At 45.9% G+C, this 576,716-nt stretch overlaps 2 protein-coding genes and 1 pseudogene across 2 annotated transcripts; 1 reads left to right on the forward strand and 2 right to left on the reverse strand.

The window, feature by feature from the left end:
• Positions 1-8,102: 8,102 nt before the first annotated feature.
• noc3l (NOC3-like DNA replication regulator) lies at positions 8,103-65,878 on the forward strand. Its single transcript, XM_070876960.1, has 21 exons — positions 8,103-8,470; positions 16,523-16,730; positions 18,215-18,338; positions 19,797-19,954; positions 22,789-22,848; positions 31,784-31,914; positions 35,921-36,082; positions 43,890-43,983; positions 47,568-47,743; positions 50,803-50,931; positions 53,594-53,725; positions 53,818-53,898; positions 55,438-55,538; positions 55,734-55,806; positions 55,944-56,007; positions 56,192-56,263; positions 58,724-58,905; positions 61,368-61,496; positions 63,958-64,055; positions 64,873-64,957; positions 65,393-65,878. The coding sequence occupies exons 1-21, from the start codon at positions 8,462-8,464 to the stop codon at positions 65,519-65,521; spliced, it is 2,397 nt and encodes a 798-aa protein (XP_070733061.1). The 5' UTR covers positions 8,103-8,461; the 3' UTR covers positions 65,522-65,878.
• Positions 65,879-69,495: 3,617 nt separating this feature from the next.
• On the reverse strand, positions 69,496-346,045 carry plce1 (phospholipase C, epsilon 1). The gene is made up of 32 exons (XM_070876961.1): positions 346,021-346,045; positions 248,078-248,394; positions 195,932-196,077; positions 193,388-193,646; positions 186,121-186,329; positions 181,708-181,752; positions 177,839-178,520; positions 174,128-174,310; positions 173,915-174,032; positions 168,975-169,134; positions 158,555-158,677; positions 157,965-158,101; positions 147,959-148,191; positions 145,559-145,620; positions 144,817-144,982; positions 142,503-142,610; positions 142,271-142,387; positions 142,013-142,171; positions 140,374-140,503; positions 120,333-120,481; positions 118,675-118,792; positions 115,992-116,105; positions 113,452-113,748; positions 107,145-107,305; positions 102,112-102,373; positions 93,087-93,205; positions 92,159-92,287; positions 85,070-85,279; positions 82,633-82,803; positions 80,649-80,867; positions 79,225-79,348; positions 69,496-70,139 (listed from the first exon to the last, which is right to left on the reverse strand). Exons 1-32 carry the CDS (start codon positions 346,028-346,030, stop codon positions 69,979-69,981), a joined length of 5,598 nt encoding a protein of 1,865 aa, XP_070733062.1. The 5' UTR covers positions 346,031-346,045; the 3' UTR covers positions 69,496-69,978.
• LOC139260537 (U2 spliceosomal RNA) lies at positions 254,616-254,854 on the reverse strand (annotated as a pseudogene).
• Positions 346,046-576,716: the final 230,671 nt, after the last annotated feature.

Consider the following 576,716-nt stretch of genomic DNA (forward strand, 5'->3'; position numbering starts at 1 on the left):
GGTGGTGAGCTGCCTTCTTGAACCACTGCAGTCCTTGCGGTGCAGGTACTCCCACAGAGCTGTTAGGTCAAAATCCTGGAACTCCCTCCCTAACGACAATGAAGGAACGGCGATATATTTCCAAGTCAGGATGGTATGCAACTTGGAGATAGTGGCGTTACCATGTACCTGCTGCCCTTGTCCTAGGTGGTAGAGTTTGCAGATTTGGGAGGTGCTGCCAAAGAAGCCTTGGTGAGTTGCTTGTAGATGGTACACACTGTAGCCACGGTGCGCCGGTGGTGGGAGGAATGAATGTTTAAGTTGGTGGATGGGTTACCAATCAAGTGGGCTGCTTTGTCCTGGATGGTGTCAAGCATCTTGAGTGTTGTTCGAGCTGCACTCATCCAGACAAGTGGAGAGTATTCCATCACACTCCAGACTTGTGGCTTGTAGATGGTGGAAAGACTTTGGGGAGTCAGGAGGTGAGACACTCACCGCAGAATACCCAGCCACTGACCTCTTGTTGCTACCATATTTATGTGGCTGGTCCAGTTAAGTGACACCCCAGAATGTTGATGGTGGGGGATTCGGCGATGGCAATGCATTTATAATTAATGTGATTCAGAATCTCACCAGAGAACTTGTTCTGGTGTCCGGCAGAAATGACCGTCTCCACAGGTGTATGCTTCATATGAGCCAAAACATAATTTTGTACTCAAAATAAACTGGGATTTAACATGCCCAGGGTGAACAATGAATCCCTTATGCTGCTGATAAGCTTATTGGAAATAATATGCGATGCTTTTTACTCGTAATCTTTGCAACTGATAGATAAATAACACTAACAGATCACATATTTCAGGTTTAAACTCTTGCAAATAAAAATTAAATAGAAGCCAGTGTGCAAAACTGCACATTTTATAATCGCAATAGAAGAATTCTTGATTTATCATCTGCATTTTAAATCCAGTTCACATCTCAACAAAGAATTCTGGTAATTTGGAACACACATCTGTGATGAAAAGCTTCTATGTCAATTTAGATATTCACCAATTAACCCCAGCTCATTCAACGGCCTTGTGAAGTGGTCATTCACTGCGATTTATATCCCTTCATTGCTATGATTTCCAAACTGACACCAAGATAGATCAAAAGGGGATAGCTTCAGAATAGTTAAAGATATTAATCAAAATAGGGTTGAAAGGCACATGTGAAACAAAGCAATTCTCGTGGGCTAGGCAGCAATCCTGAACAATTAACTCTCGATCTTTCTCAGCCCAGTAATCAATATTAACTGTTTCCAACATCAGGGGAACCTTGAATCTAACACTCCATATGCAGCCCACCTCAAGTAGGGGTGTTGAACGTACAGTCTGCGCTTCAGTTTCATCTGGCCTTTGCTGTGTTTTAGGGTTGGTGAGTTTCCTGGAATGGTGTATGAAATCTCCCGAGCACTGCTTCCAACCCAAGAGAACTGCTCCTTTTAAATGTTGCACCTATCTCACTCTTCCAGTGTTTGGCATGATAGTGAGAGGGATTGAATATGTTTTTCAAAAATGTAATGTGAATGGATTTGGCTATTTATCTCTTGTACATGTCAATCCTGCATTGCCTGCTCCGAAAGTCAAGGTAGCCTCGGTTCTAGGTTGCTTTGCTGGGTCCAAGTATAAACTATTTTTAGAGTAGATAATAATGTGGATTGTGTGCAGTATGTCAGAGAGGCAGCACAGGCCTCCTAGGCACTTGACCTTTTTTTGTTTGAATTTGGAAGAATAAGATAAGGAAAAGGTGAGTTTGTAAAGTAAGTTTATTCAGAACAGGCTGAGCTAAAATAACTTGTGCTTAGTGCCCAATATACTCACTCTTTAAAATGGAATAGAGAGAGAGAGATGGAAGCAGAAAATTCAAATAATTAATATGCAGAATGCTGGAGTTGCACTCTCGTTTGAAAGAAAAAAATGCTGATTTATCAGTGATTTTGTACAACTACACAATTATTATGACCTTTTGGCTGTAAATAAAGCTATTTCTCCTCCGCCAAACCCATGTTACCGATTCACTTGAGGAAAAAAAACAATTACTACCAGCTTCAGGACTTTTGTTACAAAAGAAAATCTAGCTTTTTTTCAAAAAACAAAAATAATTGTTTTTTTAAGCTTTGATTGTTTTCACTAACTTTTGTACTCCCCCTGTCAAACTCTGCAGTTAGTAACCCAGGTATCACTCTGCACTGGTTAGGTAAAGTACCAGAATATTCACATGTTACCAAATTAATTTCATAGTTCTTTGTGGACATGAGTGGAAGGCCCACATTCTTGATTTGTAAGTAACAGGTAGCTGTGTTGAAAATCCAACATTTAAAGTCACAATGAAGCAAACCAACGTGAGTAATGATTTGTACACAAGTTACGTACATTTTGTGAGTTAGCACCATCGTTGAGCAGCAGCCAATGTGTGTTCATGCTCGCTATGTGATGCTATTAAGACTCGCTATGTGATTGCCCATAAAATAACATTTTCTGAGAAAGTTTTGAACTGCATGCTAAACCTGCAGAAATATTGGGGTGAAATTTCAAGCGTGCGTCAGAAGTCGGGATCTGAGGCTCATCCAAAATTGGACCTCCGGCCTCATTGTAATAATCGAGGTGAGCTGCCGGTCACAGCTCCAGAAGCAGCTCGACGCTGGGAATCAAATTTGAGCCTGCTGCATTGCTGACAAATCCTGCAAAGTCGGTGTCAAGGAAAATGTCGGAGAGCCGAGTACGGGCCAGCACTGTCCCACAGTGCTGTGAAACTGTGGAGCAATTTTCTACTATTTCCTACCATTTCTTCAGCTGTTAGTCAGAGCTTGCACGGCACATGTTCCACATAGATTTTAATACATTTTGCAGGAGGATCCTGAAACAGACGCAGGACTTTTTTTTTTAATGCATATTTAAATTGATCCAACGCTGATTTCAGGCTAGCCACAAGTTCCTAAAAACAGTGAGGACCAATATGCTGGTAGCTATGCTGCCGACACAGATTATGTGCAGGACCTCCTGACCAAAAATTGGCATACATTGTACCCATTTTATGTCCAAAACATGGGCAAAATGCATACCAATTTATACCCCAGTGTGTCCATAACGTTTGCTGAATGTGGCCCATGCCAAGTGTCAGGGTGTCACATCAGACTCACCATCAATTGAGTTTGAACCCTGACCAAGACACAGGTGACGTACCCATCTTGAAGTGGTATTGGCATAGGAATACGTATTTCCTCCAATACAGAGAAATCAAGGCACAAGAATTTCTACACAAAATTACGCTTGCAGGAGCCATTATATTTCTCTCATAGAGGAAATCCACATTGCTATACCAGGTCCTCCACAGAGCTGATGTAATAGATAACTTAATAAAATAATAAGAGTCTTGTGATATGATAAAAGATAGCTCTTCAATCTCAAAAATGGCAGAGGAGGAGGGAGTAGCCTCCGTGAATTAAGGATGAAATCACGTCAATGATGAGAGGCTCTAACGAGAGGTAAGCAGGCAGCGAAGACTTTTAAGGGTAGAATTAAGAAATAGGAAAGAATTTAAGACTAGTGGGAGTGATTCGGCGCCTTGTCAGTTTCCAAAGTGGCTGTGGTTCACAGACCCGACACCAAGCAGTGGGCCAGCCAATTAATAGCAAGATTTTAAAATAATTTTACCAGGTAGTTACATTTTTCCAAGTATTTCAGCAGCTTCCCACCTCTCGTACTTCACGTCAGGTAAGTGTGTCCGGTTCTCAGTGACTCCTTTGCTTTGACTAGTTGACGGCAGATGTGGTATAAAAGCTACCATTCACAGCTGTTCACTTTACAATATTAGAAGCTGAGGCCTTCAGCATTTTGAAGACACCTTTGAGTTGTATGCAGTTTGGAAGTGTCTGCAGTGAACTTTCTCTACTGTCGTCATTTTGGAGCAACCTCTCGCCATTGACAGATCGCTTCTATCATCTCAACTTCAGCTGCCATCTATTCCGGCAGCATGGGATGGGCACACTGCGACTGGCACATTATGTAACTGGTACACTATTAGACCGGCACACTATAGGACTCAGAATCCCACCACGATCAGCCCCAACATCAACACCGTTAAACACACCAAACGTCCCTGCAGTCACCTGATGTTGCACAGGGCATCAGCACCCGACCACATTGCTGCCTGTGGGCTGCCAAGGATGGCCTCACCATGGCCACATTTACTTCACTTGATGCTGTACATCCTGGCTGCCACATGATGTACAGCGTCAAGTGAAGTAAATGTGGCCATGGTACATCCTGGCTGCCACATGATGTACAGCGTCAAGTGAAGTAAATGTGGCCATGGTACATCCTGGCTGCGCCAATTTGGTACCACCCCATACCAACACTATAAAGCATCCCTTCAATGCCCAAGCAATTCCTTTCACACACATCACCATTGGGGGGGTACGCTTGTGTCTCACCATTCAGTACAACTCACTAAGCCACTTCCAAAGGTTCACTCAAATCTGTCTAAGAAGGCAGTGTTCAAAATAAAGATTTCAAAGTTTGACAACACATTACCAGAAATTCTACATGAATATTGGCTAAAAGACTACCCTTGAGTGCTGTTAATTGGTATGATTGGGACAAGGGTGAGGTGTGGCTAGTGAGATCGGAATATGATGATGTAGATGGAGAGGGTTGAGTGGAGGTGCAAGGTAAGTTGACGTGAGTGAGGTTGTGCAGGAGTAGGGTAGGCAAGGCAGAGTGATGGGGATGTGATGAGTGGCACAGCAGGATGAGGTTGAGTGGCTTTGCAGTATTTTGTAATCATCTGAGATAATTGAAAGGTTTGCACCATTGCAGCCAACTGACCATGTCCCTGCTGGTGTCCTCCTGTGCAATGTGCAACCAGCCTCCCTGTGTGCTGTGATTCCCTCCATAAGCATCTGGAGGGAGTCTTGGGAGAGCCTGGATGCAGCCGTGCTCCTTTGTGCAGTGTTTGTCAATATTTGCAGCACCTCAATGCTGTAGAACACTGACAGAATAACAGTCCAAATAAATGTGGCCACGGTCCCTTTTAAGGAGACCGGCTGAAGACGTGTCATCAAATGATGTCATCAGACCTGCTTCCTTCAATTGGCCGGGAACCTCATAGGGTGAGCTTAAGCCCAATCTTCGTAGTGTGGGCTCTCACCCGTCCTCTGACTCACCACAGTTGGCGAGATCGCAGCCATAGAGTCTAGACCAAAAAGTATGAAGCAGGAAATATAAATAACATTTACACCATGTGCAGAAAGTGGAATAAAGATTTGGAAAGTCAGATGGGATTGAGAGCAAAAAAATAGCAGAAAAATTAAAAAATGAACTTTCATTTTTATTTTTTAAAGAATCTCCAACACTAACTTCTGAAGGAATGCGACACCACATGTAAAATTTAATTTTTCAGGGCCGGAGAGGTTGTTCAGAGGTAATTATCCGTTATCACGCTGTTAAAAATTCACTTGCTCCTGAATGCACCAGTCCTAACTTTTTCTGGTACCTTTTGTGGGGAACTATTGGGTAAGTACCCAGAGTTCACGCCATTGCCTTAATTTTAGTTCCGAAGCTATTGGCGAGGACTCTTAACAGCGCATCCTGCGGAGGAGCGGGGTCTCTCTAGCAGCAACTTTCGGATTTACGCACTTAAAACTGCGCGTTGCAGACGCTGGAAGTTGCTGTCTGATTTACCCCAACGCCAATAAAAGTGAATTCAATTGATGGCTTTGAATTACAATTGCAAAAGGAGAGCAGATTTTGAAATCCCAATGATAAATTAGTGCTTGGGAGCTCGATACTGAGATACCACAATAACAACTTCTATTTATATAATGCCTTTAACGTAAAATATCCTAAGGCACATCACAGGAGCGTAATCACATGTAAGGAAATATTAGCGCAGGTGACCAAAAGCTTGGTTAAAAAGAGGTAGGTTTCAAGGAGTGTCTTAAAGGAGGAAAGAGGTGCCATGGAGCAATTTGAAAACAAGGATGAGAATTTTTAAATTGAGGTGGCCAATGTAGATCAGCAAGAACAGGGGTTGATGGGTGAAGGGGACTTGGTGCGGGTTAGGACATGAGTAGCAGAGTTTTGGATAAGTTTACAGAGTAGAAAGTGGGAGGCCGGCTTGGAGTGTGGTGGAACAGTCAAGTCTATAAAGGCATATCGAGCGATGTTAAGGAGGTGTCCTCGATGACATGGATATGTGGTTGGAAGCTCATCCCGGGGTCAAAGATGTCTCCAAGGTTATAAACTGCCTGGTTCAGTCTCAGACAGTTATCAAGGAAAGGGATAGAGTTGGTGGCTAGGGATTGAGTTTGCAGTGGGAATGTAAGACTGGTAGTGGTCTTCCCAATATTTAGTTAGAGTAAATTTCTGCTCATCCTGTACTGGATGTCAGACGAGCAGTACAAATTGTCTTGAAGGGTATTTGCGCTGTGAATTTTTCCCACAGAACATGATCCTATGGCAGATCATCATCATAGGTGGTCCCTCGAAATGAGGATGACTTGCTTCCACGCCAAAGGATGAGTTCACAGGAGTTTCGAAAGAAGGACCCGAATTACATCCTCGAGGGTGGAAGATGTCTGTGTGTGGATTTCTTTAACGGGTGGTGGCCGTTGCACACCAGCCACCACCCGGGCTTGACAGAGCTAGGTCTTGGTCCAGTGGCAAGGATTACCCAAGACAACTGGAGACCTCAGTGCACATACACACATCACAGTGTGGGCTGGCCCGTGCTGCCCCTGGGCCCCCTAGCTCTGAACTCACGCCACCCCTGGGCCCCGATCACATCCCTCCACAGTCTCTTTCAGCTCCTTGGCCCCGATCTCGCTGCACCTGCCCATGCACCAATCTCCGACCTGGACCTTGTGGACGCTTCCACACGCTCACGCTCACACTCACTCACGCATGACACGGAATAGCTGCTGTTCGAAGGGGCAATAAACTTACTCGTTTCGCTCGCTAAGGGCATCAAGAGGTATGGAGCAAAGGCGGGTAGATGGAGTTGAGGTACAGATCAGGCGTGATCTGACTGAATGGTGGAACAGGCTTGAGAGGCTGAATGACCTCCTCCTGTTCCTTTTGGGGTTGTGCCCCCTTGTTCTGGATTCCCCCACCGGAGGAAGTGGTTTCTCTGTCAAATCCCTTTTATCACACGCTTACACATATGCACACCCTCGCGCATGCTCTCTCATACATATACACACACTCACACACATGCATGCTCACATACGCATATGTGCTCATACACGCACACATGTTCACGCGCACACACATGCACACAAACTCCTGCGCACACACATGCTCACACACATGTGCCACCTGCACATCTTTAGGCAAGTCATGAATGGTCTGGAGTAGGAGAGAGGTGGTTTGCAACATCCTCACTGACATCTGGTAATCCCTGGCCCAAGACCGCCTTAAGTGGAGGAAGAGCATCCGAGAGAGCGCTGAGCACCTTGAGTCTCGTCGCCGAGAGTGTGCAGGAATTAAGCGCAGGCAGCGGAAAGAGCGTGCGGCAAACCAGGCTCTCCACCCACCCCTTCCCTCAACCCCTGTCTTGTCCCACCTGTGACAGAGACTGTAACTCTTGATTTGGACCTGAGAGCTCACTTTTAAAGTGGAAGCAAATCTTCCTGGATTTGGAGGGACTGCCTATGATGATGAAAGGTAAGTTGCTTTGTGCATGAACCAATACCACAGCAGGCGAGGTGTTTGCGCAGTGAACTATCTCAGCACCACCCTGCCCTGCCCTTTAGCTGAAACTATCCTGAGATTAGAGGAGGTTGTGGCACAGCAGGCTACCTGGGGGTGGTAGATGCACCTTGAAGAAGGAAAATTGTTTGGACCCCATTCTAAAATTCTAGGTACATGTAGTTCTGGTGAGCACTTGGTTTAGAAAGCGAAAATCAATCACTTGCATTGTGAATTATTTGACAAGTTTAAAGTTGTATTTATGTTCAGACGCTGCAAGGTGTTTGAGTGCTGGCTGTGTGTGTTTCAGATGATGCTAGAGTTCCGCAGGGCGCAGGTTGGTCCTCCAAGGGCAGGGGGCGGGTCCTCCCGCAGGGCGGGCGGCACGGCGCCGCTCTTGCCGCTTGTGGATTGTTGGTGTGTCCCGGAGCCGGCGGCGCGTGGTCTCCATCGCAACCCGCCGCAGCGTTAGCGTTAGCGTTACCGCCACAGGCCGGGGCCGAGCGTTAGCGTTACCGCCACAGGCCGAGCGTACCCCCGCAACACGCCGCAGTGGGAGCGGCGGCCGGCCGTCCGTCCCTCAGCCCGGGGCCCGGGGATCGACCGAGCGGCCTCACCCCAGGCCGGGGGCTCCGGTGCAGGCCGCGGACCTTGGGCAGCGTGCCCCGGGGTTGCAGTGACCGAGCAGCCCCGCAACAGGCGGCTGGTTGAAATTAGACGGGAAGCGGTGGAGTGAGGACCGTCGGTGCAACATGGGGCCGGTAAGGGAGCGCCGGGCGTGGGGGGGCCGGGCCCGGGCCGGGCGGTGAGGGGGCACCGGGCGTGAGCCGGGTGAGGGGGTAGGGGGCGTGGGCCGGGTGAGGGGGTAGGGGGCGTGGGCCGGGTGAGGGGGTAGGGGGCGTGGGCCGGGTGAGGGGGCACCGGGTGAGGGGGCAGGGGGCGTGGGCCGGGTGAGGGGGCGCCGGGTGAGGGGGCGTGGGCCGGGTGAGGGGGTAGGGGGCGTGGGCCGGGTGAGGGGGCGTGGGCCGGGTGAGGGGGCACCGAGTGAGGGGGTAGGGGGTGTGGGCCGGGTGAGGGGGCACCGGGTGAGGGCCGGGTGAGGGGGCACCGGGTGAGGGGGCACCGGGTGAGGGGGCAGGGGGCGTGGGCCGGGTGAGGGGGCAGGGGGCGTGGGCCGGGTGAGGGGGCGTGGGCCGGGTGAGGGGGCACCGGGTGAGGGGGCAGGGGGCGTGGGCCGGGTGAGGGGGCGTGGGCCGGGTGAGGGGGCACCGGGTGAGGGGGCAGGGGGCGTGGGCCGGGTGAGGGGGCAGGGGGCGTGGGCCGGGTGAGGGGGCACCGGGCGTGGGCCGGGTGAAGGGGCAGGGGGCGTGGGCCGGGTGAGGGGGCACCGGGCGTGGGCCGGGTGAAGGGGCAGGGGGCGTGGGCCGGGTGAGGGGGCAGGGGGCGTGGGCCGGGTGAGGGGGCACCGGGCGTGGGCCGGGTGAGGGGGCGTGGGCCGGGTGAGGGGGCACCGGGTGAGGGGGTAGGGGGCGTGGGCCGGGTGAGGGGGCACCGGGTGAGGGGGCGTGGGCCGGGTGAAGGGGCAGGGGGCGTGGGCCGGGTGAGGGGGCACCGGGTGAGGGCCGGGTGAGGGGGCACCGGGTGAGGGGGCAGGGGGCGTGGGCCGGGTGAGGGGGCACCGGGCGTGGGCTGGGTGAGGGGGCACCGGGTGAGGGGGCAGGGGGCGTGGGCCGGGTGAGGGGGCACCGGGCGTGGGCCGGGTGAGGGGGCGCCGGGTGAGGGGGCACCGGGTGAGGGGGCAGGGGGCGTGGGCCGGGTGAGGGGGCACCGGGCGTGGGCTGGGTGAGGGGGCACCGGGTGAGGGGGCAGGGGGCGTGGGTCGGGTGAGGGGGCACCGGGTGAGGGGGCACCGGGCGTGGGCCGGGTGAGGGGGCAGGGGGCCGGGCGGTGAGGGGGCACCGGGCGGGCCAGGCATCCAGCGGCTTGTGAGCACTGGGGAGCCTCGAGTGAAGGAGCAGCTGGCAGTGAGCGGGCGGCCTGGGTCACCGGAGGGCCCGCCCGGGGTTCTCCTGTTTGTCGGCGAAAGGGGGCTGCGGGAACCCCGGGAAAATGCCACAAACCACATTTAAAGACAGACTTGCATTTGTATAGCGCCTGTCACCACCACCACCGGACGTTCCGAAGCGGATCCGGCCCCAGTGAGGTGCAGTCACTGCTGCAATGTAGGAAACACACCAGCCAATGTGTGCACAGAAAGGTCCCACAAATATCAGTGTGACAACCAGCATCACTGTAAAAAAAAAACTGATGATTAAGAGATAATTATTGGCCAGGACACTGGGAGAACTTGAATAGAGCCATGGGAGGGCAGACGGACCTCGGTTTAATGTCTTATCCGAATGACGGCACCTCCGACAGTGCAGCACTCTCTCAGTCCTGCACTGGAGTGTCAACCTACCTTCAACTGGTACATCTTGCGTTCCACTTTGCTGTTTATCCTCAACTTTAAAAATGTTGAGGGTTAAAAATTAAACATTTAAAATGTCTATTTAATGAAGACCGCTCGTGTCCAGTTATCCTCGTAAGCCATTTTGGGGGGAGGGTGGGGGTGGCTGTGTGTGTATTTAGTATGTAAAATTATTTTAATTTCAGGTCTTTGGGGTACAGCTTTTCAATTTGTGAGGCCACAGTACCATGTTTCACCAGTGCTGCTATGGAGGTATTAGTGGGACAGGTGAGGGCCAGACACAGGTCCTCCGCGCATCAGATGGCCGACGGGTGTCTGGGAAGAAGATCAGCAGGCTTGAAAAGAGGTAGCAAACAATGGCAAAGCCTGCAGCATTATGCCAAGGACCTAGCTGCAGTGCTGATGAAAAGTTCAGTGACCTTAGTTGGACAGTAAAGATGAGAATAATTTCATGATGTGTCTTTTTGTCAGATGGTGCCTTGCCACTACCCTTGAGCTCACCATACCCAACCCTGGCCTCCTCCAATGCACATGATTGTACTCCAATCACAACCAGACACGGCACCACTGCTGCCCTCAGAAGTTCTTTGGAGGTTCTTGGCACGAGGGAAATGCGAAGTGTTGGAGATGACAAGGCTGGAGGGCAAGTGCAGCAGGATGTTTGACGATAGTCCTTACCTATCTTTCTTACTATAATCTCAACAACTTGCATTTATATAGTGCTTTTAGCGTAGCAAAATGTCCCATGGTTATCAGACAAAATTTAACACCGAGACACATAAGGAGATATTAGGACAGGTGAACAAGATAGATTTTAAGGAGCGTCTTAAAGATGAAGCGCGGGGCGAAGAGGTTGAGGGAGGTAATTTCAAATATGAGGGCCAAGACAACTAAAGGCACAGCTGTCAATAGAGGGACGAAGGAAATCGGGGATGCACAGGATGCTGGAATTGGAAAAACGCAGAGTTCTCGAAGGGTTCTTTCCTCAAACAATTGCACATCATCATAGGCAGTCCCTTGAACGAGGTTGACTTGCTTCCATACCAAAAGGGACGAGTTCACAGATGTTTCAGTGAAGGACCCAATATTCCAGTCCTGAACTCCAATCAAAGGGGTGGAAGATGCCTGCGCATGGATTTTTTTTTATATCGTGTTGTGACCATTGCACATCAGCCACTACATGGGTTTGACCAAGCTAGGCCTTTATCCAGTGGCAAGGGTTAACCAGGACGACTGGAGACCTGCTCTGCTGCACACATATCACTGTGGGCTGGCTTGTGCTGCCCCTGGGCCCTTGGTTCTTCTCGGCCCTGTACCTTCATTTGCCGCACCTCCACCATGATCTCGCACAGCTCCTCCGCCATGATCTCCCGCCGCACATCCGCCATGATCTCAGGCCGCTCCTCCGCCATGATCTCCTGCTGCACCTCCGCACCAAACATTCGCTGAACCTCTGCCACGATCACCCACCGAATCTCAGCCACGATCCCGCATCGCTCTTCCGCCTCGATCACTCGCTGCACCTTTGCCACTATCTTCCCGCCCCTCTGCTGTGCCTGGGGCCCGCTGATACTCCTGCGCACGCTCCAAATGCCGACCTGGATCCTGATGACATCACCCGGTCGGCCACCTCTCAATCGCCACACATTTGGAACGGCTCGCAGTGGACGTTGTAGTGGTATGCCGCTCCAGCTCTTTTGTAGCCCGACCTACGGAGGTGTTCTCACGCAGGTCGGGGAGCACATATAAGCAGCATGGCAACCTGGTGCTGCATTGTAGAACCATTCGTTCGCTAATGCTGGGTTAAATTGACCCTTGTCCTGTCCCCTTTTTCACGGTCCATCCATTGAATGGGCTCTGCAGCCAAGGTGCCATAAGGGAACCATCCTTGCAAAGACATGCAATCACACGTTCCAACCTTTACAAGCACCAGCACAGAAATCAGCACCGCGGCTAGTATAGATAGTGAGTTAGAGGGGCCTGCGTAGTGATTTGTACAGCACAAGTGAGCAGGAGCTGACACAAGTGAAAAGGTTAGACCAGAAAATGGCTCGCTGCATGACAAACTTACGTCCTTGCTCTGCTGAAGAGGACAGAGATGCAAACTTTTGGGGCTCAGCATTTAAAAGAAAGAAAACCCATATGTTCCAGTATTTGCGCAGAGCAGTGGACATGTCTGATTTATGGAAGAGTCTGCTTCTAGCTTGTGTGGTGGTTCTGATGCAATGTATCAGCACTTTACAATCTGTCATGGAACGTGTGGTCGCCATTTATGGATGCTGCAGTTGGGTCCTCTTTCTAGACGTCTTTGGCACCAGTACCAGCATCTCTCGGCTGCCCAAACTCGTGCCATTCAGGCATTTGGCACCATCATGTCCTCCGCCATCAGAAGACTGGGGAAATGAATAATTAGAGCTTCAGTTGTGTTGCAAGTCTCCTACATTCTGCTCTCCCTCAGATAAATGGAAGTGCTCAGCCACATGGTGGTGGTGGCAGTGGCACTAACTGTTGTCGGTGGTCACAGACCAGCTGAGCATTGAGAGTGAAATCCCTTGCAGTTCATCAAGGGCCCTGGTTTGTTGGCAGGTATCGTGATGGCAACAAGGGTGCAGTCTATTACCGCCTGTACTTGGGGGAAGTCTGTAATGGTGGCAAAAAGTAAAGCACCTTCCTGCTGGCTTCTGGTGTCCATGAGAGGCTTGATATAGTCATTGGCCTTTGAGAAGAGGGTGTCATTAAACCTCTGGATGCAGGAATTGACTGCAGACTGATTGCTGTTACATCGGTCGTCTGCTGAAACCAGGAGGGAAGCTGAGGTGAAAAACATTGGGGCAAAAATTGTGGTTGGAGGCGTACCTTTGGAGTATACCTCCAACTTGTCAAAGGAATACGAATCTACTTGACGGTGGTTCTCCTGCAAAAACTTGCGGTCTGATGCAGCGGGGCGGAGGGCAGAGTAATGGCCCACGGATCTCAGGGACGCAAGCGGTACGGAACCGTACCTGGGATCACATCGACCTGGTCCTCCAATCACAAAACCAAATTCAATTTCAATCATTTCCTAAGGGAACCCTGTAATCTGATTTAATGGAATCCCGAAATCAGATTTAATTACAATTTACAGGATTAGAATTTAATTCCCAATTAGCTTCATTCCAGCAACTTCTCCTAAAACTTTTAATTTTTGGATTATTTTCAACATCGTTAAAACTCTTGTATCGTCAATGTTTCTGCAAATATACGATTGTTTATGATTTCAGAGATGTAAATGTTGAAAACATGCCTGAAGTATCTATCCCCTTCTGCTGTTGCAAACAGTTCCCCTGTCTGTTTGCATGTGGAAATCCTGAACTTGCGGTGGATTTCAAAGGAGGTATGGCACATACCCACCGCAAAGTGCAGGCCAGAGAGTGCTATCATTACTTTCACTGCCACAGACATCGCAGTGCTATTTGAGGCAGTGGGTTCCAGGCCCGACTGTAACAGGTTGCAAAGTTTGCCTATCTCCTCTCTCGAGAAGCCTCCTTACACACTACTAACTAAATTGGAGGTAGATGATTCTAGGCCTGTATGCCCCATAGGCAGGATAAGGATATGAGCAGCTCTCTTCCTTGGTGGACTACTTACAACCCCATATGCAGCTCCCTAAAATTTACCCTACATGTTGCTGCTTGCTCTCTCCCTCCCTCCAGCCGGAAAATGGTGGCTAAGATGACTCCCATCCTGTGCTGTCTCTAGTATCTCCCTGTGCTTCCTGAAGGTTTTTAAGTAAGTTTAAAGATGTAGTGACATGCAAGCCAAAAACGTGTATTCACGTGAAGCTGTGAGACTCCAAACTGATTCCAAAGATCTGAGTACTTGTTGGTGAGTAGATGGCAACTAAACAGTTCCTGGGCTCAATCAGAGTTTAGTTGCTGTTTGGTGAGGGAAGCTTGCAGATTGCCGAGTGCTTATAAATTTCTGCCTCCAAGCTAGGACAAGAAACAGTATATATATATATATATATATATATACACACTTTTGACACTTGAAGTGTGAAATCTGCTCTCAAAACTCTTTGATCGAATTCCAATCCCTTACAGACACAGCGAAAAGCCCCGATTATAATTGAACTTCAGAGCATGTCAAAGTCATGTGATTCAGATGCAGGAGTTTGCCGATTGCTGCAACTCCTGGTGCTGGCCAAGAAAAAACAGAAATGTAGAAGAAAATTTACTTGAAACTGAATAAATTTCCTGATGAAAGGCGCCTGTTTATATTATAAAGAATTGCGAACCAGAAGTGTATTTCAGAGGTAGAATGTATGTCAGTGTTGAGATGGTATTGATAAACTCAATGCTACTACCTTGGATTACACTCCAAAGTGTATGACCTCTTACAAGGTAACCTCTTGTGATTAACTCGTCACGTGGACAGAAGCATTATTATACCACAAATTTTGAATAGCAACGATACTGACATTTATTTCCTGCATATTACAGCAGAATACTATGGCTACTGCATATTGCATTATAATAGACAACAATCCATGCTTCTTCAATATGTAACTCATTCCAAACTACTGTATTTATGTCCTAATTAATTGTCTTGCTGTTATAAGATGCTGTTTGGTATAGTGACCCCAGTAATTCATCAGCTCATAATGGTGCTGTTAACCTTTCCCACCTCCTGCTTGACATTGATTAAAGTTGGTGTTGGGCCAAAGCAGAGCAACAGCAGAAGCCCATGTAAATGATCTTGTGGGATGGTGAACGTTAACATAATTGCTGAAATAAACATGATCCCAAAGCAGTTATTTTGTATGGGTGACCCCTTGTAAATATTGAGATATTCCCAAGGACCCCCACAATTATTGACACATTCCCAGAGACCCCTGTGAAGCTATTGAAAGACTGCTAGTTAGTCAAGGGAAAACAGTGCCTTGATTGTAGAAACCTGTTTTTTTTATTGCTATACAATAATATAAATTATGTGTTAGTATGTCAACAAATAGATAATACAGAATTATCAAAACAGTGGTCATGGCACAAAATATGCACCGTCCCAGACAGATAAAAACTCTTATTTCTTCCAGATTATAGCTTCAAAATTCTTATGTTTCACCATTAAGAAAATTAAGTCTTGATACAATTCTTCCGCCACCCACCCCATCAACACTTGAAATAGATATACTGTTCGTAAAGAAGACTGCCAAACCTACAGGGTGTGTACTGGCAACATTACATTTGTGTAATGTATATATTAAAAAAAACATTTCAGCACATTGTAGTATGGGTGGTTAAAGCCAGAACAGCGCAAACATGTGTTTCCTGCATTATTTTACCATGGTCATGTCTATATTTTTGCAAGTATTCCTCCATCCTTTCCTCACCTGAAGTTGTTGGATGTTTGCTTGGGAGGATGTCTTACTCCAGTTATACAGGGCCTTGGTGAGACCACACCTGGAGTATTATGTGCAGTTTTGGTCTCCTTACCTACGAAAGGATATACATGCCATAGAGGGAGTGCAGCGAAGGTTCACCAGTCTGATTCCTGGGATGGCAGAACTGTCGTAGGAGGAGAGATTGGGTCGACTGGGCCTGTATTCACTAGAGTTTAGAAGAATGAGAGGGGATCTCATTGAAATGTATAAAATTCTGACTGGGTTAGATAGACTGGATGCGGGGAGGATGTTTCCCCGGGGCTGGGAAGTCTAGAACAAGGGGCCACAGTCTCAGGATACTGGGTAGGAAATTTAGAACCGAGATGAGGAGAAATGTTTTCACTCAGAGAGTGGTGAACCTGTGGAATTCTCTACCACAGAAGGCTGTGGAGGCCAAGTTACTGAATATATTTAAGAGGGAGATAGATTTCTAGATACAAAAGGCATTAAGAGGTATGGGGAAAAAGTGGGAATATGGTGTTGAGATAGAGGATCAGCCATGATCATACTGAATGGCGGTGCAGACTCGAGGGGCCGAATGGCCTACTACTGCTCCTATTTTTCTAAGTTTCTATAGGCACCAATCACTGTCGTGCCACTTCCCAAGTAATATTGTTCACATATAGACATTTTCAGTGTTGACAAGTTGTTTGATCACAGAAGGCAGCACAGCCAAACCTGATCTCGCACAGCACCCGGCGGGAGTTGCTGAATAGCACTTGGTACGTGAAATCTGTCCCATTTCTCCTCCCTACCTCGGGCACTGAGAACAGTTGTAGTGCCCCTATTACTGCACCGGCCAAGGTAAATTAACTGCACAAAGCAGAAACCTTCCTGTTCTGTATGATTACTGACTGAATAAACTTGCTGAGACATCGGTCTCTTATGTCTCGTGGAAAAGTTAACATCTGTCTTCTGTTACAGAGAAAAAACATAAAGAGAGTTCCAAGTTTTCGCAAGCTGCTGAAAACTAGCAATGTGAAGCTTGCAAATAAATTGAAAAATAAACAATATAAGCAGCAAAGTGTGGCAAAGAAATACAGGAAAGAACAGAGACAGCTTCGACAAGCTGCACGAGATGTTTCAGCTAAAACGGGAACACCATTGGATCAGCCAAAAAGGAAAAGGCCAGGTAAGTCTCACATGTTGACTTCTTATGACCCCAATAAAGCACATAGTATAGGCAGAACCATCGTACTATAGTGGCTAAATAAATCACATTCCATTTTTTATTAGATTATGGGGTTTTTACTACTGACGTGGAGATTGTATTCAATGATTTCATTCATGTATCCATGAGAGAGAAAAACATGAATGAATGTTGGTCGTATAGAACGATCCTTACCTTTTGATCGTGTCCCTCAAATCGGTAGTTATCTAAAAATGTTAATTTAACTCATTCAATCCAATCAGTTCAGTTCATAGTAGTCTTTTACCATTTGTTAATTTAAATATTTGAAACAACAACATTACACTTTGGTGTAGTGACAGCCCTGTTCTCATTTTTTTCTTCATCACAAAGTAAAAGTGAGGGACACCTATTTACTGTAAATCGAGCTTCGCAAATGTATATGTATGAGCAGAAAACAATGGATGTTTGATATTTTTTTTAAATGCTGTAAATTGACAGAAGTGTATAACCAGTTTCTAGTTCAATGAGAATTGAAGTAATGTAACAATGGGGTCAATGAAGAGACTTCATGATTGCGTGCCCTTGGGCTTAGTAAAGAATAATGTTACTGAGTTATTCTTTGGTCTGGATTTTGCAGTCAGCGGCGAAGAGACAGAGCTCAGCTGATCACTATGCTTACAGCTGCCCACAGATTTTTTTGCGGGCTTTTGAGCAGCCACTTGCTGTCAACAGGCGTCTGATCCAGCCCGGCCCCTCTACAGGGGATCTGTAGTGAGTAGGTCAAGCACCAGCGTGACTCTTCAACCAATCAGATTGCAGAATTCTCACTGAGACATGCAAAGTCTAAACCAGGAAGTATAAATTGGAGTATTCATTGTAAAATCATGTACAGAAAGCGAAATAAAGAGAGGGAAAGAAAGATGGGATTAAGAGAGAGATAAAAGAAACTAAAGAAAAAGTTTTTTAAAATTATTTTAAATTTTAATATTTTTGCTATCTCCGAGAAGAATTACATTCTGAAGGAATGAAGCTCCACACCCGTGAAAAAAATAAAATTTTCTGTGCCAGAGAGGTTGTTTGGCAGTAATCAAGGCTTATTATGTGGTTCAAAATTTCTTAACACTTGAATGCCCCAGCCGAAACCTTTTCTGGCATGTTTAGTGGATAACTAGTGGGTAAGTGCAGCAACTTCACGCTTTTGCATTGATGTCAATGCCAAATCTATCAGCGAGGTACCAGTGGCGTGAAGCTTACGGAGGAGCAGGACAAATCGGACAGCAACTTCCACATTTCCACATTTAACTGCACGTGTGTGGAGTCTGAAAGTTGCTATTCGATTTACTCAATAAAAACGGTGACTGTCGATAGCCTCACTGTTATGACTGCAAAGTCCGGACCATTGTCTTTTATGCATAGACACTCCAAAAAGTATCTTGTATCACTGCAAATTATTAACCAGTTGTGTTGTCCACATTCATAAATAGATGAAGAAGAGGAAGAAATGGAAGAGGATGCTCTTCCTTTAGATATGCTGGAGGATGATGACTTAGAATATATGCAAAGTATGGGTCAAAGGGCATCGTTTCTCACCAGGGATCTTCATTCAAGGTAAGAGTTTTATAGTTCATTTTTTCATTTAACTTCATTGTGCTGATTCACTATATCTCGGGCAAGCATATGAGCTCAAATTATATCATGAATTTATCGTTTAAATAAACTGAACAAAAGCACCATGCAGGTTTTTGGATACCAACAAGCTATTAGTCTTGCTTCATTTTTAAAAGCACTATTATATTTTTTCTACCCTATTTCCCAACTCAACGTGTGATCCTTAATCAACAGATTGGGATATTGCAGTCTTTGTACATTTACACAAAGGCCTATAGTACTTGTTACATCTGACATCATGTGTAGTTAAGTATACTGGGAAGTGTCCTATGCTCAGTTGCTTCTCCTTTTTCCTTCAGAGAATCTGGCTGAGACTGGTAAGCCCTTTCAAGTTTCCTGTATCTTAGCAAACATTTATTACTAGTAAGTTAGAATCATGGAATGATACAGCTCAGAAGGAGGCCATTCGGCCCATCGTGACTGTGCCAGCTCTTTGGTAGAGCTATTCAATTAATCCCACTCCCCTAAATCGCCCAGGACACTGTCTGCTATCCTCCTCCATGATCAAAATCGAATTTTTAAAAGGCTGATTCCGCCCCGGGTGTACTGCACACGTGCGCGAACGCGCCCTGCATATTAGCATTTGCAATCGGAGAGCAGACCAGAAGCGTGGGAAGATTTTTAAAAAATTGCGCATGCGCAGAACGGCCAATTTTTTTCGCGCCAGAACTTTTGGCTCCGCCGTACAAATTCTTCGGTGCAATGCCAGTTTGGCGAAAGTTGCGCGCTCTGGCGTTAACGCTAACCCGACGCTAAAATTTTGATTTCGCTGCAATTTGTGCCCGGAAACAGGCAAATTTGCAAAAAAAAACAAAAATCCAGCCCAAAGATTACTTTGCATTTGCCCCCCCCCCCCCTGTCTGAACCCTCCTATTTCTGAACTGTTCTTTAACTCTTGTGCTATTTGTCTCTCCCAGTCTTCTGTGCACTTAAATGCTTCATCCTGGTGCCTCCCCCCCCTATAGTGTACAATGTCTGAAATCCGGAATCCTTGGGACCGAGTCCGTGCCGTTTTTTGAATTTTTCTGGATTTCAGAGACGAAAATCAATAGTTGAAATCCAGAATCCTCAGGACTGAATCTGCACCGGATTTTGGACCACGCCGCCCGACAATCCTCTGCTCCTCGCCAAAATGTCTGGAATTCCATATTCGGGACATTACACCTATACATGTTAATTTTAGTTTATCTATAAAGCACTGCTTTGATACGTTTGGGAAGTTAACCTCCAGCAGTTGTCAAGCAGTGTCTGGAATTACTTCAGCTTAATATATGTAGACTATGTGCCTTTTTACTGTAAGTGCAAATATCTTGTCTTTTCTCCACGAATTCTGAACTATTCTCTTGCACTAAATATTGGTCCTTAGTTAACCTGATGTAATTATTTGTTATATTGCAGTGAACCAATCCATGCCAAAAAACGAAAGAATGAAAATATGGTGGAACAGTACGAGAAGATGCCAAGGTATTTACAGACTGAACCCAAGACGGAACTTATCCACCTGTTGCCTATCAAAGATAAGCGGGGTATCATTCCTCAGTCAATAAAGAGGCCAAGTAAGCAAATACTGTTTTGTTTGTGCTCATTTAATATGAACTTGATAGTGTTACGTATCATTTATACTAAGTGCACAGGTTAAATAAAATAATGTTTTCTGGTAGATATAACTCCCGAATGATGGCATTAAATAATAATTTCACAGAGAAATTAAGATTGGTGTTGCATGATACAGTTTAGTTAATACATGGTAGTCTTCAAATTAATGGAAAAAAGTAAGGGGTGGAAATTGCCCCCCCGCCCGAAATGGGGCGCTCCCACCTCGTTCCGATGGTTTTTACCGCAGCTGTGGTTCAGGTCACCTCTTGAGCGACATTCAGCTCTTTGGTTTCTTTTGTTTTGATCCGGACGTCGCTCCTAATGGGAGCGGTGACTATACCTGAGGGGCAAAGACACGGCGGTGACAGCAACTGAGGGGCGGAAGTTGGGGGCGGAGCACAGTCGCCGCCGCGATGATGTCATCACGGCGCTGTGTCACCACGCCTCTCCCCTTCACTTAAAGGGGAGAGCCTTCGCGATTCTTAAACTTCAGCCGACTGGGCCACCAGGGAGGTTTTTGGGGCTGCCGGGCTTCCTGTTGGCTGCCCGGCCAAACCCGGGGGGCATATTTGCCGCGTCGGCATAACAGTCGGCCGACAAAAAAAAAACATGGCGGCAGCGGCAGTGGGCCCTCCCCTTTCAGGGAAGCTGCACTGCCGCTGGAGAAGGCCACAGTCTCACTGGACCACCGGGGAAAAGGCTTGTTTCGGCACCGCCGGACGGGCTGAAGATTTTCCATGGGGAATGTTGCCGTCGGGGGGTTAGATCGGCGGTGTGCGCAGTGATGACACGCTTAAGACGGATTGGCAGCAGTGGAGCGGTAAGAGGGGTATTGGGGCACCACTGGGAAAACTCGGGAGGGGGGTTGGGCTATTAGCGGCCACTCCACTCCACCATGTGGCCGCCGATTTGCGGTGGGAACAGGCCTTTCAGGAAGGGCAATTTTGGCCCTGTCGTTTCTAAATTTTAAATAGGGCTTTGTTAATATGGGAGTAGCTTGTAAAATGTCCCTTTAAATTTAGGACTAATAAATGGACTGGCAATTGATAGATTTCTTTCTTAACTAATTGTGTTTTGAGTGTAATGTATTTTTTAATTGGGTTTTAATTAGTATTGTGAAAAGCACACATTTTTAAATAACAACTTGAATAGATAGACCACCAACTACGTTTTGAAAAAAAAAACAGACAATGCAGTTAAAATGACATGAAGAGGGATGACTAAAAGCTTGGTCAAAATGGGGGGCTTTAAGGAGGGTCTTAAAGGAGGAAAGGCAGTGGATAGTTGGAGGGATTCAGAGAGGAAATTCAGAACGTGGGGCCTAGATTGCTGAAGGCACAGCCACCAATTCTGGAAAACTGTGGGATGCACAAAAGATCAGAGTCCAAGGAATAGAGATATCAGATGAGGAGGTTGTAGCACTGGAGAAAGTTACAGAGATAGGACGGTGTGATGCTATTGTGGGATTTTAAACATCAGGATGATCTTAAATTTGAGGCACTGGAGGATCAGGAGCCGATGTCGGCCAGTAAGGATTAGGATAATGGGTGAGCAAGACACAGTGTGGGTTGCGATTTTGGGCAGCAGAGAACGAGTTGACGTTTATGGAGTATGGAAGATAGGCGGCTGGACAGAAGAGCATTGGAGTAATCAAGTCTGGAGGTAGCAGAAGCATGTACGAAAGTTTCAGCGGCAACGGTCTTTTGTGATGGAAAGAATACATGATCAGAAGTTCAACTTGGGGTCAAACAGAACGTCGAGGATGCCACAGTTTGGTTCAGTCTGAGACTGTAGCTGCGCAGGGGGGTGGGGGGGAGTCAGTGGTGAGAGGATGGAGTTTGGTGAGGGCCGAAAACATTGATCGTCCCAATATTTTCCCAAAGGAAGTTACAGATCATGCAAGAGTGGATGTCAGGTAAGTAGTTTCACAGCACACAATGCAGTGGAGGGGTCGTGATAGGTGTCAGCGCATACATATGGAAGTTGACTTTGTCTGTAGTTGATTTCACCAAGTGGCAGCAGGAGGAACAAGAGCGGTCAATTATCGATTTTGGGGTGAACTGCAGAGGTGGTGATGCTTAGAGTGGGAAGCGATCCAATTGCTGGGCATGCCTGGCTACAATTGGCTAAGTAAGAGTGGGACAAAGCAGTCCCACGACCTGGACAACAATGGAGAGGCATTGGAGGAGGATGGTGTTTTCAGTCTCTTGAAGGCTGCAGAGAGGTCAAGGAGGGATAATACACCATGGCCACAGTCACAGAGAATGCAGTTCGTGACTTTGATTAGGGCCGTTTCAATGTTGTGGGACGGGCAGTAATATGATTGGAGAGATTCAGACAGTTAGTTGCAGGAGAGTGGGTGCAGATCTGGGAGGTGACAAAACTTTCAAGACCTATGGAAAAGAAAAGGAGGTTGGAGTTTGGGTGACAGTAAGGACAGAGTGGTTGAGAGGGTGTGCACTGTAGGGAGGAGATATCGATGATTTTCGAAGTTTCCGACTAGTATGAGGGCCAGAAAGGGAATCAGGTGGTCAGGAAATTTCTGGGAATTTAGTTATAACGTAACATTTTATGCAACACTCACTGTTTTGATCATTTTACTTTTTCCATGTTACTGGGATCAAATAATATTTGTCTTGTAGTCTAGAAATGTTGATTGCCCTTGTACGACATCACAGTAGTTTCATTGAAATGTTGCGAATATGTAATTTTTTCAATATACTCGACTGTGGTGTGACTAACGATATTGCCGCATGTAACTGTACAGTTACTAACTGTAGCATGCTTTCTCTAGTTCTAATGGAAGAAGGAGGAGAAGAAGAAATGACTGAGGTAAATCAACAACACGAGGAAGGTAAGAAAATTATTTTACAAATTTGTCTATTGCATATAAAAATGTTTGGTATGTCTTAGTGTCACATTTGGACTTCACACTTGCACTAGATCTGCTTTTTTAAAAAATTTGTTTATGGGATGTGGGGGTCGCTGGCAAGACCAGCATTTATTGCCCATCCCTAATTGCCCCTTGAGAAGGAGGTGGTGAGCCGCCGCCTTGAATCTCCGCAGTCCATGTGGGGACGGTGCTCCCACAGTGCTGTTGGAGGAGGGAGTTCCAGGATTTTGACCCAGCGACGATGAAGGAACGGCCGATATACTTCCAAGTCAGGATAGTGTGTGATTTGGAGTGTAACTTGGAGGTGGTGGTGTTCTCCTACACCTGCTGCCCTGGTCCTTCTAGGTGATGGAGGTTGTGGATTTGGGAGGTGTTGCCAAAGAAGCTGTGGAGGGAGTGAATGTTTAGGGTGCTGGATGGGCTGCCAGTCACGCGGGCTGCTTTGTCCTGGATGGTGCTGAGCTGCTTGAGTTATTGGAGCTGCACTCATCCAGGCAAGTGGAGAGTATTCCATCACACTCCTGACTTTTGCCTTGCAAATGGTGCAAAGGCTTTGGGGAGTCAGAAGGTGTGACACTCACTGCAGAATACCCAGGCTCTGACCTGGTCTTGTTACCACAGTATTTATCTGGCTGGTCCAGTTAAGTTTCTGGTCAATGGTGACCCCCAGGATGTTGATGGTGGTGGATTCGGCGATGGTAATGCCGTTGAATGTCAAGGGTCGGTGGTTAGGCTCTCGCTTGTTGGAGATGGTCATTTCTGTGGAGCAAATGTTACTTGCCACTTATCAGCCCAAGCCTGAAAGTCGTCCAGGTCTTGCTGCGTGCGGGCATGGACTGTTTCATTATCTCAGGAGTTGCGAATGGCACTGAACACTGTGCAGTCATCAACGAACATCCCCACTTCTGACCTTAGGGTGGAGGGAAAGGCCATTGATGAAGCAGCTGAAGATGATTGGGCCTAGGACACCGCCCTGAGGAACTCCTGCAGCGATGTCCTGGGGCTGTGATGATTGACCTCCAACCACCACAACCATTTTCCTTTGTGATGGGTATGACTCTAGCCAGTGGAGCGTTTCCCCCCTGATTCCCATTGACTTCAGTTTTACTAGGGCTCCTTGATGCCACACTGGGTCCAATGCTGCCTTGATATTAAGGGCAGTCACTCTCACCTCACCTCTGGAATTCAGCTCTTTTGTCCATGTTTGGACCAAGGCTTTCATGGGGTCTGGAGCCGAGTGGTCCTGGCGGACCCCAAACTGGGCATCAGTGGGCAGGTTATTGGTGAGTAAGTGTGATAGTACTGTCGACGACACCTTCCATCACTTTGCTGATGATTGAGATTAGACTGACGGGGCGGTAATTGGCCGGATTGGATTTGTCCTGCTGTTTGTGGACAGGACATACTTGGGCAGTTTTCCACGTTGTTGGATAGATGTACTTGGGCAGTTTTCCACGTTGTTGGATAGATGCCAGTGTTGTAGCTGTACTGGAACAGCTTGGCTAGAGGCGTGGCTAGTTCTGGAGCACAAGTCTTTAGCAAGACAGCCCGGCTGTTGTTGTGGCCCATAGCCTTTGCTGTATCCAGTGCACTCAGCCGTTTCTTGATATCACATGGAGTGAATCGGATTGGCTGAAGACTGGCTTCTGTGATAAGAACATAAGAATTAGGAGCAGGAGTAGGCCATTCGGCCCATCGAGCCTGCACCACCAGTCAATAAGATTATGGCTGATCTTCGACCTCAACTCCACTTTCCTGCACTGTCCCCATAACCCATGATTCCCATAATATTCAAAAATCTATCGATCTGTGTCCCGAATCTATTCAACCATTGGGGCAGAGAATTCCAAAGCTTCACCACCCTCTGAGTGAAGAAGTTTCTCATCTCCGTCCTAAATGGCCGACCCCTTATTCTGAGACTGTGATCCCTGGTTCTAGACTCCCCAGCCAGAGGAAGCATCTTCCCTGCTTTAACCTTGTCTATACCTGTAAGAATTTTATATGTTTCAATGAGATCACCTCTCATTCTTCTAAACTCTAGAGAATATAGGCCCACTCTGCTTAATCTCTCCTCATAGGAAATCCCCCATCCCAGGAATCAGTCTGGTTGCACTCCCTCTATGGTAAGGATATCCGTCCTTAAGTAAGGAGACCAAAACTGCACACAATACTCCCAGGTGTGGTCTCACCAGGGCCCTATATAATTACAATAAAGATTCTTTACTCTTGTACTCAAATCCTCTTGTAATAGAGGCCAGCATACCGTTTGCTTTATTAATTTTTTGCTTCACTCTGCATGTTAACTTTGTGATTTGTGTACAAGTTCACCCAGATCCCTCTGAACACCAACATTTCCCAATCTCTCACGATTTAAAAAATACTCTGCTTTTCTATTTTTCCTACCAAAGTGGATAACTTCACATTTTTCCACATTATATTCCATTTGCCATGTCTTGCCCACTCACTTAGCCTGTCCCTCAATTATTAAAGGTGAAATAGCAGCGCATTTGGAAAGCAGTGACTGGATCGGTCCAAGTCAGCTTGGATTTATGAAAGGGAAATCATGCTTGACAAATCTTCTGGAATTTTTTGAGGATGTAACTAGTAGAGTGGACAAGGGAGAACCAGTGGATGTTGGGTATTTGGAGTTTCAAAAGGCTTTTGACAAGGTCCCACACGAGAGATTGGTGTGCAAAATCAAAACACATAGTATTGGGGGTAATGTACTGACGTGAATAGAGAACTCGTTGGCAGACAGGAAGCAGAGAGTCGGGATAAACGGGTCCTTTTCAGAATGGCAGGCAATGACTAGTGGAGTGCCGCAGGGCTCAGTGCTGGGACCCCAGCTCTTTACATTATACATTAATGATTTAGATAAAGGAATTGAGTGTAATATCTCTAAGTTTGCAGACGACACTAAACTGGGTGGCAGTGTGAGCTATGAGGAGGACGCTAAAAGGCTGCAGGGTGACTTGGACAGGTTAGGTGAGTGGGCAAATGCATGGCAGATGCAGTATAATGTGGATAAATGTGAGGTTATCCACTTTGGGGGCAAAAACACGAAGGCAAAATATTATCTGAATGGCGGCAGATTAGGAAAGGGGGAGGTGCAATGAGACCTCAGTGTAATGGTTCATCAGTCATTGAAAGTTGGCATGCAGGTACAGCAGGCGGTGAAGGCAAATCGTATGTTGGCCTTCATAGCTGGGGGATTTGAGTATAGGAGCAGGGAGGTCTTACTGCAGTTGTACAGGGCCTTGGTGAGGCCTCACCTGGAATATTGTGTTCAGTTTTGGTCTCCTAATCTGAGGAAGGACATTCTTGCTATTGAGGGAGTGCAGCGAAGGTTCACCAGACTGATTCCCGGGATGACGGGACTGACATATGAGGAGAGACTGGATCAACTGGGCCTTTATACACTGGAGTTTAGAAGGATGAGAGGGGATCTCATAGAAACTCTGACGGGACTGGACAGGTTAGATGCGGGAAGAATGTTCCCGATGATGGGGAAGTCCAGAACCAGGGGACACAGTCTAAGGATAATGGGTAAGCCATTTAGGACTGAGATGAAGAGAAATTTCTTCATTCAGAGTTGTTAACCTGTGGAATTCCCTACCGCAAAGAGTTGTTGATGCCAGTTCATTGGATATATTCAAGAGGAAGTTAGATATGGCCCTTATGGCTAAAGGGATCAATGGGTATGGAGAGAAAGTAGGAAAGGGGTACTGAGGTGAATGATCAGACATGATCATATTGAATGGTGGTGCAGGCTCGAAGGGCCGAATGGCCTACTCCTGCACCTATTTTCTATGTTTCTATGTCTGTATCCCCTTGAAGCCTCTTTTCCTCCTCCTCACAACTTACATTCCTACCGAGTTTTGCATATCAGCAAACTTGGATATATTACATTTGGTCCCCTCATCCAAATCATTGTTATAGATTGTGAATAGCTGGGCCCCAGCACCGATCCTTGCAGTACCCCACTAGTTACAGCCTGCCAATCCAAAAATGACCTGTTTATTCCTACTCTCTGTTTTCTGTCCATTAACCAATCCTCAATCCTTGCTAGTATATTGCCCACAATCCCATGAGGCCTAATTTTGTTCAATAACCTGTGTGACACCTTATCGAATACCTTCTGAAAATCCAAATACACCACATCCATTGGTTCCCACTTCTCTATTCTACTAGTTACAACCTCAAAAAACTCTTCACAGATTTGTCAAACATGATTTCCCTTTCATAAATCCGTGTTGACTCTGCCCAATCGCATTATTATTTCTAAGTGCCCTGTTACCTCGTCCTTAATAATAGATTCTAGCATGATGATGGGGTCCTCGGGAGAAGGCCGATATGGATCATCCACTCGGCACTTCTGGCTGAAGATGGTTGCAAACGCTTCAGCCTTTTCTTTTCCACTCGCGTGCTGACTCCGCCATCATTGAGGATGGGGATATTCATGGAGCCTTCTCCTTCATTAGTTGTTTAATGGTTCACCACCATTCATGACTGGATGTGGCAGGACTGCAGAGCTTTGATCTGATTTGGTGATTGTGGGATCGCTTAGCCCTGTCTATAGCATGCTGCTTCTGCTTTTTAGCGTGCATGTAGTCTTATGTTGCAGCTTCCCCAGGTTGATACCTCATTTTAGGTACGGGTACAGCTGATGCTGTTCCTGGCATGCTCTTCTGCACTCCTCGTTGAACCAGGGTTTGTCTCTGCCTTGATGGCAATGGTAGAGTGAGGGATATGCCGGGCCATGAGGTTACAGATTGTGGTGGAATACAATTCTGCTGCTGCTGATGGCTCACAGCACCTCTTGGATGCCCAGTTTTGAGCTGCTAGATCTGTTCTGAATCTATCCTATTTAGCACGGTGATAGTGCCACACAACACGATGGAGGGTGTCCTCGGTGTGAAGACGGAACTTAGTCTCCACAAAGACCGTGCGGTGGTCACTGCTACCAATGCTGTCATGAACTGCGAAAGGTCGATTGGTGAGGACAAGGTCAAGTAGGTTTTTTCCCTTGTGTTGCTTCTCTCACCCGCCAGTCTGGCAACTATGTCCTTCAGGATCTGGCCAGCTCGGTCAGTAGTGGTGCTACTGAGCCACTCTTGGTGATGGACATTGAAGTCCCCCACCCAGAGTACATTCTGTGCCCTTGCTACTCTCATTGCTTCTTCCAAGTGGTGTTCAAATTTCAGAGGGTCTGCAGTCACATATAGGCCAGACCAGGAAAGGACGGTAGATTTCCTTCCCTAAAGAACATTAGTGAACCAGAAGGGTTTTTATGACCATCCAATAGTTTTGTGGTCACCATTACTGATGCTAGCTTTTAATTCCAGATTTATTTAACTGAATTTAAATTCCCCAGCTGCCATGTCTCTGGATCATTAACCCAGGCCTCTGGATTACCAGTCCAGTAACATAACCACTATGCTACTGTTCCCTCACTTGATTAGTTTATATATCATACTCCTAAAACAGTAAACGAAAGGCCGATCAAGACATAAACATCTTCTCATTTATTTCACATATATTGGCCGAGAGTTTCCGCTTTGGGTGCAATTGACGATCCGGGTGTAAATTGCGCTCAAATTGTATCATTTTGCAAAGTGAACATTTCCCCCAAGTTGCCGCTGAAATGAATTTGCATATTGGCAAACGTAAAATCTTCCAAGAACCAGCGCAATCAGGCAAGGTTTTAAAAAATTTTGCAATAAAAAATATTTTGTGATATATTTAAGTGGTAACCTGTTGTGGTTTTATTCATACTGTTGAAAATGGGTTTATTCTGAAAAATAAGCATTTTTAATCGGTATCTAATCCCCTACCTGTTAGTAACCGGATTTTAAATAACTGAAAATGACATTAAAAAAACGACAGAACTATATACAGTTTGTCAGTTTCTAGCAAAGTAAAAAAAAAAATTAAGTGATTAAAAGGTGCTTATTAGTGCTGTTGTACCTTTTTAAAAAGTAAAGCATAATTTTAAGAGGCTCTTCGAAGGCCCGCAAACTGGCGCAACTCGCCATCGTGATAATTCAATCTGGGATTGTGGCCAGTTTTGTCGGCAGGGCCAGCTTCCAGCAAAAGTCTAGCACAAAAGATCATGGAAACTCGATTTGCACTTGAAATTCCTCTATCTTATGCACTGGTTTGACTGATCTGGGGCGAATTGCGCTGGAAATAGCAGTGCAACCTAGCAGAAACTCCAGGCCACTGTTGAAAGAAAGAAGATTGCAGCTCATATATCCTAAATTATATGTTTCACATATAATTAATTACTTTGGAATGTAGTGAGTCTTGTAGGCAGTTGCAGCAGCCATTTTGTGCACAGCTAAATTACACAAACAGCAAATAAGCAAAGGACGAGTTAAGCTGTTTTAGGGTAGTATCCGTTGATGAATCTTGGCAAGGAGCTCTACCTGCTTTTATTTCAATAATGTTGTGGGATCTTTGATATCCAACTGAAGCAACATTTCAGGCAGATGGGGCCCTCTGTTTCACATTTTATCCAAAGGACACGTGTTAAGTACGATATCTTCCTACTTCCATAACCTACTCTAAGGGAGAATTGCTAGTATTGGCTCAAGAAGTGTAGCTCTAGCACTTATCTGTACCTCCTGGTTTGACATTGTAACTTGCAGGTCCATCAAATTTCCAAACGTTAACACAATCAAAATGGGCACGTCCATTGCCTGCAATAAAACTGCTGAAAGTGAACTTTGGGAAGTTTCTCAGAGGTGTAATAAGGTGCTATCATCAATATAAAGAGTGTTTATATCTTGATAGTCCATCCCTAATATTGTAAAGTTATAAGCTAGGGGTTATCCCACCTTGCCAACTCCATCATCAATACTTGGCGCCTCTAATGTTAAGACCCGATAAGCCAAAACTTCCTCCAACTTAATGGGTGGAAAATTGCAGTCAGAAGCTTCCTTCGTACGAACACCTCTGATCCGAACAAAATCTACTGAGGAAAGTAGGATTCCGGTCGCAGGCCTAGATTCGTTGTACAGCGCACGGGGAGATGTCCTTCACGTACATACGTACTGCTGGAGTCACGTGGGCCTGGACCACCAATCACTAGGCAGTATTCTCATTGATAAAAATGGGAACTCCGTTTGTACAAGTTCCCATTACTATCAATGAGAAAACCACCGAAACACAGAATAAATAAATAAAACATCTCACATACTTAAAATGAATTGAAATTAAATGTTTTAGAAAATAAATATATTTTTGGGGATTTCTTTTCACGCGTTTTAATAGGGTTAAAAATAAACTTAACCTTAATGGACAGGGTTTTTAATATAAAATGAGTGTTTAAATTTAATTTTTAAATGTTTTACCAGGCCTAAAAGTTTGAAGTACATTCGCTGGGCATGAATTGGGCAAATAGCCCAATCTCTCCCGCACGGATGTCCTTCTCCCAGAGATGCGCAGGATCTGTACGGAGGAATCTTGATGGATCGGAAAAGACGGTTCTCGGAATGTGCGCATCGTGTGCTAAGAACCGGCTTTTGCGAGTCCTTGCCGGGTGTGTGCACACTTCGTATGGACCTGGCGAGCCCACCATTGTTGGCCCACTGCCAGCATAAAGGAAAGACCATCTTTTCAGCTCCCACAAACATCTACAGGCCTCCAGACCAACAGTTCTGCCGTGCTGCGTGACTGCAGGCCGCTCTCCGGGGTGGAAATAATGCATGCGTGAAAAATTGAACGGGCCGCTCAGCCAGTTAAAGGGCCCGCGCACCAAAAAAAAGACTTACTGGGAACATTGTTCCCGTCCTCTATCTCCTTACCCAACTATCATCTTCAACTTAGCCCAGAGGTGTAGAACCTTGTCATATTTCTCAACCCACATTCGATTTGTCACCAAGATCACTTTCTTTCATCTCCACGTAAACTCTAATCCATGCTCTAAGTCACGGCTGGATTTCTCTAATGCTCTTGCCAGCCTTGTCACTTCTACCATTCTGACAATCGGTTGCCAACTTTCATGGGGCAGACTGATTTTCCTCAGATGGGATTCAATCATCTGTTTTTGATGTAGTGATTCGCTCTGAGCCTCTGAAAAGGAGCGCAAACACCTCTTTAAGTGATGCTTCAGTTCTGTCCTGTTTAGTCTCACATTTCATGCTCTGTCCCAGCCTTCTATTACTGGAAGGGGGTAAATTTCCTACTTGTCCAACTACTTTTGGCAGACCTTCATGAATTGAATGATGTGAAAATGATTTAAAATAAATATATAGTACAAATAATATCTGATTGCTTTTGCATCTATTTGTGGGGAGATCTTTCCTTACAGATGAAAACTTGGTCCAAATGTTTTTAAATTGAGCAAGCTAGTCCAAACAAGTAATTCAGCCCTGTCTCGCAGCGGCAATACATCTCCAGAAAATGGGTTTGAATCCTGCTCAGTCTGACTGTTGAAAAATTATTTCTTGCTGCAAAAGTTATAAAAACAAAGTAAAAGAGTTACACAGAAAATTCTGAACAAAACTTAAAATTGATTAGGATATATGAATTTATGACAAGATAAGAAAATAAATGCTGATTACCTGAGGGGGAAAATACAGTAAAATTTTAAGAATGTGCCGGAAAGGAAATAAAACATTTTTAAAAATTAACAACTAGGGTAAAAAGGGCCATGTGTTTTGCAAAACAATTATGCTTGATGTGTGGCTTAATCCACCAGGGCTCCATTGTTTGATCTGTTGAAGTTGCCTTCTTATTGATGGTCGGTATCTCCCTTGCAGCATGCGCTGTGATGAGCAGCAAGTTTTATTAATTTCAATTTCCATATAAAGTATGTAGAAAAGTACTTTTAACAGTTCTCTTTAAACAAAGACTCTTTTTGTTCACCTCTATTGTTTTCCTTTTCATTTAGTTGCTGCAAGTGAGCCCCTTCAAATGTTGACCACGGACGAGTTACTACTGCTGAGAAGAAAGACGTTACAAGAAAAAAAGATCCACATTGCCACTTTGGCATCGTCCATCATGACTGAACCAGACAACAATGTAAGCACTTCCATGTTTTATGGAAAATAATCTCAAACTGTAACCAGATAAGTGAAGTGAGGATTGCATCACAAGAGAGACAGACTACTGTCTCAAGGATGTGGGATTATTTTGGATAGACTCAGAGTGCAACCAGAAGACTTTCTTTAAAAATAAATATTAGTTGAGTTTTTTTACTTTTTGTGTTTTTGATGGTATTGCAAAGTAGATTAGATTGTATTTGAGCTGCTAGCGTCTCATACTGCACTTGGAACATTATGGGATCTATGCAAGTGGTATCCCTGGGGGACTGAGGGTCTAGTGAGAAGGAGGAACTGAAGGATATCCTTATTAGGCGGGAAATTGTGTTAGGGAAATTGACGGGATTGAAGGCCGATAAATCCCCGGGGCCTGTTAGTCTGCATCCCAGAGTGCTTAAGGAAGTGGCCCTAGAAATAGTGGATGCATTGGTGATCATTTTCCAACAGTCTATCGACTCTGGATCAGTTCCTATGGACTGGAGGGTAGCTAATGTAACACCACTTTTTAAAAAGGGAGGGAGAGAGAAAGCGGATAATTAGCCTGACATCAGTAGTGGGGAAAATGTTGGAATCAATTATTAAGGATGAAATAGCAGCACATTTGGAAAGCAGTGACACGATCGATCCAAGTCAGCATGGATTTAAGAAAGGGAAATCATGCTTGACAAATCTTCTGGAATTTTTTGAGGATTTAATGAGTAGAGTGGACAAGGGAGAACCAGTATGTGGTGTATTTGGACTTTCAAAAGGCTTTTGACAAGGTCCCACTCAAGAGATTGGTGTGCAGAATCAAAGCATATGGTATTGGGGGTAATATACTGACGTGGATAGAGAACTGGTTGGCAGACAGGAAGCAGAGAGTCGGGATAAATGGATCCTTTTCAGAATGGCAGGCAGTGACTAATGGAGTGCCGCAGGGCTCAGTGCTGGGACCCCAGCTCTTTACAATATACATCAATGATTTAGATGAAGGAATTGAGTGAAATATCTCCAAGTTTGCAGATGACACTAAACTGGGTGGCGGTGTGAGCTGTGAGGAGGACGATAAGAGACTGCAGGGTGACTTGGACAGGTTAGGTGAGTGGGAAAATTCATGGCAGATGCAGTATAATGTGGATAAATGTGAGGTTATCCACTTTGGGGGCAAAAACGCGAAGACAGAATATTATCTGAGTGGTGGCAGATTAGAAAAAGGGGAGTTGCAACGAGACCTGGGTGTCATGGTTCATCAGTCATTGAAAGTTGGCATACAGGTACAGCAGGCGGTAAAGGTGGCAAATGGTATGTTGACCTTCAAAGCTGGGGGATTTGAGTATAGGAGCAGGGAGGTCTTACTGCAGTTGTACAGGGCCTTGGTGAGGCCTCACCTGAAATATTGTGTTCAGTTTTGGTCTCCTAATCTGAGGAAGGGCGTTCTTGCTATTGAGGGAGTGCAGCAACGGTTCACCAGACTGATTCCTGGGATGACAGGACTGACATATGAGGAGAGACTGGATCAACTGAGCCTTTATACATTGGAGTTTAGAAGGATGAGAGGGGATCTCATAGAAACATATAAAATTCTGACGGGACAGAACTGGACAGGTTAGATGCGGGAAGAATGTTCCCGACGTTGGGGAAGTCCAGAACCAGGGCACACAGTCTTTGGATATGGGGTAGGCCATTTAGGACTGAGATGAGGAGAAACTTCTTCACTCAGAGAGTTGTTAACCTGTGGAATTCCCTGCAGCAGAGAGTTGTTGATGCCAGTTCATTGGATATATTCAAGAGGGAGTTAGATATGGCCCTTACGGCTAAGGGGATCAAGGGGTATGGAGAGAAAGCAGGAAAGGGGTACTGAGGTGAATGATCAGCCATGATCTTATTGAATGGTGGTGCAGGCTCGAAGGGCCGAATGGCCTACTCCTGCACCTATTTTCTATGTTTCGATGTTACCGATAACCTTTGAATGATATCATAAGAACATAAGAAATAGGAGCAGGAGTAGACCATACGGCCCTTCGAGTCTGCTCCGCCATTTAATACGATCATGGCTGATCCGATCATGGACTCCGGTCTACTTCCCTGCCCGCTCCTCATAACCTTTTATTCCCTTATCATTTAAGAAACTCTATTTCTGTCGTAAATTTATTCAATGTCCCAGCTTCCACAGCTCTCTGAGGCAGTGAATTCCACAGATTTACAACCCTCTGAGAGAAGAAATTTTTCCTCATCTCAGTTTTAAATGGGCGGCCCCTTATTCTAAGATCATGCCCTCTAGTCCTAGTCTCCCCCATCAGTGGAAACATCCTCTCTGCATCCACCTTGTCGAGCCCCCTCATAATCTTATACGTTTCGATAAGATCACCTCTCATTCTTCTGAACTCCAATGAGTAGAGGCCCAACCTACTCAACCTTTCCTCAGAAGTCAACCCCCTCACCTCTGGAATCAACCGAGTGAACCTTCTCTGAACTGCCTCCAAAGCAAGTATATCCTTTTGTAAATATGGAAACCAAAACTGCACGCAGTATTCCAGGTGTGGCCTCACCAATACCCTGTATAGCTGGAGCAATACTTCCCCGCTTTTATACTCCATCCCCTTTGCAATAAAGGCCAAGATTCCATTGACCTTCCTGATCACTTGCTGTACCTGCAGACTATCCTTTTGTGTTTCGTGCACAAGTACCCCCAGGTCCCACTGTACTGCGACACTTTGCAATCTTTCTCCATTTAAATAATAACTTGCTCTTTGATTTTTCCTGCCAAAGTGCATGACCTCACACTTTCCAACATTATACTCCATCCGCCAAATTTTTGACCATTCACTTAGCCTGTCTATGTCCTTTTGCAGATTTTTTGTGTCCTCCTCACACATTGCTTTTCTTCCCATCTTTGTATCGTCAGCAAACTTGGCTACATTACACTCGGTCCCCTCTTCCATATCAATGCACAACACTTGGTAACAAGCCACTGAATGCAAAATAAATACAGAGTCAAAGTAATTATTTAATTATGCCATTTTACTGTCATTACCTATGAGTTTATCATGTTTATCTCTTAGTGGTCCTATCCCTACCCTGGTTTTTCTTTTGTTATGTGTCTGTAGAATAGCTTCCAATTTATTTTTATATTTTGATTTTGTCGTTTTCCTTTGCTTTCTTAAGTTTTATTTCTTTCCTAACCTTTTCATATTGTTTTTGTCAACCTCCTTTGTTGTCTATGTACTTGATGGTATGCCTTTTTCTTCGGTTTCAATTTTGCCCTTATTTCTTTATTCATCTATGGTGTATCATTACTGGCTCGTTTATTCTTGCATTTTAGTGTGATATATTTCTCCTGGACGCTTCTGATCACTGTTTTAAATGTTTCCCACTGCTGTTCTAGTTTCTAACATAAAAAGATGATTAACTTGTAATGGTGCTAGAATGAGGATTTATCGTTAAAAACCAGTAATGGTTCTCACTGCCCGCTTTTCTTTAGGACAAGGAACTGAGGTACATAATGGTGCGGTTCACGATGTACATTCTTGTGTTAATTGGGCTGTCAGTGAGTCATAAGTTAGAAACTTTAATGTGTCTATGATTAATTATTCAAAAGTAGATTTTAGCTCTGCCAGCATATAAAGTATTTCAAACTTTCGCAGCTAAAATAAGTTAGTATATCAGAGACTGAAATAACAAAAATATATCCAGTAATCTGTCATCCACATACTTGGTGTGAGTTATGATGTTTATGTGAATCCATAGCTCCTGAAGGAAATCTTCAGCACTCCATGGATAACTGCATCCTACTGGTGACTCTGTTAAATGTAGCTTTGTATATGCAAAATAATTAAGTTTCATGCTTCTAGACTGAGGGGTTAATAATGATTAACTGAATATGAACTTTAAAATAGTGACAGAGTACAAGAGCAGAAAAATAAAAGAAATAAGTATATCTTGGGGCAATGTTTAATTTGGGTAGGAAATGTTTTAAAATTGATCTAAAGCTGTTACTCTGTTCACAGATTAAAAAGCTGAAGGAATTGCGTTCAATGCTAATGGAAAAGGATCCAAATGTTGCAGTAACAGTGCGAAAACTGGTGATGGTATCTTTGTTGGAGCTCTTTAAAGACATCACCCCATTCTACAGGATACGGCCTCTAACTGAAGCTGAGAAAGTTACAAAGGTACTGAATAAATTTGGATTACATTTCAAAACAATACAATACTTTCTGTAGCTTTATGGAGAATGCCCGCATTCGCCACTCTGCTTTGGGAATATTATTTGAATGGGGGGAAATTACAACATGCTGTGGTGCAGAGGGACCTGGGGTCCTTGTGCATGAAACCCAAAAAGTTAGTTTGCAGGTGCAGCAGGTAATCAGGAAGGCGAATGGAATGTTGGCCTTCATTGCGAGAGGGATGGAGTACAAAAGCAGGGAGGTCCTGCTGCAACTGTACAAGGTATTGGTGAGGCCGCACCTGGAGTTTTGGTCACCTTACTTAAGGAAGGATATACTAGCTTTAGAGGGAGTACAGAGACAATTCACTAGGCTGATTCCGGAGATGAGGGGGTTACCTTATGATGATAGATTGAGTAGACTGGGTCTTTACTCGTTGGAGTTCAGAAGGATGAGGGGTGATCTTATAGAAACATTTAAAATAATGAAAGGGATAGACAAGATAGAGGCGGAGAGGTTGTTTCCACTGGTCGGGGAGACTAGAACTAGGGGGCACAGCCTCAAAATACGGGGGAGCCAATTTAAAACCGAGTTGAGAAGGAATTTCTTCTCCCAGAGGGTTGTGAATCTGTGGAATTCTCTGCCCAAGGAAGCAGTTGAGGCTGGCTCATTCAATGTATTCAAGTCACAGATAGATAGATTTTGAACCAATAAGGGAATTAAGGGTTATGGGGAGCGGGCGGGTAAGTGGAGCTGAGTCCAGGGCCAGATCAGCCATGATCTTGTTGAATGGCGGAGCAGGCTCGAGGGGCTAGATGGCCTACTCCTGTTCCTAATTCTTATGTCCTTATGTTTATGTTGTGATAGTTGTGCTGCTATTAACTTTGGGTAAATCTGTATTTACTGGTAATGAGTATATCATTAGAATTCTCACATCTAGCTTGCACCTGTTGTGTGTGAAAATGTATGTCACACTTGAAAATCTTGCATGTCAAATGCATGTCACATTTGAACCTCACTGGCTGAAATAGCATGTTCGTAGAAAAGGAACCAATCAATGTTAACTGAACAAAGCTGATGGCCCAAAATATAACTAAGCAGATAGTAAGCCTGACAATGGACAAGCAGCAAGCAGATAGAAAAACTTATCAATGAAGAATTAGCAGCTATCAATAAAAAACTGGAAAGTAGGAGAAAGCAGAATTAAGTTTCTCAAAAAAACATTTTGGAACTCTTTTCAGCTGCTATCCTGTTTGTTACTAACCAAAAAATGTAATACTGAAAAATAATGGTTGTAACATAACACACAAATAAAAACTTACAAATGTTTAAACATATCCCAACAAGTGTTGAGGATGACTCTTGAAAATCTGGTCAATATGTTTGTCTCCACAGAGGTCTTCCATCGCTCAGTGGCCTGGGTTTAAGTTTTGCTCCCTTGTTGGAGCTTACTTCATTCAGCTGGGGTCTTCCCTTCCAATATTTTTCAGGCTTCTCCACAAATTACGTTTTAAACTCTGTTTATAATGTGTGCGCTTACTCTGGTCAAAACATATTTTATACCTTTAACAATGAAAGAAATATAGAAGGAACTGAAGGGGGAAAAAAAATTGTATCTAAAGTTATTGTTTGGTTAAAATAGAGCCATAGGATGGTTTTTGTGATCTAGTTTCAGTTGTGTTTTTTTGAGGAAATGACTACCTGAATACTGCCACCTGATACATCCGCTAGTCTTTAGGCCCTGATTACCTGTGTGGCACACTAACGCAGTTGTTTGAACAAGACCCAGGTGACTTCTATGCTGGAGAGAGAGAGAGAGACATTGCTTGTGTGCTTCCCAATAAATCTGCCTGGCAGAAAATACAGTGTCAAAGACCTGGGCCAGGAAATTCCTGGGACCCCACTCTGCCGGTGTAAGTGCAGTTGCATTCATGTACCAGCCCCACGAATTTCAAGGCCATGGTTTTGAAGTAGGAAACATTCATGGGGCCTGAAATCCCGGTGCTGGGCTTCCCGCAGGCGCTCGCCAGAAAATTGTAAGAAAGGTCCACGCCTACCTTTTGCTACTGCACCCTCCAGCGATCCCGGTCGGAGGCCCCCTCTCCCTGCGCATCGGAGCGCATTCACGTCTTGGAGATGCGCAGGGAGAAGCTGGAGTCACGTGGCACTGGACAGCCAATCAAGGTAAAGTATTCTCATTCATAAGTATTCTCTGTAAATACGAGTTCTCATTATTATGAATGAGAACCCCCCCCCCCCCACAACACCAAAACACAAATTTAAAAAAAAAGGGGGGGGGAAATCACATTAATTAAATAAAAGTTAATAAATGTGTTAGAAAAAAATTATTTTGGGGATTATTTTTTTTTTAAGTTTTGTAATTAGGCTTTTAAAATAAACTTACCTTCGTGGGCAGGGTTTTTAAACAGAAAAATGTGGTTTTAAATGTTATTTTTATATGTTTTAAAACACTTACACTGGTTAAAAATAGGCTATGCGCCTGCTTTTACCAGGCGCAAGGGTTTTCAGGACATTCGCTGAGCAAGAGATGGGCAAATAGTGCAATCTTGCCCATACGAATGTCCTGGCTGCTGAGATGTGTTGGACCTGTCAAGCCAGAATTTGACAGAGCGGAAAATCTGTTTTTTTGGCGCATGCGCATCACATGCCAAAAACCGGCTTTTGCGATGCCTTCCCGAGTCTGTACAGACCCGGGGAGGCCGGAATTTTAGGCACATGATCTTTTTAGGCCTCTGTAGAGCCAGCCCTGCAGCTGGATGTTACAGCTCATAATGGGCCCAAGTTTCGAGCCGCGCCTAGAACGGCGCAGTCCCGACCTGGACGCCTGTTTTTCGCGCCACAAAGTGCGCCTAAAAAAACCCTCCAGATTCTCCACCTCCCTGCAGCTCCTCTGGCCCTCGGCGCAGCGCAGCACGAGCTGTGGGGGTGCGGAGCCAGGTCCCTGCGCTGAAAACAGTGCCGGGACCTCTGCACATGCGCACTACAGTGGGCACGCAAGTGCAGTAGCTCCAGGCGCCCGAAACTGTGTGGGAGGGGCCCGAAGCACGCAGCCCCTAGCCCTGGCCCAATGGCCTCACTGGGGCTGCGTGAATAAGGCTCCTCCCATGGGCAGCTCCTGCATCCTCCCGACCCGACTCCCGCCCCCCCGTCTCTGGACCGGACCCGACCCGACTCCCGCTCCCCCCCCCCCCGCCCCCCACACCCTCGGACCCGACACCGACCCGACTCCCGCTCCCCCACCCCCCGCCTCTGGACCGGACCCGACACCGACCCGACTCCCGCTTCCCCGCCCCCGGACTGGACCCTCCCTCCCCCCGACCTGAACCGAACCGACCTCCCTCCCACCACCCACCCTCGACCCGCGCTCCCCCCGACCCAACCCAACGCCACCTACCTGTAAATCTGGTGCTGGGGACGGGCCCTGCCCGAAGTCTTGGGCCCGGCCTGTTCAGCCTCCCTCCCCCTTCTCCTCCCCCCCCCCCTCCCCACAATCTCCTTTTCCCCCCCCATCTCCTTTCCCCCCCCATCTCCTTTCCCCCCCCATCTCCTTTCCCCCCCCCATCTCCTTTCCCCCCCATCTCCTTTCCCCCCCACCCATCTCCTTTCCCCCCCACCCATCTCCTTTCCCCCCCACCCATCTCCTTTCCCCCCCACCCATCTCCTTTCCCCCCCATCTCCTTTCCCCCCCACCCATCTCCTTTCCCCCCCCACCCATCTCCTTTCCCCCCCACCCATCTCCTTTTCCCCCCCCACCCATCTCCTTTCCCCCCCCACCCATCTCCTTTCCCCCCCCACCCATCTCCTTTCCCCCCCCACCCATCTCCTTTCCCCCCCCACCCATCTCCTTTCCCCCCCCACCCATCTCCTTTCCCCCCCCACCCATCTCCTTTCCCCCCCCACCCATCTCCTTTCCCCTCCCACCCATCTCCTTTCCCCCCCCACCCATCTCCTTTCCCCCCCCACCCATCTCCTTTCCCCCCCCACCCATCTCCTTTCCCCCCCACCCATCTCCTTTCCCCCCCCACCCATCTCCTTTCCCCCCCCACCCATCTCCTTTCCCCCCCCACCCATCTCCTTTCCCCCCCCACCCATCTCCTTTCCCCCCCCACCCATCTCCTTTCCCCCCCCACCCATCTCCTTTCCCCCCCACCCATCTCCTTTCTTATTAATTTTTTTTGATTGATTTATTGGTTGATTTATTGATGCTTTATCATTTATTATTGATGGTGGCTCTTTATTTGTAAAACTGAAGTGTTTAATGTTTGTAAACTTCCCTTTAAACACCCCCCCCCCCCCCCCCCCCGCATTCCCCACGCCTGATTTGTAACCTACGCCTGATTTTCTAAAGTGTAGACAAGGTTTTTTCGAGCGTACAAAAATCTTCACTTACTCCATTCTAAGTTAGTTTGGAGTAAGTTTTCACTGCCGAAACTTTGAAAACAGGCGTAAGTGGCCGGACACGCCCCCTTTTGAAAAAAAAAATTCTGTTCCAAAGTGAAACTGTTCGAACTGACTAGAACTGGAGCAAACTAAATGGCGAGAATTCCGATTTCTAAGATACTCCGTTCTGCACCAGTTGCTCCTAAAAATCAGAAGCAAATCATGTGGAAACTTGGGGCCAATGAAACTATTTTGTTTGTTTCCAGGAACCCCACTGTATTCCTGCAGTTCCACTTCTGATCAGTAGCTGTGAATAATGTCAAGGAGATCTTGTACTATTATTTTGTCTGCTAATGCTCCTGAAGCACCTCAGGACATTTTGCTACTTGAAATGCACTATATAATGCAAGTTGTTCATCTTTATTTTACTGTTTGTGTAGAAATCTCTTGTGTAGGATTTGAATACTTATTTTTTTGTTCTCATGTCATGACTTTAAACTATAAAATGTTTCAAACCATTTTGCTTCCATATTTGATATTTAGGAGAATGCATCGAGCGATAAATGTAACATTGATTTGATACTATATATTTTTTTAATTTGGGGATTTGGTGAAGTATTAACTACAGCTTACAGACAGAAACAAAAGTGTTTACCTGTGTTTCTCTACACTACAGCTTCCCAATATTACTGTGACTGTGTTGTCAAGTAGATGCTAAATCAAAGCTTCGTATCCCCACAGCAAAGGAAAGTTAGAGGGCTAGACCTCCTTAACCACCCTTGTTCCTTTTCTAGCTGATCTTTTTTGCCAGAAATGACACAAAATTCAGCAAATTATAATCTTTCCTTTTTAAAAAAAAATGTAAATCCCTACAGTTTCTATTAGAATCTGATGTGTGTATATACTCCACAGAGGGGCAGGTATATTCTACCCCTCCTTCTCCCTCCCTGAATTTAAAAAAAAAAGATTTCCGGTATGAGGGAGTTATTCCAGTGTGTCGAAGTGGAAAAGCAGCCTCGAGCTGAAAAGGCCCCACTCAGATAATGTCTCTGACATGTTTGACTCTGGAGCCTGCCATTGATCCAAGTCTGCCTATTCATGTTTGTGTTGACTTTGGACACAGCATTGGGGAGCTGAAAAGGTGTCGGTGTTCAGAAATGTACATATTTTCTGAGTAAAATAGCTGCTTTCAAAGAACAGATAAAGAAGGAAGTTCATTTTTTTTAAATTACATTTGTTTGGGACTACTTATCAATTCATGTGAGTACTTGTTTCATTAATCAAGTTTTTGCAAGTACTGACATTTTTTATGAAAGAACGGATACTTTGCTCTGCTCTGCCATCTAGTGGTGCAATATTTGTGTAGCACTTGTAGATTCTCAACCCTGAGCATCACTGGAACTTTTTCCAGCTTTTAGTTTGTTTAGAATACGGTTTGCTTGGAGCCCAGCAAAGACTATGCTGGGGAATGTAGGATTGATTAACTGTATTGAGAGCTGTGAATGAAATTGGTGTAAATCTAATTACGGTCAATGCAATTATTATTACAAGTTTGGAGTTCATCTCGCTGAGCTGTTACCTTGTTATCTAATTATAATGGAGCTTCTTCCAGGAAGTTCAGAAGCATTTCATAAGGAAAAGTTAGCATGGGCTGTAATAGGTCTTCGTTTCTTTTTGTTGTTATTTGAATTTGTAATGGTCTGAGAAGCCCCAATAATATAATTGAATAAAAACAGAAAATGCTAGAAATATCAGCAGCAGCATTAACATCAACCATTCTTCTTTATTATTTCAGATACTGACCAAAATGTTGTATATTTCCAGCATTTACATTTTTCTCTCATGATTTAATTACTGTGATCCTGAACCCAACCCACTAACTACAGTCAGCATCATCTTACAAGCTGTATAAAATGGTGATCTAAGTATCCATCTATCTACCTTGCATATAGTGCACACTTCCTTTAAGTGTTACTTACTCTTTGTCACACTTTTTTCTATCGCAATTTGCTTTAGAGCAAAACAGCAGCAAATCAGAACTCGAGAAGTGAGAAACACAAGCCCTAATTTTTGGCGAATTAGAAAAATAGTTTTAGACTGGTTCAGTGTGCAAGCTCACTACAGCAGAGAGGTCTGGCCTGGCCCAATTTACTCCTCATTTGATTTGAATAGGTTTTAGGCTGAACACACAGAAAAGGCTCGCTCAGGGAGCTTGGCCTGTGTCACACTCAATTGAGAATTAGAAGATCTGGCAAGCCTGTAGCTAGCCATTACACTAGTGGCGCAGTGGTATAGTGAAGATTTAGGTAGCATTACCCACCCCCCTTGATGCTGAAGAGTTGGATGTCCCGCTACAGGGGATGCACTAAAGAAAGGTAGCCATATGTAGAGTTGAAAATCACCCTTAATAAAAGATAATGTGCATCAAGGGAGATTGCCAGCTGGGTTCATGTAGTCACCCATATCCCTGGCATCTGGCTGCAAATGCGGAAGTTTGCTGGTATCAGGAGGAAGGTTCACTTCCACATTTCTTGTGGGGCCCATCAAGCATGACATCAATCTAAGTTGGGTATCTGGGGAGCATCATTTCAAAAATTCTAAAACTGTTGCCATTTTGTACATTCTGTTTTTTTTTTATTGTGTCAACGCTGGATAGCATACTTCTCTTGCAGCAAGAGGTGGCGGGCATGTAACAGCAAACAGGCTTCCAGCCCATGGCCCTCTTCTGATGCTAGGAGTTTGCCATGGATGCAAAGCTTAGCGCTGATCTCCCAAGAGCCATCTTCCTGCTCCACACCCCCAGTGTTTCTTCTCCTTCAAAACATGGATTACTGCTTACTGATGGCACCAACAACCATTGACATGCAGTTTGATATTCCCTTGGTCAGATACCAGATGAACATTAATTGATTGCAAACATTTTCTTTGGATATATTTCCACAGGGAAAGTAATGATGGTGTTGCCCTTGGAAATGCAGTGTCTGTCACTTGCTTAATACAGGGCTGCACTGGAGACTGCCTGATGTGGCACATGCCTTTGGAAGGATTAATAGCATGATCATTCAACTTTCTGCGATCCACGCCACTGAGGGCTGCTATATATAATTTTGGACGTCCCACTCAAGTGCCAAAATTGCAAGGGAAAAAAGCAAATAGTTTCCTGGTTTTTTTCTGATTGCCAATCTACAGATATTTTCCTCAACAATTAGCCTTTAATTAATTGGCTTGAGGATGTGCCTGTTTACATGAGTTCCTTATACAATGTCAGTGGAGATCATCCTGTACTACAGTATTCCATTTAGTTGCAAGTCTGACTCAATTTTAACTGTTGCAATAAGGTCATTCAGCTGGGACCCACACAAGAGTGGGTGGGGGGGAAAAGCTATATAAATACTATATCTTTTATTTTCAGGTTCGAAAAGAAACCCAACATCTGAGAGAATTTGAAGAAGGATTAGTGTGCCAATACAAGTTTTACCTGGAAAATCTTGAACAGACCGTTAAAGGTACTTGAATGCTTACAACACTGCTATATACTTTTATATGTCTATGAAACATTCTTGGGGAAATTAGCTAAATTATTAATTATAACTAGGGCAGAGAAACCTGCCCAGGGAAGACGTGTATATCAATTCAAGAATTTATATATCTAATAGTTCTTTTGAACTGAGCAGGCCAAAACTTCGCCACTTCGAGCAGAGTTGGACCAAACAGAGGCTAAATGAGTTGGCTTCACCTAGAGTTGGCCTCATTTAGTGATAATGGATCCATTTGCTATTTCACTAATATAATTGGTCCATTAGGTAACATGGGGAATTGAAATCAATAATATTATGTTGTTGGATAGACTAAGCATTTCTTACTCATTATAATTCTGGGCACTTTTTAAAGATTGAATGTGATTTGGAATTCATTCTAACCAGTTGTAGAATATCCGTTCTGAATTCCATACTTTTTACTGTCATTCTAAAAGAAAGAAGGAAAAGAAACTGTAACAATAACTTGTAGTTGTATAGCGCCTTTCACCGAAAACATCCCGTGTTCCTTCATATAGGAGAAAATAAATGCTGAGCAGCAGTTGGAGAGTGAGGAGAGATGATCAAAAGTGGTTTAATAAATACTTTTAACAATGCTTTTAAGAAGAGAAAATAACTTTCTTTTATATAACTCCTTTCATGTCTCAAAGTGCTTCACAGCTAATTAAATACTTTTAACAATGCTTTTAAGAAGAGAAAATAACTTTCTTTTATATAACTCCTTTCATGTCTCAAAGTGCTTCACAGCTAATTAATTACTTTTGAAGTGTGGTCATTGATTTGTAGACAAACATGGCAGCAAGATCCCACACTCCGCAAATAGATCAAAACCCAGTTATTCTGTTTTAGTGGTGTTGAGGGATGAATGTTGGCCAGGATACCAGGAGTGCTCCACTTCAAATAGCGACCTAGAATAAGTTCACCTCTCATTCTTCTGAATTCCAATGAGTAAAGGCCCAACCTTCTCAACCTTTCCTCATAAGTCAATCCCCCCCCCCCATCCCCAGAATTAACCGAGTGAACCTTCTCTGAACTGCCTCCAAAGCAAGTATATCCTTTCGTAAATATGGAAACCAAAACTGCACGCACTATTCCAGGTGTGGCCTCACCAATACCTTATATAGCTGTAGCAAGACTTCCCTGCGCCTTCAGTACTGCACTGAAGTGGGCAGAGAGCAAGTGAATTAAAGACGCTCCTGAGAGTAGGTCCTGAAGGCTTTGCCACCAGTGATGGAATGGAAGGAGCAGTGATGTACTGGAGGTTAGAGTCTGAGGATAAAAGGGTAAGGGATGGGTCATAAGAACATAAGCTTAATAAATAGGAGCAGAAGTAGGCCAATACGGCCCCTTGTGCCTGCTCCGCCATTCATCAACGTCATGACTGATCTTCTACCTCAACTGCACTTTCTTCCCCCCCCCCCCCCCAATATCCCTTGATTCCCTTGGTGTTCAAAAATCTATCGATCTCTGTCTTGAATGTACTCAACAATTGAGCATCCACAGCCCTCTAGGGTAGATAATTCCAAAGAATCATAACCCTCTGAGTGAAGATATTTCTCATCTCAGTTTTAAATGGCCAGCCCCTTATCCTGAGACTATGACCCCTAGTTCTAGACTCTCCAGCCAGCAGAAATAGCCTCTCAGCAACTACCCTGTCAAGCCCTCTGAAACATGTAACATTTTTAATGAGATCACCTCTCAGTCTTCTAAACCCCAGAGAACATAGGCCCATTCAACTGTATCTTTCCTCAAAGGACAGCCTTTTCATCCCAAGAATCAATCCAGTGAATCTCTGTTGCACCCCCGCTATCCTTCCTTGCACCTTATCGGGGAGGCTTTGAGGGTGTCCTTGAAACGTTTCCTCTGCCCACCTGTGGCTCGCTTGCTGTGTGGGAGTTCTGAGTAGAGCGCTTGCTTTGGGAGTCTCGTGTCGGGTGATGCGGACAATGTGGCCCACCCAGCGGAGCTGGTCGAGTGTGGTCAGTGCTTCGATGCTGGGGATGTTGGCCTGACGAGAACACTGACACACTCCATCTGCAGCTGTCTTACCCATGCACTTAACTTGTCGATATACCTTTGCCTTTTCCTCACGGCCTACTTTCCCACCTAGCTTTGTATCGTCAGCCAACTTGAATACATTACACTTGATCACCTCATCTAAGTTATTGATACAGATTGTAAATAGCTGAAGCCCCAGCATTGATCCTTGCGGCACCCCACTAGTTGCCTTGCCATCCTGAAAATAATCCGTTTATTCCTGCTCTGTTTTCTGTCCGTTAACCAATCCTTAGTCCAAGCTAATATATTACCACCAATTTGGCACCTTATTGAGGTAAGGATGGAGTCTGACAATTTTTGGTGATAGACAGCATTATTGGGTTTGAAAGTTGGCTGTAGGTTAAAGAGGTCTCTGAGGTTATGCATTGTTTGGTTCAGCCTAAGTGGGGAGTTGGGAAAAGAGGTACAAGTAAATATATGGAATTTTTGGCAGGAACAAAATAAGGAGTCTTTCCTAATGATAATTGGATGAAATTCTGGCTGTGCTATAACTTGGTATCGGGCAGACATTTTAAAGCCATTGTTGGTGACTTTAAGCAGGGAGATCTCGAAGCTGTGGGTAGTGTGGAGAGATTTGATCAGGGAGTTGCGCACATAACTGGGAGGTGGCCACAACTTTGAGAATTTTTTTTTTATTTGTTTGTGGCATGTGGGTGTCACTGGCAAGGCCAGCATTTATTGCCCATCTTCTTGGTGAGCCACCACCTTGAACCGCTGTAGTTTGTGTGGTGAAGGCACTCCCACAGTGCTGTTACGGAGAGAGTGCCAGGATTTTGACCCAGGGACGACAATATACTTCCAAGTCAGGATAGTGTGCAACTTGGAGGGGAACTTGCAGGTGATGGTGTTCTTGTGTCAACATTAACTCTGCCTTTTGAGGGTTAGGTGTGGAATGAGCTACACTGATCTTTTGGCTTTTGTGAAATAGAAGTCTTGTCCATCTGGTGAGTCTAAATAGTCCTGTGTATCAGGAGTTTGAACAGTCTCGATGATTTCCCAGTGGCCAATGACCTTCAAATGTAACACTGAGCAGCCACAAGAATCGGGAGTTTGGGAAATGGAAAGTTCAAATTGGCACTTTTGTGGAGACAAAGAATAGTCACGTGTGGATTCCAATTTATAATTTGATTAGAACCAAATGCCTCCTAATGGGCGTTGATTCAAAGCTTCAGCTGCAGCATAGTGCTCCACGGATTTTGTGAATGAGTTGTGCATAAATCTATATAATTCAGTCCTCTAGCAGTCAGTAAAGAAAAGGCGTCTGTTTGAATGGCGAGTTGGGGAATGAGTTAAATGTTCAGTTACTGCTGGTGAAAGATGCTGTTTTTATATTTTATCTGAGAACAGGCTTGTATTGTGTGGTATCGGTTGTTGCCATGGAAATTGGAACAATAGAGTAGAAGAGTAGTATTAATAAAGGAAGCAACCTTTTTTAGACTTTATTGGTGTTTTTGCTATTTTTGAATTTAAATATATTTTCCTTTTTCTTCACCCAGACTGGAAGCAGATGAAGAAAAAGAAGAGTGATGTTGTTTCATTAAAAGCATACAGGGGCCTTGCAGAAGTGTCTATAAAATGTCTCTGTGAACTGCTAGTGGCTTTGCCACATTTTAACTTCCATAACAACATTGCTGTGATGATTGTACCACTTATGAATGATGCATCAAGAAAGGTAAATGTGCTCTGTATGTTTATTTCTGTATTTGGATAGGTCACCATATATGCTGCACAATAATTACAATTTATAAAAACAACTACTGACTATAATTATAGGGGTGAATTTCCAGTGGGATTCCGGAATGTCAGCAGAAGAGTTGCAGTAAAATGGTCCTTCTGCAGCTTTACCGGTGAAGTTCCGGCAGACAAACCGGAGATCTCTGGTGGAAATTCACCCATATATATTTAGCGAAAGATTCTAAAGTGTGTTTGGTAGAAAACAAATCTGATTTTCTTAAACTACTCGTATGCTTTTGTCTTTATAGCATCCAAGCCACTTGATTGATTTACTTGTAATTCATTGCCAGTCATCTGTTAAACTGTATTTATCTTAATTCTATTCGTAACCTGAGACAGATAACCTGAACATGAGGGTAGAATCACTGTCTGCAGTGGATTGTTTTTTACAGCACATTCTTTGCCTAGAGCATTTGGGAGAGATTGTGTTAATCATCAAGTTATGATTACAATTTTCTAGCTAAAACAAACAGTTTAAAGAAGACTTTTTTTAAAATAGAAAATTGTACTTTTTCTCTACAACAAAACCTGTTTTATCACGGGGGTGTCCCAGCTTTTGTCTTTGTGGGCCACATCAGTGCATACTGTGGAGCCAGGCACATATATATCATTGCTCCCATTAATTTGCCTTTCTCTCAAGTCGCTGATCCTGGTGTCCTGATGTAGGATTTTCCACCAGTGAGACTAAATAAAGTGGCTCTTTCCAAATCTAGGACTGAATTACTAGAACTCACGGGCTAGCCCTAGACCAAGTGTAACGGAATCTCTGCTTTCTCATTCCCTCCTGTAGAACAGTTGGAAGGTTTTTTGCAATTGCTGTATCATAATAGTCACAGAAAGTTATTTCAATGGAATGTCCATGCTACTGCTTAATCATTTAAAGATACCCCAAAACAATCAGGAAATAAATCACAACCTACGAATAACAAGGCAGTAATTTAATTCTAGTCTCATGGTACTTATTTTGCTTTATTGGTTGTTTGAAACTTTGTTGTTTATTTTCTGTTTTCTTAAAATATAAAGTATTTCAAATGCCGCGTTAACCAATGTTATACTCTTCCTCCATTATACAGCAATTTTGGGCTAGTTTAAGGATAGTTTTGTTCATCTTAGTATGGTATTCCAGTGAGTAGCTGAGCTATGATGACTAGTGAACCTCAGCTGCAATATGTTGAGTTAGCTGATCTCAACCACAGCAGTAATGGAGGTGCTACAGTTGGTCTTGGCATCCTTGAATTAGGATGGGGAAAATCAGGCAGGGTTCCCACAATTGATTACTATTCAGCAACATATGCTAAATTGCTTATGCATGGGATATTGGATGAGAAGACAATCTGGCTCGGCTGTGATGTCTCCAAGGTCAAATAGTCTGCCTGCATTCACTGAGTGGATTTCATTTAAAAAAAAAATGTACTCTTATTTTTCTGTGATGGGAGCATAATAGCTTGGCCACCCTACTTTCTAACCACTGGCTCTCACCTAAAACTTCTGTCAAAAGGGCTCAAACAACGCTGTTGAGCTTGATGCTGGTTCCAGAGACAAACTGAAGCAAGAGGTTAAAAACAGAAGACCAAGCAAAGGAAAGAAAGAGATGCATAGTCACAGTGTACCTTATCTATACAATCTTTTCAAGCTTTGTGCCCCAGTCCTCCTACTCATCACCCGCTGTATCATCAGAGGCCATTCTTTCAGCCATAGCATCCCTTCCATTCAGAACACTCTCTCGAATCTAATTTGCCTGGCTATACTGTTTACCCTTCCTTCAGAAACCTCCTAAATACTAATCTCTGTCTACGCTTTTGGTCCACCAGAGTGTCCAATCCCTCTTGTACATTTCGTCCTTCTGTCTCCCTTGCAAAATATTTTGAGGCATTCTACTACGTGTGGAGTGCTCTCTAAATACAAAGTTATTGTACGACATTGTTTATCAAATGACCCATTGAGTGCATATGTGTAGATTGCATATAGGATACTAGGTTTTATAAATGGGGACATAGAGCATAAAATCAAAGAGTTCGTGCCCAAGCTACACAAATCATTGATTAAAGCAGCAGTTAGAATATTATGTCCGGTTTTGGGCACCAATTGGGAAGGGATGACTTCGTCACGGAGAAGGTATTGGAAGAGATAGATAGGTTGAGAGGCTTTAAGTTGTGAGAGACTAGAGAAACTCATTCTTTTTATTAAAACAGCATGGTTAAGAGGAGATATGGCAGGGGTGTTCAAAATGATGAAGCATTCTGATAAGATAAATACTGTATCTTTCGTGACCTTGGAGCATCTCAAAATGCTTCACGGTGAATGAAGTATTTTTGAAGTGTAGGGAAATGCTGCAGCCAATTTATGCACAAGGAGGTCTCACAGTAATGAGATAATGAACAGATAATCTGTTTTAATGATGTCAGTTGAGGGATAATTGTTTTTAAGACATCAGAAGAACACCTGATCATCTTTTATGTTCACCTGAGAGGGCAGATGAGAGCTTCGGTTTAACGTCTCATTCAAAAGATGACATCTCTGACTGTGCTGCATTGGAGTATCAGCTCAAGGATTGTGTGCTCAAGTATCTGGAGTGGGACTTGAACCCACAACCTTCTGACTCAGAGGCTAGATTACTACCACTGACCAAAGGCTCACATCTAGATAAATGAGGATAAACTATTTCCACTAGTCAATGAGTTGGTAACTAGAAGCATTTTTTCAAGACCATCACCAAAACAACAAAACGAGAAGTTGAGGTTTTTTTCTACACGTGGTTTTTGGGAAATAATATGCCCTACCAGAAGCAGTAGTGAAAGCAGAATCCCCGTTAGCTTTCAGAAGGAAAGTGGATAAGTATTTGAAAAAGAAAACTTTTAAAGGGTGTGGGAAAAGGTATGTAATGGAACTACGGCATGATGGGGTGAATGGCTTGTTTTTGTGTTGTAAAATTCTGTGATGGCTTGTTAAATGTTTCTTTGTTACTTGTTTTGATGTTTGACAGTGATGTCTCTTCAGATTTCAGAAATGTGTTGTGGAGCTGTGGAAAAGCTTTTTAAGCAGGACAAAATCGGCCAGCCCTCGCTTGCTGTAGTCAAAATAATTTCCGGTCTTGTTAAAAGCAGAAACTATGAGGTCAAACCTGAGGTAAGTTGTAATAGATTCAGTAATTGCAAGGGAAAATTATTTTGCTAAGCTTTTGATTGGCATTATTTCATGCACTACATTTTAAACCATGTGGCCTAAATAGAAAGGACACCAACTATTTAAAAAATGAAACGTTGTCATTTTTACTTGCGCATTTATCTCTGGTTTAGACAAATTTACAGAATGAGGGTGTAAAAGGGAAGAATATAAATACTATTAACTTGACCCATCTGTTATAACTGGAGTTGGCTACAATCTTATTAATGTCTCTATATCACCAATTAGCTCATCACCAGTTGATTTGTCCAACCATAAATAAAATTAGTGAATTCAAAATATGTTTTGTAAGTTACTGCAAGGCACTTGTTAAGGGCCCGCAGTGTGATCTGTGGCGTGCTTGCAGACCGAAAGAAAGAAACGACTTGCATTTATATAGCGCCTTTCATGACCACCGGGCGTCCCAAAGCACTTTACAGCCAATGAAGTACTTTTTGAAGTGTAGTCACTGTTGTAATGTAGGAAATGCAGCAACCAATTTGCACACAAACAGCAATGTGATAATGACCAGATATTTGATTGAGGGATAAATATTGGCTAGGACACCGCAGATAACTCCCTTGCTTTTCTTCGAAATAGTGCCATAGGCCACGTCCATCTGAGAGGACAGACGGGATCTCGGTTTAATGTCTCATCCAAAGGAGAGCACCTCTCCCTCAGTTTTGCACTGGAGTGTCAGCCTAGATTTTTGTGCTCAGGTCCCTGAATCAGACTTAACCCACAGCGTTCTGACTCCGAGGTGAGCCAGAGCTGACCTACAATAGAATGCTTCATTTACTTCTCACACTTACATCTCTCTCTTCCTCTCGCAAAAAGCTGGTACATTCTCAATTTAGGCCCTCAGCCGCATTGGACAATAGGTTTACTAATGTCTACATGTGACCAGCAAGGTGGACAGCAAGTAGGACCTGGCTGTATTATGGGTACTGCTAATTTACAGAATGATGCTGTAACTATAAAGAATGCATTTTAAATTCTTGTAATACAAAAGATTGCCATCCCTTTTAAAGGCTTGATTCTTCGAGCATACAATATAATACTTTGAGAATGTCTGGGGTGTTATGTGGTTATGCTTTTTAGAAGTAATCCTAAACCTATGAGAACTGAATTGCTTGCCTTTATGTTGGGATAATCTGAATACATTATCCAGAAGGTATTATGTAAATATTTTAGGCACATTGAATTTTAAAGTATAAAAATGGTAGCATCAGAATCCCAAAGTCTTTTGTTTATCATAATAGTGTCAGCTGTGGCTCAGTTGGCAGCACCCTCGCCTCTGAGTCAGAAGGCTGTGGGTTCAAGTCGGCTGACACTCCAGTGCAGTACTGGGGGAGTGCTGCACTGTTGGAGGTGCCATCTTTCGGATGAGACATTAAACCGAGGCCCAGTCTGCCCTCTCAGGTGGGCGTAAAAGATCCTGTAACATTATTTTGAAGAGGAGCAGGGGAGTTATTGCCGGAGTCCTAGCAATATTTGTCCCTCAATCACTATCACTTTTTTTTTTAAACAGATTATCTGGTCATTACCACATTGCTGTTTGTGGAAGCTTGCTATTTTGTAGAAGCGCAAATTGGCTACCACACGTCCTAAATTACAAAAGAACTTCATTGGCTGTGAAGTGCTTTAGGATATCCGATGGTCATGAAAGGTGCTATATAAATGCAAGTCTTTTTATAACTTTTTAAAGTGCTGGTTATAAAATTATGATGCATGCATTTCTATTGAGTACTTTGTTCAAATAATGGTCCGGAGTTTGCAGTGGGTAATAACGATGGACTAACAGCGTTTGTCGTTACTACACATTTGAAACTGATTGCAACTTCAAGATGTAGCCCATGTGCATCCTGAGGCTGCGAATAACCGTTCACAGCTCCAACACAGGCTGCACAGTGTCCCTCCCCACCGTTGCTCTGTAACACTTTTAGAATGTCCGGGTAAAAGCAACTTCTTATTTCCTGGTTCCTTGTCTGTGAGAATTTTGCAATGTGATTGGCTGCTTAGGTAGCTTGTTGACATCAGCTTTCTTTGGGGCCAGTGGCGAACGCCTTTGCTTTGCCGCTGACTGCAAATTCTGGGCCTATACCTCCATGTCGGCATTAGAAGTGCTTAGTGTAGTCTTGCTTCATCTCCTCGTGCTTGCTTTAAGTGTCTGGGAACAGGTTGTATGTCCACTTTTGCAGCCTTGACTGCACAAAAAAATTGATAGAAATACTGAACCGAAAGATATATATGTGAAGGTATATATATAAATATGTATAGTGAAATTCAGTTTGTATGGTGCTGTACTGCATCACGCCATTCCTGATGTGAAATATATTGGTTCACTAGGGAGCAACATTATGATTCTAAAATGTACAGAAACGTCACTAGATCAAGCAACCCTGTCCTTTCCTTTTTATAGACCAACCCAGCTACCTGTCTTCTTGGCATGTCCTTCCACCCTTCTCTCTACAGAAATCTATTTAATTTTCCCAAGCCCATTTGTACTCTTCCCTTTTAGTGATCTTCCCTGGTAACTTATTCCACACCTCATGACGCACTGTGCTATTTGAATTCCTAATCGGGTGCGTTCTGTTAAAATATAATTATTTTTCTCTCTAACCAGGTGCTGAAGACATTTCTTGCTTTGAGGATTAAGGAAGTGGAGGTTAAAAAAGATTCAGAAGACATCGCCCCTAAAAAAAGGTTCATGACGTGCAAAGAGAAAAGGAAAAATCTATCCAGGATGCAGAGAAAGGTAATGTTTCCACTGTCCAATTCTTGTTGCAGCGCCAGGCAAATGTGTGGAAAATATCCTTTTACACTTGTTTTAAAATATCTATTTTTCAGTGGAAAAAAGCAGAGGAGAAACTAGAGAAAGAACTTCTAGAAACAGAAGCTTCCGAAAGTAAAGACAAAAAGCTAAAACTGGTATGTGCTTTCTGTGTTTCAGCCCTTAGTGCAAAATGCCTATACAGCTCAGATTTGCTCCTAAATTGTGATCCCTGAAAGGACTCGACCAAAATCTCCCATCCAACCAAGTCAGAGACTGTGGGTTACAATAGATCGCAACAGTACTGACCATTTAAAAAAAGAAGCTTCCACAGTTGGAGTTGTGTAAACCACTGGTCTGTTGTTGATGTTGATGATGGAGTGAGGTTACCTAGATGATTTTAAAAGGGTGCAATAGAATGAAATATATGTAAAATATATGATACAGTAAAGTGCTGGAGTATTTGTGGTGGAGCTTCTGAAAAATGATGTGGAAGAATAAAAATTTAAAGCATTAAGGATGAGCTACATGGAAGTGAAGTGTGAGTATTTAGCAGACAGCAACTATAAAGAAATATCTCTACAATGTTAAAAATGTATTTGCTCCAAAGACCAGTTAGCTCCTTGGCAACATGCACATCATGTGACTTAAGCATTGTTTGTGTAGTATGCAATCACTGGTTTGTTGGTCCTCATGTAGTACAAGTACAGGTACAGGTACGACGTCCATAATCCGGAGTTCCAGAATCTGGAATGTTCCAGACACCGGGCCGATCCGTGGCGGGGTCATCCGGAAACAGGAAAATGTTCCGAAATCCAGACTCCCCCGCCTCAGCCCCTCCTCCCTCAGCCTTGGCCCGGTCTCGGCCCGACCTCCCCCAGCCGTCTGACCTTCCTCGACCCGCCCCGGCCCAACCGACACCGTGGACCTCCGCCGGCCCGACCGACCCTCCTCTCTCTCCCCCCATCTCCCCACCCGGCCCGACCGACCTGTCCCCCGTCTTGGCCCAACCCCACGCCCATCTCGGTGAGACCCCCCCTTGGCCTGACCAACACCACGCACCACCCCCCCCTCCTCCCTCCTCGCTTCAGCCCGATCCCCTCCCTCCCCCGGCCCGACCTCCCCACTGCCCCCCCCCCCCCTGGCCTCGGCCCAACCCCGCCCTCCCAGCCTCAGCCTGACCCACCCACCCTGACCTCCAGCAGCCCAACCAACCCCCGCTACTGACCTGCCTTGACCCAGGCAAAGACGTTCCGAAATCAGGAAATATCCGGAATGGCCTCGGTCCCGAGGTTTCCGGATTTCGGACGTCACACCTGTATAACCATTTCAGTGTGTACTACTGCCACTGCAATTTGTCTAGCACTGGGACAATACTACTTTGTGTCCCCCCCCAATTACTAATTAAAACTTGACAGTCAGCATCAATGTCTAGGACTGCTTGCTCTGAGGGCAGCAATCTCATCCCGTCCCTTGTCTAAGTTTTATGTGTGTACAAGTAAGCAGCATGCCGCAATGATTAATGATCTGCTGTGTCCAGTTTCTGATGTTTTATTTTTTTCTCAGTTGAGAAATGATGTTTATAGTTAGTTGTGTGTTTGAATTGCTTCTACAACAGTAGCTGAACTGCCTCTATATATTTACTTTTAATTAGTCCAAAGTAAGGTTTTACTAATGGAGTTTTCTCTTTCCGACAGCACACTGAAATCCTGAACATTGTGTTTCTGACATACTTCAGAATCCTAAAGAAAGCACAAAAATCTGTTGTTCTTCCTGGTGTTCTGGAAGGCCTTGCCAAGTAAGGGAGTGCCTTTAATTTATTTGTATGCTGCAGGGACGCTTATCTGTTCAAAACTATAATTCCAACTTCAGTGTTTTAAGTTTTGTGATTTGACTTTTGCAATTGCCGATTTACTTAAAACCGCCTAATAATCAGCTGTATTTTCAATGTTCTTTCCAAATGTAGAAACTAACTGTATAAATGTTCCCACAGATTTGCTCACCTCATTAATGTGGAATTCTTTGATGACCTACTGGTAGTACTGTATTCTCTCATTGACTCCGGGGTGAGTGCAAATTATTCCATTACTTTAAGCAGAGAGACGTTACTTTGCATATCAGTGGGTCAAACATTTTGTTTTTGTATTGATTGCTATGTATGCTATGTACGTTTAGTCTGAACTTCGTTTTTTTTTCGTTACAGAGTCTTAATTATAGAGAGTGCCTCCATTGTATTCAAGCTGCCTTTCATGTACTTTCTGGTCAAGGTAGGTCCCCTTGTCAAGCAGACTTTCAGATGTATTATGAAACTGTAAAAAGGTCATTATTGCTGTACTTCACAATATATCCCATTACGCTTCACTTTTTCTTAAAACTATTCAGATTGAAACTTTTAATAGCGATTCCGAGAGTACCAAATCAAATGTTTTAACTTTCTGCTGTGTTCTTCAGGTGATGTGCTGAACATTGACCCTATGAAATTCTACACTCATCTTTACAAAATGTTGTTTGTGCTACATGCTGGTAAGTTGAATAAGGTTTCCATAATTTTTTTTGTAATAATGGGCCTAAAATTCCCGTCAGAGGCTTCCTTCCGTCAAACGCCTCCGACCCGAGAATTTTTAACGAAAATACCTGGTGGTCCCAGAGGCCCCTAAGATTGCGGTTGGAGACCTTCTCGTCCCGCGCCATTCTCCAGGTTCGCACGTAAAAGCTGGAGTCACGTGGGCCTGGACAACCAATCACGGTTGTCTTGTAATAGAGTCCAAAATAAACTTATAACGATGATGACCTTAACGGACGGGGCTCCCACTCTAAAAAGGTGTTTAAATTTTATTTTTATGTGTTTTAAAACTCTTACGCTGGTAAAAGTAGGCTATGCGCTTGCTTTTACCAGGCGTAAAAGTGTTAAGGACATTCGCTGGGCAAGAAATGGGCAAATAGCCCAATCTCGCCCGCGCCAATGTCCTTCTCCCGGGGATGCGGAGGATCTATCGAGAGAAACCTTGACAGATCGGAAAAGCTGGTTTTCGCCGCATGCACATTGCGCGACAAGAAACGGGCTTTTGCGAGGCCTCGCCAACCCGGTGGGGCTGGAATTTTAGCCCCAACGAGTTAACAAATAGCAAGGTTGTGACCGGTCGAGTGCTACACTTGACTTACAACCATAATTTTATGAACTTCGAGAGAGAAACCCAATGTAAAACAGCTCACACCTCTTGAATTTTAACTCATTGATCAGTAAGGAAATTACATTAATAGGAGGCCGGCTTTCCAAGTTACTGGAGACTACAGTAGACAAATGAAGTTTGAAAGCTGCTTAGTGTACTATGACTATTGGTGTTAATCCTATTACTATGTTTATCTGGTTTAATTTTGCAGCAAAAAAGATACTAGCAAAATTGAGAGCCCATGGAGTTAGGGACAACCTTGTGATATGGATTGGTAATAAGTTGGGAGGTAGGAGAAAGGAAACGGATTTTTAAAATTGTTCTCTGATTGGCAGGATGTGACAATCCTCAGGGATCTATCTGTACTAGGGGCTCAGCTTTTCATCATATATATTAATGACTATGATGAAGGAATAAAGAGTTGTATATCCAAGTTTTCAGATGACACTAAAGTTAGCAGGAAGTTACAAAAGGATATCGACAAAGTGAATGAGAAAAACATTGGCAGAGGGAGTTCAGTGTGGGGAGGTGTAAGGTCATGCACTTTGGATCTGAGAAAGACAAATATTTTCTTAATGGTGCAAAACTGTGGTGGAGCAAACGATATTGGTGTCTATGTACACAACTCGCTAAAAGCTAATGCTTAAGTACAAAAAGTAATCAACAAAATATCTCAAGGGGATTGGAACTGAAAAGTGATGCTTCAGGTGTACACAGCCTTGGTCAGACCCCATCTGGAATACGACATTCAGTTTTGGATGCCAAACCTCAGGAAAGATACTGGTTTTGGAAGGGGTACAGAACAGATTCACTAGAATGTTACCAGGACTCGCAGGGTTATTATGAGGACAGGTTTAATAAATTTGGTTTGTATTCCCTTGAGTTTAGATGGTTGAGAGATGATATAATTGAGGTATTTAAAATAATTAAGGGATTCAATTGGGTAAATACAGCAAAACTATCTCCTTTGTTGGGGGAATCCAGGGCATAATAAAATTAAAACTGGTTCATTTAGCAGTGAAATCATGAAACACGTTCCTACAAAAGTTAGTGAAAATCTGGAACACTCTCCCCAAATGACTGGATGCTGGGTCAATGGAAATTTTCAAAGACTGAAATCGCTAAAGATAAGAATATCAAAAGATACGGAACAAAGGTTGGGTAAATGGAGTTGAGATACAGATCAGTCATTATCTAATTGAATGGCGAAATAGGCTGGTGGGGCAGAAGCACCTTCTATTTCTATACCGCTGTGGAGAACAAAAATATCAATACATATTTTTGTTCGACTTTTTATTTTGCAGAATCTTCTGGTTTCTTCCATGACAGCAATTTGAAGAGTCATTTCTTGGTCTGAAACCAGTTGAGTTGACTCACTTACACACAGCTGGTTCTTTCTTTGATTCCAATTCTCACACCAACCTTTATGGTCTTTCTGAATTCTGTTGCCAGTTTAACAAATTGCAAGTGGCTTGTGCTATGAGCCACGTCGAATATAGACTAGATTGAGAATGTTGATACTCGTTTCTTGTTGGGCCCTTCAACCAGAACACAGAGAGGAGACTTTAATCCAATCTAGCAAAAATGAAAAGACAGTTTGGTACTTCAGCAACTCCTCTTCCCCGACTGATCACAAACATCTCTGGGAACAACAAGTGATTTCTGGTGCAGTGTATGTAGAAGTCCTGGAAATAGCAAATTCAAACAGTTTGGCCCTGCTCTGCTGTGTGAATACCTCAATCCCAGTCCTAAAGCAATTCTCGAAACAGGTTGCTTTGACAGCTCTTTGAACATTATTGATTCTGTTTTTCAGGAGACACAAATGAAGAAGTTTTGGTTGTGCTGCAATGTCTAGATGTGATGCTGACAAAACGCAGGAAGCAAGTTTCTTTGCAGCGTGCTATTGCTTATGTTAAACGTCTGACTACACTTGCATTAAATGTTCTACCCAATTCTACCATTGGTATCCTGGCAACTAACAGGGTGTTAATGAATGTAAGTGCTCTCTTACTGGAAGAAGCTGGCTATTTCAAGTTATACCTGTGCTGAGTTTCTGACCCTACATTCACCTCTTTTAACACCTCAGCCCATCTTCTGCTCACCTCATCCATGCCTTTGTCACCATCACACCTCTATTCCAATGATTGACTGGCCTCCCATCCTCCACAAGTTTCAGCTCATCCAAGACTCTGCTTCCCACATCAAGTCCTGCGCACCCATCACCCCTGACCTCGCTGACCTTCATTGGCTTCTGGTCCTCGAATGTTTTAAATTTAAAATTCTCATTGTGTTTTAATCTTTTTATGGTCTATTGCTTTCCTACCTCTACAACCGCCGACCCAGAATCCGTCTTGTCCCTAGCCTCCTCCCCACTGATTCCTCTGTCCTTCTGACTCTGGTCCTTTATGCATCTCCTCGCCTTCCTTTCACCCCACCATTGGAAACCGTGCCTTCGGTCGCCTGTCCCATCCATTTTGGAATTCCCTACCTAAATCCCTTTAAGACCCTTCTTAAAATCTACTTCAACCGTGGGTTTTGGTCACCCCCTTAATATTTCCCTCTTTGACTAGAGATTTATTATTTCCTTTCATCTTTGAAGTGTCTTTTAACATTAAAAATATATACAATTGCTATTAGGATATCAATTCTTGAACAGGCTAGTATGTAATCCTTAGTTTAGCAGCATTAATAAGTACATGATTTTTGAAGCTTTTTTTTGTATGTCTGGCATCATTGCTCAGTGTGAAGGCTTGTGTAGTTACTCATCAGTTATACAGTTAGCCTTGCACGTAGAAGATTGATCATGACGTGCCCTCTATCAGTTGAAATGTTACCTTTGACTAAGGCAGATTAAGTGAATGCCAGGATTTACCTATAAAACTACAGGTTGAGCGTCCAAAATGCGGAGTTCCGAAATTCAGAACGCTCCAGAATCTGGGCCGATCCGTGGCGGGGTCGTCCGGAAAATGTTCTGAAATCCGGACACCCCGACCTCGCCCCCTGACCTCGCCGGCCCCGACCTCGCCGGCCCCGACCTCGCCCCCTGACCTCGCAGGCCCCGACCTCGCCCCCTGACCTCGCAGGCCCCGACCTCGCCGGCCCCGACCTCGACCTCGCCCCCTGACCTCGCCGGCCCCGACCTCGCCGGCCCCGACCTCGCCCCCTGACCTCGCAGGCCCCGACCTCGCCGGCCCCGACCTCGACCTCGCCCCCTGACCTCGCCGGCCCCGACCTCGCCCCCTGACCTCGCAGGCCCCGACCTCGCCCCCTGACCTCGCAGGCCCCGACCTCGCCGGCCCCGACCTCGACCTCGCCCCCTGACCTCGCCGGCCCCGACCTCGCCGGCCCCGACCTCGCCCCCTGACCTCGCAGGCCCCGACCTCGCCGGCCCCGACCTCGACCTCGCCCCCTGACCTCGCCGGCCCCGACCTCGCCGGCCCTGACCTCACCCCCTTACCTCGCCGGCCCCGACCTCGCCGGCCCCGACCTCGCCCCCTGACCTCGCAGGCCCCGACCTCGCCGGCCCCGACCTCGACCTCGACCTCGCCCCCTGACCTCGCCGGCCCCGACCTCGCCGGCCCTGACCTCACCCCCTTACCTCGCCGGCCCCGACCTCGCCGGCCCCGACCTCGCCGGCCCTGACCTCACCCCCTTACCTCGCCGGCCCCGACCTCGCCGGCCCCGACCTCGCCCCCTTACCTCGCCGGCCCCGACCTCGCCCCCTGACCTCGCCGGCCCCGACCTCGCCGGCCCCGACCTCGCCCCCTGACCTCGCCCCCTGACCTCGCCGGCCCCGACCTCGCCGGCCCCGACCTCGCCCCCTGACCTTGCCGGCCCCGACCTCGCCCCGATCGCCGGCCCTGACCTCACCCCCTTACCTCGCCGGCCCCGACCTCGCCGGCCCCGACCTCGCCCCCTGACCTCGCCGGCCCCGACCTCGCCGGCCCCGACCTCGCCGGCCCTGACCTCACCCCCTGACCTCGCCGGCCCCGACCTCGCCCCCTGACCTCGCCGGCCCCGACCTCGCCGCCCCCTGACCTCGCCGACCCTGACCTCGCCAGCCCCGACCTCGCCGGCCCTGACCTCGCCGACCCAACCTCGCCCCGGTCCAACCTCGTCTCGGCAGCTTGACCTCGTCCCTTTAGACATTCCAAAATCCGGAAATATCCGGAACTGCCTTGGTCCCGAGATTTCCGGATTTTGGACATCACACTATTGCAATTTGTGGTATTCTCAAAACAGAAGCACGGTAGGAATTAAAGGAATCACATTGTGAAAGTGAAAACAAGTGATCAAATTACACATTAATGGTTACTATTAGATTGTACTGAATGGTTACAGTTGCATAAATGTTTATGGCCTGAGAAACTGCTTTCTTACGGGAGGATTAAAGTTGAATTAAGCCATATACAATGTGCAAAATTTAATTTTTTAAAAAAGCATTTTATTTCCTCCAGTCGTTTCCTAAGACAGATATTTTGCTCGACAATGAATCCCAGGGTAGTGGACTGTATCTGCCAGAGTTTGATGAACCTGAATACTGTAATGCACAGAACACTGCATTGTGGGAGTTACATTACCTCCAGGTAAGCTCATTTTGTATTGCCTCTTAGCAGACATTCAGCCCTGTTGGTACTGCACAAGTACACAGTAATTTGGAAACATTATGAAATATGAAGCTAAATATAAAGAAATCTACATGAGTCATATGGATGAATTAGATAGAAGCTGCTTTTAAATTACATTTAAGAACGCAAGAAATAGGAGCAGGAGTAGGCCATTTCAATAAGATCATGGCTGATCTGATCATGGACTCAGCTCCACTTCCCTGCCCGCTCCCCATAACCCTTTACTTCCTTACCGCTCAAACATCTGTCTATCTCCGCCTTAAATATATTCAGTGACCCAACCTCCACAGCTCTCTGGGGCAGAGAATTCCACAGATTTACAACCCTCAGAGAAGAAATTTCTCCTCATCTCAGTTTTAAACAGGCAGCCCCTTATTCTGAGACTATATCCCCTAGTTTTAGTTTCCCCTATGAGTGGAAATATCCTCTCTGCATCCACCTTGTCGAGCCCCCTCATGATCTTATAAGTTTCAATAAGATCACCTCTCATTCTTCTGTGTACAGACCCAACCTACTCAACTTTTCCTCATAAGTTAACGTCCTCATCTCCAGAATCAACCTAGTGAACCTTAGTTGAACAGTCTCCAATGCAAGTATATCCTTCCTTAAATACGGAGACCAAAACTGTACGCAGTACTCCAGGTGTGGCCTCACCAATACCCTGTACAGTTGTAGCAGGACTTCTCTGCTTTTATACTCTATCCCCCTTGCAATAAAGGCCAACATTCCATTTGCCTTTCTGATTACTTGCTTTTTGTGTTTCATGCACAAGGACCCCCAGGTCCCACTGTACTGCAGCACTTTGCAATTTTTCTCCATTTAAATTATAATTTGCTTTTCTATTATTTCTGCCAAAGTGGATAACTTCACACTTTCCCACATTATACTCCACCTGCCATTTTTTTGCCCACTCACTTAATCTGTCTATATCCCTTTGCAGATTTTTTGTATCCTCACAATTTGCTTTCCCACCCATCTTTGTATCATCAGCAAACTTGTCTACATTACACTCGGTCCCTTCATCCAAGTCATTAATATAGATTGTAAATAGTTGAGGACCCAGCACTGATCCCTGCGGCACCCCACTAGTCACTGTTTGCCAACCGAAAAATGGCCCATTTATCCCGACTCTGTTTTCTGTTAGTTAGCCAATCCTCTATCCATGCTATTATATTACCCCTAACCCCGTGAGCTTTTATCTTGTGCAGTAACCTCTTATGTGGCATCTTCTCGAATGCCTTCCGGAAATTCAAATACACCACATCCACTGGTTCTCCCTTATCCACCCCACTCGTTACATCCTCAAAGAACTCCAGCAAATTTGTCAAACATGATTTCCCTTTTCATAAAACCATGCTGACTTTGCTTGATTCAATTATGTTTTTCCAAATGTCCCGCTACTGCTTCCTTAATAATAGACTCCAGCATTTTCCCAACGACAGATGTTAGGCTAATTGGTCTATAGTTTCCTGCTTTTTGTCTGCCTCCTTTTTTAAATAAGGGCGTTACATTTGCGATTTTCCAATCTGCTAGGACCACCCCTGAATCCAGAGAATTTTACATAGAAAATAGGTGCAGGAGTAGGGGCCATTCGGCCCTTCGAGCCTGCACCACCATTCAATAACATCATGGTTTTGGTAGATTACAACCAATGCATCCACTATCTCTGCAGCCACTTCTCTTAAAACCATAGAATGTAAGGCATCTGGTCCACCTATCGTCCCATTATTTTACCAAGTACTACTTCATTAGTGATAGTGATTGTATTAAGTTTCTCCCTCCCTATAGCCCCTTGATTATCCACTATTGGGATGTTTTCAGTGTCTTCTGTCGTGAAGACCGATATAAAATATTTGTTCACGTCTCTGTCTTTGTTCAATTTCCCTGTTCCCCATTATTAATTCCCCAGTCTCATCCTTCAGGGGACCAACATTTACTTTAGCCACTCTTTTCCTTTTATGTACCTGCAGAAACGCTATCTGTTTTTATATTTCGTGCTCGTTTACTTTCATAACCCATCTTCCCTCTCGATCATTTTTTTAGTTGTTCTGTGCTGGCTTTTAAAAGTTTCCCAATCCTCTGGCCTCCCACTAGTCTTGGCCACTTTGTATACCTTTGTTTTCAATTTGATATCCTCCCTTATTTCCTTAGTTAGCCACGGATGGTTATCCCTTCTCTTACAGTCTTTCCTTCTTAGTTTAAAAAGGAGTATTTTCTATATAAATCATTCATCTCATGACATTTTTACTATTCATGGTGGTTAATCCCACTACAATTAAATTTTTTTGTAAGTTTACATGACAATATGTTATCGATAACATTGTTGATTTAAGCATGTCATTGCCAGATCTGTTTTGGGTTCGATGTAATCCAGACTCACCACAAGATTTTCACTGACCTCCACTTTTTTAAATTGCAGAGACATTTTCATCCAGTGGTTCGAAGGTTTGCAGCGCATCTTAGTGTCGGAGCTCCATCAGAGGGCTCTGGAGCTCTGAGAGCAGAGCTAAGCAGAAAGTAAGAAATCTTAATGTTTTACATTGACAAATGTAATGTCATTGTTGCAAATTCTGGTCGACGCAGCTCCAGCTTTGAAAAGTGTGTTTTGCATTTTTTACTACTTCACGAATCCTTGAAGGTGGAAAGACGGTGTAATAATTTGTGATGCAGCAGCAACAACTTATATTTATATAGCGCCTTTAACTTAATAAAACATTCCAAGGCGCTTCTCAGGGGTGTTACAACAACAAGAAAAATTCACACTGAGCTGGCGCAGACACGATGGGCCTCATTCTGTGCTGTAAATTTCTATGAGCCATATAATGATGTTAGGACAGATGACCAAAAGCTTGGTCGAAAAGTTAGACTTTAAGGAGCGTCTTAAAGGAGGAAGAAGTGGAGAGGCTGACAGCTTTAGGGAGGGAATGTCAGAGCTTAGGTAGCTGAAGGCACAGCCCCCAAAGGGCAACTCCTAAAACTGTATCTACTCAATGACATCAGTGCACAAAACACTCTCGCTGCAATTTAGTACGGTATTGGCGTTGGTTGAGACATTAAACAGGTGCCTCGTCTGAATAGAGCTGTGGGGTCTTTCATGTCCAAAGAGCAGAAAATTTGCCTGGTGTCCGGGTCGTCATCATTCCCCAACCAACGATTATCCATTCGTTCATTTGCGGTTTACAAATTGGCTGTAAAGCACTAAGAGTTGTCCCGGAGGCATGATAGGTGCTATATATAATTTGCATGTTTATTTGTTCTTTGCTCAATTGTTAACATTCATTAAAGATTTACAATAGCAGAGTAGAGACTGAATGCATTTGTTTGCTTGATCCAGGCACGCAACAGAGCTTTTTGAGGAGTTCAGCATGAAAGAGATGACCTTCAATCCTCCAATCACATCTTCTGCATCAAACAAAAAGGTAAAAGAAACTATAAATGTCATTTATTCTACTTTATCCAGTTTGTAGCTGTATGTTTGTACTGGCTGATATAACAGTAATATTTAGCTAGGCTAAGCACACATGAACAAATATTAAAGTGATGAGACATTTTGCATTGGAGTGAAAGATTTTTTGCACACTGCTTCTCCTGCCTGTGGACCTCTTGTTCTTTACCTGTAGAATTGTAAATTCAGGATCAGCTACTGCTGGTAGATGTGGTTTCTAGCCATGTATTAGGCTTTGGTAAACGTGCTGTCCAATTTGTCTGTGCTTCCAACTGCTGTTTAAATTTATGAAACATCTTTTCGTGTTGGCACTTTATATTTACTTAGTTCTATGCCACTGATGGACAAAGTGCTTATTGTATTGGTGTTTAATGAGTAAGTAAGCTTGTGATTGCTGCTGTAATTTCAGAAGTCTGCAATGCAGAGTGCATTCCTTGATTCAGATCTACAAAACCAGATAAACCAGCTCCTTGAGAATCCCTCCATCATCACAGATCTCAAATTTGCTGAAGCTTTCCAAGCAGGATCACACACATGATTGAAGGATGTTGTTGGGTGTTCATTGTGCACTGACACACAATGGGAGTTCTTGAAACAGAGCAACTGAAGATTGGATTACCTGTATTCATTACTTTTAGTGGTTTACTTTACAGTTCTTGGTTACTCATATATACATTCACCATGGATACCATGTAAACACTAGTGAATCTCCTATTAGAGGAAATGGCAAGAATAACAGGCTGTAATGTTGGTTTTTAGAGGTTACAGCACCATTCTGCCCACTTAAAGCCCTGAAAATATACAGCAGGGAGAAAACTTTCTAGCCTGTAAACTTTAATACTTCAAAATACTGGTTTATTACTTTTGAATAATAAAAATATTTTACTAAACTTTATTAATGTTTGTTGGCTGTGAAACACTTTGACAACCTGAGGCCATGAAAGGTACAAGCTCATTCTTTAACAGTTGCACTTAGGAGTGTTCAATGCTATTCTTGGGATATGAATTAGGTCTGTCTTTTATACCTACCTAACAGTTATATCACATTCTTCATAGAATACTCAATTCTATTCACATTACATAGACTAAAGGTCCTGAATAATGTGCCTTGGTACCATTACATAAATTTAGGCATGATTGTGCTTGCTTTCATCTATCGGAGAAAAAAATAATTTGATTGCCTTTCTACAATTATGAAAAATCCCCCATATCTGAGCCTTTCATATCTAATGAATCAGGAAGATGGGATGAAAGTCACTATTGCACGTTTGTAATAAGCACATGGTTTATAAAGTTTCCATTCTAATAGTGTTGATTAAATCATAAAATTGGGGGGAATACCCAGCTATTCTTATGTTACAAAGGCTTAAACATTTAGACAATTTTATAATCTGAAAATATCACTTGAAATTACTGTTTTGTAAAGTGTTATAATGGGTGGAACATTCCGACCTAAATTTTGTTTTGCTACATATAACAAATTAAAGACATAGTGTGTGTTATATACAGTTTACTAACCACAAATATTTGAAGAGATGACGGTATGTAGTTTATCCAGTTGGTGGTGCTGTGCACCATATAGACTGATTTGTGTTCGACCAGCAGAAATTGTACTAATCCTATCTCCTCCTCCTGGTGTACACACATTATGCACCATTCCTCAATTGTAAGGACTATACCTACAATGTTAATTAACTCCCAGTCATCTATGCCAATGTTGCTATTTAGCCAGACACTAGATGGTACATGTGAGCAGTGCATGGTACAGATCGGACCTGTGCTCATTATCTGCCCTGTCGGCACAGACATCAGTCAGGAACCAACATTGTGTTAGCAGCTCAGTTTTCAGATTAAATTGGTTGAAATGCTGATGGCAATATTATCAGGCAATTTGATGAGGAAAGGTAGATAGAAAAAGGAAACAAGCAACCAGTTTTGGATCTGTTTGTGAAACCTATACTGTGACTTGGTGCCGAAACACTTCAGTCTGATCTCTGTATTGATCAAGTTCGCTAATTCTTCAGACTTTTTCTTCAACATGAAACAATGATATTTATTCTGATCAACTCAACATTAATACACTAATTTTCAAAGTCAATTATAGATATAAATACATCAAACATTAATTCACAACAGAATTCATATACAATCTGAATACACAAATGATTTGTATAAAAAAAATTGACATTTCTTTTGGCACAATGTTTCAATCCTTAAAAAGATAACATTGCACTGTTTAAAATTCTCAAAATACCAACACCTTCAGTAATTACATGTCCTTTGCATATCGATAGAACTAAATACAGTTAAGTTAATAGGTGAGTTGTGGATTTCACACATAATTGCTCACGATAGTAATTTACTTTAGTATTTTCCGAACAGTTCAATCTGATAAATAAAACATCCAACTGCAAGGAAAAATGCATTGTACAGTTCAACTGTAGTATTTACAAATGTCCAGTGACTGTACTGACATCACCTGGAACAGGTCTGAAATCAATTCATGGCACAAATATTTGTGGTATATGCATAGGTAACAAGTAGCTAGTGTGCACCATTTAAACTTCTTTTAATTATTTTACCTTCTGAAAAGGTATATTGAAAACCACAGACTGTTGAGAAAAAAAAAAGTTAAAACCAATGAAAAACAGAACTTGTGTAAAAATACATAATGAATACGTGGCAAAAACTATTTAATCCAATATGCAGAGGAGCAATGATCAGTTAAGAAAAAAATCTTCAGTAAAGAGTCCCATAGACAGGGAACATATGTTGGTCAAATAAAACACAGTGAAATTTCACTGTTCAACATCAGTACGGAACATTCATTTAATTCCGCTGTCCACTATTTAACAAAAAAGAGTAAACCTATTACAATAACAGGAATTATATATGATTGTGATCATTGTTACTAATATCACTGATTTCAACTCAGTTTTCAAAGTAAAGAAATTCAACGGGAAGTAAAGAAATAACTGCCACAATTGGTGAGCCTCGGTGAAATCAGACCAATTGTGAACGAGCTGAGTCAAATGCTTTGACCTTGGGCCATATATTTTCACTGGCAAATGGTGCTATTGTGTGTCAAATGAACTTCACTTTCCAAAACATTTTAAAAAGTACATCACTCTCCGAGGAACAGGTTTTTCTGCCTGGTAACGGTTAAGAGAGGAAAGTGGATGGGTAAGTGGCATCGAAAGCACTTGCTGCTCTATCTCTGCTACTAAAATGGTACAAAGAGCTGCATCATCGAGGTGGCTAGCAATATGACATCATCTGCCCACTATGTTGATGTGCCAACAACAACTTAAGGTTTCAATTAAAAACTCGTCTAATTAATCGTTGTGTAGATTAGAATAAACCAGTCAGTCAGTTTTTAGAAACAGAAATTTAACTTGAGTTTGCCAGTCGTTTGAGAAATAATATTTTTAAGATTTAGCTAAACAGGAATTTCAGCTCTTTCCTTGTGCTTTCTTGCTGCTTTTTAAACAAGATGTATTTTACATCGTTTTCTCCCTACAAGAAAGGCCTGAACATAATTCATGGATGAAAATGTAGGAAAAGTAACAACCCTTTAAGAGGTAACTTTTAACTAAATAATTTGTAATAACTAATGGCTGTTTCCAGATTTTACTCTTGAGCATCTCAAACAATTTACTGAGTGCACAACATTTAATATTTGTTACCAAATTAGTAAGTCACCGTCATAACAATGACTCTGGAGTTCCCCTTTCGTTGTTGGAGCTGCAAGGTTGATCATTAGTTATTGCCCAGTCAGGCATATGAAACAGTAAACACTGACACTGACAGCTTTGGGAGCCTTTAAGGAAAGGAACTGCTTTCCATCGGCATGTGCTGCTACTACCACTGTTTGGGTAGGTTAGGTGTTTGACACATATACCATCGTGGGTCCTGTGAGTCACTGCTGTCAGCCAGCAGTTGTTAAATGTCTTGTGTTTCAAAGTCACAATCTCATTTAGTGAAGTGTTCAAACATTACAGCTGCGTAGCCACCCCATTACAGCAACTTAGATACACAGAAGCTGACAAACCTCATTCAATGTTAAGTTTTCTTTAAAAAGTGCTGTTTCCTGTCTAACAGCACATAATGGAAAAGAAATTAAAATACAGAGTTAACAATGAAGGAAAAATACTCACAAATACTATGGGGATTTCTTTTCCTGTTTGATTTCATATTTCACAAAAGAAAATTTAAAATATATATATATATATATACACACATTATCAGATATGTGCGTGAAGTAAGTAGGGCAATTGTAAATAATTACAAGTTGTGTTCTACAGTATCAAAATAAGCTTACCACTTGGAACTGAAACATGAGAATATAGTAAATTTAACCGCAAACAGTGTTAAATCTCTGCTTAAATAAATAATTCAATCTAATAATTATTTTAATACAAACAGCAGTGTTTTGTATACCTAGAAATTTACATGATTTTCTACTGCAGTAAAATTACATCAGCTTCTATATGAACACTGCTTTTCATCAGATTTTATGCATGGATCTAACACATTCTAGAAATTATTCCTTATCTCAAATTTAAATATCTTGTAAACATCAACTAAAATGAACTAACTTTGTGGGACAATTCAGCTTAACTTTACTATAACGCTGCCTTCTAGCATGATCCCGGTTCATAAAGAATATAGGTACCTTTAAAACCTGCAAATCCTTCAAATGATAAAGGAAGTAAGTGGTCGGGAAAGTACACAATGTTTTACAACTCACAAATTGAAATGTTCTCGGGGTTGTACACCTGCATGTCTCCAGAGCCAGTATAAATGAAGTCAACATCTTGCTCGTGTTTGAAAAGCCCAACAGTGGTGGCTCTGCTCACAAGCTGCCTTCCTTGTTAAAGCAAAGTACATTGAAACAAGCCCGCTTGTTTGGAACCTGTTGCCGACTCACTGTGTGTGTCACCTGTACCAAGTGATGCGTTTCATTCCAATGACTGGATTTTGTTTTTTTTTAAGTTATTTGTGCAATTTCCAGTTTTTCAGAAGAGCAAAATACCAGGAGACAGAGGAAGTGCTGATGTTGCATTGCTTCTGATTTTCCCCAGCATTGGCTACAAGTTTCTGTGCTTCATTTTGGCACAGCACTGAAGAATTATTGAGGTCCATTTTACAACAGCCTGTGAGGAGAAAAGGGATTTAAAAAAATATATAAATATTACCTGGAAAAAGGGGGTCAGAACCATAACAATTATAATGTCAATACAAGAAATGAAACGAATCGATAATGCGCTTTTCTTTTTCATCCCTAATATGTTTGATGTAGTTGTGAAATTTAAAAACACAGCACATTTGAAGTAGCACACTTAAAAGTCCTAATTTACAACATCCCTTATAGTTGACGGGATGGGAGGAACGGCCTGGTTACTGATCCGGAGGTGGGCAAGTGCAGTACTAATCATCTAAGGTATACACGCAGCCTGTACAGACTTTTCTTGCTCAAGTCTCAAAACACATTATATGTGGGGGCGAGTTCCTCATCAAATTATGATAGGCGCAACTCGCTGCTGTGAGAAAAGATACAAAATGGCGGCCTCAGAGGCGGGGGAGGAATGAATGGTTTATATAGATTTTTTGGTATACAGACAGGGGGAAGTACATTACACTGAAAATACTCCCTCATGCGCCAGGAATGTGCAATGCAATGATTGTAGCATTTGACAATCAGAAATAAGCAAGTACACGAAAAGTATTTTAACCCGTGTCAAAATTGATTTCCCGAGCTTGCTTTCCCAGTGGAGAGCCTCACTTGGCTGCAATGGACATCAGCAATTTGGATGTACAACTGAAGTTGTATTTCAGGGGGCTCGAGAAGGTGGATGTAGAGAGGATATTTCCACTCATAGGGGAAACTAAAACTAGGGGACATTGTCTTAGAATAAGGGGCCACCCATTTAAAACTGAGATGAGTAATTTCTTCTCAGAGGGTTGTAAATCTGTGGAATTTTCTGCCCCAGAGAGCTGTGGAGACTGGGTCATTGAATATATTTAAGGCGGAGATAGATTTTTGAGCGATAAGGGAGTAAAGGGTTATATGGGGAGCGGGCAGGGAAGTGGAGCTGAGTCCATGATCAGATCAGCCATGGTCTTATTGAATGGCGGAGCAGGCTCGAGGGGCCAGGTGGCCTACTCCTGCTCCTATTATGTTCCAATCAGCACTGTCAACTGGAAAAGCTCTGTATACATTCTTGCTAAATTGAGGAGCGGATGCCTGACAGATTATATCTTTGGTCTCATCCATTAATTACCCCACTTGTTCATTTTGGAAAGATAACAACCACACAAACATCGTTTACAAAGACGGTTTCAGTGCTTGCAAGAAGAAATGAAAATAACTGATGCCAGCTGTACCCAGAATGGCATTTCAGTGCCAAGTCACTGTACTTTTATTTATAGCTGGAAGGCTATACAATTTCAATTTGCAAAGCAAAAGTAATGAACTTTTGACTCAAAAGAATAAGGCCTTCACTAAAGTGCAAATTGCACCAGTTTTGGATGGAGAGTGGGAAGGTGGGTCAGGATGTATTCCTTGCCTGCACCTTTCAAGGTTGAGCCAACGACGGGACTTTTCCTGCACTCTGACAATACATTTATCTCGTGATTAAAAACACTGAAAAATGTGCCCCAATTTGCCTCAGACGCATAAGAAAAAAATGGTTATCAAGTCACAGAAGGAGAGATTAGGAGGGGTGACCAAAAGGTGGGCTTTTGGAAGGCTCTTAAAGGAGTGGGAATTAGAGAGCTAGAAAGGTGTGGAGAGTGGGACCCAGGCGTGCTGAATACATCATGGAGAGGATATGGGATCCGAAGCTCAGCTCAGGGGGCCGAGTATGATGGGCAAGGTTGCAGGCAGTCTGGTTCAGTCCGAGACAGTGGCCAAGCAGGGGGTTAAGAGTTGGTATGGAGGCTATGGAGTTTGTGATGGGGGTTGAGGATGTTTAGCTGGGGAAACTACAGCTCATCCAAGACTGAATGTCGGATTATACAGTCTGACAGCAGAGAGGTAGTGGAGGTGTCGGGAGAAATGGGGGAGAGGTAGAGCTGAGAGTGCCATCAGCGTACGGGTGAAAGTTGGGCAACATGTCAGATGATGTTGCCAAGGGGCAGTGTGTAGATGAGGAAGAGCGGGGGCTCCGGATACATTCTCGTGGCACTCCAGAGGTGATAGTAGGGGGAGAAGAGATGTTCGGGCTGTGATCGGATACGTTAAGAGTAGGATCAAGAAACGTCAGTCCCATCCAAATGGAGAAAAAGCATTGGAGGAGGATGCTGTGATCGGCCATGACGAAGGCTGCAGTGAGGTTGAGGGGGGATACTACATTATGGTCACAGAGGTTATTTGTGACAATTAGGAATCTTTCTGTGCTGTGGGAGGAGTGGAAACCTAATTGGGAGCGATTCAAACGGAGTTGCAGGAAAGGTGGGCATGCATCTAAGGTGACAACAATGTTCAAAGACTGCAGAGAGAAAAGAACTTTGTAGCATGCCTTCGCAAGGTTTGACACCGAAACTACCTTGAAGTGAAAGGAGTTTTAACTAATTAATCCAATTTGAGTCCATGCACTGGGCTCTGACTGGGGCTTTAAAAATATTCAGCAGAGGTTCCTGTAACCTCAAACATATTGGTCACACAAGGCAAAACAATCACCATACATCAAACTGGGGCTACACTGACCTTGGAATGTCTTGCTGACACTAGGTTAAAAATATGGGTTAATGGCCCATTTCTGGCACCATTATCTTCAAGATTAATCAGGCACCTATCAAAGATGCTAAGTGCAAACTAAAGGGGGCCTATCTTCATTAAAAAGGGGTTTGGCAAACTCTGGCAGAGGAGGGAGCAGAGCCAGAGCAGCTGTGTATTATCTTTGGCCAATTTATGCCACATTCGTGTGTTAGAGGTTTGTAAATGAACAAAATGGTTTGTCAAAACATTTTTTTGATTAAAAAATGTCACGTTTACTCATTTTCTATTACCATTGTATAATAAACAGAAACAGAAAATAGGTGCAGGAGTAGGCCATTCGGCCCTTTGAGCCTGCACCACCATTCAATAAGATCATGGCTGATCATTCACCTCAGTACCCCTTTCCTGCTTTCTCTCCATACCCCTTGATCCCTTTAGCCGTAAAGGCCATATCTAACTCCCTCTTGAATATATCCAATGAACTGGCATCAACAACTCTCTGTGGTAGAGAATTCCACAGGTTAACAACTCTGAGTGAAGAAGTTTTTCCTCATCTCTGTCCTAAATGGCCTACCTCTTATCCTCATTGTCTACTTAGATTTCCAAAAACCTTTTGACAAGGTACTGCACACAATGGGCTTCTTTCTCTATAAGATATTAGTGACAACATATTGAGCTGGATACAGAACTGGCTGGCAGGATATAGGTAAAGAGCAGTTATAGATGGATTTGGATCTGTTTGGAGACCTCGGTCACCAGTGGTGTCCTGCAGGATCAGTGTTGGGTCCATTGCTTTTCACTTTTTATTAATTATCTGGATTTTGGGGTTGGGGGCACAATTTGCAAATTTGGAAATGATACCAAAATCTGTGCAAGTGCTCGAACTGTAGAAGAGGCTCGTCTGATTCAGGCAGATCTTGGTGTTGGGACACTGGTCTCATGACTGACTGGAAAATGATGTATAACTTAGATAAGTTCAGTGTTATGCATGTGGGCAGGACAAATCCTCAACATTCGTACACCCTCTAGGAAAAGGCATTAAAGATAGTGGAGGTAAAGAGAGATTTAGGCTTCTAGTGCATACATCCTTAAAGGTACACGAGCAATGCCATGCAGCGACAGCTGGAGCAAATAAGGTGCTTAGTTAGTTTGTTTCTAACTAACCTGACTTGATCTGTTCAGCCCCGAGTCTACAGCTTTTTAAAGGAACCAATGTGTTACATAAATCACAAAAAAAGGACTTTGCTCAGGGAAAGCCAAGGAAACAAGGAAGGATTTTTTCATTTAATATGCCACAATCAATTAGAAATATTTGAAATATACTCCCAAGATCACCTCAACCTAGTACTGCTCAGATTTGATTTAGATTAAAAATGCTGCCCTAATACTAAAGGATTAATGAATTAATGACTAGTATGACAGGTTAAATACAAATAAAGTGGCATTTGGCATTAACAGGGTTAATAAAGTATGCAGTGCAGATAGACTGAGAACAAGCAGAAATCAAGACAGCCATGCATTGAGAAGAAAGTGGCTCCCATGCCTCCCGTTTTTACACAACATAAAAGCAAATGTTCAGCTACTTCTCTTACATTCTCTTTCTTGACTTTTTGTGTTAAAAGTAAAAAGAAAGGATTTGCATGTGACTGCATTTGATAAGCTACAGGTATATACATTTCTAAATGTAAGGAATTTTTTATTTGCGATCGAGTAGTTCCCCGTTTGAAATGGAACTATTAATAACATTTCTGGATTGGTGTAGGTTAGTCAGATACAAACACAAATTGTACTTGTTTTCATTAGATGTTCTGTGCTTCTAGCAGAAGCACCATCTACATGTGACTCCAACATCACTTCTATCAAAAGGGTTAATAGCCAAAATGCATGCATGCTTTGCTGGGTGTATATTACTCTTTCTGAACTGTCCAAACTACATTTTGTTAAATTGATGTAGGAAGCCTGCACACTATCTACTCTTCACAAAATAGTGTCGCAGTGTAAAATAAAGTACAAGGTCACAACCACGCTAACTGCCAATCTATGGCACTAAAGGACTGTGTGAATTTCAGAAATTTACTACAGCGTGTGGCTAGGATTCATTTTAATTTAGCATTTCACTTCAAGTGGGTTTAATTTTCCTTTGCTATTTTTGGTTCATTGTTTAACGCAATTGCATAAAATCCTGTCTGCTATTTTAATGCAGTAACTTACCTATTTAAATGCATGTTACAAGTTTGAGGCCTTTGGATATTCTTTCAGGTACAGGACACTTACTCCCTCATAAGTGGCCTGAGTATCTGAGGGCTGTGTAATATCTGACCAATATCTGACTATAGAATAACATAACTCAGGGGTGTAACAATAGCTCCTTATGATCTAAGCCAGGTACTTGTGTATTTTACATGAGTTTCTTCAGTCTCTTCAAAGGGGGACCAAGAAAGCACTTGGTAACAATCGCTAAGCTGCTTCATTTCATAGTAAATGAATGTTCAGAGCAAGTGATAATCCTATTAATTTAGTTCACTTAGTACAAGTTCTCTTTGAGCTGTTAAAAGAATAATGAAGATACTATATTTCCTCATATCTGTGTGTCACCTTACTTGACCTAAAATTACTCCTAACTATCCCCCAACATGCTATATTTCTATGCCTGGCCAAAGTTTGCATTTGATATTTTCCATTTAAAAAAACTTGACTGGTTTGCAGCCTTTGTTGGAATGCCTGCGTCTCTTTTTAATCACCTCGAGTTCACAGGGCTAGAGACTTTCCAATACAATGGGTGTGAGGTGTTTATCGATTACAAAGACAGCTAACGAATTGCATATTATTTACAGTCTATTGTGAAATAACATCAAAGTTTAGTTCTGATAGAGAATTCAAACAGGCTGCATTTAGACAGGCTGTGAAAATTCACAGATACCAAGTCAGAGATGCTACGTGAGTGGGAGCATGTTGCAATAAGTCATCAATCAACTTGACATTTTAGGACCTTTGGTAGCGAGCCAATTAAAAGGTTAAAAGACTATTAATTGAGCCAATAAGGTCAAAGAAGGCGAGTTATTTTCTGTAAGTTGATCCAGGTATAATTACAGCCATTTTGACCATGTGGTCTCAGAAGAACAAAGACCTGGCTTAAAGCCAAGAGCTTGTTACTGCGGCCAAAATAAAGTGACATTAAAACTACAATCGGAGTTCGTATTTCATTGGAAATTAAGAGATCTAACAGTTCATTAGCATTTTAACCAACTATCTTCTCTGTACATATTTTTTTTAAATTTTCATGTGAATACACTACGTTTTCCCCCAAATCCTTTCTATGGGTGAAATGGTCAAAAAATCCCAAAATATAAGAATTATATATAACTGTTAAAGTAGTGGAGACTAGAGCCTCACAAGAACACTTTAACCAGTGTGCTAAAAAAATGCAAAGAAAGTTGCACTGCAACCAAATGTTGTGATAGATGGTGAAACGTTGAGTGTTAGCAGGGCTGTATTATGTAAATATCACTTCCAAGATAGTTTGTGTACCTGTACAAGCCTAGCAACCACACATGGCAACCTAGGAAACGAACGGCTAACAACTTTTTAAAAAGTTGATACAATCTTCCAAAAAAAAAGCTGACAGCTCAAAAGAAAGCACTCAATATAGGTCTTCTGGTACATGAAGACATGGAGTTAGACTGAAAGATTTCTCATAGTTTGAGCTGCAGGTATACCCGAGTACTTCGATCTCGGTATACAACAATGGAAATTTGCAGCATTGGTGGAATTAGGAACCAACGGGAGATGAGACTGCTGAAGATATGAGGTTCATTTTCGAGGGAAGGGTCAGACAAGGGTAATTTTATGTATAAATGTCAGTGTAATTTTTAAATATCCATAAAGCTTGTTATCATTCCAATCCCACTTGCATTTTAGTTCTAATTTTGCAAGTGAAATGACAGGAAGGCTCAAATAAAGCCAGTTAATGTACACACCAAGGACATCATCCTTATCTCAAACAAATGGCTAAAACCAGTCTTGAAGAAAATAAGCCTTCAAACAAGACAATAGCCAGGCATAGCCCATTTTTTTTTTTAAAGTACATTTTAGCAGCCTGTGTGTCATATAGAACTTATTTTGGAAGAAACATTAAAGCACAACTGTAATTCTCCTAAATCTGCCTTAAGTTTATGTTTAACCATCAATGGGAGAAAGGAAATTCTAATTGATTGATTCAGTATCAACTGAAACCTTGTAACAATTTGATTTAGATTTACAAATGTCATTAAAATATTTCAAATTTTAATTAATTATGGATCAGTATGACAGAATAAATAAAAAAATCAAATGGCGCTTGGCATTAAACAGTAAATGAAGTATGATGATACTCTTTTGGGTTGCCTCTCTGTGCTCTAAACGTCTATGGCTCTAAAGACCAAGAGCAACCAGGAATCCAAACAGCCATGTGACATGTGGAAAATTTCTGTCTTTGTTTCAAAATAGCTAGGATTAATACACAAGTCGGCTCTCCTCACTAGATTGCAAAATGGCGGATGGAAGGTAGGTTGTCAATGGAAACCACCCCTTGTTCTTAGTGCAAATTAAATTGCACATCATCACTCCATCTGGGGCCATGAACATAAGGCAAAAGAAAAAGACATGAGAAACAGCCCGAAGCAAAAAGTGCTTTCCTTAGAATGATCAGACTTTGTATTCAAAAGGGAGTTAGATGAAGTCCTTACTACTCGGGGGATCAAGGGGTATGGCGAGAAAGCAGGAAGGGGGTACTGAAGTTTCATGTTCAGCCATGAACTCATTGAATGGCGGTGCAGGTTCGAAGGGCTGAATGGCCTACTCCTGCACCTATTTTCTATGTTTCTATGTTTCTAGTTGTGTTCAGCACATCTGAGAGGATAGGGATCTCAGGGCAGGTCAACCATTCACGTGCGGTCACTCAATTATATTGTTCAGGGTGGTGCTAAATTAATGTTTTGTTGCGACTTAGAGTGGATTCTAGGCCATGTAGTTACATCACTACTAGCTACAAATGATTTATTTCACACAAAAACACTTTAAAAAGAACATCTTTCCCCTCAATGAAAGAGCGCAAAAAAATTTGCAAGTTTAAGAAAAAGCTTGCGAGTTTAAAAAAAAAAGCCCTTTTATTTATCCAATGGATGAAGTGACTATGTCCACTCACCCACCACTGGGACCAAGATGGCAGATTAAATAGTGCATCATTTACATATGGCTTTTTCACCCAGGCCAAAAGCAGTTCCCAGTATTGGTGCATCTTACTTTTATTCTCAAGTGATTGATATATTGGGAATCCCCGACCCGAAGTGGTTTTCAGAAACAGCTGCCGTTCCTGTCACTGTAGAACAGCTTTGTTTATATTGCACTGCAGTTTCTTCAGCTGACAAATCACGTGCAGCCAATTTAACCCCAGTACTGGTGATTATTTCCCAGGGACCTCTCTACCTTGCCCAATGGCTGCCAGCCAAAGAGCCGCTGCCTCTTCCTTCAATGGCAGACCGCTGAGCCATCGCGGGCTCGGCTGTCACCAAATGCCCACACCAAGCCTCTTGCTCACTGCCTTCACTGGCACTTTTACTTTGGGAGACGGTTGCCTTTAGCTGTCATTAGCATTACAGCAAATATGGGGCACACAGCAGGGAAAATCAGTCATCAATATCACCGCTTAAAGTCAGAGACCATGTTGCTAAATGGTATGTGCTCCAGAACTTGTTATCTGAACTTATTAAAGTGCACACACATTTTAACTTGTAGAACCTTATTTAGCAAAAATGCCTGACTCATTTAATTTCAGTTATATCTTGTGATCTGTTATCTCAAAGTTTATTAAACTTGATAATTTCCTGATAAACTTTGATGCTTCTCCTTCACCCGTTGTAAACAGCAGCGTAGCAATGCTTTACAACAAAAGTGTCTGGAGTTTAATGGTCCAGGGTTAACACTGTGAGGGTTCACTCCGAGAACACAGCCTCACTAGACAGGAGTGCAGGCTGCAGAATTGGCCTTATAGTGTTCAGTCCCGTCTCTCCCCCCATGTGCACGTCTAGTTCGGCTCCACACCGAGAGTGGTGTATTGCAAATTACAACTCTGTGGTTTTCTGTCTTATAACGAACTGTTTGGGCTAATGATCAACAACAGAAGTGGGAGCTCTCCATTCACAGTAAGAATCTATCTCTCTGAATTTTGAAACATTTTGTTAGTTTCTGCCAAACACTTCACATTGGGGGAAGAGTGGGAGTGGGGAAGACTTCACAGTGGGGGACTGGGGAAGCTCCCCCGCATAAATGTGTCTCTTTTTGTCCTGTTGGCTGATCAGAGAGAAAACTTCAGCTACTCACTACTTTGGCAACTGAGAGTACACAATTAACCAACATGGTCAAAGTCAACAAGGAGTTAAGTGCGAAGCCATACCTGGGCAGTCACATACTGCAATCATGTAAGAGGTGTTACTCAGTGATCTCAGCAAACGGCACACTACATGCAGCTTTTTCATCCTTACTCTGGGTGCTTTCGGGGGAGGTCGCCTGGAGTGGGATTGAAAAACTCCGACTCTGTTTACTCGATTTTGTGAATCTCTTCAGTTCGTTAGCAAAAGAAAGGCCTTTCTTCTTCTCCTGTGGAGCCTGCCAACACATTCCAGAATTTATTGATTAAACTGAGCAATTGAGAACAGTACGGGGAAGAAATTAGTAATGTAAATATACCCGGCAGCATCTGGAGAAGGTCAGCCGTCGTGTTATTTAAATAAAAGTTAAGCAGAATTCTTCTCAGTTTTGGCATGAAAACAAAGAAACAGCAGTTATCCGGGCTGCGTTTACAGATGGTGCCATTTCTGAACTATCTTAAAAAGTTATAGGATGGGACTCAGTATATTGCAGTTTATTAGGAAAATATTATACATAATGCTGAACATATGCAATGTCCTCTCTGTTTTTGTAATATATACAGGACACTATAATCCCTCTTTCCCTTAATCCCCTTTCTCGGATGTTCTGGTTTCCTTTCTTGTACTTTAGTTCCTTTGCCATTATCAATACTTGGTAAGCTGGCACTTTCTCCTTACTTGCCCAGACCCTTAATGAAGCGGACACTGCCATTTGTTGAAGCTCGGGAGCAAATCAAACACATTTTCAAATTTGTTCTCAGGATTTGGGTGATTCTGGCAAGGCCACATTTATTGCCCCCGAGAAGGTGGCATTGAGCTGCCTTCTTGAACCGCTGCAGTCCGTGTGGTGATCGAGTCTCCACAACAATGGTAGGTAGGGATTCCAGGATATTGACCCAGCAACGATCTAGTGATCAAACCAAACAATTTCATAACAGTGCAGGGAAGAAATTACTAATGTAAGTCTACACTAAAACATCTGGAGAAGGTTATTGAAATAAACTTGTATGTATAGTACAAAATGATGCTTAGCCAGAGTCAAGGTAAAACACAGGGTAAGGTCCTTCATTGCTCTGGAATGCATGTATATAACAAGGTGTCAGCTGTGGCTCAGTGGTACCACTCGTCTGGGAGTTGGAAGGTTGTGGGTTCAAGCCCCACTCCAGAGACTTGAGCATATTATTCAGATGGGTACTTCAGTACAGTACTGAGAGAGTGCTGCACTGTCAGAGGCGCCGTCTTTCAAATAAGATGTTAAACCGTCTACCTTCTCAGTTGGACATAAAAAAATCCCCCAACACTATTCAAAGAGTAGAGGAGTTCTCCCGATGTCCTGGCCAACATTTATCCCTTAACGAACAATAAGAGAGATGATCTGGTCATTTATTTCACCGCTGTTTGTGGGAGCTTGCTGTGTGCATATTGGCTGCCGCATTTCCTACATTGTACCAGTGACTACATTTCAGACAGTACTTCACTGGTTGTAAAGTAATGACCTCCCTGCCCTCCGCAGGTATCAAGTATTGGTGGCTGCTCACCTGCACTTGCTCTTTCAGCTTGAGGACAAATTTCCCTGCTCCTTTCCACCTGCTCTGAGCTACAAACACACTCTCGTGCTCAGAAAGGATTCGAAGAGCAGGCTTCGCCATTGCTGATTTCTTGTTTAATGGCTCTTTGGTAACTTCCTCCACCAGGACATAATCACTGGGATTTGGGTTGCTCAGGATGCTGTAGGAATATTTGGCTTTACTTAATGCCTGTGGAACAAATTGAAACAAATTACTTATAATTCGCAGTGCAATTAACACTGGAATAAATATTCCATGTTGTTGGAATGCTTAAGCCTAAACAGATTCAGCAAAAGCATCCGGTTTCCTTTCAATACTTTATCTAGTGCCCGTGCAGTATACATTAGTGCTAAAGCTACTTCAAAGATTATGTACTGAAGATGAATAAAAGTGAATTAAAGGAATGTACCTTCGATACATTGTGGTACTTTAAAATGGAAGTCATGTAAGTGACAATCCTGTACACTTATTAAAACTGTGCTGTGTATTAATTTATCATTTAACATTTCTACTGGGAATCTACCAGCGAAAAATGCATTTTATTTTAATGCTTGTGTCTGTGCACAGTTACTGCCTACAAACCCTACCATCCTGCTGTCATGTTTACCTTAGACTTTTGTGTGACCTTTTTCCATTACACGCCCACACTTACAATGGAAACTGCCTATGTCAACGAGTCACGCTGACTAGCACATAAGGTTTGCATTTCCCTCGGCTTGTACTCCAAGGAAACATCTATGCTTTAACCAACTCTATTTCTCTGCTTCCAAAATTGCCGTAACTTTTGCGACTTAACTATAAATAACATAAACGTATTATATAAAAACACAATGCATGGCTTTAACATGTGGTAAACTGAAGTATACATTTTATATTAGACATCTATTTATATCTTACTACAAATCTTTAAAGGCCTTGGTTCAGTAATCCCCTGCCCACTGACCCGGTTTTGTTGAAGACTGCACTTGGTCTTGACTCCCTATGTGCAATGCCACAGGAGCTCACCTGCTGTATCTTCAACATAATACTTCTCTTAAAAGCAGAGTGGAGCTCCTGCTATTTCCAAAGTGCATGGGCGGACTAAACTGAGGCTGTGTGTTCCCACCCAGGGCCTGTCGCGACCCACTATATAGTAAGTGAATCTATACTGGCACTGGAGGCAGCTGGAAGGAAATAAGATCCAATGGGTTAGGACCAAACTGGTAAAATTATTTTAAAAGTAATGTAAAATGATTTGGAGAAAAAAAAAGCAGCTGTAGGCCGAATGGCCCACTCCCGCGCCTATTTTCTATGTTTCTATGTCCTTGAGCTGAATGAGCACAAAACCGCCAGAGAGAGAGTAAATGGGTCTCAGGGCCAAAATAGCTCGATTACTGCCTGTAAGAGCACCGGGTTTCCACGCTGCCCATCAGGCACACGCCGCCCCCTTCCAACTGGCGACGAGCCGCTTCCCGACCCCTGCGAGAGCAGCGACGCTGTCAGTCGGTGCCACCGACAGCTTTCCCTGTAGGAAGCCGTGTGCGCCTGGTCGACACGTCCGGCCTTAAAAGGGGAGGGCGCACTGCCGGTGCCTGCATTTTATTTTAATTGTCAGGTCGGCCCGACAGTGGTGAGCACGGGTTCAGCCGGGCCTCCAACAAGCAAGCCCGGCACCCTCTCTTGGGTACCATGCTGCAGGCCTGGCCGAAACCCTCCCTGGTGGGCCTAACTAAACGTGTGAATTGGGGCGGAAAAAAAATCTTAAAGATCGGTACGTGCGCCTGCTCTTAATCGGGGGGCAATTTCGGCCCAGTGTCGTCCATAAAACACCAGCTTACTGAGGATAAATGATCAAGATACAGATTTAGATCTCGGTTACATAGTTCGTGTTAGCTCAAGGCTTACTCAGGGATTGCACGCACAACACCTAGAACTCACCCCAACCCGTTATTAATCTTTGTATATTTTGACCAACCTGCAGAATAATGTCTTGAGCTGTGCTGAACTTTGAAGCCCTGATGACTGTACGAGGCTGTTCTGGGGAGACATCGTGCACCTGAATCAAGAAACTATCATCTTCTGTTGGACTGCCGCTGTAACTCACGTCATCTCGTTCTTCATTCATGGAGTTGCTTTGATTCAACTCCTGCAACACATGTTGAATGCCAGCAGTTTTTCTGTCACACTTTGTCACTCCACAAATTCTACTAATCATTCACGAGCGCTGTTTCTCCTCTCAGCTTAAACACGCAAAACAAAAAAGAGACACTCACAACCAAAGAGCAGCCAGTTTCCATAGCAACTCATTGAAAGTGTTCAGAACTGGTTTCCAGTGCATAAGCCAAGTTCTACATTGTTTTTAAATGGCTCTGGCATTCAGGTGTAACTCATTCGGAGTTAAATAGCTGGGTGCGTGTGCATGTGTGAGCACAACGCTTTTGTAACTGACTCTTTTTCTCTTGCTCTACCTCACCCAATGCACCAACTGCGGCCAAGAGGCCTGTTCCCTGGGCTCTGCCAACACCACTCTGAGTTTGTCATGAGAGATGGACAAGCCCAGTTCATGGATTCAGAAAATAGATAACCTGTCCTCGGGGCAGTAGTACTGTTTTAACAAAGCTATCTGTACGTGTTTGTTCAGTGTAAGGTTTCAAACTGTAGTGTCCCGACCCTTCCAGAAGGTGCATTCATTCTGAATCAATTACCCCAGTTGAGGACTATGAACTCCTCTCCTACTGGTGTGTATTTGTGGTTCCTGGTGTGGCAAATAAGGAGCTGAAATTTCGTCCCTGGAGCCAGTGGTGTGGCCACCCAGCAGAGGGAGCGGGAAACTGGCTTGAGAGTCAGTGATTTGCACATGCCCCCGACTTCCTGATGGAGCTTTACTGGGGTCACAGGAGCCTTGCGAAGCCGGTGGCCCAGTCCCCAGTGTTCGTTTGGGTGGCTGATAACCTTAACGCTGGAGCAATTCCAATGTGTTGCACCCTTGCAGCCAGGCCAGCACGGGATGCAGAAAAGTACATTCCTGCGGGCGCACAGAAACCACAAGTAATGTTAAAACCTGTCTGGACCAACCTTTTGGTGAGGTGCGTCCTCGTTTTCCCATTTCTGGTTTCTTGGCATTGCACCGATGCTCGTTTCTTTGGATCGGATGTTTATTTGATCCCTTTTATTATGTTCAGCTGGACCCTACCATTTAAAGTTCCTTGCCTGACGTAGGCTGTCCTCTCTGACTCCCTTCCCATCAGGCCTCATCTCAGCCGCAAACAGTTTCAAACAGTGTGCCAGCATCATTAAAGTTCCTGCCAAGGGATTGCTGACCTCAGCTCTCCCAGCACAGAGCGCAGGCCGTGCCGAGAGCGAGCTACCACTGGGTACATGAGGGGCGACTGGACAATCCCGTGCCGTCCCCTCTGTGCATTGCTCGGGCATCCAAAGTGGGATTTCAGCCCCAAGGAACAACCAACATAAAGAAAGAAAGGGAAGACTTGCTTTTATATAGCGTTTCTCACCGCCTCAGAATGTCCCAAAGCACTTTACCGCCAATGGGGAACTTTCAAAGTGCGGCCACTGTTATAATGTATATTCAGTTAAAAGCAATGGGCGTACCTCTGGGGGAAAAGGAATTTGAAAATGATTGTGTGGTTCAAGTGGGCTCTCCTCAGGAGATTATTATTACGTCAGGGAGAAGAATGCATATTTTGTTTCAGGAAACAAATCTCGGTCTTTCTTCGAAATACTACACAATGGATTGGATAACTTGTAAAAAGATAAAAAGACTTGCATTTCATGACAACTGGACGTCCCAAAGCGCTTTACAGCCAATGAAGTACTTTCTGAAGTGTGGTCACTGTTTTAATGTCGGAAACGTGGCAACCATTTTGTGCACGGTAAGCTCCCACAATGATCAGATAATCTGTTTTAGTAATGTTGAGGATACTGGGGATAACTCCCCTGCTCTTCCCATGGGATCTTTTACATCCACCCGAGAGAGTGACGGAACCTCGGTTTAACGTCTCATCCAAAACACGGTGCCTCCGACAGTGCAGCGCTCCCTCAGCCGAGATTTTGGTGCTCAAGTCTCTGGAGTGGGACTAGAACCCTTGACCTTCTGACTCAGAGACAAAAAGGTGCTACCCACTGAGCCACAGCTGATGTATTTTCCTCCAGGTTTCTGAATGGGGGATGGAAATTGGATGTGTGCAATGACGTTTAACTGGTATGGGCTGATCATGTGAGCGACTGGATATTCAAAAATGGTCAGGACACAAAGCCCTGAGTGGGCATTTGTGAATCCAAAAGGTTGGTCCTCGGTTGCCAGGTTACAGACTATTTGAAAAATATCAGATGCGCTTCAGAATAATTCGTACAACATTTCATAAAATGGGGATATGCAAGAAAAATTGACATACCTCCTCTTTGGTTTTGAAGACAATTTTTCCGACAAATCCTTCTTCCGGGAACCAACATTGTGGAATTTTCAGGATCTCCTCCTCTGGACCAATGACCCTTTGGAATGGCTGCTTCTTGCATTCATTCTTCTCTTTAGAAAGGGAAATTTTCTCTTCCAGAAGGAAGTAGTCAGCAGTGTCTGCCTCCGAGCCACCCACAGTGCCTACAATCTACGAGGAACAATTAGAATAATTCCACTCCTTGAACAACAACAACTTGTAAGTGTATTTATATAGCGTCTTTAAGGTAGTAAAATGTCCCAAGGCGCTTCACAGGAGTATTATAAGACTGATAATTTGACACTGAGCCACACAAGGAGAAATAACAGCAGATGGTCAAAAGCTTGGTCAAAGAGGTAGGTTTTAAGGAGCATCTTAAAGAAGGCAAGAGAGAGGTAGGGAGGTGGATCGGTTTAGGGAGGGAGTTCCAGAGCTTGGGGCCCAGGCAGCTGAAGGCACGGCCACCGATGGTGGAGCGATTATAATCAGGGATGGTCAAGAGGCCAGCATTAGAGGAGTGCAGATATCTCGGGGGGGGGGGGTTGTGGGGCTGGAGGAGATTACAGAGATAGGGAGGGGCGAGGCCATGGAGGGATTTGAAAATAAGGATAAGAATTTAGAAATCGAGGCGTTGCTTAACTGGGAGCCAATGTAGGTCAGTGAGCACCGGGGCGATGGGTGAACGGGACTTGGTGCGAGTTAGGACCTGGGCAGCTGAACTTTGGATGAACTCAAGTTTACGTAGGGTAGAACGTGGGAGGCCCGCCAGGAGCGCATTGGAATAGTCAAGTCTAGAGGTAGCAAAGTCAAATGGGAGAAGAGTCTAGGCATAAGAAAGGTGAAGAATGGATGTCACTAAAAAAAAAGACCTTAATTCAGTTTTGATTTTTAAATGAATACAGCTCATTGCTGTAAACCAATATTCAGTTTAGCTGGTTTCCTGTTTAAATGCCCCTCAGGGTGCAAATCATTCATTCTGCTCAAATCTTGTTAGATTGTCTTTCAACCCCCTTTGATGCCCCAGGTATAATTGCTAAATTTGTTCCCAATCGGCCACAGTTCCGAGTTTAAAAAGTACAAATGTATACAGTCTGAGAGTGCTTGTGATGCAAAAAAATAGCTCAGAACTTCACAATAAATGGTTCCTCCATGTTGCTATAACTGTTCCAGTGTCTAAAGACATTTGGGAAAACTGCACTGGTTGTACTCCATTACTCACACCATGGTTCTGGCCTCTGGATCTGTTGGATAATGTGCATTGCATTTTGTTCCCCATGGGGTTATTTCTAACATAGATTTGCGTCTGTTAGTGCTTTACAATAAATAAAACTAAAACAACATGTTTCCTTCGATATGGTTCTTAGATTTGTCCAGTACTCGGAAAATGTTGTGGGTCCCAGTAGATGCAATTTTTGTACATCTTGGGAATTCAACATCACAATCGCCTTGTGACTTGGTCACTTTCGGCATTTTATAAAATCAGATTCACTGCAATCCCGCTGTGCATCTTTTGTTTAACTGACATCTGCAAATTTTCCTCAGTTTATCTAAACATCTTTGAACTTTCCAGATGTAATCAGAGTGGGACTGGAAAAGAACAGTTCATTACAACACTGCCCTTTACCCTCTGGGTTTGAAAGCAGCACAGGCTGCCGGGAAGCTTTTTCCTTGCTGCCAGCTTTGAGGGAGCTTCATACAATGAGCGAGCGGCATATTTCACCAAAATGGCCACAATATGGCAAACGAGCTCAGAGGTGTACGGAGGGGTGGTGTGGGAAGCACGTGGCGACCACTCTTCTGAGACTGGAACTAAAGCACACTTGGATCAGAGGGGATACGGGGAGAGGGCGGGGACTGGAACTAGTTGAGGTGCTCTTGCAAAGAGCCAGCACAGACTCAATGGGCCAAATGGCCTCTTTCCATGCAGTAGCCATTCTATGATTCTAGAGTAGAGGAAACTTCATTCTGCTGCTGGCTGTTTGAATTCTGACTAAGGGGTGGTTGATGCTGGGAGTTGCATGGCCTGAGTATTGTATTCTCCAGCACGGATATCCCACCTTGCTGAGCAGAAAATAATATAAAAATATAAACTTAAAATGTGACCATCATCTCTTGCTGCAGTAAGCAGACTAATGTCACAACGTCCATGAATTGTTAAATTCGTTTCATCAATCTGATGCGCTCCCATTGATTTCAAATCAATCCTTTTCACAAAAGCACAAAATCTGGATTATATTTAGAAACATAGAAATTTACAGCGCAGGAGGCCATTTCGGCCCATCGTGTCCGCGCCCGCCGACAAAGAGCCGCACGGCCCTTGGTCAGCAGCCCTGAAGGTTACATATAAACCTGTGAACAATGAACAATGATCGAAAGGTAAAGAGCACCCAGCCCAACCAGTCCGGCCCACACAACTGCGACACCTCTTGCACCGAAACATTCTACACTCCACCCCAACTGGAGCCATGAGATCTCCTGGGAGAGGCAAAAACCAGATAAAAACCCAGGCCAACTGGGGAAAAAAATCTGGGAAAATTCCCCTCCGACCCATCCAGGCATTCGAAACTAGTCCAGATCACCCTGGCCGTATTCGATTCCCTGCAGTACTTACCATCGTATCTGCGCCAGCCAACAAAAGGTTATCCAGTCTAATCCCAATTACCAGCTCTAGGTCCGTAACCCTGCAGGTCACGGCACTTCAAGCGCCCATCCAAGCACCTTTTAAATGTGCATCCACCACCCTTCCAGGCAGCGAGTTCCAGACCCCCACAACGCTCTGCGTGAAGAAACCTCCCCTTAAATCCCCTCTGAACCTTCCACTAACCAATTTAAAACTATGCCCGCTCATAATAGACCACTCCACCAAGGGAAATAGGCCCTTGCTATCCTATATCCAGGCCCCTCAATATTTTGTACACCTCAATGAGTTCTCCTCTCAGCCTCCTCTGTTCCAATGAGAACAAACCCAGCCTATCCAATCTGTCCTCATAGTTAAGATTCTCCATTCCAGGCAACATCCTCGTAAATCTCCTCTGCACCCTCTCTAATGCAATCACGTCCTTCCTATAATACGGCGACCAGAACTGCACGTAGTACTCCAGCTGTGGCCTAACCAAAGTATTATACAATTTAAGCATAATCTCCCTGCTCTTGTATTCTATGCCTCGGCCAATAAAGGCAAGCATTCCATATGCCTTCTTAACCACATTATCCACCTGGCCTGCTATTTCAGGGATCTGTGGACAAGCACTCCAAGGTCCCTTTGTTCATCTACACTATTAAGTGGCCTACGGCTTAATGTGTATACCCTTTCCTTATTCGCCCTCCCAAAGCGCATCACCTCACACTTCTCTGAATTAAATTCCATTTGCCACTGCTCTGCCCATCTGACCAGTAGATTAATATCCTCTTGGAGCCTATGACTTTCCCCTTCATTATCAACCACACAGCCAATTTTAGTGTCATCTGCAAACTTCGTAATCATACTCCGTATATTCAAATCTAAATTGTTGATATATACCACAAAAAGCAAGAGACCCAGTACTGAGCCCTGCGGAAACCCACTGGAAACATCCTTCCAGTCACAAAAACATCCATCAATCATTACCCTTTGCTTCCTACCTCTGAGCCAATTTTGGATCCAACTTGATACTTTGCCCTGTATCCCATGGGCTTCAACCTTCGTGACCAGTCTACCATGTGGGACCTTATCAAAAGCTTTGCTAAAGTCCATATATACTACATCGTACGCACTACCCTCATCGACCCTCTTGGTCACCTCCTCAAAAAATTCAATCAGGTTAGTCAAACAGGATCTTCCCATAACAAATCCATGCTGACTTTCCGTAATTAATCCTTGCCTTTATAAATGTAGATTTATCCTGTCTTTCAAGATTTTTTCCAATAGTTTTCCCACCACTGAGGTTAGACTGACAGGCCTGTAATTACTCGGGCTATCTTAAACAAGGGTACTACATTAGCAGTCCTCCAATCCTCCAGCACCATGCCCACATCAAAAGAGGACTAGAAAATGATGGTCAGGGCCTCTGCTATTTCCTCTTTTACTTCGCTCAATAGCCTGGGATGAATTCCATCCGGACCTGGGTTCTTATCTACTTTCAAAGCTGTTAAGCCCCTTAATACTTCCTCTCTCACTATATTTATTTCATCCAGAATATCACACTCCTCCTTGATAGCTGTATCTGCATTGCCCCTTTCCTTTGTGAAAACAGATGCAAAGTATTCGTTAAGAACCCTCCCAACATTTTCCGCCCCCACACAAAGATTACCGTCATGGTCTCTAATACACACTACCCTTTCTTTAGTTACCCTCTTACTCTTAATATATTTATAGAACATCTTAGGTTTTCCTTAATTTTACTGGCCAAGAGTTTTCCATGCTTTCTCTTAGCATTCCTAATATCCTTTTTAATTTTACCTCTTAACTTTCTATATTCCTCCAAAGATTCTACAGTATTTAGCCGTTGGTATATGACATAAGCATCCCCTTTTTTTCTTAATCCTCCCCTGTAAGTCCCTAGACATCCAGAGGGCTCTAGAATTATTTTCCCCAGCCTTTTTCTTTAAGGGCACATGTTTGACCTGAGCCTTCCGGATCTCCTCCTTAAATGCCTGCCACTGTTCCGACACTGATTTACCCACAAGTAGCTGTTTCCAGTCCACTATGGCCAAATCACTCCTTAATTTAGCAAAATTAGCTTTTCCCCAATTCAGAACTTTTATTCCAGGTCTATATCCATAACCAACTTGAATCTGACTGAATTATTGTCGCTGGCACCCAAGTGCTCTCCCACTAATACCCCTTCAACCTGCCCAGCTTCATTCCTCAAAACTAAATTCAAGATCGCCCCCTCTCGTGTTGGGCTTGCTACATACTGACTAAAAAAGTTCTCTTGAATGCATTTCAACAATTCCGCACCCTCTATACCATTCACACTAAATTTGCCCCAATCAATATTTGGATAGTTAAAATCCCCTATTACTACCCTATGGTTTTTGGACGTCACAGGAGTTTGCCTACATATTTGCTCCTCTATCTCCCTCCCACTGTTTGGGGGTCTATAATACACGCCCAGCAGTGTGATCGCCCCTTTTTTATTTTTCAATTTGGCCCATATGGCCTCATTTGATGATCCCTCGAACATATCATCCCTCCTCACCGCTGTAATAGTTTCTTTAATCAGTACCGCGACACCCCCCACCCGGTTTTAACCCCCTCTTTGTCTTGTCTAAAAATTCTGTAGCCAGAAATATTGAGCTGCAAAACCTACCCCTCTTTCAGTCATGTTTCTGTAATGGCTATAAAGTTGTACTCCCAAGTGTCTACCTGTGCTCTGAGCTCATCTGCCTTATATGTTATACTCCTTGCATTAAAGTATATACCATTTAGCACAGGAAGACCTCCTTGCTTACTACTTACTGAGCTCTGTTTCCTCTGTTTTACAGATTCACTTTCGAGATTCTTGCTATCCAAGTTCAGCTTTACTTCCTTCCCTTTTGAATGTGTTCTCGGGTTCCCATCCCCCTGCCAAGCCAGTTTAAACTCTCCCCAACAGCACTAGCAAAATTCCCCGCGAGGATATTGGTCCTGGCACTGTTGAGGTGCAACCCATCCAGTTTGTACAGGTCCCATCTCCCCCAGAAGCGGTCCCAATGCCTCAGGAATTTAAAGCCCTCCCTCCTACACCAACTTTCCAGCCACGTGTCCATCCTCTCTATCCTTCTATTCTTGTACTCATTAGCACGTGGCACCGGGAGTAACCCGGAGATTACTACCTTTCAGGTCCTATCCTTTAATTTTCTTCCTAGCTCCCTAAATTCTGCCTGTAGGATCTCATCCCTTTTTCTACCGATGTCGTTGGTCCCGATATGGACCACGACCTCTAGCTGTTTACCACCCCCCCCAGAATGCCCTGCGTCCGCTCTGTGATACCCTTGACCCTGGCACCAGGGAGGCACCTTACCATTCTGGAGTCATGTCTGCGGCCACAGAAAGAGCCTGTCTGTTCCCCTAACTATAGAATCCCCGATCACTGGGGCTCTTTTGTTCTTCCCCCCCTGTGCAGTTGAGCCGCCCGTGGTGCCTTGGAATTGGCTCTGGCTGCACTCCCCAGATGCTCAGAAGAGAATATCGGTTCAAATCAAGGTGGACTCTTGGGGGAACTCCTGCGTTACCTGCCTAGCGTTCTTACTCTGTCTGGTGTTCACCTGCACGCTTTTAAGCTGCGGAGTGACCACCTCCTGTAACGTGCTATCCACGTGGCTCTCAGCCTCGCGGATGCACCGTATTGACTCCAGCCGCCGCTCAAGCTCCGAAATGCGGAGCTCGAGCAGTTGAAGCTGGAGACACCTCCTGCACACGTGGTTGTCTCGGCTGTGCGAAGCGCCCAGGACTTCCCACATGCCGCAGGATGTGCACTCCACCCGACTGAGCTGCCCTGCCATCCCTCTAATTAAACTTATCTAATTTAAAATCTAATTAAAAAGAAAAAGAGAAAAAGAGAGATACTTACCAATCAAACAGCCAACCACTTACCTGCCAAGGACGAGGGCTGTGAGATCCTCGTCAGAAGCGAACTCCTCACCTACCTCCGGCCCTCCTGCCCCTTGGACTCCTGAACTCACCATGGTCGGGGCCGCTCTCGGACTCTCCCGGACTCTCAGACCCTCCCAACCTCCCGACCTCTCCCGGACCCTCCCAACCTCTCCCGGACTCTCAGACCCTCCCAACCTCCCGACCTCTCCCGGATCCTCCCGACCTCTCCCAGACTCTCGGACCCTCCCAACCTCCCGACCTCTCCCGGACTCTCGGACCCTCCCAACCTCTCTCGGACCCTCCCAACCTCCCAGACTCTCCCGGACTCCCGACCAGTTTCAGGCTTGTTGTTATTTTTTTTAAAGATTCTAAACAAGTTAAAGAAAACACATGTGGCTGCCCAGCAAAGTTTCCATGCTGATGTTCTTTTAGTAGGCATAACTTTCCATTGGTTCCCTTGACCTTTTGGATGACCCGACGATAGAATGACTCACTTTGTGTATCAACTGCCTGGCTGTGGTCTTCTCATTGACAGCGAAAACGGTGAATGGTTCAGGGCCTGGAACTCCATGAACCGTAACTTGGTGACTGACACCAGATCTGTGGTCCTCGGTGTTAAACAGCTGTGTAGAGTAAAAATACTGTTAGTTCTGCCTTGGTACATTTCATAAACAAATTGGTCAATTGGATTCCGATTAAAGTCTGTGGTTCATGAAGTTTTAAATGTGGAGCCTTTTTGATTCGCCTTTTTGATTATTTTTCTGCACAGAAAGTAAACAAAAAGGCCAATAGAATGCTGGCCTTTATATCTGGAGGACTAGAATACAGTGGGGCAGAAGTTATTCTGCAGCTGTACAAAGCTCTGGTTAGAGCACACCTGGAGTACTGGGAGCAGTTCTGGGCACCGGGCCTTAGGAAGGATATATTGGCCTTAGAGGGAGTCCAGTGTAGGTTTACCAGAATGATACCCGGACTTCAAGGGTTAAGTTACGAGGAGAGATTACACAAACTCGGGCTGTATTCCCTGGAATTTAGAAGGTTAAGGGGGGGGATCTGATCAAAGTTTTCAGGATTTTAAGGGGAACAGAGAGGGTAGATAGAGAGAAACGGTTTCTGCTGGTTGGGGATTCTCGCACTAGGGGGCTAGTCTGAAAATTATACAGACCTTTCAGGAGTGAAATTAGGAAACACTTCTACACACAAAGGGTGGTAGAAGGTTGGAACTCTCTTCCACAAATGGCAATTGATGCAAGACCAATTGTTAATTTTAAATCTGAGATTGAGAGCTTTGTATTAACCAAAGGTATTAAGGGATGTTACGTCACAGATCAGCTACCATCTCATTGAATGGTGGAACAGGCTCGAGGGGCTGAATGGCCTATTCCTTTCCTATGTTCTTAGGAATAGGTTGACTCAAATTACCGCTGACGCAGCGATTAGGTTCCCAGTGTTATTGTCTTCCATTCTTCGACTGTAAATAAAGAGACTGGATATCTCCAGCGGTTCATTATGAGAGCTCCTTAGTTGTAGATGTCTGTAGCCTAAGAAAAATAAGTGACAAAGTTAAATACTTTGAGCAGCAGATTTTAGCTTTGCCATTACTACTTTTCATTAAATAATCTATGGCTGGCCCTTTATGATCTGAAAACTGAAGTCAAATAACTTTCTTTTTGAGCCTTATAATTCCTTTCTTGCATCTCCTTGACATATTCACCATCCTTGGCCTAAAGGCTGGGCACATAACCTGTTGACAGGCTTTGGCTAGAAACATAGACAATAGGTGCAGGAGCAGGCCATTCAGCCCTTCGAGCCTGCACCACCATTCAATAAGATCATGGCTGATCATTCACCTCAGTACCCCTTTCTCTCCATACTCCTTGATCCCTTTAGCCGTAAGGGCCATATCTAACTCCCTCTTGAATATATCCAACAAACTGGCATCAACAACTCTCTGCGGCAGGGAATTCCACAGGTTAACAACTCTGAGTGAAGAGGTTTCTCCTCATCTCAGTCCTAAACGGCCTGCCCCTTATCCGAAGACTATGTCCCCGGTTCTGGACTTCCCCAACATCGGGAACATTCTTCCCGCATCTAACCTGTCCAGTCCCGTCAGAATCTTATATGTTTCTATGAGATCCCCTCTCATCCTTCTAAACTCCAGTGAATACAGGCCCAATCGATCCAGTCTCTCCTCATATGTCAGTCCTGCCATCCCGGGAATCAGACTGGTGAACCTTCGCTACACTCCCTCAATAGCAAGAAGGTCCTTCCTCAGATTAGGAGACCAAAACTGAACCCAATATTCCAGGTGAGGTCTCACCAAAGCCCTGTACAACTGCAGTAAGACCTCCCTGCTCCTGTACTCAAAACTCCTAGCTATGAAGGCCAACATACCATTTGCCACCTTCACCGCCTGCTGTACCTGCATGCCAACTTTCAGTGACTGATGAACCATGACACCCAGGTCTCATTGCACCTCCCCTTTTCCCAATCTGCTGCCATTCAGATAATATTCTGCCTTCGTGCTTTTGCCCCCAAAGTGGATAACCTCACATTTATCCACATTATACTGCATCTGCCATGCATTTGCCCACTCACCTAACCTGTCCAAATCACCCTGCAACCTCTTAGCGTTCTCCTCACAGCTCACACCGCCACCCAGTTAGTGTCATCTGTAAACTTGGAGATATTACACTCAATTCCTTCATCTAAATCATTAATGTATATTGTAAATAGCTGGGGTCCCAGCACTGAGCCCTGCGGCACCCCACTAGTCACTGCCTGCCATTCTGAAAAGGACCCATTTATCCCGACTCTCTGTTTCCTGTCTGCCAACCAGTTCTCGATCCACGTCTGTGCTTTGATTTTTCACACCAATCTCTTGTGTGGGACCTTGTCAAAAGCCTTTTGAAAGTCCAAATACACCACATCCACTGGTTCTCCCTTGTCCACTCTACTAGCTACATCCTCAAAAAATTCCAGAAAATTTGTCAAGCAAGAGTTCCCTTTCATAAATCCACCTTGAATTGGACCGATCCTGTCACTGCTTTCCAAATGCGCTGTTATTTCATCTTTAATAATTGATTACAACATTTTCCCCACTACTGAGGTCAGGTCTATAATTACCCGTTTTCTCTCTCCCTCCTTTTTTAAAAAGTGGTGTTACATTAGCTACCCTCCAGTCCATAGGAACTGATCCAGATTTGATAGACTGTTGGAAAATGATCACCAATGCATCCACTATTTCTAGGGCCACTTCCTTAAGTACTATGGGATGCAGACCATCAGGCCCTGGGGATTTATCGGCCTTCAATCCCATCAATTTCCCTAACACAATTTCCCACCTAATAGGATATCCTTCAGTTTCTCCTTCTCATTAGACCCTCGGTCCCCTAGTACTTCCGGAAGGTATTTGTGTCTTCCTTTGTGAAGACAGAACCAAAGTATTTGTTCAATTGGTCTGCCATTTCTTTGTTCCCCATTATAAATTCACCTGAACCTGACTGCAAGGGACCTACGTTTCTCTTCACATATCTATAGAAGCTTTTGCAGTCAGTTTTTATGTTCCCGGCAAGCTTCCTCTCATACTCTATTTCCCCCCTCCTAATTAAACCCTTTATCCTCCTCTGCTAAATTCTAAATTTCTCCCAGTCCTCAGGTTTGCTGGTTTTTCTGGCCAATTTATAAGCCTCTTCCTTGGATCTAACACTATCCTTAATTTCCCTTGTTCGCCACGGTTGAGTCACCTTCCCCGTTTAATTTTTTTTCCAGACAAGGATGTACAATTGTTGAAGTTCATTCATGTGATGTTTAAATGTTTGCCATTGCCTATCCACCGTCAACCCTTAAAGTATTATTTACCAGTCTATTCTTGCCAATTCACGTCTCATACCATCGAAATTATCTTTCCTTAATTTCAGGACCCTAGTCTCTGAATTAATAAAGAATTCTACCATATTATGGTCACTCTTCCCCAAGGGGCCTCGCACAACAAAATTACTAATTAGTCCTTTCTCATCACACATCACCCAGTCTGGGATGGCCAGCTCTCTAGTTGGTTCCTCGACATATTGGTCCAGAAACCCATCCTTTATACACTCCAGGAAACCCTCCTACACCATATTGCTACCAGTTTGGTTAGCTCAATCTATATATAGATTAAAGTCGCCCATGATAACTGCTGTACCTTTATTGCACGCATCCCTTATTTCTTGTTTGATGCTGTCCCTAACCTCACTACTACTGTTTGGTGGTCTGTATACAACTCCCACTAGCGTTTTCTGCCCTTTGGTATTCTGCAGCTCCACCTATACAGATTCTACATCATCCAAGCTAATGTCCTTCCTTACTATTGCATTAATTTCCTCTTTAACCAGCAACGCTACCCCACCTCCTTTTCATTTCTGTCTATCCTTCCTGAATGTTGAATACCCCTGGATGTTGAGTTCCCAGCCTTGGTCACCCTGGAGCCATGTTTCCGTATTATATCATATTCATTAATTGTTGCCTGTGCAATTAATTCGTCCACCTAATTATGAATACTCCTCGCATTGAGGCACAGAGACTTCAGGCTTGTCTTTTGAACACACTTTGCCCTTTTAGAATTTTGCTGCAATGTGGCCCTTTTTGATTTTTGCCTTGGGTTTCTCTGCCCTCCACTTTTACTTTTCTTCGTTCTATCTTTTGCTTCTGCCCCTATTCTACTTCCCTGTCTCCCTGCAGAGGTTCCCATCCCCCTGCCGTATTAGTTTAACCCCTCCCCAACAGCACTAGCAAAACACTCCCCCCTAGGACATTGGTTCCGGTCCTACCCAGGTGCAGACGGTCTGGTTTGTACTGGTCCCACCTCCCCCAGAACCGGTTCCAATGCCCCAGGAATTTGAATCCCTCCCTGCTGCACCACTCCTCAAGCCACGGCTTAAGGGATCAAGGGGTATGGAGAGAAAGCAGGAAAGCGATACTGAGGTGAATGATCAGCTATGATCTTACTGAATGGTGGTGCAGGCTCGAAGGGCCGAATGGCCTACTCCTGCACCTATTTTCTATGTTTCTATGTCACTAAGGCCACTCTGAAGCCAGGTACTGGAAGGATAGCCCAGCATGGCCCTGGCTTCTGCTTGTGTCTCCCAACAGCAGCTCGAAATAACGCCAATCACTTTCACTTTACGAGAAGAATTCTGAAGAAAGCAGCCATCAAGACCAGAATGGTATTTCCCGTCACTGGAGTATGCAGCGTAACAATGGCACAGCCAACCAATTAACCATGTAAGGAAGATTAAACCATGTAAGGGAGGTTAAAGCATTATTCTGTTGCAGTAGGGGAGCTTGGGTCAGTTTGAAGCCATTAAACAGAGTCTGATTCCAACTGCATGTCACCTGTTGGCCTCAGAAGTTTCATTCAACCTGAATGAGACACTCAATAAACAGACCATTTTTCCTTTTCCCTAAAGTGGCTCGACAGGGTAATTGTTTTTTCAAATTTGAGCTTCACCCGATAGGAGCCTGATTATCAAAATCAACAGGTGGGACATCCTGAGCAGGTCGCTGACTTCCACGGCTGAATTCCCGCCAGGCGCAGCACGAATGGACAATGGATAATAGATTCTTTAAAACAGGCTCCCTTTTATCCTCTAATTAAAAACTGCACAGACCCACACTTTCCGTTATTTCATTTTTTATCGGACTGCAAAAATAACTGACTCTCAAAAAAATATTTGCTTATCGAGATAATAAAGCAAAGTCTGCTGTTTTTATTTTCCCTTTGACCTGTGAACCGGCCACGTGGCTGTGCTTTGGGCTTCAGGCCATGACCTGCTGGTTACCCAGGCCCCAGCTATGTCACGTGGTGATTGACAACGCAACAGGTAGTGGGAAAAGTCGAGACGTGGCCTTTCACCACCGGAGGGTATAGCGGGTTAAAGGAGAAACTCAGCCTGTGAAATGAATGGAGGCTGAGGGTGCATCATGATCTCTGAAACAGAAAAATCTTCTCTGAAGCACTTTGGCCAACCAACACCACTACTTGTTGCTCTGCACAAATTGATCGCTGTGTTTGTTTCCAGGGACTGAACTTCAAAAAAAATAACCATGGGATGTGAAGCATCCGATACAATGCAAGATCTGTCTTTTTCTTTCATTAATTAGTTAAAAAGGAACATTTTTCTTGCCAAACGACTTGAGTTACATTAAAGTGTAAATATTTTTAGAAACCGGCACAAAGTCATTCAGCCCAAATAAGCAGATCCTTTTTTTCCCACCAACCCACCTAACCATATCCCACAATTCCATCTCTCCAGAAACGCAACCAATTGCCTTTCAAACCATTTATACTGTTTGCTTCAATGTCTTATCCTGGTAACTTACTCCACAACTCTGTCACTCTCGGGGTGAAAGGATTCTGTCTATTTTCTTTCACGACTTCAAACGTCCTAATTTTTCCCCATGATCACTTTTAGCAAGTTCATTCACACTTCAAAACTTCAATTAGCACAATCTCCTCTTTTTCAAACAAGCCAACTTTCTTATTCTTTTCTCTTAACTTAAATTCCTGATGTTTCCCCCGATGCCTCAATGAGTTAAGCCAGGGAATAGCTTAGCTGTGTCACCAGGAAGATCTTAGACTCTGCCGTGCTTGAGCTACAAATGGCCTTTTCACCCATAGGTTAGGGAGGGGAAATCGCTGGGATTTTCAGACAGTGACCTAAAGTGGGAACCCTCTGCATAAATGTTAGATGAGGGAACAGATTGGGCTCAGCTGACATGTCCCCTGCAGTCGAATAGCCTACGGACATCCACCATTAAGGCTCACACATTAATAATGGACATTTGGATGAGATAACAGCAAGCCTGTGAGACCATAACCCAGCCAGAAGAGGAAGGAATGAGAAAATAAATAAATATACTTATATTATTTTCATTATTCTCTCTGCACCCTCTCAACAACAATAATATCCACCTCATGATTAGGTGACTAGAACTGCCAGTACTCCAAGTGGGATCTGATCAGCAGTTTATTCAACAACAATGCATCCTCACACGAACATACGAAAATGATGGGCGCGAAAGACCAGTTGGCCAAGCATGCCTGCCCACACACCTTCCTTAGAATTGTAATCTAGCCTTTGTTGAGGCAGCCGAGTACAGTGTCAGACACTTCCAACAGACTGGTTTGTCCATGCTATCTGCATTAATGATTGTCCAATTTATCTCTCGCAGTGACATTCACTGTGAACATTTAAACTCGAAAATTAGGATTACCTGGAATATCAGCTACAGCTATAACATGATGCCTTAAACACACATCTACAGCCCTTACTGCCAACGTCATACTGTTGTAACATGATGCACAGCCACAGAATGACTACAGTTGGTACTATCAACGCGATACAGCTGATCCCAGTACTCTAGTTTAAATTTGTAATGCTGAAGGAAGCTTTAAAATCATTGCAAAGCCTGCCCTTTTCCACTCTTGATGCAACCAAGATGTACCATTTAACCACAGTCCTCTGGTGGCAAGTGGAGCATGTGCCATAACCAGCCGACGCTACCATCAGCATGTATTGCATTCATTGGTGCTGGAGTATATTTAAACCGGCTGGTCTGGCCCTGGCTGCGTTGGGGGTGGAACGTACAGCGGCTGCACTGCTTTTAAAGTCAGGCTTTAAGGACCAAGAGGTAGAAGTGAGAAGTTTTGTCTCATTTTAAAACCAATTCCAGTGTCTGCTTTAGTACGGTTCTTGCATCAAGACAGTTTTACTATGTGACTTTGTACATTGTAGCTACATGTAATACAATTCAAGACAACTGTCTTCGTGACATTCCAGCTGAAGCTAAGCAACATGCTAATGATTTCATAGATTTATGCATTATAACCCCGAGATCCCATTATAACCCCGAGATCCCATTATAACCCCGAGATCCCATTATAACCCCGAGATCCCATTATAACCCCGAGATCCCATTCCTGATCAGCATGCCGTACCATTGTTCCATTTAGCACGTACTCTCTTTTTATATGCCTTGATCCCAGCTTAATTATTTTATACTTATCCACATTGAATAACCTGCCAATAATTGGCTCAATTATGCAAAAGCTCAAAATCTTTCTAAATCTGCTTACATTGGTCCTCATTATTTGCTCTGACCTCTTAAGTGTCACCCTCAAACTTGGACGTCGAGTTTAATATATAATTAATCCCTCATCCAAGTCATTAATGCATATTAATAATAGAATTGCTGCCAATACTGATCGTCGAAGAACCCTCCTCAAAATCTCTTTCAAGCCTGAACGTTCTCAGTTGTGATTAACTGCTGGTTCCTGTTTCTTTAATTGCTGATATATAACTTTATCCAAAGCTTTCTGAATATCCAAGTGTATAATATCAGCTGGGTTTCCCTATGCACCATGCCAAGAATGTCTGAGAATCTCTGGCAGATTACTGAAACATGACCTCCCTCTCTAATACACACCGACTTTCCTTTAACAGGTTGTGTTTTTCCAAGTGCTCACTTGAAAGATTTCTCAAGAATGCGTCAAAGACTTTTCCTGCAACAGCTGTTGAATGTAGTGGTCTTTACTTTAAAGGGATGTCCCTTGACCTTTATTTAAAAAAATAATTGAGGTTAATTTAGCTACTTTCCAATCCTCAGTCATTGCTCCTGAATTTATTGAAGTTACCAAAGAGTAATGAACAGCTTCAATTACTGGCCCCACCTCCTGCAAAACTCATTGGTGAAAACTCGTCCAAATGAGAGACTTTGTCAAGCTAATAAAGTCATATTCTTTTCATTTTCACACTATCCAGCTCTTCCTTTATTGATCCAAGAAACATGGCTTTTGACCAGTGTAAGTTCCCTCCTCTTCCTGGGTAAAGATATCTACGGTGTGGCTAGTTATTAATTCTGCCATTTTTTTGTCTCTGGATTCCATCTTCCACTTTCTTCACCCTTATGTAGTAAACAATCAGGGTGAAATTGAGCTTGGACAATACTGCAAACCGACGATAACAAATCAGCAGCTGGTTTTACCCCTTAACCATTGCCCTAGATAAATACATCACAACAGGTTGTAAACGGGCTGTTGGTTTGCTATTGTCCAGTGTGTGCTCCTGTCTAAGACCAATTTCACCCCATTGTAATTATTATTTCAGAGATTCCCAGCAATCTTACGTTGTGTTTCGAGTGGAATCATTTTGTTTCCTTTTGCTTGTATAGTTCACTATTGTACAGAGCCTTGGTGAGGCCTCACCTGGAATATTGTGTTCAGTTTTGGTCTCCTAATCTGAGGAAGGACGTTCTTGCTATTGAGGGGGTGCAGCGAAGGTTCACCAGACTGATTCCCGGGATGGCAGGACTGACATAGGAGGAGAGACTGGATCGACTGGGCTTGCATCCACTGGAGTTTAGAAGAATGAGAGGTGATCTCATAGAAACATATAAAATTCTGACGGGACTGGACAGGTTAGAGGCAGGAAGAATGTTCCCATTGCTGGCGAGTTCCAGAACCAGGGGTCACAGTCTAAGAATAAGGGGTAAGCCATTTAGGACTGAGATGAGGAGAAACTTCTTCACTCAGAGAGTTGTTAACCTCTGGAATTCTCTATCACAGAGAGTTGTTGAGGCCAGTTCGTTAGATATATTCAAAAGGGAGTTAGATATGGGACTTTCGGCTAAAGGGATCAAGGGGTATGGAGAGAAAGCAGGAAAGGGGTACTGAGGTTGAATGATCAGCCATGATCTTATTGAATGGTGGTGCAGGCTCGAAGGGCTGAATGGCCTACTCCTGCACCTATTTTCTATGTTTCACCCAATCCTTCTGTCTACCACAGCCCTTTCTCCATTTTGAAAGCCCTATGCTAAGATTATTCTTTACATCCCTACTTAACTGCATTGGCCTCCGTTGTCCTTTAACCTGGTCTGATTTGGCTGGAGTGAATTTGGATTGTAACCTCAACAACATTTCCTGAAATAATCCCAACTTTCAATTGTAGTTCTCTCGACTATTATTGGAACGTTCTAAAACTCATTTTGCATTCCTTTGAAGTCTTCTCTTTTTAAAGACTGTGTAAATATGTTATAGTCTGGTTCCTTTACAAACCAGAGTGATAGTAAGAACATAAGATAAGATAAGAAATAGGAGCACAAGTAGGCCATTCGGCCCTTCGAGACACTCAATGAGATCATGTCTGATTTTCTATCTCAAGTCCATTTTCCCGACTGAACCCCATATCTCTTGAATCCTTAGTATCCAAAAATCTATCGAATGAAAGCAATGAAGTTAAACTTGGTTCCCGAGATCGTTCTTTTAGACCAATTTTCATTGTGATAAATTTATACAACTTTAAATGCCACGATCATTGACATTTATTTTACTCATCGATCAGCACACTCCCCGCCCGATCGTACATCTCAAAGCAGGGGAGCAGTAAGGTTAGTGAAGAGATTTTACCTCCTTTAAGTGCTTTTAACTGGATCACTCTTTGAGCTGTTACAGTGGAGCTGTTATTCTCCACCACTGCAAAGCGTAAGAAAACAAGGTCTTCACAGAAAACGTGGAAGAAGAACTGCTCATTCCAGATGGGGTTCAGGGTGTTGCGATGAATGGGCTTGGTGCGAAAGTGGCAGCTGTCCTGGGGTATACCAAGCACGTCAATCTCAACGCATGGACTCCCTGACGTGTTGCTGGGACACACGTACTGTCCAGAAATGATCTAGGAAAACATTTAAAAAAACATGAGCTTCGCTATCGAATGAGAATGAGATGTTTTATAATGAAATCCAGTTTCCCGTTAAAACACAAGGGGTTGAAACCTCGAGCTCTGATTGAGTGCTAGTCCTAATACAGGCTTTGTATGCACCTGCTTTATCACGGACCTTTCAAATTCCCCTCATGCGTTCTATTTAACGAGGCAGACGGGCAAAAATAGCAAATTATTTGACTCTGGTAGAACTTGTGCTGGTTTTTGTCGTCTTAATTAATGGTAGGTCTAATCTGACACAATAGACAAGACAAAACAAAGAATCAGTTGTTAAAATGCAATGAAAACGTGTCTGTAAGCGGTCTGGCTCACTGAACTCGCGGAAGGTTCCTGGCTATGGCGACGCTGACATTGTTTCCCAGCTGCTATGGGAATGATGCGATACACTGCAGGCCATCCGCAGATCACAAGAAAACTCCGGTAATTTTATCCAAATATTTTATCTGACATTATAATCTCCTCTTTACAGTGATTCTTAATTAGAAGATGAAAATAAATGTCAAAGAGCTAAAGGGGCAGCTTATTTTACTGATTTAAAAAGTTATAGCAGCATGCTCTGCAGGTTGATGTTGTGAATTAGCTGGCCGGTTCAATGGGGAAGGAAGACTCCAGTTCCTGGCTGGTTATAACTTGCTGAGTGGACCAGCAGCAATGTATAGGAACGTACAGCACCGGAGGCAGCCAGTTGGCCCATAGTGCTGGTGTTAGTAGTCGTGCCTAGTCCCACATCCCTGCTTTTTGTCCGTAACCCTGGAAGTTCCTCATCATCAAGTACTCGTCCAACTCCCTTTTAAAATGCCTAATGGAATCAGCTTCAACCATCTTTTCAGGTAGAGTGCTCTAGATCCCGACAACTCAGTGAAAAAAACTTCTCATCCCCCCCTCTCGATCTTTTGCCAATGATTTTAAATCTATGACCTCTGGTTATTGACCCACTCCCCAGAGGGAATAGTTTTTCACGATCTACTCTGTCAAAACCTCTCATCATCTTGAACACCTCCATGAGGTCCCCTCTTAAACTTCAAGGAGAACAGTGCTAACTTGTCCAACCTCTCCTCATCCCTGGTAACATCCTGGGACAGACCCTCTGTGTCCTTTCTAAGGCCTTTAGTGAAGCCCAGAATTGTCCACAATAATCCAGCTGAGGCCTAACTGGTGATTTATAAAGTCCGAGCACAATCTCTTTGCTTTTATATTCTATGCCTCCATTTAAAAAACCAAGCAACCCATATGCTTTTTTAACCACCTCATCTACTTGCACTGCTACCATTAAGGATTTGTGTACATGGACACCAAGGTCTCTCTGCTCATCTACACCTTTCAAAATCACGCCTATTCATATTAGCCCACCCAAAGTGCATCACTTCACATTTCTCTGCACTGAACTCCACCTGCCAGGCTTCTGCCCATTTCAGCACCCTGTCTATGTCATCCTGAAGCCTACGTCTATCATCACTATCTACTACGTTGCCAAGTTTTGTATCTGCAAACTTTAGAATGCTGCTCCCTTGACCCGAGTCCAAGTCATTTATAAAAATTAAAAAGAGTAACGGACCCAAAAATGACCTTTGGGGAACACCACTACAAACCACCTACCATCCATCATCACCTTCCTTGCTTCCTGTCACTGAGACAATTTTGCATTGATACCGCCATTTACCCCTTCATTCCATGGGCTTCCATCTTCTAGATGCAGGAAGAATGTTCCCGATGTTGGGGAAGTCCAGAACCAGGGGTCACAGTCTAAGGATAAGGGGTAAACCATACAGGACCGCGATGAGGAGAGACTTCTTCACCCAGAGAGTGGTGAACCTCTGGAATTCTCTACCGCAGAAAGTTGTTGAGGTCAGTTCGTTAGATATATTCAAGAGGGAGTTAGTTGTGGTCCTCACGGCTAAAGGGATCAAGGGGTATGGAGGGAAAGCAGGAATGGGGTACTGAGGTGAATGATCAGCCATGATCATATTGAATGGCGGTGCAGGCTCGAAGGGCTGAATGGCCTACTCCTGCACCTATTTTCTATGTTTCTAAACAAGCCTCCTGTGTGGCACTTTTTCGAATCCCTTCTGAACGTCCATAAAGACAACATCTACTGCACAACCTTGATCAACCTTCTCTGTTGCCTCATCAAAGAATTCAATCAAGTTAGTCAGATATGATTTGCCTTTAACAAATCCATGCTGACTCTCCTTGATTAACCCATGCCTTTCCAAATGAAAGTTTATCTTGTCCTTGATAATGGTTTTCAATAACTTTCCCACCACTGCCGTTAGGCTGACTGGCCTGTGTTTTCCTGGTTTATCCCTTGCTCCTTTCTTGAATAGTGGTATAACATTAGAGGGATGTGATCGGGGCCGAGGAGAGGTGAGAGTTCGGGACCCAGAAGAGGTGAGGGCCCAGGGGCAGCACGGGCCCAGCCCACACTGCGATATGTGTGCGCACTAGGTCCGTGCAGCAGAGCTGGTCTCCAGTCGCCTTGGGTAACCCTTGCCACCGGACCAAGACCTCGCTCTGTCAAAGCCCGTGTGGTGACTGGTGTGCAACGGCCACCCAAAGTTAAAAAAAATCCACGCACAGGCATCTTCCACCCTTCAACATGTAGTTCAGGACCTGGAATATCATTGAAACACCCGTGAACTCATCCCTTTTTGGCATGGAAGCAAGTCACCCCGGTTTCGAGGGACTGCCTATGATGATGATAATGATGACATTAGCATCCCTCCAGTTCTCTGGCACTTTTGTGTCATGTATTCAACCAGCATTGTAACCCATGTATAATCTGACCTAAGTTGTACACTGTGAGAACAATGACCACTAGGTGGGAGACACTCCTAACCTGGACCTTCAGGTATAAAAAGGGGAAGCTCCACCCACCTTCATCACTGGGAGTGTGAAGGAATAAAGGACAGGTCACAGACTGACCTTCTCTCAAGCATGGGCCTCGTGTGCATCTATACTGTATAGTAAGGACCTATCAATGGCGACGAGAAACTGGGATTTAAACTGTATAGTAAGGACGCATCATTTTGTTTTTGGGTCTGGATTCTGTTTTAAAACACTGGCACTTTTTTCTTGTATGGAGATTGCAGGTAAACCTTTGTGACCGGTTTCTGGAGTCACCTCGGTTGGAGTTTCCTTCAATGATAGACTTGGTTACATGACGACTCAAATCAGCACAAAAATCAATGAAAACAGTGGCACTTACAATCATTAATTACAACTTGCATTTATATAGCGCCTTTAACTTGGTAAAATATCCCAAGGCACTTCATTCACAAGGAGCGTTATCAGACAAAAGTTGACATTGAACCCAAAGAGGGAGAGACTGGGACAGGTGACCAAACGCTTGGTTAAAGAGGTTGGTTTTAAGCAGCACCTTAAAGGAGAGAGAAGCAGAGAGGGCAGATGTTTGGGGAGGGAATTCCAGAGTGTAGGGCCTTGACCAATGGCAGCCGTGCCTTCAGCCGTCAAGGTCCTATGCTCTGGAAGTGGGGATGCACGATAGGCCAGAGTTGGAGGAGGGTTGTAAGCTTGGAGGATGTTGCAGTGCGCGTCAGCACACAGCCTAAATAAGTTGCAGAAATTAATTAAACTGACCCACAGCTTCAATGCACATTATATGGCAGGAGGATAAGAACATAAGAATTAGGAACAGGAGTAGGCCATCTAGCCCCTCTAGCCTGCTCCACCATTCAACAAGATCATGGCTGATCTGGCTGTGGACTCAGCTCCACTTACCCGCCCGCTCCCCATAACCCTTAATTCCCTTATTGGTTAAAAATCTATCTATCTGTGATTTGAATACATTCAATGAGCTAGCCTCAACTGCTTCCTTGGGCAGAGAATTCCACAGATTCACAACCCTCTGGGAGAAGAAATTCCTTCTCTACTCGGTTTTAAATTGGATCACTCGTATTTTGAGGCTGTGCCCCCTAGTTCTAGTCTCCCCGACCAGTGGAAACAACCTCTCTGCCTCGATCTTGTCTATCCCTTTCATTATTTTTAATGTTTCTATAAGATCACCCCTCATCCTTCTGAACTCCAACGAGTAAAGACCCAGTCTACTCAATCTATCATCATAAGGTAACCCCCTCATCTCCGGAATCAGCCTAGTGAATCGTCTCTGTACCCCCTCCAAAGCTAGTATATCCTTCCTTAAGTAAGGTGACCAAAACTGCACGCAGTACTCCAGGTGCGGCCTCACCAATACTCTGTACAGTTGCAGAAGGACCTCCCTGCTTTTGTACTCCATCCCTCTCGCAAGGATGGTTATATTTGTTCAAATAATTAAACTAAGTGATAACCTTAGGTCCCAGTAAGCCTTTAAAATTGTTAATTTGTTTTTTCTTGAAGTGAAATATAAAACAGCTGCTAAAAGAACAGTGAAACGCAGCAAAACTAAAGATTACTCGCTTAATATGAGCATGAGCAAGGGTTGTTAAAGCGTGTGGATAGATTTGATTAACGTGACTGAGGAAGGAACCAAGCAGCTATGTAAACTTCGAGAGGTCAATAACACTAAATAAGCCAGAGAGAGTTCATTTGAATTACGAAGAAAAAGCTCCAAAATACGAAGTTGTCCGATACACACTGTAACAACACCAAAAGATGGATGCAACGAAAGGGCAGTTGTCTCGTGCTGGCTATATCGCAAGCCCAGTGAACCAGCTTAACTGCTGCCTCAGTCTCTGCTGTTGAGAAACGGAACCATCTCGCCACTTACTGTTAGGGAATGTAGGGATGGACTCATATTCTCTATCCGTTCCAGGGGAGAGAACTGATTGTGCATTCGACAGTTTTTGTCCCATAAGACTGGTGACTTTAACACGTAGCCACATCCACCATTGGCTTCAAACATGGCTGCATTCAGATGCATTGGGAGATCTGAGGAGAGACAAGAGAGAATGCTGTAATCTCAAGTGGATTTATGGACGCGTTTATTTGTACTGACAAAATGGCCAACATGCCCCGCCCTTTGTTTTTGATTGGTCCCCTTGGAGGATAAGCCACATCCTGAAGATTCACAGGAACTGTCAACCCCACGAACTCACTGACTTTACAACTTGTAACTCGATCCAGTCTGACTTCCTGAAGCGACAGAGGACAGAGCTCCCGAGGTGACAGCAAGGGCCAGCCAAAGTCACACCGCAGCGCAAGTGCATGCCTCCCCCAGCCGAAGTGCCTCACCCCAGTTCACGTACATCCCTCCCCCTGCCCCCACCATCGATGGGGCAGGCATTGTGTACGGATTGTTAACCGGTTTATTGGGTATGAAGTGAATAGTGACAGTGTCATGACTTCTGGATATCATCCACTCCAATGATGTACCTTGTAGGGGTTGGAAGAACGTGGTCCGTCTTCCCTGAGTTCCCTCTCTCCCCTCCGATTCCATCCCCCTCCCACCCTCCACCACCTGTGTGTCTCTCTCTCTCTCTCTTCCCCCCCCCAACCTCTCTCCGCCCGCAGCCTCTCTCCCACCGACACCCCCAGCCTCTCTCCCCCACCCCCCAGCCTCTCTCCCCCACCCCCCAGCCTCTCTCTCTCTTCCCTCCCCCAGCCTCTCTCTCTCATCCCCCCAGCCTCTCTCCCCCACCCCCCAGCCTCTCTCACTCTCCCCCACCCCCAGCCTCTCTCTCTCATCCCCCCAGCCTCTCTCCCTCACCCCCCAGCCTCTCTTCCCCACCCACCAGCCTCTCTTCCCCACTCCCCAGCCCCAGCCTCTCTCCCCCACCCCCCCAGCCTCTCTTCCCCACCTCCCCCAGCCTCTCTCTCTCTCCCCCACCCCCAGCCTCTCTCTCTCATCCCCCAGCCTCTCTTCCCCACCACCCCCAGCCTCTATCTCTCTCTCCCCACCAACTCACCCCTGCCTCGATCTCTCTCTCCCCCCCCAGCCTCTATCTCTCTCTCCTCCACCCCCCCAGCCTCTCCCCCACCCTCCCCCAGCCTCTCTCTCCCCCCCCCCAGCCTCTCTCTCTCTCTCTGCCCCCAGCCTCTCTTCCCCACCCCCCCAGCCTCTCTTCCCCATCCTCCAGCCTCTCTTCCCCACCCCCCAGCCTCTCTTCCCCACCCCCCCAGCCTCTCTTCCCCATCCTCCAGCCTCTCTTCCCCCACCCCCAGCCTCTCTTCCCCACCCCCCCAGCCTCTCTCTCTCTCTCTCTCTCTCCCCCCGAGCCTCTCTCTCTCTCTCTCTCTCCCCCCCCAGCCTTTCTCCCCCTGCCCCCCAGCCTCCCTCCCCCTGCCCCCCCCAGCCTCTCTCCCCCTGCCCCCCCAGCCTCTCTCCCCCTGCCCCCCCCAGCCTCTCCCCCTGCCCCCCCAGCCTCTCTCCCCCTGCCCCCCCAGCCTCTCTCCCCCTGCCCCCCCAGCCTCTCTCCCCCTGCCCCCCCCAGCTCTCTCTCCCCTGCCCCCCCAGCCTCTCTTCCCCTGCCCCCCCAGCCTCTATCTCTCTCTTCCCCCCCACCCACGCCTCTATCTCTCTCCTCCCCCCAGCCTCTATCTCTCTCTCTCCCCCCAGCCTTTATCTCTCTCTCTCTCCCCCCCCAGCCTCTATCTCTCTCTTCCCCCCCCACACCCCAGCCTCTATCTCTCTCTCTCCCTCCTCCCACCTCTATCTCTCTCTCCCCCCCAGCCTCTCTCTCTCTTCCCCCCCCAGCCTCTCTCTCTCTCTCCCCCCCCAGCCTCTCTCTCTCCCACCCCCCCCAGCCTCTCTCTCTCCCACCCCGCAGTCTCTCTCTCTCTCCCTCCCCCCCCAGCCTCTCTCCCCCACCCCCGCAGCCTCTCTCCCCCACCCTCTCTCTCTCTCTCCTTCCACCCCCCAGCCTCTATCTCTCCCCCCCCCTCAGCCTCTCTCCCACTGCCCCCAGCCTCTATCTCTCCCCCCCTCCAGCCTCTATCTCTCTCCCTCCCCCCAGCCTCTCCCCTGCCCCCAGCCTCTCTTCCCCACCCCCCCAGCTCTATCTCTCCCCCCCCCCCAGCCTCCCTCTCTTCCCCCAGCCTCCCTCTCTTCCCCCACCCCCCAGCCTCTCTTCCCCACACCCCCAGCCTCTATCTCTCTCTCTCCCCCACCCCCAGCCTCTATCTCTCTTCCCCCCCCCAAGCCTCTATCTCTCTTCCCCCCCCCCCAGCCTCGATCTCTCTTCACCCCCCCCCCCAAGCCTCTATCTCTCTCTCTCTTTCTTCCCCCCCGCAGCCTCTCTCCCCCCGCCAGCCTCTATCTCTCTCCCGCCCAGCCTCTCTTCCCCACACCCCCAGCCTCTATCGCTCTCTCTCTCCCCCCCACCACCCCCCAGTCTCTCTCTCTCTCCCTCACCCAGTCTCTCTCTCTCTTCCCCCACCCAGTCTCTCTCTCTCTCTCCCTCCCCAGTCTCTCTCTCTCCCCCCCCACACCTCCCTCCCCAGTCTCTCTCTCTCTCCCCCCTCACCCCACCCCCCCTCCAGTCTCTCTCCCCCACCCCACCCAACCCCGCCCAGTCTCTCCCTCCCCCCCTCCCAGCCTCTATCTCTCTCTCTCCCGCCCCAGCCTCTATCTCTCCCCACCTCCCAGCCTCTATCTCTCTCCCCCCCAGCCTCTATCTCTCTCCCCCCGCAGCCTCTATCTCTCTCCCCCCCCCAGCGTCTATCTCTCTCCCCCCCCAGCCTCTATCTCTCCCCACCTCCCAGCCTCTATCTCTCCCCCCCTCCCAGCCTCTATCTCTCCCCACTTCCCAGCCTCTATCTCTCCCCCCCCTCCCAGCCTCTATCTCTCCCCCCCCTCCCAGCCTCTATCTCTCCCCCCCTCCCAGCCTCTATCTCTCCCCCCCAGTCTCTCTCTTTCTCTCTCCCCCACCCACCCACCTCCCAGCCTCTCTCTCATCCCCCGCCCCCCCACCCCCAACCTCTATCTTTCTCTCCACCCCCCCAGCCTCTCTCTCTCTCTCTCCCCCCCCCCCCAAGCCTCTATCTCTTTCTCCCCCCCAGTCTCTATCTCTCTCTCCCCCCCAGCCTCTATCTCTCTCTTCCCCCCCAGCTTCTATCTCTCTCTCCTCCCCCAGCCTCTATCTCTCTCTCCACCCGCCCCCACCAGCCTGCCTCTCTCTCTTCCCCCTCCAGCCTCTATCTCTCCCCCGCTCCCAGCCTCTATCTCTCTCTCCCCCCCCAGCCTCTATCTCTCTCTCCCCCCCAGCCTCTATCTCTCTCTGCCCCCCCCAGCCTCTATCTCTCTCTCCCTCCCCCCCCAGCCTCTTTCTCTCTCTCCCCCCCCCCCCCAGCCTCTATCTCTCTCTCCACCCCCCCCAGCCTCTATCTCTCTCTCCACCCCCCCAGCCTCTATCTCTCTCTCCACCCACCCCCAGCCTCTATCTCTCTCTCCCCCCCCCAGACTCTCTCTCTCTTCCCCCCCCCAGCCTCTCTCTCTCTCCCCCCCCAGCCTCTATCTCTCCCCCCCTCCCAGCCTCTATCTCTCCCCCCTCCCAGCCTCTATCTCTCTCTCTCTCCCCCCCTCCAGCCTCTATCTCTCCCCCCCTCCCAGCCTCTATCTCTCTCTCCCCCAAGCCTCTCTCTCTCTCTCCCCCCCAGCCTCTATCTCTCTCCCCCCTCCCACCCCCCCAGCCTCTCTCTCTCTCTCTCTCCCCCCCCAGCCTCTATCTCTCTCCCCCCTCCCACCCCCCCAGCCTCTATCTCTCTCTCCCCCCCCCAGCCTCTATCTCGCTCCCCCCCCAGCCTCTATCTCTCTCCCCCCCCCAGCCTCTATCTCTCTCCCCCTCCCCCAGCCTCTATCTCTCTCCCCCTCCCCCAGCCTCTATCTCTCTCCCCCTCCCCCAGCCTCTATCTCTCTCCCCCTCCCCCAGCCTCTATCTCTCTCCCCCTCCCCCAGCCTCTATCTCTCTCCCCCTCCCCCAGCCTCTATCTCTCTCTCTCTCCCCCCCCCAAGCCTCTCTCTCTCACGATCGGGTCCCCGTGGGCCACACTCAGACCCTCACACTTGCCGCTTAAATCACTTTAAAGCTGTCGCTGCTTAAAAATCCCTGTCTTCCTTCCATTTCTGCACTTGGTGATTTGCTGAGGGAGATCATTAGTTCATCTCCAATGATCAAATGGAGCTCATCACTGAGAACAGGGGCAAGTGGCTTCATTAATACTTATATTAATGACAATCGGCTATAAAACTGATTACTGAGGCATTATGAGGAACTCTGACACACTGGTTAATAAAATTCAGCCTATGATTATTTAATGATCGAACTTGTGTCATTATTTATCAGATTTTACATTTTTTAAATAGTTGCTATCTACCACCAATGCTTTCATCCACAGAGACAGAGATCTTCCAACAAAACTCTCCATTAAACCTGGCCCTTAAAGCTGTCTCCTTCACCTCATGTTTCAGTTCCTAACATGCTGAGTTTCTGTCTGTTGGGCTGACATTATATATCTGTTGTAAACTTAATGAGCCAGTCAGCTGGTAATTACTTCCAAGTGGATTGTAATATTTATTGCAAATATTTCCAGTGATTATAAAACTGCAATAAACTTTACAATTTGCATTAAAGGAACATTAATGGTCTCAAGGGAGAATAGTTGATTAACTCTAGAGAATAGGTGCTTGGCTGAAGGATGAGACTAGGAGTATTGAATTTTCAGTCATGTTTGCCTAACTGCAGTGTACAACCACATGTCCTTGACAGTCTAATCTTTTACGAGCAGCGTCACAGTTCAGCATTCCGTGCCCATTTCTCCCACAAATAGGACTCAAGATTCACGAGCTGTCTTAAAATGTGTTTTTGAACAGGACCTTTGCCTGAAGTGATTAGCAGCCCCGGACAGTCCCACGGTCAAGTTGTCGATCCAGTGGCTGCCGAAAGGAATATTAATTGTGGGATGTGCCATTGGTTTGAGGAGTCTCCAAACAACAATCCAATGCATGACATTTTCTGGCCACTCTAGAAACTTACTGTTGGCAAATTTATTTCATATCTGCTAGTCTTTGAAGAGAGGCTTTTTCGGACCACAATGTCAGCCAATGAGTTGGAGGCAGGGCGGGACTAGAGTGTCTCGAAACTCATGACCAACACTTCCCGCAAAGAGAGTATCCCGAGTATAGTAGGATAATTTCTCCAGCAGTGAATAGAGGATAGTTACACATTACAAAGCACGTGTGTAAAAGCAATCCCAACAGTGCAGTCTCCAAGCGTGATTGATGGGGAAATTACCCAATCATCTCCATTCTGGCCGGGACAATGGGGTCACTATATGCAGCCTTTTAAGAATCAACACAGACAGGTCAGGCCAGGCAGCAGAAAAACTGCAGGGGAGAAGCAACCTGTGCCCTCATCGTTTGGAGAGGTAGCAGAGACACATGTTAGGGCAAGATTCCCCAGTGGGCTAGCAGAACAAGCATTTTATATTTTTTGTAACAGTCCGTGAACAGAGATTGCACCAAGTGACTAGCATCATACTCCGAGCTGTGTATGTTTTCCCCACCGTGGAACAAAGCAGTTCATAAACCAAGCCAAATAAAGCCTTGCCAAACAAAGCAAAGCCTCACCCAGTGTTAACTCAGTCAGCCTTTGGAGGGATTAAATGAGTTCACGTGCTCCAGTCCAGATCACAGGCGAGTTTCATTATTAAACTCCCAGGTCCCACTGCTGTGCTAGCAGATACAGGGGAGTGTACAGCCCATAACAAAGCAGGCAACCAGCCCACTCAAGGGAGCGAGGACAACATTGATCCCAAGCCTGTACTGTGGCAGACCTGAATTTGTTACAAACACTCTCCCAACCCCTCCCTGCCCAATACTTATGGTTGAATGCACCAGGATGTCACATACAACATTGTTTGGTTTTCTCAACTGAGTTTAATGGTTCTGAAGTTGAAATTGAAGGGTATCTGGAAATCAGATTCCAGTGTTCAAAATGAGATGTAAATAAAGTGATAAACACCAAACTTTTTTCTGAGTCCCTCAAATTATGTCTGACCTTAACTCTCGCACACATACTTGATGGAACCTCCAGTGAACACTTCCAAGCAAAATGAGGCTCGTAAACCTAGTCACTCACCATCTGTCTGATAATTGAGAGCAACCAACTGTATCCCGTGGAGCCAGAACATGAGAGGCGATGGGTTGGAGGAGTCTATCCGGGTAGCAGCAGGATATGTTCGGAGCAGTTGGCAGACTGTGTGCTGGATCAGTTCCTGGGAATACCGTCTGCACAGCCGCTTGGCCGTGTTCTCATTCACTGACGAGATGTGATAACACTTGGGCGTCCTGATGATAGCACTGAGGGAGGTGGTTGGATTAAACGGAGGAGAAGATGGCTCGTCACAGTTCTTTCTTACACCTTCAAAAGAGGTTGCTGTGTGTAAAAAGAAATCTTTAGGTTACCCAAGGATGCCACAGGAATCAGGCTTTTCTAAAACCCAATAGCAAAACTCCCCAATAGATAAATCTTAAAATAACGGAGATTTAAAAACAAGCTTCTCTGCCACAATTCCAGTTGATTCTGTGCCTACGGTACTGTTACTTCTCGAAACACCAAGATGCCTGTTTTAAGCACGTTCCCGAAATCCAACTTTAAAGACCCAAAGCCATCTGGAAAGGAATGGAGCATCTCCAGTCGGAGGACATCTGCTGACAATCTGCAAAATTGTTTTTCAGTTTCTATTTGTTTCGACGATTTTTGCTCAGATAGGCAATGGACAGGACACCTGTTATATCACCCCCCCCACCCCCCCATAAAAAGGAAACTATTTAACACTTTTCATTTACTGTGAAAAGGACATTTCACATTTTCTCTCTTCCAGTCTGTTTCAGACTCTCGTGCAAAGCCCCTAAGACCACGGGGCCAAGTTTCGGCCTGAGTTGCTCCTGTTTTTTTGGAGCAACTGGTTTAGAATGGAGTATCTTAGAAATTGCAATTCTCGGCATTTAGTTTGCTCCAATTCTAGTCAGTTAGAACAGTTTCAGTTTGGAACAGATTTTTTTTTTCAAAAGGGGGCGTGTCCGGGCACTTACACCCATTTTGAAAGTTTAGGCAGTGAAAACATACTCCAAACTAACTTAGAATGGAGTAAGTGTAGATTTTTGTACGCTCAGAAATACCTTGCCTACACTTAGAAAATCAGGCGTAGGTTACAAATCAGACGTGGGGAATGGGAGGGAGGGGGGGGTTTAAAGGGAAGTTTACAAACATTAAACACTTCAGTTTTACAAATAAAGAGCCATCATCAATAATAAATAATAAATGATAAATACATCAATAAATCAATCAAAAAAATTAAAAATAAATTTTTTATTAAAAAAAATCAACAAATAAAACATTTTCTACTTACCGACTTCTCTCAGTATCTCTATCTCTCTGCCTGTGTGTGTCTCTCTCAGTCTCTGTTTTTGTTTCTGACAGCGAGGGGAGGGGGAGGAGGGGGCTGGGGGGAAGGGGGGAGGGAAGAGGGGCAGAGGGGGAAGAGGAGAGGGGGAGGAGGAGAGGGGAAGGGGAGGGGGAGGAGGAGAGGGGAAGGGGGAGGGAGGGAGGGAGGGAGGGAGGGAGGGAGGGAGGGGAGAAAGGAGAGGGAGGCTGAACGGGCCGGGCCCGGTCGGGCCCAAGACTTCTGGGAGGGTCTGCCCGCCCCCAGCACCGGATTTACAGTTAGGTCGGGGGGGGGGGGGGGGGGCGGGGGGAGGGTCGAGTCCGGTGTCCGGGGGGGGCGGGAAGCGTGAGTCGGGTTGGGTCCGGGGGAGGGGGAGGGGGAGGGGGGTTGGGGGAGGTTCGGGGCGGGGGGGGGGGGGGTCGGGTCGGGAGTCAAGTCGGATCCGGGGGGAGCGGGGGTCAGGTCCGGGGGGGGGGGGGGTGGGGGAGTCGGGTCGGGTTGGGAGGAAGCAGGAGCTGGGCGTGGGAGGCAGCCTGGTCCTCGCAGTCCCAGTGAGGCCATTGGGCCAGGGCTAGGGGCTGCGTGCTTCGGGCCCCTCCCACACAGTTTTGGGCACCTGGAGCTGCTGCACATGCGTGCCCACTGTAGTGCGCATGTGCAGAGGTCCTGGCACTGTTTTCAGCGCAGGGACCTAAGCTCCACCCCCCACAGCTCGTGCTGCGCCGCGCCCAGCTCCAGAGGACCAGCAGGGAGCCGGAGAATTGGTAAGTATTTTTTAGGCGCACTTTGTGGTGCGAAAAACAGGCGTCCAGGTCGGGGCTGCTCCGTTGTAGGCGCGGCCCACGTTTCTACGTGACAAAGGCACTACACAGATGTAAGCAGTGCAGCAATACAGAATATCACACAGGAATGGCTGCTGCTGGATCGTCTCAATTACTGAAGCTCATAAACCTGGCGATTGGAAGATTACTTACTGAGAAAGTGGTTCAGAATGACGATTCTTATTACGAGTAGATATTATTTGTCAACCACCACCTCTTTTGTTAATAAACTGGCTGCAATTTCGCAGCAATTCCCTTAAAAGTTTAACAGGAATTTTTTACTTGTCTGAAACAGGGCCTTAAAATGATAGCAACAGATTTAAGAATGTCAATTCATCAATAATAGTTTTTTTATATATATTTTAAATCAAATCAGATCATTTTGTGACCAGAACCACTGTGCCACTCACCTCTTCCAGAAACTTTAATTGATGTGATTGACTCCCCAGGGCTCATTCTGTTCGACTTCCTGTTGGGCTTCACTTTGCCTCTGCTTGATCCTGTTGCGTTTAAAGTTGAAAGGCCTGTTCCCATTAAACAGAGAAAAGGGTCAGCACTCATCGGTTCACATTTTTCCAAAAGATAATTATTTTGGTTTATATTTTAGGCTACTTGCATCACAGACCTTGCAGCCGATGTGAAAATGCTGCTTCTTTCTGAATTTTTTTTTAATGTAACTGTGTTGTTACATCAATGACTGGCACAGGAAAATGACAGAAGGTAGCCAAATCAATTAACATTTGTCCTCGTGTACACGCAGGCTTCCATTTTATTTCTCTATCTTCAAAGCTCACTGGCTTTGCCACAATGATAAGATTCACATTATAGAAACATAGAACATAGAAAATAGGTGCAGGAGTAGGCCATTCAGCCCTTCTAGCCTGCACCAGCATTCAATGAGTTCATGGCTGAACATGAAACTTCAGTACCCCCTTCCTGCTTTCTCGCCATACCCCTTGATCCCCCGAGTAGTAAGGACTTCATCTAACTCCCTTTTGAATATATTTAGTGAATTGGCCTCAACAACTTTCTGTGATAGAGAATTCCACAGGTTCACAATTCTCTGGGTGAAGAAGTTTCTCCTCATCTCGGTCCTAAATGGCTTACCCCTTATCCTTAGACTGTGTCCCCTGGTTCTGGACTTCCCCAACATTGGGAACATTCTTCCTGCATCTAACCTGTCTAAACCCGTCAGAATTTTAAACGTTTCTATGAGGTCCCCTCTCATTCTTCTGAACTCCAGTGAATACAAGCCCAGTTGATCCAGTCTTTCTTGATAGGTCAGTCCCACCCTCCCGGGAATCAGTCTGGTGAATCTTCGCTGCACTCCCTCAATAGCAAGAATGTCCTTCCTCAAGTTAGGAGACCAAAACTGTACACAATACTCCAGGTGTGGCCTCACCAAGGCCCTGTACAATTATGCACCAGCCCAGCACCATATTTCAATAACAAAACAGTGAGGCAGATTTCCAGTGATGTGCCACTATCGAGGGGAGTAGCTTTACTGAAAATGAACACCCACTCATACCTACAAGCATTGGTTATGGCAGTTTGAAGGTTTTTTCACATGGACCTCAGGCGAGTACGAACGGTAATATTGTTAACCAACTGGTGAGAGTGTAACCGCCATGTGGCTTCACTAATCTATTCCCCGATCATGCCGTGCACAGTAAGGAAATGGTGCGGACTTTGCGGTAAGAATAACGGAGAGGCTAACAGCGTTCACTGTTATTTATGTGCAAATTGGACAGCAACTTCCAGCAATTAAACATGGAAAATTCCTGCCCGAGATGCCCTGCTCCTCCAAAGCGTTCCTGAAAATGGCATCTTGCCATCTGACTCACCATTAATATTTATTGAACATCGTGCAATTCCTGTACTTACCACATAGATACATACTAAACTTGATAGAAAAAGTGAGGGCTTATTCATTCCAGCCTGAGAACCCTTTATTGGCATGGTAAGTCTCATTCCTTCAGCTTTTAATAATTATTGGAGTTTTTTTTCCAAATGTAAATAATTTTAAAAAATGTTTTCTTTGTCTCTTTTATCTCTCTCTCTTAATCCAATCTTTCTTTCTCTCTCTTTATTTCTCGTTTTGTGCCTGATTTGATATTAAATTCACTATCCTAACTTACACTTCCTGGTTCAACGTCTGCGTGGCTCATTCACGATTTTTCAATGTGATTGGTTGAGGAGATACACAGTTGCTTGACCTGTTCAAACAGGACCCAGATGCCCTGTAGAGGGCGCTGTGCTGTTTGGATGTTCGGCTGACAGTAATTTTCCGTTCCAAAGCCTATAAAAAGTCCACGGACAAGTGTAAATGTAATGAATGGCTCGTGCTGTTCGGTTGCCGTTTAAAGCAAAATCCTGTCCTTAGTCTTTCAGGATTCCTGAGACACCTAGTGACGCTCTGGTGCAGCACGTCACAAAATGACCCCTTAAGAGCCCAAGATGTGCATCGGTCACATGCAGCAGCAGCTCAGAATGATCTACCCTGTGCACAAGCAGTCCTGGATACACTAATATTGTGTGTACTGAGATCTCCGGATGTGCTGGTACCTGTACCCGGTGTACTGGGAGCTCAGGATTTACTAGCAATGGTAGCCCAGAATGTGCTCGATTCCTGCTCACTGAAAGCACAGGATACACTTGTGTCTCATGCAGTAAACTCAGGGAGCTTAGGAACTATTTTTTTTAGATACATTGCAATTAATTTATTGTTAACATGTAACTTTTGCATGCAGAGTATTACGTAAATCGATCAAATTTTTCAGAAATAATCATATTCGCAATCATTTTGGGCTAATTGGTGGATCTGCTCAGGATGAATCCATCTCTTCAGTCTCCCACACATTCCCACCCTACTTTCCCATGCTGATTCATGTACAATACAGTAGACCTTTCTCCTTAACAGAATTCAAGCGACTCACACGTCTATATTTGCCTCCTGTTCATTCTGTGGACAGGCAATTTCGGATGATACCAGTGAGTGAAACCATCATTTACAAAGGATGACTGGATAGACAGAAATGAGTAACTCGCTGCCTATACGGAGCCTCTGAGTGAGTGGCTCAGAGATGTACTGACCTGTGAACTTGATGGCCTGACAGTAGATGATCAGGTCCGAGAGTTCGGGTGCAATCTGCCTGCTCTCCTTTTTGTTTTGAGGCAGATAGAACTCTTCACCCAATTCCATGTCATAAACCTGAGAATTAAGCAAACAACAAATAAATGCATGATACACAGCTCATCACTGCTACCCCAAGCAGGGCAGCAGTGTCTCATTCGAATATTTAGTAACATGCATTCACCACGTTTACAGCCAATCAATTACTTTTGAAGTGTAGTCACTGTTGTAATGTAGGAAATGTGATGGTCAATTTGTGCACAGCAAGCTCCCACAAACAGCAATATCCAGATAATTAATTTTTTTAAAAATTGATGCTGGTTGAGGGATAAATATTGGCTAGTACACTGGGGAGAACTCCCTGCTCTTCTTTGAATAGTGCCATGGGTTCTTTAAGACCACCTGGGAGGGGAGACGGATCATTAGTTTAATGTTTCATCCAAAAGACGCCACTTCCGACATTCCCTCAGTACTGCACTGCAGATTCAGTCTGCATTATGTGCCCAAGTCCCTGTAGTGGGACTTGAACCCACAACCTTCTGACTCAGAGGCAAGCATGCTGCCCCCTGAGCCACGGCTGACACTTAGGGGGAGAAATCCGGGAGCGGCCGTTTGGGACGCTAAATTCTGAGAGTTGAAAAAAAAATTAGCGGCAGGTGCTAATGTTTTTCAGCTTTCAAGAAAGTCGGTGTTTGCGCTCCAGGAAGGAAGTGGAGTGTTAAATCCAGTGTGCCACTTCCTTCCTGGAGCGTTACCGGACACAGGCAGGGCGGTAGTTGAGCAGCGTTGCACAATGGGCCGTGCAGCACTGCCGTGTACCAAGGCTTCCTTCCCTCCTTTAAAGGGAAGGGCCATCACTGCAGAGGGACCAGTGAGAGCTGGTCCTCGATGGCAGCCGTGATCCGGGCCCGAGCAGCCCCAGACACTGCAGCAGAGCGCCGGGCTGGTCGATCGCAACCGAAAAGGAACGAAAATCATTGAAGCGCACAATTTTTGAAATATCGTACTTGCCTTGGCTACCTCCCATTTAACCTTCGTCCCCAAAGACCTCGGCGTCCCCATTAAAGCCTCCTGCGGCTGTCGGTGTTGTCGCCCGACAATGCCGCAGGGGGCAGAACCAACATTCTGGTCCGGGGGCGATGCACACGCCAATGATGTCACCATCCCCGTGCAAAGTCTTACCGCCGCTTCAAACCTCCCGCTGCAGTTCGCGGGAGTCGTTCGTCTCACTGAGCCCGGTCGGTAAGTCGTTAGTGCCCTGTTATCGCACTCTGGAGGCGATTACAGGAGGAGCTAAGGAGGCCAATTTCTTGACACGTTTATATGATCGTCCTCCTTCTGCTATTTACAAATTTTAAACAAATGGTTTAATTTTTTTTAAAGCAGTTGGAGCAATAGCACACAAAGCCATTGAGCACTGTCCACTAACAATAATTTCTACCCTTAATTTTATTTGCTTGAAGTCCGGTTGAACCTTACCAGTGCCCAAGCAATTTCTGCACAATGCTACCCAGGACTCTCATTACATTATTGAGCAGCTTTTTTCCTCAACAGGAGCGAACAAAACATGGTTAAATATGATTTCTAAATGTAGGAAAGTAAGTGTGCCATTTCTCACAATAAATCTTTTTTGCTTTGTCTTTTCTTTGCTATGTAACATTGCGTCAGTCGATATTTTCTTAATTCTGCGTGGAGTTTCTTCTGTGTACTCAAAGTGGAATTTATCACTCGATGGCTTGTTTTCGGGTCTGTCATCGAGGATATTGTCTAGAAAGGAAAGATCAGATTATTGCAGGACAATTTCACCTTACTTACAGAATCTTATCAAAGTAGCAACCAAGGCAGATTACGCCCGATCATAAAACATGCAACAATATTTTCAAGTATACGCCAACTAATTTGAAGTTACTCTTTGAAACAATCAAAAGTTTCCAAAAGCTTAAAATGAACAGCTCAGCAGATGAGCAGGTCCATTGACACAAACGGTGCAATATAAATTTTGTGAAAATGAGATTATTTAAATGAGTAACTTTGCATTCATTGCCATTATTAGGTTTACTAATATTGTAACTTCTACCCTGTAGAATATGCAAAAATATCTATTTCAATTTAAAACAAATGGAGTAACAATCTTGCTTCTGAGGTTTGTGTGTGTGTGTGTGTGTGTGTGTGTGTGTGTGGCGGGGGCGGGGGGGCGTTACTGAGCAGCTTATAGCTATACAATCCCAGCCCCCTGCATTTGGCCCTGTTTCCAGGCAGCACATGGTACATGGACTGAAGTGATAAGCGTAATATTACATCTGTCATTCAAGCTGCTTTGGCAGAAGGTGCGATTGGCTCAAACAAGCACACAAAACATTCATTTTTAAAAAAACTGTTTTGTTCAACCCATTACGTGATTCCCAGACAAACTCCATTTTAAGATTCCTCTTTAGCTGCGGTGGGGAAGTAAGACCGATATGACACACCAGTTGTCTTTATGTCCTGCATTATTCACTGGTAATCTCAATGTGTTAAACTTTCAAGTTGTTGGGCGATATTATCTTTATTACCCCATTTGTTTATATCATGCCTGCCACATAATGGCAATAAAGTTGTTTTTCTGTTTCAAAACAAATGATTCCATATGCCTGTACAACAAATAATTGCAAAGGTTTCATAGAGAGGCTTTTTTCCACCAACACCACCTCTGCCTCACCTCAAGATGTTGAGCCAGACTAGGGTGTCGGAAGCCCTCCAGTGCCTGGCCTATGTCACCGTTCTTCATGTGTAAGCCGAGACAGTGAGTGTTGCCAGTCCTGACGAAAGGTCATTGACCTGAAACATTAACTCTGTTTCTCACTCCACGGATGCTGCCTGACCTGCTGAGTATTTCCAGCATTTTCTGTTTTTATTTCAGATTTCCAGCACCTGTGGTATTTTGCTTTTGTTTGAGTAATGACAGGTTATTTGACTACAGGGATATCACAGCCAAGCCTCACTTAATACCCATACTCTCAAAAGCATCCACAACCAACAATAGATCTGCCGGTTGTGGCGTTTCCACCTCCGGTGTGGGCAACCACAGACGGCTCAAAGCACTGGCACAATTCTCGGTGCCAGGTCTATGGCGAATGATATAATCATAAGCGGATAATGTCAGCGCCCACCTCTGGATGCAGGATGAAGCATTGGTATTGATACCTTTGTTTTCAGAGAACAGTGAAATGAGCGGCTTGTGATCTGTCTCCAGTTCAAACTGAAGACCAAACAGGGACTGATGCATCGTTTTAACCCCATACACACATGCTAATGCTTCTTTCTCTACCATGCTATAGGTTCTTTCCGCTTTAGACAATCTTTTTGAAGCATGCACGACTGGTTGAAGTTTACCCGACTCATTAGCTTGTTGGAATACGGAACCAATTCCATATGACAAAGCATCACAGGCCAATACTAAACGTTTACATGGGTCATAATGTACCAGCAGCTTGTTAGAGCAAAGCAGATTAGTGGCTTTCTCAAAAGCTCTGTCTTGAGATGCACACCACACCCAGTTGTCGCCTTTTCTTAGCAGCTTGTGCAGTGGTTCTAATAAGGTGCTCAATTTAGGTCGGAAGTTACCGAAGTAGTTGTGTAGACCCAGGAACGAATGCAGCTCCGTCACATTCTGCGGCTTGGGTGCATTCTTGATGGCCTTGGTTTTTGCGTCCGTGGGCCTGATGCCGTCAGCAGCAATTTTCCTCCCCAGGAATTTGACCTCTGGTGCCATGAAGACGCACTTCGAGCGTTTCAGTCTGAGTCCCACTTTGTCCAGACGATGTAGAACCTCTTCCAGGTTGTTCAGATGTTCCTCGGAGTCACGACCTGTGATCAGGATGTCATCTTGGAACACGACGGTTCTGGGAACGGACTTCAGTAGACTCTCCATGTTCCTCTGAAATATTGCTGCAGCCGAGCGAATTCCAAAAGGGCACCTGTGATAAATAAACAGTCCTCTATGCGTGTTAATGCACGCAAGTCTCTTCACCGTCTCGACCAGCTCCTGTGTCATGTAGGCCGACGTCAAGTCCAGTTTGGTGAACGACTTCCCCCCGGCTCACATTGCAAACAAGTCATCAGCCTTCGGTAACGGGTACTGATCCTGTTTCGAAACCCTGTTGATTGTAGTCTCCACAGATTCTGACTGTACCATCACTTTTCAGCACAGGAACAATGGGGCTGGCCCATTCATTAAATTCAACCGGTGATATGATCCCTTCACGCTGGAGTCTGTCCAGTTCGATTTCGACCTTCTCCCTCATCATATACGGAACTGTCCGAGCTTTATGATGGATGGGTCTTGCATCCAAGTCCACATGGATCTGCACCTTGGTTCCCGTGAAGTTACTGATGCCTGGTTCGAACAGCGAGGGGAACTTGCTCAGTAATTGCGCACATGTACCTTCCTCCGACGACAACGCCTTGATATCATTCCAGTCGCATCTGGTTTTTTCAAGCCAGTTCCTGCTGAAAAGCGTTGGGCCATTGCCTGGGACAATCCATAGTGGTAACTCGTGAACTGCACCATCATACGACACTTTAATTGTGGCACTGCCAATCACCGTTATGAGTTCTTTGGTGTACGTGCGCAACTTGGCATTGACTGGACTCAGCCTGGGCCTCACAGCCTTAGTATCCCACAGCTTGTCGAATGCCCTCTGGCTCATTATCGATTGACTCGCCCCCGTGTCCCGTTCCATCGATACCGGCACCCCATTAAATTTCATGTTGATCATTATCAGTTTGCTCTTAGTTAGGAACGGGTACAGTCCATACACTTCCTCCGCTGGTATCCCGGATTGCGTATCCGGATCCGCGCTAGTCTAACCATCATCCGCCACGTGGTGTATCGCAGCACGCTTGCTCATCTGCGGACACTTGCGCTGGAGATGTCCCACTTTCAGTCAGCCTTTGCAACTATATTGCTTAAATCGGCATTTCCCCCACAACGCCAACACGGAGAAATCGGATGCATTCCCGCTGGCGGACTTTGTGCAGCTACATGTTTCGTGTACGCAGTCGGGTTGGCCCTGCCATGTGCTGCTCTGCCGAACGCCGAATCAATCATATTTACAGTACTTGCCGAGTTTCGACTGATATCTGCTTTAGACTTCGATCCGTCGTCATGCATGACTGAGTGATCGTAATGGCCCTGTTCAAGTCCAACGTCTCCACTGCCAGTAGTTTACACAGGATCACCTCGTGGTTGATGCCGATTACAAAGAAGTCCCGCAGCATGTCTGCCAACACAGCCCTGAACTTACATGGTCCCACTAGTCGTCTCAGGTCGGCAACAGATTCCGCCACATTCTGGCCTCTGAACGAACGTGTGTGTAAAATCTGTATCTCGAGATGATGATGCCTTCGTCTGGCTTAAGGTGGTCCTGTACCAGTGTACACAATTCTTCATACGTCTTCTCTGTTGGACTCACAGGCAGTAGTAGATTCTTTATCAGACCATAAAATTTTAGAACCGCAAACCGTGAGGAACACCACCCGGCGCCGATCTGCGTTGCCGACCTCCTCCATTTTGTTGGCCACGAAGAACTGGCTCAAACGGCTCACAAAGTCAGCCCAATCTTCTCCTTCCACAAATCGCACCAACAATTCAATTGTGCTCATTTCTACACGCAAAGGTTCTTGTTGCCTCGTCGCCAGTTGTTGTGTATGCAATAACTGTTAGACTGAGTACTGTTTAACTCCAAGGTATGACCTTGGCTCTTCTTTATTAAGGCCCAAAGTGACTGATATACAAAATGGCTGGCCTACAACAGTGACGCCATCTACTGGCTAGTGATCCCAAAAGTACATACATGACAGTAACTATCAACCATCTCGTATCTCCTTTACTGCACTGGATCAATCCTTTGTTCAGCACTATGGCCTCAATTTTGCCCAAACAGAAATAAAGTCATACACCGTACGCACGTTTCGTTGTGGACTGTCTGCGCTGGGAAAAAAAATCTCAAGTTTCCGGCAAACATCCTGTCACACCGGTGCTACCCGAGTTGATCTCGGGGGGCGGTGCTTAGAGCGTGCACCTAAAATGCACAGCGCATGTGCTCAACAAAAAAAATGACCAACTCATTGCGCATGGGTGACACGCATGCGCATAAGAAAAAAAATGAAAAGCACGGCTATAAACTGGGATCAGTAAAAATTGCAGTGCCTGAGTTTGGATATCACCCAAAAGGCACTAACAAAATGCAACTTAAGGGACAAATGGAAATGGAATGGCTGAATTTGTAACAGCAGAAATGTTAAACAATTACTTTTCTTCCTGTTGCTATCAGGTTACATTCTCGATTATTGTTGGGAATGGAACAGTATTGAATCATTTTTGTTTGCAGTTTTACGCTACTGCTCGCAGATCTCCCCTGGTCTTGCTCACAGTAAGCCAGAGTTATGCCATTGCGAAATAAGAAGTTTGTAAGCAATCTGCCCAGAGACAATAAAGTATGTGTTCCTTTTGATTGGTTCCTGGAAAATAAATAAATGGGAAATATAGTTTCCAATGGCAAAGTTCACATACGAACACTTAACGGTCATACTATATTCTTAAAGTAAATTAGTTAATGTCAGTCTAAAACTGTTACACAGATGAACGTATTGAAACTTGCATTTATATAGAACCAGAGTCGGTGGTTAGGAAAGAGTTTTTGGTGGGGACCGAAGACAATGGCTTTGGTATTCCCAATATTGAGCTGGAGGAAATTTCTATTCATCCAGTACTGGATGTCGGACAAGCGGTGTGACAAATGAAACACAGTGGAGGGGTCAACAGAGGTGGTTGTGAGGTGGTGGTGAGGTAGAGCTGGGTAGCAACAGCGTACATGTGGCCTTGTGTTTTTGGATGACGTCGCTAAGGGGCAGCATGTAGATGAGAAACAGAGGGGGCAAAGATAAATCCTTGGGGGATACCAGGGTTACCATGCAGGTGTGGGGGAGAAAAGCCTTTGCAGGCAATTCTCTGGTCAGTTGGACGACGGTGGAGAGGCGTTGGAGACAGATGGTGTGGTCAACTGTGTCAAAGGCTGTAGGTAGGACGAGATGGATAGTTTACTATGGTCACATTCATGGAGGAGATCATTTGTTACTTTGATAAGGGCTGTTTCAGTGCTGTGGCAGGGGCAGAAATTTGATTGGAGCAAGTTGTGGGAAAGATGGGCTCGGATTTAGGAGGTGACAACACATTCAAAGCCTTTGAAAAGGAAAAAGAGGTTGAAGATGGGGCAGTAGTTTGCAAGGACAGAGGTGAGAAGGGTGTCTTTTTGAGGAGGGGGTGATGGCGGCAGATTTGATGGGGAGGGGAACTGTTAATATCAGCTAACATGGGGGCGAGCATAGTACGATGAATGTAGTATCGGCACAGTAAGCGGGTAAAGTCCCGTTCGCAGGCTGTACCTTTAGTAGAAGAGCTGCCAACCCAGGAAAACACATCGCTTCTGCCATTTTTCCAGTGTTTTCATGGTTCTCTACCAACCTTAATATTGTAAAATATCCCAAGGCGTTTCAGAGGAGCGATTATCAGACTAAATTTGATACCGAGCCACAAAAGGAGATATGGTGACCAAAAGCTTGCTCAGAGAGATAGGTTTTAAGGAACGACTTAAAGGAGGAGAGGTAGAGAGGTGACGAGGTTTAGAGAGGGAATTCCAGAGATTAGGGACTAGACAGCTGTAGGCATGGCCGCCAACGGAGGGGTGAAAAAAAATCAGGGATGCTCAAGAGGCCAGAATTGAAGGAACGCAGAGTTCTTGGAGGATTGTAGGGCTGGAGAAGGCGACAGAGACAGGGAGCGGCGAGGCCATGGAAGGATTTAAACATAAGTATGAGATTTTTAAATTCCAAGCCTTTCTGGACTGGGAGACAATGTAGATCAGCGAGCACAGGGGGATGGATGAACGGGACTTGGTGCAAGTCAGGATATGGCCAGCAGAGTTTTGGATGAGCTGAAGTTTATGGAGGATTGAAGGTGGGAGGCCTCATACATTAATGTTTCGCTTATCCACAGCAAGTAGGTAAACAATACCACAGTTCCTGAAACAAATCTCTATGGGCCCGAAATTGGTCAAAGCCAAGACCCGCCCAAGTGCCGCCGATGGCTGCCGAGAGACCGGGTGGTACTTTGCCAGGAAGATTCCTCGAAAAGAGATGGCAGTACTGCCCGACGGCAAAATAACGGCTTACGCCGTCAATATAGGCGGCGGCTGTGCAGGAGCTCCCAGTATCGGCGGCAAATGCGATCCTCGCCAAAGTGCCACTGAGGATTGAGTCGGGCCCAGAAATGGGGGGCGGGGGGGAGGGGGAAGGGGGAAGACCTAAAAATAAAAATCTTACTTGCCATCGGGCAGCGTTCCTTCCCCCTGCTGCCACCGACTCCCGCCCGGAGGAACCAGCTCGGCGGGCAGGAGGACACTTACGCGACTTGGCTGTCAGTGGGTGGTTCCCGGCCGTACTCCCCTACCGCCGGCTGCAGGCCTGGAGGAATCCGTCACCGAGGGGAGTCCGCCGAAAACACTCGGCTGCAGCCAGCGGCAGTAGGCGGTAAGGCCACCAATTTCGGGTCCTATGGGGTCCAACTCTTTGTTGTCCATCTGTTCAGGATATGGCTCTTTATAGCAAAGAGTAAAATAATGTGTACAACTTTGGTTTCACTTTGTATCTGTACGCTTCCTTCTTTACTAAATATCTCAGCAACAGGACGAGCAAACATTTTTGCTAAAACATTTTAAATTCAGAACACTCATTCAGAACTTCCCTCCAAATTTGCATAATACTACAGTTCAAACTGTTTCTATGAATAATTGTTGTTTACAAGTTCTCAGTATAATCCAATACAAGAAAGGCCGCTTCTATAACCATTTGGAATACATTACAAGCCTGACGACCCCCTCCCTTTGGTATGTGGCATTATACAAAATTAAATGTCACATATGGAATGTGATGTAAACAGATCTTGTATATGGTAACACAAAACGCTTTTTATCCCCCTCTGGAAAATTACCTCAGAAAAGTTGCAAGATTTTATGCTGTCCCTTTCTTTAATATTCTACACACAAAATAGAATTCTGGTTACTTTCCGACAAATAGTTTTCCATTGGAGGAGTGGGCCTAACAGAAATCTTGGTGCACTCTGTCAATGGCCAGGCTTATTGTCAGTCATAAAAAAAATGTGAGACGTTCTTTGCACAGATGTATGCTGAGAGCAGTAGGTTGCAAATATGAATCTTCCCATATTAACAGTGCTGAATATGAGGACCTGCATGAACTCAAGGCTCAGGCTTCTCACATAGGCACAGGCCTCTAATGGAAAACACAATTACACTGTGTTTTAAACAGAGAAAAATAATTGAAAGCTTGAATCAATTTATTGTGAATGTGGTCATTTTTTATCTCTTCCTGTAGTGAGTGCTCAGCTTGTTGGAGAAAGTAAGATAGCAGCTAAAAGGACTTTCAAAAAACATATGGAACAATTTGAGTGGTTGGCCGTCTTTGGTATTGGTAGCAGTTGTGCTTAGGGACCAAAATTTAATAACGCCCAATAACAGGAGGAAAATGATCACACGAGCTCACACGCCAGAAGAGAGGGGCCTGAGAAGGGTCATAAATTGGATGAAGTCAGTGCATTGTCGGCACCAATCAGGGCCCTTCAAAGGCAATAAGTCGGGGATGAGGGGTGAAGGGGAGGGTGAGCACGGGCTGGCAGAGGCCCACAGTTTTAATGTGGAGGCAGGTGGAGCATTGCTGCTCCTCTCAGCTCCACATTAGCGCAACTTTAAAAAAACTTACCTGCCGGTTTCTTCCGCGGCCTTCAGCATTCCCTCCAAGGACTGCTGGCTAGGCCGCTGCCGAGCCTGAAAAACTAGTTGGGAGTTTGTTCAGCGCAAGCTCGGACTAGTCTCAATGAGTTTCCTGAAAATGGTCGCAGGACCCTCGTATCAACATTGAAATGGAGTGCTGCGCTCATTTCAGGCGGGTGCCAAAGCTGCCTAAAAAAAGTACCGACGGATTCAGCAGCGGCCCGTACACACGAGCAAATCAGGCACGGGCCATCTCTCTACCAAATTCGACAGCGCTACGCCTGCACTACGCCTGTGAAACGATGTTGAATTTAGGCTCCTGCGTTTTTAGAATTTCCTGTTTGGTGAGTTTGGCGTGTTGATGCACGTCAATTTTCTTTGACGGTTCAGCCAGCTCCTGTGTCATGTAAGCAGAGGTTAGATGTAGCTTGGTGAACGACTTTCCCCCTGCTGGCATTGCGAATAGGTCCTCCGCTTTAGGTAGTGGGTACTGATCCTGTAACGAGACTCGGTTGATCGTTACCTTGTAGTCCCCGCAGATTCTAACCGTCCCATCGCTCTTTTAGCACCGGCACGCTTGGACTGGCCCACTCGTTGAACTCGATTGGCAATATGATTCCCTCTCGTTGAAGGCTGTACAGCTCGATCTCGACTTTCTCGCACATCATATATGGGATTGCTCGGGCCTTGTGATGAACGGGCCGTGCCCCAGGAACAAGATGGATCTGCACCTTGGCAGCTGTGAAGTTGCCGATGCCTGGCTCAAATAACGCCGGGAATTTGTTTAACACCTGGGCACACGAGGCGTCACCCACCGAAGACAGTGCTTTGATGTCGTCCCAGTTCCATCGGATCTGTCCTAGCCAGCTTTTGCCGAGCCGCGTTGGGCCATCGCCTGGTACAATCCATAGAGGTAAATCATGCACCATTCCGTCGTACGATACTTTCACTGCTGCACCGCCGATAACAGGTACGAGTTCTTTGGTGTAAGTGCGCAGCGTTGTGTGAATCGGGCTCAGTTTTGGCCTCTGTGCCTTGTTGCCCCACAGTTTCTCAAAAGCCTTCTGGCTCATGATTGAGTGACTCGCCCCCGTGTCCAATTCCATGGAGACTGGAATGCCGTTAAGTTTAACTTTTAACATTATCGGAGGGCTTTTGGTAGTGAAGGTGTGTACCCCATACACCACTTCTTCATCCTCCGGTTGAGTTGCCTCTCCTGCTCGTTCAGTGTGATCCGCGCTGGATCGGTCGTCCTCTGCCGACTCTGCCACGTGGTGAGTCAGAGGTCGTTTGCACAGTCGCTGGAGGTGCCCCATTGTTCCACAGCCCTTGCACACATAGTGCTTGAATCAATATTGATGGGCTCTGTGACTGCCCCCGCAGCGTCAGCATGGTGTTAATAGATACGCATTCACACCCCACAGCGGCCTCTGAGTCACCCTCGGCCTGGCCTCTGCACCATGGATGCCCTGCCATGTACCATTCTGCCTGCTGAAGGCATTATTTTATGCACAATATTTGCCGGTGAGCTTCGATGCTGTGAAGATATCTGATTCGTGTTGTCACTCGTGGATACGAAGGCCTGGGCTATCTTGACAGCCTTGCTCAGATCTAGGGATTCGGCAGTTTGCGAAGAATGACCTCGTGGCCAATTCCAAGCATGAAAAAGTCCCACAACATTTCCCCCCAAAGACCCGGCAAATTCGCAGTGTCCCGCAAGGCGTCTTAGGTCGGCGACATAGCTCGCCACGTTCTGGCTCTCGGAGCGATGGTGCGTATAAAAGCGATACCTGTCCATTAGGATCGCTCTCCTTCGGCTTGAGGTGTTCCCGAACCAGCGTGCACAGCTCTGTGAAAGTCTTGTCCGTTGGTTTGACCGGTGCCAGCAGATTTTTGTCGAGGCCATATATCGAAGATCTACATATACAGTGAGGAGAATCGCCCTGCGCTTGACCACTGTCTCAACCGTGTCCAGCTCGTTGGCCACGAAGTACTGGTTGAGACGCTCAACGAAGGCTTCCCATTCATCACCCACAACAAATCTCTCAATAATACCAACGGCAGCCATTACCACGTGAAAGTTAGTGATCTGTAACTCGTCGCCAATTATTATGTTCAGAATAACTCCACAAGACTGTGTTGTAAGCTCAAACCATTGTGACCTTGGTCTCTTTAATGTAACTCCAGAGTGAGGAAGCAGCATGATGGATTGCCTTTTATACCTGCTTGCCCAGGGTGCGCAGGTGACCCTTAGGTCTCCCACAGGTGTGCTCCCTAGTGGCAAGTCTTACACATTGGTGAGGTTTGTATACATAACAACATGCTTTGTACATCAAACTTGGCACCTGCATGTGTATAGGATGTGATGCCTGAAGCGTGAAGGGCAAAGTGTACACCGAGATCACTCAGGGCAAGTTAGACAGTTTACAAGGACAGGAATGTTATACCACCCAGGGCACATTTTACCGAGGTGGAGCTGCATCCCTTTAAGCAAGCACAATCTAATTGTTGGTAAGTAAACACAGGCGGAGGTCAGTCAGAGTTTAATTGTTGCTTGATCAGGACGTGCTCACATCGCAATGCTCGTTCAGTGCCCAGCAGCTGAGCAGGGGCTCCCAGTTCAGTTTAAGATTATTCTACATCTGTAACCAAAGCATGGCATCTGGAGTGTGACGTTTGGATGTGCTCGATCCATTGTTTTTAATATAGATATATATTTTTTGCAAATATTGCTGGTCAGAGTAACCTATTCATATTGGGGAGATAAACGCATTTGGAAAACCGTTATAATGGAAAAGTTCCTTCGCTGGCACTGTTGGTGACAGAATGATTAATGTTGTGAATATACTGCCAACAATGCACCAAGTAAAATATTTATCTACAATGGCTACATTATTCCATGTCTTAGCCAGTAAAATCCATCTTAGTATCACTTCTGGCCCCAACCTGTGGTAAGCTAGGAAGAGCTGAACATCTGTCACTGACGTTAGTCAAGCGAAAAAACAGAATCAGGAAACAGTGAGCTGGACACAGAAAAAGTTGAAGAAAATGACAAATGCCAGTCGGCTTTTTACTTATATAATACAGAACAAACCAAGGCAGTAATAATAGGAGGGAAGATATTAATAAGCTGCTTGCATGACTGTCACACTGTTCAGGACTCAACCCCATTGCATTAATATATAATGAGCATGGTGGATAGAGATGTACCGATGGATGTGGTGTATTTAGATTTCCAAAAGGCATTCAATAAGGTGCCACACAAAAGGTTACTGCAGAAGATAAAGGTACGTGGGGTCAGAGGAAATGTATTAGCATGGATAGAGAATTGGCTGGCTAACAGAAAGCAGAGCGTCGGGATAAATGGGTCCTTTTCGGGTTGGAAATCGGTGGTTAGTGGTGTGCCACAGGGATCGGTGCTGGGACCACAACAGTTTACAATATACATAGATGACCTGGAAGAGGGGACAGAGTGTAGTGTAACAAAATTTGCAGATGACACAAAGATTAGTGGGAAAGCGGGTTGTGTAGAGGACGCAGAGAGGCTGCAAAGAGATTTAGATAGGTTAAGCGAATGGGCTAAGGTTTGGCAGATGGAATACAATGTCGGAAAATGTGAGGTCATCCACCTTGGGGAAAAAAAAAACAGTGAATGGGGAGAAATTACAACATGCTGTGGTGCAGAGGGACCTGGGGGTCCTTGTGCATAAATCCCAAAAAGTTAGTTTGCAGGTGCAGCAGGTAATCAGGAAGGCAAATGGAATGTTGGCCTTCATTGCGAGAGGGATGGAGTACAAAAGCAGGGAGGTCCTGCTGCAACTGTACAGGGTATTGGTGAGGCCGCACCTGGAGTACTGCGTGCAGTTTTGGTCACCTTACTTAAGGAAGGATATACTCGATTTGGAGGGGGTACAGAGACGATTCACTCAGCTGATTCCGGAGATGAGAGGGTTACCTTATGATGATAGATTGAGCAGACTGGGTCTTTACTCGTTGGAGTTCAGAAGGAAGTTTCTTATAGAAACATTTAAAATAATGAAAGGGATAGACAAGCTAGAGGCAGAAAGGTTATTTCCACTGGTCGGGGAGACTGGAACTAGGGGGCACAGCCTCAAAATACGAGGGAGCCAATTTAAAACCGAGTTGAGAAGGAATTCCTTCTCCCAGAGGGTTGTGAATCTGTGGAATTCTCTGCCCAAGGAAGCAGCTGAGGCTAGCTCATTGAATGTATTCAAGTCACAGATAGGTAGATTTTTAACCAATAAGGGAATTAAGGGTTACGGGGAGCGGGCGGGTAAGTGGAGCTGAGTCCACGGCCAGATCAGCCATGATCTTGTTGAATGGCGGAGCAGGCTCGAGGGGCTAGATGGCCTACTCTTGCTCCTAATTCTTATGTTCTATGTTCTGATATTATGTCATGCCATTCACTGGATATATTAGCAGTAGTTAGGCCACATTCATTAACCATTCAGAGAGGTCATTACCAGATATTAACTACACAGGTCAAAAAATAAACAAACCACTGACATTTTGCATTATAAAAATATTAGGAGATATATTGGAATGATTTCCCAGAATAAATCTCATCTCACAATGTAGACAGCCCAACAAAATTACTGCCTGATAAATACTCCCACGCGTTCATTTTTATTCTCTGTACAAATGTAATGTATCAGTCTAGCAAAAGCTTCAAGCTGATCAGCACGAATGCTACTCGCATGGGCACCATTTAAAGTACGGGTAGGCTGTGCAGACAGTCGCTTACACGCAGACTCCCTCTACTTCCCAGGCAGTGGCTGGGTGGTCAGAGTGGCAGGCTCACTAATCACATCGGTCAGCCCAGCTACCCCGAAGACAGGCTGGTTTGGAGAATCGGTTCCTCAATGATATAAATCAGATATTTCTGTTCACTTTAAAAAAAAAAGGTCAAGTATACTGTTTGAAACTGCGTGAAATTTGCATTTGCTAACAGAAAAATACTAACGCTAATATCGATGTCAGTCCTTTCCCTCCCATCCCTACAGTGCTGCACTCAGAACATCTTTGGCATTAGTTAGTACCGAAACTAGGGCTTTTACCTTCTTGGCCATTCACGGCAGGAGAGAGAGAAGCAATAAGGGCATCGGCTACAGGAGAAGAACATAAGACAGAGAGGGAATAAGAGCAAAGAGTCAGAAATTAGTTGGCACAGTGAGTTTAAGAAAGATTAAATATTAGTCAAACTATAGCAAAATGAATAAACTCCTCTAGTCACAGAACACATGAGGGACACACAACATGTAAAGAGAGCTAACAATTAAGGCGGGATTGCTCTAAACATAGAACATAGGCAAAGTTCGAATTCAGTCGAAACTGTCGATAAGGCCTAAAAATGTTCCGACCCCGTACTTTTATTTCTGCAGGCTGGTCCACGGAGCAGGACAAAGAAAGGGCAGTAAGAAGAGTTAAGGACAGAGGAAAACAGCAACCTGCGGCATATTCTACCACTACCCCTTGCAATAGCACAAGAACTGTTGTTTAAATGAACTGACACCTGCCATCATTGAAATGGAGCACGCGGTGTCCACCGGTACGCTCGCGGCCTTCCGCGAGAGGTGGGCGCCGGAGGGACTGGAGTGCATCATCACCCCCGGCAACCAAAGTTTAATTTGATTTTATGTCTTTTGTTTAATTTGCCAATTTTAGTGCCCCCCACCCTTTTAGCCAGGGGAGCACTTGTCTACTTTCTCTTTTTAGTGCCCTAAACCCCCCCTCCTCGCTCCCCCCCAAAAAAAGGGGGCACTGGAAAAAAAAAATGTATTTTGGAGTGTGACCCCGCTTACAGGGGGCATTTGTTTAAAGTGCACAACTAAAATAGTCGAAACAACAGCACCTGGAGCTACCTATCCCCTGATGGGAGAAGCTGGACCCACAATACCTGTACACAAATGGCAGCACTGTCATTGCTGGCATTGAAACTGTGCCTTTGAAACTACCCGAAGCTGATTTTCCCGACCCCTTCGTTTTCAGTTGACTTTCTCAAACAGAAGCAGCACTGGTGCTCCGAGCTGGAGTCTATACTTGTAGCCAGTTGTGTGTCACAGTGTTACACCCATTGATGTCTGCAAACAGATAACCATTAATACGCTTTAAATTGTTGCTGTGGGCGTTATGTTTATTCAATAGCTGACTCAGTGTTTGCTCCGAGAGGCCTGAATTGCATTATCGAAATGGGCAGCAGAGTGAATAATTATCTTGGATGGTCGTGATAATCAGACAATTGATTTTAACGGGCGTTGTTACCACACTGATCTTTTTAGGTTCAATCTCTGGAACAATTTGCTGCAATAGTTCTGACTAAGTGTCATCCTGTTTGCCCGCTGGGACAGGCTCACACTTGCTGCAGGATGGCTGACTGGCAAGCTCACTGCTGTTTTAAAAGTGGTCAGAATTTATAAAGGCCGACACTGCCACCTCAGTCCCAAACACACAGAGCTGTCTCGTTAAAGTCAAAGCGCAAGCAAGCGCTGCCTTAGTACGACAGAAAGGAAGGGATGAGAAACGCCAACCCGAACAGAAACCGACAAGGTATCAGAAAACCCAGTGAAGCAGTGTTCAATGAAGTGAGACGGGATGGGACATCTCATTCTACGTGTCCCATGTACTAAATGAAACAGAGGCAGGTGTGCGTGTAAACCATGAGGAAATAAAGAGGTATCAAAATGCAACGCAGTTTCGGTTGAATTGATGGCTTATTCTTTTCACACTTTTAATTTCAAGGACTTTTCCTGTTTTGGCAGTTCCCTTCCCCTTTCCCACCAGTTTTCGCACCTCCCTCCTCTCCTGAAGGTGATGAATTTTCCACGGGGGGTTAATTCCACAAGCACAGGATGCTCCTCTTTACATCAACCAGGTGGCCGTTATAGTAGTGTGATCCTTGACAGGATACTCAGCTATGCGAGGCACTACAATGTTTCCACACTCACTGGATAGCGGAGGGGTTCGGCATTCCAGGTCAGTTTTCCTCTCTCTCGCACAGGGGTGCCACGCCCAATAGTCGCACTTGTGTTGCTGCTACAGCCGGGATCAGCTGACGCAATACAGGGCAGGAACACACATGAGGTTGGGACCCTCCATGTGGCTAATGGTGAGCAGGCATCCGTTTCCTAGAACTACAGGCAGACGGGGCAAGAAATCCTGCTCTGTCTCACTCAGCTCACAGTCACATTCATTCCGCAGTGTGATCTCTCGAAAGCAGCAGTAATTCTCCCACTTTGTTTGATCATGTAGGTATAGGTAGTTTTACCTCAGTGGGGGAAAGGAATAAGAACATAAGAAATAGGAACAGGAGTAGGCCATACGGCCCCTCGAGCCTGCTCCACCATTCAATATCATGGCTGATCTGATCATGGACTCAGCTCCACTTCCCTGCCCTCTTCCCATAACCCCTTATCATTCAAGAAACTGTCTATTTCTGTCTTAAATTTATTCAATGTCCCGGCTTCCACAGCTCTCTGAGGCAGCGAATTCCACAGATTTACAACCCTCTGAGAAGAAATTTCTCCTCATCTCTGTTTTAAATGGGCGGCCCCTTATTCTAAGATCATGCCCTCTAGTTCCAGTCTCCCCCATCAGTGGAAACATCCTCTCTGCATCCACCTTGTCGAGCCCCCTCATAATCTTATATGTTTGATAAGATCACCTCTCATTCTTCTGAATTCCAATGAGTAGAGAGGCCCAACCTACTCAACCTTTCCTCATGTCAACCCCCTCATCCCCGGAATCAACCGAGTGAACCTTCTCTGAACAGCCCCCAAAGTAGGTTCGATCTCCAAAATCCACAGTTCTGGAATCCAGAATGTTCCAGAATCCGGACACCGGGATGATCCATGGCAGGGTCGTCCGGAAACTGGAAAATGTTCCGCTATCCGGATTCACCCCCGCCTCGGCGAACTGACTTTGCCCCAGCCCGCCTTCACCCGCCCCCGACTTCACCACGATATCGCTCGCCCCGGCCCCCCTCCCTCCCCTTTACTTCGGCTGCCCAATCCCACCTACCTCGGGCCAGACAAGGAACTCCTCCTCGGTGGTGGGCCCAGTCCGATCAGATCCTCGGTGGTGGGCCCAGTCTGATCAGGTGCTCGGTGGTGGGCCCCACCCAATCAGGTGCTCGGTGGTGGGCCCCACCTGATCAGGTGCTCGGTGGTGGGCCCCACCTGATCAGGTGCTCGGTGGTGGGCCCCACCTGATCAGGTGCTCGGTGGTGGGCCCCACCTGATCAGGTGCTCGGTGGTGGGCCCCACCTGATCAGGTGCTCGGTGGTGGGCCCCACCTGATCAGGTGCTCGGTGGTGGGCCCCACCTGATCAGGTGCTCGGTGGTGGGCCCAGTCTGATCAGGTGCTCGGTGGTGGGCCCCACCTGATCAGGTGCTCGGTGGTGGGCCCAGTCTGATCAGGTGCTCGGTGGTGGGCCCAGTCTGATCAGGTGCTCGGTGGTGGGCCCCACCTGATCAGGTGCTCGGTGGTGGGCCCCACCTGATCAGGTGCTCGGTGGTGGGCCCCACCTGATCAGGTGCTCGGTGGTGGGCCCCACCTGATCAGGTGCTCGGTGGTGGGCCCCACCTGATCAGGTGCTCGGTGGTGGGCCCCACCTGATCAGGTGCTCGGTGGTGGGCCCCACCTGATCAGGTGCTCGGTGGTGGGCCCCACCTGATCAGGTGCTCGGTGGTGGGCCCCACCTGATCAGGTGCTCGGTGGTGGGCCCCACCTGATCAGGTGCTCGGTGGTGGGCCCCACCTGACCAGGTGCTCGGTGGTGGGCCCCACCTGACCAGGTGCTCGGTGGTGGGCCCAGTCTGATCAGGTGCTCGGTGGTGGGCCCCACCTGATCAGGTGCTCGGTGGTGGGCCCAGTCTGATCAGGTGCTCGGTGGTGGGCCCAGTCTGATCAGGTGCTCGGTGGTGGGCCCCACCTGATCAGGTCCTCGGTGGTGGGCCCCACCTGATCAGGTGCTCGGTGGTGGGCCCCACTCGATCAGGTGCTCGGTGGTGGGCCCCACCTGATCAGGTGCTCGGTGGTGGGCCCCACCTGATCAGGTGCTCGGTGGTGGGCCCCACCTGATCAGGTGCTCGGTGGTGGGCCCCACCTGATCAGGTGCTCGGTGGTGGGCCCCACCTGATCAGGTGCTCGGTGGTGGGCCCCACCTGATCAGGTGCTCGGTGGTGGGCCCCACCTGATCAGGTGCTCGGTGGCAGAGCCCCGCCCGAACATCTCCACTTCGACGAGCAGCCCCCGCCCTCTCACCCCCCCGCCCCTTTCTGACGTTCCGAAATCCAGAAATACCCGAATCTGGGCTCGGGTGTTTCCGGATTTGTGATGTCAGAAAGACGTTCCAAAATCCGGCAAAACACAAAATCCAGAACGGCCTCGGTCCCGGATTCGGGATGCTGCACCTGTATATACTTTCATAAATATAGAAACCAAAACTGCACGCAGTATTCCAGGTGTGGCCTCACCAATACCCTGTATAGCTGTAGTAAGACTTCCTGCTTTTATACTCTATCCCCTTAAGGGCCAAGATTCCATTGACCTTCCTGATCACTTGCTGTACCTGCATACTAACCTTTTGTGTTTCTTGCACAAGTACCCCCAGGTCCTGCTGTACTGCAGCACTTTGCAATCTTTCTCCATTTAAATAATAACTTGCTCTCTGATTTTTTTTATGTCAAAGTGCATGACCTCACACTTTCCAATATTATACTCCATCTGCCAAATGTTTGCCCACTGACTTAGCCTGTCTATGTCCTGTTGCAGATTTTTTGTGTCCTCCTCACACATTGCTTTTCCTCCCATCTTTGTATCACCAGCAAACTTGGCTACGTTACACTCAGTCCCTTCTTCCAATTCATTAATATAGATTGTAAATAGTTGGGGTCCCAGCACTGATCCCTGCGGCACCCCACTAGTTACTGGTTGTCAACCAGAGAATGAACAATTTATCCCAAAATCTCTGTTCTCTGTTAGTTAGCCAATCCTATATCCATACTAATATATTACCCCCAACCTCGTGAACTTTTATCTTGTGCAGTAACCTTTTATGTGGCACCTTGTCAAATGCCTTCTGGAAGTCCAAATACACCACATCCACTGGTTCCCCTTTATCCACCCTGTTCGTTACATCCTCAAAGAACTCCAGCAAATTTGTCAAACATGACTTCCCCTTCATAAATCCATGCTGACTCTGCCTGATCGAATTTTGCTTTTCCAAATGTCCTGCTACTATTTCTTTAATAATGGACTCCAACATTTTCCCAACCACAGATGTTAGGCTAACTGGTCTATAGTTTCCTGCTTTTGGTCTGCCTCCTTTTTTAAAATAGGGGCGTTACATTTGCAGTTTTCCAATCTGCTGGGACCTCCCCAGAATCCAGGGAATTTTGGTAAATTACAACCAATGCATCCACAATCTCTGCCGCTACTTCTCTTAAGACCCTAGGATGCAAGCCATCAGGTCCAGGGGATTTATCTGCCTTTAGTCCCATTATCTTACTGAGTACCACCTCCTTAGTGATTGTGATTGTGTTAAGTTCCTCCCCGCCATAGCCCCTTGACTATCCACTGTCGGAATATTGTTTGTGTCCTCTACTGTAAAGACTGATACAAAATATTTGTTCAGAGTTTCTGCCATCTCCATGTTCCCCATTACTAATTCCCCGGTCTCGTCCTCTAAGGGACCAACATTTACTTAAGCCACCCTTTTCCTTTTTATATACCTATAGAAACTCTTGCTATCTGTTTTTATATTTTGTGCCAAGTTTACTTTCATAGTCTTTCTTCCCTCTGAATCACTTTTTTTTATTCGCTCTTTGCTGGCTTTTAAAAGCTTCCCAGTCTTCTGTCCTCCCACTAGTTTTGGCCACTTTGTATGCCCTTGTTTTTAATTGGATACAGTTCTTTATTTCTTTAGTTAGCCACAGATGGCTCTCTTTTCTCTTACACCCTTTCCTCCTCACTGGAATGTATTTTTCTTGAGAGTTGTGAAATATCTCCTTAAATGTACACCACTGGTCATCAACCGTCCTACACTTTAATCTATTTTCCCAGTCCACTTTAGCCAACTCTGTCCTCATACCTTTGTAGTCTCCTTTATTTAAGCTTAGTACGTGGTTAGAGATCCAACTTTCTCACCCTCCATCTGAATTTGAAATTGAACCATGATATGATCACTCATTCCGAGGGGATCCTTTAGTCGGAGAGTGTTTATTAATCCTGTCTCATTACACAGGACCAGATCTGATTGGTTCCATTACATACTGCTCAAGGAACCCGTCCATTACGCACTCTATGAACTCTTCCTCAAGGCTACCCTGACCAATTTGATTTGTCCAATCAATATGGAGATTAAAATCACCCATGATTATTGCTGTTCCCTTTTTACAAGCCCCCACTATTTCCTGGTTTATGCTCCGACCAACAGAGTTGCTACTGTTAGGGGACCTATAGAGTACGCCCACCAGTGACTTTTTCCCCTTATTGTTCCTTATCTCCACCAAAACAGTTTCAACACCCTTATCATTTGAGCCAATATCGTTTCTTGCTATTGCAGTGATTCCATCTTTTATCAATAGAGCTACCCCACCTCCTTTTCCTTTCTGTCTGGCATTCCAGATTGTCAAGTACCCCTGTCATAGATCATTATAATAACAACGTACCCATTATATACACATGCTTCCAAAGTATGTCAATCGCAACAAGTAATGCACCCTCGGGTATGTGAAAATGAGCGCGCGCTTTTGTTTTTAACAAAGATACTGTTTCAAACCGAGAATAAAATGACCCAACACAACATGTTTTGTACCATCGGAGAGTGATTCGTAGTCATAGTCGTATTCATCATCTTCATCTTCTTCCTCGTCATTGTTGGGGGTTCCCGAGCCAGTCAGGCTGCCATTGCTAACCTGCGCCTGCAGGTTCGCGAGCTGGTGTGCCTGCAGGGTACAACACATCTATCAGTAAGGCAACATTCGCAGACCCACTTGCAAAACATGAGGTCAACCATAAAAACGTTAAGAAGCACTTCTTCACACAAAGGGTAGTGGGAATCAGCAGCTTCCTCCCCAAAACGCTTTTGAGGCTCGGGCTCACTTGAAACTTTCAAAACTGAGATTGCTAAATATTTGTTAGGTAAGGGTATTAAGGGTTGCAGAACCACAGCGGGCAGATGGAGTTAAGATTCAGAGCAGCATGATCCTACTAAATGACACAATGGGTTCGAGGGGATGATTGGGTGACTCCTGTTCTTAGGTTCCAAAAAGGGCTTCAAATGATATCCCTTTCAGAGGTGTGGTGGGTCGAGAGGATCTCGAGAAATCATGTAAAATCTGGAATCCTGCAGTCCCAGCGGTGTAACCGAACTCAAAGGGAGCAGGGGTTGAAGATAGGGCTACACTATTGCAGGATAACGGAATTCACCTTTAAGAGGTTATTTGTAAGTAATTCTGCCTTTATTTCAAGTTCACTGATCAATAGGGAAAGTTGGCAAACCTTAACAATATTACAAGATTAGGTTGAGTGGTCATCAAGGTGTGAGCACCAGGGAGAGGAACGCCCTTTCCAGTTTGGTCATTGAGAATCTGCATCAAGCACTTCCAGGTCAGATAATAAACCAACTGTAAAAGGGTAAAGATGCCTTTCCTGTGCCCCTTAACTTAACCCCAGGGAAGCACTCCAACTGCACCAGGGTGAGATTTTTGATTTCTTTCACAAGGACTTCTCTTGAAAATTTACTGCTAAATTAGGAGTTTTGTGTTTATGGGCCCAAACCCATAGAGCTGAGTTGAGACGCTTAAGTAAGCCTTCATATGTCTATCTTGTTCAAAAATACCGACAGCACCAGGTGAATAAACAATCTCCTTACTGCTCTGAGAATTGACTTCAGTTCCAGTTCAGTAGACCAGCTGATTGAACTATTGAGCAGGGAGATAGTGAGGAAGATGTTCCTGTTCGTTTGCTAGACTCCATTGCCTGAATGCCGAGCAAGGATGAAAATCAGTGGGGGAAGGATTGCACCCCTGATTTGTTGTCCATTTTAATGAATGGATGGAAAATCAAATGGGCTCACTTACTGGTGGGCGATCATTCCCGCCTGATTTTCTATTATGTGTGATCCTATACATCCAAGTGCAGGAACAGGAAAGCCTGTCCCGTTACCTTCAGGTACACTGGGATAGAAATTTGCCTTGTGTCGTATGACGGGGGCACATGTTATACGTCCCGCCAACATTCAGTTCCATCGAAATTTAGCCCACTTAGTGACGGATTTCTAACCCACCAATTCCTAGTCTGGTCGCCCTACTGTGTGATTACTAGCCTGGCTTCATCTGGACTTTCATAACATTATCTGATGCCAACAGGTACAAAATACATGATGAAATTGCGAGACTAACAGACACTATAAACTATTACGATCCACCTTAAAAAGCTGGAACAAAGCTTACCTTTTGTTTAAGTATATCCACTGGAGTCTGATGGGCCTTCAGTTTCTTGTTTTTGAGGAGGATCTTCCCTTTGAGTTGCCATACCGACGGGAGCATTGGATTATCTGCAAAGTCGCTCTCAAACAAAAATCTTGTCACCAGCTTGTCTCCAAATACATTCTAAAGAAACAGAAAGCGGCTGTAAATGCAGGCTTGAGGTCGGCCGGCAGTCACTATACATTACCTGCCGTACACGGGCTGGCCAGTCGTAAGACTTACCTTCACGATATCTGCCATCTTTCGCTGCTGGGGCAAGGAGCAGTGATTCTCTATTGACAAAATCACTGGCATCTCGGAGTTTACGAAGGCACTGCGATTGATTGATTCCACAACATCCTGTGAGGGGAAAATACCAAAATTTGAACCACCATGATCCCAGTATTTATTGACATCTATTCATTTATAAACACACAAGCCAGTGTATTTTGAAGGAAACTAAATTGAACCGCACCTTAAATGGGATCTTTGTGGTGAGAGTGTGTCCGTGATATATGATTGGAATACCATCATCTCCGTCCCAGCAGTCTAACTCCACACTCCGGCACCCCTCCAACAGCACCTGAAAATGGGAAGTTTAGAAGAATGAGGGGTGATGTCATTGAAACATACAAAATTCTTACAGGGCTTGACAGGGTAGATGCAGGGAGGATGTTTCCCCCCGGGCTGGGGAGTCTCGAACCAGGGGTCACAGTCTCAGGATAAGGGGTCGGCCATTTAGGAAAGAAAGATTTGCATTTAGACCACTGGATTAATCATAGCGCTTTGCAGCCTATGAAGTACTATCGGAGCTGTTGTCATGTGGGAAATGCGGCAGCCAACTTGCGCACAGCAAGCTCCCACAAACAGCAATGTGATAATGACCAAATAATCTGTTTTTGTTATGTTGATTGAGGGATAAATATTGGCCAGTACGCCGGGGATAACTCCCCTGCTCTTCTTCAAAATAGTGCCGTGGGATCTTTTACATCCACCTGAGAGGGCAGACGGGGTCTCGGTTTAACGTCTCATCCGAAAGACGGCACCTCCGACAGTGCAGCACGGCACTGGAGTGTCAGCCTAGATTTTTGTGCTCAAGACCCTGGAGTGGAACTTGAACCCACAACCTTCTGACTCAGAGGCGAGTGTGCTGCCCACTGACACTGTGGAATTCTCTACCCCAGAGGGTTGTGGAGGCTCAGTCATTGAGTATATTCAAGACAGAGATCGATAGATTTTTGGATATTAAGGGAATCAAGGGATATGGGGATAGTGCGGGAAAGGAGTCAAGGTCGAAGTTCAGCCATGATCTTACTGAATGGTGGAGCAGGCTCGAGAGGCCGAATGGCCTACTCCTGCTTTTAATTCTTATATTTTTATGTTCTTAAATGGATACTAATTAACCGGAGAAGTAATGGAGCTTTCATTAGGTATATGTAGCTGAGAGAGAAAGGGTGAGAGAGAAAGAGAGAAAGAGAGAGAGACACACACACAGATAGGGAGAAAGGGCAAGAGACAGAGGGAGAGAGAGAGAAAGAGTGTAATATCTCCAAGTTTGCAGATGACACTAAGCTGAGTGGCGGTGTGAGCTGTGAGGAGGACGCTAAAAGGCTGCAGGGTGACTTGGACAGGTTAGGTGAGTGGGCAAATGCATGGCAGATGCAGTGTAGTGTGGATGAATGTGAGGTTATCCACTTTGGGGGCAAAAACACGAAGGCAGATTATCTGAATGGCGGCAGATTAGGAAAGGGGGAGGTGCAACGAGACCTGGGTGTCATGGTTCATCAGTCATTGAAAGTTGGCATGCAGGTACAGCAGGCGGTGAAGAAGGCAAATGGTACGTTGGCCTTCATAGCTAGGGGATTTGAGTATAGGAGCAGGGAGGTCTTACTGCTGTTGTACAGGGCCTTGGTGAGGCCACACCTGGGATATTGCATTCAGTTTTAGTCTCCTCATCTGAGGAAGGTCATTCTTGATATTGAGGGAGTGCAGCGAAGGTTCACCAGACTGATTCCCGGGATGGCGGGACTGACATATGAGGAGAGACTGGATCAACTGGGCCTTTATTCACTGGTGTTTAGAAGGATGAGAGGGGGTCTCATAGAAACAGATAAAATTCGGACGGAACTGGAGAGGTTAGATGCGGGAAGAATGTTCCCAATGATGGGGAAGTCCAGAACCAGGAGACACAGTCTAAAGATAAGAGGTAAGCCATTTAGGACCGAGATGAGGAGAAACTTCTTCACTCAGAGAGTTGTTAACCTGTGGAATCCCCTGCCGCAGAGAGTTGTTGATGCCAGTTCATTGGATATATTCAAGAGGGAGTTAGATGTGGCCCTTACGGCTAAAGGGATCAAGAGGTATGGAGAGAAAGCAGGAAAGGGGTACTTGAACCCACAACCTTCTGACTCAGAGGCGAGTGTGCTGCCCACTGACTCTGTGGAATTCTCTACCCCAGAGGGTTGTGGAGGTTCAGTCATTGAGTATATTCAAGACAGAGATCGATAGATTTTTGGATATTAAGGGAATCAAGGGATATGGGGATAGTGCGGGAAAGGAGTCAAGGTCGAAGTTCAGCCATGATCTTATTGAATGGCGGTGCAGGCTCGAAGGGCCGAATGGCCTACTCCTGCACCTATTTTCTATGTTGCTATGAACAAGAGATGGACAGCCAGACAGAGAGACACAGGCAAAAAAAAAGTGAGACGGAGCAAGATAAAAACCAAGTGGGTAAACAGATAGATATAGACACACAAGAGGAGGAGAGACAGGTAGTAACAATCTAATACCTGGCTGTAAAGCTCCACAGAGGACTCTCCTTTAAGCTGATGCCCAGTGAGGTAAGTGTTGTGAGAGGATTCGATGTAATAATATGAAAGTGGATGCTGCAAATCCTCAACATTAACTTGGGATTCATCATTCTTTGAAGCAACATTCTCCTTGTCCATTAGAAACCTGTTTAGTATATTATAATAGTATATTATAAAAGATACATACATATATAAAACCCAGTAGATATAAATTACAGTGCACCTTCGATATAAACACAATAAACTTGTTTTCGGCTATCACTAATTTTATAAATTCCCCTCGTTTCTCTTTCTCCATTACATTTCTCCCAGCCCCCTTCTACTTCACGCGTCATTCTCTGTTCTAGTGAAAGAGCCATTAACACTGGACAAATCCTCTGCATGAATCTTTAGTTAGCGTAACTCTGTGTCAAAACGCTGCCTGTCACAGTGCGGGGTGGTGGTGATATCCTGGAATCTGAAAGCTGGGGTATTTGGTGGTCGAGGGTGTGGTCATTTTGGAGCACACCTTGACCAGGGCTCGGTCGGTGTTCCATCCAGTTACAGACAGTGGGCGAAAAATTGAGTCCATCAAGATTAGAAAATGAGAGCGGTGTGACAATGATTGGTAAACACTGGTTGATGCACACAGCTGGAATCAGTCAAAGGCCAGGGCTAAGAGTGTATGGGCTTGATGGTCCTTTCTCAAATGAATCAGCCGTTTAACAAAACCAAGCATTACCTTGCAAAGCCCTCAAATGACATCAGTCCTTGTTGGCGCATGTTGACTGAAGGCTCAAATTTCTGGGAGGGAATGAATATATTATTTTTCCAACAAAACATAAAAATCTGTTTATTTGGTTACATCAAGTTAATACAAAGCAGTTTTCTGCATAAACACACATAGGGCCCAAGTTTCCACAAGAAAAAAAACGGGCGCCCCTCCGAGCTGGGCGCCCGTTTTTCGCGCCTAAAAAAATCCTCGGTATTCTCCACCGACTTACAGGTCCTCTGGCCCTGGGCGCAGCCAGCACGAGCTGTGGGGGGGGCGGAGCCAGGTCCCGGCGCTGAAAACAGTGCCGGGACCTCTGCACATGCGCGCTGCAATGGGCACGCAAGTGTAGTAGCTCCAGATGCCGAACTGTGTGGGAGGGGCCCGAAGCACGCAGCCCCTAGCCCTGGCCCAATGGCCTCACTGGGGCTCCTCCCACGGCCAGCTCATGCTCCCCGCCCGACCAGACCTGACATTCGCTCCCCCCCAACCCCCCGCCCCGCCGACCAGTCCCGACCCGACACCCCCACCCCCCCCCGACGTCCCGAGACCCGCTCCCCCCTCCCCCCCCGCACCGGCCCCAGACCCGCTCCCCCCCCCCGCACCGGCCCCAGACCCGCTCCCCCCCTCCGACTGACCCGACCCGCGCTCCTGTTCCCCGACCCGACGCCCCCCCCTCTCTCTCTCTCCCTCCCTCCCTCTCTCCCTCTCTCTCTCTCCCCCTCCCTCTCTCCCTCTCCCCCTCCCTCTCTCTCTCTCTCCCCCTCCCTCCCTCTCCCCCTCCCTCTCTCTCTCTCTCTCTCTCTCTCCCCCTCCCTCCCTCTCCCTCCCTCTCTCTCTCTCCCCCGCTCTCCCCCTCCCTCCCTCTCTCTCTTTCTCCCCCTCCCTCCCTCCCTCTCTCTCCCTCCCTCCCCTCTCTCTCCCTCCCTCCCCCCCCCCCCTCTCTCTCTCTCTCTCTCCCTCCCTCCCGCTCAGCAGCACGAACGGCTGCAGCATTCTCCCTGGCTGAAGCACTTTCACACAGGTAGGAAGATGGTTTATTTAATCTTTTCGTGGCTTATAAATGTTTATTCAGGTTGGATTTATTTGTATAATATTTGTAGAAGTATAAATAAGGATTTATTGTACAATTTAATGACTTCCCTCCCCCCTCCCCCCCCACCTCGTTCTGGACGCCTAATTTGTAACCTGCGCCTGATTTTTTAATGTGTAGAACAGGTTTTTTCAGTTCGACAAAAATCTTCACTGGCTCCATTCTACTTTAGTTTGGAGTACGTTTTCACTGTGGAAACTTTCAAATCAGGCGTCAGTGGCCGGACACGCCCCCTTTTGAAGAAAAAATTCTGTTCTAAACTAGAACTGTTCTACCTGACGAGAACTGCAGAAAAAAAAATGTGGAGAATTGCGATTTCTAAAATAGTCTGTTCTCCACCAGTTGCTCCTAAAAATCAGGCGCGAATCATGTGGAAACTTGGGCCCATAATATTTAGCACTTCAAACAATCAGCTATCATGGGCACTGGGTATTACAAAGGGTTAATGCTGGGCTGTCCAAGTTTTTTGTCTGTGGGCTGCAGTGGTGTGTACTATGGAGCCTTGTTAGTTACTGTATGTCACACGTTACTGATACTAATAGATCTTGGTGTTCTGATTTAGGATTTAGGAGGCAACGGCGATAAAAGCAGCCCTTCCCAAATCTTCAGACCCACTAAATCCAAACAGGACAAACCAGTGAATAAGAAAACGTGTAAAACAGGAGCAAGCTAGCTGGGCTTCCAGGGCCCGATTGCCAGGACTCAGGGGCTTCAAGTAGACCACAGGTTATAGTTTGGACAACCCTAGGTCACCGCACTGCCCTCTCTCTTGTGGCTTCTGGCTCAGGCCCACAGGGTGAAAGTCCGTCTGCTGTCGACGGTCCTACGTGAAATAAGTCAGCAATTTTCACTCCGCTCCCAGACGGCACAAATCCAAGGACTCAGCACAATTGGTGTTAATCTAGCGATCTCAAATGTGACTGGCCGTAAAGATCGGCTGGGTGGAAAATGGAAAAGATTCCATTGACTACATGGGAAGAGTAATTCTGGAGAGTTGCCTTGGACAATTCAAGCATCTAGTGCTGCCACTGAGTGCAAAGTGTAAAAAGATTTCTATTCACCAGTCCGTTTATAGTCCGACCTCTTAATGAGGAAAAGTATGTAAACAGGTACATATCACCCATCAGGAGGCCAACACAGAGTAACTTAACCTTTAACAGGAGGATAACAATAGTCAATTTGACATTACTTAAACTGGGGTGAATACCCAGTTCAGTTGTGCAGTCCCATTTTCCACACTGTGCTGAGGTATTTTTGGAATAATAAATCTCTCGAACCTGGATAATGCTGAGGATTTCATCATAAGTATGGTTCTCCCCTTGACAATTGACCAGGAAGTCATTGAGTTGCTCAATTCCCATTCCACACTCGCCCAGGGAGGCAATCTCCACTCGATTGGTCACTATGCTGGTGGCAGCAATGTAATCAGAAATCTGTCTCTGATTATCTGATATTTGCTGGCGACTCTTTATAAACAGACCAAGGTCAGATACATTTCTTGTCAAAAGGTCTAGACAAACAAGAGTAAAGTTTATTATTCTTTATTATTAATAACTTCAAGTATTATATATCAATGTCAACCGCTAAAAATTTTGCATAATAAATGCTGGCCCTGCCAGCAATGTCCACATCCCGTGAATTAATATAAAAAAACTGATTTTAGTTAAGGAACTCAACACATTTATTGTTCCAATGTAATTGAGAAGGATATGGATCATAGCAGAAAATGAAATGGTTTAAAATAAGAAGCAAAGAATAATTACTGGCAGGAATGTTATTGTATGAACACTTAACCTATTCGGTCTGAACTCCTCTTTCTGCTCGGTTACCAGAAGTGTTAACTCATAAAATAAATACAGGAAAACCTCAATTACCAGAGTGAGAAACTCGGTACAAGTGGATTCAATGTTTGTACAACAGCATTACGAACGGTAATTTCTCCTCGAAAATCATTCGGAAATTAAATATTTATTTTTCTCCTGTGCCAATTATCGAGTCTTCTGTGCGCCCACATCTCCTTCTCTCTGTGTATCTATCTCTCCTCCTCTCTCTCTCTGTGTACCTATCTCTCCTCCTCTCTCTGTGTATCTGTCTCTCCTCCTCTCTCTGTGTATCTGTCTCTCCTCCTCTCTCTGTGTATCTGTCTCTCCTCCTCTCTCTGTGTGTATCTGTCTCTCCTCCTCTCTCTGTGTACCTATCTCTCCTCCTCTCTCTGTGTATCTGTCTCTCCTCCTCTCTCTGTGTATCGAGCTCTATCTCACCTGCTCCTTCTCTCTGTGTATCCCACCCTAGCATCATTACCTCTGCTGCCCCCAAGGATCTATTCTTGGCCCCCTATTTCTCAACTACATGTTGCCCCTTGGTGACATCATTCGGAAACACAGCGTCAGTTTCCACATGTACGCTGACGACACCCAGCTCTACCTCACCACCACTTCTCTCGACCCCTCCACAGTCTCTAAATTGTCAGACTGCTTGTCCGATATCCAGTTCTGGATGAGCAGAAATGTTCTCCAATTGAATATTGGGGATCAAAACCATTGTTTTCGGTCCCCGTCACAAACTCCATCCCTCTCCCCAACTTCTGTCTGAGGCCGAAGCAGACTTTTCACAACCTTGGTGTCACATTTGACCCAGAAATGAGATTTCGAGCACATATCCACAGCATAAGAGACCACCTATTTCCACATCCGTAACATCGCCCGTCTCCCCATCCATATCAGCTCATCTGCTGCTGAAGCCCTCATCCATGCCTTTGTTACCTTTAGATTTGAATATTCCAACGCACTCCTGGCTGGCCTCCCACATTCTACTCGACGTAAACTAGAGGTCATTCAAAACTCGTCTGCCCCGTGTCCTAACTCGCACCAAGTCCCGCTCACCCCATCACCCCTGTGCTCGCTGACCTACAATGGCTCCCGGTTAAGCAACGCCTTAATTTGAAAATTCTCATCTTTATTTTCAAATCCCTCCATAGCCTCTCCCCTCCCTATCTCTGTAATCTCCTCCAGCCCTGTTGTGTATGCAATAACTCAATAGACCGAATACTATAAACTCCAAACAAGTACAAACCTGGCTCTACTTTATTAGGGCCCAAAGTGATCACATTACAAGGTGGCTGGCCTTTTATACCTGGGCTGCACACACATGCACACAGCCCAATGACCTCCGACAGTGGCGCCACCTGGAGGCTAGTAAACCCAAGCATACATACATGACAATATCCCCCCTTTAAGATATTAGTAATGGTCTTTTTACAAATTGAGACGGTCCGGGGCTTTCCGCTCCCGAGTTGAACGTCTCAGTTCAACTCCAGCCTTGGGCGAACATTGAGTCTGTTATGACTGGGGGCTGGGTAGCCGATCTGATGGGAGTGGTAATGACCATGTCAGGGATTGAAAGTCCAGATTCATTGATGACAGCGGAGTCCTCTGATGACTGAGGGTAGGTTGGTTGGTCACTGATTGTGTCTTCCTCAGACTGTTCCAGTTCATCCGTGTGCCACGGTTTTATCTGATCAACATGTTTCCTGCATGTCTGCCCATTCTTGAGCTTGACGAAAAACACTCAGTTACCCTCCTTGGCCGTAACAGTACCGGCGAAACACTTGGGACCTTGACCATAATTCAGTACATACACAGGATCATTGATAGAAATGTCGCGTGACACAGTAGCGCGATCATGATACCCTTGCTGACTTTGACGGCTGTATTCGACATGATTATTCAAGTCAGGGTGGATGAGAGAGAGCCTGGTCTTGAGACCTCTCCATCAATAGTTCAGCAGGGGAGACCCCGGTAAGCGTATGGGGGTCTTGTCCTGTAACTAAGCAATATGTGTAACAAATGAGTCTACAGTGAACCTTGAGTTACATGTTTCATACTCTGCTTGATGGTTTGGACAGCACGCTCTGCTTGACCATTAGATGTGGGTTTGAATGGTGCTGACCTCACATGTTTGATGCCATTGAGTTTCATGAACTCTTGAAACTCCATACTGGTGAAGCAAGATCCGTTGTCGCTTACAACGATGTCAGGCAGACCATGCGTAGCAAACGTGACACGAAGGTTCTCAATGGTAGCTGTGGATGTGCTGGATGATATGATTGTACTCTCTATCCACTTGGAATAAGCATCCACTACAACTAAGAACATCTTTCCCAGGAAGGGACCTGCAAAGTCGATGTGGATCCAGGACCATGGTTTAGATGGCTGTAGTGTATGGATAAAGAGTCAGAGACTGAACACTGTGAGCTCAAAGTAAATTGTGACCTTAGTCTTTTATTGCAGGTCTCCAGCGTGCCTCTCCAACTTGCGAAACCTCCTTAAATACCTGTGCTCCCAAGGGATTATGGGATCCCTTGGGACTCCAGGGGATAGGCCCTCTGGTGGCTGTACAGAGTAAAAACAAGTCCACATGTATAACAATGGCCACGACCACAGACTCAGCGGCGATTCCGCTGGTGCTTTACTAAGCTGCATGCAAGTGTTGCACTGATGCACACATGATTCCAGATCAAAGTCAATTCCAGGCCACCATACACGAGACCTGGCAATGGCTTTCATCATGACAATACCGGGATGTGTGCTATGTAGATCATGCACAAATTTCCCTCTGCCTTTCTTGGGCATAACAACATGATTACCCCACAGTAAGCAAACTGATTGAATGGATAGTTCGTCTTTGCGACGGATGCAAGGTTTGGTCTCCTCACACATTTGCTTGGGTATGGCAGACTAATCACCACTAAGGATACAACGTTTCACAACTGATAATATCGGGTCCTGGCTGATTGAGGTCTTAACTTGTTGGGCTGTGACAGGGGTTCCTTCACTTTCAAAAGCATCCATGACTAACAGTAGGTCTGCAGGTTGTGGCGTTTCCACCTCCGGTGTGGGCAACGGCAAACGGCTCAGTGCATCAGCACAATTCTCAGTGCCAGGTCTATAGTGAATGACAATCATAGGCAGATAATGTCAGCGCCCACCTCTGGATGCGGGACGATGCATTGGTATTGATACCTTTGTTTTCCGAAAACAATGAAATGAGTGGCTTGTGATCTGTTTCCAGTTCAAACCAAAGACCAAACAGGTATTGATGCATCTTTTTAGCCCCATATACACAGACTAATGTTTCTTTCTCTACCGTGCTGTAGGCTCTTTCCGCCTTTGACAAACTTTTTGAAGCATATGCAACAGGTTGCAATTTGCACAACTCATTAGCTTGTTGGAGCACGCAACCAACTCCATATGACGAAGCACCACAGGCCAATACTAGACATTTGCATGGATCATAATGTACCAGCAGATTGTTAGAGCAAAGCAGATTAGTAGCTTTCTCAAAAGCTCTATCTTGAGACGCACCCCAAACCCAGTTGTCGCCTTTTCTTAGCAGCATGTGCAGTGGCTCTAATAAGGTGCTCAATCTAGGTAAGAAATTACCAAAGTAGTTGAGTTGACCAAAGAACGAATGCAGCTCTGTCACATTCTGAGGCTTGGATGCATTTTTGATGGCCTTGGTTTTCGAGTCCATAGGCCTGATACCGTCAGCAGCAATTTTCCTCCCCAGGAATTCGACTTCTGGTGCCATGAAGACGCACTTCGAGCGTTTCAGTCTGAGTCCCACTTTGTCCAGACAATGTAGAACCTCTTCCAGGTTGTTCAGATGTTCGGTAGAGTCATGACCTGTGACCAGGATGTCATCTTGGAACACGACGGTTCTGGAGACGGACTTCAGTAGACTCTCCATGTTCCTCTGAAATATGGCTGCAGCCGAGTGAATTCCAAAAGGGCACCTATTGTAGATAAACAGTATTTTATGAGTGTTGATGCACGCAAGTTTCTTTGATGTGTTGACCAGCTCCTGTGTCATGTAGGCCGACGTCGGATTCAGTTTTGTGAACGACTTCCCCCCGGCTAGCATTGCAAACAGGTCATCAGCCTTCGGTAACGGGTATTGATCCTGTTTCGAAACTCGGTTGATCGTAACCTTGTAGTCTCCACAAATCCTGAGAGTGCCATCATTTTTCAACACAGGAACAATGGGGTTGGCCCATTTGTTAAATTTGACCGGTGATATGATCCCTTCACGCTGGAGTCTGTCCAGTTCAATTTCGACCTTCTCACTCATCATGTACGGAACCGCCCGAGCTTTACGATGGATGGGTCTTGCATCTGAGTCCACATGGATCTGCACCTTGGCTCCCGTGAAGTTACCAATACCTGGTTCAAACAGCGAAGGGAACTTGCTCAGCACTTGAGCCCATGGAGTATTCTCCTCTGGTGACAACTCTTTGATCTCGTTCCAGTTCCATTTGATTTTTTCTAACCAGTTCCTACCAAACAGCATTGGGCTATTGCCTGGAACAATCCATTATGGTAAATCGTGAACCGCACCATCATACGACACCTTAATTACTGCACTGCCAATCACCGTCATGGGTTCTTTAATGTACTTACGCAACTTGGCATTGACTGGACTCAGCTTAGGCCTCACAGCCTTAGTATCCCACAGCCTGTTGAATGTCCTCTGGCTCATTATTGATTGACTCGCACCCGTGTCCAATTCCATCGATACCGGCACACCATTAAGTTTTACATTAACCATTATCGGTTGGCTCTTTGTTAGGAATGAACACAGTCTATACACTTCCTCCTCTGGTATCTCGAATTGCATATCCGGATCTGCACTAGACTGGTCATCATCCTTCACGTGGTGTGTCGCAGCACGCTTGCTCAGTTGCGGACACATGCGCTGGAGATGCCCCACTCTCGAACAGCCTTTACGGTATCTCGAATTGCATATCCGGATCTGCACTAGACTGGTCATCATCCTTCACGTGGTGTGTCGCAGCACGCTTGCTCAGTTGCGGACACATGCGCTGGAGATGCCCCACTCTCGAACAGCCTTTACAAATGTACTGTTTAAACCAGCACTGATGATGCCGATGATTTCCCCCACAACGCCAACACGGTGATATCGGATTCATTCCCATTGGCGGACTTTGAGTAACCATAAGGTTTCACGTACGCAGTCGGGTAGGTCCTGCCATATGCAGCACTGCCAAACGACGATACTATCTTGTTTACAGTACTTGCTGAGTTCGGATTTTTCAATAATATCTACTTTAAGCTTTTGTCCGTCGTCATGCATGCCTGGGCAATCGCGATGGCCTGGCTCAAATCCAGTGTCTCCGCCGCAATAGCTTACGCAGGATCACCTCGTGGTTGTTGCAGATTACAAAGAAGTCCTGCAGCATGTCTGCCAATGCAGTTTCGAACTTACACGGTCCAGCTGGATGTCTTCGGTCGGCAACGAATTCCGATACATCCTGGCCCTCAGAACGAACGTGCGTATAGAATCGATATCTTGAGATGACGATGCCTTCACCTGGTTCGAGATGGTCACGTACCAGAGCACACAATGTTACGTAGTCCTTGTCCGTTGGATTTAAGGATGAGAGGAGATACTTTGAGTCCAGAGATTTTCGGACCACAAACCGTGAGGAGGAACGCCCGGCGTCGAACTGTGTCTGCCTCTTTCTCCATTTTGTTAGCCACGAAGTACTGGTTCAAGCGGGCTACAAGGTCTGCCCAATCTTCTCCCTCCACAAATCGCTCCAGAATTCCAATTGTGCTCATTTTTGCATGCGAAGGTTCTTGTTACCTCGTCACCAAATGTTGTGTATGCAATAACTCAATCGACTGAATACTGTAAACTCTGAACAGGTACAAACCTGGCTCTACTTTATTAGGGCCCAAAGTGATTACATTACAAGGTGGCTGGCCTTTTATACCTGGGCCGCGCACATGTACGCACAGCCCAATGACCTCCGACAGTGGCACCACCTGGTGGCTAGTAAACCCAAGTATACATACATGACAAGCCCCACAACCCTCCGAGATGTCTGTGCTCCTCTAATTCTGCCCCCTTGAGCATCTCTGATTATAATCGCTTAACCATTGGTGGCCGTGCCTTCTGTTGCCTAGGCCCCAAGCTCTGGAACTCCCTGCCTAACCCTCTCTACCTCTTGTCTCCTCAACACGATCCTTAAAACATAGAATCTACGGCGCAGGAGGAGGTCATTTCGGCCCATCGTGTCCGCGACGACCGACAAAGAGCCACACGGCCCTCGGTCAGCAGCCCTGAAGGTTACATATAAACCTATGAACAATGAACAATGGCGGAAAGATAAAGAGCACCCAGCCCAACCAGCCCGCCCCACACAACTGCGACACCCCTTACACTGAAACATTCTACACTCCACCCCAACCGGGGCCATGTAATCTCCTGGGAAAGGAAAAAAAACAGATAACAACCCAGGCCAATTGGGGGGAAAAAAATCTGGCAAAATTCCTCTCCGACCCATCCAAGCATTCGAAACTAGTCCAGATCATCACCCTGGCCGTATTTGCCATCATTTTAAAACATACCTCTTTGACCAAGCTGTGACCTGTGCTAATTCCTACTTATACGGCTCAATGTCATTTTTTCAATCTCATAATACTCCTGTGTAGCACCTTGGGATGTTTCACTATGTTAAAAGTGCTATATAAATACTTGTTGTTGTATCTATCTTTCCTGCTCCCTCTCTCCGTGCACGTGTATCTATCTCTCCTTCTCTCTCTCTGTTTATCTATCTCTCCTGTTCTCTCTCTCTGTTTATCTATCTCTCCTCTTCTCTCTCTCTGTTTATCTATCTCTCCTCTTCTCTCTCTCTGTTTATCTATATCTCCTCTTCTCTCTCTCTGTTTATCTATCTCTCCTTCTCTCTCTCTGTTTATCTATCTCTCCTCTTCTCTCTCTCTGTTTATCTATCTCTCCTCTTCTCTCTCTCTGTTTATCTATCTCTCCTCTTCTCTCTCTCTGTTTATCTATCTCTCCTCTTCTCTCTCTCTGTTTATCTATCTCTCCTCTTCTCTCTCTCTGTTTATCTATCTCTCCTCTTCTCTCTCTCTGTTTATCTATCTCTCCTCTTCTCTCTCTCTGTTTATCTATCTCTCCTCTTCTCTCTCTCTGTTTATCTATCTCTCCTCTTCTCTCTCTCTGTTTATCTATCTCTCCTCTTCTCTCTCTCTGTTTATCTATCTCTCCTCTTCTCTCTCTCTGTTTATCTATCTCTCCTCTTCTCTCTCTCTGTTTATCTATCTCTCCTTCTCTCTCTCTCTGTTTATCTATCTCTCCTTCTCTCTCTCTCTGTTTATCTATCTCTCCTTCTCTCTCTCTGTTTATCTATCTCTCCTCTTCTCTCTCTCTGTTTATCTATCTCTCCTTCTCTCTCTCTCTGTTTATCTATCTCTCCTTCTCTCTCTCTGTTTATCTATCTCTCCTTCTCTCTCTCTGTTTATCTATCTCTCCTTCTCTCTCTCTGTTTATCTATCTCTCCTCTTCTCTCTCTCTGTTTATCTATCTCTCCTCTTCTCTCTCTCTGTTTATCTATCTCTCCTCTTCTCTCTCTCTGTTTATCTATCTCTCCTCTTCTCTCTCTCTGTGTTTATCTATCTCTCCTTCTCTCTCTCTGTTTATCTATCTCTCCTCTTCTCTCTCTCTGTTTATCTATCTCTCCTCTTCTCTCTCTCTGTTTATCTATCTCTCCTCTTCTCTCTCTCTGTTTATCTATCTCTCCTCTTCTCTCTGTTTATCTATCTCTCCTGTTCTCTCTCTCTGTTTATCTATCTCTCCTCTTCTCTCTCTCTGTTTATCTATCTCTCCTTCTCTCTCTCTGTTTATCTATCTCTCCTCTTCTCTCTCTCTGTTTATCTATCTCTCCTTCCCTCTCTCTCTGTTTATCTATCTCTCCTTCTCTCTCTCTGTTTATCTATCTCTCCTCTTCTCTCTCTCTGTTTATCTATCTCTCCTCTTCTCTCTCTCTGTTTATCTATCTCTCCTTCTCTCTCTCTCTGTTTATCTATCTCTCCTTCTCTCTCTCTCTGTTTATCTATCTCTCCTTCTCTCTCTCTGTTTATCTATCTCTCCTTCTCTCTCTCTGTTTATCTATCTCTCCTGTTCTCTCTCTCTGTTTATCTATCTCCTGTTCTCTCTCTCTGTTTATCTATCTCTCCTTCTCTCTCTCTCTGTTTATCTATCTCTCCTCTCTCTCTCTGTTTATCTATCTCTCCTCTTCTCTCTCTCTGTTTATCTATCTCTCCTTCTCTCTCTCTCTGTTTATCTATCTCTCCTTCTCTCTCTCTCTGTTTATCTATCTCTCCTTCTCTCTCTCTCTGTGTTTATCTATCTCTCCTTCTCTCTCTCTCTCTGTTTATCTATCTCTCCTTCTCTCTCTCTCTGTTTATCTATCTCTCCTGTTCTCTCTCTCTGTTTATCTATCTCTCCTTCTCTCTCTCTGTTTATCTATCTCTCCTTCTCTCTCTCTGTTTATCTATCTCTCCTTCTCTCTCTCTCTGTTTATCTATCTCTCCTTCTCTCTCTCTCTGTTTATCTATCTCTCCTTCTCTCTCTCTCTGTTTATCTATCTCTCCTTCTCTCTCTCTCTGTTTATCTATCTCTCCTGTTCTCTCTCTCTGTTTATCTATCTCTCCTTCTCTCTCTCTCTGTTTATCTATCTCTCCTCTTCTCTCTCTCTGTTTATCTATCTCTCCTTCTCTCTCTCTCTGTTTATCTCTCTCTCCTGCTTTTTGCATCCGCTGATTCTAAAGTCTAGACGTAAACATGCTTCAGATTGTTGGGGGCTGGGACGGGGTGGGGTGGTCGCTGGATAGTTATACGAAGTTGGAACTCTGACCAATTTTCACTCTCCCGAGTCCAGAGGTGCTGATACCTTTGAGATCAGCTAACTGAGCACTGACTGGGCTCAGACCTCAAGTCCTTGTGGCTCACTAATGCACTGCGGCTGCAGTTCCCCACTGTGCCAAGAAGGGAGCTCAACTTATTAATTAGAAAGGAATAAAATAGTCGGGCCGATCTCCGAGAAACCCTGTCGGTTGAATAGAGAAACATGTTTTTGTGAATCCCAATGACAACATTCTAGCTGGGACCCAGTGTACAAAGAATCCCTTTGTAGTGTTTGGCAAACTTTGTTATTTAAGGAGGGAAAAAGCTGGAAGAGATCTGTATCATTTTTGTAGCAGTGTCAAATGCAAGTGATGCACTGATGAGGAATTTAACTCATTGTTTACTGCCTTCCTAAACAAGCAAAAATACTATTTGCTGAACACTTCTTCCATGGAGGTTGTGCCCCTTTTAACATCACAAATCTCAAAATGGTACGGAGACCCGAAATGCACCAGGTAAATGATCAAAGTAACATTGCTGGAGAACACTGACCTAGATCAGGCTGCAGCCCGCTGATCTTGTCATCGATCGTCAGGTTTGTGTAGAGTGGGGTGGATTCTGAGCCAGAGCGGTTACACGACACAGAGTAAATGTCAAAAAGGTCCTTCAGGTCCTTGCGACTTCGCACACTAAATTCCACAAACAAAAAGAGTGAATGTCCTTGGTTCTACATGCACGCTCACTAAGCACAAATTAACATTCCACTGAAATAAGAACATTGTCCAAACAGTTGGGTTTCGAACCCACAAAGTGGCATTACCCAGATTCAGCATCTCTTTAAGAACGTAAGAAATTGGAGCAGGGGAGTAGGGCCATTCAGCCACTTCATTGGCTGTAAAGCGCTTTGAGATGTCCGGTGGTCGTGAAAGACGATATATAAATGTAAGAATTTCTTTCACTTGCATCTGCTCTGCCATTCAATAGACCATGGCTGATCTTCTACCTCAACTCCATTTTTCTGCACTCTCTCCATATCCCTCGATTCCCTTACTATCCAAAATTACTGGCATTAAGCACCTTGTGACCCAATTGAAAATGGTGAGAATATTGTAGTCATGGCAGTATGGCGTGATCACATTTACCTGAATGATTTAAAAAGTTCAACAAACTCAACGAAGCTCATGTTACTGTCAGAGACCATGAAGTCCTGGAATCCTTTCAGCCCTCCTTTCACCCGTCCGTGCCAGCTGTTACTTCCTCTTGTACTACACAGAGACCAAAACAGCGTTAGAGAACAAACATAAAACAGTCGGGACAACAGGAAGTGGATACTGACCGTCTCTGAATAAGATTCCTATTGCCTTGGACTCTATGAAGCAGCTTAGCCTTAACACATGTTAGTAGTTTAAAATATACCTTCAGTTAATTGTTGAAATGCCACTTTTGGTAAGACCTGAAATAATTCACTACTGTAAACTCAAATGTGTTATGCACAGTTTTATCTGCAACCAATAACAGTTATAATACTTCATCGACATGAATGGAATTTGATGAAGTGTTAATTGTTAAAACTTTGGAGTTCATTTCAGCAATGCCATTTGTTAAAGTACAGATTTTAAAAACCTGTCTCATAGGCCTGTTCATTAAGAACATAAGAAATAGGAGCAGGAGTAGGCCATTTGGCCCCTCGAGCCTGCTCTGCCATTTAATAAGATCATGGTTGATCTGATCCTGGGCTCAGCTCCACTTCCCCGCCCGCTCCGCATAACCCTTTACTCCCTTATCGCTCAAAAATCTGTCTATCTCCCCCTTAAATATATTCAATGACCCAGCCTCCACAGCTCTCTGGGGCAGAGAATTCCAAGATTTACAACCTTGAGAGAAGAAATTCCTCCTCATCTCAGTTTTAAATGGGCGGCCCCTTATTCTTAAACTATGTCCCCTAATTCTAGATTCCCTCTCGAGTGGAAACATCCTCTCTGCATCAACCCGGTCGAGGCCCCTTAAATGCTTCAATAAGATCGCCTCTCATTCTTCTAAACTCCAATGAGCATACGCCCAAACTGCTCAACCTTTCTTCATAAGTCAACCCCTCGCCTCAGGAATCAACTTAGTGAACCTTCTCTGAGCTGCCTCCAAGTATATCCCTCCTTAAATAAGGAGACCAAAACTGGATGCAGTACTCCAGGTGTGGCCTCACCAATACCCTGTACAGTTGTAGCAGGACTTCTCTGCTTTTATATTCCATCCCCTTGCAATAAAGGCCAACATTCCATTTACCCTCCTGATCACTTGCTGTACCTGCATACTAACTTTTGTGTTTCATGCACAAGGACCCCCAGGTCCCTCTGAACTGCAGCACTTTGTAATGTCTCTCCATTTAAATAATAATTTGCTTTTCTATTTTTTCTGCCAAAGTGGATAACCTCACACTTTGCCACATTATACTCCATCTGCCAAATGTTTGCCCACTCACTTATCCTGTCTATATCCCTTTGCAGATTCTTTGTGTCCTCCTCACCTATCCATCTTTGTATCATCAGCAAACTTGGCTACATTACACTCAGTCCCTTCATCCAAGTCATTAATATAGATTGTAAATAGTTGAGGCTCCAGCACTGATCCCTGTAGCACCCCACTAGTTACCATTTGCCAACCGGAAAATGACCCATTTATCCCGACTCTCTGTTTTCTGTTAGTTAGCCAATCCTCTATCCATGCTAATATATTACCCCTAACCCTGTGGGGTCTTATCTTGTGCAGTAACCTTTTACGTGGCACCTTATCGAATGCCTTCTGGAAATCCAAATACACCACATCCACTGGTTCCCCCTTATCCACCCTGCTCGTTACATCCTCAAAGAACTCCAGCAATTTTGTCAAACATGATTTCTCTTTCATAAAACCATTCTGACTCTGCTTGCCTGCATTATGATTTTCCAAATGTGCTGCTATTGCTTCCTTAATAATGGATGCCAGCATTTTCCCAACCACAGATGTTAGGCTAACTGGTCTATAGTTTCCTGCTTTCTGATTCCCTCATTTCTGTCTCCTCCTTTTTTAAATAGGGGCATTACATTTGAGGTTTTCCAATCTGCTGGGACCTCTCCAGACCCCAGGGAATTTTGGTAGATTACAACCAATACATCCACTATCTCTGCAGCCACTTCTTTTAAGACCCTAGGATGTAAGCCATCAGGTCCAGAGGACTTGTCCGCCTTTAGTTCCATTATTTTACTGAGTACTTTTTCTTTAGTGATAGTGATTGTTTTAAGTTCCCCTCTCCCTATAGCCCCTTGATTATTATAGGGATGTTTTTAGTGTATTCTGATACAAAATATTTGTTCAAAGTCTCTGTCATTTCCCTGTTCCCCATTATTAATTCCCCAGTCTCATCCTCTAAGGGACCAATGTTTATTTTAGCTACTCTCTTCCTTTTTATGTACATGTAGAAGCTCTTATGATCTGTTTTTATATTTTGTGCTAGTTTGCTTTCATAATCTATCTTCCCTCTCTTTATTATTTTTTTAGTCATTCTTTGCTGGCTTTTAAAAGTTTCCCAATCCTCTGGCCTCCCACTAGTCTTGGCCACATTGTTGGCCTTGTTTTCTATTTGATACCCTCCCTTATTTCCTTAGTTAGCCACGGATGGTTATCCCTTCTCTTAGTCTTTCCTTCTAACTGGAATATATTTTGTTGAGAGTTATGAAATATCTCCTTAAATGTCTGTCACTGCTCATCAACCATCTTACACTTTAATCTATTTTCCCAGTCCACTTTAACCAACTCTGCCTTCATACCTTTGTCATCGCCTTTATTTAAGATCAGGACACTGGTTTGAGATCCAATTTTCTCACCCTCCAACTGAATTTGAAATTCAACCATACTATGATCACTCTTTCCCAGAGGATCCTTTACTAGGAGATCATTTATTAATCCTGTCTCATTACACAGTACCAGATCGAAGATAGCCTGCTCTCTGGTTGGTTCCGCAATGTCCCAGATACACGCTATGAACTTTTCCTCAATGCTACCCTGGCCAATTTGATTTGTCCAATCAATATGAAGATTAAAATCGCCCATGATTATTGCCGTATATTTCTTACAAGCCTCCATTATTTCTTGATTTATACTCCATCCAGCAGTGTAGCTACTGTTTGGGGGTCTATAGACTATGCCCACCAGTGACTTTTTCCCCTCATTATTCCTTATCTCCACCCAAACTGATTCTACATCTTCATCTTTTGAGCCAATATCATTTCTCACTAACGCACTGATCTCATCCTTTAGTAACAGAACTACCCCACCTCCTTTTCCTTTCTGTCTATCTTTTCGAATTGTCAGATACCCTGAATATTCAGTTCCCAGCCTTGGTCACCTTGCAACCACGTCTCTGTAATGGTTATCAGATCATATCTATTTATATCTATTTGTGTCAACTCATTTATCTTGTTACAAATGCTGCGTGCATTCAGATAAAGTGTTTTAAATTTGATCTTTTTACCATTTTCCCTACTCTGACCCCACTTTCTGATACACTCTTATGTTTATACATTCTGCCCCTTCCTGGCACGCTCTGGTTATCATTACCCCCACCGCTACCCTGCTCTATTGCCTTCTCCTTGCTCTTTGACTTTTTTAATTTACGCTCACGTGAATCCCCCGCCCACTATTTAGTTTAAAGCTCTCTCTACAACCCTAGTTATTCGATTCATCAGGACCCTAGTCCCAGCACAGTTCAAATGAAGCCCGTCCCAATGGAACAGCTCCCTCTTACCCCAGGGCTGGTGCCAGGGTGCCAGGAATTGAAACCCATTTCTCCCACATCGGTTCATCTCTCTGATCTTAACTACCCCAGGCAAATTTTCTTGTGGCTCAGGTAGTAATCCAGAGATTATTACCTTTGTTGTTCTGCTTGTTAATTTGGCCTCTAACTGCTCATACTCCCTGAGCAGAACCTCTTTCTTTGTCCTATCTATGTCATTGGTACCCACATGGACCACAACAACTGGATCTTCCCCCCTCCCACTCCAAGTTCCTCTCCAGCCCAGAGGAGATGTCCTTAATCCTGGCACCAGGCCGGCAACACAACCTTCGGGACTCACGCTCTCGACTGCAGAGAACTGTATCTATCCCTCTAACTGGACTGTTCCCTACCATTTCAACATCCCCCAACTTGAATGGCCCCCTGTACCATGGTGCTGTGGTCAGTTTGTTCATCCTCCCTGCAGTCCCTGCTCTGGTCCACACAGGGAGTAAGAGTCTCAAACCTGTTGGACAAGAGCAAGGGCTGAGGCTCCGCCATCACTACCTCCAGGGTCCCCATACCGACCTCACTCGTAGTCACACCCACCTGTCCCTGACCACGGACCAAATTTGAATGATTTAACCTGGGGGGGGTGTGACTGCCTCCTGGAACACAGCGTCCAGGTAACGTTCCCCCTCCCTGATGTATCTCAGTTTCTGAAGCTTGGATTCTAGCTCATCAACACAGTGTCGGAGTTCCTCGAGCTGCCAACACTGACTGTAGATGTGGTCACCGTGCACCTCACTCACTGGTGTCCACCAGCTCCTACATACAGCGGCAGTAACACATCACCTCCCCTGCCATCTCTAATGTATTGTATTTAATTAATGACGTTTTGAATGTTTTGTTTTTTTAATTTAAATTTAAACTTAATTTAAACCAATCCCCAAGAAAAAGAGAGAAATACTATTATTATCCTATTTTGAAAAAGTCTCCATCCTGGCTGGCAACATGATCAAAAATCTGTAACAGAAGTTAAACATTCCTCATTCATTCCACAATTGTAGAATCATTGAAAAGCAGAGATCGTGCTATGTTCTGACACTGTCGCCATTGCAGCATGGGTGTGTTTTCTGTGTCTTAACTCATTGATTTACTGAAATCCACCTTGTCTCTGTATCCACCCTATGGCATGTGACTACACAGAGAGACAGCAACCATGACATGTCGCTGTCAGTGTCCCAATTCAAGGACAATTTGAGGCCTGTTTTTCCTTTCAAGGCTATGAAGAGAATGACACAATGCCAATGTCTACACTTGGAGCCTGGAAGGGCGAGACTTTCACAACTAAGTGACCCTGCTCAGATACTTACTCGAGCTTTGTCATCAACCTGATTGCAGAACAGCGCCTGGCATTTGTGACGGGAAATAGGGGATCACCGGGATTGTAAAGAAACCGCACTTTAACAAGGTGCAATCAGCTGCTTCAACTGCCCAAAATAGTTGGCTCGCTTAAACGGTTCAAGTGGTGCCTTTGAAATTGCCGGCTCTGGCAATGGCAAATGTTTAGCGCCAGTTGCCCGATAGAGGCGGCTGTGCAGGATTAACAGGAACGGTGTAAGTGGTAGGGACTGTAACATCAATGCAGAACAGATTTACAGAAGGGAATATTATCCTCTGATAGTGTTAGATCAGAAGTTAACCAAATCCTGGCACCATTTCCTTTTGCAACAATGAAAGGCTGGCAGGCCTCACTCTAGACTGGTGTTAGAACAGCTTAATGAATTAAGAGTTTCCCTCTGAGCATTTCCCATCCTTCTTCGGGCAGAATGACGGGACTGCAGACCTCTCAGTTCTATATTCAGATACAGGAGCCATGTCTATGGACAATGTCCATTTGTGCTCTCTTGGGGAACCTAACTGACTGATCTCCCACTCACATTAAGTTGCTGCTGTATAGCAAGAGAGAGCAATGCACGGGGCAGTGCACGGAGCAGTGCACGGGGCAGTGCACGGGGCAGTGCACGGGGCACATGGGGCAGTGCATGGAGCAGTGCACGGAGCACATGGGGCAGTGCACGGAGCACATGGGGCAGTGCACGGAGCAGTGCACGGAGCACGTGGGGCAGTGCACGGAGCAGTGCACGGAGCACATGGGGCAGTGCACGGAGCACATGGGGCAGTGCACGGAGCAGTGCACGGAGCAGTGCATGGAGCACATGGGGCAGTGCACGGAGCAGTGCACGGAGCAGTGCACGGAGCAGTGCACGGAGCAGTGCAGGGGGCAGTGCAGGGGGCAGTGCACGGAGCAGCTGGTCAGAGAGAATAGAGGAGCTTCCCATATACTGTTTCTTTTCAAATAGGGTGGAAAGCAGGAGTGACTTAATGACAAAAGGGCTAATGATGCAAGGCAAAAGGGGGGTAAATAGGACAAGTTAAGAAACAAAAGATGGCTCTCCTGTCGTCCACCATATCACGGACATTGCCTTTTGGTCTTTCCTCCCTCCCTCTTTCCCCGCCTCTGTACTTGCTTAAATCCTGTTACAGCTCGAACTTTTTCCAGTTCTGACGGAAGGTCATCGGCCTGAAACATTAACTCTCTTTCTCTCTCCACAGATGCTGCCTGACCCGCTGAGTATTTCCAGCAATTTCTGCTTTTAAGAAGATTTCCAGCATCTGCGGTATTTTGTTTTAGTTTTTTTCACAAATCTTCTGTCGGGTTATTCTCAAGCCGACATAAGATTCGAAAAGGAATTCAATGTAAAGAAAGCTGAAACTCAGATAGATCCTTGCTCCTGTGGAACGTTGTTTATCCACCAAGTCCCCAAATCCCCTGGGGAGATTCCCTCCATTGTGGCGGTAATCAAAGTTGCACTGGAGTTGTTCAGCGGTTTTGAGGAGGCTCCTGGCTTGTCGAGGGTAACGATGGTGATCTGTGACATACCCTCAATAAGCAAGGATGCCATAATAGAAAATAACTATTTGGGATATATTCATAACCACATGCCAAATAGATGTTATTTCTGAAATATATTGAAGCATTGTTGAACTGTACAAAATTAAATACTGGTGATCTTGAGTTTTGTTTATGGCCGATGCGTATCTTATGGCAGTCACTTGAATAATTTAACTATAGAATATTACAGCACAGAAGGCAGCCATTTGGCTCATCATGTCTTGCTAAGGTCCTCTCATCATAGCCCTGTATTATCTTCTGCTTCAAATGTTTGTCTACTTTTCCACTAAAAGATGACATGGCTTCTGTCGTAACTATTCCCTGTGGCAAAGAGGTCCATGCTTCAATACTCCACAGCATGAAGAAACTTGTCCTAATCTCTCGTTGCACAGTGACTTAAATTGCTGACCCTTCATCATGGACACTCCAAACAAAGGGCTTAGGGCTGGAACCTCCACTTTTGCCCAAAACTGGGCGTTATTTCCGGCGTGGGCAATAAAAAAGGGTTTTCAGATCGCCGGCTTCTCGCCCATTCTCAAAACACCTAGTTTACAATTTTTTTGACCTTCTACCGTAAAGTGTGGCCGTCCTTAGCAACGGCGTGGCAACGCTCGATTCCCGGGATTCTGGAGGTCAAGGGTCACCATGATATGTGCAGAAGAGGAGACAGAGAGAGGGGCAGCTCAGAGGGACTGAAGGTGTGGCTCGGTGTGGGGTGTGGCTGCTTTGGGAGGAAGGAGGGAGAGTTTGGAGCTTCACAGCAAGTAGGCAAACAAAAATTAGCTGTTACCAGCCACATATTTGACCGAATTTGCCCTATAAATGGAGGGAGAGGAGGAGGCATCACAGCACACTGTGGAGACTGACGCTGGAGAGAGCAGTGATCTGGGAGAGAGCACGTTGGAGGCCGCAAAAGAGCCAGGAGGTTCTTGGACGAGGCAAATGCCTCCCTTTCCCTCCTGCAGGAGGTCGAGTTATGCTGGGGTGATTTGACACAGGGAGGGCGTGGGAAGCCCATCCCAAAGGCCTACCAGAGGATATGGGCTGAGATAGCAGAGGTGGTCTCGTCGGCGACCAACGAGGTTCGTGAGGGAAACCAATGCCGCAAATGATGGAACGACCTTGTGGGATCCGCAAGAGTAAGTATTACATTGATTTACATGTACTTATGTATTTATATAATTTGATTTGTAACAGTCATGAGTGACTATCAGCAGGTGTGAGGTCTTTCACTTTTACCGGGAATGTTTTACTCAAAGCCTGCGGTCACGGTGTACGTCTTTAGGTAAAGAATGACAATAATCATAATAATCATGATTACATCTGTCGGTTATGTGTTGTATCAGTCTCTGTGACAGTACCTAGCAATGGTATCACGCAATGATCTCATGCCATGTCGTCCTGTCACCTTTTAGAGAAGAAGCTATCGACGATGAGGTCCATGCAGAGGTGAACAGGTGGGGGGCCACCCGTCCCCAGTGACATCACTGAGATGGAGGAGCGGGTGCTCGCACTCGTGCGAGGCAGTCCCGGACAGCCCCGGACACATCAGCAGACACTGAAGTGATGCCACGTGAGTAAAGCTTACATCATTGCTTCATGTAAAGTCTATAGATGCCACACCCACTCATATCCAAACAATTATATATGATAGATGATTTCTAAAAGTGTCATAGAAATAATGCTGGCCAAATGAAAATCATTGCAATGCAGAATGTGTTGATGGTCATGAAATGTGATGCCTGCGATGATTTTGAGAGCGGTGGTGCTTTTGTCGTGCATATGCTGTGTGTAGCGCTGGACTCACCTTGTCACCCTCTCACCCCCTTCTCCTCTAAGAACCTCATGTGTGTTTTGCAGCAAGACCGCAGAGGCCAGAAGGTGGGGGCGCGGGGCCGGACTCTCCGGACGATCCTACATCTGGTGCTGAGGGGCCCCGATTGTCGCCCGTCAATCCGCTGGGTCTGTTCTCCACGGATGAGAGCGCGGACTTTGAAGAACCTGCATCGCCACGCTCCAGAAGCCATTCCACCCCAAGGCCATCTAGTGGTTCTCCAATCATTCCCGCCTCCACTCTGGAAGTACCGGCTCCAAACACCTCTCCACAGGGCACCCCATTCGTCCCCAGGACAGCGCCGACCCTGAGGAGTCCTCTTGGACGCGACAGCGGAGAGATGGTACAGTTGTCCAGGAGGACTGTAGACATTAGTGACCATCTCATCAAAGCATTGGGGGCATATCCCGACAGCTGGCCACCATGACCAAGTCCATTTCACGCATGGCAGTGTCCCTGGATGCGATAGCCAGGAACACTGCTGCCACAGGCCTCCCAGTGGTCCCCGAGTGCAGCACTCCACCCCTTGGTTCCGCACCACCACTGTGAACGACAGATGAGAGCAAGGACCAAGATCCTGCTTCTGCATCAGAGAATGTTGCCCCCCCCCCCCCCGCTCCCGTCCAACGACCGCATCTGCCTTCACCCCCCCCCAATGAGGCACCGCCTGAGTAGCTCCTCGGCCAGGCGCCATGGAGCGAGAAGGGGAAGGGGTAGAGGTGGGGAGAAGGAGGAGAGGGGGGAAGGAAAGTGAGTTGCATGTGCGCAGGGATGGCTGTGTTATATCTCCATCTGGGTGTATACAATTTGTTGCAATGTATGGGAGCTGGGGACCACGTCCTGCTTTGCCTTTGTATTCTGTGTTGCTGGACATGTTGAACATGTGATTTATGTCAATGGTGGGAAAAGTGGGGTGTGGGCGGGGGTTGGGTGTTATTGGCTGTGATACTTATGATTTCAGATAAATGTTGGTATTAAACTTTTGTTATTGAACATAACCTTGTTGCGCATTGTCTCAGATAGCTGGACCATTACATACTGGTGATACTTTACGATGAAAGGGTTAAATACAACTTATCAATCAATGTAAACTTTAACTGGCACCAAGTTGATGGGCACCATTGATGTCTGAGCTGCACACACACGGCAGTGTGTCAACGTTGTCATTCACATCAGCGCTCTGTCAGGCAAATCTTTCTGATATCAGTTCCTCACGTAAGAGTGGGATTTAACAAATGCCAGCCACACTGCTGGCATTCGTTCCGGTTAGTTCCACTTTTTGTGGGCGGTTGTTTGAGCGAGTGATATTCTGGGCAATATGTGTGCGAGGTGGTGAAATTGACAATGGCCGATCTCCATGGCCGCTAGTTTGGGTAAATATGCTCTTTACGACAAAAAACAGTGAGCGGGTGTTCATATTGAGTCTCAGAGTTAATTCCGTGCAGAAATTAACGCTGGGCGATATTATGGGCGTTAATTTCGCCCATTTTGCTGATTCTGCCCCAAAAAATGTGGGCAGGCGGTAAAATTTTTTCCCGGCGTTAAGCACATTGGGAAAATAACGCTCGGCGATAAGCCTCCTAAAAAAGCCCTTCAGTTTCCATTTTGTACCAAAATGGGTGATATATGGACGTTTTACGTCATTTCAGCGGTAAAATGGGCATTAAATGTGCGTTAAGCCCATAGTCTTTCCTAGTCACCCTATCAAACCCTTTTACAATTTTCAAACTGTCAATTTAATCTCTTAACCTTGGCTGCCCCAGTGTAAATAGCTCTTGTATCTCAAATCTCTCCTCATAATGCTAACCTTTCATCCTTGCTATCACTTACATGGTGAATAATGAATTACATTAGCAAGTAAATAATGGCTTTGCAACACTTTTGTTTTAACTTGCTTTGTCTTTCTCCACAGTTTTTAAAGTTGGCTTTTCACAGAGACCGTTCAATCTTTATTATAATAATAAGTGTTGTATTAATAGTCAGGAAAGTATATGAGAATATCAGTGATCATTTATTTTCTCTTACCCAGACTTGGCCTTGCTGACAGTTGACAGGACTGGAGAGGAGGCAGGCCTCACTGGAGTGGGTGTTGGAGGGCCTAAGGTGGTGGAGCATGGTGTGGTGAGGGAACGGGCTCTGGTTGGGAGCGTACAGGAGCCAGGAGAACCCATTGTGATGCTCAAATCTAAAAAGGCATTGCGAGGATAAACATGTTAAATAAATTAAATAGGTATAACTTAATTCATTGTTCTGTAGTTCACATCGTATGCTTTCTTCAAGTTCTAATGTTAATAATAAAAAAATGTCAAATTGTGGAGAACCTTCTTTTTCTAAACCAGTAAAAATTAATGATGTCATTAAAAGCAAAAAAACAGAAGAACTGCCGATAAGAACATCAATTTAACGTTAAAATCGAACATTACAAACGTGGCAATCAAACGCCGCAATCAAACGCCGCAATCAAACGCGGTAATTCTACACTAAACCCATATTCTTCACATTTGACCAGTAGCAGCACAGGAACCATTGTGTTCCACAGATTATTCATAACCGCCAGTCCAGCTTTTTAAAGGGATTGCACAATTAAATTGTGTTAATTCCTATTGACGCGAACCAATTCCACTTTCTTCTGTCCCTCCCTGTAACACTAGACCCAGGAGACAAGGAAAGCAGTTGAGCACAGATTGCAGATTTTAAGTGTAAAGTGGGGAGTACACCAGCTGAGTTGGGAACAAGTTGACCAAAGCACTGCGCAGGATTTGATGGAAATGGAGACTGAGGATTTAGATCTATTTGCAAGAGAATAAAACCAGATCTGAACTTAAGGAGACAGAAAGTGGATTAAAGGATTAGAGTAAAGTACAGCAGCAATTTGCACTGTGCAGAGGTGATTGATTTCTAATTAGACTGAATAGTAAGAGCCTTTAGCTCTGAATTCCCATTGGTCCAGTTGGCCTGTTCTATAGTGGCAGGTTTCATGCTGTGGAGAACTCGACTTCCTCCTCCCACTCCAGTTTACCAGTACATAGATGTGCAATCCACACGCTGAAAACCCATGGCAAATCATTAAGCACAGTTCAGTGAAACAAGTTTCTGCCTGCATTTCAGGATGGCTCAATGCATTAACTAGTCAAAGGTACCAAGTAACAGGCAGAGCACAGTGATTAGCGAGGGTCTAGCAAGGAGGAGGAACTGAAGGAAATTCTTACAAGTCAGCAAATTGTGTTAGGAAAATTGATGGGATTGAAGACTAATAAATTCCCGGGGCCTGATAGTCTGCATCCCAGAGTACTTAAGGAAGTGGCCCTAAAAATAGTGGATGCATTGGTGGTCATTTTCCAACATTCTGCAGACTCTGGATCAGTTCCTATGGACTGGAGGGTAGCTAATGTAACACCACTTTTTAAAAAAGGAGGGAGAGAGAAAACGGGTAATTATAGACCTGTTAGCCTGACATCAGTAGTGGGGACAATGTTGGAATCAATAATTAAAGGTGAAATAGCAGCACATTTGGAAAGTAGTGAAAGGATCGGTCCAAGTCAGCATGGATTTATGAAAGGGAAATCATGCTTGACAAATCTTCTGGAATTTTTTGAGGATGTAACCAGTAGAGTGGACAAGGGCGAGCCAGTGGATGTGGTGTATTTAGACTTTCAAAAGGCTTTTGACAAGAGATTAGTGTGCAAAATTAAAACACATGGTATTGGGGGTAATGTATTGACGTGGATAGAGAACTTGTTCGCAGACAGGAAGCAAAGAGTAGGAATAAACGGGTCCTTTTCAGAATGGCAGGCAGTGACTAGTGGGGTACCGCAAGGTTCAGTGCTGGGACGCCAGCTATTTACAATATACATTAATGATTTAGATGAAGGAATTGAATGTAATATCTCCAAGTTTGCAGATGACACTAAGCTGGGTGGCAGTGTGAGCTGTGAGGAGGATGCTAAGAGGCTGCAGGGTGACTTGGACAGGTTAGGCAAGTGGGCAAATGCATGGCAGATGCGGTATAATGTAGATAAATGTGAGGTTATCCACTTTGGTGGCAAAAACAGGAAGGCAGATTATCTGAATGGTGACAGGTTAGTAAAAGGGGAGGTGCAACGAGACCTGGGTGTCATGGTACATCAGTCATTGAAAGGTGGCCTGTAGGTACAGCACGCGGTAAATGGCATGTTGGCTTTCATAGCGAGAGGATTTCAATATAGGAGCAGGGAGATCTTACTGCAGTTGTATAGGGCCTTGGTGAGGCCATACCTGGAATATTGTGTTCAGTTTGGGTCTCCTAATCTGAGGAAGGACATTCTTGCTATTGAGGGAGGGTAGCGAAGGTTGACCAGACTGATGCCCGAGATGACAGGACTGAGATATGAAGAAAGACTGGATCGACTAGGCTTATATTCATTGTAATTTAGAAGAATGAGAGGGGATCTCATAGAAACATACAAAATTCTGACGGAATTGGACAGGTTAGATGCAGGAAGAATGTTCCCGATGTTGGGGAAGTCCAGAACCAGGGGTCACTGTCTAAGGGTAAGGGGTAAGTCATTTAGGACCGAGATGAGGAGAAACTTCTTCACTCAGAGTTGTGAACCTGTGGAATTCTCTACCATAGAAAGTTGTTGAGGCCAGTTCGTTAGATATATTCAAAGGGAGTTAGATGTGGCCCTTACGGCTAAAGGGATTAAAGGGTATGGAGAGAAAGCAGGAATGGGGTACTGAAGTGCATGATCAGCCATGATCATATTGAATGGCGGTGCAGGCTCGAAGGGCCGAATGGCCTCCTCCTGCACCTATTTTCTATGTTTCTATATTACTTGACAGCTGCGATGGTTAGCAGCATCCATTCCATCTCTGAGCGGGTCAAGAAATCTTCCATGTGTAACATACTCTCAATCATCAACAAATTGGTGGAAGGTGTCATCGACAGTGCTATCAAGCGACACTTACTCACCAATAACCTGCTCACTGATGTTCAGCTTGGGTTCTGCCAGAACCACTCAGCTCCAGATCTCATTCCAGCCTTGGTCCAAACATGGACAAAAGAGCTGAATTCCAGAGGTGGGGTGAGAGTGACTGCCCTTGACATCAAGGTAGCATTTAACCGAGTGTGGAATCAAGGAGCCCTAGTAAAACTGAAGTCAATGGGAGTCAGGGGAAATCTCACCACTGGCTGGAATCATACCTAGCACAAAGGAAGATGGTTGTGGTGGTTGGAGGTCAATCATCTCAGCCCCAGGACATCGCTGCAGGAGTTCCTCAAGGCAGTGTCCTAGACCCAACCATCTTCAGCTGCTTCATCAATGACCTTCCTTCCAGCATAAGGTCAGAAGTGGAAATATATCGCCGTTCTTTCATTGTCACTGGGTCAGAATCCTGGAACTCCCTCCTTAACAGCACTGTGGGAGTACCTTCACCACACGGACTGCAGCGGTTCAAGAAGGCGGCTCACCACCACCTTCTCAAGGGGCAATTAGGGATGGGCAATAAATGCCAGCCTTGCCAGTGACACCCACATCCCAGGAATACATTTTTAAAATACGTGATCCCTGCTATGTTTAATATGTAAATGTGCATCATTGACTCCCCCCTCTTCCCTGTTGAAAAGTATACCAGCAGCAATTTAAAAATTAAAACAGCACAGGTTTAGGAGAACAGCACTTGAACTATGAGCTTACAGACTCTGATGAGAAGGAAGGCACACAGGGAATAGCAGCTGATGCAGATAATACAACAAAAATGGGAGAGAGAGACCTGGAGCAGCCAACCTGCCAACCCACATCCAGCCAACCACAGACACCCTGCCATACCCAGCCAACCACAGACACCCTGCCGTAACCAGCCAACCCACATCCAGCCAACCACAGGCACCCTGCCATACCCAGCCAACCACAGACACCCTGCCGTAACCAGCCAACCACAGACACCCTGTCATAACCTGCCAATCCATACCTAGCCAACCACAGACACTCTGTCATAACCTGCCAAACACAGCCAGCCAACCACAGACACCCTGTCATAACCTGCCAATCCATATCCAGCCAACCACAGACACCTGCCGTAACCTGCCAAACACAGCCAGCCAACCACAGACACCGTGTCATAACCTGCCAAACACAGCCAGCCAACCACAGACACCCTGTCATAACCTGCCAAACACAGCCAGCCAACCACAGACATCCTGTCATAACCTGCCAAACACAGCCAGCCAACCACAGACACCCTATCATAACCTGCCAATCCATAACCTGGCAACCACAGACACCCTGCCATAACCTGCCAAACTCAGCCAGCCACCCACAGACACATAGAAACATAGAAACATAGAAACATAGAAAATAGGTGCAGGAGTAGGCCATTCGGCCCTTCTAGCCTGCACCGCCATTCCATGAGTTCATGGCTGAACATGCAACTTCAGTACCCCATTCCTGCTTTCTCACCACACCCTGTCATAACCTGCCAAACACAGCCAGCCAACCACAGACACCCTGTCATAACCTGCCAAACACAGCCAGCCAACCACAGACACCCTGTCATAACCTGCCAAACACAGCCAGCCAACCACAGATACCCTGTCATAACCTGCCAATCCATATCCAGCCAACCACAGACACCCTGCTGTAACCTGCCAAACACAGCCAGCCACCCACAGGCACGCTGCCATAACCTGCCAACCACATCCAGCCAACCACAGGCACCCTGTCATAAACTGCCAACCACAGACACCCTGCTATTACCAGCCAACCACAGCTGCCCCTCCCCCGCCTGCCCCCGCTACGGCCAGCCAACCATGGCCACTTCTTTGCTGAATAATCTGTTAACACTTGCTATCCTCCAATCACAGATACAGCTCTATTTTTAGAGTTTCTTAAAATGTTAACTGCAGCTTTTTCACTGATTTATAAAAATGATTATGGACAGGATCTGGTCCGTAAGCCCTGTAGATATTAAGGGTAGAGATCTGTTACCTGACTCTTCTTGTTCATCGAAGTCCGCCGGATCAGATCCACTCCTGCTTCGAGATTCTTTGCAGCTCCTGGACTTGCGTGTGCAGATTTCCTCATCAGTGATCTCCCCACTGTCTCCCTGCGCAGAACAAATTGTAAGGTTTTCAGTTCGAGTTGATCTGTCCTTGACCAGAAACACACTGTGCAGTGACCTCGGGCAGTGCCGTCTCTTACCCGGATGAGCGATTTCTTTATCTTTTTCGCCGTGCTCATGCCCAGTGTGTTATTGCGCTGCAGGCTCGATTTTTCAGTGTTTCTGTTCAAAGTCGCTGTGGTTGTGTTTCTCGTGATCCATCGTCTGCCTCCGAAGAGCTCAATAACCTGAGCCAGTGTTGGCCCTTCAAACTTGCCCTCATCCTACATGGAACAATTACATAGAATGACACAGAATTTTACAGCACAGAAACAGGCCTTTCAGCCTAACAGGTCAATGCCCGTGTTTAAGCTCCACATGAGCCTCTTCCCACTTTACTTTATCTCACCCTATCACCATGTTGTTCTACTCCTTTTTCCTTCATATACTTTTCTAACTTCCCCTTAATCTTCAATTTTCACACGTGTAATGTATGCACCTGTGTGAATGCTCATGGATTTGTAGAGCTGTTGCATTGTGAGTGGCTTAGTGATGTTCACAAGACTCAATAAAACCCCAGCCAGTTGGGTCTCGGTCATCCACAATGAGGTATGCAGTTGTGAGCCTAGTGGATGAACTGGTGATGTGTAGTGTGATTGTTAAACCTTTAATTGTTAATAAACTGACTCGTTCTTAATGATAATGTGTTGCTGTGAATTCTTAAGCAAAGAGCCCATGAAGCAAATACATTAAAACACGTTACGTACTTAACTGTCCCTACAGGTAAAGGCTAACCACAAGTAACTAAGAAAGTTAAGGCTTCGTTCTTCGTGCTGACAGTCTCACACAGAGTTAAAGTTAACTTTCTGATCAGCTCTTCCTCACCCAATGGCAGAGTTGTGACATTTTTATTGATTTCAAGTAAAATTCCATATTTAGTCAAACAAATGAATAGCAAGTTTTGAGCCAGCTTAGCTCCAATAGTTTTTAGTAGCTTTATCTATATCAGTTTTCCATAAATCCGAGCCTGGTAGTTAAAACAATTTTTTTTTCTCTCCTGCTATTTTACAGATCTTTCGGTGAACTGCACATGATGGCACCCCTACATGACCAGGAGCAGAATTTGCAATTTGAATATGCAGAAAAATTTTCGCTAAAGTAAATGTTGTGTTGGGTTTAGATTAGAAGACTAAACATTTAGATTACCACAGCCATCATAATAGTTCTGTCCTTTCATGATTGAGTCTGGCATAATTATATCCCTCTTAAAATATATGAAGAGACTCCAGTCATTATTAAAAAGGAGCTTAAAATTAAAACGATGAGTGGATCTGGAAAGAAACCTCACACACAGCTAATTTCAATAGTGTGTGCAGCTGGCCTCCGATTATTTATGATATTTACTCAAGTCTTTGACGATTACAGCGCCATCATATTGGATTTGCATTTTAGATTCCATCCTCCTCAGAAGAGGTAATGTAATTAATACATGATGTGGGTAAACAACTGAGATTCTGGAAGAAGCACAACAGAAACTCCAGTCAGGGGAAGTGTGTGGGATATTGGTCTTTCACCTCTGGGACCTGGGCACAAATCCAAACCAGACTGTTGGGACGAAAGTCTCCTCTGATTGCTTAGTCTATATTTTCCGATGTGAAATACTGACATTTTAAAGACATTAAAGGAATTTGGCCAAGATAGTTTGGGTAGTCTCAATCCAGTTCCATGGGCATGGACCTACTACAGCACAGAACTGCCATGAATTGAGATTCTGAGAGACCAGAGGATGACTGGTGCAGGAATGGGCAAAGTGTCACACAGCCGCTGTAAAGGCTGCTCTTTGTGAGGTTAGCACTGAAGCACTTCATTGAGACAGAGCAGAGCAGGTTTTATTCTACACCAGGGAGTGTTTGATGCTAACTCTAGCTGCCCAAAATGGGAAGTGTCCATCCTCCAGCACCAACATCTCTCACATTGGTATGGTATGCACACACATTTTTCTTTTAAAGAGAAAACCCTCCCCTCTTGGCCATAATTACATTATTACAAATACACATACATCCTGTTACTAGTGGCTTAACACAAACTTTATTTATCCTGCTTAGTATCCTAAATAACTCAGTTAGGACCGCTATGTGATGTCTCTTTTTGGAAGAGTATTTTCTTGCCGTCATCCCTCGTAGCTCTAAAAACAAGGAGTAGTTTTATTTCTCTCCTCTGCACTACCTCTAGGGCCTGGAGGTTCTGTTACGTCATAGCAACCAGAACAGTATCTGGTACTGCAAGTGTGGCCTGGCCAGAACACGACAACTAATGAGCATTTCAACTCAACTGATTTCGCTCTGAGATCTCCTTCAACTTCACCCTTGGCAACTGCTGTCCCACCCATTGAGCACATGTGGCTCCTAGTTTGCTTCCAATATGCAGTTTCTTGCCTTTGACTGCAGTGAACTTAATTTTCTGCTGGACAACCCAACGTGAAAACCCTGTTGTAAAACTCTTTGTAAGATCTTGGCTGCCTCCTCTGCATTCATTGATCACCCCCTTGTTTGGAGTCATCTGTGAATTGAACTACTTATTATGAGTCATGGGCATTTACATATCCCAGAAGCAGGAGAGGTACCAAAATAGACCTCTGACCCTCCCCACTCAATAGTTCCCCTCATTTTGACCTAACTGCCTGCCCTCCCCTTTATTCTTTCCTCTTAGCCAATTACTAATTCATATCTGCTATCTTTGTTACCCACTGACTTTAGTTTGTTTGGGAGTATCTCATGCAATACTTTATCAAAAGCCTTTGCAGTTAGTCCCACTGTGGGTTGAAGGCCCAGTACTAGGTGCCAGAATTACCAACCCTTTATCAATTTTATATATGGTCAAATCCCTCTTTTCTTATCACTACTTTGTTACTTTATACCATAATACGAAGGCTTCTGAGGGTCAAAGTTAAAGGGATGTGAAGGACATTGTGAAGAGTCAGATGTCTCACTCTGTTCAGAAGAACCTCTTTCCCTTCTAACTTTTATCACTATGAATAGTCTGTAACACCAATCTCTATGCATCATAGAAACATAGAAAATAGGTGCAGGAGTAGGCCATTCGGCCCTTCGAGCCTGCACCGCCATTCAATGAGTTCATGGCTGAACATGCAACTTCAGTACCCGCTTCCTGCTTTCTCGCCATACCCCTTGATCCCCCGAGTAGTAAGGACTTCATCTAATTCCTTTTTGAATATATTTAGTGAATTGGCCTCAACTACTCTCTGTGGTAGAGAATTCCACAGGTTCACCACTCTCTGGGTGAAGAAGTTTCTCCTCATCTCGGTCCTAAATGGCTTACCCCTTATCCTTAGACTGTGACCCCTGGTTCTGGACTTCCCCAACATTGGGAACATTCTTCCTGCATCTAACCTGTCTAAACCCGTCAGAAACCTCTCAGTATTCAATGAGAGATTGAATACATTTAAACTCAACTTTTTGTTCGGAAATTAGAATTTCCTTTCACTTTTTTTTGTACATTAATACATCCCAAAATACATAAATAAACGTGAAAACTTGCCAGTAAAGACAGGTATTTTAGACTCCTAACATTAAAATCTAGAATTTTAATGGATGAATGTCTAGTGCCTTTGGCAAAATTAATGAGCAAATGCTTAGTGTGTTTGTATGATATTCCTTTATCTGTTATTTAATGCCAATATTATACAAATATGCTAAATGTTTGTCCACTAATGTCACCAACAGGAATTTCTAAGCCAACGTTATTTGAGATTGATTAGAAAGATTGGGCGCACGTGATTGTTGTCTGTGTACCTGATATAAGCTGACGTACTGCTTCCTCAGCCACTGCAGTCTCTGGTCGGGAAATCTCTTCATTTTTCTCACAGCCGTCATTAGCTCCTGTAATCCATCATGCACCATCTTAGCAGTGTACTTAGGGGCCACAAAGTGCAACAATCGATTATCAGTTGTATGGACCCCATAGAGCAGTGTCACGCAATTGTCCTCCAGGCTCATATGGCACAGCTTGTTTTGAATGCACACAGTATTCAGATCAATTCCTGTATGTCCCATGTAGACAGCTTTCACTGCAGACATATCCAAGAAACCTTCCACAAGTCCGTTTAGTACTATGTGCCCATACATCTGGAATTTGCTGCTACAAAGGTCCACGCTATTACCCAATACCAGGCTTTTTACCTTAGCATTGGCTGGGCTGGCTGTCGGTGGTTTTGACCAGGTTAGAGTACAGTTGTCAGGTTGCAGTTTGAGAAAACAACGTACTGAAAGGTGAGCCTCCTGGTCATAATGTATGACAGTGGCCCCTTGTAAGAGAAACTGATGGACGTCGGCTCTGATGGACAGCACATACCAAGGAATAAGTTCCGTCTCATGACTGAATGCCTTTTGCTGGTCCTCAGCCCCACTCAGATCCCACTCACTGGACAGCTCAAAGGAGTCACTTTCTGAGTCTGACAGATCTCCCACGATGAACCTGTGCAATGAAGGAGAAGAAATAATAACTCCTCAAGTGACAAACCAAGCCAGACCGGTCTCAAGTAAAAACTTAACATTACTTCTTTCTACTATTGCATTTTTACATTGCATTCATATATAAACTAATTCTAAACTAGAAGTGCTGTTTAATAAATAATAACCCTGTGTCATGTGTGGCCTCTGTGCCCTACGAAAAGTGAATGCTGAACAACTCCTGATGCTGCGCGGTTCGCTCCTGTAAGCGGAGTATGGACTGGCGCTGGGTACTGAAAGTCATGGAGAGGTCCACAGCTCATGAGCTGGTGAGAGCCTTGATCAACGGCAGAAAAGGGTACAGGAGGAAAGATATCAGTCTGCGGCTGCTGGAAATTCGGTTCTCAGTGATAATTGTATTTTTTTTCGCCCAAATTATTGTTATGGCAACGCTATCGCTACGAGGCCGTAAATTCAAGCTTGCGAGGATTCGTGGCGCAAACCGTGGATTTTCTGCAACTTTACTCCGAGGCCGATACCGCTGTGAAAGAAGCCTTGGAGGGGGAAAACACCCCCAAAAAATTGCAAAAAACACAAATTCAAAAAAAATCACAAAACATTCACAAGACACTTAATTAGCGAATCGCTGCAAAAGAATTAAAAAATAAAAACTTCACCTTATCTTTTTTGCAGATCTTCATACTTACTGCTGATCCAATGCGGCTTTTTCCTTGGCGGTTTTTTTTTCCCGGCCTAAATACGGGTCCGCTCAGAGCCAAATTTTTGGCGAAAGCGATATTTCGAGTCTCGTCACGGCGGTGCTCTTTGCTCCAGCGGTATTTGAAAAGTGCCACCGCAAGACTTCTCCGAATTTCCCGCCGCACCGTTTTTCGCCAAAAAACGGTGAAATATCGCCAAAAAAAAAAAACGGGCACGAGGTTGGTGAATTTTTAGCCTCGTTGTCTCATAAATGCCAGAGGTGAAGGGAAGCCATGCTGCTCGCCACCACACTCTCTCAAATGACAAACAGCAACCTTTGTATTAAATATCACCGACAGGACTGAGCAGAACCAATTGCTTAAGATTGTTGAATCCACGTGGCAAACTGGAAGCACTTAATCCAAGCACAATGACATGAAATAATATTTAATTCCGTTTTCAATTTTGGACCATGTTTTACTCACACAGTCCATAAATCCTCAGTCTTTCCTGCGCACTCCTCTCATAGCTCTGGCAGGAGGGCACCAGTGGGGTCTGAAGTTAGGCCAGGACCCGGACATGCTACGTCCCGGCCTAACATTGGAAGTCCCTGCTCAGCCTCCACCCACCCCAAACAAGGACATTTGTGCAGCAAGGTTGGGCTGGGAGGTGAGGACTCCCAACACCATTGTTGCTGCATTTCCAGCCTTGGAAATGTCAGTGACGGGATCAGTAGGCAAGAGGTTCAAGAGAATGAGGCACAGCAGCCTCTAGAATAGTGATTGTGGGCCTCCTTTTGGGGGTCCAGGTCTGGAATACTTCTAAATACTATTTTTCTTTTAGCCAGTAACTGTACTATAGTGTCCTAAAGTTACCATCAAATATGTATCTGGAATTTCTGAGGGGGTTTTCTGGCAAACGATTGGCAAAACATGGAGAAATGATGCAAATTGCCCTTTCCACCAGCTCTCATGGTTTTTGCCAATCTTGATACTGAAGCTAATGATGGGAGGTCAGAAGACCCTGTGGAGATTCTCCCCATAAAAATGCGCATGGATATTTCATCTTATAGTTGTATTTCTCTCCAAAATAAGTATTAGGAACATAAAAACATTAGGGACAGGTGGAGGCCATACAGCCCCTAGAGCCGACGCCACCATTCAATTAGATCATGGTTGATCTGTACCTCAACTCCGTTTTCCTTCCTTAGTTCCAAATCCCTCGATACCATTATCTATTGATCTCAGCCTTCAAAGCTCTAATGGACCCATTATGCACCGTCTGTTGGGGAGGAGAATTCCTGGTTTCATAGAATGATACAGCACAGAAGGCCATTTGGCCCATCGTGCCTGTGCCGGCTTTGGGAAGAAATTCTAATACCCTTTGTGTGAAAATACCCCTTCCCCCCCGCCCTTTGTAGCAAAAAAAAATTCTGTCAGTGTCAGAAGCCAACACCTATCTGTGTCCCTGCCCCACACTGCAAGCCTCAGTGTATAACCTGATTTATGGGTCAAGCAGAATGTTTTCTGCTATTTCCTGTTACAATTGGGCACACCACACCTGGATCAATAATTGCACCAGTTTGCCAGCTGCTTGAGACACATGAAAGCATTATTGCTGGTACATGAGTAATTTTTTTTCACTGCTAATTTTGTTACCACTTCAATTTTGATTAAAACCGATATGTTTCCTGTTTAGAAACACTTGCCACCACTGTGTCCCGAACTCGTATTCTGCAATAATTCTCAACGCAACAGAATAGCTTCTAAATCCTAAATGGAAAGAAGCCACAAAATAGATTGCAGCTGAAACCCCATTGTCCATTCAAGCCTCGGTTTTAACTTGGGGCACGAGTGGGATGTGCGACGTGCGGGGTCGAGGGCAAGGGGGAAGCTTGCGCCTCGTGTGGGCTGGAAAGATTTTTACTCCTGGGCTTGTTCCAAAGTTGGGTGGCGAGTCTCCCGCCTGAATCACTACCTTGGCGACAGGTGGGATTTCAGGAGGCAGAGGCCCGTGGGAACAGCTCCCAGCACTGTGGTAAGTGATGATGGGGGAGGTTTTGAGGGGGGGGGGGGGGCAATGTGGCCAATGGAGGGGGGGAAAACAAAACCTTGGGCCTTCCTTGCCCCGGATTTTCCCTCTCCTCTGACCGGGATGCCCCCCCCAGGTCGCCCCGTTTCACCACATCATAGTGCCAGCGACTGTTCCCACGGGACCCCAGCATCGGCCACCTGAAACCCGGGAATTCAAACGGTGGTGTGCGGGAGTGCCATGTGAATCGGGAAGTAGGTACTCCGCCCTATTTTAAACCCCGCACGTCCCCATTCTCAACGGGCGCAGGCCCTTAAAATCAGGGCTTCGGTTTGATCACACCCCGCCCTGGGTATGGAAACACCACAAATTCAAATGTCACAGCAGGCGGTTAAACAAGCCTCAAAACATCTACTCCACACAAATGTGTTAGTTTGTTTTTTTGTTTGCGGGCGATGCAGAAAGGCAGGAGTTCAACTTACAACACTCGATTTGATTCGGAGGTTTTCTTCACTCTCGTTGTTGTGCTTCAGAAACAAAAGTATGGGAGAAGGTAAGGTACAGAAACAGAAGACCACGAGGATTGTGATGATAGAAGAGTCGGTTAGACAGCCGATGAAGGAAAATAAGTGCGAGCTGAAGGGTTGTTAAAGGCAAAATAATCCAATAGACCAAAAACCTTCAGAACTAATATAGTGAAAGAAACTCTCAAACAGTTGGACGAGTATGTTTTGCATTAACCTCATTGTTGGATGTCTGGATTCAATTTGTGTCCAGCTGAGCATGATTCCCAATCATTTGGCCAGAGGTATTGCGAGACATGAAATAAAGCTCGTTTAGAATAGTTTAATGCTAATAGCCTTGTAGTGCGGTGCCTTCATTGTCAAAGCATTTATTTGTGATCATATGGTTGGACCAAGCTAATTGCTGCTTTCTTGCTCAAGTCCATGGTGAGAGTCAGGAGACAAGATCTGATGATATTCAATCTTCCCCCTGCCTCTGTAAAGAAAGACTTGCATGTATATAGCACCTTTCATGACCTCAGGATGTCCTGAAGTTTTACAGCTTTACAGCCAATGAAGTACTTCTGGTGTAGTTACTGTTGCAATGTGGGAAATGCAGCAGCCAAATTGCACAGAGCAAAGGTCCCACAAACAGCAATGTGATGATGACCAGATAATCTGTTTTTAATGTTGTTTGAGGGATAATTATTGGCCGGGGCATTGGGGAGAACTCATCTGCTCTTCTTCGAAATAGTGCCATGGGTTCTTTTACATCCACCTGAGAAGGCAGACCCCAGGACCTCAGAGTAATGTCTCATCCGAAAGACAGTACCTGACGGCGCAGCACTCGCTTGGGATTGAATGAGAGTGTTGGCCTTGATTATGGGCTCAAATCTCTGGAGTGTGGCTTGACTCAGAGGCAAGAGTGCTACCCACTGAACCACAGCTGTAGCTTTATCTCGACATACAGAAAAAATATGCCCTGACATTTCCCACCGGAAAACCAATACAAACATCTCACAGAGTAAGAGTGTTAAAGTTGGGATTTAAGAAGTTAAAAATGTCACGGTTATACATCAAATTTCACTCGACTGTCAAGTGTGCAGGACTCTATTGGAATAGTTTAATGGCTGACTTTCACTGATGTGTCAAAACTTGAGGTATTTCGGGCTCAATAAACCAAAGCTAAAATTTATTTACCCACTAACCCCTCTTCCTCCCCCCAAAAAATGACAGAAATGTCTAATTTTAAGGACGGATACGGGCAAGCCTAGATTTGTATTAGTTTAATACTGGCAGTAACCCAGTTATTCTAATGTCAATGGTAGCCCCTTTTATTTTAAGGGACTGGCTATTTGTACTGCACTTTTTCTGGCCTTCTGCGCCTGCGTCCTCGAGACTCCACCCCCAATGCCTCCTGCCCAAAACCGGAACCAGAAGTGGGCCCCGTGATCAGTCCGACCATGTTGTTGTTCCACGGGCTCTTCGATCGAGCTGCTGCTCCTCCGCGAGCCTGTCCCTCCGACCACCCGCTGACCAGGCCTCCCGTGAACCGCGAGGCCCCGAGCCTCCGGCTGAGCCCCGAGTCCTGAGCGGCGGTCGGGGGAGAGCAGTGGTGGCAGACCGGCAGACGGCTGAGAGAGCGCGAGGGGGGAGGGGAAAGAGAGAGAGAGAGAGGGAGGGAGAGAGGGAGAGAGAGGGAGAGAGAGAGAGAGAGGGAGAGAGAGAGGGAGAGAGAGGGAGAGACGGGAGAGAGAGAGGGAGAGAGAGAGAGGGAGAGAGAGAGAGAGAGAGGGAGAGAGAGAGAGAGAGGGAGAGAGAGGGAGAGAGAGAGAGAGGGAGAGATAGAGGGAGGGAGAGATAGAGGGAGCGAGAGATAGAGGGAGAGACGGGAGAGAGAGAGGGAGAGAGAGAGGGAGAGCAGTGGTGGCAGACCGGCAGACGGCTGAGAGAGCGCGAGGGGGGAGGGGAAAGAGAGAGAGAGAGAGAGAGAGAGAGAGGGAGAGAGGGAGAGAGAGGGAGAGAGAGAGGGAGGGAGAGATAGAGGGAGGGAGAGATAGAGGGAGGGAGAGAGGGAGAGACGGGAGAGAGAGAGGGAGAGAGAGAGGGAGAGCAGAGAGAGAGACTGGGGGGGGGGGGGGGGGGGAGTGTGGAAAAGAGAGAGAAAGCCGGGGGGCGAGGGGGGGGGGGGGAAGAGAGAGCTTGGGGTGGGGGGTAGACAGACAGACAGAGAGCGCGAGGGAGAGAGCGAGGGAGAGAGAGAGCGAGCGAGCGCATTGGGGGTCGAGAGATGGGGCGAAGAAGAGAAGGGCCGGGAGAGAGAGAGACATATGGGGGAGGGGGGGATTGGAGGGGAGAGAGGGAACTCAGGGAAGTCACATCACGTTCTTCCATCTTCCTGCAAGGGACATTGTTGGAGTGGATGATATCCAGAAGTCATGACACTGTCACTACTCACTTCATATCCAATAAACCAATCCGTACATAATGCCCCATCTATGGGGGGGGATTGGAGTAAGGCACTTCGGCTGGGGGAGGCATGCACTTGGACTGGAGTAAGGCACTTCGGCTGGGGGAGGCATGCACTTGGACTGGAGTAAGGCACTTCGGCTGGGGGAGGCATGCACTTGGACTGGAGTAAGGCACTTCGGCTGGGGGAGGCATGCACTTGGACTGGAGTAAGGCACTTCGGCTGGGGGAGGCATGCACTTGGACTGGAGTAAGGCACTTCGGCTGGGGGAGGCATGCACTTGGACTGGAGTAAGGCACTTCAGCTGGGGGATGCATACACTTGGATTGGGGTAGGCACTTTGGCTGGCCCTTACTGTCTTCTGGGGAGCTCTGTCACTTCAGCGAGACCATGGGATGGGCAGTTCCAGTGACACATTCCTGTGAAACTTCAGGGTGTGGCTTATCCCCCAAGAGGACCAATCAGAAACAAAGGGTGGAGCATGTTGGCCATTTTGGCAGTACAAATAAATGCATCCTTATTTTAATACCAGTGGTAACCCTGTTAATGTAACCCTGGAATGAATCCTGTTATTTTAAGCAGGTTACCGTTAGCATGACAGTAATACCAATTGGGAAAATCTAACCGTGTGTGAATGCTTATTCAAAAAAAAAAATTGATTTGTACCTTTGATGATTTTGGGCCAGAATATTGTTGGCACAAACCAAGGGGTTTGTACATGCCTTACATGGTTGACCCAGTGCAAGGTTAAAGAGTTACCGCACTCTTGCATAGGAAGGTTGTGGGTTCAAGTCCCACACCAGAGACTTGAGCACAAAATCTAGGCTGTCACTTCAGTGCAGTGCTCAGGGAGTGCTGCACTGTCAGAGGTGCCATTCAGTTAAAACAGGTTGCATTCAATCCCTGATAAACATGCAAGACTCAAAGGACCTATTTACAAATTGTGACTTAAATGTCCCTGCTAATTTATCCCTAAAAAAAGAACCATGATACAGCGTGTGGGCGTAGATAGGACTCAGATTAACTTACAGCTGAAACATATCCACGTGTTGTTAACTTTTCCATACCCTTGCCTTGGCACGCAAAGAGGCATATTTTCCAAATGGGGTGGGCGACAGATTCACTCCCCCAGACTTCGGACAGCCCATTTGAGAAACTTAGAGTTTGCTTAATCAAATAAGCAGAGCAAGCTCCCTGCATGGCATGCACGCCTACCCTGGAAGTTCGTTCATTGGGAATGGGGGAGGGCTTGAGGTTTCCTGTGGTGCTGCAGCTATGTAAAGGACTGCAGCAGCCACTGAAAAGGGACAAAACCAACGTAGAGGTGAAACTATTTCTGGTTCAGCAAATAATCAGGATGGCAAAAATAAAGGATGGGCACATCTCCTTAGGTGGCAAAAAATTTATGGAAGCAGGAAATGGCAGGGGCACCTCCTGAAAATAAAGACCTCACTTCAACGAAATAAAGCTGCTCCCTGAAATCAATTTGCCATAACTCTACACCTGACATTAACCCATAACCAGGAGCATGGCCCTTAGCCCAAATCCAAAGACCAAGTTTCCCAAACCCTAATCCAGGAAGGTTTTGTGCTGGCTGCATATTACAAGGCTACCCAGGAGCAACAGGAAAGCAGAAGGGAGTAGCATAAAGGCTGCCAGGAGTGACAGCAAAGTGGGAGGGAACAGCAGAATGGTGAGGTGGCATGGCCGGAAAATCTTTGCAGAATTGTGTGAGGTCCGACAGCCAATGAAAATCTTTGAGCAAATGAGACACCAGCACTATAAGCAGCACAATGTGTTACCTCAAACTTTTTGACTGTTATTGGGTAGGGGAGTTGTTTGTTGTGGTTGTCTCGGTGAACTGTCTCCACAGGAGTATTTCGCACACCGCAATGGCTAAAATTACAATTGTCATTACTTACTGATACTTGCTTCTGTCTTTGAACGAGTTTTTCCGTGAAGTGCAGCCATCACTGGTACTTTCCTCTCCTTCCTCGCTCTCCAGGCTTCTGTTACAACTTCGGATAGTCTGGAGAATGTTGTTCACTGTGGACTCTTTCTCTGGATTGTTCAGTCCGTCTTTTCCAATCCGCTGCAAAAAATGGTCCTGGCCATTGTAGTCTGCAACAAACTGGGAACATCCATAATCCCTTAATGAGCGATGGTTGCTGATAGCCCAGATGACAATTACACAATCAAGTGACATCTGAGAAGGGCTGAATGCCAGATTAAAAACCATATTCAATTAGAAACCTCCTTCAGCGCAGGTCAAAGCCCGAGCCGTGTGAAACAATTCTTATGTCTGTAAACATTACCAACGTGCAAGACTTACCACTAGGGGGCACACGTGTGGGAGACCCAAGGGTCACCTGCACACCCTGGGTAAGCAGGGATAAAAGGCAGACTACCATGCTGCCTGCTCACTCTGGAGTTACAATAAAGAAAGCAAGGTCACAACAGTTTGAGCTAAAGATATACAGCCTTGGAGTTATTCTAAACATAACAATTGGCGACGAGTAACAGATCACGACCTTTCACGCAGTCATGGCTGCCGTTGGTATTCTTGAGAGATTTGTTGAGGGTGATGATTGGGAAGCCTTCGTTGAGCGTCTTGATCAGTACTTCATGGCCAACGAGCTGGAAAAGGCAGAAACCGCGATCAAGCGCAGGGCGATTCTCCTCACCGTTTGCGGGTCCACGATATATGGCCTCATCAAAAATTTGCTAGCACCGACGAAACCAACGGACAAGACATATGAAGAGCTGTGCATGCTGGTTTGGGAACACCTCAAGCCGAAGGAGAGCATCGTGATGGCCAGGTATCGCTTTTATACGCACCATCACTCCGAGGGCCAGGACGTGTCGCGCTATGTCGCCGACCTAAGACGCCTTGCGGGATCGTGCGTATTTGCTGGATTTTTGGGGGAAATGTTGTGGGACTTTTTCGTGCTTGGAATCGGCCACGAGGTCATTCTTCGCAAACTGCTGTCTGCCGAATCCCGAGATCTGAACAAGGCCATCACGATAGCCCAGGCTTTCATGTCCACAAACGATAACACTAAACAGATATCACTGCAGCATCGGAACTCATCGGCAAGTACTGTGCATAAAATAACACCTTCAGCAGGCAGAACTGTACATGGCAGGGCCTACACGCCCGCAGAGGCCAGACCGAGGATGACGCAGAGCCCGCCGTGGGACGTGAATGCAAATCCATTAACACCATGTTGGCGCTGCGGGGGTAATCATAGAGCCCATCAATGTCGATTCAAGCACTCCGTGTGCAAGGGCTGTGCAACAATGGGGCACCTCCAGTGAATGTGCAGACGTGCTGCGACTCTCCACGTGGCAGAGTCGGCAGAAGATGACCGATCCGGTATGGATCACGCTGAACGAATAAGAGAGGCAACTCAACCAGAGGCCAAAGAGGAAGTATCTGGGGTACACACCTTCACCACCAAAAGCCCTCCGATAATGTTAAAAGTCAAATTAAACGGCATTCCAGTTTCCATGGAATTGCACATGGGAGCGAGTCAGTTAATTATGAGCCAGAAGGCTTTTGAGAAACTGTGGGGCAACAAGGCACAAAGGCCAAAACTAAGTCCGATCCACACCAAGCTTTGCACTTACACCAAAGAGCTCATACCAGTCATTGGCAGTGTGGCAGTGAAGGTATCGTACGATGGAGCTCTGCATGATTTACCACTATGGATTGTACCAGGCGATGGCCTAACGCTGTTCGGCAGAAGCTGGCTCGGAAAGATCCGATGGAACTGGGACGACATCAAAGCACTGTCTTCGGTGGATGACTCCTCGTGCGTCCATGTGCTAAACAAATTCCCGTCGTTATTCGAGCCAGGCATCGGCAACTTCTCAGGCGCCAAAGTGCAGATCCATCTAGTCCCTGATGCACGACCCGTTCATTACAAGGCCCGAGCGGTTCCATATATGATGCGAGAGAAATTCAAGATCAAGCTGGACAGACTTCAATGAGAGGGAATCATATCACCAGTCGAGTTCAATGAGATGTTCCGGTGTTGAAGAGTGATGGGACGGTCAGAATCTGCGGGGACTACAAGGTAATGATCAACCGAGTCTCGTTACAGGACCAGTACCCACTACCCAAAGCGGATGACCTGTTTGCAACGCTAGCAGGGAGGAAATCGTTCACCAATCTGGATCTAACCTCTGCTTACATGACACAGGAGCTGGCTGAACCTTTGGAAAAATTGACGTGCAGCAACACGGAGGACTGTTCATATACCACAAATGCCCCTTTGGGATTCGTTCGGAGGAACATGGAGAGTCTGCTGAAATCGGTTCCGCGCACCGTGGTGTTCCAAGACGACATCTTGATCACTGGCCGCAACACCGCCGAACACTTACACTGGAAGAGGTTCTCAAGCGACTGGACAGAGTGGGACTCGGGTTGAAACGCTCCAAGTGTGTTTTCCTGGGGCCAGAGGTCGAATTTCTGGGGAGAAAGATTGCGGCGGACGGCATCAGACCCACGGACTCCAAGACGGAGGCCACCAAGAATGCACCCAGGCCACAGAATGTGACGGAGCTGCGTTCGTTCCTGGGACTCCTCAACTACTTTGGTAAATTTCTACCGGGGTTGAGCACTTTGCTGGAAGCATTGCATTTATTGTTGCACAAAGGTGATGACTGGGTCTGGGGTAAAGCTCAAGAGACAGCCTTTAACAAGGCCAGAAACCTGCTATGTTCTAACAGGTTACTTGTATTGTATGACCCGTGTAAATGTTTAGTACTAAGCTTGTGATGCATCTTCGTACAGGGTCAGTTGTGTGTTACAGCAAGAAAATGTATCAGACAAACTGCAACCGGTTGCATATGCATCCAGAAGCTTATCTAAGGCTGAAAGAGCCTACAGTGTGGTTGAGAAAGAAGCATTAGCATGCACATATGGGGTTGAGAAAATGCACCAATACATATTTGGGCTTCGGTTCGAGCTCGAAACCAACCACAAGCCGCTCATTTCGATGTTCTCAGAAAGCAAAGGGATTAACACCAATGCTTCATCCCGCATCCAAAGATGGGCACTAACATTATCTGCGTATGATTATGTAATTCACCACAGGCCAGGCACGGAGAACTGTGCAGATGCCCTCAGTCGGCTACCACTGCCCGCCACCAGGGTGGAAATGGCGCAACCCGCAGACTTGCTCCTTATCCTGGATGCTTTTGAGAGCGAGGGGGCCACCTGTCACAGCTCGCCAGATCAGAACCTGGACCAGCCCGGTGCTATCATTAGTAAAAAGCTGTGTCCTCAATGGGAGATGGTCGGCAGTCCCAGGGGAAATGCAAGACGAAATTAAGCTGCTCCACCGACGCTAGAACGAAATGTCCATCCATTCGGACTGCCTCCTATGGGGGAATCGTGTAATTATGCCAAAAAAAAGGCAGGGAAACATTTATACGTGACCCACACAGTACCCACCCAGGTATAGTCACGATGAAGGCTATCGCCAGGTCGCACGTTTGGTGGCCCGGCATTGACTCGGAATTAGAGTCCTGCGTACACCAATGTTACACTTGCTCACAGTTGAGCAATGCACCAAGGGAGGCCCCACTGAGTCTGTGGTCATGACCCTCCAAACCGTGGTCCATGGTCCACGTAGATTTCGCTGGCCCCTTTTTAGGAACGATGTTCCTAGTAGCAGTGGACGCTTACTTGAAATGGATTGAATGTATAATAATGTCGTCATGTACGTCCACTGCAACCATTGAAAGCCTCCGGGCCATGTTCGCCACTCATGGTTTGCCCGACGTCCTTGTTAGTAACAATGGACCATGTTTCACCAGCTCGGAATTCAACGAGTTCATGACCTGCAATGACATCAAGCATGTCAGGTCTGCGCCGTTTAAGCCCGCATCCAATGGTCAAGCGGAACGGGCAGTCCAAACCATCAAGCAGAGCTTGAAACGCGTGACGGACGGTTCCCTGCAGACCCGACTATCTTGGATTCTGCTCAGCTATTGCACGTGAGCCCAATCGCTTACCGGGGTTCCCCTTGCAGAATTGCTAATGAAGAGAGCACTCAAAACCAGGCTTTCCTTAGTCCACCTGGATCTCAATGATCATGTAGAAAACCGGCGTCATCGGCAGAACGTGTACCATGATCGTGTGGCTGTATCACGTGACATTGAGGTGTGTTTGTTCTTAATTGTGGTCTGGTCCCAAATGGGTTGCTGGCACTGTGTTAGCCAAGGAGGGGAATAGAGTGTTTGTTGTCAAACTTTTGAACGGACAAATGTGCAGAAAGCACTTGGATCAGACCAAACTGTGGTCCACTGACAACCAAGAACAGTTTGAAGAGGACATTACCATCATTGATCCACCAACACACACCCAACCAGCAATCGACCTCGCGGTCAACCACGAGGATGAATCCACCATGCCCGACAGTCCGATCAGACCTGCCACGCACCAAAGATCCGACTGACTCACCCATTGCCAGGACTTCACCTCAGGCGATCAACCCAGGAACGTAGAGCACTGGGATCGCCTCAACTTCTAAATAACTTGTACATAAGACTTTGGGGGGGGGGGGGGAATGATGTTATGTATGTAAACTTTACCAATGTGTATGACTTACCACCAGGGGGCGCACCTGTGGGAGACCCAAGGGTCACCTGCACACCCTGGGCAAGCAGGTATAAAAGGCAGTCTACCATGCTGCTTCCTCACTCTGGGGTTACAATAAAGAGACCAAGGTCACAACAGTTTGAGCTTAAGATATACAGTCCTGTGGAGTTATTCTAAACGTAACAAACTCCGTGTATTTAGGGCAGCTAACGTGGCTTCAGCCTGTAAACAGTTAATCGCTTTACATCCCACACTTCCAATGGTCCCCATGTAAAATTCACTATGCAAGTTCAGAGGAATCCAATGGGGAGAAATTAGGGTAGTTAGCGACTCCCATTAGTGTCCCCGGGGGGTGGGGGGGGGGGTGCTAAAGGGTCATCATCAACTTTTCACCCGAGCACGGCATCTGTAATGACTCCCGCTAAATGCCGCGTGGGTTTAGCGCCGGCGGCAACCGGTAGCGCCCCGCCCCTGCTGCGCCAGCGACGTCGACACCATCATCGTGGTCAGCGATCCGCTTTCACCCTGGGACGTAAATTCGGGAATGCCCCCAAAGCTGCGCTGGGTGATGTCAGCGACAGCTTCAGGGACATGCAAGCGGCCGGGTTACACAGGAGGCGGCACTCGCAAAACAAAATTGCCCGTGGAACGCGGGGTCCATGCCGCGGTCTGGCATGGCCCCGGCTGATGCCATGGCAGCCCTGCTCCCCGGCGGTCCAGTTAGTGACCCGCACAGTTGGCAGCTTGCCACTCCCCTTTAAATGAAGGGGAGGGCCCCGACCATGCAGCAGTGCTTCGCGTCCCAGTGCCTAGCGCTGCGACCCTCTCCTTTTGGTTCCGCCCCGCGGGGCAGGTGAAGTGCATTATTTTGTGCTCTACTTACTCTTGGGGGGGGGGGGGCCGTAACCCCAATATCGCGAGCGGGGCAGGACCTCCGTGCCTGGCACAGGAAATCCTGCCCGTTAGCGGCTGTTACCGCTCCCAAAGGGAGCGCTACGCAATTTAACCCCCTCCCCTCTGTTGTCCACCCAAAGCTTGAGAAGAAAATGACGAGTCTTACACAGACTTAACAGGTCAGCCAGACTGTTTATCACCACATGCAAGAAGCAAATAAATACGATAGTCCAAAAATCTACCATCCCAATAATACCTCCCTTATCTTTCCTCCCAGAAACCTTATATCTGCTAATGCACAAATGTCCCTGGTAAGTAATAGGGTGTCTCTGTTTACCAAGAGGTTCTAAGGGTTCCACGAAGTGAGTATGAATGATTACTCCCTACCCTATTAAATGCTGATGTTGCAAATAGCATTTCACATGCAAAGGTAGCATAACTTAAGCAACAGAACATAAAAAAAAACACATTCCTTTTTTAATATTTTGTTCATTATTAACTTTGAAATGCAAACATCGAAACATAGAAAATAGGTGCAGGAGTAGGCCATTCGGCCCTTCGAGCCTGCACCGCCATTCAATGAGTTCATGGCTGAACATGCAACTTCAGTACCCCATTCCTGCTTTCTCGCCATACCCCTTGATCCCCCTAGTAGTAAGGACTTCATCTAACTCCCTTTTTGAATATATTTAGTGAATTGGCCTCAACAACTTTCTGTGGTAGAGAATTCCACAGGTTCACCACTCTCTGGGTGAAGAAGTTTCTCCTCATCTCGGTCCTAAATGGCTTATCCCTTATCCTTAGACTGTGACCCCTGGTTCTGGACTTCCTCAACATTGGGAACATTCTTCCTGCATCTAACCTGTCTGAACCCATCAGAATTTTAAACGTTTCTATGAGGTCCCCTCTCATTCTTCTGAACTCCAGTGAATACAAGCCCAGTTGATCCAGTCTTGATATGTCAGTCCCGCCATCCCAGGAATCAGTCTGGTGAACCTTCGCTGCACTCCTTCAATAGCAAGAATGTCCTTCCTCAAGTTAGGAGACCAAAACTGTACACAATACTCCAGGTGTGGCCTCAACAAGGCCCTGTACAACTGTAGCAACACCTCCCTGCCCCTGTACTCAAATCGCCTCGCTATGGAGGCCAACATGCCATTTGCTTTCTTAACCGCCTGCTGTACCTGCATGCCAACCTTCAATGACTGATGTACCATGACACCCAGGTCTCGTTGCACCTCCCCCTTTTTCTAATCTGTCATCATTCAGATAATAGTCTGTCTCTCTGTTTTTACCACCAAAGTGGATAACCTCACATTTATCCACATTATACTTCATCTGCCATGCATTTGCCCACTCACCTAACCTATCCAAGTCACTCTGCAGCCTCATAGCATCCTCCTCGCAGCTCACACTGCCACCCAACTTAGTGTCATCCGCAAATTTGGAGATACTACATTTAATCCCGTCGTCTAATCCATTATTTTTAATTTGAATTTATAGGCCCTTTTGGCTTTGGTTAGAATAATTGAATAAGTATCATGCATCAGAAAATATGTGAGGGATTTCTTACTCCTCAAGTTTAAATTGCCTCCAGAACTAGTCAGAGTAAATTCTACAGTTACTTGAAGGAAAGTGGTCTTCGCACACCGTTTGTTTTCATTATCCGTGCACAGGATTCCTACCTCGATGCTGTCATCCTCAGAATCACAGCGTGAGTGAAATTTCACCAATGTGGCTGCACCATCCAGGACATCACACAGCTCCTTCAGGAACACTCCGCAGAAGGGAACCACTTTGCAGCCGGGGATATTCAGAGCTCGGCTTACCACTTTGCGGTATTCAGACGACGATTCGTGCTGTGCCATTGCATCTTTCAGGCTTCTCATAGTTTCAATATCAGACTGGTCCATAAATTGCCACATCTTCAGAACCTTTCTAGACCTGCAAGAGAAAGGGTACCAAACTGTATCCAATGATATTAAAAGCACCTTCCAGTGATGGAGTGCTCCAAGATGTTGGTGAGTATCAAGACCAGGACATTTGTTCCTCTGGAACGATATTGCCATGAGTTAACGCTGGAGGGATAAAGTAATAATTCACAGTACGTCTATGACGTCAACTCCACAGTCAATGAACATACTTGTCATATTCAGTTGGTTCAACTTAAGAGAAAGAGGAAACTACAGAAGTAATCTGATAGGCTTAATGACATTTTCCCCAACAGAATATTAATCACAAGGAAGTCACGATATTGCACATGAAACTGTACTTGGACTAGGATAGGGATGGGCTTGTATTTGGGACTAGGATAGTGATGGGCCTGCCCTTGGACTAAGATAGGGATGGGCCTGTATTTGGGACTAGGATAGGGATGGGCCTGTCCTTGGACTAGGATAGTGATGGGCCTGCCCTTGGACTAGGATAGGGATGGGTCTGTATTTGGACAGGATAGGCATGGGCCTGTATTTGGGACTAGGATAGTGATGGGCCTGTACTTGGACTAAGATAGTGATGGGCCTGTACTTGGACTAGGATAGTGATGGGCCTGTACTTGGACTAGGATAGTGATGGGCCTGTACTTGGACTAAGATAGTGATGGGCCTGTACTTGGACTAGGATAGGGATGGGTCTGTATTTGGACAGGATAGGCATGGGCCTGTATTTGGGACTAGGATAGTGATGGGCCTGTACTTGGACTAAGATAGTGATGGGCCTGTACTTGGACTAGGATAGTGATGGGCCTGTACTTGGACTAAGATAGTGATGGGCCTGTACTTGGACTAGGATAGTGATGGGCCTGTACTTGGACTAGGATAGGGATGGGTCTGTATTTGGACAGGATAGGCATGGGCCTGTATTTGGGACTAGGATAGTGATGGGCCTGTACTTGGACTAAGATAGTGATGGGCCTGTACTTGGACTAGGATAGGGATGGTCCTGTATTTGGACTAGGATAGGGATGGGTCTGTACTTGGACTAGGATAGGGATGGGCCTGTATTTGGACTAGGATAGGGATGGGCCTGTATTTGGACTAGGATAGGGATGGGCCTGTATTTGGACTAGGATAGTGATGGGCCTGTACTTGGACTAAGATAGTGATGGGCCTGTACTTGGACTAGGATAGGGATGGGCCTGTATTTGGACTAGGATAGGGATGGGCCTGTATTTGGACTAGGATAGGGATGGGCCTGTATTTGGACTAGGATAGGGATGGGCCTGTATTTGGACTAGGATAGGGATGGGCCTGTACTTGTGTAAAAGGAGCACCACTTTTTCCTTGTCACTAAAATGATCAAAGGCAGACACCCCAGTCAGCATGGCTGATTATCTCATTGAGATGACATTTTCTTCGGCAATAGAGCAAATATGGCAATAGCCAATCGACAGCTCGCTTTAAACCTCACCAGACACTCTCTTCCATTGAAATCAATCAGCTGCCGATTCATTAGCGCCTATTTTGCACTACTGCCAAAGACCAATTTAAGTCCCATCGGGATAAAAATTCATTTGAGCCTGTTTTTGTGCTCATTTCGGGGCTAGGCGACCAGCGGCGACTAAACCAAGGACAAACAAAATTCTGCCTCGGGCCTCATCGACATGATGGTCGATCTGCAGGCATTAGGCCCCTCATTAACATATTTATGATAACACCTAAAAAATGGGCCCATGCAAATTGGGCGCAGGCTGTCCAGCTGCTGAATGGGTATGCTTTGTGCCTGAAGAATGTACACGATGTCCTACACCTTCTTATCTTTTCAACCTTGGTGGTGTCCTGCACTATGAGCCTTGGCCCTTCACATTGGTTCTTCCAAAGAAAACACAACCACACAAAAGACATGATGTTGGCAATACAAGTCCTAAAATAAGGGGATTGTTGCTGGCTGTAGGAACTGCACAGTGGAAATGCAGAAAAAGTTCCTTCCTGCAAAATTTGTAATTCTTGTGTTGAAAATAATGATGGTAAAATTGTTTGGCCGTGAAATCCACTGTCACATAAAATTGCTCCTTTTAGTAGAAAAGTATGGAGTCATCTATTAATTCTCCTAAATTCTTCTTACAATTCCTGTCAAACAACTGGAGCTGGTTTGACCTAACTTATCTAAAGCAATACTTGAGCAAGTGCCAAAGCCCAATTCATGATCAAAGTGACTTGTATATAATATGGAAAAATGCATTCTGATCTTAACTTTGAATCTATTCCTGTGGAGGAATGAATTGACAATACCTGAGGCCTGCCAGGAATTCCATCACTGCATTGTAATTACCCATGTTCCAGCAACACTTGGCCACATGGACCAAGAAAGAGAACACTTCCCTCTTCTCCTCCATGGAGCCGGCAGTCAGGATCAGCCACGTCACCCAGGAGCTCACCTGAAACATGACGGGTTTGCTTTTAGTGAGGCACGAAACACCTAAACCGTTTCATCCATTATCAAATCTATTAATTAACTGTTTCATGCATTAGCAAATTTACTAATTGCAGCATTCGTTGCTACAGAAATGTCCACATGAACGTGTACACTTGATCCGTACATTATCCCGGTGACAGCACAGAATTCAATTGGCAATGTCTAGTAAAACAACAACGTTAATCTCGTCAGAAAATGTGTGCCCATCAGTGTGCGGGGTGGTGCTGCTGGGGATTAGAACACTTTGCATTTAGAGCGCCCATCGTCAACAAGGTCATAAAATGAAGAATAAATCTGCTGGTACACTGCCCACAGGAACAGCTCTCATTCTCCGTTTCTCACTCCAGCCATTTCCAAATGACGTTGGCAATTTAGTGCTGTATCGCTGTGAGCCTGTGCTGATGGGAAATTGTGTTATTGCTGTCCAGCTGACTTCGCACAGGCCGGAGAGAGAGAAGTTTTCATCTCATCAGTCCAGGTCAAATTTAAACTCATGTCCCACAGGTCTAGACCAGCATACTACCCATTGCCCTCCTAGTTGAATATTGATTGGGAAATTTACTGTGCGAAGAACAATAGGAGTCCAATTTACATATAATTACCATATGTACTGTGGCAGTATTGTCTGGTTGTATGTGGGCAATGCAATCCTAAAGAGCATTACTGAACCAGTCCGACGGTCACTTTTACTGATAACAGCTTTTATTTCATTAAATGGAATTCAAATTCACAAAGTGCCGTGGTGGGATTTAAACTCATGTTCTCTGGACTATTATTCCCGGGCTCTGGATTACTAGTCCAGTAACACAATCGCTACACTATTATATGGGTGTTATGCAGGAGCTTTCAGCCATCGCGACACCACATCACCCGCATGTCCAACACGCCTGCTGTCCTTTGCGCCTTCTTCAAAGAGCTGTGTCACATAGGATTGCCTCTGACTGACACGTTCTTTAGAACTGTGCATTGAGGGCAATTATTTTCAAGAATGGTTGCACATGGTGGAATAATACCTTTCTTATTTAGACGTTGGCTCATGCCTTTTGCCTCTGCTCATTGTTTGTGGCGAGGTGTATGGTGACATTGAGTTTCCTTAACACAACAATGTGGTCGACAGTGCCTGAAAGGTCTTTGTCACATTAGCGCTCATGGATTCAAGCCCCATTCCAGGGACGCAAGCACAAAAGAGGCGCTGACACTTAAGGTGCCATCTTTTAGAAGAGACATTTAAACGAGACCGTGTCCAGTTGGACGTTAAAATCCAATAGTACTTTTCCAAAGTAATACAGGGGCTTCTCCTAGTGTCGTGTCCAATATTTCTCCCTCATCAAAAATAGATTATCTGGTCATTATCTCACTGCTGTTTGTGGATCTTAATATGTGGTAATTGGTTGCTTAGACAACAGTCGTTAGACTTCAAAATAATTCATTGGCATTGAAGTACCGGCGATGTCCTGAAGACGTGAAAGCCGATATATAATTGGAAGTTATTTCTTTGCTCCTCCGGACCTTCAATGGCACCACCCTCATCGAGTCCTCCACCGTCAATATCCTAGGGGGTCACCGTTGAGCAGAAGGTTAACTAGCCCAGCCATATAACACCATGACCACAAGGGTAGGACAAAGACTGGGCACTCAGTCCTGATCTCTCAAAGCCTTTCCACGATCTACAATGCTCAAGTCAGGACTGGAATGAAATGCTCACCACTTCGCTGAGACGGATGCAGCTGCATTAACTCCATCCAGGATGGAGCATTTTGCTGGATCAGTGCCCATTCCACTGGATTTAATATCCTCAATGATATGGTTACAGTATGTACAGCCTGCAGGATGCAGCGCTACCAACGCATCAAGCTTGCCTCCCGGCCTGCGACCTTTACCGAGTAGGACAAGAAAGCAATATTGTAGGAACACCATCAGCTCCAATTTCCCGTCCCAGTCACACATTATCCCAACCTGCATATATATTGCTGTTCCTAGATCTTTGCCAAGTTAAAATCCTGCCTAACACCAATCACCACAAGGACTGCAACAGTTCAAAGAGGCCAACTAGGGATGGCCAATAAATGAGGCCTTTCCAGCTTTGCCCACATCCTGAGAGAAAGAGAAAAAAATATTTACTTTTAATCTGTGCCATTGCTGAGGTGATACTTGAAACCTTCCTATTTATTAACCTTACTATAACAGCTCTGAGCTGGAGTAAAATACTCACTTTGCGTCAATTCTTTCAGTTGCATAATTCTTCACGAGTTTTCCATGATTGTCGTTTAACATTAAATTGACTTTTTCCCCTAATTTTTCACTAATCCATTATTGGAGGGGTAAGAATCCTTAGGGTGCTGCTAAGTACGGAAAAATACTGTTCGAGCTTTCTAGCTACATGACATGCCGTTCTACTTGTGAATGCTTTGTTTGCTAAAATTAGCCAAGTCAGAATTATCTCGTGTTTTGTGCCAATTTTCATAATGAGAGAAATAAACAGTCAAAAAAAAAAATCAGACACCTCTCCCCCCTCTCTCTCTCTCAATCTTGGATGCAGAGGGGGTTATTTTTAATTTTATAACCTGGTGGAGTAGATCACCCACCCATTGTAGAATCCGCCCCATTTTTGTCCCACGGATTTCAATGAGCTGAAAATGGGGCGGGTTTGACAATGGGCAGGCCATCCGCTACACCAGGTTATCATCCGGGCGGCAAAGTTTAAAATTAGCCCGCATCTCTCCCCCGGGAACTTCTTACAGAATCAAACTGCACACAATCAATCCTGGGCATTAATTAATTGGTTTGTTTTCGAGAATTGAAGGTTTGGTTTATCATTCAGAAAGCAATCAGCTTGCGTTCCCAGCTGGAACTGAGGCAGTGTCAGTAGGAACAGAGGCCTTCCACCTGAAGACCTATGGGGTGAAATTCAACTTCGACAGGAGCACTAAATGGGCGTTAGCAGATCAGTTGCCCGTTGTACACCCCGCCTGGTTTTCCTTACCATTGGATTTTACCCGCTATCTCCAACACGTTCCATCTTGTCAATGGGCTGCCTGAGGACTGAACTTACAACATCAGTTCTCTTCCCAACAATCTCTTGACCAGAAGAATCAACAATGTCCTGTTTACAAGCATCATAGAAACACAGAAATTTACAGCGCAGGAGGGGGCCATTTCGGCCCATCGTGTCCCCGCTGGCCGACAAAGAGCCACACGGCCCTCGGTCAGCAGCCCTAAAGGTTACATATAAACCTATAAACAATGCCGGAAAGGCAAAGAGCACCCAGCCCAACCAGTCTGCCTCACACAACTGCGACACCCCTTATACTGAAACATTCTACACTCCACCCCAACCGGAGCCATGTGATCTCCTGGGAGAGGCAAAAACCAGATAAAAACCCCAGGCCAATTTAGGGAGAAAAAATCTGGGAAAATTCCTCTCCAACCCATCCAGGTGATCGACACTAGTCCAGGAGATCACCCTGGCCGTATTCTATTCCCTGCAGTACTTACCATCGTATCTGCGCCGTACAACAAAAAGTCATCCAGTCTAATCCCAATTACCAGCTCTAGATCCGTAACTCTGCAGGTTACTGCACTTTAAGTACCCATCCAACCATCTCTTAAAAGTGGTGGGCTGCATCCACCACTCTTCCAGGCAGCGAGTTCCAGATACCCACAACCCTCTGCGTAAAGAAGCCCCCCCTCAAATCCTTCCACCAACCACCTTAAAACTATGCTCCCTCATAATAGACCCCCCCCCCAACCAATGGAAATAGACCCTTACTATCCACTATATCCAGGCCCCTCAATATTTTGTACACCACAATGAGGTCTCCTCTCAATCTCCTCTGTTCCAATGAGAGCAAACTCAGCCTATCCAATCTGTCCTCATAACTAAGATTCTCCATTCCAGGCAGCATCTTAGTAAATCTCCTCTGCACCCTCTCTAGTGCAATCACATCCTTCCTATAATATAGCGACCAGAACTGCATGCAGTACTCCAGCTGTGGCCTAACCAAAGTATTATACAATTTAAGCATAACCTCCCTGCTCTTGTATTCTATGCCTCGGCCAATAAAGGCAAGCTTTCCATGTGCTTTCTTAACCATCTTATCCACCTGGCCTGCTACTTTCAGGGATCTGTGGACAAGCACTCCAAGGCCCCTTTGTTCATCTACACTATTAAGTGGCCTACCGCTTAATGTGTATACCCTTCCCTTATTAGCCTTCCCAAAGTGCATCACCTCACACTTCTCTGAATTAAATTCCATTTGCCACTGCTCTGCCCACCTGACCAGTAGATTGATATCCTCCTGCAGCTCATGACTTGCCTCTTCATTATCAACCACACAGCCAATTTTAGTGTCATCTGCAAACTTTGTAATCATACTCCCTATAATCAAATCTAAATCGTTGATATATACCACAAAAAGCAAGGGACCCAGTGCTGAGCCCTGCGGAACCCCACTGGAAACATCCTTCCAGTCACAAAAACATTCATCAATCTTACCCTTTGCTTCCTACCTCTAAGCCAATTTTGGATCCAACTTAACACTTTGCCCTGTATCCCATGGGCTTTAACCATCTTGACCAGTCTACCATGTAGGACCTTATCAAAAGCTTTGCCAAAGTCCATATATACTACATCGTACGCACTGCCCTCATCGGCCCTCTTGGTTACCTCCTCAAAAAATTCAATCAGGTTCGTCAGACACGGTCTTCCCTTAACAAATCCGTGACAGGACACTGTTTCTTTTTGCAGAGCTTCAGTGACTTGACGGGCTAATTTGAAGATTTAAAAACACTAGAATGGAAATACTGATCAATGAAGTTCAGCAACGAGCTGTTTATTTTAATGATCTCTGTGACATTTGTTGTGACTGGACTTCAGTGCACACCGACTATTGAGACATTAACCAAACGATTAGCTGACGATCGATAGATTAGCATTTACAGAGGTAGAATAGGAGGCATTGAATGTATATGAGCTGCACAACGAGATGAAATAAGAACATAAGAATTAGGAACAGGAGTAGGCCATCTAGCCCCTCGAGCCTGCTCCGCCATTCAACAAGATCATGGCTGACCTGACCGTGGACTCAGCTCCACTTACCCGCCCGCTCCCCGTAACCCTTAATTCCCTTTACTCACATTATTGTAAACATTATAGAACAGAAGTGGGTGTTTCAAGGGTTCGGTTGGTCTGACTGCTTGCCTCCCTTCCGTGGCTACGTTCCGTGGCTACATTCGTGGCGATGTAGCACGTGGTGTATACTCGAACGCTTGAGGCCTTCCGCGAGCGGTGGGCACCGGAGGAACTGGAGTGCTTTAATCACTGCCCGGAATAACATTTCAATTTAATTTGTTAAGTTTCCTTGAAAAGCTGTTGGGGCCGAAATTCCCTATCGCCCCGGTTGGGGGCGGTAAACCTCTCCGGAGACGGACTTTTTGCGCCTGGCGCAGAATTGTGGCTACCACCCCAATGTTGTGCGTTCCGCTTCATTTCAGGGGCGGGGGTGGGGGGGGGGGGTGGGATCAGGGGCAGTACCCGCGGGCATCGCAGAGTGCTACACCACCTCTTCGCATAGCGATGATGCTTTTCGGCGCCCGCCCCTTCTGTCAAACGGGAGGGACACTGCGAGGCCTGCCGACCCTTTGATGACCTTCCATGGCCGCAGCATGGCACCGAAACGGAGTGTCAGGCTGCACCATCGTGGCCCGGGTCCCGCGACAATGTCGGGCAGCGGCCCGCACGGTAAGCGGGGAAAAAATGGCGGTACGCGGCACAGCGCACCTCCCCTTTAAATCCCGCCCGCGATGGGTGCCCGGTCCGGTTCATGAAGGGGGCACTGGCTGCCTTTTGATTGGCGGTGGCATGAGCTGTCAATCATCGTCAATTAACATAAAAGGTAGAGCAGCGGAGGGAAATGTTGGCTTTTGAGAAACTCGTGCTTAAATGAGATAACACTGAACAAGTGGAATAAAATACAGAAGGGTGTCTCTTGGACTCAAACCTCAGGTAGCCTTCAGATGCACCCTTGCCATCATAGGGCTTTGTGAAGCACATCTAATCAGGATACTTATTCAGTGACTGTTCTGCTGTGTGACTTTCCATCATCGAAAGGACTAACGTTGCTTCTATTTTGCTCCCTGCAGTCGTTGGATGTTTTTCCAATCATCAATGAGGCAGACCTGTTCCTCACTGCATCTCCTTGGTGACCATTGAGGACGATGTCGTGAATTTGTGCATCAGAGACGTCAGGGAATACAAACCTTTTCCATCATCTCTGGAGTGATCGTTGACGTTGCATCAGCAAGTGTGACCACTTCGTGCCGGCACACTGGTCAAAAGGTCATGCCCAGACCTCACGCATGGATGGACAACTGATCCCAACCACCACCCCACCCCTCCACCATGTAGGTAATTCACAGGCGGCTGACCGAACATTGCAAATTAAACACGGGAGGTCGCTGTCCCGGGAACAAGGCCGCAAGGGAAAAGCTGTTAAGAAGGTTAATGACATCCTTTCTAATGCTCTCGTCTGGAGGGAGGAGAGCATGCCGGGAGATCTCAGAGATGCAGTAATCGTGACCATCTTTAAAAAAGGGGACAAGTCCGACTGCGGCAAATACAGAGGAATCTCCCTGTTATCAGCCACTGGGAAAGTCATCGCTAGAATCCTCCTCAACCGTCTTCTCCCTGTGGCTGAGGAGCTCCTCCCAGAGTCACAGTGCGGATTTCGTCCACCACGGGGTACAACGGACATGATCATTACTGCAATTGTACAGGGCCTTGGTAAGGCCTCACCTGGAATATTGTGTTCAGTTTTGGTCTCCTAATCTGAGGAAGGACGTTCTTGCTATTGAGGGAGTGCAGCGAAGGTTCACCAGACTGATTCCAGGGATGGCTGGACTGACATATGAGGAGAGACTGGATCAACTGGGCCTTTATACACTGGAGTTCAGAAGGATGAGAGGGGATCTCATAGAAACGTATAAGATTTTGACGGGACGGGACAGGTTAGATGCGGGAAGATTGTTCCCGATGTTGGGGAAGTCCAGAACCAGGGGACACAACCTTCAGATAAGGGGTAGGCCATTTAGGACTGAGGTGAGGAGAAACTTCTTCACTCAGAGAGTTGTTAACCTGTGGAATTCCCTGCAGCAGAGAGTTGTTGATGCCGGTTCATTGGATATATTCAAGAGGGAGTTAGATATGGCCCTTACGGCTAAAGGGATCAAGGGGTATGGAGAGAAAGCAGGAAAGGGGTACTGAGGGAATGATCAGCCATGATCTTATTGAATGATGGTGCAGGCTCGAAGGGCCACATGGCCTACTCCTGCACCTATTGTCTATGTTTCTATGTTACGGCACGACAGCTGCAGGAAAAATGCAGGGACCAGCATCAACCCTTTTACATGGCCTTCTTTGACCTTACAAAGGCCTTTGACACTGTCAACCGTAAGGGTCTATAGAGCATCCTCCTCCGTTTTGGCTGCCCCCAAAAGTTTGTCACCATCCTCCGCCTGCTCCACGATGACATGCAGGCCATGATCCTGACCAATGGATCCATTACAGACCCAATCCACGTCCGAACCGGGGTCAAGCAGGGCTGCATCATTGCACCAACCCTCTTCTCAATCTTTCTCTCCGCCATGCTCCACCTCACAGTCAACAAGCTCCCCGCTGGAGTGGAACTAAACTACAGAACCAGTGGGAACCTGTTCAACCTTCATCGTCTCCAGGCCAGGTCCAAGACCATCCCAACCTCTGTCGTCGAACTACAGTATGCGGACGACGCCTGCGTCTGCACACATTCAGAGACTGAACTCCAAGTCATAGTCAACATCTTCACTGAGGCGTACGAAAGCATGGGCCTTACACTAAACATCCGTAAGACAAAGATCCTCCATCAACCTGACCCCGCCACACAGCACTGCCCCCCAGTCATCAAGATCCATGGTGTGGCCCTGGACAACGTGGACCACTTCCCGTACTTCGGGAGCCTACTATTAGCAAGGGCAGACATAGACAACGAGATTCAACACCGCCTCCATTGCGCCAGTGCAGCCTTCGGCCGCCTGCTGAAGAGAGTGTTCGAGGATTAGGCTCTCAAATCCACCACCAAGCTCATGGTCTACAGGGCTGTAGTGATACCCGCCCTCCTGTATGGCTCAGAGACGTGGACCATATACAGTAGACACCTCAAATCGCTGGAGAAATACCACCAATGATATCTCCGCAAGATCCTGCAAATCCCCTGGGAGGACAGACGCACCAACGTCAGTGTTCTCGATCAGGCTAACATCTCCAGCATCGAAGTACTGACCACACTCGACCAGCTCCGTTGGATGGGCCACATTGTTCGTATGCGTGACACAAGACTCCCAAAGCAAGCGCTCTACTTAGAACTCCTACACGGCAAGCGAGCCCCAGGTGGGCAGAGGAAAGTTTCAAGGACACCCTCAAAGCCTCCCTGATAAAGTGCAACATTCCCATCAACAGCTTGGAATCCCTGGCCAAAGACCGCCCCAAGTGGAGGAAGTGCATCCGGGAGGGCGCCGAGCACCTCGAGTCTCGTCGCCGAGAGCGTGCAGAAATCAAGCGCAGGCAGCTGAAGGAGCATGCGGCAAACCAGTCCCACCCTCCTGTAACAGAGACTGTAATTCCCATATTGGACTGTTCAGCCACCGAATGACTCACTTTGAGAGTGGAAGCAAGTCTTCCTCAATTTCGAGGGACTGCCTATGATGATGATGCTGAATATATAAAGAAGGACAACAGTAACCATGTCTCATGTCAATGACATGTAACAAGCTGGCATTCATTCAGTTTAACCAGACAGACTAATATTATTCTGCAGGATCAGAAATGCAATCCACCGTTCGACACCCTCAAAGTAGTTATTGAATACGATCAGCTTACAGCATCGGGTAACTGAGCAAAGAAATAAATATGCTTCATTAACACGTTTTAAACATACTGATCAGTTTTTAAAAGAACAGTTAGCGTTATGATTTTAGTTGATTTATTGCGGGATATTCATTTAGGATCGGTTGGGAATTTGGAGATCGATTGTGGAAGGCTGTCTAGAGAAGACCTGAACGCAATTCACTTGAGACAGCTATTGGAGAGAGGAGACAGTTGGTCTCGTCTGGATTTCAATCTGATTCACAAAAGTGAAAGGGCAGTGACTAAACTCACCGTATCCCCATTCACCTCACGAAAACTCACTGAGCACCCATTAATCTCAGGAAACTCACTGTGTAACCATTAATCTCAGGAAACTCACTGAACACCCAGTCACCTCAGCACACTCAATGTGTAACCATTAATCTCAGGAAACTCACTGTGTGACCATTAATCTCAGGAAACTCACTGTGTGACCATTAATCTCAGGAAACTCACTGTGTGACCATTAATCTCAGGAAACTCACTGTGTAACCATTAATCTCAGGAAACTCACTGTGTGACCATTAATCTCAGGAAACTCACTGTGTGACCATTAATCTCAGGAAACTCACTGTGTGACCATTAATCTCAGGACACTCACTGTGTGACCATTAATCTCAAAACACTCACTGAACACCCATTCACCTCAGGTCACTCACTGTGTAACCATTAATCTCAGGAAACTCACTGTGTACCCATTAACCTCAGGACACTCACTGTGTAACCATTAATCTCAGGAAACTCACTGTGTATCCATTACCCTCAGGAGACTCACTGTATACTCGCTAAATTCAGGAAACTCACGGTGCCTCCATTCGCCTCAGGAAACTCACGGTGTATCCATTAACCTCGGGAAACTCTCTGTATCCCCATTCACCTCAGGTGGTGTGTAATGAGAAAGGATTAATTAACAATCTTGTTGTGCGAGGTCCCTTGGGGAAGAGTGACCATAATATGGTAAAATTCTTTATTAAGATGGAGTGTGACACAGTTAAGTCAGAGACTAGGTTCCTGAACTTAAGGAAAGGTAACTTCGATGGTATGAGATGTGAATTGGCTAGAATAGACTGGCGAGTGATACTTAAAGGGTTGACGGTAGATAGGCAATGGCAAACATTTAAAGATCAGATGGATGAACTTCAACAATTGTACAAAAATAAAACTGGGAAGGTGGCTCAACCGTGACTAACAAGAGAAATTAAGGATAGTGTTAAATCCAAGGAAAAGGCATAAAAATTGGCCAGAAAAAGCAGTAAACCTAAGGACTGGGAGAATTTTGTAATACAGCAGAGGAGGACAAAGGGTTTAATTAGATGGAGGAAAATAGAGTATGAGAGGAAGCTTGCTAGGAACATAAAAACTGACTGCAAAAGCTTCTATAGATATGTGAAGAGAAAAAGATTAGTGAAAACAAACGTAGATCCCTTGCAGTCAGATTCAGGTGAATTTATAATGGGGAACAAAGAAATGGTGGACCAGTTAAACAAATACTTTGGTTCTGTCTTCACAAAGGAAGACACAAATAACCTTCCGGAAATACTAGGGGACTGAGGGTCTAGTGAGAAGGAGGAACTAAAGGAAATCCTTATTAGGCGGGAAATTGTGTTAGGAAAATTGATGGGATTGAAGGCCGATAAATCCCCGGGGCCTGATCGTCTGCATCCCAAAGTATTTAAGGAAGTAGCCCTAGAAATAGTGGATGCATTGGTGATCATTTTCCAACAGTCTATCGACTCTGGATCAGTTCCTATGGACTGGAGGGTAGCTAATGTAACACCACTTTTTAAAGAGAGGGAGAGGGAAAATGGGTAATTATAAACCAGTTAGCCTGACATCAGTGGTGGGGAAAATGTTGGAATCAATTATTAAGGATGAAATAGCACCACATTTGGAAAGCAGTGACAGGATCGGTCCAAGTCAGCATGGATTTATGAAAGGGAAATCATGCTTGACAAATCCTATGGAATTTTTTGAGGATATAACTAGTAGAGTGGACAAGGAAGAACCAGTGGATGTTGTATATTTGGACTTTCAAAAGGCTTTTGACAAGGTCCCACACAAGAGATTGGTGTGCAAAATTAAAGCACATGGTATTGGGGGTAATGTACTGACGTGGATAGAGAACTGGTTGGCAGACAGGAAGCAGAGAATCAGGACAAACGGGTCCTTTTCAGAATGGCAGGCAGTGACTAGTGGGGTGCTGCAGGGCTCAGTGCTGGGACCCCAGCTACTTACAATATACATTAATGATTTGGATGTGGAATTGAGTGTAATATCTCCAAGTTTGCAGAGGACACTAAGCTGGGCAGCGGTGTGAGCTGTGATGAGGACGCTAAAAAGCTGCAGGGTGACTTGGACAGGTTAGGTGAGTGGGCAAATGCATGGCAGATGCAGTATAATGTGGATAAATGTGAGGTTATCCACTTTGGTGGCAAAAACACGAAGGCAGAATATTATCTGAATGGTAGCAGATTAGGAAAAGGGGAGGTGTAACTTGACCTGGGTGTCATGGTAATCAGTCATTGAAAGTTGGCATGCAGGTACAGCAGGTGGTGAAGAAGGCAAATGGTATGTTGGCCTTCATAGCTAGGGGATTTGAGTATAGGAGCAGGGAGGTCTTACTGCAGTTGTATAGGGCCTTGGTGAGGCCTCACCTGGAATATTGTGTTCAGTTTTGGTCTCCTAATCTGAGGAAGGACGTTCTTGCTATTGAGGGAGTGCAGCGAAGGTTCACAAGACTGATTCCCAGGATGGCAGAACTGACATATGAGGAGAGACTGGATTGACTGGGCCTGTATTCACTGGAGTTTAGAAGGATAAGAGGGGATCTCATAGAAACATATAAAATTCTGACGGGACTGGACGGGTTAGATGCAGGAAGAATGTTCCCGATGTTGGGGAAGTCCAGAACCAGAGGTCACAGTCTAAGGATAAGGGGTAAGCCATTGAGGACTGAGATGAGGAGAAACTTCTTCACTCAGAGTTGTTAACCTATGGAATTCCCTACTGCAGAGAGTTGTTGATGCCAGTTCATTGCATATATTCAAGGGGGAGTTAGATATGGTCCTTACGGCTAAAGGGATCGAGGGGTATGGAGAGAAAGCAGGAAAGGGGTACTGAGGCGAATGATCAGCCATGAACTTATTGAATGGTGGTGCAGGCTCGAAGGGCCGATTAGCCTATTCCTGAAACTATTTTCTATGTTTCTATGAAACTCACTGTGTCCCCATTCACCTCAGGAAACTCACTGTATACCCGTTAGCCTCAGGAAACTCACTGTGTATCTATTCAGCTCAGGAAACTCACTGTATACCTGTTAGCCTCAGGAAACTCACTATGTATCCATTCACCTCAGGAAACTCACTGTGCACCCATTAACCTCAGGAAACTCACTGTGCCCCCATTAACCTCAGGACACTCACTGTGCACCCATTATCAGGAAACTCACTGTGCCCCCATTAACCTCAGGAAACTCACTGTGCACCCATTAACCTCAGGAAACTCACTGTGCCCCCATTAACCTCAGGAAACTTACTGTGCACCCATTATCAGGAAACTCACTGTGCCCCCATTATCAGGAAACTCACTGTGCCCCCATTAACCTCAGGAAACTCACTGTGCCCCCATTAACCTCAGGAAACTCACAGTGCCCCCATTAACCTCAGGAAACTCACAGTGCCCCCATTAACCTCAGGAAACTCACAGTGCCCCCATTAACCTCAGGAAACTCACTGTGGCCCCATTAACCTCAGGAAACTCACTGTGCACCCATTAACCTCAGGAAACTCATTGTGCACCCATTATCAGGAAACTCACTGTGCCCCCATTAACCTCAGGAAACTCACTGTGCACCCATTATCAGGAAACTCACTGTGCCCCCATTAACCTCAGGAAACTCACTGTGCCCCCATTAACCTCAGGAAACTCACTGTGCCCCATTAACCTCAGGAAACTCACTGTGCATCCATTATCAGGAAACTCACTGTGCCCCCATTAACCTCAGGAAACTCACTGTGCACCCATTATCAGGAAACTCACTGTGCACCCATTATCAGGAAACTCACTGTGCCCCCATTAACCTCAGGCCACTCACTGTGCCCCCATTATCAGGAAACTCACTGTGCCCCCATTAACCTCAGGACACTCACAGTGCACCCATTAACCTCAGGAAACTCACTGTGCCCCCATTATCAGGAAACTCACTGTGCCCCCATTAACCTCAGGACACTCACTGTGCACCCATTAACCTCAGGAAACTCACTGTGCACCCATTAACCTCAGGACACTCACAGTGCACCCATTAACCTCAGGACACTCACAGTGCACCCATTAACCTCAGGACACTCACTGTGCACCCATTAACCTCGGGACACTCACTGTGCCCCCATTCACATTAAGAAAAGATTTAAATATAATGGTATAGAAATCGGGCCACGACCATTTTTGGAGCATGGGGGTGGGGGCTGTGGGAATATCGGGGGAAGTTTGTGCCCCTACGCCTGAATGGTGAGTCCTGAGGTTCTCTCGATATTGGGCCTCTATGATATCGAGAATGAATGGAATGAGTAGACTAGTCTACAATAAGGAGATTGAATGGATTGAGTAGACTATTCCACAAGAAACAAAATTACATGACCTGTGGAAAGAAATAAGTTTCAACCACGAAACGACTTGATCTGCTTTCACCCGTACATTTTTATGTTCTCACTGTTGAAGGTTGTTACATTATTTTCACGCACAGCTCCTAATACTGTAAGAAACGTGTTTCAGAGTTCAAATGTTTAATGGCCTATTGTACCAGCTACATTCTGCACATTACTGGCAGTAACCCACCCTTTTTGTACGTGAGCCAGAACACTTACTTGGAGTGACCACTGGTGCCACAAATTACATTCTTATAAACAGACATCACTGAGTAGTCTACAGAGCAGTAACTTAGTACAGCTGTTCAACAGAACCATGGGTGAGTGGCAGTGTGAGGGCACCTGACAATAAATCCACACCAAAATAGGTATGAGCTTAATTGCAACAAAAAACCAAGCCTACTGTAAATGGCCTTGTAAAAAAATGGAAGCACATGGGTGCAACGAGAGAAACCATAATCAATCAGAATAAATCAGGATACTCTAAGCATGCGAGGTTCAAAGTGACAATACAACCTAAACAATAAACTCCTTGCCACAGCGAACAATACTGCGGCAGTTGGTGAGAGGGGAGCGACCTGTCAAAAGCCCAGCGGGAGATCGAGAGCCAGCGGCAGTGGGTGAGAGGGGAGCGACCTGTCAAAAGCCCAGCGGGAGATCGAGAGCCAGCGGCAGTTGGTGAGAGGGGAGCGACCTGTCAAAAGCCCAGCGGGAGATCGAGAGCCAGCAGCAGTTGGTGAGAGGGGAGCGACCTGTCAAAAGCCCAGCGGGAGATCGAGAGCCAGCGTACCGGTGCAGCTACAGCGGGAGAGAAAGCAAAATAGAAGTAGAAAGTAATCAAAAAGTGACGTCACAGCCAATGGGGTAAGTGATTGGCTGGTGATTGGTGAGTAGCTTTTCTTTTATTTTTTATATCAGTAAGTGAACTATAACATTGTTATTACCAATTTAAGGGTATCTAAGGTTAAGACATGGCAGGAGAGCTCGGTCATGTAATATGCTCCTCCTGTACCATGTGGGAACTCGGGGACACTTCCGGTGTCCCTGACGACTACGTGTGTGGGAAGTGTATCCGCCTCGAGCTCTTGACGGTCCGCGTTGCGGAATTGGAGCTGAAGGTGGATTCACTCTGGAGCATCCACGATGCTGAGAATGACGTGAGTATCACGTGTAGTGAGTTGGTCTTACCGCAGGAGAAGGGTCCACAGCCAGATAGGGAATGGAAGACCAACAGGAAGAGCAGTGCAAGAAAGATAGTACAGGAGTCCCCTGTGGTCATCCCCCTGCAAAACAGATACACTGCTTTGAGTACTGTTGGGGAGGATGACTCATCAGGGGAGGGCAGCAGCAGCCAAGTTCATGGCACCGTAGGTGGCTCTGCTGCAAAGGAGGGCAGGAAAAAGAGTGGGAGCGCGATAGTGATAGGGGATTCGATGGTGAGGGGAATAGATAGGCGTTTCTGCGGACGCAACCGAGACTCCAGGATGGTATGTTGCCTCCCTGGTGCAAGGGTCAAGGATGTCTCGGAGCGGTGCAGGACATTCTGAAATGGGAGGGAGAACAGCCAGTTGTCGTGGTGCACATTGGTACCAACGACATAGGTAAAAAAAGGGATGAGGTCCTATGAAAAGAATTTAAGGAGCTAGGAGCTAAATTAAAAAGTAGGACCTCAAAAGTAGTAATCTCGGGATTGCTACCAGTGCCACGTGCTAGTCAGAGTAGGAATCGCAGGATAGCGCAGATGAATACATGGCTTGAGCAGTGGTGCAGCAGGGAGGGATTCAAATTCTTGGGGCATTGGAACCGGTTCTGGGGGAGGTGGGACCAGTACAAACCGGACGGTCTGCACCTGGGCAGGTCCGGAACCAATGTCCTAGGGGGAGTGTTTGCTAGTGCTGTTGGGGAGGAGTTAAACTAATATTGCAGGGGGATGGGAGCCTATGCAGGGAGACAGAGGGAGACAGGGGGGAGGCAGGGGCAAAGGACAGAAAGGGGATGAGGAAGGGTGGGGGGCGGAGAAACCCAGGGCAAAGAACGGAAGGGGCCACTGTACAGCAAAATTCTAAAAGGACAAAGGGTGTTAAAAAAGCAAGCCTGAAGGCTTTGTGTCTTAATGCAAGGAGTATCCGCAATAAGGTGGATGAATTAATTGTGCAAATAGATGTTAACAAATATGATGTGATTGGGATTACGGAGACGTGGCTCCAGCATGATCAGGGCTGGGAACTCAACATCCAGGGGTATTCAACATTCAGGAAGGATAGAATAAAAGGAAAAGGAGGTGGGGTAGCATTGCTGGTTAAAGAGGAGATTAATGCAATAGTTAGGAAAGACATTAGCTTGGATGATGTGGAATCTATATGGGTAGAGCTGCAGAACACTAAAGGGCAAAAATCGTTAGTGGGAGTTGTGTACAGACCTCCAAACAGTAGTAGTGATGTTGGGGAGGGCATCAAACAGGAAATTAGGAGTGCATGCAATAAAGGTGCAGCAGTTATAATGGGTGACTTTAATATGCACATAGATTGGGCTAGCCAAACTGGAAGCAATACGGTGGAGGAGGATTTCCTGGAATGCATAAGGGATGGTTTTCTAGACCAATATGTCGAGGAACCAACTAGGGGGGAGGCCATCTTAGACTGGGTGTTGTGTAATGAGAGAGGATTAATTAGCAATCTCATTGTGCGAGGCCCCTTGGGGAAGAGTGACCATAATATGGTGGAATTCTGCATTAGGATGGAGAATGAAACAGTTAATTCAGAGACCATGGTCCAGAACTTAAAGAAGGGTAACTTTGAAGGTATGAGGCATGAATTGGCTAAGATAGATTGGCTAATGATACTTAAGGGGTTGACTGTGGATGGGCAATGGCAGACATTTAGAGAACGCATGGATGAATTACAACAATTGTACATTCCTGTCTGGCGTAAAAATAAAAAAGGGAAGGTGGCTCAACCGTGGCTATCTAGGGAAATCAGGGATAGTATTAAAGCCAAGGAAGTGGCATACAAATTGGCCAGAAATAGCAGCGAACCTGGGGACTGGGAGAAATTTAGAACTCAGCAGAGGAGGACAAAGGGTTTGATTAGGGTAGGGAAAATGGAGTACGAGAAGAAGCTTGCAGGGAACATTAAGGCGGATTGCAAAAGTTTCTATAGGTATGTAAAGAGAAAGAGGTTAGTAAAGACAAACGTAGGTCCACTGCAGTCAGAATCAGGGGAAGTCATAACGGGGAACAAAGAAATGGCAGACCAATTGAACAAGTACTTTGGTTCAGTATTCACTAAGGAGGACACAAACAACCTTCCGGATATAAAAGTGGTCAGAGGGTCTATTAAGGAGGAGGAACTGAGGGAAATCTTTATTAGTCGGGAAATTGTGTTGGGGAAATTGATGGGATTGAAGGCCGATAAATCCCCAGGGCCTGATGGACTGCATCCCAGAGTACTTAAGGAGGTGGCCTTGGAAATAGCGGATGCATTGACAGTCATTTTCCAACATTCCATTGACTCTGGATCAGTTCCTATCGAGTGGAGGGTAGCCAATGTAACCCCACTTTTTAAAAAAGGAGGGAGAGAGAAAGCAGGGAATTATAGACCGGTCAGCCTGACCTCAGTAGTGGGTAAAATGATGGAATCAATTATTAAGGATGTCATAGCAGCGCATTTGGAAAATGGTGACATGATAGGTCCAAGTCAGCATGGATTTGTAAAAGGGAGATCATGCTTGACAAATCTTCTGGAATTTTTTGAGGATGTTTCCAATAAAGTGGACAAAGGAGTACCAGTTGATGTGGTATATTTGGACTTTCAGAAGGCTTTCGACAAGGTCCCACACAGGAGATTAATGTGCAAAGTTAAAGCACATGGGATTGGGGGTAGTGTGCTGACGTGGATTGAGAACTGGTTGTCAGACAGGAAGCAAAGAGTAGGAGTAAATGGGTACTTTTCGGAATGGCAGGCAGTGACTAGTGGGGTACCGCAGGGTTCTGTGCTGGGGCCCCAGCTGTTTACATTGTACATTAATGATTTAGACGAGGGGATTAAATGTAGTATCTCCAAATTTGCGGATGACACTAAGTTGGGTGGCAGTGTGAGCTGCGAGGAGGATGCTATGAGGCTACAGAGTGACTTGGATAGATTAGGTGAGTGGGCAAATGCGTGGCAGATGAAGTATAATGTGGATAAATGTGAGGTTATCCACTTTGGTGGTAAAAACAGAGAGACAGACTATTATCTGAATGGTGACAGATTAGGAAAAGGGAAGGTGCAACGAGACCTGGGTGTCATGGTACATCAGTCATTGAAGGTTGGCATGCAGGTACAGCAGGCGGTTAAGAAAGCAAATGGCATGTTGGCCTTCATAGCGAGGGGATTTGAGTACAGGGGCAGGGAGGTGTTGCTACAGTTGTACAGGGCCTTGGTGAGGCCACACCTGGAGTATTGTGTACAGTTTTGGTCTCCTAACTTGAGGAAGGACATACTTGCTGTTGAGGGAGTGCAGCGAAGATTCACCAGACTGATTCCCGGGATGGTGGGACTGACCTATCAAGAAAGACTGAATCAACTGGGCTTGTATTCACTGGAGTTCAGAAGAGTGAGAGGGGACCTCATAGAAACGTTTAAAATTCTGACGGGTTTGGACAGGTTGGATGCAGGAAGAATGTTCCCAATGTTGGGGAAGTCCAGAACCAGGGGTCACAGTCTAAGGATAAGGGGTAAGCCATTTAGGACCGAGATAAGGAGAAACTTCTTCACCCAGAGAGTGGTGAACCTGTGGAATTCTCTACCACAGGAAGTAGTTGAGGCCAATTCACTAAATATATTCAAAAGGGAGTTAGATGAAGTCCTTACTACTCGGGGGATCAAGGGGTATGGCGTGAAAGCAGGAAGTGGGTACTGAAGTTTCATGTTCAGCCATGAACTCGTTGAATGGCGGTGCAGGCTAGAAGGGCTGAATGGCCTGCTCCTGCACCTATTTTCTATGTTTCTATGTTTCTAATACAGTCCACAGCCCTTTGCTTAGGTAATCAAGTTGATGCCGTATATTTAGGTAGGCTTGTCCAAATGTTGAAAACAGTCCTGCAGACTTGAAGCTACATCTGGTAATGATGAGGCAATGTTCAATTATTACTGAAATAAATTGCTGCTCCCTGCAATTTTGGCATTTATGGCTTCTGTAGTTCAGGATTTAAGTACCAAAAATGCAGAAATTATTTCATCTCTGATACATAAGTCAGCTGCTCTGATAATCAGCTTGGCACTTCACCCTGGAAAAGATTTTAGTCTCAGTGCATAACCTTTGATTACTTCAGGCAAATTTTCCACTCTGCCGTCACACGCAGGCTAGTACAATACAGCAACCGACAGAATTCAACCTTTCAGCCACATGCTTTTCTCATTCCGTATTTGCCATGTTCATATCCTTCTTACAAATAACAGTCAGGATACCATAAAATTGATCCAACTATATAAACGCACCACACCAGCATATCTCCATAGGCGGTCCCTCGAACGAGGATGACTTGCTTCCACATGAGTTCACAGATGTTTCAATGAAGGACCCGATGTTCCATAGAAACATGAAAATAGGTGCAGGAGTAGGCCATTCGGCCCTTCGAGCCTGCTCCACCATTCAATAAGATCATGACTGATCATTCACCTCAGTACCCCATTCCTGCTTTCTCTCCATACCCCTTGATCCCTTTAGCCGTAAGAGCCACATCTAACTCCCTCTTGAATATATCCAATGAACTGGCCTCAACAACTCTCTGCGGCAGGGAATTCCACAGGTCGACAATTCCAACAGTCCTGAACTCCAATTGAACGGGTGGAAGATGCCTGTGCGTGGATTTTTTTTTAACGTGTGGTGACTGTTGCACACCAGCCACCACACCAGCATAGCCACATTGATCTCAAGATCCTACTGCATCTATGTAGTAACTTTGATGTCGAAAAGTGCTTCATAGAGGCTTAATTTTAAATCAAATACGTATCAAGGCAAAGGAGGAGATATTAGGATGGGTTAACCACAAGTTTAGTCAAAGAGATGAGTTTTAAGCAGGATCTTAAAGGAGAGGGAGATGGAGGGGAGAAAGGGTTTAGGGAGGGTATTTCAGGGCCTAAGTGGCTGAAGTCACGGTCGCTAATGGTGGGCCAAAGAGATGAGGGATGTACAAAAGCCTAGAGTCAGAAGTGGGGATCGTTTGGGGAGGGGGCTGTAGGACTGGAGGAGGTTACATAGATAGGGAAGGGCGGAGCCATCTCGTTCAGTGATGGCGGAAGGTAGTACTGCACACCCAACTCGAGTGAGTTTATATTACATCGTACTTACAGCACAGAATCAGGCCATTCGGTCCATTGGGTCTGCGCCGGTGTTTATGCTCCACACGAGCCTCATCCCATCTTACTTCAGCTCACCCTATCGTTCTATTTCTTTATCCCTCGTGTGTTTATCTAGAAGATGACCAAATGTCATTAAGAAAGACTTTGGATTTATATAGTGCTTTTTCGAACCACCGGATGTCTCAAAGCACTTTACAATCAATGAATTACTTTTGGAGTGTAGTCACTGTTGTGATGTAGAAAACACAGCAACTAATTTGCGTACAAGCAAGCTCCCACAAACAGCAATGTGATAATGACCAGATAATCTGTTTTTTGTTATGTTGATTGAGGGATAAATAGTCGCAGAGTAACTATTTGTACTAAGTCTCCCTTCTGCACACGTGTCTCCTGACGCATGTACAGAAGCAGGTTAGGACAAATATCACCGACCTCGCCCCCCAACCCCCCCCAGCGCATTCCCACGAACCCTTTTCTGCACACGTGTCTAACACCATGCTGCCTCCAACCCATCCAGCAGCAGCCCCGAGGCCCGAGCAGCCGAACACATCCGCCCAGCCCCGAGCCACCCGCAGCGACGCAAGCATCTGCTTGGGGGCCGGTGGGGGGGAAAGAGAGAGTGGGGCGGTGAGAAGAGCAGGCAGGGAGGGCGAGAAACGGGGCGAGAGCTTGGGGGAGGTGGAGGGGGGGAAAGAGAGAGTGGGGCGGTGGGGAGGGCGAGAAACGGGGCGAGAGCTTCGGGGGGGGAGGGAGAGAGAGTGGGGCGGTGAGAAGAGCAGGCAGGGAGGGCGAGAAACGGGGAGAGAGCTTGGGGTAGGGGGGGAGAGGGAGAGAGAGTGGGGCGGTGAGAAGAGCAGGCAGGGAGGTCGAGAAACGGGGAGAGAGCTTGGGGGGGGAGAGGGAGAGAGAGTGGGGCGGTGAGAAGAGCAGGCAGGGAGGGCGAGAAACGGGGAGAGAGCTTGGGGTGGGGGGGGGGGGAAGAGAGAGTGGGGCGGTGAGAAGAGCAGGCAGGGAGGGCGAGAAATGGGGCGAGAGCTTGGGGGAGGTGGAGGGGGGGGAAAGAGAGAGTGGGGCGGTGGGGAGGGCGAGAAACGGGGCGAGAGCTTCGGGGGGGGAGGGAGAGAGAGTGGGGCGGTGAGAAGAGCAGGCAGGGAGGGCGAGAAACGGGGAGAGAGCTTGGGGGGGGGGGAGGGAGAGAGAGTGGGGCGGTGGGGAGGGTGAGAAACGGGGAGAGAGCTTGGGGGAGGTGGGGGGGGGAAAGAGAGAGTGGGGCGGTGAGAAGAGCAGGCAGGGAGGGCGAGAAACGGGGAGAGAGCTTGGGGGAGGTGGAGGGGGGGGAAAGAGAGAGTGGGGCGGTGGGGAGGGCGAGAAACGGGGAGAGAGCTTGGGGTAGGGGGGGAGAGGGAGAGAGAGTGGGGCGGTGAGAAGAGCAGGCAGGGAGGGCGAGAAACGGGGAGAGAGCTTGGGGGGGGAGAGGGAGAGAGAGTGGGGCGGTGAGAAGAGCAGGCAGGGAGGGCGAGAAACGGGGAGAGAGCTTGGGGGGGGGGAGGGAGAGAGAGTGGGGCGGTGGGGAGGGTGAGAAACGGGGCGAGAGCTTGGGGGGGGGAGGGAGAGAGTGGGGCGGCGGGGAGAGGGGGGTGTTCCAGTTACACATTGTAGAGGATGTGGTTTATCCTCCAAGGGGACCAATCAGCAATAGGTCATGTGATAATGGAGAGCCAATTAGAGAAATGGCTATGTTGCAGTTAGTACAAATAGACGCAGCCAAATGTTTGCCAGGGCACCGGGGACAATGCCCCTGCTCCTCTTCGGAATAGTGTCAGGGACTCTTTTACGTCCACTTGAGAGTGCAGATGGAACCTCGGTTTAACATCTCATCTGAAAGATGACATCGCTGGCAGTGCAGCACTCTCTCAACACTGCACTGGAGTGCCAGCCTGGATTTTTGTGTCTCCAAGTCCCTGAAGTGGGACTTGAACCTACAACCTTGTGAGTCAGAGGCGAGAGTGCTACCCACTGAGTCACAGCTGACACTGACAACATTAAGATGATGAATTGTTGGAGTTTGACCAGGGTTGCTCCCATTTTGTTCCATCCCAGCAAGTTTTTGAGGGATACCTCAGTAGTGTTCAGCTCCACCATTCAATGCCAGCAGAAGGTTTGTGAAATTCCACAAACGCACACACACGCCTGACATGGAACACAAGTCACACGCTCGGCCAGCAGTTATAGACATCCATCTATCCATCCAACATTCTTTCTTCAAACTGTTTTCCAACCAGTGTTACTACAAACACATCTTGTTTTTTTAAAAATGTATTTTCACTCATGTTCCATGGCTGCTGGCTGTGCCCCTCTCCCAGTGCATAATTTCCTTGTGTGCGGCACAAAGATGAGTCTCGGCAAACTATTCTACCACAGGGGCATCGCATCGGAGTCTGATCTGGGCCTCATCTGATAACCACGCCGGCAGAGGTCACTGAATCACAACGAGCAGGGACTGCTGTCTGCTTTTTTTCCCCATCCCTAGGCTAGGGAAATCACACGGACTCACCTGCTGAACATCACTTATCACAGACCAGGGATAGAAGCTGGGAACTTTCTGGTCTGCATGGCTCGGTATTGTCACACTGTAGCTGGGTATTTACCCATTTAACTATTGGGAGGATCACTCGAGAGTGTTTTTGCTGTTTCCTCTTATAGGACTGAGAAATACAACCCTGCTCGATACAATCTGGAACTGCCGGCTTTCAGAGTCTGGGCTGGTCTCTGCATGGCACTGTTTATTTAAACACGACTTTTTGGTTTCCCCAGGGTAAAGGGTGGAGTGGAGCAATTTAATTTACATTTTTTGTTTATTTCCACTCTATATTTTCAGAATGCTTTCCAGGCAATGGGGACACACACGTGACGTTTGGTGTCTTTGTGTTTTCGGGTTTTGCATCAATGCAGATTTTGCGTCTGTGTTTGTAAGCCTGTGGGAAAACTTCACAGTGAACAAGATGTAAACAGGATTTAAACTACTCTGGCTGTAAAACAAATCTGTATCGTTTTATTGCTTAAAAGGGCCATGTGCTGAACTGTGTTCATAATGCAAGGGTGCTCGGGTTGTCTTCTGGAATTGATTCATAAGCCGATAAGCTCAGCATCTAGATAAGTGACCTTGCTTTTGGTGCATTTAGTTGGGGGATAAAAGTTCACCACGACACTGGTAGAATTTCCTTGCTCTTCTTTGAAAAGTACCATAGCATCTTTTACATCCACCCAAACAGAGAAACAAATCTCGCGTCCCATCCGAAAGGGGGCACCTCTGACCAGCATGGCACTCCCTGAAGTGTCAGTCGAAGATCATGTGCTCAAGTGTTGGACCTGGGCTTAACCCCACAACCTTCCTGGCTCCGAGGCACACGTGCACCAGCTGCGTCAAGCTGACACTTTCAGATATTGGGGCTGGTTTTCAGCAAGGCCTCCGCGCGCCCAAAGTGCCGCCGATGGCCGGTGAGGTACCGTACGGGACTCTGGGCGGGATATTCATGGCCGAGGTCCCTCAAAGGTGGGCGGGCGGCAAATGGACGACGTACACCGCCAATCTGGGCGGCAGCGGGCGGGAAGTCTCACTCTCGGCGGCAGAGCCGCTTGCCGCCATTGGAGGATCGAAGACCTGGAAAAAAAATTCAGCAGTAAAAAAATTTTTTAAAACTCTATCGGAAGACCTCCAGGGGACCCCATGCAGGTAAGTCGCCGTGGAAATTTAAAAAAAAAATGTTCACTTACCTTTTTTTCAGGTTCTTTATATACTCACTGCCGGGGACAGACCAGCCTTCTCGCGACGGTCCAACCCCGTTCTGCTGAGTCCCGCCGACTCCCACCCGCAGGAATCTGGGAGCTCGGCGGGCAGGAGGGAAGTTGCGCCACTCGGCCGCCCGCTGATGTCAGCGGACGGTTCCTAGCGGGCTCTCCCCTCCCGCCCGCTCCTGCCCACCTCCAAAGTGGCACTGGGCGGATCAGGAAGAGCCACTAACGGCAGCAGTGGGTGAGGTGATGAAGTTCGGCCCCAATGTTTTACTGAGACCGAGAAGCAAATTGCTTGCTGTTGGATGGGGGGGGAAGAGTGTTGGTGAACTAGGATAACAACTGACTGATATTCACGCATCGCATTGGTGACATGAATCATGGTCCGTCCATATAATGGACCTCTGGGAAGTCTGCTCATGCCCACCTCCAGGAGAGTGCATCAGGCATGTTGTCTGTGTTTCCATCTGATGAAATGAAAACAAAATAATTCTGGCAACATTCCTTCCAGATTGAAATCGTACAATACGCACCAGTCCAATTCTGAACTGGATAGCCCAGTTTCACAAGTGGCTGCCTGGTCATTGAGAGTCAAAAGCCAGACAGAAAAAGCCCAATTTTCAATCCCTAGGTGCACCTGCAATCGGCTTGGCTGGTTTGTGAGCTGGGAGTAAAAGATGACTACCTATAATGTCACGCACATGATCTCAGTTACAGGGTATTTCTTCGTTGTTGCTGGTTTCTGCTTGTTGTAACAGGAGGAGGACAGTATTTGCTTGTGTGTTTAGGATATCCGCAGCAGTTCTTCTCGCCTCTGAGTCAGAAGGTTGTGGGTTCAAGTCCCACTCCAGGGACTTGAGCACATAAATCTAGGCTGACACTCCAGTGCAGTGCTGAGGGAGTGCTGCACTGTCAAAGGTGCCGTCTTTTGGATGTGACGTTAAACCGAGGCCCCGTGTGCTCTCTCAAGTGGATGTAAAAGATCCCATGGCACTATTTCGAAGACAAGCAGGGGAATTATCCCTGGTGTCCTGGCCAATATTTATCTCTCAGTTAACATAACAAAAACAGATCATCTGGTCATTATCACATTGCTATTTGTGGGAGCTTGCTGTGCGCAAATTGGTGCCGCATTTCCCATATTACAGACGTCCGGTGATCGCGAAAGGTGCTATATAAATGCAAGTCTTTCTTTTACTGATTGTAGTTGTGTCCTAAAAGTCTCAAATGAGTTTCTCCTCCGCCATGTGAAATTTAACATCTCTCTCAGGTCTAACTAATTGCATTTCAAAGTAAGCTATGGACTTGCCTGTATGCCGTAACTAAATCGCATTAGGTAAATTCTGTGATAAGTATACACTTCAAACGATTATTAAAGGAGGATTTAGATCAATTGAAAATTGTGTTAAAGGCCTCAATCAATAAACACTGTACCTCAACCACAGAGACCGGAGCCAATAAAAATTACAGCATGTGTGAATATAAATGACTAAATATGCATGTTAATTCAATCAGTGGCACATCATAAGGACAAGCGTATTGTTACTGCATACCAGTTAAACAAATGCAATGTTCAAGAGCCAGTGACTGTATATTCTGGTAATGCTACAGAAAATGTCACAACCGTGGAACTTTTCAGAGTTGTTTGATATCCTTTTTGTGCCTAGTACACAAACCATCAAAGGGTCTCTTTGATTTGTAGCCAGCTGTGCTGGAGTACAGAACCCTGCGACCTCCGCCAATTATGAAACTGGTGCTGCAGTACATTAGATGTACACAGGACATTTAGTTAGAATCCTGCTGAGACAGATAGAACACAAGTCTGTGCTCTCAGATCACAAGGCGAGGAAGGCCATTCAGCCCATCTTAGTTCATCCATCCCAAAAGACCCTAAAATCCACCTGTAGCACCATCCAATAGTTTCTTCAATGAATCCAGGATGTTGCCTCCACTAATCAAACAGAAACCCATTCCATGTATTGACCACTCCATGTGGAAAGAATCGCTTCCTTGTTCTAAATTCACCTTTTAATTTTTTGAACCTGTGTCACCTTGTCCCACTCTTGCAATTTGGTTTAAAGAATGATACAGTTATGAGCCTGGACTAACAGTTCAAACCTCACGATGGTGATTACAACAACAACAACTTGTATTTATACAGCACCTTTAGCCTCGTAAAATGTCCCAAAGTGCTTCACAGGAGTGTTAAACAAAATTTGACATTGAGCAAGATAAGGAGATATTAGGGCAGATGCTTGATCAAAGAGGTATGTTTAAAGCTGCGTCTTAAAGGGAGAGAGAGAAGTAGTGAGGCAGAGGGGTTTAGGGAGGGAATTCCAGAGCTTAGGAACTCGGCTGCTTAAGGTACAGCCACCAATGGTGGAGTGATTAAAATCAGGGATGTTCAAGAGGCCAGAATTTGAGGAGCGCAGATATCTCGGAGGGTTGTAGGGCTGGAGGAGGTTACAGTGATAGGGAGGGGCGTGGCCACAAGGATAAATATTTTAAAATTGAGGCGCTGCTTAACCGTGAGCCAATGTAGGTCAACCGGCATCATCATCATCATCATCATCATAGGCAGTCCCTCAGAATCGAGGAAGACTTGCTTCCAATCCTGAAGTGAGTTCTTTGGTGGCTGAACAGTCCAATACAAGAGCCACAGTCCCTGTCACAGGTGGGATAGATAGTCGTTGAGGGAAGGGGAGGGTGGGACTGGTTTGCCGCACGCTCTTTCCGCTGTCTGCGCTTGTTTTCTACATGCTCTCGGCGACGAGACTCGAGGTGCTCAGTACCCTCCCGGATGCATTTCCTCCACTTGGAGCGGTTTTCGGTCAGGGACTCCCAGGTGTCAGTGGGGATGTTGCACTTTATCAGGGAGGCTTTGAGGGTGTCCTTGTAGAGTTTCCGCTGCCCACCTTTGGCTCGTTTGCCGTGAAGGAGCTCCGAGTCGAGCGTTTGCTTTGGGAGTCTGGCATGCGGATTATGTGGCCCTGCCCAGAGGAGCTGATCGAGTGTGGTCAGTGCTTCAATGCTGGGGTTGTTGGCCTGAATGAGGACGCTGATGTTGGTGCGCCTGTCCTCCCAGGGGATTTGTAGGATCTTGCGGAGACATCGTTGGTGGTATTTCTCCAGCGACTTGAGGTGTCCACTGTACAGGAGGGCGGGTATTACTACAGCCCTGTAGACCATGAGCTTGGTGCAGGGGTGAGGGTTAACGGGACTTGGTGCGAGTCAGGATATGGGCAGTAAGAGCTTTGGATGAGCTGAAGTTTATGGAGGATGGAAGTTGCGAGGCCGGCCAGGAGTGCAATGGCAAAGACAAGTCTAGAGGTAACAAAAGCATGGATGAGGGTTTCAGCAGCAGATGAACTAAGGCAGGGACAGAGTCGGGTATTGTTACGACGGCGGAAGCAGGCCATCTTAGAGATGGTGCAGATATGCGGCTGGAAGCTCATCTAAATAGAATTCTCTGAATCTGGTCATGTGTGGGCTAGCACCAGATAATAACCACAAAATCTGCTGGATTGTTGTACAACCTAACTAATGCCCATTAGGGAAGGGAGCCTGCTCTGGCTGACACGCTATGTGGTTTATTCTTAATGCCCTCAGGCACCTAGGGGGTGGGTAGTAAAAATATGCCTTGCCAGTGTCCATCCAGAGAACAAACAACAAAAAGTCTACCGTACCCTCTCGGTTTAGTTCTCTGTAAATGCTAGATCAGAGGATAAAATAGTCCTCGTATTTTACACTAGTTTCCCGTCTCATTCAGAGATGTAAAAATGTAGAGCTTGGGAAATGGGATTAACATGTTGTTTTAGTAAGGTTTCATTTTCAAATGCTGGGATTCTGGAACATTGTTGGAATGTGGAGCTGCCAATCATATTTCACCACCGATGCCAACCTAAAAAAACTAGCAAAAAGCTAACAGCGTCAAAAAAAACGCAAAACTCCATCACAGTCCCATGTATTGGCCTAGGACCTGGAGTTACACTGAAAGTGCAGCAGGAGTTGGTGCTTAACATCTAACCTTGTTCTTGCAAGTACCCCCAATGGTACCATATTGTGCAGTTACAAAAGGCACAGCACATGCTCAGTGGTGAAGCGTGTGAACGAGGCAAGCTCTAAAAACAATGCAGCAGGAGAGATTTGATTCCTCTGACATGTTGACTAATGATGGATTACAAGAGCAGCACCCTGTAGTATAATCCTTTAGCAATGAGTGAAGAAAAGGCACTGTCATGACAAATAACTGTGCAAAGAAAATAATGAGGTAACTACTTATTGTGTCGTTTAACTGCCTGTGGGAGTTTCACAACTGTCAGAAGCAACAGCAATGAGCTGAAAAGCAAGGATGAACACGTTATTATTGCCTAATTTTGCCTTCGCAGGCCCACAGAAGTGTGACTATAGCTAAAAAAAAAAGTCCCGTGCTTCATTTTATTCCAAAATATGACCGACATTTTGACAGACAAAATCAAATGAATTGTGTGTATCAAATTGTTTTCAGTTTGAATCAAACTAACTTCAGGGATAGTGTGAAGTCTAATGTATGCCAATAATTTACTGAGTGCTAATCTGAGACTGAATCTTTGATTCCACTCATTGCTTTCCCCATTTCCCTGCTATTTATTCTGGATATCCTTTCAGTGAGAGCAAGAAAAATCTGTGTACTTGTGTGTGACCTCAGAGTCATAACAATGGAGCTCCTCAATGTGCGTACCCGATACTGTAATCTCACACATGAGTATCTTTCTTCTATCTTCCGAAAGGTGGAATGATAAACCTTTTTCTTCGAGAGCACATCCCAAAACCTGTGACTTCTACCACCTAGATGTACAAGAAAGGGCAGCGAATGGATTGGAACACCATCACCTCTAAGTTCCCTCCAAGTCACACACACCATCCTGACATGGACATCTGTCGCCGTTACTTCATCATTGCTGGGTCAAAATTCTGGAGCGCAGTATCTATGCACTGTGGGAGCACCTTTGCCACGGACCGCGAGCAGTTTAAGGCAGCGGCTCACCACACCTTCTCAAGAGCAACCAGGACTGGGCAATAAATGTTGGCCTTGCCTGCGACGCCCACATCTCAAGAATGGATTCAAAACACACCCTAGTGAGATAAGACCAACTGTAAAGCAACAAAAGCTAGTTTACATGGCATGCAACATGTGAATAAACATAATACAGTTTTCAATGAATTTCAATCTATTTCATAATGCTCCTTGTAGCATAGAAAATAACAAAGCATGTCACTCTACCCCTGTTCACTTTACAGTCAAGCACATCTTTATAACGAGTTGGTATTAACCTTAGGAAGTCAGATCACTCACACTGTGACTGTATCCATTTTATATTTCTGCAGACTTAGCTTATGACCCAGCTAGACTGGAAGCCAATGATTTGACCCTCTCCGTGTTGGGGACTGGCCAACCAAGCTGTCAATCACATTTGCTACTGCCCTATTAGGTGGATGTTCCCCCACTGGCTAGCCTCAATTTAATGAAGTCATTCCAATATATTAAGTATGAGTGGAATATCCGAACAAACCCCATCGTCTCAAACTAAAATGGGATGGTGGAAGCATCATTCTGGGCCAACATTTCATCTGATTCCGATAGACATTCCCAGAAACTTGCACCTTGTGTGGATTTAATTTGCTGTGAGTTGAATTTATTGTAATAGCAACATCTTAACGTAAATGAATCTGAAATTCCTCCTAGGACAACATCCCAAAACATGATAATCACCTGTCACCGCTGCATATTGTCACCACTGATGGGGGCCAAAATTGCCCCCCCCCCCGCCCAAAATGAAGCGCGCCTACTGGTTACGACGTGTTCTGGCCGCCTCATTCATTGGGCGATTTTTTTTTAAGAGCGGGGCAGAAGTGGCCTCTCATCATGGTTGGGGGGGTGGGGGGGTGGGGGGGGGGGCGCGGAAGTGGGGGTGGGACGGTGTAGCCGAGCCGGTCAGTCATCAGTGCCGCGCTGATGATGTCATGGCGCTGGCGGGTCACGACTTCTCTCCCCTTCAGTTAAAGGGGAGGTCCGCTGCAAACCTTGCAGCCACTTTGGTGGCAAACACTGGGCCACCAGGGAGGGTTTCGGCCGGGCCAGCTGGGGGGGGGGGGGGGGGTGGTGGGGTGGGTGCCAAGCTGTCTGTTGGCGGCTCGGCCGAAACCCGCGGCCTTAATTGTCGGTCCGACCTGGCAGTCGGTTGACAAAAAAATAATAACACAGCGGCCACGGCAGTGCACCCTCCCCTTTGAGAGGGGCCGGGCCGCCATGCCACAGGGAGTGTACCGACAGCAAAAGCTGTCGGGGGCACAAACTGGTGACGGGGAAGCTCCCGCGGGGCAATACCAGGAAAGGGGCAATTTCCCCAGGGGTAATTTTGCAAGGGGGGGGTCCCTTTAGTCGATAAGGGGTCGGTGCCTGCACGCCACAGCATGAAAACGGGCACCGCTCCAAAACTCACAAAGGGCAACTTACAAAATGGCGGCCCCTCCCACGGAGAGTCGCCGGCCATTCCATGCCCCCCTGTTACCGCCACTTTCAGGCGGCCAAAGGCCTTATTGGAAAGGGGCAATATCGGCCCCTTTGTGTAACACTTTGAAGGGTCGGGCCAGGGGGGGGGGTGGGGTTAAAACTTAAAAATTGTGCAGCCTGACCCGAATTCATCGCCTCCATACCTGCTGTCATTTTTACGGTGGCGGGTTGCAATGGTGTTTCTGCTCCCCACTTTCCAGAGGCGGGGCGTCTCATTACAATATTTAAATCGGGCTCCCACAGTGCAGTTGGGAGCCTGATTTGAAGTTAACACGGGCTGGGTTTCCCAGGGCTCCGGAACCCCGGCAGCCAAATGGAGCCAGGAGTGGCCGGATTATGCAGGTAGATGCTTTTTGTCGCACTGCTTATGAGCCGGGAGGAGCAGGAGTTCTTCCACTCCCCACTCCCCTCCGACCACCCCCCCCCACCCCCCCGGCTATCAAACAAGTCTTCTACCGCAATTGGCTGACCCCCTCCTCCAAACCCACGATCCCAAGCCGGACTTCCCCCGTCCTCCCGACTGCTGGTAAACCCCCACCCCCTGCCACGCCCTGCGCTCTCTCCCGGTCACTACCCCTCGTTCCCGATTGCTGGTCGACCTCCCGGCTTCTGTCGCGTGATCTCTCCGAGCCTCCCCTCCCTCCCTAGCACCAGTCTGTCACTCTGACTGGCTACCGTGCGGGAGACAGATTTAAAAAAAAAACTATACTGAAGCCCTGCCCATAAATTCGGCGGGACCACCGCCTTCCTGGTATTTGCAGGTTCCTCATTTCCACCCGCCCCCCCCCACAAACATGCTCCCCTCCTTCCTCCCTGCCTAGCCACTAATATTGTGGTGGGATTTCTGAAGTACCATTACGGCATCACAGAGCAGCATTAAACAGGACACAATTAATCTCAAATTACTATCTAAATGGGTGATAGAAATCAGTTGAGTAGGCACTTAAAACCAATTGTGTCATGTAGCTCCCATTACTGTATATAACTGTATCTTACCATGCTATACGTGACTGTAACTGGATATGACCTGTAACAATAAGCATACCTTACCACCAGGGGTGCACTTGCAGGAGACACTCCATACCTGTCCCACTGAGGTATATAAAGGGAAGTCTCGGGCAAGTGCAGCACTGGAGAGCTGGAATTAAAGGTGCAGGTCCTGAGTGACCTTGCCTTCAGCATGTGCCTCGTGTAAGTCAGTACGTACATTCGAGTCAGGACTGAACAAATTGGGTGACTCAGCTCCCTGAATCCCAATCTTCCTTTATAACCTGCTCTGCTGAGCAGGCAGCAGAGTCTGAAGCCAGCAGGGTCAGAGTCTAACGGCACCATCAGGCCCCGACTTCTGTTTTAACTTTGACTGGCGTGGCGACGTTGATTTGCTCTCCTTTTGTGGTGCCCCACCAGGAACGTTTCGGCCTCTGCACACTTCCCCTACTGTGAGCCACCCGCTGGTATCCCCACCGCCACACTTACCAGCGTGCCGGCCGACGGCAAAGGGTCACCCTGAATTTCTCCAGGCTGGCAGCCGCTTCCTGCCCACTCCGGGTGGCCAGTCAGTCGGTGGCATGTTAATGAGACCCGGCGGCTAAACTCGCCCCCTTCTGCCGCGGGCAGGTGGGAATCGAACTGAAGCGAGCAGGTTCCCCGTTGGCAGTTAACCTCTTGATGACTCCATGTTCGATCCTAACCTCAGCAAAATAATATTTGGCATAGGCACGTCACACCAATGTCAAAATTATTTTCCACACAATGTCTGGATGAATTTGAGGTGTTGAAGATGTAATGTGCAGCTGTTGATACATTTCTGCCTCCGAGTAATTTGTTTATCTAAAAGGAGATTTCCAACCCCTGCATTTGGCTTGGCATGAGTTTTGGTTCAGAGAGCCAGAGCAGCGCTCTAACTGGACAGGCTCTGCTTAACCTCGAAATGATCGGTCCCTCTCCCTTTGAGTGTTACTTAATGGTTGAGATTCATAAAAAGTGTGACAAGACCTGAAAACTGGCCATGAATAAAGCTGGTAAGTGGAGAGTACAGTATATACAGTAACTTTCAGCCTGTAATTATCGAGGATAACTGTGGAGATTAAACAGATGTTAACGGTGCATTTCTTCAGAGAACAGAATGTACTCCTTGGCAGCTTCCTGGTGTTGCCGATGCATTTCATTTTTTTTTAATAAACGGTTTTGACTCAATTTTTGACAGCGGCAGAACGATCCAGGTGATCACTTGAATAGTCTGTTGTGTTTTGTTTCTTAGCTGCCAGTGTTAGGAAATCCAGCTCGAGACCAAAACACATCCAGGTCTGTTTCACTTGGATCAATAAAGAGAGACATTAAAGCTTTATTTTGTTTACTGGGGTCAGAGGAAGAAGAGAGACGAGAACAAACTTAGTGTTCGTTAAACTAGAAGATTTGTAAGTGGTGGTAGTGACAGGGTGGGGGAGGTTGGAGAGAGTCCAGGAAAGAATCGTCCCACATGGGCTCCTGATGCAACAAGCTCGGTTGGTTAACAAGACCTTTTCTCACTCTGGACCTTATTATGTTCTTGCTTGCAGTGAAGAGTTAGGAAACAAATCAACGTTTACGTGGTGAAGGCCGAGAAATTTACAATGCAGTCAGGTGATGCTAGAATGGTTCCCACGGAGTGCATGCGAGAATAGTTCCCGTGGATTGGAAGGTAGTTAATGTAACCCCCACTATTTAAGGAAGGAGGGAGAGAGATAACGGAGAACTACAGACCAGTTAGCCTGACATCAGTAGCAGGAAAAATGCTAGAATCTATGATTAATGATGTGGTAACAGGACACTTCAAAAATAATAAGATTGGGCAGAGTCAACGCGGATTTATGAAAAGGAAATCATGTTTGACAAATGTGTTCGAGTTTTTTGAGGTTGTAAATAACAGAATAGATAAGGGGGAACCAGTGAATGTGATGTATGTGTATTTTCAAAAGTCATTCAATAAGGTGCCACACAGAGAAACATAGAAACATAGAAAATAGGCCATTCGGCCCTTCGAGCCTGCACCACCATTCATGTTCATGGCTGATCATTCCCTCAGTACCCCTTTCCTGCTTTCTCTCCATACCCCTTGATCACTTTAGCCATAAGGGCCATATCTAACTCCCTCTTGAATATATCCAATGAATTGGCATTAACAACTCTGCGGTAGGGAATTCCACAGGTTAACAACTCTCTGAGTGAAGAAGTTTCTCCTCATCTCGGTCCTAAATGGCTTAACCCTTATCCTTAGACTGTGTCCCTTGGTTCTGGACATCCCCAACATCGGGAACAATCTACCCGCATCTAGCCTGTCCCCTCCCGTCAGAATTTTATATGTTTCTATGAGATCCCCTCTCATCCTTCTAAACTCCAATGAACACAGGCCCAGTCGATCCAGTCTCTCCTCATATGTCAGTCCAGCCATCCCGGGAATCAATCTGGTGAACCTTCGCTGCACACCCTCAATAGCAAGAACGTCCTTCCTCAGATTAGGAGATCAAAATTGAACACAATATTCCAGGTGAGGCCTCACCAAGGCCCTGTACAACTGCAGTAAGACCTCCCTGCTCTTATACTCAAATCCCCTAGCTATTAAGGCCAACATACCATTTGCCTTCTTCACCGCCTGCTGTACCTGCATGCCAACTTTCAATTACTGATGAACGATGACACCCAGGTCTCGTTGCACCTCCCCTTTTCCTAATCTGCCACCATTCAGATAATATTCTGCCTTTGTGTTTTTGCCACCAAAGTGGATAACCTCACATTTATCCACATTATACTGCATCTGCCATGCATTTGCCCACTCACCTAACCTGTCCAAATCACCCTGCAACCTCTTAGCGTTCTCCTCACAGCTCACACCGCCACCCAGCTTAGTGTCAGCCGCAAACTTGGAGATATTACATTCAATTCCTTCATCTAAATCATTAATGTATATTGTAAATAGCTGGGGTCCCAACACTGAGCCCTGCGGCACTCCACTAGTCACTGCCTCCCATTCTGAAAAGGACCCGTTTATCCCCACTCTCTGCTTCCTATCTGCCAACCAGTTCTCTATCCACGTCAGTACATTACCCCCAATACCATGTGCTTTAACTTTGCACACCAATCTCTTGTGCGGGACCTTGTCAAAAGCCTTTTGAAAGTCCAAATACACCACATCCACTGGCTCTCCCTTGTCCACTCTACTAGTTACATCCTCAGAAAATTCCAGAAGATTTGTCAAGCATGATTTCCCTTTCATAAATCCATGGTGACTTGGACTGATACTGTCACTGCTTTCCAAATGCACTGCTATTACATCTTGAATAATTGATTCCAACATTTTCCCCACTACTGATGTCAGGCTAACCGGTCTATAATTACCCGTTTTCTCTCTCCCTCCTATTTTAAAAAGTGGTGTTACATTAGCTACCCTCCAGTCCATAGGAACTGATCCAGAGTCGATAGACTGTTGGAAAATGATCACCAATGCATCCACTATTTCTAGGGCCACTTCCTTAATACTCTGGGATGCAGACTATCAGGCCCCGGGGATTTATCGGCCTTCAATCCCATCAATTTCCCTAACACAATTTCCCGTCTAATAAGGATTTCCTTCAGTTCCTTCTTCTCACTAGACCCTCGGTCCCCTAGTATTTCCGGAAGGTTGTTTGTGTCTTCCTTCATGAAGACAGAACTAAAGTATTTGTTCAATTGGTCTGCCATTTCTTTATTCCCCATTATAAATTCACCTGAATCTGACTGCAAGGGACCTACGTTTGTCTCACTAATCTTTTTCTCTTCACATATCTATCGAGGCTTTTGCAGTCAGTTTTTATGTTCCCGGCAAGCTTTCTCTCATACTCTATTTTCTCCCTCCTAATTAAACCCTTTGTTCTCCTCTGCTGAATTCTAAATTTCTCCCAGTCCTCAGGTTTGCTGCGTTTTCTGGCCAATTTATATGCCTCTTCCTTGGATTTAACACTATCCTTAATTTCCCTTGTTAGCCACGGTTGAGCCACCTTCCCAGTTTTATTTTTACTCCAGACAGGGATGTACAATTGTTGAAGTTCATCCATGTGATCTTTAAATGTTGGCTATTGCCTATCCACCATCAATCCTTTAAGTATCATTTGCCAGTCTGTTCTATCCAATTCACGTCTCACACCATCGAAGTTACCTTTCCCCAAATTCAGGACCATAGTCTCTGAATTAACTGCGTCACTCTCCATCTTAATGAAGAATTCTACCATATTATGGTCACTCTTCCCCAAGGGGCCTCGCACAACAAGATTGCTAATTAGTCCTTTCTCATTACACATCACCCAGTCTAGATAGCCAGCCCTCTAGTTGGTTCCTCGACATATTGGTCTCAAAAGCCATCCCTAATACACTCCAGGAAATCCTCCTCCACCATATTGCTACCAGTTTGGTTAGCCCAATCTATATGTAGATTAAAGTCGCGCATGATAACTGCTGTACCTTTATTGCATGCATCCCTAATTTCTTGTTTGATGCTGTACCCAACCTCGCTACTACTGTTTGGTGGTCTGTACACAACTCCCACTAGTGTTTTCTGCCCTTTGATATCCCGCAGCTCCACCCATACCGATTCTACATCATCCAAGCTAATGTCCTTCCATACTAATGCGTTAATTTCCTCTTTAACCAGCAATGCTACCCCACCTCCTTTTCCTTTCTGTATATCCTTCCTGAATGTTGAATACCCCTGGATGTTGAGTTCCCAGCCTTGGCCACCCTGGAGCCATGTCTCCGTGATGCCAATTATATCATATTCATTAATTTCTGCCTGTGCAGTTAATTCGTCCACCTTATTATGAATACTCCTCGCATTGAGGCACAGAGCCTTCAGGCTTGTCTTTTTAACACACTTTGCCCCTTTAGAATTTTGCTGTAATGTGGCCCTTTTTGATTTTTGCCTTGGGTTTCTCTGCACTCCACTTTTACTTTTCTTCTTTCTATTTTTTGCTTCTGCCCCCATTCTACTTCCCTCTGTCTCCCTGGATAGGTTCCCATCCTCCTGCCATATTAGTTTAACCCCTCCCCAAAAGCATTGGTTCCTGTCATGTATTCAACTATCATTGTAACCCATGTATAAGCTCACCTAAGTTGTACACCTTGAGAACATTGACCACAAGGGGGTGAACTTGTGTGTGACACTCCAAACCTGGACTTTCAGGTATAAAAGAGGAAGCACCACCCACCTTCATCACTTGAGGTTTTGGTAATAAAGGTAACTGGTCACAGAGTGACCTTCTCTCAAGTATGGGCCTCATGTGCATTTATACTGTATAGTAAGGACATATCACTGGCGATGAGAAACTTGGATTTAAACCAAGCTAGCATGGCCACTAGCAGCACAGAAGAGAGGTACTGTGTTGGTGATGATTGGGACGACTTTATTGAGAGACTACAGCAAAGTTTTGTCACTAAGGAATGGTTGGAACAGGATTCGGCTGACAAACGCAGGGCTCATCTCCTGACGGTTTGTGGATCCAGAACATACTCCCTGATGAAGAACCTTCTAGCGCCAGAGAAGCCGGTGGACAAGACGTTCGAAGAGCTCAGTAAGTTGATCGGGGAACACCTTAAAGCGGCGAGCAGCAAGACACCGGTTTTACATGCACCGGCGGCGAGAAGGGCAAAGCGTTCCAGACTTCGTGGCAGATCTCCAGTGACTGGTGAGCCTATGTAAGTTCCCAGGTGCATGCAGAGCGGAGATGCAGCGAGACTTTTTTATTGAGGGCATCGGGCATGCTGGGGTTTTTGAGGAAACTGATTGAGACCAAAGACTTGACCTTTGAAGTGGCGGCTCTGATAGCCCAGACATTTATCTCAGGGGAGGAAGAGACCAGAATGATGTATGACAAAAATCTTGGCTCAAATGCAGCAAACGACCAGGGAATCAATATTGTTAACGCGGCACACAGTTCTCTAGGCAGACAAGGGCAATCGTACATGCCCCAGTATGTAGTCGAACCCAAAAGGGGGAGTTCAACAGAGACAATGGCTAGCTGAATGGTGATTCACGCCATCACAAAGGACAATGCAGCCAGTAATGGGGCCATCAACACCTGTTAATGGTGCGTTTAAGGACAGTTACAGAGACAGTCAGAGACGATCGACTGGTAATTGACCTTTTGTTTCCAACAACGGGGCCTCCAGCTCATGCTGGAGGTGTGGAGGCAAACACCCAGCCAGAGCTTGCAGGTATCAGCAATATACCTGCAGAAACAGCAACGTCAGCGGTCACTTGATGCATATGTGCAGGAAACCTGCAGCCAGGTTGATGTACGAGGAGGACAGGCCCGATGCAAGCCCTACGAGGCCATATGAATATGGGGGAAATCGCTGGAAGCTGAAGTTCAGCGAGTTCATGTGGAGCACATATACAGTTCATATACCAGGATGCCACCGATAATGATGAAAGTGCTCCTCAATGGCATCCCAGTATTAATGGAGATAGACACGGGGGCCAGCCAGTCCCTGATGAGTATCAAACAGTTCGAAAGGTTGTGGGTGTCCAAGGCCAGGAGGCCAAAATTATTGCCGATTGACGCACAGCTACGGACATATACAAAGGAGATCATTCCGGTGCTAGGCAGCGCTACGGTAGTCGTGACCCACAAAGATTCGGAGAACAGGTTGCCACTCTGGATTGTCCCGGGGGATGGTCCCGCACTACTGGGGAGGAGTTAGCTTGCTGTCATGAACTGGAAATGGGGCGATGTCAATGCAATTTCTTCTGTGGAGCGAGTATCATGGACAAATTTGATTCATTATTTCAACCCGGCATTGTCACTTTCATGGGGACCAAGGTAGTGATTCACATAAACCCGGACGCCAGGCCAGTACACCACAAGGCCAGAGCGGTGCCGTATGTGATGCAGGAAAAGATAGAATGCGAATTGGACCACCTGCTGAGGGAAGGCATCATCTCGCCAGTCAAATTCAGTGACTGGGTGCCGGTGCTCAAGGCGGATGGGTCGGTCAGGATATGTGGCGATTACAAGGCCACCATCAATCGGGTGTCACTCCAAGACCAGTACCCGCTACCGAGAGCGGAGGACCTCTTTGCGACGCTATCCGGTGGCAAACTTTTTTCAAAATTGTACCTGACCTCAGCTTACATGACCCAGGAGCTGGCGAGTGAGTCGAAGAAGCTGACCACCATCACGACACACAAGGAGTTGTTCGAGCGTAACAGATGTCCGTTCGGGATTTGTTCGGCCGCCGCGATCTTACAGCGAAATATGGAAAGCCTCCTCAAGTCGATTCCAAGGACGGTGGTTTTTCAAGACGACGGTTTTTCAAGACGACATCCTCATTACGGGTCACGATACTGAAGAACACCTCCACAACCTGGAGGAGGTGCTATGCAGACTGGACCGGGTAGGGCTGCGACTGAAAAAGGCAAATTGCATCTTCTTCGCTCCAGAGGTAGAATTCCTGGGGATGAGGGTAGCAGCAGACGGGATCAGACCTATTGCGTCCAAAACGGAAGCGATCCAGAGAGCACCCAGACCCCGTAACACGACGGAGCTGCGTTCGTTCCTGGGGCTCCTGAACTATTTTGGTAACTTTCTTCCCAAATTAAGCACGCCGTTAGAGCCGCTACACGTGCTCCTACGCAAAGGTCGCGATTCGGTCTGGGGGGATAGCCAGGAAAGGGCTTTTGATAGAGCACGCAATTTGTTATGCTCCAACAAACTGTTAGCGTTATATGACCCATGTAAGAAACTTGTTCGAACGTGCGATGCGTCGTCCTATGGGGTCAGGTGTGTGTTGCAGCATGTGAATGCCAATGGTCAGTTATAGCCGATAGCTTATGCCTCCAGAAGTCTGTCCCAGGCAGAAAGGGGCTACGGGATGGTAGAAAAGGAAGCACTATCATGTGTATATGCAGTAAAAAAATGCACCAATACCTGTTTGGCAGGAAATTTGAGCTGGAGACAGATCACAAACCCCTAACGTCCCTTTTTGCCGACAACAAGGCCATAAATGCGAATGAATCGGCCCGCATACAGAGGTGGGCACTCACGTTAGCCGCCTATGACTATACAATTCGGCACAGACCGGGCACTGAAAACAGCGCCGATGCACTCAGCAGGCTCCCACTAGCCACCACTGAGGGGCTGTCGGGCATGCTGCTGAGATGGTCATGGCTGTTGAAGCTTTCAAAAGCGAAGGCTCACCTGTGACAGTCTGTCAGATTTTTGGGCCCAAGTTTCCACACGATAAAAAACGGGCGCCCCTTCGAGCTGGGCGCCCGTTTTTCGCGCCTAAAACAGCGCCTAAAAATATCGCGGGAAGAACGGGCACCTCCTCTCCCCCAACCCCCCCCTCCCCCCGCAGGAAGAACGGGCGCCTCAGGCTGACTGCAGCATTCTCCGTGCCTGAAGCACTTTCACACAGGTAGGAAGATGGTTTATTTAATCTTTTCTTTGCTTATAAATGTTTATTCAGGTTGGATTTATTTGTATAATATTTGTAGAAGTATAAATAAGGATTTATTGTAGAATGTAATGACTTCCCTTCCCCCCCCACCTCGTTCTGGACGCCTAATTTGTAACCTGCGCCTGATTTTTTAATGTGTAGAACAGGTTTTTACAGTTCTACAAAAATCTTCACTTGCTCCATTCTACTTTAGTTTGGAGTACGTTTTCACTGTGGGAACTTTGAAATCAGGCGTCAGTGGCCGGACACGCCCGCTTTTGAAGAAAAAATTCTGTTCCAAAGTAGAACTGTTCTACCTGACTAGAACTGCAGAACAAAAAATGTGGAGAATTGCGATTTCTAAGATAGTCCGTTCTCCACCAGTTGCTCCTAAAAATCAGGCGCAAATCACGTGGAAACTTGGGCCCAAAGTCTGGACAAATAAAGACCCGCTACTGTCTTTAGTCAAGAAATGTGTCCTGAATGGGGACTGGGCAGCCATATATGGGGCATGCCCTGAGGAATTTAAACCGTTTCATTGACGCAAGGATGAACTCTTGATTCAGGCCGATTGCCTACTGTAGAAACCGAGTAGTCATGCCCCAGATGGGCAGAGAAACGCTTATCCGAGAACTTCACAATGAGCACCCGGGCATCGTCATGATGAAGGCAATTGCCAGATCACATGTTTGGTGGCCAGGGATAGATGCAGACCTGGAACTTTGTGTTCGCAGGTGCAACACATGTGCTCAGCTAGGGAATGCGCCCAGGGAAGCCCCCCTTAGCCCCTGGTCCTGGCCCGCCAAGCCATGGTCACGCATCCATGTGGACTACGCAGGTGCTTTCATGGGAAAAATGTTTTTGGTTGTAGTAGATGCCTACCCCAAATGGATTGAGTGTGCCATTTAAAATTCAAGCACATCCTCTGCCACGGTAGAAAGTCTACGGGCAATGTTCGCTGCCCATGGTCTACCAGATGTCTTGGTCAGCGACAATGGCCCGTGCTTCACAAGCACTGAATTCCAGGACTTCGTGGCAGGCAATGGAATGAACCATGTCAGAACGGCACCGTTCAAGCCGGCCTCAAACGGCCAGGCGGAACGAGCAGTGCAGATAATCAAACAGGGGATGCTCAGAATCCAAGGGGGTTCCCTACAAAGCCGCTTATCACGCCTCATGTTGGCCAATAGATCCCAACCACACTCACTCACAGGCGTTCCACCCGCAGAGCTGCTAATGAAAAGGACGCTCAAAACCAGGTTATACCTTATACACCCTACTATGAAAGAAATTGTTGAGAGCAGGTGTCAGTCACAATGTGACTACCATGACAGGAATGCGAGGGCGCGATGTATTGATGTCAATGACCCTGTTTTTGTCCTTCATTACGCTGCAGGGCCCAAATGGCTTGCAGGCACTGTGGTTGCCAAAGAGGGGAATAGGGTTTTGGTAGTTAAACTTACCAATGGACAAATCTGCCGCAAACACGTGGATCAAACTAAAAGGAGGTTCAGCAACCCCATAGAAGCAGCAGAGGAAGAACACAACGTAGAGTTTACTCCACCACAGGTGACTGAACACCGGAACCAAGTGGAGGAGAGCCCAGTCACTGTGGGCAGTCCGGACAGGCCTGAGGCACCGCAAACAGCAGACACTCAGGCCAGCGCCCAACAACCAGAGCCCCAACTCAGGCGCTCTACAAGGGAGCGTAAACCACCAGAGAGACTCAACCTGTGATCCCAATAAGACTCTGGCGGGGAGGTGATGTCATGTATTCAACTATCATCGTAACCCATGTATAAGCTGACCCAAGTTGTACACCTTGAGAACATTGACCACAAGGGGGTGAACTTGTGGGAGACACTCCTAACCTGGACTTTCAGGTATAAAAGGGGAAGCTCCACCCTCCTTCATCACTTGAGGTCTTGGTAATAAAGGTAACTGGTCACAGAGTGACCTTCTCTCAAGCATGGGCCTCGCGTGCATTTATACTGTACAGTAAGGACATATCAGTTCCAGTCCTGCCCAGGTGCAGACCGTCCGGTTTGTACTGGTCCCACCTCCCCCGGAACCGGTTTCAATGTCTCAAGAATTTGAATCCCTCCCTTCTGCACCATTCGTCAAGCCACGTATTCATCTGAGCTATCCTGCGATTCCTACTCTGACTAGCACATGGCACTGGTAGCAATCCTGAGATTGCTACCTTTGAGGTCCTACTTTTTAAATTTAGCTCCTCGCTCCCTAAATACGTCTTGTAGGACCTCATCCCATTTTTTACCTATATCGTTGGTATCTATATGCAGCACGACAACTGGCTGATCACCCTCCCCCTCCAAAATGTCCTGCAACCGCTCCGAGACATCCTTGTCCCTTGCACCAGGGAGGTAACATATCATCCTGGAGTCTTGATTGCGGCCGCAGAAACGCCTATCTATTCCCCCTATCACTATAACTCTCCCACTCTTTTTCCTGCCTTCCTGTGTAGCAGAGCCACCCACGGTGCCATGGATTTGGCTGCTGCTGCTCTCCCCTGATGAGTAATCCCCCCCAACAGTACCCAAAGCGGTGTATCTGTTTTGGAGGGGGATGACCGCAGGGGACCCCTGCACTACCTTCGTTCCACTGCTCTTCCTGTTGGTCTCCCATTCCCTGTCTGTGTAACCTTTACCTGCGGTAAGACCAACTCACTAAACGTGTTATTCACGGGATCTTCAGCATCGCGGACGCTCCAGAGTGAATCCACCCGCAGCTCTAATGCCGCAATGCGGTCTGTCGGGAGCTGCAGCAGGATACACTTCCCGCATATGTAGTCGTCAGTGACACTGGAAGCGTCCCTAACTTCCCACATAGCACAGGAGGAGCATGACACGTGTCTGAGCTCTCCTGCCATGACTTAACCCCTAGATTAACTTAATTGGCAACAACAATGATAAAGGTTACCTACTGATAATAAAAAGAAAAAGAAAAACTACTCAGCAATCACCAGCCAATCACTTACCCTCTTGGCTGTGACGTCACCTTTTGATTTCTTTCTGCACCTTCTGCACCTGCACCAGGTAGCCTCTCCGACGCCTCCCCGGACTCCTGCTGCTCTAACTCCCGCCTCCGCCGAGTGTTGGGCCTTTTATAGGCCTCTCCGACACCTCCCCGGACCCCCGCTGATCGAACTCCCACCTCCGCCGACTGTTGGGCTTTTTGTAGGCCTCTCCGACACCTCCCCGGACTCCCGCTGCTCGAAGAGTTTATTAACCAAAATTAGGGGTCATGGGATTGGGGGCAATATACCAGCATGGATTGAGAATTGGTTAACAAACAGAAAACAGAGAGTAGGAATGAACGGGTAATTTTCGGGTTAGCAGCCTGTAACTAGTGGGGTACCACAAGGATTGTTGTTTGGGTCCCAGCTATTCACAATCTATATCCATGGTTTGGATGAGGGGACCAAATGTAATTATCCAAGTTTGCTGATGATACAAAGCTCGGTGGGAATGTAAGTTGTGAGGAGGATGCAAGGAGGCTTCAAGGGGATATAGACAGGCTAAGTGAGTGGGCAAGAACATGGCAAATGGAAGATAATGTGGAAAAATGTGAAATTACCACTTTTGTACAAAAAATAGAAAAGCAGAGTATTTTTTAAATGGTGAGAGATTGGGAAATGTTGGTGTTCAGAGGGACCTGGGTGAACTTGTACACGGATCACTGAAAGTTAACATGCAGGTACAGCAAGCAATTAAGAAAGCAAATGGTATGTTGGCCTTTATTACAAGAGGATTTGAGTATAAGAGTAAAGACATCTTACTGCAATTATATAGGGCCCTGGTGAGACCACACCTGGAGTATTGTGCATAGTTTTGGTCTCCTTACCTAAGGAAGGATATACTTGCCATAGGGACGCAACGAAGGTTCACCAGACTGATTCCTGGGATGGGGGTATTGTCGTATGAGGAGAGATTGAATAGACTAGGCCTACATTCTCTGGAGTTTAGAAGAATGAGGTAATCTCATTGAAACATACAAAATTCTTACAGTGCTTGACAGGATAGATGCACGGATAATGTTTCCCCTGGCTGGGGAGTCTAGTACCAGGGGTCACAGACTCAGAATAAGGGGTCGGCTATTTAGGACTGAGATGAAGAGAAATTTCTTCACTCAGAGGGTGGTGAATCTTTGGAATTCTCTGCCCCAGAGGGCTGTGGAGGCTCAGTCGTTGAGTATATTCAAGACAGAGATCGGCAGATTTTTGGATATTAAGAGAATGAAGGGATATGGGGATAGTGCAGGAAAGTGGAGTTGAGGTAGAAGATCAGCCATGATCTTATTGAATGGCAGAGCAGGCTCGAGGGGCCGAATGGCCTACTCCTGTTCCTATATCTTATGTTCTTATGTTTCAGTAGCTAATATGTATTTTTTTTCCATTTTTGTCGTGTTTTCCCTTAAAAAATGTTAGATCTTATAAAAAAAGTCACCCCCAAAAAGAAGTGGAAACCATAGGCACTTGACCCTCTGGCTATTCTGCCCTTCAGGTTAAATTAACCTAAATTAAATTCGGACTTTACTGACCAATGAAATCACATTGAATTTGGGTCACAGTGACCCCCAACTAAGTGCGGTCCTTCAGGGTTTTTAAGCAAGAGCGACCTAACGTCACGTGACAGGGAAATTTGAATCCCTCCAGGCTATGTTAAAGGGCCAATGATCCTCCCACATTCATAGAAACTAGGTGCAGGAGTAGGCTATTCGGCCCTTCGAGCCTGCACCTATTCAATATGATCATGGCTGATCATTCACCTCAGTACCCCTTTCCTATAGAAACATTCAGTTATGACAATCAAAGACTGACCTGGTCACATCTCTACATTTAGGACTTTAAAGCCAGTTTTCAACCAATAGAAATCGAGAACTTAAGAAAAAAAATAGCTGCTAACATCTCCAAAATGGACGGTGAGGACATAGAAAGAAGGAACATTTTACTATGGCTCTTCCTCCATTTTATTCCAACCCACTTGGTGGGAACGTGGTGGGTTCGGGTCACATGTCCATTTTACACTCCACCTGTCCTACACTCTGCCCAGTTTTACACTGGAGAGTAAGATTGATGAGATCTCAAACGGACGTCAGACCAGAACCTGACCCGTTCTTGTCGGAAGGGGAGTGTTAGCTTAAAATTGGGGCTAAGGTTTTCTATTAAAAAATAAAAGTATCGAAAAAAAGGCTGCATACGAATAAATTAAAGTAAAAAATAAAATTAGGAGAGACAGAATTAAGAGAGAAGTTACAACCATCTGAGCAGAATTAGACATTACAATTTTAATAAAAAGTGTTTTAGGTGCTCATATTGCAGCAATAAAGCCGTGCCTGACATTTGTGTAGCTTTAATACTGTAATATTAGTCCTTTGTTGTCATAGCAACTGTACTGAAAACATACGAAACTGACAAGAGGCAGGAATTTTCCTAGACTTGATAGTAGCCTAAGTTAAAACAAATTATTTTACTCATATGTACGCTAATATTTCAATCCCTCAGGAGATTGTCAGTCACTTATATAAACCTTGTCACCTCAAACAAAACTGAGGATAAGAAATGTGATTGGAGTAAGTCACTCTCAAGGTTTATATTTTTCACTTGAGAGAAGTGTGCTACAGACTGCAAACAAATGAGAATTGTGCAGCACAATGATTACTCGTATGGTGTATGACAAAATAATGGTTCGATGTTCAAGGAGAAAATATAAAATGCTCCTTGCAGTTGTAACTATACAACATGACAACTGCCAAGAAACTCGTAATTAGAAATACATTTTACATGACCAAATTAGCAGTACTCAACCTCATCATCATCATAGGCAGTCCCTCGGAATCGAGGAACACAAGAAATAGGAACAGGAGTAGGCCATATGGCCCCTCGAGTCTGCTCCGCCATTTAATACGATCATGGCTGATCCGATCATGGACTCAGCTCCACTTCCCTGCCCGCTCCCCATAATCCCTTATCCCCTTATCGTTTAAGAAATTGTCTATTTCTGTCTTAAATTTATTCAATGTCCCAGCTTCCACAGCTCTCTGAGGCAGCGAATTCCACAGATTTACAACCCTCTGAGAGAAGAAATTTCTCCTCATCTCTGTTTTAAATGGGCGGCCCCTTATTCTAAGATTGTGCCCTCTAGTTCTAGTCTCCCCCATCAGTGGAAACATCCTCTCTGCATCCACCTTGTCAAGCCCCCTCATAATCTTATACGTTTCGATAAGATCACCTCTCATTCTTCTGAATTCCAATGAGTCGAGGCCCAACCTATTCAACCTTTCCTCATAAGTCAATCTCCCTCATCTCCGGAATCAACCAAGTGAACCTTCTCTGAACCGCCTCCAAAGCAAGTATATCCTTTCGTAAATATGAAAACCAAAATTGCACGCTGTATTCCAGATGTGGCCTCACCAATACCTTATCTAACTATAGCAAGACTTCCCTGCTTTTATACTCCATCCCCTTTGCTATAAAGGCCAAGATTCCATTGGCCTTTGTGATCACTTGCTGTACCTGCATACTATCCTTTGGTGTTTCATGCACAAGTACCCCCAGGTCCCACTGTACTGTAGCACATTAAAATCTTTCTCCATTTAAATAATAACTTGCTCTTTGATTTTTTTTCTGCCAAAGTGCATGACCTCACACTTTCCAACATTATACTCCATCTGCCAAATTTTTGCCCACTCACTTAGCCTCTCTATGTCCTTTTGCAGATTTTTTATGTCTTCCTCACACATTGCTTTTCCTCCCATCTTTGTATCGCCAGCAAACTTGACTACGTTACATTCAGTCCCTTCTTCCAAATCTTTAATATAGATTGTAAATAGTTGGGGTCCCAGCACTGATCCCTGCGGCACCCCACTAGTTACTGGTTTCCAACCAGAGAATGAACAATTTATCCCAAAATCTCTATTCTCTGTTAGTTAGCCAATCCTATATCCATGCTAATATATTGCCCCCAACCCCGTGAACTTTTATCTTGTGCAATAACCTTTTATGTGGCACCTTGTCAAATGCCTTCTGGAAGTCCAAATACACCACATCCACTGGTTCCCCTTTATCCACCCTGTTCGTTACACCCTCAAAGAACTCCAGCAAATTTGTCAAACATGATTTGTCAAACCCTTCATAAATCCATGCTGACTCTACGTGACCGAATTTTGCTTTTCCAAACGTCCTGCTACTGCTTCTTTAATAATGGACTCCAACATTTTCCCAACCGCAGATGTTAGGCTAACTGGTCGATAGTTTCCTGCTTTTTGTCTGCATGCTTTTTTAAATAGGGGCGTTACATTTGCAGTTTTCCAATCTGCAGGAACCTCCCCAGAATCTAGGGAATTTTGGTAAATTACAACCAATGCATCCACAATCCCTGCCGTTACTTCTCTTAAGACCCAAGGATGCAAGCCATCAGGTCCAGGGGATTTATCCGCCTTTATTCCCATTATCTTACTGAATACCACCTCCTTAGTGATTGTGATTGTGTTAAGTTCCTCCCCCGCTATAGCCCCTTGACTATCCACTGTTGGAATATAGTTTGTGTCCTCTACCGTAAAGACTGATACAAAATGTTTGTTCAGAGTTTCTGCCATCTCCATGTTCCCCATTACTAATTCCCCGGTCTCGTCCTCTAAAGGACCAACATTTACATAAGCCACTCTTTGCCTTTTTATATACCTGTAGAAACTCTTGCTATCTGTTTTTATATTTTGTGCTAGTTTACTTTCATAGTCTTTCTTCCCTTTCTTAATCATTTTTTTTATTCGTTCTTTGCTGGCTTTTAAAAGCTTCTCAGTCTTCTGTCCTCCCACTAGTTTTGGCCACTTTGTATGCCCTTGTTTTTAATTGGATACCGTTCTTTATTTCTTTACTTAGCCACAGATGGCTATCTTTTCTTTTACACCCTTTCCTCCTCACTGGAATATATTTTTCTTGAGAGTTGTGAAATATCTCCTTAAATGTACACCACTGGTCATCAACCGTCCTACACTTTAATCTATTTTCCCAATCCACTTTACCCAACTCTGCCCTCATACCTTCATAGTCTCCTTTATTTAAGCTTAGTACGCTGGTTAGAGATCCAACTTTCTCATCCTCCATCTGAATTTGAAATTCAACCATGCTATGATCACTCATTCCAAGGGAATCCTTTACTGGGAGAGTGTTTATTAATCCTGTCTCATTACACAGGACCAGATCTAAGATAGCCTGTCCCCTGATTGGTTCCATTTCATACTGCTCAACAAACCCGTCCCTTACGCACTCTATGAATTCCTCCTCAAGGCTACCCTGACCAATTTGATTTGTCCAATCAATATGGAGGTTAAAATCACCCATGATTATTGCTGTTCCCTTTTTACAAGCCTCCACTATTTCCTGGTTTATGCTCCGACCATCAGAGTCTGCTATTGTTAGGGGGCCTATAGACTACATTCACCAGTGACTTTTTCCCCTTATTGTTCCTTATCTCCACCCAAACAGTTTCAACATCCTTATCATTTGAGCCAATATAGTTTCTCACTCTTGCAGTGATTCCATCCTTTATCAATAGAGCTACCCCACCTCCTTTTCCTTTCTGTCTATCCTTCCGGATTGTCAAGTACCCCTGAATATTTAATTCTCAGTCCTGGTCACCTTGCAACCACGTCTCTGTAATGACTATCAGATCATACCCATTTGTATCTATTTGTGCCGTCAACTCATCTACGTGCATTTAGACAAAGTGCCTTTAAATTTGTTTTTTTACCCTTTTTTCCTGCTTGTTTCCTTTCTCCTTCAAACTCACTTTCTTTAATTTTGCTTTCTAATTCCAGCTTTATCCCCTCCCTACTGAATTTATTTTCAGGTTCCTATCCCCCTTCCAAGCTAGTTTAAACCCCCGCAACAGCACTAGCAACCCCCCCGCCCCCCCCCACCCCCATGAGGATATTGGTCCCGGCTCTATTGAGGTGCAACCCGTCCGGCTTGTACAGGTCCCACCTCCCCTAGAAGCGGTCCCAATGCCTCAGGAAACTAAAGCCCTCCTGCCTGCACCATCTCTCCAGCCACGTATTCATCTGCTCTATCCTCCTGTTTCTGTACTCACTAGCTCATGGCACCGGGAGTAATCCGGAGATTACTGCCTTTGAGGTCCTGCTTTTTAATCTCTCTCCTAGCTCCCTAAACTCTGCCTGCAGGACCTCATCCCTCTTCCTACCTATATCATTGGTTCACCCTCTTCCCCCCAGAATGCCCGGCAGCCGCTCAGTGACATCCTTGACCCTGGTACCAGGGACGCAACATACCATCTTGGAGTCACGTCTGAAAAGACTTGCTTCCATTCTTAAAATGAGTCCTTAGGTGACTGAACAGTCCAATTCGAGAGCCACAGTCCCTGTTACAGGTGGGACAGATAGTCATTGAGGATAAGGGAGGGTGGGACAGATTTGATGCATGCTCTTTCTGCTGCCTGCGCTTGATTTCTGAATGCTCTCGGCGATGAGACTCGAGGTGCTCAGCGCCCTCCCGGATGCACTTCCTCCACTTAGGGCGGTCTTTGGCCAGGGACTCCCAGGTGTCGGTGGGGATGTTGCACTTTATCAGGGAGGCTTTGAGGGTGTCCCTTGTAACGTTTCCTCTGCCAATCTTTGGCTCGTTTGCCGTGAAGGAGTTCTGAGTAGAGCGCTTGCTTTGGGAGTCTCGTGTTTGGCATGCGGACAATGTGGCCTGCCCAGCGGAGCTGATCGAGTGTGGTCAGTGCTTCAAAGCTGGGGATGTTGGCCTGGTCGAGGACGCTGATGTTGGTGCATCTGTCCTCCCAGGGGATTTGCAGGATCTTGCAGAGACATCGTTGGTGGTATTCCTCCAGCGACTTGAGGTGTCTACTGTACATGGTCCATGTCGCTGAGCCATACAGGAGGGCAGGGATTACTACAGCCCAGTAGACCATGAGCTTGGTGGCAGATTTGAGGGGCTGGTCTTCAAACACTCTTTTCCTCAGGCGGCCGAAGGCTGCACTGGCGCACTGGAGACGGTGTTGAATCTCATCATCAACGTCTGCTCTTATCAATAAGAGCAGACATTGATGATGAGTACTAAACCAAACAGCAGCAAATATACCATTTCTGCTTGTGTGAAGTCCCCCTCTGTTGTAAATTCATATCTAACATCTGTAAGCTAAAAGGTACCATTGATGGACCAGTAAATCTTAACTGTGAAATAGAATCTTAAATCAAGATTACTGCAAAGCTTAATGACTGCAGAGGACAGTAAAATGCAAAATACAATGTTTAGTGACGCCTCTAATTTAGCACAGAATATATACACGAGTTCATCAGTCAGTGGTACTTTCATTAGCGATTACGGCAAACCACTTTGACCTTCATCACAACTGCCGGCGGGCCACAAGTTGAGCTTTCCTGCTACCTACTTGCCATTAATACATGCCGACATATTCTGGGAAAGGTATGGGAGGAAAGTAATCCTAAAGGAGAGAGAGATTTGGGAGTTGAATAAAGAAATGAGGGAGAATGCAGTTTAAAAGATAGAACAAATCAAACTTGAACCGTAGTGAAACAGGAACAGTAAATATCAGGGGTGTGAAAGGTAAACTGGAAAAATAAATTGAATAAAGGCAGCTAAAAAGGAAAAGTTTAGGGAAATTAAAGGAAAAGTGAAACGACCAGAAACACCTTTTCTTGACCCTGCTTTTTCCCCTTTACTGTCTCTGCTTGCCTTTCTTTCTATTCAAACCTTCCATCTGCATTCTCTCTCCTCCATTCTTTGTTAAAAAAAAACCCTACCTATTTTTATTTTGAGCCCTTACTTGGAAAACATTTGCATTTGTCGTTGTGGACAGTTACTGATTTCATCACTGTTGACTTAGCAAAGCAGTAAATGAAGTATGAAAGTACATCGTGTTTCACACAGCAGAGCACTGCTGAAGGATGCCAAATGCATACCTTTATAAGAGAGTATTAGCATGCCATTCTCTCAATCCTCTGGGCACACAACATCCAGCAGACGTCATCATTTAGTAACTACCAGAAACAAAATATAGCAGCAAGAGTCCAGCAAACACTCAAAGAGAGTGGGAAATTGGTCCTCAGAGGTAGTGCAATACATGGATTGGCGAGTCAGCCCGTTTTACACCCGCGTCTCGGTAAAACAGCGATTTACTTGTCCTTCTTACAATTTAGTATACTATATTCGCTGCTCACAGTGTGGTCTCCTCGAAACTGGGGAGACCAAACGCAGACTGGGTGGCCGCTTTGCGGAACACCTCCGTTCAGTCCGCAAGTGTGACCCCCGAGCTTCCTGTCATTTTAATTCTCTGCCCCACTCTCACTCTGATCGCTCTGTCCTCGGCCTCTAACACTATTCCAATGAAGCTCAACGTTAACTCAAGGAACAGTACCTTATCTTTCTATTAGGCAGTTTGCAGCCTTCTGGACTCAACATTGAGTTTCAGGCCATAACTTCTGCCCCTTTTTTCGGATGGTAACTGTTGGTGCTGATTCTAATATTTGCATTTACATTTCCTCGAGCTCCATCTTTTCTTTCTTCACTTGTCCCACGAGCATTCATTTTACCATTTAATCTCTCCTCCCATCCACCTTACCACAGACCTTCCCTTTTGTTACATCTCTGACATTTTCTAGTTCGGCCCAAAGGTCAGTTAACTCTGTTTCTCTCTCCACGGACGCTGCCTGACCTGCTGAGTATTTCCAGCAGTTTCTGTTTTCAAGAAGACTTCCAGCACCCGCGCGCGGTATCTTGCTTTTGTATCAATGTTGAGATTGGCTGAAGGGGGGGTGGGGAAGAGAATTGCGAAGGAAAGATTGTTGAGAAGGAAAATAATTATAAAACGCAGCAATTCTGCTGCTTTGAAGGATTTATGAGCTTCAGATAGGCAAACAGTTTGTTTACCTGTGAATGGTGCTTAAAGGTTTTTTTTGAGAATAATTACCACAAAATGTACCACGACCCCGAAATTTCTTGCAAGTGCTCCTGCTCTGCCGCCATTGGTTTGCTGGAAGTGCGGTAAAAATCCTATTTACCAGCGGCAATGGAGTTCCCATCACGCTCGTGGCAAAGTTACAGAGTCGGAATGGGAGCACTTGATGAAATTCCAGGCCCATGACTTCAGCCGCTCTAACTTTCAACAGCACCAAGTCAAGTTTGATCAAAGCAGCTTCAGCCAGTGAAAGAGAGTTGGTGCAGTAGCTAAACATCGGCTTACCTCATTAAATCTTGCTACCAGATCCTCAATTGCATTGTGCTCGCCACTTTTGCTGCTGAGGGCAGGTGCCGACGCGGAGGTCGTGAGGGGGGACGACCTGCTGGGGCAACTGGGAGTCGCCAAATCCCTGGTCAGAAAGCAGAGGTAATCAAGCGGTAAGACCTTGCGATAGAGTTCCTGCTCTTGCTCGGTCAGAATACTGGCAATCTCTTCAGGGAATTGGATCAGATGCTGCAGGTCTGCCAGCTCCTTGCTTATGCCGGCCACACTGGATGGCAGGGTGCTCGAGCCAGCCATGGCTATGCAGAGTTGTCGCTCTAGAAAATAAAGGAAGTTTGCCATGAGCGTCATCTGGATATAATGTACTGGATAATAGATGCCGGAGATTGAGTTAGAAGCCTTTCACTCTCAATGGTAAGGTATTAAATATCACCAAAACTCAAAAGAGTGAGTAACAGCTTATAACCATAGGTGTCAATATATCTAACAAGGTATTACACTGCAGGCTAGAGTATAAAAGCACATACAAACACACACAATATAGTAGTGATATAATTAAACTCCTCCTTCTGCTCCATGTCCAGACCTAACAAATGATCAAGGTATTTCAAGACAATTCAAACATGGCAATATTTGTAAAAGTAGTCATTTTTTTACCTCTCTATGAAAATTAATGTAAAACATTTCAAAGTGAAATATCTTCAGCAATATTTGAGAACGCAGTTTTCGCTTTGGATTTGTATAAATTAGCCTTTCTGTGCTCCCAATAACCACTGGGGACAGATTCACATGACATCTGTCCTGGTTGAGATGATTTCAACCAAAACCCTGCTGTTAATCGAATTAATGAAGAAACCAGCCAATTGACACACCAAAACATTTTATTGTGACGTTAGTGACAGAAATAACCTGTTCTGAGCTGCCAGAGTCTTTTCAGTGGGATTTGTAACTATTTTCGAGCTAATGAAATGTCAGCGTGTTGCTAAATTTATTTGACAGGATTTGATATGTTCGCGTTTCTCAGAAGTTTCTTCATTAAGTCAAATTGTACATGTGGTTTGGCATCTAGCATATAGATTACTGCCAATTACAGCTTAATTACTGCAAATATCTGAGTTCAGTAAATGGTACCATTGCATGGAAAGCTCCACAGAACGATCGAAGTTTAGAGCACAGAAGGAGGCCATTCATCCTATCGGCCTGTGTTGACACTTTGCCGAAGCACTCCGAAACTAATTCCTCTTCCCCAGTCTCTTTACAATGCCGCACATCTTTTTCTGCTGCAAATGTTTAAATGCTCTTCTCTTAAAAAGTGCATTGGTCTCAGCCTTAACTAATCTTTGTACCAAAGTAACCCATGCTTGAACAACTCTGTGAAAATAAATTATGCTAAATTTTTTCCCTCGCTCTCATAGTAGCAAATCTAAATTGACAATCCCTCATCATTGACTCCCTACTCAGAAATAGTCTTTCTCTGAACACTCTACAAAAACACTCCAGAATTTGAAAAAAAACCTCCATTAAGTCTCCTCTTGGCCTTCTCTGCGCCAATTCAAATAATCCCAATGGGCCGAAAATAGTGGCCTCACCGGGCGTGTACGATGTGCACACCCACACGAAGAGGCCTCGCAAATGTCGGTTCTTGGGGCGCGATGCACACGGACCGAGAACCAGCTTTTCCGATCTGTCAAAATGTCTTTTGACCGATCCAACGCATCCCCGTAATAAGGGCATTGGCGGAGCAGGGTTTGCGTTATTTGCCCAACTCTTAACCAGCGAATGTCCTTCAAACTCTTACGCCTGCTTTTACCAGCTTAAGAGTTTTAAAACATAGAAAAATTAAATTTAATCACTCATTTTTATATTAAAAATCCCGTCCGTTAAGGTAAGTTTATTTTTAACTCTATTAAAATACAGTAAAAACAAAAAAATGTTTTCTAAAACTTTTAATTAGAATTCAATTTCAATTACTTTTAACTTTGTGAGGTGTTATTTTTAATTTATTGTGTAGTGTTTCTTGTTTTAGGGGTGTATTTTCATGGATAGTAATGGGAGCTCGTACAAACAGTGCTCCCATTATTCTCAATGAGAATATTACATTGTGATTGGTGGACCAGGCCCACGTGATCCCAGGATAGGAATATGTACCTGGAGGACAGGTTCCTGTACGTTGCACAGTGAATGGAGGCCTCCCACCTGAATCCTACGTTCCTCCGGGACCACCAGGTGTGTTCGTAAAATAATTTGGGGTCAGAGGTGTTCGTCCGAAGGAAACCGCCGACTTGAATTTTCACCCCAGCATCTCAAGTCTCTCCTCATAACGATAGTTTCTCATTTCTGGCATCATCCTGATGAATCTGCATTGTATACACTTTATGGCCGGAATCTTACTGGCGCTGTGAGTGCAAGTTTGGAGTGATTGACAGCAGGGTGGAAGTCCACACTCAACCCGCCTCCATGTCAGTTTCTCAAGTGCCAGCTCTGCCTGTGGTTTGCAGACCTGGCACGAAGCAGTGGATCCTCTAGGAAAGAGTGATCATAGCATGGTTGAATTTCAAATTCAGTTGGAGGGTGAGAAAGTTGGGTCTCAAACCAGTGTCCTGATCTTAAATAAAGGAGATTACAAAAGCTATTGAAGGCAGAGTTGGCTAAAGTGGACTGGGAAAATAGATTAACGCGCAAGATGGTTGATAAACAGTGGCAGACATTTAAGGAGATATTTCATAACTCTCAACAAAAATATATTCCAGTGAGAAGGAAAGACTTGAAGAGAAGGGAGAACCATCTGGTGGCTAACTGAGGAAGTAAATAATGGTATCAAATTTTAAAACATGGCATACAAAGTTGCCAAGATTAGTGGGAGGCCAGAGGATTGGGAAATATTTAAAAATCAGCAAAGGATGACAAAAAAAAATAATAAAAAAAGAGGGAAGATTGAGTTTGAGAGTAAACTAGCAAGAAATATAAAAATGAATAGTAAGAGCTTCTACAGGTATATAAAAAGGAACAGAGTGGTTAAAGTAAACGTTGGTCCCTTAAAGGATGAGACTGGGGAATTAATAATGGGAAAATGGCAGAAACTTTGAACAAATATTTTGTAATCGTCTTCATGGTAGAAGACACCAAAAACATCCCAATAATAGCTAATCAAGGGTCTAAAGGGAGGGAGGAACTTAAAATAATCACTATCGCTGAAGAAAAAGCACTCGGTAAAATAATGGCACGAAAGGTGGACAAGTCCCCTGGACCTGATGGCTTGCATCCTAAGGTCTTAAAAGTTTTATGGCCACTGTCGCTTTCACTAATCCAGGAAAAGATAATTAACAGATAATGTTGAGAACAACGTATGGAGTCTCACGTACACGGGCATTGTTTTGAAGCTCATATGTACGCAAACTAAAACATAAAGACGGTTGTGATTACGGTGTCAGCTGTGGCTCAGATGAGATGTTAAACCTGCTCTCTCCGGTGGATGTAAAAGATCCCATGGCACTATTTTACAAAAGAGCAGGGGAGTCCTGGCCAATAATTATCCCTCATTCAACATTACAAGAAAAAAAAAAACAGGTTATCTGGTCATTATCACATTGCTGTTTGTGGGAGCTTTCTTGTGTGCAAATTGTCTGTCACGTTTCTTACATGACAACAGTGACTACACTCCAAAAGTACTTCAGTGGCTGGAAAGCATTTTCAGACGTCCGGTAGTCGTGCAAGGCGCGATATAAATCCAAGTCTTTCTTTCGTTAAGTAGAAAAGTTTATTTTGGTTCTTTTGTCAATTTGACAAAGGTCTCGACATTATTCAAATGTGGAGAATTTTGACGATCAACCCCAATTTTTCTTTCATACTAGTCGCATGCATAGGGTAGGCTTCATATTTCTGTAGTTGTTGTGTATCTGTAAAGCATGCACTCCCATTTTCCGCCACCAGGGAGTGCATCCCCTGAAGTCCCAAGGGATCCCAGCATCCCTTGGGAGCACTGTATATAAGCCGGCCCCAAAGGCCTGTTCCTCACTCTGGAGTGTCTTAGTAAAGACTGAGGTCACTGTTACTTTAACCTCCCTGTGTGCAGACTCATCTGTGTTAGGAACACAATAACTGGTGATGAGTATCCGAACCCAACGCAAAGATGCAGCAAACTGTGGACATCCTGGAGAAGTTCTCGGAGGGTGAGGACTGGGAAGCCTATGTTGAACGGCTAGACCAGTACTTTGTAGCCAACGACCTGGACAGAGAAGGAATCGCTGCAAAAAGGAGAGCGGTCCTCCTCACGGTCTGCGGGGCACCGACCTACAGCCTCATGAAGAATCTTCTGGCTCCGGTGAAACCCACAGATAAGTCATATGAGGAGCTGTGTACACTGCTTCGGGAGCATCTTAACCCGAGGGAGAGCGTGCTGATGGCGAGGTATCAGTTCTACACGTGCCAGCGATCTGAAGGTCAGGAAGTGGCGAGCTACATCGCCGAGCTAAGGCGACTTGCAGGACAATGTGAGTTTGAAGGCTACCTGGAGCAAATGCTCAGAGACATTTTTGTATTGGCCATTGGCCACGAGACCATCCTATGAAAACTTTTGATTGTAGAGACACTGACCCTCAGTAAGGCCATTGCGATAGCGCAGACGTTTATGTCCATTAGTGATAACAACAAACAAATCTCTCAGCACACAAGTGCTAGCAATGTTCATAAATTAACTGGAACTGTATTTGCGAGCAGAAATGTACAGGGCAGAAACCACAAGTCTGCAACTGCCAGCAGGCCTCAGGTGACCCAGATGACTCAGAGTCCCCAACAAAGGATGTATGCAAGGCAATTCACACCTTGTTGGTGTTGTGGAGGCTTCCATTCAGCCTATTCATGCCGCTTCAAAGTGTATGTTTGCAAGAGCTGTGGAACAATGGGGCACCTCCAATGAGCTTGCAGATGAGCTGCAAGCTCTGCAAAACCTGCTAACCACCACGTGGCAGAGGAAGATCAGTCCATGGTAGATCAAAGCAATTTCGAGACTCAGGGAGAGGAGGCAGATGCTGATGTACACGGGGTGCACACATTTTCGACGAAATGTCCACCTATAATGCTAAATGTAAAATTGAATGGCTTACCCATAGCCATGGAACTGGACACTGGCACTAGCCAATCCATCATGAGTAAAAAGATGTTTGCGAGACTATGGTGCAACAAGGCACTCAGACCAGCCCTGAGCCCCATCCACACGAAACGTATACCAAAGAGCTTATCACTGTCCTGGGCAGCGCCATGATCAAGGTCACCTACGAGGGCACGGTGCACGAACTGCCACGCTGGATTGTCCCGGGCGATGGTCCCACACTGCTTGGAAGGAGCTGGCTGGGCAAAATCCGCTGGAACTGGGATGACATCCGAGCGCTATCACATGTCGATGAGGCCTCATGTACCCAGGTTCTTTACAAATTTCATTCGCTTTTTGAGCCAGGCATTGGAAACTTTTCTGGGGTGAAGGTGCTGATCCACTTGGTCCCAGAGGCACGACCCATTCACCACAAGGCGCGAGCGGTACCTCACATGACGAGGGAGAGAGTGGAAATTGAGCTGGACAGGCTGCAACGCGAGGGCATCATCTCCCCAGTGGAATTCAGCGAGTGGGCCAGCCCGATTGTTCCAGTACTCAAATGTGATGGCACGGTCAGGATTTGCGGCGATTATAAAGTAACTATTAATCGTTTCTCGCTACAGGACCAATACCCGCTACCTAAGGCAGACGACCTATTTGCAACGCTGGCAGGAGGCAAGACGTTCACCAAGCTCAACCTGACTTTGGCCTACATGACGCAGGAGCTGGAGGAGTCTTCGAAGGGCCTCACCTGCATCAACACGCACAAGGGACTGTTCATCTACAACACATGCCCGTTTGGAATTCGGTCGGCTGCAGCGATCTTCCAGAGAAACATGGAGAGCCTACTCAAATCGGTACCACACACGGTGGTTTTTCAGGACGACATATTGGTCACGGGTTGTGACACCGTCGAGCACCTACAAAACCTGGAGGAGGTCCTCCAGCGACGGGATCGCGTAGGGCTGCGGCTGAAGAGGTCGAAATGCGCCTTCATAGCAACAGAAGTGGAGTTTTTGGGGAGAAAGATCGCAGCGGACGGCATTCGACCCACAGACGCCAAGACAGAGGCTATCAGGAACGTGCCCAGGCCACAGAACATCACGGAGCTGCAGTCATTCCTGGGACTCCTCAACTATTTTGGTAACTTCCTACTGGGGTTAAGCACCCTCTCAGAGCCTCTAAATGTGTTATTGCGTAAAGGTGCGAACTGGGTATGGGGAAAAAAACCAAGTAATTGCTTTTGAGAAAGCCAGAAACATTTTATGTTCCAATAAGCTGCTTGTATTGTATAACCCGTGTAAAAGACTTGTGCTAGCATGTGATGCGTTTTTCTTTTTTAAATTCGTAGCCAATCGTGCCAATTCTTTGTCAAATCACAAACGGCAGAGGTCACCTTGCACACATCAAGGATCACTCTGCGCCAATGCTCTTAGCCAAAAGGCCTAGAGCCACTGCACCGTTCCTGGAAGTACTGCAATACCAGGTTCGTGCCATGGAGGTGGATGGGTCAGGTCCCCCACACACCTCCGTGGAGGTGGATGGGTCAAGCCACCCCACCCACCTCCTGTTTCCAAAAAAGCAAGCATATACCTTCCTGATCCAGGGAGAACCACCCGGAGGTCATGGTGGCTACTCCCCTGTCAGGTCAGTTACGCATGATCTTAGCCAAAAGGCCGAGAAGCGATTGTCGTACGGAGTCGGGTGTGTATTATAACAAGCTAACGTTGCGGGGTAGTTGCAACCTGTCGCCTATGCCTCCAGGAACTTGTTTAAGGTCGAGAGGGCCGACAGCATGATTGAGAAAGAGGCATTAACATGTGTGTTCGGGGTAAAGAAAATGCATCAGTACCTGTTTAGCCTCAAATTTGAGCTGGAAACCGATTACAAGCCCCTCATATCCCTGTTCGCTGAAAACAAGGGGATAAATACTAATGCCTCAGCCCGCATACAAATGTGGACACTCGCGCTATCAATGTATAACTATACCATCCGCCACAGGCCAGGCACCGAGAACTGTGCGGATGCTCTCAGTCAGCTACCATTGCCCACCACGGGGGTGGAAATGGCCGCAGCCTGCAAACTTGTTGATGGTCATGGAAGCGTTTGAAAATGATAACTCACCTGTCACGGCCCGCCAGATTAGGACTTGGACCAGCCAAGATCCTCTGCTGTCCCGAGTAAAAAACTGTGCACTGCATGGGAGCTGGGCCAGCATCTCCGTTGAAATGCAAGAGCCAATCAAGTCACTTCAGCGGCGAAAGGACGAGCTGTCCATTCAGGCAGACTGTCTGTTGTGGGGTAAAAAGGGCAGGGAGACATTCATCTCGGATCTCCACAGCACACACCCGGCTATAGTAATGATGAAAGTGATAGCCAGATCCCACGTGTGGTGGCCCGGTATCGACTCTGACTTAGAGTCCTGTGTACGGCAATGCAGCGTATGTGCTCAGCTGAGCAACGCGCCCAGAGAGGCACCACTCTTTATGGTCCTGGCCCTCCAGACCATGGTCAAGGATCCATGTCGACTATGTGGGTCCGTTTCTCAGTAAAATGTTCCTGGTGGTGGTGGATGCTTTTTCAAAATGGAAGCACCGCCACCGCCACCATTGAAAGCCTGAGGGCCATGTTTGCCACCCACGGCCTGCCTGACATACTGGTCAGTGACAACGGGCCATGTTTCACCAGTGCCGAATTTAAAGAATTCATGATCCGCAATGGGATCAAACATGTCACCTCAGCCCCGTTTAAACCAGCCTCCAATGGGCAGGCAGAGTGGGCAGTACAAACCATCAAACAGAGCCTTAAACGAGTCACAGAAGGCTCACTTCAAACCCGCCTGTCCAAGTACTGCTCAGGAACCGCACGAGACCCCACTCACTCTCAGGGGTGCCCCCAGCTGAGCTACTCATGAAAAGGACACTGAAAACCAGACTCTCGCTGGTTCACCCCAACCTGCATGACCAGGTAGAGAGCAGGCAGCAGCAACAAAATGTAAACAATGGTCGCGCCACTGTGTCACGGGAAATTGATCTGAATGACCCTGTGTATGTGCTAAAACTATGGACATGGTCCCAAGTAGATCGTGGGCACGGTGATAGCTGAAGAAGGGAATAGGGTGTTTGTAGTCAAACTAGACAATGGACACATTTGCAGAAAGCACCTGGACCAAACGAGGCTGCGGTTCACAGACTGCCCTGAACAACCCACAGCAGACACCACCTTTATCGAGCCCACAACACACACCCAAAGGATCAACGACACCACCCTGGACCAGGAAATCGAACCCATCACGCCCAACAGCCCAGCAAGGCCAGGCTCACCCAGCAGCCCTGCAGGGCCAACAACACGCTAGCCCAGAGAGGGCACAGCCAACACACCAGAACAGACATTTGTACCGAGGCAGTCCACCAGGGAAAGAAAGACTCCCGACCGCCTCACCTTGTAAATAGTTTTCACTTTGACTTTGGTGGGGGGGGGGGGGGGGGGGAGTGATGTTGTGTATCTGTAAAGCATGCACTCCCATGTTCCACCACCAGGGAGTGCATCCCCTGAAGTCCCAAGGGATCCCAGCATCCCTTGGGAGCACTGTATATAAGCCGGCCCTAAAGCCTGTTCCTCACTCTGGAGTGTCTTATTAAAGACTGAGGTCACTGTTACTTTAATCTCCCTGTGTGTAGTCTCATGTGTGTTAGGAATAGTAGTCTGCAGTGCTAATTACTGTTCCAATTGCAGTGTGGCAACAGTCCCTTGGTCAGCTGGCCTGTCATCCATACCAACTGATAGAAAGGTCACTTCAAAAGCAGAGAACTTGTTTGTGACAATGCTCAGAGAGAATCTACTTTGTCACAAAGCAAACCTGCTATCTATTATGCAGAGTGCACTGTGGCTTGAACACTGAAATGCAAAGTTGCATCCACAAATAAGAGTACTACAGATAGGACAGAAAGGATAGACTATACGTAAAAATTCAGGTAATTAGACTGTAAAATGTTGTTCAGAGATGAAAGCTGATTTTGAGAAAAATATATATTCCAGCAATTAAAGTGCTTCAGATTAGATCAAAGTATTAAATGTGTGTGAAGTACTGAGTGAAATCGTTGCTTGAATTCCCATTCTGTTTCTAATTTATATTAATTCATTTGAACTCAATTCAATGCAAATTGTTCAAGTTCAGAGATGATAATAAACGTGGAATTGTGAGGTGGGGGAGGAATGAATAGAGCTTAAATCAGGAAGCAACCAGAAACCTTTTATCTGGTGTCAGATAAATCTGTAAATGTGGAGAGTATTGGTACATGAAATTAATACAGAACAAGCGAATGCACAGTGGATTAAAGAAACAACAATCTCAGACTGCATGAATGGTGTAAAAATAGATAATGGGGAGGTGGATCTAGGAGCACTAATGGATTCGACACTTAATGGCTTGGGTTTTCTGTTCCTGTGCTTGCAGACCATGATTTTCCACCCATTAAAATGCCTAGTTGCAGTCAGGTCAGGTATTAAAACCTGCTATAGTAATGACAGCAAATGGTTCTGCCTGTGATTGGTCACTATAGAGCGCCAGGCCGGGGTTAAATAAACCTCCAGTAAGTGCCAAAAGCTTCAGGCGATGAGCGCCTGGAGGAAGGGTGTGGGACCCTTGACGGAGGAACAGCCGTCAATAGGCAAATGGTCTAATCCTTGAATGAGCCAATGGCGTGCACAATGCCATGACACAGCCGCCGTACAGAAAGAGCCAATGAAAGAGCAAAATGCTGTGACGATAGTTGACCAATGGTGCTGGTGACACATGTAGTCACTGTGGTGCAGCATTGAATAAAGCAAATAGAACACTAAATTATATTACCAAACCAGTAGACCATACGTCAGAAGACACTTGGCTGAAATGCTACAGTGCTCTGGTCAGACCATATCCTGGATACTCTGTCCAGTTTTGGCCATGGAGACACAGGATAAACATTCAAATTGTGCAGAGAAGAATGAAGAAACTGGTACCTGGCATTAGAGGATTGAGCTGTGAGAGTAGGTTGGAAAAACAAGGGGCCTTTAAGTCTTGAAAGAAGGCATCAAAGAGGGACCTTATAGAAATATACAAGGTATTTCTTATAAAGGAATCAAGGGATTATGGGGATCGGGCGGAAAAGTGGAGTTGAGGTAGAAGATCAGCCATGGTGAAGCAGGCTCGAGGGGCCGAATGGCCTACGCCTGCATTTATTTCTTATGTTCTTATATTAACTGATTTAGAATAGTTACTGTGAAATCAACACTGACGTTAGAAAGAATTTCTTCACAGAGTAAAAAATCGAACGTACTTTCAGGAAGAGCAGTGTAAGTAAAAACCTTGCCAATTACATCGGATTCCATCGGATCTACGGCACACAAACCGGCCATTCAGCCCGACCAGTCCATGCCTCCTCCCATCTTCCTCATCTAACTCTCTCAGCAGGACCCTCTATTCCCTTCTCTCTCTCATGATTGACTGGCCTCCTCTTAAATGCATCGATACTGTTCACCTCGACCCCTCCCTGTGGCAGCGAGTTCCACATTCTCACCACTCTCTGGGTAAAGAAATTTCTTCGGAATTCCCGATTGGATTTCTGGGTGACTATCTTATATTGATGACCTCTAGTTATGCTCTTCCCCACAAGTGGAAACACTCTCTCTGCATCCACTCTATCAAAACCTTTCATCATTTTAAAGACCTTTATTCCGTCACCCCTCAGCCTTCTCTTTTCAACAGAAAAGAGACCCAGCCTGTTCATCCTTTCCTGATAGGTATACCCTCGCATTTCTGGTATCATCCTTGTAAATCTTCTCTGCAACCTCTCCAGTGCCAGTTGGATGGTGCGATGGGTGAGCTCCTGGTTTTTCTTCTTGAACAGATGATTTAAATTGAGCTGCAAAGTCTTCCTTATCTTGAGAATCTCAGCCGTTTTCAACAGCACAGTTGTCTCTCAGAGTGACTCATGATGACAGGGTGCCCTGGTTTGAAAACATGCAGAGCCATATCACCTCACTCTGGGCTCAATTGTCCCGTATTGGACCGAATTGTACTTGAACTGAAAAGCAAGGGAATGTATCGAACGGAACTGCCGTCAGCACCCAAATGTAGTGTATGGGATTGCTGACCGCAGCTAAACGTACTGAACAGTTTTTGAATGTACTGTACAAATTTTTATATGAATAAAGTATATTTTGAAATTAAAGAAAACAATTGTCCCCGCTCATTTGCGCTGTTTTTTTGGCGCGTGCATTTTTTTTTGGCATATTTCTTTTTTCCAAGTTCCTCCCTGTGATCTGACTTAGTTACGATTTTTCTAGGCCAGTTTTTTTTTCCCCTCATGTCTGCGCCCTTTTTTAAAAATAATTTTTCGCAGTTTGGCCAACATTTCTTCCTCCTAGGTCGGTGTGTCCGGCCGCTCCCGAAAAACCTTCTGGGCACTTAAGAAAACTAGCGCACATTGAGAAATCGGCGATGAAAGCCGCCATTGTTTTTAAAATCGAAGATGTTAGAGGGAGTCAAGAACACTGTCAAAATCAATAATAAAGTTCAACTTTTGTTACCGGTCAATGTAGTAAATGTAAATTTGTTGGATTTCAGAAGTTTTCTCATTTTTTTTTTAAACTCACTCACACGCCACCAGCGAACATCTTGAAGGGTCATAGCTTTGGCCGACAGAATCGCCCTCAAGCCCAGACAAGCCATGGGGGAGGGAGGGGGAGAGAGAGAGAGAGAGAGCGAAGTGCTGATCAGAAGGCTTCGAGCCCGGGGAGAGAGGTGTGCCAATCGGAAGGCTTGTGAAGACTGTGATGACTGGGGGGGGGGGTGGGGGGGGGGGAAGTCACAAGACCTTGGGTCCATCCATACAGACCTTAGGGAGAGAGGAAACTGCAAACCTGTCCTGCCTGCTTTCCTGCTGTTTTGAGCTTCTTTCAAAGGTTAAATTTAAGTATGGGGGCAATACTGACAACGCCATACCTTGAGCGAAACAATTGATTCGACGTCATCACATCAGGATGCTGAGCAGGAGGCTTTACCCATCTCGGGTATAGCGAGACAGGTGTTCGTATCTCCACCTGAGTGATGCAGACTGTGTCAGAAGGCTGCATTTCCACAAGGAAGTTGTAAGTGAGATGTGTGAGTTGGTCAAAGCAAACCTGCAACCTAGAAACATCGGGAGGACTGCTTTGTCAGTTGAAGTGAAGGTTACAGTCGCACTTTCATTCTATGCCTCCGGATCGTTCCAAGCTACAACTGGGGATGTGCGCACCATCTCTCAACATGCAACACATGTCTCCATTCGTCAGGTCACGGCTGCACTGTACGCGCGTAGGAATGACTTCATAAGCTTCCCCATGACCGCCCAAGCAATCCATGACAGGGCTGTGGGCTTCTCCAGGATCGCTGGCTTCCCAAAAGGTACAGGGCTGCATTGATTGTACCCACATCGCCTTGCGAGTACATTTAGAGGATTCCGAGATGTACAGGAACAGAAAAGGCTTCCACTCCATTAATGTACAGCTCGTGTGTGAAGACATGAATCATATCATGTCAGTCGATGCAAGATTCCCTGGCAGCACCCATGATGCGTTCATACTACGCGAGAGCGTTATATCTGCCATGTTTCAGCAGCAGCCAGAAGGGCCGAGCTGGCTACTGGGAGACAAAGGGTACGGCCTCACCACCTGGCTCATGACGCCCCTACGCATAACCCGGACGGAAGCTGACCATCAATACAACATGGCGCACATTGCAACGCGCAACTTCATAGAGAGGACCATTGGCATCTTGAAACAGCGTTTCCGATGCCTGGACCATTCCAGAGGCTACTTGCAATACTCCCCTGAGATTGTCGGTCAGTTCACTGTGGTATGTTGCATGCTGCATAACTTAGCCATCATGAGGCAGCAGCAGCAGCTGGTAGTGGAAGACCCACCTGTGGTGAGAGTGGCTGATGATAATGATGTGGAAGATGCAGATGCAGACGAGGAGGACGAGGAGGAGGAGGAGGAGGACGAGGACGAGGACGAGGACGAGGACGAGGACGAGGACGAGGACGAGGACGAGGACGAGGACGAGGACGAGGACGAGGAGGAGGAGGACGAGGAGGAGGACGAGGACGAGGACGAGGACGAGGACGAGGACGAGGACGAGGACGAGGACGAGGACGAGGACGAGGACGAGGACGAGGACGAGGACGAGGACGAGGACGAGGACGAGGACGAGGACGAGGACGAGGAAGCGGAAGCCATGCAAGTGCCTGAACCCGAAGCATGGCTGGTCACATTTACAATTGCAATTCCATTGAATAAATGAAAATATTACTTACACTAACTACTTGACCAAGATCCTGCTACTTCTTTTTACACTGGCCTCCAGTTCTTCTGGTGGTCACCACTGCACAGTCATCTTCTGCAACTTGGTTCCAGCGTTTCTTCATTTATTTGGGTGGAACTTTTATGTGACCTCTGCTGGTGCCCAGCTGCTGCCATCTGTTCTCAATCACAGTAACTAGTGTCTCCACTTCATCCTGTAAGATATTCTTGGTGCTTGCACCGTGTTGCATCTTGTGTTGCTCCAGCTGTGATTTTTCCAATGCTCGCACACAGCGCTCCTTCTCACACACACAGAATGGCCGATTGCCAACTCGGAGCTGTACTGCACATGCGCGTCCATTGCAACGACGTCAGAAACGTAACTTTCCCCCCCCGCGCATGCGCAGAAGGTGCGACATTGTTTTTCGGTGCAGACAGCAGGCGCCAGCCCCCGAGGCGACCAGACACGCTGTGCGGCGCCAAATTCAAATTATACATGGGGGAAACTTTGGCAAATTATTCCCGGCACATTTCTGGCGTAACTCTGGCATTACGCCAGAAAATGGGCTTGGGGAAGATTGAGCCCTCTAAGTGGATGTCCAACTGGCTGAGTATGGAGCAACAACAACTCTTAGCCATGTAATACAGTCTGCACGCTAGACCATCCCACGCCACTGATGAGGCAAGCTACGCAGTGACTAATGAATCATTGCTATAGCAACAACTGCACATTTCCTGACTTGAAAACTTGTTATTGTCTTTTAAAACATTGATGAGGACAATTTAATGTTACTCAACTAAAAGAATGAACCTGAATTGACATTTATTCGCCATACTGTACATGCAAGACATATTGTAGAATATAATGTGAACCAACTGCAGAATATAATGGCATTCCAAGTGCAGGCTTTTAGAATGCTGCAGTAAGTTCCCACCAATTTCTGTACACTTGTTCAGCACACAGATGCTGCCTGACCTGCTGAGTGTTTCCAGCATTTTCTGTTTTTATAAAGGCACTATAGCACAAAACAAATATATTTATCTTCAGTATAACAAATATTGTGTGCTGTGACGGGATAATATTCAAATGCACTTACATTGGTTCATGAACAATGAGGTGTTAACTCTCCTATATAGATGAGAAATGAACAGATTAACATTTACAAATGTAGAAGAGGATATTAATCTGCTGCTGAAAACCACATTGTGCGTACAAGAATCCTCATTCAGTTTGTGAATACAAATTCACACAAATACTGAACAATTACTCTTCTTATACACTTTGAAGAAGTTTGATGAATGCCACAGAAATAGTGGAGAATTGATGGATTTTATTTCTTAAGAACTTAAAAATTGGCATTAAGGATTCATTTGACAGGCAACCCCTTAAGTGCAACAGATGATAGTGGCAATTTTCTTTATCATAAGTTATTTTTATTAAAAGTAAAAACAACATAAGTACACGTACACTAGTCTTGAAATGTAGAGATCTATTCTATTTTTGACAACACTGTCAAAATAAACAGGCAAACTTCTACAACAGAATAAAGCAGCCCATATCTATGTTGTTAAAACAAGCAGAGAGGTTGGAATAGTGAATATGGATTAATGTACAAAACAAATTCAAAGCCAGACTAATATATTGCTGCTGAAACAGCGAAATAGCCACATCCGGCTGTATTGTACAGTGAGTGATGTTTCTGGAGCTATTGATACGAAGATGTAATTACCTTGTAATGCATGTCAGATTCAATCTGCTGAACAGGCACAGGGATAAACATTGCAATTTGTAATTTAATTGCACACAGAATATCCTTCTCCAACCCAGATTCCATCCAGATCGGTTTGAGTCCCAGAACTGTCTGACACTTCAATCAACCTTCTTAAGTATAGTCCTCATTTAAAAGTCATATATTCGGCCCTTCTTTTTCTATTTCCATTATAAATGCATATGTCCCACCACATATATAATGGAGAATGCCCAAAGAAACGTGTCAAGCATGTAATTACACACTCCCACCAGTAGTGGTGCATGCAGACATATTTGGGCCAGCATTTGCTGCCAAAGTAATGGCGCATTTAATACACACGCCATTATTAACATGTAAATCTTCCAGCAACTTCTGGCAAGGAAGCGATACCGTAAGAATTGCGAATTGCTACCAGTTGCTGGACAATTTGCGACGCTTCACTGTTAGCCACGTCAAAATTACAGCTTGTACTTAATACAAGAACATAAGAAATAGGAACAGGAGTAGGCCATACGGCCCCTCGAGCCTGCTCCGCCATTTAATAAGATCATGACTGATCTGATCATGGACTCAGCTCCACTTTCCTGCCCGCTCTCCATAACCCCTTATCCCCTTATCGTTTAAGAAACTGTCTATTTCTGTCTTAAATTTATTCAATGTCCCAGCTTCCACAGCTCTCTGAGGCAGCGAATTCCACAGATTTACAACCCTCAAAGAAGAAATTTCTCCTCATCTCAGTTTTAAATGGGCGGCCCCTTATTCTAAGATCATGCCCTCTAGTTCTAGTCTCCCCCACCAGTGGAAACATCCTCTCTGCATTCACCTTGTCAAGCCCCCTCATAATCTGATACGTTTCGATAAGATCACCTCTCATTCTTCTGAACTCCAATGAGTAGAGGCCCAACCTACTCAACCTTTCCTCATAAGGCAAACCCCTCATCCCCAGAATCAACCGAGTGAACCTTCTCTGAACTGCCTCCAATATCTACTGGGCTGAGTAATTCTGAGACCCGTCTCCCTCTGCTACTCCTGTTGATGGTCATCCAGTTCTCTGTCTTCCTGCATTATCCCTGTGCCCTGGACTGTCCAGCACTGCCTCACAGGTGCCCTCTGTCTGGAAGTAACTTAAAACTGAGATAATGTTGGCTTGAACTCCCATTTACAAAAAACTCTCAAGAATCAAACTCCACTTACTCACTTCACACAAGGATTAAATCTCGGAGAAAACCCATCCTCTAACCGTATCTCAATGCTGATTTCCCTCGAAGGTGGAACTCCCACAAAGGCTAAGCTGTTCTGGGCTTTTAGCCCCTGACCGCTTGCAATCTGAGAGTCAAAAAATGAACTGTTATTCTTCCTTCGCACAGGCATCCCTCATTTCAATAAGCACAAAAAAGAAATATCGCCAAAGAAAGTTGGCGCCCTGAATTTTCTCAAGGGTTCCCCCAGACCTCTGGCGGAACATTGAATCATAGAATCAGAGAAATTTACAGCCACTTCGGCCCATCGTGTCCACGCCGGCCGACAAAGAGCGAACCAGCCTAGTACCTTTTTAATGACAAGATTTTCTGTTCCTGCAATGTCACGCAACCTCTCCGGCCCAGAAAGGGGACAATTGAAACTGTGGAGTCTCATTCTGACAATTAGTAAGTAGCTGTTAGAGATTGAAACTGTTTCTTACTTTTCTTTCTATCTCTTTTTGTTCCTCCAACAGTGGGTGGAAAGTTTTTTTCCAAAGCGTGCTGGCAGCGTGTGAGGTCCTATACTACAAGAGAAGACTCAGAAGATTTAGCCTTACATTTGTATCTGTAACCTACACCATTTGTACCAACGCAACACAGGAACAAGAGCAGGCCATTGAGGGCCTCGAGCCTGTCCCGCCAGTCAATTAGATCTTAGCTGATCTGTGCCTCAACTCTATTCACCTGCCTTTGTTCCATATTGATACCCTAACCTAACAAAAAGCTGTCCATCTCTGTCTTGAATATTTCAATTAACCTAGTCTCACAGCCTTTTGGGGGATTGAGTTCCAGATTACCTTTGGGTGAAAAACTGCTTTCTGATTTCACTGCTAATTGGCCTAGCTCTAATTTTAACATTATGTTCTGATTCCCCCACCAGATGAAATAGTTTCTCTATATCTACCCTATCGAATTCCTTATTCATTTTAAATACCCCGATTAGATCACCAGTCAGCCTTTAAACTCAAGGGAATACGCGCGAAGATTATGTAACCTGTTCTCATAATTTAACTGTTTAAGACTTGTACAACACTACAGCTAAGTTTCCATCTATCAAAAGAACAAGTTAAGTCTACAAAAGATGCTCTACCATTTTGTATTCACTTTCATGAAATATTCACTTAAAATTGAAAAAGATGCTGTATGAAGAGTAAACCATTTAGATAAATGCAGCTTTATATTTATGGCAGCAAACAGTCAAAGGCTGTTACTGTATGAGAGTTACACGGGTGAGAGCTTCATAGACATAACTGATTTGCAAATGTCAAAATGTGTTGATCTAGAGCACTACATTATGGCTCCTGCGTTCAAAAACAACAGAGCCAAATCATAAGAACTTGTTATGAATGAAATATTTTACAAGGAATATGACTTCAAGGAATCGTGTCCCGCAGTCAGGTTGTGAAACGCAACACCTCAGAAATATAAAATGCTGGTCCTATTAACATATACTCCTTCTCTTGCACCTTCTTCGGATGAATTGAAAAAACCTGGTGAACTGCTGAAATTTTCTCATATGGTTCGTCAGGTCTGAGTGAAATTCAAACTCGTGGGGGGGTGATTTTCACATGCAGCATAAATCAGGAGGTCACTGGGCATGAGTGGTGGAAGGAGGGTGAAGGGCAGTCGGTGGTGGCTGGAGGGTGGTGTGTGCAGAGCAGTGGGTGGAGGGTGGGGGGGCAGAGGGCGGTTGGGGGCGGATGAAGGGCAGAGGGCAAATAGCCGCGGGTGGAGATTGGGGGCAGAGGCCACACTACATCATAATTCTAAAAGGACAAAGGGTGTTAAAAAAACAAGCCCTGAAGGCTTAATGCAAGGAGTATCCATAATAAGGTGGATGAATTAACTGTGCAAATAGATGTTAACGGATATGATGTGATTGGGATTACAGAGACGTGGCTCCAGGTTGATCAGGGCTGGGAACTCAACATCCAAGAGTATTCAACATTCAGGAAGAATAGAATAAAAGGAAAAGGAGGTGTGGTAGCATTGCTGGTTAAAGAGGAGATTAATGCAATAGTTCGGAAGGACATTAGCTTGAATGATGTGGAATCTATATGGGTAGAGCTGCAGAACACCAAAGAGCAAAAAACGTTAGTGGGAGTTGTGTACAGACCTCCAAACAGTAGTAGTGATATTGGGGAGGGCATCAAACAGGAAATTAGGGGTGCATGCAATAAAAGGTGAAGCAGTTATCATGGGTGACTTTAATATGCATTTGATTGGGCTAACCAAACTGGAAGCAATACGGTGGAGGAGGATTTCCTGGAGTGCATAAGGGATGGTTTTCTAGACTAATATGTCGAGGAACCAACTAGGGGGGGAGGCCATCTTAGACTGGGTGTTGTGTAATGAGAGAGGATTAATTAGCAATCTCGTTGTGCGAGGCCCCTTGGGGAAGAGTGAACATAATATGGTGGAATTCTGCATTAGGATGGAGAATGAAACAGTTAATTCAGAGACCATGGTCCAGAACTTAAAGAAGGGTAACTTTGAAGGTATGAGGTGTGAATTGGCTAGGATAGATTGGCGAATGATACTTAAGGGGTTGACTGTGGATGGGCAATGGCAGACATTTAGAGACCACATGGATGAACTACAACAATTGTACATCCCTGTCTGGCGTAAAAATAAAAAAGGGAAGGTGGCTCAACCGTGGCTATCAAGGGAAATCAGGTATAGTATTAAAGCCAAGGAAGTGGCATACAAATTGGCCAGAAATAGCAGCGAGCCCGGGGACTGGGAGAAATTTAGAACTCAGCAGAGGAGGACAAAGGGTTTGATTAGGACAGGGAAAATAGAGTACGAGAGGAAGCTTGCAGGGAACATTAAAACGGACTACAAAAGCTTCAATAGATATGTAAAGAGAAAAAGGCTAGTAAAGACAAACTAATGTCCCCTGCAGTCAGAATCAGGGGAAGTCATAACGGGGAACAAAGAAATGGCAGACCAATTGAACAAATACTTTGGTTCGGTATTCACTAAGGAGGACACAAACAACCTTCCGGATATAAAAGGGGTCAGAGGGTCTAGTAAGAAGAGGAACTGAGGGAAATCCTTATTAGTCAGGAAATTGTGTGGGGGAAATTGATGGGATTGAAGGCCGATAAATCCCCAGGGCCTGATGGTCTGCATCCCAGAGTACTTAAGGAGGTGGCCTTGGAAATAGCGGATGTATTGACAGTCATTTTCCAACATTCCATAGACTCTGGATCAGTTCCTATGGAGTGGAAGGTAGCCCAATGTAAAAAAGGAGGGAGAGAGAAAACAGGGAATTATAGACCGGTCAGCCTGACATCGGTACTGGGTAAAATGATGGAATCAATTATTAAGGATGTCATAGCAGCGCATTTGGAAAGAGGGGACATGATAGGTCCAAGTCAGCATGGATTTTTGAAAGGGAAATCATGTCTGACAAATCTTCTGGAATTTTTTGAGGATGTTTCCAGTAGAGTGGACAAGGGAGAACCAGTTGATGTGGTGTATTTGGACTTTCAGAAGGCTTTCGACAAGGTCCCACACAAGAGATTAATGTGCAAAGTTAATGCACATGGGATTGAGGGTAGTGTGCTGACGTGGATTGAGAACTGGTTGTCAGACAGGAAGCAAAGAGTAGGAGTAAATGCGTACTTTTCAGAATGGCAGGCAATGACTAGTGGGGTACCGCAAGGTTCTGTGCTGGGTCCCAGCTGTTTACATTGTACATTAATGATTTAGACGAGGGGATTAAATGTAGTATCTCCAAATTTATGGATGACACTAAGTTGGGTGGCAGTGTGAGCTGTGAGGAGGATGCTATGAAGCTGCAGAGTGACTTGGATAGGTTAGGTGAGTGGGCAAATGCATGGCAGATGAAGTATAATGTGGATAAATATGAGGTTATCCACTTTGGTGGTAAAAACAGAGAGACAGACTATTATCTGAATGGTGACAGATTAGGAAAAGGGGAGGTGCAACGAGACCAGGGTGTCATGGTACATCAGTCATTGAAGGTTGGCATGCAGGTACAGCAGGCGGTTAAGAAAGCAATTGGCATGTTGGCCTTCATAGCGAGGGGATTTCAGTACAGGGGCAGGGAGGTGTTGCTACAGTTGTAAAGGGCCTTGGTGAGGCCACACCTGGATTATTGTGTACAGTTTTGGTCTCCTAACTTGAGGATGGACATTCTTGCTATTGAGGGAGTGCAGCGAAGGTTCACCAGACTGATTCCCGGGATGGCGGGACTGACATATCAAGAAAGACTGGATCAACTGGGCTTGTATTCACTGGAGTTCAGTAGAATGAGAGGGGATCTCATAGAAAATTTAAAATTCTGACAGGTTTAGACAGGTTAGATGCAGGAAGAATGTTCCCAATGTTGGGGAAGTCCAGAACCAGGGGTCACAGTCTAAGGATAAGGGGTAAGCCATTTAGGACCGAGATGAGGAGAAACTTCTTCACCCAGAGAGTGGTGAACCTGTGGAATTCTCTACCACAGAAAGTTGTTGAGGCCAATTCACTAAATATATTCAAAAAGGAGTTAGATGAAGTCCTTACTACTCGGGGGATCAAGGGGTATGGCGAGAAAGCAGGAATGGGGTACTGAAGTTGCATGTTCAGCCATGAACTCATTGAATGGCGGTGCAGGCTAGAGGGGCCGAATGGCCGACTCCTGCACCTATTTCCAATGTTTCTATGTGATGAGCGGAGGCCAGTGTGTGCAGAGCAGTAGGTGTGACTGGAGGGAGGAGGGCACTGGGCCAAGAGCAGTGGTTGGCGGGCGGAGGCTCGTGGGCGGGGCACCGGTTCTGTTGGCCTGATGCAGATAGTGAGGGTGGGAGGTACCCCCTGCCATTATCATGACTGGGCTTAATGTAAGTGCAGTTGCTGAGCTTCCAGTGCTTATCATAGCACTACGCAGCCCCTTCCTTTGAGAGAGGGTGGGAAAGCTAGTGGGGCAGCCTTACTACAACAGCCTTCAGGTTCTTAAAGGGGAGGTGGACTTTTCAGTCTGGATTGTAGACGGTGATATTCTGGAGTGGCAGGCTGCATGACTTTAATCAGGGCCCCATGGTAGCTGATACAGCTGTGGGGGTGCTCATAAACCAAGTCAGCAGCAGGAAGGAGGCTAACCTCCTCCTTTTACCAGAGTACAATTGCCAGAGGACCCCTATGAAGAAACCAGTGTGTTACCAGAAGCTCCTTAACAGCAATGTTCTCTGTAATTTTTTGGGCGCTGCACAGACCCTTTAAGGGACTATGCGGGCCATTCAAAATACTACACATGTGCGGTTTTTGCATTGAAAATCTGGCAAGCCTGCTGCGTGGAATCCTGAGAGTGCTGAGCAGACATGCGGCTTAAAGGGAACATTGCTTCAGAGTTTGGAATGTTAAACAGCCACTACACGCACTTTCAAATGGTGTAAATAGCAACAAGCCACAATTTGTCAAAGGGTTCCTTTAACAGGGTGATAGGCCCCTAATTTATATATTCAAAGGGCTTATGGCTGTTGAGCCTAAAAAACGGGCCCCGTGAATTTGGCCGTGTGACCAATGCCTGCGCTGACTGGCCGCAGGCCGTCTCACTGCTGCATTATGGACAAATTCACAAGCTGCTCCAAGATTAATGCGCTCACCTACGCTGTGAGTTCTGATAACTAGGGAGAGAGGACCTAAGGGAGGGGTCAGCAGGAGAGTGAGTGCGGGGGAAGAGGTGAGTGAGTGCGAGTGCACGTGTGCGATCCCCTTGCCAATGGACGCAGGCCTTGCTCCGTCAAGCCCGTGTGGTGGCTGGGTGTGCGATGGCCACCCCCACGTTAAAAGAATTCACGCACAGGCATCTTCCACCCTTTAAAATGAAGCTCGGGACCTGGAACATCAGGCATCAGTCACCTTCAAACTCATTTTAGTGTGGAAGCAAGTCATCCTCGACTCTGGGGGACTGCCTAAGAAGGAGGAGGAGGAGGAGGAGGAGAAGACATTGTGTGCTTTGTGCCCGAAAATCAGGTGCACACACTTCAATATCTACCACGCACAGTGTTAAGAGAAACGCAAAGTCACTTCTCATGGTTTCTCGTGGCGCAAAGGGAGGAGGAGGTCCCACCAATGGAACAAACCCATGAAAAATGTGGGGAGGGGTTGCATTTCATGGCCCCTGCACACTCCAGCAGCTTGAGCCCCCTGTTGCTCCAAAACTGCAAGGTGAGAAAATACTGGCTTGCACTGGCCTACACATTTCTGGCCCTTGACATGCAGTTCTGTCCCGTTCTCCCCTCCCAAGGACAGTGTATGGGAATGGAAAATCTTCCCCGAAATGTAAAGGGAAACATTTCAAAGAACAAAATATCTGACAAGACTTGGTACTATTCCAGCTGGTCTATAACGCTGATTAACTTACAATCCTGATCTGCATTATGTGAAAATCATTATAGCCATACTAGAGGAGACAGTCTGAAATATTCTAATTACTGCCTGGCTTTACTGCACTGTAATCAGGTTATGTCGTTGTAACCGGACTAATCAGCATTCTCGGTTTTCTCCAACTTTTCTGAAATCTGAGAATTGAACAGCAGCAGAAACCAACTTTAGTTTGATAATGAAATATTGCTGAGAAAAAGAACAATGAAGGAAAGTGTTGGCAGCAAAACCTAAAAACAAAACACACATTTTCCAGCACAAACATAACTAATATCTGGAACACAATACAGACACACAGACCAGAAAGTGCAAAAATAAAAAAATTCAGCTGGCCGTGACCTCTATCTGCACCGAGGAAGCTTGCTTGAAGAGGCCAGGCTCCAGCATTCCCGGTGTGCCCATTTCAACTGGGCGAGCAGCAAGTTGTGATGGTCCCTTACCTGCAGTGTGGAATTCTGGCAAGGGTCGTAATTCCCAGAAGTATTCCATATAAGTGAGGCTCACACTTTCTGGGAACGCGTCCTGACTTTGGCTGAAGGCCAACCTGCCGCTCTCGACAAGGGGTCAGTTTATCTGGGACTTCACAGACCAGATGGAAGGGATCACCAGCTAGTCATGGTGTATATTACGTATTCTGTTCCACTCCTAGACATTCGCCCCCAAATTATTAAGTGGGCACCTTTGAGGTTCTACCTGCCAATGGGAATTGTGAAGCTATCCTCTCCCACTAACTGTGATACACTTCCAGCACCTGCAACACAGGCACTGGGAGTTAAACCCAGCAGATCACCAGTGTTGTCGGAAAGGTTGGGAAAGAAACGAAGGAAAGATGCAAAAATGCCAGCCTCCGTATCAAAATAATGCAGGAAGCAGAATGCAGCTCAATACTCTGCTTCCATCAAACAAACAAAACTTTTCAATGTAGCTTTAGAAGGTAAAGGTAGCTTTAAGAATCCAACTAGAGTAGGGCAGACCACTGGATTACTAACCCACTCGTTTTATACAGGCTCAAGGAACATCAGGGGCTGAGTTTGTCCAATGTAACTTAACTTCCCCGGACAAGCAGCCTTCCTGTGTTCCATGTTTTTCCATGTCGGGATTGTGCAACACATCCTCCTGGTGCACGTCTGAAATCCCGACTCATGCTTGCCCGTGACCAGGCCCTGCACCATCAGCTGAGCCTGGCATATGTGGACTTTGTAAGCACTTGACGTTACTATGGTTAGCTACCACCTTCTCATTACTATTAAAGCAACTTCAAGACCAGTAGAATTATATAACGGAGTTGAATCAGGTAAGTGGCAGATTCGTCATCTTCTATTGATAGGCAAAGTTCAATGTATAAATGTTCACTGTTGTTTCAAGTACACGACAGACTTAACCTGAAAGATTACTCATCTCAACAGAGATGGCATTTCTGACCAATACATCAGTCACTGTCTCACATTGTTTGTATACATCCCAGAATGGCATAACCTGTGACATTTACGAATGTGGTCCCTACGCTTTTATGACTACAGAACAATGTGCAATTTTTAGGTAAGCTCGTCCCTTCAGGTATCTGAGTTTTATTTTATCAGCTGTCTAGTTTCAATTGCAGTAGGGTTTTGAATAACCAGCTGCAATACACTCATGTGTGATGTGCTGGGTTCTTTCATTGATTGTATCCAGGAGCTGGACATGGGTGCCAAACAATGACTCATCAGGACCGACTTATAGAAATTGGTCTGCTTATGTATGGACTTGCAAACTCCCTTTTATTGAGATTGTTCATCACCACAAGAATGCACTTAGCGGCATTGTTCTGCTTAACCTTGAACTAGTTCTTTGACAGAACAGTTGGACCCCAGCACTCTAACTGGTTGGCAGAAAGCATAATCCATAATTCTCATAATTATAAGAATTCTTTTCTGCAGTGAATCATGATTAAATGCAATCAGGTTCATGAATGTGAGATAAAAGCATACAGATAAAGTGACCATTGTGCAAGAGCATGTTTAACATTTTGCAGCACAGTACTGCTTAACCCTGACAACACAACAGCACATGCGTGGATGGCGGACCTGATTCAAGCTATCTCTTAGCTATTTTCTTTCAACAATATTGTATTATATTCCTAAATACTGGATGATGTTATATAGTTGGGGAAGTCCAGAACCAGGGGACACAGTCTAAGGATAAGGGGTAGGCCATTTAGGACTTAGATGAGGAGAAACTTCTTCACTCAGAGAGTTGTTAGCCTGTGGAATTCCCTGCCACAGAGAGTGATGCCAGTTCATTGGATATATTCAAGAAGGAGTTAGATATGGCCCTTATGGCTAAAGGGATCAAGGGGTATGGAGAGAAAGTAGGAAAGGGGTACTGAGGTGAATGATCAGCCATGATCTTATTGAATGGTGGTGCAGGCTCGAAGGGCCGAATGGCTTGCTCTTGCACCTATTTTCTATGTTTCTAGTGTGAATGCACTACAGCAAAAGAGCTGTTGGTAAGAAGCTATTGCAGACCATTAGAAATATATTAGTTTAGTTCCCATCAGTAAACAAAAAGAGCAGCTTTAAATGTGTTAAAAGCACCAGTATATTATTGGACCTATTTACCAGGAAGCCATTTTACCAAACTGGTCCTAATTGGGAATTGTTAGAATGACATTTTTTGCCAAGGATAAATATCAAAGAATGAAGTCAAGGATAAATATGAAAGAAAAAAGCAAAATACTGCAGATGCTGGAACTCTGAAATAAAAAAAGAGAATGCTGAAAATACTCAAGTGGTCAGGCAGCATCGAAAGTCATCGACCTGAAACCAATATGTCGAGGAGCCAGCTAGAGAGCAGGCCTTCCTAGACTGGGTCTTGTGTAATGAGAGAGGATTAATTAGCAATCTTGTCGTGAGAGACCCCTTGGGGAAGAGTGGCCATAATATGGTAGAATTCTTCATTAAGATGGAGAGTGATACAGTTAATTCAGAGACTAGGGTCCTGAACTTAAGGAAAGGTAACTTCGACGGTATGAGACGTGAATTGGCTAGAATAGACTGGAGAATGATACTTAAAGGGTTGATGGTGGATAGGCAATGGCAGACATTTAAAGATCACATGGATGAACTACAAAAATTGTACATTCCTGTCTGGCGTAAAAATAAAACAGGGAAGGTGGCTCAACTGTGGCTAACAAGGGAAATTAAGGATAGTGTTAAATCCAAGGAAGTGGCATATAAATTGCCAGAAAACGCAGCAAACCTGAGGACTGGGAGAAATTTAGAATTCAGCAGAGGAGAACTAAGGGTTTAATTAGGAGGGGGAAAATAGAGTATGAGAGTAAGCTTGCTGAGAACATAAAAACTGACTGCAAAAGCTTCTATACATATGTGAAGAGAAAAAGATTAGTGAAGACTAATGTAGGTCCCTTGCAGTCAGAATCAGGTGAATTCATAATGGGGAACAAGGAAATGGCAGACCAATTGAAAAAATTCTTTGGTTCTGTCTTCACTAAGAAAGACACGAATAACCTCCCAAAAATTGTAGGGGACTGAGGGTCTAGCGAGAAGTGGGAACTGAGCGAACTGAGGGAAATCCTTATTAGTCAGGAAATGGTGTTAGGGAAATTGATGGGATTGAAGGTCGATAAATCCCATGGGCCTGATAGTCTTCATCCCAGAGTACTTAAGGAAGTGGCCCTAGATATAGTAGATGCATTGGTGGTCATTTTCTAACATTCCATGAACTCTGGATCAGTACCTATGGACTGGAGGGTAGCTAATGTAACCCCACTTTTTAAAAAAGGAGGGAGAGAGAAAACAGGTAATTATAGACCAGTTAGCCTGACATCAGTAGTGGGGAAAATGTTGGAATCAATTATTAAAGATGAAATAACAGGGCATTTGGAAAGCAGCGACAGGATGGGTCCAAGTCAGCATGGATTTATGAAAGGGAAATCATGCTTGACAAATCTTCTAGAATTTTTTGATGATGTAACTAGTAGAGTGGATAAGGGAGAATCAGTGGATGTGGTGTATTTGGACTTTCAAAAGGCTTTTGACAAGGTCCCACACAAGAGATTAGTGTGTAAAATTAAAGCACATGGTATTGGGGGTAATATACTGACGTGGATAGAGAACTGGTTGGCAGACAGGAAGCAAAGAGTGGGAATAAACGGGTCCTTTTCAGAATGGCAGGCAGTGACTAGTGGGATACCGTAAGGTTCAGTGCTGTTTACAATATACAATATTGCTATTTAAAATATATGTTAATGATTTAGACGAAGGAATTGAATGTAATATCTCTAAGTTTGCAGATGACACTAAGCTGGGTGGCAGTGAGAGCTGTGAGGAGGATTCTAAGAGGCTGCAGGGTGACTTGGACAGGTTAGGTGAGTGGGCAAATGCATGGCAGATGCAGTATAATGTGGATAAATGTGAGGTTATCCACTTTGGTGGCAAAAACAGGAAGGCAGATTATTATCTGAATGGTGACAGATTAGTAAAAAGGGAGGTGCAACGAGACCTGGGTGTCATGGTACATCAGTCATTGAAAGTTGGCATGCAGGTACAGCAGGCGGCAAAGGAAGTAAATGGCATGTTGGCCTTCAAAGCGAGAGGATTTGAGTATAGGAGCAGGGAGGTCTTACTGCAGTTGTACAGGGCCTTGGTGAGGCCACACCTTGAATACTGTGTACTGTTTTGGCTTGCTAATCTGAGGAAGGACATTCTTGCTATTGAGGGAGTGCAGCGAAGGTTCACCAGACTGATTCCAGGGATGGCAGAACTGATATATGAAGAAAGACTGGATCGACTGGGCCTGTATTCACTGGAATTTAGAAGAATGAGAGGGGATCCCATAGAAACTTATAACATTCTGACGGGATTGGACAGGTTAGATGCAGGAAGAATGTTCCTGTTGTTGGGGAAGTCCAGAACCAGGGGACACAGTCTAAGGATAAGGGGTAAACCATCGAGTACCGAGATGAGGAGAAACTTTTTCACCTGGAGAATTGTGAACCTGTGGAATTCTCTACCACAGAAAGTTGTTGAGCCCAGTTTTCTGGATATATTCAAAAGGGAGTTAGATGTGGTCCTTACGGCTAATGGGATCAAGGGGTATGGAGAGAAAGCAGGAATGGGGTACTGAAGTTGCAGGATCAGCCATGATCATATTGAATGGTGGTGCAGGCTCAAAGGGCCGAATGGCCTGCTCCTACACCTATTTTCTATGTTTCTATGTTAACTCTGTTTCCCTCTCTACAAATGCTGCCTGCCCTGCTGAGTATTTCCAGAATTTTTGTAAATATGGAAGAGTAGTTTTTTTCAATTCATTCCGGGATATGAGCGCTGCTGGCAAGGCCAGCATTTATTGCCCATCCCTAATTGCCCTTGCAAAGGTGATAATGAGCAACCTTCTTGAACCGCTGCAGTCCTTGTGGTGAAGGTACACCCACAGTGCTGTCAGGTCAAAATCCTGGAACTCCCTCCCTAACAACAATGAAGGAACGGCGATATATTTCCAAGTCAGGATGGTGTGTAACTTGGAGGGGAATCTGCACGTGATGGTGTTCCCATGCGCCTGCTGCCCTTGTCCTTCTAGGTGGTAGAGGTCCCGGATTTGGGAGGTGCTGCTGAAGAAGCCTTGGCGAGTTGCTGCAGTGCATCTTGTAGAGGGTACACACTGCACCCACGGTGCGCCGGTGGTAGAGGGAGTGAATATTGAAGATGGTGGATGGGGTGCCAATCAAGCGGGCTGCTTTGTCTTGCATGGAGTCAAGTGTTGTTGGAGCTGCACTCATCCAAGCAAGTGGAGAGTATTCCATCACACTCATGACTTGTGCCTTGTAGATGGTGGAAAGGCATTGGGGAGTCAGGAGGTGAGACACTCACTGCAGAATACCCAGGCCTTTGACCTGGTCTTGTTGTCACAGTATTTAAGGAAGTGGCTCTAGAAATAGTGGCTGCATTGGTGATCATTTTCCAACAGTCTATCGACTCTGGATCACTTCCTATGGACTGGAGGGTAGCTAATGTAACACCATTTTTTAAAAAAGGAGGGAGAGAGAAAACAGGAAATTATAGACCGGTTTAGCCTGACATCAGTAGTGGGGAAAATGTTGGAATCAATCATTAAGGATGTAATAGCAGCGCATTTGGAAAGCAATGATAGGATCAGTCCAAGTCAGCATGGATTTATGAAAGGGAAATCATGCTTGACAAATCTTCTAGAATTTTTTCGAGGATGTAACTAGCAGACTGGACAAGGGAGAACCAGTGGATGTGGTGTATTTGGACTTTCAAAAGGCTTTTGACAAGGTCCCACACAAAAGAGATTGGTGTGCAAAATTAAAGCACATGGTATTGGGGGTAATGTATTGACGTGGATAGAGAACTGGTTGGCAGACAGGAAGCAAAGAGTAGGAATAAACGGGTCCTTTTCAGAATAGCAGGCAGTGACTCATGGGGTACCGCAGGGCTCAGTGCTGGGACCCCAGCTATTTACAATATATATTAATGATTTAGACGAAGGAATTGAATGTAATATCTCCAAGTTTGCAGATGACATGAAGCTCGGTGGCAGTGTGAGCTGTGAGGAGGATTCTAAGAGGCTGCAGGGTGACTTGGACAGGTTAGGTGAGTGGCAAATGCATGGCAGATGCAGTATAAATGTAGATAAGTGAGAGGTTATCTACTTTGGTGGCAAAAACAGAAAGGCAGATTATCTGAATGGTGACAGATTAGTAAAAAGAGAGGTGCAACGAGACCTGGGTGTCATGATACATCAGTCATTGAAAGTTGGCATGCAGGTATAGCAGGCGATGAAGAAGGCAAATAGCATGTTGGCCTTCATAGCGAGAGGATTTGAGTATAGGAGCAGGGAGGTCTTACTGCAGTTGTACAGGGCCTTGGTGAGGCCATACATTGAATATTGTGTAAGGTTTTGGTCTCTTAATCTGAGGACGGACATTCTTGCTATTGAGGGAGTGCAGCGAAGGTTCACCAGACTGATTGCCAGAAAGGCAGGACTGACATATGAAGAAAGACTGGATCAACTAGGCTTATATTCACTGGAATTTAGAAGAATGAAAGGGGACCTCACAGAAACATAACATTCTGATGGGATTGGACAGGTTAGATGCAAGAAGAATGTTCCCGATGTTGGGGATGTCCAGAACAGGTGTCGCAGTCTAAGGATAAGGGGTAAGCCATTTAGGACCGAGATGAGGAGAAACTTCTTCACTCAGAGAATTATGTACCTGTGGAATTCTCTACCACAGAAAGTTTTTGAGGCCAGTTTGTTAGATATATTCAAAATGGAGTTAGATGTGGCCCTTACAGCTAAATGGACCCGGGGGGCTATGGTGAGAAAGCAGGAATGGGGTACTGAAGTTGAATGATCAGACATGATCATATTGAATGGTGGTGCAGACTCAAAGGGCCGAATGGCCTACTCCTGCACCTATTTTCTATGTTTCTATGTGGCTGGTCCAGTTAAGGTTCTGCTTCAATGGTGACCCCCAGGATGTTGATGGTAGGGGATTCGGCGATGGTAATGCCGTTGAATGTCAAGGGGTGGTGGTTAGACTCTCGGTTGTTGGAGATGGTCATTGCCTGGCACTTGTGTGGCACGAATGTTACCTACCCAAGCCTGAATGTCTTCCAGGTCTTGCTGCATGCGGGCATGGACTGCTTCATTTTCTGGGAAGTTGCGAATGGAACTGAACACTGTGCAAACATCAACAAACATCCCCACTTCTGACCCTATGATGGAGGGAAGGTCATTGATGAAGCAGCTGCTCTGAGGAATTCCTGCAGCGATGTCCTGGGGCTGTGATGATTGACCAACAACAACAACCATCTTCCTTTGTGCTCGGTATGACTCCAGCCAGTGGAGAGTTTTCCCCCGATTCCCATTGACTTCAATTATACTAGGCCTTCTTGATGCCACACTCGGTCAAATTCTGCCTTGATGTCAAGGGCAGTCACTCTCACCTGTCCTCTGGAATTCAGTTCTTTTGTCCATGTTTGGACTAAGGCTGTAATGAGGTCAGGAGCCGGGTGGTCCTGGCGGTACCCAAACTAAGCATCGGTGAGCAGGTTATTGGTGAGCAAGTTCGCTTGATAGCACTGTTGATGACACCTTCCATCACTTTGCTGATGATTGAGAGTAGACTGATGGGGTGGTAATTGGCCGGATTAGATCTGTCCTGTTTTTGTGGACAGGACTTACCTGGGCAGTTTTCCCACATGGTCAGGTAGATGCCAGTGTTGTGGCAGTACTGGAACAGCTTAGCTAGAGATGCGGCTACTTTTTGAGCATGACAGCTGGTATGTTGTCAGGGCCCATGGCCTTTGCTGTACCCAGTGCGTTCAGCTGTTTCTTGATATCACATGGAGTGAATCGAATTGGCTGAAGACTGGCTTCTGTGATGGGGGACATAAGGAGGAGGCCGATATGTATCAACCACTCGGCACTTCTGGCTGAAGATGGTTGCAAATGCTTCAGCCTCGTCTTTTGCACTTGCGTGCTGGGCTCTGCCATCATTGAGGATGGGGATATTCATGGAACCTCCTCCCGTTAGTCGTTTAATTGTTCACCACAATTCACGACTGGATGTGGCAGGATGGCAGAGCTTTGATCTGATCCGTTGATTGTGGGATCGCTTCGCTCTGTTTATAGCATGCTGCTCCCGCTGTTTAGCATGTACATAGTCCTGTGTTGCAGCTTCCGCAGGTTGATACCTCATTTTTAGGTACGCCTGTGCTGCTCCTGGCTTGCTCTTGTGCACTCCTCATTGAGCCAGGGTTTGTCCCTTGGCTTGATGGTAATGGTAGAGTGAGGGATATGCTGGGCCATGAGGTTACAGATTGTGGTGGAGTACAATTCTGCTGCTGCTGATGGCCCACAGCGCCTCATGGATGCCCAGTTTTGAGCTGCTAAATCTGTCCTCAATCTATCCCATTTAGCACGGTGGTAGTGCCACACAAAAGCCTTCGACACTGTCAACCGTGAGGGATGATGGAGCATCTTCCTCAGATTCGGCTGCCCTCAAAAGTTTGTCACCATCCTCCGACCCGCTCCACGATGACATACAAGCCATGAGCCTGACCAACGGATCCACCACAGACCCAATCCACGTTCGGACTGGGGTCAATCAAGGCTGTGTCATCGCACCAACGCTCTTCTCGACCTTCCTTGAGCAAAGCTCCATCTCACCCTCAGCAAGCTCCCCGCTGGAGTGGAGCTAAATTACAATACAAACAGGAATCTTTTCAATCCAAGGTTGTCCCATCCTCTGTCATCAAATTACTGTACGCAGATGATGCTTGCATCTGCGCACACTCGGAGGTCGAACTCCAAGCCGTTGTCAGCACCTTCACCGAGGCGGATGGGAGCATGGGCCTTACACTAAACATCCGTAAGACAAAAGGTCCTCTACCAACCTGCCCCGCCACACAGCACTGCCTTCCAGGTTATCAAAATCCACAACGAGGCCTTGAACAACGTTGACCATTTTCCATACCTCAGGAGCCCACAGTCAACAAGGGCAGACATCAATGACGATGCCCAACACCACCTTCAGTTGCCAGTGCAGCCTTCAGTCGACTGAGGAAGAGTATTTTTGAAGACTGGCACCTCAAACCTGGCACCAAGCTTATGGCCTACAGAGCAGTGGTGATGCCCGCCCTCCGATATGGCGCAGAGACCTGGGGCTAGAACCTCCATTTTTGTGCTTAGCGCCCAAAAATTGCCGTTATTTCCGGCGTGGGCGGTAAAAAAGGGTTTTCAGATCGCCGGCTTCTCGCCCATTCTCAAAACACCTAGTTTACATTTTTGAAAATGGGCAATATACCCCGAGCGATATCAAATGGGCGTTAAATCTTTTTGACCTTCTGCCGTAAAGTGTGGCCATCCTTAGCAACGGCATGGCAACTCTCGATTCCCGCGATTCTGGAGGTTAAGGGTCACCATGACATGCGTAGAACAGAGAGAGAGAGAGAGGGAGCTCAGAGGGACTGAAGGTGTGGCTCGGTGTGGGGTGTGGCTGCTTTGGGAGGAAGGAGGGAGACTTTAGAGCTTCACAGCAAGTAGGCAAACAAAAAGTAGCTGTTAACAGCCACATATTTGCCCGAATTTGCCCGATAATGGAGGGAGAGGAGGAGGCATCACAGCACGCTGTGGAGCCTGACGCTGGAGAGAGCAGTGAGCTGGGAGAGAGCACGTTGGAGGCCGCAATAGAGCCAGGAGGTTCTTGGACGAGACAACTGCCTCCCTCCTGTAGGTCGAGTTATGCTGGGGTGATTTGGCACAGGGAGGGCGTGGGAAGCCCACCCCAAAGACCTGCCAGAGGATATGGACCGATAGCAGAGGTGGCCTCGTCGGCGACCAACGAGGTTCGTGAGGGCAACCAATGATGAAACGTTGGAACGACCGTGTGGGATCCGCAAGAGTAAGTATTACATTGATTTACATGTACTTATGTATTTATATAATTTGATTTGTAAGAGTCATGAGTAACTATCAGCAGGTGTGAGGTCTTGCACTTTTACCGGGAATGTTTTACTCAAAGCCTGCAGTCACGGTGTACGTCTTTAGGTAAAGAATGATAATGATCATAATAAGCATGATTATATCTGTCGGTTATGTGTTGTATCAGTCTCTGTGACAGTACCTAGCAATGGTATCACGCAATGATCTCATGCCATGTTGTCCTGTTACATTTACAGAAGTAGCTATCGACGATGAGGTCCGTGCAGAGTCGAACGGGTGGGGGGTGCCACCAGTCCCCAGCGACATCACTGAGATGGAGGAGCGGGTGTTAGCACTCGTGGGGAAGTACCCCCAGACAGCTACGGACACATCTGAAGACCCTGAAGTGAGGACACGTGAGTAAAGCTTACACCATTGCGTGATGTGAAGTCAATAGATGCCACACCCACTCATATCCGAACAATCATATATGATCGATGATTTCTAAAAGTGTTATAGAAATAATGCTGGCCTACATTAATGATTTAGATGAAGGAATTGAGTGCAATATCTCCAAGTTTGCAGATGACACTAAGCTGGCTGGCAGTGTGAGCTGTGAGGAGGACGCTAAAAGGCTGCAGGGTGACTTGGACAGGTTAGGTGAGTGGGTAAATGCATGGCAGATGCAGTATAATATGGATAAATGTGAGGTTATCCACTTTGGGGGCAAAACCATGAAGGCAGAATATTATCTGAATGGCGGCAGATTAGGAAAAGGGGAGGTGCAACGAGACCTGGGTGTCATGGTACATCAGTCATTGAAAGTTGGCATGCAGGTACAGCAGGCGGTGAAGAAGGCAAATGGTATGTTGGCCTTCATAGCTCGGGGTTTTGAGGATAGGAGCAGGAGGATCTTACTGCAGTTGTACAGGGCCTTGGGAGGCTTCACCTGGAATATTGTGTTCCGTTTTGGTCTCCTAATCTGAGGAATGACGTTCTTGCTATTGAGGGACTGCAGCGAAGGTTCACCAGTTGATAGTTGAGGCCCCAGTACCAATCCCGGAAGAACCTCACTAGTTACTGTTTGCCAACCGGAAAATGACCCTTTATCCCGAATCTTGTTTTCTGTTAGTTAGCCAATCCTCTATCCATGCTAATATATTACCCCCAAACCCGTGAATTTTTATCATCTTGTGCAGCAACCTTTTCTACGGCGCCTTATCGAATGTCTTCTGGAAATCCAAATACATCCCATCCACTGGTTCTCTCTTATCCACCCTGCTCGTTACATCCTCAAAGAACTCTAGCAAATTTGCCAAACATGATTTCCCTTTCATAAAACCATGCTGACTCTGCTTGATTGAATCATGCTTTTCCAAATGTCCTGCTACTGCTTCCTTAATAATGGACTCCAGCATTTTCCCAATGACAGATGTTAGGCTAACTGATCTATAGTTTCCTGCTTTCTGTCTGCCTCCTTTTTAAAATAGGGATGTTACATTTGCAGTTTTCCAATCTGCTGGGACCTCCCCAGAATCCAGGGAATTTTGGTAGATTACAACCAATGCATCCACTATCTCTGCAGCCACTTATTTTAAGACCCTAGGATGTAAACAATCAGGTCCAGGGGACCTGTCTGCCTTTAGTCCCATTATTTGACTGAGTACTACTTTTTTAGTGATGGTGATTGTATTAAGCTGCTCCCTCCCTATAGCCCCTTGATTATCCACTATTGGGATGTTTTTAGTGTCTTCTATGGTGAAGATCGATACAAAATATTTGTTCAACATCTCTGCCATTTCCCTGTTCCCCGTTATTAATTCCCCGGTCTCATCCTCTAGGGGACCAACTTTTATTTTGCCACGTTTTTCCTTTTTATGTACCTGTAGAAACTCTTACTTTCTGTTTTTATATTTTGTGCTACTTTGCTTTCATAATCTATCTTCCCTCTCTATTATTTATTTAGTCATTCTTTGCTGGCTTTTAAATCTTCTGGCCTCCCAATAGTCTTGGCCACTTCATATGCCCTTGTTTTCAATTTGATACCATCCCTTATTTCCTTCGTTAGCCACGGATAGTTATCCCTTCTCTTAGTGTTTCCTTCTCATTGGGATATATTTTTGTTGAGAGTTGTGAAATATCTCCTTAAATGTCTGCCACTGCTCATCAACCAGCCCATACTTTAATCCATTTCCCAGAGTCCACTTTAGCCAACTCTGCCTTCATACCTTTGTAGTCTCCTCTGTTTAAGCTTAGGACACTGGTTTGAGATCCAACTTTCTCACCCTCCAACTTTACTAGGAGATCATTTATTAATCCTGTCTCATTACACAGTACCAGATCTAAGATAGCCTGCTCCCTGGTTGGTTCTGCAACGTACTGTTCAAGGAAACTATCCCGGATACACTCTGTGAACTCTTCCTCAAGGCTATCCTGGCCAATTTGCTTTGTCCAATCAATATGAAGGTTAAAATCGCCCATGATTATTGCCATTCCTTTTTTACAAGCCTCCATTATTTCTTGATTTATACTATGTCCGACAGTATAGCTACTGTTAGGGGGCCTATAGACTGTGCCCACTAGCGACCTTTTCCCCTTATTATTCCTTATCTCCACCCAAACTGTAGTTGGTCTGTTCACCACCTCCTCCGACATGCCTCAAACCATGATCCCTAAACTCTTGCTGACTCAATCCCCCCAACCACCTTTTATCCCGTTTTTATTGAGATAACAGGGAGATATATCTGTCAATGAGCACTGCTTCTGATTTGTGTAAAGGGTTTGTTATTTCGCTGTTGGATTGTGAGCTGCATTTTTCTCTCTATTGAAATGTTTTCTGTACTAGCTGCACGCAGTATGTAAGTTCTCATCACTTCTACGTGGTGCTTACTTGTTTCTCAATAAAATTGTTCTTCTTAAAAGGACGTTGACTTAATGCAAGAAAAACAAAACAATAAAAGGTAAATAATTTGTTTGTCATTGAAATGTTGCTTAGAAGAATTAGGATCATAGAGCTGTTAAATAACTAGGAGACTCTCGCCATATCCCCTGAAAGGAAGTTAATTTAATGTGTTGTGCATTTATTGATTATAGTTATTCATTTTCTTTCTCCCTACAGGCTTTTTCAGATCAGCCTAAAGTAATAAGGAGGACACTTAATTTAAATTAGACTGAAGACTGATGATAGTTCCCATAGCAGCTGTCACTGTTATCGAAGAGACACTTTAAAAAAAAAGATTTACACAAATGAAGTGGTCACAAATTTTTTTTAAATGAAAGGTTAAATGGAACAACACGGACAAGGATACAATTGTGTGCTGTGTTCCATTTCTGGTGATTAAAATATCCAGCCACAGGACACACACGAAAAGCAAATACTGCTGCATATGCCAAAGCAGGTTACTAAAAAATATAGGAATGCAGTACAGTTCGGAATCTGACCACGATCCTTCATTTAGTATCTAATTTGTCATATATTTGGCTGAACAACAGACAGTGTTTTAGTCAAAATTACTTACATATGTTATTGTGGTGCTCAAAGAATTAGTGCAAGACACAACATATCTCAAACATAAGATTCTCTTTGAGATCTTGATGCCTAGTTCTTCATGAAGTCTGGGCCAATAGGATCAAACTAAATATGGATTCATTTAATGCCGCAATTAATATTGTAGAAACATACTGGTCTAAGCTTTCAGTAAAACTGTAGACCGACAGTTGTTTTATACTCGAAGTGATAAACCAAGAGAGATATCATAACTTGTCCTTTGTTTTTAAATGTTACAGAATATTTTATACAGGTAGCATGAATTTGAAGTTCAGACTTGTAACCAGGATATGTATTAAAATCCACTGAAGTAAAATTGTTAGTTTGCAGTTCAATGATGAGACAGTTTACAGCAACTGAAAATATATTTATCCCAACTAGATTTGAATGAGATGAATCACTTGGATTAGTATTAGCAAAAATAAGAAGAGTGTGATTGTTGTGTTGCCAGTGTTGCCCTTTGTATTGCAGGATTACATGTTTTACATGTTACAGAACACATTGGGAAACATTGCTTTGTAAAGAACTACATGCCAACAGTGCGGGCACATAATAGGTATTCACAGTGGAGTAGGGAGTAGACTGTGTAACGAAAGTTAAAAGTGTGTTATGGGAGATTAGTAATCACAATATTGCAGCAACTCCTGCCACTTATCATCTTAAACCCTCTACTTATCTTTTTCTCAGTTGTTATAAGGAGCGATCACCATGAAACATAAAAACCCAAAGTGATCCAATTACACAGGGCTGAGCACCAGTAATAATTCCAGACATTAAGTCATACAAAATAGGCCATTATTTTGGTTCTACATGAAAAGATGCAAATTTGGCAAATTCAGACTGCTTCAGGTTCTCATTTACTTTGGAGAGAAACCAAGGCAAAGACATAGGTGCAAAAGAACCCTTTTACATCTGTGAGCTAACATTTGTTTATGTTCCATTGCTTCTTTGTGATCTAACCGCTCACATGCTCTTTTAATTTGCCAGTTAAAGTGGTGTTGACAAAGGCCTGGGGGCAGGACAGCAGTTCAATCAGGGTATAATGAATGGCAAGGAACATAAGGAACATAAGAAATAAGAGCACGAGTAGGCCATTCGGCCCCTCGAGCCTGCTCTGCCATTCTATAAGATCATGGTTGATCTGATCTTGGCCTCAACTCCACTTCCCCGCCCGCTCCCCATAACCCTTGACTCCCTTATCATTCAAAAATCTGTCTATCACCACCTTAAATATATTCAATGACCCAGCCTCCACAGCTCTCTGGGGTAGAGAATTCGAAAGATTCACGAACCTTTGAGAGAAGAAATTCCTCCCCATTTCTGTTTTAAATGGGCGACCCTTTATTCGAAGACTATGTTCCCGAGTTCTAGATTCCCCCATGAGGGGAAACATCCTCTCTGCATCTACCCTGTCAAGGCCCTCAGAATCTTATAGGTTTCAATAAGATCACATCTCATTCTTCTACATTCCAATGAGTATAGGCCCAACCTGCTCAACCTTTCTTCCTAAGACAATCCCTTCATCTCAGGAATCAACCTAGTGAACCTTCTCTGAATGGCTTCCAATGCAAGTATATCCCTCCTTAAATAAAGAGACCAAAACTGTACACAGTACTCCAGATGTGGTCTCACCAATACCCCGTACAGTTGTAGCAGGACTTCTCTGCTTTTATACTCTATCCCCCTTGCAATAAAAGCCAACATTCCATTTATCTTCCTGATTCCTTGCTGTACCTGCAAACTAACTTTTTGTGTTTCATGTACAAGGACCCCCAGGTCCCTCTGTACCGCAGCATGTTGTAATCTCTCCCCATTTAAATAATAATTTGCTTTTTTATTTTTCCTAACAAAGTGGATAACCTCACATTTTCACACATTATACGCCATCTGCCAAAATTTTGGCCATTCACTGGGCCCAAATTTGCCCAGGAGTTGCACTGTTTTTTTGGAGCAACTTGATTTTTCTGGAGTATCTTAAAAATCTCCATTTTGCACATTCAATTTGCACCAGTGTAAGTGAGTTAGTTAGGATTTTTTTTTAAAGTTTAGTTTAGTTTTGTTCAAAAGGGGCTGGCATTACCAGCCACCTGCGCCTGTTTTGGCCATTTAAGCCACTTTGCACAGCTAATAGTTGCTCCAAACTATCTTAGGCCAGCGTATGTGGCCACTTGTGGCCGTACAGAAAACCCTTGCGGAGAGTTAAGAAATCAGCGCAGGTAGGTACATCGGAGGCCAGCAGAACTTAATGACTTGACTAAAGAATGTGAATAGGATCAAACAGCTATACAGGACATCATATGACAAACTTCACAAAGTTAATTTACTATACAACAGAAGCATTCATGGAAGCTTAAACTACAAAAATAATAGTAAAGAGACAAAACATATTTACATAATTTTTTCAAAATATCCAAATAAAAAAATAGATGTACCTCCTGCTCGTAATTCTTATGTTCTCATGTAGGAAAGTATTTTCATCAACAGGGTTAAGGAAAGTCTTAGGTAAGCTCATTAAAATTACTGGCTACACAGTTATCACACCGCGCCACCCCCCCACCCGATCAAAACTCCCCCCTCCCATCAAAACTCCCCCCTCCCATCAAAACTCCCCCCTCCCATCAAAACTCCCCCCTCCCCCATCAAAACTCTTCCCCACCTCCCCCCCCCATCAAAACTCTCCTCTGCCCGCCCCATCAAAACTCTCCTCACTAAACAAAGCAGAGTCATCAATAATAAAAAATGAACATTTTATAGATAAAAAAAAAGAGTCCTACCTCGGCGCGGGAAGTCAGCAGGCCGGCCGGCCGGCCAGCCAGTGTGGGAGGCCACTCGGCCTGGGATAGGTGCGGGACTCTCTATGGTGTGCAGCAGCCTGGCGCACATCGTGACACCACTCGGCCTGGGATAGGGCGGGACTCTCTCTATGACGTGCAGCAGCCTGGCGCACATCGTGACACCACTCGGCCTGGGATAGGTGCGGGACTCTCTCTATGGCGTGCAGCAGCCTGGCGCACATCGTGACACCACTCGGCCTGGGATAGGGCGGGACTCTCTCTATGGCGTGCAGCAGCCTGGCGCACATCGTGACACCACTCGGCCTGGGATAGGGCAGGACATGGGGTCCCACGCTGCAGAGGAGCTACGGCGCAATCGCAAAACCTCCAGTGCGCATGCGTTGAGCTGCCGGCACTCTTAAGCGCAGGGTCCTAGCTCCGTCCCCTAATTGAATTGCCACGCCACGCCAAGCCATGGGAGGGGCCACAGAGCGGCCAGAATCCGGGGACAACTTTTTGGCACCGTTTTCACCCCAGGAAGTCGGCGCATCTCACGTGAACGTGCCGAAAAAACCAGATGGTCCAAATTTGGGCCCACTGAGCCTATCTATACCCCTTTGCAGATTCTTTGCACCCTCCTCACAACTTGCTTTCTCACCTACCTTTGTATCATCAACAAATTTGGTTAAATTACACTCGGTCCCCTCATCCAAGTCATTAATATAGATTGTAAATAGTCGATGCCCCAGCACCGATCCCTGTGGCACCCCACTAGTTACAGTTTGCCAACGTGAAAATGATCCATTTATCCCAACTCTCTGTTTTCTGTTAGTTAGCCAATCCTCTATCCATGCTAATATATTACCCCCAACCCTGTGAGCTCTTATCTTGTGCAGTAACTTTTTATGTGGCACCTTATCGAATGCCTTCTGGAAATCCAAATACACAACATCTACTGGTTCCCCTTTATCGACCCTGCTTGTTGCATCCTCAAAGAATTCTAGCAAATTTGTCAACCATGATTTCCCTTTCATAAAACCATTCTGACTCTGCCCGACTGCATTATGATTTTCTAACTGTCCTGCTACTGCTTCCTTAATAATGAACTCCAGCTTTTTCCCAACGACAGATGTTAGGCTAACTGGTCTATAGTTTCCTGCTTTCTGTCTGCCTACTTTCTTAAACAGTGGCGTTACATTTGCAGTTTTCCAATCTGCTGGGACCTCTCCAGAATCCAGGGAATTTTGGTAAATTACAACCAATGCATCCACTGTCTCTGCCGCTACTTCTTTTAAGACCCTAGGATGCAGGCCATCAGGACCAGGGGACTTGTCCACCTTTAGTCCCATTAGTTGCCTAGTACTTTTTCTCTAGTGATGGTGATTGTTTTAAGATCCACCCTCCCAATAGCCCCTTGATTATCAATTATTGGAATGCTTTTAGTGTCTTCTTTCGTGAAGACCGAAACAAAGTATTTGTTCAAGGTCTCTGCCATTTCCCTGTTCTCCATTATTAATTCCCCAGTCTCAGCCTCTAAAGGACCAATGTTTACTTTAGCTGCTCTCTTCTTTTTTATATACGTGTAGAAGCTCTTACTATCTGTTTTTATATTCTTGCTGGTTTATTCTCATAAATTATCTTTTCTTTAGTCATCCTTTGCTGGTTTCTAAAAATTTCCCAATCCCCTGGCCTTCCACTATTCTTCACAACATTGTATGTCTTTGTTTTCAATTTGATTCTCTCCTTTACTTCCTCAGTTAGCCACGGATGGTTCATCCTTCTCTTAGTCTTTCTTTCTCACTGCAATATATCTTAGCTGAGAGTTATGAAATATCCCCTTACATGTCCGCCGTTGCTCATCTACCATCTTACCCTTTAAACTATTTTCCCAGTCCACGTTAGCCAACTCTGCCGTCATACCTTTGTAATTGCTTTTATTTAAGTTCAGGACACAAGTTTGAGACCTAGCATTCTCACCCACAAACTGAATTTGAAATTTTACCATGCTATGATCACTCTTCCCAAGAGGATCCTTTACTATGAGATTAATTGATCCAGACTCATTACACATTACCAGATCTAAAATAACCTGTTCCCTGGTTGGTTCCACATATTGTTCTAAGAAATCACCCCGAATACACTCTATGAACTCTTCCTCAAGGCTACCTTTGACAATTTGATTTGTCCAATCAATATGAAGATTAAAATCGCCCATGATTATTGCCGTAGCTTTCTTACAAGCCTCCATTACCTCTTGATTTGTACTCTGTCCTACAGTGTGGCCACAGTTCGGGGGCCTAAAGACAACTGCCACCAGTTACTTCTTTCTTTTATTATTTATCATCTCCACCCTAACTGATTCCACATCTTGATCTTCTGAGCCAATATCATTTCTCACTGCTGCTCTGATCTCATCCTTTATTAACAGAGCTACCCCACCTCCTTTTCCTTTCGGTCTGTCCTTCCGAATTGTCAAATATCCCTGAATATTTAGTTTCCAGCCTTGGTTACCTTGCAACCACGTCTCAGTAATGGCTATCAGATCATACCCATTTATTGCAATTTGTGCCGTCAACTCATCTAGCTTGTTACGAATGCTGCGTGCATTCAGATAAAGAGCTTTTAAATTTGTTTTTTTTAAAACCACTTTTCCCCTACTCTGACCCCACTTTCTGATTCACTTTTGTGTCTATATATTCTGTCTCTTCCTGTCACACTCTGGTTATCATTACCCCTCTCGCTACCCTGCACTATTGCCTTCTCCTTTATCTTTCAATGTTTACATTTCCGCTCACCGGATTCCTCCCCCCACTATTTAGTTTAAAACCCTCTCTACAGCCCTAGTTATTTGATTCGCCAGGACACTAGTCCCAGCACGGTTCAAGTGAAGCCCGTCCCAGCGGAACAGCTCCCTCTCACCCCAGTACGGGTGCCAGGGTGCCAGGAATCGAAACCCATTTCTCCCACACCAGTCTTTGAGCCACGTGTTTAACTCTCTGATCTTATTGACCCCATGTAAATTTACTCGTGGCTCAGGTAGTAATCCAGAGATTATTACCTTTGTGGTTCCGCTTGTTAATTTAGCCCCTAACTGCTCATACTCCCTGAGCAGAACCTCTTTCTTTGTCCTATCTATGTCATTGGACCACGACAACTGGATCTCCCCCCTCCCACTCCAAGTTCCTCTCCAGCCCAGAGGAGATGTCCTTAACCCTGGCACCGGGCCGGCAACACTACCTTCGGGACTCACGCTCTCAGCTGCAGAGAACTGTATCTATCTCCCTAATGATACTGTCCCCTACCACTACAACATTTTTTTTTACTCCCCCCACTTGAATGGCCCCCTGTACCACGGTGCTGTGGTCAGTTTGTTCATGCTACCTGCAGTCCCTGCTCTCGTCCATACAGGGAGTAAGAGCCTCGAACCTGTTGGACAAGAGCAAGGGCCGAGGCTCTGCCATCACTACCTCCTGGGTCCCCATACCGACCTCACTCGTAGTCACACCCTCCTGTCCTTCACCACGGACCAAATTTGAATTATTTAACCTAAAAGAGGTGTAACTTTCTGTTGGAACAAACACAGCGTCCAAGTAACGTTCCCCCTCCCTGATGTGTCGCAGTGTTTGAAGCCCGGACTCCAGCTCATCAACTCGGAGACGAAGTTCCTCGAGCAGCCAATACTGACACCGTGGATCTCACTGGTGTCCACCAGCTCCCACATACTACAGCTGTAACACATCGCCTCCCCTACCATCTCTAATGTACAAGGGGCAGGTTGCCAGATTGGTCAGGGTATAATGAATGATACGGGGCAAGTCACCAGTTACAGAATAAGAAAGTACTTGTATTTATCGAGCACCTTTCACAGCCCCACACCATACTAGCTGACAGTTATCCCTCCACTAATACCACTAAAACAAATCTGACTATTTATCTCATTGCAGTTAGTGAGACCTCGCTGTGTGTAAACTGGCTGCCACATTTATAACATTGTATTCACTACCCTTCAAAAGTACAGGTACAACGCCCGAAATCTGGAATCCTTGGGACTGAGTCCTCTCCGGTTTTTGGTTTTTTGTGGATTTCAGACAAGAAAATCCAAAGTCTGAAATCCGGAATCCTCGACCGAATCCGTGCCGGGTTTTGAGCAGTGAGGTCCGAAATCCGGCAAAACCCGAAATCCGGCACGGTTTCCGTCGAGGATTCTGGATTTCAGACTTGATTTTCTTGTCTGAAGTCCGGAATCCTCGACTGAATCCGTGCCGGACTTTGAGTTTTGCCTCAAAAATGTCCGGTTTTTGGACAATAATTCCGGATTCTGGACGACTCCATCAGCTATGTGCAAAAATGTCCTGTTTTCGGACAATTCTGGTTTTCGAAGTTCTGGATTCGGGACGTTGCACCTGTACTTTATTGGTTTCATTGGACCAAAAGTTACTGAAAACATTCCCTCCCTCCCCCAATTAGACTACCTGGTATTACAACCATATCCTCATCACTAGCACTGGACTACAAGTGACTGAATATACACCATCTCCCTCACTATTAGACTACCAGGGCTGCATACATATTCTTATTCACCACCACTACCAATTGACTTAGGGACTGGGTTACATATTCTCTCCCCATTGGACATTAGTAATAGTCTCACACCACCAGAAAAGTACCAAAGACTGGACCACTAATGATCTCCTCATTAGATGAGCATTAATTAACACACACAAACATATACATAATCCCAATACCATCTCACTGAGCTACTGGGGACTGCATGAATTATCCTCCTCTAATTATAGGATCTCCTCTCCATTGTAGTACAAAGGATATGGTTCATAGCCACTGTGAAACCTGCCTTTGCTGCTGTGCTTACAGCTTTACACCAGAAGCTCATCCCTGCCTTGCAAGTAGGAGATGATCTGGGCACCAAAAATGATGCTGTGGCTGAATGGAACAATGTTTGAAAAGAATACATACTATAGCCACCAACATGTCCAAATATGGAATCTTGATCTGAAATGGCTGCATTCAGACAAAACTGGTCTTAAAATGGAACTGATATTCACCATTCTTACCCAATAGCGATTGGCTGAAATGGTGCATACGTTCGACGACCAGGTTATGGAGAGCTGATCCTATTGACATCAGACTGAAACATCTTCTGCTGGATTTCCTCAAATCTTAGCCAGCCCCCACACTATTGCATCTCTCCTCCACCTGCCTCTAACTTTCTCAAGGCCCTCGCTTCCTCTCACACATGCAGAATCACTATTCAGTAACCTACGTCTACACATTGTGACGGTGAAGTTATATGACATTTTCCACCCGTGTGCTATATTATTAACCCGAGAGCCCGCCACTGACAGGACCCTCCAAAGTCTAAAGATGGTGCTGTGCTGTGCCTCAGAAGAAAGCAGGGCAACGGGATCTTTTTCAAAAACACTTGTTTAAGGCCATCATTTCTTCACGGAAAATATGAAATACGTGGAAACTTTATCCAATATAAAGCTGTGCAGCTTTAGGTGGACATGAACGATCTCAATCAGAATCTGTCTCATATTCACCTACAAAATATAAAATATAAAAAGGAATAGAAGGCTATGTTGATAGGGTCGCATGAAGTAGGGTGGGAGGGGGCTTGTGTGGAACTTAAACCCCGGCACGGACCAGGTGGGCTGAATGAACCGTTTCTGTGCTGTGCATTCTATCTCATTCTGTGTGACATATGCACAAAATATAAGGTATATTTGACAGCCACAATACCTAGCACTAGTATACCTAAATGTGAGCCTGCACTATATTTACTCACTGAGTAACTATTAATTTGGGGCTGGACCTTTTCTCAATATTAATTTTATATTGAGGAGCTGTTTCCTACTGCAGGGGCACTTTGCCCTTTCTACACAACTTATTCCCATCATGTGAGATCAATTTCTGGCTCTCTACATTTTCAAAATCAATCTGATAACATCAATCAGCAGACGTTTACCACAGAAATATTTATGCAGAGGTTATGGGGGAAACTTTGCTTTTTTATAAACTTAAAAAAATGACATTCTATGTCATTCCATGTAACATATAGTCAAAAGAATGGCGCAAAACACCAAAATCATTCCTTAGGAGGGAAAGAGATATGACAAATCGCATTTCATTGCAATGGCAATACTGCAGTTATAATATTTCTTCTCAGAGTAGGAAGGTATCGCGGGAGCAACGCAACAGATAAAGGAGTGAGCTACATTAGCTGAGTTTAGTAGCAGTTATTCTTCCAACAGCCCAGAGGTCATGAGTTCAAATCTCACCCTGACAAGTCGCAAAATTTAATTCAACAAATTAGTGCCACTGGTTCATGTCCTTCAAGGAAAGGGCCAGACACGGCTAACTGGTTACGTTTAATTCCAGTCATGCACTAGCTGATTAATATCCTCAGGACAACGAGAGAGGAGTAATATAAAGGTGTTGCCCACATCCCAAGAATACATTTTTTTTTAAAAGCAGCAGGCAATATTAGTAACAGCACTGTAATATTCTCAAGGTAATGAAGTATTCATTGTGAAATCAACAAACTTCTTTGGTCAGCTTAGCGTGGTCGCACTGTACATACACGAGAAAACAGGTGGAACCCGAGATGAATGGAGTTTACTGCCAGGCAGTGCCATTCATCTCATTCAAGCAGCACACCTTTGTGAAGATTACATTTCTGCTCAGGCTAAAGATGTCATCAAGAAAAGACAGCATTTCAGAAAACAAGCCCCACATTTTGATACAAACGTTATTGTACATTAAACAGACAGGGATTTCTGCTATTCAACAGAACAAAAAAAAAACAAATCACAATTCATCAGTCAGTGATACACAACTTTCCTTTTAAAAAGCAGTGCTGAAGTTTAATAAATAGAGCACCACAGATCACAAAAATCTAAAGGAGATTTTTCATGAATAACGCAGCAACTCACTTATGAAGGAATCATCAATCCTGCTCACACAGCAAATCACCGCGAGTCATTGTAAAACCACCCAGAAGCAGGTACTTGGAGCTCACAGAATGACAACACACTACACTTGTCCACGTTAGCAGTCAGGCTGCAGCTGCTTAGATCAGTGCATCACACTGTGACAAAAACACATATCTATCATGCTTCATGCAAGCTATGAAAGAGACAGGCATTCAGATGCCTGAAAGCAGATCAGGTTACCACCACTTACAGATAAGAGCACAGATTGGATGACTCCAAAGGGGACTATCACACATCGCAACACTGACTCATGTCCTACTTAAGCCAGCACTTGGTACTGCAAGCTCTATAATACGTCACAGTATACTTTAGGTTATGCGTCACAGTTTACAGCTAATTTGCAGCCTGGTTAATTCATAATAAGCTTGTCCATTTATTTTCATCATGCTGTTATCTTCCCTTCACCTCTTCTCTCATACCCCCCCCCCCCACTCTCCAACCCCCCCCCCCACACTCCACTCCCCCCCCACTCCAAACTCCAACCCCAGCACCCACAACTCTCCAACCCCACCCCCCCCACACTCCACTCGCGCCCCCACACTCCAAACACCCCCCCCACACTCCAACCCCCCCCCACACTCCAACCCCCCCCCACACTCCAACCCCCCCCCACACTCCAACCCCCCCCCACACTCCAACCCCCCCCCCACACTCCAACCCCACCACCCCCCCCACCCCACACTCCAACCCAAGCACCCACAACTCTCCAACCCCACCCCCCCACACTCCAACCCCCTCCCCCACTCTCCAACCCCCCCCACATTCCACTCCCCCCCCATTCTCCAACCCTCCCCCACACTCCACTCCCCCCCCCACTCCAAACCCACACTCCAACCCCAGCACCCACAACTCTCCAACCCCACCCCCCCCCACACTCCACTCGCCCCCCCACACTCCAAACACCCCCCCCACACTCCAACCCCCTCCCCCACACTCCAACCCCCTCCCCCACACTCCAACCCCCTCCCCCACACTCCAACCACCCCCCCCACACGCCAAACCCCCCCCACACTCCAAACCCCCCCCACACTCCAAACACCCCCCCCACACTCCAAACGCCCCCCCCACACTCCAAACGCCCCCCCCACACTCCAACCCCCTCCCCCACAATCCAACCCCCCCCCACACTCCAACCCCCCCCCACACTCCAAACACCCCCCCCACAACTCTCCAACCCCATCCCCCCCACAATCCAACCCCCACCCACACTCCAAACACCCCCCCCACAACTCTCCAACCCCACCCCCCCCACAACTCTCCAACCCCACCCCCCCCACAACTCTCCAACCCCACCCCCCCACACTCCAACCCCACCCCCCACACTCCAACCCCACCCCCCACACTCCAACCCCACCCCCCACACTCCACTCCCCCCCCCCACACTCCACTCCCCCCCCCCACACTCCACTCCCCCCCCCACACTCCACTCCCCCCCCCCACACTCCAACCCCCCCCCCCACACTCCAACCCCCCCCCCACACTCCAACCCCCCCCCCCACACTCCAACCCCCCCCCCACACTCCAACCCCACCCCCCACACTCCAACCCCACCCCCCACACTCCAACCCCACCCCCCACACTCCAACCCCACCCCCCACACTCCAACCCCACCCCCCACACTCCAACCCCACCCCCCACACTCCAACCCCACCCCCCACACTCCAACCCCACCCCCCACACTCCAACCCCACCCCCCACACTCCAACCCCACCCCCCACACTCCAACCCCACCCCCCACACTCCAACCCCACCCCCCACTCTCCAACCCCACCCCCCACACTCCAACCCCACCCCCCACACTCCAACCCCACCCCCCACACTCCAACCGCACTTCCCCCCCCCGTCCAACCGCAGCAGCCCCCCCACTCTAACCGTGCCCCCTCCCCCCCACACCCCACACTAAAGTTAATTTTCTGTCAGCTCTCTGAGTTTCCAAAACTGAAAGGTGATCGTCAGAAGATCCAAAGCGACATGAGGAAAAATGTTTTTCGCAGCGAGTGGTTCGGATCTGGAATTCACTGTCTGAAAGGGCGGTGGGGATAGATTCAATTGTGGCTTTCAAAAGGGAATTGGATAAGTATCTGAAGGAAAAGAAACTGCAGGGGTCCAGGGAAAGGGCGGGAGAATGGGGCTAGCTGAAGTGCTCTTGCAGAGAGCCGGCAAGGACTCGATGGGCCGAATGGCCTCCTCCTGTGCTGTAACCATTCTGTGATTCTATAATTCTATTCTATGAAAGATTCCCTGACCAAAGAATGGATATATGATTCAGTTGGGATTGGTGCTGGGAGTGGGATCGGGATTGGGATCGAGATCGGTGCTGGGAGTGGGATCAGGATCAGGATTGGTGCTGGGAGTGGGATCGGGATAGGTGCTGGGATCGGGATCGGGAATGGTGCTGGGATCGGGAATGGTGCTGGGATTGGGATTGGGATAGGTGCTGGGATCGGGATCGGGATCGGGATTGGTGCTGGGATCGGGATTGGTGCTGGGATTGGGATTGGGATTGGGATTGGTGCTGGGGATGGGATCGGGATCAGGATTGGTGCTGTGAGTGGGATCAGGATCAGGATTGGTGCTGGGAGTGGGATTGGGATCGGTGCTGGGAGTGGGATCAGGATCAGGATTGGAATTGGTGCTGGGAGTTGGATTGGGATTGGTGCTGGGAGTGGGATCGGGACTGGTGCTGAGATCGGGATCGGGGCTGGGAGTGGGATCATGATCGGGATTGGTGCTGGGAGTTGGATCGGGATTGGTGCTGGGAGTTGGATCGGAAGTACTCAGCCATTGCTGCTTTAAAGCAGTCCCTGGGATGAGGGTAGAAAGGGCTGACTCACTCTATAGTTCTCCATCCCTTCCTATAAAAACGCCATGCCTGACATAGTCTATATTCTGGATTACGCCAATTCTGATCGAATATTTCTCTCAGGATTAAAGATGCCCATTTGCATCAAAATAATTATTCCAACAAGATAACAATCCCACTCCCAATCCCAGCACCAATCCCAATTATAAAGCAATGGAGATGACTCTGTGATTTTTTCAGTTGTGTTCATGCTCCATAACAATTTCATTGGCCATACATAGAAGAATAAAACCTGGTTTTAGAAATGAAGTATGTTTTATTTTTCAAAAAAGTTCTTCATAAGATTTTACTGTGAGTGTTAGAAAAATCTTATACAGGAAGGTAATATTAAAGGCAAATACTGTTCTAACCCCCATTTAGAATCATAGAATTATAGAAATTTACAACACGGAAGGAGGCCATTTCGGCCCATCGTGTCCACGCCGGTCGACAAAGAGCTACCCAGTTTAATCCCACTTTCCAGCTCTTGGTCCGTAGCCCTGTAGGTTACGGCACTTCAAGTGCACATCCAAGTACTTTTTACATGTGGTGAGGGTTTCTGCCTCTACCACCCTTTCAGGCCGTGAGTTCCAGACCCCCACCACCCTCTGGGTGAAGAAAGTTCCCCTCAAATCCCCTCTAAACCTCCTTTCAATGACTTTAAATCTATGGCCCGTGGTTGTTGACCCCTCTGCTAAGGGAAATAGGTCCTTCCTATCCACTCTATCTCGGCTCCTTGTAATTTTTTACATCTCAATACGGTCTCTCCTCAGCCTCCTCTATTCCAAAGAAAACAAACCCAGCCTATCCAATCTTTCCTCATAGCTAAAATTCTCCAGTCCAGGCAACATCCTCGTAAATCTCCTCTGTACCCTCTCTGGTGCAATCACATCATTCCTGTAATGTGGTGACCGGAACTGCACGCAGTACTCTAGCTGTGGCCTAACTAGTGTTTTATACAATTCAAGCATAACCTCCCCGGCTCTTGTATTCTATGCCTCGGCTAATAAAGGTATGCCTTCTTAACCACCTTATCCACCTGGCCTGCTACCTTCAGGGATCTGTGGACACGCACTCCCAGGTCCCCTTGTCGTCACTTGTTATTTGTCCACTACATTGTGTGGGTTGAATGGTGACCTAATCTCTTCAAGCAATCATGACAATATGACATGCTAACTGCTTTACTGCCTATTTTGGACAGCCAGCATCATCGCCAGACACTGGGAAGTCAGATATAGCATGCCTTGATGCAAAGGAAAGCTCTCTTTCTCCTGACCCAAAAATATGCCCCAACGCCAGCCTGAAAAAAATTACCCCTTCCAGATGCAGGGGATGGGCCTGCTCCACATGGGGATAGCCTCTCTGAGTTTAGTGCTGCACTGTAGACAGCTTTCATTACTATGGGCATGAGTTGAGATTGCCCAAACTGTGCCAGCTGTGGCTCAGCTGGTAGCACCCTCACCTCTGAGTCAGAAGGTTGTGGGTTCAAGTCTAGGCTGACACTCCCAGTGCAGTGCTGAGGGAGTGCTGCACTGTCGGAGGTGCCGCCTTTCTGATGAGGCTTTAAGCCGAGGCCCCGCCTGCTCTCTCAGGCGAACATAAAAGATCCCATGGCGCTATTTCGAAGAGCAGCAGGGGAGTTATCCCTGGTGTCCTGGCCAATATCTATCCCTCAAATCAACATCATAGAAACAGATTACTCAGTTACTATCACAGTGCTGTTTGTGGGCTCGTACGGAGAGCAAATTGGCTGCCGCGTTTCCTACATTACAACAGTGACTAGACTTCAAAAGGTACTTCACTGGCTGTAAAAGCACTTTGGAACATGCAGTGGTTGTGAAAGATATATAAATGCAAGTCTTTCTTTAACTAATTTCGAGGACCCTTAGAGCTGGAAGGGACAAAGACTGACTGGCGGTTAAATTGAGATGAGACCCAAACCTGAGAAGGTCCTCTTGATGGTGGGCTTGGGTAGCTGCCAGATGTGTGTCGTTTTGGGACAAAGTTTATAATTGCCCACAATGTGCCAAACTGCTTCCTTCATATCGACAACAAACACTTGCTTAATTCTAATTTTATTTATTGTTCAATCAGACACAGAACACAAAGGTGCTGCTCCAGGCAGATCAGCAGGGTCATGGAGGAATGAGCAAAACAAACGTCTGTCTATGTGAGAATGAGGGGCTTTGACTTGCTCGTTTGTGGTTAAATTATATCACAAGCTATTGGGCTGAGTTTTATTTCAGATTACTGTGTCTACCCAGTTCAATGAATTTGCCTCAATGTCCCCAGGCATTGCTTTGACTATCTTATTAAGTGCTGCTGAATTCTGTGCCATTCTGTTCCACCAAATTAATACTGCTATTTTAGGCACACCTTCATATTACCCTGCACAGGAACTGGAACAAGCAGCATCACATTGACACAACACATGCAGCGGCCAGTTCCTCCCCGATATCAAAAAGCAAGCACAGAATTTGAATAGAAAAAAATTGTCAATGTTATTTATAAAGTAAGATTATTTTTCTCATGTTTTCTGTGCCTCACTATTCCAATAATCCACTTCAGAAAAATTGGCTCCCGATTTCAACAATAACAACAAAAGCACATCGTAAAACATCCCTCAGGAACAATTAACAAAATGTGACACCGAGCCACATAAGGAGATATTAGGGCAGATGAGGCAGGTTTTAAGGAGCGTCTGAAAGGAGGAAAGAGCGGTCAAGAGACAAGGAGGTTTAATGAGGGCGTTCCAGTGCTCGGGACTCAGGTCGGTGAAGGCACGGCAGACAACGATTCAGCGATTAAAATCAGGGATGCTCAAGAGGCCAGCGTTGGAGGAGCGCAGGTATCTTGGTGGGTTAGTTCCTGAAAATAAATGTCACCATTGGCCATGTTTAAGCACATCAAGTGTCAGAGATGAAAAGATAGATTGCAATGTATCTTTAACACATTTCAAAGCGTTTCATCCTGCACTCGAATTTGTGCAAAACGTATCCTGTCCTGCACTAAGTTTCAATCACCCATCACTCAATTCTTGCTGACCTACATTGGCACCCTGACCTCCAACACATCCAATTTAAAATGCTCGCCTTCAAATCCCTCGAAAGCCTTGCCCCAACCTTCCTTGGCAACCTCCTCCAGCCTTACAGCCCCTCCCACAACCTTCAGTCCTCTGACTCTGGCTTTTTGTGTGTGCCCTTCATCCCACCTTTGACGACAGAGCCTTCAAAGCCTTGGTCCCACTCCCTGGAATTCCCTCCATAACCACCTGCACTTCTGCCTCCATCCTTTTTAAAAACCTTCTCAAAAATCATCTTTTCAAGCCAGTTTTTGATCTCTAACTCTCACATCATTAGTGCCAGTTCCTGTATTCCATACATCTATTTTCCTCCCCCCTCTGTGAAGTACACTGGGATATCTTTTACATTACTGGCCCTATATAAATGCACGTTGTCGTTGAAGGATCTTCTGCGTATTTCAGGCTTTTTAAAAATTCTAGTTAATAAGCTGAGAGTAAATGGGTATTGTGCTTACAACCAGCAGAAAATAAATTCCCCATCTGTTGCTTGGAATGAAATTGGAAGACTGCATGTCCTCAATTCCTGTCGCTCCCAGGTTTGTCACTAAGGTTTTGCGATAGGGGGTTGGGGCAAAGAGACAGGCATCAGTGTGAGTTAGAGATAGACGGGCATCAGTGTGAGTTAGAGATAGACGGGCATCAGTGTGAGTTAGAGATAGACGGGCATCAGTGTGAGTTAGAGAAAGACGGGCATCAGTGTGAGTTAGAGATAGACGGGCATCAGTGTGAGTTAGAGATAGACGGGCATCAGTGTGAGTTAGAGATAGACGGGCATCAGTGTGAGTTAGAGATAGACGGGCATCAGTGTGAGTTAGAGATAGACGGGCATCAGTGTGAGTTAGGAGAGAGACGGGCAGAGTGAGTTGGAGAGAGACGGGCAGAGTGAGCGAGAGAGAGAGACGGGCAGATTGAGAGAGAGAGAGAGACGGGCAGAGTGAGAGAGAGAGAGAGAGATGGGCAGAGTGAGTTAGAGGGAGACGGGCAGAGTGAGTTAGAGAGAGAGACAGCCAGAGTGAGCGAGAGAGAGAGATGGCCAGAGTGAGTTAGAGAGAGAGACGGGCAGAGTGAGTTAGAGAGAGAGACGGTCAGAGTGAGAGAGAGAGAGAGACGGGCAGAGTGAGTTAGAGGGAGAGACGGTCAGATTGAGAGAGAGAGAGAGACGGGCAGAGTGAGTTAGAGAGAGAGACGGGCAGAGTGAGTTAGAGAGAGACGGGCAGAGTGAGTTAGAGAGAGAGACGGTCAGAGTGAGAGAGAGAGAGAGACGGGCAGAGTGAGTTAGAGAGAGACGGACAGAGTGAGTTAGAGGGAGTCGGGCAGAGTGAGTTAGGGAGAGATGGACAGAGTGAATTAGAGAGAGACGGGCAGAGTGAGTTAGATAGAGACGGACAGAGTGAGAGAGAGAGAGAGAGAGAGACGGGCAGAGTGAGTTCGAGAGAGACGGGCAGAGTGAGTTCGAGAGAGACGGGCAGAGTGAGTTAGAGAGAGACGGGCAGAGTGAGTTAGAGAGAAACGGGCAGAGTGAGAGAGAGAGAGAGAGACGGGCAGAGTGAGTTAGAGAGAGACGGCAGAGTGAGTTAGAGAGAGACGGGCAGAGTGAGTTAGAGAGAGAGAGACAGGCAGAGTGAGTTAGAGAGAGAGAGAGACAGGCAGAGTGAGTTAGAGAGAGAAGGGCTGAGTGAGTTAGTTAGAGAGAGAGAGAGACAGGCAGAGTGAGTGAGAGAGAGAGAGACAGGCAGAGTGAGTTAGAGAGAGAGAGAGAGACGGGCAGAGTGAGTTAGAGAGAGATGGGCAGAGTGAGAGAGAGAGACAGGCAGAGTGAGTTAGAGAGAGAGAGAGACGGGCAGAGTGAGTTAGAGAGAGACGGGCAGAGTGAGAGAGAGAGATGGGCAGAGTGAGAGAGAGAGACGGGCAGATTGAGTTGGAGAGAGAGAGACGGGCAGAGTGAGTTAGAGAGAGATGGGCTGAGTGAGTTAGTTAGAGAGAGAGACAGGCAGAGTGAGTGAGAGAGAGAGAGACAGGCAGAGTGAGTTAGAGAGAGAGAGACGGGCAGAGTGAGTTAGAGAGAGACGGGCAGAGTGAGAGAGAGAGAGACGGGCAGAGTGAGTTAGTTAGAGAGAGAGAGACAGGCAGAGTGAGTGAGAGAGAGAGAGAGACAGGCAGAGTGAGTTAGAGAGAGAGAGAGACGGGCAGAGTGAGTTAGAGAGAGATGGGCAGAGTGAGAGAGAGAGAGAGAGAGAGAGAGAGAGAGAGAGAGAGAGAGAGAGAGAGAGAGAGAGAGAGAGACGGGCAGAGTGAGAGAGAGAGAGACGGGCAGAGTGAGTTAGAGAGAGAGATGGACAGAGTGAGTTAGAGAGAGAGACAGACAGAGTGAGTTAGAGGGAGTCAGGCAGAGTGAGTTAGAGAGAGATGGACAGAGTGAATTAGAGAGAGAGACGGACAGAGTGAGTTAGAGAGAGAGAGACAGGCAGAGTTGAGTTAGAGAGAGAAGGGCTGAGTGAGTTAGTTAGAGAGAGAGAGACAGGCAGAGTGAGTGAGAGAGAGAGAGACAGGCAGAGTGAGTTAGAGAGAGAGAGACGGGCAGAGTGAGTTAGAGAGAGACGGGCAGAGTGAGTTAGAGAGAGAGACGGGCAGAGTGAGTTCGAGAGAGACGGGCAGAGTGAGTTAGAGAGAGAGATGGGCAGAGTGAGTTAGAGAGAGACGGGCAGAGTGAGAGAGAGAGAGACGGGCAGAGTGAGAGAGAGAGAGACAGGCAGAGTGAGAGAGAGAGAGAGACGGGCAGAGTGAGTTAGAGAGAGACGGGCAGAGTGAGTTAGAGAGATGGGAAGAGTGAGTTAGAGAGAGATGGGCAGATTGAGAGAGAGAGAGACGGGCAGAGTGAGAGAGAGAGAGAGAGAGAGACGGGCAGAGTGAGAGAGAGAGAGAGAGAGAGACGGGCAGAGTGAGTTAGAGAGAGAGACGGGAAGAGTGAGTTACAGAGAGAGTCGGGCAGATTGAGTTGGAGAGAGACGGGGAGAGTGAGTTAGACAGAGAGATGGGCAGAGTGAGTTAGAGAGAGAGATGGGCAGAGTGAGTTAGCGACGGACAGAGTGAGTTAGAGAAAGACGGGCAGAGTGAGAGAGAGAGATGGGCAGAGTGAGTTAGAGAGAGAGAGAGCCGGGCAGAGTGAGTTAGAGAGAGACGGGCAGAGTGAGAGAGAGAGACGGGCAGAGTGAGTTAGAGAGAGAGAGAGACGGGCAGAGTGAGTTAGAGAGAGACGGGCAGAGTGAGAGAGAGAGATGGGCAGAGTGAGAGAGAGAGAGACGGGCAGATTGAGTTGGAGAGAGAGAGACGGGCAGAGTGAGTTAGAGAGAGATGGGCAGAGTGAGAGAGAGATGGGCAGAGTGAGTTAGCGACGGACAGAGTGAGTTAGAGAGAGAGACGGGCAGAGTGAGTGAGAGAGAGATGGACAGAGTGAGTTAGAGAGACGGGCAGAGTGAGTTAGAGAGAGAGAGACGGCCAGAGTGAGAGAGAGAGATGGGCAGAGTGAGTTAGAGAGAGAGAGAGATGGGCAGAGTGAGTTAGAGAGAGACGTGCAGAGTGAGAGAGAGAGACGGGCAGAGTGAGTTAGAGAGAGAGAGACGGGCAGAGTGAGTTAGAGAGAGACGGGCAGAGTGAGAGAGAGAGATGGGCAGAGTGAGAGAGAGAGACGGGCAGATTGAGTTGGAGAGAGACGGACAGAGTGAGTTAGAGAGAGAAGGGCAGAGTGAGTTAGAGACGGACAGAGTGAGTTAGAGAAAGACAGGCAGAGTGTGTTAGAGAGAGACGGGCAGAGTGAGTTAGAGAGAGACGGACAGAGTGAGTTAGAGAGAGAAGGGCAGAGTGAGTTAGAGACGGACAGAGTGAGTTAGAGAAAGACAGGCAGAGTGTGTTAGAGAGAGACGGGCAGAGTGAGTTAGAGAGAGAGAGAGACGGGCAGAGTGAGTTAGAGAGAGACGGGCAGAGTGAGAGAGAGAGAGAGAGAGAGAGAGAGAGAGAGCCGGGCAGAGTGAGAGAGAGAGAGAGAGAGAGAGAGAGAGAGAGAGAGAGAGAGAGAGAGACGGGCAGAGTGAGAGAGAGAGAGAGAGAGACGGGCAGAGTGTGAGAGAGAGAGATGGGCAGAGTGAGTTAGAGAGAGACGTACAGAGTGAGTTAGAGAGAGACGGACAGAGTGAGTTAGAGGGAGAAGGGCAGAGTGAGTTAGAGAGAGAGAGAGAGATGTACAGAGTGAATTAGAGTGAGACGGGCAGAGTGAGTTAGAGAGAGACGGAGTGAGAGAGAGAGAGAGAGATGGACAGAGTGAGTTAGAGAGAGAGACGGACAGAGTGAGTTAGAGAGAGAAGGACCGAGTGAGTTAGAAAGAGTCTGGAAGAGTGAGAGAGAGAGAGAGACGGGCAGAGTGAGAGAGAGAGAGAGAGAGACGGGCAGAGTGAGTTAGAGAGAGACGGGCAGAGAGAGAGAGAGAGACGGGCAGAGTGAGTTCGAGAGAGAAGGGCAGAGTGAGAGAGTGAGTTAGAGAGAGAGAGACGGGCAGAGTGAGTTCGAGAGAGACGGACAGAGTGAGTTAGAGAGAGACGGGCAGAGTGAGTTAGAGAGAGACGGGCAGAGTGAGTTGGAGAGAGACGGGCAGAGAGAGAGAGAGAGACGGGCAGAGTGAGTTCGAGAGAGAAGGGCAGAGTGAGAGAGTGAGTTAGAGAGAGACGGGCAGAGTGAGTTAGAGAGAGAGACGGGCAGAGTGAGTTAGAGAGAGAGGTGGGAAGAGTGAGTTAGAGAGAGACGGACAGATTGAGTTAGAGAGAGACGGGCAGAGTGAGTTAGAGAGAGACGGGCAGAGTGAGTTAGAGAGAGACGGACAGAGTGAGTTAGAGAGAGACGGGCAGAGTGAGTTAGAGAGAGACGGGCAGAGTGAGAGAGAGAGAGAAGGGCAGAGTGAGAGAGTGAGTTAGAGAGGGAGACGGACAGAGTGAGAGCGAGAGAGACGGGCAGAGTGAGTTAGAGAGAGACGGGCAGAGTGAGTTAGAGAGAGATGGGCAGAGTGAGTTAGAGAGAGACGGGCAGAGTGAGTTAGAGAGAGACGGGCAGAGTGAGTTAGAGAGAGACGGGAAGAGTGAGTTAGAGAGAGAGACGGACAGAGTGAGAGAGAGAGAGACGGGCAGAGTGAGAGAGAGAGAGACGGGCAGAGTGAGAGAAAGAGAGAGATGGGCAGAGTGAGTTAGAGAGAGACGGGCAGATTGAGAGAGAGAGAGAGAGACGGGCAGAGTGAGAGAGAGAGAGAGAGAGACGGGCAGAGTGAGTTAGAGAGAGAGATGGGAAGAGTGAGTTAGAGAGAGACGGGCAGAGTGAGAGAGAAAGACGGGCAGAGTGAGTTAGAGAGAGACGGGCAGAGTGAGAGAGAGAGACGGGCAGAGTGAGTTCGAGAGAGACTGGAAGAGTGAGAGAGAGAGAGCCGGGCAGAGTGAGAGAGAGAGAGAGACGGGCAGAGTGAGTTCGAGAGAGAAGGGCAGAGTGAGAGAGTGAGTTAGAGAGGGAGACGGACAGAGTGAGAGCGAGAGAGACGGGCAGAGTGAGTTAGAGAGAGACTGGAAGAGTGAGAGAGAGAGAGAGAGAGAGAGACGGGCAGAGTGAGAGAGAGAGAGAGAGAGAGAGACGGGCAGAGTGTGAGAGAGAGAGATGGGCAGAGTGAGTTAGAGAGAGACGTACAGAGTGAGTTAGAGAGAGACGGACAGAGTGAGTTAGAGAGAGACGGACAGAGTGAGTTAGAGGGAGAAGGGTAGAGTGAGTTAGAGAGAGAGAGATGTACAGAGTGAATTAGAGTGTGACGGGCAGAGTGAGTTCGAGAGAGACGGACAGAGTGAGTTAGAGAGAGAGACGGACAGAGTGAGTTAGAGAGAGAAGGACCGAGTGAGTTAGAAAGAGACTGGAAGAGTGAGAGAGAGAGAGAGAGAGAGACGGGCAGAGTGAGAGAGAGAGAGAGAGAGATGGGCAGAGTGAGAGAGAGAGAGATGGACAGAGTGAGTTAGAGAGAGAGACGGACAGATCGAGTTAGAGAGAGAGACGGACAGAGTGAGTTAGAGAGAGAAGGACCGAGTGAGTTAGAAAGAGTCTGGAAGAGTGAGAGAGAGAGAGAGACGGGCAGAGTGAGAGAGAGAGAGAGAGTGACGGGCAGAGTGAGAGAGAGAGAGACGGGCAGAGTGAGTTCGAGAGAGAAGGGCAGAGTGAGAGAGTGTGTTAGAGAGAGAGACGGGCAGAGTGAGTTAGAGAGAGACGGACAGAGTGAGTTAGAGAGAGACGGGCAGAGTGAGTTAGAGAGAGACGGGCAGAGTGAGTTGGAGAGAGACGGGCAGAGAGAGAGAGAGAGACGGGCAGAGAGAGAGAGAGAGACGGGCAGAGTGAGTTCGAGAGAGACGGGCAGAGTGAGTTCGAGAGAGACGGGCAGAGTGAGTTAGAGAGAGAGGTGGGAAGAGTGAGTTAGAGAGAGACGGACAGATTGAGTTAGAGGGAGAAGGGCAGAGTGAGTTAGAGAGAGAGAGAGAGAGAGATTTACAGAGTGAATTAGAGTGAGACGGGCAGAGTGAGTTAGAGAGAGACGGACAGAGTGAGAGAGAGAGAGAGAGAGATGGACAGAGTGAGTTAGAGAGAGAGACGGACAGAGTGAGTTAGAGAGAGAAGGGCCGAGTGAGTTAGAAAGAGACTGGAAGAGTGAGAGAGAGAGAGAGAGAGACGGGCAGAGTGAGAGAGAGAGAGAGAGATGGGCAGAGTGAGAGAGAGAGAGATGGACAGAGTGAGTTAGAGAGAGAGACGGACAGATCGAGTTAGAGAGAGAGACGGGCAGAGTGAGCTAGAGGGAGACGGACAGAGTGAGTTAGAGAGAGAGACGGGCAGAGTGAGTTAGAGAGAGACGGGCAGAGTGAGAGAGTGAGTTAGAGAGAGAGAGACGGGCAGAGTGAGTTAGAGAGAGACGGGCAGAGTGAGTTAGAGAGAGACGGGCAGAGTAAGTTAGAGAGAGACGGGCAGAGTGAGAGAGAGAGAGAGACGGGCAGAGTGAGTTGGAGAGAGACAGTCAGAGTGAGTTAGAGAGAGACGGGCAGAGTGAGTTAGAGAGAGACGGACAGATTGAGTTAGAGAGAGAGAGAGACGGGCAGAGTGAGTTCAAGAGAGATGGGCAGAGTGAGTTAGAGAGAGACGGGCAGAGTGAGTTAGAGAGAGACGGACAGAGTAAGTTAGAGAGAGAGAGAGAGAGAGAGACGGGCAGAGTGAGTTAGAGAGAGAGAGAGAGAGACGGGCAGAGTGAGTTAGAGAGAGACGGGCGGAGTGAGTTAGAGAGAGACGGACAGAGTGAGTTAGAGAGAGACGGGAAGAGTGAGTTAGAGAGAGAGACGGGCAGAGTGAGTTCAAGAGAGATGGGCAGAGTGAGTTAGAGAGAGACGGGCAGAGTGAGTTAGAGAGAGACGGACAGAGTAAGTTAGAGAGAGAGAGAGAGAGACGGGCAGAGTGAGTTAGAGAGAGAGACGGGCAGAGTGAGTTAGAGAGAGAGAGACAGGCAGAGTGAGTTAGCGAGAGACGGGAAGAGTGAGTTAGAGAGAGAGACGGACAGAGTGAGTTATCGAGAGAGACGGACAGAGTGAGTTAGCGAGAGACGGGAAGAGTGAGTTAGAGAGAGAGACGGACAGAGTGAGTTAGCGAGAGAGACGGACAGAGTGAGTTAGCGAGAGAGACGGATAGAGTGAGTTAGAGAGAGACGGACAGAGTGAGTTCGAGAGAGAGACGGGCAGAGTGAGTTAGAGAGAGAGACGGACAGAGTGAGTTAGCGAGAGAGACGGACAGAGTGAGTTCGAGAGAGACGGGAAGAGTGAGTTAGAGAGAGAGACGGACAGAGTGAGTTAGCGAGAGAGACGGACAGAGTGAGTTCGAGAGAGACGGGAAGAGTGAGTTAGAGAGAGAGACAGGCAGGGAGAGTTAGCGAGAGACGGGCAGAGCGAGTTAGAGAGAGACGGACAGAGTGAGTTAGAGAGAGACGGATAGAGTGAGTTAGAGAGAGACGGGCAGAGCGAGTTAGAGAGAGACGGACAGAGTGAGTTAGAGAGAGACGGGTAGAGTGAGTTAGAGAGAGACGGGCAGAGCGAGTTAGAGAGAGACGGACAGAGTGAGTTAGAGAGAGACGGATAGAGTGAGTTAGAGAGAGACGGATAGAGTGAGTTAGAGAGAGAAGGGCAGAGTGAGAGAGAGAGAGAGATGGGCAGAATGAGTTAGAGAGAGATGGGCAGAGTGAGTTCGAGAGAGACTGGCAGAGTGAGTTCGTGTGCGACGGGAAGAGTGAGTTAGAGAGAGACGGGCAGAGTGAGTTGGAGAGAGACGGGCAGAGTGAGTTGGAGAGAGACGGGCAGAGTGAGTTCGAGAGAGAGATGGGCAGAGTGAGTTCGAGAGAGACTGGCAGAGTGAGTTCGAGAGCGACGGGAAGAGTGAGTTAGAGAGAGACGGACAGAGTGAGTTGGAGAGAGATGGGCAGAGTGAGTTCGAGAGAGAGACGGGCAGAGTGAGTTGGAGAGAGAGACGGGAAGAGTGAGTTAGAGAGAGATGGACAGAGTGAGTTGGAGAGAGACGGGCAGAGTGAGTTCGAGAGAGAGACGGGAAGAGTGAGTTAGAGAGAGACGGACAGAGTGAGTTGGAGAGAGACGGGCAGAGTGAGTTGGAGAGAGACGGGCAGAGTGAGTTGGAGAGAGACGGGCAGAGTGAGTTGGAGAGAGACGAGCAGAGTGAGTTCGAGAGAGACGGGAAGAATGAGTTCGAGAGAGACGGGCAGAGTGAGTTAGAGAGAGAGAGACGGGCAGAGTGAGTTAGAGAGAGATGGGCAGAGTGAGAGAGAGAGATTGAGAGAGAGAGAGAGAGAGAGGGGAAGAATGAATTAGAGAGAGCTGGGCAGCAGAGAGAGTCAGTAAACAATGTTAACAGCACATGTCCTTTTACCAGTAGAAGGCTACCATTCTGCCACAGTTGCAAATACTGTACAAACATACTAAGCGGCATCTCTACATTGAGATAGACACCGCAGTACTTGGAAAAGGCAGGCGTGTCCGAAGTTATCAAGTTGTTTTAATTGCAGTAGATTTAATGAGATCTTGTTTAACCTTGCGACGGCCCAAGACATCATGCAGTCATGCTTGAAATACCTAAAGCCGTGCCACCAATCCCCATCAGCCGGCATCCCCATTTGGAGTCACTCCCAATCATTTTGCCTGTTGATTTTGCTGACAAGCCAAGGAAGAAGAAAATACTTTTAGCAGGTTCCTGAATATTGCTCTCTCAAGTCACATTAACAATGATTGCTCTGGTATTCTGCCTCAGAGTGCGTGAAGCGAAGCTCTTGTACTGTATTCAGCCACAATTTGTACAGCCAAAAGAAGAATATCTCTCAGGAATAGTTTGATCTGCTATATGTCAAACAGCGGTCAGTAAATCACTTCGATGAGCAGGAGCACAGTGGGGCCAAATCATTGTTGGTTAATGTCAGGGATCTGGAGTCCCATCCATCCCAGACTGATTGGATAAACATTTTGTCCCCTGCCCTTTCTCCATTAGCTGCAAGGGTCCCACGTGCAAGGACTTCAGATAACCTCAACCTATTTCCTCGGCCAGAAGCATAAAACTGCTCTGAGTTCTACTCTCACACATATTGGCAGTTTCAGTCAGAGAAATGGAAAATGTAAAAAGTCGTTCTGGCGCAGTGGCAGCTGCTCTTTGGGGCCAGGACTGTGTACATTGTTGAGTTAGAGTTGAAGAAGCCCGACTTTGCATCCAGTGTGTGGTATATTTCGCCAGAGTGTGTTCACTTCTGTACTGAGCGGTGATAGTGGAAAAAGGTGCTCTATTTTCCCAACACTAAAACTCCTCACCCGGTGAGCGAGAAAAATATGACTTATCGAGAGAATACATATCCAGCAGAACATCTCTTTGATACACTCTTCTGCTGAAGGCCTGCAGTCTGGAGACTAGTATACGCTTTGCACATATTCATCAGCATACACATGCATTTCATCACCATACCATATAGCACAGAATGAGGCCGTCGGCCAACCATGCCTGTGCTGGTCCTCTGAAAGAGCTACCAATTAGTCCCACTCCCTTGCCCTTTCCCCATTGCAGAGCTAATTTTTAAATATATATCCAATTTCCCTTTTGAAAGTTGCTGTTGGATCGACTTCTCCCACCCTTTCAGGCAGTGCATTCCAGATCACAACATCTCACTGAACAAAAAAATTCTCCTCTATAACCCTCCTGGTTCTTTTACCAATTATCTTAAAACTGTGTCCTCTGGTTACCAAACCTCCTGTCAGTGAAAACAGTTCCTCCCTATCTACTCAACACCCTCATCATTTTGAACATCTCCATTAAATCTAACGTTCCTTTTGGGGTATCAAAAGAGAGTTTATTTCTTTGAATGCAAAAATATCAGTTGGGTTTCTGTGGGAGTTCTCCCGATCGTCCATTATATAACTACCATTTTCCTGAGGTTTCTGCTGCTCTGCTGCCAAAGTTATGGTGGGTGAGTGGGAGCACCCGCGGTGAAACCCTGAGGTTATCTGCGGAATTCCACAGCTAATCTCGGCTGTAGTGCCTGTGGGGGGAAAGGACTGCCAGCCGCTTGGCTGAGAACAAACAGGGTAACCCAGGCCCACAATGTCTGCTGTTGCAGGGAAAGCAAAGCAGCAATTACTTCTTTCAAACCCATACTAGCAAGGGATGATGGACGATCAAATCCAGGAGACAAAGCATTTGCGGTGCTAATGTTGGTCTTGTCTTTCTGCAGCTCATGAACTGCACAGGCCCTGCTGCCTGAACACAGAACCATGGGTTGACGGAGATCATGGCCAAGTCGGAGCCTGGTCAGCTCTCACAAGGACATTCATTTGATGCAAGAGGTCTTATTGGGATAGAATAGTCTATTTTAAAAAAACTGTTCTTATTTTGAGTTATCATACTTTCCTATCAGGTTTTCCCTGTGGGAATAGTTATTACATTTGTCATGTGGCCTCACACATTGGATAAGCTCATGCAATGCATATCTGCCAATGTTACTGATTGGAATGGTGCAATATACATGTCATAATCACCTGCCTGTTATGTGTATAATTGGCCCTTTCTCTATCTCTCTCTTTGGGAGACTATCCCATCAAGTGGATTTAAAGCTATATACTTCTGTGCTCATGCAGTTGACGTTTGTCGGTTGATGGGACTCCCCAGTTCAGATGACAGAACAGTGAGCAGCTTTCACTATGTCAATGTGCAATAAAAGGATGATTTTCAGACACAGTGATCTTCGCTTGCAAGGTGGCTGGAAGTATCATCTCTTTGGTGGCTCGAAGGATTCGGCATAAAACTTATTTGGGGATTCTCAACCTAGTTCCGAGACACCATCAGCCCACAGTTCATGCTGGAGCAGTAAGGAGTTCACTTCTAAGGTTAGAGTTATGGCACATTGTTGGGACAAAGTAGAGGAACCTTTAGCCTTTGGTTAACCCCAGTTATATCCAACTGGGGAGTACTTGGCACTGACAATGGGGACAAAAAGAGAAAAAAAAGTTCCATTCACTGGCATTGATTCTTCACTTTAATGTGCACATACAGTTAGCACAGGGGATGGTCTAGAATTTCCATTTTACCTTACTGTCTGCAAGTCTTCAAAACAATGCTGCCTCTCCAATCCTTGTGTGCAGAATACAAACACAGTCATTCAATAACAAGAAGTTACTCTTATCAGGACTTCTTCACCAATGGCAAGCAATCATCAAAATCAAAAAAAAATTGTTTGACCAATACCTCTAACTTCGACAATGGGAATTATTTGATGCTGTTCTACAACTGATGGGGAAGAATATAGAATATGCTTGCAAGCCAGTAAATTGCTCAGCTCCGAGTTTAAAACAAAATGTGTTATTTATGGAATATTTGTCTTTACAGTGATGGTCCAAGCCACATTGGTGAGCTATTAACTTTTTAATTACCATGGGAGTTCATAATCCAGTTAGATAACTAGCAATTAATTATACAAGCTTTAGTATCTTGCAAAAGCCTCAGATGTGAAACTTTCCTAAAATAACTTCTGGAAACCTGAGTAAATTACATCCATTTGTTAGCCCTCATCTGCTAATTTAGCCATCTATTCGAAAAATTCCAGTAGATTTGTCAGACGTGAGTCAGCGCTAAATGCTTCTAAATCCATGCAGATATTTCTTCCAGCCTCTGCCTTTTTTAGATGACCTATGAAAGACCCTGGAAAATGCCCTTAAGCATTTCTGCCACCATTAATATGAAGCTAAGAGGCCTACAATTAATTCTCTGAAATAAAACAAAATGCTGGAAGCACTCAGCAACTGTGCAGAGAGTAACGGTCTCTCCAGATCTGCTGAGTGGTTCCAGCACTTTCTGTTTTAATTTCAGCTTTCCAGCCTCAAGTATTTTGCTTTTGTACGATTCTCTGATATTTTTCTCATTCAATTTTCAACATCAAGATTGTATCATCTATTTTCTACTTTACAATGCTTGCCCATTTACTTCATGATTTGAGAATGGGTGCCATCTGGTCCAGGCGCTGTCTAAATACATGAGTTCTTCATTGACACACGTGCCTTGCACAGGTTGGAGATTCCCACGCTAGATTGGATGTTGGAGCCTTAGAAACATAGAAAATAGGTGCAGGAGTAGGCCATTCGGCCCTTCGAGCCTGCACTACCATTCAATATGATCATGGCTGATCATTCACCTCAGTACCCCTTTCCTGCTTTCCCACCATACCCCTTTAGCCGTAAGGGCCATATCTAACTCCCTTTTGAATACATCCAATGAACTGGCATCAACAACACTCTACGGCAGGGAATTCCACAGGTTAACAACTGTCTGAATGAAGAAGTTTCTCCTCATCTCAGTCCTAAATGGCCTACCCCTTATCCTAAGACTGTGTCCCCTGGTTCTGGACTTCCCCAACATCGGGAACATTCTTCCCGCATCTAACCTGTCCAGTCCCATCAGAATCTTATACATTTCTATGAGATCCCCTCTCACCCTTCGAAACTCCAGTGTATAGAGGCCCAGTTGATCCAGTCTCTCCTCATATGTCAGTCGAGCCATCCCTGGAATCAGTCTGGTGAACCTTTGCTGCACTCCCTCAATAGTAAGAATGTCCTTCCTCAGATTTGGAGACCAAAATTGAACACAATATTCCAGGTGAGTCCTCACCAAGACCCTGTACAATTGCAGTAAGACCTCCCTGCTCCTATACTCAAATCCCCTCGCTATGAAGGCCAACATACCATTTGCCTTCTTCACTGCCTGCTGTACCTGCATGCCAACCTTCAATGACTGATGTACCATGACACCCAGGTCTCGTTGCACCTCCCATTTTCCTAATCTGTCACCATTCAGATAATATTCTGCCTTCCTGTTTTTGCCAACTAAGTGGATAACCTCACATTTATCCACATTATACTGCATCTGCCATGCATTTGCCCACTCACCCAACCTGTCCAAGTCACCCTGCAGCCTCTTAGCATCCTCCTCACAGCTCACACCGCCACCCAGTTTAGTGTCATCTGCAAACTTGGAGATATTGCACTCAATTCCTTCATCCAAATCATTGATGTATATTGTAAAGAGCTGGGGTCTCAGCACTGAGCCCTGCGGCACTCCACTAGTCACTGCCTCCCATTCCGAAAAGGAGCCGTTTATCCCGACTCTCTGCTTCCTGTCTGCCAACCAATTCTCTGTCCATGCCAGTACATTACCCCCAATACCATGTGCTTTGATTTTGCACACTACTCTCTTATATGGGACCTTGTCAAAGGCCTTTTGAAAGTCCAAATACACCACATCCACTGGTTCTCCCTTGTCCACTCTACTAGTTACATCCTCAAAAAATTCCAGAAAATTTGTCAAGCATGATTTCCCTTTCATAAATCGATGCTGACTTGGACCGATCCTGTCACTGCTTTCCAAATGCGCTACTATTTCATCCTTAATAATTGATTCCAACATTTTCCCCACTACTGATGTCAGAATAACCGGTCTATAATTACCCGTTTTCTCTCTCCCTCCTTTTTTAAAAAAGTGGCGTTACATTAGCTACCCTCCAGCCATAGGAACTGATCCAGAGTCGATAGACTCTTGGAAAATGATCACTAATGCATCCACTATTTCTAGGGCCACTTCCTTAAGTACACTGGAATGCAGACAATCAGGCCCTGGGGATTTATTGGCCTTCAATCCCATCAATTTCCCCAACACAATTTCCCACCTAATTACTCCTTCTCACTCGACCCTCGGTCCCCTAGTACATCCATCCGGAAGGTTATTTGTGTCTTCCTTCGTGAAGACAGAACCAAAATATTTGTTCAACTGGTCTGCCATTTCTTTGTTCCCCATTATAAATTCACCTAAGTCCAACTGCAAGGGAACTACGTTTGTCTTCACTAATCTTTTTCTCTTCACATATCTATAGAAGCTTTTGCTGTCAGTTTTTATGTTCCCGGCAAGCTTACTCTCGTACTCTATTTTCCCCCTCCTAATTAAACCTTTTGTCCTCCTCTGCTGAATTCTAAATTTCTCCCAGTCCTCAGGTTTGCTGCTTTTTCTGGCCATGGCCTGATAAGAGAAGTTCCCTACCAGGAGGTATCCAGGAGGGCAGTACACAATTATGACATCACAAACACACAATTTAAATCTTTCTGCTTTTTTTCGTGTGCATGTCTGTGAACAATTTAACAAGTTGATCGACGAAAGAGTAAACTAACCACATCTCTGCCTTTGGTAGGCTCACAGAGGGGTTTAGGGGTCATGTCATTTTCACTTTGGCCAATATCATAAACGGGTGATATCAGATCTCTTCCGATTTTTATTTCTATTGATGTAAAGAAGATGTTACGGGTGGCTGATTCCATATCACCTGTTTTACACCATCGCCCAAAGTCAAAGTTACCCCCACTGACTCTGGACCAGATCTCTCAAAGCTAGAGAACTGGTTGGCAGACAGGAAGCAGAGAGTCGGGATAAACGGGTCCTTTTCAGAATGGCAGGCAGTGACTAGTGGAGTGCCGCAGGGCTCAGTGCTGGGACCCCAGCTCTTTACAATATACATCAACGATTTGGATGAAGGAACTGAGTGTAATATCTCTAAGTTTGCAGATGACACTAAACTGGGTGGCGGTGTGAGCTGTGAGGGGTACGCTAAGAGGCTGCAGGGTGACTTGGACAGGTTAGCTGAGTGGGCAAATGCATGGCAGATGCAGTATAATGTGGATAAATGTGAGTTTATCCACTTTGGGGGCAAAAACGCGAAGACAGAATATTATCTGAATGGTGGCAGATTAGGAAAAGGGGAGGTGCAACGAGACCTGGGTGTCATGGTACATCAGTCATTGAAAGTTGGTATGCAGGTACAGCAGGCAGTGAAGGCGGCAAATGGTATGTTGGCCTTCATAGCTAGGTAATTTGAGTATAGGAGCAGGGAGGTCTTACTGCAGCTGTACAGGGCCTTAGTGAGGCCTCACCTGGAATATTGTGTTCAGTTTTGGTTTCCTAATCTGAGGAAGGACCTTCTTGCTATTGAGAGAGTGCAGCGAAGGTTCACCAGACTGATTCCCGGGATGGCTGGACTCAGATATGAGGAGAGACTGGATCAACTGGGCCTTTATACACTGGAGTTTAGAAGGATGAGAGGGGATCTCATAGAAACATATAAAATTCTGACGGGACTGGACAGGTTAGATGCGGGAAGAATGTTCCCGATGTTGGGGAAGTCCAGAACCAGGGGTCACAGTCTTAGGATAAGGGGTAGGCCATTTAGGACTGAGATGAGGAGAAACTTCTTCACTCAGAGAGTTGTTAATCTGTGGAATTCCCTGCCGCAGAGAGTTGTTGATGCCAGTTCATTGGATATATTCACGAGGGAGTTAGATATGGCCCTTACGGCTAAAGGGATCAAGGGGTATGGAGAGAAAGCAGGAAAGGGGTACTGAGGTGAATTATCAGCCATGATATTGAATGGTAGTGCAGGCTTGAAGGGCCGAATGGCCTACTCCTGCACCTATTTTCTATGTTTCTAACACGATCTTCAATGAAACACTGAAACCAACAGTTCCATATCGCTTTCATTATTTATGTGCTCCAGCTGTAACATGGTCCACCTACAATGTGCATTTACGAATGCGAGACACCATCACACAATTCCTAATACTAATCCATTGAATCGTGCCACCCAGTTACACAAGTTGGACTAACCGTACATTACATTGTACACAGCTAGAGTACTGCATGCAGTTCTGGTCACCACATTACAGGAAGGACGTGATTGCACTGGAGAGGGTACAAAGGAGATTTACGAGGATGTTGCCGGGAGTGGAGAATCTTAGCTATGAGGACAGATTGGATAGGCTGGGGTTGTTTTCCTTGGAACAGAGGAGGCTGGGGAGAGACCTCATTGAGGTGTATAAAATGATGTGGGGCCTAGATATAATGGATAGAAAGGGCTTATTTCCCTTAGCAGAGGGGTCAACAACCAGGGGGCATAAATTTAAAGTAATTGATAGATGGTGTCGAGGGGATTTGAGGGGAAATTTCTTCACACAGAGGGTGCTGGGGGTCTGGAACTCACTGCCTGAAAGGGTGGTAGAGGCAGAAACCCTCACCACATTTAAAAAGTACTTGTACGTGCACTTGAAGTGCCGTAACCTACAGGGTTACGGACCGAGAGCTGGAAAGTGGGATTAGGCTGGATAGCCTCTTGTTGGCTGGCACGGACACAATGGGCCAAAATGGCCTCCTTCCGTGCTGTAAACTTCTGTGATTCTGTAGTTCTATGGATAAACAATAATTTCATCGAATCAGCTTTAGTGTAATATTATTGCAGAAAGGGCTTTCTTACAGCCCTTTGCACCAAGAGATTGCTCACATTAATTTATCAGTCTTTGTCACACAGCAGCTGTACCATGAACCTGACAGCACTGGATATGACACACTCCATTCGACATTACTGTCTGCTGTTGTCTTGTCAATCTCGTAAATGGAACTACAAACCCATGAACTATGACCTCCAAACTCTGGCCAGCAAAATGTTCCAAATCTATCGTCCTTGTTGGCGCCAGAAAATGCATGTCAAACTTGTGGCTTATTTGAAGACATTTTAAAAACAAAACTCGATTTGAATTAAAAGTATACACCGTCATTATATATACACAAGAGCGATAAGGTGCGTGAGATATATTTTGAATTGATCACAAGAATATTTCTGCACTTACCTTAAGACGGTTTCATTCCTGCTCAGAATATTTTTCTTTTGGCGTTATTCTTTCAAAAAAAAATGAAACTGTTGGGCTATCTGGGCTTGTTTGTGAAGCAAATCAACTTTTATTTTGAAATAAATGTACACCAGAATATTTTGCCTTTGATGCATGTTGTAAACGTAATAAATGGTCATAAAAAGTGCAGAGCAGCAGCGGTTAGCTGTGGGCATTTCCACATTAAGTCTGATAAATGATCTGAAGCAGACTGCAGAAGCAATCAATCACCCTGACTGAACAGTTGATAATAAAAAGATGCAAACATTAATCAATGAGTTCCACCAACAACTAAACCACTACAAGGCCCACCGTTACAAAGCTGCCGACGGGGTAAGTGATGCTCGGCAGCCAATCATATTCCAGAAAACAGGTGGGAACAGGTCAGAAATCAAGGCCGCAATTTTAATACGGAGGTGGGCTGGGATGGGAGGACTGGAAAACAGTCAAGAAACTCCGCAGAACTGGTTTCCTGCAGGCCTTGCGAATTTAATGGCAGGGCCTGATTTCTATCTCAAAGCTCTGTTTCCAGCCCGCAGACAGCCAGAGGGAGAGGGCAGGTAAGCTCGCAGCACGAGGCCGCAGAGAGGAAGGAATCGAGTGGGGGGCGGGGGCCCCGAGGAGGATCAGGGGATGGTGGGAGAAAGGATTGGAGCCAGAGCATTGATGGGGAGGGTGGGGGAGGGGGCAGGAAGATCGGGGCCGGAGTATGGGGGAGGGGTGGGGGGAATATCAGGGTGGGATCATTGGAGGGGGGTGGGAGGGGGAAGGTAGGATCGGACCTGGAGCATCCAGGGGAGGGGGGGGGGGGGGTGTGTTGTCGGGGTAGTATCAGGGCCGGGGTGTTGATGGCAGGGGAGGGGGAAAGATCAGGGCCAGAGCAGCGGAGGGGGGGGAAAGGAAGGATCAGGGCCGGAGGAGCATCAGGGCTAGAGAGCAGAGTTCAGGAAGGATGTCGAAGGCCGTGTGGGGAGGAATTGGAGGCTTCGGAGGATGAGGGAGGGGTCTCCGATCGCACGGGGTGGGTGAAGCAGGGATACTGGATTCAGGAGGTAAGTGTACTTTAGCTGTCAGGTTCCCCGAGGCCTGTGAAACCCGACCAGCCACAGCTAAATTTGTAATGAAGATTAAACCTGAGGCACGCCAGCCTCATTAGAATATTTAAATGAGCGACCCACCTCCTGGCAGTGCATTGGCTGCCTGCTCCCCATCCACCCTGTCCCGCCTCCGTTAAAGCCAGAAGTGAGTGGATGAGAGTCAAGAATCAGTTTAACACATTAATCTCCTACTCAACCCCAAACCACCTGTATTTGGAGTCAGGATCCTCTCTCCATGAAATGGAAAATATGTACATTCTAAAACAGGATCGTTGGGAATTGTAGATTCAGTTTACTAGCTGCTGTCTTTATGTCATGTATGTATGCTTGGGTTTACTAGCCACCAGGTGGCGCACCACTGTCGGAGGTCATTGGGCTGTGTGCATGTGCGTGGCCCAGGTATAAAAGGCCAGCCATCTTGTAATGTGACCACTTTGGGCCCTAATAAAGTAGAGCCAGGTTTGTACCTGTTCAGAGTTTACAGCATTCAGTCGATTGAGTTATTACATACACAACATTTGGCGACGAGATAACAAGAACCTTCGCGTGCAAAAATGAGCACAATTGTAATTCTGGAGCGATTTGTGGAGGGAGAAGATTGGGCAGACCTTGTAGCCTGCTTGAACCAGTACTTCGTGGCTAACAAAATGGAGAAAGAGGCAGACACAGTTCGACGCCGGGCGTACCTCCTCACGGTTTGTGGTCTCTGGACTCAAAGAAGCTCCTCTCGTCCTTAAGTCCAACGGACAAGGACTATGAAACATTATGTGCTCTGGTACGTGACCATCTCGAACCAGATGAAGGCATCGTCATCTCAAGATATCGATTCTATACGCACGTTCGTTCTGAGGGCCAGGATGTATCGGAATTCGTTGCCGACCTAAGACATAGAAACATAGAAAATAGGTGCAGGAGTAGGCCATTTGGCCCTTCTAGCCTGCACCGCCATTCAATGAGTTCATGGCTGAACATGCAACTTCAGTACCCCATTCCTGCTTTCTCACCATACCCCTTGATTCCCCTAGTAGTAAGGACTTCATCTAACTCCTTTTTGAATATATTTAGTGAATTGGCCTCAACAACTTTCTGTGGTAGAGAATTCCACAGGTTCACCACTCTCTGGGTGAAGAAATTCCTCCTCATCTCGGTCCTAAATGGCTTCCCCCTTATCCTTAGACTGTGTCCCCTGGTTCTGGACTTCCCCAACATTGGGAACATTCTTCCTGCATCTAACCTGTCTAACCCCGTCAGAATTTTAAACGTTTCTATGAGGTCCCCTCTCATTCTTCTGAACTCCAGTGAATACAAGCCCAGTTGATCCAGTCTTTCTTGATAGGTCAGTCCCGCCATCCCGGGAATCAGTCTGGTGAACCTTCGCTGCACGCCCTCAATAGCAAGAATGTCCTTCCTCAGGTTAGGAGACCAAAACTGTACACAATATTCCAGGTGTGGCCTCACCAAGGCCCTATACAACTGAAGTAACACCTCCCTGCCCCTGTACTCAAATCCTCTCGCTATGAAGGCCAACATGCCATTTGCTTTCTTAACCGCCTGCTGTACCTGCATGCCAACCTTCAATGACTGATGTACCATGACACCCAGGTCTCGTTGCACCTCCCCTTTTCCTAATCTGTCACCATTCAGATAATAGTCTGTCTCTCTGTTTTTACCACCAAAGTGGATAACCTCACATTTATCCACATTATACTTCATCTGGCTGAACATCGAGCTGGACCGTGTAACTTCGAAACTGCGTTGGGAGACATGCTGCGGGACTTCTTTGTAATCTGCAACAACCACGAGGTGATCCTGCGTAAGCTATTGGCGGCGGAGACACTGGATTTGAGCGAGGCCATCACGATTGCCCAATCATGCATGACGATGGACAAAAGCTTAAAGCAGATATCACTGAAAAATTGGAACTTGGCAAGTACTGTAAACAAGATAGTATCGTCGTTTGGCAGAGCTGCATATGGCAGGACCTACCCGACTGCGTACGCGAAACCTGTGGCTGCTCAAAGTCCGTCAACAGGAATGAATCCGATATCACCGTGTTGGCGTTGTGGGGGAAATCATCGGCATCATCAATGCTGGTTTAAACAGTATATTTGTAAAGGCTGTACGAGAGTGGGGCATCTCCAGCGCATGTGTCCTCAACTGAGCAAGCGTGCTGCGACACACCACGTGGAGGACGATGACCAGTCAAGCACAGATCCAGATATGCAATTCGAGATACCAGAGGAGGAAGTGTATAGACTGTGTTCGTTCCGAACGAAGAGCCAACCGATAATGAATAATGTAAAACTTAATGGTATCGATGGAATTGAACACGGGTGCGAGTCAATCAATAATGAGCCAGAGGACATTCGACGGGCTGTGGGATACTAAGGCTGTGAGGCCTAAGCTGAGTCCAGTCAATGTCAAGTTGCGTACATACACTAAAGAACTCATAACGGTGATTGGCAGTGCAGTAATCAAGGGGTCGTATGATGGTGCAGTTCACACTTTACCGTTATGGATTGTTCCAGGCAATGGTCCAACGCTGTTCGGCAGGAACTGGTTAGAAAAAATCAAATGGAACTGGAACGAGGTCAAAGCATTGACATCGGAGGATGATACTCCATGGGCTCAAGTGCTGAGCAAGTTCCCCTCGCTGTTTGAACCAGGCATCAGCAATTTCACAGGAGCCAAGGTACAGATCCACATGGATTCGGATACAAGATCCGTCCATCATAAAGATCGGGCGGTTCCGTACATGATGAGGGAGAAGGTCGAAATCGAACTGGACAGACTCCAGCGTGACGGGTTCATATCACCGGTCAAATTTAACGAATGGGCCAGCCCCATTGTTCCCGTGTTGAAAAGTGATGGCACTGTCAGGATTCGTGGAGATTACAAGATTACGATCAACTGAGTTTTTGAAACAGGATCAATACCCGTTACCAAAGGCTGATGATCTGTTTGCAACGCTAGCCGGGGGGGAAGTCGTTCACAAAACTGGATCCGATGTCGGCCTACATGACACAGGAGCTTGTCGACACGTCGAAGAAACTTACGTGCATCAACACTCATAAAGGACTGTTTATCTACAACAGGTGCCCTTTTGGAATTCACTCGGCTGCAGCCTTATTTTAGAGGAACGTGGAGAGTCGACTGAAGTCCGCCCCCAGAACCATCGTGTTCCAAGATGACATACTGGTCACAGGTTGTGACTCCGCCGAACATCTGAACAACCTGGAAGAGGTTCTACATCGTCTGGACAAAGTGAGACTCAGACTGAAACGCTCGAAGTGCGTCTTCATGGCACCGGAAGTCGAATTCCTGAGGAGGAAAATTGCTGCTGATGGTATCAGGCCCACGGACTCGAAAACCAAGGCCATCAAAAATGCATCCAAGCCTCAGAATGTGACAGAGCTGCGTTCGTTCCTTGGTCTACTCAACTACTTGGTAATTGAGGACCTTATTAGAGCCATTGCTAAGAAAAGGCGACAACTGGGTTTGAGGTGCGTCTCAAGATAGAGCTTTTGAGAAAGCTACTAATCTGCTTTGCTCTAACAAGCTGCTAGTCCATTATGATCCGTGTAAGCATCTAGTATTGGCCTGTGATGCTTCATCATATGGAGTTGGTTGCGTGCTCTAACAAGCTAATGCATGGCAGATGAAGTATAATGTGGATAAATGTGAGGTTATCCACTTTGGTGGTAAAAACAGAGAGACAGACTATTATCTGAATGGTGACAGATTAGGAAAAGGGGAGCAAAGAGACCTGGGTGTCATGGTACATCAGTCATTGAAGGTTGGCATGCAGGTACAGCAGGCGGTTAAGAAAGCAAATGGCATGTTGGCCTTCATAGCAAGGGGATTTGAGTACAGGGGCAGGGAGGTGTTGCTACAGTTGTACAGGGCATTGGTGAGGCCACACCTGGAGTATTGTGTACAGTTTTGGTCTCCTAACCTGAGGAAGGACATTCTTGCTATTGAGGGAGTGCAGCGAAGGTTCACCAGACTGATTCCCGGGATGGCGGGACTGACCTATCAAGAAAGACTGGATCAACTGGGCTTGTATTCACTGGAGTTCAGAAGAATGAGAGGGGACCTCATAGAAACATTTAAAATTCTGACGGGGTTAGACAGGTTAGATGCAGGAAGAATGTTCCCAATGTTGGGGAAGTCCAGAACCAGAGGTCACAGTCTAAGGATAAGGGGTAAGCCATTTAGGACCGAGATGCGGAGGAACTTCTTCACCCAGAGAGTGGTGAACCTGTGGAATTCTCTACCACAGAAAGTTGTTGAGGCCAATTCACTAAATATATTCAAAAAGGAGTTAGATGAGGTCCTTACTACTAGGGGAATCAAGGGGTATGGTGAGAAAGCAGGAATGGGGTACTGAAGTTGAATGTTCAGCCATGAACTCATTGAATGGCGGTGCAGGCTAGAAGGGCCGAATGGCCTACTCCTGCACCTATTTTCTATGTTTCTATGAAAATTACAAACTGTTGCATATGCTTCAAAAAGGTTGTCAAAGATGGAACGAGCCTACAGAATGGTAGAGAAAGAAGCATTAGCGTGTGTGTGTGGGGTTAAAAAGATGCATCAGTACCTTTTTGGTCTTCGGTTTGAACTGGAAACAGATCACAAGCCACTCGTTTCATTGTTTTCGGAAAACAAAGGTATCAATACCAATGCATCGTCCCGCATCCAGAGGTGGGCACTGACATTATCTGCCTATGATTATGTCATTCATCATACAGCCAGTACTAAGAATTGTGCCGATGCACTGAGCCGTTTGCCGTTGCCCACACCGGAGGTGGAAACGCCACAACCGGCAGACCTACTGTTAGTCATGGATGCTTTTGAAAGTGAAGGAACCCCTGTCACAGCCCAACAAGTTAAGACCTCGATCAGCCAGGACCCAATATTATCGGTTGTGAAACGTTGTATCCTTAGTGGTGATTGGTCTGCCATACTCAAGCAAATGTGTGAGGAGACCAAACCTTGCATCTGTCGCAAAGACGAACTATCCATTCAATCAGATTGCATACTGTGGGGTAATCGTGTTGTTATGACCAAGAAAGGCAAAGAGAAATGTGTGCATGATCTACATAGCACACATCCCGGTATTGTCATGGTGAAATCCATTGCCAAGTCTCATGTATGGTGGCCTGGAATTGACTTTGATCTGGAATCATGTGTGCATCAGTGCAATACTTGCATGCAGCTTAGTAAAGCACCAGCGGAATCGCCGCTAAGTCCGTGATCGTGGCCATCGATACCATGGTCCAGGATCCACATCGACTTTGCAAGTCCCTTCCTGGGAAAGATGTTCTTCGTTGTGGTGGATGCTTATTCCAAGTGGATAGAGAGTACAATCATGTCATCCAGCACATCCACAGCTACCATTGAGAGCCTGCATATCATGTTTGCTACGCATAGTCTGCCTGACATCGTTGTAAGCAACAACGGATCTTGCTTCACCAGTATGAAGTTTCAAGAGTTCATGAAACTCAATGGTATCAAACATGTGAGGTGAGCACCATTCAAACCCACATCCAATGGACAAGCAGAGCATGCTGTCCAAACCATCAAGTATGAAACGTGTAGCTCAAGGTTCACTATAACTCGCTTGTCACACATATTGCTTAGTTGCAGGACAAGACCCCATACGCTTACCAAGGTCTACCCTGCTGAACTATTGATGGAGAGGTCTCAAGACTGCATCCCAGAGTAGTAAGGAGGTGGCCTTGGAAATAGCGGATGCATTGACAGTCATTTCCAACATTCCATAGACTCTGGATCAGTTCCTATGGAGTGGAGGATAGCCAATGTAACCCCACTTTTTAATAAAGGAGGGAGAGAGAAAACAGGGAATTATAGACCGGTCAGCCTGACATCGGTAGTGGGTAAAATGATGGAATCAATTATTAAGGATATCATAGCAGCGCATTTGGAAAGAGGTGGCATGATAGGTCCAAGTCAGCATGGATTTGTGAAAGGGAAATCATGCTTGACAAATCTTCTGGAATTTTTTGAGGATGTTTCCAGTAGAGTGGACAAGGGAGAACCAGTTGATGTGGTATATTTGGACTTTCAGAAGGCTTTCGACAAGGTCCCACACAAGAGATTAATGTGCAAAGTTAAAGCACATGGGATTGGGGGTAGTGTGCTGACATGGATTGAGAACTGGTTGGCAGACAGGAAGCAAAGAGTAGGAGTAAATGGGTACTTTTCAGAATGGCAGACAGTGACTAGTGGGGTACCGCAAGGTTCTGTGCTGGGGCCCCAGCTGTTTACATTGTACATTAATGATTTAGACGAGGGGATTAAATGTAGTATCTCCAAATTTACGGATGACACTAAGCTGGGTGGCCGTGTGAGCTGCGAGGAGGATGCTATGAGGCTGCAGAGTGACTTGGATAGGTTAGGTGAGTGGGCAAATGTATGACAGATGAAGTATAATGTGGATAAATGTGAGGTTATCCACTTTGGTGGTAAAAACAGAGAGACAGAATATTATCTGAATGATGACAGATTAGAAAAAGGGGAGGTGCAACGAGACCTGGGTGTCATGGTACATCAGTCATTGAAGGTTGGCATGCAGGTACAGCAGGCGGTTAAGAAAGCAAATGGCGTGTTGGCCTTCATAGCGAGGGGATTTGAGTACGGGGGCAGGGAGGTGTTGCTACAGTTGTACAGGGCCTTGGCGAGGTCACACCTGGAGTAATGTGTACAGTTTTGGTCTCCTAACTTGAGGAAGGACATTCTTGCTATTGAGGGAGTGCAGCGAAGGTTCACCAGACTGATTCCCGGGATGGCGGGACTGACATATCAAGAAAGACTGGATCAACTGGGCTTGTATTCACTGGAGTTCAGAAGAATGAGAGGGGTTTTCATGGAAATGTTTAAAATTATGACAGGTTTAGACAGGTTAGATGCAGGAAGAATGTTAGAGAAGTCCAGAACCAGGGGTCACAGTCTAAGGATAAGGGGTAAGCCATTTAGGACCGAGATGAGGAGAAACTTCTTCACCCAGAGAGTGCGGAACCTGTGGAATTCTCTACCACAGAAAGTTGTTGAGGCCAATTCACTAAATATATTCAAAAAGGAGTTAGATATAGTCCTTACTACTCGGGTGATCAAGGGGTATGGCGAGAAAGCAGGAATGGGGTACTGAAAGTTGCATGTTCAGCCATGAACTCATTGAATGGCGGTGCAGGCTAGAAGGGCCGAATGGCCTACTCCTGCACCTATTGTCTATGTTTCTATGTTTAAGACCGGGCTCTCTCTCGTCCACCCTGACTTGAATAATCATGTCGAATACAGACGTCAAAGTCAGCAAGGGTATCCCGATCGCGCTGCTGTGTCACGCAACATTTCTATCAATGATCCTGTTTATGTACTGAATTATGGTCAAGGTCCCAAGTGTTTCGCTGGTACTGTTACGGCCAAGGAGGGTAACAGAGTGTTTATTGTCAAACTCAAGAATGGGCAGACATGCAGGAAACGTGTCGATCAGATAAAGGTGCGGCACACGGATGAACCGGAACAGTCTGAGGAAGACACAATCAGTGACCAACCAACCTACCTTCAGTCATCAGAGGACTCCGCTGTCATCAATGAATCTGGACTTTCAATCCCTGACATGGTCAATGAATCTGGACTTTCAATCCCTGACATGGTCATTGCCACTCCCATCAGATCGGCTACCCAGCCCCCAGTCATAACAGACTCAGAACGTTCGCCCAAGGCTGGAGTTGAACTGAGACGTTCAACTCAGGAGCGGAAAGCCCCGGACCGTCTCAATTTGTAAAAAGACCGTTACTAATATCTTAAAGGGGGATATTGTCATGTGTGTATGCTTGGGGTTACTAGCCACCAGGTGGCGCCACTGTCTGAGGTCATTGGGCTGTGTGCATGTGTGTGCAGCCCAGGTATAAAAGGCCAGCCACCTTGTAATGTGATCACTTTGGGCCCTAATAAAGCAGAGCCAGGTTTGTCCCTGTTCAGAGTTTACAGTATTCGGTCTATTGAGTGATTGCATACACAACACTTTAATCTGGAACTGTTGCGATGTTCATGTATTGTAGCTTTCGGAGGTGCCACCGTTCTGGATGCTGGTATGACAGTACACTGCAATCCAGCGGCCACAGTGCCAGTGCTAGCATGCACACAATGCTGTGGTCGCGCTAGTGGTCGTTGCACCTCATGATTTCAAAGAGAATTTTATTTTGCCCAATTTTAAGAGAACTTTGAAACAGGTTGCAAAACAACAGGGGCCAAAACTTACTGCTGTGTAGTTGACAGCACAATGAAAATGATCAATCTCCACATGAACCGCGCTGGCACAATGGAGGACACGGCCACACAGCCTGTCAGCGCACATTTGTGTCGGGTATTTCTGCTGCTAACAGTGCTGTGCATGCAGCCAAATATGGGAAGGAAGAGACTTGTTGTACGAGGCTCCAAACCATCTGTTCATAGATTGCTTTTTAAATTAGAACTTTCAACGAAGAATTGGATATCTAACCCAATCCAAAAGAGATCAATAAGATACTTCAATCTTTTGAAAGGGACATTTCTATGTCATTGACTTTAATGGACAGAAGAGGACAGGCTGGGAGTAAACTATTTCATCATATGTACGCCCAGGAGTGGCAGGTTGGTATATTTACCTCGAATGTCCAAGGTGCAGGAGAAAGGAACTGGAGAGGGTAAAGAGGATGTAGATCCCACTGAATTGGCCTTACGTGTAATAAAAGGAGTTTTCTATACACTTGTTGGCAACTTTCAGCCACCTCTCATTGCGCAGTTTTTTTTCATGAGGTAGAGTCAGTCTGGGAACAGATATTTAAGGGGTAGTTCCGTGCTCCCAGCAGGGAGCCACACTGGCAAGGAACGTGAGCTTTAGATTCAGGTTACGACCCAACTCTCTGACCCAGGCTCCACACGAGTGTGCTTCCCGACCTGGGAGCGTGGGACCAAAGAATGATCCCTTCAGCATAGAACATCCCCTCGTGGCTCACTGTCATGTTACACCATGAATGGAGACAGTGGATTATGAGTGGATTTCCCCATTCACGACTCTGCCACAATGTCTGTTACACAGATGCTCGAGAGAGAGAGAGAGTTTCAAATGTGACCTTTTATACAGAGATTGAAATTCTCCAAAAATCTTTTTGTAAAAAGTGATGAATTCCTCCTGCCATTTAAAAACTCTTCATTGAAAAATTAAAATTCCACCCCACATCCTGTCTTCAGAAGTCGTATATCAAAATTCCCATTTGGATATTATACTGTGTTCCCACTTCAAATTACTTATGGTCCCATCCTTCGTGTGAATTTAAGCGTGTTGGGATTTTTTGTATTTTAAGGCACTATGTAAATTCAAACTGTTGTTGGATTGTAACAACATTTTTAGAGTGAATTAACCATGAACTTCCTTAATTTAGGATATAACATAAAATATTTGATTACACATTTTGAATTTATTTAAATTAAATGTATACCCAATTATCATAAATATAATTCGAACTCTCTTCTATGCAATTTTTTTCAAAAATCCTGCGCTAGAAGTTCCCATTACAGCCTCTTTGGGACAGAACTGGAGCAGAGAGGAATGGTCTCCTTGATGCCCCCGTGACACAATTCCTAATCCCGCAGTCAGTACTTTGGGTGGGCTCCCATACCACTTTCAGCAAAATAGGTGAGCCCACCTCAGCCTGGAGGTGGGGTGTGATATGGCATTTTTGCCACAGCATAAGTGGGCCAATTATGAGCGCGAAATTCTTTTTTGAAATGCTACCGCTTCAAATTTATCACTTGCCCGGTTGCAGTCAGTCGCCCTGTGCTCGTTAGCCATACAGAACCCAACCTTTGAAGAGACAACACTCCTAAACACCCTCACGTCCTGGCACAATAATACGCCTTCATGCAAGTGCACATAGCACTTAAGGCAACTGGTGGAAGTTCCAGTGGTGACATCTTTTTGACAGTCATAGAAACATAGAAAATAGGTGGAGTAGGCCATTCGGCCCTTCGAGCCTGCACCGCCATTCAATGAGTTCATGGCTGAACATGCAACTTCAGTACCCCATTCCTGCTTTCTCGCCATACCCCTTGATCCCCCTAGTAGTAAGGACTGCATCTAACTCCTTCTTGAATACATCCAGGGAACTGGCCTCAACAACCCTCCGTGGCAGAGAATTCCACAGGCCCACAACTTCCTGGGCGAAGAAATCTCCCCCCATCCCGGTCCCAAACAGCCCACCCCCCATCCCCAGACCGTGAACCCCGGTTCTGGACCTCCCCAACATTAATAAGAACATAAGAACATAAGAATTAGGAACAGGAGTAGGCCATCTAGCCCCTCGAGCCTGCTCCGCCATTCAATAAGATCATGGCTGATCTGGTTGTGGACTCAGCTCCACTTACCCGCCCGCTCCCCATAACCCTTAATTCCCTTATTGGTTAAAAATCTATCTATCTGTGATTTGAATATATTCAATGAGCTAGCCTCAACTGCTTCCTTGGGCAGAGAATTCCACAGATTCACAACCCTCTGGGAGAAGAAATTCCTTCTCAACTCGGTTTTAAATTGGCTCCCCCGTATTTTGAGGCTGTGCCCCCTAGTTCTAGTCTCCCCGACCAGTGGAAACAACCTCTCTGTCTCTATCTTGTCTATCCCTTTCATTATTTTAAATGTTTCTATAAGATCACCCCTCATCCTTCTGAACTCCAACGAGTAAAGACCCAGTCTACTCAATCTATCATCATAAGGTAACCCCCTCACCTCTGGAATCAGCCTAGTGAATCGTCTCTGTACCCCCTCCAAAGCTAGTATATCCTTCCTGAAGTAAGGTGACCAAAACTGCACGCAGTACTCCAGCAGCAGCCTCACCAATACCCTGTACAGTTGCAGCAGGACCTCCTGCTTTTTGCCTCTTTCTGTGATGGCCGCAAGTCAGGAGCAGACACAAGAATCGCCCATGTCCATTTTGGCTGGAATTTGGCAAGATAACAAAAAGAAAATGTCCGAGACCCAGAGTAGTCAGGTGCCGACCGAAATACTGTCCCCATCCACCCAGGCAATGCTGCCAAAACACTGCCTGGGTCACGGTATGTCAGTCCTCCACTCATTTAGCTACCCCCCATGCCAGACAATCTTGTGGGTCCGTGCCGACCCAACCTGACCTGTTTGGAGACACCAGGAGCTAGCCAATGCAGGGAGAAGCGCGAGCCATCCCGAGAGGGCGACAAAATCAAAGAGGGCAAAATCGACGTCACTGGAATCCGGGTAGTGAAGGCTACTGAAGGCTGGTGGGAGAAGAAAACTGAAGGAGCTGTCTCAGGGGAACGGCTCTACAAGCAGTTGGAATTCAAGCAGATTGAGTAAAGTTTGAATTCCAACAGGAAGATGCATCAAACAGGAAGAGGCATGTTGAAGGACACTTGAGTTGGCCAATCAGCGAATGGTCATTTTATCTCCGGCCAAACAGAACTGGACATTTGGCTGTCAACTGGGATCAGTTTGTTTGAGAAATATAAGAACTTCGAACAAAGGAATTTTCTCTCTCTAGAGCTTGGAACAAGAAGACCGGAAGGAGGTGTTGGAAGATAGCCGTCGAACAAGTGGAAGGAAATACGCGCAAGGTATACATTCGGATGGACTGATCACCCATTGAATTACACTGAGACAGTTTTAGCATAGTCATTTTTAAGAGGCATGACCAGCTAACTTAGGAGTAATTGTACGTAACTGGGGAATTAGGATAACTGTAAACAGTTCGATATATATACCATTGTGAGAGAATTGTGCATAACCAATTAACGTAGCATAATATACATTGTGAAGTTTAAGATTGTTCAAATTGTAAGTAACTGGGAGAATTGGGGCATGCGAATCTAAAATCGGTAAGCTAGAGATTTGGGGTTTTGGTTTTTGATTTTAAATCTGTATGCGGTAATGTTGAACTTGTAACATTTAGTCATTTTTAATCTTTTTAATACAAGTCCATTGGAAAATCTCAGTGTTCTTCCAAGTCTTGATGTTCGAAACCCGCAGGAAGAAATCCGACAGTAGCTGATTGGTGCCGTATCTTGGAGTGAGGTCGAGCCCAGTGGAGGGTAGGGACCCAGGAGCGGGAGGAGCGGCCATCGGAAGCGGAGGTCGGGATCGGCATGGAGCGGAGGTCGGGATCGGCATGGAGTGGAGGTCGGGATCGGCGAGGAGCGGAGGTCGGGATCGGCGAGGAGCGGAGGTCGGGATCGGCGAGGAGCGAGGTCGGGATCGGCGAGGAGCGAGGTCGGGATCGGCGAGGAGCGGAGGTCGGGATCGGCGAGGAGCGAGGTCGGGATCGGAGGTCGGGATCGGCGAGGAGCGGAGGTGGGGATCGGCGAGGAGCGAGGTCGGGATCGGCGAGGAGCGGGGGTCGGAAGCGGCGAGGAGCGGAGGTCGGAAGCGGAGGTCGGGATCGGCGAGGAGCGGAGGTGGGGATCGGCGAGGAGCGGGGGTCGGAAGCGGCGAGGAGCGAGGTCGGGATCGGCGAGGAGCGGGGGTCGGAAGCGGCGAGGAGCGAGGTCGGGATCGGCGAGGAGCGGGGGTCGGAAGCGGCGAGGAGCGAGGTCGGGATCGGCGAGGAGCGGGGGTCGGGATCGGCGAGGAGCGGAGGTGGGGATCGGCGAGGAGCGGGGGTCGGAAGCGGCGAGGAGCGAGGTCGGGATCGGCGAGGAGCGGGGGTCGGAAGCGGCGAGGAGCGAGGTCGGGATCGGCGAGGAGCGGGGGTCGGAAGCGGCGAGGAGCGAGGTCGGGATCGGCGAGGAGCGGGGGTCGGGATCGGCGAGGAGCGGAGGTCGGAAGCGGAGGTCGGGATCGGCGAGGAGCGGGGGTCGGGATCGGCGAGGAGCGGAGGTCGGAAGCGGAGGTCGGGATCGGCGAGGAGCGGAGGTCGGGATCGGCGAGGAGCGAGGTCGGGATCGGCGAGGAGCGGAGGTCGGAAGCGGCGAGGAGCGAGGTCGGGATCGGCGAGGAGCGGAGGTCGGAAGCGGAGGTCGGGATCGGCGAGGAGCGGAGGTCGGAAGCGGCGAGGAGCGAGGTCGGGATCGGCGAGGAGCGAGGTCGGGATCGGCGAGGAGCGGAGGTCGGAAGCGGAGGTCGGGATCGGCGAGGAGTAGAGGTCGGGATCGGCGAGGAGCGAGGTCGGGATCGGCGAGGAGTAGAGGTCGGGATCGGCGAGGAGCGGAGGTCGGAAGCGGCGAGCAGTGGAGGTCGGGTCCGGCAAGTTCTGAAGGTCGGAAGTGACAAGGAACAGAGGTCGGGACCGACGAGGCCCAGGAGCAGTGAGGTCGAGGCCCAGGAGTGGCACAGCGTGGACTAACAGTGGGGTCGGGGCCTAGGGAAGGCGCAGTATGGGCCAACAACGAGTTCGTGAGGCCTAAACTGCATCCTATGAATCCCAGAGAGCAAGGACCTGCGGGAAAGAGGAAGGAGGACAGTAGGAGTACGTTTGTGTGTATCTTCTCGGCCCATGCTGCGGAGCCTGATCTCCAGTCACCTTGGACCCTCTTGCCACTGGACCACGACCTTGCTCCGTCAAGCCCGTGGGTAACTGGTGTGCAATGGCCACCACACGTTAAAAGAACTCACGCACAGGCATCTTCCACCCTTTAAAATGAAGTTCGGGATCTGGCAGGTCAAGAGCCTCATGGACAACCCCAACAGCAACAGACCGGAATGCCGTACTGCTATCATTGCCCGGGAACTCAGACGTTTCGACGTAGACATCACTGCCCGGAGCGAGACCCGGCAGGCAGGGGAAGGCCATCTCATGGATCAAGGTGGTGGTTACACTTTCTTTTGGAAAGGTAAACCAGAAGGTGTCCGCCGCCTTCATGGGGTAGGTTTTGCCATAAAAAATGAGCTAGTGGGCCGTCTCAGATACTCCCCTTGCGGGATTAACGAATGCCTCATGATGCTTTGGCTCCCCCTAGCCCGGAACCAGTGCGCTACGGTCATCAGTGCGTGTGCCCCAACACGGGAGGCTGCAATCGAGACCAAAGAGGAATTCTACTCTAACCTTGAACAATCCCTGTCCCGAGTCCCAATGGGCGACAAGCTGATCCGCCTCGGAGACTTTAACGCCAAAGGACACATACCTCTGGGGAGATGTGGTCGGCAGAGAGGGGTGTAGGGAAAACCAACTCCAACGGTACCCTCCTCCTGACGAAATGCTGAGAACATGGTCTTATCAAACCAACACCTTGTTCTGTCAGAGAGACAAGTACAAGGCTTCATGGCAACACCCTCGATCCAAGTACTGGCATCTGCTCGACTACATCATCGTCCAAGCGAGATGCCAGAAGGACATGTGCATCACCCGCGCCATGACAGGAGCTGACGACTGCTGGATGGACCACCGTCTAATCTGCTCGGTCATTTCAATCAATGTAGCTCCAAAACAGCGGCAGCAACAGAAACAATGCCGCAGGTAAAGCATCACTGGAGCACTCAAAGGCCCCGCTAAGAAAGCTCTATTCAGCCAGTGCCTCACAACCAACCTGACGACTCCCAGTGACCCAGTGATGCAGAGTGCCCACAACGCCTGGTCTGCCCTCAAGGTTTCCATAATTAGCACCTGTGAAGAGACGCTCGGTCACTCGACCAGGAAACATCAAAACTGATTCGATGAGAACGACCAGGAGATCCAGGAGCTAACAAGCCGCAAGCACAAGGCATTCTTGAACTGGAAACAGCAACGCAACTCGAGGGCAAGAAAGCAGCTCTACAGACGTCTGAAGGCCAAGGTCCAACAAAAAACTCACGACCTAAAGAACAAATGGTGAGTGGAGAAAGCACAGGAGATCCAGCAACTAGCGTGGATTCTCAAGGCCACCTACGGCCCAAGCACCCAAGGTCCGACCCCACTATAGGCCAAGAACGGAGAGATACTCATCAAGGACACCGATGCAGTCAGTGGCCGCTGGAAGGAGCACTTCAAAAATCTCCTGAACGGAGACTCTGTCTTCGAAGTGAGTACGCATCATGCTACCCGCCACCACCTCAGCACAACCCCAGCCCTGCATGAGCTTGAAAAGGCCATTCGACAACTGAAGAACAACAAGGCCCCAGGAGCAGATGGAATCCCCTCCAAAGCACTAAAACATGACAGAGAAGCACCATTGGCGTGAATACATGAACTCATTTCTCTTATTTGGAAGGAGGAGAGCATGCCAGGGGATTTCAGGGACGCTGTAATCGTGACCATCTAATTGCGGTAATTACAGAAGAGTTGCCCTGCCTGTCACAGGGAAAGTAATCGCAAGAATCTTCCTCAATCACTTTCTCCCTGTGGCTGAAGAGCTCCTCCCAGAGTCGCAATGCGGATTCCACCTACTACGTGCCACAATGCACATGATCTTCACCGCGTGTCAAATGCAAGAGAAATGCAGGGAACAGCACCAACCTCTGTACATGGTCTTTTTTGACCTCACCAAGGCCTGCGACACTGTCAACCGTGAGGGACTATGGAGCATTCTCCTCAAATTCGACTGCCCTCAAAAGTTTGTCATCATCCTCCGCCTGCTCCACGATGACCTGCAAGCCGTGATCCTGACCAATGGATCCACCACAGACCCAATTCACGTTCGGATTGGGGTCAAGCAGGGCTGAGACATCGCACCAACCCTCTTCTCGATCTTCCTTGCTGCAATGCTCCATCTCACCCTCAGTAAGTTCCCCGCTGGAGTGGAGCTAATCTACAGAACAAACGGGAATCTGTTCAACTCCGTCGCCTCCAGGCCAGATCCAAGGTTGTCCCATCCTCTGTCATTGAATTACAGTACGCAGACGACGCTTGTGCACACTCGGAGGTCAAACTCCAAACCATCAACACCACCTTCACCAAAGCGTACGAAATCGAGAGGTGACATCACAGCCAAGCTGGTAAGTGGTTGGCTGTTCGACTGGTAAGTACAACGCTCTTTTAGACTGACTTTTAGAATGGTTTAATTGGCAGCGAACTACTAAGTGGCTGTTTGGTGTTTAAGTAAATTTTAGTAAGTAAATTAATTTAAGGGTTAAGTCATGGCAGGAGAGCTTGGACCCATGTCATGCTCCTCCTTTGCTATGTGGGAAGTCAGGGACACTTCCAGAGTCCCTGACTACTATGTGTGCAGGAAGTGTGTCCGGCTGCAGCTCCTGACAGACCGCATGACGGCACTGGAGCTGCGGATGGACTCACTCTGGAGCATGCGCGATGCTGAGAATGTTGTGGATAGCACATTCAGTGAGTTGGTCACACTGCAGGTAAGGGTTAGGACAGATAGTGAATGGGTGACCAGGAGACAAGGCAAGAGCAGGAAGGTAGTGCAGGAGTCCCCTGCGGTCATCTCCCTCCAAAACAGATATACTATTTTGGATACTGTTGGGGGAGATGACTTACCAGGGGAAGGCACCAGCAGCCAGATTCATGGCACCATGGGTGGCTCTGCTGCACAGAAGGACAGGAAAAAGAGTGGGAGAGCTATAGTGATAGGGGACTCTATTGTAAGGGGAATAGATAGGAGTTTCTGCGGCCGCAATCGAGACTCCAGGATGGTATGTTGCCTCCCTGGTGCAAGGGTCAAGGATGTCTCGGAGCGGCTGCAGAGCATTCTGGAGAGGGAGGGTGAACAGCCAGTTGTCGTGGTATACGTAGATACCAAAGATATAGGTAAGAAGTGGGAAGAGGTCCTACAAGCTGAATTTAGGTAGCTAGGAGTTAAATTAAAAAGTAGGACCTCAAAAGGTAGTAATCTCTGGATTGCTACCAGTGCCATGTGCTAATCAGAGTAGAGGGAGCAGGATAGTTAGAATAAATACGTGGCTTGAGCAGTGGTGCAAGAGGGAGGGATTCAAATTCCTGGGACATTGGAACCAGTTCTGGGGGAAGTGGGACCTGTACAAAAGGGACGGTCTGCACTTGGGCAGGACTGGAACTGATGTCCTGGGGGTAACATTTGCTAATGCAGTTTGGGACTGTTTAAACTAATATGGCAGGGGGATGGGAACCTATGCAGCGAGACAGGACAAAGTAATATGGAGTCAGAAACAGATGGGTAGAAAGGTAAAAAGCAATAGTGGAAGGCCGAGTAAACAAAGGCAAGAAACAAAAAGGGCCACACTACATCATAATTCTAAAAGGACAAAGGGTGTTAAAAAAAACAAGCCTGAAGGCTTTGTGTATTAATGCAAGGAGTATCCGTAATAAGGTGGATGAATTAACTTAGCAAATAGATGTTAACAGATATGATGTGATTGGGATTACAGAGACGTGGCTCCAGGATGATCAAGGCTGGGAACTCAACATCCAAGGGTATTCAACATTCAGGAAGGATAGAATAAAAGGAAAAGGAGGTGGGGTAGCATTGCTGGTTAAAAAGAGGAGATTAATGCAATAGTTCGGAAGGACATTAGTTTGGATGATGTGGAATCTATATGGGTAGAGCTGCAGAATACCAAAGGGCAAAAACGTTAGTGGGAGTTGTGTACAGACCTCCAAACAGTAGTAGTGATGTTGGGGAGGGCATCAAACAGGAAATTAGGGGTGCATGCAATAAAGGTGCAGCAGTTATAATGAGTGAATTTAATATGCATATAGATTGGGCTAACCAAACTGGAAGCAATACGGTGGAGGAGGATTTCCTGGAGTGCATAAGGTATGGTTTTCTAGACCAATATGTCAAGGAACCAACTAGGGGGAGGCCATCTTAGACTGGGTGTTGTGTAATGAGAGAGGATTAATTAGCGATCTCGTTGTGCGAGGCCCCTTGGGAAAGAGTGACCATAATATGGTGGAATTCTGCATTAGGATGGAGAATGAAACAGTTAATTCAGAGACCATGGTCCAGAACTTAAAGAAGGGTAACTTTGAAGGTATGAGGCGTGAATTGGCGAGGATAGATTGGCGAATGATACTGAAGGGGTTGACTCCAATGGCAGACATTTAGAGACCGCATGGATAAACTACAACAATTGTACATTCCTGTCTGGCGTAAAAATAAAAAAGGGAAGGTGGCTCAACCGTGGCTATCAAGAGAAATCAGGGATAGTATTAAAGCCAAGGAAGTGGCATACAAACTGGCCAGAAATAGCAGTGAACCTGGGGACTGGGAGAAATTTAGAACTCAGCAGAGGAGGACAAAGGGTTTGATTAGGGCAGGGAAAATCGAGTACGAGAGGAAGCTTGCAGGGAACATTAAGACGGACTGCAAAAGCTTCGATATATATGTAAAGAGAAAAAGGTTAGTAAAGACAAACTTAGGTCCCCTGCAGTCAGAATCAGGGGAAGTCATAACGGGGAAGAAAGAAATGGCAGACCAATTGAACAAATACTTTGGTTCGGTATTCACTAAGGAGGACACAAACAACCTTCCGGATATAAAAGGGGTCAGAGGGTCTAGTAAGGAGGAGGAACGGAGGGAAATCTTTATTAGTTGGGAAATTGTGTTGGGAAATTTGATGGGATTGAAGGCCGATAAATCCCCAGGGCCTGATGGACTGCATCCCAGAGTACTTAAGGAGGTGGCCTTGGAAATAGCGGATGCATTGACAGTCATTTTCCAACATTCCATAGACTCTGGATCAGTTCCTATGGAGTGGAGGGTAGCCAATGTAACCCCACTTTTTAAAAAAGGAGGGAGAGAGAAAACAGGGAATTATAGACCGGTCAGCCTGACATTGGTAGTGGGTAAAATGATGGAATCAATTATTAAGGATGTCATAGCAGCGCATTTGGAAAGAGGTGACATGATAGGTCCACGTCAGCATGGATTTGTGAAAGGGAAATCATGCTTGACAAATCTTCTGGAATTGTTTGAGGATGTTTCCAGTAGAGTGGACAAGGGAGAACCAGTTGATGTGGTGTATTTGGACTTTCAGAATGCTTTCGACAAGGTCCCACACAAGAGATTAATGTGCAAAGTTAAAGCATATGGGATTGGGGGTAGTGTGCTGACATGGATTGAGAACTGGTCGTCAGACAGGAAGCAAAGAGTAGGAGTAAATGGGTACTTTTCAGAATGGCAGGCAGTGACTAGTGGGGTACCCACAAGGTTCTGTGCTGGGGCCCCAGCTGTTTACGTTGTACATTAATGATTTAGACGAGGGGATTAAATGTAGTATCTCCAAATTTGCGAATGACACGAAGTTGGGTGGCCGTGTGAGCTGCGAGGCGGATGCTTTGAGGCTGCAGAGTGACTTGGATAGGTTCAGTGAGTCGGCAAATGCATGGCAGATGAAGTATAATGTGGATAAATGTGAGGTTATCCACTTTGGTGGTAAAAACAGAGAGACAGACTATTATCTGAATGGTGACAGATTAGGAAAAGGGGAGATGCAACAAGACCTGGGTGTCATGGTACATCAGTCATTGAAGGTTGGCATGCAGGTACAGGAGGCGGTTAAGAAAGCAAGTGGAATGTTGGCCTTCATAGCGAGGGGATTTCAGTACAGGGGCAGGGAGGTGTTACTACAGTTGTACAGGGCCTTGATGAGGCCACACCTGGAGTATTGTGTACAGTTTTGGTCTCCTAACTTGAGGAAGGACATTCTTGCTATTGAGGGAGTGCAGCGAAGATTCATCAGACTGATTCCCGGGATGGTGGGACTGACCTATCAAGAAAGACTGGATCAACTGGGCTTGTATTCGCTGGAGTTCAGAAGAATGAGAGGGGATTAAAATTCTGACGGGTTTCGACAGGTTAGATGCAGGAAGAATGTTCCCAATGTTGGGGAAGTCCAGAACCAGGGGTCACAGTCTAAGGATAAGGGGTAAGCCATTTAGGACCGATATGAGGAGAAACTTCTTCACCCAGAGAGTGGTGAACCTGTGGAATTCTCTACCACAGAAAGTAGTTGAGGCCAATTCACTAAATATATTCAAAAAGGAGTGAGATGTGGTCCTTACTACTAGGGGGATCAAGGGGTATGGCGAGAAAGCAGTAATGGGGTACTGAAGTTGCATGTTCAGCTATGAACTCATTGAATGGCGGTGCAGGCTCGAAGGGCCGAATGGCCTACTCCTGCACCTGTTTTCTATGTTTCTATCTTTACACTAAACATCCGTACGACAAAGGTCCTCTATCCACCTGTCCCTGCCACGATTGGCCTTGGACAACATGGACCATTTTCCATACCTCGGGAGCCTACTGCCAACAAGGGCAGACCTCGATGACTAAGTCCAACACCACCTTCAGTGTCCCAGTGAGGCCTTTGGTCGCCTGGGGAAAAGAGTATTTGAAGACCAGGACCTCAAACCCAGCACCAAGCTCAGGGTCAGAGCAGCAGTGATACCCGCCCTTCTTTATGCTTCAGAGACATGACTATGTACAACTGGCACCTCAAAGCACTGGAGAAGTATCACCAACGCTGCCTCTACAAGATCTTGCAAATCCATTGGCAGGATCGATGCACCAACGTCAGTGTTCTCGCTCAGGCCAACATCCCCAGCATCGAAGCACTGATCACACTCTATCAGTTCTAATGGATGGGCCACATCGTCCGCATGCCTGATACGAGACTCCCAAAACAAGTGCTCTACTCTTAGTTCCGACACAGCAAGCGAGCCACAGGTGGGCAGAGGAAACTCTTCAAGCACACCCTCAAAGCCTCCTTGAAAAAGTGCAACATCCCCACCGACACCTGGGAATTCCTGGCCCAAGACATTTCAAAGGGGAGAAGCATCCGGGAAGGCGCCGAACACCTCGAGAACACTGCCGGGAACAAGCGAAGGCCAAGCGCAAACAGTGGAAGGAGCACACGACAACCCAAGCCCCCCACCCACCCGTCCCTTCAACCATCGTCTGCCCCACCTGTGACAGAGACTGGGACTCATCAGTCACCTGAGAACTCATTTTTAGAGTGGAAGCAAGTCATCCTCGACTCCGAGGGACTGCCTTAGAGAAGGCGGCAACTTACCCATCCATATCTTACATCCCATGGCACATCACCCACCCACACACATCAGACTGTGCTAGAATGCACACTCTACTGCATCAGGGATGTGATTACTTCGAGTAAGTTCATGGCGTTTTGCCGGATAAAAGTTAGCTAACTGCCTTGGAAGAAAAGCTGAAGCAGATATAATGAATGAACGTTTGCTTTAAAGATATTGGGAGTGTTTATCCCATTCAGGTGGCTGAAATAATTTTGGTTTTACCTCAAAGGAAGCCTCATTAAGGGCGAGGAAAGACAAGCATCTTCCTCACATTTCCAAGAAGGCTCATGGATTTATTCAACAAGTTCACTGCCAACAATTTTATTCAATCCCACAGAAGCTAAACCCCACCAGTATTGCCCTGCTCTGTTGCGCGGTGTGGCCCAGATAGAAAAACTGCGCTTGAAGAATTATTAGCACCTACTAATGAACTAACTGCTTTAGCTAGTATTTTATGCATGAAACTGCAAAGGTCACATGAATAGCTTCTGCTGGGAAAAATGAAACAGTTCAGTCTTGTTGTGTCCTTACACTCTACTGTAAATCAACACGAGGCACATCCTGGAGACAAGGTCACTCCATGACCTGAACCTTTATTCCCAGAACCAAGGAGTGATGACCCTGCGTGGGACCTCCCTTTATATACCTGGATGATCAGGTGAGGAGTGTCTCCCACAAGTTCACCCCCTGTGGTCAAGGTGTACATTTCTTAGGTGTATACAGTGTTGTTACACGAAGGTTACAGTTATGTGAAGGTTACATACATGACATCACCTCCCCCCCAATGTCTTTGGGTCAAAGATTGAGTCTTTCAGGCGGTCGACGCTCTCTCGTGGAGCGCCGCAGTTGGGGCTCTGGTTGTTGAGCCTTGGTATGCGTCTCTGTCACCTGTGGTGATTCCGGCCTGTCCGGGCTGACCGCAGAGACTGTACATGCTGCTGAATGTTCTTGTTGCTCATTCACTGGCGGTGGTGTGGGCAGCATCTCGTGATCTTCCTCAGTGTCCTCAGTGTCCATGCTGAACCTTTTTTTTACTTGATCCAGATGCTTGCGACATATCTGTCCATTGTTAAGTCTGACCACTATGACCCTATTCCCCTCTTTGCCAATTACAGTACCCTCAAGCCACTTGGGCCTCAAAGCGTGATTAAGAACAAATACAGGGTCATCGATTTCTATCCATCTCCCCTTTGAGTTACGGTCATGGCACTCATTTTGAGACTGGTGCTTGCCCTCAACAATGTCTGACAGGACTGGATGAATGAGGGACAGCAGAGTTTTAAGTGTACGTTTCATGAGTAGTTCCGCGGGCGGCACTGCCGTGAACGGGACCTATAGGCCAGCAGGAGGCGCGATAGGCGGCATTGAAGGGAGGGTCCTTGAATCCGGAGCATGCCTTGTTTTATGATTTGGACCGCACGTTCCGCCTGGCCATTGGAAGCTGGCTTGAACGGCACTGTCCTGACATGTTTGATGCCATTACCCGACATGAACTCCCGGAATTCATAGCTAGTGAAGCATGGGCCGTTGTCGCTAACCAGGATGTCCGGCAAGCCGTGGGTCGCAAAGACCGCACGCAGACTCTCCACTGTGGTAGATGTCGTGCACGAATTCAATATGATGCACTCGATCCATTTCGAGTACGCATCAACAACGAGGAACATTTTCCCCATGAACGGGCCCGCATAGTCTATGTGAATACGTGACCATGGCTTGGTGGGCCAAGGCCACGGGCTGAGTGGGGCCTCCTTGGGGGTATTTCCCAGCTGGGCACACGTCGTGCACCTGCGAACCCAGTGTTCCAGATCTGCATCAATTCCCGGCCACCATACATGTGACCGGGCAATGGCCTTCATTAGCACGATGCCTGGGTGCTCGCTGTGGAGTTCCCTGATGAATGCTTCCCTTCCCTTCTGGGGCATGACTAACCGGCTGCCCCAAAGTAGGCAGTCGGCTTGGATGGAGAGCTCATCCATCCGTATGTGAAACGGTCTGACCACCTCGGGGCATGCTCCGTGTGCGGGCGCCCAATCCCCAGTCAGGACACATTTCTTAATCAAAGATAGGAGGGGATCTCTGTTGGTCCAGATTTTGATCTGGCGGGCTGTGATGGGGGAGACTGCGCTGTCGAAAGCATTGACAGCCATGACCATCTCAGCGCTTTGCTCCGCTGCCCCCTCAGTGGTGGCCAGTGGGAGCCTGCTGAGCGCATCAGCGCAATTTTCGGTGTTTGGCCGGTGCCGTATGGTGTAGTCATATGCAGCCAGCATGAGAGCCCATCGCTGTATGCGAGCTGACGCATTGGCATTGACAGCTTTACTGTCAGACAAAAGGGATGTTAGCGGCTTGTGGTCCATTTCTAACTCGAACCTTCTGCTAAAAAAGTACTGGTGCATCTTTTTCACCCCGTAGACACATGCGAGTGCTTCCTTTCCAACCATCCCATATCCCCTTTCTGCTTGGGAGTGCGACCTGGAGGCAGAAGCCACAGGTTGGAGTTACTCTGCTGTAACACGCACCCAACCCCATAGGATGATGCTTTGCATGTCAAAACCAATTTCTTACAGGGGTTGTACAAGGTCAACAGCTTATTAGAACAAAGCAGGTTCCGCCCCCGATTGAAAGCCCGTTCCTGACAGTCCCCCCAAAACCAATCGCAACCCTTACACAGGAGCACGTGTAGCGGTTCCAACAATGTGCTAAGTTTAGCAGAAAGTTCCCGAAATAGTTCAATAGTCCCAGATATGAACGCAACTCCGATGTGTTGCCGGGCCTGGGCGCGCGACGGATCGCCTCCGTTTTGGATTCGGTAGGCCGGATTCCGTCTGCGGCAACCCTCCTGCTCAAAAACTCGACCTCTGGGGCCAAAAACACACACTTGGTCTTCTTTAGTCGCAGGCCTACCCGGTCCAGTCGGCGTAGCACCTTCTCCAGGTTGTGGAGGCGTTCCTCGGTGTCTTGACCCGTGATAAGGATGTCGTCCTGAAACACGATTGTTCCGGGGATGGATTTGAGCAGGCTTTCCATGTTCCTTTGAAAGATAGCGGCTGCTGAATGAATGCCAAACGGACACCTGTTGTAGACAAACAGCCCCTTGTGCGTGGTGATGGTGGTCAGTAGCTTGGATTCTTCGGCCAGTGCCTGGGTCATGTAGGCCGAAGTGAGGTCCAACTTGGTGAACAGCTTGCCGCCTGCCAGCGTGGCAAAAAGATCCTCCGCTCTCGGAAGCGGGTATTGGTCTTGTAGTGACACTCAGTTGATGGTGGCCTTATAGTCGCCACAGATCCTGACTGAGCCATCCGTTTTTAGGACAGGGACGATGGGGCTTGCCCAGTCGCTGAATTCAACGGGCGAAATTATGCCCTCTCTTAGCAACCTGTCCAACTCACTCTCAATTTTCTCCCGCATCACATAAGGCACATCTCTAGCTTTATGGTGCACTGGTCTGGCGTCCGGGGTGATGCGTTTCACAACTTTGGTGCCTTTGAAAGTCCCGACACCAAGTTGAAATAGTGACTTGAACTTTTGTAGGACCTGTGAGCATGAACTTCGCTCCACAGATGAAATGGCGTGCACATCCCCCATTTCCAGTTCATCTCGGCTAGCCAGCTCCTCCCCAAAAGCATGGGACCATTTCCCGGGGCAATCCAGAGTGGCAGCCGGTTCTCTGAACCATTATGTGTGACCACCAACATTACACTGCCTAGCACTGGGGTGATCTCTTTGGTGTACGTCCGTAGTTGCGTGTCAATGCGTTCTAGTTTGGGTCTGCTAGCTCTGAGTGGCCATAGTTTCTCGAATTGTTGGACACTCATAAGTGACTGGCTGGCCCCTGTGTCCAGCTCCATGTGTACCGGGATGTCGTTTAATAGTACTCTCATCATCAGAGGTGGTGTCTTTGTGTATGAGCTGTGGATGTTTGCCACCTGAACCCGCTGAACTTCAGCATCCATTGCTGTGTCCCAAGCATAACTCTGTCTTGCAGACCCCTCTTGTGGTTCATCCACTTCGTAAACCAGCCTCGCTGTGGGCTTCCTGCACATTCTGGCTAAATGTCCACTCAAGTTACAATTTCTGCAGATGAATTGTTGAAACCGGCAGGTCTTCGCAGCATGTCTGCCCCCGCACCTCCAGCATGAGCTGAGATTGTTGTGAACAAAAGAGCTGTTACCAAGCATTCCTCTCTGATTGTTTCTTTGATTACTCTTGAGCACTCTGTTAGTGGGCGTCAGTGGCCCCATCCTGGGACATATTATCCACCGTGATGGTGTAAATGTCCGTTCAACCTGCCATTGTCTCTGTTGAGGACGCACCCTAGAGGTTGTTACTGCCTGGTTGGTGTCGAATTGCCCTTGCCTGCCTGCGGGGTTCTGAGTCGCGTTAACTATGTTAACTCCCTGCTCCATCGCCACGTTGGGAGCAGAGTTGCACGCCTATATGATCTTGGTTTCCTCCTCCCCCGCCATGAAGGTTTGAGCCATCAACACCGCTGCTTCCAAGGTCAAGTCCTTGGTCTCAATTAGCTTCCTAAAAATTCCGGCATGACCAATGCCCTCAATGAAGAAATCCCGTAACATCTCCCCCCTGCAGGCGTCTGTGAACTTACAGAGGCTGGCCAAGTGCCGAAGGTCCGCAACAAAGTCCGGTATGCTCTGCCCTTCCCGACGTCCGTGCGTATAGAATTGGTGTCGGGCCATGTGTATACTGCTCGCCTGTTTGAGGTGCTCACCGATCAGTTTGCTGAGCTCCTCAAAGATCTTGTCCGCTGGCTTCTCGGGTGCGAGCAGGTCTTTCATCAGCGCGTACGTCTTAGGTCCACAACTGGTCAGTAGATGCGCCCTCCGCTTGTCAGCCGCTGCCGCTCCCAGCCAGTCCTTCGTGACAAAGCTCTGCTGGAGCCTCTCAATGAAATCGTCCCAGTCCTCACCAACACAGTACCGTTCCTCTGTGCTACCGGTGGCTTTTCTCGTGAGTCGTTGATTCCCGTTTCTCGTCGCCAAATGTTGTGTCCTTACACTCGACTGTAAATCAACACGAGGCACATACTGGAGACAAGGTCACTCTGTGACCTGTACCTTTATTCACAGGACCAAGGAGTCTTGGCCCTGCGTGGGACCTCCCTTTATATACCTGGATGCCCGGGTGAGGAGTGTCTCCCACAAGTTCACCCCCTGTGGTCAAGGTGTGCATTTCTCAGGTGTATACAGTGTACAGTGTTGTTACATGAAGGTTAGTTACATGAAGGTTACATACATGACAAGTCTAAACCACTTTTAGGGTTCGTAGCAGTTGTGCTGTCACAGTGACTCCCCCTTTTCAGGTCTGATTTTTACAAATAGTAATGTCAACCTCACCTACATATCCTCAGACAGCACACAGCCCTTAAATGCCTCAATCTTCCATTGATCAATGTAATATCTCAGAGAACAAGCAACACTTAATCCCTTCACATGACAAATTCTTTCAAAACCTTTAATGAATCAACATTTTCAGAAGATTAAATAGAAATTTCCTGCACAAACCAGCAACGGAACAGGATGGATTCCATCCGTCATTTCATTAATAGAATTAAAGGTTTCTTAGCTCTGTTTAGTGCAGCACTTTTAGCAGAATTCCTAATTAATGCCAGAAACAGTCAGCAACTTTGATAAATCTACATCGAATGTTTTCTGCAGCAACCCGCTGGGAGCAAGCAGGAACATCTAAACAGCAAAGAAGAAATAAAAAAACACGAGGGGGGGGTCACTGCATTCTCCAGAAAGAAGACGTTCAATATGTGAAAGGTTCATTCTCGTAGAAAGAGATATGCCAGGATTTCCTTTTTATTTAAATCTCAACGTGTGAGCAATAAGGAGTTTATTTAAATTCCTGCCAAGTTAAAATGGCAAATTATTTCAGAATGCACAACAAAATTTAATGGGGTAAAATGTGTAAAGATTGGCTGAGCTGAGCTAGTTACATCCAAGGCGACAGACTCGTGCCTCCTCGGTGCTAACACTCAGCAGCGGGGAAACAACACTCTTTTCTGACACACTTACCTTTGAGCATCGCTCTTCCAGGGGATGCCCCTGACGGACTTGGAAGCGCACTTCTTGCCCCGGTGGCTGTGGTTGCTTCTAGCAGGGCGCCAGCCACGTGGTCCGAAACAGCAGTCCTGTGCAGAGTGGCACGGAGCTCGGGCACAGCGTCATGGGCACATAGTTTGATGCAAGTCCCACTCCCAGAACTTCTGTAGATGACTGCCAAAGCCAAGATCTTTCTTGAAGGATGCAGAAGATAATGGAATGATCCTGTTGGCCCTACTCCTCTCAGTGCATTATGAATCTGCAAAAGATTGCATCAACAGATCATTGCAGAATGTTAATGGAAAAATTGATCGTTAAATAAAACCAAAGTCACTGAAAAACTGACACCATTGCCTGCAGTTTCAACAAACTGAAAGATATAAAGAGCCTTGAAAGAAAGTACCTGACCGAGATCCTGAAGTGACCAGCTTATAGATCCTCAAGAAAAGTGTAACCTATATTTTTCTGTTGCATACCCTGACAATTGCATGTCAGCAATAACATTTCAACTATTTAACACGCTCTCTGCTTTGGTCCCCTCAGAGCTTCTCCAACTCAGGTTTTAGAGTCTTCGAACCGTGGATCCAAAATGCATGGACACTAACACTGGAGCACAGGGGAGTCTCCTCAGTCGAAATGCTTTGAAGCAGATCTCCACTTATCAGTTCCCACAAAGTGTTGAAGGGTTACTCTCCCCCTCCAGTGCAGAGTGACCCAGAATCTTGGGATTTTTCAATGAGATTCCTAACTAATTGGATCAAGATTGAACAATCCAAATCCTTGTCTTTTTATTTCTCTGTGCAGCTCTATGTGGTAACATTTTTGTACCACATCCAAAGATTAAAAGCAAAAATCTTAGCAATTTGCTTATACAAAATATTTATTTTTTAAAAAGTGCCAAATACTACTTTGGTCTAAACAAAGTGATTTGTAACCATTTAAGTTAGAAGTCTGGCTAACAGATAAGGAAAAGGATTACTAAGATACGGCACAGCTCTTGCTACAGCAATCATTGCCAATGTAACAATGAGTCACCTAAGAAGTCACTTTTATAGTGGAAGCAAGTCTTCCTCGATTTCGAGGGACTGCCTATGATGATGAACAATGAGTGGGGGGCTTCTGAAAGAATCTTTCTTTTATTTTTAAAGTTATCCATTTCATTACTATTTATTTTTGGAAATCTGAAACTCCTGTGAAAAATAATATGGTCATGGCAGATTTGACCCGTTACTAAATCAAAATGACGAACTGTTGTAGGCACATCTGAATTGTGCTGCAGGGAAATTGAGTACGAGTGTTTGATTTGCTTTCCACATGTTGTACAACAATTGCACCTTAAATTCCGCACGATCACAATCAGAATGGGCTAGTTTGAACAGTTATGAAATCACATCATCACATATGGCGCCCATCCCTATTTCTTCTGTGTTAGTCGTCATTAGAATATTAGGAGTGACTAGGTGGTGGGGTGGGTTAGCACACTGTATTAAGCAGGGTGGCAGAACAGAGTAAAACACTGTCCTATCACTTCTGGGAATGGTTTGGATCCAGCTCGGACTGACAGAATAGAAGTATCTCCAGTTCCAGATCCCAAGAGGAATGGATTTAGGACGTCTCGACTCACAAACTACCCATACCCCCGCCCCCCCAGGCCATCTCACGGACCCTACACGGAGCCTGGTGTAGGAAATACCTGTTGGGCTCTTTACAGGCTGGAATTAAGTAGAGCAAAAGGGGATTCACTCTGCATCCAACCTGCGCTACACCTAAAACTGGAAAGATGATCCATTTCCCAACGTCCACAACTCACATCTTGGTCTGTACAAAAATACACCTCTAAAATGAAAAACGCTTGCTTCACATGATTCAGGCAGTCTGTCTTTAACCATCTCCAAAAAAAAGCAGTAACTGCTCCAAGTATTAAATCCTCAAACAATCTCACACAGGGTGGTTTTCAGTACCACCTGTCTGATGTATTGTTGACAGCTGTTCACTAAGAATTACTCTCTGCACACTCGCATTTAGAGCTGCACTCATGTTGGGGAAGAAAATGCCATTCACTCCCACAAATCCTGCCGTCATTTTAATCCCACACTCAGCTAACAGCTTTCCATAACGAGACCAACAATGACTCACCCACCAGAAAACCAAAGACCAATTCTGAAACTCTGAGTAACATTTCCTTAATATTCAGAGCAATTACATTGAATTAAATTAGTAAGCTGCCTTAATTGAGTTGAGTTCAATAAAATCATTAACACTGAGATCATACCACCAACACACAGCCAATTACATATATACATTTAATTTCAATGTATAATTAACCAGAGATGGGGAACTGAGAAATGCAATAGACAGGACACTGTCCTTTGCTTTTAGATTGAAATGTAGCCCAGCATAATGGTTTGTAGCATCTTCTCTGTGTGTTTGCTGTAAGTGCCATGCACTTGATTGTCTCAAACCAGTTGCCAATGGTTAAAATCCCAAAGTAGAAAACTGCTCCTGCTTCAGCATGAACATCCGTTACATTAACCATCTAATTCAGAGATGTCACAGTTTGGCTATTGTGAAAATGGAAAATAGCACAATACATGCATCAGGAGCTCTCAGGAGTTTGAAGCTGTGGTACATTGTTGGGGCAAAATAGAGTGCCTGAGCAGGGACAGTGAGAAGCTGAAATGGTAATGGTTCCCATTTCCCAATACCAAGGACCCCTTTTGATCACATGAACATGGATTTGCTGCTCAGGTTTTCCCAATACACACACAGAAATTATGTGAATGTCAGCAGAGAGGTGGGTGAAGTTGGGGCCGAAATTTCCCACCGGAAACGCAGCGCACCGACCGTTTCAGTTGCTTTTACCGGCACGGTGGATGTGGCGGCCTCGAGTGAAATTCCGCTTTTTGGGTTTTTTTTTTTCCCCAGCGGACTGGAAGTCGGTCATAATGGGGGCGGATGTGCAGCGGTGAGCACACTTGAGGGGCGGGATTTGGGGGCGAGTGACGTGCTCACCGCTGTCACTCATCAAGGTGTTGCGTCACCGCATCTCTCCCCTTCAGTTGAAGGAGAGAGATGCTACGATTCTTTAGATTAGGTCCGCCGGGCCACCAGGGAGGGTTTTGGCCGGGCCAGCGGCCTGGCATCCAAGAGGGGGTGCCGGGCCGCCTATTGGCAGCGCGGCCGAACCCGGGGGGCATAATTGTCGGCCCAACGCAGCAGTCGGCCAACAAAAAAAAGATGGTGGCTGCGGCAGTAGGCCCTCCCGTTTAACGGCAGCTGCACCACCATTTTGCAAGTACACCGGGCACAGTGCATCGGCAGAAAAAGCTGCCGGTGGCACCGAGCGGCAGGAGCAACATTTTCTTGGGCGGAATTTCGTGATCTGGAGAAAGATGTGGAAGGCCAGTGGAGGTCAGGTTGCAGCAGTGACGTTGTGTGCACGCCACCAGTACCCTCACATTCACATCTAGAGGTTGACACACCTTGTGTCAGGTTAGGTGAGTGGGCAAATGCATGGCAGATGAAGTATAATGTGGATAAATGTGAGGTTATCCACTTTGGTGGTAAAAACAGAGAGACAGACTATTATCTGAATGGTGACAGATTAGGAAAAGGGGAGGTGCAACGAGACCTGGGTGTCATGGTACATCAGTCATTGAAGGTTGGCATGCAGGTACAGCAGGCGGTTAAGAAAGCAAATGGCATGTTGGCCTTCATAGCGAGGGGATTTGAGTACAGGGGCAGGGAGGTGTTGCTACAGTTGTACAGGGCCTTGGTGAGGCCACACCTGGAGTATTGTGTACAGTTTTGGTCTCCTAACTTGAGGAAGGACATTTTTGCTATTGAGGGAGTGCAGCGAAGATTCACCAGACTGATTCCCGGGATGGCGGGACTGACATATCAAGAAAGACTGGATCAACTGGGTTTGTATTCACTGAAGTTCAGAAGAATGAGAGGGGATCTCATAGAAACGTTTAAAATTCTGACGGGTTTAGACAGGTTAGATGCAGGAAGAATGTTCTCGATGTTGGGGAAGTCCAGAACCAGGGGTCACAGTCTAAGGATAAGGGGTAAGCCATTTAGGACCGAGATGAGGAGAAACTTCTTCACCCAGAGAGTGGTGAACCTGTGGAATTCTCTACCACAGAAAGTTGTTGAGACCAATTCACTAAATATATTGAAAAAGGAGTTAGATGTAGTCCTTACTACTAGGGGGATCAAGGGGTATGGCGAGAAAGCAGGAATGGGGTACTGAAGTTGCATGTTCAGCCATGAACTCATTGAATGGCGGTGCAGGCTCGAAGGGCCGAATGGCCAGCACCTGCACCTATTTTCTATGTTTCTATGTTATGACTGAGGATTAGTGACTAAGACTCTAATTTCAAAGACAACAGTCCTGTTGGCATGAATACGACAATATCTGATTGATTGTACTACTGGATGGTTCTTTGGAAGTATCCCAGTCACAGTTTGCCATGCTTTCAGAGGTGCTAAATGAAAGAAAGAATGCTAAGATGATCAACAGTGGGCTTAGACCCTGGCCTGCTCCATCAATCTGCCCGGCGGCCATCTCAGGCTGGATCAGGAGGTGTGTATCATTGATCGACTGTTCGACCCCGTGTTCTGCTTCCATTCTCACACGTGCTCATCAACAAAGCTTGTTTCCGTCCACCTCAGCAAGATTGCCTGCCTCCGCCCCTCCCCCTCCCCCAACTGCTCCCCTCGTCCATCCTTCATCAACTCAAGGATCAATGTCTCCATCGGCCTTCTAGTTTGCGTTCCTGCCTCAACCCTGTACACGCTTTCTGCGCATGGTACTATTTTGAGGGAGTGCAAAAGCAGAGGAGCCTGATGCTGCTTATTCACAAATCTTTGAATGTGCCAGGGGCAGTTGAGAAGGCGGTTAACAAAGCGTATGGGATACTTGGCTTTGTTAATAGGAGCACCGAATACAAAAACAAGGAATTCATGCTAAAGCTTTACAAATCTCTGGTTAGGCCTCAGCTGCACAACTCTGGGCACACGCTTTAGGAAGGATATCAAGGCCTTGGAGAGGGTACAGAGGAGGTTTACCAGGATGATACCAGGGATGAGGGAGTGCAGTTATGTGGGGAGTTTGGAGAAGCTGGGATTGTTCTTAAAGCACAGAATGTTAAGGGGAGACCTAACAGAGGTATTCAAAATTATGAGGGGTTTTGATAGAGCAAGTATGGAGGAACTATTCCCTCTGGCAAGTGGGTCGGTAACCAGCAGTCATAGATTTAAAATAATTGGCATAAGAACACGAGGAGAAATTAGGAGAAATTTCTTCACACAGAGGGTTGTTAAGATCTGGAAGACGCCAGCTGAAAGTGTGGTGGAATCAGATTCCGTAGGATCTTTTAGAAGATAATGAGCCTGAAATTCCGACGTCCCGGGTCCGTACGAAGTTTCTACACGCGCTGAAAACAGGCTTTTCTGATTTGTCAAGTTTCTGGCTTAACAGGTCTCACACATATCGGGAGCGAGACATTTGTACAATTTGCAATATTTACTCATAAAAATGTCCTCAAAAATCTTGCGCCCGAGAAAGTAGACACATAGCCTACTTTTACAGGCGCAAGTTTTTAAAAACACACAAAAACATATAAAAATAAAGTCAGGAAAACATATTTTATTGTTTAAAAAACCCTCCCCACAACGGTAAGTTTATTTTAAGGCATAATTAAAAAAACTTTTTTTTTTTTTAAATCGGGAAAATATATTTTTTATAAGACATGAATAACTTTAATTTAAATGAATCTTAAATATGTAGTGTGTATTTTCTATTTTTTTAAATCAGTATTTTGGGTGTTTGGGGGGGGTTTCTCATTCATAACAATAGGGTTTTCGGACTTACGAAACTCCTATTACTATGAATGAGAATATACTGCACCTGATTGGCTGCCCAGAGCCATGTGACTCCAGCTCCAGGCCTGCGCACGTCCTGACGTACACACGCTGCGATGCGCAGCAAGAGGAGGCCTGTGCATCGGAAAGTCGAGCGGGGACAGCAGCTTCAGGTAGGTGCGTATTTTTTCTCTCAAATCTAGTCAAACGCTCGTGGGAAGGAGAAAGAGGAATTTCTGGGCCATTAGGGCATGTACTTGATAAGGACTCATTTGCAGGGTTCCGGGGAAAAATGTGGGACTAAATTGGACAACACTTTTAAAGAGTTGGCACAGGCTTGACGATGCCGAAAGACTCTTATAGCACAGAAGGAGATCAATGATTCATTTGCAACACTTGTAACCCACGTCCTCACCAACACAAGATCTTACCTTCCCATCACCGCAGTTTTCTCAAAGTTCCACTCCCCGCCCTCCCCATCACCACCCCACCCTATTATTTTCTGATCCGTTATGACATTATGCTGGAAGAATGTTCCCGATGTTGGGGAAGTCCAGAACCAGGGGTCACAGTCTAAGGATAAGGGGTAAGCCATTTAGGACCGAGATGAGGAGAAACTTCTTCACTCAGAGAGTGGTGAACCTGTGGAATTCCCTACCACAGAGAGTTGTTGATGCCAGTTCGTTAGATATATTCAAGAGGGAGTTAGATGTGGCCCTTACGGCTAAAGGGATCAAGGGGTATGGAGAGAAAGCAGGAAAGGGGTACTGAGGGAATGATCAGCCATGATCTTATTGAATGGTGGTGCAGGCTCGAAGGGCTGAATGGCCTATTCCTGCACCTATTTTCTATGTTCCTATGACCTCTGAGCCGTCACATATGAGACATTATAGACAGGAACTCTCACCCAACAAATTTCCTTTTATTGAAGAAATTAAATTTTTTTTTATCCCCACAAAACGAAATGCAAAAGCAAAATGCCCAGGGGCCGAAATTGGGGGAACCGCCCAATTCTCGGCAGTCTGTCAATCTTCACCGCAGGGTGCCGCTGGGGCGGGTTCCTGGCAACATTGGTCTGGGCGGTCCCGAGCGGTGCGTCAGCGGAGCGCGACGGATGGTCTGCTCCGGTGGCACAGGGCAAGTTGTCTAGGACTCGGGACTCTCTGGGTCCTGGGTTCTGCACATGCGCGCTCTTCCACCGACCTCCGCCAAACCGCCCGAGAAGAGCAGCCTGGAGACCAGACACTGCCGATGTCGTATCGCAGGTCAGTGCCTCTTGGAATGGTTAGAGTTTTAATTGTTTTGTGCCGTGTTTTTGATTTATTCATAATACTTGGATTGTTATTTATTTATTTATTTTCGCGGTTTTCGGCGGGGGGGGGGGGATTATATCTCGGGGGGGGGGGGGATTATATCTCGGGGGGGGGATTAGATCTCGGGGGGGGGGGATTAGATCTCGGGGGGGGAGGGGATTAGATCTCGGGGGGGGGATTATATCTAGGGGGGGGGATTAGATCTCGGGGGGGGGGGGAGGGGATTATATCTAGGGGGGGGGATTAGATCTCGGGGGGGGGGATTAGATCTCCGGGGGGGAGGGGATTAGATCTCGGGGCGGGGAGGGGATTAGATCTCGGGGCGGGGAGGGGATTAGATCTCGGGGGGGGAGGCGATTAGATCTAGGGGGGGGGGATTATATCTAGGGGGGGGGATTAGATCTCGGGGGGGGAGGCGATTAGATCTCGGGGGGGGGGATTAGATCTCGGGGGGGGATTAGATCTCGGGGGGGAGGGGATTAGATCTCGGGGGGGAGGGGATTAGATCTCGGGGGGAGGGGATTAGATCTCGGGGGGGAGGCGATTAGATCTCGGGGGGGAGGGGATTAGATCTCGGGGGGGGATTAGATCTCGGGGGGGGGGCGATTAGATCTCGGGGGGGAGGCGATTAGATCTCGGGGGGGAGGCGATTAGATCTCGGAGGGGGGAGGCGATTAGAGCTCTCTGGGGTGGGATTAGAGCTCTCTGGGGTGGGATTAGAGCTCTCTGGGGTGGGATTAGAGCTCTCTGGGGTGGGATTAGAGCTCTCTGGGGTGGGATTAGAGCTCTCTGGGGTGGGATTAGAGCTCTCTGGGGTGGGATTAGAGCTCTCTGGGGTGGGATTAGAGCTCTCTGGGGTGGGATTAGAGCTCTCTGGGGTGGGATTAGAGCTCTCTGGGGTGGGATTAGAGCTCTCTGGGGTGGGATTAGAGCTCTCTGGGGTGGGATTAGAGCTCTCTGGGGTGGGATTAGAGCTCTCTGGGGTGGGATTAGAGCTCTCTGGGGTGGGATTAGAGCTCTCTGGGGTGGGATTAGAGCTCTCTGGGGTGGGATTAGAGCTCTCTGGGGTGGGATTAGAGCTCTCTGGGGTGGGATTAGAGCTCTCTGGGGTGGGATTAGAGCTCTCTGGGGTGGGATTAGAGCTCTCTGGGGTGGGATTAGAGCTCTCTGGGGTGGGATTAGAGCTCTCTGGGGTGGGATTAGAGCTCTCTGGGGTGGGATTAGAGCTCTCTGGGGTGGGATTAGAGCTCTCTGGGGTGGGATTAGAGCTCTCTGGGGTGGGATTAGAGCTCTCTGGGGTGGGATTAGAGCTCTCTGGGGTGGGATTAGAGCTCTCTGGGGTGGGATTAGAGCTCTCTGGGGTGGGATTAGAGCTCTCTGGGGTGGGATTAGAGCTCTCTGGGGTGGGATTAGAGCTCTCTGGGGTGGGATTAGAGCTCTCTGGGGTGGGATTAGAGCTCTCTGGGGTGGGATTAGAGCTCTCTGGGGTGGGATTAGAGCTCTCTGGGGTGGGATTAGAGCTCTCTGGGGTGGGATTAGAGCTCTCTGGGGTGGGATTAGAGCTCTCTGGAGTGGGATTAGAGCTCTCTGGGGTGGGATTAGAGCTCTCTGGGGTGGGATTAGAGCTCTCTGGGGTGGGATTAGAGCTCTCTGGGGTGGGATTAGAGCTCTCTGGGGTGGGATTAGAGCTCTCTGGGGTGGGATTAGAGCTCTCTGGGGTGGGATTAGAGCTCTCTGGGGTGGGATTAGAGCTCTCTGGGGTGGGATTAGAGCTCTCTGGGGTGGGATTAGAGCTCTCTGGGGTGGGATTAGAGCTCTCTGGGGTGGGATTAGAGCTCTCTGGGGTGGGATTAGCGCTCTCTGGGGTGGGATTAGAGCTCTCTGGGGTGGGATTAGAGCTCTCTGGGGTGGGATTAGAGCTCTCTGGGGTGGGATTAGAGCTCTCTGGGGTGGGATTAGAGCTCTCTGGGGTGGGATTAGAGCTCTCTGGGGTGGGATTAGAGCTCTCTGGGGTGGGATTAGAGCTCTCTGGGGTGGGATTAGAGCTCTCTGGGGTGGGATTAGAGCTCTCTGGGGTGGGATTAGAGCTCTCTGGGGTGGGATTAGAGCTCTCTGGGGTGGGATTAGAGCTCTCTGGGGGGTTGGGGGGGGGCAGTGCTAGATCGCTGGGGGATGGGGGAGGAACATTGTTGTTTACATATCATCGGCATGAAACCACCTTTTTTCAGACGGTGTGTAGTTCCGATGGTATGTCAGCGGTATGCTACCAGTGTCGGACTTTTGGGCAGTCTGTCAGGTGGTGTGTGTGGGCGGACGGTATACATACTGCCCGGCAGTATGTCACTGATGAATTTCCCGCCGGGCGGTATGTAGGTATTTATTGATCAATGTTGCGAATTTGGACGGTGTGTCAGCGATCTGCAGGCGCCCCAGACTAATCCAGCAGAGTTCACAATGTTTATATTGTGCGGAGTGTTTACCCAGATGTGTTCGAGAAAGGAGATAAATCGTGTGCAAACATTGCAAATCTGTGACACCACTGACTTTGCGCAGCTGCAAGAAATAAATTAAAACATCTTCCCATCACAAAATCCTAAAAAGAATGTCCCAGATCGGAGAGAGATTGTATTCCCCCGGTTAAAGAGCTGCTGTCCTTTTGTGCCGGACACTTATTTCCGACAAAGGTGACTGGACCTCACATGGCTGATGATCAGTGCGTGCAGAAGCTCCAAGTATGACTGGATCTTGTGATGGTAGGCCTAATGGCACAGGTACACGACATGAAGGCTTGATCATAATGCTGGACGGTTCTTCTGACGCATTCTAATCACAGCATATAATGCCTCATATAGCACTGCATGAAGGCGGCCTTAAAGCATGATTTTCAGCCAGCGTTACCTGATTGGCTCCACCAGCCAAGATGCCACCAACAATATTTGCAGGCACTGTCGCACCTACCTTGTAATGTCCTTAGGGGATTGTCTTCACGGGGCCCGAGTGAACAGGAGGACAGATGCAGAGCTGTGCCTGCAGCTGCAAGGACGCCTGATGTCAACATTTGCCACAGGGCTGGCACAGCCAGTGAGAGTACTGGTCAACTGGGCCTTCAAGCCTGCTTCCACTGTGCTGTAATGCAGACACCGACAGGTCTCGGGTTTGATTCCAGTCTGTGCTGATTTAGCCATTTTCAACATTTGTGGCACCACAATTGGTCTGACCAACCCTCGGTTGTGGGTTAGGAAGGGGATGAAATCGGCCAGGATTTCTACTCTTGATCTGTAGCCAACAACTTTCTGACGTCAGGTGAAACTGGGATCAGGCTTGCCTGTAATATCTTCCCACAATCAAATAGCCTGCAAGAGCCAGTGACTGTCGGAAGGAAGAGAAAATGCTTCCCCTCGATCCTTTTCACAAAGCCCAAGTACCCAGGTCAGTTTGGGAATTAATTGTCGAGGAAATCAGATATGAGGTGGCACTTCCCACAGCTCCACAGCATGTTAGGCACCTACTATCAGGAGAGTATTCCACAAAGCAACTTACTGTGTAGCATTGCATCCCAATCTCTGCTGAGCAATCATCTAAGGCACTTGTGTGATATTTTTTTTACGTTAATCAGAGGTGTCCCAATGCATAAAACATCATTTCATTACAAGTATTTTGGGCCATTTGAATAAACCTGGCCATCCAAGCATACCTATTACATTGCTTCCAATATTGGTGGCTCGTTTTGAATTACAACAGTTATTACCAAGTAAATGGAAAACTGTAAATGTAATGCCCCGATTCAAAAAAGGAGACAGACAAAAAGCAGGAAATTATAGACCAGTTAATCGAACATCTGTGGTTGGGAAAATGTTGGAGTCATTATTAAAGAAGCAGTAACAGGACATTTGGAACAGCAAAATTCGGTCAGGCAGAGTTAGCATGGATTTATGAAGGGGAAGTCATGTTTGACAAATTTGCTGGAATTCTTTGAGGATGTAACGAACAGGGTGGATAAAGGGGAACCAGTGGATGTGGTGTATTTGGACTTCCAGAAGGCATTTGACAAGGTGCCACACAAAAGGTTACTGCACAAGATAAAAGTTCACGGGGATAGGGGTAATATATTAGCATGGATAGAGGATTGGCTAACTAACAGAAAACAGAGTCGGGATAAATGGTTCATTCTCGGGTTGGCAATCAGTAACTAGTGGGGTGCTACAGGGATCAGTGCTGGGACCCCAACTATTTACAATCTATATTAACAACTTGGAAGAAGGGACTGAGCGTAACGTAGCCAAGTTTGCTGACGATACAAAGATGGGAGGAAGGGCAATGTGTGAGGGGGACATAGAGGCTGCAAGAGGCCATAGACAGGCTAAGGGAGTGGGCAAAAATTTGTCAGATGGAGTATACTGTTGGAAAGTGTGAGGTCATGCACTTTGGCTGAAAAAAATCAAAGAGCAAGTTATTATTTAAATGGAGAAAGATTGCAAATTGCCGCAGTACAGCGGGACCTGGGGGTACTTGTGCATGAAACGCAAAAGGATAGTATGCAGGTACAGCAAGTGATCAGGAAGGCCAATGGTATCTTGGCCTTTATTGCAAAGGGGATGGAGTATAAAAGCAGGGAAGTCTTGCTACAGTTATACAGGGTATTGGTGAGGCCACACCTGGAGTACTGCGTGCAGTTTTGGTTTCCATATTTACGAAAGGATATACTTGATATGGAGGCAGTTCAGAGAAGGTTCACTAGGTTGATTGCGGGGATGAGAGGGTTGACTTATGAGGAAAGGTTGAGTAGGTTGGGCCTTTACTCATTGGAGTTCAGAAGAATGAGAGGTGATCTTATCGAAACGTATAAGATTATGAGGGGGTTTGACAAGGTGGATGCAGAGAGGATGTTTCCACTGATGGGGGAGACTAGAACGAGAGGGCATGATCTTAGAATAAGGGGCCGCCCATTTAGAACTGAGATGAGAAGAAATTTCTTCTGAGGGTTGTGGATCTGTGGAATTCGCTGCCTCAGAGAGCTGTGGAAGCTGGGACATTGAATACATTTGAGACAGAAATAGACAGTTTCTTAAACGATAAGGGAATAAGGGGTTATGGGGAGCGGGCGGGGAAGTGGACCTGAGTCCATGATCAGATCAGCCATGATCTTATTGAATGGCGGAGCAGGCTCGAGGGGCCGTATGGCCTACTCCTGTTCCTATTTCTTATGTTCTTATGCTTCCTAAACAAAACAAACTTTCAATTTCCCAAACTCTAGGAATTTCCGTTGAATCATTCAGAGAGAATTTAAGCCTTTAACAAAGCATGGAGGTTTGCCATTTTGTTTGTTGCATAGCAAATAAGTGGTGTGTACATTTGGGAAATTACTGAAGGTCAATAGGTTACCACCAGTGTAATGTATTTAAAATAAAAGGAAACATTTTGATTAATACACTCAAGTAAAGCATTTCCAGGTGGGAATCCTTTTCTTCAGCCAGAAATGTAATCAACAGATATGCATCAGGCTAAGAGAAGTTGTATAATCATTGAGATTTACTGCAGAAAAATCTTTTTCAAATATAATAGCAACCCTTTCACATAACAATCTTGCTGTGTCAGTTCTTTAGCTTTCTGACAGAGGAAAGTCATTTTGAGGTTAGAAACAAAGCTTTGTGGCAAAACCGTTCTTTTCAAACACTTAAAGGAGCACCACTTATTTAAAAATTAAAAAATTAAAGAATATATATTTATTGGCAAACAATTCAATAGTGTATGGTGTGTGGAAAGCCTCTGATTCGCTTGGTTGTTCTGTCACCATTGAGCAGCGAGGAGCGGAGGTCGGGAGCGGAGGTCGGGAGCGGAGGTCGGGAGCGGGAGGGGAGCGGAGGTCGGGAGTGGAGGTCGGGAGCGGGAGGGGAGCGGAGGTCGGGAGCGGAGGTCGGAAGCGGCGAGGAGCGGAGGTCGGGAGCGGGAGGGGAGCGGAGGTCGGGACTGGCGAGGAGCGGACGGAAGAGGCACGGAGCAGCGATGAGGTCAGAGCCCAGAGTTGGAGCAGCGTGGACAAGACCAAGGGAAGGCACAGCACGGGCCAGTAGCGAGGCTGTGAGGTGGTGAGGCTCACATTGCGTGCTATGAATTCCACGTAGAGAGAGGTCCTGTGGGAAGGAGTACAGTAGGACTATGTTTGAGTTTGTGTGTGTCTGTATTGGCTCATGCGACACAGCCTGGTCTCCAATTGTCTTGGATCCCCTTGCCACTGGACCAAGACCTCGCTCCGTCAAGCCCGTGTGGTGGCTGGTGTGCAACGGCCACCCCACGTTAAAAGAATTCACACACAGGCATCTTCCACCATTTAAAATGAGTTCATCAGTCACCTGAATACTAATTTTTAGTGTGGAAACAAGTCATCCTCAACCCCGATGACGACGATAGAATTGATGCACAATTGTTCTGTCTAAAAAAGGTATGTCAAAGTGTTCATGAGCATACAGACATTACTGTGTATTAAATCTGCAGTGCCTCATGATCACCACTACGGGCCGAAATTGATCAACTTACCGCCCACATTGCTCTGCTCGAGCCGCCCAGAGCCACTTTCGACGTGGCCTGGAGTGGGCGGGAGGGGAGAGCCGCCAGGAGGGGCCCGCCCACGTCAGCAGACGGCCGACGCACGTAAGTACACTCCCGCCCCGCCGGGATGCCGGATTGGTGTGGGCGGGAGTCAGCGGCAGGACACCGCTGGGTGGAGGCTGCTCGGTCCTCAAGGGGAAGTGTCAAGATCCTGTCAAAAAGGTAAGTCGAATGTTTTTAAATTATTATTTTTTTTTTTTAAAAAACAGGTACTTACCTGGATGGGGGTGGGGTCCCCTGAAGGTCCTCAGATGTGGGCTTTTTTTTGTTGTTGATGATTTTGCTCTTCAGCTCTTCGACCCTCCGTGGGCCTGACTCCATCCTCGGCGTCACTTGGGCGGCAAGCGCCTCTGCCCCCGAGAACGAGAGCTCCCGCCCGCTGCTGCCCAGATTGGCGGCGTACGTCTTTGATTTGCCACCCCGCCGACCTTCGAGGGACCTCGGCGATGAAAACCAGCACTTGGACGGGCAAGGGGGCCTTGACCACATTCGGCCCTCAATAAAAAAAACAAACAAGTAAAGGCGGAGGAAAGCAGTAAAAGAAAACAATGCAAGTCCTGTCGTGCTTACGCAGCTGGAGGATCCAGTCCCTTTAATTGGACAAGCACTGGAGCATGAGAAGCAATGCGATCAGAATCATTCCATTACCTGCAGCCAGCGAGAGATTACGAGCCTGCTCAGGTATCGAGACCAGTGCCGCTACTCTGCGCCGATTCCAGCCTCGTCTCCCCATGCACCTCATGGACAGATGAAAACCTTTATGTTGGCATCATGTCAAATGGCAATCCGCACTGCAGTGTACAACCCAGCTATATACAGTTACATTTGCTTATCCTCATGGCACATTATCCCACTCACAAAGGCTCATCGGTGGAACCTGACTGTTGCATTGAGCAGAAGTCGGGAGCAAACCTGAATTGTAAAGATTGAAGCGATTAAGTTTGGGTGAACTTGCACCACAGTTTTGTACAAAAGGTGATAGAAACATAGAAACATAGAAAATAGGTGCAGGAGTAGGCCATTCGGCCCTTCTAGCCTGCACCGCCATTCAATGAGTTCATGGCTGAACATTCAACTTCAGTACCCCATTCCTGCTTTCTCGCCATACCCCTTGATCCCCCTAATACCCCTTGATCCCCCTAATACCCCTTGATCCCCCTAATACCCCTTGATCCCCCTAATACCCCTTGATCCCCCTAATACCCCTTGATCCCCCTAATACCTCTTGATCCCCCTAATACCCCTTGATCCCCCTAATACCCCTTGATCCCCCTAATACCCCTTGATCCCCCTAATACCCCTTGATCCCCCTAATACCCCTTGATCCCCCTATGTATATTTTGGAGGCTCCTTTTTCTGGTTTTACAACAAAAATAAGCGGGACTGCTGCCTCACGGTTCGATGTATGGATGCACTTCAAAAAGCATCACTGTAACTGGAAATGACAAGGCAAAGGCAGTAAATGGGAGAGAGGGGAAGAAGCTGTCCAGAGCTAAATGTAAGCGGGTTATTTCACTGGTCATTTATTTCCCATATTAAAAAATCTCTTGCATGTGTAATCCTGCTCATGGGCTCAATTTAAAGCCCAAGCCATAAGTGCAACAGTGTCGAAGTGAACTTTGCAAGAATCTCACAGCATTCTTTTTTGGTACCTCTTATTGGTACAGTTCTTTTTATTCTCATTTCCTTCTTTTTCACCATAAAAGTAGAGCTAAGAAACCTTAATGTCAGCGCTGGAGGTTGAAGTCAATTTCAGACACTTCCAATCTGAACACAATCCCACTGTGAAAGATTTTGTTTCAACACTGATCCTTAGCTGAGACAATTAAATAAAGGGGACTTCCCACCATGGGGTTGAGAAGAAGGTAGACATCAAAATAGTGCCTTTCGAGACAACAGAACCAACAGATTAGTTCAAGTAGACAGATTGCCCTTCACTTCAAGAGATTGGCCTAAATTGGGTAAGTTGGTCAGTTCTTTGTGCTAGGATGCTAATTCCACCCTGAAAACTATCCAAACCAATGTCACACCATGTTTCTCTATAAAGGGTAAAAGAGAGAAATCGGAAATAATATGCAAGAAAATGAAAGGAAACACCAGTAGATGGATCTTTGCAGCAGCTGCAAGCAACGTGTTGGCACGCACTGCCCCCTGCTCAGAACAGTCTCCTAAAGACCACAGAAATTGGGAGTTAACCACCACCACTTCAGCCTGTTCTCAAAGCAGGTAACAGAAACCGTTAGCACTGCATCTCGGTTTAAAATCAGCTCCTACTGGATTTTTCAATGCAGAGAAAGGATGCCCTTAGTTTGTTTCGAATAAAATTATGTTAAAATTTCTTCAGAATTAAAAACCTCCAAGATGCATGTGGAAGAACTGACCAGAATGATAAAAGTTACCTGCAGGCTGCGACCACAGTTGGTGCAGCTCTGAGCTAATGAAGTATCGGTCGATATGTCCAATTGGGATTGCCAAATGCATTTAAACAAGCAGACATGAATTGAATGCCAGAAGCATTTTAACTTTGAAGTAGTATTTAAGTGAACGTACGTGAGAAAGAAGAGAACGCCCAGATACATGGGGTATTTGTACTAGAACAACCTGACACAAAAGTTACTCATGCAACAAGTTCTATTCTTTACTTTTTTTTTGTCCCATCAACTTTCTTGAGCACATAAAATCCAGGCTGACACTTCAGCGCCGTAGTAAGGGAATCCTCCCTCAGAGGTGAGATATCTTTCAGATGAAACACTAAACTGAGGCCCTCTCAGGTGGATGTAAAACATCATATGGGATTATCATCACATTGCTGTTTGTGGGACCTTGCTACATGCATAATGGCTTTGAAGGTCATTAACAAAAGAATGAGAGGCGACATAAAAAACATTTTTTCATACACAGTGTTATGATGATCTGGAATGCTCTGTTTGAAAGGGTGGTGGAAGCAGATTCAAGAATAACTTTCTAAAGAGAATTTGATAAATACTTGAAGGGGGTGATAAATACTTGAAGGGGAGAAACGTGCTAGGCCATGGGGAAAGAGCAGGGGAGTGGGACTAATTGGACAGCTCTTTCAAGAAGTCAGCACAGGCTCGATGGGCTTCCTTCTGTGCTGCATCATTCTAGGCAGATAAATTAGGGGATCACACCAGGGACCTGCGTGGCTCAACTCCACACTGGGCAGTGAAGTGCCAACTGAGTCCTTGGAGAGTCTTCGTTCCATCATCTCAAAGGCTAATTCCATCTGGCCACTGATCCACTTAAAGCACATTCATTTGCATTAGGACTCATTGGCACAAAGCAATTCTTGGTAAAAGTTGCTTACAATTTCAAATTAGTGCTTCCGTAGGAATCATTGCTTTTTGAAATCTTTTTTTTTTTTTTAAAAACGATTTCCTACAAACTAAAAGTTTCCCTGTGCCGAATTCCTCAGTCAACAGTGTACATCTATTATAGACAGATAGGTTTTAACTTAATCAGTGTTGAAACATTAATTATAGTTATTCTAAACTTGGTGCTTTTAACATAATTAAACACAGTATTTTAGTGGCAGTTACAAACAAGGAAAATGTAGCAGGTCTGCACGATGTGCTAAACTTAAAACCAGCCGGGCAGTGCATGGAGTTTTATCTTATTGCTCACAGGCATTCTGAAATATAAACTGACATTGATCATATATAAAGGGTAAACAAGAGTGAGCAGTGGTTTACAAAAGTTAATGATGGAGTATAATTGAGAAGCAGTAAGTATACAACCTCTGACACTGAGGGATGAATGGGTTGTTTGGTTCTCAACATTATGAGTTGCCTATTTTTCAGTGAACTGCCCCTTGGAAGGGATTTAACCAGTTTATGAAACACATCACTGGAGCTTGGGAACAAAATTACTGAAACGGAAGAAAATGATGGTGCTCGTGAGCTCACAGAAAATAAACTACTTACAAATAAACTACACGAAGAAGCAAAGAATCTCTCAAAATGTATAAAATATTAGAAAGAAAGACAGGAAGACTGGCTTTCATTTATATAGTGCCTTTCACGAACTTAGGACATTACAAAGTGCTTGTTGGTCAAGTACTATTGCAGTGTAGTCAATGTTGCAATGTAGGAAACACGACAGCCAATTTGCGCACAGCAAGCTCCCACAAACAGCAATTAAATAGATGATCGAGTCATCTGTTTTAAGTGTTGGTCAAGGGCTAAAGGGCAGGACACCAGGAGAACGTCCCTATTCTTCTTTGAATTGTATTATGGGGTCTTTTAAATCTATCTGAGAGGATAGATAGTGCCTTGCTTTGACATCTTATCCAAAAACAGTACCTCTGACAGTGCAGCACTCCCTCAGTACGGCACGGAAGTGCCAGCCTAGATTTTTATGCCCAAGTCTCTGGATTGGGGCTTGATCCCACAACCTTTTGACTCAGAGACAAGAGTACTACCACTGAACCAAATCAAGTTTATACAAACAAAAAAACTTGCAGTGACCTGCATGAGGTAAGATATAAGGGATCACGTTCAACTATTTTACTGTTTCAGCTTCATAAATAAATCTAAATAATTGCATTTCCAATACCTGGGGCTTTATTTGGGTTGTTGCAAGGATTTCCTTTTATTGCAGGACACTCACTCTATTCCCAATAGTACACATCTCCCTCTACACAATTATATCCTGGTACAGAAGTGAAAAGTCCTTAAGAATCTGCAGATTAGCTTCTAACCATTAGTTTTTGCTGGTCTTTCGAATCACATGCATGTCGCCTCCAATTGAGAATTCAGTCTCCAATCAAAACCTGTGTGTTGTTCCAACATGTCTGTTCTTTGAAGAGTTTCATAATCTAAAATCTATTGACTTTTTCTTCCAGTAGTCAACAGATTATTTAAGCAGTTTCCCACAACCTACCTTTTTGCGCCTAACACAAGAATATTTGTCAGTGTAGAAGTGCTGTTAAATAATGGAATTGACCATTAATGCATTCAAATTTCAAAGTAGTGACATTTTATTAACTTCCCGATGTTGGGGAAGTCCAGAACCAGGAGACACAGTCTTAGGATAAGGGGTAAGCCATTTAGGACTGAGATGAGGAGAAACTTCTTCACTCAGAGAGTTGTTAACCTGTGGAATTCCCTACCGCAGAGAGTTGTTGATGCCAGTTCATTGGATATATTCAAGAGGGAGTTAGATATGGCCCTTACGGCTAAAGGGATCAAGGGGTATGGAGAGAAAGCAGGAAAGGGGTACTGAAGGAATGATTAGCCATGATCTTATTGAATGGCGGTGCAGGCTCGAAGGGCCGAATGGCCTACTCCTGCACCTATTGTCTATGTTTCTAAGTTTTGCAAGTCTTATGCACTCTCAAATCCTTCCTTCTAATATCCAACATGAAAAACTGATAGGAGGGAGAGTGGATTTTGCAACGGGTTAGCACACTCTCGAATCTGAAGCATGGGTTTGAATCCATTGTAGGATAATGAGTTGAAATGCTCTTCGATCTGTCAGCTGTAAGGAGTGCGATGTATTTCGGTGTGGATCTGTGTCAAATAACAGTGGGGTAGAGTTTCTGCACTGGGTGGTGCTGGAACATCATGGTACAGGCTTACTATTGACCCAAGTGAAAATAAGGCCAACTCTGATGTACCTTCCTGGATCAGCCTCAATTAGATGGTGGCACTGAACTCCCGGCATGTCATTCACCAGTTGCAGTGGACTAGCTGATTTGAGGGTGGGATACCTAGCATTGCTGTAGCTATTTAAAGGGTTGCAGTTTAAAGTAAAATGCTTTTTCTTAGCAGGCAAAACATTTTGCAGCTATGAGGTTGTCTGCAGATTGGTTTGCAGCTCAGTCATTGTGAGCTGGTGAAGGCATTCCTCCTCGGCCAATGCCAGCTAGTTGCACCTGGGCTCTAAACACAGTTCAATGGATAATTACTGTTGTGTATCTGTAAAGCATGCACTCCCATGTTCCGCCACCAGGGAGCGCATCCCCTGAAGTCCCAAGGGATCCCAGCATCCCTTAGGAGCACTGTATATAAGCCAGCCCCCAAGGCCTGTTCCTCACTCTGGAGTGTCTTATTAAAGACTGAGGTCACTGTTACTTTAACCTCCCTGTGTGCAGTCTCATCTGTGTTAGGAACACAATAATTACAATGGTAGGCAGACCACTTCTTGTGGAGACAAACCCCTCCACAATCCTTTGGTGCATTCTCTAGAATCATAGAATGGTTACAGCACAGAAGGAGGCCATTCGGCCCGTCGAACCCGTGCTGACTCTCTGCAAGAACACTTCAGCTAGTCCCACTCCCCCGCCCTTTCCCCATAGCCCTGCAAAAAATGTTCCTTCAGGTACTTATTCAACTCCCTTTTGAAAGCCACGATTGAATCTGCCTCCACCACCCTCTCAGGCCGTGCATTCCAGATCCTAACCACTCGCTGCATAAAAAGGTTTCCCCTCGTGCCGCCTTTGGTTCTTTTGCCAATCACCTTCAATCTGTATCCTCTGGTTCTCGACCCGCCAATGGGAACAGTTTCTCTCCACCTACTCTGTCTAGACCTCTCGTGATTTTGAACACCTCTATCAAATCTCCTCTCGACCTTCTCTGCTCTAAGGAGAACAACTCTACCTTCTCTAATCTATCTATGTAACTCAAGTCCCTCATCCTTGGAATCATTCTCGTAAATCTGTTCTGCACCCTCTCTAAGGCCTTCACATCCTTCTTAAAGTGTGGCGCCCAGAATTGGACACAACACTCCAGTTGAGGCCGAACCAGTGTTTTTTTATAAAAAGGTTCATCATAACTTCCTTGCTTTTGTACTCGATGGGACCAAAATTACTCACCCCCGGAAACGAGGCGCACCTCTCGTTTTCGATGTGTTCTGGCCATCCCGTGCATTGGGGCAGCCTAACCGGCGAAAGTCAGCTCTTCGGGGATTTTTTTCGAGTGGGGCGGAAGTAGCCTCAGCATGAGGGTGCGCGGAGTGGCCGTCAATAGCAGGGCTGAAGTGGGGGTGGGGTGGACTAGGCGAGCCGGTCAGTCATCAGCGCCGCACTGATGACGTCATCGCGCTGGCGCGTCACAACATCTCTCCCCTTCAGTTAAAGGGGAGGGCCGCTGCGAATTCTGCAGCCACTTTGAACATAAGATAAGAATTAGGAACAGGAGTAGGCCATCTAGCCCCTCGAGCCTGCTCCGCCATTCAACAAGATCATGGCTGATCTGGCCGTGGACTCAGCTCCACTTACCCGCCCGCTCCCCGTAACCCTCAATTCCCTTATTGGTTAAAAATCTATCTATCTGTGACTTGAATACATTCAATGAGACAGCCTCAACTGCTTCCTTGGGCAGAGAATTCCACAGATTCACAACCCTCTGGGAGAAGAAATTCCTTCTCAACTCGGTTTTAAATTGGCTCCCCCGTATTTTGAGGCTGTGCCCCCTAGTTCTAGTCTCCCCGACCAGTGGAAACAACCTCTCTGCCTCTATCTTGTCTATCCCTTTCATTATCTTAAATGTTTCTATAAGATCACCCCTCATCCTTCTGAACTCCAACGAGTAAAGACCCAGTCTACTCAATCTATCATCATAAGGTAACCCCCTCATCTCCGGAATCAGCCTCGTGAATCGTCTCTGTACCCCCTCCAAAGCCAGTATATCCTTCCTTAAGTAAGGTGACCAAAACTGCACGCAGTACTCCAGGTGCGGCCCCACCAATACCCTGTACAGTTGCAGCAGGACCTCCCTGCTTTTGTACTCCATCCCTTTCGCAATGAAGGCCAACATTCCATTGGCCTTCCTGATTACCTGCTGCACCTGCAAACTAACTTTTTGGGATTCATGCACAAGGACCCCCAGGTCCCCTCTGCAACTCAGCATGTTGTAATTTCTCCCCATTCAAAGAGTATTCCCTTTTACTGTTTTTTTTTTCCCCAAGGTGGTAACAGGGAGGGTTTCAGCCGGGCCATCAGCCTAGCATCTAAGAAGAGATGCCAGGCTGCCTGTTGGCGGCCCGGCCGAACCCGCGGCCATAACTGTCGAACGACCTGGCAGGCGGCTGTCAAAAAAAATTAACATGGCGGTGGCAGTGAACCCTCCTGTTTCAGGGAGGCCGGGCCGCCTTGGTACAGAGAGTGTACCGACAGCCGATTGGTGGCGGGACCACTCCTGTTCGGCAATACCGGGATACCCCTGTATCTAAGGAGGATTGGAAGATTATGGCCAGTCCCTCAGCGTTTTTCTCCTTCACCTCCCTCAGCATCCTAGGATGCATCCCATCTGGTCCTGGTGACTTATCTACTTTAAGTACAGGCAGCCTCTCTAGTACCTCCTCTATCAATTTTTATCTCATCCAGTATCTCCACTACCTCCTCTTTCACTATAACGTTGGCAGCATCTTCTTCCTTGGTGAAGACAGATGCAAAGTACTCATTTAGTCCCTCAGCCACGCCCTCTGTCTCCATGAGTCGGTCTCCTTTTTGGTTCCTAATTGGCCCCACCCCTTCTTTTACTACCCGTTTATTATTTATATGCCTATAGAAGATTTTTGTATTCCCTTTTATGTTAGCTGACAATCTAGCCTCATACTGGCCCTTTGCCCCTCTTATTTCCTTTTTCAGTTCCCCTCTGAACTTTCTATATTCAGCATGGTTCTTGTATTCTCAACCTGACATCTGTCTTTTTCTGCTTCATTTCACTCTCTTTCATTATCCAGGCAGTTCTGTCTTTTGTTGTCCTATCTTTCCCCCTCCTGGGATTGTACACGAACTATCTCCTGCTAAAATGCAGCCCATTATTTGATTACAGTTTTGCCTGCCATTCTTTGATTGGAATATACCCGGGCCAGATCTGTTCTCAACCCACTGAAATTTGCCTTCCTCCAAATAAGTATTTTTACTTTAGATTGCTCCCTGTTCTTTTCCAGAGCTAATCTAAAGCTTATGATACTATGATCACTGTTCCCTAAATGTTCCCCGACTGACACTTGCTCCACTAGACCCATCTTATTTCCCAGAACCAGATCCAGCAATGTCTCCTTCCTCGTTGGGCTGGAAATGTACTGATCCAGAAAGTATCCTGAGCACACTTCAGAAAATCTTCCCCCTCTCTGCCTTTTGCACTATTACTGTTCCAGTCGACATTAGGAGAATTGAAGTCCCCCTTTAGTGCTTGCACCTCTCTGTAATTTCCCTGCAAATTGGCTCCTCTATATCTTTCCCACTACTTGGTGGCCTGCAGAAGACACTGAATATCTTTGAGTGCGGTGGAGCCCAGTGGAGGAGTCAGGACGCAGGAGCAGGAGCGGGAGGAGCGGAGCTCGGGACGGGCGAGGAGGAGCGGAGGTCGGGGAGTGGCGAGGAGGAGCGGAGGGAGGGATGGGCGAGGAGGAGCGGAGGGAGGGATGGGCGAGGAGGAGCGGAGGTCGGGGAGTGGCGAGGAGGAGCGGAGGGAGGGACGGGCGAGGAGGAGCGGAGGGAGGGACGGGCGAGGAGGAGCGGAGGGAGGGACGGGCGAGGAGCGGAGGGAGGGAGCGGTGAAGAGGAGCGGAGGGAGGGACGGGCGAGGAGCGGCGGAGGGAGGGACGGGCGAGGAGGGGCGGAGGGAGGGACGGGCGAGGAGGGGTGGAGGGAGGGATGGGCGAGGAGGGGCGGAGGGAGGGACGGGTGAGGAGGGGCGGAGGGAGGGACGGGCGAGGAGGGGCGGAGGGAGGGACGGGCGAGGAGGGGCGGAGGGAGGGACGGGCAAGGAGGAGCGGAGGTCGGAAGCGGCGAGGTGCAGAGGCCGGGAGCTTCGAGAAGCGGAGGGAGGGACCAACGACGTCTGGAGGTCGGAAGCGGAAAGAAGAGGTGATTGGGACGGATGAGGCATGGAGGAGTGAAGAGGTCGGAGCCCAGAGGTGGAGAAGCATGGACCAACAGCAGGGTCGAGACCAAGGGAAGACGCAGCACGGGCTAATAGCGAGGTTGTGAGGTCGCGAGGCTCACACTGCGGACTATGAGTTCCAGGGAGAGAGGTCCTGTGGGAAGGAGGACAGTAGGGCTATGTTTGAGTTTGTGTGTATGTATTGGCAAATGCAGTGGAGCCTGGTCTCCAGTTGTCTTGGATCCCCTTGCCACTGGACCAAGACCTAGCTCTGTCAAGCTGTGCGGTGGCTGGTGTGCAACGGCCACCCCACGTTAAAAGAATTCACGCACAGGCATCACCCACCGTTTAAAATGAAGTTCGGGACCTGAAATGTCTCGATCCTCATGGCCAATTTCATCAGTCACCCGAAAACTCATTTTTAGTGTGGAAGCAAGTTATCCTCGACTCCGAGGGACTGCCCATGTGTATATGTATGTACACCTAATCGTGTACTGGCACATCTAATTATTTCTTAACTCTAACCAAATAGATTCTGTCCTTGATCCCTCCAGGACATCCTCTCTCTCCAGCACTGTAATATTCTCCTTCATCAATACTGCCACCCCAGCTCCTATCTTTCCTTCCCTCTCTTTCCTGAACACATTATATCCAGGAATATTTAACACCCAATTCTGCCTTTTTGAGCCAGGTCTCCATTATAGCCATGGCATCATATTTCCATGTGGTTATTTGCGCCTGCAGCTAGCCAAACCTTATTTACCACACTTTGTGCGGTTACACACATGCACACAAGTAAAGCTGTCTTAGACCTTCTTGTATTCGCTCTTAGTCTGGCCCCACATAATACCTTACTATTTCTTACTCTCGTGCTGTGTCTCTCCATTCTTTGTGCACTTTGTTTCTCCTTTCTAATGCTATATCTGATGCCCATTCCCCCTGCCAAATTAGTTTAAATCCTCCCAAACAGCACTAGCAAACCCACCTGTGAGGACATTGGTCCCGGCTCTAAAAAGAACTCGGGGGGGTAGAGGAGTGCTGAAATATTACACCCATTTTCAGCATTTTGGTGGCAGCAATCAAAGTACTTCTTGAAAGGGAATAATGTGATCGGCTTTCAACAGCCATGTTGCATGGTTGGAATAAGCACATTACACAAATGTGGCCCCAGTGTCATCCCACAGCAGTCCATTACCATTTGTGTGAGAGTCCTGTCCACCCATGTGAATGGGAAGCTGCACAATGAGCAGAGAGCCAGCAAAATGTGTCACTGCACCATTTCCTGGCCTCTGCACGCTCAAAACCCACCCGTTGGAATTATCTTGCCGATCGGAACATGTACCCCAGTGACATTCAGAGGAGCTGGAAAAATGCCTGTTGTGCAAAGTGGAAGAATTCCCAATTCTATTCCTCAGGGGGGTTTTTTTTCCTGAAGTTGGGGACACATTATTGGGCCAAGGTGAAAGAAATGTCACATGCTGTATCCGGTTGGAATCCATCTGACCAGGGAGTGTTTGATTCTGAACACCCAGCGTAGAAAAAGTGTTCCATTCTTGATGAATGTGAAACTTCACTAAAACCAACCAGAGAGGTGTGTATCTTGTGAATTACCAGAAAGAATCTATTTGCTAGCAAAAATTTTAGGTCACCCCCAAAAATACGTCATTTTATGAACTCTTTCTGTTGGTATCTTTTTGTACTGAGGTCATTTCCCAGGGTTATAGGCCAGGCCAGGATTATATTCGATAGTCAGCCTCAGGAAGAGAAGGGATTCACAGCAGGATTAGATCAGTAGGTCAGAAGATGCAACCGATGGGACTGGAACTAATATTACCAGCTCCAGATCCATGCAGGCAATATCAGAAAGCCTTCACCAAAACTCAGCGTAACCAACTTAAAACCATGAAGGATTTAGATAAAGTAAGTAAATAAATAAAGAAACACTGCTTCCAATGGCTGAAGGGTTGTGTCATGTATGTAACCATCATGCAACTCCTGTACACTGTACTTATACCCTAGAAATGCACACCCTGACCACAGGGGGTGAACTTGTGGGAGACACTCCTCACCTGGGTTTCCAGGTATAAAAGGGGAGGTCCTACCCAGGGTCAGCACTCCTTGGTTCTGGGAATAAAGGTTAAGGTCACGTAGTGACTGTGTCTGCAGTGCATGTCTCATGTGATTTTGTAGTAAGGTGCAGGGACACCACAGGTTGATAACCAGAGGGCACAGATTTAAGGTGATTTACAAAAGAACCAGAGGCGACATGAGGAGAAACTTTTTTACGCAGCAAGTAGTTAGATTTGTAATGCACTGCCTGATAGCATGGTGGTGATAGATTCAATAGTAGTCTTCAATAGGGAACTGGATAAATACTTGCAGGATATGGGGAAAGAGTGGGAGAGTGGGACTAACTGGATCGCTCTTCGAAAGGACCGGCACAGACTCAATGGGCCGAATGCCCTCTTTCTGTGCGGTACCATTCTATGATTTTATGAATAATTTGCATTGTCTAAGCACCTTCTTGGCAACATTCTGCTATTACAGTTCACTAAAATACATCGCTTCAAAAGCCAGAGATTTTCCTCCAACAAGGAAGCAATGTTGTACCTTTCGCTAAGAAGTAGTAAGTTACATTGCTACACGTAGCAGTTATTAAACATGAATATAGGTCTACATTTGAAAATGAATTCAGAAAACTCTCAGTGCTCATCAAATGTCACTGTTCCCCAATGCACAGTCGTTTATAGCCTTGGATAACGGAATGATTGCACAGAGTTATTACTAATAGCACAGTGCAATAGGCTGACACACTTATTGTTAATAACTTGCCATGGAAATGTTTTACGCAATTCCATTTAAATAGTTGTAAGTTTTCTTAATCTAGAAAGTTCCTGATTGCCACGCTGTTGGTACATCTCTAAGAACTGTATTTTTAGTTAAAGCTTGACTGGAGTTATCTCTCTCACTGTGCAATGTCTCTCCTCCATTCTGACACTACTGTAATGTATTGTATCAGGCAAGTGGTGCGTTGACTGCAGCAGTATGAGTAGGTGAGAGTATGTCTGTAAGAGAAGAGATTTGATTGGTGGCTGCAATCATGTGCAATCATTTAAGTAGTTGATATAAAGTGGCAAATGGAAGAGACAATCAGAGGAGAAAAGTTTTGGCCTCTGGAGAGTAGACAGTGCCGCTGACAGGTGATGAGATTTGGAGGAGAAGGCAGCGGTTCAAATAATTCTTCTTGCTTGGTAACATGAGATAGGACACATCTCCTGGCAAGGCTTCAGGACATTGCTTTCCCACAGAAAAGCAAATCAAAAATCTGACCTCCCTCAGTGGATAGCACACTTCCCAGTGAGAGCAGTAGGGGGAGAGTGAGAACAGGTCACGTGGCAAATGCAGGTATGGATGCATCTTTATCAAGGAAGACATTTGTAGTAATGGTCACAACAGTTGCCATGACATCTTCGAATGGTTCACAGCACCATCATTTGGATTTATTTAAGAGCAAATGTATTTATTCAACAAGAAAATGAGTCACTGACAGAGGAATACAGACACAACAAAAGAAAATTCAGTCGTGGCTATATTCATACTTACGAACTATAACTGACCTTGAGATTACTGGAAAAACACTGCCGTTGTCTAATGACTCAGCATTTGAAGAGTTAGTACTGTAGTTACTAACACAAGAAACAAAAAGGTACGTTTATCAAACCCTGTCCAATATTTCAGGTTAAGCATAAATTGAGTAGGTGATCTTGAATTTGATACAGGCTTGGTGAGGCAGCTCTATAAATCTGGTGGCACCAGATTCTAACAGCATTTGTAATTAGATGTCACTGAACTACCTGAAGGGAAATACCCGACTCAGTAAGCCAGTGATGGTAAATGAACCCTTAATCAGATATTGTCAGTATAGTTTAGGCTTTTCCCATGTAAATGGCTTGACCAGGTGCAAGTCAAAGCCCCGGGGGTTTGAACTGGGAGCACGACTGGGGGCCGGAGCTAGGTTGGAAGTACCCATATCTGTGCTAGCATGTGACCTGGGCCATTTTAACTCCTGGGGCTCATTAGCATGTAGGAGGGAAAACTCCTGCACGAGCTGGTGGGCGGGTGCGAGATTTCACATGGCAGGATACTGCCACTGGCCACCCGAAGGGAACCCCGACATAGGGGTAAGTAGTGAGGAGGGGGTGGGACCAGAGGAAATCATGGTGGGAAGCCTGGGGCAGGGGATACCCACAGTTTCCTTGTAGAGCCCGGAGGAGCTCTCAATGGAAAGGAAACTTGGGGTGTTTAATGGGCAGTCGATCAGCTGTCGCCCATTTACACTTAGAGTTAGCACAACTTTAAAATAATGGCCTCAAAATTCTGCAGGGTTTTTCTCCAATCTTTCACTCTGTGACTCCAATGGGCGATCAGCGCAATCCCAGGCAAATACCATCAACAGCAGGAAACCCCACCGGTGTTAAACTCAAGATGGACACGTCTCACAGGGCAAGTCACTATTTTAATCAGAATTATTATCTATCACTCAGTGTAAAATATCTTCACCCAACCTAAATTTATCCAACCGAAGATTAGGGGCTAGCGTCCCGTTCGGGGAGCTAACTTTTGAAGGCGCACAAAAGTATCGCCAGGCGAAAACGATTTGCTGCTCCTGGGAACTTTAGCTTTAGCACTCCAAGAGGGATGTTGAGAGCCAAATCAAGTGCTATCACTTCCCTTAGATCGCTAAAGTGTGCGAGAGGGGCGGTAGTGTAGATGCTGAACAATGTTCGGTGCCGCCTTTAGAGGCTCCTTCCCTTGCTTAAAGAGAAGGGCCAATTTTGGTTTGAATCAATCTTAATACTCTCTCTGTGGGGTCACAGGACCTGCGCTTCATGCATAACAGCCTCAAGCGCTGAGTGCAGGGCTGAGGAAAAGGGCTAGCACTGTCGAACAGTGTTCAATTAGTATGAATAACCAGTTTAGAAAACAAAGCTGCTCTTTTCAGAGACATTTTCTGGAAAACGGTTTGTATATTAACGTGGATGAAGTGCAAGGTAAATATGCCTTAAGGCTGAGTTTTACATTCTTAATAATACTCCCTAAATATTTAGTCTGATTATCCAGAACCTCACACTCCAAATTTACAATGGTACATTTTCCTTTAGGGGAAAGAAGATACGTGAATTGGCTCGGATAGAATGGCGAATGATACTTAAAGGGTTGACGGTGGATAGGCAATGGCAGACATTAAAAGATCACATGGATGAACTTCAACAATTGTACATCCCTGTCTGGCGTAAAAATAAAACGGGGAAGGTGGCTCAACCGTGGCTAACAAGGGAAACTCGGGATAGTGTTAAATCCAAGGAAGAGGCATATAAATTGGCCAAAAAAGCAGCAAACCTGAGGAGTGGGCAAAATTTAGAATTCAGCAGAGGAGGACAAAGGGTTTAATTAGGAGGGAGAACATAGAGTATGAGAGTAAGTTTGCAGGGAACATAAAAACTGACTGTAAAAGCTTCTATAGATATGTGAAGAGAAAACAATTAGTGAAGACAAATGTAGGTTCCTTGCAGTCAGAATCAGGTGAATTCATAATGGGGAACAAAGAAATGGCAGACCAATTGAACAAATACTTTGGTTCTGTCTTCACTAAGGAAGACACAAATAACCTTCCGGAAATACTAGAGGACCGAGGGTCTAGCAAGAAGGAGGAACTGAAGGATATCCTTATTAGTCAGGAAATTATGTTAGGGAAATTGATGGGATTGAAGGCCAATAAATCCCCAGGGCCTGATAGTCTGCATCCCAGAGTACTTAAGGAAGTCGCCCTAGAAATAGTGGATGCATTGCTGATCATTTTCCAATATTCTATAGACTCTGGATCAGTTCCTATGGATTGGAGGGTAGCTAATGTAACACCACTTTTTAAAAAAGGGAGAGAGAAAACATGGAATTATAGACCGGTTAGCCTGACATCAGTAGTGGGGAAAATGTTGGAATCAATTATTAAAGATGTAATAGCAGCAAATTTGGACAGCAGTGACAGGATCGGTCCAAGTCAGCATGGATTTATGAAAGGGAAATCATGCTTGACAAGTCTTCTAGAATTTTTTGAGATGTAACTAGTAGAGTGGACAAGGGAGAAACCAGTGGATATGGTGTATTTGGATTTTCAAAAGACTTTTGACAAGGTCCAAAAAAGAGATTGGTGTGCAAAATTAAAGCACATTTTCAGTAGCAGGGTTCAGTGCTAGGACCCCAGCTATTTACAATATACATTAATGATTTAGACAAAGGAATTGAATGTAATATCTCCAAGTTTGCAGATGACACTAAGCTAGGTGTCAGTGTGAGCTGTGAGGAGGATGCTAAGAGGCTGCAGGGTGACTTAGACAGATTAGGTGAATATACTGCATCTGCCATGCATTTGCCCAATGTCGATAAATGTGAGGTTATCCACTTTGGTGGCAAAAACAGGAAGGCAGATTATTATCTGAATGGTGACAGATTAGGAAAAGGGAAGGTGCAATGAGACCTGGTGTCATGGTATATCAGTCATTGAAAGTTGGCATGCAGGTACAGCTGGCAGTGAAGAAAGCAAAAGGCATGTTGGCCTTGATAGCGAGAGGATTTGAGTATAGGAGCAGGGAGGTCTTACTGCAGTTGTACAGGGCCTTGGTGAGGCCACATCTTGAATAGTGTGTACAGTTTTGGTCTCCTAATGTGAGGAAGGACATTCTTGCTGTTGAGGGAGTGCAGCGAAGGTTCACCAAACGGATTCCCGGGATGGCAGAACTGACATATGAAGAAAGACTGGATCGACTAGGCTTACATTCACTGGAATTTAGAAGAATGAGAGGGGATCTCATAGAAACATATAACATTCTGATGGAATTGGACAGGTTAGATGCAGGAAGAATGTTTCCGATGTTGGGGAAGTCCAGAACCAGGGGTCACAGTCTAAGGATAAGGGGTAGGCCATTTAGGACTGAGATGAGGGAAAACTTCTTCACTCAGAGAATTGTGAACCTGCGGAATTCTCTACCACAGAAAGTTGTTGAGGTTCAAGAGGGAGTTAGATATGGCCCTTACGGCTAAAGGGATCAAGGGGTATGGAGAGAAAGCAGGAAAGGAGTACTGAGGGAATGATCAGCCATGATCTTATTGAATGGCGGTGCAGGCTCGAAGGGCCGAATGGCCTACTCCTGCACCTATTTTCTACGTTTTATGTTTCTATGACATTGCATTAGTCTTCAGAATGTATTGATTATATGCAACCAGGCAGATATAAATGAGCTCAACCTCTGCCAGAGCTGCTTTTATGCCCTTTTGAAACACTTCTTATACATTGTGATCACATCAGCTGCACCTGTTTAAACCAAAGTCCTTTTACACAAATCAAGAGGTGGAGAAACATAATGTTTGGTATCAAGCTCCTTGTGATGGTCATCTTGGGAGGTAGCAGTTTAGAGATGGTGGGCTAGAATTTCCCCAAAGCCCGCTCGCGCCCGATTGCCGCCCAAAAAACCGCCAAGGCCGGCGAAAAGTTGCCGAAAAATTTTTTTTAAATCCGCCGAGTGAAAAATATGGGCCTTGCACCCACAATCTGGGCGAAAAAGTGCAATTTCGGCTAGATTGGGTGGTGCCTAAAGAAAATGGGCAATAAATTAAAAAATCTATAAAAATTTACCCCGAGGCTGCGGGTTGGGCCTAATATGAGAAAAAGAATAAAATCAATTTTTCAAAAAGCCTAACTAAAAAATCATAAAACATTCCAAACACACTTTTAAATGAAATCACCCCAAATAGCTAAAAAAAACAATCATTGAACTTTTTCTTGCAGACGTACTTCCTATCGCCCAGCTCCGCTGATCCACATGGGTGGTTTACATTTTTTTTTCCCATACTTACCTACGGGTCCCTGCTGAGCCAAAAATCGCACCAGGGCGAACCGTGGATGGGGCACACTGGCGGTCCGCTCCCCAGTGGGATTTCGAAAGCGCCGGCGTACCTCAGGAAGGGAACTACCACTCACCTCATTGCCGCCCACAATGGCCAACCGCCCAGGAACCGGGCAGTAAGCCACAGGAAATACCAGCCCCATGTTTCAAACATTATCCTGCAGAGCTCTGACGAAAGGGAAACTCTGAAACAGCCATTAGCTGTAAGAGAAAGATCATGATGTCTAAATAATGGCTCAGCCAACCCTTAAATGATTTCTCAAAGTCAAGGAACATGGCCCCGACAGATACAGCTTTAGCCAACAGATTTACTTCGGTCATATATTCAGGCAATTATTCTAAAATCTCTGGTCATGAAATTCCAGTTCGGATCGAGGGTGGTGAGTGACACCTGCCAGCGTAAGAATTCTAAAAGATAGAAAAATAATATTTTATCAAGTTTTTATATTAAAATCCCTGTCCATTAAGCCAAGTTTATTTTTACCCCTATTAAAACATACAAAAAAATAAAATTTTTGGCCAGAACATTTAATTAACTTCAATTTCAATTAATTTTAAATATGTGAAGTGTTGTTCTTATTTATTTTGAATGTTTATGGCCCTGAAATTGGTGGCCTTCCCGCCTGCTGCCGCCGAATTATTTTCGCCACTCTCCCCTCGGTGACAGATTCCTCTTGGTCTGATGGCGATGGGAGGGGAGTACCACCCGCTGACGGCCAAGTCGCGTAAGTGACCTCCCGCCCGCCGAGCTGCCATATTGGTGCAGGCGGGAGTCGGCGGCAGCACGGGGAAGGACCACTGCGTGGAGGCAGGTCCGAACCCGATGGGGAAGTACGAAGACCTGCAAAAAAAAAAAAGGTTAGTGAACGTGGTTTAATTTTTTTTCTTTCAGCGTTTTACCTGTATGGGATCCCCTGAAGGTGTTCCGGTGGGTTTTTTTATTTGCAGGTTTTTTTATTTTTCAGTGTTTCCCCCCCTCCCAGCTCAATCCTCGGTGGCACTTTGGCGAAGATCGTATTTGTCGCCAAGATTGAGAACTCCCGCTCGTTGCCGCCCAGATTGTCGGCGTAAGCTGTTATTTTCCTGCCGGGCAGTACTGCCATCTCTTTTTGAGGGATATTCCTGGCAAAGTACCGCCCGGTCTCTCGGTGGCCATCGGCGGTCCTTGGCTTTGACCAAATTCAGGCCCAGAGAAATGGTCATCTCCAAAACGGAACTCGCCATTATTGTGAATGGGGATAGGACATTTTCATTGGTTGGTCCGGCCCATGTGATCCCCGGCTGCACATGTGCTCCTGGAATATGTGGGCCCCTCTGCGGAACTGCGAATGGAGGCCTCGGAACGCAAGTCTATGTTCCTCTGGGAAAACCAGGTACTTTCATTAACTCCCACCATGGCAGCAGAAAACTATTGGTAAATGTTTGGATTCATTTCTATTCTTCAATCCATAGATCACACCAATGGGCCTCGATTCTGTGTACATCCAGCAATTAGCTTCACAAATAACCTGTAGCTATTGATAACAAAACGAATTACTAGAACGAGTACTCATGCATCACAACTGGGAGTATATGAAGTGCACTAATTACTAGGACTAGTATATATGCATAGCAACATTAAGTATATGAAATGCACTATCAAATTTAGCTCTTAGAAGATATTTATACAGAATAGCCCAGTTATGTGCGAAAGTTTCTTACCCACAGCTGGTCACGTGCATCGCATTGCACAGAAAATCAAGATTATACAATCCAGATACAAAATGATACAATCCATATCCTTAGGGTGGAACGTACTGACTAGGAAGAAAGGAAATGGCAAACCACAGCCTTATGTAGCTAATCATAACAGACAAACCCCAGCGTTTCACTTGTCAGGGCCACCCAACCACACGCAGACACATATAGTCTCCCATATCAATAACCATACAGCCAAACTCATCGGTCCTGCTGTACCCTCTCGTACCAGTCCCCACACAGCCTGTTCCAAAGCAAACTTTCAGCACGTATCACACAGCCTTTTGCAGTACTCCACAAGCTCACTTACTGCTCCCATGTGGCTTCTCAGAGTTCCGTAAACAGCATCCCCTCCCCCAAGGAAGAATTATCTCTGGACCAACCAGAGTTTCAACTGATGCTGCTTCGGGGACAGATGACTGTATCTCAAGGCACGGAGAAGCACTGCCCAAATGTCACCCCAACCTGTAGTTGCTTAAAAAAGTGTCTTACTGAGCTAATTAAAACCGCTCATAGCACTAAACACACAGGAGCTGATATTCCTGTGGGACAGAATGGGTTCGGAACTATAGCGAGACAAAACTTTCATCCAACCCTTGCCTGCGTCTGTGCTCTCAACCCATTTCCCCGAATCAAGGTCATTTACATACATAGGATCCAAATTTGGCCAGGAGTTGCTCTGTTTTTTTCGAGTAGTTGATTTTTCTGCAGTATCTTAAAAAATCCCCATTCTGCACATTTAATTTGCACCAGTGTAAGTGAGTTAGTTAGGATTTTTTTTAGATGAGTTTTTTTTTCAAAAGCTGGCATTACTAGCCACCTACGTCTGTTGAAGCCAGTTTTGACAGCTAATAGTTGTTCCAAACTAACTTAGGCCAGCATATGTGGCCACTTGTGGCCGCACAGAAAATCCTTGCGGAGAGTTAAGAAATCAGCGCAGGTAGCCAGAGATGGGGGGCAGGGCGAAGGGAAGCACAGAGGATCTTGCAAGGCACTAAACACCTTCACAGCAACATTAAAGAAGCATAAAAATCATCAATAATAAATTTTTTTTAAATAAATAAAAAGTAAAAAATTAAACTTAAGTCCTACCTTCCTAACTCGGCCTCCCGAGGGACTGGACTTCTCCCTCCGAGGGACTGGACTTCTCCCTCTGAGGGAAAACTTAATCAGTGTTGGGTCGTAACGATTTGACATGTGCCCACACAATATGCAACGTTCTCTCCACACTACTGTCTGCTGGCCCATGTTTTATCGGGAGGTGCTGTTGAAGATTATTGGGTTGTCCCTTCGGCCAGGGATAGAGGCGGCGAACATAGGGCCATCGCTTTGGCTAGGGATAGGGGCGGCGAGCATTAGGTCCGGCTCACAGCCTGCAGGATGCACTGGGAGGGCGAGGAGCTCCTGCGCATGCACACAGACTCCACTGCGCATGCGCGCAGCTGCCGGCACTGTTTTTGGCGCAGGGCTGTAGCTCCGCCCCCCCCACTCCATGAGAAATGCCACGCCAGAACCCGGGACACACAGCAGAGCGGCCAGAATCGTAAGTACGTTTTTTGGCGCCCTTTTGAGTGCACAAAGTCGATGCATCTCAGGAGAGTGCGCCGGAAAAAGGAGTTGGGGAAATCTGGGCCTGTAGGGTGAACACTAGGGCCAACTGAAGCTTATCCAGGCAAGCCAACCATCTCAGAGGCTATTTGAGCCCAGTGTCTGCTCCTAATTCACACCAGATGTTCACACGTGCACACTTTCCAACTTTCCAGCAGGGCTTATTAAATATGATCTCAGGTGTAAGAACCAGGGCTTATATTTTCCCTCTCCCTAATCCAGGGACACTGTGGCTAATTGTAACTCCCTACCCACTGCCCCAGCTGTGAACAGCTAATTCACCACGGATCAACAACTGAATCTAGGACCTTCTGGTCAGTATACAGCCTTACGTGACACTGATGAGCGAGCACCTTTACTGGGGGAAGTGGACAGGAGTCTGTTGACTTTTGAGATCTTGTAGTGTGAAACAATGAGTAATTCAGTAAAGGTGGAAAAGCGAGTAACCTAATATCAAGCAGTAAGTTTCTTTCCTACTTTCCAGAACAGCAGATATGAAGTGTCCTCCCTGAATGGTAGTCCAGGAGCAGAGCAGTTTTGTGCACAGTTTGTAGGCTACTGAATCGACTCTTCAATGTCTGACATGAGGGGAAGCCCCCAAACCAGTCTAAACATTCTCTCTGCTCACCAATGGACTCAGTCCTTCCGCAAAAAATCTACTTCAAGACCACCCGTATGATATAATCCTAAATGCCATTGCTTCTGACAGATTTCCATGAGGCACAGAATATTGTGTCAGGCACCAAGAAATAAAGGGAGAAATCATGCAACAGAGAGGTGATTAATGGGCTGTTGGCAGCTTTTAGAATCTTTTTTTTTTTCCAGATTTCCTTCTGGGTTTTAAATCAGGATTGTTGTACAAGTTAATACCCAGAAGCCTAATTTTAAACTGTCATATTTTATTCCTACTCTTCCAGTGTAATAATCTTTTCCCTCTTCTATTCTTTTGGCAGGGTCACTGAAATCTAATGGTACCGCTGTGAATCGCACCACGTGTAATACTTGGCACAACCTACAATATTTGATCAAAATGAACTTTGTTTAAAAAGCCTCAACGGCTCCCCTACAGTGTAGAATATTGTTTAGAAGCACTGTCACATTTGGACCATTTTGTTTGAGCTACCAGTACATCTGTTTCAATGTTTTGATACAAGATCACAGCGTAATAGAACCAGACAAGAGTTTGGAAGCGCATACCCAGCTAAACTGAGGTGGTGTTACAATAGCAGATTCAGGCTCCTGATTTCCAACAACTCGCTCAGATGGTGGCACTGCTCTAAAAATTTGAATGCATCGCTAGCACCTCTTCAGGCAGATGTGCAACTCCAGAACACAACAGTACAGATCACAGTTCATCCAAAAGGTTGATCTGCAGCTAACTGATTAAGTGTGAATGACCCCCCTCAATACTCCAGACTTTGCAGCAGGGGTTTATATTCACAAAAATATCACATCTAGGAATATAAGAAAGCATAGAATATTGACCCATCAGACCCACTCCTTTCACTGACCCTTTACAATTTACTGTGTCTTGGATCCTTGAGGGAACGCTTTGAATAAATACTTTCTGATCCTTAGGGATTATTATGCACAATCCATCTTCAGATCGCCACTGTTCAATCCTAGTCTGCTGTTCTCCGCAGGACAACAATCACTCCCCTCGTCCCGAGCCAGCAACACAGGGACCACTGGGGCCAACTTTCCTCGATTTGTGAACGTCTGAGAGGTTGATGCTAATCTTGCCTGGTAGGCAATGTGCTAATAATATTAACATTTCCCAGCTCAGTTCATTTTCATCATAATTCACAGATCGAGGCGCAGAGCGGGGCAAGCGTGGTGGTGCAAGTGAAAATTGCGTGTAACTGAAATTTAGAGGGGGTGCAACTGGTCTTCGGCAGTATCGCAAAATGGGCAATAGCGAATCGGCATCCCATTTTACACCATACACCATTTTCTTTTCCATTGGCTGCGCCTGGCCACCTGTCTGGCCTCCCACATCCCACCCTACATAAACTTGAGGTCATCCAAAACTTGGCTCTGTCTTGCACCAAGTCCCGCTCACCCATCACCTTGCTGGCCTACATTGGCTCCTGGCAAAGCAACATCTCGATTTCAAAATTCTCATCTTTATTTTCAAATCCCTCCATGGCTCTCACCCCTACCTATCTCTCTAATCTCCTCCAGCCCCACAATCCCCCAAGATGTCTGCGCTCCTCTAATTCTACCCTCTTGAGCAACCCTGATTATAATCGCTCAGCTATTAGTGGCCCTGCCTTCTGCTGCCTAGGCCATGAACTCTGAAATTCCCTGCCTAAACCTCTCTTCCCTCCTTTAAGACGCTCCTTAAAACCTACCTCTTTGACCAAGCTTTTGACCATCTGCCCTAATTTCTCCTTATGTGGCTCAGTGTCAAATTTCTTGTCTGATAATACTCCAGTGTAGCACCTTGGGACATTTTACTACATTAAAGGTGCTATATAAATATAAGTTGTTGATATTGGCTTCAGGGCGGGGTGTGAAACAAGCTACTGATTCGCTATCGGCCGTTTTGCACTGGCGTCGAAGACCAATTTCACCCACAGAGAGTTTGGTGACACTTGATGGAGAGTGTCACAGTGGAAAGGCACAAGCTCTGAAAGCCTTTGGAAGGCCTCAGGAGCCATCTCAACCTATTAGCAGACTTTGCAAAGGCAGAATGGCAAGGCATTAAGAAGCGGCAGCCACAAGCGAAGGAAAAGAAAGTTCCATGTATAGGCTTGAGGCCAAAGCTCACGAGTTCTGTCAGTATCTGTGTCAACTCTGCTGTTGAATGTAACTAGGACACCATGTTATCCCATAGAGAGGGCAATGGGAAGGCCCATTATGGAACTTAATCAAACTGTTCTCAAGAGTAGAAAATTAGTGATTGTAGCAAAAGTGCAAATCAGTTAGTAGTTTTGTTTACCAAATTGACCCATTTTTAAAGATCTTGGGTCACATTTACAATAAAAGGAATAGATGAATATAGCACACACAGAGTTATCTGGATACTAATAATGGAATGACACAGCACAGGGATACAACTTAAGGCTACAATAAACTGTGAGTTTCCTGTGTGATGACTGCAAAGTAAATTTATGGCAGGTATATGAACGGAGCAGAATGAGATAATTTATCCAAAATAAAAAAGGAAATACCACTTTACCAACAGGTGTGCAGCTGTTTATATTGCATCCACATAATTCTCCAAAACTTGAAAGCACCTCTGAAATCAAACATATTTTAATTGAAAACAATTCTGCCAAAGTACCTCAAACGTGAAAGCTCTTCGGGCTAGAAACTGGGGCGCTAACTTTTGAAAGTAGAACAAGTAATGATTCGCTCCTGCCGGGAAATTCAGCGTTAGCGCTCCAAGAGGGAGTGGAGCGCTAAATCGAGCGCTAACCACTTCTCCTCGGGCGCTAAAGTCCGAGAGCGGGGCGGTGGCGGCAGAGCGCATTGCGAACTGCGTCAGCGGGTGCTGCCCTCGCTTAAAGGGAAGGGCCAATGATGGTGCACAACCTACTTGTCGGCAGTTCTGCGTTGCAAGGCGACCCTGCAGGACTGCTATTACAGCCACAAACACTCTCACAAAGTGGAGGGCTTGGACATGGTGCAGCCATGAAACATCGAAAACTTTCAGCGGGCACCAGATTGATGCAAATAATAAAGGTTGGCCTACCTGAAAACTAGCCCCTTTAATTAGCGCTCCCCAAGCGATCAGCCGAGTTGACCACGCGTCCTCTGCCTGCCGTTGTTCACGCCCGGCGATACGGCAGGCAATTTCACATCACGGTAACGGGGCGCTGCGCACTTTATAATTTCACGATCTGCGAGGCGCTGGAGGCCCAGGCGGTAAGAGTTGGCGGCAGTGTTAAACCGGCACTGAAATTCACATGTGTCACTGAATTCGCCACACCCAGTCGCTAACCCCTTAGCGCCCCATCAGCCACCTCCCAGGCTCTAACGAGAGGCGCTAACCAGCCGAATTACTCCCCCTTTGAAGAAAATGGTAATTTTCTAAAACTAGATCATTTTATTCAGGTGCTGCTGCAGTTTTTGCAAAAGGATCACTCTGAAGAGACACATCAGGGTTCTTGAAACAATCTTATTGCACTTATAAGGTCAAGTCATTACAGGCTTCATTATTGTACTGGTTATTAATTCTTGGTGTGCACACACAGCACATCCACAGACTCCAGTGCCCGACTGCTGATGCACATCAATTCAAATATATGCTGAGTGTCAACAAGTCATTTCAAAGTTAAAGTGCCGCTTGCATTAAAAAGGACATGAAAGGAGACAAGGGAAAATTCCGTCTCAACAAAGCTTTCAATTAACATGACAATTAAGTAAACATGCACAAGCTCATAGGTCTTTTAATTAGAATATTGTTACTGCAATCATTGGGGAACAATAATCGTGGTTTGCAAATGAAAAATGAGCTCTCGTTGAAAGAACAGGAGACAGTGTCTTAATGGGGTTTATATTTATCGTATAGACATGTTATCCTCTGGTGGCAGTCAGACTAAGAGTCCCTCCTCGCTTCTTTGATCGGTCCAAGGTATACATGTCAGTCCCCACAGCTTTGAAATATATCCAATGTAAAAAGGGGAGATTTGAGATAAACATGATCAATTTAGCTATGTTTTATTGGTGAAGCTCCACTTAACAATATTGGAATGTAAAGATTTATTCCAATTAAAGATTAACTGCCTGGAATTTCCACAGGGGCTCTTCCCATCCCCTGCCATAACTTAGGCAGAAGATTGGCAGAAATCCCAGAGAAACAATGTAAACAGAAAGAGAGAGAATGCGCGAGAGAGAGAGAGAGAGAGAGAGAGTCCGAGAGCAAGGAAGTGAGAGAGTTTCCTTTGTTCAGTGTGCAACATTTTGCTCTAAATTCAATTTGGTAATGATGTGGAATCAGTACTTGTGCTCCATGCACATATATAATCATCACCCATATATAATCATCACCTCTGGAAGTCTGCAAAAGACTGCTCTCCAAAGGTCTTGTGAATAACAGCCCTGGAGAAGCTAATTTAGGCCCTTGTGGGTTGGTTCAATCTTGCTTTCTAAGTATTTATCCCATCAGAGCATGTCTGTGTATCTGATCCTGTGTATGACCTTACTTGTAAATAAATGTGTCTCCACATTTTAGCCTGATGGTCTGACAATGTCATTTTTACCCACTGTCAGAGAGAAAGAAGAATATGGCATCCCACATTATCTCTGGTGTGATATACCATAATACAAAAGTGAAGTGTCAGACGTGTGTCATGTTATCCTATTCAGGCACATATCAGGCAGGAGGTTTCGTTTCCTTACTCAGCTCCCCTGTGGAAAGTGACATTCTGGTATGAAGACAAATGAAAAGTGTTGGGAGGAAGACTGATCCACGAGAGCTTTGTGCAGATGAAATCATCAGGTTTTGCTTTGCGATGGGGTGTCCATGGCCTCAGTGCCCCCGCCATCCCCCCCCCCATCCCTCCCCCCATCCCTCCCCCCCCCCCGCCATTCCCCCCCCCGCCATTCCCCCCCATTCCCCCCCCCCCCCCCCCCGAGAGATGTCTGAGCTCCTCTAATTCTGCCCTGCTGAGCATCCCTGATTATAAATCGCTCAACCATCAGTGGTCATGCCTTCTACTGCCTGGGCTCTAAACTCTGGAACTTCCTACCTAAACCTCTCTGCCTCCCTCACTCTCTTTCCTCCTTTGACGCACCTTAAAACCTACCTCTTTAACCAAACTTTTAGTCACCTGCCCTAATTTCTCCTTGTGTGGCTCAGCATCAGATTTCTTGTCGAATAATACTCCTGTGAAGTGTCTTGGGATGTTTTAATAAGTTAATGACGCTATGTAACTACAAGTTGTTTTTGTGGGAGAACAATTCATTCATTCAAACTCACCAATGATTTTCCTCTCACATTTGCAGACTTTGCCTGATTGCTTACAGTATCCCACATTCTGCACTGTGATGGTGACTGAGAAATGACAAGATGGTCAGAGCAGGGAACGGGAAGGAAGGGAGAACTGTTGGGAGGGAAGGGAGAGAGGTACTGAAAAAGAGAGAGAAGAACCGAAGGGAAGAGAAAGGTGAAACAAATGAACAGTGGTAAACGGAGAGAGGAAGGTTGGGAAAGAGGAGTGGAGAGGGAGTGAGGAAAGAAGGGAAGAGTGAGGGAAGAAGGGGAGAGAGAGAGAGAAGATAGGCAAGAAGGGAGGGAGGGGGGAAAGGAACAGGAGCAGGGGAGGAGGAAAGTAGGGAAGAGAGATAGAGGAAGAAAGAAAAGAACATTGAAAGAACTTGCATTTATATAGTGCCTTTCCGGTCCTCAGGATGTCCAAAAGCTCTTTGCAACCATTGATTCCTTTAAAATGTAGTCACTGCTGCTATTGGCACGAATGCATGACCTCATCTCTCTCATCCGGAGGGAGGAGAGCATGCTGGGAGATCTCAGAGATGCAGTAATCGCGACCATCTTTAAAAAAGGGGACAAGTCTGACTGCGGCAACTACAGAGGAATCTCCCTGCTATCAGCCACTGGGAAGGTCATCGCTAGAGTTCTCCTCAACCGTCTTCTCACTGTGGCTGAGCAGCTCCTCCCAGAGTCACAATGCGGATTCAGTCCACTACGGGGCACAACGGACATGATCGTTACGGCACGACAACTGCAAGAGAAATGCAGGGAACAGCACCAACCCTTGCACATGGCCTTCTTTGACCTCACAAAGGCCTTAGACACTGTTAACCGTGAGGGACTTTGGAGCATCCTCCTCCGTTTTGGCTGCCCCAAAAAGTCTGTCACCGTCCTCCGCCTGCTCCATGATGACATGCAAGCTGTGATCCTGACCAACGGATCCACCACAGACCCAATCCATGTCTGGACCGGGGTCAAGCAGGGCTGAGTCATCGCACCAACCCTCTTCTTGATCTTCCTCGCTGCAATGCTCCACCTCACACTCAACAAGCTCCCCGCTGGAGTGGAACTAAACTACAGAACCAGTGGGAACCTGTTCAACCTTCGTCGCCTCCAGGCCAGGTCCAAGACCGTCCCATCCTCTGTCGTCAAGCTACAGTACGCGGGCAACACTCACGTCAGAGACTGAACTTCAAGTCAGAGTCAACATCTTCACTGAGGCGTACGAAAGCATGGGTCTTACACTAAACATCCGCAAGACCAACCTGACCCTGTCACACAGCACTGCCCCCCAGTCATCAAGATCCTCAGCGCGGCCCTGAAGAATGTGGAATACTTTCCATACCTTGGGAACCTATTATCAGCAAGGGCAGACATTGACGACGAGATTCAACACCGCCTCCAGTGCGCCAGTGCAGCCTTCGGCCGCCTGAGGAAGAGAGTTTTTGAAGATCAGGCTCATGGTCTACAGGGCTGTAGATACCCGCCCTCCTGTATGGTCCATTTCTCTCAGCCATTTACAGTAGACACCCCAAATCACTGGAGAAATACCACCAACGATGTCTCCGCAAGATCCTGCAAATCCCCTGGGAGGACAAACGCACCAACGTCAGTGTTCTCGATCAGGCCAACATCCCCAGCATCGATGCACTGACCACACTCGACCAGCTCCATTGGGCGGGCCACATTGTTCGCATGCCTGACACAAGACTCCCAAAGTAAGCGCGCTACTCGGAACTCCTACAAGGCAAGCGAGCCCCACGTGGGCAGAGGAAATGTTACAAGGACGCCCTCAAAGCCTCCTTGAAAAAATGCAACATCCCCACCGGCACCTGGGAGTCCCTGGCCAGAGACCACCTTAAGTGCAGGAAGAGCATCTAGGAGGGCGCTGAGCACCTCGAGTCTTGTCGCTAAGAGCATGCAGAAAGCAAGCGTCCGGCAAACCAGACCCACCCACCCTTTCCTTCAACATCTGTCTGTCCCACCTGTGACAGAGACTGTAATTCCTGTATTGGACTGTTCAGTCACCCGAGAACTCATTTTTGGAGTGGAAGCAAGTCTTCCTCGATTTCGAGGGACTGCCTATGATGATGATAACTGCATCAGCCAATTTGTGCACAGCAAGGTGCCACAGCTAGCAATGAGATAAATGACCAGTTCATCTATTTATAAAAGTGCTAATTGACGGATAAATCAAAGGAAGGATATTGGGAAGGAAAGAAATTGCCTTTATACATCCTTCAGACATGTCTTGAAGCATGGACAGCAACTGTGCAAGCCAATCAGTGAACATTTTGCAATCACTCTATATTCCATAAGGTCAGTTAGATAGACATAAAACCAGAAGCTCTATCTAAAACTCTTCCATATCGGTGACCAAGGGGCAAATATAAAGGAGCAGATTTTCCAAGATAAATATTACAGCATTTACTGATATTAACCAGATGTTAGAATGGAAATGGTGCTGTACACTCATGTGGGAATGTTTTCTCTTCCTTTAGTCTTTTTGTAGACTATTGTTTATTTCTTCAGTGCATAAAAAGCACAGCTGCAATGGTGACTGAGTAAAAAGTTTCCTTGTTTGATGCTCCTGTTAAACCATCTCGTATAGATTCCTCACTAGTGAGAACGGGCTCTCGATTTTTCCAATGCTCAGAAAATACACAAAACAATTTTTACAATGGGGTACAGTTTTGTGCGTCTTATTTCGTCAGGGGGTAGGGGTTGGGAGTGGGGTGTTGGATGGGGGGGGGCGGGAGGTGTTCAGAGCGAGCCTGCCTTTTGCCCCATGGAATTGGCGTGAGGCATCAGCGAATTTTCATGGTCGGGTCTCATTTGAATCATTTTGGTGCACTGAAGAGACTGGCAGCAGATGGGAGGATTTGTGTGGGGTCAGGAGGTGTGGTCATGCTAACCCAGCCTCACAACAATCAGTTCGACAGCGGTTTTCGGAGCGGCCTAGCGTGGTTCCTTTAAGGATTGCTGGTTCGACCGCTCGATGCTTGGTTCCACTGGGCGGAGCACGCCATTGAACTCTGCCCAGTGGAACAGCAAAATGGCATCGGGGTCCGACAGTCAGCGTAGGGCCCTAATGTGCATCTTTGAGTAGACTCCCGCCTGTCGGAAAATGTGAGGTCATCCACCTTGGAAAAAAAAACAGTAAAAGGGAATATTATTTGAATGGGGAGAAATTACAACATGCTGCGGTGCAGAGGGACCTGGGGGTCCTTGTGCATGAATCCCAAAAAGTTAGTTTGCAGGTGCAGCAGGTAATCAGGAAGGCGAATGGAATGTTGGCCTTCATTGCGAGAGGGATGGAGTACAAAAGCAGGGAGGTCCTGCTGCAACTGTATAGGGTATTGGTGAGGCCACACCTGGAGTACTGCGTGCAGTTTTGGTCACCTTACTTAAGGAAGGATATACTAGCTTTGGAGGGGGTACAGAGACGATTCACTAGGCTGATTCCGGAGATGAGGGGCTTACCTTAAGATGATAGATTGAGCAGACTGGGTCTTTACTCATTGGAGTTCAGAAGGATGAGGGGTGATCTTATATAAACATTTAAAATAATGAAAGGGATAGACAGGATAGAGGCAGAGAGGTTGTTTCCACTGGTCGGGGAGACTAGAACTAGGGGGCACAGCCTCAAAATACGGGGGTGCCAATTTAAAACCGAGTTGAGAAGGAATTTCTTCTCCCAGAGGGTTGTGAATCTGTGGAATTCTCTGCCCAAGGAAGCAGTTGAGGCTAGCTCATTGAATGTATTCAAATCACAGATAGATAGATTTTTAACCAATAATGGAATTAAGGGTTATGGGGAGCGGGCGGGTAAGTGGAGCTGAGTCCACGGCCAGATCAGCCATGATCTTGTTGAATGGCGGATCAGGCTCGAGGGGCTAGATGGCCTACTCCTGTTCCTAATTCTTATGTTGTTATGTTTTGGGCAGGAGCACGGTTTGCCATTTTCCTGGCCTAGTGTTGCAGGCAGGAGAGGTAGCAGCAGGAACGGGCCAGCAAGTGTCCATCGGCTAAATTTCCAGCGTTCTTATTTTTCGTGCTCTCGTGGATCTCAGCACATCAACACAGACTTCAAACCGCTGCAACAAAAAGAAATGAAGTGCAGCCCGGCAGCACGCTGCTAAACTTCCTCATTTGGAAACTTGTGTTGGAAAAAATGAGGAAGTCATCGGACTTCTGCGGAAGGAGGTGGACAAGGAGAATCACGTGTGTAATAACGACTTTTTTTTGGTCACATGCAGCCAATTGATTAAAGCAGCAAGGAGCAATTCCATGGAAGAGAAATCTGGGACTGCAAAGCCTTTCAATGCACCAAATAGGTTCCATTCCCTCCCGAGCCAATTAAACAGGTCCACTGATCAAATGACCGAAAACAGAAAAACCTCTTTCGGGAAGTGGGTGGCGAATTTCCTAGAAAGAGATATTTACAAGCTACGTATGTTTATTTTTCATAGAATACCTCACTTAAGTAATTAATCAGTTTGCAGGATAATTTGGCCGACAACTCCACGAAAGGCTAGTTGAGTAATTCAGTAATTACTTTCATTGTCATTTTCGCAGCATCACTTGTGCAATTAAATCCGTTATAGGATCATCTTTGTGTCAAGATACAGGAAAGAACAATCTATAAATGCTAGATCTTGGTCGAGGAACTAGTTGCTGTTTCATGGATCCCTTTAGTTGCTAATAATGGGCCCAATTTTCCCCAACACCTTTCTTCGGCGCGTTTACCCTAAATGCGCCGACTTTGCGCGCTGGAAACGGCGCCGAAAAAAAAGTGACCCCATCCTGCCCGCTCTGCCGAGTCTCCGGTGTCCCAGCGTGGCGTAGATAGTGAAGTGGGGGGGGGTGAAGCAACAGTCCAGCGCAGAAAACACCGCCGGCAGCTGCACGCATGTGCAGTGGAGTCTGCGCGCATGCTCCTCGCCCTCCCAGTGTGTCCTGCGGGCTGTGAGCAGGACCCGATGCTCACCACACCCTATCCCTGGCCGAGGGATGCCCCGATGCTCACCGCACCCTATCCCTGGCCGAGGGATGCCCCGATGCTCACCACACCCTATCCCTGGCCGAGGGATGCCCCGATGTTCGCCGCACCCTATCCCTGGCCGAGGGATGCCCCGATGCTCACCGCACCCTATCCCTGGCCGAGGGATGCCCCGATGCTCACCACACCCTATCCCTGGCCGAGGGATGCCCTGATATTCGCCGCACCCTATCCCTGGCCGAGGGATGCCCCAATGTTCGCCGCACCCTATCCCTGGCCGAGGGATGCCCCGATATTCGCCGCACCCTATCCCTGGCCGAGGGATGCCCCGATGTTCACCGTACCCTATCCCTGGCTGAAGGAATGCCCCGATATTCACCGCACCCTATCCCTGGCTGAAGGGATGCCCCGATATTCACCGTACCCTATCCCTGGCCGAGGGATGCCCCGATGTTCACCGCACCCTATCCCTGGCTGAAGGGATGCCCCGATGCTCACCGTACCCTATCCCTGGCTGAAGGGATGCCCCGATATTCACCGTACCCTATCCCTGGCCGAGGGATGCCCCGATGTTCACCGTACCCTATCCCTGGCCGAAGGGATGCCCCGATATTCACCGCACCCTATCCCTGGCCGAGGGATGCCCCGATGTTCACCGCACCCTATCCCTGGCTGAAGGAATGCCCCGATATTCACCGCACCCTATCCCTGGCTGAAGGGACGCCCCGATGTTCGCCTGGTGAATGGGGAATATCCTGCAGTATTTATTCAGGGTCGCTCAGAGTTGTCAGAAACTGAATGCATCATAAACAAAGTATAAAAGTTGGGAATTTGCTAAGTGGGAATTCGGTGCAGAGGAGGAGGTGGTTCTGTTTTTTGGCTTTATTACTTGTTCATGTTATATATTTAAATATTTCAGAAAATCTACCTAAAACTTAAACTAGATCAAGTAATGAGTTAAAAAACTATAAGCTAAGTTGATTAAATGCTGAAAGGTTGCTTCCGCTGGCTGAGATTCTCCACTTTGGACCCAAGAAAGATAGATCAGAATAAATGATGTGAAGCTCGGAACTGAGGTGCTTTAAATGTACTAACCTGAGCCGAATTCTTAACTGCCCGCAATGTTTTTCAGAGCTGGCCACATACGCTGACCTAAGTGGATTTGGAGTAAGCTTTAGCTGGCCAAAGTGGCATAAATGGCCAAAACTGGGGTAAGTGGCTGGGAATGCCCGCTTTTGAAGAAAAAACTCAACCAAAATAAATCGTACCTAACTGAGTTACTCTGGAGCAAGTTTATTGGGGAAAATTGTGTTTTTTAAACTTATGCCAGAAAAACCAACTTACTCCCAAAAAATTGGAGCAAGTCACGGCCAAAATTGGGCCCAATGAACCTGTTGGGATTGTGGCAGTCTCATCAACCGCTTGCCAAGATTGTAATTAGGATTGCAACCCTAATTGTAATGGGGCCTGTTGTCCAATTTGGAATCACTGACCTATTACAGTTTCTTTCAAAAACAATTTTCACACTTTAACCACATTAACCCGCCATGTTGACACGGATTTAAATGGGACCACTTTGATGAGGAGAAAAGTAAAGTGCCATGTTCATCTAAACCTCTTCCAGATTCACGTGGCTAGATTTTCACTGCCGCTGGGTTTCTGGAGAGGGACCAGCAGCTGCCCGAATGTCCCAACAGGAGGGCCCGGGACCTCACTACCATAGAGGTAGCAGATTGCAGGTGGTAAACTATGTCCCCAGGGCAGTCCAACATCACGGAATGCAGCCAGTCTTGGGTCAGAAGATATAGTTCTGGGATAGGTTCATTCTCAGGAAGAGGAGAGGGTGGGGGAAGAGGAATGGGAGGTGGACAGGGACAGCGGCCTAGGTTCCTGACCCCACAGTTAATTAATTCAAGCTTACCCGCTGGGCTCTTCTTTGACTGGACCGCCAGTTGAAACTGTGCGGAGTGTGCACAGTGCACACCGCTTCCAGTTCTGTCCGAAAATGGCCCCTGGGGAAGAGAGAGATGGCCACATTGTCACGAGGAATGAGGCGCTTAGCCATTCCCCACCATTTTCGGGATGCTACCACCCTGTTTTTGCTTGTCGGGAGGCTGCAGAGCCTCCCCCATAATACCAATCATGCCTTAATAACAAGGTGGGCGAACGCAAGGCATAGGATTACATAGAATATACAACACAAAAACGGGCATTGGGCCCAACCAGTCCACGCCAGCGTTTATGCTCCACTCACTGAAATCCAGCAGCATGACCCTCTATTACCTTCTCCCTTATATGCATGGTGCCAACTGTGGTATCAGCTTAAGGCTTCATTGGTTCAGGAGCCAGAGAGAGGATTGCAGAATTGGTCTCAAGTCAGTTGAAAATGATGTTGAAAGCCAAATCCCTCTTTGGTCAAGAATCCAAACCATTATATGGGTTCATGCTGACCTCTCTCTGGCAATACATCTCGCCCTTCTTACAAGTTAAGTATGTGATGACAGAAACATGGTGACGGATACCAGAGACAAAGACATCTGTTCATATAGGACACCAAAGGGTTTGTATGAAGGCCAATGGTTTGACCACCAATATCACTCGTTTATGTTAGATCAGAGGTTGCTCACTATATGGGGAAGGCTGCCATGGCATGTCCCTGCTGAGAATATGAACATTTAACCAATCTGCTCCTGAACATATTGATAGCTATCCTGCAATCTTTACTCTTAACAACTAATTACATTTAGTAGAAGATGTCAGCATCATTCTTTTATACAACTACTGATCAGATAAATTAAACTAGATGAAGATTTAGTCACACCACCGAATATCTCCTTCTTTGACTCAGTGTCTATTTCTGTCTGATTATACCTCTGCGAAGTGCATTGGGACATTTGACTACATTAAAGGCTCTATCTAAATGAATGTTGGTGTCTTGGTTTATGAAATTGGATATTAGATTCACTTGTATGGAAATCTGCGACTAGATTTACATGAAGACAACGTCCTCAAAATGGTCATTCAAGCATGGGCATTAGTGAGTCCTATTTCTTGCTGTGGGCCCCACTTCCCTGCATTGGCTCCTCCATAAAGCTCTTTCAATGTTCATACAACCATCGAGTTTTTTGCCACCGTCACTCACAATACTAGAAAATATGATTTTCCACAATGACACTTTCTACCCCTAATGCTACTCTCCAGATGTTACCACTTGTATTGGCTTTAAAGGGAGTGCAGTGTAGGTTTACCTGAATTATACCCGGACTCCAAGGGTTAAATTACAAGGAGAGATTACACAAACTCGGGTTGTATTCCTTCAAATTTAGAAGGTCAAGGGGTGACTTGATCGAAGTTTTCAAGATATTAGGAGGAACAGACAGGGTAGATAGAGAGAAACTATTTCTGTTGGTTGGTGAGTTTAGGACTAGGGGACATAGTCTGAAAATTAGAGGCAGGCCTTTCAGGAGTGAAATGAGGAAACATTTCTACTCAAAGAGTGGTAGAAGTTTGGAACTCTCTGCTGCAAAGGGCAGTTAATGATAGGTCAATTGTTAATTTAAAATTTGAGATTGATAGATTTGTCAACCAAAGGTATTGAGGGATATGGGGCAAAGGCAGGTATATGCAGTTAGGTCACAAATCAGCCATGATCTCACTGAATATTGGAACAGGTTCGAGGGGTTAACTGGCCTCCTCCTGTTCCTGTGTTCCTCGAAGTCAGTTTTCAGCCACAGTATATCTCAAAGAGCTTCCAAGTGTTATGGAGCACTGCATTAAATGATATCCCCTCATTCCCAGTCTCCCTCTTACACTCACCAGCACTAAGTCACCAAAACAGGGAAAATATAAGTTAAAGTATGTTAAAATAAAACTTCCACATTAGCCTCTTTATGGGAATTCCAATAAACCAAGAACAGTCTACATAAGCACTTTAGCTCCCAACGCAACCTACCCAGTGTTGTCACTGGAATTTTAACAAAATATAACAGTGGCGATGTTAATTTTTTTACTGTTCTGTGGGTTTTTGGTTGACTGAGATTTTCATAAAGCATTCATGTTCACACTGTAAGTACACTGTACAAAAACCACACCGCAGTACAATTATAGATTCTGCATTATACATTGCATCATCCCAAAGTTAGTTTATTTCTGGAAAGAGCAGTCCAGTTTTGTAACGCTCGGGTGGAGTAATGATGGTTATAAGCCTATCATGGGTCATTGCAGGCCTATTACTGGCCATTATAGGCATAACGCTATTCATACTGATGACAGGAGCAATTTGAGATGAATCATCTTGGAGAGGAAGAAAACCACACTTAGTATCAGAGGTACATAGAAACATAGAAACATAGAAAATAGGTGCAGGAGTAGGCCATTCGGCCCTTCTAGCCTGCACCGCCATTCAATGAGTTCATGGCTGAACATTCAACTTCAGTACCCCATTCCTGCTTTCTCGCCATACCCCTTGATCCCCCGAGCAGTAAGGACCTCATCTAACTCCTTTTTGAATATATTTAGTGAATTGGCCTCAACAACTTTCTGTGGTAGAGAATTCCACAGGTTCACCACTCTCTGGGTGAAGAAGTTCCTCCGCATCTCGGTCCTAAATGGCTTACCCCTTATCCTTAGACTGTGACCCCTGCTTCTGGACTTCCCCAACATTGGGAACATTCTTCCTGCATCTAACCTGTCTAACCCTGTCAGAATTTTATATGTTTCTATGAGGTCCCCTCTCATTCTTCTGAACTCCAGTGAATACAAGCCCAGTTGATCCAGTCTTTCTTGATAGGTCAGTCCCGCCATCCCGGGAATCAGTCTGGTGAACCTTCGCTGCACTCCCTCAATAGCAAGAATGTCCTTCCTCAGGTTAGGAGACCAAAACTGTACACAATACTCCAGGTGTGGCCTCACCAATGCCCTGTACAACTGTAGCAACACCTCCCTGCCCCTGTACTCAAATCCCCTTGCTATGAAGGCCAACATGCCATTTGCTTTCTTAACCGCTTGCTGCACCTGCATGCCAACCTTCAATGACTGATGTACCATGACACCCAGGTCTCTTTGCACCTCCCCTTTTCCTAATCTGTCACCATTCAGATAATAGTCTGTCTCTCTGTTTTTACCACCAAAGTGGATAACCTCACATTTATCCACATTATACTTCATCTGCCATGCATTTGCCCACTCACCTAACCTATCCAAGTCGCTCTGCAGCCTCACAGCATCCTCCTCGCAGCTCACACTGCCACCCAACTTAGTGTCATCCGCAAATTTGGAGATACTACATTTAATCCCCTCATCTAAATCATTAATGTACAGTGTAAACAGCTGGGGCCCCAGCACAGAACCTTGCGGTACCCCACTAGTCACTGCCTGCCATTCTGAAAAGTACCCATTTACTCCTACTCTTTGCTTCCTGTCTGACAACCAGTTCTCAATCCATGTCAGTACACTACCCCCAATCCCATGTGCTCTAACTTTGCACATCAATCTCTTGTGTGGGACCTTGTCGAACGCCTTCTGAAAGTCCAAATATACCACATCAACTGGTTCTCCCTTATCCACTCTACTGGAAACATCCTCAAAAAATTCCAGAAGATTTGTCAAGCATGATTTCCCTTTCACAAATCCATGCTGACTTGGACCTATCATGTCACCTCTTTCCAAATGCACTGCTATGACATCCTTAATAATTGATTCCATCATTTTACCCACTACCGATGTCAGGCTGACCGGTCTATAATTCCCTGTTTTCTCTCTCCCTCCTTTTTTAAAAAGTGGGGTTACATTGGCTACCCTCCACTCCATAGGAACTGATCCAGAGTCAATGGAATGTTGGAAAATGACTGTCAACGCATCCACTATTTCCAAGGCCACCTCCTTAAGTACTCTGGGATGCAGTCCATCAGGCCCTGGGGATTTATCGGCCTTCAATCCCATCAATTTCCCCAACACAATTTCCCGGCTAATAAGGATTTCCCTCAGTTCCTCCTCCTTACTAGACCCCCCGACCCCTTTTATAACCGGAAGGTTGTTCGTGTCCTCCTTCGTGAATACCGAACCAAAGTACTTGTTCAATTGGTCCGCCATTTCTTTGTTCCCCGTTATGACTTCCCCTGATTCTGACTGCAGGGGACCTACGTTTGTCTTTACTAACCTTTTTCTCTTTACATATCTATAGAAACTTTTGCAATCCGTCTTAATGTTCCCTGCAAGCTTCTTCTCATACTCCATTTTCCCTGCCCTAATCAAACCCTTTGTCCTCCTCTGCTGAGTTCTAAATTTCTCCCAGTCCCCAGGTTCGCTGCTATTTCTGGCCAATTTGTATGCCACTTCCTTGGCTTTAATACTATCCCTGATTTCCCTTGATAGCCACGGTTGAGCCACCTTCCCTTTTTTATTTCTATGCCAGACAGGAATGTACAATTGAAGGTACGGATGGAATAGGTGGGGAAAGGGCCTTGAAACACTTAGTTATGGAGAAAAGGATCCCTGGGTCATTCTTGGATTTGATGATGATGCTGGAGGGCTAGGACAAGTTGGTTAATGAGTGAGGTATGGCAATACTCAACATGACTGAGCCAAATCTGGTGATAAATGACTAGACCAGTTGTGGGCCAGATTCGCTTGAAGTCTTTCACACTGCAGCTATCTCGTTAAATCTGCCACAGTGAGTCACCTACATGTTTTATCCTTAAAAGTAAAGGTTGAAAAGAAATTGCCAGATCAGCCATAATGACTAATCTCATCACTGCACATATTTCTCTTTGCAAACATTTGTTTATTTGTGCTCAGGATATAGGCGACACTGGCAAGGCCTCATTTATTGCCCATCCATAGTTGCCCTGAGAAAGTGGTGGTCTTCTCCTTGAACCGTTCCAGTCTTTGTGGTCATGGTGCTCTTGTATATTACAAAACAAATAAACCTTTCGTATGGAATTTGTTTTAGAAAAAACTTAATATATGATAGCATTGTATTTCTGAATCCAGATCAGCTTGTACTTAATCAAAAGTATTATCTAAAGCACCCATCAGTACAACAATAGTGTACTAATCTTCTCTGTATCATTCCAATTTTAGTGCATGTGGTACCCAGTTCTGTCTTGAGAATGAAACCAAAGACTGCAGGGAATGTAGAAAGGCTGATGAATAACAAACAGCTGCTAGAGTGCACGTGTAAAGGGCATTTTCTGCATGTCAAGATAGGAGGACTGTACAATTGGATCTCAGATAATGAGACAATTCTAGATCATGGACAGTTATTTGTTTAAGGAAACATCAGACCTTTATCAATCTCAGCAGGTAACTTTCATGTTCATCCTACATCTACACTGAAGGATTTTTTTTAAACCCCAAAAATATATACAAAAGGAAGTAGGGGGGGTTACGTACAATTTGTCATCTCGATGATGTCATTGTCTATTCATTGATCTGCAAGGAATTTTGCAAAGTATTTAGACTACAGCAGTTTGAAAAGCTAAAATAAAGGCTTGAGAATAAATTTCTCGAGAAAAGTGCACACTCAGGTCAACTAACAGAGCCGAATGGAACTTGGCCAAACTGGGTAAGGCCCAGAATACACGTGTTGTATTTATAAGATCAGTACTGGTTCTTAAAATTGAAGTAATAAAATGTAAATTTATGCCCACAATTCCTTTCTGATCTATGATAGGTCAAATGGCCTATTCCTGCTCCTATTTCTTAGGTTCTTATGTTCTTGGGTCCTGGGTGCCAAGTGATACCCAGCAAATATGGAGTGGGCATTCAGTTGGCAAATCAGCCCAAACTGCTAGAAAATGCCGAGAGTGCAGTATTTGTAGGGGCCTGTGAACAAATCACCTGCCCATCCATTCAATCACAAAACGATGAATAGTATGGGAGGAATCAACAAAATAGAGGTAAATGCTAAAAGCAGAGTGAACCTGAGGGAAGGTCGCTATTGCCCAGAATGAGACGTCGAGGAAGAGCGAGCTTGCTCTTATATAGCACATCACCACACCTCAGAAATGTCCTAATGCAATCTGCATGCAATCAATTACTATGAAGTGCATCGACTGTTGTTATGTAGACAAATGTGTCAGCCTTTTTCACACAGTTAAGGGCCCACAAATAGCAACAACCTGCTGGGGGAGAACATTGGGCAAAAAAAACAGGAAACACCCTGCTTTCCTTTGAGTAGTGCCATTGCATCTTTAATGACTACCTAAACAAGCATACAGGGCCTTGGTTTAATGTCTCATTGCACCACAGACAGTGTAGCACTCCCCCCAATACTGCCCTGGAATGTCAGCCTAAATTATGTGCGCAATGGCTGAGAAACCCTGCTGGATGAGGCCTGCCTATTCTGCGGGAAAGCTTTGTTCAGTGCAAAGTGGTTACACTAGACGGCCTGCAACAGGAACCTCTCGAGAGGAAGTCTGGGGCAGGACTTCATTATCAAAGAGGTTTTAACGGGAAGTAAACCGCGGCGAAAATGACAAAAATAAGGTGGGTGACATGCCTACAGTTTGTGCCAGGTGTGTGTATGTGTGTGTGTGTGTGTGTGTGTGTTAAATATACATCATTAAAGTTCATGAGAGCAGTACAGTGGTTTGTGCCTGGGTTCTTCCCACACTGCCAAGTTCCAGCTGTGTCACATTGGGGTCAAGTTTTCTTTCCCACAGAGATGGAAGTAAAAATCAAAAGTGATTGGCCACTTTTGTACACGCTCGAGTTGCTCACAGAGCCCGCACTTGGAGGCTATCTTGTGTGAGCAGAGAGAGAGCTGTGTGCCTTGGAAACATTAGGGTTAAATGCAGACTGCAGATTCTTATGGACATTTTGACAACTGTGGAAGAAGGGATAGGGAAGCAATGAAAAGAAATGCTCAGGAATCAATTGCCACAGTTCTGCAAATTGATGTCAATGGCCTCACTGACCTGTATGTATTTTTACAGCAACAATTTGTAAATACCGACCACGGTATCTATTCACTAAACACAGAGAAGCAGTATTCACCGCTGAGACCTATTCATCAGTAAGGAGGTGTCTGTGCAGTGATCACAAAACAACTTACTTGTGAGGGGCCTGACATTTCGAGAGGTGTGGAGGTAGACTGTGTGGGACAGTCTCTGGCCAGGTAGATCGCTCAGCTTTTTCTTGTAACTTAGTTTTATAAAGGAGGGGGTGGAGGAAACAAATCAAACCACCAGATAACTGCCCAGGTGGTGAAGTGACACGTTTACTCTCTGCTTAAGATCATGGGGTCTGCTCAGGTCTGCGACCATTGGTGCTAGTGGGGCTTCCTACAAAAATGAGAGCACACGGAATTGGAGGCAGCTTATTGGCTTGAATAAGGAGTAGGAGGGGAGAATAGGGATAATGGGTAGGTACTCAAAATGGCAGAATGTGACTAGTGGTGTCCCTCATGGATTTGTACTGGGGCCTCAGCACTTCACTATATTTGTAAATGCCTTGGATGAAGGAATAGATGGGGGGGGGGAAATTTCAGGTGTGCCCCATGGCGAGCTAAGTTTTAAAAGCTGTGAATAATTAGCACCAGGCGCTAATGCTTTTAAACTATTTTTTAAAAATCAGGGTTTGCACACCAGGAAGGCTGCTGCGTTCGAGAGTCCTTCCCTCCCTTAAAGGGAAGGGCCTTCACTGCAGGCTCTGCATTGGGACCAGTGAGCTGGTCCCCGATGGCAGCCGCGATCCAGCCCGATCAGCCCGAAGCACTGCAGCAGAGTTCCGGGCTGACTGATCGCGGCCGAAGATGAAGCTAAAAAAAAAAAGGAGAAACACAAGTTTAGAATATTTTTTTTTTTTTAATTTACCTCGGCAACCTTGCCTTCAAGTTTCGCCCCGAAACGCCCGATCAATGCATCCCTGCAACTGCCGGTGTCTTTGCCCGGCGATGCTGCAAGGGGCGGAACTGAAGTTCGGGTCCAGGGCATTAGCAGGGCGATGCGCACGGTGATGATGTCATGATCGCTGGGCGAAAGAGATCGGGGCGCAAGGTCTTACCACTGCCACTGAATTTAGCGGGAGTCGTTCATCTCACCGCACCCATTCGGTAAGTGGTTAACATCCCGTTATTGCCCCTCCCACGGAAGCGGTAACGGGAGGTGTTAAGGAGGCCAGTTTCTAGGCCAGAGAGGCCAGAGGTGGATGTTAAAGATTCCATCCCTGGAGTCCTGGCCAATATTTATCCCTGAATCAACATCCCAAAAAACAGATTATCTGGTCATTATCACGTTGCTGTTTGTGGGAGCTTGCTTGTGCGTAAATTGGCTGCCGCGTTTCCGACATTACAACTGCGACTACATTGGCTGTAAAGCACTTTGAGATGTCCAATGGTCATCTATATTAATCCAAGTCTTTCTTTTTCTTGTAACTAAGTTTGCTGACACACTAAGTTAGGTAGCACAGAAAATAGTGTAGATGGGAGCAGAATATTGCAACAGGACATTGATAGATTAAGTGAGTGGGCAAAACTGTGTCAGATGGAGTTCAGTGTGGGAAAGTGTCAGGTCATTCACTTTGGATCTAAGATAGATAGATCAGAGTATTTTCTAAATGGTGAGAAGCTAGAAATTGCAGAGGGATTTAGGGGTCCCAGGACAGAAATCACTGAAAACTAGTGGACATGTACAAAAAACATAATTAAAAAGGTTAATGGAATATTCGCCTTTATCTCTAGAGGGCTAGAATACAAAGGGTTGGAATAATATTACAGCTGTACAGAGCTCTGGTTAGACCCCACCTCAAGTAATGCATTCAGGGCTCCGTACCTCAGGAAGGATATATTGGCCTTAGAGGGGGGACAGTGCAGATTCACCAGAATGACACCAGAGCTACAAGGGTTAAATAATGAGGTTGCATGGACTAGGCTTGCGTTCCATTGAACATAGAAGATTATGGGGTGTAATATCTTTATACACCACTACACAAGCACACACACTACAAGATGAATCCGAACAGAATTGTGTCACCTGAACTTGCCACATGATCTTTTATTGGTATTACATCAGTAGTCCACTAAGTGGAGCACTATTACACTTCTCCCTCCTTATTGAAGAAGTTCATCAAAACAAAATAATTATACATAACTTTTAAGGGGAATAGATAGATGTTTCTGCGGCCGCAATCGAGACTCCAGCATGGTATGTTGTCTCCCTGGTGTAAGGGTCAAGGATGTCTCGGAGTGGCTGCAGGACATTTTGGAGGGGGAGGGTGAACAGTCAGTTGTCGTGGTGCATATAGGTACCAACGATATAGGTAAAAAAATGGGATGAGATTCTACAAGCTGAATTTAGGGAGCTAGTTAAATTAAAAAGTAGGACCTCAAAAGGTAGTAATCTCACGATTGCTACCAGTGCCAGTGCTAGTCAGAATAGGAATTGCACGATAGCTAAGATGAATACGTGGCTTGAGGAATGGTGCAGAAGGGAGAGATTCAAATTCCTGGGACATTGGAACCAGTTCTGGGGGAGGTGGGACCGTACAAACCAGATGGTCTGCATCTGGGCAGGACCAGAACCAATGTCGGAGGGGGAGTGTTTGCTAGTGTTGTTGGGGAGGGGTTAAACTAATATGGCAGGGGGATGGGAACCTATGCAGGGAGACAGATGAAAGTAGAATGGAGGCAGAAGCAAAAGATAGAAAGAAGAAAAGTAAAAGTGGAGGGCAGAGAAACCCAAGGCAAAAATCAAAAAGGGCCACATTACAGCCAAATTCTAAAGGAGCAAAGTGTGTTAAAAAGACAAGCCTGAAGGCTCTGTGCCTCAATGTGAGGAGTATTCATAATAAGGTGGACGAATTAACTGCGCTGGTAGCAATTAACGAATATGATATAATTGGCATCACGGAGACATGGCTCCAGGGTGACCAAGGCTGGGAACTCAACATCCAGGGGTATTCAATATTCAGGAAGGATAGACAGAAAGGAAAAGGAGGTGGGGTAGCATTACTGGTTAAAGAGGAAATTAACACAATAGTAAGGAAGGACATTAGCTTGGATGATGTGGAATCTGTATGGGTGGAGCTGCGGAATACCAAAGGGCACAAAACGCTAGTGGGAGTTGTGTACAGACCACCAAACAGTAGTAGAGGTTGGGGACAGCATCAAACAAGAAATTAGGGATGCGTGCAATAAAGGTACAGCAGTTATCATGGGCGACTTTAATCTACATATAGATTGGGCTAACCAAGCTGGTAGCAATATGGTGGAGGAGGATTTCCTGGAGTGTATTTGGGTTGGTTTTCTAGACCATTATGTCGAGGAACCAACTAGAGGGCTGGCCATCCTAGACTGGGTGATGTGTGATGAGAAAGGACAAATTAGCAATTTTGTTGTGCGAGGCCCCTTGGGGAAGAGTGACCATAATATGGTAGAATTCTTTATTAAGATGGAGAGTGACACAGTTAATTCAGAGACTAGGGTCCTGAACTTAAGAAAAGGTAACTTTGATGGTATGAGACGTGAATTGACTAGATTAGACTGGCAAATATTTAAAGGATTGACTGTGGATAGGCAATGGTAAACATTTAAAGATCACATGGATGAACTTCAACAATTGTACATCCCTGTCTGGAGTAAAAAATAAAACGGGGAAGGTGGCTCAACCGTGGCTAACAAGGGAAATTAAGGACAGTGTTAAATCCAAGGAAGCGGCATATAAATTGTCCAGAAAAAGCAGCAAACACAAGGACTGGGAGAAATTTAGAATTCAGCAGAGGTCAAAGGGTTTAATTAGGAGGGGGAAATAGAGTATGAGAGGAAGCTTGCTGGGAACATAAAAACTGACTTCCAAAGCTTCTATAGATATGTGAAGAGAAAAAGATTAGTGAAGACAAATGTAGGTCCCTTGCAGTCAGATTCAAGTGAATTTATAATGGGAAACAAAGAAATGGCAGACCAGTTGAACAAATACTTTGGTTCTGTCTTCACTAAGGAAGACACATATATCCTTCTGGAAATACTAGGGGACCGAGGGTCTAGTGAGAAGGAGGAACTGAAGGATATCCTTATTAGACGGTAAATTGTGTTAGGGAAATTGCTGGGATTAAAGGCCGATAAATCCCTGGGGCCTGATAGTCTGCATCCCAGAGTACTTAAGGAAGTGGTCCTAGAAATAGTGGATGCATTGGTAATCATTTTCCAACAGTCTATCGACTCTGGATCAGTTCCTATGGACTGGAGGGTAGCTAATGTAACACCACTTTTTAAAAAGGGAGGGAGAGAGAAAAGGGGTAATTATAAACTGGTTAGCCTGACATCAGTAGTGGGGAAAATGTTGGAATCAATTATTAAAGATGAAATAGCAGCGCATTTGGAAAGCAGTGACAGGATTGGTCCAAGTCAGCATGGATTTATGAAAGGGAAATCATGCTTGACAAATCTTCTAGTAATATCCTCAAAAAATTCTAGTAGAGTGGACAAGGGAGAACCAGTGGATGTGGTGTATTTGGACTTTCAAAAGGCTTTTGACAAGATCCCACACAAGAGATTGATGTGCAAAATTAAAGCACATGGTATTGGGAGTAATGTACTGACGTGGATCGAGAACTGTTTGGCAGGCAGGAAACAGAGAGTTGGGATAAACATGTCTCTTCAGAATGGCAGGCAGTGACTAGTGGGGTGCCACAGGGCTCAGTGCTGGGACCCCAGCTATTTACAATATTCATCAATGATTTAGATGAAGGAATTGAGTGTAATATCTCCAAGTTTGCAGATGACACTAAGCTTGGTGGCAGTGTGAGCTGTGAGGGGGATGCTAAGAGGCTGCAGGGTGACTTGGACAGGTTAGATGAGTGGGCAAATGCATGGCAGATGCAGTAGAACGTGTATAAATGTGAGGTTATGCGCTTTGGTGGCAAAAACACGAAAGCAGAATATTATCTGAATGGCGGCAGATTAGGAAAAGGGGAGGTGCAACAAGACCTGGGTGTCATGGTTCATTAGTAATTAAAAGTTGGCATGCAGGTACAGCAGGCGCTGAAGGCAGCAAATGGTATGTTGGCCTTCATAGCTAGGGGATTTGAGTATAAGAGTGAGGAGGTCTTACTGCAGTTGTACAGGCCCTTGGTGAGGCCTCACCTGGAATATTGTGTTCAGTTTCGGTCTCCTAATCTGAGGAAGGACATTCTTGCTATTGAGGAAGTGCAGCGAAGGTTCACCAGACTGATTTCTGGGATGGCAGGACTGACATATATGAGACGACTGGATCAACTAGGCCTGTATTCACTGGAGTTTAGAAGGATGAGAGGGGATCTCATAGAAACATATAAAATTCTGACGGGACTGGACAGGTTAGATGCAGGAAGAATGTTCCCGATGTTGGGGACACAGTTTAAGGATAAGGGGTAAGCCTTTTAGTACTGAGATGAGGAGAAACTTCTTCACTCAGAGTTGTTAACCTGCGGAATTCTCTACCGCAGAGAGTTGTTGATGCCAGTTCATTGGATATATTCAAGAGAGAGTTAGATATGGCCCTTACAGCTAAAGGGATCAAGGGGTATGGAGAGAAAGCAAGAAAGGGGTACTGAGGTGAATGATCAACCATGATCTTATTGAATGGTGGTGCAGGCTCAAAGGGCCAAATGGCCTACTCCTGCACCTATTTTCTCTGTTTCTATGGTAGACACAACAAAAGATATTAACTTATTTTTCCATATTTACAAATGAAACTTAACTACTGTTCTTCTGTTTCAAAGAGGATACCTTCGTTCTTGAACAAAACTTTCCAATCTTGTTGTAGGACTTAGACTCATTCTAGGCTGAACCTGAGGAGAGTTTTTCTCCAAGGGATGCCCTTGATCTACATTTTGACTCTCTACAACTTCAGACTGTTTGTCTGCCTGACTCGGACTCAGACTTAAATTCTGACTTTCTCGTGGACTTATTTCTCGTACACTTATTTCTCGTACATCTGATGTAGGATTTGCTATTGATATTCTACTTGTAACATGACTATCTGACTCATCAAAAATAATCGAATGATTCCAACTTTCAACTCCTTCCACACCTGTAGGTAAAATATGATTAATGTGACCAAACCCAACACGACCATGATCAAACATTTTGACCAAATATGTGCGAGGACCACATATCTTCACTGCTCTTCCTGGTAACCACTTTAACCATTTATGGTGATGGTTCTTCACTCGAACCTTCTGATTCAATTTTACACTTTCCTCTCTAACTCTACCCCTATCATGACTCTCTTTCTGCCTTGATTGTGCCAAGTTTGGCTATAATGACGAGAACCTGGTTCATAGCTGTTGTTTGAGAAACAACTCTGCTCGTGTTCTACCAGTAGTGGCATAAGGTGTATTGCGATAAGTAATCAGAAAATTTGCTAGCTTGTGGTCCAATGACAACTGCCGTTTCTTTGGATTTGGATCCAACATTTGCTTGATGAGGGCATGTTTTACAATTTGTTCTGTGCGCTCTGCTACATCATTTGAAGCAGGGTGGTATGGTAGAACTCTGGTATATTTCACACCATTTCTCCTCAAGAGCTGTGCAAATTCTTCTGAACAAAATTGCGGCCCATTATCAGACACAAATTCTTCTGGGAGGCTATAAAAAGAAAACAATCTTCCCAAATTGTCTAATGTTTTACGTGTTATTTTACGCATCGGAAACACTTCTACCCACTTCGAATGACTATCTATTACTATGAACAATTGCTGTTCTTCGAGCACAGCAAAATCTACATGTAACCTTTGCCACACGCTGGGAGGCCATTTCCATGGCTGTAATGGTATTGATGGTGGTTGCTTGCTTACTGATTGACATGTTGTACACTGACTAACGATGTACACTATATCTTTATCTAAACCTGGCCACCGTAAGTAACTGCGTGCAAAACTCTCGGTCAAGCACATTCCCAGGTGCCGGTCATGAAGATCTCCTAACAATTTAGATCTGAACTTATTTGATATAACCACTCCTGCTCCCCACATGATACAATCTTTATCCACTGGAAATTAATTCCGACGATGTGCGCATAATTCTGCCCACTGGCACCGAGAGTGGGTGAAGCAAAAGCAATTGGTCTCTCCTTCCCACTATGTAGTCATCATCATCTTAGGCAGCCCCTCGAAACAAGGATGACTTGCTTCCACGCCAAACAAAAGGATGAGTTCACAGGTGTTTTGAATGAAGAACCCGAACTGCATTCTCAAGGGTGGAAGATGCCTGTGAACTTTTTTTAACGTGGATTTTTTAACATGGGGTGGCCGTTGCACACCAGCCACCACACGGGCTTGACAGAGCTCGGTCTTGGTCCAGTGGCAAGGGTTACCCAAGACAACTGGAGACCAGCTCTGCTGCATGGGCCTAGCACGCACACACATATCACAGTGTGGGCTGGGCCCGTGCTGCCCCTGGGCCCCTGGCTCCGAACTCACGCCTTCCCCTGGGCCCCAATCACATCCCTCCACAGTCTCTCGCCGCTCCTGCTGTATCTGCCCCCGCTCCTGCTGTATCTGCCCCCGCTCCTGCTGTATCGGCCCATGCTCCAATCACCGACCTGGACCTTGCTGATGTCCCTCTTCGCTGCTGTCGCCCTCCTGCGCCAGCTCGTGCTGTACCTTGTAGTGGTACGCCCCCACGCTGCTCATAGCCACCGCACACCGCTCCCTCCACGGCCCTGACTGGCGCCAATGGCCTCTCGCAGGTCGGGGCCTCCACGCTGATCTCCGGGCCGCAGGCCGCTCCCTCCCCCCGCCATGGCCCCGACCGGCGAAAAACCATCAGCGGCAGGTCAGGGCCATAAAAGGAGCGGCGTGCGGCCCTGGGAGCAGCGCGGAGGCACCGACCCGTGAGAAACCATCAGCAGTGGCTATGTAGTATGTGAGAGATCACTGCCCCAACTCCATACGGAGAGGCATCACATGCTAGCTTGATCTCATTAGATACATCATAGTGAACTGACATGGTACTCTCCAATAACTGGGTTTTACACTCCTTGAATGCTGTGCGCATTCTTCTGACCACTTCCAACAGACCTGTTTTTTCAACAGCTCTATTTTCTCAACAGCTCATTCAGTGGATGCAAGACTGTAGCCAAAGTTTGGAGGAACTTCCCGTAATAATTCAAAAGACCCAAAAATGATCATAGTTCAGAGACATTCTTGGGAGCGAGTGCATATCTGATTGCATCCAGCTTTCCCTTGGTTGGATGTAAATCATCTTTGTCTACTCTGTGCCCTAATACTCCACTGACTTTTGAAATATCTCACAATTGTAAGCGGTCACTCGCACACTGTGTTTCTCTAGCCATTTGAGCACTTGATTCAACACGTTTTTATAGATTTGCCTGTTTGGTGCTGAAATGAGTATGTCATCTAAATAACACACTGCCCCTTCAATCTCTTGCAAAATCTGGCTCATCACCCCTTGGAATATGACGGGGGCGGAAGACACTTCATTGGCTGTGAAGCGCTTTGGGACGTCCCAGGGTTGTGAAAGGTGCTATATAAATGCAAGTCTTTCTTTCAGTGAACAGCAATTAGGAGCCAGAGTCCTGAGGGCCAACAATCTTTGCCTTGAGCACTGCTCCTCCAGCAATTAGTTAGTTTAGCACAGACCAAGGGTCAAAGCCAAAATATTTCTTGTCTGTAAGACTTAGTACCCCAACTTACACAGCATTTAAGCACTGCGCTTTAAGTAAATTGTTAACTTAAAATCAAATGGCGGTACTGTCAATAATCCCCCAATTAAGCTGATAATCACAATATTTGGCTCCCTAACACATCCTGTCAAAACTGTGCAGCACAATGTTTCAGTCCTGTTTAACACAATTTAATCCATGAGTGTTGGTGAAAGTTGCCCAACACATGGCCATGTCAAATAACTGCAGTGAAAACAGAGCTACGAAGTAACAGGTTAAACCTGAGTGTGTCTCACCCCAAGCCACATTCTACAGGGTGTTTAAAATATAAATCACAAGATAAGTAAAACACTGTACCATTAATGCCAGAGTGAAAGGGTTTATTTATTTGTGCAAAAAGCCCATTGCAAATCCCAATGGATAATGGATCATTATTTTTGACACGTAAAAATAGCTCCCAGAATGCATTGTTAATGAGGCACTATGTGACATTACTTTGTGGAGCCCAATCAGCACAACCACCTACACTCTCAATCATCCAATGAACTTCTCTGTTTACAATTCCACAATGATGACAAAGAAACACTGATATGTTTTCTCTGTGGTGCCAGAATGCAGGACAAATCCTTTAAATATGCTCCTGCTTTATTAACAGCTGACTTACATTGTGTCAACATTAAAATGTCCTGCAGTGCAATGCTTGTTCCTCAGATTCATGGCTATTTCCGGAGTTCGTTCGGGGGAAAGCGATTAAAGTGATGAAACACACCATCCTCACGTCCTTGGGAGACAAACATTTTGGGGCTGAAAATCCAACAGTTGCACTCCCGATATTGGCACTGGACTTGTGTCTGTCAGTGCCACCACTCACTGGGTATATTTTGCTTGAACATGGCTATGGAAATTATCTTTGCTTATCAAGTAGTCTAGTTAAAATGTAGTATTTAATGAAGAATCATATTCTGTAGAATCATATTCTGGGAAGCCAGAGGATTGGGAAACTTTTAAAAGCCAGCAAAGAACGACTAAAAAAAAAAAAGAGAGAAAGAAGATAGATTATGAAAGTAAACTAGCACGAAATATAAAAACAGTAGTAAGAGTTTCTACAGGTACATAAAAAGGAAAAGAATGGATAAAGTAAACGTTGGTCCCCGAGAGGATGAGACTGGGGAATTAATAATGGGGAACAGGGAAATGGAAGAGACTTTGAACAAATATTTGAATTAATAATGGGGAACAGGGAAATGGAAGAGACTTTGAACAAATATTTTGTATCGGTCTTCACGGTGGAAGACACTAAAAACATCCCAATAGTGGATAATCGAGGGGCTATAGGGAGGGAGGAACTGAATACAATCACCATCACTAAAGAAGGAGTACTCGGTAAAATAATGGGACTAAAGGCGGAGAAGTCCCCTGGACCTGATGGCTTGCATCCTCGGGTCCTAAAAGAAGTGGCTGCAGAGACAGTGCCGTAACCTGCAGGGCTACGGACCCAGAGCTGGAGAGTGGGATTAGGCTGGATAGCTCTTTGTCGGCCGGCACGGACACAATGGGCTGAAATGGCCTCCTTCCGTGCTGCAAATTTCTATGATTCTATGAACTGAGAGGCGGAAGTTGGGGGCGGTGCGTATTTACCGCCGCGATGATGTCATCGCGGCGCCGCGTCACCAAGGCTCTTCCCTTCACTTAAAGGGGAGAGCCTCCGCACTTTTTAAACTTCGGTCCACTGGACCACCAGGGAGGGTTCCAGCCGGGTCAGCGGCCTGGCACCCAAGATGGGGGTGCCAGACTGCCTGTTGGTGGTCCGGCCGAACCCGGGGGCATAATTGTCGGGCCGAGCTGGCAATCGGTCGACAAATAAAAAAACATGGTGACAGTGGCAGTGGGCCCTCCCCTTTTGTCATGTATGTAACCAGCATACAATTGTAACCCTCATATAACCACTACATACTCTACATACTTACTAGAAATGCACACCTTGACCACAGGGGGTGTACTTGTGGGAGACACTCCTTACCTGGAGATTCAGGTATATAAGGGGAGGTCCCTCGCAGGGCCAGCACTCCTTGGTCCAGGTAATAAAGGTGAAGGTCACAAAGTGACTGTGCCTGCAGTACGTGCCTCATGTGATTATGTTTAAGAGTTAAGGACTCAACACCTGGCGACGGGAAACGGGAATCACTGAACCCAGATAGCTCAGAGGAACGTTACTGTGTGGGTGAAGACTGGGACGATTTTGTGGAGACACTCCAGCAGACCTTTGTCACGAAGGACTGGCTGGGAGAGGATGCGGCTGACAAGCGGAGGGCGCATCTACTAACAAGCTGCGGGACAAAAACGTACGCGCTGATGAAGGACCTGCTCGCACCCCACAAACCGGCCGACAAGTCTTTTGAAGAGCTCAGCCAGCCGATTAGCGAACACTTAAAACCGGCGAGCAGCATACACATGGCCCGGCACCGGTTCTACACACACCAACGTCGGGAGGGCAAAACATCTCGGACTTCATGGCAGACCTGCGGCGCTTGGCCAGCCTCTAAGTTCTCTGATGCCTGCAGGGGGGAGATGTTAAGGGATTTTTTCATTGAGAACATTAGCCATGCTGGGATCTTCAGGAAGCTCATAGAGACCAAGGACTTAACTCTAGAAGGGGCAGCATTGATAGCTCAAACTTTCATAGCAGGGGAAGAAGAGACCAAGCTAATTTACGCGAGTAGTCCTGGGTCTAGCGTGGTGACGGACCAAGGAATTAACGTGATAAACGCGGCTCAAGATCTCGCAGTCAGGCAAAGGCATTTTGAAATTGCAGCAGCCAGACAAAGGCATTTTGAAACTGCCCAAGCTGAAACCGACCCTAAGGTGGGCCCCCGACAGGTACAATGGAGAAGGGAGCGGCAATTCACGCCATCAAGGGGACCATTAACACCCACCATCAGTGTTTAGAAATAACCAAGGGAACAATCAGAGAGGAATGCCTGCTTACAGTCCTTTTGTGAACAACGATCTCAGCTAATGCTGGAGATGCGGGGGCAGACATTATGCAAAAAGCTGAAAATTTCAGCAGTTTGTCTGTAGGAATTGTAATGCCAGAGGACATTTGGCTAGGGTTTGCAAACAGCCGGTAGCGAGGCTAATCTATGAAACAGAGGAATCAGGCGAGGGGCTTGCAATGCAGGACAATGTCTGGGGTAAAGCCATGGATGCTGAAGTTCAGCGGGTTCATGTGGCTGACGTCCACAGCTCATACACCAAAACGCCACCCATGATGATGAAAGTTTTATTGAATGGCACATGGAGCTGGACACGGGAGCTCGCCAGTCGCTCATGAGTGCACAACAATTTGAGAAACTATGGCCACACAGAGCTAGCAGGCCCAAACTGGAACGAATGAATACGCAGCTACGGACATACACCCAAGAGATCATTCCAGTGCTGGGCAGTGCAAACATGGTGGTAACACTCAATGGATCACAGAACCGGCTGCCACTCTGGATTGTTCCGGGAAATGGCCCCGCGCTTTTGGGAAGGAGCTGGCTAGCTGAGATGAACTGGAAATGGGGGGATGTGCACGCCATTTCATCTGTGGAGCGAAGTTCATGCTCACAGGTACTACAAAAATTTGGGTCACTGTTTCGACCCGGTGTTGGAACGTTTGAGGGCACAAAAGTAGTTGTACACATCACCCCGGGCGCCAGACCAGTGCACCACAAAGCCAGAGCGGTGCCATATTTGATGCGTGAGAAAATTAAAAGTGAACTGGACAGGTCGCTCAGAGAGAGCATAATTTCGCCCGTTGAATTCAGTGACTGGGCAAGTCCCATTCTTCCTGTTCTTAAAGCGGGCGGCTCGGTTAGGATCTGCGGTGACTACAAAGCCACCATCAACCGAGTGTCACTGCAAGACCAATACTCGCTCCAGAGGGCGGAGGACCTTTTTGCCATGTTGGCAGGTGGCAAGCTGTTCACTAAATTGGACCTCACTTCGGCCTACATGACTCAGGAACTGGCTGAAGAATCCAAGCGTCTGACCACCATCACGACGCACAAGGGTTTATTTATCTGCAACGGGTGTCCATTTGGCTTGCTGTAATCCATTCCCGGCACAATCGTATTCCAGGACGACATCCTAATAACGGGTCGAGACACCGAGGAACACCTCCACAACCTGGAGGAGGTGCTACGCCGACTGGACCGGGTAGGCCTGCGGCTGAAGGCCAAGTGTGTGTTTTTGGCCCCAGAGGTCGAGTTTTTGGGCAGGAGGGTTGCCGCAGACGAGATCCGGCCTACCAAATCCAAAACGGAGGCGATCCGGCCAGGCCCGGCAACACATCGGAGTTGCAATCGTTCCTGGGACTTTTGAACTATTTCGGGAACTTCCTGCCGAACTTAAGCACATTGTTGGAGCCGTTACACGTGCTCCTGCGTATGGGTTGCGAATGGTTTTGGAGGGACTGTCAAGAACGGGCTTTCAACAGGACGCGGAACCTGCTTTGTTCTAACAAACTGTTAACGTTGTATGACCCCTGTAACATGCGATGCATCATCATACGGGGTTGGGTGTGTGTTGCAGCAGGGTAATGGAGACGGACAGCTCCAACCGGTGGCTTATGCCTCCAGGTCGCTCTCCCAGGCAGAGCATGGGTACGGTATGGTCGAAAAGGAAGCACTCACTTGAGTTTATGGTGTGAAAGAAAATGCACCAATACCTTTTCGGCAGACCGTTCGAGTTAGAAACGGACCACAAGCCGTTAAACTTCTCTGTTGTCTGACAGCAAGGCGGTCAATGCAAATGCGTCAGCTCGCATACAGCGATGGGCTCTCACGTTGGCTGCGTATGACGACACCATACGGCACCAGCCAGGCACCGAAAACTGCGCTGACGTGCTCAGCAGGCTCCCACTGGCCACCACCGAGGGGGCAGCGGAGCAAAGTGCTGAGATGGTCATGGCCGTTGAGGCTTTTGACACCACAGGCTCCCCCATCACAGCCCGCCAGATCAAACTCTGGACCAACAGGGACCCCTCCTGTCCATGATAAAGAAATATGTCCTGACGGGGGATTGGGCGCCCGCACACGGGGCATGCCCCAAGGAGGTCAGACCATTTCAGAGATGGATGGATGAGCTCTCCATCCAAGCCGACTGCCTGTTATGGGCCAGCCGAGTGGTCGTGCCCCAGAAGGGGCGGGAAGCATTCATCAGGGAACTCCACAGCGAGCACCCTGGCATCATGTTAATGATGGCCATTGCCCGGTCACATGTATGGTGGCTGGGGATTGACTCAGACCTGGAACACTGGGTTCGCAGGTGCACAACGTGTGCCCAGCTGGGCAATGCCCCCAGGGAGGCCCCACTCAGCCCGTGGCCCTGGCCCACCAAGCCTTGGTCACGCATTTACGTGGACTATGTGGGCCCGTTCATGGGAAAAATTTTCTTGATAATTGTCGATGCATACTCGAAATGGATCGAGTGCATCATATTAAACTCGTGCACGATATCCATCACCGTGGAGAACCTGCGCACGGTTTTCGCGACACACGGCTTGCCGGACATTCTGGTCAGCGACAATGGCTCATGTTTCACCAGCCATGAATTCCAGGAGTTTATGTCGGGTAATGGCATCAAACACGTCCAGACGGCGCCGTTCAAGCCGGCTTCCAATGGCCAGGCAGAACGTGCGGTCCAAGTCATAAAGCAAGGCATGCTCCGCATCCAAGGACCCTCTCTGCAGTACCGCCTATCGTGCCTGCTGCTGGCCTATAGGTCCCGGCCACACTCACTCATGGGAGTTCCGCCTCCTCATGAAATGTACGCTCAAAACGCAGTTGTCCCTCATCCACACAACCCTGGCAGACATTGTTGAGGGCAAGCGCCAGTTCCAAACCGAGTGTCACAATCGTAACTCAAGGGAGAGGTATATAGAAATGGATCATCCGGTATTTGTACTTAACCATGCATTGGGACCCAAGTGGCTGGAGGGCACCGTAATTGGTAAAGAGGGAAACAGGGTCATAGTGGTCAGACTCAATAATGGGCAGATATGCCGCAAACACTTGGACCAAGTAAAGAAAAGGTTCAGCATAGACACCGATGAACATGAAGAAGATCATGAGATGTCAACCACACCACTGCCAGTGGACGAGCAACAAGGACAATCACCAGCATGCACAGTCCCTGCGGCCAGCCCGGACAGGCCGGAATCACCTCAGGTGACAGAAACGCATGCCAAGGCTCAGCCACCAGAGCCTCAACTGCGGCGCTCCACGAGAGAGCGTCGACCACCTGATAGAATTAACCTTTGAGTCAAAAAGACGTGAGGGGGGAGGTGATGTCATGTATGTAACCAGCATACTACTGTAACCCTTATACAATTGTAACCCTCATGTAACCACTACATACTGTACGTACTTACTAGAAATGCACACCTTGACCACAGGGGGCGTACTTGTGGGAGACACTCCTTACCTGGAGATTCAGGTATTTAAGGGGAGGTCCCTCGCAGGGCCAGCACTCCTTGGTCCCGGTAATAAAGGTGAAGGTCACAGAGTGACTGTGTCTGCAGTACATGCCTCGTGTGATTATGTTTAAGAGTTAAGGACTCAACATGAACGATAGTTGTTGAGATTTTCACTGTGAAGACATTTGTCTGCACTGGGGGTATTACAGGTTAAAGTAGCCTGCAGTTACTTTCCTACAACACCAATGTCAAGAATTGGGACATCGGCATGTTTTCATTCCAGACTCGCGTCACTTTATCCAAATTCACTTTTAATGGATTCCACTGAATATCTAATCAATACACCCATCAAACCAGTCTAAAATCTCTGTCTTGTTGATGTCAAAATTCAGAAATCTGCTTGAATTATCTGCATTTATTGAGGGGTTGTTATTATAGTCTGCTCTAGTGAATACTTCGAGGGTGTAATCACTGAGTGTATTAACTATTGTCTTCTATCTTATAGTAAGAAAGAAAGACTTGCATTTATATAGCCTCAGGACATCCCAAAGAGCTTTACAGCCAATGAGGAACATTTGAAGCGTAGTCACTGGTGTAATGTAGGAAACGAGGCAGTCAATTTGTGCCTAGCCAACCCCCACAAACAGCAATGAGATAACTACCAGATCTTTTCTTTTGTGATGTTGGGTGAGGGATAACTATTGGCCAGGAAACCGGGGAGAACTCCCCTGTTCTTCTTCAAAATAGTGCCAGAGGATCTTTGGTGACTACCTGAGAGGGCAGTTTAACATCTCATCCGAAAGACGGCACCTTGCTCAGTGCTGCACCTACACAAGACTTTCTTGCTGTTTTTTCAGCAGCTCATTTGCACCTCTAATCAACCTTGCGGCATGTTTCTGACAGTTTCAGTAGTCTTGCCAGCGGATCCCCTCAGTCTTTACTCTCCAGGCTCTGTGGAGCTCATTGTTTTCATTTCACTTTTATTTGTCTTGTTAGTCCATTTAAAGTCGCATTTTCTGATTCTACACTTGTTAATCCAAAGTATGTACCCGTTATATATGTGGACTTGTATTTACTCTGTACAGCCACAAGAGGGCTCATCCCCGGAGTCCCAAGGGATCCCATAATCTCTTGGGAGCACAGGTATTTAAGGAGGCCTCACAGGTTGGAGAGGCACGCTGGTGACCTGCAATAAAAGACTACGGTCACACTTTACTTTGAGCTCAGAGTGTTCAGTCTGACTCTTTCTCCATACACTACAGTGCTTATCTTTCAGGTGTTTCCATATACCTTTGAATGTATTCCATTCAGCCTCAACTGATATTTGATTAAAATGTGATAACAGCAGAACACTACACTTTACCGTGCCGATTTCTGGGCTGGGCCTCCGCTCGTTGCTCCCTCTGGTGGCCCCGGTCTGCTGATGGTCTTGCGGGCCGGGGCCATTGGAGGGAGCAACGTGCGGTGGCATGCCACCACAGGAAGCATCGTGTGCTGCTGTACGAGGGCTACGGCCGTGAAGAGGGCGACTGGATCTGACATTACCCAAATCCTGATTGGAGTGCGGGCAGGTACAGCTGGGGCGGTGAGGTTCATAGAGGGACGAGGTCAGGGCCCAAGCGAGGCATGAGTTCGGGGCCCAGGAGAGGCGAGTGCCCAGGGGCAGCACGGGCCCAGCCCACACTGCGATATGTGTGTGCGCTAGGTCCGTGCAGCAGAGCTGGTCTCCAGTCGTCCTGGTTTACCCTGGTCACTGGACCAAGACCGAGCTCCGTCAAACTCGTGTGGTGGCTGGTGTGCAACGGCCACCACACATTAAAAAAATCCACCCACAGGCATCTTCCACCCTTCAGGATATAGTTCGGGATCTGTAATATTAGGTCCTTCATTGAAACACCCGTGACGCTTTTTTGATGTGGAAGCAAGTCATCCTCGTTTCAAGGGACTGCCTAAGACAATGACACTTTACAAAGCATACCCAAAGGATAGGGATAATCATCACAGTGAAACACACTATAACGATTGGGGAACCATCACACTGAAACACACTAAGGGATTGGGGAAGTTTTACACTGAAGCGCACTAAGGGATTGGTAATTTTTTTTTTAACATTGAAATTCAAAAGAAAGATTTGCATATTTTATTTTGTCTCCGTGATTTCATTTTATCTCCTCCTCCCATGAAGATACTGACATGCTGAGGTGTGGTTTCATCAACACAAGTAAAACCCAAAACCTCACTGAAGTGACCATGCATGAGCCCAGAGTGTTTGGAAAGAAAACTACAGGGAGCGTGTACCCAAATTCCTGAGTGCGATCCCATAAAATGATCTCTCTAGTGCTAAATGTAGTCAGTGGGCAAGTCCTTGGGGCGGGGGTGGGTGACTGCTGATAATAGACAACGTTGAGCTATTTGATCCCCACTAGAATTTGTTTCCATTTTATTCACCCAACCGTTATATTAGCCAGCACAGCTAACGGACAGGTATCCACAGTCAATAGGATCACATTTTCTGAATATATGAATATATATATATATACGTATATGAATATATTAAACACCGCACAACAGACACTGTATTGTGTAAAGTACAAAAGCATTAAAAGTCCTGGCTTACTGAGAAATGAACACTATTCACATAAAACATGTTGGGCAGCACATGCAGGTTTGTAACCACAGCCACAATATCTCTCCTCAGTCAGAATTGGTCCAACTGTGAAAATCTCCACAATGTCACAGAATTGTTACGGAATAGTCTCACACTGGGTAATGTTGCTATCCCCAGCTCAATGTTGAGTGACAAATTTACTATAATGCAGGGATTTCTGGACTGAACCATCGTAGCTGCTGGTTTGTTTTTTTCTTTATAAGAGTTCTACCGGAATATTATTTGTGACTACACTGTAATTGTCACATTACAGCTCTTTAACAGTTAATTTTAAAGAGTGAGGAAAAACCATTCAACTACTTACTTTCCAACAAGGTCAAATAAAAATACCAATGTAATTGGTAAATTGAAAAAGGTCTGCAGACACTTGTTTTCTCCAAGACAGCACCTCTTTAAGAATGTGCTGGAATACAAACGGTCGCAAAAACTGCTGTTTGAACTAATTTCCAGCAACTGTGAACAAGGCTTTAATACCACTGACCCTGTTAGTACGGCAGTACTGCCAAACTGAAAAAGAACAAGCTCAGAAGGCAGCCTCACCAGTCTACAATTCGACTTTGTAACAATCTTGAGCAAAAGCTGAGCTGCGAGTTTTAAAAAGATGCAATCTTCCTGAAGACTACAAAAAAAGCGATTAAGCAAAAGTGAAGTGCTCAATGGAGAACTGGCTGTGGAAACCACAGAACCTTTGAGTAATCGCTCGTGCTACCCAAAAGGGATTGCTGGAAAGGAATCACTTACGTACATCCAATGCTGTGAAAAGTTAGTTTGCTGAACTCTGCCTGACACAGACTGACAAGTACAAACACTAATTATAACAAAGACTGACCTTTAACCCGAATGATTTATGCACTCGCAAAATAAAAACCTTTAAACTATTAGGACCAGATTTCTGTCAATATGATACACGAGACGTTTGATACACCAGTTAATTCTCACTGAATCAATTAATAGAAACCATTTTATACATCTCTCAGTCCCTACTCAAAAACATGCCCATTATTACAGTATTCAAAATATTGTTAAATCTGATTTTCAACAACAGCAGATAGTCTTAAAGCCACAATTACCTTAGCTGTTTCATCCTTCGTATTTGTTTAAGAAAGTGACTGAATGCTCTACTCAAAGTTATTTCACGTGCTGCATCTTCCTGTACAAGCTTTGCTCTGGTTTGGGAGAACGTGAGTAAGCACAGCATATCTCTCCAGTTGCAAACATCTGAAAACAATCAACTCAGCACAGCTGTCCAAAATACCCCTCCTCCATCCCCTCAAATAATTCAACGGTTTGCTTTTTTGATTTTACATGAAATAGCATGTTCATTACACCATGCAGTAAATAAATTTGGAGGACATTGTGAACGATTTCTTCACACAAAGCGAAACTAACAGCCCCAAAATTAAGTCGTGGAAAGTTGCTCGTGCACACACCGATAAAAGGGCCCCGCACACAACCTATATGGTGAATGTTCAGGAACATAATTGAGCAGCAGCGATAAAAATCGCTGTACACACTGCGCCGGGTAAATGGGAACGGGAGGGTGGATGTGGAACGGAAATAAAACAGACCATCTTTTTGATTTAGATGGGTTGCAGTATGGATAAACTCAAGTCGGCTGTGAGAACTGTAGGAGCTTTACCATCTGAGCTGAGAGCAAGCTCTGAGCATCCAGTCTACTCCTGAACGCCTTCCATCTGGAACATTGTGAAACACATCAATTGAACAGTATGTTCAGGAGGGGGGAGTGGGGACAGAGAGAATTACAAAATATTGGGAGAGTTATGTTTGGATCATTTCTCAATTATTTTCTTTTCACAGCAGTAACTTTGCAGGAGTGGGATGATTATTTATGTTCAAGCAGCTAATTAGTTGAAGATGATTTTTCAAATTATCGGACTGATACTCATTTTCCATAGCACACCTAGGTAGTAACTGTCAATTCAGAAATCACAACCGTCCAACAGAACGATCTTAAAATAAGTGTGTTTTGGGGAGGAAAGTTCCTGTTTTGTTACAGATTAAAGTTACTGCTCTGAAGGCCCCAAATAAAGAGCAAGCCTTACTTGTGAACGCGTTCTTCTGTTCTTCACCTAACTGTGCTTTTAGCCTTCTGACAGCCCTAACCGTTCTTGAACCTACAGATTGGAAGTTTACTCTGAACTCGGTACAAGATCAAAACTGATAGAGACACAGCCAGATCAGACTTTTGTATCGTGTATACTGACCAGTATGAGCAAAGAAAGGACATCATCGGACACCCCAGTGCGTCACAACCAATGAATTACTTTGAAGTGCAACCATAAATTTGCACGTAGCAAGGTCCCTGAAACAGCACATGAGATCAAGGACCAAAGATCTGTTTAGGTGGGATTGGTTGAGGGGGAGATGTTGGTCAGGACACCAGGAGAACGCCTGGTGTTCTTTTGCATCGATCTGAACAGGCTAGGTTTAAGATCTCATCTGTCAACGGTGCTTTAAGTTTTTTAAACACAAATGAATAAACAACTGTAACACAGAAGAATCAAAATCTGAAGTTTGAGTTAAGGAACCTGAAAATACAGCTGCATATTCCTTTACCCAAGCGGTTTAGTTTGAAGGTGGAATGAATGTTATACAGATCCATCGCTCTACACAATGAAGCACTTTATCACTCACAACACCAAGGCCTGCAGCAACAGATTACCGCTATTTGAAGAGATCAGCCGAATGCCTGAGTGGACTGACTTTACTAGCCTCTCCCAGTTTATCAAGGCCTCTTTTCTCCACGTCTAACTCCCTTTGCCCTCGTCATGCTGCTTCAGTGTAAACAGTTGTCTCAAACTAGCCAGGGACAATAATCAGCCCCAAATATTCAGCAAACCCTTAGTTGCTCTCACCGACAGTGTGAGGAGAATTCTAACCTAGAAAAAGGTTGCGTTTGAAGCGTGGCGGTACTTAAATTGTTAAAAATCAGACTCCTGACCTGAACCCTCCAACCCACCCCCTTCCTGTTTTAACGGGGGCGGGACGGGAGGCCGACAACCAACCCACTGCCAGGAGGCGGGACGTGAATTTCAATATTATAATGAGGCAGGAAGCCTCTATTTTTTAACCTCCATTTTGTGTTTAACTGCATGTGGACGGGTATTACACAATTTGTGAAACCTGGCATGACAGCAAGGCGGGGGCTGCTGGATCCAGCAGCTAAGTGCCCTTTCCAACTACATTCGGGATCCCGGGTCCCAGCCTAAACCACCCCCCATGATCGGAGACCCCCCCTACAAGGCCTCCGATCACTCCCAACGCCCCACACCACCCCTGACCTCGCCCTCCCCCACCGATGGTGCTGAGGCCGTGCCACAATCCTACAGTGGTCAGCCCCAGATCTTCCCTTCTCCTGCCCCGATCCTCTCTCCCCCTCGCCCCGATCCTCTCTCCCCCTCGCCCCACCCTCCCGCCCCCGATCATCTGCCTGACCGTACCCACCTCCCACACCCCCACCGATCCTTGTAGGCCTGTTCCAATCCACAACCTCTGTCCAACCCCTCCCCCCACACCCGATCCTTTCAAATGCCCGGCCTGACCCTGATCCCTCCCTTCCGTGTGGCCTAGAGCCGCAAGCCTACTCACCCACAGCCAACTAGTCTCTCCCTCTGGCTGACTGCGGGCGGGAAACCAAGGCCTCACATGCAAATCAGGCCCCCCCCCCCCCCCGGGTTTCCTGACCGCCTCAGAGCCCCCGACCCACAACCTGCCCTACTCCTTAAAATCTAGCCCTGTAAGTGGGCTTCAGTCGTACAATGTGAATACCTAGATGTGTTCGCTTTGAAATTAATTTACGGATTCAAAAACTCCACTGCGTCATTCAAGTTAAGCTTATTGATTTGAATTGCCCAAGTTAGAGGAGCATGTTTGGTAAAGGTAGAAAACATGTAGAAAATAGTAAACATAGAAACATAGAAAATAGGTGCAGGAGTAGGCCATTCGGCCCTTTGAGCCTGCACCGCCATTCAATGAGTTCATGGCTGAACATGCAACTTCAGTACCCCATTCCTGCTTTCTCGCCATACCCCTTGATCCCCCTAGTAGTAAGGACTTCATATAACTCCTTTTTGAATATATTTAGTGAATTGACCTCAACAACTTTCTGTGGTAGAGAATTCCACAGGTTCACCACTCTCTGGGTGAAGAAGTTTCTCCTCATCTCGGTCCTAAATGGCTTACCCCTTATCCTTAGACTGTGACCCCTGGTTCTGGACTTCCCCAACATTGGGAACATTCTTCCTGCATCTAACCTGTCTAAACCTGTTAGAATTTTAAACGTTTCTATGAGGTCCCCTCTCATTCTTCTGAACTCCAGTGAATACAAGCCCAGTTGATCCAGTCTTTCTTGATATGTCAGCCCAGTCTGGTGAGCCTTTGCTGCACTCCCTCAATAGCAAGAATGTCCTTTTGATTTTGACTTTTTTTTATATATCTTAAACTTCCTGCATGGGCTGAAAAGAACCCACTTCTCCTTTCTCAAGACAAGTGTCGACAACGGTCAGTCTCTGACTTACGATTGTTACATTCGTAACAAAATAGTTATTTATGTGTTAACCAAAGAAGATAAATTGTTCCCCAAATTCTGTCATTCATCCAATATTCCAGAGGACTTGGGAGTCAGTATTGCAGACGTTTTTGATAAGTTAAAGAGGCCTTAGACTAACATGTCCCATGGGCCAAGGTTCGGAAGGAGGCTGGGGATGAGCAAAAAGAATTACTGACACTGGTGAAGTTCCTCAGAAGTGGAAATAAGCAAACATCGCACCAATGTTTCAAAATGGCAATAAATTTGATCTTGACAAGTAAAATCATTACCCTGACATCAATAGCAGGTAAAATAATGGAAACTATTTAAGGGGGTCGGCTGGTGGGATAGCTGTATAGCAATAGTTTAGGAAGAAACAGTCAGCATGAATTTAGAAAGAAATGATTTTGTCTGAGAAGCTGCCTTTAATTATTTGCGCATGTTACAGACCTGGTATAGTTTATTGTGAATTTTAGAAAGCTTTTGACAAAGTTCCACATGAAAGCCTTCCAACCAGATTAAAGGCTGAGGGGATCCAGGATGGATCATAGACTGGTGAAGCAGTGTAATTATACGAGGGCCAATAACAGACCAGGATGGTGTTAAATAAAATCTACAGAAGTCAGTCCTTGTAACTTTGTTATTTACAAATGGACATTAATAACCTGGATATTAATTTGTTGACCCTAAAGTATGGAGGCAGAGAGACAGAGGATTAAGCAAAATATTTTCAGGCAGATTTAGATTAGCTAAGAAATTGATAGAAAAATGACAAATGAAATGATGCAATGCTTTACATTTATCAGTGTATCAAAAGTACATAATGAATAATATTGAGTGATCAGAGATTCCTAGAAAAATATTTGTCATAAATATAGAATGGATAGTATTGAATGATTATAGGATTGTTAGAAAGAAGCAGCAGACCCATCACATCGAGACAGCGTAGCAACCAATTAAAACACGGGTTGAATGCTGGGATATATAAGCAAAACAATTGAGTATAAGTCTTCTCAATTTATTCTAAGGCACTAATCAGATGCCACTTGTATTGCTGTTTTGAGCTCTGCTTATCACATCAGAAAATAGAGACCTGCACTTGCATTAGAGGAGGTGTATCAGAGAAACTGCCACAAGAATTAATCCAAGTGTAAAAGGGGTGAGCTATCTGGAAAGGCCAAGCTTTATAATCTGGATTAAAGGTGGTTGAAGTGCGACATCATTTGTATGTAAAATATTAAAATCGATAAGGTAAACCCAAATTACTTCAAAACAAGTCAGCAAAGTAGGGCCAGAAGATACATTTCTTAATTCATAAAAAGTAAATTTAAAATGGGTATCAGGTTTATTCAAAGAGCAACAAATACAGAGCAAATTGGGCTGTAATGATAAAAAGGATGAAACACCATTAGGGAATGGTTGATAGAACACCAGCACTCAGTTTGAGAGAGGGCTGTGAAAGTAATAAAGAGGCTGATTGTGGTATATCTTCTCTACAACATCGCAAACACACTTTTACAAGATGGCTCTTAACGCAGGAACTTATCAGGTGACCTGTTTGCATTACCAAAGTAGTCCACTAGGTGGAGCAGTAGCCCACTAGATGGAGCTAAATATTACACTTCTCCCTCCTACTCTACCTCTATCATGATTCCCTTTCTGTCTTAATTGTTTCTCTTCTACGGACTGTGCCAAGTTTGGCTTTAAAAACGAGAACCTAGTTCGTGGCTGTCGTTTGAGAAACAACTCTGCTGGTGTTCTACAGTAGTTGTATGAGCATTACTGTCGTGTATCTGTAAAGCATGCACTCCCATGTTCCGCCACCAGGGAGCTCATCCCCTGAAGTCCCAAGGGACCCCAACATCCCTTGGGAGCATTGTATATAAGTCGGCCGCTAAGGCCTGTTCCTCACTCTGGAGTGTCTTATTAAAGACTGAGGTCACTGTTACTTTAACCTCCCTGTGTGCAGTCTCATCTGTGTTAGGAACACAATAACTGGCGACGAGTATACGAATCCAATGCAAAGATGCAGCAAACTGTGGGCATCCTGGAGAAGTTCTCGGAGTGTGAGGACTGGGAAGCCTATGTCGAACGGCTAGACCAGTACTTTGTAGCCAACGAGCTGGGCGGAGAAGGAAGCGCTGCAAAAAGGAGAGCGGTCCTCCTCACAGTCTGCGGGGCACCGACCTACAGCCTCATGAAGAATCTTCTGACTCCGGTGAAACCCACAGATAAGTTGTATGAGGAGCTGTGTACACTGGTTCGGGAGCATCTTAACCCGAGGGAGAGCGTGCTGATGGCGAGGTATTGGTTCTACACGTGCCAGCGATCTGAAGGTCAGGAAGTGGCGAGCTACGTCGCCGAGCTAAGGCGACTTGCAGGACAATGTGAGTTTGATGGCTACCTGGAGCAAATGCTCAGAGACTTTTTTGTACTGGGCATTGGCCACGAGACAATCTTACGAAAACTTTTGACTGTAGAGACACCGACCCTCAGTAAGGCCATTGCGATAGCACAGGCATTTATGTCCACCAGTGATAACAGCAAACAAATCTCTCAGCACACAAGTGCTAGCAATGTTCATAAATTAACTGGAACTGTATTTGCGAGTAGAAATGTACAGCGCAGAACCCACGAGTCTGCAACTGCCAGCAGGCCTCTGCAGACCCAGATGACTCAGAGTCCCCAACAAAGGATGAATGCAAGGCAATTCACATCTTGTTGGCATTGTGGAGGCTTCCATTCAGCCTATTCATGCCGCTTCAAAGGGTATGTTTGCAAGAGCTGTGGAACAATGGGGCACCTCCAATGAGCTTGCAAACGAGCTGCAAGCTCTGCAAAACCTGCTAACCACCACGTGGCAGAGGAAAATCGGTCCATGGTGGATCAAAGCAATTTCGAACCTCAGAGAGGAGGCAGATGCTGAAGTACACAGGGTGCACACATTTTCGACGAAATGTCCACCTATAATGCTAAACGTAAAATTAATTGGCTTACCTGTAGCCATGGAACTGGACATTGGTGCTAGCCAATCCATCATGAGTAAAAAGATGTTTGAGAGATTGTGGTGCAACAAAGCATTTAGACCAGCCCTGAGCCCCATCCACATGAAACTGAGAACGTACACCAAAGAACTTATCAGTGTCCTGGGCAGCGCCATGGTCAAGGTCACCTACGAGGGCACGGTACATGAACTGCCACTCTAGATTGTCCTGGGCGAAGGCCCCACACTGCTTCGAAGGAGCTGGCTGGGCAAAATCCGCTGGAACTGGGATGACATCCGAGCGCTATCACATGTCGATGAGGCCTCATGTACTCAGGTTCTTAACAAATTTCCTTCCCTTTTTGAGCCAGACATTGGAAACTTTTCTGGGGCGAAGGTGCGGATCCACTTGGTCCCAGAGGCACGACCCATTCACCACAAGGTGCGAGCTGTACCTCACATGATGAGGGAGAGAGTGGAAATCGAGCTGGACAGGCTGCAATGTGAGGGTATCATCTCCCCAGTGGAATTCAGCGAGTGGGCCAGCCCAATTGTTCCAGTACTCAAAAGTGATGGCACGGTCAGGATTTGCGGCGATTATAAAGTAACTATTAATCGTTTCTCGCTACAGGACCAATACCCGCTACCTAAGGCAGACGACCTATTTGCGACGCAGGCAGGAGGCAAGACGTTCACCAAGCTCTATCTGACTTCAGCCTACATGACCTGGAGGAGTCTTCGAAGGGCCTCACCTGCATCAACACACACAAGGGACTGTTCATCTACAACAGATGCCCGTTTGGAATTCGATCGGCTGCAGCGATCTTCGAGAAACATGGAGCGCCTACTCAAGTCGGTACCACACACGGTGGTCTTTCAGGACGACATATTAGTCACGGGTCAGGACACCGCCGAGCACCTACAAAACCTGGAGGAGGTCCTCCAGTGACTGGATCGCGTAGGGCTGCGGCTGAAGAGGTCAAAATGCGTCTTCATGGCAACAGAAGTGGAGGTTTTGGGGAGAAAGATCGCGGTGGACGGCATTCGGCCCACAGATGCCAAGACAGAGGCTATCAGGAACGCGCCCAGGCCACAGAACGTCACGGAGCTGCGGTCGTTCCTGGGACTCAACTATTTTGGTAACTTCCTACCAGGGTTAAGCACCCTTTTAGAGCCCCTACATGTGTTATTGCGCAAAGGTGAGAACTGAGTATGGGGAAAAAAAAAACAAGTAATTGCTTTTGAGAAAGCCAGAAACATTTTATGCTCCAACAAGCTGATGTATTGTATAATCCGTGTAAAAGACTTGTGCTAGCATATGACACGTCGTACGGAGTCGGGTGTGTATTACAACAAGCTAACGTTGCAGGAAAGTTGCAACCTGTCGTCTATGCCTCCAGGAGCTTGTCTAAGGCCGAGAGGGCCTACAGCATGATTGAGAAAGAGGCATTAGCGTGTGTGTTCGGGGTAAAGAAAATGCATCAATACCTGTTTGGCCTCAAATTTGAGCTAGAAACCGATCACATGCCCCTCACATCCCTGTTCGCTGAAAACAAGGGGGTAAATACTAATGCCTCAGCCCGCATACAAAGGTGGGCACTCGCGCTATCAGCGTATAACTATACCATCCGCCACAGGCCAGCACCAAGAATTGTGCGGATGCTCTCAGTCGGCTACCATTGCCCACCATGGGAGTGGAAATGGCGCAGCCTGCGAACTTGTTGATGGTGGCGCAGCCCGCAGACTTGTTGATGGTCATGGAAGCGTTTGAAAATGATAAATCACCTGTCATGGCTCACCAGATTAGGACTTGGACCAGTCAAGATCCTCTGCTGTCCCTAGTAAAAAGAACTGTGTACTGCATGGGAGCTGGGCCAGCATCCCCGTTGAAATGCAAGAGCCATTCAAGCAGTTCCAGCTGCAAAAGGACGAGCTGTCCATTCAGGCAGACTCTGCCTGTTGTGGGGTAACCGCGTAGTGCTACCAAAAAAGGGCAGGTAGACGTTCATCTCAAATCTCCACAGCACACACCCGGATATGGTAATGATGAAAGCGATAGCCAGATCCCACGTGTGGTGGCCCGGTATCGATTCTGACTTAGAGTCCTGTGTACGGCAATGCCGCATATGTGCTCAGTTGAGCAATGCGCCCAGAGAGGCACCACTAAGTTTGTGGTCCTGGCCCTCCAGACCATGGTCGAGGATCCATGACGACTATGCAGGCCCGTTTCTCGGTAAGATGTTCCTGGTGGTGGTGGATGCTTTTTCAAAATGGATTGAATGTGAAATAATGTCGGGAAGCACCGCCACCGCCACCATTGAAAGCCTGAGGGCCATGTTTGCCACCCACGGCCTGCCTAACATACTGGTCAGTGACAACGGGCCATGTTTCACCAGTGCCGAATTAAAAGAATTCATGGCCCGCAATGGGATCAAACATGTCACCTCAGCCCCGTTTAAACCAGCCTCCAATGGGCAGGCAGAGCGGGCAGTACAAACCATCAAACAGAGTCTTAAACGAGTCACAGAAGGCTCACTTCAAACCCGCCTGTCCAAGTACTGCTCAGGAACCGCACGAGACCCCACTCGCTCACAGGGATGCCCCCGGCTGAGCTACTCATGAAAAGGACACTTAAAACCAGACTCTCGCTGGTTTACCCCAACCTGCATGATCAGGTAGAGAGCAGGCGGCAGCAACAAAATGTAAACGATGGTCGCACCACTGTGTCACGGGAAATTGATCTGAATGACCCTGTGTATGTGCTAAAACTATGGACATGGTCCCAAGTGGATCGCGGGCATGGTGATAGCTGAAGAAGGGAATAGGGTGTTTGTAGTCAAACTAGACAATGGACAAATTTGCAGAAAGCACCTGGACCAAACGAGGCTGTGGATCACAGACTGCCCTGAACAACCCACAGCAGACACCACCTTTTTCGAGCCCACAACACACACCCAAATGATCAACACCACCACGCCAGACCAGGAAATCGAACCCATCACGCCCAACAGCCCAGCAAGGCCAGGCTCACCCAGCAGCCCTGCAGGGCCAACAACACGCCAGCCCAACGAGGGCACAGCCAACACACCAGAACAGATATTTGTATCGAGCCGGTCCACCAGGGAAAGAAAGGCTCCCAACCACCTCACCTTGTAAATAGTTTTCACTTTGACTTTGTAGGGGAGTGGGGGGGGGGGGGGGTGGGGAGGGGTGGGGGGAGTGATATTGTGTATCTGTGTAAAGCATGCACTCCCATGTTCCGCCACCAGGGAGCTCATCCCCTGAAGTCTCAAGGGATCCCAGCATCCCTTGGGAGCACTGTATAAAAGCCGGCCTCTAACACCTGTTCCTCACTCTGGAGTGTCTTATTAAAGACTGAGGTCACTGTTACTTTAACCTCCATGTGTGCAGCCTCATCTGTGTTAGGAACACAATAACTACGATAAGTAATTCGAAAATTTGCCAATTTGTGGTCCAACAACAACTGTTGTTTCTTTGGATTTGGATCCAACATTTGTTTGAAGAGGGCACGTTTTACAATTTGTAAAGTGCGCTCTGCTGTACCATTTGGTATGGTGGAACCTTGGTATGGGTCACACCATTTTTGCACGTGAACTGTGCAAATTCTTCTGAACAAAATGGTGGCCCATTATCAGACACAATTTCTTCTGGGAGGCTATAAGGAAACAATCTTTGCAAGTTGTCTAGTGTTTAACGTGTTATTTTCCACACCAGAAACACCTCTACTCACTTCGAATGGCTATCAATCACAATGAACAATTGCTGTCCTTCTAGCTCAGCAAAATCTACATGTAACCTTTGCCATACCCTGGGAGGCCATTTTCATGGCTGTAATGGTATTGATGGTGGTTTCTTGCTTACCGATTGACATGTTGTTCACTGACTAATGATGTACACTATTTCTTTATCTAGCTCTGGCCACCATAAGTAACTGCCTGCAAAACTCTTGATCAAACACATTCCCAGATGCTGGTCATAAAGATCTCCTAATAATTTGGACCTGAATTTATTTGGAACAACAACACTTGCACCCTACATGATACAATCTTTATCCACTGACAAGTCATCCCTGCGAATGAAATATGGATGAATATCTTTCTCTGATACCTGGTTTGGCCAGCCAATTGCTATATAATCCTTTGACATTACTGGGTCACATTTGGTTGCTCTACCAATCTCTTCAACTGTGGCTGGCAGTTCATCAATGTATGAAATATAGAACATTTCTTCCTTATCAGGTGTAACTTGTGATGGGGATGGCAACCTAGACATAACATCAGCATTATTGTGATCAGCTGATCATCTGTATTCAATGCCATACATATATGCTGATAAAATCAAAGCTCATCTCTGCATTCGGGCTGCAGCTAATGTTGGAACTGGGGACTTTGAATGGAGGATTGCTGTCAGGGGCTTATGGTTCATAACGATGGTAAACTTATGACCAGGCAAGTATTTGTGGAACTTCTTGACCCCAAAAATTAATGCCAAAGCTTCCCTTTCGATTTGCGCATAATTACTCTCACTGGCACTGAGAGTGCACAAAGCAAAAGCAATTGGTCTCTCCTCCCCACTACTTAATACATGAGAGATTACTGCCCCAACTCCATATGGTGAGGCATCACATGCTAGCTTGATCTCCTTAGATACGTCATAGTGAACTAACATGGTGCTCTCTACCAATGGCTTTTACACTCCTTGAATGCTGCGCGCATTCTTTTAACCAGTTCCAACTGACCTGTTTTTTTCAACAGCTCATTCAGTGGATGTAATACTGTAGCCAAATTTGGTAGGAACTTCTCAATAGTTCAAAAGACCCAAAAATGATAAAAAATCAGTGACATTTTTGAGAGTGGGTCCATTTCTAATTGCATCCAGCTTTCCCTTGGTTGGATGTAAACCATCTTTGTTTACTCTGTGCCCTAAGTACTCCACTGAGTTTTGAAATAATTCACACTTGTGAGCTGTCACTTATACTCTGTGCTTCTCTAGCTGTTTGAGGACTTCATTCAAAACGTTATTACTGTTTGGTGCTGAAATGAGTATGTCATCTAAATAACATACTAGCTCTTCAATGCCTTGCAAAATCTGGTTCATCACCCCTTGGAATATGGGCAGAAGTGGAAGACACTCCAAATGGTAGCCTATTAAATTGCTGTAGGCCTAGATGAGTATTTATAGTCAAGCATGACTTGGACTCCTCATCTAGCTCCAGTTGTAAGTAGGCATTCGTAAGATCCAACTTTGAGAAGATCTGACCACCTTTCAGCGGTATGAACAAATCTTCTACATTTGGCAATGTATTGGGGAGATTACCCTCTAGAACTTGCTTTACGTTTACTTTATAATCACCACACAATCTTACCTTACTATCTGACTTAGGTACAGCAACAATGGGTGTAGCCCAATTACATAGATCTATCTTAGAGATAATGTTCTCAGTCTCCAGTCTTTTGAGTTCTTGCCCAAATCTCTCCTCGAGTGCATATGGTACGGGACGTGGCTTGCGGTAAACCGATCTAGCGTCCTTCTGTACCCCGACACTCGCCTTAAAGCCTTGGATCGGACTGCCTGTTTCACAGAACACCTTCGGATACATCTTGATGGCATCATCCTTCGATGTAAATCTCGTTTCAACACGAAAAATCTCATTCCAATCCAACTTTAGTGATCCCACCCAATTTCTACTGAATAAAGGCAGGATTGTCTCCTGCCACTACTAACAGAGGCGGGCTCTGAAATCGATCCTTATATTTCACCGGTACGGTGATATGACCTACCACAGGAATTTGCTCTCCTGAGTAGCCTCGCAGCTCTATCTTGGATTTCTCCAGTGGGAAATCACGCAATTTGTCGAGATATAGCAATTCCGGTACTACGCTCACGGATGCACCAGTGTCAATTTCCATGGGTATCTTGGTTCCTGCAGCATCTACTTGGATGACGATACATCGCGAAATGCTGTTAGATACCCTCCTGCTCCTGATGACGTGTATCTCTTCGTCCTGTTGCTTTTCTTCCATGCTTTGTAGTCTCTGGGGATTTTTACTTATAGCCTTGAAAGTTGATTTACTCTTCAGTCGGCATGCCTTTGCAAGATGCCCAGTTTTCCTGCAGAAGAAACACTCTGCGGCCTAAATTCATCACCTCACCGCCTGCTACCACCGACATTCCTTGCAAAGATCCGCCCAGTGCCATTTTGGAGGTGGCCTGGAGCGAGCAGGAGGGGAGAGCCAAATGGCGCAACTGACCTCCCGCCCACCGAGCTCCCAGATTCCTGCGGGCGGGAGTCGGGGGTAGAACGGGGGTGGACCTCTGCGAGGAGGCTGTTCTGTCCCCGACGGTAGGTATGAAGAACCTGAAAAAAAAGGTAAGTGAACATTTTACAAGTTTTTTTTTTTCCCCACAGCGACTTATCTGGATGGGGTCCCCTGAAGGTCTTCCGGTAGTTTTTTAAAATGTTTTTATTGTGGATATTTTTTCAGCTCTTCGACCCTCCGTGGGCCCGACTCCATTCTCGGCGGCACTTGGGCGACAAGCGCCTCTGCCGCTGAGAATGAGAGCTCCCGCCCGCTACCGCCCAGATTGGCGGCGTACGTCATCCATTTGCCACCCGCTGACCTCCGAGGGACCTCAGCGGTGAATATCCCACCGAAAGTACCGTCTGGTACCTCAGCGGCCATCGGCGGCACTTGGGCAGGTGGAGGCCTTAGTGAAAATCAGCCCCTCTGCCTTCACATATGGACAACTTTGAGCAATGTGTTATCCCAGGCACTGATAGCATGACTTCAATGCACTGTTACCTTGGCCAGTTGTTGAGGCCTTGGGGCCCAACTGCCTTTTACTTTTAACCTGCAGGTGATTCACCTCGGTCGTCTGATGACTGGAAATGGTACGAAATTCTCGGGAATATTGGTCGGCCATATCCATTGATATAGCTGTCTGACAAGCTAAATCAAAAGTCAAGTTAGGGGACGTCAACAATTTTCTTCTGATCATTTTTCATCCCACAAACAATGCTCGGTCCTGAAAGTTTCCGAAATGACAGTGAATAGATAGCTTCTTTAATGCTACAATGTACTCACTGATACTAAACTTTCAGCAGTTTCCAGGGGCTGAGGACGGTCGTGCTGAATCTCTGAAAGTGATGTCCTTTGGCTTGATCGGAAGAAGCACATTTTTAAGTGTTTCATACACCCTGGGGACTACTTTAGTCAGGAAAATAGCCTGCTTTCTTTCTAACACCACCTGGTTACGGCTTTCATCATCGGGAACTTCGATGCTACAATTGGCGGTGAAAAACATTTCTAGCCGCTCCACATACGTTCCGAAAGTTTCACGGTCGTGTTGAAAAGCACCCAAGCGCCCTTCTCTGGCAATTCAGCCAAGTGTGCTTGTAATTTACTTTGGATTGTGAGCTGTTCTGCAAAAAAAGGACCTCTCTAGTCTCTCTGTTGTTTGGCTGGAATCATCCACCAACAAAAATTACAGTTGGGATATCCAATTATCTTATCCTTCATTGCCAAATGTGGTATATCTTCTCTACAACAATCACAAACACACTTTTACAAGATGGCTCTTAACACAGGATCTTATCTGTTGCCGTTATTGTATCTACAGCAATGGCTGCATTACCATAGTAGTCCACTAGATGGAGCGAAAAATTTGTGATAAACTACAGATGCTTCCTTGTGGTGGAATACACAAGAACATAACAAACAGGAGCAGGGGTCGGCCATTTGGCCCCTCGAGTCTGCTCGGCCATTCAATAAGATCATGGCTGATCTGATGATGGACTCAGCTCCACTTCCCTGCCCTGCTCCCCATAACCCTTTACTCCCTTATCGCTCAAAAATCTGTCCATCTCCGCCTTAAATATATTCAGTGACCCAGCCTCCACAGCTCTCTGGGGCGGAGAATTCCATAGATTTCCAACCCGCCGAGGGAAGAAATTTCTCCTCATCTCAGTCTTAAATGGCCACTTATTCTGAGATTATGGGCTAGACCCCCAACTTTTGTGCTTATCGCCCAAAGGTGGCCGTTATTTCCGGCGTGGGCAGTAAAAAAGGGTTTTCAGATCGCCGGCTTCTCACCCACTCTCAAAACACCGAGTTTACATTTTTGAAATTGGGAGTTACCGCGAGCGATATCAAATGGGCGGTAGCGTTCTTATAGATAGATTTTTAACCAATAAGGGAATTAAGGGTTACGGGCGGGTAAGTGGAGCGGAGTCCATGGCCAGATCAGCCATGATCTTGTTGAATGGCGGAGCAGGTTCGAGGGGCTAGATGGCCTACTCCTGTTGCTAATTCTTATGTTCTTATGTTAAATCTCGCTGACCTTCTGCCGTAAAGTGTTGCCTTCCTTAGCAACGGCATGGCAACGCTCGATTCCCGCAATTCAGGAGGTCAAGGGTCATCATGACATGCGCAGAAGAGGAGACAGAGAGAGAGAGGGAGTAGAGAGGAACTGAAAGCGTGTGTGGGTGTGGTGTGTGCTTGTCTGGCTGTTGTGGGAGGCACGGGGGAGATTCACCAGCAGCAAAAAGCCCACTAAGCACCGAGAACATAGTCGGCACCGAGTTTTTGTCCAACAAATAACATAACGTGGAAGGGATGGAGCAGACCCTGGAGCTGGTGGCCAGGAACACTGGTGGCAGAGGGCTCCCAGTGGTCCCGATGTGTGGCACAGCACCCCCATTGCCAACCACACGAGAGCCAGCAGCAACATCTTGCTTCTGGCTCGGAGCACGTTCCCACCTCGGGACCGTCCTCTCCCATATCCATCCAAGCAGAGCATCTGCTGTCACCCCTCCCCCTTCTCTCCCCCCGCCCCCCCGCCAATGAAGCATTGCCTGAAGAGCTCCTCGACCAGACAGCTTGGAGTCAGGAGGGTAAGGGGAAGGGGTAGAGGTGGGGAGGAGAAGGGGGGTGGGGGGGGGGGGAAGGGCTGGTTTGTACAGCAATACTGATGATTTCAGACTAATATTCGGTTTAAATATTTTTCATTTTACAAAACCTTGCAGCTCATTGGTTCAGATAGCTGCACCATTATACCCTTTGATAAGGAATCATCAGCATTAATGACACTTAACTTCAATCAACGTAAACTTTCACTGTCACCAAGGTGATGCCCACAGTTGATGTATGACCTGCACACCCAGCAGGTATCAGCCTTGGATATAACACCAACATTCTTTCAGGCAAAGCGATCATTGATGAGCTCCTGACGTAAGGCTCTTGCAGCTATCATGCCACCATGGACCCTTTCATGCGGTCTACAGGGGGGCGGGGGCATGGCTTCAGCGTCAGCCTGATTGTCTGGGCCAATGTCAGCGTCCACCTCCTCGTCCTCTCTCTGGTGAGGTGGACTGTCAGACTCTTCAGGCAATTCTTGTCCCCTCCTGATAGCCAAGTTATGTAGCATGGAGCAGACCACCATGAAGTGAGCTACCTGCTCAGGGTGGTATTGGAGTTCACCTCCTGAGTGGTCCATGGCACCTGAAGTGCTGCTTCAGCACTCCAATGGTTTTCTCCACGATATTGCGTGTGGCTCTGTGGCTCTCGTTGTATTGCCTCTCGGCCTCGGTGTGAGTGTCACGCAGGGGGGTCATCAGTCAGGTGGCGAGGCCATGTCCTTTGTCACCAAGCATCGACCTTGTGGCTCATTGTTAAACAAGTCAGATACAGTGCTCTCACGCAGGATGTGAGCATCATGGACGCTGCCCGGAAATTGAGCATTCACTGCCAGTATAATTTGCTGGTGGTCGACAACCAGTTGGACATTCAGGGAGTGGAATCCCTTGCGGTTCCTGAAAACCTCTGCATCCTGAAAAGGTGCCCGCATCGCGATGTGTGTACAGTCTATTGCTCCCTGCACCTTAGGGGAGTTTGCAATTCTGGGAATCCTAGAGCCCTCTCACTCTGTGCCTCCCTGGTCATAGGGAAGCTGATCAAGTCCCTCCTGCGTGCGTACAGGGCTTCAGTGACCTGCCTAATGCAGCGATGTGTGGCATGCTGAGACAGTCCGCAGATGTCGACAGCTGTGGCCTGAAAAGAACCCGAGGCATAGAACGACAGTGCCGCGGTGACTTTGACCTCGACGGACAGTGCAGTACTGATGGTGCTGGCAGGCTGCAGATCTCCCCTTATCAGCTGGCATACCTCAGTGATCACCTCTTTGTGGAAGCGCAGTCTCCGAAGGCAGGTGGTGTCGGGCAAGTCAAGGTAAGAATGCTTCTCCTTGTACTTGCGGAGGGTGTAACGTCTGGTCCTCCTCATCTGTCTGTCACTTCGTTCATTGGGCACATAATGTAGTGCAGCATTCCTTCGGCGATGTCGACACTGCTGCATGTATTTGGTCACCGAGAGAGGGCGAGAAAGGACAGACCCCATTGCAGGAAGCTCTCTGCCACCGATTTCACACAAACAAGGAATGTCCCGACGAGCACACCTCTTCAATTCCAATCAGTCACAGTGTGGTCAAGATGTTTTTAGAGATGTTCACATCAACTCCAAGGACCTGCAGAGTACATCCGAACTCCACCGAGGTTGAAGCACAGCAGCCTTTTAAAGGCCGCGATATGTGATCTACAACATGGCGCCCATAACGCTGAGATTCATCCCGGTTAGTTCCACTTTTTATGGGCGTTTTTTTGAGCGAGCGATATTGTGGGCGGTGTGTGCGTGAAATTAACGATGGGCAATCTACATGGCCGCTAGTTTGGGTAAAAATGCTCTTTACGACAAAAAACAGTCGCCGGGCGTTATTATTGAATCTCGGCGTTAATTCCGTGTGGAAAGTAATGCTGGCCGATATTATGGGCGTTGAATTCTCCCATCCTGCTGATTCCGTCCCAGAAAAGTGGGCGGGTAGTAATATTTTTTCTCGCCGTTAAGCCCATTGGGAAAATAACGCTCGGCAATAGGTCTCCTAAAAAAGCCCGTCAGTTTCCAATTTGTGCCAAAATGGGCGATATATGGGCACTATACGTCATTCCAGCGGTAAAATGGGCGTTAAGTGGGCGTCAAGCAGACAAAAAAAGTGAACGTTCTAGCCCTATGTCCCCTAGTTTTAGTTTCCCCTATGAGTGGAAACATCCTCTCTGCATTCACCTTGTCGAGCCCCTCATTATCTTATAAGTTTCAATAAGATCACCTCTCATTCTTCTGAATGATGAGTAGCGGCCCAACCTACTCAACCTATTTTCATAAGTCAACCCCCTCATCTCCGGAATCAACTTAGGGAACCTTCTCTGAACAGTCTCCAATGAAAGTATATCCTTCCTTAAATACGGAGACCAAAACTGTACGCAGTACTCCAGGTGTGGCCTCACCATTACAGTTGTAACAGGACTTCTCTGCTTTTATACTCTATACCCTTGCAATAAAGGCCAACATTCTATTGGCCTTCCTGATTACTTGCTGTACCTGTATACTAACATTTTGTGTTTCATGCACAATGATCCCCAGGTCTCTCTGTATTGCAGCACTTTGCAATTTTTCTCCATTTAAATTATAATTTGCTTTTCTATTATTTCTGCCAAAGTGGATAACCTCACATTGTACTCCATCTGCCAAATTTTTGCCCACTCACTTAGCCTGTCTATATCCCTTTGCAGATTTTGTGTATCCTCCTCACAATTTGCTCTCCCACTCATCTTTGTATCATCAGCAAACTTGGCTACATTACACTCGGTCCCTTCATCCAAGTCATTAATATCGATTGTAAATAGTTGAGGACCCAGCACCAATCCCACTAGTCACTGTTTGCAAAGCGAAAAATGACCCATTTATCCCAACTCTCTGTTCTCGGTTAGTTAGCCAATCCTCTATCCAAGCTAATATATTACCCCTACCCCGTGAACTTTTATCTTCTGCAGTAACCTTTTATGTGGCACCTTATCGAATGCCTTCTGGAAATCCAAATACACCACATCCACTGGTTCCCCCTTATCCACCCTGCTCATTACATCCTCAAAGAACTCCAGCAAATTTTTCAAACATGATTTCCCTTTCATAAAACCATGCTGACTTTGCTTGATTGAATTATGCTTTTCCAAATGTCCCGCTACTGCTTCCTTAATAATGGACTCCAGCATTTTCCCAACGACAGATGTGAGGCTATTACTGGCTCCCATCAGTAAATGCTATGCTTGTTATAGAAACATAGAAACATAGAAAATAGGTGCAGGAGCAGGCCATTCAGCCCTTCTAGCCTGCACCGCCATTCAATGAGTTCATGGCTGAACATTCAACTTCAGTACCCCCTTCCTACTTTCACGCCATACCCCTTGATCCCCCGAGTAGTAAGGACTTCATCTCACTCCCTTTTGAATATATTTAGTGAATTGGCCTCAACTACTTTCTGTGGTAGAGAATTCCACAGGTTCACCACTCTCTGGGTGAAGAAGTTTCTCCTTATCTCGGTCCTAAATGGCTTACCCCTTATCCTTAGACTGTGACCTCTGGTTCTGGACTTCCCCAACATTGGGAACATTCTTCCTGCATCCAACTTGTCCAAACCAGTCAGAATTTTAAACATTTCTATGAGGTCCCCTCTCATTCTTCTGAACTCCAGTGAATACAAGCCCAGTTGATCCAGTCTTTCTTGATAGGTCAGTCCCACCATCCCGGGAATCAGTCTGGTGAATCTTCGCTGCATTCCCTCAATAGCAAGAATGTCCTTCCTCAAGTTATGAGACCAAAACTGTACACAATACTCCAGGTGTGGCCTCACCAAGGCCCTGTACAACTGTAGCAACACCGCCCTGCCCCTGTATTCAAATCCCCTCGCTATGAAGGCCAACATGCTATTTGCTTTCTTAACCGCCTGCTGTACCTGCATGCCAACCTTCAATGACTGATGTACCATGACACCCAGGTCTCGTTGCACCTTCCCTTTTCCTAATCTGTCACCATTCAGATAATAGTCTGTCTCTCTGTTTTTACCACCAAAGTGGATAACCTCACATTTATCCACATTATACTTCATCTGCCACGCATTTGCCCACTCACCTAACCTATCCAAGTCACTCTGCAGCCTCATAGCATCCTCCTCGCAGCTCACACTGCCACCCAACTTAGTGTCATCCGCAAATTTGGAGATACTACATTTAATCCCCTCGTCTAAATCATTAATGTGCAATGTAAACAACTGGGGTCCCAGCACAGAACCCTGCGGTACCCCACTAGTCACTGCCTGCCATTCCAAAAAGTACCCATTTACTCCTACTCTTTGCTTCCTATCTGACAACCAGTTCTCAATCCACGTCAGCACACTACCCCCAATCCCATGTACTTTAACTTTGCACATTAATCTCTTGTGTGGGACCTTGTCGAAAGCCTTCTGAAAGTTCAAATATACCACATCAACTGGTACTCCTTTGTCCACTTTATTGGAAACATCCTCAAAAAATTCCAGAAGATTTGTCAAGCATGATCTCCCTTTCACAAATCCATGCTGACTTGGACCTATCATGTCACCATTTTCCAAATGCGCTGCTATGACATCCTTAATAATTGATTCCATCATTTTACCCACTACTGAGGTCAGGCTGACTGGTCTATAATTCCCTGCTTTCTCTCTTCCTCCTTTTTTAAAAAGTGGGGTTACATTGGCTACCCTCCACTCGATAGGAACTGATCCAGAGTCAATGGAATGTTGGAAAATTACTGTCAATGCATCTGCTATTTCCAAGGCCACCTCCTTAAGTACTCTGGGATGCAGTCCATCAGGCCCTGGGGATTTATCGGCCTTCAATCCCATCAATTTCCCCAACACAATTTCCCGACTAATAAAGATTTCCCTCAGTTCCTCCTCCTTACTAGACCCTCTGACCACTTTTATATCCGGAAGGTTGTTTGTGTCCCCCTTAGTGAATACTGAACCAAAGTACTTGTTCAATTGGTCTGCCATTTCTTTGTTCACCGTTATGACTTCCCCTGATTCTGACTGCAGGGGACCTACATTTGTCTTTACTAACCTTTTTCTCTTTACATACCTAGAGAAACTTTTGCAATCCGCCTTAATGTTCCCTGCAAGCTTCTTCTCGTACTCCATTTTCCCTGCCCTAATCAAACCCTTTGTCCTCCTCTGCTGAATTCTAAATTTCTCCCAGTCCCCAGGTTCGCTGCTATTTTTGGCCAATTTGTATGCCATTTCCTTGGCTTTAATACTATCCCTGATTTCCCTAGATAGCCACGGTTGAGCCATCTTCCCTTTTTTATTTTTACGCCAGACAGGAATGTACAATTGTTGTAATTCATCCATGCGGTCTCTAAATGTCTGTCATTGCCCATCCACAGTCAACCCCTTAAGTATCATTAGCCAATCTATCTTAGCCAATTCATGCCTCATACCTTCAAAGTTACCCTTCTTTAAGTTCTGGACCATGGTCTCTGAATTATCTGATCCATCTTACATTTGGGCTGTTAAAGAACTGACTGTTAAAGATAACTGTTATGATGTTAATTTAACAGTTAATTAGCTAATGTTAACCATATTTAAAGTTTGGAGTGATTCCATTCAACCCACTGCAGTTAATTCATTTGGTAAGATATGTTTTCTTCAGGAAACTGAGACGGCTGTGCAAATAGAAATAGCTCAGAATGACAGTAAATGTCAGATAAACTATGGCTAAAGATAAAGTTTAGAACCAGACAGTTTGTGAGGCTTAAGTTTTAACATGAATAGGATGAGGATTTATTCAAGATTTACAACTTTCGCCGAGAGTCACGGAAAAGAGGCAGAGTATAATTGCAGATCTGACATTCAACAATAAGGCAATTTTCGCATAAGGAGAAAAAATATGTCCACAGCAAGCTTGCAAAGTCTGCCACTTGAAACCATTTCCATTTCAGATCATGAGCTGGTTTGCTGCAGTAATCACCGGTAATGCTGCAAATCCTGTGGTCGTGGTAACTCTGATGGTTACAGTCTCTCCTTCACTGAATGAGATCACAGCACCCAGGAAGTGGTCAGCAATTTAAAGTCATTGGCCCAGATTCTCCGAGGCCTATGGCCGTGTGTGCACAGCGGTCGTGGTCGTAAGTGCCCCGCAAGTTCTGGACCTCCGCATTCACTGTGCATGTGCGAAAACCCGGAACTTGCAATCTGTCAAGATTCAGCATGACAGATGATCCGCATGCAGAAGATATGGACACTGGCTAGCTGAGAGTTGGGCTATTTGCCCAACTACTGTCCAGCAAATGTCCACGATACTCTTATGCCTAGTAAAAGCAGGCACAGGGCCTTCTTTTACCAGCGTTAGGGTAAAAGTAAATATTTAAAATCATTTTTTAAAAATCATTTAAACATTCAAAAACTTTTAAATTAGTTTAGGTTATTTTTGGCCTCTAATAATGTTTACATTTATTTTTCAAAAAATTAAATTTTTATTTTAATTAAATTGTATTTTTTATTATTTTTTTTTAGCGTGGTGACTTATGTTTTAATTTAGGTTGTGTGAAAGTGCTTTTAATGTCATTCCCAATATGCGTGTGTGAATTTGGTACGTAATTGGAATCGTATAAGCATAATGGGAATCCCCCTTTTTGTTTGGTTGGGCTTGTGAACGGCATGCGCCCCTGGGATACGTGGGCGTTTACGCAGGTGTGCGCCTGCAGGCCCAGGACTGCAAGAGTCCGAAGATACAGAGGCACCAGGTAGATGTGTACTTTTCTTGCGGATCAGAAGCCTCCGACCACAATTTCAGGCCCTACATTTCCAGGACATCGTGATATAGCCAAATACAGACTACTCATGGGAGAGATGATGAGGTCGTGCGAGATGTGAAAGTGATTAGATGCTCAGATGTTGCACGTACTACAATGCTGCGTGTTTGGCATCCCAAGGAATGCCAAGCATGCGATTATAGCACAATTAAAGCAGTTACTCTTCGCCTGGAACCAACCGCTGCAGAAACACTCACATAAAAAGAAGAATTTGTTAACAAATAGTTTCTCCAATCTCTGTTAATATTCAGTGACTTGCCAATGACCTTTGGGCACATTTAGCACTAAAGCACTGAAATACTGATCTGATAGAAACAGCCAGGGGATTCAAAGCATGGATACAAGCAAATACATTGGAAACCTTTGGTTTTTTAATATAAACGTAAATGAAGAACTGCAGGTTATTGGTTCTTCATAGAATGGGAAGTTGTTACATTTGCTTCTTCTAATTGGAATCAATAGTGCATCCACTGTCCAATATTGTGATCTATACACTTTCATTCGTTTGTCTTTGTCATTTCTGTACTGTACCAGCTAGTGCTAGAAAATAGAATTATATCTTGCTAAATGTCATTTCGCACTTTTATTGCAAGTTAGGTCGGGTTCTAATGGTCAGAAACGATTGACCAATATTCTGAATTAACTGAACCAATGCTGCATTCACAACCTTTGAAAACAATGGAAGTGGTTTGAGAAACGAGGTGACAGTGATTGGACTCGAGTGGACAGAGGGTTTTTTTAAACTACAGATTTGTGGATGTCTTTTTATAAGATCAAAGAAAAGTGATTGTCACTGGAAGGGAGGGCTGTCAATATTCATACACATGAATGTAAGGCTTTCCATGACCTGCCTGGTTCCAGATTGGAACTGCTGCCATATTTGTATATTGATAGAGACTGATAGGAACATGAGAGGTTACAGGGCAGTAATCTAATTGATGGGCTCAGATGACGTTAATCACGATAAATACCAGTGGTTTATGTGAATCTCAAGTAGGGGTTACTGCCTTTAAATGTTTCCCAGCATTTTAAAATATGTGAAGCTTTCACTTTCGGGGGTGGTTTGTGGTCTGTCGCAGTGGTTGTTGGTATTAACTCCATCTCCCCGCCCCCGTGCTGTGACTGCACAGTATCTGGCCTTAAGTGTCACTCTGCCAGTTCTTCCCTGCGGAATTTCATTGTTTGCTCCCAGGACAAACCTGATGATTTCAAATTTTCCCACAACATCATTGAATTACTGAGTTGATTGACCACAGCTGCCATTATCTAAACCCATCCAGCTGTGGGGAAACGAACAGAACCATAAGCGGAATATCACCATTCAAATCAATGTTTTCTCTTTGCCTGAGAACTTCCTACTGTCTGCTATGAACAAAACCACAAAGCACTCATTGTAAAACAGCAACACGACAGCTTCCTTACGAACACTGCTTGGACTTTTATCCCTTTAAACATACAATGTGGACTAGAGATTCACTCAATTATAGATCAGATCAAACAGCAATTAAAAATCTTAACTACAGGAATCCTTGCAGCAAAGCAGACCAGACACCAGTGTCCTGTAATCCCTAATAAATGCCCCTTGCTTTGTTTTTATTGCCCAGTTATAACTGTAGTAAGTCCGATGACATTTCTGACAGAGTAAAAATGATTGTTTTGACCAATTGCAGCATATAGCACGACCCGGTGTTCGGACAGCTGCAGAACTAAAGTTCTCAGAGCTCGTCAGCTTCACACAGCATGGTCTGACACCTTCCAACTTCAGAATGATCAAACAAGAACATTAAGCTGATGCAGAAGCAAAACAGCCATCTAAGTCAGAGGCTGATTTTACATTCGTTGTTACTTTTATAGTCTGGATGCACAGAACAAACTTAGGAAATGCAATAGCAATGCAGAAAAGTAGTTATAACCGAATGTTCAAAACTGTCAGAGCTCCACGAGTAACCGCACAAACTCAACATAAATACAGTTACATTAAAATGCCTGAGAAATCCCGGCTTGACTGTTTAAAGTATTTGACACTGTCTGCCCCCAAATAGCAGATCATTTCCAAGCAGAAAGTTAGACTTCACTTTCTACTGGATTTGTTAAGCAAGTCCCAGCCTTAGCCAAAGCCAGCACGGTTTACTGCAGACATTTTAATAATTTTGTTTTTAAACAAACCATACTACAAAGACTTAATTTAAAAAAAAATTGGAACAACTATTCTTTTAAACAGCAAACATACAACATTATGGAACCATTAAAAAGAGGAATGTGTGGTGGGCTGTCGAGAAATGAAACATCTTCTGCGGTAGAGACTTTGTTTAGTTCATACTGGTACACTGATGTATATGGTGAGATACAGTACAGGGAAAAGACCACCTCACTTCAGTAGAAAAACAACAGTTGCTGCCAGCTGCCGCTTACCTGCCACGCTGAGGCAACTGGATATTTCCGTTGCACAGATAATCTTCTGGAGATTATTAAGAAGACTCACAGGCATTACTGAGCTGTAATCTATTACAGAAAAGCGCTGATCTTATTCCCCCTGCAGAGACAGTGTTAGCAGCCTGGAGGGAAGTGAACTTCTTGCCAACTTTTAATCCCATGCTGAATTTTACACTGCACTGCCTCACCTCTTAAGTCGCTGTGAAAAAAAACACATTTCTCCTACTGGTCCCTGGTTGCAGTTTAATGGAAATTTGTAGAGGGAGAAAATCTGGAAGTCATCACTTGAGCAGTGGTGTTCACTGCCATTTCTTTGGTTTACACCAATTTAATCCACTTTCACAAATACATATTACCAACGCAACAGCAACAATTAACTGCATGCATTCGTATCTTAAAAGCCCATCATCACCGTGGGTTGATCAACCTCAATCATTGTAAACAACTAAAGAGAAGCCACTTGCATGACTACTGGGGGTAGGTGAGAAGGAATCACTAGGAATGCTCGGCAAAAGAAACAGAAAGATTTGCAAAGGCTAACCGTCACGCTGTAAAGCAGCTTTCTCAAAGGCAAACGCACCTGGCTACAAAAGACTCAGACCATGCGTGTGTCACAACGTGCAAAGCAGAAGAAGAAATAGGATTAGATCAGATGAGAATTGATGTCGTCAGGCCTGGAGCAGCCATTTTTTCCAGAAAATAAAAGTGCTCATTATTCTGGCTCTCATCGTTTATTTATGGATTACCATTCCAAAAGAGATTATGTGCTGCACTAAGCACCTGATTATCCATGGCTCCAATTAGCATTGGTTTGCTTGACAGAGAACAGTAGAATTAGCAGCAGAGCAGTAGAATACAAGGCTAATTCATGTTCTCTGCACTGCTACGATATGCATGAAACACTTTATTCCACTGACTTTTTATAAAGCGCCTCCAATCACTTATGCCTACGAGGTGCACTATTTCATTCTTAGACAATCTTGTTTCACAGATTTGTCGGCCACCTGATGTTTGACTCTTTGCTGCTTCGATTTTTTAATGAAGTTTTGTTTTTTGTATGCCAGGTAATATTTTGCACTTTTCCTTCAATGGGACATGTCCGAGAGAGTGTTAATGTCAGAGGGAGTGACTCTTTGGGGGAGAGGGAGGGGGGATCAGAAGGAGGAAGTTTGGAGGAGAAGTCTCAAAGAGGGATGAACAGGAGGTGGGCTAAGTTAACCAAAGGCAGTGTGACAGGCAGAGTGAGCATCAGGAGAGGGGAATGAAGCAGTTTGCGGAACCTCGTGAAGGGAGTCAGCAGCAGGAGCTGCTGTAAGTGTGATGGAAGATACCCCGTGTTAGTGCAGAAGGGGGGTCTTGAACACACACAAAGGTTGCAATTAGATATCCAGCAGCAAAATATGTGGCTACAGGGGGACTTCTGATCAACATCCCAAGGCACAATTCACCCCTAATTGCTGAATATAACTCTGATATATCATGGAGAAACAATGAGGGATTTAGTTATTTTGTGTAGTTAATATGGTTAAATACAGGGTAATGCTCACTCTTATGTGTCTCTGCCTTATACTCAAAGGCATTAACTTCATAATATGCACCAGTGTCACATGTTTCCATTTCGCACAATAAGTTCTCTGGGTGGAATTACCAACCAGTTCTGAATAAATTTATCTTGTGAGCCAATGTCCAGTGAGATTGAAACTGCCCCTTACATCCAGCAGAGACAGGAGGGGAACATAATTACATGTTATACCCTTGAATTATATATATATATTCGATTCCTTGATGCGATTCCTTAGCTCTGCCTGCTAAGTGTGTTGTGTGGGATTTATTACATTGTGACTAAATTGGGTCAGATACTGTTGGCGTCTTGTGATTGTCCGCATTGAATAGTTGAATCGATACAGAGTTCGATGATGCATTTTATCATTTGGCTTTTCTGTCAAAGAAGGAAAGCTGAAGTGGTTTTAATTTAATAGCAGCAGATATGTGCGCAGGTTTCTCATTCTGATCCCCAGTTGTTGAGCTCTATGATATGGGTTGCCATTTTGCCCTTCATTGCTTGCGAGATATTTGGCCACAATAATGGTTTATATTCTAAATATAATTCCACTACAATTTTATGCACCTCAGCATCCCGCGATATGTTGCAGGCTATATGGGAGGCCATCGAGAAACTTCGAGCTTCTCGCGGCCGACAACCTTTAGTCCTGGGCTTTCACCTCTCAAACATTTCCTCCAGTTGGACGATCTGTGAGAGTAAAAGACTCTGACATCCGCAGAGCTAATAAAGATTTTGATGCATTACCGAAGCCCCGATTTATACAGTATTTACTGAAACGATCCACCTTCTATCTGCCGAATGAATCGTCCTTTGAAGCAGCATCGAAAACCTTGAGATGATTTTTCTCTGCACTGTACGTATGCCAATTTCAAGTCAATTCATTCTTTGCCAATGAATGGACCAAATATAGGAGGCTTCTGTATTAGAGGCCAAGTAAAATTTCAGATCACGGCAGTTTGAAAGAAAGGCTTGCATTTATATAGCGCCTTTCACGACCTGAGGACCTCCCAAAGCACTTTACAACCAATGAAGTACTCTGGAAACATAGTCACTGTTGTAATGTAGGAAATGTGGCGGCCAATTTGGGCACAAGCAAGCTCCCACAAACAGCAATATGACCAGATAATCTGTTTTCTTAGTGCTGTTGATTGAGGGATAAATATTGGCCAGGACATGGGGAAGAACGCCACTGCTCTTCTTCAAAATAGTGCCTTGGGATCTTTTAGGTCCAACTGAGAGGATAGACAGGCCCTTGGTTTAATCTCTCATCTGAAAGACAGCACTCCCTCAGTAATGCACTGGAGCGTCAGCTTGGATACTGTGCTCAAGTCTCTGGAGTGGGTCTTGACCCACAACCTTCTGACTTAGAGGCTGACACTTGAGTCACATGATAGAGTATCATTGCAGAGTTATATTTAATATTGCCCAAAACATATTTTGTGTGACCCTCTTGACAGTGCAGAGATTTACCCACTGCCATACGAACCACTAAGATCCCAGAGATCGAATCTCAGTCTGTGCTGAGCTATCTGATCTAACTGTGGTGGTGTTAGATTTCCCACATTACAGCACCTAACAGTGATTATACTTCAAAAGTACTTAATTAGCTATAAAGTGCTTATAGACGTCCAGTGGTCGTGAAAGACGCTGTATAAATCCAAGTCTTTCTTTCTGTAGCTGCACTACAATTGGCCTCAGCACTGTTGGACGAGTGTGGGACATCAACACTGTTCCAGCTCCTAATTGTTATCGAGTGGTCCCTGCTGGAAGTGAGTGGTTGCCGGCATTGGGTGAGGACAGCATTGGGCTTGAGGCAATATCCCTCCTGCATTCATCAAGCTGTTGGCACTCACTGCCAATAATCATACGTAAATAATGGCATTCAATGCCCATGGAACCACATCCTAGTCTTTAGGAAGGGAGAACACTTATGTGAAACATATACAAAAGTGAAAAAGTTAGTGCGCCTCAATGTTACAAAAAAGCTTTGTTTTGTTAGTTTTCCATGCATGAACAGGAACATTATTTTATGTTTTACTCTTTCCTTCGGGTCTACTGTTGACCAAATGCACCAGTGTGCAGCCAACCTGCTCCCAGGCTTCTGACATGCCAGCCCTGAGCGGCTGTGTGAAAATGACCTGGTCTTTTTAAAATGTTGCTCTCTTTAAAAACTTATGAAGGACTGAAGCTCGGATACCACCAAAGTTGAAGAGTAAAAGGAAAGATGGTGTAAATCAGGAAGTAGTGATCAGATGACACCAAGTTTTAAATGGTTAAAGTCTTTGGACGGTAAAAGGAGTAGCAGAGTTTTGAGATTCTGGCAAAGAATGGGAGATAGCACATTGAGTCTTGATTCCAACATAGTGACATAGGGAGGTAGAAGAACATCAGATGGTGTAGTAAAGCTTGTAAGGAATGAGAGAGGAAAGCTTAGAGCAGCACTGATAAAATAGAGAAAGACAAGAAAGATTGTGATGGAGAGCGAGGGATTCTCTGTGCAATGACAACCACTTTTCTTGTATCCTGTCCAGGAGCGTGAGAGAGGTGTTAGAAGAACCAGATAATACGAGCAGCTGTTTTGCACAGATTTGAGCTTTATAGAGAGTTAATAATCGTTGGAAGGAAATGAAATGCTTGGTCTGAAAGAGGAAACTGAGCTTTTTAGAAGATTTAGGAATTGAGGAAATGTGAAAGTTCTATTTGAGGTCAGAGGAGATACTGAGGTCAAGAATGTTGATCGGTGAAGGAAGACTAAGGACTGAACACCCTTCATATTTTGCTTACTCCTCTATGGGAGAAAAAGATGATGGCCCCTTTCCTGTTGATCCTAACCAACTCCTGCTACCACTCAGTATACCTCCAGCACACTCCCACTTATTGTTGGATTTTGGTAATGTAAATTAGACAATTAGATAGAGTAAATATAAAGAGACTGTTTCCAATGGTTGAAGGGTCGATAACGAGTGGTTAGGATTTGGAATGCACTGCTTGATAGGGTGGTGGTTACAGATTCAATTGTAGCCTTCAACAGGGAACAGGATAAATACTTGAAGGAGAAAGAAATTGCAGGGATATGGGGAAAGCGTAGAGGAGTGGAACTAATTGGGTCACTTCGAAAGAGCTGGCGCAGACTCGATGGGCCATAGGACTTCATTCTGTACTGTACTATTCTATGGTTCTATGATAATGTGGTACTGCGTGTTTACCATAGATATTGGGGGTCTACATGAAACAAGGAACGGCAAAGGCTCGATGGCACCTCTTTGGAACCCACTGGTTTTTTCCACCTGTACATTTACACACCCACTGCATTGAGCCCACCAGCCTCTGGATCACAAGGTGCTTGAAGAAGTTACAGACATGCTTTTCAGTACTGAGCCATCTAAGAATTTAGAAAAGAAATGAACCAAAGTTATTATGCCAAGATATTTGTTAATGTGATATAAACAGAACGCTGTATGGGGAGAGGAAGAAGTGTGACGGATATTTGTCACCAGCTGCATTACTTGTGATTCTAACACAGTACACCAATAAAATATCTTAAAAATATTACCTACTTTTGCTTCCCCAATTCATACAAAATTGTATTATCTGGACCTAGATCTTATATGACTTGCCTTCTATAATCAATTAATTTATTGTCTCAATAAAATGAAAGCTATACTTTTATACTCATTGTGGCATCTTGCTGTGTGCAAACTGGCTACCACATTTCCCACTTTACAACAATGACTACACTTCAAAAATACTTCATTGCCCGTAAAGCGCTTTGGGATATCCTGAAGTAGTGAAAGGCGCGATATAAATACAGTCTGTTGTTGTTTCTTACAGTAATAATCAATTAAAAAGGAGCCCTGAAACACCATTAAACACAATGCAGGCTGGGGTTATTTTGCGAGTTCTGAAAACATATAACAGAATGACTTGGCAGTTCTAAAGTAGGTTTATAGAATTCATTACAATTTTGATATCTTTTATGTTCCTCAGCTACATGATTTCTAATAAAGAAAGCACTGATTAGGCAGAGACTGTGACATTAGTGTGGGAATATTATCCTGGGACTAATTGCACTTTTTTGACAGACAGGCGCAAGCCCCGCCCCCTGTCAAGCTCTGCCCCCCCCCACCCTGGCCGAATCATTCCATCCACGTGGTGTCAGAAGCTGGACCTAAGGTTGCGGCTCTCTTCCGCCCCCCCCCCCCCCACCCTGGCCCCCGCCCGATGGCGGCAGGAAGGTGCCGATGGGGGTAGGTGCTGCTCCTCCGTGAGCCTGCTTCTCCAGCGGACTGGGCCTCCCACCGAACCATGAGCCTCCGATCGGGCCCCGAGCCTTCCGTGATCCGCGAGCCTCAAGCGGTGGAGGGAGAGTGGCAGCGGGCGACCGGCGGGGGTAGAGTCGGAGGGCCTTGAGTCGGAGGGCCTTGGGGCCGCAAGTTGTAGAGCCTTGGGGCTGCGAGTGAGAGAGGCTCGGCGAGGGGGGGGGGGGGGGGGAGAAAAGAGAGAGCGGCTGAGAGGAGAGAGCGCGTGCAAGAGGCTGGATGGAGAGAGAGAGGTGGGAAGAGAGGGAGGGGGAAAGAGAGAGGCTGGGAGGAGAGTGAGAGAGAGAGAGAGAGAGAGAGAGAGAGGGGCGCAGGCGGGGCGGGGGGGGGGTTGAGAGAGAAGCGCTGGTGGGGCGGGGGGGGTAAGAGAGAGAGGCACTGGCGGGGCAGAGGGGGGGTAAGAGAGAGAGCGTGCGAGAGAGGGGGTGGGGGGGGGAAGAGAGAGAGAGAGAGAGAGAGAGAAGAAAGAAAGAAGGGGGGTGGGGAAAGAGAGGGGGGGGAAGAGAGCGAGCACGAGAGGGGGAGGGGGGGCAAAAGAGAGAGAGAAAAAGAGAGAGCGAGCGCGCTGGGGGGAGGAATCGGAGGGTAGAGAGGGAACTCAGGGAAGACGGATCACGTTCTTCCAACCCTTTTCAAGGGATATCCAGACGTCACAACACTGTCACTATTCACTTCACGCCCAATAAATCTGTTAATCTGTACACAAGGGGAGGGAGGGGAGGGGGGGGGGGGGAAGGATGCACTTGGGACTGGTGTAAGGCACTTTGGCTGGGGAAGGCATGCACTTGGAGTGGGGTAAGGCAGTCCAGTTGCTGTCTTCTGAGGAGCTCTGTCCTCTGTCGCTTCAGGAAGTGGATCAAGTTACAATTTACAAAGTCAGTGAGACCGTGGGGTGGGTGGTTCCTGTGACACATTCCTGTGAAACTTCAGGGTGTGGCTTATCCTCCAAGGGAACCAATCAGAAATAAAGGTTGGAGCCTGTTGGCCATTTTTGCAGTACAAATAAGCGCATCCTATTATCCCTATACCATGATCAGTGAAACATAGAAACATAGAAAATAGGTGCAGGAGTAGGCCATTTGGCCCTTCGAGCCTGCACCACCATTCAATAAGATCATGGCTGATCATTCCCTCAGTACCCCTTTCCTGCTTTCTCTCCATACCCCTTGATCCCCTTAACCCTAAGGGCCATATCTAACTCCCTCTTGACTATATCCAATGAACTGGCATCAACAACTCTCTGCGGCAGGGAATTCCACAGGTTAACAACTCTCGAAGTGAAGATGTTTCTCCTCATCTCAGTCTTAAATGGCCTACCCCTTATCCTAAGACTATGTCCATTGGTTCTGCACTTCCCCAACATCGAGAACATTCTAACCGCATCGAACCTGTCCAGTCCCGTCAGAATCTTATATGTTTCTATGAGATCGCCTCTCATCCTTCTAAACTCCAGTGTATAAAGGCCCAGTTGATCCAGTCTCTCCTCATATGACAGCCCGGCCATCTCTGGAATCAATCTGGTGAACCTTCACTGCACTCCCTCAATAGCAAGAACGTCCTTCCTCAGACTAGGAGACCAAAACTGAACACAATATTCCAGGTGAGGCCTCACTAAGGCCCTGTACAACTGCAGTAAGACCTCCCTGCTCCTATACTCAAATCCCCTAGCTATGAAGGCCAACATGCCATTTGCCTTCTTCACCGCCTGCTGTACCTGCATGCCCACTTTGTGACTGATGTACCATGACACCCAGGTCTCGTTGCACACATTAGTATCAGTGATATTGATGTCATTCAGCATAGCTGCCATGGCGGTTCATTGGACAAAGGCACGGCACATTTCGGTGCTGAGCCTCACACACACACACACCAGGAATGCCCCAGGTTCGATCTGTGGTCCGTGCTGAATGAACTGATCTCAGCAAAGGCAGGACAATTAGACTCAACTCCCCCCGAGCTAAGGAGGGAGGAAGGGAGGGAGGAAGGAAATTTTAAAAAAATCAGCCGACATTCCTGCTGCTATTCAGTAACCCCAGGTCTAAAAAGCCACGAGTGTGGATGACAGGTGAGATCCGATGAATCTCAGTTGTAACCCACAACACTCAGTATCTTACGAGGAGAATCCCAGGGTCTGTGAGGTCATGAGTGTCTCAGATTCAGCATATTTTCTGTATTTGTTGATTTAATAGCACATTGTTCCTATTGCTGTATACTAATAAATTACTAATATCTTAATATCTGCATTGATACTGTTTAATAACACTTTAATAAATGATATAATAAACAACATCCAGATGACAATAATTAATTTATTTAAATAGCAAAATTTCCCAATAATATTGTTCAATAAGCTGGTCCATAATAATACTTCATTGGCTGTAAAGCGCTTTGAGATGTCCGGTGGTTGTGAAAGACGATATATAAATGCAAGTCTTTCTTTCTTCTTACTGTTCCATCATCGCACTGTTTAATAATGGTACTATTTAATTATAATACTTTGAACCGTACCACTGTATTTTGAGTATCTGATACTGCCTTCACAGTGGCACCTTATAATGCATCAGTACCTATCGGGAGTCACTGTGAGTGCATCAATATCGGCAAGTGTTCCCCACATCCAAAACAATTTTGAACCCCAAAGGTTGAGGAGCAGGACAGATTGTCCCTGTGGGATATGTTTGTGTCTTCAAGACATCAGCTGTAGAAAGAAAGACATTTGGAGAAAAAAAAAACAGGGACATCAAATTACAACATTTGCTTTTTTCATTCCATGCTTTTTGATTCTTGGAAATGAGCAAAGATCCCTTAGTTCTTGAAAAGAGAAAATATGAGAATAGATCAACATCAAGAGCTAATTTATGAAAAGTCCAAGTTTCACATTGAAATTCCATTCATGTAACTGCTGTCAAGTATTCCAGTGTGTACATGGCTGTCCTGGATCCATTTATTATTCCCTGCTCCCATTTCATACCAGCTGCTAAATTGTCTGAGAACCTGAAAGTCTGTGACATCACATCATGTTGACTAGAATTTAATACAGAGGGCTAGAGTGATATGGACGAGGAGACAATTGCCAATGTCCAACACAGCAACTCGGAACAAACAGCACTCTTGCAGACTCAAAATGAAATAATTTACACCTAGAGATCTTGCTGTTTTGCTAGACTGCACAATTCAATATGCTCAACCTGAATGTACTGCCAAGAAACACAGCATCACACTCACAGGTAAAGATACAGGTTCGTGATTTCATTACACTTTCATGTTGGTTTATAGGATTCCAACTGAATTGTATTAAGATATGGATGTGTGAAGCAAAGGTTAATGCCAAGAATTTAAAAAAATGTGTTCATGGGATGTGGGCGTCGCTGGCAAGGCCGGCATTTATTGCCCATCCCCAATTGCCCCTCGAGAAGGTGGTAGTGAGCCGCCTTCTTGAACCGCTGCAGTCCATGTGGTGAAGGTGCTCCCACAGTGCTGTAAAGGAGAGAGTTCCAGGATTGTGACCCAGTGACGATGAAGGAACGGCAAAATATTTCCAAGTCAGGATGGTGCGTGACTGGGAGGGGAACGTGGAGGTGATGGTGTTCCCATGCGCCTGCTTGCCCTTGTCCTTCGAGGTGGTAGAGGTCGTGGGTTTGGGAGGTGCTGCCGAAGAAGCCTTGGTGAATCGTTGAAATGCACCTTGTACATGATGCACACTGCAGCCAGGGGGCGCCGATGGTGGAGGGAGTGAATGTTGAAGGTGGTGGATGGGGTGCCAATCAAGCGGGCAGCTTTGTCCTGGATGGTGTCTGTTGTGTATGCAATAACTGTTAAACAGTACTCAGTCTAACTCCAAGAGGTATGACCTTGGTTCTGCTTTATTAAGGCCCAAAGTGACTAATATACAAAATGGCTGGCCTTATACACTTGGGCTGCACACATGTGCATGCAGCCCAATGGTCTCCAACAGTGATGCCATCTAGTGGCTAGTGATCCCAAAAGTACATGCATGACAGTGTCGAACCTCTTGAGTGTTGTTGGAGCTGCACTCATTCAGGCAAGTGGAGAGTATTCCATCACACTGCTGACTTGTGCCTTGTAGATGGTGGAAAGACTTTGGGGAGTCAAAAGGTGAGACACTCGCTACAGAATACCCAGCCTCTGACCAGCTCTTGTAACCACAGTATTTATGTGGCTGGTTCAGTTAAGTTTCTGGTCAATGGTGACCCCCCCAGGATGTTGATGGTGGGGGATTCGGCAATGGTAATGCTGTTGACTTGAAGGCCCGGTGTTTAAACTCTCGCTAGTTGGAGATAGTCATTGCCTGGCACTTGTGTGGTGCGAATGTTACTTGCCAAGTAACAGCGCAAGCCTGAATTACTTCCAGGTCTTGCTGCATGTGGGCATCGACTGCTTCATTATCTGAGGAGTTGTGAATGGAACTGACCACTGTGCAAACATCAGCGAACATCCCCACTTCTGACCTTATGATGGAGGGAAGGACTTTGATGATGCCGACGATGGAGCAGACGATGGTTTGGCCTAGGACACTGCCCTGATGAACTGGGGATGCGTTGATTGGCCTCCAACAACCACAACCATCTTCCTTTGTGCTAGGTATGACTCCAGCCAGTGGAGAGTTTTCCCCCAATTCCCACTGACTTCAATTTTACTTGGGCTCCTTGATGGCGCACTCAATCAAATGCTGCCTTGATCACTCTCATCTGACCTCTGGAATTCAGAACTTTTGTCCATGTTTGGACCAAGGCTGTAATAAGGTTTGGAGTCAAGTGATCCTGGAGAACACAAACTGGGCATCGGTGAGCAGGTTATTGGTGAGTAAGTGCCGCTTGATAGCACTGTTGATGACACCTTCCATCATTATGCTGATGATTGAGAGTAGACTGAAGGGACGGTAATTGGTTGGATTGGATTTGTCCTGCTGTTTGTGGACAGGACATAGCTGAGCAGTTTTCCACATTGTCGGATAGATGCCAGTGTTGTAGCTGTACTGGAACAGCTTGGCTAGAGGCACAGCTAGTTCTGGAGCGCAAGTCTTCAGCACGACAGGTGGGATGTTGTCAGGGTCCATAGCCTTTGCTGTACCCAGTGCGCTCAGCCATTTCTTGATATCATGTGGGGTGAATTGAATTGGCTGAAGCTTTGCTTCTGTGATGGTGGGGACCTCAGGAGGCGGCCGATATGGATCATTCACTCGACACTTCTGGCTGAAGATGTTTGCAAATGCTTCAAGTCTTGTCTTTTGCACTCACGTCCTGGGCTCCGTCATCATTGAGGATGAGGATATTCATGGAGCCTCCTCCTCCCGTTAGTTGTTTAATGGTCCACCACCATTCATGACTGGATGTGGCAGGACTACAGAGCTTTAAGCTGATCCGTTGACTGTGGGATCGCTTGGCTGTTTATAACATGCTGCTCCTGCTGTTTAGCATGCATGTAGTCCTGTGTTGCAGCTTCCCCAGGTTGATACCTCATTTTTAGGTACACCTGGTGCTGCTCCTGGCATGTTCTTCTGCACCCCTCATTGAACCAGGGTTTGTCCCCTGGCTTGATGGTAATAGTAGAGTGAGGGATATGCCGGGCCATGAGGTTACAGATTGTGGTGGAATACAATTCTGCTGCTGCTGATGGCCCACAGTGCCTCATGGATGCCCATTTTTGAGCTGCTAGATCTGTTCTGAATCTATCCCATTTAGCACGGTGGTAGTGCCACACAGCACCATGGAGAGTGTCCTCAGTGTGAAGACAGGTCTTTGTCTCCACAAGGACTGTGCGGTGGTCACTACTACCAATGCTGCCATGGACAGATGCATCTGCGACAGGTAGATTGGTGAGGACGAGGTCAAGTAGGTTTTTCCCTCGTGTTGGTTCTCTCAACATCTGCCACAGGCCCAATCTGGCAGCGATATCCTTCAGGACTTGGCCAGCTCGGTCAGTAGTGGTGCTACCGAGCCACTCTTGGTGATGGACATTGAAATCCATCACCCAGAGTACATTCTGTAAGCTTGCTACCCTTTGTGTTTCTTCCAAGTGGTTTTCAACATGGAGGAGTACTGATTCATCAGCTGAGGGAGGGCGGTAGGTGGTAACCAGCAGGAGGTTTCCCTGCCCGTTCTTGACCTGAAGCCATGAGACTTCATGGGGTCCGGAGTCAATGTTGAGGTTTCCCAGGATCACTGCCTCCTGACCATTTATCATTGTGCCGCCATCCCTGGTGAGTCAGAACATACCCAGAGATGCTGATGGAGGAGTCTAGGACATTGGCTGAAAGGTATTATTCTCTGAGTATTACTATGTCAGACTACTGCTCGACTAGTCTGTGGGACAATTCTCCCAATTTTGGCATAAATCCCCAGATGTTAGTGAGGAGGTCTTTGCAGGGTCGACTGGGCTGGCCATGAAGTCGGGTATGCTCTGTACACAGCGTCTGTAGTTGTAGAATCTGTGTCTGGTCATGTGTAGGCTGCTCACTGGTTTCAGGTGGTCTCTTACCAGTGTGCTCAACTCCTCAAATGACTTGCTTGCTGGTTTCTCAGCTGCCAACAGATCCTTTACTAAAGCGTATGTTTTCGAGCCACACCTGGTCAAGAGATGGGCTCGTCTCTTGTCTGCCTTATCGTCGCCCAGCCAGTCTTTGGTCACAAAGCTTTGCTGGAGCCTTTCTATAAAGTCCTCCCAATTGTCTCCAGCATTGTATTTCTCATCTGAGCTGTTGGTAGCCATTCTGTGGATTCTGTGATCCCGTAACTCGTCGCCACTGTAAAGTCCTGTCCCTGCAGTACAGACTTACACGAGACACATGCTGAACTCAAGGTCACTCAGGACCTGCACCTTTAATTCCAGCTCTCCAGTGCTGCACTTGCCCGAGATTTCCCTTTATATACCACAGTGGGACAGGTATGGAGTGTCTCCTGCAAGTGCACCCCTGGTGGTAAGGTATGCTTATTGTTACAGGTCATATCCAGTTACAGTCATGTATAGCATGGTAAGATACAGTTATATACAGTTATGTGAGATACATGACAGGCTGGCTATTTGACTCTGATGAGCATCACAGGCCCTGTCTGATCTGCTCCTCATCTCGCCTACATGCATGGGAGAAAATGGCATTTAATGTAATTATAATAAGAACTACCCCTTCCACCTTTCATTGATAGCAGTCACTTTTTAATGAAGATTCCCATTTGTCATTACAGAGCTGCATCGATTCCCAAGTAAGGCATCATAACGATACAATAGTTCATTTGATTTCTAAATTGCCTGTTACCAGTTGCCTGGGAAAATATTAGTGTAGTGGATGGTTTCCGGCTCCATTCCTGTTGTTTTACTGCTTAGTAAATTCAGATCATCAAGCTGTGTTGTAAGTAATTTCCTGAGTTAAAGTTTATCAGTCATTACACTTGAGAATCTATATAGCAGTCAGCAAATATGCTTTGTTCAAAACACAACATGAGGGTTACTCTGCAATCACTGACCAATTTAGATATGGCATGATTTTTGGTGCTAAATGACTAATATGTCTGCCAAACCATTTTAGCGGGAATGTATTAAAAGACTTTAATTAGATATTTGTGTACCTGATGCCGCACTCATTCTTTTCATTCTGCAACATACACCATTTACAGTGTTTTGTTCAGGAAACAAAATGCAGAACATTAAAGAGCTCCTGATTGGTGACTGCAATACAGTCATATGGCCGTCCAGTGCATTCATACCTTCCCAGCACGTTTCAGAACCTTTTTACAGGGAGCTCCAATTGACTGGTGTGAAGGTTCAACTGGACTGATGCAACTTCTATAAAGGGATATCAGCAAGAGACAGTTTACACTGAAAGAGTGAAATTCCTCTATTCATTGGAGCATGTGCGCACACTATGGACCCAAAATTGGTCAATGCATAAGGTCCATCCATTTCTTGGCGCTATGCCGACGGTGCGTTGTTTCAAACCGCTGGAATACCGCCGGGACCGAAGAGAACAAAATTGGTCAATTTTTTTCACCATTACGTCGGTGGTATGTCAGCGGTCTGCAGTGGGCGGTACGTAACCTAGTAATCAATCCAGATCGACTTTCTCTTCGATGGATGGTGCGGCACTGAACTGTGTATGCGCAATCTTTTCATTCCCTTTTTTTTAAGCCCACAATTTCGGGGGTCAGGGGTCACCCGCGCATGCGCAGTGAGTTGAAGAGAAGGGAGATGGCGAGAAGGAGCAGCAAGCTAGTCGACAGGCAGTTACTTTAAAAACACATTGCAGAGTTAAAAAATGTTTAAAACAACTAATAATTCTACAGCTTGAAGAATAAGAAGCCGCCATATTTCACAAAGCAAAAATCATAACAGAAATATTATGGAAATGTAAAAACAAATCCAAGAGCAGGAACATGGAAAAGGACGGGAGGTTGAAGGTGTCCGCCTTCGACGAGACGGAGTTACCGGCCCTTCGAGAATATCACAGAGAGGTACTCCGAACTAACGAAGGGTGATCGTGGAAAGCTCCCCGACCCAAAGGAGTACAATAGGATATGGGGCGAGATCGGGGAGGCTGTGTCCTCCACAAGTACGATGGTACGCACCAGGGAAACGTGCCGTAAGAGATGGAACGACCTGGTGAGGGTCGCAAGAGTAAGTAATGATTTTATTTATGCCCCCCCCCATGTGCATGTAGGTTCAGTGTCACACGGATGATTTTATTTATCTTAAGGTTACGGCGATGTATTTGTGCTTTCAGGCAATGACGTGGTGTGGTGTGGTGTGGTGCGGTGTGTGTCTGCGATGTTAAATGGATTGAAGATTTTTACTTTACTTTCTGCAGAAGACGACATCTGCAATAGCAGCCGATCAGCGTCGCACGGGGGGAGGACCCACAACCCAGGAGCCTCTTATTGGTGCCCTGTCCCTGGTTGGGGAGCAGTACCACCACCGGCATTAATGCTGACCCACTCTCACGACAGTAAGTTGAATAAAATGCAGTCTCCGTGTTGTGGTCCTCTCATGTCATGTAATGTAACTGTAATGTTGGCCTGATGTAATGCAAGTTTATTGCACTGTATTGTTGGCCTCTGATGTACTGGAATGTTTGGGGCATGTAATGCAATGCATATATGTATTGTCTGTCTGCAATATGTAATGCAGTACTATAGCAGTGGTGGACATTTAAGACAGACTGCGATAAGTCACTGTACTATGTACTAATGTAACCCTGACCCCTTCCCTGGTGCCAAGCTTTTTTCAAATGTTGTTTTGTACTTCGACTCGGATGATTCAGACCACACAGCGACACAGACGACAGACCCACTGCCTCCACCTCTGGCGTCACCCAGCCCTCTCCTGACGAGGAAGACGAAGAGGAACAGGAACAGTCGCTGATCCGGCAGCCAGTGGAGGTGGAGCTGGGGGTGGAGATGGAGATGGAGCAAGATTCCCCAGCTCCATGTGGGACAGCTGGAACAACCTCCAGCACAGAGTCTGTATTCAGGGGATTCCCCATGGCTCCTCTGATTCTGGTGGGCCAAGCCGTGCACGGCAAGGCACCCCCAGTGTTGCAGCGACGGAGGTTGGTGCAGGAAAGGTCGGTTGCTGTAGGCGTGTACCAGGACATGGTACGCCTGTCACAGGCCAGTGTCGACATAGGTCGAGAGCTGCTCAAGGCCATGACTATAATAGCCACAAACATCGCGGCTCTATCAGAGCCGCAGTCAGAGGAAAGGTTGCGTATGATCGCCGCAATGGAGCGAACTGCCGACACCATCGAAGCCATGCGGCAACCGAAGGGATCAGGGCGTGGTGCGGAACCACCCCCCCGCCAAAGTAGTCAGGAGCTGACAGCATCTTCCAGCCCTGAAGCCGTGCCTTCCCACATCATGAGCTTCTCCTGAGGCCCCAGTTATTGCGCTGCAATGTCTGACCCTCAACGACAGCAACTGCACTCGGGGTGTGGTGCTTCACACTGGCTTGGTGCCATCACAGGGAGATCCAGGCTCAGGGGCACTGGGAAAGGGAAGGGCGGGTGTAAGAAAGAGGGGGGGTGGGGAAATAGTCCAAAGGGTGGTGTAGCACACGGTTGAGGACGGGGTCGAGGTCGTGGTCAAGAGCAGTAAAGGGTCATTTGTTGTGTACTTATTCATTGAATAATTGAAGTTTGAATTATTAAAGTTGTTATTAAAGTTGTTATATAGTTATAAGTTTTACAAAGTTTTATATTTTTTACATTTTTACATAAATGATTGAATTGAATTTAAGCACTCTTGTACAGTGTCAAACATTTGGGTAACAGTCATCAGAGTCCCAAAACGCAGCTCTCTACATTCAAGCAAAGCGTTCATTTATAAATCTTCTCAGATCTGGTTCCTCCATTCGACATGAAGTCAGCAATACAGGCTGAGATAGTACAGGCCCCATTCTTTTTAAATCTCCACAATATTTTTCAATGAAAAAAAATAACTAAAATGCCTTCTATCTTAATAAGTTGTTCAGCACCAATAAAAATACCTTTCCCACTGTAAATCACACTGTTAAGTCACTGTTCACCACAGAAATAGGAATAGTGCAATCAAGCAGATGCAACATGGATTCATGAAGGGGAAATCATGTTTAACTAATTTACTGTAATTTTTTGAGGATATAACGAGCATGGTGGATAGAGGTGTACCGATGGATGTGGTGTATTTAGATTTCCAAAAGGCATTCGATAAGGTGCCACACAAAAGGTTACTGCAGAAGATAAAGGTACGCGGAGTCAGAGGAAATATATTAGCATGGATAGAGAATTGGCTGGCTAACAGAAAGCAGAGAGTCGGGATAAATGGGTCCTTTTCAGGTTGGAAATCGGTGGTTAGTGGTGTGCCACAGGGATCGGTGCTGGGACCACAACTGTTTACAATATACATAGATGAGCTGGAAGAGGGGACAGAGTGTAGTGCAACAAAATTTGCAGATGACACAAAGATTAGTGGGAAAGCGGGTTGTGTAGAGTACACAGAGAGGCTGCAAAGAGATTTAGATAGGTTAAGCGAATGGGCTAAGGTTTGGCAGATGGGATACCATGTCGGAAAGTGTGAGGTCATCCACCTTGGAAAAACACAGTAAAAGGGAATATTATTTGAATGGGGAGAAATTACAACATGCTGTGGTGCAGAGGGACCTGGGGGTCCTTGTGCATGAATCCCAAAAAGTTAGTTTGCAGGTGCAGTAGGTAATCAGGAAGGCGAATGGAATGTTGGCCTTCATTGCGGGAGGGATGGAGTACAAAAGCAGGGAGGTCCTGCTGCAACTGTATAGGGTATTGGTGAGGCCGCACCTGGAGTACTGCGTGCAGTTTTGGTCACCTTACTTAAGGAAGGATATACTAGCTTTGGAGGGGGTACAGAGACGATTCACTCGGCTGATTCTGGAGATGAGGGGGCTACCTTATGATGATAGATTGAGTAGACTGGGTCTTTACACATTGGAGTTCAGAAGGATGAGGGGTGATCTTATAGAAACATTTAAAATAATGAAAGGGATAGACAAGATAGAAGCAGAGAGGTTGTTTCCACCGGTCGGGGAGACTAGAACTAGAGGGCACAGCCTCAAAATACGGGGGAGCCAATTTAATACCCAGTTGAGAGGGAATTTCTTCTCCCAGAGGGTTGTGAATCTGTGGAATTCTCTGCCCAAGGAAGCAGTTGAGGCTAGCTCATTGAATGTATTCAAGTCACAGATAGATAGATTTTTAACCAATAAGGGAATTAAGGGTTACGGGGAGCGGGCGGGTAAGTGGAGCTGAGTCCACGGCCAGATCAGCCATGATCTTGTTGAATAGCGGAGCAGGCTCGAGGGGATAGATGGCCTTCTCCTGTTCCTAATTCTTATGTTCTTATGTTCTTATAAATACAGAGGTGCTGCTTTAGCTGACAGTTCCCGATTTCCAAAATGGAGGCTTCATGCACTCCGCCCACTTAACATCGCGTAAAACCACCTTTTTCAGAGCTCTGGTGGTATGTCGGCGTTATGCCATGAAAATCGGACTTTTTGGGCGGTATGCGGGCGGTCCTGCACGGCAGACAGTGTGCATACCACTCGGCAGTATGTCAATGATGAATATTCCGCCGAGCAGTATGTCGACTGTATGTCGGTGTTTTTTTGGCCAAAATCGCATTTTTGGGCGGTACGTGGTACGTCGATTAACTTCACGCCCCAAATGTGCAAACACTCACTGTGTTACAGTTAGTGCACACGCCGAGTGCGTGTTAGAACTGGTGTAGCAATGGTCACCACACGTTAAAAAAAATCCACACACAGGCATCTTCCACCCCCTCAATTGGAGTTCAGGACTGGAACATCGGGTCCTTCATCGAAACACCTGTGAACTTGTGGAAGCAAGTCATCCTCGTTCGAGGGACCGCCTATGATGACGATGATGACAAACTCTGTGTGTCAGAGTTAGTGCACACGCTGAGTGCATTTTAGAGCTGATGTACACACTCACTGTGTTAGAACAGGTGCACACACTCATTGTTGGAACTGGTACACACATTCACACTTGGAACTAGATGAACTTGGGGCTAGAAATTCAGTATCGCCCATTTTGAGGCGTTAATTCTGTCAGAGCGGTAACTATAGCGCCCCCTGAAAGTTTGCGCCGCCTACCGTGAAATTAGGTTTCTGTGCCCCAAGAGGGAAAGGGAGAGCTAAATCAGTCCTTGCACAATTCTCTTAGGGCGATGGAACCGAAAATCTCAGCGGTACATTTCCAGAACGAACGCGCTTGGTGCGAAGGTCGGTTTATATCCCGTGGACAGCCAATTCTTAAAGGCGTGGTAAGATATGGGCATGCACAGTTCCAACTTCTCAGTCTGCTCAGAGTGGGAAAATGGAGGACGGAGGAGGTTACCATCGTGCACACTGCTTTCCGCCCACGGCCGTGGACACATTGGTGGAGGCAGTGGAGAGGTGCTGGAACGTGCTCCAACCTCCCACTGGAAGGAGGCCCGCTCCCAGAATATTCAGGAGGCTATGGAGGGAGGTGGCCCAGCACGTCTCCGCCAGGAACACGGTGGCCAGAACTGTGACATGATGTCGCAAGAAGTTCAACAACCTCACTAGGGTCATGAGGGTGAGTACCCTTCCTATTAATATTGCAATGCCACAATATGAACCTCTGTCTCACACAATGTCAAGTCTTTTCAGTACCTGCTCCTTCACTATGTACCAGGCCATGGTCTTCCTTTGATGAAGACACCATAAGAGTTCAGGCGCAGTTCAGCAGCCATGCCCTGGCCATTCAGTCGTTGCTGACCTTCTTGTTCCCTACTCAGCCTGACCCCTCCTCGCACCACTGTTTCACTCTTGTTATGTGTTAGCATCACTTCAGCCTCATCCTTCAGCTTGGTTGTCACCTAAGCCACACCATTCACTCTGCGCGGCCACGCAGATCCAAACGGGGATCTGCACACTTCCATACAATAGGAGCTATTCACCTGTGGAAGGCACATGTGGCACACCATGAGCTGCTCACTCACTCACACCTTGTGTTTGTTATTGCAGTTGAAGCTGGCACACAACGGGCACAAGCAGAGGTGCAGCAGAGGGGGGGGCCTGAAATCCAGGACCTCACGGAGGTGGAGGAGCGAGTCTCTGCCCTCATGGGCACAGCAGTTGGTGTGGTAGCGGTCAGTGAAGCCGAACCCCCTGGGGACAGTGGCAGTGTGTTAATGCCCTTTGCATTTTACCCTTGACACCACAAGCGTTAGCCCCTTTACATATTAATGTCCAATGCCACCTCCTTCTTCCCTTCCTGCCCCCTCCCCTGGTGCTAACCACAGTTCTGTTGCTTTGTGCTTATAGATAATGTGCCAGAAGCACAGCAGGTTGCCCGTGAGCCCTCCACATCGAACGACGGCGGAGACGAGGAGCAAGGGGACCAAAGTGTAACCAAAGTGTGGGACCTTCCATCAGCAACACCGAGAGTGGACAACACCTCAGTAGAAGAGTCGACGTTCATGGGCTTCAAAGATCCTGAGGCTCCTGGCCCCAGTGGCCTGCAGCAACGTCCAGTGCGAGGGGAAGCTCGGGGGCCAGCTCCCCGGAGGGTGAGTCAGCTCACGAGTCCTGCTCAGAGACAGTCAGATGTGGATCCGGACTTGGAGGCTATGTTGAGAGAGCATATGGGGGCATTGGAGAGGGTCCCGCAGAGCATGGATGCACTTGCTCCAAGGTTGGCGGAGGCCGCCTCAAGCATTGCCCGTGCCTTTCAGCAGCCAACCTAGCTCATCCTTGACCAGCTCCGGAGAGAGATGGGCTCAATGAGCGACAGTGAAGTCACAGAAGTGATGGCGTGTGCCATGTTTGGTGTGGAAGCAGCTATCACATCACAGGACAAAGCCACAATGTGATGCAGTCGCTGGTTGTTGGCCTCAAGTCTCAGACTGTTGCATTTCACGTTCAGAGTCAGTCTCAGATTGATACCATGCAAACACGGACTGCTTCCATCCTCTCTGTGTTCCCCGCAGCAGGTCGGGACCATAAAAGGAGCGGCAAGGGGCGGTGTGGTGGCATATCACTCCAAGGAGCGGCATGAGCTGGTATAGGAGGGCGACGGCAGTGAAGAGGACGAGTGGATTGGACATCACCAAGGTCCAGGTCGCTGATTGGAGCGCAGGAAGGTACAGCAGGAGCGGCGAGAGATTGCAGGACGATGTGATCGGGGCCCAGAAGAGACACGAGTTCGGGGCCTAGAAGAAGCGAGGACCCAGGGGCAGTACGGGTCAGCCCACACTGCGATGTGTGCGCGCACTAGGTCCATGCAGCAGAGCTGGTTAACCCTCGCCACTGGACCAAGACCTAGCTCTGTCAAGCCCGTGTGGTGGCTGGTGTGCAATGGCCACCACATGTTAAACATAGAAACATAGAAAATAGGTGCAGGAGTAGGCCATTCGACCCTTCGAGCCTGCATCGCCATTCAATATGATCATGGCTGATCATTCCCTTAGGACCCCTTTCCTGCTTTCTCTCCATACCCCTTGATCCCTTTAGCCGTAAGGGCCATATCTAACTCCCTCTTGAATATATCCAATGAACTGGCATCAACAACTCTCTGCGGCAGGGAATTCCACAGGTTAACAACTCTCTGAGTGAAGAAGTTTCTCCTCATCTCAGTCCTAAATGGCCTACCCCTTATCCGAAGACTATGTCCCCGGTTCTGGACTTCCCCAACATCGGGAACATTCTTCCTGCATCTAACCTGTCCAGTCCCGTCAGAATCTTATACGTTCCTATGAGATCCCCTCTCATCCTTCTAAACTCCAGTGAATAAAGGCCCATTTGATCCAGTCTCTCCTCATATGACAGTCCAGCCATCCCTGGAATCAGTCTGGTGAACCTTCGCTGCAATCCCTCAATAGCAAGAACGTCCTTCCTCAGATTAGGGGACCAAAACTGTACACAATATTCCAGGTGAAGCCTCACTAAGGCCCTGTACAACACGCACAGGCATCTTCCACCTTCAATATGCAGTGCGGGATTCGGAATATTAGGTCCTTCATTGAAACACCTGTGAACTCATTCCTTTTTGGCATGGAAGCAAGTCATCCTCGATTCGAGGGACCACCTCAGAAGTTGTTGTTCCCTACAGTCTGACGGGGACATGATGGTGCCACACAGATTGCTCCAGATGCTCAGGCTCTGCCCCGGGGAAGTGGCAGTGGGCCTCTGGGAATGGAAGATACTGTCTTCGCTCAAGATGCCAGCATTCCGTCTCCCACCACTGCCAATCCGCCTCTGCACTTGCCGCGGTCTACACCCCAGCCATCCCAGACTGCTGCCGCCGATACTGAGCTGGTACAGTCTGCAGCTGGGCCTTCCAGCCCCAGAGCTGGTCCAGGCCATCTTACAGACACAGCAGCCCTCAAGCAGCCTTGCTGCAGGCACTGCGGCCCCATTGTGGAGGAGCAGTAGGCGTGGGAGGGGGGGTTAAGGAAAAGGGGTGGCAAATCAGAGAACGAGTCTCAATAAAGTCTTTGGCCACCACGGACAGATGTCCTCATCCTGTAAATATCATTGTAAATATGTTGTTGCTGTGATTTGACGCTTGCTGTTAGTGTATGAGTCTGGGCCTAATATGGCACATGGAACCTGGTGGGGGAATTACAAATGACAGAGGGATTTGTATACATATTGCTGAAGTGGATTCGGTGTTATGTTGTTTCAAGGAGCATTCGCTAAATTTTTTTTATTTGTTGCTGGTGAGGGGTTGTTGGTGTGTTTGAGGCGAGACTTTTGACGCCGTTAATAAAATGTTAATCTGACCGTTTGCATTCCCGTCTTGTGTATCAAGGTGTAATTTCACCGAGATGTGCCATTATCATAGCACATAGCCCGGCCAATATCAGTTGCATCTGTCAGCTTCCTCCATTCAAGAGGAGTGATGCGTTGTGAGCCGCTGACGTGTGGTCCTCGCAGCGGCAGCATGGCCGAGGTGTCTCCTCTGTGCCTGCTGCTGCTCCTCCTCCTGGCCACCTTCTGAGGTGGGGCTGTGATCCTCACTGGCAAGGCCTGGGCCCTCATCATGGCCAAGTTGTGCAGCATAGAAATAAATAGGTGCAGGAGTAGGCCATTCGGCCCTTCGAGCCTGCATCGCCATTCAATAAGATCATGGCTGATCATTCACCTCAGTACCCCTTTCCTGCTTTTTCTCCATACCCCTTGATCCCCTTAACCGTAAGAGCCATATCTAACTCCCTCTTGAATACATCCAGTGAACTGGCATCAACAACTCTCTGCGGCAGGGAATTCCACAGGTTGACAACTCTCTGAATGAAGAAGTCTCTCCTCATCTCAGTCCCAAATGGCCTACCCCACATCCCAAGACCATGTCCCCTGGTTCTGGACCTCCCCAACATCGGGAACATTCTTCCCGCATCTAACCCGTCCAGTCCCGTCAGAATCTTATATGGAGATGGCAGAAACTCTGAACAAATATTTTGTATCTGTCTTTACGGTAGAGGACACTAACAATATTCCAACAGTGGACAGTCAAGAGTCTATAGTGGGGGAGGAACTTCCCACAATCACAATCACTAAGGAGGTGGTACTCAGTAAGATAATGGGACTAAAAGCATGCAGCACACCACAATGAATAGAGACACCTGTTGAGGGCACTATTGAAGGTTGTCTCCAGGCATCAGAAGCGTTACTTCAGCATCCCTATTGTCTGCTCGATGCTGTTGCGGGTGGTCGCATGGCTGTCATTATAGTGATGCTCCGCGTGGGTGGTGGGGTTGCAGAGGGGGTGGTCATTAGCCAGATGTCAAGGCCGTATTCTATGCCCCGAGCAGCCAGCGTGCCCTTCCGGTGGTGGCTCAAACATTCGTGGCACATTGCGTTCATGTTAGGATGAACGCCATCGTTTGCGCGGCCTGGATAGTCGGCATTCACCGAGAGGATGCGCTGCATGTGGTCGCACGCCAGCCAGCTGCACGTTCAGGAAGAGCTTGGCATTCTGGAATGGTGCACTCCCTGTGACCTTCTGTCGAAACGTTGCACTCACCGTGACCTCTGATTAATCCGGTTGCTCATTCTTCAAATCGCCTCCAGGTATTGCCGAAAGAAGGTGGGACCACCTAGTTTCTCCGGCGTGTTCAGCGGCGGACGCTAAATGAGGAGGACACAGCTAATTTTGCGAGCGGATCATTGCACGCACACTGGCATCATGATCTGACTGAAGTAAGACGGTGAGGCAGTAGTGTTTTGCGCCGCCGGTAAACCTGGAGCAGATTTCCCGGCAGTGCACCATAACCTGCACAGCCGTGCGGTAAGCTATTCAAAATGCATTACCGCCCCTCCAGGACACCAACTGAGGCATGGCACAACCAAATTTCTCACCCCTTGACTTTTGGGGAAGGCGATGTGGAAAGACTACGACATGTTGACCCTACAACTCCAAATGTCCTTTAATAGAGTTCCACATGAAAGGCTGATGCACAAGTGTTCAAACTGGGGGAAAGTCAAATTAAAAAGTGGCAATAGGTAAGAGCTGACAGGTCGTAAGCAGTCGATGCTCTTTAGGAGAGTGATGTCAGACAGGAAGTGCAAAGTGGGGTGCCACAGGGATTCCAGTTGGGACCACTACTGTTTAAAATAAATATCAATCCCCTGGATTCAGACGTTCGATGAAAATTGATCAAATTGGCACAAGATACCAGTTAGGCAGTTAAAATCTGAGGAGGTGGCTAGGAATCTACAAAATGGGTTAGATAAAACATGGATAGTAGGAAGACAAAATGGGTGGCATATGTGCACCATGAATGGAATAACAAAGGATGGAGTTAAAAGGGATCAAGAAGTATTAGTGGACTTGGCACTTAACATGTGAAAGCACACTGGAACAGCAATCAACAAAGTAACTAGAATGCTGAATATATTGCCAAAGTAGTGGAGTTGAAGGAAATTACTTTTAACTGTAAAGTGCTCTGGTTAGATTGATGTGTCCAATTCTGGTCACGGAGACACGAGATATTCAAGCCCAGAAGTCATTGCACAGAACAACATTGAAACATAGAAAATAGGTGCAGGAGTAGGCCATTTAGCCCTTCGAGCCTGCACCGCCATTCAATATGATCATGGCTGATTATGCAACTTCAGTACCCCATTCCTGCTTTCTCTCCATACCCCTTGATCCCTTTAGCCGTAAGGGCCACAGATAAGTCCCTTTTGAATATATCTAACGAACTGGCATCAACAACTTTCTGTGGTAGAGAATTCCACAGGTTCACCACTCTCTGAGTGAAGAGGTTTCTCTTCATCTCGGTCCTAAATGGCTTACCCCTTATCCTCTGACTGTGACACCTGGTTCTGGACTTCCCCAACATCGGGAAAATTCTTCCTGTATCTAACCTGTCCAATCCCGTCAGAATTTTATATGTTTCTATGAGATCCCCTCTCATTCTTCTAAATTCCAGTGAATATAAGCCTAGTCGATCCAATCTTTCTTCATATGTCAGTCCTGCCATCCCGGGAATCAGTCTGGTGAACCTTTGCTGCACTCCCTCAATAGCAAGTATATCATTCCTCAGATTAGAAGACCAAAACTGCACACAATACTCAATACCCAAGGACCCTGTACAGCTGCAGCAAGACCTCCCTGCTCCTATACTCAAATCCTCTCGCTATGAAGGCCAACATGCCATTTGCCTTCTTCACCGCATGCTGTACCTGCATATCTACCTTCAATGACTAAAGTACCATGACACCCAAGTCTCGTTGTACCTCCCCTTTTACTAATCTGTCACCATTCAGATGATAATCTGCCTTCCTGTTTTTGCCACCAAAATAGATAACCTCACATTTATCCACATTATACTGCATCTGCCATGCATTTGCCCACTCACCTAACCTGTCCAAGTCCCCCTGCAGCCTCTTAGCATCCTCCTCGCAGCTCGCACTGCCACCCAGCTTAGTGTCATCTGCAAACTTGGAGATATTACATTCAATTCCTTTGTCTAAATCATTAATGTATATTGTAAATAGTTAGGGTCCCAGCACTGGGCCCTGCGGCACCCCACTAGTCACTGCCTGTCATTCTGAAAAGGACATGTTTATCCCGACTCTCTGCTTCCCGTTTGCCAACCAGTTCTCTATCCACGTCAATTCATTACCCCCAATACCATGTGCCTTAATTTTGCACACCAATTTCTTGTGTGGGACCTTGTCAAAAGCCTTTTGAAAGTCCAAATACACCACATCCACTGGTTCTCCCTTATCCACTCTACTAGTTACATCCACAAAAAACTCTTGAAGATTTGTCAAGCATGATTTCCCTTTCATAAATCCATGCTGACTTGGACCGATCCTGTCACTGCTTTCCAAATGTGCTGCTATTTCACCTTTAATAATTGATTCCAGCATTTTCCCCACTACCCATGTCAGGCTAACTGGTCTATAATTCCCTGTTTTCTCCCTCCCTCCTTTTTAAAAAAAAAAGTGGTGTTACATTAGCTACCCTCCAATCCATAGGAACTGATCCAGAGTCCATAGAATGTTGGAAAATGACCACCAATGCATTACTATTTCTAGGCCACTTCCTTAAGTACTCTGAGATGCAGACCATCAGGCCCTGGGGATTTATCGGCCTTCAGTCACTTCAATTTCCCCAACACCATTTCCTGACTAATAAGGTTTTCCCTCAGTTCCCCCTTCTCGCTAGACCCTCAGTCCCATAGTATTTTCGGGAGGTTATTTGGTTCTGTCTTCACTAAGGAAGACACGAAGTATTTGTTCAATTGGTCTGCCATTTCCTTGTTCCCCATTATGAATTCACCTGATTCTAACTGCAAGGGACCTACATTTGACTGCAAGTAACCTACATTAATACTAACAATGAGACTGGATCCCCCTGGCATCAGAGAACTGAGTTATGAGAAAAGAGAAATGTGGGCTTTTCATCCTTGAAAGTACACAACTGAGAAGGGACCTCATAGAGGTCTACACGATAAATTTAGAATGTTACTTCAACTGAGAAGGAACCGTGGGCCACCTCAACAGGCACTGTGATGGCTACCTCGACCATCACAGCCAGTGTCGACAGGCACAATTATGGCTACCTCAACAGCACAGTCATGGCCTCATCACTGGGCACAGCCAGTATCAACAGGTACAGTCATTGTCACCACGATGGGCACAGCCAGTATCAACAGGGACAATCATGGCAACCTCGATTGGCACAGCCAGTATCAACAGGGACAATCATGGCAATCTCAATGGGCACAGTCCTGGCCGCTTCGGCGGGCACAGTCATGACCAATTCAATAGACACAATCATGGCCAATCCGACAGGCACAACCATGGCCAATCCGACAGACACAATCATGGCCAATCCGACAGACACAACCATGGCCAATCCGACAGACACAACCATGGCCAATCCGACAGGCACAACCATGGCCAATCCGACAGACACAATCATGGCCAATCCGACAGACACAATCATGGCCAATCCGACAGGCACAATCATGGCCAATCCGACAGGCACAATCATGGCCAATCCGACAGGCACAATCATGGCCAATTTGAAAGGGACAGTCATGGCCAATCCGACAGGCACAATCATGGCCAATTCGAAAGGGACAGTCATGGCCAATCCGACAGGCACAATCATGGCCAATCCGACAGGCACAATCATGGCCAATCCGACAGGCACAATCATGGCCAATCCGACAGGCACAATCATGGCCAATTCAATAGGCACAATCATGGCCAATCCGACAGGCACAATCGTGGCCAATTCGAAAGGGACAGTCATGGCCAATCCGACAGGCACAATCATGGCCAATCCGACAGACACAATCATGGCCAATTCAATAGGCACAATCATGGCCAATTCAATAGGCACAATCATGGCCAATCCGACAGGCACAATCATGGCCAATTCGAAAGGGACAGTCATGGCCAATCCGACAGGCACAATCATGGCCAATTCAATAGGCACAATCATGGCCAATTCAATAGGCACAATCATGGCCAATCCGACAGGCACAATCATGGCCAATCCGACAGGCACAATCATGGCCAATCCGACAGGCACAATCATGGCCAATTCAATAGGCACAATCATGGCCAATCCGACAGGCACAACCATGGCCAATCCGACAGGCACAATCATGGCCAATCCGACAGGCACAATCATGGCCAATCCGACAGGCACAACCATGGCCAATCCGACAGGCACAATCGTGGCCAATTCGAAAGGGACAGTCATGGCTAGTCTTGTTCACATGAGGACGATGCCTCACAAATTCTAAAGTCAAGAAAAGTCGGAGCTAGAAATGATTGCCATTCAAACAGAAGGAAAAGGAATTGATGAAAGACAAACTGAGCAAACCTGCCATGAAGTTGAAGGACTACCTTTTGTAAAATATATTTTAGAGTAATTGAAAAATTTCTGCAATAGTTTAAAAGGACTTCTGAAAAGAAAGTTTGTATATTTTCCAACTATAGACTGAATGATGACCTTCTTGCTTTTTAAAAAAAAAGAATGGAGATGTAATAATATTAGGATAATAGATAGGTCTGTGGATCAGGATTTTAAAAAAAAATTGTTCATGGGATGTGGGCGTCGCTGGCAAGGCCGGCATTTGTTGCTCATCCCTAATTGCCCTCGAGAAGATGGTGGTGAGCCACTTTCTTGAACCGCTGCAGTCCGTGTGGTGAAGGTACTCCCACAGTGCTGTTAAGGAGGGAGTTCCAGAATTTTGACCCAGCGACGATGAAGGAACGGCGATATATTTCCAGGTCAGAATGATGTGCAACTTGGAGGGGAACTTGCAGGTGATGGTGTTCCCATGTACCTGTTGCCTTTTGTCCTTCTAGGTGGTAGAGGTCACGGGTTTGGGAGGTGCTGCTGAAGAAGCCTTGGCAAGTTGCTGCAGTGCATCTTGTAGATGGTGTACACTGCAGCCACGGTGCGCAAACAATCCAATACGAGAGCCACAGACCCGGTCACAGGTGGGACAGACATTCGTCGAGGGAAGGGGTGCGTGAAGCTGGTTTGCCGCGCGCTCCTTCCGCTGTCCGCGCATGACTCTTCACGCTCTTTGCGTTGGGATTCGAAGAACTGAACGCCCTCCCGGTTGCACTTTCTCCACCTCGGGCGGTCTTCGGCCAGGGTCTCCCAGGTGTCAGTGGTGATGTCGCACTTTACCAGGGAGGCTTTGAGGGTGTCCTTATAACCCGTCCGCTGCCCACCTTTGGCTCGTTACTGCCCTTGACATCAAGGCAGCAAGGGGATGGAGTATAAAAGCAGGGAAGTCTTGCTACAGTTATACAGGGTATTGGTGAGACCACACCTGGAATACTACGTGCAGTTTTGGTTTCCATATTTACGAAAGGATATACTTGCTTTGGAGGCAATTCAGAGAAGGTTCACTCGGTTAATTACAGAGATGAGGGGGTTGCCTTATGGGGAAAGGTTGAGTAGGTTGGGCCTCTACTCATTCGAATTCAGAGGAATGAGAGGTGACCTTATCGAAATGTATAAGATTATGAGGGGGCTTGACAAGGTGGATGCAGAGAGGATGTTTCCACTGATGGGGGAGACTGGAACTCGAGGGCATGAGCTTAGAATAAAGGGCCGCCCATTTAAAACTCAGAGGAGGAGAAATCTCTTCTGAGGGTTGTGGATCTGTGGAATTCGCTGCCTCAGAGAGCTGTGGAAGCTGGGACATTGAATAAATTTAAGACAGAAATAGAGGATTTCTTAACCGATAAGGGGATAAGGGGTTATGGGGAGCGGGCGGGAAAGTGGAGCCGAGTCCGTGATCAGATCAGCCATAAGCTAGGGGGATCAAGGGGTATGGCGAGAAAGCAGGAATGGGGTACTGAAGTTGAATGTTCAGCCATGAACTCATTGAATGGCGGTGCAGGCTAGAAGGGCCGAATGGCCTACTCCTGCACCTATTTTCTATGTTTCTAATGTAGCCATGTTAGCTGGAGAATTGCATGATGGGATGTCTTCCGGCTGCTAGCTTGAAAATAATCCAAATTGAGCCAGTCATCTAATCACAGCCGCATGACATTGTGTTCTCATGAAGTGCAGGGTTCGAAACTTCCCAGGATTGAAGTAACTGGGGGCAACCTCTGGCACATCTCCAGGTCAGAAAATATAACATATGTTTCGACTCCCAGCCACTCCAGATTCCAGGAGCTATGGGAAGATCAGAGACAGTCAGTCAAGCTCTTTGTTCAGGATGCAGCATGCTAAGTTTGCTGCTCTATACAGTCAGGTAGCAATTGGTAACGGGCTGTGTTCAGGCTCAGTGTGAGCAAAAAGAACTTGTATTTATATAGCAGCTTTAATGTAGGAAAACTTCCCAACGTGCTTCACAGGATTGCAATCAGAAAACTCTGACATAGAAACATAGAAACTAGGTGCAGGAGTAGGCCATTCGGCCCTTGGAGCCTGCACCACCATTCAATATGATCATGGCTGATCATTCACCTCAGTACCCCTTTCCTGCTTTCTCTCCATACCCCTTGATCCCTTTAGCCGTAAGGGCCACATCTAACTCCCTCTTGAATATATCCAATGAACTGGCATCAACAACTCTCTGCGGCAGGGAATTCCACAGGTTAACAACTCTGAGTGAAGAAGTTTCTCCTCATCTCAGTCCTAAATGGCCTACCCCTTATCCTTAGACTATGTCCCCTGGATCTGGACTTCCCCAACATCGGGAACATCCTTCCTGCATCTAACCTGTCCAATCCCGTCAGAATTTTATATGTTTCTATGAGATCCCCTCTCATCCTTCTAAACTCCAGTGAATACAGGCCCAGTTGATCCAGTCTCTCCTCATATGTCAGTCCTGCCATCCCTGGAATCAGTCTGCTGAACCTTTGCTGCACTCCCTCAACAGCAAGAAAATCCTTCCTCAGATTAGGAGACCAAAACTGAACACAATATTCCATGTAAGGCCTCACTAAGGCCCTGTACAACTGCAGTAAGACCTCCTTGCTCCTATACTCAAATCCCCTAGCTATGAAGGCCAACATACCATTTGCCTTCTTAATCGCCTGCTGTACCTGCATGCCAACCTTCAATGACTGATGTACCATGACACCCAGGTCTCGTTGCACCTCCCCTTTTCCTAATCTGCCGCCATTCAGATCATATTCTGCCTTCGCGTTTTTGCCACCAAAGTGGATAACCTCACATTTATCCACATTATACTTCATCTGCCATGCGTTTGCCCACTCACCTAACCTGTCCAAGTCACCCTGCAGCCTTTTAGCGTCCTCCTCACAGCTCACACCGCCACCCAGCTTAGTGTCATCTGCAAACTTGGAGATATTACACTCAATTCCCTCATCCAAATCATTGATGTATATTGTAAAGAGCTGGGGTCTCAGCACTGAACCCTGCGGCACTCCACTAGTCACTGCCTGCCATTCTGAAAAGGACCCGTTTATCCCGACTCTCTGCTTCCTGTCTGCCAACCAGTTCTCTATCCACGTCAATACATTACCCCGATATGTCCTTACTATACAGTATAAATGCACACGAGGTCCATACTTGAGAGAAGGTCACTCTGTGACCAGTTACCTTTATTACCAAGACCTCAAGTGATGAAGGTGGGTGGAGCTTCCCCTTTTATACCTGAAAGTCCAGGTTAGGAGTGTCTCCCACAAGTTCATCCCCTTATGGTCAATGTTCTCAAGGTGTACAACTTAGGTCAGCTTATACATGGGTTACACTGATAGTTAAATATATGACACCCCCAATACCATGTGCTTTAATTTTGCACACTAACCTCTTGTGTGGGACCTTGTCAAAAGCCATTGAAAGTCCAAATACACCACATCCACTGGTTCTCCCTTGTCTACTCTACTAGTTACATCCTCAAAAAATTCTAGAAGATTTGTCACCAGGGTTTCTCTTTCATCAATCCATGCTGACTTGGACCGATCCTGTCACTGCTTTCCAAATGTACATCGAGCTAAAGAAAGAAGTATTCGGACAGGTGACTAAAAGCTTGGTCGAAAGTAGACTTTAAGGAGCACCTTGAATACGAAGAGAGGCAAAGCAGTTTAGGGAGGGAATTCCAGAGTTTAGGGCCTTGGCGACTGAAGGCACAGCTGCCAATTGCAGGGAGAAGGAAGTGGGGGATGTCCAAGAGGCCAGAATTCGAGGAAGAGAGAGATCGCGGAGGGTTGTAAGGCTTGAGGTGGTTACAGAGATAGTGAAGGGCGTGGCAGTGAAGGAGGTTTATGGAGGGTGCAAGATGGGAGGCCGGCGAAGAGAGCCCACTCGACATTGGGCCTCGAGCCTCATTTTAATAATCTACGAGCTGCCCGAGCCTGTCGCACGGCCAGAGGTGGGTCAGCCAGAAATGGAGACTAAATCTGGGTCTGCTGCCTTACTGGAAGTGGCCCTCAGGGGGAAAGGGACAGGAGGGGGCCCAGTAACAGAATCGAGCTTCAGTCTCAGCACTGATCAATGTCACTGTGGGGTCCATAAACAGGCATTAGGCCCTTCATCAGCATATTCAAATCAGTATTTTCTGGCAGCATGGGCGGTTTGGCTTTGTTTTTTTGTTTTGCTTTCTCAGTCACCTTCAAGTATTTACTGAAACATATCAAATGTTTGGCAGAGAATGAAGAACACACACAGTTGTCATTCATTCTGTCTCTGAAGAGGCCAATCAGACAGACTGCAGTATTCAAAAATAGATCCACTCATAAGTGATTGGAACAGAGGGTTTCACAGAGGAGCTTTCCAAATACAAATATTTATCCTTGTAATATCCCAGAAAATACTGTACAAGAAATCATCTTGAGCGAGGGCTTCCTATCTCTTGTACTTACCCTTAAGCTAAAGTGGGAGTATTTTGTGGAATTATAGAATCCTAGAGTGAAGTTCTTCAGAAATTCTCCCACTCCATCGGCAGAAGGAAGAAGGAAAGAATGAATTTGTATATATCATCATCGTAGGCAGTCCCTCGGAATCGAGGAAGACTTGCTTCCACTCTTAGCATGAGTTCTTAGGTGGCTGAACAGTCCAATATGAGAGCCACAGTCTCTGTCAGAGAGATAGTCGTTGAGAGAAAGGGTGGGCATTGAGCCTGGTTTGCTGCACGCTCCTTCCGCTGCCTACACTTGATTTCTGCATGCTCTCGGCGACGATAGTCGAGGAGTTCAGCGCCCTCCCGGATGCACTTCCTCCACTTAGGGCGGTCTATGGCCAGGGACTCCCAGGTGTCAGTGGAGATGTTGCACTTTATCAGGGAGGCTTTGAGGGTGTCCTTGTAATGTTTCCTCTGCCCGCCTTTGGCTCGTTTGCCGTGAAGGAGTTCCGAGTAGAGCGCTTGCTTTGGGAATCTCGTGTCTGCCATGCAGACTATGTGGCCTGCCCAGCGGAGCTGATCGAGTGTGGTCAGTGCTTCAATGCTGGGAATATTTACCTGGACGAGGACGCTAATGTTGGTGCGTTGTCCTCCCAGGGGATTTGCAGGATCTTGCAGAGACATTGCTGGTGGTATTTCTCCAGCGACTCGAGGTGTCTATTGTACATGGTCCACGTCTCTGAGCCATACAGGAGGGCGGGTATTACTACGGCCCTGTAGACCACGAGCTTGGTGACAGTTTTGAGGGACAGTTTTATAAACCACCTTTCACGATCTCCCAAAGCATTTTACAGCCAATAAGACATTTTCAAAAAGTGTAGACACTGTTCTAATGTTGGAAAGATGACAGCCAATTTACACAAAGCAAGAGTCCACAAACGGCAACGTGATCAGGTGTAGTTGGTTGAGGAATAAATAGTGGCCAGGACACCGGGGCAAACTCTCCTGCTCTTTTATAGTCTGAATTAGAGGCAAGCGTGCTGCCACTAAGCTACATCTGACGTTTATAGGCATTAAAGGAGCTTGCACCAAACGTCCACTGAAGTTAGAGGTGGAGCAGGAGAAACTCACACCGAGAGAATTTGGTGGCACCAAAGGTGGCCATCAAGCCATTATACCTTAGTTCCATTCCCCCCCTCCCCTTCCTCATACCATTTTAATTAAAAAAAAGATATCCACTTCCTTTTTAAAAATGATTGCTTCACTGCCAGAGGTATTCAACATCCAGGGCTTCAACATCCAGGGGTATTCAACATTCAGGAAGGATAGAATAAAAGAAAAAGGAGGTGGGGTAGCATTGCTGGTTAAGGAGGAGATTAATGCAATAGTTAGGAAGGACATTAGCTTGGATGATGTGGAATCTATATGGGTAGAGCTGCAGAACACCAAAGGGCAAAAAACGTTAGTGGGAGTTGTGTACAGACCTCCAAACAGTAGTAGTGATGTTGGGGAGGGCATCAAACAGGAAATTAGGGGTGCATGCAATAAAGGTGCAGCAGTTATAATGGGTGACTTTAATATGCACATAGATTGGGCTAACCAAACGGTGGAGGAGGATTTCCTGGAGTGCATAAGGGATGGTTTTCTAGACCAATATGTCGAGGAACCAACTAGGGGGGAGGCCATCTTAGACTGGGTGTTGTGTAATGAAAGAGGATTAATTAGCAATCTCGTTGTGCGAGGCCCCTTGGGGAAGAGTGACCATAATATGGTGGAATTCTGCATTAGGATGGAGAATGAAACAGTTAATTCAGAGACCATGGTCCAGAACTTAAAGAAGGGTAACTTTGAAGGTATGAGGCGTGAATTGGCTAGGATAGATTGGCGAATGATACTTAAGGGGTTGACTGTGGATGGGCAATGGCAGACATTTAGAGACCGCATGGATGAACTACAACAATTGTACATTCCTGTCTGGCGTAAAAATAAAAAAGGGAAGGTGGCTCAACCGTGGCTATCAAGGGAAATCAGGGATAGTATTAAAGCCAAGGAAGTGGCATACAAATTGGCCAGAAATAGCAGCGAACCTGGGGACTGGGAGAAATTTAGAACTCAGCAGAGGAGGACAAAGGGTTTGATTAGGGCAGGGAAAATGGAGTACGAGAAGAAGCTTGCAGGGAACATTAAGACGGATTGCAAAAGTTTCTATAGATATGTAAAGAGAAAAAGGTTAGTAAAGGCAAACGTAGGTCCCCTGCAGTCAGAATCAGGGGAAGTCATAATGGGGAACAAAGAAATGGCAGACCAATTGAACAAGTACTTTGGTTCGGTATTCACTAAGAAGGACACAAACAACCTTCCGGATATAAAAGGGGTCAGAGGGTCTAGTAAGGAGGAGGAACTGAGGAAAATCCTTATTAGTTGGGAAATTGTGTTGGGGAAATTGATGGGATTGAAGGCCGATAAATCCCCAGGGCCTTATGGACTGCATCCCAGAGTACTTAAGGAGGTGGTCTTGGAAATAGCGGATGCATTGACAGTCATTTTCCAACATTCCATTGACTCTGGATCAGTTCCTATCGAGTGGAGGGTAGCCAATGTAACCCCACTTTTAAAAAAAGGAAGGAGAGAGAAAACAGGGAATTATACACCAGTCAGCCTGACCTCAGTCGTGGGTAAAATGATGGAATCAATTATTAAGGATGTCATAGCAGCGCATTTGGAAAGAGGTGACATGATAGGTCCAAGTCAGCATGGATTTGTGAAAGGGAAATCATGCTTGACAAATCTTCTGGAATTTTTTGAGGATGTTTCCAGTAGAGTGGACAAGGGAGAACCAGTTGATGTGGTATATTTGGACTTTCAGAAGGATTTCGACAAGGTCCCACACAAGAGATTAATGTGCAAAGTTAAAGCAAATGGGATTGGGGGAAGTGTGCTGACATGGATTGAGAACTGGTTGTCAGACAGGAAGCAAAGAGTAGGAGTAAATGGGAACTTTTCAGAATGGCAGGCAGTGACTATTGGGGTACCGCAAGGTTGTGTGCTGGGGCCCCAGCTGTTTACACTGTACATTAATGATTTAGACGAGGGGATTAAATGTAGTATCTCCAAATTTGCGGATGACATTAAGTTGGGTGGCAGTGTGAGCTGCGAGGAGGATGCTATGAGGCTGCAGAGTGACTTGGATAGGTTAAGTGAGTGGGCAAATGCATGACAGATGAAGTCTAATATGGATAAATGTGAGGTTATCCACTTTGGTGGTAAAAACAGAGAGACAGACTATTATCTGAATGGTGACAGACTAGGAAAAGGGGAGGTGCAACGAGACCTGGGTGTCATGGTACATCAGTCATTGAAGGTTGGCATGCAGGTACAGCAGGCGGTTAAGAAAGTAAATGGCATGTTGACCTTCATAGCGAGGGGATTTGAGTACAGGGGCAGGGAGGTATTGCTACAGTTGTACAGGGCCTTGGTGAGGCCACACCTGGAGTATTGTGTACAGTTTTGGTCTCCTAACTTGAGGAAGGACATTCTTGCTATTGAGGGAGTGCAGCGAAGGTTCACCAGACTGATTCCCAGGATGGCAGGACTGACCTATCAAGAAAGACTGGATCAACTGGGCTTGTATTCACTGGAGTTCAGAAGAGTGAGAGGGGATCTCTCAGAAACGTTTAAAATTCTGACAGGGTTAGACAGGTTAGATGCAGGAAGAATGTTCCCGATGTTGGGGAAGTCCAGAACCAGGTGTCACAGTCTAAGGATAAGGGGTAAGCCATTTAGGACCGAGATGAGGAGAAACTTCTTCACCCAGAGAGTGGTGAACCTGTGGAATTCTCTACCACAGAAAGTTGTTGAGGTCAATTCACTAAATATATTCAAAAAGGAGTTAGATGAAGTCCTTACTACTCGGGGGATCAAGGGGTATGGTGAGAAAGCAGGAATGGGGTACTCAGATGAAGTTGCATGTTCAGCCATGAACTCATTGAATGGCGGTGCAGGCTAGAAGGGCCGAATGGCCTACTCCTGCACCTATTTATGTTTCTATGCTGACTGCAAATTCCGGGCCAATGCCATTCACTGTTGGCCCCAATCACACAATCTCTGTGGCAAGAAGTTTGCCTTTTTCGACGTCAAAGTGATTTCAACACAATATAGTGGTAATTCCCCAACGTGATCTGCTGTGACATCAACAAGCTATCTAAGCAGCCAATCAAGTTGCAGAATTCTCCGACACCAGGAACCAGGCAATGAGAAGCTGTTTTAAATCAGGACTGTTTAAGAATGATGCAGAGAGCAAAACAAAGATCGTAACTCTCACATGTGGGATAAGATAGAATTTGAAATATTACGAACAAACTTTAAAAAAAAAACTTCTTGAAGAAAATTTAAACTTTTTAGAAATTGTAATTATCAGAATGGAGAGATTTGATACTCCACAAAATAAAATGAGTTTTTCAGTGCCAAAAATGTTTGTTTAGCAGTCAATACGCTGTTAATCCTTGTTGGATTAGATGTAACTGAGATTTTAACATTTAATGGGGTATTTAACAGTGATATTACTGCAGTAAAGCCCAAGTTTCGTCAGTTCCACTGATTGCCGGCGATGGGGAGGGGTTGGGAGTGAGGGACACAGCACAGCCAGCGTTGGAGCAGGCTTCGATCTTAAAACTCTGAATCGGTCCCCTTTACACCGGCGACCAAGGCAGAGAAAGCTGGGGTCGGGAATTGGACCCCCCATCAAATGGCGGGCAGGTGAGAGACTTTTTGGCTGCATAGGCAGGTGGGCAGTAGGTGCCCAGTGGTTCTATGCAAATTAGAGGCTACTTGCTGATCCTTTGAATTCTGGCGAGGTCAGCATTCAAGTGAGTTAGAGGGTGGCACCGTCCCGGCTAAAATGTGGGGATTGCAGTCTTTGTGGGCAATTTTTGGCAGCGCGTTCAGGTGCTAAAGATCGTCCGAGGTGACCGAGATGGTCACCGGTTTAGCCCATTTCATCTAGGACACCATCTTGGTAAAGGAGATAAAGCCTGCACTAGGAACGGCCATCCAGAGGCTCATTAAGGGGCTGATTGCCACTGAAAATGCCCGATAGCACTCATATTGAGGAAGCTGCGCAGCATTTTGGTGGCTAGTGTTTGGTCTTAATGCCCTCTAACAACGACCAGCTGAATAGGAGTAAACAAGTAGTTTCTAGTGCTGAGGATTTCTCGTGCTACTTAAAGGGATACTCACCATTTGCTGCTGGAACTGTGAAGAGGACCGCTGAAACACAACAGGAGACTTTCTGGGACACTGTCAAGACTTCAACGATTTAGCAACATTTATTCTGCAAATCGCTGAGGACTTCACCTAAAAAGAGCGAGTCCTGTACCACTCCACCTTATAGGAGTCACCGGGAGAAAAGGAGAACTTGGTCAAGGGCATCTGGCTCGGGCTCACCCTTGGTTTGGAGGAGGACTTGAGGCCAGGCAGAGCAGCACCAGCTGCTGGCGAGGTTCAAGAGGGTGAGGAAACGGAGTTGGTGTCCTTCCCTCCTGCAGGAACAGGACATCCCTCCTCCTCTAGACCTTCTCCACTAGGACCTCCAGTGCTGTGTTTGAGAACCTGTGCACCCTCTCCCTCAGCTATCCTGCAATGTGCTGCTATATAATGCGCACTCAATACCTTCAGTGGATGTGGATGCTGGAAGCCCACATATTCTACTCCCATGAAAACTGCATCTAATCAGCACTTGAATGCAAAAACCTGCAGATTTCTGGCTGATCACTTCCAGGCAAATTTAAACTATGGTAATCAGCAATTAGGACCAAAATTGTGCGCTAACTCCAGACATTCAAATAGGCGTGTCTTAATAGCACTGGACCCATTTAGCGACTGTTTTTACCCTCGGCCCAAAATAACCTCCTAGGGCCAGCATCTATATCAAAAATTGGAAAGGTTCTTTCTACCGAAATTAACCTCAAACAGAAATGTAACAATTTGAAGCCTCCCTTGATGTCTGCATTAGCCCTCGGTATTACTGGTAAAGGTGAGATGCTGAATAATTTGGCAGAGTTTTGTGAATGTGTAACACACAGTGACGCAATCAGAGTTGAGTGGGAATTAAAACTATCCCAGAACATAATGTGAAGGAGATGAGCAGCAAAAAGGATTGTGAAATACACATTTAGGAGCGAATAGGAAGAGTAGGCATTCAGCCCCTCGAACCTGTTCTGCTATTCAGTTAGATCATGGCTGATGTCTATCTCATCTCCTTTTGGTTCCATATCCCTTCAGACCCTTACCTAACAGAAATCCAGCGATCTCAGTTTCGACATTTTCAATTGACCTAGCGGTTTACAGCACAAAAGGAGTTCTTTCAACTCATCACGGCCAGAAGTAATTCCACCCCACCCTGATCTATCCCCATATCCCTGCATCGTTCTCCCTTTCAAACATTTATTCACCTTTCCTTGAAGGATAGAATGGTCTCTCTCTTCACCCGTATTATTCCAGTCTTTCTGTCTCTATATTTTAGCTTGTTAACAGAAGCCTTGTTTGTATTATGAGATTACGGGTTGGATTTCAGACTGCAATCTCCTGTTTGAGCACTGATTAGTACTGGGTCTGTTTGCAGCCTGAGTGGATAGAGAGTATGCCCTGAATCCTGGTTCGTGATTTGCTGGGGTTGGAGCTCCTGTTTTCAACAGGAATTAAGCTTTTCCTGTTATTCTGTTGTTACTTTCAGAAACCTGGTCCCAGTCTCTAGCTTATTGCCGACCCAAAGTCAATCGTGTTATCATAAGCAAGGCCAGCTCCCCAGATATTTCCGCTTCTCCCAGCTACAGTCCAATTTTAAGCATAGCTTCAGGGGAGAGGACAGGCTTTTAGCTACAGGTCCAATGATTAAGATCCAGAGTGAAAATTTCAGGATTAACAGAGCTATAAAATCTGAGAGATTGTGATATGACCCGTATAACTCTCTCTTACACTTTGCACTTACTATTGTTTTGTTTAAAGGACGGCAAAATATTAATTTTAAAAAAAAATGGTATTGCATTTATACAATTGAGAGAGGAACCTTTTCTTCTGTATTAAGAGACCCAGGTATCGGGTCCTATTTACACAACACCCAAGCCAGTGGAATGAACCTAATCTAAAGACCTTGCCAGCAGATTCAGAGTGTGCAACGGGTATTGACGAACCTTTATAAGCTCAATGGAGGCATTAGATCGTCATGCTCAATGAGTTTTATTCCAGTTTTTACACAATTATGGTTTAAAATAGAATACAGACACAGCAGCGTGGCAGCACTGTTGGCAAACGGTTCATTGTAACTGGGCGAGGGGTGTTGTATTTGCCGATGTATCAGCCCATGGTGTCTGTGACAGCTCTTTGGAACAGCTATCCGATTAAACCCCAACCCCGCTGCTCTTTCCACATGGCCCTGTAAATCTTTCCCCGATAAGTAGTTATCCAATTCCCTTTTTAAAATTACCATTGAATCTACGTCAAGCGCCGGTTCAGGCCGTGCATTCCAGATCACAACTCGCTGCTTCAAAAAATTCCTCATCTCCCCTCGGCTTCTTTTGCCAATTCCATTAAACCTGTGTCCTCTGGTAACCGACCCTCCTCCCAGTGGAAACAATCACTCCTTTACACCCAGATGTAAAATAGCTGTAAACCTGGTCACACTTTCGGCTTCTCTCTGTTACATTATACAACAATATTGTTCTATTTAGAAAGCTGGGCGATGGGCCAAAACACATTGTGCACAACACCTAAAGGGTGAAAAGAGATGACATTAATAAGGAAGTAATGATCATGTGGCAACAAGCTTGGGTTGCAAAAGCCTGAAGACTGCTAAAGGAGGGAAAACTGGGCAAGGGAAGGAGTTCCACCGTGTTATAGGTTATAGTGTGGGAGAAAGCTGTGATAGTAAGTCTGAAACTGAGATTACTGGGGTATCGGCAGTGTTCCCGGGGGTATCGGCAGTGTTCCCGAGAGTATCGGTAGTGTTCCTGGGGGTATCGGCAGTGTTCCCGAGAGTATCGGTAGTGTTCCTGGGGATATCGGCAGTGTCCCTGGGGTATCGGCAATGTTCCCGAGAGTATCGGTAGTGTTATTGGGGTTTCGGCAGTGTTCCTGGGGATATCGGCAGTGTTCCCGAGAGTATCGGCAGTGTTCCTGGGGGTATCGGCAGTGTTCCCGAGAGTATCTGTAGTGTTCCTGGGGATATCGGCAGTGTCCCTGGGGTTTCGGCAATGTTCCCGAGAGTATCGGCAGTTGTACGGACAGTTTATGGAACTATTGTTTTTTCTAGTCTGTTCATGCTGTCTCCATTTGTTTCCCTCTGCCTTTGATTCAGGATTACATAACTTGTTTATTTAGATTATGGAGATAATCCCAGTCATGATGCTCATGGACCACATTAAACAGAGCAATTCGATAATGTTTGGCATATCAACTTTGATCTACACAGTGAAACAATTATCAGTGAAATCAGGCATTACAATGTAATGTGGAATGAATAGTTTTAAGCACAAGTAACATTTAAAGTATGCATGTTAGCGTAAACACAACAGTAGAAAGTGGCACCCAGACATACTGCACAAGAAAGGCGTGCTATCACCTAGGTAATTCATCAGCCTATACTGCTGTCATTGCACCAATCTCAAATATTACCATCTGGCAAATGGTAAATAAGAGGTTTGGAGTGAGCTGATTAGTCAGATTAATTAAAGGGTCGGGTGCACTCAGAATATGAAAGCGTTGCTCTTTCACTCTCACACTCTGATATTCTGTGACCTCCCCAGAAACGCACCTTGTTTATCACTTGCCAAGCAAGAAATCAAGATGAGAGGCATGATTTTCAAAAGACTATTGCACAAATGTACTGTGCCATTATTTTAGTGTGAGAGACGTTAGAAGTCGTGTCAATCTTGCAATGGGAGAGGCAGAATCAATGTAATGACATCTAATAAGACACTCCTCCTAACATTTTCATCCAGCAAGACCTCATTTGTCCATTTTGTCTGTGCTGCAAGTGGGGCCATCGTGTTATTGTCCAATCATACTAGCTGAATTCAGGAGGAACGGGATTAGATCAACCTTTATGGTTCTGTAAGTATATCCGTATCAATCTCAGATTGGTTATAACTGGAGAGAGATCTGGCAATGAGAAATTGACTAGATTCCTGGCGGATGAAAGAAGACACATTTTTCAGTTTTGTGCTGTGGCCTCAGTGTTTAAATTTCAGGTTTAAACATTCAGATCCAAAATCTAAATTTATGTAAACCCTAAACCTTAATGCAGTCTCTAAACACGATTTTCCTAGCAGCAGAAAGCAGTAGAATATGAGCTCAAAATTCAACGCAGAACAATTCCAGCTGTTTGTCTCCCTCTGTAGGTTGCAATTATAACAAATCTCATTTTCTGTTCAATATTCTTCACACAACATGCCTGAGTTCGAGGTCAAACCTGCAATCAACCGTTGCCACAACAACGAACACTTGCTTATTCATTGAAATTATCTGCGTTGTGATTTTTAAGAGGGATTTTGTACATGAAACAGACATTTACAGACAATTCCGACTGTATTACAAGAATTTAAATTATTTGTAGCAGACTGTTCTATTCCTTTGTAATATGCAGTGAACTAAAACCTCTAGTTCAAATTGAACAATCCAATTGCATGAGTGTGCCTTTATTGTTAGATGCCAGAGCTTTTTGCTAGAACGCTTTGCAGAAACAGCCCAAACCCTATTCTTCCCTCCTCTTCTTCCTCCCCCCAACCATCTGCGTGTATTATAAAGATAACTGCAGGCTGGTTTGAATAGAAATACTTGCATTTCTATAGCACCTTTCACGATCTCAGGACATCCCAAAACACTTTACAGCAGTGAATACACTTCAAAAGTTGGCTGTAATGTAGGAAACGCAGCAGCCAATTTGCACACAGCAAGCTCCCACAAACAGTAATGTGATAACGACCAGATAATCAGTTGTTTTGTGATAAATATTGGCCAGGACAACAGGGATAACTCCCCTGCTCTTCTTTGAAATAGTGCCATAGGATCTTTTACATCCAACTGAGGAGGCCTCAGTTTAACATCTCATCCGAAAGACGGCACCTCCGACAGTGCAGCACTCCGTCAGTGCAGCACTGGAGCATCAGCCTAGATTTTTGTACTCAAATCGCTGGAGTGGGACTTGAACCCGCAACTTTCTGACTTCGAGGCGAGAGTGCTGCCCACTGAACCACGGCGGACACTGATAAATTGACATCTTAGTAAATGGCATCACCCTCAAAGTGTTACTGCCCTTGAATATTCCAGCCTAGATGTGTTTTATATAACACCATATGGTTTAAAGGAGGCCACAATCCACTAGAGTGAAGCTCAAGGTTCACGATTGCCTTGTGAACCTGAAGTGTTTTTGATGGGGGAGCGAGGGAGAAGGGTTTTGTTTTTATTGAGGTGATTGAATGTCACTTCTGCAGACTGTTAAATCTTTCCAGCGTTTGCTCCTCGTGTCGCTGTCAAGCATTCCCACGTCAGTTATAGCACAGATTATACGCAAGGTAAAGCTAGTTCTGCCGTGCATCAGCAACAATCCTAAAACTGAACTTTAAAAGCAGTGTGACCTTTTCACTTCCCATACTTTGTGGGTTCACTGTGCGAGATCACTGCCAGGTGGGGCAGTATTCTTGGGAAGTAATGTGTTGGGAACTAGATAGCAACCAAGCTCAGGTTCAGCCAGAAGCCTTTCAACACAGTCTGGACTTTACCCAGAGATCAAAGGACAATATTCAAACTGACTGCACCACCCAGTCCTCCTTCAAATATCTTCCTACGCACCTCTATTAAAACTAAAATGCATCCAGCACTTAGTGAACTGAAAAGGAGACTAAGTAATGAATGTGGATGTGGAGGTGGTTAGTGAATGCAGAACTGGTCAGTGGAAACGTTGTGGAAGTTAGATATGGAGTCCCAGGATAACTGCAGTGATATAGTCCATCTCACACTTTGATATGGACAATTCAGTGCCACAAGTCCGCAAACCGAGAAACCCCAACAATGGCCACAGAACAAAACAAACCTCCAACAAACGCACACAGTCATCGTTGTCCAATGGAAATCTCTGGCTCCATCTAGAGGCTTAAGGACCAATTACTTTTATACAAATATCTTATCCCATTAGGCTTCCATAGCTACCAAGGTCAGGCATTTGTCAACACTCAGTTTCATTGGAACAGTGAGATTCGATGAGCAGACAGCCACATTTATTTTAATGAAAACAAAAAACGGTGGCTTTAAAAATTCAAGATAAAAATAATTGAGTCTGCTTGAAGTTTATCCAAAAGAGAATCAATTTTAATTAAGAATTAAATCCTATACTGTTAAACGGCCCATTTATTTACTACTTTATAGTCAAGATTAGGGAATTTGTCAACAAATTTTGGATTCATGTCAATGAATCATCTTAGTTTTGTAAATCAACGGAGGGCGGATCAGGCGAGGTGTTATGGGGAAAATGGCTGCGTGTTCGTTGCCCTCATTGGCTCTGGGTTTTTTGCCTCTGAGGAGATTAGATGGCTGCAGGGGTGAGGAAGTGATGCTCCCACCATCACGAGTGTGGGGCAGGCTTGATGGCCAGCTAGTCTTTTCCGGCCCGTCATTTTCCTATGTTCAGTTGTGTCCAAAGCACTTGCGAATGTTAAGATTTATACTCAGAAAAGATCCCACCAACACTTTATCCTCCTGTTCAGAAGTGGCCTGTCATATTCTGTTTATTCAGTGCCCATTGGTGCTAACAGTGGTATTTGGACTGCAAAAGGCTATGATGAGTGCGAAATAGTGTAGGGACTATTAGCAATACTTTAGCGTTGAAGTAAACCATGACTCTCGCCCGCTGTGTCACTGGAGCAGATCTAGCCTTATGCAACACCTGCTTTTCTAATCACCATCAATATTGCAATGTCATTTTAGATCATGTCAGCAATACTAAGCATAAGTGATCTCATGGAGCTACTGTATCATAATATTGACTGGCTCCACAGATCGTCATTAGTGATATTAAAAATGTAACTGTGATGCATAGAAGAACTCCACGAGGCTGAGTACTGTGAGCTAAACTTAGTGTGACCTTAACTTAGTGTGACCTTTATTACAACTCCAGAGTGCCTAAACAACATGGCAGCCAACTTTTTATACTGGCCCTGCACGTGTGTGCAGGTGACCATTAGGACTTCAACAGGCCCGCCCTCTGGTGGCAAGTATTACAAAGTTACATACATAACATCACTTCCCCCCCCGCTCCAAGTCTTCGGTACAAGTTATTTAGAAGTTGAGGCAATCCGGAACCCTTCGCTCCCTGGTTGATTGTCTAAGTTCAAACCCTGGCGTGTGTGAGTTGGCCGGACCATTGCTGCACTGCACCGTGGCTGGTCTGACCGGACTGTCAGGACCGGTGGGTTCATCCTCGCGAATGACAGCGAGGTCGATTGCTGGTTGGGTGTGTGTTGGTGGATCGTCGATGATGATGTCCTCTTCAAATCGTTCCTGGTTGTTAGTAAATCGCAATTTGTTCTGATCTAAATGCTTTCTGCACGTTTGGCCATTTAACAGTTTGATTATAAACACCCTATTCCCTTCCTTGGCCAAAACAGTGGCAGCAACCCACTTGGGACCATGACCGTAATTCAGGACAAACACAGGGTCATTAACATCAATGTCACGGGAAACAGCCACGCGATCGTGGTACATGTTCTGCCGGTGTTGCCGGGTTTCCACGTGATCATTAAGGTCCGGGTTGACTAGGGAGAGCCTGATTTTGAGGGCTCTCTTCATTAACAATTCTGCAGGGTGAACCCCGCTGAGCGAGTGGGGTCGCGTCCGGTAACTGAGCAGAATACAAGACAAGCGGGTTTGCAGGGAGCCGTCAGTCATGCATTTCATGCTCTGCTTGATGCCACTGCGGGTCATAAACTCGTTGAATTCCGAGCTGGTGAAACACGGTCCATTGACGCTGACAAGGATGTCGGGCAAGCCATGGGTGGCGAACATGGCTCGGAGGCTTTCAATGGTGGCTGTGGACGTGCTGAAAGACATGATTACGCATTCAATCCATTTGGAGTAAGCGTCCACTAATACTAAAAACATCTTTCCTAGAAAGGGGCCGGCAAAATCTATGTGGATCCTGGACCACGGTTTGGAAGGCCATGACCACAGACTCAGTGGAGCCTCTCTTGGTGCATTGCTCAGTTGTGAGCAAGTGTTGCACTGATGCACGTATGACTCCAAGTCCGAGTCAATGCCGGGCCACTAAACATGCGACCTGGCAATTGCCTTCATCATGACAGTGTGTAGGTCGCGTATAAACGTTTCCCTGCCTTTTTTTGGCAAAACCACGCAATTACCCCACAAGAGACATTCCAACTGTATGAACATTTCAGCTTTGCGTCGGTGAAACGGCTTAATTTCATCTTGCATTTCCCCGGGGAATGGCCGACCAGTTCCCAGTTAGGATGCAACTCTTTACTAATGAAAGCACAAGATCCTGGGCTGGTCCAGGTCCTGATATGATGAGCTGTGCCGGGTGACCCCTGGCACGCAAAAGCAAGTCTGCGGTCTGCACCATTTCAATGGTAGCCGGCTGAGAGCATCGGCACAGTTTTCAGTGCCTGTTCTGTGGCGCATAACAGTCATAAGCAGATAATGTTAGTGCCCATCTTTGGATGCAGGACGAAGTAATGGTATTTATACCTTTGTTCTCTGAAAACAGTGAAATGAGCGGCTTGTGGTCAGTTTCAAGCTCAAATGAAGTCCAAATAGGTATTGGTGCATTTTCTTAACCCCATATACACATGCTAACTCCTCTTTCGCGACCATACTATAGGCTCTCTCAGCCTTAGACAGACTCTAGACACGTATGCAACCAGTTAGAGGTTGCACGATACATTGGCTTGCTGTAACACACAGCTGACCCTGTACAATGAGGCGTCACAAGCTAGTATTAAACGTTTACATGGGTCATTGTGTAAAAGTAACTTATTTGAACATAGCAGGTTCCTGGTCTTCTCGAAGGCAGCGTCTTGAGATTTGCCCCAAATCCAGTCGTCACCCTTGTGTAGCAACATGTGTAAAGGCTCTAACAAAGTGCTCAACCCGGGTAGAAAGTTAACGAAATAGTTGAGGAGTTCCAGGAACGAACGCAGCTCCGTCACATTCTGTGGTCTGGGTGGATTCTTGATGGCCTCTGCCTTTGAATCCGGGGGCCTGATGCCTTCTGCTGCAATCTTTCTCCCCAAAAATTCGACTTCTGGCACCAGGAAAACACACTTGGAGCGTTTCAGCCTGCGTCCCACTCTGTCTAGGCGACTTAGAACCTCTTCCAGGTTGTGTAGGTGTTTATGATGGTGTCACGACCGGTGATCAGGATGTCGTCTTGAAACACAACGGTGCGTGGAACTGATTTCAGCGAACTCTCCATGTTTCTCTGGAAAATGACTGCAGCTGAGCGAATCCCGAAAGGACACCTGTGGTATATAAACAGTCCTTTGTGTGTGTTGATGCACATCAGTCTTGAAGATTCAGCCAGCTCCTGTGTCATGCAGGCGGAGATTAGGTCCAACTTGGTGACGACATCCCCCCCGCTAACGTTGCGAACAGGTCATCCGCCTTGGGCAGTGGGTACTGGTCCTGTAGTGAGACTCGGTTAATCGTTACCCTGCAGTCTCCGCAGATTCTGACCGTGCCATCGCTTTTCAACACCGGCACAATTGGACTGGCCCACTCGTTGAACTCGACTGGTGATAGAATTCCTTCGTGTTGGAGTCCGTCCAGTTCGATCTCGACTTTCTCCCTCATCATGTACGGAACCGCCCGAGCCTTGTGATGGACAGGCCGTGCATCGGAACCTAGATGGATCTGTACCTTGGCGCCTGTGAAGTTGCCGATGCCTGGTTCGAATAGCGAGGGAAACTTGCTCAGCACTTGAGCACTTGAGGCGTCATCCACTGAAGATAGTGCTTTGATGTCGTTCCAATTCCATCTAATCTTTTCTCGCCTTCTTCTGCCGAACAGCATTGGGCCATTGCCTGGAACAATCCACAATGATAGGTCATGCACAGCTCCATCATACGATACCTTCACTGCCGCACTTCCAATGACTGATATGAGCTCTTTGGTGTAGCTACGCAGCTTTGCATTAATTGGGCTCAGTTTGGACCTTTGTGCTTTATTGCCCCAGTTTCTCGAAAGCCTTCTGGCTCATTATTGACTGACTCGCACCCGTGTCCAACTCCATGGATACTGGAACCCCATTTAATTTGACTTTCAGCATTATAGGAGGTCTCTTGGTGGTGAAGGTATGTACCCCATACACTTCTTCCTCGGGTTGAGTTGCCTGTGCTGCGTGATCCGTGCCGGATCGATCATCCTCTGCCACGTGGTGTGTCGCAGCACGTTTACACATTCACTGGAGGTGTCCCATTGTTGCACAGCCTTTGCACACGTGGTGCTTGAATCGACATTGATGGGCCCAATGACTACCCCCGCAACGCCAACACGGTGCTAATGGATTCACATTCACCCCCGATGGCGGACTCTGAGTCACCACAGGTCCTGCAGCCACAGACGTATAGGCCCTGCCATATGCAGTTCGGTCTGCTAGTGACGTCATTTTATGCACAGTACTGGCCGGTGAGCTTCGATGTTGAGAAGATGTCGGTTTGGGTGTTATCATCCGTGGCCATGCTTGCCTGGGTGATCGCGATGGCCCTGCTCAGATCTCGGGTTTCGGCAGCCAGCAGCTTTCGAAGAATGACCTTGTGGCTGATGCCCAGCACGAAAAGATCCCGCAGCATTTGCCCCTACGCAGCTCCAAACTCGCAAGGTCCCGCGAGGCGTCTCAGCTCGGCGACATAATCCACCACGTCCTGGCCCCCGGAGCGATGGTGCGTGTAAAAACAATATCTGACCATGAGGATATTCTCCTTCGGCTTGAGGAGGTCCCGAACCAGCATTCACAACTCTGTATATTCCTTCCCCATTGGTTTTGTCGGTGCGAGCAGATTCTTGATGAGGCCGTATATTTTAGGTCCACAGACAGTGAGGAGAACCGCCTTGTGCTTGGCCGAGTTAGTGTTTCCTTCCAGCTCATTGGCCACCAAGTACTGGTCGAGACGCTCGCCGAAAGCTTCCCATCAATTTGGAAAAGCAAAATTCGGTCAGACAGAGTCAGCATGGACTTATGAAGGGGAAGTCATGTTTGACAAATTAGTTGGAATTCTTTGAGGATGTAACAAACAGGGTGGATAAAGGGGAACCAGTGGATGTGGTGTATTTGGACTTCCAGAAGGCATTTGACAAGGTGCCACATAAAAGGTTACTGCACAAGATAAAAGTTCACGGGATTGGAGGTAATATATTAGAATGGATAGTGGATTGGCTAACGAACAGAACAGAGAGTCGGGATAAATGGTCTGTGTAAAATCCTTACTCTACAGTATGAAACCACACGAGGCACATTCTGGGGACAAGGTCACTGTGACCTTAACTCTTTATTCACAGGAGTCCAAAGACCATGACCCTGCATGGGACCTCCCTTTTTATACCTGTGTGATCGGGTAAGGAGTGTCTCCCACAAGTTCACCCCTTGTGGTCAAGGTGTGCATCTAGGTTGAGTGTATATAGTAATACAGTGGTGTTACATTGTGGTTACATACATGACAGTCTGCTTGGCAACCAGTAATTAGTGGGGTGCTGCAGGGATCAGTACTGGGATCCCAACTATTTACAATCTATATTAACGATTTGGAAGAAGGGACTAAAATGGGACAAAGATGGGAGGAAAAAAAAAATCTGCAAAAGAACATAGACAGCCTAAGTGAGTGGGCAAAACACTGGCCGATGGAGTATAATGTTGGAAAATGTGAGATCATGCACTTTGGCAGAAAAAAAAATCAAAGAGCAAGTTATTATTCAAATGGAGAAAGATTGCAAAGTGCCACAGTATAGCGGGACCTGGGGGTACTTGTGCATGAAACACAAAAGGAGAGTATGCAGGTAGAGCAAGTGATCAGGAAGGCCAATGGTATCTTGAACTTTATTGCAAAGGGGATGGAATATAAAAATCAGGGAAGTCTTACTACAGCTATATAAGGTATTGGTGAGGCCACACCTGGAATACTGCGTGCAGTTTTAGTTTCCATATTCACAAAAGGATATACTTGCTTTGGAAGCAGTTCAGAGAACGTTCACTAGGTTGATTCCAGGGAAATTGATGGGATTGAAGGCCAATAAATCCCCAGGGCCTGATTGTCTGCATCGCAGAGTACTTAAGGAGGTGGCCCTAGAAATAGTGGATGCATTGGTGATCATTTTCCAACAGTCTATCGACTCTGGATCAGTTCCTATGGACTGGAGGGTAGCAAATGTAACACCACTTTTTAAAAAAGGAGGGAAGAGAGAAAACAGGTAATTATAGACCGGTTAGCCTGACATCAGTAGTGGGGAAAATGTTGGAGTCAATTATTAAGGATGAAATTGCAGCGCATTTAGAGAGCAGTGAACAGGATCGGTCCAAGTCAGCATGGATTTGTGAAAGGGAAATCATGCTTGACAAATCTTCTGGAATTTTTTGAGGATGTAACTAGTAGAGTGGACAAGGGAGAACCAGTGGATGTGGTGTATTTGGACTTTCAAAAGGCATTTGACAAGGTCCCACATAAGAGATTGGTGTGAAAAATAAAAGCACATGTTATTGGGGGTAATGTACTGGCATGGATAGAGAATTGGTTGGCAGACAGGAAGCAGAGAGTCGGGATAAACGGGTCCTTTTCGGAATGGGAGGCAGTGACTAGTGGAGTGCCGCAGGACTCAGTGCTGGGACCCCAGCTATTTACAGTATACATTAATGATTTGGATGAAGGAATTGAGTGTGATATCTCCAAGTTTGCAGATGACACTAAACTGGGTGGTGGTGTGAGCTGTGAGGAGGATGCTAAGAGGCTGCAGGGTGACTTGGACAGGTTCGGTGAATGGGCAAATGCATGGCAGATGCAGTATAATGTGGATAAATGTGAGGTTATCCACTTTGGTGGCAGAAACACGAAGACAGAATATTATCTGAATGGCAGCAGATTAGGAAAAGGGGAGGTGCAACGAGACCTGGGTGTCATGGTTCATCAGTCATTGAAAGTTGGCATGCAGATACAGCAGGCGGTGAAGGCGGCAAATGGCATGTTGGCCTTCATAGCTAGGGGATTTGAGTATAGGAGCAGGGAGGTCTTACTGCAATTTTACAGGCCCTTGGTGAGGCCTCACCTGGAATATTGTGTTCAGTTTTGGTCTCCTAATCTGAGGAAGGATGTTCTTGCTATTTAGGAATGCAACGAAGGTTCACCAGACTGGCATGACAGGGATGACAGGATTAACATATGAGGAGAGACTGGATCAACTGGGCCTTTATACACTGGAGTTTAGAAGGATGAGAGGGGATCTCATAGAAACGTATAAGATTCTGACGGGACAGGACAGGTTAGATGCAGGAAGAATGTTCCTGATGTTGGGGAAGTCCAGAACCAGGAGATACAGTCTTCGAATAAGGGGTAGGCCATTTAGGACGGAGATGAGGATGAACGTCTTCACTCAGACAGTTGTTAACCTGTGGAATTCCCTACCTCAGAGAGTCGTTGATGCCAGTTCATTGGATATATTCAAGAGGGAGTTAGATATAGCCCTGAGGGCTAAAGGGATCAAGGGGTATGGAGAGAAAGCGGGAAAGGGGTACTGAGGCGAATGATCAGCCATGATCATATTGAATGGTGGTGCAGGCTCAAAGGGCCAAATGACCTACTCCTACACCTATTTTCTATGTTTCTATGAGGGGGTTGACTTATGAGGAAAGGTTAAGTAGGTTGGGCCTCTACTCATTGGAATTCAGAAGAATGAGAAGTGATCTTATCGAGACGTAAAAGATTATGAGGGGGTTTGACAGGGTGGATGCAGAGAGGATGTTTCCACTGATAGGGGAGACTCAAACTAGAGGGCATGATCTTAGAATAAGGAGCCGCCCATTTAAAACAGAGATGAGAAATTTCTTCTCTGAGGGTTGTGAATCTGTGGAATTCGCTGCCTCAGAGAGCTGTGGAAGCTGGGTCATTGAATAAATTTAAGACAGAAATAGACGGTTTCTTATAAGGGAATAAAGGGTTTATATGGGGAGTGGGCGGGGAAGTGGAGCTGAGTCCATGATCAGATCAGCCATGATCTTATTGAATGGCGGAGCAGGCTCGAGGGGCCGTATGGCCTACTCCTGTTCCTATTTCTTATGTTCTTATCACCCTCTATATTCCAACAGCAGCCATGGTTGTGATGAAGGTTCGTATTCAGTTACTTGTCGCCAATTGTTGTGGTGTATAGAAGAACTTCACGAGGCCGAGTACTGTGAGCTAAACATAGTGTGACCTTAGTCTTTATTACAACTCCAGAGTGCCTAAACAACATGGCAGCCAACCTTTTATTCTGGCCCTGCACATGTGACCATTAGGACTCTAACAGTCGCGCCCTCTGGTGCCAAGTATTACATAGTTACATACATAACAGTAACACAATAACAATGCCAGTGGATTTAAGTGTTTTTTACTCTTTCCTCAATCAGGGATTGAATAGTTATAAAAGTATCTCCTCCTAGGAGTTTTATCCTAATGTATGTGCTTGACTTTGACTCTTATTGAAGAACCAATACGAGGTACATTACTGAGATAAGAAAAACATTTTGATTTTAATTTGCTTTTCATTATCTATTGGGGTGGAAGTTAGGGGTCTTTGAATCTGCTAAACGTTTTCACTAGTCAACCAGTTCTCACCCAAGGAGTGGAAAAATCCATCAGTTTTAACATTCAAACACACAGCCCTCCAGATGTTTTCAAAAATTGGCAAACTACATGTAGTTAAATAAAAGGGACAGAGACAGAGCTCTGCCTGAAATATATATAAAAACTTGTTTTGCTTTACATCTAAATTATATCCAAGCATTTAAAAAGCAAAAAAGATCTAAAGACAACTTCCTTTGACAGAAAGGAAAAGGAGGTGGGGTAGCACCTTTAATAAAGGATGAGATCAGAGCTTTAGTGAGAAACAATATTGGCTCAGAGGATCAAGTTGAATCAGTTTGGATGGAGATAAGGAATAATAAGGAGGAAAAAGTCACTGGTGGGTGCAGTCTATAGGCCCCCTAACAGATGCTACACTGTTGGATGGAGAATAAATTAAGAAATAATGGAGGCTTGTAACAAAGGAGCAATAATCATGTGCGATTTTAACCTTCATATTGATTGGAGAAAGCAAATTGGCCAGGGTAGCCTCAAGGAAGAGTTCATAGAGTGTATCCGGGATAGTTTCCTTGAACAGTACATTGTAGAACCAACCAGGGAGCAGGCGATCTTAGATCTGGTACTGTGTAATGAGACAGGATTAATAAATGATCTCATAGCAAAGGAACCTCTGGGAAAGAGTGATCATAGCATGGTTGAATTTCAAATTCAGTTGGAGGGTGAGAAAGTTGGATCTCAAACCTAAGCTTAAACAAAGGAGACTACAAAGGTATGAAGGCAGAGTTGGCTAAAGTGGACTCTGGGAAATGGATTAAAGCATGGGCTGGTTGATGAGCAGTGGCAGACATTTAAGGAGATACTACATAACTCGCAACAAAAATATATCCCAATGAGAAGGAAAGACTAAGAGAAGGGATAACCATCCGTGGCTAACTAAGGAAATAAGGGATGGTGTCAAATTGAAAACAAGGGCATACAATGTGGCCAAGACTTGTGGGAGGCCAGAGGATTGGGAAACGTTTAAAAGCCAGCAAAGAATGACTAAAAAAGTAATTGAGAGAGGGTAGATAGATTATGAAAGCAAACTAGCACAAAATATAAAAACAGTAGTAAGAGTTTCTACAGGTACATAAATAAAAGAGTGGCTAAATAAATGTTGGTCCCCTAGAGGATGAAACTGGGGAATTAATAATGGAGAACAGGGAACTGGCAGAGATGTTGAACAAATATTTTGTATCAGTCTCCATGGTAGAAGACACTAAAAACATCCCAATAGTGGATAATCAAGGGGCTATAGGGAGGGTGGAACTGAATACAATCACTATCACTAATGAAGTAGTACTCGGTAAAATAATGGGAATAAAGGCAGACAAGTGCCCTGGATCCGATGGCTTATACTCTAGGATCTTAAAAGAAGTGACTGCAGAGATATTGGATGCATTGGTTGTAATCTACCAAAATTCCCTGGAGTCTGCGATGGTCCCAGCAGATTGGAAAACCGCAAATCTAACTCCCCTATTTAAAAAAGGAGACAGACAAAAAGCAGGAAACTATAGACCGGTTAGCCTAACATCTGTCATTGGGAAAATGCTGGAATCTATTACTAAGGAAGCAGTAGCAGGACATTTGGAAAAACATAATTCAATCAAGCAGAGTCAGCATGGTTTTATGAAAGGGAAATCATGTTTGACAAATTTTCTGGAGTTCTTTGAGGATATAACAAACAGGGTGTTATAAGGGGGATCCAGTGGATGTGGTGTATTTGGATTTCCAGAAGGCATTTGATAAGGTGCCACATAAAAGGTTACTGCACAAGATAAAAGTTCACGGGATTGGTGATAATATATTAGCATGGTTAGAGGATTGGCTAACTAACAGAAAACAGAGAGTCACAATAAATGGCTCATTTTCCGGTTGGCAGTGACTACTAGGGTGCCACAGGGATTGGTGCTGGGTCCTCAACCATTTACAATGTAGCCAAGTTTTCTGATGGTACAAAAATTTGAGGAAGGTACGAAAAATCTACAAAGGGATATAGACAGGCCAAGTGAGTGGGCAAAAATTTGGCAGATGGAGTATAATGTGGGAAAATGTAAGGTTATCCACATTGGGAGAAAAATAGAAAAGCAATAATAATTTAAATGGAGAAAAATTGCAAAGTGCTTCAGTACAGAGGGACCTGGGGGTCCTTGTGCATAAAACACAAAAAGTGAATCTGCAGGTACAGCAAATAATCAGGAAGGCAAATGGAATGTTGGCCTTTATTGCAAGGGAGATAGAGTATAAAAGCAGAGAAGTCCTGCTACAACTGTACAGGGTATTGGTAAGGCCACACCTGGAGTACTGCATGCAGTTTTGGTCTGCATATTTAAGGAAGGATATACTTGCATTGGAGGCTGTTCAGAGAAGGTTCTCCAGGTTGATTCCGGAGATCAAGGGGCTTGACTTACGAAGATAGTTTGAGCCTATACATATTTGAGTTCAGAAGAATGAGAGGTGATCTTATTGAAACATATAAGATAATGAGGGGGCTCGACAAGGTGGATGCAGAGAGGATATTTCCACTCATACGGAAACTAAAACTAGGGGACATAGTTTTAGGACATTTAAAACTGAGATGAGGAGGAATTTCTTCTGAGGGTTGTAAATCTGTGGAATTCTCTGCCTCAGAGAGCTGTGGAGGCTGGGTCATTGAATATATTTAAAGGTGGAGATAGACAGATTTTTGAGTGATAAGGGAGTAAAAGGTTATGGGGAGCAGGCAGGGAAGTGGAGCTGAGTCCATGATCAGATCAGCTATGATCTTATTGAATGGTGGAGCAGGCTCGAGGGGCCAAATGGCCTACTCCTGCTCCTATTTCTTATGTTTTTATGTACCAGTGAACATACTCTCACATACCTACAATAGTGAGATCAGACTTAAAATGTCCTTTCATGGAAGTAACTTGTATTTAAACAGCATTGTATCACATCTTTCTAAACTGTCCCAAAGGGTTTTGCCTGCATCAATTTGTTTTGAACTACAGCCATTGTCGTTATGAGCGTGGTAACAACAATGAAATGAATGGTCAATTCATTTATTCTTTTGGTGGTATTGCTTAAGGGATGAATGTTGGCCAGGAGACTGGGAGAACCCCCAGTTTATCTGAGTAGTGCCATGGCATCTTTAACATTCGTCAGTATGCATTTAATCTTTCCAAGTCTATTACAAATTGTGACATTTATGCTGTTTTTAACTATAACGGGAGTTAAATGTGACCGTCTCCACCTGACCCGTCCAGGTTGGGAAAATTCACTTTATTCTAAGCTTTCATCCCATAGTCTATATCTCAATGAGGCTCACCTCATCCTAATGAATTCATAATTAGTTATTTCTCTTTAAAATAACAGTTAGTTGGATGGAACCTTGTATCCTGTAATGGCCAATAAATTTGTGCATCTTGCGTTTTGTTTATAAGATTAATGCGAGACATCGTTCTCTTGTATTGTAAATAAACCTAGTGTATCACTGATGTCAAGGCTATATTTTTCTATGCTCTGAAAATGTTCATATTCAATCTGTCATATTGGTATATTTTAAGTTACATTCGCCACTGTGCTTGTACAGTCTTCATCCGATTAAACAATCAGACAAATACCTCTTGAATGCAACTGTTGTGCTCTTTGTGGAGACAGTATTGAATCCAGACAATTCGTGTTATTCGTGTTTAATGGAAGCTCTCCATAATCTGGGCTCTAGTCGTAAGTCAAAACAGCACTGCCATTTTATTCACAATTTGATGTGAAGCAGTCTGACAGCCAGCTTGCCAACGAGGCGGCAGGGAAGCAAGAACTCCGCTGGATTTCTGTGGAGCCAAACTGAATGCTTAATGTTCAATGGGATGGGTGAGGGGTTGGGCGGGGGAGGAGGTAAATCAAGGGGGGGCTGCAGGCCAGAAGGGGACTGGAGCAGCATTTATTCCGAAATGTGAAACAAAAGATGAGGAAACTACTTGTTTCCAGAGTGGTCCCTTGAAGGACCACTGGTTAGACGAACCAGTGCCTCGCACCAATGGTGCGCACTCTGCCCACTAATATATGTAACATCGCATCAGGCTCCTAGGATCCTGATTAGCATCTTACAAGTAGGCCCCCCACTGAAACAGGCATCTGTGCTTGTCTCCCAGTTCCACCATAGTCCCGATCGGGAGCAGCAAAGCAGAAGTAAGTGACGCACTGTCATTTTTGACCTCCGACCGGCAAGTCAGGCCGAGGTCGCCTTCCCACCAGGATTCTATGGGCGTGCTATGGACCTAGCATTCAGCACACCTTGGAAGCGGGAAAAGAAGCCGTGTCGTTCCTCGACCCTTTTCAAAGGGGTAATGAAGCTACTGCCTGTCCCAGGCCCAAGCAGAAAATGCAGTGGAGGCCAAAACCAACAGGGATCCGGTAGGATTGATCTCCAGTGGATTTCCCAGCTGCTGCCACACTTGAAACTGGCAACACAAGATCACAATAATCAGATCCGTTATTTAATTCATTTTGTGATTTATATAAACAACTCTGCACCCTATTCCTATTTACAAAGTTAATACATAACTAAGCTCGGGAACATGTCGCCCAACCTTTTAACTCTATTACCTCTCGGTTGTCTGAAGACTTGAAATGGCCCAAAATTTCAGGAGTTTTGGTCGTCATCTATCCTCATAGCTGTCTGACAAGTTAAATCAAAAGCCAAGTTAGGGGTCGTCAACAATCCCCTTCTGGTTCCTTCATTTTTCAACCCACAAACAAAGCGATCACGCAATGCTCCATCTTGAAAGTTTCCGAAATGACACTGAATGGATATTTTTTTTTCACGCTACAATGTACTCACTGATACCCTTGTCAATGAATTCATTTTGTGTTCCAAAACGATAACTTTCAGCAATTTCCAGGGGCTCAGGACTGTCGTGCTATTCTCCGTCAGTGGCGTGTCCTTTGGCTTGACAGGAACAAGCACATTTTTCAGGGTTTCATACACCTCGGGGCCTGTTTCAGTCAAGAAAATAGACTGTTTCCTTTCCAAAACCACCCAGTTACGGTTTAAATCAATCATCGGTGACTTCGCCGATACTATTTGTGGTGAAAAACATTTCTAGCCACTCCACATACACGCCGAAAGTCTCTTGGTCGCGATGGAACTCACCCAAGCGCCCCAATGTGCGGCCATCTGGACTCTGGTAATGCCGACAGATCAGCCAAATGTGCTTGAAATGTACCGTGGATTTTTAAACTGTTCTACAAAACAATGAACCTCTCAGTCTCTCTGTCGGTTGGCACAATTATCCACCAACAAAGATTTCAACTAGGGTATCTAAATATCGTATCCTCATCACCAATCTGTGATATTCGTGTTGACACCATTACACACACACACACACACACACACGATGGCTCCTTATCAAGAACTGTGTCACATGACTTTTTATTGTCATTACATCAGTAGTTATTATTATACCAGTAGTCCACTAGATTGGGCTCTATTACACAAAAGTCAAAGAGTCATTTGTAACTATGCCTTCTCACAATGTCAGACATATATTTGGGGCTGTTTTTAGCCGTACCAGTTTTGTTGAAGCTGGGGGTCAGCTTTTGGTACTTTTCTGGGTTGGCACACTGCAAAACATCTGCTTACCCATCCACCGCTTACATACATCACAATCATCAGGGCCTCTGAAGAAACCTGACTATGGCGATGGGATCTTTTACAATGCATTTCAAGTGGCTCAGTACGGTCTCTCCGGGACCGAGCGTTCTAAATCTTTCCTTTCGGCGTATAATTCCGCCTACAACAGAACAAACTTCCATTTCAATCACCCTCGTACCTAAGTTAGGAGATTCGCGGGGCTGACTATATAGAGCCTTGAATGAATCCCAAATATTTTTAATCCTTGAAAACGGATATACGAGGGCTGTGTTTTTGGTTTGTTATTTTTACTTTCACCAAAGCGAGGGATAGCTTTTAATAAATACCTCTATTTAACCATTTATTTTTCGCAGATCCACCAACTAGAATTCCCAGAACATTTATATTTCACCTGTACTGTAAGAAATGCCACAAGATGTTTCAAAATAGGCATGAAGAAAGTGGATTATATTTGCATATATATCTTTATAGACTATAGTTTACATATTTATATTCACAGTGTTGGACACATTTCACCAAACATCATCAGGGATCAAAACCCGAAGGAACAAGCACCACAGAAGCACATGGTGGCTCTCATTAACTGGGCTGTCCTTGAGACATGTTTGCCCAGATGACGCGTAGACACGAATTAACACTGGAAACCAAATATTGCAAGAGGGTCATGCTGTTTGGCACCTATAGTTTGGGAATAATTTTCAAGACAGTGTCAGGACAAACCAGGAGGGAACACCTTCAGTCCAGGCCATGCCAACACAACCTCAGTGTGATCATTTGGGCATGAAAGTATGAAAAGGCTGCCGTATACCAAGTCACAATGAATAAGGTCATAATTAAATATTAATCTTAGGGTAAAACACTGGAGCCTTTATGACAGTAGAAATGCTGTAATATTGTATAGCTATGTGTTTACTTCTTTGCTGAGAGCTGCTGGAACCTTTTCCTGTGACCCTAGAGCTTTCGAAAGTTTGTAGTTAAAGAATGCCTAAGCCTGGCACCATCTACAATAGCCTCCTTTCTCCCTCTGCCCCCAATCCCCACCCCTAAAATGTTGATCGTTCTACAGTACAAAACCAGACCTGATTCTTTGTGTTATAGGAGCAGAGGCATGATAATGAGCAGTTCATTATGGCCACATTACCATCTACGGTCGAATATGACACCCATACGAGGGTAGACCGCAGCTCCAACTGAGAACAAACAAATCGAAACTCCATGAATCTCCACACAGCCAATTGGATACAGACGTCATGATTAATGTGCATGCATTGCAATCCAGATTTCTGTTTGTTGACATGTGCTTAAAAGCACCTGGTGTGACTAACGTTAAACTATACATCACTGGGCGTTTAGGGCAGTGTAATCTTCAAATGATTGATGTGCATTTCATTTTTTTTAATACAGCAATATTTCATGCATTATTTAGAAATAATCATTCAAAATTATCTTCTCAAACTACAAAAAGAGAACTTTCATCTGAAATATTGATGCATTGCAGACCTTTGCTAGTAAATTGAAAACACTGACCTTATCTTAAGCAGATAATATCAGAACTGTCCATTGAGGAAGTTTGAAGTTTCTGATTGGCGAGCTGTGCCAAGGACAACACGACCAATTTCCAATCTATATCATCTGCCTAGTAGGTATATTTAAGCTTGGAGTAGAAGATTTCATTTTTTAACAAGGCACAGGACGTAAAGGTGGGACGCCACACACAAATCTCAGGCTCAATTTGCTGATCTCCCATTCCTCTGTAACAAACGGTTCATTATTAAATTGCCATCTGTGCTGCACATGCAAACCAACACGTTGACTGTAGTGGGATATACACTATGGGGATCCCCGCCTAGCTCAGTGCACAGAGACAAGATTGCAGCAGTGTTTCAAACACCATTTCAGACGGCTGTTGTGCTGGTTAAAGAAAATCTAGATTTTGCTATTGCTACCAGAGTTGATGAGCTCACAAGATCACCAGTGCTGGGGATTACTGGAGCGATTCAAGTGTTATAAATTGAGGAAGACTTGCTTCCACTCTATAAAAGTGAGTTCTGAGGTGACTGAACAGTCCAATATGGGAATTACAGTCTCTGTCACAGGTGGGACAGACAGTGGTTGAAGGAAAGGAGTGGGTGGGGAGTCTGGTTTGCCGCACGCACCTTCCGCTGCCTGCGCTTGTTTTCTGCACGCTCTTGGCGATGAGACTCGAGGTGCCCAGCGCCCTCCCGGATGCTCTTCCTCCACTTAGGGCGGTCTTGGGCCAGGGATTCCCAGGTGTCGGTGGGGAAGTTGCACTTTATCAAGGAGGCTTTGAGCGTGCGGCAAACCAGACTCCCCACCCACCCTTTCCTTCAACCACTGTCTGTCCCACCTGTGACATAGACTGTAACTCCCACATTGGACTGTTCAGTCACCTCAGAACTCACTTTTAGAATGGAAGCAAGTCTTCCTCGATTTCGAGGGATTGCCTAGGATGATGATGAGAGAAGTGCCTGGCCAGTGCAGCGGGCGCGAGAGGAGGCGACAAAACTGGTGAATGTAGTGTCTAAGAGCCTGGAAAAACATCAGCCAGGGGCCACAGGCCTGAGAGTTCCTGACTAGCAGTCCCTGCAAGGACCAACCCTTCAATTAGATTACTGACTTAGAACCATTCCCTATGTATTATTGCTTTACGCAATAATGGGCCTAAAACTGAGGTCGGAGGCTTCCTTCGTACGAACACTTCTGACCCGAAAAAAATCTACGAAAGGTTCCTCCGAGACGACCAGGTACTAAGATCCCGGTCGGAGGACTAGAGTTGCTGTGCAGCGCATGGGGAAATGCCTTTCAGGTACATAAGTCCTGGACAACCAATCACGATGCAGTATTCTCATTGATAAAAATGGGAACTTCCTTTGTACACATTCCCAGTACTATCAATGAGAAGCCCCCAAACACAGCATAATAAATAAAACACCTCACATATTTAAAATTAAATGTAATTAAATGTTTTAGAAAAAATATATAATTTTTGGAATTTAAAAAAAAATCTGTTTTAATAGTGTTAAAAATAAACTTACTTAATGGACAGTGTTTTTATTTAAATTGAATTTTTATAGGTTTTAAAACTCTTACGCTGGTAAAAATAGGCTCTGTGCCTGTTTTCACCAGGCGCAGGTTTGAAGGACACTCGCTGGGAATGAGTGGGCTAAATAGCCCAATCTCTCCCGGGCAGAAGTCTCTCTTCCGGGGATGCGGAGGATCTGTCAAGAGAATTCTTTGACAGATCGGAAAAGCCAGCTTTCGGCGCATGTGCATCGTGCCCCAAAAAACCGGCTTTGACAAGGCCTCATATCGGGTCAGTGCGCACTTCATGCGGACCCGGCAAAGCTGGAATTTTAGGCCCAATCGGTATGGAAGAGAATGATATACATTGTGAGAAAACTACAAGACTTTTCAGCATTAACAGTAGATGGTGAATTAGATATTAAATATTTGTTCTCCATTGTATTGGAATAAATCGACAGTAGCCTTGGGCTGAATCAATCCCGAGTCGTATACCTCGTGGTGCTGTAAACTGTGACACTGAGTTTTACTATGACGTGAGCTGCACATTTTCTGGTTCCCAAACAGCTGTAAAGTTTCACGGTACATAATTACAACATTGAAAATCTTTCATGGCAATACACAGTGACATTTTTAAAAACAGCCACCCCAATTCCTATTCCCATTTTGCTTTTTATTCCGTGTGTGTTCCCTGAAAACACTGCAAGCTGGACACCTCAACACAAACAAAGCACAAGATCTTGCCACTTGCATCAGAAAACAGTGTAAATTTTTAGTAGGACTGCAGCGATAGTTTAGTAATAACCACAAGCCTTGCATGCAACAGTGGACGGAATCAGCCAACAGCTTTGTGCAGCCGATAGCCTAGCTACATTGCCGAGTCAGTTTGGACCATTGGATACGGCAGTATTGGGGTGTAGTAAGAGATATAATGGCTGACTCTGGCTTTTCATGGGCATGTAGCATTTATTTAATGTGTTAAATCATGAGTACAGTGCAAACAGGAAAACTGCGTTCTGGTAACATTGAGTTTCACTGATGGCCACGTTGATCTCTTTATCCCATGCTGATGATATATGGCACTAATATTTCAACCCTGTTCCTAGACTTTCGCGCATGTCATTCCCAAGCATGTTATTCTAAACAAGCTCTAACTCACTTTGTCAGATTCACCACCCTTTTTATTAAAGCAGAAACATCAGCTGTTAGGCACAAATGTGAATTTTCTGGGATTCAGAATTCAGTTTACAGTGAAACCGTTGTTAGCCTTTGAATCAAGTTACTGTGCATTAACTGGTTTCTGTCCTTGGGAGAAATTACACGACTATTAATTCTTTGAAACTGAAGTATCATTCTTACATTATAAGCAAACGAAGGATTAAGCTGGATTTCACAAATCTTTGACATAATGGTGCTCTTTGTATTCCGAAATCTTAAAAAAATTCTTTCATGATATTACAGGTTATTTGCCCATTTCAAATTACTCCAGACACGAAGGAATGAGAGAGCTAAGTCACTAAGCCTTACCATGGTGTATTTAATTTAATTAATAAGTCAGGCTCTTAAATAGTGACTAAGTTTGTGAATTTAATTCAATGCTGAGGCCGAACATATTATGGGGGGAAAAGAAGTGTGTCTTAGTAAGACTGTGATTTAAAAAAAATTATAGCTCCTTTAGTTTACGGTCCATTAAATTTGAAAGATGTGCCATGCCAATCAGTAATAACACTGTCAGCGACAATCAATGCACTCTGATTCTCAATAGGACCTGGGTGATATGGAGGATGAAAGCTGGTTGTACAAACATATTGGACAAGTCAAAATGAAATTCTTCATCTGTATAGAGATTATATTTTTAAAATTTTAACTGTTACTGTAATAGAGCGCCACCTAGTGGACTACTGTGGTAATGCAACTGCTTGTGTAAATACAGTAAAAGCACAAGGTCACATGACAAGTTAGTTCCTGTTGGAGATTACTTGTAGTAGTGTGTGTGTGTTGTGATATCGTAAAGAATAAACCACATTTGGCCACGAGGATAGGATTTCTGGATTCCGTAGCTGAAATTTTTGTTGGTGGATCATCCAGCCAAATAACAGAGACTTTGAGAGGTTCTTTGTTTTGCAACACATCGAAAAATCCAAGGTAAATTTCAAGCACACTGCTGACATTGCCAGAGTCCAGATGGCTACGCCTATGGGAATAACAGGGCAATTGGGTGAGTTCCAATCACGACCGAGAGACTTTCAGAGCATATGTGAAGCGGCTAGAAATGTTTTTCACCACAAATAGTATTGTCGAAGTCTTCGATGATGAAAACTGTAACCAGCTGATGTTAGAAAGAAAACAGGCTATTTTCTTGACTGAAGCAGGCCCTAAGGGGTTATGAAACCATCAAGCCAAACGGCACTCCACTGACGGAGATTGGCACTACAGTCCTGGAAACTGCTGAAAGTTATCTTTTTGGAATACAAAATCAGTTACATGATGACAGTATCAGTGAGTACATTGTAGCATTAAAAAACTATCCATTCACTGTCATTTCGGAAACTTTCGGGGCCAAGCATTGTGTGACCGCTTTGTTCGTGAGATGAAAAATGAAGCAAGAAGAAAGTTCTTGACATCCCCTAACTTGACTTTTGAGTTAGTTTGTCAGACAGTTATGTCGATCGACATGGCTGACCAATACTCCTGAGAATTGCGTGACATTTCCAGTCATCAGACAACCAAGGTGAATCGCCTGCAGGTTAAAAGTAAAAGGCAGTTGTGCCCCAAGGCCTCAGCAACTGGCCCAGGTAACAATACACTGAAGTTATGCTGTCAGTGCCTGGGATAACACATTGCTAAAGGCTGTCCATATGTGAAGGCAGAGTGTTTCTTCTGCAAGGAAACTGGGCATCTTGCGGAGGCATGCCGACTGAAAAATAAACCAATGTTCAATGCTATAAGTAGAGATAGGCAGAGATTACATAGCATTGAAAAGAAGCAACAGGATGAGGAGGCTCTGGAGCGACACGTCATCAGGAGCACGAGGATATCTAACAGCGATTTGCGATGTATCGTCATCCAAGTAGGAGCCATGATACCCATGGAAATCGACACTGTGCATCCATGACCGTAGTACTGGAATCATTATCTCTCAACAAGTGGAGTGATTTTCCACTGGAAAAGTCGAAGATACAACAGCACGGCTACTCAGGAGATCAAATCCCTGTGGTAGGATGCATCACCGTACCGGTGAAATACAAAGATCAGTTTCAGAGCTTGCCTCTCTTAGTAATGTAAGGAGACAAGCCTGCCTTAATAAATAGAAATCAGTTGGGATCACTGAAGCTGGGTTGGAATTAGATTTTTTCATGCTGAAACGAGATTTGCATCGAAGGAAGATGTCCTCAATCAGTATCCAAAGCTGTTCCACGAAACAGGCAGTCTGATCCAAGGCTTCAAGGTGAGTGTCAGAGTATAGAATGATGCTAAACCAGTTTACTGCAAACCACGTCCCGTACCATATGCACTCAAGGAGAAAGTTGAGCATAAACTCAAAAGACGAGAAACTGAGAGTTTTATCTCTAAGGTAGATCCAAGTAATTGGGCTACACCCATTGTTGTTGTACCTAAGTCAGATGGTAATGCTAAATGCTGTGTCCAGGTTGCCATCCCCATCACAAGTTACACCCAATAGGGAAGAAGTGCTCTAGTTTTCATACATTCATGAACCGCCAGTCACAGCTGAAGAGATTGGTAGAGCAACCAAACATGACCCAGTTATGTCAAAGGTACATGGTTACATGGTACATGGTTACATAGCAAATGGCTGGCCAAACCAGGTATCAGAGAAAGATATTCATCCATACTTCATTCGTCAGAATGAATTATCAGTGGATAAAGATTGCATCATGTGGGGTGCAAGAGTGATTATTCCAAATAAGTTCAGGTCCAAATTATTAGGAGGTCTTCATGACCAGCATCTGGGAATGAGCTTGACCAAGAGTTTGGCACGCAGTTACTTATGGTGGCCAAGTTTAGATAAAGATATAGGCCCTTAAATTCCGGTCGAGCTCTTCCCGCGGGCAAATGAGAGAGAAAAAAGACGCGCACTTACCTATTGCTGCTGCGCCCATCGGAACTTCCGAGCCGGAGGCCTCTCATGACTGTGCGTCGCAGCGCGTGCACGTGGGGACGTGCACAGGTCGGGAGCTGGAGACTAAACTACAGCTTAGTTTAGCTGTAAATTAAACTACATATTTAACATTCAGTGAAATTAAAGTTGTTATATAAAAAAATATTTTCCCGAACTTTTTAAAAGTTTTTTTTAATTCATTCTTAAAATAAACTTACCATATTGGGGAGGGTTCTTAACAATAAAGTGTGTTTTTAACAACTGTATTTTAAAATGTTTGTGTGTAATTCTAAACACTTGTGCCTGTAAAAGTAGGCTATATGCCTGCTTTTTCAGGCGAAAGATTTTAAAAGACATGTGTAAGGCAAGATATTTGTAAATATCGGAAATCTTGCTCTGCAAGTGTCCTCGCTCCCGAGATACGGAGGATCTGTCAAGCCAGAAACTTGACAGATCGGAAAAGACGGTTTTCAGCGCATGCGCATTGCGCACTGAAAACCAGCTTTTCCGATGCTTTCCCGGGACTGTAGAAACTTCGTACAGACCCAGGATATCGGAATTTCAGGGCCATTGAGTACGTCATTAGTCAATGTACAACATGTCAATCGGTAAGCAAGAAACCATCATCATTACCATTACAGCCATGGAAATGGCCACCCAGGGTGTGGCAAAGGTTACACAAGAATATAAGGACTAGGAGGAGTAGGCCAAACGGCCCCTCGAGCCTGCTCCACCATTTAATACGATCATGATTGATCCGATCAGGGACTTAAGTCCACTTCCCTTCCCGCGCCCCATAAACCCTTATTCCCTTCTCGGTTACATGTAGATTTTGCAGAACTAGAAGGACAACAATTGTTCATTGTGATAATAGCCATTCGAAGTGGGTAGAGGGGTTTCCAATGCGGAAAACAACAAGTAAACATTAGACAATTTGGTAAGATTGTTTTCTTCATATGGCCTCCCAGAAGAAAGAGTGTCTGATAACGGGCCGCAATTTTGCTCAGAAGAATTTGCACAGTTCAGTTCATGAGCAGAAACGGTGTGAAACATACCAAAGTTCCACCATATCATCCTGCTTCAAATGATGCAGCAGAGCACACATCACAAATTGTAAAATGTGCTCTCACCAAGCAAATGTTGGATCCAAATCCAAAGAAATGGCAGTTGTCATTGGACCACAAACTAGTAAATTTTCTGATTGCTTATTGTAACACTCCTCATATAACTACTGGTAGAACACCAGCAGAGTTGTTTCTCAAATGACACCCATGAACCAGGTTCTTATTGTTAAAGCCAAATCTGGCAGAGTCAGTAGAAGAGACATAATTAAGACAGAAAGAGAATCGTGATAGAGGTGGAGTAAGACAGAGAATTGTGACATTGAATCAGAAGGAGAGTGAAGAACCATCACCATAAATGGTTAAAACGGTTATCAGGAAGAGCAGTGAAGATATGTGGTCCTCGCACATATTTGGTCAAGATGTTTGATCATGGACAGGTTAGGTTTGTTCACATTGATCATATGTGGAAGGAGTTGAAAGTTGGAATGATTCGATTATTTCTGATGAGTCAGATAGTATTGTTACAACTAGAGTACCAGTAGCAAATCCTACATCAAATGCACTCGAAACAAGTCGAAGAGAAAGTCAGAATTTAAGTCCGAGTCCGGATCAGGCAAACAAACAGTCTGAAGTTGTAGAGAGTCAAAATGTAGATCAAGGGTTGTCCTTGGAGAAAAATTGTCAAGATCAGCCTAGAATGAGTCTAAGTTTGACTCCAAGTTTGGAAAGTTCTGTTCAAGAGCAAAGGTATCCTCTTCGAAACAACAAATCAAACTTAGCCACTTGTTTTCTAATATGGCAAAATAAGTCCATATCTTTTGTTATGTATAACCATGCAAGTTATGTATAATGATTATTTTGTCATGATTACTTTTTCATTAAACAGGGAGAAGTGTAATAGAGTTCCAGCTAGTGGACTACTCTGGTAATGCAACTGCTTGTGTAAATACAATAAAAGCATCATAAGGTCACATGACAAGTTCCTGTTCAAGACATCTTGTAGTAGTGTGTGTTGTGATAAAGAATATATCAGTTACCATGTTACACTTCAATATGTCGCATTACTATGGTAATAAGTACAAGGTTTTCGGTCTGTCCCTACTTCCCAGTGACTTGCACCACACGTCAATGCACATTAACTGCAAGGTCTTATTTTGGCCAAAACAACAGTGGAAATGTTGTTCAGGTCTTACTGTCCTTAAGGTAGAAAAATGAATAAAATGAGCTAAGGTACCTCCACCTCCTTATTGTCCAAGAACATCTGATGAAACTGCAAGTGTGTGGCTGGCTCCCATAATTGTATTGCTGAGCAGTATTCACAGTCCAGACTCTTAATTAAAAAATGATCAGTCCCCTCGCCCCCCAGATACTGTAGAATTACTGTTCCCGGTGAAACTATATTCTCCAGCACGAATTGTCTTCTCCAAGCGAGGAGGAGAAAGGTTGAGAATAAAAGGTTTCTCCTCCTCAGGTTTATTCTCTAAATACTGTAATGAGTAAATGGTCTAAGCTTCTATAGATTTTTCCAATTCTACTCCATAACATTCCACAATTAGTCTTCCAATGTTCAAAAGTAATTGGTAGAAGAATTAGAGGGGAGTTAAGGAGAACTTTTTTCATCCAGGTGGTGGTGGGGGTCTGGAACTCTCTGCCTGAAAGAGTGTAGAGACGGAAATGTTTATCGCATTTAAAAAGTACTTGGATGTGAACTTGAAGTGCCGTAACCTGCAAGGTCATGGATCAACAGCTGGAAAGTGGGATTAGGCTGGATAGTTCTTTTCTGGCCGGCACACACAAGATGGGCCGAATGGCCTCCTCCTGTGCCATAAATTTCTATGATTTTATGAATCTATTAATTCATCTTCAACTCCTTCTCCTGAATTATCAGTTTTGTTTCATTTGATAACTGAAATGAGACAACAGTTGTCATCAATGTACTTTTTGACCGTAATAATAAGACTGTGCAGGGCCCTGCAGTAAGTTGGTTCAACAAGATTGGGTGTTTTGAGTTTTGCTGCACAGAGAATCTGGCTCGGTCTCCTGAAGACACCTACTCTTGCTGGAATATGGTTCATGAGCACCAGCAGCCTTCTGGTACCATATCCTATCACATCCATCACCACATGCACTCTCCGTAGGGGTCAACGGGAATTCGAGCCAGTTTTTCTAGGGTGCTGGGGCCCATGTAGCAGCAGAATTTCTTCTGCAGCTGAATTCAGTGAACTCAGCAGAGACTGGAGCAGCAGGAATTGAGTGTGGACTTTCTGGGTGGTATGGCTTAGTGCTATATCAGCTGATGATAAGGCGGCCATCGGCTTGAGTTTATAGAATCATGGAATAGTACAGCACAGAATGATTATTAAATTTAATACAATTATTTAACTTTCTGTTGATTGTTTACAGTGAACGCTGTTGATATCAAGAGGGAGCCCATCAGTGTGGAGGAAGCCAAGGACTTGAATTACAGCTGTGTTTGTTAGTGAAGCTCTTTCACACGATCATTACCCCAACTGGAGCGGTCACTGTTTAAAACATTGGTTTTTTTTAAATAAACAGGAATGGGTAAACAAAAAGTTTAAATTAATTAAAAATTCTTTATATTCTTTTGATTTTAATAAGGGGTATTAAATATATAGTGAATGTCACTTTTGGATATTCATACAATTTATGGAAATGAATAAAAACAAAGCTCATCAAAGGAAGAACTCCATCTAATACAGTCTTCTTTTCATGCCACTTACAAAAGCCATTACAATTTGACAGCATTTGGCTGGATGGATATAGAGTGTGTAATGCGTTACTTTGTACAGTACATCTGTATCGTGTTCACACATTTGGCATCAGACAAAGAATTATGGACCGTGTAGAGGAATATTACTATGAATGGGCCATTTATATGGACAGAATGTTAATTAAAGCCAGGTCCTAACTGATTTCAAACCAGCAGCTGGAAGAGTACATGTTATTTTGATTTCTGTTTGAATTATTCAATTCAGCTCTATTTTCCGAGCATAGATTTCTCTAAGGCAGCTGCTAATGTTGCAGAATCCAACTGGCCAGGTTTCCGGAGTCGAACTCTGCAAGATCTGATGATGGTTGTCCAATGACACCTACCCCACCAGTATTTTGGAATATTCTAAACCAGAGAATAAAATGATCAGGTTTTGTGCCGTACCTTATACTATGGTTGAATAATCCCAGGGAAAAATTGAATTAATCAACCAATAGCTAGCTCCGATCCAAATGTAGCACGCTGTGTGGAAAATTAGATCGCCGAACTAGAGGTGTCCGCTTAAAATCAATTGCTGCTTGAGGTTCCTTTTAAATTTGACACGTAAAACAATTGCCAACGACCGTAACATAAAGTACCATGCACACGAGGTCAGTTCTCCCCAGGATAACTGGTTTCTAATCATGCAAAAATCACCAGCAAAAATCGACACTCCTTCCCCCAAAACTGACCAATCAAACCTTTTGTAATCGCGATGCAAGGAGAGGTAGTGTGTGTCACTGTATGATCAATAAAAATGTGCTGAGATTTCTTTGATTGCAGTTAGGAAACAAATACATTATTTTGAATGCATTTCTATTAAAAAAGAAAATATTTCAAATGTCTTTCCCTCATCTGAATCGATGTTCCCTTTACTTTATGATTAAATGCATCCTTTGCAAGCAGTAATGGGCTTTAGACAAAGCTTAGCCAGCACTGTCTTTAAACCCTCTCCTGCTAAGAGTGTGCTTCACAAACAAACAATTCAACTTGCAAATATCAGCTTCTCTGCATAACAGTTGCTGTTTGCTAATTAAATAATAATTTTTATTCTTATAGCACCTTTAACGTAGTAAAACGTCCCGAGGAACTTCACAACAGTGTTACAGACAAACAGATCAATTTGACACCGAGCCACAGAAGAAATTACGGCAGATGACCAAAAGCTTGTTTAAAGAGGTAGGTTTTAACGAGCATCTTAAAGGTTTAGGGAGGGAGCTCAAGAGCTTAGGGCCCAGGCAGCTGAAGGCACGGCCATCGATGGTTGAGCAGTTATAATGAGGGATGTTCAAGAGGCCAGAATTTGAGGAGCGCAGACATCTCGTGGGGTTGTCAGGCTGAAAAAGATTACAGAGATAGGGAGGGGCAAGTCCATGGAGTGATTTGTAAACAAGGATGAGAATTTTGAAACCAAGGCGTTGTTTAACTGGGAGCCAATGCAGGTCAGCGAGCACAGGCGTGATGGTGATCTTGACTTGGTGCTATCTACATAGGAGCCGTGATTTAAATTGGCACAACGCCTCGGAATTCAATTAAAAGGATTGAAAAGCATTTTTTAAACCAAGGAAAGGTTTCCTACCTGTTAATCAATAATGTTTTCTGACATCTTCTCCCTGCACAGGCCAAAAGCACCATTGGGTTGAGGACTGTGTTGCAGTCTGAGTAACCAGGGCCGGGTAGGGGTTTGTATAAATATTAACACTGCAGGTGCACAGCCTGGGATGGGTGACGTGCGATCAGGAACAGTACACATGGTGTTAGACAGCGACAGGGAATTCACATATGGGACGATGCAAAATGTTTGAACTGCAGTCCAACCTTGATGAATTCAAGCAAATTCACGTGTTTTGCGCTAAACAAAAACATGAATCAATAATTTAAAAGATGGTATTATTTGGTTCCATGACATTTATTAATATTGCATGGTGCTGAAGAAAGATTGTGCTTTTCGTGGAGGCCTGGGGTGGATAGAGTGTGCTCAGGACCAGTGGCAACTGAGAATAAAAGGAGGAGAACATAATCTCGAAGAAACACGAGATGTCTGGAATAATCACAATATGGCTGTAATGTAGAAAATGAGTTAACAATGGGCAGACTTATAAGTGAAACAACGTCTGCAAAAAAATTGGCAAAACAAATACTAATACATGTGATAAGCCGATGCATGTTGTCAGAGGAAACTCCTCAGCAGTCAAGAGAAGAGAAGCTCCAATACTGTGATACTGAAAATGCAATTTTAGAGGATTGAGACAACATTTCTACAGTGGGGCAGGAAATCAGAGAGCTGGAGAGAAAAAGAGAGAGAGAGAGAGAGAGAGAAAGATGAAAAAAAAAGAGACAGACTGATGGTCAAAGAGCGAGAGAGGGAGAGAGAGAGAGAGAGCGCCAGCCAGCCAATAAAAGAGAGAGGGAGAGAGAGAGAGAGAGAGACAGTGAAAGAGAGTGAGAGAGAGAGAGAGAGAGAGAGAGAGAGGTAGGAGTTACTGAAGACAAGTTAATATTTTTCTCACTACCAGATTTGTTTTCTGGCAACAGGACCCACGAGGTTTGTGTTCTAGTAAGTAACTCTCTGAAAACAGAATGATTTACTGGGATAGGAAATTAGTTTATTTGGTTTACATGCACAATCTGACCTTTCCTAACTGTTGGTTGACATCCTTGACTGATGCAGTATGCACTGAGGTTGAAGAATTGTAAGTTTTTGAGCTACATTTCACAAACAATCACTGCTTTTCATTTATTTGGATAGTTTGCAGAGGCTGATGGGAACAGCAGTGTTCAGTAGACTTCCATTGACTATCAGGGAAGCTGGTTCCAGAGATTGATTGGATGCCTATAGAGACAGGGAGGCTTTACAATTGCCTAAAGGTTTCTTCCATGTGGCTCTTTGTGTTCAGGATTTTTGAACGACTGGCGTAACTGCTGCTTGTAAGGTCTCATTAGAAAAGTCTAAACAAATATGTGAACGATGAAAAATGTAGTTTGGACTCACGAGGGGGTTATTTTCACCTTCACCGCCCGGGCAGTAATCTGATTGAGCCGATCGGCCGTCTCTTGTGGGAGCCATCTGATTTCATCCCATTGATCAATTGGGATGAAAATCGAGCGGGTTCTCCAATCGGCAGCAGATCTGTTCTGGCAGGTTATTCCCCAGTGAAGGTGAAAATGATAACCACCTATATTTGAAAGACTGGGTGGACTGACATTAATAGGCTGTATTTTGCAGTAGAAATAATAGTGAGTTTATGAGCGATTATTAACATGTAAATTGGACAGCAACTTCCAGCGACCACACATGCGCAGTTAAATGGGTAAAGCAGGAAGTTGCTGCCAGAAATGTCCTGCTCCTCCATTACTTGCGCGATAATGGTATCTCGCTGAGAGACTCGCCATTTAAATATGTTGAATTGGTGTGAAGTTCCTGTACTTAACTGATATATGCGCACCAAACGCAGCAGAAAAAGTTAAACTTGCCCATTCCAGTGCAAGTACCCTTTCAATGGTGTGGTAAATCTTAGTTACTGCTGGACAACCTCTTTGGCACTGATAATTAACATTAACAAGTGTGGATTCTCATTCCTTCAGATTTTAATTATTGTTGGAGATTTTAAAAAATTTAATTTAAAAAAAAACTTTTTCTTTGGATTAAGAGAGAAAGAGAAATGAGACAATCATTCTTTATTTCTGTACCTGATTTGACATTGAATTAAATATTTTAACTGACACTTCCTGGTTCAGACTCTGCGCTGCTCAATAACGATCCTTCCATCTGATTGGTTAAGGAGGAACACAATCCAGTTGACACAGCTCCCAGATGTCCTGTAGAGGGCACCATGCTTTTTGGATAGCTGGCTGACAGGAATGTCTAGTGCAAAAGCCTACAGAAAATCTATGGGCGCGTGCAAGTGTAACGAATCTCTGGCCGCGTTCATTCACCGCTGACCGCAAAATCCGCCCATTATTCTGGATTGTTGTGATCTTGAATATCAAAAATGCTCATGAGTGGGCCAACGAACAATAGCTTCCCTGTAGTTCAGAAAACACAGTATGCGTTCTTTTGGGGTGGGTTAGCCATATTATAATGCCTCAGCCCATTAGCTGAATGGCCAGCAAAAGCAAAAGGAATATAAAATTACAGAAACAAAAATGTTTAAAAAGCATTTTTCATTAATCAGAAAAAACTTTGTTTAAATCAATTTTCTATCAGGATGGATCATATTTTATTCCATGGATACATTTCCTTTCAGAATTATGCTGCCCTCTGGTGCCAGTTGGGTAGGAATTGATGAGCAAATTGAATGGAACACACCGCTACATCACTGCCAGGGGCCCTCAGGTCGGTTCTAGGAAAAAGAGGGTGGGGGCAATTGGGAGGTGAGGGAACCAGGAGAGGATGATAAGCAATTGGTCAGGAAGGGGCAACCAGGAGCGGTGAGGAAGCGATCGGGTAGGACAACCAGGAGCGGTGAGGAAGCGATCGGGTGGGACAACCAGGAGCGGTGAGGAAGCGATCGGGAGAGAAGGTGGGGGGCGACCGGGAGGCGTACTTGTTTGGTGGTGGCCTCCAACAGTCCCTTTAAGAACCACTGGCTAGGCCAAATGTAGACCACATTTTCCTGAACACAACAGGCCATTTTCAGGGCCAGCCCGATTTTGCCTAGGGGTCCTCAAACAGACAGCCTCCCACTTTGTATATGCAAAAGCCTAATGCCCGTTTCACGTTCTTTTTCTGCCTTCTCCCATATGGTGAGGGGTGCACTTCCGGCATGTAATAAGCGCACTCATGCTCCACACTCACCATTTTGGATGCTAAGTGTCTGTTTTGCACCATCAAATTTCTCAGCCAGCGTGTTTAAGGACATGAAGTCTTGGAAGCTTTACAGTTTTTAAACCTGACTCATTCTGATGCCATAGAAAGGCATTCAAAAGAAACAGAAAGTACAGAAAGAAACAGGTATCAGTGAGGATAAACAAAACAAAATTGTTCAAAAAAATCATGACAAAAGAAATACAGAAAATGACTGTTGCCTGCAACGCCTAAAATTCGGGGCGTAATTTGACGTTGTTTTGAACCAGCGTAATAAGCGTGTACGGTTCGACACTCTGGGGGCAGAGATATTATAATGAGCAGAGAAGTGTTCGGGGGCAGTAATTGATAGACATGTATAAAAGAGCTGATCAAGTTCAGGCGTATTGTAATTACTTGTGTAACACACTTGCACTCCAGTTCTCTCTACCTTTTACACCAAGCATTTACTTTAAGTCCTCATTAGAATTCTCTCTGGAGGCACTGCACAGAAGAATCCACCCCTACTTGGGGCTCACCCGTTCACTTCAGGTGGCATGTAGGCTGGGCATAGAATGAAAGACTAGGGGCTAGAAATTGCGTAGCTCCCCGTTTGTGGTGATAACTTTTGCGGGAGCGTACTTCCGGTTCAGCGCTCCAGGAGGGAAATGGAGTGCTAAATGAAGCACTACCACGTCCCTTGGAGCACTAAAGCAGGCAAGAGGGGCGACAGTGGCAGAACCGGGATCAGAGGCTCCTTCTCTCCCATTGCTGTCGGCTCTGCAAGAAATCAAATCCCCTGCTTGCCGACGGCAGCTTCAATCCCAAGCACTCGAACAGAGAGCAGGGCTGATCAATTGCGGCAGAAGAAAGTTTGGAAAAAATGACCCGAGAGCTGAATAAAAAAATGTGCCCCTACCTACCGGCAATCCCTTTAATTACCGCTCCCCAAGCGGCCGGCCTACCTTACAATGCTTCCTGCAGCTGTCGGTAATTGATGCCTAGTGATGCTGCAGGGGACAGAAGTGAAGTTCGCATCCAGGGTGGTACCAGGGTGTGCATTGGATTGGATGACATCACAACCTCCGGGACACAGGAGATCGTGGCGTTAATGTTGACTGCCACCGCTAACCTCGCACGCCAGTCGCAGAGCCGGTAGCGCCCCATTATCGATCCCCCCCCCCTCCCCCAGAGGCACTAACAGGAGGCGCAAAACCAAGCCAATTTCTCCCCCTCGGTGTTTTCTGTTTTTGTAGGAGAAGATTGCCCAAAGTCAATGAGAGAATCTTCTGAGGGGGTAGCCCAGGAAATGTATGTCAACTCCTCCAATAGGAGCAGCAGCATCTGGAGACAATTTTGAGGGAGTAGACAAAGGGAGAGCTTGGTGGAATTTAACTGGACAATATAGAATCACGGCATGGTTACAGCACAGAAGGAGGCCACTCAGCCCATGTCAGCTCTCTGCAAGAGAACTTCAGCTAGTCCCACTCCCCTGTCCATTCCCCGTAGCCCTGGGAATTTTTTTCCTTCAGTTACTTATCCAGTTCCCTTTTGAAAAGCCAGGATTGAGTGTTCCTCCACCACTCTTTCAGGCAGCGCACTCCAGATCATAATCACTTGCTCCGTAAAAAGGATTTGCCTCAGGTCACCTTTGGCAAAAGATCCAATCACCTTAAGTCAGTGTCAGCTGTGGCTCAGTGGGTAGAACACTCACCCGAGTCAGAAGGTTGTGGGTTTAAGTCCCACTCCAGAGACTTGAGCACGATAAAAATCTAGGCTGACACTCCAGTGCAGTGCTGCACTGTCGGAGGGGCCGCCTCTCAGACGGGACGTTAAACCGAGACCCCGTCTGCTCTCTCAAGTGGACGTAAACGATCCCATAACACTATTTTGAAGAAGAGCAGGGGAATTATCCCCTGTGGTCTGGCAGATATTTATCCCTCAAACAATATAACAAAAACAGATTATCTGGTCATTATCACATTGCTGTTTGTGGGAGCTTGCTGTGCGCAAATTGGCTGCCGCGTTTCCCACGTTACAACAGTGACTACACTCCAAAAAGTACTTCATTAGCTGTAAAATATTTTGAGACATCTGGTGGTTATAAAAGTCATTTTCTAAATCCAAGTCTTTCTTTAAATCTGTACCCTCTGGTTCTTGAACCTTCCACCAATGGGAACGGTTTCCTCTATCTACTCTGTCCAGACCCCTCATGATTTTGAACACCTCGATAAAATCTCCTCTCAACCTTCTCTGCGCCAAGGAGAACAACCCCAGCTTCTCCAGTCTATCCACGTAACTGAAGTCCCTCATCCCTGGAATCATTAGATAATATGGCAAGAGTTAACTACAACTTTAACTCGGGTGACCACTCTATCCTTCTCCAACTCCTCTCCACTGTCATCCAGCTGGGTGGGACTGCACTCGCCTGGTTCCATTATTATCGATCTGATCGTAGCCAGAGAACCGCCTGCAATGGCTTCTCTTCCTGCCCCCACATCATTACCTCTGGCGTCCCCCAAGGGTCTATCCTTGGCCCCCTCCTATTTCTCACCTACATGTTGCCCCTTGGCGACATCTTCTGGAAACACAGCGTCAGTTTCCACATGTACGCTGATGACACCCAGCTCTACCTCACCACTACTTTTGTCAGTCCATCCATGTCTCTAAATTATCAGATTGCTTGTCGGACATCCAGTTCTTGATGAGCAGAAATTTGCGACAATTGAATATCGAAAAGCCCGAAGCCATTGTTTTCGGTCCCCGCCACAAAACTCCGTTCCCTAGCCACTGACTCCATTCCTCTCCCCAACTTCTGTCTGAGGCTGAACCAGACTGTTCGCAACCTTGGTGTCATATTTGACCCTGAAATGAGCTTTTGACACATAACAGCATCACTAAGACCACCTATTTCCACCTCCGTAACATCGCCCGTCTCCACCCTTGCCTCAGCTCATCCGCTACTGAAGCCCTCATCCATGCACTGGTTACCTCTAGACTTGATTATTCCAACATACTCCTGGCTGGCCTCCCACATTCTATCCGATGTAAACTAGAGGTGATCCAAAACGTGGCTGCACCAAATCCCGCTCACCCATTACCCCTGTGCTTGCTGACCCTCGATGACGACGACGACGACATTGGCTCCCAGTTAAGCAACACGTCGATTTCAAAATTCTCATCCTTGTCTTCAAATCCCTTCATGGCCTCACCTCTCCCCATCTCTGCAATCTCCTTTAGTGCTGTACAGCTAACCCAGTACCTATTCCAATGGCCAAGTACCTAAACCCTTCCTCCTACTCCATCTCTCCAGCCACCCCCATTTACCTTTATCTTACCATCCGATGCTGACTGGATCATGGCGCTGGGAATAATCCTACAATTGCTATCCTTGCTGCTTTGTTCTTTAACCTATCTATAATTTCTGAAACTCCCTTCCCAGGACCTCACATACATTCCTTCCTATGTCATTGGCTCTAACATGAATCACAACATCTGGCTTTCCCCCCTTCCCTCTCCAAAACTCACTCCATTATATCCCTTACCCTGGCACTGGAAAGCAACACTATTTAAGTGTCTCAGCTGTGGCTACAAAGAAAACAATCTATTTCCCTATCTATGGAATCCCTATTACCAATACAATTCACTTTCCCCCTTTGGAAACCACTTGCTCAACACCGCTGTGGAGTTGCGCATGGTTCCTGGTTGTTATCGTTGTCAGTTTTCTGTTTATCAATTCAACATTTTCAGAAGATCCCCGAACAGCCTCTTCTTCCTATCCCAATGGATGGTCTCCAATTTCCATTGCTCACTAATATGCTCAACTTTTGGATTGATCACCTCTGGCATTGTGCATGCCAGGAACCTTTAATTCTCCCGTATGTAACTCTGTGCCCCCAGTGTGTCCTCAAAGCTCAGAAATTATGAGTTTGAGCAAGTAGTTGAAGACACTGTGCACATGTGTGTGAGCATCCCTGACACACAAAGCACACCTTGCAGGTACCACATAAGGATACCAGCTGTCCCCTCCCTAAAGTAAAACACAAAGGGACCGAAATTGCCCTCTGCCCAAAATGGCCCCAGCTACCGATTTCGAAGGGTTCTGTCTGTTTATATATGTGAGTGTATTTACTCTGTACAGCCACCAGAGAGCTCATTCCTCGGAGTCCCAAGGGATCCCATAATCCCTTGGGAGCATAGGTATTTAAGGAGGCCTCACAGGTTGGAGGTGTACTCTGGAGACCTGCAATAAAAGACTACAGTCACACTTTACTTTCAGTGTCTGACTCTTCATACACAACACTGCCTGCCTCAACCCAACTAACACCTACTCAAACCTTGAGTAGGTTAACATCAGTGGAAAAAAACCCGCAATAATCTAAAACTGCTGCATTTTTAAAATCACAAAGCCCACCAATGAGAAGAATTGACTTCAGCAGGAGAGGCGGATTGGATAATCTGGCTATAAAAAGGGGTTTCTGACGCAGCGTGTGGTGTTCCCTGCCCTCGTCATCCAACAACCACAACCAGCAAGACTCTCGACACTGAAGGAAAACCAGTGTCCGAAGACACCGAAGAGAGAAGAAACAAACCACCAGACGGCAGAAGGCACAGTAGTGAGTATAACCTCTGGTCCCCAGAACTCCCAGCTCAATTAGGCCAGGAAAGGTGGGAGGTTGGGCATTGTACTGCTAAACTTGTGTAAAGATTTTCGTTGTGTCCGTTTAGTGGGATTTAGGGGGATTGTTTTGTTGGTGTATTGCTGTTTGTTGAGATACACCTCGTCAAATAAATTGGAAGCCTAAAGTTCCTCTTGGAATCACCTTGTCTCAGTTCTATTGTATTACATCTCCTGATCGTGAGTCGTATGTCAGAACCGTGTAAGGGAAGCTAGGAGCGCCTCGAAAACGCTCAACTGTGTGTCACAGGCTAGGGAAGAAGGGGTTAGGAGTGTTTGACACTCACAGGTGCCTCACAGGCTAGGCATAAGCTGTGGGGACGCACGAGTCTCAAAACCCCCTTCATAAGCTGTGGACACAGTCTCTCCAGGGGTGCTCTTGCAGCACTCAGGGTACCTCTCAGGCCAGGCATAAGCTGTGAGGGCAGAAGCCCAGAGAGAGACACCCAAGACACAACAACACTCCCTGAAAACCCCTTACAGTAGGCTATTCGGCCCTTCGAGCCTGCACCGCCATTCGACAAGATCATGGCTGATCACCCACCCCAGCAGCCCCCCCTCCCACGCCCCCTCCACACCCCCCAGACCCCCCCCCCAGCCGTAAGGACCACATCCAACTCCCTCCCGAACACATCGAATGTAAATATGGTTCTGCTTTGGTTGGCCCTTGGTGGAGCCATGGGCGGCCCTTGGTTCATTGTCACCCAGTAACAAGGCTTTCTATTCAGTGTTTCTTGACTTGCTGTGTGAGTCTGTGCTGTTCCCCTCCACTGGCCCAATAGGACTCTGTTAGTTGTAGTTGGCGCCTCTCTCGTCTGCATTTTATTTGGCAGCTTTTTGACTTGCAGCTATCCTTTCGTTTCCCAGAACTTACTTTATGCCTGCTGTACTCTGCACTATTCCTGATTCACTAAGACCTCTCCTTATGGATCCACGGGATATCTAATTGTATGTAAATTGATTGCTCAATGTTAACAGTTTGCATGCTTTCCTGTTTGGTTTGGAAGTTATTTGTAACGAATGACTTTCTGTCCATCTGTATTTGTCCCACGTTTATTTTTGCAACATTTTTATAAACAAACAGTTTATTAAAATATTTTGAAAAGTCTGTGTAACAACACTCATCGTGTATGTGAGAAGACACAGGTGCTGCAGATTTTAAACAAGACCATGGGGTGCTCTCCCTGCTTTCTGACCGTTCTCCCCTCCAAGCGGGTATGGTGAAGGCCTCCCGCTGACTGGGAAAGACCAGCGTTGGGTACTGTCTGCTGACATGCAACGCCCAGAGAGTCCTCCCACCCACTGCATTGCCAGTTTGGTCCAGGCAGTCCTCCGCTGCTGCAGAGGAAAAGACAGTCGTGTGGAGGCAGGTCTTACCGTAAGTATGAAGTCCTACAAAAGAAGGTTAGTCCACTTTCTTTTCTTTATTTTTTTTTCCCAGGGATTGAGGTGGATGGGGTCCCCAGCAGGATTTCCAGTGGGTTTTATTAATGTTTAGAACATTTTTTAATCTGATCAGTTCCCCCCCTCTCTGGGCCCGACTTTATCCTTGGCGGTACTTTGCCGAGGATTGCATATGCCGCCAAGAATAGGAACTACCGCCTGCTGCCACCCAGAATCGGCACGCATGTCCCATTTTTGCCGCCTGGCGTCTTTCCATGAAACCTTCCGCCCAAAGTACCATCAGGATCTCAGCAGTCCATTGGACAGTACTTGGGTGGAACTTGGCTTTTACCAATTTCGGGCCCCAGATCATTATCCATGTGAAAACTGCTACTGAGGAAGATGCAACCGCTGTGAAGAATGACAGATATTCTGTACGGATGTATGATAGAAAGGCAGCCCATACTGCCTTTCTTCCAGCCAGGGGTGGAGGTGGCATCCTGCAGGAAAGCTGAAACACACAGTCAGACCGTCATTACCTAATAAATGTGAGGGACGTGATCGGGGCCCAGGAGAGGTGCAAGTTCAGGGCCCAGAAGAGGCGAAGGCCCAGGGGCAGCACGGGCCCAGCCCACACTGCAATATGTGTACGCGCACTAGGTCCGTGCAGCAGAGCTGGTCTCCAGTCATCTTGGTTAATCCTTGCCACTGGACCAAGACCTGGCTCTGTCAAACCCGTGTGGTGGCTGGTGTGCACTTGCCACCACACGTTAAAAAAATCCACCCACAGGCATCTTCCACCCTTCAGGATGTAGATCAGGATCTGGAATTTTAGGTCCTTCATTGGAACACCTGTGAACTTATCCTTTTTTGGCGTGGAAGCAAGTCATCCTCGTTTTGAAGGACCGCCTATGAATATTTAAACATACAACAATGTTTACCAGATCACTACTTCCATCAAGATCAAGATGTTGCTGGATATTAAGTGGGTATGACTGCATGGGTATAACCCCCAATATCACTCAGGCTCAGCAGACCATCCCCTGTATTAACCAGGAGGGCAGGCAATCAGGTAACCTGCTCCGAGATCGCTGATAAAATCACTGTTGAGCCAGCCATTAGGTGGTGTGAGACTTGGGCGGAACTTGTTTCGAGGGACTGCCGATGATGATGATGATGATGATGATGATGGTGACAGCAACTAGCAATCAGTGTCCTTTCCCGTTTCTCTACTCCAATAAAGGGGGCCTCTGGTGTTCATCTTGCACCTTCCCACAGCAGAGAACTCACCAGAATGGGGGCATCAAACATGGTATTGGGAGTTGGTGCTCCAAGCAGCTGCGCCATTAATCTACGCCAAATTGTTGATAACTTTGCAGATTACGATAACTCTTGCCCTGCTGAGGTGCCGATAGCTGTAACTGCGGCAGACAGGAACAATATCGAATGCAGACCTAATATAGTGACACATTCTAATTTAGCAGGGAGCAGCTGTTCTTGCCTGGCTCTGCCAGAGAACAGCATGTATAATGCTTTGCAGATAAGCAGTGACCTGTTCAGCAGTGATTTAATCGTCTGAACACATTGGTCGAAGAGAAACACATTTCCATGGAACATGACACAAATGTTCTGTAACTTCTGCTGGATTGTCAGAGGTCAGAAAACAAATCAGCAGTTTGCTCAATCAAACTTGTACACACTGTAAATCAATCACTAAAACTGGCATTTAAACTGAAAGGTGAATAATGTAGTAACACAATACCACTGTACTGCCACACAGCAGACCAGATCTATGACCTCTTTGTACAATGGCCGTGTACTTAAGAACGGTGTGATAACATCAGTGTTTTGCCATTGCCTCAGGGCTCCTTTCGGTACTTGACGTGCTATCGTACAACACCTCGTGCTCTTCATTCAACAATGGCATTGCCACTACTCGCGAGAACTTACCAAGAAAGAAAAATAGGGGATGGAATTCAACTTACGCGGTAGTGCGAAACAGGCGCGAGCTAATCGAAACCCCGTCTTACACTTGGTTCGATTAAACTCCATGGAAGAGGGAATTGGGCAGTGTGCAAGATAGGCTGTCGATTCACTCTCTCTGGTATTGCACCATTACCCAGGACTAATTTCACCCTCATTGTTTCTCTGATCCCATTAAAACGATCACACCCAATAAATCACTGCAGCAACCTGATGAAAAATTATCTCCCACAAGCCACATATTACCATAATCCCAGGATTCTGGGGAGGTCCCAGCGGATTGGAAAACCTCAAATGTAACACCCCAATTTAAGAAAGGAGGCAGACAGAAATCAGGAGACTACAGACCAATTAGCATAACATCTGTCGTTGGGAAAATGCTGGAGTCCATTATCAAGGAAGCACTGGAAGGACATTTGGAAAATCATAATGCAGTCAAGCAGAATCAGCATGGTTTTATGAAAGGAAAATCACGTTTGACAAATTTCCTGGAGTTCTTTGAGGATGTAACGAGCAGGGTGGATAAGGGGGAAACCAGTGGTTGTGGTGTATTTGGATTTCCAGAAGGCATTCGATAAGGTGCCACAAAAAAGGTCACTGCACAAGATAAAAGTTCACGGGGTTGGGGTTAATATATTAGCATGGATAGAGGATTGGCTAACTAACAGAGAACAGAGAGTCGGGATAAATGGTTCATATTCCGGTTGGCAAACAGTGACTAGTGGGGTGCTGCAGGGATCAGTGCTGGGTGCTCAACTATTTACAATCTATATTAATGACTTGGATGAAGGGACCAAGTGTAATGTAACCAAGTTTGCTGATGATACAAAAGATGGATGGGAAAGCAAGTTGTGAGGAGGACACAAAAGATCTGCAAAGAACATACATAAGAACATAAGAAATAGGAATAGGAGTAGTCTATACGGCCTCTCGAGCCTGCTCCGCCATTCAATAAGATCATGGCTGATCTGATCAGGGACTCAGCTCCACTACCCTGCCAGCTCCCCATAACCCCTTATCGTTTGAATAAATTTAAGTCAGAAATAGACAGTTTCTTAATGGCCCAGCTTCCACAGCTCTCTGAGGCAGCGAATTCCACAGATTAACAACCCTCAGAAGAAATTTCTCCTCATCTCTGTTTTAAATGGGCAGCCCCTTATTCTAAGATCATGCCCTCTAGTTCTAGTCTCCCCTATCAGTGGAAACATCCTCTCTGCATCCACCTTGTCAAGCTCCCTCATAATCATATACGTTTCGATAAGATCACCTCTCATTCTTCTGAATTCCAATGAGTCGAGGACCAACCTCCTCAACCTTCCCTCATAAGTCAACCCCTCATCCCCGGAATCACCTTAGTGAACCTTCTCTGAACTGTTGAGGTCCCAGCACTGATCCCTGCAGCACCCCACTAGTTACTGGTTGCCAACCAGAGAATGAACCATTTATCCTGACTCTGTTTTCTCTGAGCCAATCCTTCACCCCCAACCCCGTGATATTTTATCTTGTGCAGTAACCTTTTATGTGGCACCTTGTCAAATGCCTTCTGGAAGTCCAAATACACCACATCCACTGGTTCCCCTTTATCCACCCTGTTCATTACATCCTCAAAGAACTCCAACAAATTTGTCAAACATGACTTCCCTTTCATAAATCCATGCTGACTCTGCCTGACTGAATTTTGCTTTTCCAAATATCCTGCTACTGCTTCTTTAATAATGGACTCCAACATTTTCCCAACCACAGATGTTAGGCTAACTGGTCTATAGTTTCCTGCTTTTTGTCTGCCTCCTTTCTTAAACAGGGGCGTTACATTTACAGTTTTCCAATCTGCTGGGACCTTCCCAGAATCCAGGGAATTGGTTGCAATTTACAAAAATGAATCCACAATCCCTGCCGCTACTTCTCTGAAGACCCTAGGATGTAAGCCATCAGGTCCAGGGGATTTATCTGCCTTTAGTCCCATTATCTTACTGAGTACCACCTCCTTAGTGATTGTGTTAAGTTCATCCCCCTTATAGCCCCTTGACTATCCACTGTTGGAATATTGTTAGTGTCCTCTACCGTAAAGACTGATACAAAATATTTGTTCAGAGTTTCTGCCATCTCCATGTTCCCCATTACTAATTCCCCAGTCTCGTCCTCTAAGGGACCAACATTTACTTTAGCCACTCTTTTCCTTTTTATATACCTATAGAAACTCTTGCTATCTGTTTTTATATTTTGTGCTAGTTTACTTTCATAGTCTATCTTCCCTTTCTTAATCATTTTTTGAGTCATTCTTTGCTGGCTTTTAAAAGCTTCCCAATCTTCTGTCCTCCCACTAGTTTTGGCCACTTTGTATGCCCTTGTTTTTAATTGGATACCGTCCTTTATTTCTTTAGTTAGCCACGGATGGTGATCTTTTCTCTTACACCCTTTCCTTCTCACTGGAATATATTTTTCTTGAGTTGTGAAATATCTCTTTAAATGTCCACTACTGTTCATCAACCGTCCTACACATTAATCTATTTTCCCAGTCCACTTTATCCAGCTCTGCCCTCATACCTTCATAGTCTCCTTCATTTAAGCTTAGTACGCTGGTTAGAGATCCAACTTTCTCACCCTCCATCTGAATTTGAAATTGAACCATGCTATGATCACTCATTCCAAGGGGATTCTTTACTAGGAGGTTGTTCATTAATCCTGTCTCATTACACAGGACCAGATCTAAGATAACCTGCCCCCTGGTTGGTTCCATTATGTACTGCTCAAGGAACCCGTCCCTTACGCACTATGAACTCCTCAAGGCTACCCTGACCAAGTTGATTTGTCCAATCAATATGGAGGTTAAAATCACCCATGATTATTACTGTTCCCTTTTTTACAAGCCCCCACTATTTCCTGGTTTGCAGTACAGAGAGACCTGGGGGAGCTTGTGCATGAAACACAAAGTTAGTATGCAGGTACAGCAATTAATCAGGAAGGCAAATCGAATGTTGGCCTTTATTGCAAGGGGAAGAGTGTATAAAAACAGAGAAGTCCTGCTACAACTGTACAGGATATTGGTGAGGCCACACCTGGAGTACTGCGTACAGTTTTGGTCTCCATATTTAAGGAAGGATATACTTGCATTGGAGGCTGTTCAGGGAAGGTTCACAAGGTTGATTCCGGAGATGAGGGGGTTGACTTATGAAGATAGGTTGAGCCTATACACATTGGAGTTCAGAAGAATGAGGTGATTTTATTGAAACATATAAGATAATGAGGGGGCTTGACAAGGTGGATGGAGAGAGAATATTTCCACACAGGGGGAAGTAAAACTAGGGGACATAGTCTTAGAATAAGGGACCAACCATTTAAAACTGAGATGAAAAGAAATTTCTTCTGAGAGTTGTCAGTCTGTGGAATTCTCTGGCCCAGAGAGCTGTGGAGGCTGGGTCATTGAATATATTTAAGGTGGAGATAGACAGATTTTTGAGTGATAAGGGAATAAAGGGTTATGGGGAGAGGGTAGGGAAGTGGAGCTGAGTCCATGATCAGATCAGCCATGGTCTTATTAAATGGCGGAGCAGGCTCGAGGGGCCCAATAGCCTACTCCTGTTCGTATTCCTTATGCACTGCAATATTCAGTCTCAGCAACATAGACAAAAAGCAAAATACTGCAGAGGTGGAAGTCGCAAACAATACCAGAAAAAGCTGGAAATACGTAATGTTGAAATATTTCAACAAGTTACTTGCTACCCTCTAAGAAAAGAAAGTAAGTGCTTTCTGTGAAAAGAAAGCACAAGCTGCAAAGTTATCACAGAGCACGAATAGAACCTGGACCTTCTAAGCTGCTCACTGCATGGGTCATTTACTGTACTAAATCCATTGGCGGGAGCTCAGAAAGCTAAGCTTAATTAGCCTAAACACAGAAAATTCTTGTTACGAAATACTGATATACTGGAATACAAAATCATTCAACTGTGTTGTGCAAACCCAGCTCTATAGCTCTTCCACTCGAGGTTATCAAATACAATTCATTCAGACTTGCTAGCATGCAGCCTTTGATTGGTCACACATTGCACTTTCAAACGGTGATCGATAATCCCCTTGTGTGACAAGTACATTGTAATGCTGAATTCTCAGGATTGTGCCTGGCAGATTAAAGCTCCACACAAAACAGCCATCGGGACCTTCAGACAAAGTGAGAGAGACAGCATAGAATCAGTAACAGTTCTCATTTTTCTTCGTTCCACGAGAAAAACAAAAATGCTCCAACTAAAAATAAAATGGGCTGCACGATAAAGGCATTGCATAGTCTTCTCGTGTATTCCTTTAAATGACTTGCTGTGGACTGTATCTTTAAGTGACTGCTCTGCCATGTGAACAGTGGAGTGTTTCTTTAATAATGCCTGGTATGTGAATGAAATTAAACAAAGGCCTTATTAATCTAGGAGAGTACCTTTTGCTCTCATTTCTCGAAGCAAGCTTAATGTCACCCGAGAGCAGCAACAGGGTTCTCTCACCTCGCTGGTAGAAATCGGGATTGGAGTCCAATCAATGATTGGGTCCTTTATAGAAATACTAAACATCTCCAAAGTATCTCTCTCCAAATGTTTACATATAATGTGGCTTTTTTGTTGGCATAGTTAAGGGAATATAATATATGTTTTAATAAATAAGGCCCAAAATACCAGATGCATGGATAAATGGCATGGAGTGGGCTGGTTTAATTGTATTTTACTAAAAGCCAATGGTCTGTCTAAATGACTCAGTAAATTAAATGAGTCAAGCTGCAGTTATTACAACACCCACACGTTTACTGAATCAAGTTGATTTCTGCTAACTCTGCTCTTGAATAAATGAGGCATCATGTTGTTTCAAGAGAAGCTGAAAGACGACAAAATAAGTGGGAAAGCGGGTTGTGTAGAGGACATAGAGAGGCTGCAAGGAGATTTGGATAGGTTAAGCGAATGGGCTAAGGTTTGGCAGATGGAATACAATGTCGGAAAGTGTGAGGTCATCCACCTTAGGGAAAAAAAAAACAGTAAAAGGGATTATTATTTGAATGGGGAGAAATTACAACATGCTGCAGTGCAGAGGGACCTGGGGGTCCTTGTGCATGAAACTCTTTAGTTTGCAGGTGCAGCAGGTAATCAGGAAGGCGAATGGAATGTTGGCCTTCATTGCGAGGAATGGAGTACAAAAGCAGGGAGGTCCTGCTGCAACTGTACAGGGTATTGGTGAGGCCGCACCTGGAGTACTGTGTGCAGTTTTGGTCACCTTACTTAAGGAAGGATATACTAGCTTTGGAGGGGGTACAGAGACGATTCACTAGGCTGATTCCGGAGATGAGGGGGTTACCTTATGATGATAGATTGAGTAGACTGAGATCTTTACTCATTGGAGTTCAGAAGGATGAGGGGTGATCTTATAGAAACATTTAAAATAATGAAAAGGATAGACAAGATAGAGGCAGAGAGGTTGTTTCCATTGGTCGGGGAGACTAGAACTAGGGGGCACAGCCTCAAAATACGGGGGAGCCAATTTAAAACCGAGTTGAGAAGGAATTTCTTCTCCCAGAGGGTTGTGAATCTGTGGAATTCTCTGCCCAAGGAAGCAGTTGAGGCTAGCTCATTGAATGTATTCAAGTCACAGATAGATAGATTTTTAACCAATAAGGGAATTAAGGGTTACGGGGAGAGGGCGGGTAAGTGGAGCTGAGTCCACGGCCAGATCAGCCATGATCTTGTTGAATGGCGGAGCAGGCTCGAGGGGTTAGATGGCCTACTCCTGTTCCTAATTCTTATGTTCTTTTGTTCTAAGACCCGCACAGCTCGAATCAGGAAATCGCTGAATTGTGGTAGCCTTGTACAATCCCATCTTTAAAGTTGAACAAGGACAACTGAGTGCTTAGACTGCCCAATCTTTGAGGCCTGTGAGACAGATTGCTTGGAAAGGTAATTGATGATAGGAAATAAATACAATAGAAGGTGAAGCTCACACCAGGCAGTTACAAAGAAGCAGCAACATTGATAAAAAGATCGACCAACATTTTTACACTGAAGCAATCATCGGAAGTAATGCCACACAAGGAGGCCATTAGGCGATGTGATACCACTTCCTCAGTCACCCTCTACAGATACACTCAATTACAAAAGTTTGAAAATTGTTACAGGGAGATTCGTCATCAACATTTGGTTACTATAGCAACAGCATATGTTGCTTTAACATTTGGATACCATGGAAGAATTGGGGATTTTGAAAAGCACTTAAGTTTTAATATATACTGTAGAATATGTTAGTAAAACAAAGGAATTGATTCTGTATATGAATGGATAGTGAGGACAAAGCTCCCGAAAACGCCAATGCAGATCAGAAGAATCCAAGCCTCCAATAAGGCCTCCGTGAATAATATCGCAAGTAGGATATGCTCAACGGCTTAGAAACTACAGGAAAAACACAATGGCACAGATTTTGCGATAAGTATAACGGTGAGGCTATCAGCCCTCATTGTTATTAAGGAGTAAATTGGACAGGTGTCTGCACATGTGCAGTTAAACGTGAAAATCAGGAAGTTGCTGACCAATTTGCCCTGTTGCCCCAAGCTTCATCACGCTGTTGCATGTATTGAGGTACCGGTGTAGAGTTGGGGGTACTTACTCATTACATACCCATGAAATATGCCAGTAAAATCTAGGGCTTGTCCATTAAAGTGAATTTATAATGACATGATAAGTCTTACGTACTGCCAAACAATCTCTCTGGCACTGAAAATTAACTTGTGTGAAGTCTCATTCCTTCAGCTTTTAATAATTGTTGTAAATTTAAAAAAAAATTAAAACAAAAAAGTTTCACTTTCTTTCTGTCTCTTTTATCTCTCTCTCTCTCTCTCTCTCAATCCCATCTTTCTTTCTCTATTTCGCTTTCTGTACACGATTTTACATTGAGTTAAATATTCTAACTTACACTTTCCGGTTGAGACTCTGCGGCTGGAGGTTTTCTGACCTGCATGGAAGTCTGGGTTTTCCCCACACGTCATGGAGTTTTAACTCCGCAGTGTGTGTGTGTGTGTGTGACGTCATGAGCAGGGTTCCCCCGATTGACAGGCTGACTTCCAGTCAGGCGCAGAACACTGAAGAGGAGGCTGCAACAAACAGGTAGGTGCGGGGTCCAATCCCGGGGGGGGACTGGAGGGGTTCAAAGCCCAGCCCGGGGGGGGGCAGGCGGTGGTGGTTGTCCAATCCCTGGGGTTGGCTTCCACCCTCCGAGGGATTCCATTCCCTGATCCCGGGTGGTGGTGTCTGTATGGGATGGGCTGATGGTGGGTGAGCTTGGAGGGCCAGGAGGAAGCACTCAAAGCTCCTCCCATCCCCACAAGGATTTCTTCCCGAGGCTCAGCTCACTTCACTGCAGCGGTGGGGAATCAGCAGGTTAAAATCAGGGTCTCATTATCATATTTAAAGTGTCAACCTGTCTCCTGGCAGCGGGCTGGCTGCCCGCCCCCCCCCCTGACCCACCTGAGAAAAAGCCGAAAGCGGGCGTGTTGGACTTCTTCTGCAGTCCACCTTCTGGTTCCACTCATCCCTTGATGCCCAAGAGACACAGCTTCTCTTCTCTTCGTGCATGGTCACTTCAAGGTGACTCAGGAGGTTTCTCCTTCATTCACACTTCTTCACCATCTGCATGCTATCGCTTTGCAACGTCATCAGGCAATATGTTGGCAGCTTCCACATGTATGCTGATGACACCCACATGTACATTCATGCATCCCCCATCAATCCAAAGGCTGGTGCTAGCCTCTGTTATATTGCCCGTCCGACCTCAAGACCCGAATGAGCCAAGATTTCCTCCAACTCAATGTTGGCAAAATATAAGCAATCCTCTTTGGCTCCCAGCTATCTGCTCTGCTTTGACTCTACTACCCGCCTCAGCTGCTAAGCTCAGGTTCAGTCAGGAACAATGGGCTAACTTCTCAGTGTGGTGTGTTAACATTCCCAAAAAATCTGCATTTATATATCGCCTTTCACAACCACCAGACGTCTCAAATCGCTTTACAGCCAATGAAATACTTTTGGAGTGTAGTCACTGTTGTAATATGGGAAACACGGCAGCCAATTTGCAGACAACAAACTCCCACAAACAGCAATGCGATAACAACCAGATAATCTGTTTCTGTTACGTTGATAGAGGGATAAATATTGGCCAGAACACCGCGGATAACTCCCCTGCTCTTCTCCAAAATAGTACCATGTCCACCTGAGGGGGCAGTCAGGGCCTCAGTTTAACGTCTCATCCAAAGGACGGCACCTCCAACAGTGCAGCACTCCCTCAGAGTGTCAGCCTAGATTTGTGTGCTCAAGTTCCTGGAGTGGGACTTGAACCCACAACCTTCTGACTCAGTTGAATGCACTATCCACTGAGCCACAGCTAACACTCACAGAAAAGACTCCAGTCTAAAACAATTAATAAAAACACCCGTCAATGCTGTACCACCACTCAAAGTCCTCTCTTGTCCTTCGAGCCCTGATGTTTACTATGACTATCATTGTGTTACACCACAGCACCCATTCGTCCTCCAACACTACGGGTTTACTAGAACAGGCATTAGGTGCAGCACCAGGCTGTTGCCCCCCCTACCCTCGGTCCCTTTACTCCAGTGATGTTATGTTTCAAAAAAAGTCCCAGTTTCTGTAAGGGGGAACATTACAAACAGATCCTGTCCCACTGAGGACATCACTCAAGTATGTCCTCGAGTGAAACAATTTTAAAAAGGACCTTCGTTTGCACTAAGACATAGTGAGGAGAGCAGTCAATAATTGCTCACATTCAGGGGGACAACCTTTTTGCCTTGCTAAACCACACTGCTGAACTCTTGGAAAACTTAAAAGGTTAATTCTGGAACTCTGCACTAAAGTTGTGGAAGAGACAGACTCCCCCCCCCCCCCCCCCCGACCACACAGACAGGCAGGAGGGGGGCCTTTTTCTCCCACAACTTTAAGCCTGGAGCCACATTGTGCTAAATCTGTCAAGATTGCAAACCCAATAGTGATTGATGCATCATGGTGTCTGAGTAAACGACTATGAAATAAACAGAGAAGATTTTAAGAGGACATTAATGTCAGAGGATGGTTTTCTTCTCATAATTTAGGTGCTGGGTTAGAGTTTATGACACCTGACTGAAAGGACTGGTCTTCCTCAAGATACTTGAAATTTGACCATTGTAGTTTCTGACATGTGTCTGTCCATTTGAATGACACCTTGGGAAAGATCCATGTGACAGATCGTATCACCTTGACTGATCATTAATAGTCATGCCAATCTAAGTGCAAATTGCTTAATAAAAGTAAAAAGATAAAAGGACGTGACCATAATATACTGTGAAAATCATGGTGAGGCTAACACTGCTCACTGTTATTTATGCACAAATCGAACAGCAACTTTCAGCGAGCACACCTGTGCAGGTAAGCACAAAAATACGGAAGTTGCTGTCTGATTTGTGCCGTTTCTCCACAAGTTGAGAGAAAATGGCCTCTCACTATCTGGCTCCCCATTCAAATGTATTGAACGGCGTGAAGTCCCTAAATCTTGCATCGTAGATACGGACTAAACTCGCCACAAAAAGTTAAATCAAGTCCTTTCAGTATAAGCACCCTTTTAACAATGCAGTAAGTCTTAATTACTGCCAAACAACCTCTCTGGCACTGAAAATTAACTTTAACAAGTGCAGAGTTCTCAATCCTTCAGATTGAAATTGTTGGAAATTTATTAAAATTTTTATTTTACTTTTTGTCTCTTTTATCTCTCCCTCTCAAAATTCAATCTTTCTTTCCCTCTTTCATTATCCTGTACCTGATTTGATGTAGAATTCACTATTTTCTGGTTCAGACTCTGCACTACTTATTAATTATTCTTCAATCTGATTGGTAAACGAGATACACAGTTGCTGCCACTGATGTCCTGTAGAGGGCGCTGTGCTGTTTGGATGCTTTGCTGTGCAAACCCCCATTAGAAAGTCCATGGGCAAATGCAAGTCCAACAAATGGCCGATCATTGGTTGCTCAAAGCAAAATCCAGCCCATTGTTTGGAAATCCAAACTAGAAGCTTTTTGAAAGGGGACCGAAGATTTTTGAGAAGCTCAGGGAAGATTGGATAAAGACAAAGAGCCATTGGCGATAAATCTCTTAAATAGAGAAAATATTGAGAATGAAAGTTGAGAGGTTAAGCTTTAAACCTGACAGAATAAAGTTTATCATAATTGCTATTTAATAACTCAAGTGTTTGAGCCCAGTGTTAGAGTAAAAAGCAGTATAACAATAGAGAAGCTTTTACATGCAAGTTCAGCTCATCCACTGTTGAAGCCCTCATCCATGCCTTTGTTACCTCGAGACTGGACTATTCCAACGCACTCCTGGCTGGCCTCCTATATTCTACCTTACGTAAACTAGAGGTGATCCAGAACTTGACTGCCCATGTCCGAACTCGCACCAAGTCCCGCTCACTCACCGACATTGGCTTCCGGTTAAGCAATGCCTCGATTTCAAAATTCGCATCTTATTTTCAAATCCATCCTTAGTTTCACCCCTCCTTATCTCTAATCTACTGCAGCCCCACAACTACCCGAGATGTCTGCAATCCTCTAATTCTGCCCTGCTGAGCATCCCTGATTATAATCGCTCAACCATTGAACATAAGAACATAATAGGAGCTGGAGTAGGCCATTTGGCCCCTCGAGCCTGCTCTGCCATTCAATATCATGGCTGATATGATCATGGATTCATCTCCACTTCCCTGCTCACTCCTCATAACTCTTTATTCCCTTATCGCTCAAAAGTCTGTATCTCCACCTTAAATATATTGAATGACCCAACCTCCACAGCTCTCTGGGCCAGAGAATTCCATAGGATTTACAACCCTCAGAGAAGAAATTTCTCATCTCAGTTTTAAATGGACAGTCCCTTATTCTAAGACTATGTCCCCTAGTTTTAGTTTCCCCTATGAGTGGAAATATTCTCTCTGCATCCACCTTGTCGAGCCCCCCCATTATCTTGCATTTTTCGATAAGATCACCTTTCATTCTTCTGATCTCCAATGGGTATAGGCCCAACCTATCCTCACAAGTCAACCCCCTCATCTCCGGAATCAACCGAGTGAACTTTCTCTGAACAGCCTCCAATGCAAGTATATCCTTCCTTAAATACGGAGCCCAAAACTGTACGCAGTACTCCAGGTGTGGCCTCACCAATACCCTGTACAGTTGTAGCAGGACTTCTCTTCTATCCCCCTTGCAATAAAGGCCAACATTCCATTTGCCTCCCTGATTACTTGATGTACCTGTATACTAACTTTTTGTGTTTCAGGCAGAAGGACCCCCAGGTCCCTCTGTACTGCAGCACTTTGCAATTTTTCTCCATTTAAATTATAATTTACATGTCTGTTATTTCTGCCAAAGTGGATAACCTCACACTTTCCCACATTATACTCCACCTGCCACATTTTTGCCCACTCACTTAGTCTGTTTATATCCCTTTGCAGATTTTTTGTGTCCTCCTCAAAATTTGCTTTCCCACCCATCTTTGTATCATCAGCAAACTTGGCTACATTACACTTGGTCCCTTCGTCCAAGTCATTTATATGTATTGTAAATAGTTGAGGACCCAGCACTGATCCCTGCGGCACCCCACTAGTCACTGTTTGCCAACTGGAAAATGACCCATTTAGCCCGACTCTCTGTTTTCTGTTAATTAGCCAATCCTCTATCCATGCTAATATATTACCCCCAAACCTGTGAGCTTTTATCTTGTGCAGTAACCTTTTATGTGGCACCTTATCGAATGCCTTCTGGAAATCCAAATACACCACATCCACTGGTTCCCCCTTATCCACCCTGCTCGTTACATAAGAATGCAAGAACGTAAGAAATAGGAACACGAGTAGGCCATGTGGCCTCTCGAGCCTGCTCCGCCATTCAATATCATGGCTGATCTGATCATGGACTCAACTCCACTTCCCTGCCCATTCCACATAACCCCTTATCATTGAATAAATTTAAGACAGAAATAAAGTTTCTTAAATGTCCCAGCTTCCACAGCAATCTGAGACAGCGAATTCCACAGATTCACAACCCTCAGAAGAAATTTCTCCTCATCTCAGTTTTAAATGGTGGCCCCTTATTCTAAGATCATGCCCTCTAGTTCTAGTCTCCCCCATCAGTGGAAACATCCTCTCTGCATCCACCTTGTCAAGCCCCCTCATAATCTTATATGTTTCGATAAGATCACCTCTCATTCTTCTGAATTCCAATGAGTCGAGGCCCAACCTCCTCAACCTTTCCTCATAAAAGTCAACCCCCTCATCTCCGGAATCAACCTAGTGAACCTTCTCTGAACTGCCTCCAAAGCAAGTATATCCTTTCGTAAATATGGAAACCAAAACTGCACGCAGTATTCCAGGTGTGGCCTCACCAATACCCTGTACAACTGTAGCAAGACTTTCCTGCTTTTATACTCCATCCCCTTTGCAATAAAGACCAAGATTCCATTGGCCTTCCTGATCACTTGCTGTACCTGCAAACTATCCTTTTGTATTTCATGCACCGGGACCCCCAGGTCCTCTGTACAGCAGCACTTGGCAAATTGTGAGCAAGGTGGCCACCGGGGTCCCTAGGGAGCTCCCCTGCCAAAATAACTTTACCCTCATTATCTCCCACCATTCGACAACTTTTCACCTTCAACCTCCCCCCTCCCACTGTCTAAACTTCCCTTAGTCCTAATAGTCCTAATAGACCCTAATAGGGGCTCCATTTTCTTAAATACTTCACTTTAAATCCTAATCCTACAAATTCGGGCCTACCTCAGGCATGAACCTCCCCTCCCCTCCCAACAGCCACACCTCTCCCTGACGACGATGAGTGGAATGCCAGCGACTGAACCTCCTGCAACAGCGACCTGGACCTGGACCTCTCTCCATTGTCCTTAAAACCTACAATCCACAAATTTGGGCCTACCGCGTGCACGAATCTTCCTCCTAAGCCTCACACTGCTCCTCGATGACGACCGGACCACCAACAATGACCGAACCTCCTGCTGCAGCAGCGAACTGCGTCAGGACCTCTTCCCTCCTTCAACGACCTTCTCTGGCGATCTGCTCCTTCGACGTCGACTCAGCTGTCCCACCCGATCCTCGGCAATGCCCTGCAAGCCAGGTGAGCCTCCAACGGCGACCAGACCTCCTCTAGCGACGATCGGGCCATCCCCCACCCTGTTCCAGTGGCCACTGGGCCGCCTCTATCGACGGGGACTGGGCCTCTCCTCTCCAGCGAGGACGATTGGCCTCTCCTTCTCCCTCAACGACGGCTGGACCTCTCCTTCCCCAACGATGACCTTCTCCCCCAGCACGTGGAGAGTACCATGGCTGTGACCTCCCTGACCTCCCAAGCTGAACTCCAGGGGACCGCTGACCCCCTCAATCACCTACCATCAAGGCACTACCCAGTGCCGAGCTTGCGGCCAACAGCTTGTGGTAGGCAACTAGGCCCATACAGCAGTGCCTGGTCTCCAGCCGTCTTGGACCCCCTTGCCACTGGACCAAGACCTTGCTCAGCTAAGCTCATGGTAGCTGGTGTGTAACGGCCACCCCACGTTAAAAGAACTCACCCACAGGCATCTTCCACTCCGTTAACATGAAGTTCGGGGCCTGGAACGTCAGGACCCTCCATGGACAATCCCAACAGCGACAAGCCGGAGCGCTGCACCACCATAGTTGCTCAGGAACTTAGACGCTTTGACATCGACATCACCGCCCTAAGCGAGACCCAGCGGGCAGGGGAAGGCCAGCTCAAGGAACAAGGTGGAGGTTACACCTTTTTCTGGAAAGGAAAACCAGAGGAAGAACGCCACCTTCATGGAGTCGGCTTCGCCGTCAAAAATGAACTGGTCGACCGCCTCAAAGACCCCCCCCTGTGGGATTAACGTACACCTGACGACCCTTCGCCTTACCCTATCCTGGAACCAATGTGCCACAGCCATCAGTGCGTACGTCCCAACACTTGGTGCAACGGATGAGGCTAAAGAGGGTTTTTATTCCATCCTTGAGACATCTCTGTCCCACGTCCCCATGGACGACAAATTGATCCTCCTGGGTGACTTTAATGCCAGGGTCAGACATGATCTTTGCAGCGCGACAGCTGCAGGAAAAATGCAGGGAGCAGTGCCAGTCCTTTTACGTGGCCTTTTTCGACCTTACAAAGGCCTTTGACACTGTTGACTGTGAGGGTCTGTGGAGCGTCCTCCTCCGATTTGGGTGCCCCCAAAAGTTTGTCACCATCCTTTGCCTGCTCCACGACGACATGCAGGCCGTGATCCTTACCATCGGATCCATTACAGACCCAATCCACGTCCGGACCGGGGTCAAACAGGGCTGAGTCATCGCTCCAACCCTCTTTTCATTATTCCTCACCGCCATGCTCCACCTCAGTCAACAAGCTGGAGTGGAACTAAACTACAGAACCAGTGGGAAGCCGTTAAACCTCGGTCGCCTCCAGACCAGGTCCAAGATCACCCCAACCTCTGTAGTTGAACTGCAGTACACGGACAATGCCTGCGTCTGCGCACATTTGGAGATTGAACTCCAGGACATAGTCAATGTATTCAACGAGGCATATGAAAGCATGGGCCTTACGCTTAACATCTGTAACACAAAGGTCCTCCACCAGCCTGTCCTTGCCACACAGCACTGCTCCCCAGTCATCAAGATCCACAGCATGGCCCTAGACAACGTGGACCACTTCCCATACCTCGGGAGCCTCTTATCAACAAAGGCAGACATTGATCCAGAGATTCAATATCTCCACCAGTGCAGCCTTCGGCCGCCTGAGGAAAAGAGTGTTTGAAGACCAGGCCCTCAAACCTACCACCAAGCTCATGGTCTACAGGGTTGTAGTAATTCCTGCCCTCCTGTATGGATCAGAGGCATGAACAATGTAATAGAAGGCACCTCAAGTCGCTGGAGATATATCACCAACGATGTCTCCGTAAGATCCTGCAAATCCCCTGGGAGGACAGACACACCAGCATCAATGTCCTCGCCCAGGCTAACATCCCCAGCATTGAAGCACTGACCACGCTAGATCAGCTTCGTTGAGCAGGCCACATAGTTCGCATGCCAGACACGAGACTCCTTAAACAACTGCTTTATGCGGAGCTCCTTCATGGCAGACGAGCCAAAGGTGGGCAGCGGAATCATTACAAGGACATCCTCAAAGCCTCCCTGGTAAAATGTGACATTACCACTGACACCTGGGGGACCCTGGCTGAAGACCGCTCGAGGTGGAGAAAGTGCATCCGGGAGGGCGTTGAGCTCTTCGAATCTCAACGCTGTGAGCGTGAAGAGGTCAGGCGCAGGCAGCGGAAGGAGTGTGCGGCAAATCCGTCCCACCCACCCTTCCAATGAATGTCTGTCACACCTGTGACAGGGTCTGTGGCTCTTGTGTTGGCCTGTTCAGCCACCAAAGAACTCATTTTAGGAGTGGAAGCAAGTCTTCCTCGATTCTGAGGGACTACCTATGAAGATGACTTTGCAATCTTTTTCCATTTAAATAATAGCTTGCTCTTTGATTTTTTTTCTGCCAAAGAACCACCTCAAAGAACTCCAACAAATTTATCAAACATGATTTCCCTTTCATAAAACCAGCCCGACTCTGCTTGATTGAATTATGCTTTTCCAAATGTCCTACTACTGCTTCCTTAATAATGGACTCCAGCATTTTCCCAACGACAGATGTTAGGCTAACTAGTCTATAGTTTCCTGCTTTTTGTCTGCCTCCTTAAAAAAAACAGGAGCGTTTTATTTGCAGTTTTCCAATCTGCTGGAATCTCTCCAGAATCCAGGGAATTTTGGTAGATTACAACCAATGCATCCACTATCTCTGCAGCCTCTTCTCTTAAGCCCCGAGAATATAAGTCATCAGGTCCAGGGGATTACCCACCTTTAGTCCCATTATTTTACCTAGTACTACTTCATTAGTGATAATGATTGTATTAAGTTCCTACCCCGCCCTCCCCCTTTAGCCCTTGATTATCCACTATTGGGATGTTTTTAGTGCCTTCGACCGTGAAGACTGATACTTTCATGTATCCTACAAGGCTACCAGAGGGCACAGCAGTGAGAGACTTGTAGGTTACCTGTACAGGTGTGCCTGGCCTAGTATAAAAGGCAGGCCACCAGGTGTGATCCTCAGGCTGGAGTTAACTAATAAAAGGACTAAGGTCACTACAGTTCAAGTACAACACATTGCCTCATTGTTAGAGCATCCAAGGACACAATAGATACAAAATATTTGTTCAAAGTCTCTGCCATTTCCCTGTTCTCAGTTATTAATTCCCCAGTCTCATCCTCTAGGGGACCAACATTTATTTTAGCCACTCTCTTCCTTTTTATGTACCTGTAGAAACTCTTACTGTTTTTATATTTCGTGCTAGTTTACTCTCATAATCTATCTTCCCTCAATCATTTTTGAGTTGTTCTTTGCTGGCTTTTAAAAGTTTCCCAATCCTCTGGCCTCCCACTAGTCTTGGCCACATTGTATGCCCTCGTTTTCAATTTGATACCATCCCTTATTTCCTTAGTTAGCCACGGATGGTTATCCCTTCTCTTACAGTCTTTCCTTCTCATTGGGAGATATTTTTGTTGCGAGTTATGAAATATCTCCTTAAATGTCTGCCACTGCTCATCAACTGTCCCATACTTCAATCTATTTTCCCAGTCCACTTTAGCCAATTCTGTCCTCATACCTTTGTAGTCTCCTTTATTTAAGATCAGGACACTGGTTTGAGATCCAACTTTCTCTCCCTCCAACTGAATTTGAAATTCAACCATGTTATGGTCACTCATTCCTAGAGGATCCTTTACTAGGAGATAATTTATTAACCCTGCCTCATTACACAGTACCAAATCTAAGATAGTCTGCCCCCTGGTTGGTTCCGCAATGTACTGTTCAAGGAAACTATCCCAGATACACTCTGAACTCCTCAAGGCTACCCTGACCAATTTGCTTTGTCCAAGCAATATGAAGGTTAAAATCACCCATGATTAGTGCTGTACCTTTATTACAAGCCTCCATTATTTCTGTTGGTGGCCGTGCCTTCTATTGTCTCGGCTCCCAGCTCTAAATCACTCCTCCTTCAAGAAGCTCCTTAAAACATACCTCTTTGACCCCCTGCACTAATTTCTACTTATGCGGCTCGGTGTCGCATAATACTCCTGTGAAGCACCTTGGGACATTTCACAAAGTTAAATGCGCTATATAAATACAAGTTGTTGTTGTTGCCCCGACCTGTGTGGGATCATCAGCAGCAGGCCGGGACCATAAAAAGAGCGGCGCGAGGCAGCCATGAACAGTGCGGAGGCATACCAACTGCAAGGTACAGCGCAAGCCGTTTCAGGAGGGCGATGACTTGGAGGAGTGCTATTCGACTGGACGTCACCAAAATCCAGGTCGCTGATTGGAGCGTGGGCAGGTAGAGCAGGAGCGGCGAGGTCGGGGCGAAGGGGCGGAGAGAGATTGCAGAGCGATGTGATCGGGGCCCAGGAGAGGCGCGGGCCCAGCCCACACTGAGATATGTAAGCGCACTGGGTCCGTGCAGCAGAGCTGGTCTCCAGTCGTCCTGGTTAACCCTTGCCACTGGACCAAGACCGAGCTCTGTCAAGTCCGTGTGGTGGCTGGTGTGCAACGGCCACCCCACGTTAAAAAAAGCCACACACAGGCATCTTCCACCCTTCAATATGTAGCTCAGGATCTGGAATATCAGGTCCTTCATTGAAACACCTGTGAACTCATCCCTTTTTGGTGTGGAAGCAAATCATCTGTGATACGAGGGACTGCCCAAGAAGTAGTAGTTGTTGTAGTTAAGCTAAGATGGGAACACAACGACTGAAGAAAGAGACAACGACTGCGGGAGCGACTAATCATAGGTACTGTCAGGTGAATCTGAGCAGCCCAGAGGAATGCTACAACAGCCAATCTACTATGAGGACAAGGATGGATATCTGTGCTCATATCACAGAGGGTTAGCCTGAATATTCAAAGTTGGAAATTTACCAATAATATGTTGAGTACAAGCTGTAGGGTTACTGTTATATATGTAAACTATAGATATACTCCCTGTATAGTTGCATAAGATGGAGACTTGTTACCCGATTTACTATCAATAAGGTTTACACTGTGTATATACTATGCTGGCACCACTAGAGGGTGCAACTGGTGCAGACCGGGGTTTCCTGCCCCTGTGGCAGAGGCTGTCCACCAGAGGGCACTGCGGTGGGAGACCTGAGGGTCACCTGTATAGGTGAGCAGGGCCCAGTATAAAAGGCTGCTCACCATGCTTGTGCCTCACTCTGGAGTTACGAAGAAAGGATCAAGGTCATGACAGTTTGAGTACAACACATTGACTTGTGGAGTCATTCATAAGTGCATTACAGACATAATAGTTAGCTTGCTAAACAGGAATTGAACATAATTTCATTATACTAGAATTAACAGAACCCACAAGTGCCAAGATATTATGATACATTTATGTCGCAAAAGTGTCTATGATGATCTAGACTCGGTTATTTAAGACCATAAAAAAGCTTAACCTAGTACTGGTATTAGTTGTGTTATCATAGATGTTGTTAAATAAAGTATTGCTTAATGCTTCGCAAAGTCTGATTTCACCCCTGATGATTCTAGCAAGATGTGACGTATGAACTATGACAAACAGCAAAAGACCCGTTGGTCCATCCAGCCTGTCGCACACAACTGTGATGCTTTGTGGTCATCCCCCTGCAAAACAGATACACTGTTTTGAGTACTGTTGAGGGGGATGACTCATCAGGGGAGGGCAGCAGCAGCCAAGTTCATGACACCATGGCTGGCTCTGCTGCACAGGAGGGCAAGAAAAAGAGTGGGACAGCAATAGTGATAGGGGATTCAATGGTGAAGGGAATAGATAGGCGTTTCTGCGGCCACGACCGAGACTCCAGGATGGTATGTTGCCTCCCTGGTGCAAGGGTCAAGGATGTCTCGGAGCGGGTGCAGGACATTCTGAAATGGGAGGGAGAACAGCCAGTTGTTGTGGTGCACATTGGTACCAACGACATAGGTAAAAAAAAGGGATGAGGTCCTACGAAACGAATTTAAGGAGCTAGGAGCTAAATTAAAAAGTAGGACCTCAAAAGTAGTAATCTCGGGATTGCTACCAGTGCCACGTGATAGTCAGAGTAGGAATCGCAGGATAGCGCAGATGAATACGTGGCTTGAGCAGTGGTGCAGCAGGGAGGGATTCAAATTCCTGGGGCATTGGGACCGGTTCTGGGGGAGGTGGGACCAGTACAAACCGGACGGTCTGCACCTGGGCAGGACCGGAACCAATGTCCTAGGGGGAGTGTTTGCTAGTGCTGTTGGGGAGGATTTAAACTAATATGGCAGGGGGATGGGAACCAATGCAGGGAGACAGAGGGAAACAAAAAGGAGGCAAAAGCAAAAGACAGAAAGGAGATGAGGAAAAGTGGAGGGCGGAGAAACCCAAGGCAAAGAACAAAAAGGGCCACTGTACAGCAAAATTCTAAAAGGACAAAGGGTGTTAATAAAACAAGCCTGAAGGCTTTGTGTCTTAATGCAAGGAGTATCCGCAATAAGGTGGATGAATTAATTGTGCAAATAGATGTTAATAAATATGATGCGATTGGGATTACGGAGACGTGGCTCCAGGATGATCAGGGCTGGGAACTCAACATTTAGGGGTATTCAACATTCAGGAAGGATAGAATAAAAGGAAAAGGAGGTGGGGTAGCATTGTTGGTTAAAGAGGAGATTAATGCAATAGTTAGGAAAGACATTAGCTTGGATGATGTGGAATCTATATGGGTAGAGCTGCAGAACACCAAAGGGCAAAAAACGTTAGTAGGAGTTGTGTACAGACCTCCAAACAGTAATAGGGATGTTGGGGAGGGCATCAAACAGGAAATTAGGGGTGCATGCAATAAAGGTGTAGCAATTATAATGGGTGACTTTAATATGCACATAGATTGGGCTAGCCAAACTGGAAGCAATACGGTGGAGGAGGATTTCCTGGAGTGCATAAGGGATGGTTTTCTAGACCAATATGTTGAGGAACCAACTAGGGGGGAGGCCATCTTAGACTGGGTGTTGTGTAATGAGAGAGGATTAATTAGCAATCTCATTGTGCGAGGCCCCTTGGGGAAGAGTGACCATAATATGGTGGAATTCTGCATTAGGATGGAGAATGAAACAGTTAATTCAGAGACCATGGTCCAGAACATAAAAAAGGGTAACTTTGAAGGTATGAGGCGTGAATTGGCTAGGATAGATTGGCGAATGATACTTAGGGGGTTGACTGTGGATGGGCAATAGCAGACATTTAGAGACCGCATGGATGAATTACAACAATTGTACATTCCTGTCTGGAGTAAAAATAAAAAAGGGAAGGTGGCTCAACCGTGGCTATCGAGGGAAATCAGGGATAGTATTAAAGCCAAGGAAGTGGCATACAAATTGGCCAGAAATAGCAGCGAACCTGGGGACTGGGAGAAATTTAGAACTCAGCAGAGGAGGACAAAGGGTTTGATTAGGGCAGGGAAAATGGAGTACGAGAAGAAGCTTGCAGGGAACATTAAGGTGGATTGCAAAAGTTTCTATAGGTATGTAAAGAGAAAAAGGTTAGTAAAGACAAACGTAGGTCCTCTGCAGTCAGAATCAGGGGAAGTCATAACGGGGAACAAAGAAATGGCAGACCAATTGAACAAGTACTTTGGTTCGGTATTCACTAAGGAGGATACAAACAACCTTCCGGATATAAAAGGGGTCAGAGGGTCTAGTAAGGAGGGGGAACTGAGGGAAATCTTTATTAGTCGGGAAATTGTGTTGGGGAAATTGATGGGATTGAAGGCCGATAAATCCCCAGGGCCTGATGGACTGCATCCCAGAGTACTTAAGGAGGTGGCCTTGGAAATAGCGGATGCATTGACAGTCATTTTCCAACATTCCATTGACTCTGGATCAGTTCCTATGGAGTGGAGGGTAGCCAATGTAACCCCACTTTTTAAAAAAGGAGGGAGAGAGAAAACAGGGAATTATAGACCGGTCAGCCTGACCTCAGTAGTGGGTAAAATGATGGAATCAATTATTAAGGATGTCATAGCAGTGCATCTGGAAAATGGTGACATGATAGGTCCAAGTCAGCATGGATTTGTGAAAGGGAAATCATGCTTGACAAATCTTCTGGAATTTTTTGAGGATGTTTCCAGTAAAGTGGACAAAGGAGAACCAGTTGATGTGGTATATTTGGACTTTCAGAAGGCTTTCGACAAGGTCCCACACAAGAGATTAATGTGCAAAGTTAAAGCACATGGGATTGGGGGTAGTGTGCTGACGTGGATTGAGAACTGGTTGTCAGACAGGAAGCAAAGAGTAGGAGTAAACGGGTACTTTTCAGAATGGCAGGCAGTGACTAGTGGGGTGCCGCAAGGTTCTGTGCTGGGGCCCCAGCTGTTTACATTGTACATTAATGATTTAGACGAGGGGATTAAATGCAGTATCTCCAAATTTGCGGATGACACTAAGTTGGGTGGCAGTGTGAGCTGCGAGGAGGATGCTATTAGGCTGCAGAGTGACTTGAATAGGTTAGGTGAGTGGGCAAATGCATGGCAGATGAAGTATAATGTGGATAAATGTGAGGTTATCCACTTTGGTGGTAAAAACAGAGAGAGACAGACTATTATCTGAATGGTGACAGATTAGGAAAAGGGAAGGTGCAACGAGACCTGGGTGTCATGGTACATCAGTCATTGAAGGTTAGCATGCAGGTACAGCAGGCGGTTAAGAAAGCAAATGGCATGTTGGCCTTCATAGCGAGGGGATTTGAATACAGGGGCAGGGAGGTGTTGCTACAGTTGTACAGGGCCTTGGTGAGGCCACACCTGGAGTATTGTGTACAGTTTTGGTCTCCTAACTTGAGGAAGGACATTCTTGCTATTGAGGGAGTGCAGCGAAGATTCACCAGACTGATTCCCGGGATGGCGGGACTGACCTATCAAGAAAGACTGGATCAACTGGGCTTGTATTCACTGGAGTTCAGAAGAATGAGAGGGGACCTCATAGAAACGTTTAAAATTCTGACGGGTTTAGACAGGTTAGATGCAGGAAGAATGTTCCCAATGTTGGGGAAGTCCAGAACCAGGGGTCACAGTCTGAGGATAAGGGGTAAGCCATTTAGGACCGAGATGAGGAGAAACTTCTTCACCCAGAGAGTGGTGAACCTGTGGAATTCTCTACCACAGAAAGTAGTTGAGGCCAATTCACTAAATATATTCAAAAGGGAGTTAGATGAAGTCCTTACTACTCGGGGGATCAAGGGGTATGGCGAGAAAGCAGGAAGGGGGTACTGAAGTTTCATGTTCAGCCATGAACTCATTGAATGGCGGTGCAGGCTAGAAGGGCTGAATGGCCTGCTCCTGCACCTATTTTCTATGTTTCTATGTTTTGTGTATTACCATAGAGACACTCTCCGATCCACCAAGGGGGGGGGGGGGGGTGGGGGGGAAAGAGTTAAAACCCAGATTCAAAACCTTAAGCCAATTAAGGGAGAAAAAAATCTGGAAAATTTCTCTCGTACGTCCTTCGGCCAGACCACCACTCTGGCCATGAATAATGTTATGCAGTGTTTACCTTTTGTACGAGGTAATCTCTGCCCCAGCCAGAAACAGATCCAACTCTCGCTTGAAGGAGATCAACGAATTAGCATTTAACAAAGTTAACTGATTTCATTCAATGTTGTCCTGAATTCTGGAGTGATGGAATTGGCGTTTATACAATTATCATTTGAACTGGCTCATGTAAGGTGATCCGAAGGTGAGTTAATTTAGGCATCATACAAATATTAGCCGAGAATGATAAATCCAGTTTTTCCTATGTGTTGTTTAAAAAAAAAAGTGGGAAAAGATTGGTCTGATACCTTTCAGGTATATAGACTAAATATTGGAACTTCAGATAATATATTCCTTACGTACTGGACAGAATTAAGCATGCATAGCAATCCTAAAATACAGACATTACAGAACGGCAAGGATTTCTCGTGTGGGTGCATCATGTTGAGGCCAGCTAAACCCATGGTAAAATAATGCTGCATTACTCCCAATAGAGGATGCTGCTGGGCGACTGTCGATCTCAGGCATTCTTGAGAAATGACTCAGCTGAAGACAGCTATCCAGAACCTGAGAGTCTACTGATCGCCGATATTGAAAGATGTAATGCTTCAGCATCAAATACCACTGGAGCCCAACTTATAAAAATCAGATTCCCAATAAATTTGCTTTAGGCAAATCATTTTTTGAAAAGTAATAAACTGAGCCAAGGAATTATTCATTGAGATGCCCCAAATTATTACTGAGCCAGGACTGTGGGCTATATTTTATTTGTGTGTCATGCTAATTTGAACTCTGATTGTTGAACCTGGACTAAGTATTGGCAGGATTATTTAAACTGTATTTCAGCCACAGTTCACATTGGCTCACAGAACTGCTGTACGTTAGGGCACTCCAAAGAAAACATAAAATCACAAGAGGATTAAACAGATGCTTTTATTTCTCCCATGCACTAAGTACCATGCACAATTGCCATGGTATATAAGCACCAGGATACTTGGCTGCGCTTAGAGGCAACCTCTCATCCATTGGAGTACAGTGTCTTTTTCCACAGTGTCTATTGTTTTAAGGTGGTAAGTGGGCTATACCAGTTCTATTTCAGTGGGCTCTTTCAAAGTCATCACTTCCCTATGTATTAATAATCTTCTGTAGAATTAATGCCCTCTCCACCTATTCCCCAATAGGAATGTTACAAACAACATCTTTCATTTCTCTAGCACCTTTAACATAGAAAAATGACCCAGGCATAATCAAAACCAAAGGAGAAGATATCAGGTGTGCTCAAAATCTTGGTCAAAGAGGTGGGTTTTAAGGAAGGTCTTTAAGGAAGAGAGGAAGGCAGAAGTGGAAGGATGTAGACAGGTAATTCTCCAGCATGGGGTGTAGGCGGCTGGTGCCATAGCCAGCAATGCTGAAGCAAAGGGAGGGAGGGAGGGAGGGATGCGCAGAAGGTCAGAGTCAGAGGGAGAGTGAGTGTGGGGTGGGATGGTTGTAGGGCTGGAGTAGTTTACAGAGATAGGATGGGATGAGGTCCTGCAGGGATTTAAACAAGAGGATGAGAATTTTAAATTGATGGTTTGGGGAAACTGGGAGATAATGTAGCCAAGGACAGGGGTAATGGGTGAGCAGATAGAATATGGGCAGAGTTTTGGCTGAGCTGAAGTTTTTGGAAGGTGGAGGATTGGACACCTGGAGTCTGAAGATGATAAAAAGGCATGGATTAGCAGTAGTTGGGCTGACGTGGAGGGCGGAGCTGCGTGATATTATGAGATGGAAGTTGGTGGTCTTCCTGATGGTGGGATACAGGGTTAACAACTCAGCTCAGGGTAAAGTAGGACACCAAGGATGCAAAGAATCTGGTTCAGCCTGAGACAGCAGCTGAGAGGGAGGAGGTCATATGGCAGGGCCTAAAGATGACGACATCCATCTTCCCAATGCTTAACTGGAGGAAACTGTGGCTCATCTGAGACTGGATATCGGACAAGTGGTCAGACAACAGAGGCAGTGGAGCTATTGAAAGGTGGTGGAGGGGGAGAGCTGGGTTTTATCAGCATACATATGGAAGCTGACCTCATGCCTACCGATGATGTCTCCAATGGGCAACATGTAGACGAGAAAAACGAGGGAGCCAAGGAGAGATCCATTGGGGAGCTCCAGAGGCAACAGTGTGGGGCTGGAAGAGAAGCCATTGCCGGAACCACTCTGGCTACAATCAAATATAGAACAGTGGGATTAAGTGGGGACAGTCCCACTGAGCTGGACAATGAAGGAAAATACTTTAGAAGAGGATGGTGTGGTTGACTTTGGCAAAAGCTGCAGAGATGTAGGGGAGGAGGAGGGATAGTGGCCCTTCGGCAGTGTTCAAGGTTAGGGCAATGGGAACCTGGGGGACTTACAAAAAAAAAAAATCCTTTGAGAAAGTTCTGCATGCTTTGTAAGGTTAAGAAAATATGATTCAAGGTAAAAGTTGGGAATGGACATGAAATTGGCAGAAGGACAGGATACAGCTGTTAGTGTTTGGCAAAGGGTGCCAGGGTAGGGAGGGGCAATTGCTGAATGCAGTGCCTCAGAGATTAGTGTTGGATTCTCGTTGTTTCTAATTTAGGTTAATGGCATTAGTTTATAATACAATCTGGTCAAATTCACAGAATAGCAAACTAGGTGGGGCAAGTGAAATGGAGGAAAGTGACAGGTTTTAGATAAAGTATGCAATCGAAGAAAGAAAGGAAGGTTTTCATATATAGTGTCTTTCACATCCCAAAGTTTTTTTGCAGCCAATTAAGTGCTTTTGAAGTATACAAACTTGCCTGGAATTATCACAGGGCAGGGCTGGGGTGGGCCTCCCAATCTCCCACCATAACTAGCAGAAACCCCAGAGAAATGGAGTAAATGGCCATTTACACCAGTTCATCAGGATTTCTGCTGATCTTCTGCCAGAGTTACATCAAGAGATCAGAAGAATCTCTGCAGAAATTGCACCCCACTGTCAGTGCAAAGAGCATTGGTACTTGAAATTATACATGGGTAAGTGCAAATAATTATGGAGGGAGAAAAATGCGCATCGTTAGAACTCCGTGTGTGGGGTGTTCAAATAGCCCAGGGTGAAGCTGAAATAGTTCCTGGGCTTTTAATGGACTTGGCACTTATGTTCACTGTGGAGCAGCAATCAACAAGGTAACTCGAATGCTGAAGTTTTAGCTGAAAGAGTAGAGCACGAGGCAAAGGGTCGTATGCTTAAACTGTACGGTGCTCTGGGTTATTGCACAACCAGAGTTGTGTGTCCACACCTGGTCACCAATCACAAGAGACACATTCAAGCTCAGGAAGTGATAGAGAGATACACAAGACTGTGCCTTTGCAACCAAGGATTGAATTATGAAGACTAGAGAAAGATACTTCTACTAGAGCTACAACAACTTCCATTTATACAGTCTTCCTCACCTCGGAAAGCTGTCCCAAAATGCTTTACAGATTGGAGGATGGGATGTGTTATATATACACACAGGCTATAGATATACTCTGTGTAATCACTGTACAGCTGCATAAGATGGAGACTTGTTACCTGATGGATTATCAATAAGGTTTACATTGTGTATATACTATGCTGGCACCACTAGATGGTGCAACTGGTGGAGACCGGGGCTTCCTGCCCATGGTAGAGGCTGTCCACCAGAAGGCACTGTGGTGGGAGACCTGAGGGTCACCTGCAGAGCCCAGTATAAAAGGCTGCTCACCATGCTTGTGCCTCACTCTGGAGTTACAAATAAAGGACCAAGATCACTACAGTTTGAGTACAATACATTGCCTCATGAAGTCATTCATAAGTGCACTACAGACATAACAGAATGGACACTGAGCAGGAGGAAAAAGAAAAATGTAGAATGGCGTTAAGAGGCAAGGTGAAAGAGATGTTGAAGAGAAGTCTTTAGTAGTCACAGTGGGAGGGAGGTCCAGACAGCAGTATGGCTGGAAGAGTGGCTGTCTCTGATGAAGAAGTGAAGAACACGGGGAACGAGGAACAGACAGTGTCAGAGTAGGAAAGAGTGTGAGCAACAATGCAAGGCTGAAGGAGGTCTTTGAAGTAGGGAGATTTATGGGTGCAGATGAGACAGTGCAGCTTGGCCGGGATCAGGGAAATGGCTGTGCGGGGCTCATAGTGAGTAAAGACCGAGGTTCAGGCAATCTCAATTAGTTGCAGTTTGTAGAGGGTGGAAACGGGGAGGTCAGCAAAAAAAAAAAAAAAAAAAAGAGAAATTGAGCCTTGAAAAAGGCCTTGGCTTAAGTCTTGGTAGCAGTGAGAGACAGGTAAGGGTTGAAGTAGGCAACATTGCAAAAGGTGTAAGAGGTGGCTTTAGTGACAGACGAGATGTAGGAAAGGAAACTCAACTCAAGATTAAAGAGGTGCTGGTTCCACACCACTGGACTGAGCTTCAGGTGACAGAGTAGGGCAAGTTAATTGAATTAAGAGCAAAGGCACATAGCCAAAAGGATGTCCTCATTTTTGCCTGCATTAAAAAAGGTGGAGAAAATTAATTTAAGATGTAATATTGGACAGGCTGTCGGAGGGCTCAGCAACCTTGGAGTCAAGAGAGAAGACAAAAGGTTAAAGCTGTGTGTAAGAAGCAAACATATGGAACCTGAAATCCTGCTGCTGGATGACCTCACTAAGGAGTAACCAACAAAGAGGAGGGACTCATAGATGGAGCTGCAGTAGCAGGTGACCCTGCAAGGATGGCAGGGGGAAATTCTTGGGGCAGGGATAAGTCAAACCAGGAGATAACAGTAGAATGGAGGATAGAATAATGAACAGTGTCAAAGACAATGGGGAGAACACGAAGAAAGAGGAGGGACAGGAACCCGCTGTCATGGGCTAGAGAATGTGGAACTCGCTCCCACAGGGAGGGGTTGAGGCGAATAGTATCGATGCATTTAAGGGGAGGCTGGACAAGTATATGGGGGAGAAGGGAATAGAGGGTTATGCTGATAGGTTTAGATGAGGAAAGACAGGAGGAGGCTCAAGTGGAGCATAAACGCCAACATGGATAGGTTGGGCCGAATTCTGCGCCGTATATCCTATGTATTAACAGTGGAGTGCCAAAGTGTAGCATTTGGTGAGGATAGTATAATGAAGTGTCAAAAACAACAGTGGGGGGACAAGGAGGAAGAGGAGCAACATGTGCTAGAGGATGTCTTGAAGGATTTTGGTCTTGAAATAAAAAGGTAGATGGCAGAGAATCTGAGAGGCTGTACATGGTCTGAGACCAGTAGATGGAGTGTGGATTCCAGCCAGCCACTACCCAGTTTCCACTGCCTGGCTGGAACTCGGATTTTCCTGGTGAGGAGAACACTTTGCATGTGGATAAGTTTCATCAGCGGCAGCCCCTCGAAATCGAAGTCGTCTTGCTTCCACTCAGTGAGATCTCAGGTGACTGAACAGTCCAATACGGGAATTACAGTCTCTGTCACAGGTGGGACAGACTGTGGTTGTGGGAAAGGAGTGGGTGGGGAGTCTGGTTTGTCACATGCTCCTTCCGCTGCCTGCGCTCGTTTTCTGCATGCTCTCGGCGTTGAGACTCGAGGTGCTCAGTGCCCTCCCGGATGCACTTCCTCCACTTAGGGCGGTCTTTGGCCAGGGACTCCCTGGTGTCAGTGGGGGTGTTGCATTTTATCAAGGAGGCTTTGAGGGTGTCCTTCAAATGTTTCCTCTGCCCACCTTGGGCTCGCTTGCCGTGTAGGAGTTCAGAGTAGAGCACTTGCTTTGGGAGTCTTGTGTCAGGCATGCGAACAATGTGGCTTGCCCAACGGAGCTGGTCGAGTGTGGTCAGTGCTTCGATGCTGGGGATGTTGGTCTGAGGACGCTAAGTTTGGTGCATTTTTCCTCCCAGGGGATTTGCAGGATCTTGCGGAGATGTCGTTAGTAGTATTTCTCCAGCGATTTGAGGTGTCTATTGTATATGGTCCACGTCTCAGCCATACAGGAGGGCGGGTATCACTACAGCCCTGTCGACCATGAGCTTTGAGGGCCTGGTCTTTGAACATTCTTTTCCTCAGGCAGCCGAAGGCTGCACTGGCACACTGGAGGCGGTGTTGAACCTCGTCGACTATGTCTGCCCTTGCTGATAATAGGCTCCCGAGGTATGGGGAATGGTCCATGTTGTCCAGGGCAGTGCCGTGGATCTTGATGACTGGGGGGGCAGTGCTGTGTGGTGGGGTCAGGTTGGTGGAGCACCTTTGTCTTACGGATGTTTAGTGTAAGGCCCATGCTTTCGTACGCCTCAGTGAAGATGTTGACTATGACTTGGAGTTCAGTCTCTGAATGTGCGCAGACGCAATTGTCGTCCGCGTACTGTAGTTCGACGACAGAGGTTGGGACGGTCTTGGACCTGGCCTGGAGACGACGAAAGTTGAACAGGTTCCTACTGGTTCTGTAATTTAGTTCCACTCCAGCGGGGAGCTTGTTGAGTGCGAGGTGGAGCATGGCAGTGAGGAAGATCGAGAAGAGGGTTGGCGCCATGACGCAGCCCCGTTTGACCCCGGAGGAGCTCCTCCTGGAGTCACAGTGCGGATTTCCTCCTCCAAGAGATACAATGGACATGATTTTTAAGGCGCGACAGCTGCAAGAGAAATGCAGGGAACAGCACCAACCCTTGTACATGGCCGCCTTTGACCTTACAAATGCCTTTGACACGGTCAACCATGAGGGTCTATGGAGCATCCTCCTCCGTATCGGTTGTCCCCAAAAGTTCGACACCATCCTCCGCCTGCTCCACGACCACATGCAGGCCGTGATACTGTGGATAAATACAAGCATGCAACACTTACAATTGAAATGTTTAGACAGAGTGTGGGACCACAGCAACATTGCCTAGATATTGAAATGAACTCGAGGCCATTTTAATGAGTGTGTTTCCCTTTATGATATAAAAGTATATTAATTTCATGCACAAACTTACAAAAACAGACTATGCAATAAAAATGTCACTTCACTCAGTGTTATGAGATTTTGAGCAGATGACAGAGGATGTTGCTGGATTGACCCTGTCCATGCTTTATGCTCCAATGTACTGTACAGTGCAGGGAAGACTATAACTCAAGTAAGAATTGAAGGCCCAGGATACTGTCTGATGATATGTTTCGTTCAACAGCTTTTTAAACTAACCAGAAACGAGTTATTCAATAACACATTGAAAAGGTGTAGGTTTATGATGCTAATTACTTACCAACACGACAGTATGTTGTCTTCTGTCAATTTCCCGAATCTTGAAATAGCCCGAACTTTTTACATTCTGTCTCATGCATAGTTCAACTGTTTTATTCCAATTCAAGTAATCTAATGCTTCTGGAAAAGTCTTGATGTTGCTTTTAAAAATCTCCATTCTAAGAGTCTCGGAGTTGCAAACTTACAGCTACCCAGCACATAATGAAACTGTGATTGTAACATTTGGGGAGTTTTGCAGTTAAGTTTTCCTCCCAATCAAGTGACTGCAGACTGCCCGGAGACACCATTCTATGACCATGTTGCACTGTGTCTGGACACAAAATGCTTTCTTAGTAGGCAGCTGGAAAAAATTATGAATTGAACCAGAGATCCCCTTCAGTGAGAGGGGCTCCATTTATGATTCATAGCACCGCCAACATAGGCTTTCTTCCAGATCCAAATGGAAGCACAGAAGAGAGTTCAGTTTTTTCCTTGAAAAACAAACTTCATTACTGGTAACTATTCGTTTATGCCTTTATACAGCTATAGACAAATCACGAAGATATTTTATTTATTGTTCAATCCTGGAGTGTTCTCCCATTGGCTCTGTTCCCAGTGTGCGGACAACACAATCCGTGCTGCAAAAGCACACAATTACTGATAGCGTTCCACAATCAACAAAGTGACTGCACTTGTCAAAGGGCATGACCAGGTACCATTTCCTCCTCCATCAGATTGGGCATCCCTCCCGCAGCTCAGCCCAGAGGCGAAGCTCATTGGTTGCTGCAGTTGCTAAACAGTTCCCTTTCCCATTTAACTTGTTGATCAGTGCGTTGCTTGTTGGTATGTGGGCCAAGTACGTGAGATTAATAACAGTGCAACTGGATGTGGCGTAATAGGGGAAAGGCAGGCTGCTGCGACAAATAGAGCACTCATAGAAACATGGAAAATAGGTGCAGGAGTAGGCCATTTGGCCCTTCGAGCCTGCACCACCATTCAATAAGATCATGGCTGATCATTCACCTCAGTACCCCTTTCCTGCTCAAACAACGCCTCTGCCAAGCTCTCAGAGCAGTGCGTGACTGTCCTTGGAGGACGATTTCTTCCATTTCAGCAACAGGCGTATCAGGGCTCCCTCCTCCTCCAATGTAGTGCACTCCAAGTAGAGTGACATCATCCAAGCCAAGTGACCTGCAGCTGTGCGATATAACTTTCCACGGAGTTTTGGCCCAGAAAAGAATAATAAATATTATTTTTAATTTAGGAGCCAGAATTCTGTGGAAAGTTATATAGCACCATTACAGAAGACAAGGCAACCACTGTGATCGCTCAGACTTGCAATGTAGAATGGAGCAGAGGTCTCGAGCAGGGAGAATGTTTTAATCTCATGAGAAGCTTTGTACACTCTTGACTATATAAACATTTAATTTTTTTTTATTGCTTCCTTTCCCACTCTTCAATTTTTGTTACTTTATATTCTCTTCTTCGCTATTGCACCACCCACCATTCCACGGGAGCTCGACAGGCCCCACACGAGATGACAGAGCACCAGTGACCCTGAATTGACTGCAATTTCAGGTTACCTTGTTTTGGTGCAAGTAGTTTATCTGCATTGAGATTATCCTCCATCAGCCCAGCTTAGCTCGGACATTGACCATGTGGAGGCAAAATAATCATTGTTTAAAATGACTGGGATAAATGATTCCAGTTTGGCATAATCCATTTACGGTATAGACCAGATGGCTTGGACAATTGAAAGTTTCCTTCCCAAGAGAAATTAACAACCAAATTTTCACAAGGGGAGAAAGGAAAGAAACTAAAAGGCACAAACCTGGAGGAGAGTGTCAAATGTCGACACCACCACCGTCGCCACCGCTCCCATCCCCACACCCCACCCGCCCCCCCACGCCTCATCAACATGAGGCCCCGGCAATTTTAACTCCTGGGCCCCATATGCATGCCACTTGTCAGCTGCCTGCCTGAAATAGGAGAATGTGCCAGTGATCTGCCTACGTGCCATCCGAGGGCAGAGATGACAGGAGATGGTGGACTCGATGGCCGTGGGACTGAGGCGACCAGCATCTCAAGGCAGCTGGCAACTGGCATGGAACCACTGGCTGCAGTTCTGAAGGGTGTTCCTGCACAATCTGGTTTCACCTCCCATGTTCCATTAGCGTGGTGTGTTGAGCGAGAAGGCCAGAGGCTTGGCATGTGCTGCTGTTTTGAGACAGCAGTATCATACAGCAGTGACTCCTGGGTGGCCTGGCCTCTTCATCATTATCATCATCACCCTCCTGCTCATGGGCCGCCCGTTGCTGTGCTAGATCGGAAGGATACGAGAGTAAAAGATAAGAATAGGGAGGCTTTCTAGGGATTAAGGAGACAGAAAAGGGAATGGAAACTTGTGGCCGTGCAGTACTTCACAGGGATGCCAGGATGACAGTGTAGGACACCTTTGAGTCAGTCAGAAGACTTGAACACATGCTTAGACTGACACTTCCGACAGTACAGTACTCGCTGTGCTGCACTGAGGTGCCATCTTTCATATGAGACATTGAACTGAGGCCCTATCCGTTCTCTTAGGTGGACATAAAAAGCACCCTTGGAGTTATTTGGAGAGAAATGGAGTTTTCTGGTTATTTATCCCATTGCTGTTTTTAGGACCTTGCTGTGCGCAAATTAGCCTTAAACTCTCCAATGTCCTCCTTACCAGTTTCACCAATCTCCTCCTTATAAATAACCAGACTAAGTTCCACCTGTCCAGCACCCCTGTTCTCACTGGTCTACACTGGCTCCTTGTTCCCAAACATATTAGAAACCTCAACAAATCTCTCATGGTCTCTCTCCATCCCATTGTTGGATGCAACTTCCTCCAGATTTTTATAACCCATCTACATTCTTTGGTCTTGCAATTCTTGCTATTTATGGATTCCACCCCCACCTCTCCGCTCCCTCCCCCCCAACCCCCTCGCTCACTCAACCGTCAACAGCAGAGCCCTCAGCCACTTTGGCCCCACTCAGATTCTGTCCCTCAAGCTCTCCATCTTAAAACGCATCTTTTTAACCACATTCTCAGTTTCATAACTCTTCTCTCATGGCTCAGCTTCCATGTCTATTTATTTTCCATCTGTAAAGCGTTAGGAATGTTTTTCTACATGAAATTTGCTATATTAAAGCAAGCTGCTATTTGTTGTCATTATATGTACATGCATTCACGCTCTGCAGATTCATTTTATATGGGACACTGTGTGCGTTGCATTACCATCACAGAGCTTAAAAAGTTCCTGCAATTACATGTAATTACTACACTAGATCGGCTCCAGCTACCGATATAAACCAGTAGAATAGTACCACACAAGAGGCCATGGAGCCTGCGGCAGCTCTTTCAAAGAGCAATCCAGTTCGTCCCTCTTTCCCCATATCTCTACAATTTTTTCTCCTTCAATTATTTATCCAATTCCCTTTTGAAGGCTACTATTGAATCTGTGTCCCCATCCTTTCAGGCCGTGCATTCCAAATCTTAACCACCCTTGGCGTAAAAAAAGTTTTCTCCTCATGTCACCTTTGGTTATTTTGCCAATCACCTTAAACCTGTGCTCTCTGGTTATCGACCCTTCAGCCATTGGAAACAATTTCTCTTTAGTTACTCTATCTAAACCCTTCATGATTTTAAACACCGATATCAATTTTCCTCTTAGCCATCCCTGCTCTAAAGGTGAATAACCTCAGCTTCTCCAGTCCATCCACATAACTGTAACCCCTCATTCAAGTAAATCTCTTCTGTACCCTCTCCAAAAGCCTTCATGTCCATCCTAATTGGCTGAATCTTGACTGGGCAGACTGGATACGCAGGGGGTGAAGGGTTGGGTTTCCCCGCATGCTGTGGAGTTTTGACTCAACAGCGTGTGGAGTTTTGATTGGACAGGTTCCCCACCTGGAAATCAACCGGTTTGGAAACCAAAGCCGGTCAGTCAGGTGGTGAACGTTCTGATCCGTGACCCCAGGGGTTGTCAGATCCCTGACCTGGGGGTGGGGTGTCCGATCACAGACCCAGAGGGTCCAATCCCGGACCCCGAGGCGGGGTGGAGTCCTGATGGTTGGGGGGGGCAGGGGGGGGGGGAGGGTGGGGGCAGCACTTGCCTTCTGCCCCAAGATGCCCTCACATCCCTTCGACTGCTTGGTTTAACTGGTCAATTCTCCTTGTTGGGTCTTTGTCCCAAGCCAGCACGCAACCGCCGATGATGTCACCACCGTGTGCGCTGGCCCCTTACTGTCCCGCGTCGACTACTTAATGCCCCGCGGGCGAGATTGCTCCTTGGGCCGTGAGGCCAACGGACATCCGCAGCCGGGGCACCCCTTAAAAGGGAAGGCCCTTAGCGCCCCAGGCGACTCTTGGGTCTGCCGAAAAGGATGGCCGTCGCATTGGCAGGACCGCCATCGTGCAGCTCAGCACTCCCCCGAGCTGCTGGCCCAGTCGATCACGTCCCTGCTGGCCTGGTGGCAGCCACCAAAGGGCCTTCAGAGCGTGCAGTGGTGCAGGACTCAGTGTCGCACTACCAACCCGGGAGCACCCCTCAAAGCAAGCGGCGCGCCGGAGACAGTGCTTCGCTTGCCTTGAGGGGCGTACGGTCCCATTCCGTGTCATGGACCAGACTTCCGGGCCGGGTGCAGGAGGCCCCAGACCCATAAGGTTACCACCCCCCAATCGGGGCAAAGGGCCGTTTCGAGCCCTGTGTGTTCTAAATCTTAGCCAATTTTGTATCCATGCTGCTGTTGACCTGTTTATCCCATGCGCTTCAATTTTGCTAATAAGCCTAATATCAGGTACTTTATTAAATGCCTTTTGAAAGTCCTTATTCACATCATCAACTGCAATCCTGCGATACTCTGGCACCACCCCTGAATCTAAGGAAGACTGGAGCCAGCACCTCCACAATTTCTACCCTTACTTCCCTCAGCAACCTTTTGTGTATCCCATCCGGCCCTGGTGACTTATCATTTGTAAATACTAGCAGCCTTTCTAGTACCTCCTCTTTATCTATTTTTATCTCATCCAGTATTCTGACAAGCTCCTCATGTACTGTAGCTTTTCCAAAGTCCTCTTCCTTGGTAAACACCAATACAAAGTACTCAGTTAGTGTCTCAACCAGGTCTTTTGCCTCCACCAATAGTTCTTCATTTTGGTCTGTAATTGGCCCCTTCTCTCCACTGACGATCCTTTTAGTGCTAAGGGCTATTCAAGACCTTTAGATTTGCTTTTCTGTTCGCTGCCAATCTATTCTCATACTGTCTCTTTGGCCCCCTTACTTCCTTTTCCACTTTGCCTTTGTACTTTTTATATTCAGCCTGATTCTCCCTTGTATAATTAAGCTGACATAGTCACACATGACATTTTCTGCTTCATCCTACTCTCTAACTCCTGCGTCATCCAGGGAGCTCTCTGTTTCATTGCCCTCCATTTCCCCCTTATAGGAATGTACCTAGACTGTACCTGAACCATCTCCTCTTTAAAGGCCATCCATTGCTCCATTACATTTCAGTCTGCCAGTGTTTGACTCCAATTTACCTGGGCCAGATCCCTCCTCAATTTGTTGAAATTAGCCCTCCTTCTTTAAATCCTTAAATATTTTTATTGGTAGTATTTATTTGCAACACCCAACTTCTGATTGGACACCCTTGGAGGACAAGCCATGTCCAGCAGTTTGTATGGAAAATGTGTAATTAGATCCTGCCTGCCAGAGTAATCAAGTACTTTGTAATGTGCAATTTGATCCATTCAATCTTACTGCCAGGCTCCAGACAGAGCTCACAGTACTGCTTTGAGAACACAAACAGGGCTTGCCCTCATGAATTAGGACCATCACTCCCACCCCCACCCCCCAAACAAGTTCCTGACCACCTATTCCATTCCCCACCCTGCCCCATAGATGTGTGGGTCACGGATTGTTAACAGATTTATTGAGTTTGAAGTGAATAGTGACAGTGTCATGGCTTCCGGATTTTATCCAGCCCAATGATGTCACTTGCCGCACAGGGTCTCTCGTGATCTCAGTGACGTACAGAGGCTGGAGGCCTACTTCCACCGATGGCGACTTCGGCCAAACCCGTAAAAAAGACCGTCACCTCGACATTCCATCTCAACACCCGTCAAGCAAACCAAGCTGTGAAAGTTTCATTTTGTGGCGCAGAGGTAAAACCGTGCCATCGTCGAGCACAGCCCTGGGAGGAATTTTTCTAGAGGCTCTCCGAGAGGCCTACAATGTTTGTGGGTCAGTAAATCTATGGACGAAACCTTATAGAACAAGCTTTTAGTTCAGAACTGAACACCTGTACAAAACTGCAAATCTCAGCGAATTACGAGCAAATAAAAAAAAAAGCGAATTAGATTGCCTTGAACTCTATTGCAATGTTTTAAGTTAATCTCTGACAAGATCTCTTATCTTTATGATAGTGTAAGCAGAATGTCACCCCTTAGAAAATCTAGACTCAACTGCTTAAGATTTCAGGGGATTATAATTAATTTATTTGTAATTCTATAACCAATTATTTCTCAAAAGCTTATTTTGTGTTGAGTATGTAAGAAACACTAAAAGCTGGCAGGATTACTACACATTTAAACACTTTCAAGGAGTAACCATTGGGGAAAGATTAGTATTGCAGAGAACACAGATGCATTCATTTCATGAACTATTGAAAAAAAAACCCTGGGCGGCAGGTAATATTTCAGTAGCAAGTATGACAACTGTTCCGTACATGGCCTACAGGTTCGCTCCTTTCTCCTTCACTGTAAGCGGGAGACAGAAGTGAACTTTGGCCTCCTGCTGAGCTGAACACTGGAAAGAGCACATTACACCACAAGATCCACGCTATGCTGATGTTAATTAGCAGGCAGCATCGAAATACCGGTGCTGCCTGTGCTCTCTTGGCAGGTGGCCGTTTGCCTTGGCCAGCGCGGTTACCGGCAGGTTTCTGGCCTACTTGAATTTTTAGTATCATGTCCCTTCTGGGCAATCTAGCTTTGGGTTTATTTCCAATCTTTCAATGTTTTTAAGCTGGAAGTTAAGTTTGAAAGCCAGTTCCTGATCTCGATACACATGCTAGACTCTGCTGGAAAGAAGAAACTTTTGCTTATCTTTTGTTATACACTGCAATCAAATCTATGGTCAACAAAACAATGGGGTCACAAAGGGCACTCATTGACAGAGGAGGTATCCAGGAATGTGGGATGGATTAAAAAAAAATAATCGCCCTCAACAATTTTGTCACAGTCCATACGCGGGCTTAACATTGCCAAACCGTAGAAATCCTATGGTTGTCCCAAATGATCATCATTGCTCACAAGCACCCACTGTATAAAGGTCTAATCACCAAAAGGTATATAACTGATCTTTGCTCCATACTCCCACACAATTACCAGTGATATTTAATAGTTCCTTGTGATTTTAATTGCAAACAATTCAAAATGCAGGTCACATGAAAGAATGAGGAAAGCCTCTTTGCGCAACTTACAATAAGCAGTCTATTTGTTGATAAATGGCAGCACTTACATATTATTAAAATACAAGAATTTTGAATCTAAGAACTTACATCAACAATAATGCATGATGAATGTTCTTTTGTTTCTGGAAAGCTGGGGTACAGCAATGACAAACAGCTTCGGCTAAAAGGCTCAGTAATTAGTTTAAATGAACAAAGAGCTTTGTACTACCTTTCAAACATAATTAGGGACGTGCTTTCTGGAGGAAAACAATGCTCCTGTAGCGGAATAAAGGCAGGACCACAATGAATTGCTGGCTAGTCATTGCATTAAATTAGTTTGAATTCTAAAAGGCTTATTGAACAAAGCAGACCAACACTGGGCAAGTATCAGAGCAAGACTTACAAATAAAGCGAACAAGAAAGGTTACAAAACCATTTAGAAAGAAAGACTTGTATCTATGTAGCACCTTCCTTGGTCTCAGGACATCCTAAAGTACTTTACAGCTAGTGACGTATTTTTGGAATGTAGTCACTGTTTTAATGTCGGGAAATGCAGCAGCCAATTTGCACACAGCAAGCTCCCACAAACAGCAATGTGATAATGACCAGAGGAGGAGGAGCACAAAAAAAATCTGCAAAGGGATATAGACAGGCTCAGTGAATGGGCATAAATGTGGCAGATGGAGTATAATGAGGGAAAATGGGAGGTTATCCACTTGGAAAAAAAAGAAAGAGAGAGAGAGAAACAAATTATAATTTAAATGGAGAACAATTGCAAAGTGTTGCAGTACAGAGGGACCTGGGGGTCCTTGTGCATGAAACACAAAAAGTTAGTATGCAGGTACAAGAAGTAATCAGGAAGGCAAATGGAATGTTGGCCTGTAGTGTAAGGGGGATAAAGTATAAAAGCAGAGAAGTCCTGCTACAACTGCACAGGGTATTGGTGAGGCCACACCTGGAGTACTGCGTACAGTTTTGGTCTCCGTATTTAAGGAAGGATATACTTGCATTGGAGACTGTTCAGAGAAGGTTCACTAAGTTGATTCCGGAGATGAGGGGGTAGACTTATAAAGACAGGTTGAGTAGGTTGGGCCTAGACTCACTGGGGCTCAGAAGAATGAGAGGTGATCTTATCGAAACATAAGATAATGAGGGGGCTCGACAAGGTGGATGCAGAGGGGATATTTCCACTCATAGGGGAAACTAAAACTAGGGGACATAGTCTTAGAATAAGGGGCCGCCCATTTAGAAGAGGAGGAGGAATTTCCTCCGAGGGTTGTAAATCTATGGAATTCTCAGAGTTGTGGAGGCTGGGTCACTGAATATATTTAAGGCAGAGATAGACAGATTTTTGAGTGATAAGGGGTTATGGGGAGCAGGCAGGGAAGTGGAGCCGAGTCCATGATCATATCAGCCATAATCTTATTAAATGGAGGAACAGGCTCGAGGGGCCAAATGGCCTACTCCTGCTCCTATTTCTTATGTTATATTCTTAGATCATCTGTTTTAGTGATGCTGGTTGAGGGATAAATATTGGCCAGGCCACAGGGGAGAACACCCAAGTTCTTTTTCAAAATAGTGCCATGTGATCTTTTACATGCAGCCGAGAGGGTAGACTGGGCCTCGGTTTAACGTCTCATCTGCAAGACGGCACCTCCGACAGTCCAGTACTCCCTCAGTACTGCACTGGTGTGTCAGCCTAGATTTAAATGCACGGAGTTGAGTTTCTTTTTTAATTAGTGAGTTACATCAAAAACCAAAATAAATGAGTCTCACTAGATTCGATTGGCCTGAAAAACTTCATCAAGACAATGGCCACTGAAAATGTTTGTAAACGATGAGTTATGATCATTTTTGCACTGCCTGAAAGGGTGGTGGAAGCAGATTAAATTATATTTTTTTTTTTAAAAAAAGGGAATTGGCTAACTACTTGAATGGAAAATTATAGGGCTATGGGGAAAGAACAGGGGAGTGGGACTAATTTGTTTAGCTCGAGCACAGAGCCAGCACAGGCACAATGCTCATCACTCCTGCTAAGGCATATCCTGAATAGCCCTTTACCAGGCTTGTTTACTATGCTGATCGGCACAGGGGGAAAAATAAAAGGATCGATTTTAACTCGGGGCAGGAATCAGGGGTGTGTGCGGGACGAACCGAGCATGACTGCAATTTCCAGGCCTCACTTGCAACTCCGGATGTTGACTCGCGTCCGAAGCCGGCAGGAACGATGTGGAGGGCAGCAGGGGGGGGGGGAAAAAAAAAAAAAAAAAAAAAAAAAAAAAAAATCGCACTCTTGCTTGGGAACCATTAAAAAAATATAATTGAAAAAACAACTGCCTCTTCTGACCAGGATGCTGCCTGCCATCATATTGTGCTGGCGGATCTGGGGTTGTGCAGCCCTTAGTTGGCCCGCAGTCAAAGTGGCGCGTGGGCCTGAATGATGTCGGCGGAATGCGACGTCGCCATTTAAATTAGGGCCCCGCTGGTCCCGAAGCCAAAAAGTCGCTAGTTTCCACTGGGCGGGCAGTGTTACAATCGGCTGCAAGATGTTAGCATCTTGGTGCTACGTGGCACGGAGTTGAAACGGCAACCTTAAGGAAAGTGATGAGCAATTATTTTAAAAAGGTGGTGCTAATATTGAACTTTCCCACTTAAAAAATGAAAGAAGGTTATTTTTTATAGAAGCATAGAAAATAGGTGCAGGAGTAGGCCATTCGGCCCTTCGAGGCTGCACCACCATTCAATAAGATCATGGCTGATCATTCTCTCACAAGGAAACCTTACAATTGCTACTTTGGCAGGAACATGGCAAGGAGCAGTAAGTTTATGTCAGCTGCATCACGTAACAGTACACTCCATGTGCACAGCTGAGGTCCCCGGAGATAACTATACCCACAGACATTGGATAGAGACAGCAAAAAGAGGCAAGCAAAGGGAAGAGAGATAAAGGTTTGTTGTGCCCATCGCAAAAGCAGCTATCACAAAGCTGTCACTTCTGTCCAGTCAATCATTTCTTGAGCCTTTGAAATATTCACACAATGGCATGTTTACACTCCACTAACCATTATACAACATATTGCTCTTATCTTTAGTGAAAACAGATCCGGAAAATGGAACAGAGAGGCAACAAACTTAAACAGGCCGGTTCAAAGAAGAAACAAACTTGATTTGCTCAGTTGCACTAAGGGAGTAGAGAAAAGCACCTCAATTTGTTTAACAGGGTGCTGTTTGTAAGGCCAAATTATTGGTATAATTCTACAGCTGCCTCTATACGTACATGGGTGTTGGTTTGGATCACAGGATCGTTCATGCATCCCACGGAGCCAAGGAAAATGACGCTGAGCTTTGCTAAAGACATTTTGCACTTCAGTCAATAGTTCCCCCTTAACACACTGAATGCAGCAATCTAAAATTAACAAAGTGTTTTTTTTTTTACACACAATTCGACGATGTTTCTGTGCTCAGAGAGTAAGACAGTACTGGAGAATGGAACACTTAACCATTATACCCGTTGACAATATCAAAAGGTCCCAAGTGTGATGCAGTGCGGTTGTAGTTTTATCAATAGCTACCTCAAAAGTGTCTTAATACATGGGGCTGGGTTTTCGGCTTATTGTTGCTTTTGTCGCCCTGGAGGGATGATAATGATGGCAGAAAGTATTTCTGGGTAGCCGGCCAGCTTCTGGTGCCGGGTTTGTGGGGGCGTGAGCCGGTGTACAACACCCCTGGGTTGCGACACGGGCTCGAAATTTGAAACTCATCCGATCCGTAGCGTCCCGTAGCAGGCCAGAGAGGGACCGCCTGCGAAAGCTAGCGGTCCGAGCTCTACCGGTCACATCGAGTGAAGTAATGTCGACCCGAGGTAAAAGTGTGATTGTTTTTTTATTTTTGCAATTTTTCCGATGTGGCGTGAGTAATGTATCGGGAATGTTTTTGTGGGGGGGGTGGGTTCGCCATGGAAGCCTCTCTCAGGGTGCCCCGAGGCCGGCTGTTTATATTCAGTTGCTCAGCCAGCCTAGTGCTCTTTAAAAAAGAGTTAGGGAACGCTGCCCTTAGCCACCACTCCACACTCAGGGCCCAGCTGGTGAATTTTGCAAACCACTTCCCGCCGCTAAATTTACCGCTCCGCCTGGATTAACACCGCAACAGAGGCACGAGTGAATTTCCACCCCTTGGAGTGTTCCAGTTTCCACCACCGAGCCACCTTACACTTGCAAATTGTTCCTTACCTATCCTGGTTATGGTCTATCCAAGTGGCACTGACCAGTTTTGTCATCATGTGTCTGCCCAGTTCAAAGCGGTACATCTCTCACCTCTGGATCAGCAGGTTGAGAATTCAAGCTCCAGGCCAGGACACAGGTGAATAATCCAGGTTAGTCCTCTGGTGATATTGGCCAGGGAGGATTCGGTGCTCAGATAGAATGGAAACCAGAAACATAGAAAGTAGGTGCAGGAAGTAGGCCATTCGGCCCTTCGAGCCTGCACCGCCATTCAATGAGTCCATGGCTGAACAGACTGGAAGGCCTTGAATCGGGTGCGATTTCCCACTTTGCAATTCTGCTCCAAATACCCGTCCCTTTGCTTGGGTCGTCTCTAAAGTGTTTTGCGTTTCATTTTTACTGGAAAAATGAGTGAAATGTGCAGCAGTTGAAGTTGCCTCTGAAACCCCTCACCATCCTGTGGAACAGAATCAGTTAAGCCCTTGCAGATACTTGGGGACCGAAATTGCTCCGTTCTATAAGAGCCATGTCCGCCTCAAAGTGGTGTGGTCGGTCGGTGCGGAGGGGCTGCCATGTTGTATATTGCCCTCCTTTAGTCTTGGAGCAGTGTACAGGAATGCCCCGCCCGTTATCCCACCGCGTCGTGTAAGATTCCAAAATTCGTGGAAACCCCCCAGTGTTTGGACTCGTTGAAAAGGAAATTCGATTTGGGACTATTAAGCAGGAAGTTTGGGATCCTAAAATGCTTATGGAAGAAATCGATGAGTTTTAACCAAGTTTGGGATTTTTAAAAACGGTGCATGTTGGGTCTGTGAGAAAAGGGGTGAGTTCAACCTCAAAGGCCAGTTTGGATATTGGAGCTAACCAAGCTGTCTGGGGATATTGGAGCTAATCAAATTGTCTGTTTACCCTCAAAACCTGCCCCCTAGAAGACATTACATTTCACCAATCGATCCGAGGAAGTACAGTTTCAATCCAAGCACAGAACCCATCCAACACATGCATAATGCTAATCACCTTTCTGGCCTGCACAGAAAGTTCAGACCCAGGCAGACAACTCGACACCAGAAACTAACTTCAACAATCACGACTCGAAACCAAAGGATAATTTCAACAATTAACAAGAGCTCATCAGCTCAGAAAAGCCCATCAACGCCAGATTAAAAACACTTAATCAAGTTTCAGTTAGCTGGGCTGTAAAACTTAAACAAATTTTGGCACAAAGATGAAGGAGCCTCTCAGAGTATAATTGGGGGCCTATCATGCCAAGAGAACTATCCTGACCATCACAGAAAGAACTGTTCTGACCAGCACTTCGGAACAAGATCGAGAGCACACGGTGAGAAACCACAGGAAGAAACATCGCGACATCGGAGAAAAGAACTCGCCCCAACTGGCTTCAATACGCAGCAGAGGTCTTCTACCACATCCGGGGTTCGGCAAGGCAAACCGGCTCTAACCAAAGAACCCCGAAACCATGAAACAGCTCTAACTGTCAAAGGAAGGATTGGTGAGCATAGAGTCTAACTTAGCTAGAGAGCAAGTGGGAGGTGGGAGGTATTTCTGTTGTGTCTATTACCTGTAATAAAGTATTCCCCATTGTTTAGAACCTTTTGTAAGATTTTACAGTGTTATGGGAGTGCATGTGTGTTATTTGCTTTCTTGAATAAAACCCAAACCTTCTTTGCACAAAAGAGTTGTCTGTTGTACTTTATCATACCCTGATTAATAAATCCAAGCTCAAGAACCAGGGAGTGGGAGTGACTCGAAACCGCTCTGGGTCAGGAAGGCAAGCTGACAGAGCCACCACCCCCTACAGTCATGCACACAGCGACCACTTACCAACTGGCGGCAACCACCTTTTGGAAATTGCCCCGAGGGAAATTGCCCCGGTCGGTGCCACTGAAGGCTTTTTCTGTCGGTGCCCTTTTTGTGGCTGGGTGGCATGGCTGCCCTTAATCGGGAGCTGGCACTGGCCGGCGACTCCTTTTAATTTTTTTTATTGTTGGCAGACTGACCGGTCAGGCCGGCAATTGTGCCTGCGAGTTCATGGTTCAACCCCTCCCTGGTGGCCCAGTGCTTGCCACCAAAGTGGCTGCAGAGTTTGCAGCGGCCCTCCCCTTTAACGGGTCATCGCTGAACGTCGCTCACTCCAACACAACCACACTTCCGCCCCTTTCCTCACACCAACACCGCTCCGACCGCAAACATAACCTAAAGAGCTGAAAATCACTTTGGGGTGGGCAGAGCATCTAAAAAGTGGGAGGTGCACCCAGTTTCAGGAGGGGAGCAATTTCAGCCCCTTGACGTCTAAACCGTCGCTAATGTGACCAACACAAACACTGTTTGTTGCAGTTCATAACATCCTCTGTGTAGTTTCTACAAATTGGAGTTAGTTCTTCCTAAATAAAATCAAGAAGCTACAGCAAGGTCAGTTTTAAAATAAGCTGAAGGGACCTGCATATAATCTTTCAGATCAATCTTCCAAGACAAGTAATCCAGCCTGCAAACATGGCCATACATTGTGACACTAGTGCACATTGTTGTAATCACATTACCTCATGTCCCAATCAGGAGAGTTATTATACTTGTTCAGGTGGGACACAGTCTGGAAAAGCACAGAGAACAAAGCTCAAAAAATGGCAGCACACATCCTCTGTGAAGGCCAGCTTTCAACCCAGACAATTCCAGAAATGAAAGCAACTTTTGAGAATACTTTGAGACAAAAAGTTAAATTGTCACCAAGTTTGGATACAATGGAAGAAAAAAAGAAAGAGAGCGAGTTAAAAGCAACTAGAGAGAGAACATTGCTCTTGGAAGGAAAAGCACCATGATGGAAGTCTCTGTTCTGTGACTTATGGTTTTCATTTAAATTTTGTTAGAATGATTTCCTTCATCTGCCATTCTCCCACTATAAATTAATTCAGCTATGTTGAAAACTCACTCACTCGGCCACAAACCAAAACCCCCTCCTTACATACTGCACACAGCTAATTGAATTAGAATAAGGGAATAAATTACTGGGAAAGTTACAAAACATGTTTTCATTGCACGTGAAACCGATTCAACATTCCTTAAACCCTAGCCTGCAATAAACAATTGTTGCTGGTTTAACATTCCTGGATAGTCACTTTTATGGCTTTCACATGCATCTTGCATCATCATTTCCGCTTTATTTACCTCAGCATTTTCACAAGTGTTTTATGGTAAAACATAGGTACATTAAAAGCAAAAGATAACTGCACTGTATTTGGTCTGTGTTTATTAAATACTGTGCAAGCCCGGATTAAGGTTGCTTATTTGAGCTGTCTATTAAGGCACATGTATTGTGCTTTACTGCAGATTCAGGCATGGGAATTTTTGAAGATTAAGCTGACATTTATTTCCCGGTTTCTGTGCTAGAATTGAGCTGTATAGACAAGGAGAAACATCTAGTCGGCCAGCTAGTCATCGTTACCATAAAGTGTTGACTTCTCAAACCTTTTGCAGTCATTCCTCAAGGTAGATTCTCTAATCAGCAACTGAAATCCTGGCATCTCATCTCACAGAAAAGTAAAAAAGTCAAACAAAACACAGCAAATTCGAGCAGCACGGTCTGCTGGCTATCTTACCTCACACCTACTGGATCTGGTCGATGAATGATCCCACTCATCTCTCATCAGCATAGCTTGACATATCATCAGTTTCTCATCGGGAATCCTGGGTCGTTTAACGTCATCAAGATTAATCTTCCTCTTTTGGCTGACAGCCTTCCTGGCCTTTGCACCAATATGCCCCGAAGGTAATGTCCTTGTCCGTGCCCTGGATCCAGTATAAACGGATTTCTTCACCTCACGGTTATTCTTATTGTATCTTCTGAACAGCAAAGTGGAGCGCTCCTTTTTGCTTCGGTCAAACTCATCTCCCATCCCTTCTTCACAGCCATCGCCCGAATCTGCAGGATAGCTAATGGAAGGCTTCAGGAAAAATCGGTTCATTGAATGACCTGCGACAGACCGATCAGTCAAGGTCTTCATCTTTAGCTTTCTCTGACCTAATCCTGCCTGCATGGCATGCAAGCCTGGGCAACTATCATTATTGTTGTGTTCTCTTTCAGCAACGTAGTCCTTTGGAAATTCTAATAGTGCTTTTGATGCACAACTAAAGGTTGTAGATCGATAGTCATGTCCAACGTGGCAAACTGAAGTCCCCTGAGAGTACTGCGCAGGACAAAATGCACGGTACCTTTCATTCTCACTGCTGACATGGTGCGTTATCTTCAAACCATTTGGACAACTGTCTGTCATTACAGTTTGGTTGCACAGTGATGGCAGCTCTATAGACGACCTTTCCTCTGTTGAGTCTTTTTCCTCTCCCTTGATCCCTTCTCCCAAGAAAGGAGGGAGAAACTTGGGCTTCCTGTGTAGGTCTTCATCAGTTTGCACATGACATGATTTATTAAGTTCCTCTGGCGACTGATGTGAAAACAGACTGGAATCACAGTCCCCCTGGTTAGACTTACAGTTGTTTACATTATAGTGTCCCACTTTGGAGCTTAAAGTGCCCATGTCACTCTCCTCAAGTTCCCTTGCACTTTCAGCATTGTATTTCGCAGTCAGTTGTGCTACAGACACCGCTGGCAATGCACTGGGCACCTTGCCCTGCAACTCTACAGGAGCCTCTGGAGGATCTTGCAGGATCGACACTGGATCTACAGGCAGCATTCCTTCATCGGCAACATGCCTTATTTTAACATCACAGCTTGAATTACTCGGCCTATTTTCATCTTCAGCTGACTGGGCAGCTATCAGCTTTCCTGGTCCCATGGTCGCAAACACAGAAGCAGCTATTTCTTCAGAGGTCATCTTGAAGCAGTGACACTCTATATTCTTCTGATTCTTTTCTTTGACTGTCATAGCATGGCCTGAACGGTGACGGCAGTCTGGAAATGTCCTCGTTGAAGCTCTGTAAAAGGTAGTAATACTGAACTCTAAGCGAGTCTTTTCCGTTTACTTGTCTTGTGGAGAGGCAGAAAAACTTTACAAGCTGATAAAGTTCAAACTGTGAGCAGCTGGACTCAAGTATTGTATAACAAAGTGTTCTGCTCAGAGCGTTAGGGATCCTTCATGGTGAGAAATCAGTTGCTTCATATAGCTCTTATCAATTCATTTTGCTTCCTTCAAGATGGGTGCTGCCACTCATTTGGTGAAAAAGTATTTTGTTCCTTTGAGGCCCAGAAAACGGTTTATCCGAGAGCAGTCTCCAAATTCAGATTACTTTTCTCTGTAAAACAAGAAGAAAAAGGATTAATGTGAAGAGTTACAGACAGGAAAGTTTACATCTTCCAAATCAGAATGGTAACGTGAAGCTTTGTACAATGTGAGGTAGTTTCCACTTCGGGCACAATCAGCGATCCAGTCACAAATTGCGCTCGTTTTCCGAACTGAATTTTTTGCTCAAGTTTCAGCTCAGACTCATTTGCATATCGGCAAACGCAAAATCTTCCATGAACCAGCGTAATGGGGAAACGTATTAGAACATATCAAAGGAATATTTTTCAAACTATGTTTAAGAGTGGTACCTTAATCCAGTTTTATTAATACAGCTGGAAATGAGTTCATCACAGAAAATAAGGGGACCGAAATTTCACCCCTCCTTAAGGCCTATTACCACCGCAAATTGGCGGCCATGCTGCGGAACGGAGTGGCCACTAACTTTGTGAAATGGCCACTGATAGCCCAATTGGCCTTCCGAGTTTTCCCGGCGGTGCCGTGATCCCCCTCTACCACTCCGCTGCTGCCGATTGGTCTTAAGTGCGTCATCACCGTACACGCCGCCGATCTGGCGGCGACATTCCCCTCTGAAAATTTTTGGCCTGCCCGACAGTGCCAAAACCGGTTCTTTCCCGATGGTCCAGCGAGGCCGTGGCCTTCCACAACGGCAGCGCAGCTTCCCTTAAAGGGGAGGGCGCACTGCCGATGCCGCCATGTTTTTTTTTTTGGTCAGCCAACTGCCAGGTCGGCCCGACAATTAAGCCCCCTGGGTTTGGCCGGGCCGCCATCAGGCAAGCCTGGAACCCCCTCTCGGGTGCCAGGCTGCTGGCCCTGCCGAAACCCTCCCTGGTGGCCCAGTGGGCCAAAGTTTTAAAATCGCGAAGGTCCTCCCCTTGAAGTGAAGGGGAGAGCCGTGTATACGCGGCGCCATGATGATGTAATCGCGGTCATTCCGCCCCGCCCCCAACTTCCGCCCCTCAGGTGTTGCCACTGCCATGTATTCGCCCCTCTCGTGTAGTCACCGCCCCCATTAACAGCGGCTTCCGGATCCGAATAAAAACAAACCAGAGCGGAATTTCGCTTCAGAGGAGAGCTGAACCACAGCTGCGGTAAAAATCATTGAAAGGGGTTGTGTGCCCGTCCCATTTCTGGCGGAGGGCAATTTCTACCCCAGGCATTTTTAATCCAAGTGTTTAGTCCACTGCGAGTAATCGGATTTTAAATAACTGAAAATGACTAACTATACAGAACCATTTACGAGTTAAACTGTCTACAGTACACCAGTGTAAGTAAATTAAGTATTTTTTAATTTTATTGGTGTCCTTGCACCTAAAAGAAATCGCTTCATTTAAGACCCCCCCCTTCAAAGGCTTGCAAATGAATACAATTAGCAGAAACTTGCCGTGGTGACGGATTTGATCTGGGGGTGCAGCCAGTTTTGTGGGCTGGGCCAGCTTCCATCGCAATGTTTTATGAACCAGTGTAAAAATTGTGGAATCTCGATTTCCGCTGGACGCAATTTGCGCTTGAAATTCCTCGATCTTTTGCACTGGATTGGCCAATTGCACTGCATTCTGGTGGAAACTCCAGGCCAATGTCCTTCATAAAATAATCATCCTACAGATTGGTTATATATTTTGTTATATATATAGTGCTTGACGGAATGCAAAACCTTTTTGCCTCAGAGATTTCCAATCAGCTTTTCCTGTGGAGTTAAACCTCTTTTATACCCACTTAGCTGCCATCAAAAAGACAAAAGGTTTTATTTCTACCTTCAGAGCCACCTTTGTGTCTCCCAAGGCTCCATCCTTGATCCCTCCTTTTCCCTCATCAATAGCCTGCCTTCTGTCGACATCAGTCGCAAACATAGGGTAATGGCAGATTGCACAAAATTCTATCTTTCCAGCTCCACCGTTTATTCTGTGGTTACTGCCATGCTGTTTGACTGCTTCTTCTGAATCAAGTCTTGCATGAGAGAGAAGTTTCTCCAGCTCAACACTGACAAGGTGGATGACCTCCTGTTCACTCCTGCCCAAAACATCACATCCCCCGCGACTGAATTGGTGCCCTGTCCAATCTTGAGGTGCACTTCAATCCCTACATCCAGTCCATCACTAGGATCTCGAAGCATCACCTGTGTATGACCCCATACCTCACCCCCATCTGCTGAAGAAACTCTGCCTCAACACTCAGTTTCTCCAAAGCTCTCCTCACCCAGCCTCCACCCAATTCATTCAAAACACCGTGGTGCATAATTTATCCTGCACAAAACCCCAAAGAACCAACAAAGGGATACAAAGAAAGTAATGAGCTGCAAAAAGGGACTAGGAAAGATACAGAGCAACTATTTCCTCTGGTGGGGGAATCCAAAACCTTGCAATTAGAACTAGGCCATTTAGGAGTAAAATCAAGCCGCACATTTTCCACACAAAGTGTTGTGACCCACAAATGTCAATTAAAATTTTCAAGACTGAGATCGCCAAATTTTTGTTTGGTAAGGATATTGGGGATAGAGAGAAAAGGCGGGCAAATCAGCCATGACCTAACTAAATGTGGGAACAGGCTTGAGGGGCTGAATGGACTACTCCTGTTCCTTCGTACCTAGTCAAGTCCTCGCTGATTTTCACTGATCCCTACCCTCAGTGTGTCAACCTTAAAATCCTTGTCCTTCTTTCAAATATTCCATGGCCTTACTGTAACCTACCATTACAATCTTCTCCAACTCCCTGTTACCTACCACCTTTCTGACTCTGGTGTTCTGCACACCATCCATCTCCCTCCACTCTGCCATCAGTGGGCACAGTCTTCAGTCACCATGCCAACACTCTGGAAATCTCTTCCTAATCCACTTTACCCTATTGTTGTGTACACATAACTAACTGACAAACTGAGCCAGGAGTAATGTAACTTAACTGTGCTTTTATACAACCCAAAATGGAGTCCCAAACTGGCATGAACCAGAATGAATACAGCATGTGAATAGCTCCCACAGGGTCCTAATGCTCGTCCAGTGAGCTGTAACAAAGAGAATGGACACAATACCTTTCCATTTTTCCTCTTCAAAGGCCTCCTTAAAACATACCTCTTTCACCAAGTATATGTTCATCTTACCTAACATCTCTTCTGTTTCCTGTTCACTGGACATTGTGGGACATTTAGTTACATAAAGCACAATATATAAATTGGCTCTTATAAATTTCCCCTTATAAATTTCTCAACCTAAATATATGCTGTAAATAATAAATTCCCATTGATTCCCTCTGACTTTAGCACCCAGCATTGTTGGAAGTAAATATTGAGGAAATAAATAGTTACAGAACACTTGCATTTATGCACTTCTAGCACTGGTGATTTCAGAAAATAATTAAGCAATACTTGAATTCGTATCGGTCAGGATTTAAGTGTAAAAGTGGCTTCTCAGTGCTGAGAACTCAGTTCAGCTTCTTCAGTTGTGCTCTTAAACAAATTGATGGAATAATTCTCACCTGAACACAAAAATATAACTTCTAGGAATAGAAACAGGCCTGTCCCTTATTGATCGATCTCAATCCCACCCACCTATCTTCTCACCATTTTCCTTTCTCCAGAAAATCATCCTGTTGCTTCTTGAGCCCACTTATACATTCAATCAAATGGCCTTTCCTGTAACTTACTCCACAAGTCAATTGCCCTATGTGTAAACATTGTTCTGCCTTATCCCACACTGAAGAGGTACCTTCTGCCAAGACTGCAGTTGTACTTTCATTTTCACAACTGAAGTGTTGTGGTTTTTGGTGCACTTCAACACAAAAATAGCATGCCAATATAACAAGTCAGTTTTTCCAAACACACCATAGCCAAGCTGTGTGAACACCCACACCACATCTAAGAGGCTGTCACACTTTTCTTGGGCTCAGCAATAGGTGGAGTATAACTCTGATTCAATGTAAAGCTACGTGCGGGACAGGAGGGTGGACACCCGTTTAATCAGCTTGGACCAGGAGAAGGCCTTTGACAGGATATCGCACACG

Source organism: Pristiophorus japonicus, chromosome 3 (assembly GCF_044704955.1).
Source record: "Pristiophorus japonicus isolate sPriJap1 chromosome 3, sPriJap1.hap1, whole genome shotgun sequence".
NCBI classification, from domain to species: domain Eukaryota; kingdom Metazoa; phylum Chordata; class Chondrichthyes; family Pristiophoridae; genus Pristiophorus; species Pristiophorus japonicus.

What these genes read in the sequence shown, in the direction of transcription:
- noc3l (XM_070876960.1), top strand. An exon ending in TCTTGAACAGACCGTTAAAG is followed by an intron (nt 43,984 to 47,567) that starts GTACTTGAATGC and finishes TTCTTCACCCAG; the next exon opens with ACTGGAAGCAGATGAAGAAA. An exon ending in TCATGTACTTTCTGGTCAAG is followed by an intron (nt 56,008 to 56,191) that starts GTAGGTCCCCTT and finishes TGTGTTCTTCAG; the next exon opens with GTGATGTGCTGAACATTGAC.
- plce1 (XM_070876961.1), bottom strand. An exon ending in CTGTGGAGCTTTACAGCCAG is followed by an intron (nt 142,611 to 144,816) that starts GTATTAGATTGT and finishes TCCCATTTTCAG; the next exon opens with GTGCTGTTGGAGGGGTGCCG. An exon ending in TCAGGCCATCAAGTTCACAG is followed by an intron (nt 116,106 to 118,674) that starts GTCAGTACATCT and finishes TAATGGGAACAG; the next exon opens with GCCTTTCAACTTTAAACGCA.